We start from the raw sequence: 530,138 nt of genomic DNA on the forward strand, positions 1-530,138 counted from the left end.
TGGTTATCATTGTACCCTCATATAAACATAGCATCGGCATATAGTATTAGCTATTATTATAGTACTTTACTGCACTGCGTTACTAGTGTTTCCTTTTCAACCTCACCCAAGTGTTCTCTTTTTTCTCTCTCTCTGTTCTGTTGTTCTTGACCCGGTTTCCTCTGCTGATTTTCCTACAAAGATTGCCTTATGGTAGTGAGGATGGTGGAAATAACAGTTACATGTTCAGCATTCATTCACCTGGAATTGCTCATGTGCATGTATCTGTGTGTGTTTGTGTTTTGTTGTGAGATTGTGTTCAAACTCTGCGTCTCTCTTCCGCCTCAACACACACACAAACACAGTCTGTAGTCCCCAGTAGCAAAGCACAATACAGTTCATTTTGACTGAAAATTGAGTAAAAACACAAACAGAGGGCTTAGTGGCCCCCAGAGACCATGGATGCCATTTGCCTCAGTACAGCAGTCGGCCCCCACCTCTGATTTTATCTACTTCTGTACTTTCTGCGCCACCAAACTCTAACAACATTCAAACATGGTGATTCACTTTGAACCTGAATCATTCTACAACAGGAGTGTTACACTTTTCTGATTAAAGGAGGATTATAATATTAATATCCCAGTCATTGTTTTTTAGTATTTCTTGTGTTATTTTTCAGAAGCTCCTTATGAAGATGCTTTGTCTTGAACAGTATGCAAAGCATAGCAAATCAGACAAATATAATTCTGCACAAAGCCACTCTTTGGCACTTAACTCTGCTATGGTGGAGGTCCTGTGTAAATGTTGTGTTTGGCCAGCCTCTAAAGGGATTATGATGTGTTGACTCAATAAAAATGTGTTTAGTTTACATATGCAATTTACAGCGAACAGCTGTTATGTTTTCTATCTCTTTGTAAATGCACTTAGCTTTTACTCCTTTATCCCTCAGCCTCACCCCCTCCCTCTCTTCCTGCAGCTCTTTTTAAATCAGATTGCAATAAATCTATGTGAGCGCTTCACTCATGTGCTCATAAGCTGCAAAACTGCTATTTTCTTCCTGTTCTCATTTAATCTCATTCAGCATTTCTGTATCTTCACTTGCTGTTTATCTGAAATCATTTTTAATCATATAGTGGTAATGAAGGTTTGGGATATTTAAAATGAGTTAGAATTTTAGCATGTGTGACTTGATGTCTGACTTCCTGGCCTGACCAGGCATACAAAACTTGGTTAGAAGGCACTGATGCAAAAGCACTGATGCAACAATCAGTGCTTTTGCATGTTTATAAGAGTTATGTGTATATTTGTGTGTGTGTGTGTGTGTGTGTGTGTGTGTGTGTGTGTGTGTGTGTGTGTGTGTGTGTGTGTGTGTAAGAGAGAGAGCGTGTGTGTTGGTGGAGCTGCTTGAAGGAGAGCAGTAGTGATGGAGCCTGAAAGCCCTGCAGCGCAGCTGTTCTCCCAGTGCATCGTCAACTTCACTGCTGAGCCCACAACACACGCTCAGCCTTAACCCCTGCTTGCACACTCTACTCTTCTCTCTGAATCTTCCCTCTCTCTTCTTGGTCTTTCCTTTTTCTCTCCATCCACTCTTTCTGCTTATCTAAATCTCTCAATCTGAATCTTTATATCTCTCATCTTCAAATAGTTCCTTCATCCACTTGCCTTCAATTATTTCACTGATTCCACCTTTATGCCTTAGCCACGCCATGACATCTCTCTCAGTCACTTCTTTTTATCCCATGTGTGCACTCAACCTAACCCAGACTCCTACTTCTAGGATGATCACCCAGTCCAGCTGTGAACAGCTGCATGACTGAATGCTCTATTGATAACTCAATCATAAGTTTCTATGCCCTTGTCTCATGCACAGTCAGGGGGTGGGGCCTTTGGGTGACAGACAGCTCTCAGATAGAAGGGCAAGCACTATGTCATCATGGTGACTGCAGAGCGATTTAAGGAAATGGAGTGATAAGAGCAGAGTGGAAGAGGCTCAAGCCTGAAGGAGCTACTGGCATTAAAGCAATGTACCAAGATTCATGGATGTGTGTGTAAGATGCTATGCATATGAGTGTGAGAATATTCATGAGTTCATTTGTGGGTGTATGTGTGCACACATGCACATGTCAGCATGCCTGAGTGCATGTGTACACATGTGGGCCTGTATATGTGCATGTGTATTGTGTGTCTGCTTTTTTTCCCCTTTAAATTCCCATTCATCATCCAACCCAACAATGCTGAGTAGATTTTTGTTTACTTGAGGTCTGCATTGTGTTGGGAGAGCCAGGCACATGCTCCGTGTTATATTAAGGCATTGTTTCAAAAATGGTTGCTTTGCTCCTCTTTTTCTGCCACGGAGATTAAAAATAGAAACATTCATGCTCTCTGAATGTACTTTCCCTCCAGGAAGTGTGCAGTTGTGGGTGTCTGACATTGGCTGCACATCATCACGTGGCATCTCATTCTCAGGCTACTATTGGCTGGCACCTGTGGGGCTCTGTGAAGAGAAGCTTTTCTGACAGGACCCAGGAGCCCAAAGGAGTTGCTGGAAACTGGGAGAAGGACAATGTCGGTGGAACCAGGAGAGCAGTGGGGGTGCTTGAGAGATGGCATCATCATAGCTGTGAGTGCGGAGGTGCTGGGATGTGACCTCCCAGCTACAGCAAAGGGCAGGAATCCACAGAGATGGTCACATGGCTGAAGAGGTGCAGAGGAAAATGAATGAAGGAGAGGATGGTGATTTTGCAGCAAGGACACTCAGAGAGCATGTGTCATAATCATAAGTTTAGCTAACACTTACATGTGTTGTTGTCTTATCTCACTGTTACCAAAAAAACTTGACCACATTTGGTTTCACTGCATAAGGTGACAATATAAAACACATTTGACCTAAAAAATGTATTAAGTATAGATTGATTTCATAATTAATTAATTAATTAAAAATCTCCTCTCTGCTAAATATCTTATGGTTCTAATGATTTTACTTCAGCTATTGGCTAATAAAGTGGATGGAACTATCCTATAAACCACTGTTTATATAGGTTGTCATCCTATATTTATGGGGAGACAGTGTCCTCTGGTGTTTAATGTTAGGAATACAACTGGCCTTGAATGAAAGGACGTCCAAAATGGAGTAATAAGACACAGCAAATGTTCCTGCAACACATGCAGGATAATGTCTTTGATATTTCCATATAGCGCCTCTCTGATCTACTGTGACCTTTTATGTCAAGCAACAGACAGTATTGTCTGACTGATCTATTGTAGCTGTAATAAAACAGATAGGCCTAAAATCCTAAAAGACTTTGACACTACCCCTCTCCTCGGTTCAGTGGAAGATCCTGGACTGTACCACATCAGCAGTTTTGGAATGAAACAACTCTTCTAAATCATCCTGTCAATCATGGACAGTTTGCACTTCATGTCTTCAAAAAATATCAAATTCACCAAAAGATCCAGTACATAACAATATACCAAATTTTTATTTGGTATATTGTCATTTTATTGATTGTCTTCAGATCAAACATTCAATACAGCAGTGAGCAGTAGAAACAGGTCAAATGTACCATCAAAGATTATCCTCTAGATGGCAGGCCGAATCTCTTCGTCATCATAACATAGTCAGATGTTTTATGTGCACATACATGTTTGTGCAAAGGCTTAAAATCAAATACCAACATGTCAGTTGTTGAAAATCTGTTATTTATCAAAATAATTTTAATGATACATTGATATTTTCCATTTAAAGTTTACAAACATGAGTGAAAAAAAAGATTTTGGAGTCAGCATTCATATTTAATTTCACACAATACAATTCAAATACAATGAAAATACATTGTGGTAAATGGTAGAAAAGGGTAAGTCTGTACTGTGTACTTGGTGTAGCATAATACCACTGTGCTTTATTTATCCGTGCAATTACAAACTCTGCTTCCAAATTGTGTTAAATAGGTCATCTTAAATTTAAGAGAGAGGAAAAAGCAACTCTAGTAGATAATAGAGGTTTTTTTTCCTCAGTGGTGAGGTCCAAATATGTCTGTATATCTGGCCCAGGTCTGCTGCAGAAGGTTTTTGGGCTAAAGAACAAAGTGTCCTCAGTCAAACTCACTGAGCATCAAGATGCTAGACAGAAGAAAACAGTGACAGTGAGGAGGAAATAATTAGGAGATAATTATTGATCCCACACTGGGGAAATTTACTCCCTACAGCCTCTCCAGATACAACACAACAGACAGGAAAATACACATTATTTAAAAGTTTAAAAAAAGGAAAAGATAAGAAAAACATAATGAAAATAGATATAATAAGAGTTATATGTACATTAAACACAGATCATGACTGAGGAGAGATGTTGGTGTGTGCCATTCTGACCATTTTAGAAGTAAATCTTCAACTTAAAGGACACTGCCACTCTTCCCTTTATGATCTTATTCTGTCTTTGTCTCATTCTCCCTTTCTCATATTCAAATTTGCTTTAATGCATGATTAAGAACAGTATTGCCAAAAGCAGCTTGCACAAAGTTAACAATGTAGGTACACTGATTCAGAATGTGAGGAAAAAGATAACAAAAAATTGCTTGCCCATCACTACATTATAAACACTATGTATACCGCACACTATACAAAGTATATTATAACATAATACACGTCAACAACAACAACAACAACACCACCAATATACTACATTGTATAGTACAACAATAGTAGGACTTAACGAAAATAAAGAACAAAGGAATATATATGAAGATGAGATCTAGTGTTCGTCATTCTCTGTCTGTCTCTCTTGCATTCTTTGTATTTTGTATTTTTTGTATTTTGTATTCTGCATTAAGCATTTTTCATCAGGATGGTGAAAGTAAAAGTTCATTACAGTTATTATAGTATGATGAATGATGCGAAAAAAGTTCATCAGTATCTGGTCTTGTAAAACTTGATAAGAAAACAGAGTGCTGAAAAGTCTTTTTCCTCTTTATTGCTAATTCTGCATTTGTCACTTCGCTCATTTTTATTTTCTGTTTAATGTCAAACAAACACAAGTTAGAGCCTGTTTAAACATGTGCTTGGGCGATACAAATGGGTGTTTGGTGTAAGTAAATAACAAAGAACAATCAACCATCAAATTCTAAATGATTAGTTTAGACAGTAAAGCCAAAGTGAATCAGGGTGAGATGCTTCAAATGTCTGCCCCTCCTCCCCCCCAATTATCCAGCCCCTCCTTTCAGGCACATAGACACAGACACAGACACAGACACACACACACGCACACACACACGCACACGCACACGCACACGCACACGCACACGCACACATACTAAGGCACATCTAACTATGACACTCCTCCACCATCCTAGTCACACAGTAGCCAATGAAATAAGGGCCATTGGATTTAGGCAGCAACTCCCAGCTCACGTCACTGGATTCCCCCTCCTCTCCCCCTCTGTGTATGTGTGTGTGTGTGTGTTGTGTGTGTGTGTGTGTGTGTGGGGGGGGTGCAGTGTGTCCTTGGGCATCTATGTGTCTGCATGCCTGATAGGATAAATCCAACTTCTCCTCCATTCTCTCTCTCTTTCTCTCTGCCTCCGCCACTCACACACACACATACAGGTGCTGCTCTTTGGCAACCCTCACTCTCTCACACACACACACAATCAAAACACACAAACTCAACAAAGGATCTTAGTTGGTCCACTTTTCTGGTGCTGAGGAACCTGACATTTTGCCTTCATGGAGGATTACCACAAACCTGACCAGCAGACAGTGCAGGCGCTGAGGAACATTGCCAACCGCCTCCGAATCAACTCCATCAAGGCGACAACTGCAGCGGGCAGCGGGTGAGTCGCCTCCACTGACTCTCAGACATGAGCTTTAAGTCTGTAAATGCAATGCACAATGCAAATATACAAAAATTGTGCAAAACATAATTTATTATTTGCAGCATGCATAGATGAACACCAATAGTTACTTAGCTACATACATGCATGTACAGATGCACATAAATGCAAGTGAAGGGCCAAAGGAACAGCATGTCCTGCCTTTGTTCTCCTCCTCTGGTCAAACATCACCGACTGATAATTTGAACATCCACAATTGTTATTTGATAGGTGATGATGGATTTCTTATTAATTAAATGAATGAAATTAAAATATGTAGATTTCACAATGTTTTTTTATACTCTTCTTTATAGAACTTTGTGAAATATAAAATATATACCATGCTGCAGATATTTCAGTGCACACATTTACCCTCCTGAGTGTACTGCGGTTAACATTCACAGACTGTAGGACACTGAAATCACAGCTGAGATTTAACGTGAATCATTTTGTCAGATGATAAGATTTTCATATTATAGAGAATGACTTAAAATGTTATATGCATTAGTTATTTCAAAATCTTCTATTCACTTTTGTAACATTTGAAGGATAAATATTGTATATGATTTCTGACTGTGGAAAGGTGATATGCTCCGATGCAATTTTGGACACAGTAGATCTCCCTGTGTTATTGATCTGAAATCCTGTATGTCATGTCCCTTTATAGCTATATTAAAGATTGTTGTTGCATTGTTCAGTATCACAACAGAAAGAAAAGAAAATGCCTCTTTAGAGATTAAAAAAAATGACAGTGCCCTCTCCCCCAGGAATTCACATGGTTTGAACAACTAACCGCCAAATTGTCTCTATTTGAAGAATCAAGAGGGTTATCATATACCCCTATGCACAGTGCTGTTGTGTTTAAGAGACACTTGATGGGAACAAAGAGAAACCGAAGAAAGTTTAACAAAATGTTTCTTAGCTTAAAATATTAATTATAATGTAAGTCTAATTAGTGTAAATGAGTAATGAGTAAGTAGCCTAATAACTTTTCCATGTGTCATTTTGATTGCATTTAAAACCAGTTATCTATCTAATCTGTTGTGGGCTTTTGCATGTTGTATGCTCTATTAGCATTACAAAATGGTTTTCTCTTTAGGATTAAACTGTGACATCTAAAAATCTATAAAAGCCACCCACATGTTCAGCTTTTTATACAGCTCAAAAGGGTGTATGTGCACTATTTTCAGTCATTGTAATTTTGCTTCTGGGCTGCATCTATAGTCACAACTCTGCAATTATAGTGTAGCATTTTCAGAGTGTAGCATCATTTTCCACCTGTAACAATATGCAACGTTGTATTCATAGTAACCTGATTTCTAACTATAGGCCTATGCTTTTGATAATAATGAATGTGTTCAAATTAAAGCAGTGGGTTTTTTTTGGTTGCAGTACATTCCTGTGTGCATGTGTATGTACTTAAGTCTGACATATGGATAACAGCAACGTCTCCTCTTCCTCTCGTGTAGACACCCAACATCATGCTGCAGTGTGGCAGAGATCATGCCTGTGCTTTTCTTCCACACCATGAAGTACCGCTACGATGACCCGCGTAACTTCAACAATGACCGCTTCATCCTGTCCAAGGTGAGACTCAGTCAGTCCTACTGGCCTGGACAGGAGGCTCTGTTTTCATAGTTTTGTTTTGTCTATATGCCATCCAGAATATGACCTTTTCCTTTGATTACTTAACATAACATTGATTTGTGGTTATTTTTTCCCTCAGGGTCATGCTGCTCCAGCCCTGTACTCCATGTGGGTTGAAGCCGGCTTCCTGAAGGAGAGCGAGCTGCTCAGTTTGTGCCACGTTGACTCTACCCTGGAGGGCCACCCAACCCCTGTAAGCTTTCACATATTGTTCCACACATAAGGAATCATCTCATGGAGCACAAACAGTGTACCAACAGTTTTTAAGAAAACTTTACTGTGTGTGTATGTGTGTGTTGTGTGCATTTCAGAAGCAGCAATTTGTGGACATAGCCACTGGCTCCTTGGGGCAGGGTCTTGGTGTGGCCTGTGGAATGGCTTACACTGGGAAATACTTTGACAAGTCCAGGTAATCCCTTATACATGTGGGCACACACGAAAGTGAAAAAAATGACTTTACTAGCTTTATAAGCATTTTTTGTTATGTTTATATGCATTTTAGATTTCTTACATGCATTAAAAAAAACGTGAGACTTTATTTGATTTCACTTCATTTGATATACAATATGAATGCTCACTACATTATGGTGTGTTCATGCACTAAACATCATACTTCTTTTGAGGGTTCAGTGATAAGGATTTTCCAGATTCTGTGGGTGTGTGCTGCAGCTACATGCTCTGCTCTCACGATTCTTCTGCTCTAATAATCACAGGCCCGGCAGTCATATCTCAGTTATTTTTACCATCCAAGCAGATTTAATCTCAGAATCAAATTCAGACGTTGTGCTTTCAACCATGTATTCATATTTTAGTCCATTGTTCTAATTTATCATTGCAAAAATAATTCCATTTCCTTTGTAATGGCATCCAAAAAAACACAAAAAAACCCCCATTGAATGAAACACCTACTGTATATAGATATCATGTACCATAAGATGTACTTATGATGCACTTTATTTATATAAATTTTTTTTTATAAAATAAGACAACAATTTGCCCCATTTTCAGTGATAGGATTTTCATGGGAGACTTGTTTCAGAGGCAGGTGTGAAACTCAGCAGCCACGCCTTTAGGGGCCTCAGGAAGCTTTTATCATGTCACAGCTGGTTACCGGCCCAACTGTCAGATAATGGAAAAAGAAATCAATCTGACTGGAAAAGTGTCAGAGAACATTTAAGTGAGATTTGCCTGCATCTTGAAAGCACTACACCCCACCCTCATCTCACCCTGTTCTTTATCTCAGTTATCGTGTGTACTGCCTGCTGGGGGATGGGGAGATGTCAGAGGGTGCTGTCTGGGAGGCCATGTCGTTCGCCTCCTACTATCAGCTTGACAACCTGGTGGCCATCATGGATATCAACCGTCTGGGCCAAAGTGACCCCGCACCCCTGCAACATCACGTGGAGAAATATCAGAAACGCTGCGAAGCTTTTGGGTAATAGTGCATAAAACTGAAAATTAATGTTGCAGTTGAGGCTGTCAATGGACTGTATCTGTTGGAAGATTATGTAAAAGGTTGTGGTAGCACAAGTAGCATTTTAGCAACACATATTATCTGGTGTCTATTCTCAACTGTTACACTGTGTGAATACTCACCTGGTGTGTGTCCATGCCATTTATCTATATGAAGTGTTTTAATGTTTGTCTTTGATTCATGCTTTGTGTGTGTGTGTAGCTGGCATGCCATCATTGTAGATGGACACAGTGTGGAGGAGCTTTGCAAAGCTCTGAGCCAGCCACGTCATCAACCCACTGCCATCATTGCTAAAACCATCAAGGGCAAAGGCATTCCAGGTAAAAGTCTGTCACAGTCCACTCCTCATCTGCAAATGTGTCCCTCTCACTCTTGCACATATTATATGCCGAAGCATACAGCGGCCGCTTTCCAGCTTAAGTGTGTGACCCATCCATGAAACAGTGTTTAAATCCATCAATGTGATGCCATGTTTGTGTGGTTTCAGCTGCAGAGGATAAGCTGGGGTGGCATGCCAAACCTCTGCCCAAAGACATGGCCGAGATGGTTATGAAGGACCTGCAGAGCCGTATCACGAACAGCAGCAAGCACCTGTACCCTCCAGCACCCACAGAGGACTCCCCGCCGGTCAGCCTGAGGAACATCAGGATGCCGAGCGCACCCAACTACAAGGCTGGAGAAAAGGTTTGTCTCTTACAAGCACAGACTTCATTCACCTCCTCATCCTCATGTCTCAAGTATATGTTCTCACAATGTATACTGAAGCCAGACAGGCAAATTGTTGAATGCTGTGTAAATATGAACCAACAAACTCTGTTAATGGTCTCTCTCCTTTACAGATTGCCACACGGAAGGCATATGGGATGGCATTGGCCAAGTTGGGACGCTACAATGAACGCGTTGTGGCCCTCGATGGAGACACCAACAACCTCACCTATTCAGAGATCTTCAAGAATGAGCATCCTAACCGCTTTGTGGAGTGCTACATCGCTCAGCAGAACATGGTATGATCCCTCATGAATCTAGAGCACCAAGCCTGTTTCACAAAGCTTGAGAAAATATATTAAGTAAGACATATATTTATTAACAAAGCCGTCCATATTCTGTGCACAGCATTCTTGGTCTAATGCCCTCTTATTAAAAACCCAGTCCCTCTCATTCTTTAATGTGGTGAATTTGCTGAGTAAATTGCTTTTTCTCAGCTCTGATTGGATACGACTACAACTTTACATCTCACAGCTGTGAGTCGGAGCCCGAGTCACTTAATTATGCATGACTTTTCTATCCATAATGTAAAGACGGGTAGACACATCCCATTTGCCTCCTTATGGTCAATGTGGTTGCTGCTGACACCAGTGTTTAGGCACCGTCCTTCTTCTGCCTCCGTCATTATTTTCTCCAAACTTAGATGGAAAAGATTTGGAATGAGGCAATCAGTCGTTAATTCCTCGTGCTGTTACGGCTCCAGTGGCAGCGAACTTCAATGTAGGTCAGGCATGTGTATGACGATAAGCTGTCATGACAAGTGTATTCAGAAGTAAAATATTAATCAGCACAGAGGGTGGGACCATCTGGCTGAATGTATGAGAAAAGTCAAAAGTTGAATGACAACATTTTAGCAGCTTATAAAAACTAGACGAAAACCCATTGCCTTTTAAATAAAACAACACTTTATTCGCTATAAACACAAAGAAATGTACTTTAATTATATACATTCATTATTAATAGCAACCATTTTTGGCTTGGATGAAACAACTGCTAGTTAAAGTTCAGCCTTTGAAGAAGTAGTGTGTTTCTTTGATTTTATCTATAAGAATTTATCTAACATCATATTTGCACTTTCATGGATGCTTAGTTGTTGCTTTGGACAAAGCATGAAAAGAAGTTGTGGAATTGGGGAGAGTTTTTGAGACAGGACAAAGGAAATTATTTCTAAGCGGAGGTATGCTGCTGATTCCACCCATATGGGAAAATAAGCTCCAGAGCTTTGGAGAAAACGCTTCTCCCTGACTCTCTACTTAACGTGGTCTTTGGTTCAAAGAGGCTTTCAAATGTGGCTTGGGCCACAGGTATTTGACCCTCTGGGTGATCTTTTTGGGATCAAGTGCGTGTGACCTGTGTCTATAGGTTATATCTAATGTGCCCGTGTATAGGTACTAAGAAACCATAAATTCCTTTCCCAGGTGAGTGTTGCCATGGGATGTGCTGCCCGTGAAAGGAATGTTGTCTTTGCCAGCACTCTGGCTTCCTTTTTCACCCGCGCCTACGACCAGCTCCGCATGGCATCCATCTCAGAAAGCAACATCAACCTGTGTGGCTCCCATTGCGGCCTGTCCACCGGTTAGTAAACTGCTGCTAATGAGCCTCTCACACACTGTGCCCGTCCACACCTTCACAAAATTCACCTTTATTCCCCTCACACCGAAGCCAGACATTAAACAAGACCCATTTTTCAGACCATATTCACAATACCCCAACGGTGGTAAATTTATAATTGGATGATCTGTGTGTGTGTTTGTGAGTGAGCAGTTGTTGCAATCCTTTATCTCTTTCCCTCTAATCCTGTGTTTTCCTTGCCATTTACCTCCTTTGGCCTTACAGCTAGTACTCAATCCTACCCCTTTTCTCCCTTCCTGTCTGCCCTGGAAGCTGTCAACAGGGAACCAGGTGTCCCTCTGTTAGTGCAGGTATATTGCATGCAAAGTCTGGCTCAATGTCTGTGGATCTGCATGCATCAGCTCACCTGACCTGTCAATAACTTTAGAGGATTTTCTGAATGTTCTGTTTTCTGAATCAACAATAAATGTACATATTGCAGGAGAGGAGGGCCCCTCTCTGATGGGTCTAGAGGACGTGGCTATGTTCAGGGCCCTTCCCACAGCAACCATTTTCTATCCCAGTGACGGTGTGTCTACAGAGAAGGCTGTAGAAATGGCTGCAACCACAAAGGTACATAAAAGCTAAATGCAGTGTTCCCTACAGTATCTGCGTAACATTTATTTAGTAGCAAAAACAGCCAATTTGCTGTCTGATGATTGTCATGTTTCCCTTATAAAGGGCGTTTGCTACATCCGAACCAGCCGCCAAGACAGTGCCATCATCTATAACAGCAACGAGGACTTCCATGTTGGACAGGCTAAGGTAAAACAGTGTTTGTGCTTGTATAACTGTTAAGACAGTGTGAGGAAAATAAGAAAACAGAAAACTATCTCTACAACATGAACACAACAACATTGAAACCAGAAACAGAAGACAACACCTTTCCATTTACCAGGTGGTGTACCAGAGCAAAGATGACCAGGTGACTGTAGTGGCAGCTGGTGTGACTTTGCACGAGGCCCTGGCTGCAGCTGAACATTTAAAGAAAGGTAGGATACATTAAATACTGTTTTTGGTCGCAAGAAGGACGGAATATTATATTTGTTTAGATAAATTACATCTTAAATTTGCTGAGGTAAAACCTATTGTAAAGGCTGGATTCTTCTTCTGATGCCAGCATAGCTCTGAATGTCTCTATGTTTAGAAAAAGCAACGTCCCTCCTTAGATGTGACTCTTATTCATCTTTGTAGACTTTAGTATTTAGAGAATTACCCACACCTACAGTTGATACAGTTGTGATTTTTACATTGTCACTGTAATATTTCCTATATGCATTGTGCTGACATTAATAACTAGTTACTGAATAAAATCAGGATTTACGAAGCCATCCTGGCTTTAGAACCATTATATGAATTGCTTCTCAGTTGTAGCGATGTCATTAATGGTATTATGTTATGTGTGTGTGTCATATTCATCAACTGAATGAACTGCATTTCCAGAGAGAATCTCTATCAGGGTCATTGACCCCTTCACAATCAAACCACTGGATGTCAAAACCATCATCGACCACACACGCGCCACCAGGGGAAGAATCCTCACTGTGGAAGACCACTACTATGAAGGTAGGTTTCCATAAAAATGGCTCACACTGTTAAGCTTCTGCATATTGTATGACCGCTACCAACATAGCAGTAACAAGCTTTTGAGCATAATGAAGCTGGGGCTCTGTCATTGGTCCATATCCTTGGGTCTGTTGTGGTGGCATGTTTCCATTGGTTCAGCAACAGAGACGTGGTGTGGTGGCATTTGCTTATTGGCTAAAGGGATGCTTGCTGCTGCATGCCCCCATTGCAGGCAAGGTAGTGGTATTGTGGTGCATTTTGTAAGTGTTAGAGCCAGAGAGGCAGAGTGCTGTCAGATTTCCTTAACTGAGCATGTGCCCATGGGGCTCTCTGTGACCTAGATAACACAGACAGCCATGCCCTGTGCCTGTTAAGAGAGGGGATGGGTGATGGCACAGACTTGACTAGACAAAGGATATTTGGCAACTATAATCCGTCTGATGTTGCGTATCTCTTTTACATCTGGACCAGGAGGGATAGTGGTATAGTGGTCAAGGGGACATTTAGCTATGTTTTCTTGTCTGTTTATTTATTTTGATGTGTATACTGCATGTGATGACATTGTGCTTATACACAACCTCATTTTTGCTCAGAGCGAATGTTGTACTTATGGCATTTGTCAGACAGCTAAAGTTCATTTTCAGGTTTCAAATTTTCTTACCCTTCCTTTCCAGTAAAAACAATGTATCTCCAAATTTGGTGATTTTGACTTGATTTCTTTTTTTTTTTTGATAAACTGAACTGAATTGTTTGTTTAGGGGTTGAGAAAATATAAAATATAAAAATATAACATAAAACAAAGACTGGATAAGCAGGAATATGTATTGTCCCAAAGCTGAAAACAGGGCTGTATTACTGGCTAATGAAAAGTTGACTTCTTAGATACGTGGTCCTCACAGGACAGAGACTCTGCAAACATATGACAATCTAATAGAATATAATATATTGCTCTATAATAAACTAGTATAACAGTAGTTGCTCCAGTAGTTAAAATTCAAACATCAGCAGCAGTGAAATGCAACAAACACATGAATGCACCAGTAATATTATTAAAAAAACATATAACAACATATATAATGGACAGTGACAGTTTCACAGTATAGTACTGATACTTTGATACTTATAGTAAAGGATCGGAAATACAACTTCCACCGCTGCTGTCCTCCATCCTTCAAAGAGGATTGGTCTTCCATCCACATTTCTCTCATGTGTTGAATTGTTGTTCCACAGGTGGCCTTGGAGAGGCAGTGTGTTCAGCAATGGTCAATGAGTCTGGCTTCAATCTGCATCGCCTGGCTGTGTCCCATGTCCCTCGCAGTGGCAAACCTCATGAGCTGCTCAAGATCTATGGCATCGACCGTGACGCCATCGCCCAGGCCGTCCGCAAAATGCTTAGCAGCTCCACCAATGCCAAGTAACTTTCTCCCTGCCCCACCCACCCATTCTGATCACACCCCTGCAGATTAAGATAAACAAGTATTTTTTTTTTTTATTCACATGACACCCAGCTCTTTAAATTCCTTCACTGTGAATGCCCCTAAGTGTGTACTAAAGTAATGTGATTTTGTGCTGTATACTTTGAAGTAGAGTTCCACGTTTACCTTTCTTTCATGCATCCATCACATCACACACAAGGACAGCAACACAAATTCAAACACACATATCCTCATATCTAAACTCATAGTTCTGTGATCAAGATAACCGACTCTGTCATTGGTGGATGCTCATCAAACAAAACAATACATTATGACATGTGCAACCAGAGTAGTGTGATGCTCTCGTGTGTTTTTTAAAATGCTCTTTGAATAACTTCATTCAACTGGAAATGTTTTTATATTGTTCTGACGTAGCTCTTGATAGACTGGGTGGGGCAAAGTTTTAAAGTAAGTGTTTATCATGACAACAAAAGAAGAAGCTGAGCTGTTGTTTGTAGAAAGTAGTGGAGAAAAAAAATCAAACAAATGTAGGTAGGTCATAAAGAGCAGTCACTCAAAACCGCAAATCACATCTTCATACAATTTAAACTGTAGTGGTTTCAAAAGTTGTATAATTTCTCTTCAGCACTGTATTTTTTTTGTTACTGATTTTAAAATTACCATCAACCTACACACCTCAATGTTCATTTGTGCTAGCTGTACAACTGGACCATACCAGCAGTGTGATGACAATAAGTATGTGGTCAGTGGCATCATCTTTTTTTACATAGGGTGGAGGGCTGAGGGCCCTTCGAGTGCTGGAGAATGGAGAATATGGCTGATTGTGACTATGAAGGTAGCGTTGCATTTGACTTGTGAACCCAAGAAAAAACACTTTCTTTGTTACTTGAAATTTTCTATGTACCTTACTTTCATGTAATAAAGCCCTCTGCATTTGACTTTGAGCGTTTACAATAGTTTGGTCTTTTTCCCTAGAAGTATTTTTGTGTTGATGTGTGTAGTTCAAGCAGTACACACACACACACACACACACACACACACACACACACACACACACACAGGAATCTGTACTTGAACTTTTAATGCAAAAGTAAGCAAACAGGGTTGTTGTCAGTTACTGAACACAAATTACATGGATTGTTTGTCATTATTGATGTAGTCCATTGGATTACAAAAAGGTTTAATTTAATCTAAATACTTTTGTTTTATTACTTCAAAAATTTGAACACGTAAATAAAACGCATTTTCATATTCAGTACTGTTCTTTTTTTCTCCTGAAAGATCTGCCACAAAGTGGAGTAAACCCTGTATGTCAGACTTAAAAAGTTTCAAAATTTTCTAATTTACATATTTTGAAGACGTAATCAAAATTATAAATAAGTAATCATTGACAATGTAATTATAATCAAATTGCACTTTTTTTTAATGTAATCTGGGCTAATGAGTCAAATAAATTGTGTAAACTAATTACGTAATCCTGATTACATGTAATCTGGTACCCAACCCTGTAAGTAAGTGATACAAAACCATGATTAATGCCAACACACTGTACAGTAGTATAACACAATTTTTACAGCACATTACTTGTTTTATAAATTAATTATTTCTTTACATCCCTGTTATAGCTGTATGTGATCATAAATTGTCTGTCAGATGACCTGTTCAATTCATCAAACACAACTCTGCTATGTGACCCACAGTGAATTTCACAGCCTCTTAATTGACCCTCTGCAGGGTGAAAACTCCCTCTACCACCAGCGGCGTCGTCTCTCTCTCAACTCCCTGTCCAAAAGAGACAAATAACATTCTCAGAGCGCACAAATACCACCACTTCCACTTTCAAAGACATTTGAAGATGCTGACTTCAAACTGTGATAAAGCTACACAGGCTGTCAATCTATCAGATCAATGTTCGAAGTTTAGCTTTTATAATCCTACCTTAGAGAGCTGTATTTCCGTTTTGCTCCTCTAAGAGCGAACACCATGATTCCACATCCATAAGACAGAGTGTAGACTGGAATAAAGCACAACATGTAATCACAGAAATAGTACTTTCCCAAGACATTTGCATATCCCACATGTGGCTTTACCGTGATACGAGCTGAGGTTCAGGATGGCCACGAAAAGTGCAAAACAAAAGCCCCAGTAAACATCTAAAGAGAGTTAGAGGATAATGTTAGTAGGGTTTTTTTTAATGAGGGGACTAATTTATAATTAGAAAACAGGATCATTGTTTTATCATATAGTGTCTATTGATGGTAAATGTAGTTTACCAGCAATATTATTACTCACTACCATTATGATCAGCTATAATGCATAAGCTAATGGATATTAATGAAACATTAAAAATCAATTCAACATATTTGTCAGTGATGAATAAATATTTAGTTGTTATTAATCTGATGTAAGTTAACAATGCATTGTACCTCTTCTGTCATAGGGAGGGCCTTTACATCTTGCAGTATGAGCTGGCAGGTCTGAGAGGACAGATTCAAAATGAACACTGATATTGTCGTTGTTGTCCAACAAAGCATAAAGATTAGGTGGGCCTTTAAAATAAAATTAGCATTCCAAAACTAGCAAAATATATGTTTGTTTTTTTTACAACATTTTTTTTTTTTACAACATTGGTGTTAATAATAATGTTCAGCTCACCAGAAACTACACCCACAATCTCAAACACTACGGTGAAGAACACAGCAAGTACTGCTGGAACCATGAGAGCTGGAAATGCAACACATTACGGAGTCCATGTTATAAACTTGAATTATTACCAACCAAAATAAGAAGGCAGGTAGGTTTGTTGATGAATGTGATCATTGGAAATGTATATTGTTCCAATAAAGTGTAAATTATTTTGAAAAACCATTCAAGAACGTAAATGATACTGTGCTGTATGGTAACTTACAACAAAAGGGCCTATAGAGGGCTGTTCCACTTCCAAGACCAAAGCATATCGAATAAAAATGGTAATATTTGTCTGAAAATGTCCAGAAGAATAGATTCAAATTAAGAAATATCCTCTAAATAAAGATGGATGTCTTTCAGGATTTGCCACAACCCTGCACTCTTAATGCAGACTAACAATGTACATACAGTTTTGGTAAACAGCAAAGATGAGGTCCCTGTTCCCATGTTCCTGAAAAACAAACATGACTGTGATCTCTTGGAAGAGACAGATCAACACAAATGGCTTGAATGGATAAACACAAAGTAGGCTGTTGCTAGAAACACAGAGAGAGAGAATTATAGTGAAAGAAAGAGAGAGAAAGCAAGAGAATGAGCAGCAGACAGTGAGATTGAAACAGTGAGTAAATGGATTAACATTATCACAGGCTGACCGACCCTGAAACCTGGAAACGCAGGTGTACCCACCATTTATGTGCAGCTTCAGGCAAATTATCCTGGCAGGTGTAGCACCAACAGAAACATCAAGAAGACAACTTCCGTAACAGATAAACCAGCCACTTTTGTGCCCAGCCCGTGACAGAAGGGAAATCCCAGATAAGAATGTTTTGCTTTCACATTCATGTGGTTTTACAGCTTGAGTCTTGAGGCTTTTAAAAGTACAGGGTGTTGAGGCTCAAGAACAATGGAAACCATAGAGAGCTTTCAGCATTATTTACGGGTTCAACAATTTATATGCAAATAATGTTTTATATTGTTGGTCTATGTATTTTTAATATTTTTTTTTAAATGCCATCCTTATTCAGGAAGTAAAGATGGGTTCTGATTGAATTGGTGGAGCTATATTTACATTTAAATCACAAATAGAGCTGATATAATTAGGTAATTAATTAATGTGCCTAATGACAGTACATTAACTATTCTCATAATTGATTCATTTTGACAGTTGCAGTCTGCTTTCTTTAAATTGACATTTTAAATTGAACATTTTTGGGTTCAGGGCTGACAAAAACACACATCTAGTCTCTGCAGCTCTGGTAGCTTGTGACGGACATTTTTTCTTTACATTTCATTGACTAAACAATTAATCAGAAAATATAAAAAAAAAAAAATCTCTTGTGGGTATTAGTTGTAGTTTCATTAAATAGTCAATAGATGGCAGTGTTGTGTTGATATCTTCAGCAAGTTAACGAATCTCGTCCAAAACCACGCAATGGATTCTGGTACTTGAAGTCAACATGGCAGCTGACGCACGTCCACGTTGAGAAGCTGGCGTCACCCTTAAAACTACATTTCCCTTCCCACTTACACAGTTTTGAATGCCGTTCTGGAGAAGCTTTTTCCAATCGATGATCTCAACTCAAGTTTCCTCTGTCAGCTTCATGAGGAGGCTGAAGAAACTCCTCGAGAATGTCAAAAGTCTCGTCTAGGTTGTCCACCGTCGAAGTCTGTGGCGGGAAAAGACAAAGGGAACTAAACGCAATTTAAGTCCCGACAATGCGGTTGAAACAAAGAAGGCAGTGATTTGTAGTCTTGGTGGTTTTCAGCGCTGCTCCTGCTAGCCAGGGCTGGGTCCCGTTACAGTTGTGAGTCGGCGGCTCACCAAGATGTCTATGGAGGAGCAGGAGTATGCCGAAGCGGTCCTGGTGACGGAGGCCGGGCCGCAGTGGCTTCGAGCAGAGGTGGAGCGCCTTACCCGGGAGCTCCGCGAAACGACCCACGAGAAGATCCAGGCGGCTGAGTACGGGCTGGCGGTGCTGGAGGAGAAACAGCAGCTCAAGCAGCGATTCGATGAGATAGAGACAGAATACGAGACGGTCCGACAGGAGCTGGATCAGCTGAAGGAGGTAACCCGAGGTCATAGCCACGCAGCAAGACACTTAAAAAAAAAAGTGTCTGTAGTTGTAACGTTAGGTGTATCGGTATGTGTGTTACACTCGGCTTGTAACGGTAACCTAGCAGCGCGTTAGAATAGTGGTGCAGCAACGGTCAACACTCTGTTTACCAACGGTTTTTGAACGTGTCACTCGGAGCCGCACAGTCTGTAATCAGAACCGTCATAAGTTATGAGCTATCAGTCATTGGCCTGGTTCCTCTGAAGCGCAGCCATGACTTTAAAGTGCCAGAAAGAGTGAGTGAATTACCTAAAAGGTTCAAGAATTGTTATTTGAAGTCTGTCTGTAAGGCTTTGAAAGAGTATTATTAGACTATCAATGGTAGCCAAATGCTTTTCACTGCTTTCTGAGCAGAATGCATCCGTGTAGCTCAGTGCTTTGTTCACATTGAAGGATAAAAGATGATATTACTGTTTTGGTCACTTGCCCATACTTGCTCTTGGTATGCCAGTTTGAGGCCTTCAATTCAGACGTGTGCAGCTGTAGTGGTGTGTTACATTCACATGCCTATGTGGCCAACCGGTAGTTCGTTTATTGAGGATCAGGCTGTAGTAGAAAATAAATATGTTTCAGATTACTTCTTCCCTGCATGGTATTTTTATAACTCATGTCCTGATGTCCTGATTGGCTGTTTGGAAATCCTCTGGTTTCCCTGAGATTTCTGTTTACTAGGTACCACTTTTTGGGGGGATTTGTAAGTATGATTAGGTCAGAATAGACCCTGGTTCACACAGCAAGGAGGTTTTCATCTGTCATCATCAGCTGTCTGAGACTGGTTTTACCCAACTCATTTCAGCCTTTAAATGTTATGACTGTAAGCCAAACTGTTTCAAACAAATCTCTCTTCACATCCATTATGACCCAACACCTGTGGAGTAATTTAATTCTCACTTAAGCAAATGTAATGGTTTTTTCTTTTTTCCATGGTAGTCTGTTACATTACACATGGATTTCTGATGGGATGATCTTAAGTTTGTGTTTACCATTTGCAGTTGGAAAATGAGGAAGAGTCTGGGCAAACCTGAGGTGGGATGGCGAAAACAGCAACCACCACAGCTGAGTGTGTCAGTCATGCAAACACTAAAATGTTGCCATAATATATTCTTATGAAATCTTTTTTTTAAGACGTAAGAAGAAGCGACACTAGCCACTGAGATCATAACTGGTGGGAAATTCTGACTGTATTTTAAGAGAGAAGTTGGATTTTTCCCTTCCGTCCAGTATAGTCAGAGTATCAACCTTTAGCCTAGAGGAACTGAGTCCTAAAGCACTTCCACATCGGCGTCAACATTCAGCACTTGTGGTCGCTGCTTGTTATTGACTATACCGACTATACCTCCACTGCTAGCTTTAATAATTTAATGTATTGGGATATTTCATTGTGTGTTGTTTTAGTGGTAGCCACAAAGCCACAAGTGTACAATATTGTGTACAGATCAGTAGTGAACAAGAGAGGTTCAGATAGAGATTAGTCTCTTTCTTAGCTGCAAAAAAAGGCTGTGTTTAATTACAAGGTGTCATTACACATTAGTACATTTATATTTAATCCAAATTTCAATTAGAGCTGCATTTAACAATTATTTTCATTAATGGTCATCATTAATCTACCTGTTTCATTGACCAACAGTTCAAACCTTCAGCATGAGCAAGGTACTATCATATATATATATATATATATATATATATATATATATATATATATATATATATATATATATATATATATATATACTATACATACATTGGATGAGTGGATCTTTCAATGACAGTTGTATGTTGATGGTGATTTATGTCCACATTACGTTATTACGTTATTCATACAGCCCAGTCACTAAGTGAGTCATTGTTGTAGTCATTCTCTTGGTATCTCATGATCCTGACTGCTGTTTCTCTATTTAGTAGAGTATGAGTATGTCACTGAGGCTGGGGTAGAACAGGAAACATCCACGAGCACCCACTGTGCTTTAGGGTACAGGTCAGTTCACATCATGACTGATCACTGCTTGTTACTCATACCAATTTAGTTGATTGAAAAGGCAGGGTTAGGAGAGCTACAGTTCTGTGGTGGGTTTCAGGACTTTATTGAATGGAAGTTGTTGTTGGCTGCATGTCTACAAGCCTTTAAGTCAGTTGATTGTAGGAATCAGCCTGTTCATCCCATGGTAATGTGTTGTCCTCCTACTGTTAACTCAAGCATATACACATTGCCAAAATGTCAGTATCTGACCTGATTTTCTTTTTTCCCTTGTAGTCATTTTTAGAAACTGTAATTTAGTGTAATAAAAGATCAGTTGTTTAAATAACTCACCAATTATCACACATGTGATTAAATTTAATAAGAATAAAAAGTGACTTACCTTGGGCATTCCTGTTGAATGTCCATCAGGGTTTTTCCCTGAATAGACATGTTCTCTCAATGCTCACTCCCAGGCTGTATAAATAATACATTTAGCTAAACCTTTAGTATAACACATGAAAGCGTCTGTGGCACAACCTTTTTATTTTTTTTCATTTGTGTATTTTCCACTTCGAACTGTATATTTGGTTGAATTTACAGTTAAGATTTCTGAAGACAGCGGCCTCTGTTTGTCTCCAGATTGTCATATGAGCTTGACAGATTGTAATTTATGCAGTTCAGATGTGATCAGTGCTTGCAATAATGTCTTCAGTGCTCTGTTAGCATGTAACATGAACATCATGAACTAACACCAACATAGCAGCAGTATGACACAACACTTGTGTGACAGACTAATGATATTTTTGAATGAACACTGTTTATATACTTACTTATCTTTAGTGGTTATTCTGGTCATACTTGTGGTTCTGTGTGTGTGCATCTTAAAACAGGTTGGTTATTATTTCTTGTTCATAGTAATTTGCCTTGATGTTTATTCTTCCCCAGGCCTTTGGACAAGCTTACTCAACCCACAAGAAGGTGGCTGCAGATGGGGAAAGCAGGGAAGAGTCACTGATCCTGGAGTCTGCCAGTAAGGAGGCTCTCTACCAGCAGAAGGTCCTAGAATTGCAGAATGAACTCCGACTGGCCAAAGCCTCCTTCACTAGTGTTCAAGCTGAAAATGAACGCCTGTCGTCCATCGCCTTGGAGATGAGAGAGGTAATGGTTGAATTATACAAATATAAAAAATTATATGTGCTCATATTAATAAAATCTTATTTTAGTCTAAATCTCATAATCTCTCTAGATAAAGTCACTCAATGAGAAGTGGATCTGCTGAAATTGCCCACTCATTGTTGATGGCGCACAGATCCACCACTTACATCTGTGTGTGTTATGTGTGTTTATCCTTTTATGTGGGAAAAACCGTGGAAACTTTTAATGTTTTTTCCTAAATCAGATGTACATTTTTTATTAGTGCCAAAATCTGGATTAGTTTATCTCACAGTTGTAAATCAGAGCCAGTTACTTCGGATCAAAGTACTTTGGTGTCCTTGGAAAGGCTCTTGATATTCCTCAGTTACAATTTAAAATAGGATGACGGCAAAGGTTAGTAAAGCTAATGGAAGTTGAAATGGAGACGTGGAGACCAGACCACCACTAGTTGTCAGGGTGAGTTTTAAGAGAGCTGAAGTGTGTGCTTGTAGTGGGGGAGGGTCAGTTACCAGAACCACAGTGAAACCAGCAGCAAAGATGATGTAATGGTCCACTGTGAGTGACACAAAGGATCTCCTCTGCCAGGGCTCTCTGTAGCATGGATTGGTAAGTGGACCATGTCCTCCTTCCGTCATTACACTTGCCTGCCGAAGTCTTGCCCCTGTGGTATTTAAAACATGCTGACATGTTGATCCTCATTTCACTCACAGTGACCAGACATTTGCAAGGATGTAGTCTGCACTGCCTGGGTTCCTCAGTCAATGGGGTGAACATTTATTTTAATCAGAGTAATTAGATGTTATTCTCATACAGCCTGCCATAACATCCTGTCTCCTCGCGTGTGCAGAACTCAGAGCTGGCAGAGCTGCAACGCAGTCAGCTGCGTGATGACATCAGAGAGTACAAGGTGCGGGAGGCTCGTCTGTTGCAGGACTACAGCGAGCTGGAGGAGGAGAACATCTCTCTTCAGAAACAAGTGTCTGTGCTGAGACAGAACCAGGTGAGATGAAGGAGAGGGAACTTGATACTCACTTTGTTACACATCTCCATCTGGGTGAAAAACATGGAAAAATAGTAACCTTTTCATGTTTAAACACCTTTTTATGTCACATGGTTTTTGCTTTGAATGTAACCATAGTCATTGCGACATGTAAGAAAGTGACAAGGCAAGATGTCATCAACACTTGTTGTCATTTAGAATAAAAAATAAAAAAATGTCTTCCTCTTTTAATATACACACTGAATTTAAAATGTACGGTTAGACAATATTTGTATAGTCATTTTGGACAATAGAGCCTAATAAAACTACAGTAGACACAAATTAGTCAAATTAATGACATTCTTATTTATATTTTTGAACATCTGCTAAGGTGGAATTTGAAGGTCTAAAGCATGAGATCCGCCGTCTGGAGGAGGACTCCCAGTGCCTACACAGCCAGCTGGACGAAGCCATGCGTCTGAGAGAAATCGCTGAGCGACAGCTTACGGAGGCCTTGGAAACGATTAAAACAGAGCGTGAGCAAAAGGCCACCCTGCGCAAGGAGCTCTCCCACTATATGACCATTGGCGGCTCTGTGTACAACAGCTCTTTCAACATCTCCTTCGACAACCTAAAGCTCACAGAGGATCCCTCTACTGTCAATGAGCCTGACAATGATGATCTAATCCGAGGTTTCGAAAACGGCTTGGTCAAGGCGGGCGGAGGTGAGGAAGACAACAGAGCTGCTGGGAACAAGAGAGGAGAAGCTTACAAGCCGGCTCCTAGCCTGGTGGACGACCTGCTGAGCGAGCTCAACATCTCTGAGATCCAGAAACTTAAACAACAGCTAGTGCAGGTATGAAGTCCAATAGATGTTCTTTGACCATCCAGCATCATTATTTGCTGTTTTACTGCAGTTTTCAGTTAAAATGTTCACTATATCCTACATACATATCTGTAATAGAACAACACCTCCATTTATGACTCATTATAAGACGTTAGTACAAAATACTTTTCTATGCAGTGCCTCAGATATTCTTTCTCCATTTTTCCATTAGTGGCGATCACTCTTTTTAATTCTCTGTTCCCAATGATTCAGTAGTCTATTTCTGGCACTAAAATTCACAAAGCTAATTAAAAGCACAATTCACACTGTTGAATGAATCTAAAGGTTGGCAAAGTAGCACTTACTGACTGACCCCGCACTTTATTTGAAAAATGGCCACAATGATTGTTTGATTTAGGGTGATTTCTAGTTATTTAATTGATTTGGCCAAGGTCAAAACAGCAAAAACATATGATTTCTTGGTTCAAAATGCTTAACAAGATATATATACAGTAGTAGGGGCGCCTGGTAGCTCACGTGGGCGACCTGGGTTTGATTCCAGCCCAAGTCCTTTGTTGCATGTCATCCCCTCTATCTCTCCCCTGCCTTTTCTGTCTCTCCAGCTGTCACTATCTAATAAATCATGGAATGCTGAAAAAAATATTTTAAAAAGATACATACAGTAGAAACACAATGTAAATACATGGTTATTCATCATCAATGGCCATATTTGCTTATCTATTTTTATATTACATTTTGAAGTTGAACTGACAATTCCTTTGCTTGTATGTTAGGTGGAGCGGGAGAAAGCTGCCCTGATCAACTCTCTCCAGGAGAGCCAGAAGCACCTGGAACAGGCCTATGGCACTGTCTCTGAGCAAAAGGAAACTGTCAACAGGCTGACTGAAAACCTCAGTGCAATGAGGAAACTTCAGGCCAGTAAGGAGCGCCAGTCTGCCCTCGACAGCGAAAAAGACAGGGACAGCCATGACGACGGAGACTATTACGAGCTGGACATCAACGGACCTGAGATCCTGCAGTGTAAATACACCGTGGCCGTGTCTGAAGCTGGGGAGTTGAGGCAGGAGCTGAAGAGTCTGAGGGCAAAGTACGATGAGTGTCGGACCCAGTACGAAGATGAGCGAGCGCGGCTGGACAGCGACGTCCAGGACTTGAGGTCAAGGTTGGCGTCCCTGGAGAAGATTAGCCAAGCAGATAAAGCGGAGGTGACTCGTCTGGAGAAGGAGCTCCGTCTGGTCAGTGAGGCAGCAGGAGAATCGCTTGGCAGCCTTAATGTGGCCCAGGATGAGCTCATAACTTTCAGTGAAGAGCTGGCCAATCTCTACAACCACGTGTGTATGTGCAACAATGAGACCCCTAACCGCGTCATGCTCGACTACTACAAGCAAGGCAAGGCCATCATAAGAAGAGGGCAAGAAGGGAAGGAGCAGCAGTCTAATGTACTTCTCACTAATGGGTTGATCACTGAGACTGAACTCAAAAAGTCAGACTCCAGCAGCAGCACAGTTGCTCCAGAGCACCGGCCAGAACCCATGAACATCTATAACCTCGTAGCCATCATCAGAGACCAGATCCGCCATCTGCAGCAGGCAGTGGACCGCACCACAGACCTGTCACGTCAGAGACTTGCCAATCTGGAGCTGAGCACAGTAGCAGACAAGGACAAGGAAGCTTGCATGAATGAGATCCTCAAACTGAAGTCCCTGCTTAGCACCAAAAGGGAACAGATCGCCACTCTCAGAGCCGTGCTCAAGGCCAACAAACAGGTCAGAATACCCGCTCTGAGCGTGTCTACGTGTGTGTGTGTGTGTGTGTGTGTGTGTGTGTGTGTGTGTGTGTGTGTGTGTGTGTGTGTGTGTGTGTATGTATGCATGCATGCATGCCTGCTGTGTATGTTTTCTCAGAGGAAGGATGTTCATTGTTTCTCAAACTGTACAGTTACAACAGAAAAGTATAATTGACTTCAGCTTAAAATAACCACTGAATTTTAAACTTGAAAGTGTAAGAAACAAATAATTATGTACAACCTTATTCCCTTTTAGACAGCTGAGGTTGCTCTTGCCAATCTGAAGAGTAAGTATGACAGTGAGAAGGGCATGGTGACTGAGACAATGATGAAGCTCCGCAATGAACTCAAGGCCCTGAAAGAGGATGCTGCTACGTTCTCGTCTCTTCGAGCCATGTTTGCTACAAGGTATGATTATACGGAATCACTGGTTTACATTTCACTCCAAACATTAAATGGACTATCATGTGGCATCCTGGTGGTCCAAGGCTCACATGATAATTGTACTGTATCTATTACATTAAACATATATATCTCACTTATAGGTCTATGTATTTATATCCAGCATCTTTACCCAGTAGTGAAAAAAAATTTATTCTGCACTAACTTTTGTGCAAGTGTCCGTATATGTTTGTGAGAAAGACACAAAGCATTGTGGGAACTGTCTGATGTAATACTTCAGCGAGTCAGCTAGCAGAGATCTCATCCTCCCATCTGGAAAATGCTGTCTGGGGAATGGAGAAAACATGTGACAGCAGTGGCGGCTCAAGGCAAATTGCTCCACCTGCTGGAAATAATGTTGATCTCTTGTTTCTTGTTTCTTTCTATTGCTCCTTTCTCTGCCTCCCCTCTTCTCTTCCTCTCAGGTGTGATGAGTATGTGACCCAGCTGGATGACATGCAGAGGCAGCTGGCTGCTGCTGAGGATGAAAAGAAGACCCTGAATTCTCTGTTACGTATGGCCATTCAGCAGAAACTGGCCTTAACACAGCGCCTGGAGGACTTGGAGTTTGACCATGAGCAGGCACGTCGCAAAAGTGCCTCAGCGCTGGAAGGCAAGGGCAAAACAAAGGGCAAGGGAGCCTCTTCCAGCCATCATGTAAGTCACAGGATGTACTGCAAAACCAACCCTGAGCCACAAAGCACCAGCGGAGGCCCTGGGTTCCTCTGCAGGGTGTTATGTGGCCTTTTTAAACTTCTGTTTCGGCAAGATTTGCATTCATTCATATTTTCTAACACTATGCTGATCGGTATTATAGCCATATATACACAGTATGTGACATTACTGCCATTATTACTACTTAGTACTTCTTTAGTGTTAACAGTACACGGTACTCACAATGTTGAATGACTGGTGGAGCAGTCCTTTCGTTTGTGCTGCTAATTTTCTTGTATAAAAACAATTATTATTTGAATAGTTGTTGTTTTCATGGTAAATTAATATACACAATCTATTCAGTTGGCACAAAGAAGGCACGAGTCTCCCAAGCCTCAAGTCTTAGTTTCTCTGTGATATTTATATCATTATTTGGCCTGTGAACAACATGAAACTGTAAACTTATATGCTAATTTTAATTCAACTGACATCTGCTTCCATTACAAACCATAAAACTTTATTTTTCTCTCACTGGTCCGAAACAGCTTGTGAGATGATGATAAACAAATAAACAAATGTGAATTTCTTGTAGGTTAAATACAAAAGAGAAACCAAGAGACAAAAACTGTCTGTTAATATGTTCTGTTTTTACTACAATATTCACGTTTTTCAGTCACAAATAAGATGCTATTTTATTCTATATTTTCTGTATCAAATAAATGGAACTTTTTACCTCACTCTTGTATGCCGACTTAAACCAGTTTAAAATTCATAAACTGTTTGAAGGAAAACTGAGATGACTATAACACTCCCTGTACTCTGCTTCCTGCAAGCATCTAACTTTCCTAACTGCTAACTGCATTAATGAACTCCATCTCACTAATGAAGTGGAAATTGAAATGTCACCAATCAATCAATAATCAATTTAATGTGATTCTCTTCTGTCTTATCTTTCCATTTGCAGTAACTCTATCATGCCAAGTGTCCTTAAGGAGGTCCGTCAGAGTGTCTGTGACAGTCGCCAATCACCTGTGCTTGTGGTTCCTTCGCTATCTAATCACGGTCCAATTCATGTTATTGATAACAACAAGAACATACAACAGTATTCGCCGAGGGCCTTGTTTTAGAGTGCCAAATCCAGTAAGCAAAATCCTGTCGAACATTTTGACTGCAGAATGAATGACTCAATGCATCAGCTGCCCAGTGCAGTCCTTCAGTCTTCCAACAATATACACCACTATTGTTACTGAACCAGAGGAAGAATCAAGATGGCTGTTTTGCTGATTTCTCGTCGCCTGTGTTACCCTGACTGAGCACTTTTTGTTTTACTTATTTGCTCTTAGGTGATTCCTTTTTTCTTTCTAAAATTATACTAATTGTTTCAAGTATTATACGTTGTTTTTACCGAATGTGCATGTTTATCTGCTGATGTCTTGATGACATTTTAAAGTGATTCAACATGTTTTTATCCCTATTTATTTCATAGCAACAAAACCAGAGATTATGTGGGAATTATTTTACAACCAGAACTTTTAACTCACTGGTTGAAATCATACAAGAGACAAATACGCTTTTCTGCCTTAGTTGTTTTTCCATTTGGCCTTAGATTTAGTTGTGCCTTTATGACAGCCCAGAGGAACAAGCTGTCAAAGTTATCAAGATTTTTGATAACAATTTACACTATATGATCCTAGAAATATGGAGCTTCAAATTCAGGATCTTCACTAGATTTTGAATAATTTGGCTCCTCTTCTGTTGACATGGCAAAGCTGTTACAAATTCAAGTATGCTTGTTATGACTAAGAAAGAGTATTGATGAAAAGGTTATTTAAATATTTCTAAGTTAAGGTCAGATGTTAATAGTATTCATAAACTTTATTCATGAAGGAGAGTTTTAAATGTCATTGTTTTAATACAACTTTTTTTAAACCTGTTAAGTTCTAAAGTGTCGTCTGCAAACCAGCTTGCAGTGACATAACTGTTTATACAAGTGCAATTTACCAACATGACAAGAAAAAAAACTAAATGTTTATGCTATGTAATATTTTACACATTGTTGCTCACATACTTGGTCCTAATTGATTTTATATGTTTTACTATAACTGCAATTGTATTTATTTGACACTGGTCAGACTGCAGGATGTCATCATCCTTTTTGTTTCATAAGGGAGCTTGAGTGAAGGTGGCTGGTCAAAATATCGATTAGAATATTGACACGACTGAACTTATGGTAATACACTAGAAAGATTCATTTCTGTGGGCTACTATCTCTGCTGACAGCTGTGGCTGGTGAAGAAATAAATCTAACTTTCACAATACTGAGTTCTTTGTTCTTTTTCAATCGTATTCAATAAATTACAAGTTGCCATTCCAAAGTATTTGTTCTTACAATAAAAATCTTTTTTTTAACTGTTTACAACTTTAAAAGATCGATAACAATTTCATTCATGTGGACTTGTGGTGTTGGTTGTGTGTATTATTTTTTTCCTTCAGCAGCTAAATACAAGCTTCATTGTGCATGCAAACATTCCAAATTATATATTAATTTATATAAATAAGCAATACAATCAATTTAGACCTCATACCTAACAATAATTGTAACAATATACACAATAAGTAGAATAAAATTGTTCAAGGGACTCTCAGAAATCATTATTTTACAGTAATGCACACTGAATGCACATACAGATTGTTGTTTATTCTTAGATCATATTCTGCTAAACAGACATGTTTTTATATGGTGGGATAAAAAAAAGTACCCATATCATTTCTGAGAATTACGATACAACATTTATAGTTGCATTATAATGTATTTAGCCCTACTTATAAATATATATGAATTAGGGTCAGTATCTGTTATTCCCTAGCTTAGCATTTGCCACATTCGTTTCCATTTCCGGTGTAAAGGAAAGTTTTTGTTTTTGCCTTTTTGGAAGCAGACGTTGACGTAAGCCACTCCCTACCGGCGCGTTGACGTAAGAGGGCGTGTCCAAACGAAGGACAGAAGGGGACTCCACAATGGGAGGTTCGTGTGTTTCTTTAACTACAAATAACGCTGAATTTAACATGTTAGTTCGCCTTCTGCCTCGCTTATTTAATGCCTCCACATTAAAGCCAACTCACGAACATTCCCACAGCACTAACACTTCCGACGTGAACAGTAGCCTCGCTTTGTCAATGACAATGTAACGTCTCAAGTCCTGTTGAGCTGTCTCAAAAGTTTGTTCACCCGTCTGACACTAGAAAGAGACAATACTTTTCAATTCGCCGTAAACATACAAGTTATATACCATGTGGGTTTTTTCGAAACACACCCCCATGCTCCCCCTCCTCAGTTAGGAGGAAAGACTGGACATAATGTCACATTTCCACTCGGTAGCCTGCATTGATGTTGTTACTGTACACTGACGTCTCCAATGGAAAGGCGAGCCTGTTATCAGACAGTGTGTGCAAGACTATCGTTTATACTTAAAACCTCTCTGTTTATATGGACAGACAGCTTTCGTGATCAGCTGATAGAGGACAGCGCCTTCCTCAAAGCTGACCGGAGACTGGACACGGAGCTGTTGGACAAACTCATCCTGCAGCTCAACAGGATCTACCCGCAGATCCTCACCGACAAGGAGGCCACCAAAGTAAGTCCTTTATACAGAGTACTCCACTGTCTGGGTCTCATGCATGCAGTGGTGCAAGAAATCCTGTCAAATTAATGTAAAAAATATATCAAGACATATTTGACCTATTTGTTGCAGTATGTCATGTTATCATATAACACTTGAATATTATTACTGGGGTGTTCACTTGATGCTGTTGGTGTTTATGTGTTGTAGATTAATGTATAATGCATCACATTTTATAAACTCATCACAGGTCTTAAAACGTCTTAATCTGAGGGCCAATTAACCACTAAAGCTGTGAGATAAATGTAATTGAGTAAGAAATACATTATTTCTGCCTCAATTGGAATAAGAGATTGAAGTAGCATAAAAGCAAAATACTCAATGAAAGTACAAGTAGTTATACTTTCAGTACATTGCTTGAGTAAATCTACTTTTAGTTATATCAAAGCATGTAAAAAGATTTCTTCTCAGGCACCTGATAGGCTTCGTACATTTAGCTCCATGGGTCTTCTGGCCCTGAACGGAGGCTGTGGTTAAGACACTGTAATATGAATAAATTAAAATAATTTCTAAAATAATTCCGGTGGAGATCCATTTTGGCCCGGACAAGCTGTGTCAGCAAGCGCCTCAGGAAAGAAGATTTCCATTTGCGGATCAAAAATACCTAATTTTAACTTCTTTAATTGTTATTCAGTTCCGAAACTTGGACGTGCCCACAAGTGTCCGAGTGGGAGAGCTCCTGACACACCTGCAGGCGAAAGGAGAGGAAGCGTGCAGGGAGTTTTACAGAGCTCTTCATTTGCATGTAGAGGAGGTATATTACAGCTTGCCCACACGGCTCCGCCTCAGAGGTTAGTCCCCAAATACTGCTTCTGTATATGATCTGTAATCCCAGTTAGAGATATTTATTCATTAATTGGGTATTACAGTTTGGATTATACATATTTGTGTATTCTAGTATATTCTACATTTTCTTGCACACGCTAAAATTCATCTGTCCTGTATCCAGATTACTTAGGTCCACTCGCACGTATCTACCATCAGAGATATGTTCTGAATGACAGAGGTAAGATATTAATGTGAAATCTATGTCAGTACATGTAAAAACTGCTACTCTTAAATGTTAGGCAGCAAAATCATAAAGTAATTGGTAGATGATTCAGTGAGGACCTTTATAAATTACTAAATAAGGAGTTTTTGGGCCAATGTGTGTATGTAAAAAATGGAGTGAAACAAAGAATTTCCCCATTGGGCATTAATAAAGTCAATCTTCTTCTTATAGTCAGTGTGAATTAAACATTTTCCAGGTTAGACTTGTTTCAGGAAGTTATTTAACACTGACAATCACACGAGATAATTCATTACATTCGTGTTGTTATCTCTTTACCTCTTTCCAGGTCCCCTTTTCTTTCTGGGCTGTTTCAGCGTCGCAGTGGGAATGGCTTTATTCTATTACTACAGTGGTAAGTAGCTTTCCAGTTTTTCACCTGACATTGTGATAATTACATATTGTCAGTATTATTGGCTAGCTAACGTGTATATATGTATATACTTGAGTGCATGCATGCTTGTCTTGTGTTCTTCAGAGTCTAAAGGGACAGGAGGTAGCCGGGCCCTTGGGATGGCTGCTCTGGGTTTGAAAAGAAAGGCTCAGGAGGTTCTCATATGGTACACTGAAGAAAGCCTCATGAAGTAAAGGGTCACTCCTTCACACCAGGTGCTCTAGCCTTACTGTACTAATGAATGCTATTTGTACCAAAGCACAACACGATATATCTTTTCAAGAGTTGAATACTAATTTTGTACACAGTTGTATATAATATTTTGCTTGTGATCTAAATGAGAAAGATAGGGGGAAATTCAGAGCTGCATTTGGCACTTTGCTCTCATATGTTGATACCTATTTAAGTGGGTTAAAGGGATTGATTCACTTGAGGGATGATCACAGTAAAATCAAAAACAAGATGATTAAACAATTTGTTTTGCTACTGTCTTCAAATGACGCAGCATAAAGCACCTTTTACAGACAAGAAAGGAAAATATTGACTGCAGTGGTGAAAAATAAGGCATTTTAAATGAATTAAATTAATGATTTAAATTACACTTGGAGGTACATCCTTAACTATATAGGATAAGCCTACATTTTTCATCATTTAAAAGAGCCTCCAGTTCATCAGTGCATTTTATCCATGATAAAAAACATAATCCATTGATGCACAGAGCAACCTGCATTTTTATTTGTTTACTTACAACATTCAAGCCAGATTTGTTATATTTACTCTTCTCATTGCAGTGTGCTGAGCTGTGTACATTTATTTGGATAATGAATCATTAAGATTCCTTCCCTGATGTGAAGCATGTTAAGACACCGGCATACTTTAATGTGCTCTTCAGAGTCATTGCTGTACGTGTAGTCAAGCTGTAAGTAGAGCACAAGCGCCCTCTTGTGGTCAACAGCGAACTACATCACCAAACACAGTTTGGCTTGTGTTGGTTTAATAAGAACCTCCCGAAGTTCGGCTGCTCACATTTAGACAAATATAATTAATTTAGCCAGAAATAATGTGGCTCTTCTGTGTTCTTATGTTATTTTAAACGAGTTAATAGCGACTTTTGCAATCACGTGATTGTTCCTACCAATGATATCTCGCTCTTCCAGCGCAGTGCATCATGGGTACAGTTAAAACCGAGCCAAATTATACAAACACGTAATAAAGAAACGTAATAATGAAGCGTAAACACCGATAATGCCGATTATTTAAAAGATACAAGAGTTATGTTTCATTAATTTAATACTTATAAACCCGGAAATGGCACCGTAAGTGAAACGGAGAGGCCCACTGTCTGTGTTTATAAGCTGATAGCGTCCAGTTTCTGGTTGTGTTGTATGAAAGGAGAGAAGGTTAGCACTCCCCTTGACAAGGATGGAATTGGCCCCAGTGGCCTTCAACACATATACGGTTAAGGCATTGCCACTTACTTCGTGGCATCTCTAACCAAATTTTTTTCTTGTGTTTTATACTATAAACGACGCCTTATATATATATACATATACACACACCTTAACTTTATTTACTTGTCTCCCTTTTTCACCGTGTACTTCAAGACCGGAAGTATTCCCAAATACTTTCCCATGTAATCGTTTCCGCTGGGTCGGGCAGGACGGAAAACTTTATTTTTCCTATTAGTCTGTTAGCATGTGATTTGGTGTGCAGTCTGTCTTATATTAGACATATTAGAGTTAAAGTAAAATATGAATTCTACCCCCTTGTGTGGATATTTTTTTGTTCTTTCTGTGCCTTTTTGCCGATTTCTGATAAACCTATTTTAAATACAAAGTCTGGCAGTAAGTGAATTTAGCACAAAATGACAAATACAATTTTATAATATTTCTCAGGCTGTTTTGTAAACAACTTCATTAAAAATGATTAACAGAGAACATTAACTATCATTATGGTGCTTTGTTAAACTGTATTTTCACGTGTTATGGTGGTTAAACTCAAGGATTTTAGACGCCAACACCAAACACACCTGAAAACAGTTATTCAACTTGCATGTATTTGTTGTTATTCCTTGTTCTCAACTATTGTGTAACAAATTTCTAAAAGGAAACATTGATATTTCTGATGATTTCATGTCCTCGAGGTCCAGTGCCTGACACATTCTGTGTGTACTGTGTTGTGTAAAAACTGCCTTAAATGTGGAAGTGCCAGAATTTGTAAGATTGAGACTTTTGATGAGAATAAACAGGACAATAAACACATCTTATCACCTTTTTTTTTAGTTTCATTTATCATTTTATTTAAAACAGTGTGTGTAATTCGAGATCACATAGTAAAAGCTGTGAAAATAGTTGGGCCTTTAAAAAAAAAGCATAAAAAATAACCACAAACACTTATAGACATTAACTAATATATACATCTGTTCACACATCACACTAGACTTTGTATAGCACTTAAAGAAACAAAGCATGTAAGGTCCACTTCATTAGTTGGTTGAGGTTTATAACACTGTACAACCTTTGCTCCCATAATAAAGCTGTTATATCATGTAAAGCCACAGGAGCAACAGGAGGCCAAGATGGCTCCTGATTCTTACTGTTAAGAATTGCATTTGGATTACGCTGTGGTGATAAGGTTATTAGGTTTACTTTTGTTCTACAGATATTAGTATACATTGAGCTTAGACTGACAGATACTTAGAATAACAGTAGAATGTCTTTTTCTTCAGGAAACATTCACAATGTTTGTGACTGCCATTACAGTACGTTGCTCCTGATATGTTTGTTTTGTAAGAAAAGGCAACCATTTATTTGCATAAGTAACCTGAATATTGTAAGAGGTAATAAACTGGGGAATGTACACATCAAAGAAGGATTGACCAAACATTTGTCCATAGCCATGGTTAGAGAAATAGTGAACCCCTCTAACACACATACATACACTCTCTCTCTCTCACAAACACACAAACACACACACACACACACAAACACTGTAATCTGATCCTCAGGGTATCAAGTGGCATGCGTGGGAGGTTGTATTACAGAATGGCAAACACACGTGCCATTTAGTTTGGTGAATAAATAAAAGTCCTGTCCATCTTTCCTTAGTTGATCATCACTCAGGGAGAGTCATCATGTAAAAGCTTGATCAAGAACTTTGGTTTGGTCGCTGCACACCAAAGGCTGTGATGAAGACGTTGACCACGACAATGATAAAGACAAAGGCCGTGGCGATGTTCTCCAAGATGTTCAGCTTGTAGTGCATGCTTTCATCATTCAGGTTCCACTTCACTGTCAAAAGAGAAATGAAACATGAAGGCATTACTGAGTTTTGCCTCGTCAGTAGGAGTTACCTCCTTTCCCCACAAGGGAGCAGCTCCTGTTAGGTGAACATTGAAAGGAGTAAAAGCAGCTGACAGCACTGCTCATAGGTGAATATTAAGCTTCTCCCTCTATTAGGACATGTCTCGCTGGTCTGAGAGGGTCTAAGGCAGACAGGATGTCCATATTTTGTAGTTTGGCAAATCTCCTATGGCTCTTTAAAACTGGAAACAGCAGCAGAGGCGTTTCTTCCTGTTGTGGCTCTGTAAACGCAGCTCTCTATGACAATAGTTTTCTCTGTTAGGATAAGATAAAGATAGCCTGGGAGCACCCTAACGTATGGAAAGACAAGCTTAATGCTGCAAGGCTCAGTCCTTCCAACTTACAATCCAATACATTAGTCATCAGCATTTTATATAATGAATAAAAAGGTGTGCTCCCAGATTTGTTGTGTCCAAATGAGCGTGAATAGAGCAATGATAATGTGCATGAATGATTTCATGGCCTGTGGTTGTAAACCTGTGAAAAAAACTGCATGAGAAATTCAAGTTTGTAGACTTGTAGAAAAGACTTGACTTGAAAATAAGTATAAACAATGTCTAAATTAAAGGTGTGCATGAATTATATCAAAAAACACTGAGAACAAAACAGAAAGCAGTTATCAGTTGTGTTCCCATATTGTGTAACTCAACTTACACATGGCAACACATTGTTACAAGTACAAAGAAAAGTCATACTTTTAACTTTAATGTGGCTGCATGCTTCAGTTTCACACGTTGTCTTTGTGTAACTTGTCACATCTAGCTAGTCTGAACAAAGTAAGTAGAGGACAAAGTAAATTAAATAAACATAATATCACATACACTTATATTATTATACATGACGTAATATATATTATACTTATGTCTACACACTTTTGCAGTAGAGGTAGAGTACATTATTATTATTATGACTTTAAATCTTCTCATTTGAATGCAAGCCAATAGCAGAGTTTGCCTAACATAAACTAAGAGACTAACTCCAAACATACCTATGAAGATGAGCAGAATTCCCACCACGATCTGCAGGATGAGGGAGATGCTAATGAGAGTAATAAGGGGCACATAGAAGGTGAAGTCTGGTCCTTGCTCCAGCACGGCCTTCAGCTGCGAGGCATTGGCCAACAGCAGAGCCACATCCAGCATGCTCTCTGCCGCGCTCTTCTTATTGGCGTAATGGTTCATGTTCAAAGGTCCCTGTTGCCTCCTGAAGCGGGGTCGCAGCGGGACCTGAACACAAACACAAACCCTGACTACGACATGTAAGCGGCTGCTAGCAATGTGATACTTGTGATCTCTAATACACCTTTATTAATTGCTCTGTTACGGTAGATGCCATTAATATTAAATACATCAGATGTCAGTTAGTCATATTGTGATGTAATCTCTCAGATGTCTTTAAATGCACTTTAAAAATGAGCCCTCTCCGTCAGTGTGCTGCTGTGATTGAATTTTTCACTTTAACCGCTGTCACACACTGCAGAAAGACTTGTCCTAAAACATGTGTAAATAGTGATCACTCTAACATGGACAAAATGAAAGCACTGTACGGCTGCCAGCAGATTGGATTTCAAGTAAATATGTAACTGGCTGACGGGAAAGTACATTTTAACTCTCTCAGAAAATACATGCTGTTGCTGCATTTTTGGGGGATTTGTCTTTGCAAACAATAAAATCTCTCTCTTTGCTGTGGAAGATATAAATGGAAGTGAAAGTGGTCAGTGGCTGAATTTAAACAGGAACACCCATGACTTAGCAGGTTCTCTGAATTGGTTTCAGTCCAAAGGTCAAAAAAAATTTGTCAAGCCACATTCTGGTCACATCCTGGTAATGACCTGGTCAGCCATTGTTGGATGGCCAACACCCAGAAGCAGTGGAAAAACTGAGTGAAGACCTGAGCAGTACAAGTCACAAATACATCATACATAGTACATGTGAAAGCATGCACTTTTAACATTAATCAGGCTCAGTGTTGTGAAATGACATGTGCCATTAACACTCAAATTGACCGACTAATCTGTCCAGGAACAGGACGTGTCGAGGAATCGATGTGCTTCCTCTTTGCGGATCAGCAAATAAAGTGTTTGTCTTAGTTATGTGGTCAATGATTAATTTAAAACTACGTTATAAACATCACAGGAAGCCAGGTTCACTGTCGAGACCCCTGTTTTTCTTCGTATGATTTTAGTTTAGTGCTCAGGGTGGAATCTAGGTGGAGCGGAGGGTCTAACAATGCCGCCCTTGTGCCCAGGTTGGCAACGTCATACGCTGAGGTTCAGCTCAGCATTTCTCTCTCTTCACCTCCGAAAACCTGCCAGGCCACAGAGACCTGGCTGTGGTAGACCAGCAGGGGAGTGTGAGAGTCTCTCACTGTCACCTGCTACATCTTTCACTTTCCCTTCTTATACTGTTCTTTCTTTTTCAGTTTTTTGTAAGCGCCTTCAACCCACCCACAGCTTCCTTCACACCTCGACATTTCCAAGTAGTGGGGATATCTCTTTGTATTTCTTTTTCTACTGTCTTCTTCATTTCTTCCGTGTGTGCTGTGGTTCCTGAGAGGAGGTTTTGTCTTGTCTTCTTTGTCTTCTTAGCTTGGAAGTGTTGCTGGTTGTGGGCCTGGAAAGCCCCCTGAGGCAGTGTTATGTGATTTTGAGTCCTACAAGTAAATTCACCTTGATGTCTTCACTATTATTGTCTCTAGTTTTTCAGACACATAAAGTTTTGACATACCTCCAGTATGATGTATTTTTGAGTTGACATACGCACTGTAATATTTATCTGTTTTGTCATTTATTGTGGAAGGTTGCTACCAAGAACAAGCAATTAGTGATAATATGTATGAAATAAATAGTTTGATTAGTGACAGTACCTAAAGCTATTCCACATTTGATCTGGAATTTACAATTATATTTTAATTTCACCAATTCATCTGTTTCAGTAATTATTTTTTGGTTAATTGTTTAGTATATTAAAAGAAATAAATTGTTTCTTTTGTCCAACTACAGATTAAATTGTTGAAAGTTAATCCATCTAAAATTATATTTAATATAGAGAATTTAAAATGTAATAAAATCACTTCAATAATAAATCAACCATTAATTAATAGTTGTAGATTAATTGTGTAACTTGACTAATCAGTTAATCGAGTAATAACAACTATAGTGCACAGAAACTACAAAAAGACCCTTAAAAATAAAACTGACAATGAAATGGTTTGGCCACTGGCTTGGATAGTTACCTTTAATGAATGACCCATACCATTATTTTAAACATACCCTAATTACACTGGAAAACCCTAACCAGATCAAATTACACACACACACGTTTACTGTAGCTATATAAACTGGTTGAGGTGGTAAATACTGATACTAGTGTGTCACAAACTAACACCTGTTCTGCCTACAGCAGCGGGATTGTAGCTCATTAGCTTTAAATTGAACTGCAGTTAATGCGCAATTACAATAGGGCGAGCCCACTTCCCCCTTTTTATTTTCATAAAAACGACACAAACTGTAAAGCTTCATACAGTACCAGGTCTTAAGGACCAGCTTTCCTTTGCATATATTTGCATTCTTGAAAGTGACCACAATACTTCCGTGTTTGAATGTGTGTTATTAAATTATAACCCGGTTCTGGTCTCTGGTCTCTGGTCTGAAGAGGACTCAATCTGGATTCCTCTACACAGAACATGATTGTACACTTCAGCTACACACACGGTCATTATGTGTAAACTGAGCCTTTGTACTGTAAATACCAGATGGGGGCAGAAACAACACTACACCGGGGGTTACTTCGTGAACTAGTGAAACATTTTTTTGTTTTAAATTACCCCCCCCTGAAACGAGGAGCTAATCCGAAGCTAACCGGTCACATTAGCTTAATGAAGTCAAAATGCTCCACAGTGTTCAGTCGCGACGGCTAACACCAAACAAGAGGCTGAGGATGAGAGAGAGAGAGAGAGAGAGAGAGAGAGAGAGAGAGGGATGAAAACCCTGGCAACCGTCAGTTTAATGTGGTTTAACCGGCGAGTATCTCATGACCTTACTTTAAGTACATTTCTGAGGGGGATTTACCACCCCGTGGCCGAGCCGGACCAGGATATAAGTGGTGGTTTAACATTACTGACAGAGAAGCTATAAACGCTTCCCTTTGTACCGGGGCACCGGGTGCTGCCTTCACGTACCTCAGCCTCGCCGCCAGCATCACCGTTCATTTCCAAGTTTTCTGTTGCCATCTTGTTAATAACCGCGTTATATCCCAAAGTTCGTCGGTCATATGTAGTGTGAGCTTCAACACACACTCACAAATTTGTTGGTCCAGCCGGCGGAGGCAGGCACAGACTGTTTATAAAAGACTGCTGTGACGACAAGAGGGGGCAAAACCTCCAGACTACCGCCCCTCCATCATGAGGGTGGCTGTCCTCACAGAGCGTGGGACCAGCAGAAGTGAAAGCATCTGAGGCTGCTCTCCAGAGACACAATAATGTGCTTCTTTACCACATTTAAACTGAATGTATGATGTAATGTATATGTGTTCATTTGGACTGCAGCCATAGCTACTCACTGACAGACGTGACTCTACTGCCACCGTGCGGATTAATGCTGGTATAACCCGAAATGGTATCCGCCTTATGTTCCAAGGTTGTGAAAAATATAATAATGACTTTTTCCCATCCTTAATGCAACCAGAAATGAGAATCAATAAAAAAAAATGTTTTATCAAAACTCTTTAATTGTTATTTTTCTTGTCCATTTCAATGGACATCGGGTCCAAACATCATATGACAACATCATACCTATTTTTTGTCTTATAATTGTCTTATTGACATCACATGGAACAAGAACTTGAACAGTTCAAATTATGTTTTTTTTGTAAGGTCCAAACAGTTTTAAAATATAATTTTTTTAATTTTCTTTTCTTTCCCTTTTTTTTCTTTTTGTTTGTTTGTTCTGCATTTGGAATATTCTCAACTGATTATCAACTCATTCTCTTGTTCTGATGTACTGTTATGATAGTAATAAGGTTTCATTCATCAATACTGGCCAATTGAGTTCAATAACATGGTCTCTGACCCACTGTCCATTCCAATGGACAGTGATATTTGAAAAGATCCTATGTAAGAACTTGCACTGAAACATGTGATATTACACTTCTATTCATACATTCCATCTTTCAATATTATATCAAAACTATGAAATCTTGGCACAAATATCTATAAATGTGAGTAAAACTGTTGAAAATGATCCTTACTTCGACATGTGGGGTGAAGCCCTGCCATGCCTCTCTTCCGTGTGGGGGATTTTTTTCATACATCAACAAGCAAAGCTATACTGCCGTTTGATTGGTTGTTAAACGTTCAATTCAATGGAGTTGAGGGTTCAAGTGGTGTTAAATGTTGCAAAAAGTAAAAAAGAAGCCCCTGTCATGTGACGTCCATTGTAATGGACACAGGGTCTGAAGGAGTTGAGATGCCCCGTGTAAGCATAATGAAAGCTACTATAATTTGTTACAGAGTTCTCTATAAGACCCCATTAAGGCCCCACACCATTTCAGTGTTTTGTGCTTTGGTAGTGCCTATTACAAAAGATATTAATTAGCACATGACAGTTTGAGTCCTTCAGGACCCATGGGGGGTCTACGGCACTTAAACAGATCCCCACTTACTTGAGTAACACCAAAAGTAAGTCGACTGAGCAGAATGAAGTAAATTAATAGCTAAATTGATCATAACAGGAGAAATATATACAGTTCTAGTAAATTATAGGATGACTTCATCTCCCACTATACTACACTAAAGTAGGCCTACTTCTTACTTAAAACACAAGATATTCAGAGATTAATAATTAAACAACCATAATTCATATTCTTTTTCTTTTCAATCATACGATATACTACATATAAAAAGATTGTATGAGTGGTAATGACTGGTAATAGTATTACAAGTATGTTACTAAAACTATGTGTCATATCCTTTAAGCAAAAAAGCTGCTGTATGGACACTGAAAAGGTCTCCAGTGAAACACACAAGGTTTAGTGTCACTAGAAAAGAAGACCCAGTGAAAAGGATGACCAGACACACCAATAGTCCCATTCATGGTTCCACATTGTAAACCGCACCCACCAACTGGTTCCTATTATTTCCACTGTTTCCCTGGAGATCTGGGCAGACTTTGTTTGTAAAAAGCTTGACCTCATATAATTTAACTCCATCCTTGTGAAGAAAAAGAGAAAAACTGAGACCTTAGGAGAGAATTTTGTCCTCTTGGTTTTTGTCCTTAGCATTTCTTTTCCCTCACTTAAAATTGTATTATTCTGTGATATAAAACAAATCAATAAATAACAATAAGTAATAATAGTCAAAATAAATAAATGTGTCAAGTCTAAAACAGGGCAGAGAATGAAAATATGGCCCCTAACCTCCATCTCTGACCTTTGTGTTAGCCGTAATTCTAAAAACAGCTATTTATTTTATGTAGTATTTACTTTGTGTATTGTAACTACAATATATATATATATATTCAATTCAATTCATATATATATATATATATATATAGACAAAAGTATTTGGCCACACCTGTTAATTCTTGAATTCAGGTGTTTCAATCAGACTCCTTGCCTCATGTGTATAAAGTCAAGCGCCTCGCCATGCAGCCTCATTTGCAAACATTTGTGATGCAAAATGGGTCGTTCTGAAGAGCTCAGTGACTCATAATGCTATACAGAATGAATGTGGAAAGCCTTCCAAGACGAGTGGAAGCTGTTATGGCTGCAAAAGGGGGACCAACTCCATATTATAGTATATGTATTTGAATCAATGTCATTTCAGTCCCTGTCGGTATTATGGTCAGGTGGCCGAATACTTTTGTCCATATAGTGTATATAGTGCAGTTGCACAACAGGGAAAAATACGTATCAATACCTGCATCACTACATTGTCACTAACTAAACCCACCCTGATGGCAACTGAGGAAGGTTTTTGGACTACTTTATTGATTTAATTATCACTTTTCTTCATTATGCAGAGAGGAAAGGTTGTTATCAGAATTACAAAATATAATTCATATGATAAACTATATTTAATCAATGGAAACTCCTTCAGTATTTGAACTTTTGACTATATTAAAGGGAGTGATGCAGGGTACGCAATGCACTTTTATTCAAGTCTTGATGGGTTTTCTGCATCTTTAGTGATGACATAATCATAATTATATAATGAATACATAATCAAACTGGCTTATGTTACATTAAAATTACCACATTAGAAATGTGACAGTCTAACAGGTCTGATGTCCCCTTTCTAAATATACCTTTTTTTTGTTTTCCTTGTTACAATAAGATCTGAAAGTAGCCTTTAAAATGTTTACTTCAATAATTTCACAAAGTAACTCACATTGAATTATGTAAAATAGGATATAGGTGCAGACAACACGCAGCACGTGTGCTGGGATTTAAGAAACTATAACCACTACCTTTAAAAATGACACAATAAGCCCTTTTCTGTAATAATAATAATATCATACAGAAAACACTGCATGCAGTGAAATGCAGAATAATATCAGGTAAAGCATTTCATGTAACTTAGACAGACTCCTTGCCCAGTCTCCTCGCACCGGCCCATGTGGATGTACATTAAGATGGGGTCCTGTGCGTTTTATCCGTAGCTCATAATTCCCAGCAGCGTCCCTTTTGGTTGGCAGGTTTTAGCAGACATCTTCCCATTGGAAGCTTAGCGCGTCACGATGAGGGCGGACAGTGGTGTGGTCCACACAGCCTGTGTCAGGAGAGGCTGAGGGTGCCGCCTCAAAGCGTGCCGACTTATTGGGTACGTGTTGTTGCTAGGGGCGTGGGTTGTGCCGTGAAATATTCTAGTTTTCTCAAAACCTGAAAGAGATTAAGACAAGAGCCGTATCAGCTGGATAAGAGATGCGCCGGGAGCCGCCTGCTCCAACCTGAAGGGAAACTGTGCCGCAGTGGGCATAATCTGATAAGCGCTTCTGTCCATCCTGCGCTCCGCTCCAGGACAACGGCACGGAGGGGAGACATAAGTACGTGCGGATAGTTAAAGGAGCAATGCAGAGAAGCTGAGGTCACACTTTTGGGAACTTATTCAGATTTTTCACCCGGAACACCTGCGATTTATTTGCATCAACCAGAGTCCGGGTAGCCGAGTCTTTACAGGGGGGATGACAGCTGCGCACTTGGTCGTCCCGTGATGTGTCTTTGGGGGGGATTAATGCGCGGAACAGCCTAAACATCCTGGCCTGTCCGCAGGAGGCCACTGATTTATCTGCGGAACAAATAACAATTTCCACACTCTATCATGCGCTGGAGCGGGGACATTATGCAATATGTGGAGGAAACTGTCACCGTGAGCTCATAGGTTGAACTGGCAATGACATCAGGCTTAACGTGAATATAGCTGTGTGCTGTATTGCAGCAAGGTGGACCGGGGCGTGAGGTGGCGGCAGGGAGCAATGCACGCATCCTCCGAGCTGGACATTTTGTGGGGGATGCTGTGTGTCCTAAACAAATTCAAGGCATTATAAGGCCATACACCCCGAGCTGGCGAACTGCGTCACTGCATGCGAGTGTTGCAGGTAGGCAGCCAACTCTCTCCCACCACCACCACCACCACCGGGAGAGCAGCATGCTCATCATCACCCCCACACAATGTCGCTGCTAAGTGTTTAACAAGTTACTGAGGATGGATTCGGCGGACGATTCAAGAAAAGATCCGCCACTGGGATCCACGTTTTCCTCAGCACCCAATTTAGACTCGGACATTAATGCAAATGCCCGTAGGCCTGTTTATGAGAACGGGACAGACCACAATGTCAACATCCAAAACGCAGCCCTGCGAGGAGCGAGTGACCCCAGCGCGTACCCGTCCACAGACTACCAGGGGCTGATCCGCCAGAGGTTCATCCGGCGCAACTTGTGGGTGTCAGACTCCGAGGAGCAGCCAGTGGACACGGCGGAGTGTGTCATCAGCAGCCCGGTGCTCACCATAGACCTGAGGACCATCGTCGATCGGAGTCTGACCCGGGCTCTGCACGGAACCCGGCTGGGCCTCCGGGAGACTTCGAGCACGGAGAGCCAGGTGGGGCTGAAGGACAGCGCCACTGTGAGCGTGAGCGCCGATGGGGAGAAGGGGGAGAGAAGCGAAACCGAGCCAAAGGCAGAGGTCGTGCCCTCGGATGTCACAGGTAAAGCAGGAAGTGACGAGAACGAAGAGGAGCCCGGGATGAAGGCTGTGTCCACCTCACCTGGGGGGCGCTTCCTCAAGTTTGACATAGAGCTGGGAAGAGGGTCCTTCAAGACCGTCTATAAAGGTCTTGACACCGACACCTGGGTCGAAGTGGCATGGTGTGAACTCCAGGTGGGTTCATAGATCATCAGTCCAACATCAATCCGCCATAATAGGCCTGTTATCTGGGATATAGCACTGCCCAGAAACTGATCCTTGGTCAGGGTACCAACATCTGGATCTTTGTGGGTTTATTATGTTTCCGCAGAAAAGCTCTAGTAACTTCATTCATTTGAAGTTGTAACGGTGATATTTGACATTTGTCTTCTGATCATCTATCCAGACACTTAACAAAGGCCAGGGTCTCTCAGGTAAAACATTGTTAATGAAAGGTCCATGGCTCTTTACACCTGCGTATAGCAGCCTTAACATGCAGGAATGAATATGGATTATTGTCAGATTATTATTTGTATTATCATTTGTTGTCTTATGTTTTTCCTCTCTTACTAGGTTCAGCCATTTGTCATCCAGGGACTGAATAAAATAGATTAAATAGTCAGCAGTTATACAGACATTTGTGTTACATACTTTATTGATGATAGTATTTTTATCAAAAGAATATTCTGTTCTAGTGTTTTTATGATCTCATATTGCTGAGGTGTAACGCTGTACAGCACGAAGATGAGATACTTTGTTACCCCATTCTGTTTTCCATAACGTTTGTGTTAATAAGCCATCACTGAAACCTGTTCCCACCGTGGAACGAAGGAAAATAATAAATAATAATTGTTAAAGGGAGTGTCAGCCATTCAGTCGGCCGTTTTGTCAGCACTTATACCAACTTTCCCTCTCATAACTCTTAGCCTAAATATCATGATCATTTTGGTTGTATTCTCCTTTTAGTCTTGATTTGAATTATAATTTAATTATATTTCAATCATTCTGCTCTTGCACCTGAACAGTTTTCAGCCCTTATGCACAGTTTGAGCAGATGAACTGTAGACACTGTAATTAGTCCCAATTGTAGCAGGGGGTTAAAGTAAACACAAAGCTTCATACCAGGGAGAGCTTACTGTATCTCTAATCTGTGTATGTGGTAATCTAATGATCAGTTTAGATGCTATCCATGTGATATACAGATTAGCCTGCAGACAGACTTGTAGACAGTGGTTGCCCTTTCAAGGCTCAAAATGTGCTAAGCTTTTGCAGTCCGTCCAGAGCAAATAAATACCTTTATACAGTATTCTCCAATAAAAACAGACGCACAGTCACCTGGTTCTTAAACAGAACACACTGTGTGGACACATGCACACAGTTAGGTTTCATTAGTGTGTCTCCTTTTTAAAGTTTCTGATATGTGAGGAACATTTCTCAATTTCCTTGGGAATTAGAGGCACTGATTTAACAGATAATTAACATCTTACTATATGAGTTCCTGGAAAGGAATGTTTATTGTACTGCTTTAAGTATTTAAACAACCAACTAAGTTAAAAACATTTCACCAAATAATTTGACCAAACTCTGATTAACTGCTCTCCTGTTGTATGCAATGTACTGCCAGATATTTGTATATTGGGGTTAACTTTTTCTATGGGCAAAAAAATCTGTCCGTTTCAGGCTGAATCAGCACCTCAACATCATTTTATGAACATGATGAGAATAACGTTTGTGACTTCGAGGCACAGCCCTGCAGAATGAGTTTATAGGTTTAGTGTGGCTTCAGAGCAAATAGAACTGATGGTTATTTTGTCTTCCTGCTCTTTGAGAATCCAGGTTCACCCTGTCAGGCCAACTTAATTAGGTTCAGACATAGACTTAAATCACTATTAGGTTGTACGTATCTCACAGCTTTTGTTGGAAAAGATTCTAGTAAGGCAAGGAAACTGAAGTTTTATTAATGTTAGCTCCAGATGTACTGAGGCCCATTGGGATGTGAAACTTCAATTAATCTTTGTGGGAATTGACAAAATGAGACCCCAATTGATTGCACACAGGGTAATACATCATCTCTTGGTTACATCCCACGTTTCAGCATTGGATCTCTGTTTTTGTAACTTCAGTTTAATAACGCAGTATTAGATAATGTTCAATATTGCTTATATACAATAGGAGTAAAACGTTAACTTTAGTCTTCATTAGGGATTAATATTTCTTGTCATCTGTAAATAGAGAACCCAACTACTGGTATTAACACTTCTACATCAGTAACTGAAGAGGACAGATGATCATTTTGACCCTCTATCAGAAAAAGCATATATCATGCATGATGATCTTGACATAGGCTAATGTGTGCAGTGTGTGCGTGAATTTGTGTCTGAGCAGGTGGTTCTTAGGGGAGATCTAGTGATGATTCAACCATTCTGTCCCTGGAGGAGAGGCCTTGCCCTTCAGAGCTTCTGTGTCTGTGGGCTCAGAAAAAGCTACTGCAACTCAAATTGTGTGCCTTCACTGTCTGTATGCTGTGTGTGTGTGTGTGTGTGTGTGTGTGTGTGTGTGTGTGTGTGTGTGTGTGTGTGTGTGTGTGTGTGTGTGTGTGTTTGGGCGTTAGACTAAGAGTGAGACAGCAGAAAACATATTCACTCAAAGAAAAGATTTGTAAATCAGATTGGAAAGAAGAGCTGGTGCTTGGATATCGAGCAAACCAGACTGTTACTGTATTTATCCACTGAATGATGATCAAACAGAGTTGTTAGCAAATGATGCAACATTTAGTAAAATGCCAAAACACTAGCACTTTGAGATCTGCGTCTCACTGTTATTATTATTATTATTATTACGTTATTGTGTGTCTTTTTTGATTGCTTAGTAATGAATGCTAAACATGGATTTATATCCCTGTGGTATTACTGTACCACACAGATGCGTCTGGAGAGTGAATCCTGCTGATGCAGCCCTCTGCACCAAGACAGAGAGCGAGGAGAGAGGGAAAGGGTGGGTTCAGCTAAGGACAGCGTGTAAGACATGTAGTATTTGATACACAGCAAAACAAGAGTTCTATATTTAAATGAATTGCAGCATTGTGTCCTCACCACTGCACAGCCCATTAGATACAAATATCGGTGCTGCTAATGGGTTTTCTTACTCATTTTTCATTCACATTCTGTGTTGTAAGTGCCACACCCTGCTTATATCCTCTCTATGAAAAAGAAATGTGAAAGATCTGTTTGTAAACTGCCTAAGAAAACTGGACAATATGGACAGAGAGATGAAGCAAACTGGAATATTTGTCCTCATTAAGAATCAGAATTATGAAAGGTAGGTAAAGCATAAGGTGTATCCTTCACAGGGCTGTACGTAATCTAAGACGCATTAGGCTGCACACTGCATAGGTCACGATGGGCTGTGAATGAAATCTGATTCCCCAGCACCAGTCAATAATCAATGTTGAGATGTACAGTGGGTTATTGAGTTCATTTAAAACACTAAATGCACGCTCATTGCTATCATTAAAATGTGTATATTAAGACAACAGGAGAGAAAATCTGGAGGTCATGTAGTATTTGTGGTGGCTGAAGCCATTGGGTTGTATTTGTCATGCTGACTGGAAAGAAACAGAAATGTAGAGGATGTTCGTTGTCAGCTGTTTTACTATTTATACAACAGTTCAGGGAAGGCAGGGGCCAAAATATTGATCCAGTATACACGGATTCACTCAGGCTTGTACACCCAAAGATGTAAGATTTTAACTCTGAAGTTGTGAGCTGTGTGTTTTATACACAGTAGTGACGTAAAGGGTAAATGGTTCAGACCCCCATGTTTACCCACTCAAAATGCCATAGTTGTGTTCACCCTAAACATAAGCAACAGGAAGTTCTAACACTCCTGAAGCTATACCAGACTATTGGTGTATCTCTTCCATCACCACTTTATATAAGAAAAACACTGAAAATGATTATGATTCAGCCCCTCCTTCCTCCTCCACCACCCCTCAAACTTGTTAAATTTAGATAAAGTGACCACTGCTGGAGCTTTTCCTCTGACAATGCTCCAGAATACTGAAAAAAAATTGAGTGGGCGATTACATCTCATTTTTGAAAATTTATTGTCTTCCTCCATTTTCCCTAGGAACGGAAACTGTCCAAAGCTGAGAGACAGAGGTTCAAGGAGGAGGCAGAGATGTTAAAGGCTCTCCAGCACCCCAACATTGTGCGATTTTATGACTTCTGGGAATCACCGGTTAAAGGGAAGAAGTGTATTGTTCTGGTGACAGAGTTAATGACCTCAGGGACACTAAAAACGTGAGTCAATTTTTTTTTTCTTCTCCTTATTGGTGTGTGTGAGATATCTCGGTATGATTTCCATCTTAGCTCATATGCGTACTTTATACTTGACTGTAAATCAATGATCATAAGATGCAAATATCAATCTCTTATTACTGCTTCTATTAGTCAGTTTAAAACAACCTTACAGTAATGACCATTAGACTGTCTACATCATGTGTATCAAGTTTCATACCCATTCAATGAGACCATTACAGTAAATCTAATGCTAGACCGTTAGAGAGACTGAAACTCCAAGATATTGTTCATTTAAAAAAAAAAAAAAAAAAAAGTCATTTTGTTTTTCCTGCTCAAAACCTAATTGATTAAACGAACAGTTATGGGAAAACAAAGTTTTTTGGCAGAGGAGATTAGTTTGATCAGAGATTCATATTGACTGTGTGTGCGTTTACAGCTGATTCTTGATGAATGGAATAACAATAAGCAACACCGACACAGAGACTAGTAGGAAAAAACGTTGATACAACAATTTGTCTTTTACCATTCAGTGTGTTTGTTAAAAAGCGAATGCCTTTACCTAGGGACAACTGGAACATCTCAATCATGGTATATTTATCCTCCTGTAGGTACCTGAAGCGTTTTAAGGTGATGAAGCCTAAAGTTCTCAGAAGCTGGTGCAGGCAGATTCTCAAAGGCCTCCACTTCCTCCACACAAGGACTCCTCCAATCATCCACAGAGACCTCAAGTGTGACAACATCTTCATCACTGGTCCTACAGGCTCTGTCAAAATAGGAGACCTGGGCTTGGCAACACTGAAGAGGGCCTCCTTTGCAAAAAGTGTTATTGGTTAGTTATCAGCTAGTTGGCAAGACTCTGTTTTATTGAATTGTGACTAACAGAATATTTATTTCAAACCTGCAATAGCAGATTTTTTGGGCCCTCAGTGAACACAACGCTGACATATTACCTTTTACAGGCAAACTTGGTTCATGCACCAAGCAGACACAGAGCAACATTATCATTCATTTGGGATTGTGATTCTGGTAACCTGAAGAATTGAAGTCCAATGTCATGGGAGCAGTTGTTAATAGAGAAATATTGACCATAGCTGCTTTAAACTCTAAATTGTGATAAACTGATGGGTTTAAAATGTGTTTTTCCATAGGCCATTTGAAATGGTACTAGCTCGTTATGTCAGCAGTGACTAGATCCTCCCAGGTACACAATCTTGGCAACTGATAGCCAATATATACATAGTCACAGTCTGTATTTTTACATAAATCAATAAATGATTGGTCAGAGTTAGCTCAAATAGTTTAAGGCTAAAGAATCATGACTCAACAGATACTTTTTGTGAAAGAGTGATATCATATTATTGTGTTAAAGTTGCAAAGAACATCCAACATTTGTGGGTTTTATTTTTAATAAATGTAAGAAATTTGTGTCATTTGAGTGATTAGACAATTCTTTAGCATCTTAAGCAGCCGTGTTGGATTCCAATACTTGACGCTGGCACTGATCCCACAGAAACAGGATGACGCATGCTGGATGTGAGTTTATGATTAATTTCCCTCTCTTGCATTAATTCTGCAGGCACTCCAGAGTTCATGGCCCCAGAGATGTATGAGGAGCACTATGATGAGGCTGTGGATGTCTATGCCTTTGGAATGTGTATGCTGGAGATGGCCACCTCAGAATACCCCTATTCTGAGTGTCAAAATGCTGCTCAGATCTACCGCAAAGTCACCAGTGTGAGTCCACGTTGAAAGTTTTGCTAGACAGTTTCAAGTCATTTTTGAAGACCACACATTTCTTTTTAATTTCTTATTTCTTGTGACAATAAGATAATGTATATATATATTTCTTTAAATCAGTTTTTTTTTTTTTTTTTACTTTTGCAGCCACAAAGTGACAGTGAAGGAATAATGCTAAATGCTAAACTCTGGTTAAAGCTAATATGCCAAATGCTAGCTAAAATGCTAAACGTTACACAAGAGTCATAAAGTCAGAGAACTAACTCAGGGATATGTATGCATAGTTTGCTAACATTAGCCACCAAAGCTAATGGTCACACCAGAGCAAGTAAGGCTGTAGCAGCATTAAATTATTATTTTATAATTCAGGGGTTGCATAATTTTGATGTACCCAGCAAATGTTTGCCATTTTTCCTACAATTAATCAGTCATTATAATTTTAATTTGTTCTTTGTGGATTGACTAATCACTCAACAAACTCTTCCAAAAGTCCTCTTATACAACAGTAGCTTCTTAATCCCCAGACTTAACATGTCTGGGAGAAATGTGTTTTGGAGAGTCTATAATTAATGTTTTTTGACACTGCAGACAGTACTTACTTCCCCTGTTATGCAGTCACACGTTAAGTACTACTTTTTTCAGTGTGTCAGTTGGTGCATTGAGACATGTTAATGCTGGTTTGTTTTGCAGGGCGTGAAACCTGCCAGCTACAGTAAAGTCAGTGACCCAGAAATTAAGGAAATAATCGGGGAATGTATCTGTCACAGATGGGAAGAAAGGTAAGTGAACCTTTGACAGTGTCTCAGGGCTTTTAACACATTTTGTAGGTAGAGGGTGATCCTTACCCTGTTGTTTTGTTTCTGTTCCTGCAGTGTGACGTTGATGCCAGTATTTGGCTCTGGCACAGTTGGTGTTTCTGTGTGTTGTGCATCATTAGGTTTTACTGTCATACTGACCTTTAGTGCTGGTCAGTAGCTGTTGTTTGTGTATTTTCTGCAGGTACTCCATCAAGGACCTCCTGAATCATGCATTCTTTGCGGAGGATACAGGCGTGAGGGTGGAGCTCAATGAAGAGGATGATGGAAAGAAATCGTCCATTGCTCTGAAGCTGTGGGTTGAGGATCCTAAAAAGCTGAAGGGGAAGTACAAGGACACTGGTGCCATTGAGTTTACCTTTGACTTAGTGAGCGAGGTCCCAGAAGTCGTTGCCCAAGAAATGGTAATTGACTTAGTGAAAGAATCATTGTATTTAGTTTTATTATTATTATGTTTTACTAAGTGGGTAGCAATGAGAGGCTAATCGGGTCTTTGAAGGAAATAACTGATCCCCTTTTCTTTAGACTGGTTTGGATGTACCTGCTCTCTTTTGACCCTGGCTTTTGTTGGTACTGGTCAGATTGTTCTTTGTGTTCCACAAGCAGGCTTCATTTGTTGACTCAGCCGTAGCCTTGGAAAACACTCCTTTCTGATTGGCTGGCAGGTGTCTATTAAAATCTATTGACACTAAAAATAGTTCTAACTCAGTGCGTAGGGAAAATTAAGGTGCAGGTAACCAAAGCAACAATACTGCTGTTACATCACCAGTTAACTCTCATTGGTAAAACAGGCCTAACAATGGATTAAACAGGCCACAAAAAATCTTTGAAAAAACAAAAGAAAAAACAATACACAGTGACGTAGCGGAGGTAATGTGATGAGATGGCTTTGATATATCAGGACAACTTGTTGTGGAACATTTCCTATGTAGTATCATTGCACTATGCTGTGGTTCCTGTATGTCCTGTATGTGTGTCTTGTAATAACACAGGCGTCTTTACTTTGGAACACAACCTCGGGCCCTTTTAATTAGGTGTAATGTAACTGGGAGTTGGTTAGTGGTCATGTCTGTAAGGATAAGCTTGAGTCATGTAATGTACTGTATTGATTGAAACTAGAGCAACTGATCAGTTGATCTTTGCTCTTCCATGCAAACGTATGAGAAGGCATGAAAAGGCAGTTGTTCGTGGTTCAAGGCAAACATTTAATGGAGATTTTTTTTATGTATTATACAAGGTGGAATCAGGTTTTTTCTTGGACTGCGATGTGAAGATAGTTGGGAAGTCCATCCGGGACCGCGTGGCTCTCATCAAATGGAGGAGGGAGCGGACTGTCTCGCCAGGAAATGGTGAGGCAGCTGTGAAGAAGACGCAGCAGAACCTACTGCAGGTGCCCGGTACCAGTGTACCGCAGGCAGCCACATTAGCTACAACAGATTATGAGGATCAAGAGGTGGAGCAGCAGACCCTGATCTGCACCGTGCCAGTCACCACGTCTACCACATGTGAGAACCTGCAACTAGAAACACACATGAATGTATTGTATATGAAACAACCTCTACCAATCACTCAACCATTAACAGGAAATGACTATGTCTATGACTTAAAATGGTTAAATTGGTATTTGTGAATGTAAGAGAGAAACAGAGAAAAGGCGACTGCAGTGTGTGAGTAACACCTATTAGTCATCAAGGAGATATCATCACCCAGCTTTTGAATTTTAATGAGATGCTACTCCACTTCTCCCCCTGCCCTTCCACGGTGTCTGTCCTTCCTGCAGGGCATCATGGTGAATTATAATTTTTTATTAACTCTGTTTTTACAGCTGACAGTGGAGTGAGCTCTACCATGCAATTAGATGATCTAAACAATCAGCAAAATGGCCCCTACCAGTCACTTCCAGAGCCCATTTCCACAGCTCAGATGATCTACAGTCCTCCTGCACAGGCTGACCCTCAACTGCACCAGGGGCCCTACCAGCAACCCACAGCACAGGCCTCACATGAAAACTACACTCAAGCATCCACTCAATTACACCAGGGACCCTACCAGCAAACCACAGGTCAGCTGCATCCTGGGGCCTATCAGCAGCCTGCTGCACAACTGCACCAGGGGCCTTATCAGTCTCAAACAGTGAGTGAAAGATTTCTTATTTCTGTGGCAACTTTCTTAAATCCTTCATTTCGTTTTTTGGGGGTTTTTTTTGTTGCTGTTGTTGTTGTTTCCTGAAATAACAACATTTTTATTTTCTTTTTTGGAACGATACCTGATCAGCGTCACTACAGTGATCCCTTTGTATGCCATGACAACCTGCTCAGCACTGAGAGCACAGTGTGTTTTAGGCGTGGAAGCACCTCCTTGGTGGAGATGTTACGGTGTAGGACACACTGTCTCACTAAGACAATGAATCCAAGCTCCTGTCTGTGTCCATCACAGGATCTGGCTTCAACAAATAGCACAGAGAACTCAGTGCATGGCACAGACTACCAGTCCTCTACCTCTGCCCAGAATCCATCATTATTATCTCCTCTCTTGTCCCCAAATCAACACTCTCATCATGACTCAGCAAATCATTTCAATTCACCTCTCCTTCCCCTGAACTTACAACCTCCCTCAGAGGTCCGTCTGAGTGTCCCACGCAGCCCACAGCACCACCGCCACTGCAAGGCTTGCATGTCTCTCCTCCTGGGGGATAGGACAAAGGGAGGCCGATCTCTGGAACACATACATATGCCCTCTTTCTCCGTGTCCGCCCAGTTCAATCCAGTCTCTAAGCCAGGCTCACCCCCGTCTCCTCATCTGGCAAGGGGCACTCTATCTCCTCTTTTAGCTTCACCCACTTCCCCATCATCAAACATTCAGCCAACCCTGGTGACTTCACCTACACATCTTTCCCCACCCTCACAAGTTATGCTCCCACGGAGTGTGTATGAAGGTGGAAATCTCACTCTTCTCAACCACTGTCTACATCACATCGTCAGTCGCAGGACCAGTTCCCCCACTCTCTCTTCTAATCATCCAATGCACAGCCACGGGGAGGTTGGGGGTACTACCTCCACAGTAGTTGAGCATATAGACAAGAGGAGGAGCCTTGATGTCCCATATCTGGACAGGAATCTGTATATACCACCATATGACAGTGAAGACAGACCAGATTCACTGGTACGTTAGAGACGTAGGTTTTGTATAGAGTAAGTTTTGCCATAGCAGCAGCCTGCTGTATCTTTCAGGATTCTGCCAGCTGCTTCGCTCCTCTGACCTTTCCATGGTGGTAGCAAAGCCAGCCCCTTCTCTGCTCCTGCCAAATCCAAAATAATAGGTTGGGTTGTAATGTAGCAGAAGAGCATGGCAGCTTACAAAATAATATGCTAGCAGAGTGTATGGCAGTATGGCTGACAAAAGATTAACGCTACAACTTCCCTTTCACATTTTAGTGTGCCTTATTGATCCCTGCCAACCTCACCACTTTATTGCTTATAACTTCCCCCCGCTTTGACACACTGAACATTTTAACCTTGTGTGTCTGATTTTGTTTGAAGCAAATATACAAACATGATCATGTCATATAATACCTAAAAGCAGGATCCATTAAATGTGATCTCTCTCGTGTGTTCCTGACAGACAGTTTCTGCTCCGGCTACACCAGCCCCTATTGTGCACCAGAGTAGACAGACAGCACAGAGCTTCCCAGCTGCAGCCCCTACTCCACAGTCACAGCTTACTGCCCAACCCAACCAGGAGCAGGTACTGCATGCATCTAACTGCGACAGGCCCCGGCAAAAGCTGTAGTGAGACACAAAAAGCAAAATTAGAAAGTTTGAAAGTCACCCCTTGCAGCCAAGTCAGAGCTGCCTGATAAGACCATGTTAATTTTAGTGTGTTTGGGCTGCTGGTTGCTGGTTTCCAATGACGTGTTTGGAATGACATTGAGAACAACCAAGTCTACCGTGTGCATTCGGTCTCAACTCTTAAGTATGTTATAGTTAAAAGGCAAACAGGAAATGAATGTGAAATTTAGTGGCACCAGCCATCTGAAAACACACTATTTGTTAGGCATCTGTCTGTGAGGTGGGTAAAAAGTGCACTTCATGTCCCCTTTTAAATGCTTCACGGTGAACTGTATATCTACATGTACAGTATATATGTATGTATGTGTGTGTGTGTGTGTGTGTGTGTGTATGTGAATGGCTTTTCATGTGGTTTGTGTTTCCTTTCCATTTGTCTTTCCTCTCTTTAGTGCCATCTCCAAACAGCTGGTGTCCTGCCCCAGGTAGAGCCATCATCTCTCATAACTTACTGCGGGCTACAGTACATACACTGCAAACCACACAGAAAAGTTGAAACACATTGAGTGTAACTGCCCTGCGGCTCACTTTTATTCAAGTGGAGCTTTTGGACCAGAATATTTTGTCAGTTTAATTAGAATTAGTTTGTATTTCCATCACAAAATTAATACTCTCCAGTCAAAGTGAAAAACAAATGTTTGATTTCCTTTCTTAGCTGTTATCTGCTGACCAGCCTACATCTCACCTGAGTCCTCCTGACATACCTACCAGTTTCCCACAGTCAGTCTCCAGTGCTCCTCCCCCACTCCTGCCCCTGCAGATCAGCACACAGGTGCGTTAGAAACAAAAGATCAAACTAAGGTAGAGACTAAATTTCGTATAAACATCCTATAAAAGTTAATATCGGTTATAGAGTTGAGTCATACATAAAAGGGACTGTGTGAATGCTATTTCTATCGACTGGTTGTCTTTGTTCATTTTATATCATTTTCCCTTTTTCTTTCCCAGTTTCCCTCACCATATCCCATTTCTCAAACAGGGGGCATAAAGCCCCCTCCCTTCCCTCTAGGTCCTCTGCCATGTGCCTACAGCAGCAGTGGCCCTTCTTTGTCTAGCTCCCACTACTCACATTCACCCCACCACCCCTCCCTTCCTTTGACCCCTCATGCTGCCTTTCCCTCTATATCTACTCTTGGCACCCCTCAGACCCCTCTGTCCACACCTCAACACGTGCCCAGTTTGGCACTACCTATTCCACTTCTTGCCATGGCCATGTCCCCTGCAGTGCCCCAGCAGCAGGGCGACCCTTTTACATCTCAGACAAACCTTGGTAGCTTCCATACCACCCGTCCCTTACCTCTCTCCCAGGTACAAATCACCCCATACCCCGCCCCCCACCCTGAGCAGGAACTGGCTGAGCAGCCTGTCCAGGTGAATATGTGACTCAGTTCTCACTGTAATGGTTAGGTCATGAGAAATCTGTAGTGCTAAGGTGGCAATGTGTCTTTATTGTTTGTGTAATGCATGCAGGGCATGTGTATAGGGTTTAAGAGATAAACAATATTTGTATTAACTGATGAAGAATTCTCTAAATGTGCTATTTTTTCCAGGTGCAGACAATTGCTCCACAGGGGAATTTGGGAGATCTTCACCTTTTGGCTGCAGTCCACCCTGTCTTGCCTGCTGTTCAGACTACTCTCTGGGGAAGTGGAGCCGATGCGGAAACTACTGCAGCTGGCCTAGACTTAACTGTAGCCCCTACAGTTGCAGCTCCAGTCCCAGCCCCAGCCTCAATCCCAGTCTCAGCTACAATCTCAGTCTCAGCTACAGCCCAAGTCGAAAGTCAAGCCCCAGCACAAACTCCAACTCTGGTTCCAGCACAAAAGCAGCCACCTGTCCCAGTATCAGCTCAAGCTGCAGCCATGCCTCAAACGCCAGCCTCAACCCTTGTAAAAGCCCCGACTTCAGTCCCATTACAAGTTCCAATGGCAGTGCAACCTTTAGCCTCAGCCCCAGTTCAAGCACCAGTCTCTGCGTCAGGTCCCACTTTTGAACCACCAAGAAGCTCATCTACGAGCTCAGACAATCTTGCAAGTGGTAAACCCAAACTCTCAGTTCCAGGTTTAGCCTCGACCCTAGTCCCTGCCACGCTGCCATCCTCTGTTCAATCTGCAGCCCCTGCTCATACTCCAGCTCCTGTCGCAGTTTCAGTCCCAGCTCCAGTTCTGCAGCCTGCTGGCATCCAGACAGCAGTCTCACTGTCTGAGTGTGCCAACCTGGCCACAACTCAGCAAAACCTCGAGTCAACATCTGCATCTAGCACCCTTCAACAAGAGCCCTCTGTAGAGGTAGGAATGAAGCCAAGGTTTGCACATTTTGACATCTAATTGTTACTCAGAAAGCATGTTCAGACCACAAGCTGCTTTTCAAATTACATTCACATCAGTTTTATACCTCCAGCCTCTGAAACCAGAGACTAAAATAACCTTTTATGGTCAAAATAAATTAGCACACATTAACACTAATACTAGTCTTGCAATGATCCATTTTGTGTCAAATAAAACCTTTACTAGGTCTCCTAACTGTTTTGCACCTGCCACTTTTTCTGTCTTCAGGATGTGCTTCAGGACAAACCCACATCTTTACCCAGTTATGCCTATGACAGGTGTGTGTCACGTTGTTCACTGACTCTCAGCTCTTTACAGATTCTCTTTATAACTTTGTGTGATGAAAATGTGTCACCAGCCTAGACTGTTTTAAACTTTTTCTTTTATAGTCTCAACTCTGATGTGGCGTCTGGTAAGGAAACAAGTGATGGCTACGAGAGCCTGGCCAGCGGAGGGAAGGGGGACGGAAAACCCAGAAAACACCACCGCAAGTCTGCCCGCACACGTTCCCGGCAAGAAAAGACCAGCAAACCCAAACTGAGCATGCTCAATGTGAGTCATGGTGTTATTTGTGACAACTGAAGTTACATTTAATAATAGCTTAATGTGTCTGATTGTAAAGTGTAACCCCTGCCCACACAGGTTTGCAATACTGGTGATAAAATGGTGGAATGCCAGCTGGAGACTCACAACCACAAAATGGTGACATTTAAATTTGATCTGGATGGAGATGCTCCAGAGGAAATTGCTACTTACATGGTTGGTTTAGGCTTTTTAACAGTTTGCCTTTTTTGTTATTAATTGCTTACATTTAACATCATCAAAACTGTATGCCTACAGGTAGAAAATGGCTTTATCCTGCTGTTAGAGAAAGAGATCTTCATTGACCAGCTAAAGGACATTGTGGATAAAGCTGAAGACATGCTGAATGAAGACATGGAGGGTGAAAGGGCCTCCACCTTGAGTTGCAGTCCTCAACAAGGCCATATTTCTGAAGGGCTGCTAGGAGAGGTAAAAGGGGATAGATATAGATATGAGTATAGTCTGAATGACACACTACACATGCTCATACATAGATTTAGACATGGACAGAGACATACACATGGAAATGGCCATAGACTAAAAAATACATAGTGTCAAGTGGCAAACTGACTTAGCTCTTATCTGTCTATCACTCCACAGAGTCAGCAGCCTGGAGCACCACAGCCCGTCTATCAGCAGAATGGTAAAGCAATTATTTCTTTAAAAATGTATTCATCTGCACGCCTAGTAAATCCTTTTTGCCGATATCACATTTACTTGTAAAAAAGAAGTGGTTAATTTGATTTGAACTCTTGCAGTTCTTCATACAGGAAAGAGATGGTTCATAATCTGCCCCGTAGAGGAGACGCCCACATCTAGCCAGGAGACCCCATCTGATGGCACAACTACGCAGTCTCCTGGGAGCTCAGTCACTACCCAGCCTGCTGACAGTGGCACTGCAAGGCCATCCAGAGGTGACTTTGTTTCTACAGAGCAATTTCAGCACAAAATTTGAGTGCTTCACGGAACAACAGCACCACCATGTGGTGCTGAATGAAAGACATCCTCCAGCCGTTTGTGTGCAATTATTACTAAAGAAAAGGTTAAACATAAAACTTTATTTTAAACTTTGTGACTCATCTTTTTCCTCCTGCAGAAGAGGGATCATCCTCCACAATGTCTGGTGGAAGTGGAGGCTTCACATACGATGTGTATGGATTCTGTAGCCCTCCGATAATGTCCAACACAGACCCTCTCCTCTTGGCTACTCTGTCTCCCCCTGTGTCTGCTCCCCCGACCCTTCAGTCAGTGTCATCAGCGGAGCCTGTCGGTGGCTCGGTGCAGCCCAGCGTTCACCAGGCTCAGCCAGCCAGAGCTCAAACTTTGCCCCCATCATCCCCACATACGTCTTTCCCAGTTGATGAGTCACAGGGATCCCCTTTGGGCTCCATCTCCCCGATCCACGCAGCTCAGCAGATGCCTGACATGACATGTCCCATTTCTATGGCTGACGAGGTGCCCTGTTGCCCTCTGGTCATGCCCCTGTCTTTGGATGTGAGCGGTTTACAGGGTGGATCTCCTCTCACTCCTCTTCCACTCCAGGAGCCAGGTTCAGCCAAAGAGCCGTTGTCTATCTCTTATGCCTCTGCAGCACGGAGCGAGCGCCCACAGCAGCCTGTGGTACTCCACCAGCCTTTTTCTAGTGTGGGAGGGACCAAAGTGCCCTCACTACCCCAGAGCCCAGCACCATCCCAGCATGGTGCAGGGCCTGGGGAGTCAGATGGTGAAGGACGGCTGGGCCGTGGGGGCTTTGTGGACAGCACCATAAAAACACTGGATGAGAAACTAAGGAACTTGCTCTACCAAGAATATGCTCCCATGTATCCATCAGGCAGTGCTGCAGAGACACCAGGCTCTTGCACCGAGTACATCCAGTCTCCTCCTGGTCCAGACAGTGCCACAGGAGGGTCAGGAAACAGCACACCAGGGCCAATGGGGGAGGGACGGTACAGGGCAGGAGAACAACTTGTAAGTACAATCATCAGTAACCTTTCAAACTTTATGAATTTTTAATATAAATTACAGGTGCAGTATATTTACCTACATTTGAAATTGAAAGTTTATTCTTGACCTTGGAAACAGCCCCTGACAACACAATCTTACCACAAGGTCCATTAGTAGCTGTTCTGGAGGGTTTGAATTGTATCACGCTATCTCTCTCAGCAGGTGGAGTTTGTCACTGAATATCATCCATGTTAGCTTAAAAAATAAAATTTAGGTTTCAGTCTTGACCATTGAAACAGCAGAATCCTTTCACCACAAGGTCCGTTTATTATTTACTGTAAATCTGCTAGGGAAGATTGTGTGGAATGATCGAGAGCTCCAAAACAGCAACTAAATGGAGTTTGTGGTTAGATTGCTTTTTGTGTATTAAGTTTAATTAAGTGAATTATGTGCATTTCAAATCTTTTTATTGAAAAAGTAGGCATTCTGTGTTGACTAATGACAACAACTAAACTAATGACATGTCCACCCATTTGGGAGTGATGGCAGAGTGAACACATTTTGGCATACACTGAAACTATAATGCGGTATATAAACTATTTACATGTAGGGAAGGACTCATACTAGACATACTATATTTAACTATATCTTACCAGTAAATTGATTTTTTTTCACACATTTTGTCATTCATATGGTGAGTACAAAGAACATATGGCAATGCTATGTGTAGTGCATGTCATGATTAACTATATGCCCTTTAGACATACACTTTAGTTACATAAGGGATTTGAAGAAAAAACTTACCTCCTTTTACACAAGCTACAGTAAGATTTCATGAGAAATATTTAGACATCATTGTCAACATCCCTCCACCATTGAGGCAATATTAACTGTTATTTAATATATATGTATATAATAGGACAATGATTAATGGTTTGTATTGTAGTTTTCCCATGTGTCTGTGTTTTGTTCATCTCTCATCCTGTCACCTCTATTAGCCTCAAATTCCAGAGAGAATGGATAGTTTGAGCACACTGAGTGACTCAGCCGTGTGTGGTATGTACAGCAGACACTAATCAATAAGACTGGCATCATTAACTTCTAAGTTATGTTTCACCGTTAGTTGATTACTGCAGTGCCACGGATTTCATTGTTGTGGAACTTTTTGCAGCCTCCTTGTCAAGAAGACACGTCCCTCACTCTGCATCCTGCTCTGGAACAAAAGGCCGATTTAAGGTACGAAAGGGAGACTTTCCTCACATTTAAGGGGAAAGAATAATTGTCTTTCCGATTAGTTCAGCTGCATTTGCCATGATGGAAGCATTATTCAGTTCCCTGTGCGTACCCAGTTTGTTCTTTGCTTTTGGCAGATAATCTCTGTTCCTCCTGAGGTGGCTAACAGACGAGATGTGAAGCAAAGGAGCTGGAGCAGCGCTGCCTCACCGGCACACCCTGTAGGATACAGTTCAGAACATGTTCAGGTTGAGGCCATGACTGCCTCCACCACAATTGGCCGTTTCTCCGTTGTTAGCACTGAAGATGACATTACACAGAGGACGCGTTGCAGTCGCTACTCTGCCCCGCCTGATTTCTACCTGGACACACCTCCCTCCATGGCCAAGCGGGGCTCCGTGCCTCATGCCCTGACCTCGCCCTCTGTCCCTGTTGATGTTACGATCCATGCTCGTTTCCTGTCCTCAGACTCCGGGGCTGAGAGCAGCCCTGCAAAACTGGCTCCCGCCACCCCATCCCAACATCCTCGCTCTGAGCGCAGAGGAAGTGACCTCATGAAGAGGGCAGTGGCCTTCCTCCGCCGCTCAGGACGTAGCAGCAGTGTGCAGAGCTCTGACTCCCCAAGTAGGCATGGAGGTGTGCACGGCTCAGCCTATGCCAGCAGCGATAATGACTCAGAGATGGAGGACTCAGACATGAAGAGGGAACTACAGAGACTCAGGGAGAAGTAAGTATAGCCAGTGGTTCACTGTTTGTCTTATTTTGTATCATAACATGAAAACATTTTGTCATTTAGCTTGTAAGTGACCAGTATGTTCCTGCTTCCATCCCCTTAGACATCTGAGGGAGATCTCTGAGCTGCAGGCCAATCAGCGGGGGGAAGTGGAGCTGCTGTATCGGCGACTCGGTAAACCCCCTCCTACTGGCCTGGGTCTCTCACATGTTACACCGCATGCCGGCCGAAGAAAGAGGTCCAGCAAGCACAGACTGAAGCCTGGCAAACTTCTCAGCCCTCTGGTTCAACAGTTCAGAAATGTCACAACCAAAAGTAGTGACTCCAGCCGATCCAGTGAGTAACCTTTTCAGAATCTCCTGTATTATAAGTTGAATATTTACAGCAAGAGCTAGGAGTTTACCATTCTGATGCTTGTGTGTGTTCAGGTGCTGCTACAGGTACAGGTGAGCCCACAGTGAGTTTAAATGGCTCTCCAGCCAAAGGGTCTTTCCCCACTCACGGTAGGGCACGGTCATGCACCAGCCACCTCCCTAGCTCGACCTCAGAGCCTGTGCAGACTCAGCAGCCCTGTTCCCTCAAGGGCTCTTTGTCTTCTGATAATATTTACGCTGGACTACATGGAGATGGCACCGGCACACAAGCTCCACCCGGACAAGGTGACCACCAGCAACACACCACACAAAATCTTAGCTGAATAGTCTTTCCACTAATAATAAAGTGTAAACATTCACCAGAATAACAAACACTTGTTTGTGGTGTTTTGTTTAATAAAGCTGGATATTTCAATGTGTGTTCTTCTTACTCTGGTGTGTTCTTCCCTCTTTGATTATACTCCTCTACAGGCTGGTCTAATTACCCTCAAACATCTGAGAGAGTGACCTATAAATCGAGTAGCAAGCCACGAGCTAGATTTCTCAGTGGGCCTGTGTCTTTGTCTATCTGTTTGTATCTCCTCTCTTCCAGCATAGCTTCACTTTTTTGTTTTCCATATTTGTCCACTTTTAGCTCACTGATATCTTTCTTTCTGTCTATTCTCCAACACTCTTTTGCTTCACCTCGTCCTTAGACGACTTACCTTTGTCTTATATTTTTGCTTGCACGGAAATATATTGCTTATTCAAACCCCTGAAGAGTAACATTTCTTTTGAAGAAGTACAGATTTTGATTGATTCGATGTTTGTTTGTTTTTTGAACACAATTTTCTCAAAAAAAAGAAAAAGACAATTACAATTTTTTATAACTTTTACTCATTATTCCTGTTTACTGGAACACTTGCCTTGTTTCAGAAGTTTGAGGTTTGGATAATCAAGGTTCATTTGATTAGTAAAGGGCATTATCTTACATTTCAAGTGTCTCCTACTGAAGCTTGTGCTATTTTTTCACCTTATAACACATAACACCTTTCTAACACAACATATTTGTGACTTATCCACCCTGCATTACTAGGCAATGGACCTGCATGCCCCACCCCAATCTGCTATAAAAATGTCTGATCTCTCTCCTCTTCTTCTCCCTAACACTCTAACACTGCACTTTGACATGGGCCGCTTGCATGATTTTGCTGATAAATGAACTGTCTTGTTTGAGGAGACTGATTGTTTTGTTAAGTTGTTTATTAGTTTGGTTTTAGATTGGTCCTTTTTTGTGGCAGTATTCAGCAGCTTTGTTTTGCACTGCATCTTGTTATGGAACATTATTACAAGCTTATGGTAATCATTTTTTGTGATATACGTTTTTTTTTGTCTTACAGGGTCAACACTGAAGCGACTGTGTCTTGGCAAAGAGCGTGGCAGCAGTATGTAGAATTACAGCATCTCACTAAATTCAATTAACGTCATGTTAGTTTATATCAATCTAATCAACTCAATAAACACGGTGTCACAGTACGTGTGTATGTGTGTCCTCTCAGGGTCTGGTGCCGGGCCAGGGGCTTTCAATCAATCACAGCAGCAGCCTACCGGTGCCACACCACCTTCTCATCAGCCAGTGATAGGACTAGCCCAAGCTCAGGCCAATAACAGCAACAACAAGACAGGCACATACACTGGCACATCCATGAGTTTTAATGAACACAACCTGCCTGAAGACTTGCAACGGCTGATGGACGACTGGGCCCAAGAGGTTCTTATTGTCACCCACAGGCCGCGCACTAACTCTCTGAGCATCAGTGGGCAGCAGCTTTGGAATCAGGTTGTGCCTCGAACACATGGACAACTGACGAGTGCTTCAGATGTGAGTTTCATGCTAGTTATATACCAGTTTGTGTTCAATCAGCGCTGTGGTCATGAGAAAGGAAATTATTAAAATCTCAAACAATCCTCATATAATGAAGTACATAAAGATACTGTGGAAGTTTGCATATACCCACAGTGTTTAGATAAGTTAAGTTGGAATAAAAAGTTGGCTTGCAGAGCTTCACAACACAAGAATAGGCACTGACAAAATATTTCAATTTCTAAGAATTTGGCGAATATGACATGCAATATTGCACACGAATGTAGCTAACAGTGTTTTACCATCTCACTGGCAAAAATACTTGTTTCATTACAAGTAGTGCGCTTTACAATTAAATGCTTATAAGGTTAGTTAGTTAATTAGTTTATTGACATAGATATCCAAATGCAAACAGCAACGAGCAACAAGTTGTCCCCAATTAACTTGTCATTAGTCTGAAATGTGTCCCCGAATGTAGCCTCACACACATACACAGTAACTAATCATAAAAAGGAGAAGAATGTACAGCTTACAGTTTTTAGTGTGCTACAGGTTACAAGTTAATCATTGTTTTGTAATATCTTCCTATTATGTAATCCTTTTAGGTATCATCGTGGACAACGCCAGGCCAAGAGGCCTGCAGCCTTCCCCTGTCGTGGCCTGACAGCCCTGGGTCAACAATGATGACCAGCCTCACCACAGGGCCCCATCCCAGTTATCAGCTACACTCTTCTGCTCAAGTCAGGGCCATGTCCTCACCTGTCTCTGTTAACCAGGGGCCTGGGTTTCTCTTCCCCATTACTTCAGGAGTCTTTGCCTTTCCTGCTGTGCGCTCAGCCCAGGACACCCCTAGCACCGCTCCATCATATCAGCCGCCCAACCCCAAAGCCAGGACTCTCTAATTTGAGTAGCATTGTGTCTTCCAATTCTGTTACCAAAAAGAAATCTCATGATAGCTCGAGTCAGTCTTATGTGCATACACTGTATATATTTAACCAGCATGGATTTAACCATTTGTACATACTTGTCTCCATTTCTGAGTTTTATGTTATTTGTTTCATTTGCATCAACATACCTCATGTGCATATTGCAGTACATAATCCTCGAGTGCAGTGTAATGGTAGTAGTACATTAAAATATGTATAATTAGCCCAATCAGGCTTAACATTTTTGTCATTGCTTATGTATGTACCTTACCACCCACTGAATGTACATAATGTACTGTTCATCCATGCTGTCTTTATATAAATAGTTCTTGTTTGTGTTGCTCATAGCACCCCGATATATAAGCTGCCGTGTGTATATATGAATTCTTGTTAGTCTGTACATAGCTCCAGTGTTTGTACAGTTAACATTAGATAATCCATAGGTTGGTGCTGCAGATATGTGTCTTAATGCAACACCTTATTAGCCACCATCATGCCGTCACTGTGAAGACTTGACATCCTGGTCACTAGGGCCGGTTGCTTTATTCTGCTCTCTCAGTCCAAGGATAGGTTTCATTCTTCATCGGTGAAATGCTTCCAGCACAAGCGCTTGAAATATCCTTAAGAGATTTGAATGAACTTGAATTTTATCTTCAGGTGAAGAACACCTGTGAGAGTGCCTTGAATTGCAGTTTCAATTTTATGAAGAAAAGCATTTAGATTCAAAGCAGACACTAGATATTCTATATACGCTTTCACCTTCAAAGGTAAATTATGTGATTTGAGTAATGGATGTGGATTGAAACATATTTAATTTAACAACAAAACACAATTAAACACTATAATCTGGTCATGTTGCGATTCACAAAATATCACAGATTGTAAAAGAAATCTTGTTCACTGAAGTTTTATTGTGGGATTGCTTTGCCACCTGCACCACCACCTGCATGAATACATTGATATTCTGAATGTGCACAGGTTGATGTGGTGATTTACAGGAGGATATTGTTAAGTAAAACTGGTACTGAAAACCATACGACAAGGAGGGCTGAAGGACTCAACATACGAGTCAAAATCATAATCATACCGTACCTCTACTAATGCAATCTGTAGCTTTACATATTGTTGCCTTTGTGGTTTTTAAGAGATTACTGTGTGGTTGGTTGTTGTTTGATAAATGATGATGATATGATGATGTTAGAGGCACTTGAAGAATGTGAATTATGTGAGAAGCCACCACTGTTTGACATGTTATTTGTACAATGCTTAGGTTTTCTAAATTGTGTTTATTATATGCTGGCCTCACAAGATCATCTGGCTCATACAGCTAATTGTATGTATTATGGCTAACTCAACTCTCCAGCAAATATTACACTATCACGGTTTCAGTTATTTCAATAGTACGGCCTCAAAAACATCACTCACTTTCAATACTTCTCTTTTATAACTTCTACAATTCTCTCTGAGAAATAGTTTGTGGAAAGCATCAATGATTGTATGTATTCTGAAAAAACAAAGCTGTGGAAAAATCTATGTAGTCAAGAAGTAGGATGAGTATAATGAGTCAGTTCTTCAAAACTGAGAGCGCTATTATCGACAAATTGCTCACTGCAGTTTGCCCTGACTGAAGAATGAACTTAACAGAACAGTTATTTTGATCTTTCCATGGCCCCCCAGTTTCCCAAATCATAGGCCTGTCAATTCTAACATGCTTTTTACAGTATTGCACTTTCATACAGTTGGGTGACTTACAAGAGGCTGATAATAAAGGGAACAGTCAAACGTATCTTGATTTTCTGCTCCAGAAAAGCTGGAACCTACATTTCCCAAAATTCCAGAGCGACAGAATTATAGGACATTAAACATTATAGGCTACAACAGTTTTCACAGGCTAAGTAGTGCAACTCGTGATAAGTAAACTGAATTTTATGTGTAAAATCGGTGAAGTGCCCCTTTCTAAAATCCTTCCATGTTTGCACAATATTTTGATTTGAAATGAATATCTGTCTTAAAGGCAGAATTTCTTCCATGATGATATATAGATTTTTTTTTCTTGAGATCATCTCCTATGCAGATTTTTTCTTTGTGCTTTACACAGTAACTCCTGTCTTTGATCTCTTTAATGCTTGCAATGAAAGCTAGGTGTATGATTGCTTTTGCTTGCTGTATCACCTGTTTCCCCCGCCATTTCCTGACCTCGTCCGATGGGTACTCTTTCACAAAAGCTGTACATACTTGAAGACAGAAATAATAAATTCATTTTTGCTTGACACCATACAATATTAGTCATGTACATGTTTCATTCACAGTGCACTCTGAACATATCAAGCCAGATTGTCTCTGTGTTTCTATTTTGTCAGAAGCTGTCAAACCAATATTGTCTGCATTTGCATGAAAAGCTTTCAGTGTGGTGACAAAGTCCTGGCAACGTGGGCTGACTAGACCCGCAATGTCAACAGTAAAGCTCACATAATCAGTTGAACTACTGATAAAGTTGTTTTTTTATCCTGTGTTTTTTCTATTTTGTGTAGGAAATTGAGTGTGTACTTGTGGATCGGTGGCAGTTTGTTTTTTGTGTGTGGGTGTGTGTGTGTTTTTGTCACATGTACAGGGGTTGTTGAAAGAGGAGAGAGAAAAAAAATTTGTACACATTAATGCTGTCCTTGTTTGAGTTTAAAAGATAGTTTCAGCTGCCTGAGTTGCACTCTGGTGGGAGCCAACATGGAGAGAGCTGTGGTGCAAATCACCCTCTTTGGGCTGCTGCTTGCTTTGGGTACCACCCTACCAAACAAGGTAAGGTCACAAAACCTAAAGGACACAGCACCACATTGCTAGCCGAGTTACTCGGATTTCGTATTTTTCCTTAGTTTTATTTCTTTTTGTTTTGTTTTGTTTCATTTAATTTACAGAAATGATTTGCCTTCAGTTCAGCTGTTGTTGTTAAATGTCAGTATTAGTTAATTTTTTTTATTATAATATGTGGGTGTTTGTCAGGGGCAAGATTTAAGAAGTACAGAATAGGCATTACAATACAAACAGATTGACTCACAGTCATGTAGACATCCCAGTCTCAATAAACAAATGCACCAATGCTTCCTTATGCACAGATCTAGAGAAATATTCATGAAAAGAAAAATATTTTAACTAAAGAAAAAATACATTATTGCAGCTCATTAGTAAAGCATTGAATAGAAAGGTCTCAAGGTGGTACTAGAGATGGACATGTTTCCTAATTCACTCAACACTAAATGTGATTCTTTATTAATTAACTTAACAGCATTTGGAGGGGGGGTTATAAGCTAACAATATTGTTTCAGTTTTTTTCAGTTAGTCTTGTTATTTGTTTGTATTTAAGTAGAATGTTTTTTTCCTACATAGATTTACTTTTTATTCTAGTTTGACTACATATGTATATATCTTACCACAATCCACAGCTATCTGAGGATTGTGCTTGTTGTGTTTTTTGTATCTCAGCATCTTTCTGTCAGCTGCAACACACTGAACTTTGCCTCTGATAAACATCAAAAAGCGCAGGTTGAAGGACCTGCTGGCTCTCTACCTTCAGCCTTGTCTCATATGTTCTGTATGTGTGTCTGTGAGTGTACTTGGGTTGTTCTTGTTGTGGGGACAAAGTCACATTAAGCTGATCCATTAAATTCTAGGGTTAAGACTTGGACTCCAGGGACTTACTGTAAGTCAACAATGCATTGACCTCTTGAGTCACAAAAACTTAATTGTGTTTGTGAATGTGTATTGCTCATGTTGTGAGGCAATAAAACTGCAGACACAATCATGCTGGGGGCAAGGGGACTCAACAAGTTGGTCCCCATGATGTTAATCATTAAATTCTAGGTTAGACTTGGTAAATGTTGAGGTTGAGGAATAGTGACTGCCATGTGAATTCACTGGATGAAAATTACCAGAATCGGGGTGTTTCTGCAGTTAGACCAATGAGATTTCACTGATGCCACCCACCAACACCACCATATGATCTTTGGTCAGCTGATTGTCAGCCAGTGAGATCAACTAAACAATTTTTTATTGTGAAATGTGCCTCCTGTATTTGATCAGGACGACTGGGACATCTACAGCTTTCACATCAACTCCACAGTGAACAGTCGTTATGCCACCACTGTCATCACAAGCCGTGTGGCCAATCGTATGGATGTATCAAAGGAAATAGAATTCCACGTCCGGATTCCCAAGAACGCCTTCATCAGCAAATTTAAAATGTGTGTGAAGCAAAAATGATCTGCAAATATTAACAGGAATGTGCACATAAACAATTATACATACAGTATCATGAAAAAAAATCATGGGGTGCTCAGTAGTATGTATATTAATAGACTTTTCCATGGTCCTCTTCAGGTTGATAGATGGCCAGGAGTACGATGGTGTTGTGAAAGCTAAGGAGCAAGCTAAACAGCAGTACGCTCAGGCTGTGTCACGTGGCCAAAGCGCTGGGCTTGTCAGGTACATCGATCAATGGATCAATTTCTTGCCAAGTCTTATACAAGTGTTGCATTTTGAAGAAGGGCCCTGTGTGTCAATCGGGACAAGAGAGTAGAAAATAGTAGTTGCACAAACTTGTGTTTATTTTTTCTGTGAATCTATTAAAGAAAAATCACTCTTTAGTTGAACTACTCACAACTTATATCCACACTTTGAATTTATAGGGTTACCAGTCAGAGGAGGTTGGGAACCACTGCCTTTATGATTTATAATGATTATCGTCTCTGTTGCAGTTCTGTAGGGAGGACCCTTGAGGAATTTAAGACCTCTGTGACTGTGGCTGCTCACAAAAAAGTCACCTTTGAGCTCACATATGAGGAACTGCTGAAACGTAGGCTTGGCAAGTACGAGCTCCAGATCCATGCTCAACCCATGCAGCCTGTCAAAGACTTCAAGGTGTGTCTTTCCTATTGGCATCTATTCAGTTATTCCAGGAGGACGATGCTGTGGTAATACATCGTCGGTGGTCAGAGGTTCTAAATTTTTGATTTCATTCTCCAGGTTGATGTGTACATTAATGAGAATGCCGGCATCAATTTCATCGAGGTTAAAGGAGGACTAAGCACCAACGCCATGGCTAATGCAATCACAAAAACACATGTCGACAAACAGGTACATCATGCAGTGGTGCAGAATTATCTTTAATCAATACTGCAATTGCTATCTTATGCTGACCCACATTTAAGTGTTTAAAGGTCCAGTGTGTAACATTCAGCAGCATCTATTGGCAGAGGGAATTCCAGTGATTATACACTAATGTAAATCTTGGGGGTAGTAGCTGTGTGTAGGGACTTGGCTTGGGAACCGGAAGGTCACCGGTTCATGTCCCACAGACCACAAAATATGGAGTGTGGACTGGTAGCTGGAGGGTCTTCCTCTCTCCTTTCACCTCCTGTGCACTGCTGAGGTGCCCTTGAGCAAGGCAACCTAACCCCAGAACCTGATCATGGGGAGCTGTTAACATTCCAGCCCCATCACTCCACCATCTCTCTCCTCTTTGCATGTCCACAAGTGTGTGTGTGTGTGTGTGTGTGTGTGTGTGTGTGTGTGTGTGTGTGTGTGTGTGTATAAAAAAAAAAGAGTGAAAAGAACAATTTTCCCTAGGGGATCAATAAAAGTATATCTTCTTCTTCTTTCTTAAACTGACAAAACAAACACTGGCTGTAGACAGGGGCTCTTGCATTTTTTGCGAGTTTCGCAGACACCATAGTTTCTCGTACACACTTCACAGCCCATCATCAGATACAGGCATGAGTTAGTTCAATTCGATTAGTTGCAATGTGGAACTTCCCCACTAGATGCCACTAAATCCTACACACTGGTCCTTTTACTGTACTATATATAACACGCCATAATGGCAATGGTTACTGGACTGTTTACACTGCTTATCAAAGTTATGTCTGTTGACACTGGACATACAACATTCTGCCTTATTGGTTATCTTGTGCACATCTCTTGGTTTTATAAATATAAATGTACTTTTGCAACAGATTACACTTCATGGTTAAATGCCAAACTGCATTTTGTTGTACCTGTAGTGCTCAACACTGTGCAGTGATAGTAAGGTTTAATCTAATTAAATTTAACAAAAGGCAACCAACAAAACCCATTTGTTAATTTTAGTGTCTAACAAGAGTCTATAAAACCTGATTCATCCTGTTACCAGGCGTGGGTGTATTTCTACCCAACAGAGGACCAACAGAAAACATGTGACAGCTGTGGAGATCAGGGTATGAATGGAGACCTGGTTATTGTTTATGATGTCAACAGGGACACCTCACTGGGAGACATCAAGGTACAGCAAGAGTACATCTTCTGGAAGACTGTTCTTTGAATAGCTGATTAGTATTGTACATAAGCAATCTGAGCTAAAATAAAAATAAAAAACGAAATGTATATTTTATCTACTGCTGTCTTTTCAAAAATCTTTTCTAACAAATCGAACTTTCTTTTTATCCCCCCCAAGAGATCAGCTGGATACTTTGTTCATCACTTTGCTCCATCTAATCTTCCCCGCATACCAAAAAATGTTGTCTTCATCATTGATCAAAGTGGTTCAATGCATGGCAGGAAAATAACACAGGTACTATTTGTGTTAGTAGAGGAGACATTTGAATTTTTGTCAGTAAATTAGTCTATTATGTCTATGTTTTATTTTACATATAACTTAACTAAGAACACACAAATAAAAAAATATTATGTTTTACTACTTGAATAAAAGTTCTAATGTGTGAATCATGTTTTTGTTCAGACCCGCATAGCATTAATCCATATCTTAAATGACCTGGCAGAAGATGACCACTTCGGTCTCATCACTTTTGATAGTGACATTTTTCACTGGAAACGAGAACTTGTTCAGGCCAACAAAGAAAACCTGAACAGTGCCAAGACATTTGCACGGGGCATTACTGATAGAGGAGGTGAGGCTTTAATAAATATTTTATCAAGTGATGTGAACATTTGACAGCAGAACAGTAGTAATGATTTTATTTTTCTTCCGTTTCATTTCAGCCACTGACATTAACAGAGCAGTGTTGGAAGGAGCACGTATGCTGAATGCACATCCCAGAGAAGGTTCAGCATCTATCCTCATTCTTCTCACTGATGGAGACCCAACCACAGGTTACAATAAAACACACATGCACACAAACTCAAAAAACTCTGCAGTGAGCTAAAGCCCTCCCTTGTTGGACTTTGAAGATGGAAAAAAACGCTGACAATTTTTATAGTTCTGTTAAATAAAATTGGTTTATGTGTACACATTGTAACTTCTACTAAGTCTAACTTGCCTTTTTAAAATACGTGTCTTCTTTTCAGGGGAGACAAATCTTGAAAGAATACATTCAAATGTAAGAAGGGTTATCGCAGACAAATTCCCACTCTACTGTCTCGGTTTTGGTTTTGATGTCAATTTTGAGTTCCTTGAGAAGATGTCACTGCAGAACAATGGTGTGGCACGACGGATTTATGAAGACTCTGATGCTGATTTACAGCTGACGGTATTTTAAATCACTTGTACTTCTGTCACATTATGAATACTTGTGATTTGCTACATTCCCATGGATAAAATTGATCATGTTTTGCTGTGGAGACATTGTCCATATTGTATGTCAACAGGGTTTCTATGAAGAGGTGGCCACTCCTCTGTTGACAGATGTGACAATGATCTATATTGGAGCCAACAATCTAACCCAGACTAACTTCAGCCTGTATTATAATGGCTCTGAGATTGTGGTGGCTGGTCAGATCACTGACAACGAAATTGAAACCTTTACTCCACAAGTTATTGCTGTTTCGGTAAGGATCGCTGCACATCAGCTGTAATCTCCTAAAAGGATTGTGAAAGTCCCTGTGTATACTCACATAACAATTTATTTGGACTGTGACAGACCAGTAAAAGAGTGGTGTTTTCTGAAACAAACACCACTGTGGACTCCACTGGAACAATGTCTGACAGCCACATCCAGAGGGTTTGGGCCTACCTCACAGTCAAACAGCTTCTGGAGAAAGAGTGAGCATGATGTTGACCATCTTTTCTATTTGTTCTTTTTTGTAATCAGTTAATTATTGAAGAGCTGCAACCTTCATATTTTTATTCAGTCCCATCACAGTTTTCCAGAGCCTAAGGTGATCTTTAAAATGCTTGTTTTGTCTGACCAACAGTCCAAAATCCAAAAGATTTTAATATATCAATCCAGTTAAACAAAGCAAATCTTCTCATTCGTGAAGCTTGAACCAGACAATGTTAATCAATTTCTCTATGACTTAGACCACTGGTTCTTGAACGATGGCAAATGTACCAGTGGGCGTATGCAAACTGCCTCTAGTAGTATGCAAAGGAATCTCCAAAATATATTTTAAAAATTGAAATAAATACATTTAAAAAAACACAAAATTATCAAAATACTACTTAACTATTTACGTGGAAGTGTTTATGTGCCAGTTCTAGTACTATCACTTCGTAATCTTCTTATAAGGAATAAACCTGAATCCTGCTGCAGTTTTCAACATTCACTTCACATCAAATGTTAATTAATTTTCAGCTATTCTCTGGATCCTGAACTTTTCTACTTTCCTCTCTCTTGTCCAGCTAGGCTACAGTTTTTACTTTTGCTGCTTTAATATTAAAATAACATTTGTTGCAGTGACTTTATTGCATGTATGCTAATGTTAAAAATTGTCTGGAAATCCAAACAGCTACAGAGGACACAACAAAAGTATTATCAAAAGATAGCATTAGCATTCACAGTGATACTTCACTGTAATGTCGATTTGTGACAAAGGCTGCAGTTATCTGGACCTGAGAAGGAGAACGTGAAGAATGAGGCCTTGAGGCTATCACTGAAATATAGCTTTGTGACCCCACTCACATCCATGGTGGTCACCAAGCCCCAAGGGGAGAACACAGATGTGCTCCATAAACCAAAAGAAGGTGAAAGACAAACGTCAGGGCTACCTTTTGGTCAACCCATTGGCAGGCTAACCCCTTGGACAAGTTTAAGTGGTGAGTAACACGAATGTGAATGAAACAAACACAATGTAAAATCAATAGTGTTCAGCATCTCTTTTTCTACATTTCTCTCTTGTCAGGGAAAGGTTTCTCTCCAGGTAAGAAATATTTGCATGATTTGGTATCAGGTGGTGTAATTACAATGTATGAATGCAGTGTGAAGAAAGTCGCAGGAACTGACTCTTTTATAACCTTTACATTTTCTGGTTCGGTACGTTGATTAATATAAACATTAATTGCATAAATTACCAATAATTTGTTATCATCAAGATTTTTTAAGTAAATAAATAACTTTTTTTTGTCATCATCTTTTTTCTTTTTAGCATCGGGTAGCATACCAGGTATGACACATGTACACATCTGCACCAATCTTACATGACAGATTCACTATGTTTTAATAATATAATGTATTTTATTATAAAGTAAAGCCTACAGTGTATAGCAAACATACAGCATACATTCTCTCTCTCGAGTCGTGTTATTGGCTGGGCAAGATGGTGGCCTCACCAAACTGTTGACCTCTCAAGCTACTGGTTTACATTTTGGCCAGTCCTGTATTGATTAAAGTTGACCAATGACGATGTGTACGAAAAGCCAAAGCTTTCCGCAGAATATCAATACTCATGCAACAATATTACAGCATTGATTGAAATTAATGATGGTCCTGGACACGATAACACTGACACAACATGCAATTTTGCACCACTAATTTATTATTATCAAGATCATTTAAGTAAATAACTATTATTTTTTGTCATCATCTTTTCTTTTTAGGACCGCCTGTCACGAGAGGTATGACACATGTACACATCTGCACCAATCTTACATGACAGATTCACTATGTTTTAATAATATAATGTATTTTATTATAAAGTAAAGCCTACAGTGTATAGCAAACATACAGCATACATTCTCTCTCTTGAGTCGTGTTATCGGCTGGGCAAGATGGTGGCCTCACCAAACTGTTGACCTCTCAAGCTACTGGTTTACATTTTGGCCAGACCTGTATTGATTAGAGTTGACCAATGACGATGTGTACGAAAAGCCAAAGCTTTCGGCAGGATATCAATACAGTGAAAACTGCTAAGTGTCATGCAACAATATTAGAGCATTGATTGAAATGAAAGATGGTCCTGGACACGATAACACTGACACAACTTGCAATTTGCGCCAATAATGTATTATTATCAAGATCATTTAAGTCAATAACTATTATTTTTTGTCAGCATCTCTTTTTCTACATTTCTCTCTTATCAGGGCAAGGTTTCTATACAGGTAAGACACATTTGCATGATTTGGTATCAGGTGGTGTAATTACAATGTATGAATGCAGTGCAAAGAAAGTCTCAGGAACTGACTCTTTTATAACCTGTAAATTTTCTGGTTCGGTATGTTGATTAATATAAACATTAATAGCATAAATTACCAATAATTTGTTATCATCAACATTTTTTAAGTAAATAAATAACTTTTTTTTGTCATCATCTTTTTTCTTTTTAGCATCGGGTCTCCTACCAGGTATGACATGTGTACACATCTGCACCAATCTTACCAGACAGATTCACTATTATTTAATAATATAATGTATTTCAATATAAAGTACAGCCTACAGTGTATAGCAAACATACAGCATGCATTCTCTCTCTTGAGTCATGTTATCGGCTGGGCAAGATGGTGACCTCACCAAACTGTTGACCTCTCAAGCTACTGGTTTACATTTTGGCTAGTCCTGTATTGATTAAAGTTGACCAATGACGATGTGTACGAAAAGCCAAAGCTTTCGGCAGGATATCAATACAGTGAAAACTGCTAAGTGTCATGCAACAATATTAGAGCATTGATTGAAATGAATGATGGTCCTGGACACGATAATACTGACACAACATGCAATTTTGCACCAATAATTTGTTATTAGCAAGATCATTTAAGTAAATAACTATTATTTTTTGTCATCTTTTCTTTTTAGGACCGCCTGTCGCAGGAGGTATGACACATGTACACATCTGCACCAATCTTACATGACAGATTCACTATGATTTAATAATATCATATATTTTAATATAAAGTATAGCATACAGTCAATAGCAAACATGCAGCATACATTCTCTCTCTCTTGAGTAAATCTGATTCAAAGAAATGTTTAATTCAATGTTTTTATTTATAATAAAAACGGATTCAAAAATGTATAACACGAAGAGTTGTATTATCGGCTGGGCAAGATTTGTGGTCTAGGTTATTGGCTCCTAGCTCAGCCTTGCCAAACTATTGACTTCTCAAGCTACTGGTTTACATGTTGGCTAATTTCATATTGATTAAAGTTGACCAATGACGATGTCCACGAAATGGAACTACTTTGAACCAACTTTGGTCAGATTCAAAAAGGTGGGGAAAGACCCCAATGAGAAGCTCAGTGCTGTTCAGACTGAACCAGCCATGCAGAGGGTAAGTCGGTACCATCAGATCCGACATTAATACAGTGAAAACTACTGTTGAGAATAACTCCAGTCTGATTGGTAGTCAGTCACTAATAGGTGGTTATTAAGACAGAGGCCAACAAGCGAATGTTTATATCAGGAAATCTAGGAGTCCACACAGATATTGTGTTTAATAATAACAACATGCAATTTTTCAATTTTTTTTTTTAGGAGGGCTTAGCACGCAAGGTATAACAAATACATACACTTGCACCGATCTGACATGACAGATACACTATGAATTAATTAATAATATGTATTTAGATATACAGTATAGCCTACAGCATATACCACACATACAGCATACATTCAGATTTAATTTCTTTACTCAAGTAAAAGTTAAAAAGTACAGGCTCTGAAAGTAAAACATAAGAAAATAACAAAAGTAAAAAGTACTCTTTTGGTGTCTCTGAATGACATCTTTACTAAAGCTAACTGAAACTTCCCTGTGAATTTCAGATGGTTTTGACTGAAAAATTCAGCAATTTCACATTATTCTATACTTATACTATATATTTATAAAAAAAAACCTACACAGGTTGTAGTTTTTCACATAATACTCAGACATTAGCAAGAAAAATGTATTAACTAAATATTGTTTCTAGAGCAGCAACTGTAACAACAGCAAAGGGTAACTATAAATTAAATGTAATCATATAGTCACTATACCATACTAAAATAATTGCAGTAAAATAAATAATATTCCTGACATCAAACACACAGACATCAGTCAGTATCTCTCTGATTTGTAAAAATAAATACTAGACTACAAATAAAAAGTTTAATCTTTTGTAATCACTGTAAACTGTAATCACTCTATACAAGCCAGCTATGGTTGTAACATCAACTATGGACAAAGCAGGTGGAAATATCACTTCTTTAACTTTGTACTCATGTAAACTGCACCACGGCCGTCTGCTGACTGACTGTCTGTCTGCTCTCTCTCTTTCTCTCTCTCTGTCTATGAGCGTGTGGAGCCCTGCAGAGGATGGAACCATAAATGACCATAAATTACAGCAAAATGTGTTAATACTAGGCACTGTGCCATGTAGATAAGATTATGATCATCGTGATTAATGATCTTGGGCTGGTGCCCTTGGCAGCGCATAATGGCCATATACATAGCGATAATCAATAATTCCCCTCAAATGCATTCAAAGTTAAGTTTTTAAAATGTAAGGGAAAAAAGTAAAGATATTTGTGTAAAAATGTAAGGAGTTCAAGTAAAAAGTTGACAGAAAAATAAATACTCAAGTAAAGCACATAAAAAAAAAACTACTACGGTACAGTACTGATATATTTGTAATTAATAACTTCCAACTTGAACTCAAGCACATTGGTTAGCCACGACGTTGCTCCTCAGGCAATGGCGCTCAAGCAGATATGGAGTATAGAAACAAAAGGTGTAACGTTTGGATGCCCCTGATGTTGAAGAAAGTTGCATCTTTGCAGGATATTAGTAAAACTAATTGATGCTTAACAAACTAAGTTTCCTACCAACCTCTTTGTAACAGCTGTGGTCAATGGGTTGCAGAAAGAAGCTGATAGTATTGAGTATTGAGCCTTATAGAGAAATGACAACTCAACTCACAGTAGGTCAGGGCTGCTGGGTCCACAAAAACGTCACAACCATAATGCCAAACTCAAGGCTTCAAAATGCTTCTCTACACACCAATGGGTGACGTCACAAAAGTTTAACACATGACTATTATACTTCAAAGATTTCATTCTTCCCATAATTCTTTAGTTTGGCACCTATATATAATATATCATTTTTCATAATTACAATAAAACTCTGTTAAAACTATATGTGATAGGGAATTGCTGGTTGGTCCATGACAGGCCCTTGCTTATCTGAATGAACTTAATGGATATTTGAATGGATAGCTTTACCCACGTAAAGTTTTTGTAATTTTGAAATAGTTTTCTATTCATAATTACAAAATTACAACTAGTTGATGCCTAGTCAAAATATCAATTTATTTAACGTAATTCAAATCCTTCTTGCTGATCCTTTATGGATCCTTTATAGGTCAGCAGAAGAGAGTGGCCTTTGGGTCCCTCCCTTAGACACACTTGGGAGGGTGCATGTTCATTTACAAATCATGAGAATTTCAAAGTAAATTAACGACTGTGTCTTTTCATGTTATCTTTTTCTTTTCAATAGGAAGAGGTCAGTTTCATACTTTTGGACGTGTTGCCTTTCAAGGTATCACATAAACCTCAAACCTCCAAGTCCTCCTAGTCTCTGGAATGTGTAATATAGTTTTTAGATCCAAATTCTTCTGGGCATTTCTATTTATTACTAGCTATAGTTGTGTCAGATTTATTTTTTACAGAAAATGTACAGGCAAGATAATAGATATGGTGTTTTGTTCTTAAATATAACAATTTTCCACATCTATATAAAGATTCCGGTGGCATCGTTCCACACTTACAACGTCATCAAAAGCGTCCTAAAGGTAAACTTGTTTTCTGTACCTTGTCTGATCCATCCTTCTAATTTGGTTATTATGGTACCAACTGACCAACTGTTTAACTAAAAAGCACATACCTCAACCAAGACTGGACAATCCTAAATTCATCCTTCCAATGATAGAAAAATCAACAGAAATTTCCAGCATCTGCATTATAACACACATAGTGAAAGACAATTAATTGTAGGTGGATACATCAAATAGTCAAATGGGGCAGGTCTACAAAAGTGTTGACATGAAATATCAAAAAAACGTTTCTGGGCTTTTTCTTCAAAATATATTTTGTTAAATACGAATAGTTTTTTTTGCAAATGTCTTAGCTAAGAGAAAAACAAACAGAAAACAGAAACTCCTTCATAGAGTTATAATGCTTTTGTGCTTGACCTGATCTTATTTGTTTCTGCCAGCTTATCTAAATTTCTTTTCTACAACATGCCACATGTCGAAGCATCCTTGAGCAAGATACTGAACCCCGAATTGCTCCCGATGCTGTGCATTGGTGTGTGAATGTGTATTATTAAGTTAGTTTCTGTTCGATGGGCTTTGCCATCACTGAGTGAATGTGTGTGAAATGGCAAATGTGCCATGTAGTCTAAAAAGCGATTTGAGTGGTCGGAAGACTAGAAAGGCGCTATACAAGTACAGGTCCATTTACCATTACCATTACCAGAGACTGTTAACCAGCAGAAGTCTTTAGTGCGTGTGCGCAGTACGCATTCATTTGGGTAATTTCTTAATGGCTTTTTTGACTTCTTGTGCCACTGAGCAGCTTTCATAGGAATGCACAGAGCATTGCCTCCAACACTGTATCCAGTTCTCTTTATAGTACTATATTGCTTTTTACAAATCATCAAAAATATCTGCAGATTCATTTCAATGAAAAATTTAAACTCAAAACCAATTTCATCCATGATTTTCATACAGATGAATATTAGCTCATTTAGATCATTTAGATGTGTAAACTGAAATGTTGATTAGTGTAGATTGTCCCTGTGAAATAAATAGTTTTACGTACATTACTACCATCTCACCATTGCACCATATGCATAACTGCAATGCATCGTGAGTTATATATACACCTCTGTAGTGACCATCACTGTTTACTCGCTCTCTCAGCCCTCCGAGGGTCAATCTCACCAAGTTTACTTCAGTTAGACAAATTGAACGACACTTATGGCGGCAGTGGGGAAGTCAATGAGGGCATGCTGAACAACTACTGAAACACAACTTGGCTCTAGATAGGGACGTGCATGTTTTCCATGCATTTCACGGCCACCGTAGCTTCTTCTTCACGCTTGGAAGGAAAGGGTGAAGCGAGGTAGTTGTGATCTGCAACTACACCACTAGATGCCTCTAAATCCACACTGGACCTTTAAAATGAAAATCACAAAAATATTTTCCTTGATGGAACATTTTTAAATACAGGTTTCAAAACAATCATCATCTTGTATGCACAGATGTTCCGTTTGAAAGTGTAGGTTAGGGTTTGTAGTTGAAATCTGAAAAGAAATTCATTCATTAATTTTGATTTACAATCATTGTACTGTTTGTGGCCTGTGGTTCACTTTAATAATAAATAATAATAAATAATATGTTTAGTAGTTTGTTCTAAAGCTGAGGCCAGGGGTCAGAATATGGATGTCAATAAATGCAATTGTCACAGGTTTCATTTAATTTAAGACATCTATATAAATTTTTTTTAAAAGATAATTAAAAAGGCCGGGTTTAACAGAGCCCTGGACTCACAGAGGTTCTTTTAAAATCAGAGATGAGCAGAATTAAAACCACAAGTAAAAGTGTGTTTTAAAAAGGTTTATAACCATATAAACAACAAATTAAAATGCACAGTAAAAGTCCTAAAATGCCTCTTGAGTAAATAAAAAAATGTAACCTCCATTACTGTCTCTTTACAACGGTGGGTAAAATCACCAGTTCAGCATGTATGCCAGCGGGCGACCCGTTCTCAGGCAGTCTGCTTTGGCTCCTCTTGTCATGCAGACTCTCTCTGTGGAGATACATAACAGCTGCTAGTATCCTTCACACACACCCACGTAGGATTGCCAGATTTGACCCGACCCCGCAGCCGTCCCCCTAGTATTGTAAAATGAAGATGAACTGTACTCACGCTGTATACAGGCTGCTGAGCTTCAGGTTGTTGTGGCGACTCGTTGTCGGTTATCGGCTGAGTTCAGAAGGCTGACTGGCTCTCTGTCCTTGCTCTCTCTCTATCTTCTCTGGCTTGCCTGCGGTCTTCAATGTTTACCTGTGCGCTCCAGGTTGTCTGTGTCTGTGTCTTTCAGAGTCAGTTGGAAAAAACACTCCTTGCAATAGGCAAACAATGACAAAAGCACACAACTCTAATACAATAACTACTTAAAAAATAATGTTAACAAACACAGCAAAGGTAAAACACACTCAATAGGTCATCTTAAAAAAACATGCAGAACACTAATAATAAAACAGGAAACATCCAATAAATAATCTAAACACAGCAAATTGATAATTAGGCATACATTAAACCACATGATTCTGACCCTGTCACAGAATATCCTCTAAAGCTTAGTAATATTACTGTATAAAACTGACTTTGTGTAAATGTATTTTACAGTTGATTATGCTGACTATGACTTGATGATGCCAGATTATGGTATAGTATATCTAATTCATCGTATATTTTTTATAATTTCTACTAAAACCTATTAAATTCTTCTATGCCCTTTGGCCTTAACTTAACACTATACAGTAAGGGACACAAACTTATGAGAAGTTACAAGGGAACGAATGAGGAACTAACTGCTACTGAACAATTAGTTAATGAGTAACTCCTAATAAGATGTTATAGTGATTACTTCAATAAAAACAGGTGAGGGACAAACCAGGAACTGATGAGTCGTTAATAAGTAATTCCTAATGGAGGAATATATAGAAGATAATGATGAACTTCTGGAGAACAGGCAATAGTTGGGCTACTAAATAATCCATCATTACTTCATCATTATCCTATGATTATTTACTCTTTTTGTGGCCCCTAAAGTAAACTGATGCATCATGATCATCATCATTATTGAGTACTCAATCATTACTTAATCATTACTCACCCATATAAACATTGTGGATAAATGCCCTTAAAAGGACAAACCTTTCCCCATTTGATAAAACAGTCAGTAGCAGTCTTTACCAAATTTATTCAGTATGTGTCTTGATGTTGTATGTATGTGGATGTGTAAGTAATCATAAGATAATGGTGAATTAATGAGGAAGCTAGCGTTAAAGATTTATTAAAGAAGTATTTATTAAGGACTCATCAATTTTCAAGTTGTTCCTGATTGATTCCTCACTCGTTTCATAATTAAGTAATCATTGACTAATCATTAGCTACTCTAACATATTTGATTAAAATAAATGTTAGATTACGCCTGTGGTTCACTTTAAAGTTCCAGTGTGTTTAAGAGGATCTATTGTCAGAAATGAAACGTAATATTTGTAGGTATGTTTTCATTAATACTCACCTGAATATAGGCCTAGGTATTGTTGCATTTGTTGTTGACGTATCCGTGGAGTTCACCATGTTGAACCGTCATGTTTCTACAGTAGCCCAGAACGGACAAACCAAACACTGGCTATATTTTCACAAGTTTCGCGGCTAGCGTAGTTTCTCCTACACTGCTAGATGCCACTAAATCCTACACACTGGTCCTTTAACTGTTGAGGGTTAGAATAACAGGTGTATTTAGTGGTTTGTTTTAAAATGTGTCAGAATATGGATGTCAATTAATGCTATATATATAACAAGCTTTGTGTAAATCTATTTACAGGGGGTATGGGTACAGGGTATGCAATCGTGCCCACCTATAAGCCAACCATTGCAGCAACCGATGGTAAAGTATCTCCTAAATGTGATTCATTGTATAGTTTATATAAATCTTTCTATTTCTATTTCATAAGAAAATGTTGCCAAAAAAAGTGCTGATGGAGCTGAATTTCCACCAATACCCTGTGCCCCCTGGCCTAAACTTTGCACAAAAATGTATTTGAGTATTTTGACTAGTTTCTGAGATACTGTGGTAGCTAAGAGACAAACAAACATGACAGAAAACATAACCGTGGAGTTCACCATGTTGAAGCGTCATGTTTCTACAGTAGCCCTGAACGGACAATCCAAACACTGGCTATATTTTCACAAGTTTCGTGGCTAGTGTAGTTTCTCTTTCACTGCTAGATGCCACTAAATCCCTCACACTGGTCCTTTAACTGTTGAGGGTTAGAATAACAGGTGTATTTAGTGGTTTGTTTTAAAATGTGTCAGAATATGGATGTCAATTAATGCTATATATATAACAAGCTTTGTGTAAATCTATTTACAGGGGGTATGGGTACACAGGATTTAATCGTGGCCACCTATGAGCCAACCATTGCAGCAACCGATGGTAGATTATCTCCTACATGTGATTCATTGTATAGTTTATATCAAATCTTTCTATTTCTATTTCATAAGAAAATGTTGCCAAAAAAGTGCTGATGGAGCTGAATTTTGTGCAAAGTTTAGGCCAGGGGGCACAGGGTCCCCTGGCCTAAACTTTGCACAAATATGTATTTGAGTATTTTGACTAGTTTCTGAGATACTGTGGTAGCTAAGAGACAAACAAACATGACAGAAAACATAACCCCCATGGTAGAGTTATAATGCTATTGTGCTTTTCCCTGACCTGACTTTATTTGTTATCTTATCTAAATGTATTGTCTGCAGTGATGCCTGTGTTAAAAATACAAAATAAGTTTTTTACTGATCACTACAACGTGAATTATCAAACAACATGTCGAGAGAAAAAGCAGTTTCTTTTCAGATGTTTCCTCCTGCTGTGTGACTCTAAGTGTTTTTGTGTATCTCTGCAGCTCCTCTTTACCACAGGTTTTTGCTTAAAACTGTGAATCAATCTCTTCCACTATGCTTTGACGTCAGTGGAGATGTCGGCCTTAAACTTCTTCACCATCCCAACAGGGGTCAGTAATGTTCCTCTTTGTGCAGTCACTATTTCCCCTCAGCAGTCTAGTCAGTTAATAAACCTCTATTATTTTGCATCTTGTTCTCCATGTGTATTAGAAAATTGTTGTTTTTTTCTCGTCAGGATATTTGTGATTATAGTGTGCATCAAACCATTAATTATCCCCATAGTTTGCAGTGGTGGATACATATATTTATGTTATATTAATGCCAGTTTTATAGCTTATGGTTTGTTTGTTTGTTTATGTAGGTCATGAGGGGATTAGTATTAAACTACCACTGTTTAACTCCTTGTAGAACATTTGAGTGAAGTACTTGTATAGATGTGCTCTATAAGTGTGGTTGCGTTGGTTTTCTTTTGTACTAGAGATGTCTGTGAATGGTGAGCTTGATTCAGTAGCGCATGGAGGTTTCAAAAGGATTGTCATCCACGTAAAGCCTGACCAGCATATTGAGGTTGACACTGCAGGAATCACTGTACGAGACGGACAGAGAGTGACATCTCACACTGGACAGGATCTCTTGACCATTGGAAGGTGACTTTGCATTCAATTCAATTCAATTCAATTCAATTCAATTTTATTTGTATAGCGCCAATTCATAACAGAAGTTATCTCAGGACACTTTTCAAATAGAGCAGGTCTAGACCGAACTCTTTAAAACATTAATTACAGAGACCCAACAGTATCACCATGAGCAAGCACTTGGCGACAAGGGCAAGGAAAAACTGCCTGTTAAAAGGCAGAAACCTAGGACAGATCCTCCGGCTCTAGGTGGGTGGTCGTCTGTCTCGACCAGTTGGGGTGAGAGAGAGAGAGAGAGAGAGAGAGAGAGAGAGAGAGAGAGAATGAGAGAGGCAGAGAGAGAGAGAGCGAGAGACAGACAGACAGGTGCACAGCAACAACAGTATTGGCAATGGCAATCTAGCAGGACCATGGCAGGAGGCTCCACCAGGATCGACAAGAAGCATTGTGATGGAAGGAATTCCATCACAATGCCCCACAGACTGTGGGGATGGGAAGGATGAAAATGTGCATGTGTTTTTTTTACATCACATTAGAGAAACTCTAAGGAATAGCTTTAAATTTCGGGCAATACAGTTATTCAGATTTAGATGAGACTTATAGACCTACGGCCATCAGCCTTACATTTTATCTTACACTGCTGTTGTGAAATCCAGATTTGTTTTTTTGTTTTTATACCTACAATGTAGATTTCTTTTGTACTGTTTAAACAAATACAGACACAACATATTAATGAACTTTAGAGGTACTGCAAGGGGTGCTTTGTTACCCTTGCACAGAGCCCGGCTAGCTGTTTCCCCTTGTTTCTAGTTTGTGTGCTAAGCTAAGGTATCTGCTGTTGGCTGAAGCAAAACAAAATGTATGAGAGAGGTATCAGTCTTCCTCTTCTGTTAAATTTTTCCCCTATAATTACATGTCTGTACAAAAAGAGCCTTTCAGATCTGAGAGCCCATTAGAAGTAATAAGTTACCTATGTGGGTATGCATATTTTTCTAGTGTGACAGTAATCAGAAGGAACAAGGAAATAGATGTTGCAGCTGAAGACTCACGAATGGTCATCTTAGTCCAAGAGAAAGATGGCGAAGAATTCCTCTGGCCGGTTTTAAGACAGCGGCCATCGGACACCAGCGTGACAGGAATTTTAGGTGGGTTAAAACGCTGGATTTGCTTGTATGATTTAATATCAGGTCAACAACATATTGAATCAATGTTTGCACCCAGCTGTGTTGGTTAATGGAGAAGTAATTCATTCTTATAAGACAAATATTTTGTACTGTGCCTCTTTTAAGTTGCATGTTTTCAGTTTCATTGATTTGTTGTTTGTCCTCTGTTGCGTCCAGCTCTAAAGCCAGCAGTTTATGAGGAGGTGCAACAAACTCCCATAACAAAACTTAAGATCAACAACCAGGACATTTCTGTAACCAGGTGCATTTTGTTCGGTATTATCAGGTGTTATGAAAACCAGAGCAGTTTGAGAATTATTTTGACTCTGATACACAAAGATAACTGACCTTTATGTCTTTCTATTGTAGATCCACTGCTGTTGACCACAGTATTGTCTCTTCCCCGACTCTGGACTGCTGGCTCCTGTCTGCTGAGTCTGCCCTGCACAGACCCCTGAACGATTTTATCGTGTCTCAGATTTAACAGGGAAACATGTCGAACCACTTGCATTTCATTTAAAAGACAAATAAGGCAAAAACTAATTCATCTTGGAAAATAATTTCCACCTCTTACTAACATAAACAAATAAACAGCATCCCAGATTTTTTGTTGTCTTGTATGAACTTAATGTTTACCTAAAGGATTTGTCAGAAAAAATGAGAAACGGTAAATCAAGACTTTATAGTGGTGTTCTTCTACAGCACACTGCACTGCATGACATCAACTTACCTTTCAAAATGGGCAAAATGCTTAATGCTGTTAATAATATGCATCAAATCTACACTTTTTATTATTCATGTAAAATAAAAAATCATGTAATTAAGGCTAACCTGGTAGAGTTGGTAGCAATGGGTTCACATCCAACTTGTGGCCCTTTGCTGCGTGCCATACACTCTCTCTCCCCCCCTCTCCTGTAACTCTTCATCTGTCTTATCCAATAAAGGCAAGAAAGCCTTCAGAAATATATTTATTATCAAAAAATAATGTGGTTAAAAACAAACTTTAATATCAAATGATATTATTATACGTGATTATTCCGACACACCGTCTGTGATGTATCTACTCAAAGAGAATTATAGTGTATAATGCTTGTTTATCAATCAGAATCAGAATCACTTTCATTGGGCAGGTATGTGCATACATACAAGGAATTTGACTCCAGTTTTATGTTGCTCTCACTGTACACACACAGCATAATAAACAGGACAACAAGCTCGACAAAAGAGACATAAAATACCATGTACAAACTAAAACAATAACATTTGTCGGCAGTAAACAATAGTGCAAAGGATGCTGAAATAAATATATTACGTGCAGAATTCTTTATTTACATGAGGATGTGGATATGACAGTATATACAGTATACGCAGTAAGCACACCATGGGTAGATGTATATTAAAAGATAGTATTTATGTTAAGAAGAACTGAATTATATTCCCGGGGTTACTGTGCAAGGATTCTTCCTAACACTGTGTATCTGGAACTAACTGTTCGTCAGAGTGATGGCCTGTGGGTAAAAACTGCCAACTACCAAATAGGTAAAGAATGCATCAAAATTAACCTGCAACACTGCGTACGTCTGTTTAGCCACAATGAAAAAACGAAAGTGAAAGCTCTTTGCTGTTTACGTAATGTGATATTTGTACAGAAGTACCAGTGTTTGCGTATATGTACAAGGGTGGTCAAATATTGCCATTTGCCTGTGAAGCGAATCCGTAATGGAGAGCAAATAGAGAAAACTCTAACTTAATAACTCACACAGTTGTTGGAAAAATAGACTATTCAAAATATTACTGGCATTACAACAATATAACAAACATAACAAATAAAATGTCCTGCATACAGAACTTTACTTAAAAAAACATTTGAGGTAAATTTGATGCATTGTATGTACAGTAGGCAACAGAGCTTTCTCAAATAGGTGGTGCTTACTGTTCATTACTGATAGTTTAAACAAAGATAAGGTATCTTAATCTGGAATCTATTAACTACAGCAATCAGTAAACTATTGTGGAGTCTGAAATATTGCAGAGTTAATGTATAAATCCTTATAAAATAGAACAAGTTCAGTATCAGTTCCCTCACAGTCAGAGCTGCAGTAACTATTGTAATAGCAATTTTTAAGAACCTATACTACCCTTTGACCTGGTCATTGCAAAACCATATACAACCTGTTAAAGAGGCTATTATATATATGTAACCTTTAACCCTGTTTCCAACTGCACTCTATGTCCAAGTAAACAACCGGGATGTTGGGACTTCACTAAGAAACCAAGAACTTGATCATTGCACCACACTATCTGTCTGTTTACTCGCCCAGAACTCAGGAATGTGTAACTGTGTTAGAGTGACGCTCCAACAGGGATAAAATGATACTGCTTCTTCAAATTTTAACTCTTTCGGACTTTCACATACAGGAGTGTGTGACGGTTGCGTGGAGCCCATTCATGGATGACTTGAATAAAACGTTACAGCAAGACAAGATCATACTTTGTATGCTTTATTTAACAAATTGCCACCACACTATACTGCCCACTTTTGTTGTAACAAACACATTACACATATTGATACACATAATAGTAAGTGCATAATAAGTGGTTGTTGTTTTAACTCAGGGTTGAACATATTTCCAGAGACTGTTGGACAGATAGGTGTTTTGTATGTAACTCAGCATTATGTGGTCAAACCAGTCGAGCTGCTGTGAGCCATTGTGTTGCATGGGATTGTCCTCTCTCAATGAACTGCATCATTAGTACAGGTCAAAGAATGTGGATTCTTATGAACAAGGGTGATAAACTCGTTTGACAAGGCACAGCTCACCTAAAACTGCCAAGGGAGGGCTCTTTGCCATGTCCACATAACAAAATCGAAAAACGAACAAACCAGCTATGAAGTGTGAACTGTGTTTGAAGTGTAGATCTGTGTATAAAGCTACTTTAATCCAGTGTTGGAGCTGGAGTTTTGATTTAAAAACCAGTAACTGTGGACTTTGACTCGTCTAGGTCATTTTGGTTACACTGCAATGAGGAATTCAAAGCAGGAAGTTTCAGGATTATGTGCACTTTGACACACGAGGGACTGCGGTGAGACTAAATCAGTGAGAGAGAGAGAGAGAGGGAGAGAGAGAGAGAGTGGGAGGGACGACTCCTGAGTCAGGACAGTGACGAAGGTTCAATTTTCACATGACTCAGATACTTCTTGGTAAATGACTAAACATAGAGCTGAAAAGTCTGTGGAGAGAAAACACACTTCAGAGTGGATTACCTACAATGGATAACTAAACATGGTAAGTGACCTAAATTATATTCCTATGGGACTGTTCATGTAATTTGATATAATTTCTAAAGTCACAGTTACAGTATACTTTTATCTTATACTGTAATACTGTTTGCTTGTTTTATGCTTGAAGGACTATCCAGTTGCCAGTTATTACGCCACAAGCAACACTAGAAAACTGTTTGAGATTATATGAAAAAGAATACTGTGGTTTAAGTCAGTTGAAACCTATGAAGAAACAGCTGCCAGAAAACTCCTATACCTGCATTAATTTATGTCTCTTCTTTCCCAGACCATACCCAAAGCTGAAACCTCTCAACTACAGCTATGCTCTAACAGTTTTGTCTCAATTCACAGCCCTCCATGCCAGTGTACAGTTTGAGCCAGGATAACAAGTTAATCTCCAGCCTAAGGTTGTGATGGGGAGGAAGTCACAACTTGTCTGACAAGGTTTTCACGCTGTTCCCAAAGAAAGATATTTGGAGAAAAATGCTGTAGCACTCATATCTTTCAATCAGACCGACCTCGGGCAAAATGTTTCTTCCTGGATGGTCTGTTTGCTGTATTTTACTGACTCTTCGTGTGTCAGCCTGTGTTTCTGAGATTTCTGAAAATGATGACCCTGAAGTCAATTGCTCACAGGTACTGGAGGGTGCACTTCTTGGATACACTAAAGCAAACATTTTGTGTGCTGCAGTACAGTGCACACAGTTTTTTGTTGACAGATTGGTACTGGTGCAGCCGGCTCTGACATTTTAATTTCCCTTTTCACTGATTAACTGTTTAATTCTCAAACATTTAATTAAAAGCAGACAAAGGGTTATAGCCGTCTGTCAGCTTGCCACAATATAGGGCTATTGTATGTCTACATTAATCACAATGTAGACCCCTGACCAGCAAATATTTAGCATACAGATGCCACACATTAAAAATATGTCTTACTCGTTTTTTGGCTTCTTTTAGGGTCTCTTTGATTGCATCAGGAAGAATGTGAGTCCCCTTAGTGAAGCAGAGAATGATGCTGTGGATGTCCAAAACCTGACAGCACATTTCAAGCTCTGCTGCAAGGACAGAGCGCAGTGTATACTATGTCTGGTGATAGACACAGGAATCAACATCAATCTGAATAAAACGATGGAGAATGAAGACCACTCTGGCGATGATGATGAGGATTATAGTGAGGAAACGAGGAATCCAAAAGGTATCAATTAGGGCAACATGCAGCCCACTTATGTTATTAATTCCTTTTAGAGGGCCATACTGGTTGTTTTGTATGTTTAAATCTATTAACCAATCTGTTTATTAGTCTTTACGTAACTACAGACGATCCAAAAGTATACCATCATTTCTAAAATATTTTCTACCATCCAGGAGGCAGCTATTGGTTTCATTTAATTTCAGTGATGAAATGAAAATCAACTTGACCTTGCTTGTATAAGCAGCCCACCAACTAATTACTTTTCTTACATTTTCCGTCCAAGTTACATTGTCACATGGCGCAATTGGTGAAGAAACTAAGTGGAAAACTATTTTGAACAACATCCAAGATTCGACAGTCAGCTTCTGAGGAGTGTGTTGTGGGATGTTGTTGGGAAATTGTTGGGAAATTGTTACTGAAGAATCAATGAAGCAAACAGTTGTGAAAAGGATAATGTGAAACAGTAGTTTGTTGTATTTGTATAAATGGTTGCTGCACATATCCCATGTCATTTTTCCTTGAAAGCACAACAACAAGACCACAGTGGAAATAAAATATGTAGTTTTACTGATAATTCAATTTGGACAAATAACAAACTTGCTAAAACTTTTACTGATTTGAATCTAGTGGAGTAAATGAAAACTAGTGGCAGTAAGAACATATGGTATGCTATGGTAAAAATATTGATAATACAAAACAATACGTTACACACAGTAAAATCAGTTCATAGTTAATGGGTTAAAACATTTAAAAACACTGGCATGGTCATTAAAGCGTGGGAAGTCAGTTTTAAGTGCTATTCTTACAGCTACATTTTCCATTTCTGTTGCAATGAATTCTAAGCCCCACCCTTGTTGTGCTTTCTGTGTTGCAACAGCGTCTGTGACAGTGTGTTACAAAGCAGCACCTACCATGCCCACATGCAAGAAGGTGGAGTTTACGGTTAATCACACCGCTCCTTATCGGGATATACAGGCAAAGGTACTGTAGACTCCATGTACTGCAATACAAAGGCTGTACTGCTAGCTTGGATATAGTTTATGGTTGTTTCCAGTCATATTATAATCTTATAAACCAATCTATTTTGTAGATTTCCATGGTGATTACTAAACCAGCTGGGATTACCTTCAGCAGTCATGTGAGGGTTTATTCTAAACCATCATATAGAACCCAAGATGTTGTTGTTCCTTCTCTAAATGAAGGTAAAGTTTTATCCAAAAAGCACCTGTTGAACTCATAAGCGCTTCTACACAGAACAGTTCTTGACACATGATGTATTATCTGTCTTCAGTGTGCTCCCAGGAGCTGCAGGAGCGTGTCGAAGAGTGCCATGGTAAATAATCCCCACGCGATAGATTCATTGGTTTTCCTCATACCGTTTTGCATCTGTATGGGGAAATAAATCAGGTTTTCTCTCTGGGTTTTCAGTTCCTAAACTGCGCAGTGTAATTAACCAAAAGATGAATCGGGTCGAGCTGCAGTCTGTTGACAGCAATAAGAGCTTCCCCTCTGTGTGTGTCCAGTATGAGAACAATGGAAGATGTCAGGTCAGTGTTGTATGTCAGTGCCTTATTTTGGTGGCAGTCGCTGTTTTTTGCTTTTGTTGTTGTTGTTTTGGCTTGTTTGTTGCCCCCTTTACATGTTCATATGTTATATTATACATATTGCATTATTATTACTTGTGCATTAATATATAATTAAGCTGTATTTTATGTTGTAGTTAATGGAGGTTTATATATTTTAGTATAGTGAGTAGTAGTGATATAGTTGTGCATCTTATAAGTTGATCTTATATTTGCAGAGTAAGTTGTAGGTCTCTAATTAATGATTACAGCTATTTTTGATTAATGTCTCAATATTATTCAATAAATAATTGTGTTGATAAAATGTGAAAAAAAACTATTGTAGAAACATCACAACTTCCAAAAGTGCAAGTTCACATACTCTGTTTTTTCAATCCACAGCCAAAAACCCAGTACCAAAAGTAAAATGATCCATTATGCAGAATCATGATACAGTCAAGACAAATAATTCTGAAATGGATCATGATCTTGAGCACTTTATTGTAATATATCATGATATTGTTTCATAACCAGTTAAAAACTCCCCTTTAGTACTTAAGTAAATGTACTTAGTTACTTTCCACCACTGCTTTCTTGCTCTCATTGATGTGTTAAATGTTACTTTATAGAAGTTGGACAGGACGACCATCCCACTGTATTCTGTGACCCGCTGCATGTGTTTTGAGGTACGATCACTTCAAACATCATGATCGCTTATTATCAACAGTGCTGTGTTTATATGGTCCACACAGACCTTTATGAGTGACCTGTGTGTGTGTGTGTGTGTGTGTGTGTTTTTTTTTAGGTATGGGATGAGAAAGATGAGAGGTTGAGGCGCTCTCAAAGCTGTCCCTTCATTAACACAACAAAGTCTGAAGGTCTCTATCAGTTCTTTCTGGTCTCAGTTTACAAGGTGCACATTACCACTGTATGCTGATATTTCCTATTCGTCTATTCCAGACATCCAAAGGAACCTGTGGCAGAATGTGTCAGTGTCTGTAGGCCAAGGTCAAACAAACGACTACCTCTCAATGCTGTGGTGGAACCTGTCTGCCCCCTGCAGGCTGGAGGGTGAAGTGTGGCCTTGTCACAAAGAGAGCAGCTGCAGGGAGATAAAGGGCTTTAAACAACAGCTGACAAATGAGACATGGATACAAAACAAAAAGGGAAAGTGGGTAAGAAAACTTCAATACTGAGCCTACTGCTCATTTGAAGCATTTTTGTTTTTTTGTTTTAAAACTCCTTAACATTAAATTTACCCTTTTATTTCTATTCTATTTTGGAAAAATCTTCTTTTTCTTTTCCTTACAGTATCATTATATATTCTGTATATATTCTGTATCAGCTTGTTTGAATCCTAAAAGCTATATAATGATTTTTATGGTTGCACCATAAAGTTAAATGGAAATACTTTTGATACATTGTGCAAAATGCAAAATGCACAATGCACAAAATATTTCCCTAAATTTCAAACTGACACTTTCAAAATGTGCTGTGGGTTTGAAAAATGCCCCACAGTTTGTAATGACTAACCCAAGATCTATAATTGTGTCCTCTTCAGGAGAAACATGGGGTGTTTGAAGAAATCGACCTTCAGCTCTCACCATGCGTGATGGTAAAGTGTTTGCAACTGTCCTCCTCTACAACACATATATACAGTATACTTTATGAAGTTGAATACTCATCTGTGTTTATCCATTTGTGCAGGTTAAAGTAAAAGGGATGGCACATGACCTGGGTCCATTCTGTTTTAAAAACAGTGAGTTATTAGCGCAGATTGAGGCATGATATATTTTGCTAAAATACAAACCTGTCTCTTTTATGAATGGGGTTTTGTTTTGTTCTACTTGCAGCTGACAGGTGGCGCTGGAGCCTGCTGGTTGTTGGTGTTATGCTGCTGATTTGCTTGACTGTGCTTATATTTTATCTCTTTCATGACTTTGTTAAGAGTAAGTGCTATTTATCTTCTTTTTTTTGTAAAAGTATGTTAAAGATGTAAGCATACCAGGAGAAACCTATCTTACAAGAAGAAGAGTTTCAAATTTCTTTCTGGATTGTGGAATACTGTACTGTAACCAGCCCATGATACAATTGTTGTCCAGCTTGAATGAAGTTTGAATTTCCTCAGGCACTTCCCACAAAGGCCCCTTTCATTTGCTTCAAAGACTAAATCTTGTTTACTAGATCTGAGAATTATTCATAAAGTTGGCACTCTGCATGAATATATTTTACAGACATACAGTTAAAGGAGTCAATTATTTGTGGAACTAAACGGATGAATATCCTATTGTCTCTGGTATTTACTCTTCATTTTCTGACTTTAATAGAATGGGTGTGGAGCTGGCATCATGGCAGATTTGTAGAGAGTAAGTGTTTTCTACTTGTAATGAAAAATGTATGAAGTCATGATGGAACAAACGACTGTCTGACGTTCATCCATTTGTTTTTCCTCTCTTAAGTTGGAAGAGAGCAACTTCATGTGGTGTTGCTGAGCCCCCCAGATGTGGACGATGGTGTTTCAGAGGCAGTATGTCGGCTCGGCTCCCTGCTCTGTAACCAGGGCTTCAGTGTGTCAGTGGACCAGTGGTGCAGGAAGGAGCAATGCACTCTGGGGCCTCTGCCATGGCTGCACTCCCAGCTGCCAGAGCTGAACAGCCAGGGAGGACGAGTTGTGCTCGTCTTGACCCGCAAAGCCTTGGAAAAAGTTGAGGAATGGTCTCAACAGCACAAAGAGGGTATAAAGACCAAGGGGGAAGACAAGGGTCTCTTTCAGATTGCGTCCCCTTACTCTGACGTGTTCACGGCCTCCCTGTGCATCATACAAGCAGACAAGCAGCTGGGCAGAGCTGGAGAACATTTTCTACTGGTGAAATTTGACTCCCATCCACGCATTGACAGGAGAGAGCTACCAGAGCTTCTTCAGGGGCTGATGTTGTTCCAGCTTCCCTCTGAGACCCAGGCTCTCTTGACTGAGCTCACTGTGGGAGGGACAAGGAGGGGGTCCGGTGGAAGGACATGGACAGGGTGGAAATGGAGTGCCTCAGATGGATGGAGAGCAAAGACTAAAGAGGAACCGCACTGTAAATATGTTGGAGTTCAGAAAAACTTTGAGACAAAGCCTTTGAAACGTCCATAAATCTTTTTTTTTACTGATCAGTATTGTTGCTCTGTGCATATGAAGGACATAAAAATTGTGGATGAGTTAAATAAAGGACACCATTTAGTGCTGGATAACAATAATCTATATTGTGGTTTTTGTCAAGAAATGCCACAAAATCACCAAAACCAACATTATGTTAGTCTGTCTCTCAATACTTTCCACCTTCACTTCCCTGTCTGCCTCTGCAAACCTGTTTATTTTTACTGGAGATGTTATACGTTAGATGTTTACTGAATGTTAAGATGAATCATTTCCTAAAACCTACAGGGTTTTTGATGTGCCAGTAAACATCTTAGGCAGCAGAACAGGCCTATGTTCATTGGTATGAAGGACAAGTACAACAGTGTCACTGTGTTTTTAATGTTGACAACAACAATAACCGTGGTCTATGGCACAGAAGAATAAGATATATCAAGCTTTGGCTACACAGGCAAATCTTGTTTATTAATACATTGTTTTCTTTGGTCTGTCCGTGGGATGATTTGTTGACCATGAGAAAGATTCTGAATGTGCCCAGACCAGACTTATCCAACACGTTTAACTCACAATGCGATAGACTAATTATATCCATGTGCATGTCCATGCACTTGTCTATAAATAAATGCGCTTATTTTTGTACATGGCGGATCTCGGATTGTGATTGGCCAGCTCTCAGTGAAGGGCGGTGGATCCTATTGGTGCAATCTAGCGTCAGTTTAAGGACCTATAGGAGTGCTTTATACAGCTATGAGTACATTCCGGTGCGGCGGTGCTATGAGGGTGCTCCCTGCTCCGCCCGCTCGGGATATATTTCTATTTATAATCAAACACAAAGGAGTCAAGCGCGTCTCGGTCGTACTCGCTGCACTTAAACTTTACCAAAGACAGTAGAGGAGGTAAGGGAAACTCTTAAATCATGTGTATATTTTGTTTTAAGGTCAATTTAAATGTTTGGTGTGTTTTACGCTCTACGTTTACGCACATATCTCCTGCCTCTGTTAGAAGTTTAATTTGTATCAAACTGTTACTAATGAAACAATGTGCCACACAGTAAAGCAGAAGTATAAAGTTGCGAAATGAAAATACTAACCCAGTGTGTCTGAAAGTGTGATTTAAGTACAGTAGTGAGTAGTACTTAATACTTTCCCTAGTGCCGCAAACAGTCAGACCCCTCCCAAACTCTCCTCTGATTACCAAAATAATCAGCGACTGTTTATACATGATGGGATATAATCTAAGCTATATTTTAAGATTTACTCAAAGGTGAAATTTTAGCCTTCATATATCTTATTTTGGAAGCAATCTCTTCCTAGTTCTTATTAATCCCATCTTGCAAGGAACATTTAACAAACCTGGATGGGATATTTTAGAGGAGATAAACAACTTTATCTTGTGGGCCTGATGGGACAGATGGGAGTGAGGATGCTTCACAGGAACCTGTTGCAGGCTGCTTGGTTGTGTTTGTTGGCTGTTCGGGTGAACAGCTGTCCAGATGTCTGCGATAAATGTTCAGGGCCCAAAAATGACCAGTGTGAGGAATGCAAAGCAGGATGGACTCTCCATAACAACACCTGTGTAGGTACTGTATACAGAGCTTTGTGTGTGAGTCCTGTAATCATTATATACATGTGTGAGACAAACAGATGAATGACTACATTTATATTTGGATGTTTGTTTTAGACATTGATGAGTGTGGCACCGAGCTGGGTATCTGCCCTGTAAACAGCTACTGCTTCAATACAAGGGGTTCCTTTGAGTGCAGAGGTGAGTGGTTTTATACTAAAAGAAGTAAAAGAGACAATATTTAGGCTGCTTCTATAGAAATAGAAACTGAATAAAAGTGAGTGATAAAAATGAGTAAATAAATCTAAAAGCGTCAGAAAATAGTAGAAAATGGAGGCATGACTTCAAATCTAAAGATATTTTTTATTTTATTTTTTATTTTACACTGGTATTAAAGATAGAGAAGCAATACATCTCTTACATTTGGGAAGCTTAAAGCAGCAAATGATTAGTACATAAATTGCAGTTAACAGTTAATGAGGTGTCAAAACGTATTTATACCATCTTCAACTTACATTATAATTTCCCTCAAATTCCAGTGTCATTTTGTCAATATGAATCAGTACATAGCCTCCTGATTACTCTCTCTCCCCGTAGTCTGGTTACTGCATATAAGTAACAGTAAGAACCTGTAAGCATTTAAGAAAGCAATCAGTACTGATTCAGGAAAATGGCGCTTTGGGGCACTCTGGTGGCAATGTGTGGTGTGGTTAATAGTGGTTAAGAGTTCTGAGAGCTCTATACAGTGAAACAGGTATATGTTTTTTTCCAGAATCACTGTTGGACCTGCCCAGTAGCTACAGTTTTGTACTGAGCCCGTCTGATCTAATCTGACTGTGTCTTATGGAATTTTATATACAGAACTTACAGCAACTGAAACCACAGTCAACTCTGTAAAGGAAGAAATTAAATGGTCACTCTTTTCTCAGACTGTGACCCAGCCTGTGTGGGCTGTATGGGTAGCGGACCGGCTCGCTGCAGGAAATGTGCCTCTGGGTACACACTGACAGGCTCCAAGTGTTTGGGTAACTGCACAAAAGAGAATTATTGTTATTTCATTGGCATGCATTCATTCTGTGCCTCTGAGGAGCAGCTCTAATGTATAAGACTGAGATGAGATTATATCATGTGCCTCTCTTTCTTTTGCTCAGACGTCGATGAATGTAGTGACAGGGTGCTTGCCTGTCACGGTCTGGATGAGATTTGTGTCAACACGGACGGCTCCTTCCGCTGTGACTGTGCAGAAGGCTTCATCCGCACGGACAGCGTTTGTGTGAAGAAGAAGCAGCCTAGTGAGTCTCATCACTCACACAGAAGGATGTTTGCACCCACATTCAAGTGGACACCTAACCTCAATACAGCCTCTCACATGTCTGTCTCCCTGTGCAGGTGTTCAGGAGAAAGGTCTGTTTGAGGATATCCAGGATGACGAGGTGGAGGTGCTGCAGCAGATGTTCTTTGGGGTGGTGCTTTGTGCTCTGGCCACACTGGCTGCCAAAGGAGATTTGGTGTACACATCTGTATTCATGGGAGCAGTGGCAGCCATGGCAGGGTACTGGCTTTCTGACAAGGGAGACCGTTTGTTAGACAGCTTCCTGAAGGGACGTTAAAGCTCAAAACCACTTGTCATGTGGCAGATGCACAAATGCATGTGCCACTGCTCACCAAGGCCTTAAAGAATTACTGTTCAGACAAAGCAGGTCACATGTATTATGGACATTGTAAGTCATTGATATGAAAATTGTTTTATGCTCTGAAATTTGTTGTTATAATATTATTGCCACACTTTTTATATCTACAAAATAAATGATCATGGCAACCTTTTAACAACCACTGAAGCACCATGAAAATAATGTTTTATAATAAAACAAAGTTTTATTAGTATGTTTTAAGACAGACTTCATAAAACAGTTGTGTCAGTGTACAGAGAGTAAATCGACCTACAATAAAAAAGAAAGCCCCTTCTTTCATATTTGAAGTCTTCTTAAAACTCAGAAGAAGTGACAAATTGACAGTTTTAAAAGCATGTTTCTTAGGTTTTTATTATGGTTGACAAAGGACAATATTTCTTTTATTTTCAGAATTCTTTCACTAGTTTTTAAACATCACACTGTAATATCAGAGGTGGGCAAAAGCCTATAGTCCATGTTGAGTGTGCAAGTTTATTCCTCACCTTGTAAATAATAGTCTAAGCTTAATTCAAGGTCCTCTTCCTCCAAAGGCCCTTAGGAGCTTTCCAACATATTTCACTATATCCATCAGTGGGTGGAGTTTGCTTTGTTGTCGTGACAGAGCAAACTCTAGTCATTGATGAAGACTTTGAGATGCAGTTGAAAGGGGTTTGTGATACTGATGTCTTGACAAATGCCTGAAAGATGAAAGAAAAAGACTTCCAACGTATTCCAGCTGGAACATTTTCCTGTACTGAGCTGAAAGTGAGTCTTGAACATCTTGTGCTTTTTTATTATTTTTAAGCAGCTACCTTGCTCTGGTGTTTGGAGCCACAAACATATAGTGTAACCAATTGTAGATGTAGGAAAGAAGAATTTACAGCCTCATTGAATTTAAACATCTATGTGTACATAAACAATGTATTGGATTTGCCTCTTATAGCCTATTTGCACTCTCTAAATATAAAGCTGCAACATGTAACATTTTGAATGCCCCTTTTCTCCATGTGCACATCTATATGTATTAAAACAATTAAATATTTCCAATGTTAACATTTTTCATAATTTTGAAGGGTGATGCTGTTGATATCTGTTAAATACTATAACATTACTGAATGTTAAAAAAACGGGACCATTAATGATTTCTTGAATGTATATATGAATATATAATATGTATATGAATGAATGAATTGTACACACACAAAGTGGAACTTAGGTGATATAGAGTCATTAGATAAATTACCCAGTTAGCCACACTATTGCTAGTTTGTTATTCCTACCAACAGTATATAATCTATATATATAATCTTTTGCTGTACTGAGTACAGAAAAAGATTATATATATAGATTATATAGTAAATTATTACTTATTTGCAGTATACAACAGTATCATACCATGCATCTACATCATATTAGTACTAGAAAATACTGGAATGAACTATTAACTGATTTTAACTTTGAGTAGAAAATTACAAACAGAGACAGAAAGAAAGTCACCTTTATTTGATGGATATAAACAAGCTGGCCAACACTCAATAGTAATATTCTGATACAGCACATACAATAGCAAACTGGGGCACTGAGGACAGCCTCCTAGGTTTAAAAAACAAAAAACAGTACAGAGTATCCATGCTTCATTCAAAACTTTGCCTCAATCTCGCTTTTTTTTTCCTCTTGGGTCTTCCTCTGATGAAGTGTTTTTTTAAATAGATTTTTCTCTTGTGCATTCATAACACACACATACAGACACGCAAACACACCCATACCCATAAAAGCAGCTATGCACACACGCACACGCACACACACACACAGGCACGTCTCTCTTTTGTGAATTACGTTTACACAAGCAACCCCAAAAACATGCTGCACTCTCACAAAACTGCACAGGCTGTCTACTAATGGGACACAGTAAGTGAGACACACGTCACTCTCAAACACAACATCACACCGTCACAATGCATGATGCAGATGCAATTAATGAGTGAGGAATGATGCTTCATGGGAGATTAGCTCACGTTCACACAAGTAATCATTCAGCATGCTGGACACTCACATTGAACTTGTTCCTAGGTTTTTACTGTACAGCTCAAAACATTTACTTATACAAATAGTACAGTCTCAAACTGGCATATTCAATAAGATGAAACAATAGAAAAAATAAAGCTAACTTAAATTAAAAAATGAATAATAAAAAAGTAAACACAATATTTGTTCTGTCAAACAAAAATGTTTCTGGCATTGGTCACAGTGATTTGTTTAATCCAAAGTTTTCAGCAAAATACAATAAAAGAAAAACAACCTGTATACAACAATAAAGTGAAAATGTATGTTAGGCTTTTCATACTTTTTCTTGAAGGCCTTTGAAAATTACTGGTGAATCTACAGGCCTTTCAACTCAAGTCTTTCTATACGGCTGCTTCTAGGCACAGATGCAGACTTGACTTTTTGACTCCACCTCACGGTGTGTGCGATGTCAGCCATTCACAACCAGGATTAGTCTGAAATCTAAGCCCAGGAAACCAGCCCCAGCCTCTAAGCCTCTGTGTCTTCTAAACCTTTTTGACACAACGGTTGAGAAATCGCTCTGCATAGACAACAGGAGATTATCCTTACATTATCACTTTCAGTTGGCACATTATGTAAAAATCAGCATGCATGGGCACAATTGAAATGTTTCATGTTTTCTACCATGTAAATCATATATGGTATTTCATGGTAGGAGAACCCCCCTACTTCAAGTATTCAGTAGATAAGGACCTGAAAATGGAGGATTCATACTCCGCCCCCCTGATGGTGAAGTGAGAGGATTTTTAGCTCCTCTGTCTGTTTGCATTGTCTTCCCTTTAAAAAAAAAAAAAAAAATCCAAATCAGGACCTTTCTTGTAACATTTGTAAACACAAACACCAACGTTTCGCTCAATCTGTTGATTCTTGGTCAGCGGCAGGAGCTGTAAAGGTTCATGTGTGAAGCAGACACGTAAAAGATGATGCGTGAATCACCTCGGTTTGTGGAGGATGGGGGGATGGAAAGACATTTATATACAACAATCAACACTTGGCCATATAAGGGAGACACACAGGCACCATGAGGGGAGGGAGAGGAAGTGGGGATAGTAACAGTCTAATTCAACTTTCCACTATACTGTAACGATGTGTGTTGGTTTTTCTACTTAATCAGCTGTCACGGTCACATATGTCACCACTTCTGTTCACAAGACAACGACGACAACAAACACGTGAAAGAAATGCATCCCGACAGAGTCACTCAACCCTCCACTTGGATGTTAATAGTGATAGTCCTCACTCACAAGTGCAAGTTACTGACTGCTTAGTGCAGCAGACATAATCTCGTTGCTACTTATGTGAGCTGCAAAATTCAAGACAAGTCTTTGTTTTTTTGTTCCAAGTTGTCACCACAAGCCAAGTGGTCTTCAACTGAATGTTTTCACATTAAGTAAGGAATGTAATAATGTCATCTTTTCTAGACTTCTAGATAGATTTGGATACACGTCTCTATTTCCCATAAACTAAAGCTCTTTTTTTCTGGGCTGTCCTGTGTTTTCAGACAGGGAATGTTACTTGCTGCTGAGGGGTTTTCTCGCAATGTACAAATCAGAGGAAAATCACACCACTCAACACTCTAAATAAGACATCTCTCTGACCTCCAGCCAGTTAGAAAAATAACCATGAAGAAAAAACATATATTATCTTGTCAGTTTGAAACGATTTTCTGACCACGTATAGACACACTCTATAGATTTCTCTCTATATGTATAATATATGCATATCTATCATATATGTGTACAGTTTTTACGAGGCACAGGCCATCTTGTTGAGAAGGAGAAAACAAGTCACTATGTTTGGGGAGGTCACACAGGCTACTGCTGGAAGAGGAGAATTACAAGGGAGAGGGGAGCAGGAGCATACTGTAGGTCGGAGACTGGGGTGTCAGTGGTACAAATAGACCTGCAGGGAAAACATCTACTGAACATCGCCTCCACTTCATAGTCTATTATGGTATTTATAGTAGCAATATTCATTCGGGTAAATCACCTCTGTGTGGGTCGTAAAGTGATTGTGGCTAACAAAGCCCCCAAGGTCAAATCGTATGTACAAAGCAGTCTTTTACAGCTGTTTATGAAGCCCATAGTGGGATCAAGTCCCTCTATTGTAAAAGGACTAAAAGATGCTCTTGACCAGGTCTTCTGACACCATTTAGTTTGAGCACCAGCAGAAGCACCATTAGTAAAAATTCCTGCAACACAGAGGTGCATAGGTGCATAGTCTCAGAACCTCAAAATAATCTGACTGATGAATATTTTCTGACCACTCTCTTGGCCGCTTTGATTGGATGGTTAATTACACTTTGATAAATTTCAGTAAGGATGGGGAAATAAAAATTCATTCACTCTACGTTGACACCTGCATAGATTGATTATTTTTTTGATTACTTAAAATGAGGTAACATGAAGAGAAACATCGATGGCAGCCACAGCCTTAAGGCTAAAACACGCCCAAGAACTGGAGGGCCCTGCTCATGCAGCTAAGGAAACCCCCGATGCTGCAGGCAAGGCTAAAGGCGTACTATCGGTAAACTCTAAGCTCTTCCTTTTGCAAATAAATAAATAAATAAATACATTTACTGAAATCTGGTGTGTGGAACATGCAAGTGAAGGGCCACTACATCACTTTTAGAAATGCTGAACACAAGCTTCTCTAAAAATGAGTGGTGGGTGGGGTATGTATAAAGGTAAAAAAAGAGATCACTGTGTGCCACAAAGGGTAAAATAGCTCATTGACACAATCAGATGATTAAAACAACAGAAGAGACTCGCACTGAGTCACATTGAGGATAATGAGAGCCAGGTAGAGGGGTCAGATGTCACCAGGTGGGTCAGCAGGGCAGTGAGGATCAGGAAACCATGACAGAGTCCGGTAGGGGAGCCAACCAGAGCCAGAGGAGTCAGTCAGGCAGGTGAAACAGACAGCAAGACAACCATGATCTTGAATCAATCAAAGGAAGAAGCATGAAGAACAAATACTGGGCTGGCAGACAGTCATGAGATCTCTGCTGGGAGAATCAAGAGGGCGTTGTTGGCCTGAAGAGGTGCAGCGTCCCGACAGGTGACAGACAGGTGAGGTGACCTCTGGTGAAGGGCTGCCATGTTGATCACATGACCTGTCCAAGCAAAAACTCTGACAACGAGCACATCTGTCTCTCCATGGGAAACAACATCTGTCTCTTTCCTTCCAGTTCAGTCCTGTATCTGTGATCCTTTATGGAGGAAGTTGATGACATCTGCTCCTGTTCACACAAAGAAGAGGTCCCAGGTCACCTTGAGCAGAAACCGAAGGAGAACATAGTGTAATTTGGAGTTTGACATTTTATTTTTAATGACTGAATACAGTTTGTGTGCTATCATACATTATGTATGTGTGAACTGTGTGAAATCACCTGCTCAGCTGTCAGTCTCCCCGCATGACCTGCACACCTGAGTGCCCCCTCCTCTTGCCCGGAAAATAAACAAAGGTCCCATTGCTGAGTGTTGATTGAGTGGAGGTAAGAAATGTTTGGTCGGGTAGTGTTTCAACATCATGGCATGGCTGTGCTCCTCCAGTAGTGACTGAATCATCTGAATGTGAGAGATAACGAAATACAAAAACCCAGACGTCATGTAGCTGTTTTGTAATAAAATACTGCAGACAATGCAGTCAGAGAGGAAATTGAGAAACATAAAGTTGGAAGTTTTAAATATATCTCACCCCTCAAAACAACATTAGAGCTTTGGTTGTCACAGCAAGGATTATGCCCAAATGCCCTCGTCGTCATCCTGTTTTTGGTAGCGATACACATGAAGGGAAGAAAATAAGACAGAAACTGGAGAAACTGCTGACCAAAAAACACTACTGAAATAGAAGGCAGTGTCATAAGGAAAAAAAAGCATGTTTAAAAGTAAGAGTAAGCATCAGAGAATTTGTTAATCTGCTAAGTAGTTACAATATTGCGTTTGGCAAAGGTTTTACAGGGCTATACTTTGAATTGAGTGGATTTGCATCTTCACGAGAAAGGTTTTTCCCTAAGTGAGTACGGTGGCAACTTGGCACCTTTTACTTTTTATGATTTGTTTCTCAACATAAAAACTGAAGAAATAAGCAAAAAATATTTAAATTACAATATTAGAAACCCTGTTAAATGAGAAGTCACAGATGCTCTTTGTCCTAGTAACACAACACACAACCACAGTTTTACACAGCATTCAGAGCTGAAGCTAGCTTTTGCAGTTACACTATTTTTATCTTCTGTACACTGCACAACACATTACTGTGCTATAATTGTACAGTGGCTGGTTTGACTGTATTTTAGTTGCAAGCTGTAGATGTTAATGGTGTTCAAGTGATCGGTGACACCAATGACATGGGAGACATCTAACCTGGTCCGGGGCGGGGCGGTGCCCAGCATGTGGGGGTCCTCGGGCCGGTCCTCCACGATGATGGGGGGACGGGTGACGTGGATGCTGGGTGTGGTGCGGGTGCTGTGGGTGCTGTGGATGCTGTGGGTGTTGAGGATGCTGGGGATGTGGATGTTGAGGGTGGGGCCCTTGTTGGGGAGGGCCGTGTGGGTGCTGAGGGTGAGGGTGCTGCGGAGGGGGATGTCCGTGGGGGTGCTGTGGAGGATGCTGTGGGTGCTGTTGGTGAGGGTGTTGGGGCTGTGGGGGGCGTGGGTGCTGTTGGTGCTGGGGAGGTGGCTGGGGGTGCTGTTGGGGGTGCTGCTGGGGGTGCTGCTGCGGGTGCTGCTGCGGGTGCTGCTGCGGGTGCTGCTGCGGGTGCTGTGGGTGAGGAGGGTGAGGGTACTGGGGTTGTGGCTGCTGTGGGTGTGGGTGCTGTGGGGGCGCCTGTGGGTGCTGCGGGTGCTGTGGATGCTGCGGATGCAGGGCGTGGGGATATGGAGTCTGCTGGGTGTGAGGAGCGTGAGGGTACTGGGTCTGGGACTGAGGCTGAGCATGCGGGGGCTGAGGCTGGGGGTGGTGAGGACCGTGTGGATGATATTGCTCGTCTTCATAGTTGTCGGCTATCAGCTTCATTCTGCTTTGTGTCTGCAGAGAAAGGAAACTGGTTAGTGCATGATGAACTGCAGCTGTTAACAAGAGTATTATTCCCTTATGATGAGCATCATCACTGGACAAAGCACATATTTTCAGCATATGTGGGTGGACATAAAAACAGGAACACCTTACAGTGTAATACAATCCAGCACAATAACCATGCAACCAACACTTATACATGTCCTTTATTTCAGACTTCACACTGTGTCAGCTGATTCATCTCCGGAGTCATTTTTAAGGTAATTGTGATTTTGTTAAGAAAATCTGCCATAAAATCAAAAGTTAAAAATGTTGGGAACTATGCTCATTTGCTCTCTTGCCAAGTTAGATAAGAGGATTGATCTGTACTTTAAATTTGAATTCATGATTAGTTTTGCTTAGCATAAAGACTGGAAACAGGGGGAAACAGCTAGCCTGCCTCTCTACAAACGTCACAAAATCCATGTTCCAGCACCTTTTAAAGTTCACTAACATTTATATTCGTACAAAAACTGTAGAATTAACAGTTTGTGGTTAAGGGGAGTTAGGTGCTATTTCTGGGCTGGGTTCAGTGACTTCCTGGAGATTCCACTATTTGCACGGGGACTCCAGTTATTCCAGCCATGCTAAGCAAAGATAACTATATCCTGGCTTTACCTTAATATCTTTTTTTTTACTTCATATTTATGCCATATTGTCGCTGCCTAAATTCCTGGTAACTCATACCAGAGCTACAGACCTGGAGACTTTGTTTAGAGAGAGACTCAAGTAAAAAAAAAATGACTTGAGACTTCACTTGGACTCGACTGCTGTAAGACTTTACTTACTTGAGACTTGACTCCTTGAAGACCTGACATGACTTGAGGCTTGAAAGCAAAAACATTTAAGACTCAAGTTTTGACCTGGTAAACACACCTTGAATATTACATTATCAGGCCTATGCATTGAATGGATTGACCTCAGCTATGCAAATGAACACAGCTTTGATAGAAAACATCAAAGCTGTAATGAAATGTCATGTTAGTGGCCAGGAAAGAGTTGCAATTGAATTGTAATTTGCTAATGAAAACTTGTAACCTGACTTGGACCTGAGTGGAATGACTCGCCCAAAAAGACATAAAAATAACTCAAATACGCGAAATGAGACTCCACATTTTGAATAAACTAGCAAAGAGGATCAGTGGCCATGTGTGTGGACCACTCCCTGTAGATGAAATGGAAGAAATGGCTAGTTGCCTTGTGCAGTTATATTATTCATTTTGATTAATGTTGCCTTGGCAACCAGCTACAGTGCAGACATAATTTTCCTTTACATTGTGCTGCAGTACTAACATGTTGTTTGAGCTGGTGCATCAGTTTGTCCCGCTCCCTCTTGAGGGCCAGCACCTCATCCTGGGTCTTCTTTTTATTGGAGGCAGACAATTCCAGCAATGCAATATTAGCATCTTTTTCACTGATGGCTGCCAGCAGAGCTTGTTGCCTGAAGAAGAAAAACAACATTATAGCATCAGCACTTATATTCTATAAAAAAAGAAAGAACATTAAATGAATGGTGTATAGAAGAGCCATTCCATGAAGTGCTTTTAACTAGAACAATGTCAATCAAACTGCATCAGTTCAGTTTAATTACATCAATGTCAAATACTGTTTAAGTGCAAATAAATTTACTTATGGCCGTCATCCAGCTTCAGGAGCCAGATGATGATCAATGACACAAGTCAAGTCACTCAAAATCTGATCGCTTTGTTCTCCTCTAAAGGATGGCATAAAATTAGTTATAAAATTATTTGTCATGCTCACTTCTTACTCTGAGATGTAATAGAATAGCTCCATATTTTAGATTTATTCCAATCTCATATCTGTCTGTTAAATACGAAGCTACAGCCAGAAAACACTTTAAAAAAGTGACACTGAGGGCTGTCTTTGTGAGGCTGACATCAAATGTCACAGTGGCACTAACTTCATCTCCAGGATCTCCTCCAGCTGCTTCCTGCGCTCTTGTCTCATGTTGGTGAGGTGTGTGTCCCTCTCCTGCAGTGACTGCTGTGTCGAGGAGAGACGCTGCTTGGTTGAATCCAGCTCCTGTCTTGTCCGTTCCAGCGTGTTCATCAGCTCCTCCAGCTGATTGTATTCATTGTATGGAAACACACACCAAATGTATAAATAAGACACATAGACACATGTTTAATTAGTTAAGTATCATATCTATTATATCCTCACTTATAAATACACTCTAAAATGAATGCAGTCTAATATAACAGTCCTACAATAAATCCTACATGAAGGTTATAATGTTCACATTTTAATGAAACTCAACTGTATGATTTGGAGGATGTTGTTTCTGTATTAGAATACACAGAGATCTGTTTCTGTTATTTAGCCTACCCTCACTGATATAAATTGGGTGGACAAAATAACAGAGACACTTGTTAATGCAACACAATAGATGCACCTAATGAACTGGCACCTAATGAACTGAGTGTATTTATCAAGAGTAAATCCGCACCTTTAAGTGGTGGCCACTGTCCATGGAACCGTCCTTACGAGAGTCTTGTCCTAAGCCTTTCTTGTCCCCTTGTGGTCCCAGTTTGATGTTTGGACCCTTCTTAGTCTGGTCTTTGCCTCCTTGTCTATAAAGTCACATAAATGTAAGACCTTTTCCACACCAATCATTTTTCTGAATCCTATTCTGTAGTTACTGTACCATTTATTTATTAGGAAATGCAAAATACATTGTTAGTAATAGTGTTATATGAAAAGTAGGTAGATGTGTGAGTAGGGTACCATATATACCCATATATCACAACAAAAAACATGAAACACAAACAAGTAGAACAAGTCAGGGGCATTTTGAATGAATATTGATTCAAAATGGTACCAATCATGAGACTGCAACAAGGCATGAGCAACACAGATGAACTGATAGTTTCATGTTAACATGACACTGCTGAGATGACTCACAGGTTAAAGCACCAGAGTTAGGATGGATATAGGTAGAGATGGGTGCGCAATGGAGGGGGGGGGGCATTACCTACCTGGGAGCTAGACTGCAGATGGGGAAAGGAAAAGATAGAAGAGAAAGGAATGGCACGACAAGTAGAGGAGACATTGGAAGCAGGAGACGAGAGCACACAAAGGAAAAGTAAAAAAAAAAAGAGACATTAGAACCAGAACATAAAGAAACAACCACAAAAAAAATATAGAGGACCCAGAGGAGCTCACAGTGTGTTCATTGTCAAACAACATGGGAGATTACAAAGGCGCCTGTGACAGCCGCTCCACTGCAGCCTGACACAGCTAATGCAGGATGCACCTTCTCTGATAACATGGAACCATGTGCATCTGCTGCCAAGCCTGGGAGTGGCAGACATGCAGTCAGACAGGCAAAAAAATCAGCCGGGCAAAAGAAGAGGGAAGGAGGATAGGTCTGAGTGCGGAGCAAAAGGAGGGAAAGCCAACAGTGGTTTGACCAGAGAAGGAGTGACATAGTAAGAGAATCAGTTATGGATGCAGGGTTGTTCAGACAGAAGAGACCCGACTGAATTGACACACTTCGAGACAGAGGGTTCAGTCCAGACCCTACCTACTACAGCACCTCACTTACTGAGCGCGTGTAGAACTGTAGCACAGCAGCTCTATTCATGCAGGCCACTAGGCTGATCATTTCCCTTAGTATCTGGTAGATCAAGCTAGGCAGGGCGGGGTGGGGCAGGTTAGGAGGGAGAGCAGGAAGGTGGACACTGGGAAAGATCACTAGAAGAGAGAGGGGCTGTCGGGTGATGTTACTGGGACGATTTGAAGATGCAAGGGTGACTGAGAGTTATGGAGGGGGAGGGTGATGTAAGGTGAAGTGGGCAGATGGGTGGATGGAATGAGCAGGGGAAGCGTGCTCATGGCAGGAGGAGGCCTCAGCTCTAAGAACAGAAACTTCCCACATAAGCTACAACAAACAGCCAACACCACAAAAAGACACAAAAAAAGTCTATGTGTGTGTGTCTGCAAGTATGTGTGCATATATAGATATTTTAAAAAAGGGACACAGAGGGACAAAAAGTAGAGTATAGTCAACTAAAATGGATGAAAGAAGCAAGAGCAGTTGGGAAAATCACACCAAGTTCTAAACACTCTAATAAGACTGCTAATAATACAATATATAGTAGTTAGAGTATTTACAGTATTACTTAGCTGTTACATTTTACACTGTAAATTGTGAAATTTACTAGTTTGATGAATCCTTGGTGCGATTGATTTTACCATGCATCATTACAGAAACAGGCCACAACAGGAATGCCAGTAGCTCACAATATATGACCATAGGGCATATATTGCAATGTTAAGACCTGAGATTATGTACTCATAAATTGACTGAGATACAAACCTTTAGGGTTTATACTTCATATTGACTTTTACTATATGATGTGGTAATTTAATTTGCTGATTTGTAATTGTAGTGATTTGTCAGGAAGCAAAGTCTTAGTTGACTTATTTCTCCACTCTGATAGATAGATAGCTGTTAATGCTGGTTGCCAAATGCAGTTTGAAATAACGAACATGCAGCAAAAACTTTCACACACACTCGCACACACAGACTGATCAAAAACAGCACATACACGTACACTTAACCACAAAGCAAGCACATGCTAAAGAAATAGAATTAAACATTGATCCAGAGATCTTTGTATCATGTGCACGGCAACAGCAATAACACCACAGACTAAAAACAGAGCCCGTCACTGTGATACAAAGATCTGTGAATCCTCCTGACAGCAGGCAGACCCAGGCACACAGGTGAAACCAGATGCAGTTGCAGCAGTCGCAGTCAGAGACTTTAACCACGCAGCCGAGCTGAAGTGCCAGGGCAGAGCACTCACTTTCCCAGGAAATCCCACACCATGCCCCCTATCTGCTGGGGAGCAGCGGACACAGAAGGGAGCGGGTCAGGGGGAGCTCTGCCACCGGGACGAGGGGTGGGGCGTGGGGCAGAGGAAGGGGGGCTGGTGTCGGGGTGGGGCACAACAGAGAAAGAGTCGTGTGGGAGATGGAAAAGAGATTATAAAGACAGAACCGGATTTGAGGAAAATAAAAGGAGGTTCAAGGTTGAATTAGAAGTGATCAATGGCAGAAGGTGAAGAGAGGGACAGGTGGGCGTGAAACGGAAGATAGAAAGAGGAACGGGACAGAAAAAAAGTGGGTAAAGATGGTAAAAAAAGGACAAGAACACTCAATTAATCAAACACCACTAACAAATTATGAAATGGCCCCTATTACTAACTTGGAAGGAAGAATACAACTGATTTTAACACTTAAGTGGTGGAACTTGGACTCTATAAGTGGCAGGGGAGAACAAACTGTGTGGTTCTCATGCAGTCCAACCAGTCTTTGTCTTAGTCTCATCAGTTTAAATTCTTGTCCAGATGAATGTCGATAGTCTCCTCCATCAACCAAACCAAAGCCAAAAACAGCTTCCAGTGCAGAGACTCTGGACCACGTGCCACACTGAGAGGTGAGCCAAGAGCCAGCTTTATTTATGTGGTTCATTAACTAAAATCAGTTTGACCTCCATTAACGGGGTGACTGAGTGGCACTTTGTGTCTTTACACACAACCTTCTGATGTATCTCAACATGCAGCTGCAACTACTGTCCACTGAAAACTGTATTTCTGAGTGTATTATACAAGACCTAGACTGGATCCAGTGCAGTACACTGTGCTGACACACTCATTAATTCACACTTGTACAAAACAACAGGAAAATGACAGCACATGTATACAAAGGCACACGCTCATTTAAGACATGGAGAACATAGTACAGGGCATGTTTAAGTTGACAGAGCACAAGTGCTATTTGAACACTGGCTGTATTGTTGGGGACAATAACATTAAAGGGTGGGTTCACCCAAATTACAAAATAACATATTTTGGGGGGGAATGGGATTTTGTTTTTCACAGAAAAGCAGAAATTCAGAGACCAAATTTCAAAACATAAACACATTTTTAGTCCTTAAAGAACATTACTTTTTGATGGCTTAATATATTAATTATATATGGATATGTAACAATAGAAGAAGAGAATAAGAAGAATTGTAGAAACAAATACAAAACCATTTGTTTTTGTGTGTGGGCCTCTTTCTTTGCTGTATTTTGTTATATATTGTATGTTGATATGTATATTGTATATATTTGTATTATATACATATGTATATATATATATTATATACAAATCTTGTTTGAATGTACGTCAAATAATGTAATGTAATAATGTAACAATTTTGCTGAAATTGCATATAAATATACTTGTAACTATAATAATAGTGGACAATATATCAGAAGAGCGAACAAGTCATTGCTTTGCACTCAAGTCCCAAGTCCTAAAAATTGAGTTTTGAGTCCTAGACAAGTCAAAACACACTCGACAACGGCATTTTAACAACAGAGTTTTAACTGAAATTTGTATTTATTTGTTAAAAACAAGTTGGTTAAAACAAGGTGACTGAACTTAATCATAAAAAAACTAGAGCTGACATTGCACTTTCATAAAGCACAACTCACCAGTACCACAACAGAATACATTTTCTATGATCATATCCAATGAACTGATTTGTGTTAATCTTTGCTATTTTTGATTTTGTCGAGTCGAGTCTAAAGTCATTGAAAAACACACCTCTGCAATATAGACTGCAAGACAAAAGGGACTAATTACATCAGAGAGAAGGTAGATATATTTGAATACTAGGGTATTTAATCTAACTAACTTTAAACTAACTCGTCCAGACTTTTAGAGATAATTACCTTTCCAACTCAGCGATCTTCTTGTCCTTGTCATTCTTTTCCGTCTCCACCTCTCGCAGGATGTCCAGGAGTCTCTCCACCTCTGTCTGAGCCTTGTTGGCTTCGTCCTTGAAGTAGCTCACCTCCTTCTCCAGCAGCTTTACTCGGTCCACGTACTCCGGGTTCCCTCTGGAGCCGGACTGCTGCTCAACTTCATGGGCCTTCTGCAGCCACACGCCAGGGAAAGACACAAACAAACAAACATGCACACATGCACACGCCCAGAGACACACTCAGTTAACATTATAATGTCAAAACAACCATGCAGCTACAGCACAGAATGTTTTACTGCCAATGGAAGAGAGATACACACAGAACATTGCAGTCCATCAGTGTCTTATTTTAACTAGTCCCCCTTTTCTCTCTCTCTCTTTCTTTCTTTCTGAATGAATAAAGCAGAGTAAAATGTTGTGGACAAGGGCATCATTACTGGTGCTGGCTCATTAGCTTTAACAGAGCTATTATTTAGCTCCATTTAACGGCCCTCTGAGACTCCCAGTCACTTCACACACTTGGTGAGTATGCAGAATACAGGACTGTGTATGTGTGTGTCTGTGTGTCTTGTGTTTGTACAGCACTTTAACAAGCAAAAAGAATAGTAACAAATCAGTGACAGTAACATGCTAAGTCATGATTATGTCTCCTTGGTTATCTGTCACAAACTAATCCGAGCTCAATATGGACTAACCTCGCCACTATTGCAACAGTTTGTAACTCTCCGTGAAGTACATTACAGTGGTACACATCACCCTCGAGACAATATGCAGCCACACATGTCAACACAGGTCGCAGAAATGCAAGAGTTATACAGAGCCAGAGAGCATCCACCAAAACACTGCAGTGATCTCCAACCACGGCTGATACCTCAGCTAACTGCACCACACTGAGACGAAAGAGAAGCGTGGCAACACTGACAGCGACAACATGCAACAAGGTCGACCATATCATGCAAACCCAACGAAGCTGCACAGTCTTTGTGATTGTCAGTCAAAAGAATGGAGAAAAAGAAGCAACAGGGACCGAGTAAATCTGTCGGCTAACAGTAAGTTTCATATTTTAAGCATGAGGAGCAATGTTAGGATTTAACGTTTAGTAGATTTTTTCATGATGATTCAAATTGTAAAATATACACAAAGTCATTTTAGTCAATGTGTAATCAGTGTGGAGGTATATTGGAAATACTGTCAAAAAGAGCTTTATTAGATATACAAATTAGGCTCAATACAGCCTGAGCATTTAAATGTGTGTTTTGACAATGAGCATTGTGCTAAAGATGGGGCTGGTTGATGCATTTGAGGGTGGTAGAAACTCCACTTTATGATGGCTTTTGTATTTCTATTATTTAACCATCCTGATTGCTTTCTGTATTGATTTATCCTCTGTTCTTGTGATACAGTATATTGTATCTGTTCATGAAAGTGTCATAAGAAATGAACGACCTTAGGATAATTAAAGCTTAAACTGTTTTGCATTTCAGTGAGTTTGAGTGAGAAAATATCAAATGTTGGTTTCAGCTTTAAAAAATCAATACCAGTACATCTTTCAAAACAATTTAAGGTTTGACTTGGATATTCACTGGGACCCTAAAATACGATAAAAAATAGATAAAAAATGTATAAAAGAAAAAAAATATCCTACATAATTTATCTGGAAAAGATGGAACACGTTCACTTTCACAGTTTATTTGAGGTCTGTAGGTGTCAAAAGATATGAGGAGGTAACCATAGGCTATAAGAAATCGAACTGAGAGCTGCATTTCCCATGTGTACTTGCATGACAAAACACAGGTGTAAGCTCTGCGATATCCTCTCAAAAACGTAGCCATGTCTTTAAATCCTTGCAGTGGACGTAAGTGTGCAGATCCTTATATGCAAGAATAAGAAAGTCTCACTGTAGTTAAGCAAACAAATCACAGATAAACTAACTCAAGAGCCATAGTTTAAAAAGTTACAAATAAATAGATATACTTTGTAGCATATAATTCCAACTGACCAAATAAAGTGAAATTAAAATACTGTATATGTAGCACCAGTTTCACCACGTGTCACAAACACAAACAGTTGCAGAATGAGTACGTTGCACAGGACTCGAGTGCAGCATAAAGCTCATTATATTCAGTTCAGTGCGATGACCAACATGCATCTGGGTGGGTCGGTGGGTGAAAGCAGAACCTGTGCTGGGGGCTGGCATGATCACCATCTAGCATGTTTCAAAGAAGTTATCAGTGTCCTCATGCTTTCAATATGTGTCTCAGAAAGCTCAGGAGAGGGACTTACAGGATTGTTCATGTGACTGAATAGCTGCTCAGCTTGCTACATTGCAAACGGAGGGGTTGAGGAAGGGAGTGGGGCGGAGGGGGGGGAGGGGAAACCCGGGAGAGTAAGTGTTAGGATTTAGTTTGAGCCAGAGGAGAGAACAGCAGGATCAGACATGTTACAATACATGTTTGACAGAGCAGTAACATAGTCTCAGTAAAGGGCATGTTGTTAAGGTTAAGGGCAACACATCATGGACAAATGCAGAGGAAGAGACACAGGGATAGTCTGTGGATTATGGAGTAGGAGGTGGTGGAGGGGGCTGTATTTAATAGACTGTCTGCTCCCTGCAGCGGCCTAACAAAGCAGTGCAGAAAGCATGATGGTAGCCATTATCCTTATTAACTGTGTTTTATATGAGGCAGGTTCACGTTCCCGGATTACAGTGATACTTACAGAAGTTTGCTTTTTTCCAAACAAGGAATTAGTTTGATGAAGGATTACGGGTTTTCACATTCTTCATATATGAGCAGGGAAAACATACTAAACCAGTATTCAACCAAACTCTTTTAATTCTAAGAATAAAAGGAATAATTCACTATTTGTTAAGTCTATAACTATTTAATAGTCTCCATTCTAGTGGTCCCTGGACGCACAGTGAGCTAATTCTTTTCTTCACAGTGGACACACAGCTCTGGCTTTTTATCTACAGTTCAGCTCAATTAAGGAGGGACATCTCTACAGTCTTCATTCAGGGCAGAGACACAGTTCAGTCAAAGTCGAAGCATTTATCATAAGAAATTCAAGTGTTGCACTACTGAAATAGATTTTTTTTTTCCTGGACCTCCTGAAATCGTCTGTGGAAATGCAAAACAATAAAATAGATTTTTAGTTTGAAACACATGATAATAATTTCATAATGCTTTCAATTAATTTTGTTTCTTATCTGTTTAATTTATTTATTCTTTCTTTTGTGCACCCAAGTAGTTATAGGGTATAAGGGTAGGTGGGTACAGGTTTTTTTATTATCTCAACAGAGATGTTGATACCAGTGCATTCATCAATCTTCAGTGCCAATGTTCTGTCTAACTGAGTGATCTCTGATGATGTTACAGAGCCACAAAGTCTGTGGGGGGCGGGGATGAACACAGTGTACAAACAAGAGTAGAAAAAGGTATGCATTAACTCAGGTGTGCAAAGGCTCCAATGTTTAACAACTATTTAATTTGGAACCGGCTATCGGCTGGAACCAGTTCTCAATTTCCATCCCTAATATTTGTATAGTATTTGTTTTCATTTAACTCTGCTCTGCTTGCGTGCATGACACTAATGTTATTATAACATCAAATATTTACCCTCGTAACGGACGCACTGCTTGGCTGGGAAGCAGTGGCACTCCTGCGTACAACATCATACATGGAATTTAAGCCAATGTTGCTTAGAAAGCAATGTCAGCATATTGCTTGTGTAAAATTAACTTTGGACCATTTCTTCCTCTCCACCATTACTCCTTCTTGTTGCAAGTTTCCAGCAGTGTATACGTGTTAGTTTGACATCAATGTTTTGCAATGTCTGTCAGAAAAACATGCCGGCATTGATAAAAAGAACTGATCATCTCGGAGGCAAATGATTCCGATGCACTGGACAATTCAAGTTGTCAACTGGAACCAGTTCTCGATTACCATCCATAAACATGTATTTGCTATGAAAGACTTCTGTGGTATCATGTTAGCTTTACTGAACTGTCAAGGGTTATTTTGTCCTGAATTAGGACTGTAGATTTTTCCCTCTTTAACTGCAACAAAACTATTGATAGAATGATAACGCTTTACCTCTAGTATGACAAAAAGGAAATAAAAAAGAAACACATGAGTAGAGTACGACATAACGGTTGTGTAAAAACAAGGGACAGACCTAAAAAAAATCAACATAACTGATGTATTTGAGTGCTGTAGGTACTTGAGCTGGTTGTTATGTAATCTGTGAATTATTTCTTCCAAAACAGCTTGCTGTCACTAAAAAAAACAGTACATCTAAATACAAAATATAGATCTAAGTTCAAATTGAGTAATAACATGTTTCATCAAAATCAAATGTACACATTATCCTGTGCTGATATGAGAGATTCTGCACTGTGAGACACACACTCACCTTCTGCAACTGCGTCTCCAACTTACTACACTCCTCTTTTTTCTGCTCGATGGCAATCTCCAGTGACTTGAGCTTTGAATCCTTCTTGAGGCCAGAAGATGCCAGTGATGAGGCATGTTCCTTCAAATCGATGAGACTGGACTGCAGGTGGACAGACAGCACAGACTGTTAGCACAGGTCAAACCATGAGGTCTAACTAGGCCACAGTGCCAGAGGCGGCAGCTTTAAATTTCATACAAAGGCCGACCGAAAAAGAAAGAGGTAGATTGAATGCTGTACAGTACAGCAGAGTAGAGAAACATAAAGGCACAGAATGTGTAATAATTTGCAGTCATGTGGACACACCCCTACACCCTTACTTTCTCTTCCAAGCATACTCACTGACCTCTTTCTCTGTTAATTCTATCTGCAGGCTGTTGACTTTCTCCTTCAGATCTTTGTTCTCCTTCTTATAGGAATCCACTTCTTCCAGACGTTCTCTGTCTTCCCTCTCCCTTTGGTCCTTTAAACGCTCTATAATCCTCTCCTAACACACACACACAAATAAAATTAAATAAATTTAAGAATTACAGGTAAGAATGGTCCAAAGAGCCAACTCAGGAGTCTTTTTGAGGGGGAGCAATAAGAAACTTTATCAAACAAACTTTTACGTACAATGTAAGGGCTTAACTTTGCGATGAGTTAAAGTGAAGGGATTATTTACTTTTATCTTCCATCTTTGACTCAAAAGACGAGAAGATTGATACCAGTGACGTCTGTAAACTGTACATTAGTACGAACCTACCCCCAGCTTCCGGCTAACTTAGCTTAGCATACAGCTAATCTGCCAGCTCCTCTGAAGCTCACTAACATGTTTATTTTTATGGGGTAAAACTTCCTGGAGTCTGGTTGCCTGGCTGCCGGCTGTAGCTTCATATTTAGTCTTTACACATGGCAGTGGTATCAGTCTTTTAATCATCTCATCTAACTCTTTGCAAAATAGTGCATAGCCCCAATCACTGAACTTTTCCTTTCTTTCCAAAAGGTTTTTTATTATTATCTAAATTATAGCAGTTTGATAAATACATGCCTTGAAATCAAACCTAATGCATGTCAGTGGGACAGACACCCACTGTATGCTCTCATTAAAATTACCTCCCAGAGGAAAAAATGATTTAGCTGTGCAGCAGCTGTTCACGTCCCAACCGTGAACACTCATTGCATCCACCCTAATACTTTAGTGCTGTACCACACCTTCTCTGACAACGCCTCCTCCAGGGTGGCCAGGGCAGTGTCTGTGTTACTGGAGTCGGTCTGCAGAGACTTGACCCTGTCCTTCAGGTTCCCCAGCTGCTTGTCTTTGTCCCGCAGCTGCTCCTGCAGGTTCTCAATCTGACACAGGGAGGAGGAGGAGACCAGGAGGATGGTGTTGGCACACGGGAGGGGAAAAAAAGTAGAGAAACGGAGGTAAATAGCATGATCTCAAAGCAGAGCAATATTTAAAGTTGATGTAGTAGCTGGACTTGGAGATTACAAGTCTTTGAAGATTAACACCCTCTACAGACAACGTCAACAGTTTGAAATGTGCTGGGGCTTTACAACGAAGCATTTTCCATTTCAGAAAGAAATACATCAAAAACTGCCAACTTCTAAAAAGAGTTTGAGAAGCAGAATAAGGAGTAGAATATATGGAATCTAAATCAAGTGGTTAGCAAACAGGAAATGTGTATTAAAACTCAGAGACAGTATATAATGTGCACTGATATAATATACTATATGATTGACACAACAGCAAAAAACAGAGCTTTATAAATCACAAGAGATGACAAAGAGAGAGATAAAAGTGAACAGATGAGGAAGAGGAGGTGTGATAGAATAAGAGAGGAGGAAAAAAAGTAAAGGGAATGGGTGAGCAGGGTGGGGCGAGAGAGGGAGTAACACTCTGTGAGTATTTATAGCACACACACATACTAGAGCCAGTGAGGCAGAAATATCTTCTTGCTTGTCTTTCTATGGACACTTTCCCCCCGAGAGCAACAGAGACTCTCTCTCTCTTAATGGAGAGAGTAACCACTCTGCTTTGTATTTTCACAGAGTGACTAGTTTAGTCCAGGACACAAGAATCTGACAAAACAACTCGCGCCACTCATTGTTCATTTCAAATTGTAAATTATATCTGCAGTTAACCTACATAGACCTCTCTGCCTACACACCATAGTTTGGTAACTGATAAATAGCATCATGGACAACATTTTCCCTGAATGTTTCACTGTATGTTTTTGTTACTTGTCGAGGGACTATGGATGTAAATTAGCATTTTTGTTTACATCTTTTATTTATATATTGATATGCATTAATAAAGTGCTCTGTCCATATCAAATAAACAAATAAAATACATACATTTTTCTCAGTTCATATTTCCACCTTCCAACCTTTCATATGGTGAGGTTTTCTTCAACTCTGATTCTTACCTTCTTCTGCAAGACATTGATCTTCCTTTCTTTGACCTCTAGCATGTCTTTCATGTCCCTGATTTCTCCAGCGAGAGTGCCCTTCTCCTCAGTCAGGTCCTGCAGCTGTTTGGTTTTCTTGTTCAGGAAGGACTCTTTCTCCTCCAGACGCAGACGCAGAGCATCCACCTGTACGACACAGCCAAAAACACCTTGGAGGAAGTCCACATGTTGTAGTGAGGCTACTTAAAATAAAATAGCTTTTTAGGATGTGGACTTGAGTATGGGCTTTATAGAAGTTAGAAACACACAATTTGGTTATGGGCTTCTATTTGTCTTAACTTAATCTCCATGCAACTGTTTAAAAACATGGGCGTTGAGCGAGTATTTATTAGTGTGGGGGTGATCTTCAGATTACAGTAACCGCAATGCTTCCACAGTTATTTATTTATTAGTGCAGCTTTTTTATGTTTTTGATCTTTATTAGATGTGCTGTGACAGTACACTGCGCACTGTTTCTTTGGTGGCTCCCTGAGTCACAGCTCAGTTAGTTTCAAATCCCAAAGTAAATAAAGTGCTGATATGATTTGCAGTAATAAGCCCCAGACCCAGGGCAAGCCTATTATTTGCTCAGTTTGGCCCGGAGTACGAAAATTTTTGTGAGGCAGTGTATTGTTAGGGTGATTTACTGTACGTGTACAAGCAAATTAAGGATTTTTCATTACCTCTGTTTGCAGGATGGCAGCACGTTGCTCCTTGGCAGTGAGAGACTCTTTGAGCACCTCGATATGCTGTTTGCAGTCTGAGTTCTGGTTGTTGAGGGTCTCTAGTTTTGTCTGCAGAGCCAGCAGCTCTGACTCCTTTTTTGACAACTCCTGCTTCAGCTGGTCAATCTATAGATGTGTGAAACAAAGTGAAAGCAATTACATAAGCAATGTAATGTTTTACCATGATAGCATATGTGTGTGTGTGTGTGTGTGTGTGTGTCTGTGTGTGTGTTACAGACACAAAGAGTGAGAAACCTCTTTTTACCAGTGAGCTAGTCAGTACAGTTTTGCACTATTTTCATCAACGTGCTTTTCTCTCATTAAAAATGGATTTGGGATGACTCCCCTGCATTCATCATATATTATACATCATCTCTATTCATGATTGATGAAAAGAGGTCTAAAAATAGAATAACAAAACTGTGGCCGGTCTGCGCCTGGTCCACTAATATCAGGAGCAGCATGTAAACACAGAGTCAAACCTCCGGAGATACATTTGAGCCCAAGAGAGCAGCAGACACATACACCTTGACACGATTACAGCTTTCAGGCAGGTATGCTGGTGTCTTGACAGCGCAGCTCTAACTACTGACACAAATCAGCCAAAAATACGATACACTATGATAAGTAATCATATCGTCATGGAGCGTGGGCTGACATTGACTGGTCTGAAAACTAAAGCAGAATAAAAATAATAATTTATCACTCTGACTTTGTGTGCAGGCAATTGTCTGTTGCCAGCAGAATAACAAAGTAAATCGCTTTTATACATAATTAATACAAAATCAGCAAGCGTGCACTTGCTGATTTTGCCTTTTTTGGTATTCCTGACACTGAGCTCTTCTCAAAAAACAGCAGAGAAGCATCTCTCAGATAGTTGCCAACAGGACACTTTGCTGATGACACTAAACGCTAAAGCAGCTAATTTAAGTGACACATCGCCTTCATTTAGTATTCTCCTCTCTGCTCAGGTCTGTCTCTAGAGTGAACAACACCATCGTGTTTGTTTATCAGCCATATTTTCACAGGATCTGTTTTTCTACAAGCGCATGAATTAGTTAGCAGACAGTATCTACCTTGGTCTTCATAAACTTAGAGTGGTTCTTGTAGACCTCCATCTGTTTGATCTCCTCCTCTCTGTCCTCTGTGTTCAGTAAGCCGTTTGCCTTCAGCATTTGGATCTCATCCTCCAGATCTCGAATGTTGCGCTCCAGAGAGGCAATTTTGGTGTCCTGCACACAAACATGCAGAGGAGACACACCTCAAAATCCTGACTGGCATGTCCATAAGTTGCTGCAAATAAAACTGAACTAAAGACAAGAGTCCAGGACAGACAGAAAGACTGACAACAACAAACAAAAAAAAGATACAGAGCGGCTAAAAGACGGAGGTATAGTGAGATAAAGAAAGAATGGAAGAAGCTCTTTGGTGTGGCTGAGAGCAACTGCAGTATCTGTCGGTGAAATCAAAAGCTTTCTACCCAGCTCCTTGCAGCTGCTCAGAGGATTAATCACCATTTGGTAATATTGAGCACACATCCAACACGGAGAGATCAGCCGGGACCGAAGAGAAGCGTGCACAGGGAAAGGAAGAAAAGTAACAAGCCGTAGCTTTTGCCGTAGTCGCTTGCGGATCAATGCAGAACCCAGTCTCTGGACTGCGACTGTGAGTGCAGCTTTAGCTTCACGGCTTTTTAAATAAATAATACAACGTCTTTAAGATTAGCCATGGTCCATCTCCCTCTCCAGCAGAGCATAGAGCAACCTTGTTCCTTCCTGTCTTTCTCTTTTTTTGTGTCTCTCCTTCTTTCCTCCAAGCGGCTCTGAACTTGTGAACTTGTGGCCGTTAGCAGGGTCAATCGTAGCCCACTGCAGAGGAACATGGGTAATGTATCGTAATGAGGAATGATAGACTGTCCAAGAAGGATCTGAGGGGTTAACATCAATGCATGAGCACTGCACATGTACATGCACTTCGCCCTGCCGTTGCATCTCACCTCAGTCTCCGTGTTACGAGACGAACATCAATGAACTAACATCATTGCAATAGATACAAGACACCGTACCTTCAAAGGAGGGAGATTTTATTCCATCCACATGTAATCACTGGTACACCGACCTGGTCAGTAAATCCTGCTCTTTATCTGTCTTTCCCTGCCTATGTGTGTCTCTCTTTCTATCTATCTTCCTGCATACTGGCCTCTCACTGTCATAAACAACCACACCTGTTTCCATGGTAGCAGCAGGCAGGCTATATACTGTGTACTGTCTCTGGTGAGTGAGGAGGAGAGGGCGGGAGAGATGTAAGGGAGAGAGGGAGGGAGGATTATTCGTGCTTCCATCAGCATCAGCACCAACACAGCACAGGGAGAGAGAAGAGGGGAGAGATGCAGGGTCTTCCGCCACAGCACAGGAGGAGGAGGAGGAGGAGGAGGAGGCGGGTCTTCCCTCGCTCTGTATGCAAATCAACAGGATCCCACAGCACAGATGTCACATGACCACGCCGGAGGGAGGCTGGGGCCTGCACAGCGCCGATCCAGCCGAGTGAGAGGGGCTGTGTCAGCTCAGCGATGATGTCATGATTTATTTTGAGGAAGTGATGTCAGGCCTCTGCAGTGAGGCTGGTGGTGTCTACAGTGGTAGATCAACACTTACAACAAGTGTTGATCTGAACAGACACGTTTACCCTCGGAACAGAATATAAGCATGTTTGAACGTTATAGCTGCATCAGTTTTAAAGAATGGAATATGGATGTATGTAAAATGTATTAGCTTGAGCTGGAAGCTAAAAGCAGTCACACTCGGTGGTGGTGGGTGGGGTCTTTAAAACTAAAATCCAAGTCTCTTCTTGAATATTTTCTAATTTAATATGTTTGTCCCAATATTTAAATGTTCCTTAAATTTTCCCTGAAGCTTAAAAGTTGCATAAAACATCACATACATATTCTTTCTCTCCTCAGTCCAATGCTTCACTCAAGGTATTTCACTATTATTTTTTAAGCAAATTATTCAAATCTAAGATGCCATTTTAAGACCTGCATGATGAGCTTACATAAAATAGAAAATTCTAAATATCTTGTGCATCATTTGATAAACATTTTGCCAACTTTGAATGAACAAATCTCTTTAAACAATGCTAATCTGCACAAAATTGAGCTGAAATGATGGACCTGCAGTCTGTGATGTTTGTAGACAGTCTGTAATGTTAAAGAGTTGATTATTGAAATTAAACATGACAATTTTTTTCATGAAACAAGTGCTGCTGCACCTCCCCAGCGAGCCACGATAGCTGAGATGTTGAACGGTAATATTGATTCTTGTTTATGTTTACACAACTGCTTTGTGAGCAGATACACAGTTTGTCTGTATGTCCGTGTTGTAAGAGAGTGATGGAGAGATGTGTCAGTGTGTTTACTATTGACTCAGCTGCTGATGATCACAATGACAACAATAGATTCAGTAGAAAACAAACCACCGTAGGCCTGTGCAGAGGTTAACATAACACAAGGCCTACAAATGTTAGCGACTCAAACACATATAAATACAATTTATGTCTTTTAACATTTGGTTTTAGACAGACAGTCCTTGAATAGCTTGTTTGTTTCTATACAGTCATAGTTAGAGGAAGCTTCATAGTAGCTGTAGCTTAGCATAGTAGCATAGCAGCTGGATAAAAAAACGTAGTACATATTAATTGCTCCATGAGTTGTTATTTTGAACAATGATTATTTGAAGAATTCTTTCATCTGCTGCATGTGGTTAAGGTCAGGCTGTATGTTGTGAGTTTCTTACTTTCATCTCAATGATGGTCTGCAGGGCTTTGGTTTTGCTTGGATCCTGATGCAGCTGATTTCTTCTGTGCAGTTCCTTTCAGAAAAGATACAGTATTATGTGGCACCAGTACAGCAGAATTTATTGACTACTGAAAACAGGATTATTTTGAGCCCACCCAAAATGCATATAAAGTTTTCAGTCAATATGCTACAATATAAGCAGCAGAATAGAGCATATTGATTATAAGACTCAGCACTGCCCTCTAGTGGTAGTAATAAACAGTCAATTTTAAGTCTTGTACAGTGGATCCCACATTTTAATATGAACATAACCCTGTCAGAGAGTACCTCTCGCAGATGGATGTTCTCCTTCTCCTTTTGATCCAGAATGACCTCCAGGTGTCCGAGCTGGGCCTCTGCCTCAGCAATGCGCCTGGCTCTCTCCTGCTCCTCCTCCTCAGACGCCCTGCCCGGCCCCGGGGGCAGCCCTTTGCTCTGCAGCATCTCCAGCAGCTTCTTAATGGACTCATCTCTGGCACCCAGTGTCTGTTTCTGGGTCTCGATTCTCAACTCCATCTCCTCCAGAGTCTTTCTCAGCAAGAAGAGCTCCTTGGCTTGTCTGTCATGTTCGGCCTGCAGTCGACGGAAGTTCTCCTCCGTCAGCTCGATGGTGGTGAAGTGATCAGAGGCAGAGCGGTTGCCGCTCTCCTGCTGCAGCAGGTGGTTCAGATCTCGTTGTGTGCGCAGCTCGTCCTGCAGAGCTTGGATGGTCATCTGGAGATGCTGACGCAGTTCAAACACATGCACACAAACACACAAGGATTGAAATTAATTTTAGGAATTAATGCAATGCCAAGTGTTTCATGATAACACTACACGAGGGTAACGACATTTAAACACACTTCTGAGTTGCACACGGTTCTGTGGAAAAACGCAGGTCAGACATAAGGGACATCACTTACCAATCTTTAGAAGCAAATAGACTGTAGACTGATATTGTCAATATGAGTCATTTGAAATCACAGTTAGTCTTTAATATATTAAGGCTTAAATAAAACACAGCTTTCACACTTATTAGTTTATTAGTGTGCTGCGAAAGTTGCTCTGTTTTTATTTGTTGTGAGCAGAATTAATGAGGTTTGTTAACTTGCAAATTAGAGTAGAAGACCACCCAAATGGTTCCCTGCAGTGCTACAGAGGTCTCTGCTCTCTGATACCGGACGCAAAAACTGTGTTTCAGACCTCTGAGGAGGCTTTTGGTTATAATGCTGAATAAAGGCTTGCTTGTCTGTGAATTGTCTGTAAAATGTCCAGAATAAAATACAATTAAAAAAAACACACTATTAAGAAGCCTAATACATCTTATTTTAAGTAGGAGTGTTGGTTCTGGGTTTAAGGGAACAATGTTAGGGCCAAGTTTCTGTCACAGATTGACTAAGGGTTGGTCTTGCCTGTTGAAATTTTCTTCCAGCAGATATCTCTAGAGCGAAATCAATCTATGTCCAGAAAATAGCCCAATGAGGATTTAGAGGAGAGGAAACATAGTCTTACACTAAAACAGGCGGTCTGGGGTTGTAGGGTTTGTGATACTACAAGGGGGATGGAGCACCAGACACATTTGGATTGACACAATTGAATAAATAAATCACTCTTTCTAGTTTTACAGTGTTTATAGGGGAACATATGAGGGTTCACAGGAAAAGGAGGCAGGCTGAACTAACTGCTGGAAATAATTCACTTTCTTTTGGAGGTTCATAGGAGAGGAGGTTGTAATGGTGCAAAGGGATTGCCAGGTGTCTGAAAATACACAGCACACTGCAGGTGACTCTATGTTGTGCACACAACATGTGTTGCAAACATAGGGACAAACCTTGGTTCTCCTGGCATCCAGCAGCTGCAGAGCATGGGCAGAATGAACAGAAAAAACAAATGTATGGTAAAACAGAGCGTCAGAGCATGATGCAACAGAGACGGATGATCGACAAAAACCAGCCAGAGATTTAAATGACAGCCACTCATCAGTCTGTCCAGCTGTATGTTTATCAGCCTTCGGTCAGAACATCATACTCACGGTATACCTACAGACAAAATGTGACTTTCTCAGATTACCTTTCTGGAAAGAAGATAAGGTTTAAAACTGCTTTCATTTGTTATTATTAGAAGCAGCATTGATATTAATGGTCATAAACAACATCCACAAAACACAGTAACAAATATTCACAGTGCTAGTACAATAGTGGTAGTGTAGAGGTGGGGCCAAGTTATTGTTTTGCAAGTCCCAAGTCCTACTTTGAGTTTCATGCCCTGAAGTCAAAATGCACTCATCACCACATGTAATGCCATTTTAACAAAAGAACAGACAAAATTAAATTTTGTTCTTGGTTCTCTCCTGCAACTTGACTGGATGTTACAAAGTGCATCTGGGGCAATAATGGTTGATTTGCAGGGAATGGATGGCGTTAACGTTAGTTGATTCAGGAAAAGAATTCCTGAATGTATTCATGGCACACTTTTTAACATACTTTTTAATCTTTGAGCTTTGGGGAAGGTATCAAGTATTATTTAGTCAAAAGACTCCAAGTCCAAGTGAAGTCACAAGTTTCACATTTTCTTGTCTAAAGTCAAGTCTAAAGTCATCAAATTTGTGACTCGAGTCACATGACTGGGAGTCCACACCATCACCATTTATAACATCAGTAACGTGAGTAGTAGTGTAGTAATCAGACAGTTATGAGATGAGGTATTAGTGTTACTGCATTTCAAATCATTTATAACATAAATTAATCAGCAACTATTTTGAACTGATTCATAATTTAATTATTTTTAAAGCAAAAATACTAAACAAATGCTAAACAAATGCATTATCTGGTTCCTTGTTGGCTCACTTTCTCAGTACAGAACAGACAGGATGCTGTGAGCAAGTGAAGCATGTGCTCTTTCAACCACCGGGGGGCAGTGTTTGTGTTAGCAGAAGGAGCTGATGAATTTTGTGCTGACTGCAGGACTGCTGCCATCTTCAACAGTTTTGGTCACACTCCCTTATGTGAGTCAGTGCCATTTGGTCTGGCAACAAAAACCACATAATACATCTCAAATTCTCAATTTCACAGTCAGTGTAGTCCAATCATTTACATGCACATGCTGCCACATGCTGACAATCCTATTGTCACTACATTCACAGTAAAGACATCTACAAACCTGTCCAAACCTTAAAACCAGATATTTTTTACTGACAAGCAAATAATAATTAATAAATAATAATTTGCTCTCACATATAGACAATATTTAAAATACCTCTTCTTAACCATAAATAAATACAGGTTATCAGACTTAATCAAAATGAGAAATTAATGGTTGCCTTTACGAGTCCCTGCAAATATCGGCCTGCTGCTACCCTGCTTGTACTAAATCCATTTAATATGACACAAAGCAATATTCAAACAATTAAACCGAAACCTTTTTCTTTCTCCTTATATCTTCTCTCTCTAATCTCACCTGACAATGTTCTCTCTCCCTTCCTGATCAGTACTCCCTCTTTGCCCTGATCAATAACCTGATGTCTTGGAACTAAACTGCAGGAGGCAGTCCAATGAGCCATTTGCATAATTTCACTCTGGGTTAAAATTACTATATGGCCTTTTTTTCTGACTCAGCGGATATTGCCGTAGTGGTCACCCTGCCTCAAGAGAAGGCTTCTCTATCGCTGCATATCCTAAAAATGAGCTTCCGGAGTTAAGGAGAGATGTTGAGCTACAGTGCTCCCGCCTCTAACTGACACCTGGGGCAGCCAGGGGTAACTGCCTGTCATAAATCCTTTTGTGCAGAAACACAAAATCCTTCGGAGAGCTATAATAGACAAAGAGTCAGATTCTGTCATTTCCCTCCCCAAAATCTCAAAATGCCAAAAGCTATTTATGCTTACATGCAGGTTAATTACACATACAGGAGTGTACAGTAGATCTTTTCACGATGTTTGTATAGTCACATTGGTAAAACTGCAAACTAACAAGACTAACAGTCTACACGCATGCCAGTGGCTCCGTGAGGCTGTACGTTGGCACAGCAGTGCTTTCAGTATGCTAATGTCTACCAGGTATGTTTTTAATGTTCACAATGTTAGACTAAACTAAACACAAAGTACAGATGAGGAAAATGTCATTAGTGTTGCAGGTATTTGGTCATTTGGTCAACCAAAGAACTGGACAAAAAATTTGACCCTATGACGGCGCTTAGACGGGCGATGACCTAAAAATAAAATAAATTTTTTTTAGGATGTTTTCATTGCAATCCATCCCATAGTTGTTGAGATATTCCACTAAAAGCCAAAAATGGTGGTGGCTAGGGGGAAAGTCAGGATCCCCAGAGTCCAGAGACCATTAATAACCAGAGATATTCCAGTCTGGTCCAAAGTGGTGGACAAACCAACCAACCAACATTCCTTAAACCAATTTTAGTATCATTGCTAAATAGGTGTTGTCCAGTCAGACACATAAACTGTTTATTAATTTGAAGCAACTCTGTGCATAGATTGATAGTCAAAGCTGGCGACATTCATTTCTTTTACCAGGTGGCACAGGCACCTATAGAGCAGCTATATGTGTGGTATGCTGTATGTGTGTTAAGAGAGAGTGGGTGTTTGTATCTGACAGATGGACAGCTCTAAAGCACTGAGTCAGAGCAGGCTAGTGCTTACTACACTCTTAATCTCTGTGTTGTATGTTGTAATGTCTGACAATATACAATTACACCCACAGCGATGGCAGCAAATGTGGCATTTATTCATCTCCGCTCAGCTAAAAGAAAGGTAGAGAGAGGAATGAATCCAGAAACCTGAGTGTTGGGACAGCACACAGGAGTTAAGTAACACTGAATTCTGAATATTTTCTTTAGAGTAGTTATGAGTGTTCATCCAGTGTGCAGAAGGTCATTTAATATATTTTATCTATATTGCTGTTTATTGTCTGGCGGGTATAATATGTGCCTGTGCAGATTAGGAGTTCTCCTCATATAACAGAGCAGCAGACTGTAATTCTTGATCATTATTCCGTTTCATAAAGCCAAAGACCGGTCCCTCCTAACTGAGTGTTAATATTAGGTGCACATACACACACACACACACACAACGTTGTTCTAATCTCAGCATTTACAGCATCAATTCTCTAAAGGATGGAAATATAGCACTCTCTAAGTCCTACCAATAACACTGGTGACAATAATCTGACTATAGTAATAATATAATATTAGAATAGATTTAGAATAGAAATAAAATAAGAGAAGAAAATAATATTACTACTTTTTTTTTACGTGGAACTGAACTGATTTTATACACCAAGGTCTGTTGACAGGTCTTGTGTCTGAAATAAGGGAGCTGCTTTCCATCTGATAGATTACCTCAAGTGAAGTCACTTGAGTCAAGGGATGAGAGAATAGACAATACTTTTGCAATAACAAACAGTTTTAGGTATGAAATAGGCAACGCAGTAACAGCCAATTACTGTCAATCATAAGGTAGCCACGCCCAAAAGCATACGTGTCTATTTTCAAATAAAATTGGATTATTTACTTAATAAACATAATGTATGGAAGAACACTTGAAATTAGCGATGGAGACCATAAACTCGTTAGGAAAATGTTTACGGAATCAACAAATAAAGTGAGAAGTCATTTCTCCATTAGAGTATATGGTATTGTTTTTTATTGCGGTCAATGGAGCTCCCCTTGCCAGCCTTTATACAATGAAGGATTTAGGACATTTCACGTTGGCTTCACTTTACTTCACACTTTACAGACCCAGAAGCTCTTTCCATTATGTATACTGTCAGTGGGTGTGGAGTCAGAGGGAAGTGAGCTTACCAGACGTCTGTAGCCCACTCCTCATCTCTGCTTGAGGCTAAAGGCTTCAGGCTACATTAACTGCAAGCATTACACACCTGAATCTCCAAACCAAACTGATAGCAGTCAAGTTCCATTGTTGGTAATGAAACACCAGGTTTTTCACAAAGAAGAAGAATAGACTGAAAATATCTATGGTTCTGCCGCATTAGTCTTGATATATGTTGTATAATGTTATAGGAGTAACATCAACATTTTTTTCTTCACTATTTTGACTTGCTCCATTGTTGATGGGATATCAATGTGTATATATATCATAGCTGTAAGAGGATAATACAAGCAGCACATGCACCAGTACTAATGAATCACATCTATGTGATTTAACGCTATGTAATAAATCTTTCACTTCCCAGTGATGCAAATACTCAATGATACACAGCTTCTGTGTAATGATGAGCTGAAGCTGTAATTTTAGTCATTTTGCATGGGAAAAAACAGACAGCTAGTCTACCAGTGCATCAATAAACCATTCCAATAAATATGAAGTTAGTCGTTTCATCTACAGCAATGTCACCAAATGAATGCCTTTCAAATTACATAATCATTCTCACCCAAGTGTTAATTCAAAATAATGTTAAGAATCATCTCCATTTGGTAAGAGCATTATTTTTTTCTATTGGTTCATTAAAGCATGTCACAGTTCATCCCAAAGCTGTGACAGTGGACAGTCACTGCCCAGACTACACAGAGCAAAGAAACAATAAGGTAATTTGATCCTACATACATTTATGGGGAGTTTAATATCAGCCAAGATACACAGGTACATGATACACAGACACACTGCTGAACCATCAGTGACGATTGCATCTTCTTCTCAAATCTCTTTTCCTTTTCTTTCACCATCTGTATCTTCATCATCTTCCTACATATTTTGTCTACTTGTTACAAATACTTACTATTGTCTAGAAAATGTCAGAGAGTAGTGGAAACTGGCTTCGACAACGACAATCGGACATGAGGAGCCGGGGATCAAATTCCCAACCCTGCAATTAGTAGATGACCCTTAGTGGACTACTTCCTGAGCCACAGCCACCCCTAAAACGATGTAAAGTTTCAGTGGGAAAGAGTGGAATTCATTTAGTTGTCCAATTCTTTTGGAGAAAAATACATCTTTATTATTGGATTGTCACTTTACTTTTAAAGATGGACATTTTTACACTGGCTCTGATCTAATACAAAACTGTTCTGGAGAAAAGAAACACCAGCAGACTGTAACCCGCCTTATCCCCTTTGCTTTGTTCTTCCATCCTCCACTCCCGCCTTAATCTCACCAGCCTTGCACTCAGTAAATGTTCCCTGCTTCTCTGCATTTCATCTCATCTTGTTGAGATGAAAAGTGATGAGAGACTCTTCATTTCATCACCTTCCTGTCTTCTGGATGAAGCAGCAGCCATCTTATGTGCTCAGACGAAGGGGTGGTTGCCACAGGAAGTATCCACGGGCTCTTGCAACTGTTCACGATACATCATGCATCCACATCAGCTGATCATCAACAGAGCTAGATGTTAACTCAACATACTGTGTTATGTACACTGTGTAGTGTGCACACCTGCTGAATCATATGTGCAAACAAATAATTGTGGTAATACCGCTCTCTTACAAAATACAGACTGGTGGTTATGACTAAACCTCTGCACACATTAGCAGCTGGCACAAGTACAAAGGGAAGAGTCATCTAATCAAATATGCAACCTTTCCACACACATACAGTACACACCACAGAGTGTATGGCACACACATACACAAATAATGTATGTGTTCATGCATCCACATAATTCACAATATGCTGCACATACACCCACAACACTTTGCTGAGAGACAGGAGTCCCATCCTGTTCACATGTTCACATGTTTACTGCTCAGTGACATGTAACAATCATAACACATAAAACATACAAAACATGACATGTCTGTGGCACGGTGTCCATGCACAGACAGAGCAGTGTGATATGGGAAGCTCAGCCTCCATTTTGGGGATTGCATTGATGAGGGCTGACTGGGTGGCTGAGCAGCAGTGGTCATGACTCAGTCAGAATTGGTACGCTCTAGCTCACACACTTCCCTCCAGCAGCTCTCGTCCAGCTTCAGCACGACAAAAAATTCTGCTCAAGTCAAATCGTTCAGGGTTGTAACAATCTGAGCCAGTAGCATAGTACATTAAAAATGCGCCTCACAAAACAGTCCTTGGCTAATCATTACCTCTAGTCATGACCATTGACTGCCTTGATTAAAGCTCTGCAGGCTATGGTTGGTATTTCACTCACAGTGGAGAGTCTGTGCTTTACAAAACAGACGAAGGACACATTCTAATTCCTGAATGTTTTTCCACTTTTCCTAAAATGTGTTAAAAAGAAGCTCATATTCCCAGATCTTATTTTTCACAAAATAAATATTGCATGCCATTTGCTCAAGCTAATAGAGGCCTGAGGCACCTGATGCAATTGTAAAGGGTGCTACAAGACAGATGTAATGATTGGCCTGAAATTACTTCATTATTAATGAGGCAATTTGCTCCTCAGTCAGCCTCTAAAGCCATCCCACCGTAAGTATACACTTACGTAAGGACGCCTCCCAGCCCAGAAATCAAGATAGAAAAGGCCAATTATAGTAACAAGGCACATCTGCCTTTTATTAGCCGACATACTTCATTAATGAACCCTACCAGGAGGGATATAAATATCATTCGGTACAGAGTCAGAGCGAACACTGAGCGACAAGGCTGAGGATAAAAAAAAAAAAAGAGTCCACTCTTTGTATCAAGCACAAAGGCATGAAAGCCCACACTGTACAGCTTTCATATTCTGCCGGACACATTCAGCTCATACAGTGAACGAAACCAAGCTAAAAATATACACAAGGATTCACGCTGAGTATTTAATCGCACTGAACATAAGGAATAAGTAAAATGATGAATGGCTTGGGCTCTGTCGGTGTCAATGCAGGTTTAGCTTGAACAGACACATTCTCCTCCCAAACACAGTCCCTACACATTTTCATGAATTATAAAGATATAAAAGAATCAAGGTACCTCTGGATCCCCTCGAGGGATCACCAGTGGGTAAAAAACATCCAATTGTGAGGCAGAGCTCAAGATCCTTCACTTTAGCAGCAGGGCACTGCTTCAGGGATGAGCAGGCAAACTCTTTAAGTCAAATCAGATAAGCCAAGAAACTATTTTAAAAATCTCCATCATATACACAAATGCAAGCAGACATGCAGAAAGACAGACAGACGGGTCTCATTTAAGGGTCACGCTAATGGTATTCTGTTATGACCTTGAAGGGTAGAGTGACAGTGTCTGCCGCTTTGAGTAATGAGTGGCCTACTGGCTGTCCAATGTCCGACAGCATCACTCAACCAGACAGACAGAAATGCTGACAGACTGGCACAAAGACCCCAACCAGCTGGTAAAATTCAACCTTTACGCTGCTTGAGGCGTCCTGCAATTAGCTGCATCATGCCATAGCCTGCCTCAAAAAGAAAAAAAGAAGCTGTAGAGCTCAAGCCAGTCAAGCAATACGCTGACCTATTCCACAATCTACCTCTGTGTGTTGTGCACTTTTCATTGCAGCTGAAATATCAAACTAAACCAAGTGCTGTATATCCAAACCTTCTGGCTGTACTATAAGTCAGTGAGCTATTTTCTGTTATATATACTGTATATCCCAAAGACGATGACATTTTCATTTGTAGAGGATAATGTAATCCTGCAACTGAGATTTAACATGGAAATTGTTAAAATAACGGTGACACAAAGAGCATTTTTCCATATTGACTGTGCAGTAACTGACGTTTGGCTGTTTTTATATCTACAGTATTTCCATTGTAAGAACCTTATTTCACATGACTGTTAGAAAGAGGTACATTGGGCAATTTGTTGAATTAAAAAAGAGTTTAACTGCAAATTTATATTTTTGTACATTTTGTGAGAAAATACAGACTGTATATTTTTATTTGAAGATAGAGGATGTCGTGGGAAGAGACAGTGCGAGATGATCAAAGTCAGAGTAAGTAAAGAAAAGACATGAAAGAGGAAGAGAGAGAAAGAGTAAGACAGAGAGGGTTTAAGCATCCTTGACATTCGTCTCTGGGCCCTGTGCCTACTCTTGTCAGTTACTGATTTAACTGGGCCATGACTACACCCTCACATTGAGGCAAGCAAAAAACCTTTTGACATCTCACACTCTAGGGCCAATCTGATAATAACCTTTGAAAATAAATTTAAATTAACTCGTGTTGTAGCCAGATTGCATACAGAAGTTACAATTCACCTGTTGGCAGTATCACTTAAACAATTAAATCATTTAAACAATCGAGAGCAGGTTTTCATTGTTAAAATTGTAGATTGTAAATTGGTTTAATACACGGCACAAGGCTCAGTATATTGGCTCAGATTTCAAAAACTAGATTACAGACAACTAGATTAAAGGGTTTTATATTTCCTGTGGCTCAAGTGGTCTCTCTGACATTGATTCTGTACTGGAGTACTATGCGAGGAGAATGTGTGTTAAATATTTATGCACACAAAAAACCCTTTCCAGAAAGGTTTCCACATGTATTGAAAAACATGACTGACTGCAATAATTCTCTGAATTCTTGGACTGAGGACAGCGGTCTATTGCAGAGAAGAGAATGGCGAAAGCAGAGACACACAGATCAAAAAAGACAACAGAAAGACAAGAGAGTAGCAACTGAAATTCACTGCAGTAATGAGTGGATAAGGGCAGCTGAGAGGGCTGGTCTCACCTGGTTCTCCTCATGAGTGACTCTCATCTGCTCTTTAAGGATTGATGTGCGAGCTGCCTCCTCTTTCCTCATTATTCTCTCCTTCTTCAGCTCAGGACTCCAGAAGCTCTTGATGCTGTTGGTGGAAGATCCTAACTTACTGTCCTTCAGGTCAAGCTCTCTGCGCAGCAGCTCATTCTCCCTCTGCATATCCCTGAGCTGGGCCTGCATCTCCAGCAGCTCCCCCCCACTGCTCCGCACTGCCTGCCTCAGCAGGGCAGAGGGCACCCCCTGGTGGTGGTGGTGGTGGTGCAGCATGGAGAGGGAACCCAGGTCACTATAAGACAGAAGGTCAGCGTGATGAGGCAGCCCCACTGAAGCAATGTTGGGACTGCTGCCCATGGCTGTGACGCGGCCCCCGTACATGGCCCGGCTGGTGGCACGGCCCAGAGTCATAGTGCCTTTTGGGTAGGTGGCAGTGGAGCCCACGCCCTCATGGTCGCTCAGGTACATGGGCCCCGAAGTAGCATAGGCAGCGTTGAGGGACTGGATGTTCTCCATGGAGAGCGTCTTGCCCCCCGCACCACCCCCGCCCCCGCTGTTGGCCCTCCGATGGCCCAGTCTGGGGGACCTTGGCAGGCGCGGGGACCGTGCGGGGCTGCTCTCTATATGGCCTACAGCTCTGGCACTGCCGTACATGTCCTGTGAATCGGCGGTGTAGCCACCAGAGGGTCCTTAACAGGAGCACGCTGAAATGAGACTGCTCTGACTCTCTGAACCACACATGGGTGACTTATTTCATGCCTTGATAGGTGGAGCACATCAAAGTCAGATCTGAGGAAACAGGAGAAAGCACCTGTTAGATGAATAACTGTTTGTATGTGTCAGATTAAAGGCACAGAAAGTAGTGCACTCCTTTTAAAAATACACAGTACATTCCCCTCAGAGCAGGTTAAAACAAACAGATTTGGCCTGCAAGATTCTACAGACGAAGAAACAAATAGTTCTTTTAGCTTTAAGACTGTATTAGTCAACATCAGCAGCAAACTCAAATTTCATCTGACTCCTATTTCAAACAGGCCACAAGAATTTCCCAGCATCATCCTGGACTTGGCCAACATTTATCTAAATACCATTAATGCTGCTAATACAGTCAAAACAGACAAGACAGCTTTACAACCACACAGTATGTCAGCAAAATAGTAGACTAATTACATCGCCAGTGTGTATGACTTGGTTGCATCTAGAGGTGAAGTTTCATATCGCAACTAACTGAACACTGCTGGCGTCTGTATTTGATGACCTGGGAATGAGAATGAGGTGTGAATATTGTATGAAAGTGCCCACAAAACTCAAAAAACACAAAAGTCCCTATCTACAATCAGTCCATTGTGGGATACTGCAAAAACATGGTGGTTCAACATGGTGGACTACAATGGAAGGCAAGCCTTCTAAGGTAACAAAAACATAACAATTCCTATATTCAGGTTATTATACACCAATGAAAACACACCTATGAATATTATATTCTAGCTCTGCCAAGAGATCCTCCTAAATGTTACACACTGGACCTTTAAAACACAGGATACAATATCAAGTTTCAAACATCATTTTATTGTCATTCTATAACTCAAGGTTTTACACAAAAAAGTTCCTACTCTTATGCTACACAATATAATATAATTTGTATGTTCTGATCAATAATTGTCAGTTGTTTGGTATCAGTAATAAATGATACCCATGATGTAATAACAAAATGCATGACATATTAACCAAATTGTTCCCCTATTTCATCAATTCTGATGTTTTCTGTGGAGAACACACTGATGTTTGGAAACAAGGTTACATTATTGTTACAAGTCTTAGAAACTGAAACAAAGTCAAAGATTATAACATTTATAGTGCAGTTACACTTAAGAGCACCAGAGTGCATACTGTACACGACTGTGTTGCACCAAGCAATACAATCAAAACAATGTCCTCAACTAAATACAACAGAAATCAATTATAAAAGACAACTCACAACATAAAGTAATTCTCTGCTGCATTGTATTGTTTCACAAACACATAAAACGTACAAATTAAAACAGACAAGGGATGCAGTGATTTTATGACCACTGATGTTATGTCATTTACAATATGCTCTACAGCTTTTCTAGCCACATTTAATTAAAATTGCATAAATGAAAAGACTTTAAAATACTGCAGATCCCTTCCGGCTAACGAGGAGAAAAGGATTTGGAAGCCTTAATATTTAATGTTTGAATAATGGTTCTGCCATTTCATGCCATATCTTTATATATATATGTGTATGTGTGTGTGTGTGTGTGTGTGTGTGTGTGTGTGTGTGTGTGTGTGTGTGTGTGTGTATATATATCACAGTCTATAATATATTTAAGCTTGAGATGACACAGTTGCACTGACATTATTACATGATGCTGGATAATTTTTAGGTTGAATAAAGAAAGCTGTTAAACAACAAATGTTGAAGACAGACACAGACATTGTTAATGTCACAGGCTGTCTTGTGATGAATAATATTGGATCGAAGATTTGACTCTTCCATCTAAGTGAACAACGGTACTTTCTCTCCTCTGGTGACACTTGCTGCTCAGACTCAGTTGCCATGGTGACTATGCCGGGGCTAACAGAGATAAAGCACCTCATAACGGTATAAGTTTCCCACACTGTGGTCAAATGTAGAAGGTGAGTGTTGCAGCAGTGCCAAGGTGACATGGCAGCCTGTAGGCTTTATGTGTGTGTATGGGTCTAACGATCCCAACCTTTCAACTTACATGCATATTCTTTTCTTTTTATTTTAGGGTCAGATAAAATGACAATTCATGGCACAGAAAACCATGTGTCAACAGGTCTCCCCTAAGATTTTGGACGACAGGAACCCTCAGCTGCAGTCACTAAAGCATCATCTGTGTGGAAACACTCAGCAAGGGGCAATCACTGAATCCTAGCAGAGGAGGCCAGACAGTACACTATCATCTCTGTTAGTTGTATAAAGTAAAAGACGTGTAGGAATAGGATGGGACGCACACATATAAAACCATGTTTAAAGGCTAAACAGAACATGTGTTGAGATTTTGCATTCATAGCCTATAAACAGTGTAAACTAATAGCTCCCTTCTTTCTTTAGTCCCTCAGACAGACACTGGCAAATTAAATTCAAATTCTAAATATGCAGGAATATGCAACAACAAACACTGCAGCTCTTATCTACAGTGGTCAGCTTGCTACAGAAGGTCTGTGAAGTCTGGCTGGTAAATGTTTTAGGAGCAAAAACAGCATTCAGCAATGGGCAGTACAGGCAACGAATACACAAAAACATCTGATGATAAATTAGAATTGACCTGCTGTATATACAGTCCGGTGAATCTTATAATGTTGATGTGAGGATGACTCAACACAGTGGTCAGTTTCTGAGGCTGTATTGTGGTTTATGTCCTATGAAGCATCATTCAGTCAGTGTCTGTTAGGATCTTTTTGTAATGACTGTTCCTTTTTAATTAGTTTTTTCCGTGTTTGGAATATGTGATTATCATTTGTTCTTTGGCTTTCTCCATGTCTGTGAATTTCCCCTTTGGGATCAATAAAGTATCTATCTATCTATCTATCTATCTATCTATCTATCTATCTATCTATCTATCTATCTATCTATCTATTTATCTATCTATGTCACCGCTGTTGAATCAGTGATTCGGGCAGTGACTGTGGCTTGTTTGTACCTCTTTAAGTGACCTTATTGTGCCTTGACTCAAATTTGTGTAAAATTGTATGTTTTCATTATAATGAGCTGAATATAGATTACAATGGCACATTTTCATCTACAGGCGGGTCGTCCTTTCTCCTTCGCGATTGGAAGGGGAGGATGAGACAAGGGAGTTGTGAGTTAATTGTGAGTTACAACTGTGTAACTTAATGTGGTGAAGTTAAAAAAAATAAGGCCAACTGTATCATGCTGGTGGGTCAGTGATCTGGGATGTGCGCCTTGTGACCGCAACTTCCACACTTTGAATGGCATGCATGTCCTCCCTTCGCTCCTCATGTTTCCTGCCAGTCTTCACTGTCAGCTATTTCATAAAGGCTCATATGCCAGAAATATTTACTTTCAAAAACGATGATGAGATATGCCAAACAGAGGAAGCTGTATCGTGGTGAGGACCAATGTTCACGCAAACACTGCTTGAAAGAAACACTTAACGCTAGATTTCCACATAAAACATGAACCTGCGCCTCTGACAGTCTCAAATCAAACATCTTCACTTAAATGCTTATTTCATGTTTTGTATTGTAGAGTACAGTGTTGTTGTTTTTTTAGTCCACTCAGTGATGTACTATAATCACATGGGTATGCCACAGTCAAAGATTTTATTGATTGATTGCCTAGAGCTGAAGCCTTGGTGTGGGACTATTGAAATGGGTGTGATCACTGAAGTTAAAGTATATAAAATATACAGTATAGGGCTGCAAATAGTGAACATCTTCATTATCTGCTGATTATCTTTGATCAAATAATCATTTAGTCAATAAAAAAGGCAATAACTGGTAAAAAATTGTGGTTGGACTGCTCTCTCTAGCTGTCTGACACACAAAGAGCAGCATTAATAGTTCAGGACCCTGCACTCCCTTAGTCTCTCTGTCGCCGAGACGGCTTTATATTTCATATTAGTGGCAGCTTCTCTTTTTATGATGTTCATTTAAGATATATATTTATTGTTATTGTTTTACCACTTTCATCTTTACCGGTTATCATTATTGGCCTATTTATCTATTATTTTTATCTCATCTATTCTAACCCATGGCAGAGGAAGTCTGTTAAGTGTATGTCTGTGTGTATGAACAGTCTTCATCATGTCCCTTCGTTTTATTTCCACTTTTATTACACCTTGTGCCTCACTATGAAGCCAGAGATTAATTTACATATGAGTGGGCAATAAATATTTCTATTTTAAAGATATTCAATATACATAGACATAGAACAGAAGGGAAAAATTCTAATCCTCTCATTTTAGAAGCTGAAATTAGGGAGTATTTGGAGTTTTTATTGTTTGATTAATGACTTAAAGGTCCAGTGTGTAGAGTTAGTTGCGTTTAGCAGTGTAGTTGCAAATCACACACACCCTCCCCTTCCATGTTCAAAAGAGAAACTATGGTGGCGAAAAACACCCCTATCTAGTGCTAGTGTTTGGTTTGCCCCTTCTGGGCCACTCTATAAACATGGCGGACCCCATGGAAGGCGACCCAGAGCATCTCTACATATAAAAGGCTCATTCTAAGTTAACAAAAACACAACGATTCCTAATTTCAGATGATTATACCCAAATGACAACATAGTTATGAATATTTTATTCCATTTCAACCAATCGATCCTCCAAAATGTTACATACTGGACCTTTAAAACACCCTGACCTTTGTCAATGGATTTTCTGCTCGACTAATCAGTTTACTGACTAATTGTATCAGCACTAGGACAGTGGACATCCAAGTAAAATATTAAATAAGTTGTCTACAAAGCCCTGACAGACACAATTATGTTCTGCACCAGTTTATCTCCAATTAAAAATATTCCTCCAATCCTTTTACATTGTTCTTGGTCCTGTTCTAAAGCAAAATGTCGTATCCACATTAACGCATTTCTCTAAGTATGAAGAGGAGAGGGAAATGACCAGCGTGCAAAAAGAGAGTATCGTATTTTTGCAGGAACAGTGGTAATATTGGAGTACCAGAGGGATGCCAGCTGAGAAGGCCAATTGTAATCCTCCACCCCACCCCCACTCTACACCTAACTTTACAAAGGATTCTTAAAAAAAACAGAGATAAGATGAATACAATACTGTGTTAGCACACTCTTAGAGGCTGTTGCAGCGGTTTTGCACCTCATGGCCATGCTGTCACTCCCATTCATTTCTCACCAGACGTCATACTCAGACTGCTCAGGTATTAGTGAGAGGTATTACTATTACCAGGAGCTGAAAAAAAACTGTCAGCAAATGCCAGTAAAGGCCTCTGAAGAAATGATCACTGGCAATTCAGAGAGCAGTGGTGCGTTAACAGCGGAGAGGATACAGATGTTCTGACACAAAGATTTCACCACGGGCGATGCTGAGTGTATCTGTGAGGCAGGGCAGACTATTTTCTATAAGGCTACCATGAAAAAGCCAGCATGCAGGCAAACCGTATTAACTAAGAAAAACCAGAGATATCTGACTTTGAGATTTGAGGTCAGAGCGCATGTCTAGGGCGGACATAAGGCATTTTTTGCTATAAATAGCCTTTATAATGGGTTGATGGTGGAGAGATTCCATGTGAAAAGAAGTACCAACCAGTTCAGTGCGGCGCAGTGCTACTTGAGCAAGTGCAACACATGCAGCCTCCTCATCACGTATTCTACTACAGAGACTAAACGCCCCCATGCTTCCCACTGACTCGGTTGACTGGATGAGAAAATGTAAATGTGCTTTTCCAGATGGCCTGTTCAACCGTACATCCAATCCCAACCTTTAACAGAGCCTAGGAATGGCTTGTCAATGTAAAGAGAGAAAAAAACATGTAACATCTCAACAGATACACTTCACACCTTTGTGTTCAATTCAGATATTTATCTTAATGTCTGCTGGCCGGTATGTAGGCTGAATCACATTTGATGCAGCATAGGAAGCACGACCGAGCCATTGACAGCTCATTGGGCCTCCATCTCCGATGGCTCCAGCGTGCTGTGCGTCGAGCACCTGACCACACCAATGAAATATTAGTCTAACCCTCCGTATGGAAGCCGACTGAAACCTTTATTTTGAAATACGGCGCTGCTCTATGGTTTCAACACGGCTTTTTAAAATGCAAATTCTCCGGTATCAAGCGAGCACTGACTGGCTGTGTCTATGCAATCAACGATCACGGAACGAGGCTTTTTTTTTTTTTTTTTTTTTAAACGCACATAGCCTGTGCTTTTACCGCCTGGTCTCACGCAAAACATGCACACACACACACAGAAAAAAGGGGACACTCCACGGATTTTGAGTGCCATTACTTCTATAATAAAACCCGATTTTGTCTGGGAGTGAAATGAGAAGAAGCAAATGTACCTTCATCGATGTTAATTCCTCTCCTTCGCCGCTCTAGACGGCATCTTGTCGCCTCCATTCACCCTCAGCAGCCTCTCTCAGCATCCTGCGCTGTCATTGGGCAGCGGACACGCTCTCTCTCCTCCTCTACACACCAGGGAGCAGCATCACCACTACTGCAAGTGGCAGCTGGCAGGAGGGGATGGGCGGATGAGATGCGGTGAGCGGCCTGCGCTGAATTTCACATCATATGTTGGTTGCTGAACCGGGGGGGATCACGGACCGGGTCCACTCGCGTTATAAGTTGAAGGTTTTTGAGTTGGGTTTTTTTTATCTCCTCATTCACAGGTGCCCGGAAGCACTGTGATGTAGTTACATTTCAGGGTAGGTGGGTCTAACTCTAAATTATGTGTGTGACTTGGATCAGCAGTCAAACCTGTGGGTAGAGCCAGCAGCACAATTTTTCTGCACGGTGCTCGTTTTTGCCCTGAAATTAGACTGTCAGGAAGCACTTTCTCCCACACTCTCTATACCCTTATCAAACTATTCTGATTTGATGCTATAGGTTAAATATTTTTGGGGTAATACCAAGGGATGTATTCGGCTAATCCTAGCGAAACATGAGGGATTTATACGCCTGACAGGCTCAACTTTGGGCAACACTTTTTGTCTTCATGTAATTTCTTGCTCTTCACTACTCTTGCACATCTGATCCAGTTAATTCTTATTGGCTGAGCAGAAGAACCAGAATTACCCCAACACTGCTGGAGTGGATGGAGTGTGCAGGAGTAGGTGAATAAAACGCTTGTAGCACACGGCAGTTAGATGGGGAAGATTGATACCATCTGTTAAATATGAAGAAATGGCCAGACACTTAGCATAGCTTAGCATAAACACTAGATACAGGGGGAAACATCTGTCCTGACTGTCCAGAGGGTAACACAAACCACCTACCAGCACCGCTAAATCATTAACACGCTGTCTCATTTGTTTAATCCACTAAAAAAGAAATCAGTGTAAAAATGACACATTGTGGTTTTACAGGTGTTGGACTATTTCTTGCGCAGTAACTTCCAGGAGTCTGGACTGGTTGCCTGGCAACCTCAGTGTGACGACATGACATGGCAATAGCTTCATATTTACTATACAAAGTGGTGTTAATCTTCTCATCTAACGCCCTGCGAGGCAGTGTGTCTCCCAAAATGTCAAACTATTCCATCAAGTTTGAACTGTAAGCGATAGAACTGGGACCGATAGTGGTTTTAAATAAAAAATAATTGGAAGAATGATACAACCAGTAAAGCAGTGACACATTGTTACTCCTCTCCAGTATTCAGTCAGATTCGCCTGAGGGCAACCACAGATCCAGCGAGCAGCTCTGACAAAGGAACTTCTGTCGCAGCATGAATCAATCTAAACTCATGACATCATAAGCTGAGACTTCACCATGAGGTGAGTATGTCCTTCAGAAGTGTTCAAACAGACAGCCCTGCAGGCTTTTCCAAAACAGACAATGACCTCCTGGCTCTTGTCTTCATCCTGCTCTCGCCTGCCTTCAGGCCTCCTGGAATTACGGGGACTTTCTCCCATTTTGCATTGTAAACAGTGACGCTAAGTGTGCTTGACAGGGCCCAAAGGAGAAGCATCAGCATTTCTGTGTTCTAAACACAAACACGAAAACACACACACACAGTCTCTCTGTCTCCCTTTCCTTCTCTCTCATGCGCAGATACAACGTTATGTGAACAGGAAAGGGGAGAAATGGGTACAGTAAGAAGCCCTGTTGATTGTATCCCTCTTTCCTCTATGTTCCACTTATGTTTCCTGTATGAGATGCCAGTAACAGGCAGAATGTGAGCGGTGGTTGGCTGGATTTGCGTGTCCCTTACAGGGCAATAGAGGCCATGTAGAGGCTTGGCTCCTTTTTCTTCTCACAATTTGACCTGCAATATGTTCCTGTGTTCCCCCGCAGCCATGAGGTCAATGCTGAAGTGCTGCCAGAAATGTCCCTTTTCTGTCTCTTATGAATTGTGTACATTTTTTCAGTCATCAGCGTCTGAATAAATACAAATTACACTTCAGGTTGCTGTAAACTGGGAATGCCTATGCTCCTAAAGAAAGAATAAATTGTTCTTTAGGTTACTTAGCCTCTTGCCCTCTCAGAAATCATCAGAAATTAAATTTCACAAGTATATTTTCATGTGTTGTGCCCTGCCTGCATAGGTTTATAAGACAATAACAAACAGATTTTATTGCATAACAAAAATTTATGTCCACAAAGAGAAAAACATCCAAAAAGATTTACATAACACAAATGTCCTATTGTGAAGATACTCACAATACGGTTTTTATCGAGCCCCAAAGTGTTCCCAAAGATTTGAGAGCGCACAGATCCAGTCCTACTCAATCTGCTAGTCAGCATTTGAGAGCGCACAGGCACAGATTTGTAAGAGCCAGCAGGGATTCTCACGCTTGAAATCATCAAAGCTTCTCACACTCAGTTTTGGCTGTCTGAATCCCCTGAGTGCAAACTGAGAGCATTGCGTCACCTGTTCAGTTTGACCTTGAAGTAAAGGGTCATCCTGTTAGACCGTTCCTGCTGCTAACACAATAAAATCTGGGGAGCTTGGCATAACCATCAGATGGAGACAAAGAGCAGTGTTTGGTCTCTGTTTATTAAAAATCTAATGACTAAAATGACATGCATTTTGTTGACAAATTATATATATTTTCTAGGCATTGTTTGAGTTATTTGGAGTTTCAAATTAATTTAAACGTCATTAGTAGCAATATGTCATTGTGGCCATGCTAGCTTTGTGTTAACTTCTATTTCTAGTGTGATAGTCAAACCATCAAACTAGATCACAAATAAAAGAATCAAAATCTTTTGAAGGACAACCTTTATGAATAAGGTTTGCTAATAAGGCATACAGACAAATATTTAAATCACACATTGCCCTTAATAATTACTTGGTTGATGATCACTCCTTAGAGAGAGGCAGTATACAAAAGCTCTTTTCCTTATTCGGACTTTACCTTTAAAAAATACATGATCCTGACATCCAGATTTGTGAGTGTCCGTGCTCCAGTTTGCTGGTCTAAAGTGCAAACTCTTGCACTGCCGAAACAGCTGGAGAAAACTGAGAGAGCAGACTCATGAACGAGTGGGTGCACGATTGGGGATGCATACTCTACTCTGATTTAGATTTTATGAATCCATGCCTGGGTGTAAGAGCCATGAATTAATAACTACGGATGAATTTTAGAATACCAGGTGGGTTTATATTTCTTGGTATTTGTTATTAGTTGGTGTTTCTAGAATATATTTTTCAATATTTTGTTTATTTTTGTGTGATTGTGGTGAAATTTGTGTTATGTATATTGATACAGAGCACCTGTTCACCTTTGGGGGTAATGTGTGGGAGAGAGGGTGAGTGTGTTGACCGCTATTTTCTGTTTAATGGCTGTGATTACTTCAATTATGAGTTTGTGCATATTATTTTAGGTTATGTGTTCCTTTAATAAAAGTCATTAAATGCAAGGCTTTTACTTTATTTTTTCCTGAAGTCACTACACTGTGGGCTCTCAAATGTTAGGCGCTCAGAACCAGTGTTGACAACTCTTTTCTAATGAAAGTAGCACTACTAGTACCAATGCCAGTGAGTATTAGTTATGTTAACAGTGTGTTACCTTTGGTAGTAAATAACATTTACTCTGTAGAAGACTCCTTTAATGGCAGATAGGATGAACAGCATGTAGGAATATGTTAACCTTATGTAGCTGAAGTCACTGATATGATTTAACATTAAATTAAAATTTAGGAGGATATATAATATTCATAGTAATGTTTTCATTAGTGTAAAATCACTGGAATACAGCAATTGTGTTTTTATTACCTTAGAATGAGCCATTTTTATCTGCAAACGCCATGGGTCACCTTCCATGGAGTCCGCCATGTTAAACCTCCATGTTTCTACAGTAGCCCAGAACAGACAAACCAAATACTGACTCTAGATAAGGCCTTTCATGTTTTTCGCGAGTTTCGTGGCCACCGTAGTTTCTCCTACACACTTCACTGCCCATTCTCATTCTCAAGTCGTTAAATACATACGCGAACAATGTTACTTGTAATCTGCAATTTCACCGCTAGATGTCACTAAATCCGACACACCGGTCCTTTAAAAATAACAATGCAAACGTTGTATGTTTACAGTTTCCAACTAATAGTCTGCAATAACAGTGCAGTTTACTGACTATAGGCTTTAAACCTACAAGGTTTTTGGGCCACTTGGTGGTATCTGTTACATTGACATATTATCTCCTTAAAATTCATGTCAAATGGACATGAATGAAAACGGTTACTTTCATCCCTGCAGATACCGAGCAACAAAAGCATTAATTTGTCATATTTCTGGCCACCTGTGTGTCCGAGACTTTCATTTCACTTGAGTTTGTTCTGTACTAACTTTTGAGGGAAGTTTCTGTCTCTTAAGCTGCTAAATCCATCCTGACATTCACCAGCTAGTTCTTAACTTTTTCTGTATGCTGTTTGGTACTGGGTAGGCACATGTACAGTGGGCTCTGAGGACTTTGCTGCTGTAGACAAAAATGATGTGAATGAGAGTGAACCAGTTGAGTGATAATTATCTGTTGGTTCATCACAATAAGAGACCACATGACATAGTTCATCTAAAATAATAATAATAATAAAGCTGTGTGTCCACCAGCAATTTTTTGCCTGTCTTAGTAAGCTACGTAGGCATCATACAGCTTTCATAAACTACATAAAAATATATAATATATATTATATACTATATATAGTATATAAATAGTAGCATCCTCCAGTTGGTTTAAATTTCTTTGACACTGTTGCTTGAGCTAACAGGAGCTAACAGGAGCTAACTGGCTAGATCTGGGTAGTTGAGCACTTGCTAAAGAGATGCAGCAGATCAGCTGAATGGTGAGATGGCAGTGAAAATGCCATCGTCATTAAGCAGACAATATGAAATTAAAAAAGTGACATAATAAGTGACAAATACCATCATGAAATAAAACAAAAATGGGGTAAAAATAAAATAATAAAATAAAATAGTCCATAATAAAAAAAAGGGATTAAAATTTCACTCTACTGTGTTTGTTTAACGATAAGCAATAATTAAAATTAACAGCTGTCATAAATTGTATTCTAATATAAAACCCAGAAGAAAATAGTGGATAAAAGTAGCACAAAAGCGCCAGATTCTCCACTGACGCCCAGTGAATCAGTTTATTTTTCTTTTTTTGAGACATGACAGTAATTTAAGGTTATTGATCTCTTTTTCAGGTGAGACAGCAAGCAATGGTCCACAAACCCTTTAGAAAGCATAAAGGCCTGGAAAAGGATTGTTTCATTATTAAAGGGTTCTGTATTGATTATGCAGTCTGTAGGATTCGCAGGCAAGCAGATTAAGACTGTGAGTGACAGGTTAGGGAGGAAAACCTGAGCAGCCAGTTCTCTCTCCCCATTCATTTGTCACTTTGCTTGGCAGCCTGATGGATCTCGACATATTTAGGGCTGACAGACTTGTGGGTCTGCTCTCTGCTGGCCTCTTGTGGCGTGGTTACAACACATCAAAGACGTGTTAAATGGCTCCTCAATCAGTTGACTTGCTTTTAGATTACTCTTGTCTGTTATGTCCTTGGAATAAGTAGGATAATATGGATTTTCACAATGAAGTTAAGTATCTCTTAGAAATGTCACAGTTGCATCATAAAATAATCTCGTCATGTGCTCACAACATAATGAATCAGCTTAATTCTAAGAAATTGGCTCAAATATATGTGAACTTTTGTTGTAATGACAAATATTTAATTTGTTGGATGAGTGGTCCTTGCTTCTCGTCACTCTCCGTTTTCTCACTTCCTCTCCCTCTATATGTCACACTTCCCACCACTTGAGGATGAGTCATAAAATGTTCCTCTGATGTCATCGACAATGGGAGTAACTGGTTAATTTTCAGAGGCTGAGGCTCCCGTCATATCTTTCAGGAAATGGATGAATACAAGCGTCCCAATTATAGTCTAATGACTTACATTTATGCCCATAACAAGACGACATGTAGGTGAGTGACCTATAACGGAGGACAGTAATGACAAACCATTAATCAGCCTGCAGTATACAAGAATTCACCTGCTCTGCAGTGGGAGATGGGACAGGGCTGGCTCAGAGTAGCCTCTGACCCCTACTGTGAAAGAAGAAATGTAAATAGAGGAATGTCTATTAAAGGACCATTCTGTACGATCTGGTGGTGAAATTTCAGATTTGCAACCATGTGAATACAGCTCAGCCTTCCAAGCGTGTAGGAGAAACTATGGTGGCTGCAAAAGGCGCTAGAGCAAGTGTTTGGTTTGTCCATTTGTAACAATTCTTATTTGTGATTATACACTAATGAAAACATACCTATGAAGGTTATTTTCCATTTATGCCAATAGATCCTCCTAAATGTTACACTCTGCACCTTTAAGTCAAATAGAGTAAATTACCTCAGTGTATGAGGAGGGGTCAGGGTCAGCAGTTTTACATATCATTATGATGTTAAATATGCTCCATTAGAGGGACCATAAGGAATATAAGTTGGACACCAGCGCTGTAGAGTTGGCTGCTGCAGGGCCCACCAATAAATCCTTGTTAGAGCAGAGATTGAGCACTTACGGCTTTATAACCCTCTCACTGATGAGTCATATCAGTTCATAGAGACATTTTACTTGTGTTTTAACCTTTGTTAACCTATGTCATCTTTATCAAAAAATGTATCTTGTATGAGGTCCTCTACTTGCCGTCTTGGAAAATTGCTGGTAGAAATCTTTGGCACAACTGGCTATGGTATGGTACAGCCAGGGCAATTGCTCTCTTAAAACCAACATTTTCCATTTTCTCACAGTTAAGCCTGCTCATATCTTAGGCCTTAGATAAAGATGTTTCACACTTTTATGAATCAAACAAATAACTTATAGTCTGGTTTGCTACTCAGTTATAGTTCAGAGACTGACCTCATTAAAGAAACCAACGACCTTCTTTGAGCAGCAATATTGGGTGAAAGTTCAGTTTAATCCTTTCACATCTTAGTGTAGTCTTTCAATATGTACACCATGCAATTATAATTGACCACTTTAAATTCTGGATTAGCATCAAGGACGTAGCACTTAAGTTCAGTGTCAGGCCTCAGTCTGTTTTGCATTTTCATTCTTCCACTTGGTTACATTATTTAGAGTTATTGTCTTGCTTTGCTATTCTGACAATGTGGTGATACATATATTGTTGACTCTAAATGGCCTGAATGCATTCATATTATTTGCCAGAGCCTTTCCACCCACCCGGTCCAATACTTCATTTTGTTTCATAATGAATGCAAGGGTCGGACAGCTAGGAAGAGGTCACTTTCTTTAAATGGGAACCATTTTGTTCTTCAACAATCTGAGAAAAAAAAGACATTTGTATCCCTTTGTGGCTCCTTTGGACAACTTTAACTACATGTACAAGGCTGCACTAACAGTATTACATGTAAAAGTGAACATTCAATATTACATGTGACTGTGAACATTCAAAAGTTTTCTTTTTTGTATTGTAAGTAAATGTTTATTTTTTTGAAAGTATGTATTTCTTGCTTAAAGGTAAATTTAAAATGTAGATATTTTGGACCATGCTTCCAGTCCTGTGCCTAACCAGATGAGGGCAGTGAAGATCTGCAGATGTGACTCTTGATGCCTGACTCTGTGGGAAAGGGGAGAAGCAGAATGGGTTGTGGTTTCATGGTAACCTGATGGCCAATTCAACTTTGTTACAGTAGAGTAGCCCTGCTCTGTGCCAAACATTTAAGCACAACACAGGAACATGACAACCTGTGGACTCAGTCTGCTGGTAAGTTAATACTGGAACTGCAGTGTGCATGAGTGGTAGGTCAATGGGTCATGAAGGTGCTGGCCATAAGTGAAGAAGCATTCAAACCCTTCATACTTTTACAACTCCATACACCTATGCTCCATACATTTAGTGTGACTGTTTCAAAAAGTAACATAAATTGTGAGTTGCAGCCTCTGCTCTGAACTGATTGTCGGAAAGAGGGTTTCAAATAATGTCAGAAGAGCCAATAAGCACTTTGTCCAGTTGCCACTGACTTACCACTTAATAATATCTTACAGTATGACTTGAATGACCAACTTACACTGTTCTCCTCAGCAATTTTCTTGCAAAAAAGTCACTTTTCAAGCAAAAACATTCTAGCTTCTGAAATGTGAGAATTTGCAACCTTTTCTTTTTCTTAAATGATACTAAACTGAACATATTGATAAAACAATTAAGAAATTTGAAGACATCAGCTTGGACTCTGGGGCGTAAACTAGAACTAAAACTAGAAACAACTAGATATAACATTAATATCCTCATCACACTGTACTGTACCTATCAGGACCAAACAAAGATATAACTTAGCAACAATACAAACTATTCAAATTCTCTCTCCTTTTCCTGATACACACATGCAGTCACACACACTCTCTCCCTATGCATTGGCGAACACTTCTCCTCTCGCTGCTTCTTCCTCCCTACCACCCACACTGGGATAAGTCATCACTGCTTCAGTGCATAAAGCCTGGTCTTATCTGAACAGTCACGTTGCCTTCGAGGTCTTATTCTTGATCTCTCCTCTGTCTGCAGCAGAGCTACTACACAACTTACCAAGTGTCTCCATCAGTGCTGCAAGAAAAACGATTACACATACACAGACTGAAGACAATAACCACAACATATTCCTTTTCTTTTTATTCTTCTCTCTGTTTGGAAATTGCAGGGTCAATATTTTCATTAATCACATTACTTGACATGATGCACCAAAATTTACTCTATCTGTTTACAGGAATACACTGAATAGAACACAAGGTTTCACAATGGATACACGACTGACGTTTTGCCCATTGCACTTACAACAGTGAATGACATTTTCCAGATTTTTTGTTTCATTTTTTCCCGCTGCTTCCCTTTACCCTCATCACCTTGCAGATCATATCCATCAAGCAAATGAAAGACCTCCTACTAGTCTGACAAAGGCATTCTACGCTGCAATTGCTGTGGAGGTTTTTTCTTCTTGTTTTACAAGCACAATATGTATAGAAACTATACACAGACTGGATATGTTTCTGAATACGAGTTTTTGTTCCACTGTTGTAAACAGTCAATACAAGTCAGCCACATACACTATGCTTATGCAATAATTAGAATAATCATCATCATTAGTTTCATCATCGTCCTCATTATTGTGGTAATAAATATTATTTTTATACACAAAAGTTGGCAGCAAATACGGCATGGGGATGCACATGACAGCCGTACTCAAAACTCAAAAGCTGTACAGAAGAATGAATTTGTATTTACAGTAAGAATGTGTGTCTGTCTGCCTTTCTGTCAATCGGACGGCTGCACTGAAGGCTGTTTTGTCTCATGCACCTCATATCAACCAAATAGCATCTTCATCTCTTGTTCTGATACAGATCTTACACTGTTCAGTTGGAGGCACTGCGCAACCTCCATATTTCTGCGCTTCATTGAGCAGCAAGTGCTACCAGTCAGGCTTGTGCTTTCAAAATGACATGCCCTGATTTGTGAATGACTGGCTGAACATTTTACTCATCAATATTCTCCGCATTGGCCTGTGAAAGTCAAGGTTCGTTAGGCAAACCTTGGTGAAATCATGCCTTACCTTTTTGAATTCAGGTATAACTTCCAAGAATATAAGATCTAATCATGCACCTTTCCAATGGCTTGGTTGCTGAGTGGTTTAATCAACAATGAAATATCCGATAGAAGCATTCCATTCACCCCACAGGTTATACTGACACCCAATATGTACACTGACAAGTATTAATGAGAAGTGCTGACCATCTGTATCACAGGTTTATAGCAGCACAGACAGTCACTGCAAGCCAAACACTGAGGAGCCCAGGTCAGCCAAAACGCACAAAAACTGAATGAGGGCTTACAAACAGCCAGACAAAGCCAAGCAAACCCATGCTTCAAAGCAACATGATGGTGGACATTCAAAACCGACAGTCTACACAGTTTACCCTTTGGCAACAATTCCCCCGTGTGGGGAGTGAGGGGTCAAAACATGCCACGAAAATAAAAACAATTCTAGTTCAATATTCAATATTCAAATTCATACAGACAAGTTGCTAAGTAAAAACATTTTCATGACCTTTTTTTTTTTTTTTTACTATTTTAGTTCATAATTTTGTTGTTTTCTTGTGAATACAGTGATGATAATAAACTGTTTTAGGCTGAATCACTTCCAGGTTCAAAATGAGTCATTGCATAGAACATTTGAATTGATAATTGCTTTCATCCTCTCCTATATCTGTATGTGTGTGATATGTGTGTGTGTGTGTGTGTGTGTGTGTGTGTGTGTGTGTGTGTGTGTGTGATGTGTGTGTGTGTGTGTGTGTCTTTGCACAAATAGAGGCAGTGGGCCCAGCTTGTTAGTGAGATCATCTTGTAGGTGAATTGGTAACCTCATTAATCAGCAGGAGGTTAACAGGTCTACTCGGTGAAGAACACAATTAACCTTGGCTCTGACATGGAACTAGGATGCAAAGTGTGTAATGTGTGTGTGTGTGTGTGTGTGCATATGTGTTTGCAATAGATAGACAGAGAGAGAGAGAGAGAGAGAGAGAGAGAGTGAGGGTGTGTGTGTGTCTGTGTGAGTGTGTTTGTACCTGTCTGCATGCTCTTATGCATCTGCACGTAACATGCACATCTGGACACGGTACTGTGGTTGTAAACCCTCTGACAAATTGTATTACGGCTATTTATCGACAGAACTGTTTGATATTTCCCATCACTAATTTAAACAACATTTATACGATTGTGCTATATACCATTTTCTGCATGCTATTGCTTTTAAAAATCAACAAGCAAATTATTTGATGCAAGAAAACAGATTCAAACAAATAAAAAGTGAAAAATATAAAGTTTTACCAAAGAAAAACACAGAACAAAAAAAAAGTCACTGGAGAGTGATTCCATAAATACACAAATGACAAATTTACATAATTAGATCTCTGATTTGTTTTATGTACATACAATAGTATACAGTTGTGTAAAAAGAAATGCATGATTACATGGACGTTTTAAAACATGTGAGGTATACAAGTAAAAACATGTACTGAATAAGGCTCTTCCATTCAGTGAATATCAGGCAAAAATGAAAAGAAATGAAAAGATGAGACAAATCAATAAAAAGGATAAAATCCCATAAGGGACTTTATCCTATTTATAGTTGGTCCCAGAGCATTATAGTCGGCTCTGGGGCCGACTATAACGATGGCTTTGCGATGGCTAATAAAGAGCCGTGGCCACTCTTTCATTTGGTCCTCTCATCTGTGTGAATTGAATCTCACACTTGTGGGCACACTGGTAGTAATTCCCTTCCCTAACACCCTACAGCTAATGACTAGTGGCATCTCATAGGTGGTGAAAAAGTACTGATATGGGATTCTTTTTTTACGTTTTTTTAAATATTTCTGCGTGCATTCTCATGTCCATGTTTACACAATGCATTCTGTAGACATCGAAACAAAAAGAGGAGAAATAAAAACACATTCAAAGAAAGGGTCAAATTCCCTATACTGGAATGTACTGTAGAGATCAGAGAAACCAAGCATTCAAGGATTGTGGTGGAGTCATCAGGTTGGTTGTCATTGCCGTGATACACGTCGTCTACTCCAGGTGTGTGGTGTCATTGTGGGCTAAGATCGGTATCTTTGGTACCAGGAAAACCTATGAAAATGTGTCATCTTCTTGCTTATTTTGTGTTTTATTTGCATGAAAAGGCTCTGAAGACATCAGTGTAGAATCAAATATCCTTGCCAGATGTCCACTCCTCAGACATGAGCAGTGTTTCATTAAATTCCCCGTAGAGGGCGCTGTGAGGCTTCCTTTATTGAGCTGTTTGAAAAAAGAGACATGCTGAGTTTCTCCCATGATATCCAGGTGCCTCAGTTAGCGGGCCTTTTACTGTCACAGAGATCCCAGGAGGCTTACTCTAGGAGAGGAGGGGGAAACAGGAATCAAGTCCCCCTTCCCCCTCTCTCCTACGCTTCACCGCATCCTCATTATTGACCGTTGTTGTCCTCCTGAAATAAAGACAGTAAATATGTGAATGTTAGCTAAAATGAATTGATTGTTAATGCATAAAATCAAATTCTCTAGACAAGATGCATGGACAAAATTAATGCTGCAACATAGACCACACCAATATAAATAAATTAAATAAAATTGGGGACTCTTTTTCTATTTTAGTTCCTAATTGTATTCTGTTTTCTTGTGAATACAGTGATTATAATAAACAGTTTTAGGCTGAATCACTTCCAGGTTCAAATTCAAATTGCTTTCATCCTCTCCTATATCTGTGTGTGTGTGTGTGTGTGTCTGTATCTGTGTCTTTGCACAAATAGTGGCAGCGGGCCCAGCTTGTTAGTGAGATCATCTTGTAGGTGTAACATTTTAAACATTTTCAAATCTGGGCCTCTAAAAGGTCTGCATGTTTTGCAGTGGCCATTACAGAGCACACTTGAATAGACTGAAACATTCTGCAATGTTTATATTACAGCTCTGCCAGCCTACTTTCCTTTGCTTCCTATGACACTTCAGCCAATCACAGTCCTGCTGCCGATACCAGCAATAATCCACTGGGCTGAACAGGCCTGCTGCTCAAAGAAGCACTGAGTCGGGTTTATCTCCACATTCCCCCACTGAACCCAGAGACTGGCCGCAGACACAGATGACAGACTACTGATATTAATCCAAGTGTCAGTGTAGACAGCTGAATGATAGAGCTCAAATTCATTCAAATGAGCCACAACTTCATCCCGTGCAAGTCACACCATGTGTTTTGACAGCCGCTAAATAAAGTGCATTGAAATCTACTTTATTTTGCGCTTCTGTAGTTCTGCTCCATTGAGCAGAATTAGTTCATTAGCTCATTCTACCATGTAATGAGTGATGCTTACCATGAGTCATGATTCTGTATGACCGCATGTGCTCTTGTCCCTGTGTGTCTCTGCATGTGTGACATTAAAGCAAAGCCACAGTTAGCCTTCTCAGGCTAATTATAGCTCAGTGTGCTTGGCCCAGATTATTGGAAGTGTGCAGAGTCAGAAGGTAAACCATACTAAGTGTGACCTCCCTTGTTCTTGGCTTTGGCCTCTTACCTCTGCAGTATAACCTTTACTACCTGACCCGACAGAACGGTGAACTCATTAAATAAATCACTGAAGCAAACAAAAGTAAAAGCAACAGCAAAACTTAATTCAACCCATAGTCCAGCAACTCAAACATATATGCATGAGCACACACATACATACATAGATGTATGTGAATGGCTTTCAGATACCTACCATTGGTCCAATGAGGCATCAGACGTCTCCACAATCATCATTCTGGGACTGTAGTTCTGTCAAGGCATCCACTTACTTTCAGGCCTCCTCAGTCCTCTGCTCATGTCTTGTAACACCATGCTGACGAAGCGTTCACCCTTATTTAATTCACTTTAATCGTATGCCCATGTCTGGGGAATTCAGTGCTGACAAGGCATCCTTTGATTCCTGCTCTGTTCAGTAATTTGGGGTACGGGAAAGGTACAGTGGATCAGTCCGAATGTACAATCACAGCATTTAATCAGTCATCACTTTACTTGAGTCTTCTCATTATGCAGACATGCACTATGCTAATCTATGTAAATATCCAGCTGATACAACACTTAATCCATTAATCAAAGTGTAACAGGATTCTGTGTTTTTACAGCTTTAAGTCTCGGTGTACTTAATAAAACTAAAACTAACGAGGTAAAACGGAAAGTGATCAATGGTTTAACAAGTTACTGCATTACTGCTTTTGTTTTACATGATGCAAGTGCAAGATGCAAAAAAGACATTCTGACATTTTTAAATAGTTTTCTACAATGACATACTTTTCACTTGCTTAGTCGAGCTGGTGACAAAGTATTTATCATAAAGACAATGCCCTGCCACAAAAATTAAACATGTCCACAATCATCAGTTTCTCAAGAGATAAGGAAGAGGTAATGAAATACTCACTGATGCACTCAGGATATATCGTCTTCTATTTCCTCTGTTATTTGAAATGTATTTAATACAGTTTCATAGGTTTTTCAAGTTCAAAGCTACCATCTCATTTCAACTCGGCATATCCTGAAAAAAAGAGCACAGTTCATTCAAATTAACAAGTGAAGCCATAAGGACATACATTATCATTTCCAAAACAGCCATAATTTTTTAACGAGGAAGCAATTCATATTGTCTGTTGATAAGTAGGCTGCCATCTATTGCCTTCCATCCTAAAATCAATCCGTACATATAAATTCAAAGTTTGACTGAAACATTTTTGACTTGCTAATGCCTGTTAGTTTGATTAAAAAAAAAACATCACTTACCCTCCTCTCATTAGTTCACCAAAATGAAGTGAACTTCTTCCCAAGGCCAGATAAAGCTGCAAGAATGATGAGAGAGGGAGGAAAACATGAGAAAACAACCCAACCCAAGCAGACAAATAGCCATTTCAGTATCTTAATTTATGTTGTATTAATAGACAAATTATTAATAAAACAAAAGCTAAAAGACATTGATTTAACATTTGCTAGACTCAAAGATAAACTGTATTCCAGTTTCTTAAACATTTATTTATTCATGACTGTACCATCTCCCAGTTTTCCCGCCTGCTCTGCTGCCCCTCCTTGCAAGATTTTGGTAAGAACATTGTCCCCTTCAGCAGGTGCCTGTCCTGCTGCAGCGCTGCCTATACCTCCGGGTTTGCTACCGATCCCAACAGGGGGGGCCTTGGAGCCTTCAAACAACAAACAACATAACCATCACATATGCCATCTTTTGCCTGTGGTCATTGTGTATTTTATGGTGAGACTTACCAATGCCTGTTAGAGGGGGTGTAGCTATTTTGGTAGGCTGAGGTGGTGTTGGGACTCCTGTTGTAGGTTTCATTCCTGTAGCTGCTGCTGGAGGTGTCGCATCCATTTTTGTCTGCTATTAATCCAACACACAAATATGGAGTTAGAGCAACGTTTAATTTTGCTACTACATATTATTTTACTACTATTATACTATATTTGAATGTAGAATTGTGATTCTATTTATATAATTAACAATATAATGTTTACTATCCAATAGAAGTGTCAAACAAATGTTGCTTATTTTTGTGACATTTAAAAGTGTTTTATAGATTTAACAGGACGCAACAATGCTATTATGACTAGAATTATTATCTGTCATCATAACTAGCTTTTAGGCACAATTTTCAGAAAATACCATACAATTCAGGAATTTATAGTAGTTAATGTTGGTAAATTTAAACCAGGCTTATAGCTCTACTCACGGCTGTGGTGGCCGGCTGCCCTGCTGCAGACCCTACTCCTGGCTGGCGTCCCTGTGGTGGGGTTTGGCCGGATTTGGGCTGCTGCTGTGCTGGTCCAGCTCCTGCAGTGGCTGTTGTAGGCTGGCTGCTCTGTGGGGTCTGGCTGTGCTGCTGTGGTTGCTGCTGCGGTTGCTGTTGCTGCTGTTGTTGTTGCTGCTGCTGCTGCTGTTGTTGCTGCTGCTGCTGATGATGATGTGCACTCTGGTGAGGCTGCTGCTGGGCTTGCTGGGTACCCTCAAGTGGTTCAGAGCCTGAATGTCTCCCAGACTGGCCCTGACCACCTGACCGCTGCTGCCCAGCATGGCCCTGAGGAGGAGGTTGTTGCTGCTGCTGCTGCTGCTGCTGCGGTGGTTTAGGCCCTGCTGCATTGGGCTCCTGCCTTCTGGAGGCTGTGCGATCTCCTTGGGGTCTCTGGCTCCGTCCTCCAGTGCCGTGATGATGACCAGAGGCTGAGTCTCGAGAGAAATCACCCGAGTTCCGGGGGCTTGCCTGGGCGGAACGGGAGTCTGGACCACTCCTTCTTTGTGTAGATGAAGAGCCCCTGCCATCAGAGCGGGCAGGTGGTTCTTTGGGATGTGTCCTAGAAGAACGAGAGGACCTGGGATCCTCTGAGGAGTGGCGAGAAGAGCTGTGTCTCCCAGAGCTGTTGCCATGGTGACGGTGGTCCCGTGATGATGTGGAGGTGGCGTGGCGTTGTTGGTTGTATTCATCCTGGGGACAGTATTCCTCGGGTGGTTCGTCATAATCATGGTAGGTGTGTTTACTACGCCTACCTGTAGATGAGTGAGTTCCACTTCCATGATGTCTTGAGCGATCAGAACGTGCCTCCCGAGGCTTCTCAAACCAATCAGTCTCCTCTTGGCCCAAATGATAGGCTTTTTGAAACCAAAACAAACATTATAAGTCAGATGTTTCATGTGGTGAGAGGAGTAGCATGCAGATTGAAGCCATGCAAAATAACTAGGAGAACATGCTCCACATCCCAGAGCCATGCATTTTTGAGGAACCCAATAAAAAAAATACAACTTAAAAAACAGACCTCACACTTAAAAATGATGCATGCAAAACAGAAATATAAAACAGGCATTTTTGGCTTAATTCATCACACGGAACATTCCATAAAAAAAAGACAAGACAAGCAAAGTAATGACGCTCTTCTCAAAATTCCACACTTGGCATGCAGTTCCTTTGCAGCACACTTTAAAGGTGGGAGGAACGAACGTAAAGCAGCACAAATAATTCAGCACCAGTTACCTTCACTGTCAGAAACAGCACAGTGCATGTCATCTACGAGGTAAGGGTCATCTGGTTTATAGACATGACTCCTAGGCAGGTCCTTCTTGTGATGGTCCTGCACATCTGGCAATGAATGGCTGGAGCCATACTGGTTCCTCACATCGTGGGCTTCTGGTATGCCCGAGCCTCTTCCCATGCCTACAGGTTTCCCAACAGGACTTAGTGGGCTCTCCTCTTCTGAGTTCTGGGTGCGCATGGGAGGCCTTCCACTGCGGCTACCTCTCTGAGACCGCTCCATAGCATCCCTCTCGTAGGATTTACTTCTGTGACCTGTGGCATCTCTGGAGGAAATCTTGTCCATACCATATCCAGTAGACCTGGACCTACCAGAGCTGTACATGCGGTCCTCCTCCTCAAGACCCTCACGACTGGTGCCATAATATTTTTGCTGGTCATATGCATTCTTCTTCATTCCATAGGTGACATCCTCCTGAAGCTTCTTGGATCTGGACACAACTGTACAGCTGCCACCTGTTGATGTTGTCATTGTGTAAGAAGCAAGGTCAGACTCCACATCTCGTGCTTCCTCAATAGGGGAGAATTTAGAAATCTTCTGCTCCATTCCCTGCTTCCTGTGCTTACTACGTTTAGAAGAGACTACTGCTGGGGCGAGATTCTTGGGTGTGAGTTTGTGGCTACTGGAGCTGCTCCGTGATGTGTGTTTATAATCATCATAGTAATAGGAAGAGCCTCCACTCACTGTGGTGCTGGTGCGACTGTCCACTGTACTCTGGTAACCCGCTGTGCCAGTAGGTCTGCCAAAAGCATCCACAGATTCATCTTCAGGCCTACCATAGGCACTCCCACGTGCAGGGCCATTCTCACTGCGATACCGTCCTCCCACAGGATGCCCTAGAGCATCAGTGGGTTGGCTGGTGTTGTCTTTTGTCAACTCACTGATGTCGTCAATCATGACGTAGTTCCGAGGAATATTCTGCTCCAGGTTAGAGGTGTACAGTCCATCTGAAGCGTAAGCAGAGGTGGGGCTCTCCACAGAGTGAGTCAGGCCAGGCTCAGGGGGGCGGTATTGTCCATAAGCATTGCTGTAGACAGAGCCAAAATTGGCATCTGGAGCTGATGTGGCCACTGACACTGCTGGATTGCTGATGACCTCATAGTTCGTGGGGAGTTTTTGCTCAAGGTCTGCCAAAGATGTTTGCCGGGGTCTTTGATGGACTGTAAGGATCTCTGCCTGTGGCTGGTAGGAGAGACCAGGTTGGTAGGAACTATGGCTGGGGTAAGGAAGGCTCTGGCCTGGCATAGGCTGACCAGGCGGATGGAAGCCCTGGTGACCATGCTGTTGCATGCCAAGGTCTGTCTGGTAGGAGGACTGGGCATACATGCGGGAGGAATAGGTTCCCTGGTTCTGGTAGCCAGGGCCTGGTGGGGGATGGGGTTGGAATGTTCCTGGCTGGGGTGCAGATGATGAAGGGTACTGAGGAGGTTGGAAACCTATCTGTTGATAAGCAGAGCCCGGCTGCTGTGTTGATGGTTGACTTTGAGGGTATGGGTAAGACATATAGGATGAGGTTGAGGGATACTGGGAGGTTGCATTGAGGTCATTAGTAAATTGACTCAATGGTGCAGTGCTGGGCCTTGTCAGCAGGCCATTAGCATCAAAGGTTCCTGTTGCAGCTGCCAGCCTAAGGTTATTGAGCTCACTGTCTGACATGTAGTCTCGAGCGTCACCCATACATCTCAGGTAAGCCAGCTCTCTTCTTTCCCTCTCCTTCACCATGGTCTCCTTACGTTGGGTGATGCCTAGCTCCAAGTAACGTAGCTTGGCATCAATCTCTTTCTCTTCTTCCTCCAGTTCAGCCTGCTGTTTGCGGAGCTTCGATGACTCTTGTTCCACAGCTTTCAATTCACTCAGCAGGCCAGCCTTGGTGACTCCCTGGGAAGGTCTGGGTAGGACCCTCTGGGGCATGCCAGGAGAGCTGTACATTTGTGCTGGAGTAACAATGGGGAGCGGAGTCTCCTCTGGAGGGGGGCTGGGGAGAGTCCTCTTTACTTTTCTCATCAGAGAGTTCTGCTGCTGCTGCAGGGAGGCCATCTGCTAGGAGAGGCAGAGACACATCAGCAAACACTGAGCTATAAACAGAATGTGTTTATGTAAATTAGACTCATTACTGTACACTGGGTACTCACAGAGGGTCTGCACATTTCTTCATCCCTAGACCTAAGTGAAGAGCTGCAGCCTGATATGTTGTCAGACTACATGATGTTAATTAACCTATGTACTACAGGAGCGTTGGCTTCATCAGTAGTTCAATTAACATAGTTTTATTTCATTATTTTGATTAAAATGTTGTTTCGCCGAAGCCAAAGACACTAAGTGACATTTCTCATTTTATGCCCGATTAACAATGTTAAGTAAAATGTTTAGTGGTGGCAGTCAGTGTAGTCAACACAAAGCAGCTCCATTACATAATAATAAAGTGCTTCTACTTACGGGTAAAATTTAACCATGTTACAACATTCATAACATTATAACTACAATTCATTAAATATAAATATGTCTCTACCAGTACCAATACGTGTTTGACCAAGTAGCATTTGTGCTTTTCCAGTTCATATCTAATTAGTTAAATGTAATAATAATTAATTCATATTTTAATTAATAATATTTTTAATTTAAATAGAATATTAAATCTTTTAGAAATCACCAGGAGATGTTTAGAGTGTAATGAAGTAGTTGTGTCTTGAGTCTTTTGATTTCATCCAAATGTATTACATAATTATCTTAATTTTCCCTTTGATTTCCCACCTTTGATCAAATATCCATTGTATCTGACAAAATATGCATATATGGCATGCAGGTAAGAACAGTCAAACATTACAAATAAAAACACAACTTAAAAAGACATCTATTCTAGTCTAATACTTACAAAATAGGTGTGTTGGGTAGATCCATGGTGATTTTTTTAAGTATCCACAAGAAAACCATGTATAAAATACTAACACTAAAGATTTGAGGTACAAATGTGTAAAAAGCCAGAAATCAGATTTCTACGTTTGCTTCTCAGACTAATTTTGGTCTAAGTGCAGAGCAATGATAATTTACTTTGACCAGCTGCTAACAATCAGGAAGACAGCAAGGCACCACTAGGATTCCTCCACATTGTATGTCCCCCTGGCAACTCTTAAGGGTTTGCCAGATATAGACTACATGACAGAAAGAGTGTGTGTGTGTGTGTGTGTGTGTGTGTGTGTGTGTGTGTGTGAGAGAGAGAGAGAGAGAGAGAGAGAGAGAGAGAGAGAGAGAGAGAGGAAAACAAAATAAAAGAGTAGAAAGAGGGAAGATGAGGGAGGAGATACAGAGATACAGCAGAAAAGGATGATGGGAAAAGCTTTTCTGGCATGACCAGCTGCTCTCATGAGAACATTCTGTCACCCTCTCTATGCCAGATCCTGTGTGATCAACCATGTCCACACAAAGCATATTCTGCATACACATATATTTATTTTAATTCATATTTCTTACTCTCAGTCAATGAAGTCACAACACTACTTTTGTCAGTACAATTGAAAGGCCTATATTTATGTTTATCTACATGCTAATTGGCTCTTGTAAATGTGGATAATGAACTTATTTTAATGGGGTTTGGCACTGGTATCACCGGTAATAAAACATTAGTTTGAGTGCTAAAGATGTGACAAATTTGCTGACATCCTGCATATACTCCAGATGTAATACAAACAGATAATGCATGTAATGTTTCTACAAAAAAACATACAGCACATTATCCCATGCAAATAAGTGTGATAATAAGCTTGACATGAGTACATACTGTACATCAGCAGTGGAAGCATATGTTGCATTTGATCAAAAGACTCACATCTCCATGGGGCACCTGTGGCATAATCACTGATTTGAGGATTTTTATAGATCCCAGTTTTAGCTTTTATTTATGCTCTGTAGCTTTATTTGAAGAAAATACTCTAGATGTTGATGGGTGCTGCGTTTCTAAAAATAGATATTTCTTATAACTATGTTCCCCTAAAATATATGAAATAAAAGTGATGATTTCGTACCTGACTGTTGGACACAGCTTGCTGATGATATGGGGAGAACCTGTTCTTGGCAGGATCCTCTGATGTGGGGCTGAGAGGTTTTGGATCCGACATGGAGCGCTGCACACTTTTTATGGGTCTTGGTAGGGTCTGGTGGCGTTGGGGTGATTCAGCAGTAAAGGCTTTTTGCTGGGGTGTAACATGGGCCTTGTTAAGCTTCTCCTGGGAGGCAAATGTTGTCTCCAGCATGCGATGAGGAGACAATGGAGATACTGGTGAGTATAGCACCTGGGGAGATTTTGGGGGCTGGCGGGATAGAGACTCATTTGGTTGCTGCGGAAAGCCAATTTCCAGGGGGTCTGGTTTCCTCCTCTCAAACTTAGCAACTCCTTGGAGTCTTGGAGAAGTTGGATCAGATGTGTTTGCACCTACTATATGCAGACTTGTGGAATACGGACTGATAGTTGTAGGAACACTCAGCTGAGGGGCCACCACACCCTGAGATTGAGACTCTGGTTCTGTCTGGCAGGCCAGACTCTCTCCTTTGTGAGTCCTTTCTGGGGCTGCTATGTAATGCAATAGGTCAACCTTTGAGGTCTCTGCCATGGTAATGTGGATTGCAGGTGAAATCCTGCCTAGTTGGTCGGGCTCTGTTTGGCAAGACGAATCATTTGTAGTTTGAATAGCTATACTTGCAGAAGCCACTTTAGATGACCCTTCGGATTTAGCCTCACCACTGGATTCAGAGTGCTTAGATACACGTGATCGCCTGCGCCTTACTGGCTGCTGGTCCCATTCTCCCTGGTCCTCCTCATCAGTCTGCACACTGCAATCTGCAATACGCCTTGTTCTCCTGCGCCTGTTCATGAATCTGTCCTCTCCATCTTCATCATCTGTTTGCACACAGCTGTCTGTAATTCTCTTCACAGAGTCGTCCTCTGAGCCATCCCTCAGCCGTGGCATGGAATTCTGCTTTTTCATCATCTTCGAATCAGCCTGTTTGTCACTGCTTCTCAAAGACATTTCAGAGGCAGAACTATGAATAGGTCGAGCAGCCACTACAGCTTGGACCACCTGCCCATCCTGCCAAAACTGAACACTCTGTCCATCTTGTTGGATAACTCTACCACTCTGGTCACAGATAATGAACCCTTGAGGAGGACCTCCTCCAACAACTACCCCTTGTATAGTACCCTGGGCAGATGTCGCTGCTGCTGCCGCTGCTGCTGATGCAGCGGCTGCTTCTGCTGCTGCAACAGCAGCGGCTGCCTCCACTGCTGCTGTCTTTTGCCTTTTCTGTTCCTCCAACTGCTGCTGGAGCTGCTGCTGCAGAGACTGAATTTGTTCAAGCTGCATTCTCTGCTGGGCCAGTTGTTCTCTTTGCATAATGAGCTGTGTCTCCCGCTCGGCTTGCTGTTGCTGTATGACTTGCTGTTTGATTGTATGCAGTTCTTGAATCTCACGCTGAACGAGTAGTTGTTCTTTTTCTCGGTGACGTTGAAGCTCCATACGATCTCTTTCAAGCTCCTCTTGTAGGCGCAGCTGGCGTAATTTCTCCAGTTCAACACGCTCTCGCTCCAGCTGCAGCACATGCTCTTGCTGCTGGCTCAGTCTCTCATCTTCCTTACCTTTCTGGGCATCCATGGGAGGAGAAAGTTTGGAACTCGGTGGTAGGGTAGTACCGTGGGGTGTCGCTTGTGGCTGGCCCTGTGGCAGAGCTAAAGGTTGAGTTTGACTAATCGGTTGAACTTGAGGTTGGGTTTGAGTTAAAGATAACGGTTCAGTTTGAGTAGGTAACTGCTGTGGCTGCATTTGAGCCTGCACTGGCTGGACATGTTGAGGTTGGCCTTGAGCTTGAGAGAGGGATGTAACACTCTGTGGGGTAAGTTGAGGGTGGTCTGTCTGTTGATCTGCTGCAGTCTGCATACCAGTTGCTGGTACATTTTGCGCTCCTAAGTGTGCTGCAGGTTGGGTTGGTGGAATGGTTGCAGCTGTTTGTGCTGCAACTGTTGTTAAAGGCTTGCCAAGGTACACAGGGGTTTCCTGGTGTAAGCTGCTTGCATCAGGCACACTTCCTGGTGGTGCGGCTGATGTAGGATACTGGTTTGGAGTAGGGTAGGAATATGGTCCCTGTGTAGAGAGAGGCATTCTAGGAGTCACTTGAGGCAACCTGGTAAGGCTAGCCAGTGGTACAGCAGTTACACCTGTAGGGTATGGTCTGTAAATTCCTCTAGGCATGGGACGCAGGACAGAGGCAGGCTGGGTGGTAATTGGCAAGGTAGAGGCTATGGGAGTGTTTATGGTAGAATATATCATGCCATCACCTCCTCTCATGGCGGCAGGGTACAAGGCGCGTATGCTTGCTTGTCTAGCATTTATTAGGTTTGTTAGGGTTTGGCCATTTGCTGTTGGTCTTCCATCTGGGCCATAGATAAGGTTTGCTCTTATAGATGCTAAGCTTTGCTGGAGATTAAGCCTAGCTAAAGGTCCACCTCTTCCAGCCCCATATGGTACCAGTTCAGGGTTATTTCCATACCTGCTCCCAAACTGGTCCGCTGAGTTAAGAGCTGCACACATGCGACTGATCTCCCTGGCAGTGGTTGCACTGTACTGAGCCAGATTGGAGTCCTGTGATCCTGTTAGGTCACGCGAGCTGTAGGCATAGTCGGAATTGATATTTGACATGGAGCCATATCGGCGAAGGGGTAACGAAGGGCCTGTAAAATCTCCTTGGTGACGCAGGTCTGTGTAAGATCCATACTGTGCTCCCATACCAAGGTATCCACCGTCATAAGCCTGATTCATGCTGCTAAGATCTACTGCTAGACCCCCTTGGACATTACTCTGATAATGACCAGCATCAGTCATGGAAGGCAGATTAGTATCAGACATTGAGGGCTGTATTCTTCCTGAGGGGACTATGGGTGGTTGATATGGTTTATGTTCCTCTGTCACTCCTTGTGTAGCCTGAGGCTGGTGTTGTTGTTGTTGTTGTTGTTGTTGTTGTTGGCTGACATTATAGTGTGGATGGGGAGGGTGGGCTGCTTGAGAGGTTTCAGTGGTGGGATTACTATCTGAGGATATTGTTGTAGGCTTCTGAGTGAATGACCCTGAACAGGAACCAGCAAAGGGCAATTTGTAAACAACATCACAACAAGCCACCTGGTTTTCTGGTTTGATCTGTCCAGTGAGATCCAAGACCTGAGGAGTGGGAGGAGGTTCTTCTCGCTTTACCAGTTGAGTCACTGTGCCTCCCTGTGATGTGTTACTCTCATTAAGTTGCACCATCATAACATGGGGCTTACCTGTGGACAAGTTCATTACTGTTGGCTTGTTTTTTAGCTCTAAGGCAACTCCACCATAGATTTCATGAGGAGCATTAGAAGTAGGAGCCCCAGACACTGATGGTGGAGCCAGGGGGGATACTCTAGGAATGGCACTAGCAGTCACTACAGGCTGGGCACTGCTTGTCTGGCTCACTACAAGGTCTTTTTTCATCAGCAGAGGCTGGACCTGATTAGCTAAATTGTAACGAGCAAAAGAGGATTGCTGTTGGTGCTGCTGGAGCTGCTGCTCAAGAAGCTGTTGCTGCTGCAGGAGCTTCTGCTGCTGTAACTGCAGTTGTTGCTGTTGTATGCCAAGGTTCTCCAGGCAGGCATCAATTTTGGGAATAGATGGGTCAGTAACTGTTGGCTTACTCTGGGTTAAACACACAGCTGATCCAACACCCTGCCCCAAATCCACACGGTTTTGCAAAGGATCTCCATATACAACTGGTTGCTTGGGTTGGGACATAAACATAGAACCTGCAACTGTGATGCTAACTGTGGTCGGTGTTGATAAAGATATGTGTGGTTGCTCTTGTGCATTAAGGTTCATAATAAGAGGTTGCACTGCTGTGTGTCGACCAGATGGCTGCTCCGCCCCTAAAGAGTATCTTCTTGTGTCAGTGGCAAGGGATGTTAGGTCCATCCCCTGGTCTGTCATTATAATTGGAGCCGGCCTCATTGGTGCTCTCAGATCCACCACATTAGTGCTTGGATGTGTTTGGCCCTGACCCACAACCATTGAAGAGCCTGGGATATTAGAGATTTTACACAGAGATATATTTTCCACAGATCCACGGCTATGTGCAGTGGTGGTCACGGTGCTAATACCAACATTTACTTTTTCAACATTTTGAGCCATCTGTGAAGAATGTTTAGGAGACTGTTGTGACGGATGCATTTGTGGTGATGTTGGGGAACTTGTCGAAGGGGGCTGGGAGCTATACAAGGTTTTACAACTGACCTGTGTTGGCGATGACAAAGGGGAAGTGGAGGAATTTACAGTAAGTGGTTTGGCAGGACTTGTTGTATCAGAACCTAGTGTTATCACCATCACTGGTGAATCTTGAGAGGACTGTTGTCGTGCAAGACGTGGCGAAATTGCCCTTTGAGGTGCCTGAGCTCCATGGGATGCTGCAGCTGATGTAGGACCACCAGGCAAAGTTGGCAGCTGCCTGCCACTACCACCAGTTGGTCTGACGGACGGCGTATGTGTTGGGCTTTGTGCTGGAGAAGTAGAGGGGGAGACCGTGGGGCTAGGACCTTTGAAAAGGGAGAAGACTTTGGAGGTTAGGGAGGATGCTCCAGGGTCAGGTGTTGCCTGTGTTGGCCTCTGGGAGCCTGTTCTGTTAACAGCAGGCGCTGTGCTGCCTGCCTGTCGAGTTGTGGCAGTCTGACTGACTTGGGCTTTGGTTGTGGCAACTCCAACAACACCTTCGATTTTGGCACTCTGTGTCATCATCCTATTTTGCGTTTCTTTTGATAGATGCTGTGCTGCATGAATTCCTGGAATTCTTGGATCACTACCTGTTGTGGAGAAGGACATAGGTGCAGTAACTTGTGTTGGGCTTGAGCCAGGGGTTAGGGCAGTTCCTGCTTCAAGATGATGTTTACTGTCAGGCTGAGGGGCACCTTTCTGCTGATTAACTGTTTGTCCTTGCCTCTGCATGAGCTGTGCTTTCTTCATCATCTCCTCATAGACCTCCTCTGCACTTTTTAATGTTTTATCAGATGGTGATACTGCTGATGTCTTTTCTGTGGGGGAGTAGAGTGATGTGAAGGTTGGAAGGTTATATTCATTTCCTGATTTGTAAAGCTTTCCACCAATCATCTCAAAGCCTTCTGCCTCTGAGTCCATAGATGGGGAATATTCAGAACATGATGATCTATGAAGTTCCTCCATCTCTGCAGCCTGTCTCAGCTCTTCTGTTGGTGATGCGTCCTCAATGGGAGAAAGATTACTGGGGGGAGTTTTGGATCTTTCCCTGCGTCTCTGTGCCCGTAGCTCCTCTTTATCCCTCTTTGTTTTTCGAGCAGTACTTCGGATCCTCTGTTGCTCTAGATCTCTCATCTGCTCCTGTTCTCTAAGTAGTTCTTCCTCCTCTCTGAGCTCATCCTCCTCAGATGAGTCTTCGATAGTGGGAAGCAGTGGCCCATGGGATCGATGTCGAGCTTTCCTCTGCTGCTTTGCCTCCTCTAGTCTTGCCCTACGACTAGGGCTGCTGTCACTGTCATCCTCCATGGAAGACACAGATGTGGGGGATGTTCCAGAGGTATAGCTGGGAGTGGTAGCAGGTAGGGTGGATGAATATTCTCCCTTGGACCGCTCTTCTGGAGAACCAGTCAGACTCTCCATCTCTAGTTCGGGTTCTCGTAGGTCATGCTCAGTGCTGAGCTCCATTTCTCGGTTGTAACTGTTAGTGTTATTCAGCTCAATGGTCTTAAAACGCCGAAGGCCTCCAGCCATTACAACATCTTCCTCTTCATTTGCCTTATAAGCACCCTCTGATGCCTTGGTGTCATCCTCAAAACTATTAGAATGGTGAGAGAGTCGCCGTCTCTCTTTGCTCAAATCTCCACTGGTTTTATGTCCCCTTTTAGTTTTCTGGTTTCCATGTTCTTCCAACTCCTCTTCATCAGCACTCATCTCCATAATTTGTCTCCTCATAAATTCCTCATCTGTTAAATCTTTATGTGACTTCTTCTGTCTTACTGGCAATGGAGAGAGACCACTTTCACTGCTGTCTTCCACGTAATCATGGCGAAGCTTACAACTGAGGTCATCCTCTGATTCATCCCTTGCTGCATCGTCATCAGGACTATAGTCCCGGTCCTGTCCTACAGACAGTGAATGTGGCCTGTGCTTCTGGTCTGCAGCAGTCTTTGACTCTAGAAGAGGTTTCATGGAGCTCTCTAGTTTGGTGATTTCTGAGGGGATAGAAGCACCTCTTTCACTGAGCTTGATTCCTTCTTCGTGGATCTGGCCTGTAATCTCTCCATGAGAGCTGGAGATCCCATCTGAGGAGTATCCAGTGTCACTTAAACTCTGTGTACTTGATTTGTTGTAATCCTGAAAAAAAAGTGAAAAAGAAGGAGAGAGGTCAGATGCAAAAAAAGAGCATATTTTTTTCCCTAAATTAAATCATGGCATGGTCTATTACAAGCTTCAGTGCACACCTTGTATCCCACTATTACATCAAACTCATCAACAGTGACATTTTCATGAGCATTTTCAGATAATAGGGAGTAAAATTAATGCACTGGACCTTCTGCAGTTGAAAGAGGCTAATACTAAGATATTAGAGAATAGTTACATTGGAAAGAACAAACTTTTAAACAAACAACCAGATATAGTAACACTTTTGGCTAAAATCAACCCAAATATTTACTGTCTATTACATTTTCGTTTTAGAAATCAAGCAACACTGACTTGGCACACAGTTACCACCATTTATTTGTTTTCCTGAAAAAAACTTTGGGCCCTATCTTGCCAATCTGAAAGTATCAAGTAGCTTTGTGGGCGGATCTCGGACGCTGTTGCTATTATGCCGGCGGGATAAATGACTCTTGCACCTGGCGCAAATCTAAAATGGGTTGGTCTGAAGTAGCTACATTAGTCATAGGTGTGGTTTGGGCGTAACGAGCAATAAACCAATCAGAGCGTCATCTCACATTCCCTTTGAAAGCAGGCGCGCTTGTTCCATGGCGGATTGCTATTATAACGGCGGATTTGCCAGGCGCACACCAGGAGCGGTTCACAGCCGAGGAGACCGACGTTCTCGTCAGGGCCGTGAAATACCGAAAAGTGTCATTATTGACATGAAATAAATGTAACACAGCCATACAAGAAATCAAACAATGTAACGCAGCTTTGCAGGAAGAAGACCCTGGCCTCGGGAGCAGTGCGCATGGGCGGAGCAGTGCGCAAGGGCCAGCTGAGGAGGGAGCAGCGCAAACACCAAGGTGCAGAGGATCCAGACCCGCTACACGCCGGAGGACCCCCCTGTTCCTGCAGCAAACCGGGTTTGACATGCTGGAGCGGGAGCTGTCCGGGATGCGGCAAAGTATTAATGCCCGTCTTGACTGGGTGGCGATGTTGCTGCTGCCTCGCAGGCGCATCCCCTCAAGTCTGCGCCCTTAAAATAGCATCTGAATAAGCGCCACTGACTTTAGACTAGGTTTTTCCTGGTCTGTGGCGGAATTGTAAATTCACTAATTTAAGGACGTGCGTCGGTGGAGGGAAAATTCCAGTGTACAAAGTCAATTGCGCTGAGTGCAAGATAGAGCCCTTAATTCCAATATGTTTTGTTCTTTAAATATATATAAAGCACAACAGCCTGTCTGAATCCTTTTAGTTTTAATTTTGACTGGTTTGTTAAGATAATCTTACTTTGTAGATTATTAAAGCTCTTGATCATATTTTAATGATTTGGGTTGAGTTTGCCTTTCAAAGTTATGTGTACACAGATGGATAAATACACTGACACACAGAGTGAATATAACAGACAGTTGAACATACAAACAACTACAGACAAATGTCATTTGGTTACATGCTTGATTGCCATCTTTGACGCATTCTCCATTGCATTCTTCGAACCGTTGAAGAATAACGAACATGCTTAGAATGCATAAATATAACAAGTGTCACATTAAACAAAAAGCTTGCGTTTGATACAAATAAAAGAAAGGTGTACAAAGTCAGATGGAGAAATGGGGAAACAGGGTGAAGATGAGAAATGGCCAATAAGACAATGATGATGATAAGGATGAAGAATGATGATCATAATGATTATGATGATGATAAGGATGACAATGGGGATGGTGATGGTGATGGTCATGATGTTGATGATAAAGACAACAATGGTGAAGATGGTGGTGATATAGATATTATGATGATGAACAAGGTTACATTGACACACGGTGTTGATGACAAGTAGTAACAAACTTTAGTAGTATGATAAAAAATGACGACGCTGGATGATTGGAGGAAAAATAGAAGCGAAAGAACAGTAGTTTGGAAAAGAGAAACAAAAAAAAGATTTTAACAACAAAAATATAATTACGAGAAGAATAAAAAAACTAGTTAGAGATAATGATATGATGATGATGATGATACGACAACACTGATGTTGAATGAATGATTATTTAAGATGATGATGATGATGATGATGACTCTGAGAAATGGTAACAATTATTTGAATGGAGAAAAAAAATAAAAATCATAATGGTGAATCAAGAGTAACAGGTGAAGGCGAAGAAGTTGCAGGTAGCTCACTTCATGGTGTCTTGACTTCTGTGCATCTTCAGCTATCTTCATGTCTTTTGGTGAAGTGATAGTCTCTGACAATGCCTTCTTCGGTGAGGCCTTGACATCTTCTTTTTGAGATTTAGATGTGACTTTAGTCTTCTCCTGGCTCTGCGGCTGTTTGCGGGCCTGGTTGTTACCTGTGGATTTAGACTGAGTAGGTGCTGTTTTTGATTGGGTGGGAAAGGCCTTGGCATGGTTGGGTGCGGCTTTACCAGGGGCGGATGACGCCTTGGCACCAGAAGGATGAGAAGGGCCTTTAGTCTGAGCAGAGGGCTGAGCAGATCCCTTTGTCTGTGTAGGCCCTTTGGCCTGGCTTGGGCCCTTTATTTGGTTAGCAGACTGAACAGGGCCCTTACTTTGAGCATGTGATTGATTAGGACCTTTAATATGAGGTCCCTTACTCTGAACTGAGGGTTGCGTTGGACCCTTTGTTTGGGAAGGTGACTGAGTTGAACCCTTAGGTTGAGGAACGGGTTGGGCAGAACCCTTGGTTTGAGGGGAAGCTTGGCTGGGCCCCTTGGTATGAGAGGCAGGCCCAGCCTGTTTCACAGGAGAAATAGGGCCACTTACTTGGGGACCCGTTGGTTTCTGCTGTTGATGAGGACCTGTGGGTCTAGGCCCTGAGAGTTGATTGGGCCCTTTCTGCTGAGGTGGTTGTTGATTGGCTGTAGCAGGTGGCCGGGGGGATCCCACTGGCTGTGCAACAGGAGCTGGAATATCTCCCAAGCTTCCTGACAAAGCCCTCTGCGTCTGGCAGTTCAAGCACAGCCATTCTTTCTTCTGAAAAACAAACACAAAGAGAACAGCAATCAGCAAAGTTGAAATAAAAAAATCAAAAGCACACGCTTTCTTGTAACTCTATTATTCACCTTTTTTACACAACACAAAACACTAAAATTGTTAAAACATTGTTTCAACACATTATTTAATTACTATTTATGATGATTGATGAATACAGATGTAGAAATGTGCCTGTTAGTTAAATAAATTAAAGAAAGTTGCTGCTTTATAAACGGTCATGGAGTGCCAAGGACTCAATAAGGGGGGTCTGAACAACTGAATATTTGAAAGCCTGTCCAAACAAGGCCTTTCATCTCTTCGTGAAGACTTAATCATTTGACAACATTAAGCACTCTCAAACTGGGTTCACAGCGGAAGAGTGCAATGTGAATACAAATGAACACATCTGTTATTAGATTGGATGGGTGCAACTGTCATTAGACCTTTTACAGAGCATACAGCAAACCTTCTATCTGCAAGAGGAGGTACGTCCCTTCACAGTCATCCTCACTGAACCCTATGTTTGGCGGTAGTTAGATATTCTGACAAGGCTAAAAATCTAGAACAAAACCCATCAATGACAGGATATTAACATTAACAGATTCAATTTAAGGTCAATGCAGCAGATCGATGAAACTGCTCAATGGAAAGAAATAGTTATATTACAGGTTATGAAAGCCGAAAAGAGAGGTGGCTGCACCACGTTTGTAACACAGCCTTCCATTTCTATGATAATCATCTGTGCCTGGGGCCTGAAGAGGAAGCGTTCTTGTGCCACAGACTCATACAACAAAACAAATAACTTCATAAACACCTCTATTGCCGATTACCATCTGCCCAATAAATAATTTCTTTTATTGGCGTCATACTTCAAAAGCATAAATACAGAAGATGGAATTCAACAACATACCCAGAAACAGCTAATAAATAAAAACAATGCAGGTGTTCAATGACTGCATCAGAGGACATCTTTACTGCAGTCCAAACAGTCAAGACGCCAAAGATGGTTGCAAATAAATGATTTATGTTCTTCAAATGCCCTTACGTTTACCTCATATTGCAACTATAAAATACAATCAGTACTTGTGGAAGTTATTGGGATTCTGTCATTTCTGTCTCATGTCTGACATGGTGGGTAGCCTAAAGAAGAGTTATCTGCCTGAATGATATAAATAACTGAGAAATGCCTACATCACAAGGAACAAAGAGAGACGGACAGAATGACAATCATTTAGTCAGCAAGGAACATTCTAACGGCACGATAGGTATCTTAATCTAGAGACCCCTGAGACCAGCGTTTGATAGACAAGGCTCCAGTGATAAGGTCTGGCTGTAGGACAGTGTCTGTCTTCGTTTCCACTTCATACTAAACCTGTGTAGAGAAATTGATCAGGCTCTGTGTGAGTGAAAGATTGATCATTTGTTTTTCTCAGGGCTCCTTGTGTGTCCTCTGGATTCTTGTAGAAAGAAACAGTTCAGCTCACTGGACACGATGAAGGTTGGAAACAGACCATAACAGGCCACTTGTACTATTCAGTAAAACTGATTTGTGAAGGCGAAAGAATCTACAAACAATGGTAACCACTTGCTGGTGTGGGTGGTAGGAGACAAACCAAAAACTTAACAGAAGAGGATTTAAAGGAGGAGGAGGAAGATGAGGAGGAGGAGGAGGATGGAGAAACAGGAAAAAGAAGGTGGTGGTGAAAATGATGTAATATTTACGATTTGTGATGCTATAACAGAATAAGTCAATAGATGCCTATCAATCAAAAGTAAATTGCAATTATAAGAGGTTGCTGCAGAGAGCATTCTGCCATGTTGACAAACAAAACAGACATTCATAAATAAATATTTAGGAAATTTCTAAAAATCCCCTTATTTCTTATCTTATTTCAAGATAAGATATGATAAGATGCAATCATGGAAACGCTTACATTCAGCAACTGACTACAAGCTACACAGAACTAACAAAGTTTGTGGCTAGATACTGTATGTGGTGGATGACATGTTTGACTCTAAGTCTTTCAGACAGATCCTTGGGTAAAAAGAAAATAATTTGCAGGACCACATCTCTAAATAACAGATGTTGTTTAAAACATTGTGTCTCTTCATCAGGTTGAGCCAGGTGTGCTTTTAAGCTTATTAATAGGCTGCAAAGAAAACTGCTAGTTTAAGCCTTAGCTGTGCTTCCTGGGTGATTACTCTGACATTCACACATGTAAAGTATGAATTTTGATGAGAAAGGACATAGTAGTGTAACTAATTACTGTTGGCAGGGAGTAGTAAGTAAAGTAATAATATTACTTTTGAAAGGAGTAAGGAGTAATAAGTAACAAATTATATTTATTGAGTAATAAACCCTGGTGGTGCTGGACAGGCAGATTGCACACACTGGATATTACCCATTGTGGTGAGAACGTGGTGAGACTGAACCTTTAGGCGTTAATATAAAGTTTGATTAATTCAGCTTTGGTACCTTTAGACTTCAGTTCTTTTGTTAATAATAACTCAATTATATACCTTATGCAACATGAGTGTTAAATTATTCAACTCCCTCGTTTAGATTTTTTTAATTATGCCATTTGAATCATGTCTGTGAAAATATGCATTTCAGTGAGGATAATGCTGGAATAGTGTGGGCAGCTACAACATTTTTTTTTAGCATAAAAGGAGATAAAATAAGAGACAGGCAAATGCTTGGCAAGTTTAAAAACCTTTCAAGGACAAAAAAACAACTGTGACGAAGAGTACTACTTAACTTCACCCACAAAGTGACATTCCTGAATACAATAACTGCCACATGTAAATGTAAAAGAACACAGATATGGCAGCTACATTTGAAAACTGTGTAACATACTATTTTTACTGATGCTATTTTTCTGTTCAAGATTAAACTTTTCCTAGCATGCCCAAATCCTACAGGAATCTGTTGTCTCAACTGAGACCACGAAGCGTAGATGGAGCCATTGGCATGCCAAACAGACAGACTTGCTTTGTTTTCATCTCTCTCAAGTGCTCTACTGAGAAGCTATATATAAACAGGTGCAGTACTCTCAGAACTAGCCATCTGTGCCGGTTCTTTCACATGTAAAAAAACAAAAAAAAATGTTGTGGAGAAATGTCAGCGTCTGTTTGTTTGTGGACAGCTAGTGCACAATGGGACCGACAGAGGACTACTGAAGCTATGCTACAATCTTATACATGTGTGCACTGTATGAACACATGCATCCACATGATCACATAATCATCGGATCTAAAGTAGCTCCCAATCTCTGAAGTCTCTACCCACTTCCAACTTCCTCAAAACCACATCAAAGCTGCTTTTACTATTTTTTGGGTATGTTCATAAGAGCAGAATTTAATTAGCTACCTAAATTAGACACTAATGAACATTTGTCTTCTATGAAGAAGCTTTCTTCCTGCCATTTTGGCAATGCCAAACTCTCCTCTTTGCTCCTGAATCAGCATAACATCACTGCGTGGGTGAAAGGGAGAGAGGAGCAAGGCCAAACCGGAGCTGGGAGTAGCAAATTATTCATGTAGAGTGCCTTAGCTTGTACAGCAGTGAGCGATGTGGGCTGTGCTTCCCACCTCTACCCACACTGTGTGGAGAAAATCAGGTCCGTATAAAAGACAGAGCCTCTGTGCTTCTGAGACAGGCCTTTAATGCACGCTGAAAACAGAGCAACCAATTCACTGTGGCAATCCCCTCCTACTTTTTAACTGACCTCTGCAGAACAGCACTTTGACAGCTCAATACATAGAAATTACACTACAGCTAAAACTACAAAAGAGAGACAGATAATGAAATGTTTTCTCCAAGGAGGAAAAAAAAAAGCTCAGCTCTGTTCTGCTGTTTTTTTATCAATCACTGGATATCTCACTTTTTGTGTTTTGGGGGGATTCTTTGTGTGTGTGTGTGTGTGTGTGTGTGTGTGTGTGTGTGTGTGTGTGTGCGTGTGTGTGCAGCACAGTTGTGTGGCGGCGGCAGGCCACGTTTGTTAGTGAGATCATGTTGTTAGTGAACTGGTAACCTCATTAAATGGCAGGAGGTTTACTTGTCTGCTCAGTGGAGAGTGTACTTATCCTTGGCTCTGAACTGTAACTCAGTGGCTGACAAGACTACACACTGACTGTAATCTATCAATTACATTTCAAGCTTTTGGTGTATCCACTGAAACATGTAATATATCAACAACAGAGGGGGTTTTCAGCATCCAGTTTTAGGACTTTTTGACAGACCAAAGGATTTTTGAACACTGCACACTTCTAATGGTCTCTGCTGTCACCCGTGCAGCTATAGCATCAATAAGTTTATTTCATTTCTTATCAAAACGTCATGTCGAATTTAACATTTTACATTTGACTTGAACCTTTCGGGATCTGGCACAAGCGAGTCACAAAGAGAGAGCTTAATAGACAAGCTAACCTCTACTGAACTCACTGATGTCTACACTAAAGCCAGAACTATATTGCCACAGTTACAGTCCTGTCTAATGTTTTTGTCCTTCTAACTAATTCTACGGTGTCCCTGAGAGCTCAATGCACTGCCACTAGTCAAAACACATGTAAATAGATAAAACACAGGCAACTTAAGAAACCATCTTCACGAATTTGACAACATATATAGTATGCAGCATAAAAATTTTTACGTAAGTTGACTATACATGGTGTTGAAAAATGAGCTGATTGCAACTCCCTCTCTTCATCTTCCTGTCCAAGGAAAAACGTGAAAGGCCCTTCCCAGAGTCAGTGTTTGGTTTTGTCTTCCAGGTCTGAAAAGGGAAGCCAAAGCTTAAGTGCCTTAAAACCTGCATTCTAAGTAAAGGCCAGCAGGGGGAGCTCCATTGGCTGCAATAACACACTCATACCATTCACTCTAATGGAGAATGAGCCAACTTCATTTATGAGCAGTTTCCTAACGAGTTTATGGTCTCAATCGCTAGTTTTACGTCTTCTTCCATACATTATGATGTTCATTTAGTAAATGATGGTCTCATTTACAGTAAAATAGACAATAAAGCTGCGTATGCTTTTGGGTGTGGCTACCTTATGATTGACAGGTCCTTCTCAGTGAGTCAGTCCAGCGCAGCGCATGAAGCTCAAATCAAACTCTTAAACTAGGTAGTGCTGATCAAATATGAAGCAAGATTCTGCTACTGCGTTGACTATTTCTCTAAAATAAACCTAAAATCATTTCAGAAACATATTTTAGTGTACTGTTTAGCTGTAATACGAGATTGTGTGTGACAAGGTGAGTCGCCATTTTTTTCTTGCTACGGACAAGTCAAATCTGCGCAGCCAATGAGCATAGATCCGCTGGCTCCATCTAACTGTCATGCCGGTGGCCAAAACGCCAAACTCAAGGCTTCAAAACAGTACTCCACAAACCAATGGGTGACGTCACGATAGGTTCACACTTGGGTTTAACATGGTGGACTCAGAAGGCGACATGTGTCTGTAGATAAAAAGCTCATTCTAAGGTAACAAAAAGACAACGATTCTTATTTTCAGGTGATTATACACTGAAGAAAACATATGCTTGTTGTATTCATTCCTGCCAATAGAGCCTCCTAAATGTTACACACTGGAACTTTAATTGTGTATCAGTTCAAACATTTTGGTTGTGTGACTGAGATATTATTGCAGGAATTTGTGTTCATTGCTTTTTAGTGTCCCCTGGCAACTTCTATATTTCAGTTTTAGCGTCAGTGTTTCTGTGTTTTATGTTTTCTCTATTTGGTTGTGCTTTCTATATATTGTTGTATTTGCAGCTTGTTTCTGTATTTGGTTGTTTTCTATATCTGTTGTGCTAGATAATGCGTTGTCAAATTATTGAAGATGTTTATGGGTTTTTTTTTTTTTGTAGCAATAAAACATTTAAATCTAGAAATATATACGTTTTTCTTATGAAGTATTGTGGAGCTTCTCCAACAACTGTATTTTTTCTCAGTGGTACATCTTTGCAGTAAATATTACACCATATACCCAGAAAGTGATCTTAAGTGTATGGTGTCCACAAAGTTTGAATCATAAAGTAGTGCAGCTGAAGTATACAGCAAGTGTTTGGTGTGTCTGACGCAATAGAAAATGTGAATTCTATTATGTGGGTTTCGCCATTCAGTTGGCAATGTACCAAGAGTGGAGTTGAGAGAGCAGTTAGTGAGTGAAGCTGAATCTGTTATGAGAGACAAAGGTGGATAGTGTGAACACCAGCAGTAAAGTGATGCTCCATCCAGTCAGCTCAGAGCCGGAAAAGCTGCCCTTTCACTGTCAAAATAATGAGAGATTGAACACCGCAGGTTACCACAAGGAAAAGGTCAGAGAGATTGATCCCATTCTCATAGATTGATCCCTCTCAGAGGAGCTTGCTGAGACATTACAGCCCTGATCACTCATACAATGTGTGTGTGTGTGTGTGCATGCGAACACATGTCTGTGCAAGTATGCATGTGTGTCTGTCTGTATAAATTCACCAAATTATGTAAGGCAGCAGGAAAGTATATAAATTATCCAGACTGCAAACCACTAATGACGACCAAGGCTAAAAGCAGGTATGTGAATGGCAAATTGAAATCGCTCAGATGGGGCTAATTTGATTAAGGAATGTACCATCCTGAATTAAAATCCGACCATGTTTACTGTCTCTCTCAATTTAAAATGATCCAATAAAGGCAAAAATTGCTAAAATGTAATGGAGCAAGAAGACCAAGCCCTCAAAAGTAGCAGATCAACTGCAAGCTATAAAAAGTGTTTTTAAGGTTGTAAAAAACTACAGTGAAGTACAAAAAGGAGTCAACTTACTTCAGACAAACTTGCACAGAAAAGGAAAAATGAAAGAAGTCTCCCAGAGAGTTCCTCAAAAGAGGGTTTTAAGCAGCCAGGATTGTTTGTGTTCTGCTAATCAACCTATTACACACTTCCACAAGTACACAAGACTCCTCACAATTATAAAAAATATATGGAAATAGTCTAAAATTAATTACATTATTTGAACTTGAAACTTAAACCTAAAATAACCAATTTTTTTTGGCCACTTGGGGAAAGCAAGAACAGAAGTCGGTTTAGCAAAAATTCCATTCATTTGGAGTTGTGCTTCTGGCCACTCTCCTTTTAGCTCTGTAAAGTAGTTATATTTAATTGTTCATGTTAAAACTGCTTCTTGATAAATCCAGTGTGAAAAACAAGACAAGCCAGTACATTGTACATGTATTAATTCAAGTAATTGAATGTTTGTTCCTACCTCATTTGGATTCATTTCTTCCTTTTAAATAATAGTGATGCAGTGATTGCTCTATTTTTGCACACATTTTAAACTCCCAGTGGGTGACTCCAGCTTCTAGCTTAAAGGAAATATTGTTCATTGTTGATTCTCACTCCCAGCTTGTCAAATACTGACGTGTGTGTTGTGTGGCTCGCTCCGACCCACTGTGTTTGCTTTTCATTTACCATTACAAAGTGTCTGTATTTAATGACCTGGGTATGACACTCAACAATCAACTGTCTTCTTCCAGAATGACTCACCCCACCTTTAAATGCACCCATGCAGTCTCTCTTTAGATAGTATCTGAGATGAGGTGGTTACTGGTTTTCTTTAGGAAGACATCACTACTACAATAAGAATGCCCCCAGTGGAGTGTGTGATCTGCCTTAAAAATACTACACTGCATGTCACACCAGCTCAGCTGAAAATACTTATCATACAGACACAGACACAGATACAGACTTTTTCTGTTTTTAGTTGCAACCATGAAATAAAGGCCAAAATGCACAAAAGAAATGTTAACTGTAACTGCTGGTGAGGCAAGAACATGATGGAAAGCTTTAACACTTTCTACCCATGGAGGGAGCCAGAGAGTGCATAATTTTCATAAAGCGATATAGAGCCCTGTGGGAGCACACACACCCACACAACATGATGAACGCACAGACCAGAAAAACAAACATTCACAGAGTCAGATTGAAGCATCCTGCTAAATATTGCACTTGGAGTAGGCTGCATATTTATCACCAACCTTTTTAACATCAACTTAGCTCTTATTCCCTGACAGTCACACCCACCTGCCCCACTTTACTTCTGACATAAGCACACGTACACTCCGGTATTTTTTAATACGTTGATCAGCAAAGTCTACGAACACATGTGCAAGCAGACATACTATGCATAACCTACACAGCCTCAGTATTCTCCTCTCACTGTCAGTCAACTCACAGCAAGAGTCTGTACCCCGCACGGTTTCTCTGCCAGGAACCAGACTACAAGCTGTGAGCAAGAAATGTCAGCTGTCATTAAACGCCGTCACTGAGATATAATATTTTAGGTGCTTATTAACAGGAAGGAAAGAACGATCACTTCCGAGTGTTTCCGTGCCAAAACAGGAATCACAAATGTAAAAGAAAACTGAGGCAATGTTAAGAAAGACAGCTACAAACTTTCTGCGAAGGAAAGTGAGCGAATGGAAACGTGACAGCAGAGAATGGAAATATTAAACATTTGCAGCAACACTGTCACGCATCATGTGTAATCCTCTCCCACAAAGTTTTACTTCTAAATGTCAAACTTTGCATACCCTCCTTCTTACATGAGTTATCCCAAAATAATTCAACAATAGCTTTCACATCTTCCCCATCAAAACAGCCTTGGTCATTACCTGAATGTAAATTACTTTTGACAATGCACAACAAAAGCAACGGCCACGTCAACCCTCCAAGTAAGAACAAAGAGCTGAAATAAAGACGATAACTATGTAACAAAAAAGGCAGAAATCTTCATAATAATCCTTCAAGTTCTGTGTCTCAGAGAGATTAATGAGGTGTACGACAGAGGAGGTCATAATTAATTCGTAACAACTGAAGGTCAGGGGAGCAGAGGGTCAGTGTGAATTATTAACTACCACGTGCACAGGGGCGCACTGCCAAGCAGGTGTGAATGGGGTGAATTTAAGGTGAGTGGGGAAATATGTCATGCAAGGTTTAGTGCCGACACGTAGAGTCGACACACACGTTTATTACCAGTAAGGAAGCATAAGAAGACCTAAAAACACTGCATGTAAAATACAGATATAAACAAAAATGTAACAATATTTGTTAAAGTTTTCATTCAACTAAAATTAAATTCACTACAAAAATAACCAAAAATAGTCAACCCTGTTTCAGCGCAGTAATATTCACAATTAGAATCAACAATCAGCAGAGCCCTATTTGAGCCATGTAAACCACAGTATCCATTTCTATTATGCACAGTCTGAATGAACAGTGCTTTAAGACTACCAAGTGCGCAGTGCAAAGCGTGAGCGAGCACATGTCACAGCAGTGTGCCAGGCTGTACCACGCCACGCCACACCACACCACGCCTGTGACAGGTCAGTAAGAGTCAGCAGGTATATAGGTCAATCCCCTGGGACTCCTTCAATGGGGACATGTGGTCAGGCCTGTGGATTAGAGAGGAAATGAAGGATCATCCACTGAGCAAGCAGGACTCAACTCACTCACAGTCGTAGAGTTCCACCCAGTGCATTCAATATGAATATATGAAAATGTTAGTAGGTAGTCATCACAATACGTTCTGTAGGGCCAGATATAGAGTCTCAATACTACATTGTTCTGAATAGCAAATAGTCCTTCCTCTACCTCAGGGTCACAGTGGCATGTCCAAAAGGCCCACCTGCAGTTTAAAGTCAGTCAGTTTAAAATCAAATCGGTCTGAACACACATTCAAAGAATCTTGTCCCAGCTACTCAGATTTGAAAATAATGAAGAGGAAGTAGTAGTCTTTAAAGTAGAAAACAAGACATAAAACCTGATATAATTGTGAGAGGGGTTGCAAGCACCTCCACATCTTTAAATACATGCATTTGCACAAAACTCAGCAAACAACCCTCTGCACATCCCGACTGCCACTGCATGTGCCCAGCTATCATAAGTAAATCTGAAAAAGACAAAATTCCTTATAGTGCAACCTTGCTTACACATTGGAATAACAGTCAAAAACAACCAATATATATATATATATATATATATATATATATATATATATATATATATATATATATATTGTATCTTATCAGGACTAAGAGTCTACAGCCACACTAGGAGTTATGTAACACCCTACTTAGGCAAAGTGGTGCTTTGAACTAAGTGCTAACGTCAGCATGCTAACATGCTCACTTTTACAATGCTAACACGCTTATTTCTAGGAGGTAATGTTGACCATGTTCACCATCTTTCACCCTTCCAATTGTGTAGCATTTTAGCATGCTAACCTTTGCTAATTAGCACAAACACAAAGTACAGCTGAAGGGAATAGCTTTAGTGTTGCAGGTATTTGGTCATAAACCACAATTTGACCCATTGATGGCACTACATGAAAAGTTAAGGGATTACCAAAGTGATTACAATTCATCCTCTGGGAAACATAAATGTCTGATTTTGTTTATTTTTTTGCAGAGAAAATCTGTCTTTCTTAAAAGGTAAACCTATCCTTTACTTTTTCCATAACAGTAGCAGTCTACATGTGAAATAACTTTTCTCCAGCAGAGTGTGTTGCTGCAGGACAACAGTGTGTCATCTGCCATTAAGTGTGTGTGTCCCTGCTGTCCCTCCAGGGGCTGGGTAGCACAGGGTCAAGTCATGTTTTCTGCTCTTTATTCACTTATTCTGTCTGTTTTCATTTGTTTCGATAGGGACAACAGGTGCCCACTTTTTGCCCTGCACACAGGGGCTGATAATATCGGTGACTGTCCAGCCTCAGTAAGGGGCTCTCGATGCATAAATAAGACACCGTGTAAAGCACCAAGACATCCAAGTGATCCCACAAGATCATTTTGTCTGAAAGCCTGACCACACATCTTCATCTCAACTGAGTCTGGCTCAGAAGCAGACTGGTGAATGATATTCAACCCTTCTGCTAAATCTGGGCAAGTTTAACTTAAAAGAAGCCATAAAATGCCCTTAAAGCACATTGTTTGTTACAGTTCTGAATCTGTAAAGGTATCAGCAGCCATTACCACAGAAAACCAAGAGTTATCATCAAAATGTGTATTCTGACTTTCTTAGGCAAGAATAACAATAGATTAGAGACCAACAAGAACGATGACGCAAAATGAGGTATTAAACTCCTAAACAAGGCATATAATAGAGACATATAATAACCCTAAGCCATCGCCTCCTCCATGTCTAAATATAACTGAATCTTTAAGGGACATTATTTGGATCCACCTCCTTCATCCCTCAAAGAAGTGAAATCTGTCCTAGAGGACAATCTAATATCCCACTTGACACACTTCAGAACTTGTATGACAACATTCAAAGGACAACCAAAGCTGTTCTGTAGGCACAAGATGGTGGTATTTAACTGTTTCCTTAGTTTTTTTTTTTGGAAAGCTTTTTAGCCCAGCTCTGCTAATTTGCCTTAAGAATATTCTAGATGAATTGCAGTGTTTATTCCTCTGCAATCTTACTTAAAAGGCACCCAGAGCGGAAGCTCAGCTTAGTTTAGTGAATGCACCTCTCTCTGTGGTCAAACTGTCAAATGCAGTCAGTATAATAAGAAGTCTTTGATGTGTCTTATTTTCACCTTCCTACATTACCTCAATTGTGCATTCGCTGTTTTCCATCTTTTCAGGCTTTAATCAGTATACATGCTTAATGTCAGCGAGATAATAAGACATAGAATTTCAGTTTGGCTGAATGAGATTGAGTCAGTTTGCACTAGTCAATAACAGTATAGCTTGCCTGCAGCGTCATACAGAGGATGGGTGATGCCATGGGTAATTTGTTCACTCCCATGGACTCACAGGAAGATTAAACAGTCCCAAGCAAATCTCTACTGAGGCAAAAACAGAATAAAAGCAGTGGCAAAAACAAAAGTCAAACCTCTAAACATACATCTGTTTTCTAAAGCATTAATCAAGCTACAGCCAAACAAACCTATTTTACACAGGGGCTGGCAGCCGAGCCAAAACAAGTCATGTGTCTTGTCACATATGTCTGTCCCCAGGACAAGTTAATCAGGCTGTCTCCTCAGCCCTGTTTTATTTTAGATGAGTTTCTAATACTCCTGCCAGGCAAATATACAGCTAATAGCCAAGCAAATACAATTCATGTATCTCACATTTATCATTTAGACAAGTTACTCACGCTCTAACCCATCACCGGCGTCTAGTCAGATGGCTAATATACTGGAACAAGTTCAGAAAAAATATATATTTCAGACACGTTCATTTCAGATAAACTGCTTCCTTTAAGTAAGTGTGAGACTCAAGAAGGGAGAGGTAAACAGTGACATAATGTCAATTCAACATGTCCGCAGTGACAGGACTGTGGCCACACACAAGAAAAATGTATATACCAATTTGTCTGATATTAAAACATTAAGCAAAGAAATGGCAAAGGCAAGTCTTTATTTTAACACTTCAGATGAACTACAACATGTACTGAAGATTAATATTCTTTAAAGCCCTATCGAAAACAAATATTTGTCTATAATGTTAAATATTAATTAGTAAATGCTCAACAAAGTTAATTTGCCTCATTGTGACTTTGTATGTGTGGTTTGATCAGATTTGACTGGCAGTGGCCTGGCAACATAAGCAACAACCCACAGCTGTCATCATATGTAATTGAAATGTTCCTAAACCCTGATTGGGTCACAGAAAAGTGTGACATCATGGTTTTTCCACTGAGAAGAGCAGAAATAAAAACACAAATACATAAATCAAAAACAACCAAACTATTGTAGCTTTGGCATAAATAAACTGTGATCATGTAGAACCTCATTGCTCACAATAAGAAGCAGTTTCTCAAGACAGTAGGAACGTGACACAAGTGGCAACATTTGCTGAAGTTCATTTAAGGATAAGCTGGCTGCTACTTCGGGCTTGTCTCATACTTTGACTGTAAATCATTCACTGATGTCTCAAGCTAGCAACTTGTGATGGATGACTTGCTACTGCTAATACAGGAATACATTAACTCATACATGTATGGAAGCCATTTAGGAGGCTGACATGCCTGTAGGAAATGTATGTAATTTCACTTCTTTGTACTGTGGTCATTTTACCTATTAGAGTTGTTAATGGAAGGATGGTCAAGCTGGCAGACCATGTGGTGATGTTGTTGTGAGTGATTGTCAGGAGGGATAGCAAAGTTCAAAATGCATTAGGCACCGTAGATTGATCGTCCGTGAAGCATCTTTTTGAACTAACTGGTATAAAAGGAACATTTTTTTTTTCTTTTTAAAGGAACCAGTTATACTTTTGAGACCAAAACACTCCCCTTATGTGTTGGCTTGTGAAGTAAGATGTTTATAAGAATGCAGGTAAATGACAGTGGCCAAGTGACCCATTAGGAACTATTAGCCTGCCTTCAGTTGTTGTGTCACGCCCCCAGCAGTAAACTGCACTGGTAGTGGAGCCTCAGTGTCTTCACTAATGGAGGCAGTGGGAGGACCATCTCTCAGGCTGAGTGTAATGGTCCTCATGCTGCTTTCACTATTGTTGTTATTGTTGTCAGAGCAGCGGCCCAGACCCTCACTGATCTGGTCATCTCCACTGCTGCCCGACAGCTGCAGCACTGAGAAGATTAGCAAGGGGTTAAATGTAATATCTGAGCGATCAGTGAGCTTTATCTCTTTCATTTTGTCTCTCAATCTCCTGTTCTCTTTCATTATAGCTCTCCCTTGGTCTGGCTGTGTTTTTTTTTTTTTTCCCTGACGTACAACTGCACGTCTCTGTTCCATAATCTCACATTTGTGTTGCCAGCCTTTTAGTTTTTGTAGCCTCTAAGCATAGCGCACACTCAACTAACCCCCTCCTTCTTTCCTAATGCCAGCATTAGGGAGTAGTCGCATGCCTGAGGTGCTGTGGGGAAAAGAGAGCAGGAGCACCGATGAGGCGGGTGAAGTGATGTGTTGAGACAGGAGGACCCAGTAGCAGGGGTGGGAGAACTGCTCCGCCCCACCTCTGTGGGTCTGACAGCGAGGATAGACACAGCACTGCCAGCGGCCCCTGGAGCATTGCTAAAACTCGTTAGCATAGCCACCAGGCCTTGAAGATGATGAGTTCTGAAGAGGTGATTAAGCCAATGCTGAGGTCCCTTGTAGGCTTCAAAGCACATTCCCTCACAAGGTAGGAGAGAAAGGACATTTTAAGATAGAACTGCATAAAAAGGACTCGAGGAGTAATTCAAGTTCAATATGGTCACTGTGCTCCTAGATAGTCATTCATCAAAACGGCTGATATTGCTGCTGGTACAGACAGGGCTTGGAACAGGTCGAGGTTGACCTCAAAGATATCTCATGAAAAATGAATGCATGTGGTGCACAGAAGTTTAGTAGAATAAGGCACATACAATGCAATCCCAGTGTCGAAAGGTGCTAGGTTTCCCTCTCACCCTTTTCTATTTCCTGTCACTCTCCAGTTTAGAATCAGGAAAAAGAGTTATGGCAGCAAAATTCCCAAAATCTTAAAAAGCACAACAGTTTTGCCCTGGATCTCTCAGCCGGTCAGTAACATACAGGAGTTTAGACAAAGTGTATGCAACTCCAGCTCAGTCTGAGGCCAGAGCCTGCTGCCAAACACAAAGGTCCCAGAGATGAGAGTGAGTGGCATTTAAGCCTCCAAACCAGCGAGCCATCTGTGCTGGGTGCCACATAATCTCAACAGGAAGCAGTCAGTGCTGTACATCACACATCATCTTCCTGTCTTCCTGTCCACTGCAGCACGGCCACACGCTGAATTTTATCAGCGAGTGTACAGGGGCACAAGGATTTGGGGTAAACATGCCTCATGTAATTTAAGCTGAACATGTAACGCCTCATTAGTAATACACGGTTTAGGTGGGAAACTATTGTTTCGCCATTACGCTCTATTCAGTGCTAATTTATGTATCAGACAAAGTCAAAATGGCATTGTCTCAGTTTAATCATCCAACAAGGCTTAGTATTCTCAGATGGTACTTATTTGTGTGGGTGGATCTTTACAATGGAGAGTTGGGGTTAAGCACCATACTCAAGGGGATCACTACGCTCCCTCAACGCGGATTAGAAACACTCTCAACTATTAGCCCCTTCCATGAGGACACCACCCCCCCCAAACACACACACACACACACACACACACACCCCTCTCTGTCTCACTCTCTTTTTCTTTGTGTCTGTATCACCTCCTATAAATACTTATTATGTGCAGGGGTTTTTAGATGCTTGCCCTGCTGCTGCTAAATCAACAGAGCGCACACTGAATCAAGAGGGCTGAGTACCCGTGTTGCAATGTCAACTGCTTGCGTTTCAACCAGAAGTAATTGCCAATTCAATCAATGTGTCAACAGCAAGCAGTCTCCAACGAAGGCATGTAGACAGGAGGAAGAGGAATGCAAACGAAGGGAGAGGAGCACTGAAACGTGCAAAGAGAAGGAGGGTGCATGTGTAGATCCATCCTGAAACAAGAGAAACAAGAGAACAAAACAACCACAATGTCACATTAAAGAATGTCAAGAACATTTTATGTATCTGGCACATAACCTAAATCTGGATAATGTAAGAGAACTGCAAACCAGTTGAGAGAGTTAAAATACAATAAGGTACAAGCCAACAATTATATATTTCATAAGAATATATTCCTGCTTTTGGCTCACTGGCAGTTTTACAGCGAGATGAGCACACCCATTTAATGTATTTGAAATAGGAGAACAGGAGGGTGAAGTACAATAATGTTTGCAGGCGTCCATATTGTATGTGAGTGTGTTTGTGGGTGTTTGCAGAGCTCAAAAATGTCTTTAAAAGTACCCAATGTTACCATTAGCATTTTAAAATGGTAGTCAGCAGTTTGTATCTAACTACAGTGATATAATGGTGTTATTGTTGTCTGAATGAACTACAAGTACACAAAATAACCTGAAATAATCAGTGACCTGACAAATATTGCATATTTTGCTAAAATATTACTCATGTCCCAGTATTGTGTTTCAGTGGGCGTGAATACAGGCATCCTGGCATGTGCAGCATGTGTAAGATGCACGTGGGCGTGTGAATCTGAATTCTTGCATCAGTACTATATGTGCAGCGCAGTACATAGTACGCGCAGCGCAAAGGAATATGGAAATATTAAAAGGTGGCAAGCAGCTGATTGAGGCCGGGTGGGTGTTTGAATCTGTGATGGTGTACCATCATCACTTTGGGAGCAGGCAGGCTGAGCACGGCAGGCTTGGATGCATGATGCCGGCAGCCATCTGGCTTTGGATGGGACTCCTGAGGGAGACACAGGCTGGTGCCAACCTTCAGAAAACACTTCCAGTATGTTTGAGAATGAGAATGACATGTTCATCTATACTGTGGCTCTGTGTGAGAGCACAAACTGTGTTCCTGAGGAGCTCTGACACACAAATACTACATGTTCTACATATGTTGACTCTATGTCGGGTGTGTCCTCAAGGGCACTGTAGTCTGTCGGGCAATTTGTAGTCCTGAATGGAAACATTTTAATTCATAGAATTACCATCAAGAATTTCTATAATTCAAGGTATAGATTTCATCTGTGTATAGCTCTCAGTTGCTGTTGGATATGAGCGATTTCTCATTATGAACATTTCATCATGTGCACAGTTTACTGCACTTTGTGTTCTAGGCACATAAAAGTGAGTCAATATGTAACTGCTGCAGACAGTGTTACAGACTGTTAAAAGGTCTCTCTCTGCACAGTCTCTGACTGTAATTGCTTTGTCACAGCTGAGCATATTACAGAATGAGACTGTGAGAGTGCCCTTGTGTGTGTGCATATATGTGTGTCCTAAAGGTTTCTGTCTATGGTTTCATCATGTACAGTGCAACGACTACATGCTGGTAAAGGTGACATAATGAGCACGTAAACAGCGGACAGAATGTAAAATAATGAGTAACTTGTAGGTAAATATTTTGATGTAAACAAGTTATTTAAACGCTGGCCTTAGTTCTGTCTTGCTTCTGGCAGACTAAATCTTTGTGACCAAGGACCAGAGCCAAGATAGACCACAGCTGAACCTTACTTTGCTGACACATATGCTAATATTAAACTGAAGTTTGTCTGATCCACCATAATACTGTAGATGAGAGAGAGTCTTACTTACAAGTTAAAAGGCATATTTAGGCTGAAGTGGCAAGTGTAAATGTAGGAATAAAACTGCTCTGAGTTGCCAGAAAAGTTAAAGAATATGTTTGATATGAGGGATCAAATATATGTTCTGAAAAAGTAAGCAGACTTTTTTGTAAGTTTAACAGTATTTTATTCCCTAATAAATCTGATTCTAAGCTCTCAAACACACCCTATTGCTGATATTCACAAACTCACTTACAAACAGGCCCCTGCAGTAAAACTAATATGCATGTATATGTTTCTCCTCTCACACACATGCACATGTATACACACAGGCATCAAGACACACACTGACCTTATGTGACATGAGGAATCAAACACAGCTCTCTCACTGCTCCACACTGCATGAACTATTTATAATAGCACCTCATTGAATTATTGATGAGCTATGTTTTCTGTTTCTCTACACTTTTTCTACAGCTCTGAGAGAAATTCTGTCCTTTTACTAATGATCCACTCAGGGCCTTCGCCTTGTTACAAACAGGGCACACTTCTACATCATAATAATAGACACACAGAATCAGATCAGTACTCCTGCCCAACCGTGGGAACGAAAAGTTAGGCATATGGGAAAACTGGTGATGGAAGAACAATATTATAGTGAGACTGCCGGGAACTGAAACATAATGCATTGTGTCAAACACACCTCAATCTGTATTTACAGTCAAACAAAAAAAGCAAAGGCATGGCTGTATCTACTTCACTAGGCTGGAGTTTGCCCATGCGAGCGGAAGGAGAGCGAGGAAGACAGAGCAAAGCAGGAATGAGAACTGACATGCAGTGTACTGTAAATCAGATTGAGCAGCTAAACACTCCAGTGAAAACATTTTATGTTCTATTTACATCCAAACTCTGGGGAGGTGACAATGACACATGGTTGGTTTTAATCTCCTTGAGAAGCGTAATGGGGGAGGAAACGGTCCCAAAACAAGGACATCTTATTTACTCAGAGCCACAAATGACTTTCAGCACTAATTGATGTGAAATATTGAGCAACGTAACAAACAGTTGGCTTCATCTCACTCATTATCTCTGAGTCTCACTCTCTCCCTCCTCCTCCTCCTCCTCCTCAATCTATCACCTCTTTCATTTCGCTCCTCCTCCGTTCTTCCACTCGTTCTTGCACAGACGCTAGCACTCAACGTCTCATCACAGATAAAAAGGGGGCTGACTATTTTTTTATATGATACAGCTCAGCCTAATTTGTTCTCAATGAATTATGCATTGTGTCACTCATGGGGTGACAGAAAATGTATTTTCATGAATATTTCCTGCATTTTCAGGATTTCAACAAGATACAGATCATTTTAAAAAAATCCTCCCGACGTAGTGTCACAGAAAGTTTCATTGCAGGAGGTCTATTAATGGTACTTAAATTATGACATAGTAAAAGCGATGTTGTTGTCATTTATGTTTTAGTTCTTACCTTTTTCACAGTGCAGTATTTTCTTTACGGTCACTGTCAATGTGGTAAAAAAAAGAAAACCTGAAAAAGTCCAAGGTGAATACTTTTTATAGCCACTGTAGTTTAACCATTTATTGTTGTTTTTTAATTGCTTTAATTACTTTGGCACATAATCAGCAGCTCATTACCATTTTCTCCCCATTTGCGTTGTCACTTTCTATTAGTGGAAGCATTTCCTCAGCTGTCAACATCGCGGGAGGACTTTATTTACTGTAAATTGTTTCTGCTTGCAGTCGGAGTCGTCAAAGGCAACTTTTTTTGCTCCTTTTTTGGATGAAAAACAACAACAACAACAATAAAAAAACAATTTGAGCTTTTAAGGAGTCCTGAAGTCCAGTGATGTTCTAGATATTTTTTAATACCAAGAAAGTAACAAAACAAATTCTACTATCCTACTAAAGTAGCCAAAGCCTGATACAGCTTAGAGCTCCATTGTTTTTTCAAAAATGATTAAAAACACATAAATGAGCCATGCCGTTGCACTGGGTGTCATATTTCTTTATTAACATGGAATTAGGCTTCGTAGTTTATTTTTAACGCAATGCCACATAGACCATCCTGCTGCTGTAAATACTCAATGGCGCATACACTCTGCAACTGAAAATAGTCCCTAACAAAAAATATTAGGATTTTATTTTATTTTACATTCAGGAGATTATTGTTTCTTAGAGAGGGCAGGTGAATTCAGAAAGTACTGATAGATGATTTAATGTATTGTTTGTTTTGTTCTTTATATATATATTTTTTTTTTTGGGGGGGGCATTGATAATGCCTTTAATTAATAGTGACAGCTAAAGAATGGCAGGAAAGGGAGAAGAAAGAGGGAATGACACGCAGCAAAGGGCTGCTGCAGCAAGGACTCAGCCTTGGTACATGGGGCGCCAGATCTACCAGGTGAGCCATCCAGGTACCTCATTTGGTTTGGTCTTCGCTGTTAACAAAAATATAGAATATCTAGCTATGTTTTGGCGGGATGCCCCTTGTTAACCTGCCATCCCTCCTCTCCGTCCACTAGTAGAAGAGAGAGTGCAGAGGCAGTGGGGTTGTTTAGTTGAATATGTTAGTCTAGTCTGCCTCACTCAGTGATCCTTTATCTGACTGATGTTTGAGCAAGTTAGAATCTATGGCCCATGGTGCTGTCTGTGGGGCTGAAGTAGCAGACAGATTTGTGATTGCATCTTTGTTTTTGCAGTTCCGCCCCCCAGTTGTTTCATCTTGGATCTATACAATTCTCTAAACTAAGTAGTATAAATACTCAATGCTATACTAGACTGTACAGAGTAGTGTGACCTTCATGATAAAAGTGACAAGTAGAAACATTTAGTCGGGGATGAGCGAGAGGATAGTGGATAGAGATGGAGACACATGGCTGCCAGTAGTATTCCTATAATATTTCTGTGTATCATCCAGTAGCATCTGTTCTGACGAAACATACCCTAAGACCAACCCACCTCTCTAACAAAACATTTTAACATGACTACAGAGATAGTTTTTTCGATAAGGTGAGATGAAAGTTTCTTTCTGTTTTTGTGAATTGTGAGATGCAGGCAAGAATTGTTTTTCTATTCGTAATTGCATATTTGGTTATGGCCATCCCCACTGTCAAAATTGTCAAAGCTAGTTAGTCTATAATTGTATTTTATACTCAATCAGACCAGCCCAGTGACATGAGGAAATAATGCAGCTACAGGCTTTGTAACCACACCCTCATAAAAGCAGGGAGTGGTGATCTTCAACATGCAGGAAAAGACCGACAACATAGAAATTGAGAAACAAAAAAGTTTGAAGAGATTAGGAGAGGATGAGGAGGAAGAATGTGCCAAACAGACTGTGGAAATCAAGCTAGAAGTCTAGATTCAAAGTACAAAGCCTCACACCATGTCCAAATGTTTCTCACCCACTCTGGAGCTACCAACCTGCCAGCTCACATGGAATGACAACAAAAACTGTTCACAGGTTTGGAAAGAATGCACCTTATGCTGGACTGAGTTGTGCACCGCAGCCGCAGCAGAGCAGAAACACAACACACCTAATAACAGTCTCTCATGAAAACGGAGCAACAGCGGTCTGAAAGTTTTTGTAGACTCTCAGCATCTTAGCAGCCAAGCATGAAAGAGACGCCTGACAAACAAATTATCTCTCTGTTTCCATAGCGATCTATGAATGGCTTGTGCTAGTGCCTGTGACAACCAGATGCCTAGGAAGACAAGGCTCTCCCATAAAAAGCCAGCGCTCTGCAGAAAGCCTGTTATTACTGCTATCATTCAATTGGACTTGATTTGCATAATTAAACTCTGTTATTGCCTGGCTCTGGAAGCCACTGCAAGTCCTCTTACCAACTGGATGACGAAGGACAAGGGGGCACTTAAGGGAGGAATATACCCTCAGCTGACCCCGAGATGTGACTAATCAATACTACGATTATCCATTAAATTGAACTTGATAAGGCTTCGTTTCCTGTAGATTGCTCATATACTTCTGTGCAGCTCCAGGGCAGAGAGCTCACTGATGAGGTGAGTCACAGCCTGGACTTCACTCTGCCACCCTGACAGAGTAGAACAGAGCAGGTCTGGACTGAGAAACACAGACAGAGAGAAAGGCAGGAGAACAGAGAAGAAGCTCACAGGCTTACATTAAGCATTTGTGTACAAGCTGCATACAGCGCCTGCAACCATAAATATAAATATCACCCATTCCTGTGCAGAAATGTCCTTTTTTTCCTTTCGAGTCCTTTGCATTAAATATTCTTTAGTAATTTGTTGATCCCTCTGTGTTAAAAAATTAGTGAACAATAATGAACCATTCTTAAAAAACACAACAGAACAAGCACAGACATACAAAAAGAGGGTTGAAAAATACCAGACAGAGCAAACAGACGCAGTTGTTAGCCATTTGACAGCACCTGAAGCCAAATACTTCACTCATGCACACAGGAACCCTCTGTAAAATGAAGCTTTTCACTCAAAGACCAGACAGCCACATATGGGTTACAACACAACCCATTCGACTGCACTATGACACAGCATATTTCACAGAAACGTGTCAATAAACCATTTAATTTCATTCATCCATGGTCTGAAAGCCATTGCAGACCAGTTGACACTTTGTTACAGCCAAACAGATAAAATCAAATCAGAGTCTTACCTCGACTAGATGGGGAGTGGGGTTGAATCCACACATGTTGCACACTTGTTGGTGGCACTGTGTGCAGGTGTTGTAGTTGGGTTGTTCTGCTGTGTTGCCAATGTTGAGGTTTGTCTTGCAGAGAGGACAACAAGCTTTAGGTTTAGAGGAGTCCGGGGGAGCGTGCTGTTGTTGTTGTTGTTGTTGTTGTTGTTGTTGTTGCTGCTGAGCAGGGGCTCGAGGCCCTTGTTGTGCAGGCTGAGGTCCTGAGGGTTTACCTGCCCCAGGCCCCGGACCAGGAGGTCCTCCTGGTTTGGGGGCCGGTTTTGGGGGTGGCTGTTGGGGTTGAGTAGTCTCAGATATGAGAGTACTGGCTTGGTTAAGAAGAGAAGCACCAAAGCCAAACAACTTTCCAAAAGTCTGCTCCGGTGGCGGGGGCTGTCGTGAAGGGGAGCTCCCCGCACTGCGAGTCTGGTCCTGGCGTGGGTGGTTAGGTTGGTGAGCGGGAGAGCTGCGGGACAGATCCGGCTGGGATGGGGCCTTAGCCATGCCCGGGAGAGGGACTGCCCCTGGAGGGAGCTTTGCATGCTGCTGACCTGGGCCAGCTGGACCAGTCTGTTTGGTAGGGCCAGGTGCTGGATGGGCCTGTGGTGGAGGCTGCGTCTGAGGAGGGGTCTGTGTCTGGGGTGCAGGCTGAGTCGGAGCATCGGGTTTAAGTTCTGGTTTGGCTGTATGAGAAGGAGAGTGTATCTGTTGCTGACTCTTGGAGCGTGGTGTGGTCATGTCCATCCCCAACGCTCTCTGCATCTGACAGTTCAGACATAGCCACTCTTGAACCTGTGAAAGAACAAAAAAGAAAAAACAAAACAATGACATCTTTTAGTATATAAAGGACAGAAATAGTTAGACGTATTGGGAAATATTCTTATTCACTTTCAAGTGTTAGATGAAAAAACACTCCCATATGACTGCACCCAGCCAAGAAACAGTCCACTGCATAACTCCCCCATAAAACCTCAACTTGTTGTTTTTACACTTTTTTTTTTTACACAGACATGAGAATAATATCAATCTTCTAATCAAACTAAAGACAAGGAAGCAAATAAGCTCAAAATTCCCTTTGATAAAAAAAAAGCTTTAACTGACAGGGTTATTGTAGATGATTAAAAAGATATAGTAACTTGGTTGTGGTGTGTGCATCCTCTCCCTGCATCCCCCTGTGTTTCTGTTGGATGCTCCACTTTTTCACTGCCCAGATAGATGCAAGTAACATGAACTAAAAACTCTAGATTGCCTATGGTGTGAATGTGAACACAAGTGTGTTGGTCTGTTTATGTGATGGACTGGCTGCCTTCCCTTCCCCTCATCCAATGCATGCTGGGATAGCCTCCAGCCAGTTCTGAATAAGGGAAACGGTCTATGGAAAATGATTGAACGAAAGAATAATTGTGAATGATGTAAAATATCTCATTGAGGAAGGATTTAAGCGTCCCTGTGTCTCTGCATGGGCATTTATTGGAAAACATAATTTACCCATAAACAAATGTGTGGGAAATAAATGTGACAGACGGTATGGACTCTGGACTTCTTCAATAAATCATGGTTGGCCCTGATTTTGTATCTTCCCTCATGTCTTTTCTGTGTGCCTCTTCCCTTTTTGCTTTCTCTTACATTCCCTCTCATTACACAACATGTTCCCTTACTCATTAAGATCCTCCCACCATTCTCCTCTTATTTCTCCTGCAGTTGTCATTTCCTTTATGTCTTAGCTTATCCTATCTTCTTTCTTGTTCTCTTTCTGCTCCATATAGGCACATAACAAGGTGAAAGTCAGAAAGAAGCCCTACTGATGGCACATGGCCATACGTGGTAATTGGCATCCTGGTGCTTTGACAGCTGCCACACTATTGTAGCTGTCTTGGATTCGTGGTCATTACATAATGCCTTAATGCATTATAAATGCAGTCAGAGAAAGGTTGTGTAAAGGGTTGTGGCAGGGTTGGAGGTCTGGGGCACAAAGAGTGAAGTGGAAGGCCCAGCTGCAAGCTTTTTTCTTTAAACCTTTGGGTAAAAATTCCCTTTAAGCATGTAAAGGTGGATTCATGAGGACTGTTGTTTGGCTTGAGCTGATAGTTTTTAGTACTCTGAGAGCTGAAAATACAGAAAGATCTTTTCACTTCTGCTGTGGAATCAAATGTCTTTGTAAGTCTGTGGCCATGGGAGATTGATTCACACACAAGCTCACAAACTATGGTCTATGAGATACTGTGAAGAAAGTTTATGTACGTTATGTGATCAAAAGATTCCTGATTATTCTTTTAAGGTTTATATTGAGCTTCTTCTTTTTTTTTTTAGAACTGCTCAAATCATTGCCAGTGTAGTACAACTGAATACTGCAACACTATTTCAACAACAGTTTCACTATACAATCCAAATACTGTATACTAATACTACTCAACAACTCATACTATCAAATAGCATTGACGATGAATTTCAAGTGGACAGTATTTACTTAAAAGGTATTTTAAATATTTTAATCTGTAGTCATTGTGACTGTGTGCTAATTGTATGCTAAATTGTGCTCATGTAATAACTTCACTAATTGTCGTAATACTTCTTAGTTAACCACATTTTAAGCTATAAGTTATTGGGCTAGTCACTTTACACTTTAGCTACAGAAGTATGAGTCACTGAACCTAAAGTGTAGAATTGCTCCACATAAAGCAAAGCGCTGACTCACTGCTGTGCTTTCACTTTTAGTTTAAAAAGAAACTCTGCTAAAACAGTAACTTAACCCTGATAACATCTAATTTTGCCGTAGCCTGATAAATAGACTGACCTGACACTTCATTATTCATTAATAATTATTCAGCATTTGATTTATTAAGATGTGGGCAATGATTCAGGTCTGAAAACCAGAATCATTTTACTAGCCTCCAGTGTTAAAAGTCCTTTATGAAGCGATATAGAAATGTACTTGGTGTGTTGGTGTGGCTACATCAGAGCACACGTCAGACCACATCGGTATAGTCAGAAGTACTGTAACCTGGTTCCAAACCTTTTAATCACTGCCTACGTCGCTGATCTGACGACTGCTTCCTCCAGAATCCTCTCCCAAACAGGGAGCTTGTGTGTGTTAGAGACTTCCTCTGCCCAGGCCGGCTCAACTCCTGCAGGCTCCCCACATTAATGACATAAAATTGTTTTCTGATGCAGCTTCTCTACAATTTCCAAATTTTGCTGTTACTGAATGGATTCATTTTTGATTATAAAAAGTAGTTTTGGAATGTTTGTGAAAAATATCTTCAGAATTTTACAGCTGTTCTTTTTGTAGTGATTGTGTAAAGGGAAAAGGTATGTGTGGACCATGTGATCCTGCAACAACAAGTGTACCATCTACACTAAAATCAACTCACACCACAGCACTGTTTACAAGGGCCTTTTCCTCAACAGCTAACTAACTATCTAGCCACATGAATAAAATATCAACAGAAAATGTGCTATCATCAAAAATATTAACTGCTTACACGTCTACTGAAAATGATGTTGGGAGGAGAGGTTTGTCTGTAGTGAATTAGGGCCAAAATAACAAAAAAAAAGACCCTCCAGTGGTTTAACTTATCATCTTGCTGCACTGATGTACATGCGTACTTATGGACGCTGTGACATCACTACAGGCCCAATATAGCACACTTCTGACCACACCCCGCAATCAGAGGTGGGACAGGCTTGAAATATTCAGCCAGATGGAGCAGTGAAACACTGTTTTTCCACCTGCTGTTAAAGGTGCAGTCAGCGATTCTAATCCAATACACTTTTTGTCAAATTCAGCGAATGAATATCTCTTCATGGTCTGCGTGTGCACTGAAAACAAAATCCAGTGTCCTCACACAGCCCTGGCTCTGTAAATGGGAGACAAAGTGGCTCGCAACACTATACCGGCCAATCAGCAACAGGGGGCGTTCATGCTTGTGCACAGGACTGCTGAACTCTTCAACAGTTCAAATGTCAACAATCTTTCTCCAGAATCGCAGACTCATTGCCAAGCTATCGTAACATTTTCATTTAAAACTGCACTGCTCTTTGCTTTTAAGTGTTCTACTCTGCCTGCCTTTCAGTATTTCTCATTCTGTCTCTAAAGCCATGTTTCCTCCGCAGGAATTTCCCCCAGGACTCCCCATGGACCAGGAACCTTTGGAGGAAGTCAGTCCACCACAGGGAACAGGGTTTAAATTAAGTCCCCGGGACGTAGTATTTCACAAAAGTACAGTAACACTGGGGGAAGGAAGCATACGACAGATGGACTATTGTCGTTGTTGTTGTATAGCTGCCCTCAAAAATGACGTGTAAAAACAGCCGTTGCTTTTACATGTCATCTGACTAATTTGCCTAATCTTTACGGGTCTTTAGACCGTGGGGGAAAACAGACAACAACAGGCTGAAGGAAGTTCTTTTAAAAGTAGTTCCTGTGACTAAAAGTTGCGGGTATTTTGGGTGGAAACACGGCTTAAGTCAGTCATTCAGTCTGACAGTCATTCAGCGAGTTAGTATAGACAGAGTAGGTCACAGGCTCAGCGGCACCCTGGGCTTGGCCCCCTGCCAGTCTCCAGTATAAGGAGTGATGAGGCTATGGTTTTCACCGTCAATCAGGAAAGCAGAGAAGCCGGTAGAGGAGGTGAACCCTGGGGACAGTCAGAGTAATGTGGACAGTGCCAACACCAGTGTAACATAACACTATCCAACACGGGACTTTTCATCCAATCAGAGACTCACGAGCGGGAACTCCTCTTTCCATCATTATTATTGTCCTTGGGTTCCCCCCCCAAATTATAGTTAGGATAATCATATTAAGCCTGTTGGAAAAAAAGACAAACCGGAAAAACTAAGAAAGCAGCTGCGGGGAGGGCGAGCATCTATTTATCAATTTCATCGTGTCTCTACTTGCCTCCGCCTCATCTCTCCTTCTCATTCCTCTCTGCGTCCCCCTTGTTATGAGGCAATCATGTGGATCTTTATGAAATCTGATCTGTATCAGCAAAAAACAAGCGCACTGCACACTCTGTCTCCTGCCCTCCTTCTCTCTCAGTTCTCTGTTGTAACCCTCCATCTTGTTCTCATTCACCCATCTTTATTTCTCCTTCCTATCTGCATCTCTCACATCCCTCCCTCTAACTCTCTTCCTCCATCTCTATCTCGAGTATACATTTTTGATGGCTCTCATCCAGCCTTTCTGTCATACATGGATCCAATTCCTGCCTTAGCTTCCTAGGTGTGTGTGCGTATGTGTGTGTGTTCAATGGTATGATGCACGTCAAAGGTCAAAGCCGGGACCAGAGCCCACAGTTCTGTCAGAACTCAGCGTCTGCCAACAGAATGCTCGAGCACCGTGGTTTCACGAAGAACGGTTTTCTGCCAGAAATAGAACCTTTTAACAGCAAGACCCACTGAGACTTGGATATAGATCAAATAATGAGAGCAAAGCATCCTTGTCAACACACACACACACACACACACACACACACACACACACACACACACACACACACACACACACATTTACATATTTATGAATTTTTTGCTAATTTGGGGTAAGATCTGATATTATTAATCACATCAACTAAGGCTCCAACAAACAATTATTTTTAATTACAGATTACTGTATAGATTATTTTCCTAACTGATTAATTGTTTGACATTTAAAGTGTCAGGATGAACTTTATCACAACCACAATTACCTAAAGCCCAACCTGACGTCTTCTTTTGTTGAACCAATAATTCAAAACCTAAACATATTCAGTCAGTTATCCCATAAGTCTAAGAAAGCAGCAATTCCTTAGAATCTGGGACTAGATCATGTTTGATATTAATGATATTTTTAACATAAGGTTTAGGGTCTGATGTGATAGTATTACTTTGTTTTGTATCTCCATCCCACTGCCTTTCAAAGTGAAATGTTTTTTATCTGATGGCCGTAGCCTTTAGTCAGTTTGCAGAATGAGGTTTTTATGTACATGCAAAGGCTATCCTGAGTTGTTGAGAAAATAATTCCACCACAATGTCCATTTAGTAGAGGGTGCTTTCAAACATGTCACATATCTTCATCAGTAGATGGAATTTGTTTCCATTTTTTCTAAGCAGAACGGACAAACCAAACACTGGCTCTATATTGGAAGGGAAGGGTAAACCGACACACTGCACACTGGTCCTTTAAGCAACTACTTGAGTATTGCAGCACTGGTAAATGGTAAATGGACCTGTACTTGTATAGCGCCTTTCTAGTCTTCCGACCACTCAAAGCGCTTTTACACTACATGCCACATTCGCCCTTTCACTGGCCTAAAGAACACTGCTGTGACCACAGAATAACACTATAAGTTAAGTGTAAAGTAAGTGTGAAGAGTAGAAGAAAACAATGACAGCTAAGGAGAGAGGTAGAAGGGATTTTTAGTTTCAGACACACACATACCCCTACACACACACACACACACACACACACACACACACACACACACATGTTAGAAGATGTAACGCTGCAGACATCACAGGTGCACAAAGTTTCCCAGTTTTTCTTCTCCAGTTTGCATTTGTTGACAGGTGTGAGACAGCATGCACTCCATCATTCCCCAGGAAAGCTGGGTAAGGAACACGCTCAGAGACTCAAACTTCAACCGAACAAGAATGCAGATAAAGGAAGAAGCTCTGTCTCGGAGATCACAATGCGGTATCACCATGCAGTACGTACAGCAGCTGAGCACTGCAGTTTGGGGATCAGGATGCTTGGAATGCAGCGGTTTATCAATTCCTTGCAAATTGGGCCAAAAGAAATTGAAATTCCTCCCAATGCCTCTCTCTTTCTCTCCCCAACTTTCTCTCTCCCTCTATCCGTCAATTTGTCTCTTTCATCCTTTGCTCATCTCACACCCAGTCAGTCCTACAAACACGACACAAGTACATCTCAATTAAACTCAACTGTTTTCCTCATAAATGGTACCAAGCAGGGAACAAAGTTCATAAGAAAGTAAGACTAGTAGAAAAATCACTGTTAATTTTCTATTCATGCTGTTTATCGAATGCCTCTCACCAGGTGCATTGGTGCAGTGTCAGGCACAGCAAGGAGCCGGGATTCAGGAGTGCAGAGTGGTAGTGCATTATACATTATATCTGAATATATAATACAGGAGATGGACACAATGTAAGGAACACCTGTGCAGTGCAATGCGAAGAAATACTATACTGTATCCCTGCAAAAGATATACTGCTACCTTTGTGAAGCTTTTAATATAACATTTTTGTTGAGACGGGGTCACAGATATTTAAGGCTGCATTTTGTGCTGTTGTTGAACTTAAGTGTAATACTGTAAAGTGTAGCTATTATTGGATTATACACAATAAAATAATAATATACCCAAATTATAAATATCACCATAACCATGCCTGTCTGACACAGTCCCAATAACAAAAACTGAATTCATAAGCTTTAAGAGATTAGTATTACAGATAAAGGTACTTTTCAAACGTTTTAGATTGGATTAGGTTGTGGAGGTGTTTGTGGCCTGATCAGCCATGTGTATATAAAATATGCACTCACTTGAAAGTACTAATATAATAATAAAGATAATAGGAAGCATAAAAATTGAGTCTGAGAAATAATCACGTCTGACTTCAAACAATAAAGAAAGCACTTGCAGAATAAAAAGACACAAGGTGTTCTATGGTGTTGCTATGCTGATACACAAATAATGTGCGCCACATACAGTTTGGGTTATGAGTTCAGTTATGAGTTGCATGTAAAACACACCATACTGTCATCGTGTTGCACCTATCTTGTCTTATTGTATTACAGAAGCTAGGTTAGGAAAACGGACCGAAGATACTCAGGTGTACCATCTAAATTTAACCGGACTGACAAGATGTGATGATTGCTATTATTCCTTGCTGGAGAGTACAGCCTAGCTATAGTGAGTTGGTGTAATAATTAAACCAGTGTCCCAGATTTAGTCTCTGGCAGTTCTCAGTGCAAAATATTTTGGTATATGCAAAATTCAGCATGTAGTGTCTCAGCTGGATTCCTGACCCAGTTCATACTGTTTGTCCACTTAAAGCACCAGTCTGGGAGCACAGCCTGGTGCACTGTGTGAAACACTGACACTTGCTATATGGTGATTTAGTACATTGAACATACATGTTCAGTGAGAAGTTTCCTGTCTCACATTTATATTAAAGGATTTACAGGATTAGAGATTTCTAAAAACTAATATTTTTAAAACACATGTAATGATGTAATGTTTTTAATGCCTACTTGTTAAGATAGCTTATTAATTTAATTTCCAAATCACTTGGTATCATCGTGTTCTTTCAGAGTTTAGATGATCAAACCTTTTAATCTAGACTCTAACATATTTGTGTTATATCATTATAATAATTACTTGAATATATACTGTACATACTGTATCATATGTGTCATAGGGAAGACAGATATAATTCATTCTGAATTGGTACATCCTCAGTTGTGAACTCAGCAGATGACACACGCAAGCAGACTATCTACTACTTTCTTGTTGGTGAGAAACCAAGAGCTAAACTGTAGCTCTCTTTGTCCTCACAAATAATTAAACTAAACTAAATCATTTTCCTACAGAACCTTCGATGACTAGCAGTTGGTCTCATAAACAAATTTATTAAACTTCCTTTGAGAATATGTTGAGTCACTCATTCATTTTTTTCACCATCTTCCAGCACACATTATGCAGAAGACAGACAGACAGCTCTCTCTATATTCATGTTAAATTTATCACCCACAGCCATCTTTCCCTAACATTTCATTTCAATCCATGTGAAGCTCAAGCCAATATTAGTGATTAGAGATCCACATAACAACCTCATTGTCTTCCACTTCCACCAGATCTGAATGCCACTGAATCTCTTGTGCCACGTAATGCAAAGTTAGAGGAGGATTAGAGATGTCTGAAGCTAAATATTTAAATTAATTTGAGGGGATTAGGAACCAGGCTCTGGCTCCCTCGAGGTGTAATGGACTTATCCTTCAATGATAGGACCGCATCATTTTAGTTAATATTTATCTTTATTTATTTTTCACTTTATAATTATTTGTGGACTGATTCTAAGACCCTGGATGATGTTGAAAATCTAAACAATATGCATGATACGCTCAGTTTGAGGCGAAAGTTTAAAAGTAATAACAAGTTCAAACTCAGATCAGTACTGTACCTGAGACACTCACAACCTACAAAGTCACCTTTAAGTATACTTTGAAAGTGTGTTTACTTATGACACTATGGAGAGCTTGTTCTCCAAGATTGGTGTTACTGCAGCAGCTTCAGAAATCAATTTTGGGCCCTGGGATTAGAGCCTGGGCAACATTAAAATCCAAGTCAGCTAAAGTGTCTCTAACTGTCTCTAACTGAGAAACGTAGAGGTATCTTACAATAAGTCTGTACATGTGCAGGCATTTGCAGGAGGGACTGACATTTGCCCGACTGACCAACGGAGTGACTCATACTATGTGCTAGTCACAGCTAAAAACCCTCGTTTACAAAAAGAGTGCTGGTGGAAAACTATTTATGGACTACACTCAAAGTTCTAAATTTACCCGTAAAGGGCTACCATAAAGCAGAGATAACTTGGTTTATTTAAGAACTGCTGAACAAGTAAACACATTGACATTATATCGGCTCATAAGGTAAACATGTCAGCAAACTGTTGTCTATTGACCAGCAGACAGACAATAACATTAGTATTCATTTGAAGATGTGTTTCTGGCCACCTGAGTCCAATATCGACTCTGATTTTAGCTTGGTTTTGGTCTCCATCGACTCCTGAGGGAATTATCTGGGTCTTTAGCTGCTAAATGCTTAACTCTGTTCATCAGATAACATTCTCTAACATTGGCTGTCTGCCGTTTTGTGCTGGTAGAGTACAGCAGGTTTATTGCTAAAAAAAAAAAACAGTTGCCTGGTGCAACTGGAAATTGGCAGACTGAACCAAAATACTAAAGGTGTGGGCCATGAAACCAAAACAACAAGCTTATAGATGCCAAAATGCAGAGTAAGGTGAAAACCACACCCTACAACTAGTCATGTCATCCATTGTTAATATAAAATGATTTATTAGTGCAGCAATATATGAATAAATTTTTTGATACAATAGTCCATACTGATAAAATATGTGTTTCGGATTTAAAATAGATGCCATGTTTTCTGGACTGGTTGCTGTATCTATATAGTGCAACTGTCAACTGTGGCCACCTACCTGATTTTTTTTTATCGAGGAGGAGGAGATATATAGAGTGTCTCTGCAGAGTCGTGTGTGTGGGAGCATTTGTTAAAACTGTTCCTCAGCTCGTGAGATTGTTGGTTAAAAAAGAAAGAAGCAGTTCCAAGGCACTCTTCAAATAAAAACATTAAAAAGTAATCGCTTCATAACTTGTTCAAAGAGTGTTTCAAATCCATCTCCAGAGTGTTGTGGCAATGCTCATGACTTCAGCGTGGAGAAGCCACCAAATTACAAAAAGCGATGGTTTTGTTTTCAAAAGTGCCCCAGAATTATCTTTTGATTCATTTCTATATTTTGTATATCTGTATTGCAGCGCTTGAAGCTGTAGAGTTGCATAGTGTTAGTCTGAACACTCATGGTGAATTTATGATGATGCTTTTCTCTCCTGTTCTGTCTCCTGCTGTTGCCACACAGCTCTCTCACACAACTCTTTCTCCCTCTTTCTTTTAGCTGTGGCTTCTCAGGACCGGGCCATCGTTGCAGACAGAAGGAGGGTAGGATCTATAAATAGAAATTGGACCAATTATAAAGCAGATGTTCCCCTGTATGATGGTGGGAGCACACTGTGGAGGGGAAGGAGTGTCTGTGGTACTTTCACTATGTCTCTGAGCTCTTGTTCTTTGTTGTTTTACTCTCTGTCTCGGAGTTTGTCTTTGACTGTCTCAGAGTTTGTCTTTGACTGTCTCGTTTCTCCGTCTCTGTCTGGCTTTTTCCTTCCCTCTTTCATCACAGTGTTTTTAATCAAACACCCTCCTTTCTTGAACACATTTTTTTTCATCTTGCTGTTATCTACGTCATGACATGATCACATGCGCACATGCACATACAAGCTCACGTGTATGATTGCTTGCACGTTCACAGCCAACATTTCTAAATAAACCTCTCCGTCTCAGCTTGACTGACAGCCCTGTAACAGACTGTGGCATATAACATCCATTTGTTGCTCACTGTTTACATCTCTCTAGATTGCATCCCCGTCACCAGGTTGTTTGACACAGCTGTGACTTGTATTTCAACAATTGTTATCACTCCTCAAACAATCCTACATGAACAGGGATTGTCTCCATAAGAAATTCAACTGATAAGGCTTCTTCTTGCTAAATGTTAAATTAAATTTTTTTTTTAAAAACTCTGCTCTAATTTATACTTCTGATCCCAGGCTGGGGATACCATTTGGGACTTTGTGGTGAATAAGCATAATCTAAAAGTCCAAATATGGAATCGCCCTTGGTTATCAACACTTTAATCAGCACTGCCATCTTTCTGTAATTTGAGGGGAAATCCTCTTCAATAACAGATTTTGCCCATATTATCCCTATAATCTGGGACAGTTCAATCAGTGTCTCTGAACTATTTGTAAACAGAAACACAAAGCAGGACGTGAACCCGGACTGAGCTTGTGTGTTATCATCAAGAGAAAATCCTGGAACTGCAATAAATGAGATACTGTTTTTTAATAGAAAATGCCACAGTTGATTTTTCTATCAAAACAACAGATGTACAAACAAAAACAAGCATTATAATCCTAGAAAATCCTGAGTACCAATATCTGCTCCTGTTAAAGAGGAACTTTTCACTTCAGCCATTTTTGCATTGCTATCCTTTCCTCCAGGTCTGTCCTCGCCATCACTGTAATCGTAATTCCAGTCATCGCCATCTTCAACGCTATTGTCGCCTTGATCGGCAACAATGTGGCCATCATCAGTTTCACTGATGAGCGATAAGGCTGTGTTAGATCTGCTGCAGCAAGGCAAAAGCCCGATCCATGCTAAGTAGGTTAGGGGGGTAAATCTTCAGGTCTCCAGAGGCTGAGCGCTTTCCCTCTGTGTCTCTCTCCCTGTCAGCATCTGACAAGCTCACCAAGGCTGAGCTGAAAAATACCCATAACATCCACCTCCGCAGTTCTCTTTACTGCCATGCTCTCCTTCACTCCCTGCCACGATCTATTCTTTACTGTCTGTCTCCACTTTGCTCCACGCATTTCTTTCTAGTCCTTCCATCTCCCACGACTTCCTCTTTCCAACTTCTCCAGAATCTCTCTTCTCTCTCTCTCTCTCTCACACACACACACACACACACACACACACACACAAATATGCACTCATGCAGGCAATGCATTTACATGCACACATCTACAGTTCAAAACTAAACATTTTACTCCCTAAATCCTAGTATTTATTCAGACTAGAGTCGCTCTGATAGCCTGTAGGCCAGCTTAACTGACAGTGCATCTTGGCTACAATTTGCAACATGACTCACTGGAGTTGATGTGAAACTTTGTGACAGATGACACAGCCACACTTGACTCACAGTAACAGTGAAGCATAACCTAATTCAAATTAGGCAAGTGATTTATTTTAGGGTGAAGGCAATAGGCTTTCTCAGCTACCTGACCGTTTAGATGTAGATGCATATGAATGATTGTGAATGATGTGTTGTGCTGCCTTCAGTGGTGTTTTAAAAAGCTTAGTTTGGAGAGGCTCTGGGCATGATTTGGATGCTCACTAGTGCCTGTCAGAAAGATGGATATAACTTTGTTCAAGTGGTATGTACATTTACTACGTAACACCAGCTATAAAACTTGCTCCAGATAAGGGGCTAGAATTCATTACAGCTAATAGGAAGTGACCAATATGTTACTGGGCACTTCGGCAAAGAATTGTGTGATAACCCAGGTCTTTGGGGATGAAAAATTATGAGCCCCCCAGATCATTAAACACTACATCAATCAAGGCAAACAATGGCTAGAATTAGGTAGGTTCACAGCTCTCAATCAGCATGCAACTAATTCACATCCTCACTCAGTTTCAGTTGGTGCAATCCAGTCTGTGTGAGCCACTCACAGCCAACTTGATAACAATAGTCATCGTCGACATTACTCACAAATGTCAAGGAGAAATAATTACCACACGAATTAAACCAGAATGTAGCATCTGAATCATCCACCTTGATCAGATCACTTTGATTGATAAAAGTATAATTGCTCTAAGAGTGTTTATAGTCCTGTTAATATACTTTGTCAAGACACTGCATATATAAGGTATGCACTTTTTCACATGATGCCACCTCCCTTTCTCAAACCCTGGCATGGATGCTATATATGTAGAGCTGTTATACAGTTGGGGCCAATATGACTCATGTATGTTTATATGTGTGACTCCATATTGGGGAAATTATGTTACACTAAACAAAAGCCTGAAGGCATAAAGACACCTGGTCCTATTTTAAAGCAGGATTTGTCAGCCTTATCACAACTGTCTGTGGCCACGTTTGTAAAATATTTAGATTTTATTACATTTCATTCAAAAAAGACCTTGTGCTTGGTAAGTCAACATCACACAGCCACCCTTGTCCTTCTCTTCTCTTTAGCCGTCAGGCAGTCTATAATACCCTATGCCTGAATTCATCTTGAATCTGTTTGTGCAGTCGATTGCACACAAGGTTTTTTTGTTCTTTACCATTTTAGCGGTGTTGTTTTTTGTTTTCCATGTGAATGCACCATGGCAGATGCTAACTGTGTTTGTAACGCAGTGCCGAGTGACAGTGGTGACTTTGCATGCATACTATGTTTATGTATTAGGTTGGTCGTGGTGTAAACTACTATAGAATTGGGGGGGTAGAAATATTTTCCTATAATTAAAAAAGTACAACACTGGTATGATCCTTTCAGACGAGCAGCCTACCTCTGTGAGGTGAGGGTTGGGGTTGAAGCCACACTGGTTGCACACCATGCAGCAGCACTGTGTGCAGGTGTTGAAGTTGGGCTTGTCATCCCCAGTGCCCATCAGGTCGGTGGTTTTGCAGACGGGGCATAGTTTGCTGCTGGGCATGGGTGCAATTTGTGGCACAGAGTAAGGTGAGGTGGGGACGCTGCCTCGGTCCGGGGACACAGAGGGGGACCTCCCAGTCCTGCTGCTACCCACATCCACCTGCAGACTCTTCCTGGCCACATGACCCTGGACTTGCTCTCCTTGAGGGGCGGCATGCTGACGGGATTCGTGGGAGGCCAACCTGTCCCCTGTTCCATGACCACTCTGGACTCCTGCTTTATGTCCCTGGTCTGAAGGAGGCGGTCTGGTAGAGATGATAAAGAGAACACAAATGTGGATATAAGACCTGGATTCTGATTTAGGAGTTAATGTAATGAAAAGACCATTTCTAAAGTAAATACCAGCATATATTGTAAAATACCAAATATGAAAAAAGTTAGCTAGTAAATGGTTGAGTTTTGGTTTTCTTTCTAAAATTTCCAAGGTCAAGAATGAACTCTAATGCTCAATACAAAATAATATATATTGAATAAAAGTAGAATCTCCTCAAACTGCTGCAGCTGTAGATGTTTTATCTCCTTCGCATTCAAGCATGTGTATGTCTACAATGTGACACATTTAACTTTTTTAAATTACATTTATATGATGTTATGTTATTATTTTTATATTTTTATCCTACTTTTTTTCAACACTGGTCTTTTTAACCTTAGTCAGTATGCAACACTGTATTTCACCACACTTCTTTTTACTGTTTGTGTATGTGAGTGATAAAACCCTGAACCCAACTCACTCTTTCTTATTCTTATACAAGCATACATTAACAAGCACACGTAGTGGAAATTCACTGTAGGCCATGGCAGTCCCTAAATCACAGACACGCACACACACTTCACTGACGTCACATCACAAACTTTCCATTCTTTAACACAATGATTCATTCAATAAGTCAGACTTTTTTTTTTATCAAAAACTCAACATGCTCAAGGGGGGATAATATTATACTGCATTAATTAATCTAACTAAAGTGGATTCGCTTTTCCATGCAGATTTACGCAATATTTTCAAGAGGTTTTTTTCAGTTTAATTTTTCATTTGTCAGTCAGTGTAAAACGTAACCACAGCAACCTTTTGGAGCGATTGAGAGAAAGAATGGGGGAGCTGATTAAAGAAGAATGGTGAGCAGGAGAGTAAGAATGAGTAAGGAAAAGAGGGAGTCAGTGATTGAGTGAAATGATGAATAAATGCCCAGACACATCAGTGAATTTAGGAGCTTTTCTTTGTTTTGTTATTAAAGCAGCACAGTTTGTAGACCTCGTAACATTTTAGCACCGCACTGCAAATGTATGTAGCTTATACATATTTTGAATGAGGTGCATTTAATGTCTTTTCAAGCAGGTTTTTATACCAGTAATCTGCCTCAGCTGTGAGATGCACTAGGTACACATGCCATTAAAAGATTTTGTTTTTGCTCATAGTGTGATATCCGACTACTCAAAACGTTGGCCAACAGAGAGGCATATGTTGAATATTTTATATTGCCTCTATCAGTTTCTGTGAAGTGCTCCTTGTGGCTTGTTTTCACTCTTTGAAGCTGTTCTGTTCTGGCCTCCGCGAAGTGTTTAGGGTGGAACAAAGGTAGTGTATCAGACAACAGTATTGTAAACTTTTGGTTTTCTTGCTCATTCAGGCCCTCGGGCGTTAGCGCCAATAGTTGAATAGGAATGGAGGATTTCCACTGTCATAACAACTTAGACCTTGTTTTGTCATGCACGTCATCTTCAAAGACAGTCTCAGCGGCAGCTCTGTATCCACAATGGGAGAATGGTGGAAATAAAGGGAGGAATAAAGGAATTAAAATAGAGCATGTTAGCAATTATGAGTCACAGCTGATGACTTGAGCCACGCCACAACCCTAACCTTGTTCCACTCTCCACAGGAGTCCCGTGTTCACCATAGTGAGCCCATCAGGAAAAACCTGCACTTTTCCAACCGTCCACCAATCCCACTCTTGTTTAAGGCTAAATTGGACTTTTAAGGATATTGCTAAAGCTACTGACCTAAAGTCTGAATCCGCCCGGTGTCCTCGCATGTAGTTTCACATAATAATTAGCCCTTGAATGGCAAAGACACCAAGTGGAGTCTCTTATGATTTATGCAAAGCCTCAGGCATGGCTTAATGATACTCAAAAAAAAAAAAAAAAGTTAAATTGGAAGACACCCTTTCAAAAGATTTCTTTAGATATTCTCATCCATCAGCAAATGGGAGTCCACTGAGAAAAACGTGCGGCTTTGCGTCTAAAGCACTACAAACTGCACAAATTACAAGGGTTTGTAAGCTGACAATCTTTTGTAACAGGAGCTCCCTGTGAAACTTTCTATCGTAAAGATGCAGAAAGAGTTAGATTCTCTACACAGCCTCAATAATACATGTGACAATGTCACAGTGTAGTTTAAAGGAATAGTTCAACATTTTGGGAGATTCGTTCCCCCTTTTTTTTTCCAGAGTTAGATGAGAGGATCGATGCTACGCTCAAGGTGCAGCCAGCAGCTGGTTAACTTAGTTTAGTACAAAGACTGGGAAGAGGGTGGGGACAGTTAACTGTTGCCTGATGCAAATTGATGTTACACTTGAGTTTCTGTAAAAAAAATGAACAAATAAGATATAATGTGTTAATAGGTGGTCTTTACAGATGCTGGTAGGTGGATTTTGTTACCTTTGCACAGAGACAGGCAGACTGTTTCCCCCTGTTTCTACTCTTTATGCTATGCTAAGCTAACTAACTGCTGGTACAGATATGAAAGCAATATCAATCTTCTCATTAACAGTAAAAATATTAATTATTCCTTTAAAAGAGTGAATATACTCTAGCTGTGTGCTAACAAGCACACAGTGGACATCATGTTTTCAACCAACTTTACTGGCACTGTCAGACAGGACAGGTCGGAGTTTTAGTTTTTTAAGTTTTAAGATACTCCGTCACACAGATTGATATACGATTTAGTCATTTTTTAAATATATAAATACCAGCTTTAATAAACAATAACAGAAACTAATTATACCCAATATTTTAAAGGTCCGTCTGTGTACAGGCATCTGAGTCTCTCTGGCTCTTGGCCTTGATCAAAATGTAAAGTTCAAATCAATTTTCTGTTTGAGTACAGAATAAGAAAACGTCTGATCAAGTGTGCCCATTTTTTCTAGTATCCTCCAGCAGTGCTGCACCAATAACACATTGCAAATGATAATACCAATTCTGAGAGCATAGTAACACAAGTAGTGTTGTGGCTGCTACAAAATGCAGATTTATGACACTACTTTGAAAGGGTTTACTGTACAATTAAGATAGGTCACTTGACAAAGAAAATATGTACAAATCTAAACTACAAGTTGCCTCACGTTGACATATGACTTGTCAAATATGTCCCTTGAAACAGGGGAAATTGTCTGATAGATGGGTATTTAATTTTAGCCTGACTATATCTGCCTGAGTATATCTATATCAGTATCCCTATAATGGAGATTCTATATGTTTCCCATTGATTTATTCCTCTGTCCACTGGAAATGAAAATGAGTAGCTCAGGCTTCAGAGTGAAACCTATCTCGTGCCGTCCATTAAGTAATATTTAAAGGTCATACCAGGAAGGTAGCAAATGCATCTCACTTGAATGCATGCTCCAATGTATCATTTGTTTTTAATGGCTAAATTCATGTTAAAGGCATCAAAAGGAGCAGCAGTCTGCCATGATACATCCGCTCATCAACAATAGGACCACCACTGCTGTTTTCACAAGGTTTCAGTTTTTCAATCAGCTAAAACTGTGACAGTGGCTGCGACAAATAGACCCAAGCCAAAGCTATTACAGTATTTACTAAATCAATTATTTGTGGATAGTAGTGTTACAGGGCATGGCACTTCTTATTTCTATTATTACGTTTCATCATTTAGTGTCAGACGAGCTTGGCAAACCCTCAAAAAATAATTAATGAGCAGCCAAGACATGGATAACAGAGGAATTACTGTAGAGGCAATATACTTCCCATCATGTGGGTCAAATGCGAATACAGCAGCTGCAGTGCTGAAACTTTAAATCTTCCACCTGCGGCGCGTCACATGAAGGAGACTACATCAAAATCACAACAAGTGGCCCTTAAACAATGATCCCAAGGACAGCACACACAGTGCTCGTACAGCCATGGTTTGTTTCATAGTGATTGTTCAAGTGTCACTTAGATGAGTGGCAGGTTGCACCGTAGCCTCCGTTAAAAGCCAAGCATTTGATTTCTGTTCTGAAGGTATTTTTTTGAGAATCTTTAAAGAGTCTTAAAACCATCTGGATAAAAAAAATAATAAAAAAGGATGTTGAATTTAATGTTTCAAAGATGGCAGCCAGACATGACACGCTTCCTTGCTGAAATGTACAACATGTTCAATATTATCAATTATATTGTTATATTGATGTTTCTTAATAGACATAGACATATGTAATTTCTGGCTACCTATAGGAACAGAGTTGCAACTTGGCAAACTTGACAAACAAGCTGTGAGTCTTGTTAAATAACCATTTAGGTTGTCATGTATATAATTTTTGAAAAATCTGATGTTTAGCTCTGTGACTGTAATGTGACAGTAACACGTGAGAGGCACAAACTGGGGTTAGGTGTACCAATATGTTTGCTTCTGACTATACTGACCACTGTGTCCATTCTGCCAAAATACTCAAAGTGACACGAGGAAGTTGAGCAAAATTCAGTCCCAGTTTTTTTTTTTTTTAGATGGGCCGCCTACAGTCGGAGATAATGCAACGAGGAAGTAAGTCGTCTTTTCCACCTACGTGTTATCATCATCACCATCATCACGTGTTATGTACAGTTATTCAATGTTTCCCTTTTTCTGTGCTGTAAGTGCTCTAAATAATAAATAATAAATCATATTTTTCTAATTTAAGTATTGGACATCTGAAAAATGCTACACTGCCAGTAGCCTTTCATTTTCTGCATCCTACTGTTGTCATAGTGTCATAAATAAATAAATAACTGCTTTTGCATTATTTGTTTGAGTTGTGATAACAATTTGCTATGTTTAGGCTACATCGTGAACCGTGCTTCCATTGCTGAAGGTAAATTAGTTATGAAGGTTTGTGTCTTAGAACATGCCTGCATGTATCCATTATTTTCATCAGTATGTTTTACGATCTGTAGATTTGTTTGTGTGATTTATATTGATTGAAACAGACCAATGTCAGCAGCATAGTATGTTAAACAAACTGAATCAAATTACTCTCCACGCTATACAACCTATTACACGATGGCGCAGTACTCCTCACTTATTCTGTTGTTAAACAATGAGACGACAATATAGCAACAGCGTATTGAACTCGTTGTAAACACAGGAAATATCTGGAGATTGCATTCAACACAAATCAGTATTTCTTATTATTCTGAATGTTTGTCAGTTATAGTCATCAGGTCGGGATGACTGTGCACTTAGTCAAAGCTGTTATGATCAGAGAAGAAAACAACCACTGTGGTGCTTTCCGAGGCAGAAAGGTAGGGTGACTCCCATAGCTTCATGGATTCATATAATGCCTCAGATTTAGCTCTTTGACTGTGATGAATAAAATATAATATGGTCTGAGATAAAGAAAAAATGCCTATAGGAACCTCACTTCAGAATATGGGTATATATAGCACATTATGTCCCCATTCATATTAATAGGCAAACTCATAAAATGCTTCAACTCGTTTTAATTAAGATGAAAGTCTCCTATCTACAGTCTCAACCCCTCAACCCAGCCACCGTCTCATTGTTTCTTACACGCTCACAAGTTCTTTGTGGAAGAGTATTTAAAGGCAAAGATTCAGACTGAATGTAGGGCCATGATCTTAAGAAAAAACATTTTAATCAGCCATATGATATACTCTCTGTCTCTCTCTCTCTCTCTCTCTCTCTCTCTCACCATTCCTCTCTCAGCACACTCAGTGTCTCAGCACTCGCTATCGCCTTATGAGACACCTCAGGGTGGATACCAGAGAGAAATCAAGATATAAAAGAATCATGAGGTTACATGGGCGCTATGAGCCTTTAAACCTGCCCCACAGTGAATGTACAAGATGAACAAAGAGTGCTTTTTCCAAATAGAAACACAGACAGGACTAAACGTTAAAGGTATATGATTCTCTAGCTACAGCTCACTGTCATACCTTACTATCACTTTGTGTAATGAGACAAATCAAGCAGAGAAGCCGATGACAAAAGATGACTTTAGTCTCGAACGAGGGACTGTAGCGTGAACAAAATCTATACAACATTTTCTATGGCTGGCTAAAGTACAGAGAGAGACTGTAAGCTGGTGAGGCAAATCCAAGATGCAGCTGTGCCTCCGCTTGTGCGTATTCAGGTCTACAACTGTTGGACTGTGTAATTAAGGCAATATCAGATCCTGTTGGAAGGGTAATCCCTCCCACACACCCACACAGTAAATACAGACCTACAGGCTACTACATGTGATTAAACACTAATGATTTTGGAAAAAGGGTAATATTTTATCAGCCTATATTGCCTTGTTATGAGGACAACCATGGGGTTTCCATATGCACCTGCCAAAATATTGGAAATATTGTCATGTAAGGGCTTGCCACAGTAGTATTTAATGTGTCTGGGCTCAGTGTCTGGATTTCTTATAGAGAGATGCAACACTACTATTCCAGAAGAAATCACCCTCTTTTCTTTCTTTTTTTTTCCTGTGGTGGTGAAAAACATAATTTTCCACTGTCTGCATATTGATTTGGATTGAGATCTGATAAGTGAGACAGCTATAATGGCATGTACGCGTTATGGTCCTGTGCTCACAATGACGCTGGCGATATGTCATGGCAGCCTTGTCATCGTACACAACGCTGTCATCACGATACAGACGGTCTCCTCGTGAGGAGGAAGGTGATTTCTCAGAAAATGACTTTGTATTTTCACCGGTACTCATGTCCGAAGCATGTTGAGGAAATCAACCTGTAATGGACCCGACTGAGTCCTTTTCAACGTGAGATCCTGTGCACTTTGCATCATTTACAGCTCTAATTTATTTATCACCTGAAGCTACACTCATATGAGGACATTAATATTTGCAACATGCATTCCTAAGTATTCATATTTACTTGGCACTGCCTCACTATGAGGAGAAAAATGTCGCTCATTCATTCACGATACTTAGCCACTGGTGCCTTCGGGACAGACACCGTGAAAACGGGCGTAGAAATGCCTATTGAAGCGTTTGAAAGCTATATTTACGTCTTATTGATTCTACATCGAAAGCGTTGAATATTAAATTTGACTTCGACCCACATTGACGTTGAGTAACAGGGTGGTGCTGCCAGAAAGCAGAAATGGGTCTAAAAAAAAGGGGGGTGGTGAATTGTGTTGACAAGGATATTGAAATAAATAATTAAGCACCCATTCAAGTCTATCTCCACGCACTCGGTTGATCCTATATCTACGCTCCACGTCGTACAGATGTACCGTAAACGCCACCCCGCCGTGGAGCCTCCCCTGATTTCTCTCCGGGAGAAGCGTCCTAGCTATAGCGGCTACCTGTTAATCCCCGGCCCGGGTCCAGCCCCACTTCCTCCGGCTGGCGCTCCATTGCTGGGCTTGATGAGCTGTCCAGAGTCCGGTGGTGCTGAAATGGAAGCCGGAGCCCCCGCTGCAGGGACGGCGGGGCCGGGCTGTCCCGCCTGTCCCTCCCCTTCCATACTGGCCTCGTTCCCCATCGCCTCGGGATAGGTCTCGACGGAGAGAAACGATGTTGTAGATGGTTCTACAGCTGTGGTAAAAACTCAGATGAAACTCAGCGCTGCTCCCCTTCCGCCATCATCACCTACAATTCAGCATCCCGCACGGAGCACGCGCGCTGACGGAGAGGGCTAAGGGGAGCGCGCAGACGCAATGGGTGGGAACTTGAGTGGCTCGTACGTGCGCGTTCACGGTGGTCTGTTATCTCAAGTCACCACGCAAACGCCTCTGAGCCCCCTGTGGCACATGACTGGAGACCACTGGGACCTCCCTGATTCAATTCACGGCGCTCAGTCATTGGCTGCTTGTTGGAAATGTGACAATTGATCATGTCTGTCTACATTTTGCTGTTTCCTTCCTATGAGAACACTACATTATTATAAATTATATTCTGGGTAGCCTACACTGATCATTTCCTGACACAATTCTCTACAGCTGAAAGTATTAGTCGATTCATAGATTAAAAGATTACTATACTGCTTTTAATGTGTGATTGATTGTTGTGTGCTGTAGATATAGACATTATATCTTATTTTATTTATTTTACTGTGTTGTTCCTTTAACCTATGTATTTTACCTTTGTGAAGTGTTGAGTTCCTTGAAAAGTGCTCTAATGCATTATAATAGCTGAAAGTATTAGTTGATTCATTGACAATCAACAAATATTTTGATAATTGATTAATATTATAAAAAAGGCCAAATATTACCTGTTTGTGCTGAAATGTAAATATTTGCTGTTTTTCTTAATATATTGTGGTATTAAAATAAATATTTTTGGGGTTTGGACTTTTTGTTACTATTTTCTGACATAGTATAGATCAAATGATTAATCAACTAATCAAAAAAAATTGAAGATTGATTAATTCATAATGAAAATAACTAAGGTGTAGACCTAATACTAACACAAAAATGTTTGATAGAATAGGCATATGCAATAATCTAAGAGAAAGAACAATATGTACTTTAATAATCCCCAACGGGGGATTTTTTTTACTCAATGTTTATACACACACACACACACACACAGGGGTTAGGTGCCTTGCTCAAGGGCACCTTGGCAGTGCACAGGAGGTGGAACTGGCACCTCTCCAGCTACCAGTCCACACTCCATACTGTGGTCTGTGCTGGACTTGAATCGGCAACCCTCCGGTTCCCCAGCCGAGTGCCTGCAGACTGATCTACTAAATATAAAACAAACAACAAAAATAAAACATATTCAGACAAGTGACAATGTCATGATTATTTTACAAATATACTACTGGGCTGCATGATGAAGACAGCCGGAGATATTCGTCTGTGTCTCTAAACCAAATTACAGGCAAACAGTGGTGACATAACACTACAGCATGGTTTTATTCAACTCAAACATCTGCTCCACTGAAGATATGTGGCGGAGGAGTATTTATTTTTTTTTTAGTTCCCACTCCCACATAGGCCACTGAGTGTACTTTGCTACTCTGCCAGAGAGCCAGTGTCATTATTATAAGATAATCATGCCAGTGCTCAAATATGTCCAAAGGTAAAGACAGACACTGCTGAAAGAGAAAGGAAATAAAATATACAAACTGGCCAAAAATCACAACCATAGTATGTCTAGTGGTAAAACAGCTGTTGACCAACTTAATTAATTTAACAATAATTATCAAATTAATGTGAGATATTTAAAATAATAAAACTGTAGCTGTTCAGTATTTTACTGTAAATGTAACATAACAAAAGACTGTTGTGGATGAAAAGTGAGATTGTTCTGGCAAATACAAAAATACCAGTATACAAACACATATAATCCCACATCACAGGCACAGCGAACAACTCAACCCTTTTTCAGAAAGTCCATTTCGTTGTGAATGGCTCGTTAAAGTAGTAAAAGAGATGACTCTGAGACGGTCCCACTCGTCTCTGAATGACTGCTCTCCCTAGTGTACACCAACTGTCACTACAATAAAACACGTGGTCGAATATGCTTCAGAAAATAAACCTAATTTAATAACCCTACTAAGATTTGTAACACAGTTTGTGAAGACATTGTTGTACAATGAGATGGAATCCATTCATGGCCATTATAAAACACTGTAATCCTGGATCAACCACTGCAGTCTCATCACTTTAAACTCACCCGACAAAAGAAATCTGGATTATAGCAAGATATTTTCTTATGACTTTATTGTAGTATGAATTGGCAAGCACAAAGAACAACTGAACTCAGTGTACAGGTGAGCCAATTAACGGATACATATGTACAAAACACACAAGTGCACACATCCGACTTAATATTCACTCACTTTGAGATCCATCTCAGGTACAAAAATAACACAAGAGCTTGTTTTCATTTGCAGGACCTCAAGGGACATACATACACAGCTAGAAACCCTTAGTGGAAAAGACATTCCAATGAAAAGGAAAAAAAAAAAAAAACATTGATGCATCATGACTTCTTCTTCTTCTTGAGTTTAAAATTGTCCATGAAGAATGTGATTAAAAGATGCTTTTTTCTATGCTATATAGAGAATTACCAACAGTGAATAGATTATAACTGAAATTCTATGGATGAATAAAATACATGGCCTTCTATAGTCAAAACATTCAATACTTCATTGGCACCATAAAAACATGAGTAAGGGATACAGTTGAGGAAATATTGCCTGTAACCAAATTGTATATATTTAGTGACACACTAAACTGTAATGACCACAAGACCTTTCGATAAGAATGAATACTTGGAGATGAAAAAGCATTCAGCTGCATCGTTGAGGACATGCCTTTTTCATATTCACAATCTGTCAATAGTAGTGGCACAAGAAAGAAGAAAATTTACAGAGGGAGGCTAAAATGGTCGCACATATATACATAAAGGATAAAAGAACTAACCAAATGCGTGGTCGATTTCATTTCAAGAGGAGGCTCTGACTAAAATACAACACTAAACTGCCTTTATGAGACAGTTCAAGGAGTGCATCAGTTTCTTTTTGTTTTCTCTGGGGTGATTGCTCGGTGCTCACAGGAGTAAGTTGCTTACAGAGGTTAGGATTGTTTTTAATTACTGGCGCTTGGCTTTGTAAGGTCGGGAGCGTTTCCTGCGGTCAGGCTTCCTCTGTTTGTGCAAGCGGCCGATGCTCACTCCCTGCCGACGACGCACAGAGATGTTCTGCTCCACAAGGCTGGCCAACATGCCTGCAGGAAACACCCAGTCAGAAGGAAGGAACAAAGAGATTATTAAAAAAATACCAACAAAACAACAGATTTTTAGCATTTAGTTTTTGCATCCCTTCCATCTGGTGGTTAGAAATGGAAAAATATGTTTCTGTGTCTATTTCAGACTGGATGGATCTATTTGAACTTAACACTCAGAACCTCAATTTAAAAAAAAAAAAAAAAAATGTTATTTGTCTTGACACACAAAAAATAACAAAATGTGTCTGACATTTACCCACAAGTACTAGTAAAACTTACTTATATTTCTTTCTCTCCCCCCCACCCTCACAACCGCGACTCTTAACTGACTTTGTAGTTTTGATCAGGCATTCAGTACAAAATAAAATATCCATAAAAACAGTGTGATGTGAGTGGATGTGAAACATTTAGATGCTAATGATCCCCCCCCACTGAGAAGCCAGGAATTTAAGTGAAGCTTCAGAAAAAGGTTTGCAAATGTTTTTCATGGAAGGGTAAAGGGAAGCAACAGAAAAGTAACGATTTACCTTCTTGGGCCAGCATTGATATAAAGGTGCAGATGAACTCATCGTAATTATGGGTCCTCCTTTGATCATCAATCTGATCCAAATGAAAAGAAAAAGATTTTGATTAAAAGACAATAAAAACATCATCTCACCAGAGATACAGTATTGGTTCCACGTAAACAAAACCTACTTTGTATTTCTTTCTCTTTTCTACTTCCTCCTTTAGGTACACCTCGTAATTGGCAATGTCAGCCTCTACGCACTTGAGCAGTGCGAGCAGCTCCTGCAAGAAACAGAATAAGATTAACCGCTCTGTGTGTTTGTTTATTATATATTTTTTACTGTACAGCTTTAGAAACAGTTCCCTAATTGGCAGCACAAGCAAAAATATGAGAGTACTGTATTATTAAAAAAAATGCTGGCAGGCGGATAAGCATAGCAAGATACATACTACAGTGCATTATAACACGAGGAAATTCTCAGACTTACTTTAGGAGAGTACTTATCCCCAGGGGGCTTGCTGTCTGCAGCGGTTTCCATAGTGCTGGGTTTCTCCTTGCTAGGTTTCACCTCTGCCCCATCTTTGCTCTCCTCCTGTTTCACCTCCGCAGACGGACCCGCGTCTCCCTCGTTCACTCCTTCCTTCTCTCCTGGTTGCTCTTTGTCTTTTGTCTTTTCAGGAGTGCACGGCTGCTTTGTGCCATCAGCAGCCAAATCTACTGATAAAGTAACAATTTATCAAAAAGTAGCCAGACGACACAGACGATCCATTATTAAATGTTGTGTATGCTATTCTCATTAAGGTCAACCCGAACTGTTTACTTCTACTGTCTAAGATGATGAATATACTCTGACTGCACTCTGAATATCAAGCGACAGACTGAAATGCTTGCTTCAGCAGAGGCTTTTAAACCACCCCTGTAAATAACATGGACGACAATAACGATCTCTTGTACTCACCAGATGGAGGGAGAGCAAAGATGACTCCATCCTCCTGCAGGTGTAACAAGGCTACGCTGACAGAGGGACCCAGTTCTCTTACAGCACGATTATGTCTGGAGTCTAGCCTCAGCATCTCATCTTCTCCGAACAGCACACGAGACAGATGGGATGCGACTGGACTGGACGGGCGTGTGGCAGCCTGGGAGCGCGCAGGTGAGCGCAGCGGGGAATTGAAGGCACTGCCGATCTCAGAGGCTGTGTCAGTGCTTTCATTGCTCGGTGTGGGGGAAGGTTGTGAAGCAGATGTGATGCAAATGCCCCCGGTGCGCCCCTCTGTGCGTACAGAAAGGGGTGTGTTCAGGGCATCTTTCCTTTGGGCCTCCTTCTTCAGTTTCTCGGCCAATACAGTGAGGGCGATCTGGCTCTCCATTCCAGTTGCTACCCGTCCAGTTCGTGATCGCAGACTTGCTTTCCGTCTACACCTGAAAGACAGCGGATTAAAACCGTAAGTAGCTAAAAACTAAATCATTCACTCATTTAAATAGCTTTAGCCTCCTTCAGTCAGGTCATAGCCAGAAACATAAAAATAAATAACTATTACAACACATTTCAATGCTAACCTGTTAGATGTGCCTGCAGAACCAGTTACTTCCTCCTCATCATCCTCATAGTCATCTTCATCGTCAGAGTATTGGTGGTGGGAAGGGCCTGGTATTCGAGACCGACCAACTCCAGCAGCAAGATCCTCTTCTTCCTGTTAATCAAAAAAATCTTCAATAAACATCCATAGATTTAGTTTCTGCAGCCACTAACAGGATTTTATGGGCCACCAAAGATGAATTTGGGCTATTAAACAACAGGAGCTGATCAAATAAAATCTAACTATCAGTACAGTGGTGTATTTTCTGATTATTGCCATCAGAATCAGAATCAGACATACTTTAATAATCCCGTGGGGAAATTACTTCTTAGTAAAGAAGCCTTTGCAACTGTGCAAGAGAGAGTGATGGAGCCAAAACCAGGGAGGAAGAAGGATTTTCAATGACATAAAGGGAGAGAATAACACCCAGAGTGAACTGTCTCAAAGTGAAGTCTGAGATGGACAGAGAGCAGTGTATGATCTGTCCTAGCTGCACGAAGAGTACAATAGTAATTTTTCCATACTACTGTCAGTGTAATGCTAATAGGGGAGGGTGGTTAAAGGAAGTCATAAAGGGCTATACAAATAAAATTGACTTGTCTTAGCAGTATTAGACAGATCAAATGTATTTCCATTGCAACAAAATTAGTGTTGTCTAAAATGAAAACTGGGAAGTGCCCCAAATATAAACAAAAACATTTGAATTTTTAATACAATATAGGCTAACAAAGGCTCCTGTATTTTGTAAAGGTCCCGGGTTGATGGTTGTGTGTGGGGTTTGTTTGTCGATTTCTGTTGTGAAAATGAAATAAAATTATTTGAATAATTTATTTTGTAAATTCTGTACAGGGTAATATCAAATAAATTATAAATTATAATAAATTAAATTAACAAACAGGTCCTGAACACAACACTAAAACTGAATAAACTAATCAACAGAAAACTAAATTGCAACCATTTTGATAACCAATTAATTGTTCAAATTATTTTAAAGGCTTCCTGTGTTGTATATGATAGCAAATTATCACTATGGGACTGTTGGTCGGACAAAACAAGCAATTTGAAGATGTCAACTTTGGCTCTGGAATCTTCTGATAGGCATTTTTCCCAATTTTCTGACATCTTATGGAGCACATGATTGATTAATTAACAATTGGCAGAGTAACTGATGGAAATAATCATTTCACAACCCTCATTATACAATACAATTAAATCCTCTAAAGCCACGTTTCCACCAAGCAGTCCAGTTCAGTGATAACCCACACATTGGGTTATTTTTGCACTTCCATTGTCAGAAGTAGTGGATGGGACTAACACATCCACTCCATTCTGCTCATCAACTCTATGTTCTGATGTAAGATTTCCCACACTCTCACAATTTTTAGCAGTCTTTTGTCTTGCTGCCTGCAGCCTTTTCTCAAACAAAGCTCGTCTCCTTGTTGTAGGTTAATAAACAACCACATACCATGTGTGGGTAGCGAGTGTGTGGTTGAGCAAGAGAGAGCGAGGAGCGAGTCAGAGACAGCAGGAGCAAGGAGGAGAGGCATAAATGTGATGGTGGAATGAGCAGAGCAGAGGAAAGGGTTAGCAGTAAGTTGTCAATCTGGCAGTAAATGTAAAGTGTAGGTTATAACGTGTCAGTTAATAAAGTGAAGGGGGTTAATCTCAAATCTCCCACAACAACCCCAGCTACATTTAAGAGTATTGTCTGTGATGGAAACACAAAACAGATCTAGGTTTTAGGGGAAAGTGTTTGGTGGAAATGCAGCTTAACAAATATAAAGAGTACAACCAAATTACCTCTCTGAGCCAGCCCATACACGCTTCACTTCTTCTCTTACCTGCATTGGAGACTTGGCATAGTTGTGGTTGTCCAGGAAGGCAGGCAGGCGTTGAACGATGGGGTTGGGACTGGTGACTTGCTGGGGACCTCCTCCTGTGGGGACTGGTGGTTTGCCCATGACCTTTGCTTTTCCTGAGGGACTAGAGGCATCCTTAGACTGAACTGCTGACTCATCCACTGAATCTAAAATGAGAGTCAAGTGTATTTCAGTTGAAAGTTTATGACAGTCAAGTTAAGTCAAATTTTATTGTTGTTTAATGTTATATAGTCAAAAATCACAATTTGTTTCAGGGGGCTTTACAATCTGTACAACATTCAAATGGAGATAAAAATAAAGCCCCTAGGCAATTTACAAGATATACTTTAACAAAGACTCCGGAAACGAAGGCAGCTAAAGTACCTGAAGAAGCCTGATCAGTCCCCTGGGATGTAACTGGCTCCGCATCTGCCTCTTTCTTGATCGCAGCGGTGCTGTCGTCAGGGGAGGAAGAGTCCTGCTGCTTCTTGTCATGAACAAGCTCGGGCTGAGTGAGCCGGATCATCTGAAGACATGTCAAAATACAGAGGATATTCCACCATATATATATATTTCAAGTATGCCAGAAGACGGGACTAAGAGGATCCTGCTACAAAAAAGTTTAACATGCTCTAATTAGGAGTGCCAACTATGACATGCTGCAGCAACGCTTACAGCAATTAATCTATTTTTTTCATTTGAAGCCAAAAAAATATTACTTTTACTGTTATCTCAATGCCTTATCGCTATTGCTCACATAAGTTTGTCATCTAACCACACTATGCTCCCATGTGTCAAATGAAGAAGGTCGATTTTTCACTAAAGGAGCTGTGGGATTGAAATCAGCTTGTAGTGAAACTTCTGGCAGCTCCTGACCTTCTGTAGACCCTCAAGAACAGTCTGTCGGTTCCTCTTTAGAATTTCCAGTTTGGACTCGTACTTCATCCTGCGGTCAGGCACCACTGCCATCAGGTTGAAGCGAATGTCATGGTACGGCTCGCTGAAAAAGAGCAGAGCGGTAGCGTGAGAATGAAGCCTTGAGGGTGTGTGTGTGTGCGTGTGTAGAAGGTGAACCACTACTGCTTGAGCTGACAGGCTCGGGACTCACCCAGCAGTAGCCAGTCCAATCCTCTCCATGATAACCCGCCGAGCTTTATCAGTCCATTCCTCCTCCTCTCCCCAGGGCCCTAAAATACAGTGAAATATTATACTTTAATTTCCAAATACATGTTTACCAACTGCAGCAATTGAAATCATTAAATTGTTATTTGAAAATTTTCTTGCTCGTTTTAGGAAAAGCACTCCTCTGTGTAGGGGGCCGTGAGAGCCAAATGCTTTGTCCCTTTTGTTTTTATACAATGAGGAATGAAGAATGAGGATATACCTGATTTTAAGGTTATACACTGGATTAAAAGTGGCTTAAAATGATAATGATGAAACGTAACAAATTAAAGTGGTTCCGTGGCAGCAGAAATGCTAAAAAGTCAGTGTGACAAGAACAGGACAGTGTATTTCTATGTCAGCGTGTAGTCATACCATGGTCAATGGGGTAAGCCTTGAGCCCGTCAAGCTCAAAGAGGCGGTCTTTGATGGGCACATAGCTAACAAAGTGGAAGGCTTCCATGGTCCGCACTGCACTGATCCCATTCTGCTTCTCCGGCAGGTGCCTGGGCTCCGGTCTCCATAGAAACACAGAAAGAGAGCTTGAGAAACTGATGAATTCACAAAGCCTCTCCCACAGTATTGTAGACGAATCACAGAGAATTTTTTTTTTCACAGAATCAGAGACACCTGAAAATTGAAAAAACCAGTGACTATAACCTACCTGGCATGGCTGTTATGTGCTGTGGCAAGCTCTGGGGCATTTCCTATTGCGTAACCTTTACTCTGAAAAATACATTTAAAAAAATTAAATGTGAGGAGGGAGAGAGAGATTGCAAAGTGTCTGACTGTGAGCAAGAAGGTGACTGTAGACATACATGAGTGTGAGAAACATCATACCTCTGGACTAAAGCCTTTAGTGAAAGCCTTCATGCGACTGAGGGTGGTGCCGAGCTCAACGCCACTGCAGTTCAACAGCACACTCAACAAAGCGTGGGTGGCACATGAATTTGGTATCAGCTAGATACAAAAATGACAGCATAAACCCAAGTCCAAGTTAGAATATGCATTAACTATTTGTTCTTTGTGCATTATTACAAGATATGAATACACAGGTATGGATTTGGAAGGAGGCTGGAAGGAGCTAAATGTGTGTCAAATACTTCCCTTGCTCTGTGGCACCAGTGGTTGGATTTAAAGTTTTACATATGTTAGGAAGACTTTACATCCTTTCATTATTACTGTGTATTTTGATCTGTGTAGCTTTGAATTGCAAGGATAGTCTTTATTTATTTATTTATTCTATTATGACATTTTTTGTATTATGGTAGTCCTAAAATATATATAACATAAAATACATTCAGATTTTCAGAATTGTTTTATTAACTTTATTTTAGGTATTATTGTTAACATGTCGGCTCCAGGGCCCCCACAACTCTCTAAACACTGAGCTGGTACAGCTAATGGATGGATATATACATGTACAAATATTATACATAATACACAGTTTTATACAATTCATAAAATGTATACATGTGGCTAAAATAAAACAGCAATTTTAACAAATGACTTTGAGGCCTAATAAGTTATGAATTACATTTGACATTATTTTTGCTCCTTGAATGAATAAATAATGACTCAAAAGCTGAAACAATTGTTATCTAATGGGCTGTTCGATTGCTATTTAGTCCAGATTTACATTTGGACTTTGAATGAGATTTCGCAGGAGCATCGTATTTACATTATGGACATCACTATTATCTATACCAAGACAGCTCTTAGGAGATCTGACATACATTTTATGAGTTAAAATATAGATCAGTTGCTCACTAATGAAAAGACTTACAAAAAGACTTACCTGATGAGCAAAGAACATATCATTTACAATTTCCTCATCAATGACCGAGGTCTCATCCACCAAAGTGTTAACTTTCCTCCTGGATCGACGTTCCTCAATCCACTTGAACAGGAAGATGAAGCCATAGACAGGACTAAAACATAAAATTATGTTAAATACCTTTTACATGTTGTTGCTAGAGCCCAACAAGGTGCAGGAAAAAGAACATTGTTTATATTCACACTTGATCTTGGACATCACTCCCTGACATACCTGCCAGATAGTTATAGTCTGGATCTACCAAACACAAGTTACAAACCTTTGACACTTGCTTTGAAGATCATAGATTTCCTCTACTTGGACGCCTTTGACACCTACAGAAACAAACATTTTATTTGGTTTTCTTAGCCCCAGTTCGTTATTCACATTAGATAGTGTAAATGAGCTACTCACCAAAGTCTTCCACCAGCAGAGTGAACAGCCCTGAAATTATAAAACATTGTATTGAGAGTTCAAAACCTCACTAATACCTAACTAGACTACACCAGAAAACCAATATAAGAGCCGTATATTATTTTGATGATAACGTTATTCCTCCTCATTTTCCGCCCGCAGTTACTCGCGCCATCGACCGGCACAAAAACACATTAACATTTAACCGTATCGTAATGTCGTACAGCCCTACAGATGCTCTCTTAAGTCTAATAAGTCAAGCTGCTTATGGAAGCTAAACTGTGCCTCTGACTTCATGTGGAAGCTAACATTAGTTAGCAATGTTATCTACCGACATTTCTCACCTGGATCACTCTCGAGCTCCAGCCAGCCTTTGTTCATTTTTGCATTTGCGCACAGTTGACTGATATTTAAGATGTTTTCCAGTCCATGTTCAAAAGAAAGGGTAACAATATTCAACGATAAGCCTCTCTCCACTCACGAAACAACTGTGGCAGGGGACACATAAACACAATAGACAGAATTGGCCGTCTACAATCTACGTCATCAAGAATCGACGGGTAGTCGCAAAAAAAACAGTCCTACCTACAACTTCCTGTAGTCAGAACAAAAGTGCAAAACAACAAATGAATGAATGAATGGAAAAATCAGTCAGTCGATCAATACTCACGTAAATGTTTTTGTTTATTAAGTGTACATTTTTATTAAATTGTCGTGACATCTACTTAAAACAAAACCCATTTTTAACAGGGAGGGCGCTATTATTTTATACAAATTATGTTATTATTGCTTTATTAATATTAGTAGACAGTAACGGTGCTAGACACGAAATGTTTATTAATTTAATAATCGAAATACTTGTAGGAATATACGGTATATTATTATATTATATTAATATTGGTTAGGAAGAAGTTAACAGTAGTTTGTTTTAGTCTTTTTAGAATTTAGCTAGTTTACTAAAAGAAGAAAAAAAAGGGGGGGCAAAATAAGCAATTCAGTGCTGCAAACATTAAGAGTTAAACAGTTTATCTTATTATATATTGTTTTTTATTTGTTCATTGCCGGGCTCTTTCACTCCCAGAACCTTTGTTGGAGTAACCTCTACGGGGACTGTATTTATGGTCACACTGGGGGAAAAAAAAAAAAAAAAAAAAAAGGAAATTAGCATCGTTTATTTGTTCCCACTGTAGGTATTAATTGATTGATTGATTGATTGATCGTATGCACCGCGGGGTCTCCTGAAGAGCACAGCGGAGCCGCTATAAGGTGAGCTCTCTCTCCTCCAACCGACTGTTAGCGTTGTGGTAATTCAGGCTAGCATTAGCTACCTCTACGTTACACCTACACGATATAAGATTGTTATCTGGCTGCGACGGGAAACTAAAACAGCACAGCCGGCGAGGAAAAGCTGCGTTTTTCTGTCAGCCCCGAGCTACAGCCGGTCGTCCTGTGTCCCTGCCCGCTAATACAACACCAACGTTATCATCCATTACGTTGTTTCAGCGGTTGGATTGGTCGTTTATTGTTGTGTAATTAGCTAGCATATTGGTGTGCTGACTCAGCCGGAGAAACAGCAGTGTGTGTATATGCGTTCAGTTAGATAGCCCCATAAACCTGTCAACTAACGACAGATGTTTGTTGTTGTTGTTGTTGTTGTTAACCAACACCAACAACACCATGATAACTGATGAGCTACAGAAGTAGCTTCATGCTACTTGTTAGCTTCGCCTCCGTTCTCGGCTCGAAAACCCCTGGCTGAAATCCCTCCCGTGGGTCACCTCATGTTTAAACGTAAACTTTGAAGTTTTAACATTAGATTCTGCACTGAACAATACCACATTCTCGGTCTACTGTGTGAGTAATGTAGGAACAATTGGCTAATTTATATAAAGCACAAAATAATCACAGACATGAGGTCCGCAGTCTTAACCTCACCAAGTTCTTTCAATGTATAGATGGATCCATCTTGTTATGATGGTTGCACTGTTGCCTGTATTCTGCTTTTCTGTACATGCTGGTCAAATTAGTAAAGACTAAAATGCAGCATGTGTTGCCATATTTTGAGTTAAATTTAAAGAAAACATATTGACTTTTATTACTGTTCACATATTAGCAGCATCACCAATTATCCTTCCATCATCTCAGGAATATTTTAAACATTTCTCTTTACCTTTGTCAGCCTAGAGTCTGTTATGAATAGTGTTTCCAATAGTGCTGCCCTCCCTGTGTGGGGTCATGGCTTTATTAAAGTTAGGTTATACTTAGCAATTGCAGAGATGACTCTATGTGTGTTGTTTGTCTATTTTCTTTTACTAAATTGAACAAGCAACTGTCATAATCGCGTAACAATGCAAGTATTTAATCAAGCAAACATTAGCTGGTTGTTAAATATAATTGTCAGATAATGAGGTATTTAATTTTATTGTAAAGTTGTGATGTGTTTTTATCTTGTAGGGCTCCTGATGAAGGTGTGTAGGTAATACTTTTAAAGCCTTGTAAGACGCCATGTCTGAAGAGGCACTTTCAGAAAGTGACCTGGAGCCCAGCCTTAACAGTGAAGAGGAGTATTTGGAAAATGAGGAGGAGGAGGAGGAGGACATGGAGGACATGGACGAAGATGAGGATGAGGATGAAAATGATGGAGACGATGAAGACGATAGTGTCGGTGAGTGACAAAATGAACTTGTGCCTCTTATTCATACAAAATAATTCATGTTGTTGAGTTAATGATGTATCTCTCTCTCTCTCTCTCTAGAACGACCTGCAAGTGCCCAGAGCAGGACAGAAACAGCCCAGGATGGCAGGGAATCCACTTCAGCTACCTCCGGAGAGCCATCCTCAGAGCCTCCGTCTCGGCCTGCGTCCCGCCCATCCTCCAGGTCTCCCTCCAGACCTGCCTCTCACTCTCCAACCAGCCTGGAAAACTCAAGCCAGAGCAAGCCACACTCCGGCAAAACAAAGAAACAAAAAGCCTCTAAATTAACCAAATCCTCCAAGTCTTCAAAAGGCTCCAAACCTTCCAAGCCATCTAAGCCTGCACACATGAGGAAGAATATCAGGTACGCGTGTCTGTTTGATATGTTCCCTCCGTTATATTAAACAATATACTTTCATGTTTGTTTTTAACTGAACTTTTCCCTCATGCTTACAGAAAGCTGCTGAAAGAGGATCAGCTGGAGGCTGGGACCAAGGCTGCTCAACAGGAGGAGATGGAGAGGCGGAAACGTCTGGAGCAGCAGAGGAAGGACTTCCCTACACCAGCCCCAATTGTCCCAGACTCTCAGCTAGGTGACTGTCCCTCTTTCAGTAAAGTGACACCTTTCCAGTTATAATTAAGTTTGACTTTTTTGTGTATCCTAAATCTCCCACTACCTTCCCATCTCTCCAATAGTGGACACTGCTTCACTTTTCGGAGAAGTATCTCACTTGGTCCCTGCCCTCCTGAGCAAGCAGGATGTGATCTGTCTTGACAGCAGTGGCGATGAAGACGAAAAAGTGGACCCCACGCTGCCTGCGCTTGCCATTAGAGATGGTAAGATATATGCAACTTCATTTTTTTCCCAGACAATATGAGAATCAAGCAAGCTCTCACACAGTGTTTATTTCTATGATGACGCAGATGTAATTGAACTCAGTTCTGGGGACGAGGATGCCCTGCAGATAAGCAGCGAGTCGGCTGATGAGGATGCAGATGGCACCACCAGTTCAGAGGAGAGCAGCGGGGCACACATCAACGACGCTCTAAATCTGCCCGATGCCCAGGGTCGAGTGCTGGTTAATATCAATCACCCCGCAGAGGAGAAAGACCTTTACCTCGCCCCGCAGCTGGCCAGGGCCGTCAAACCTCACCAGGTATATGCCCACTCTCTCTCGAAAGCCTGAAAACATTCACGCTCATTAACAGAAACCCACAGTCCAGCTTGTTTTCTTTGTTTCCTGATTTCTAAGATCGGAGGAATCCGGTTTCTGTATGATAACCTCATCGAGTCTCTGGAGCGGTATAAGACCAGCAGTGGCTTTGGCTGCATCCTCGCTCACAGCATGGGTTTGGGCAAGACTCTGCAGGTCATTTCCTTCATTGACATCCTTCTGAGCAATACTGAGGCTCACACTGTGCTGGCCATTGTTCCTGTGAGTAATCAAAGTATTTACTGTGTTAAAACACCACCTTTCACGTTTTTATTTTGTATATATTAACCTCCGAAATCTTTGTCTCCTTCATAAAAGGTGAACACACTTCAGAACTGGCTGACAGAGTTTAACCTCTGGCTCCCACCCCAAGAGGCCCTTTCCCCTGACACTGACCCTACAGTCGCCGTAGGCCGCGCATTCAAAGTTCACATCCTCAACGATGAGCACAAGTATGTCACATGTTGTTTGCAAGGTTCTTGTCAAAGATTTGAGCAGTTAATCACGCTGCCTCTGTGTGACCTGCAGAACGACGCTGGCCAGGGCCAAGGTTGTGGAGGAATGGTCCAGAGACGGAGGGGTTTTGCTGATGGGTTATGAAATGTACCGCCTGCTGTCCATGAAGAAGAGCTTTGTGATGGGCAAGAAGAGGAAATCAAAGAAGCCCGCAGGGCCAATCATCATTGACCTGGATGAAGAAGACAGACAGCAGGAACTCATGAAAGGTCAGCAAAAGTCATTCGTTTAAGGGAAGCAGGGAGTTTGTGTGCCATTAAAAATGATAAATAATGGGGAAGATGTACCTAGAGTCCTAACTACAGCAGCCTGGGTTTAAATCCAACCTGTGGCCCTTTGCCCCCTCCTCTCCCCCTCTCCTGTCAGTGTTCTGTTTTGTCGAAAGACATAAAGAAGAAGAAGATATACTTTATTGATCCCCTAGGGGAAATTGGTCTTTTCACTCTTTTTTTATACACACACACACACACACAAAAAGACACAAAAAAATAAAGGCAAAAAACCACTTCCCCACACCCAAAAAAAAAAAAATATATATATATATATATATACATAAAACAAATATAATAAATTAGCATAAGAGACACAAAATACACAGTCTAATTTACATTTACAGACTCACTGACTGACTCAGTCTTCCCTTGTTACTTTGTCTTTTCAGGTATTGAAAGGGCCATAGTGCGCCCTGGCCCAGATGTGGTGATATGTGATGAGGGTCATCGCATTAAGAACTACCATGCCAGCACATCACAGGCTCTGAAGAACATCCGCTCCCGGCGCAGAGTCGTCCTGACGGGTTACCCGTTGCAGAACAACCTCATTGAATACTGGTGCATGGTGGACTTTGTCAGGCCAGACTTTTTAGGCACGCGTCAGGAGTTCAGCAACATGTTTGAGCGACCCATTCTGAACGGGCAGTGCGTGGACAGCACACCTCAAGATGTCCGCCTGATGCGCTACCGCAGCCACGTGCTGCACAGCCTGCTGGAGGGTTTTGTCCAGAGGTAAACTTTCTGTCAGTGCTGGATTTAGAAATTTGGACATTGTGAAAAAAAAGCAGGCCAGCTGGGATGATGATTACATGTAAGTGTTTACTGTGGTTATTGTGGTTACAGACGTGGTCACGATGTGCTGAGAGACCAGCTTCCCACCAAGGAGGAGCATGTGATCTTGGTGCGGCTCTCTCCTGTTCAGAGGGCGCTGTACACAGAGTTCATGAAACGCTTTCGAGAAGCAGGGAACAGTGGCTGGCTCGGTCTAAACCCACTCAAAGCCTTCTGCGTATGCTGCAAGGTGAGCCTGTTTTCCTTGCTGTTTGGTAGAAACCACTGGTCATTTTTGTTGACTATTAAGTTATGGCATTTTATTTTTTAAATCAAGAAAGCCTCCTTTTTTGCCCCCTAACCCCTCCAGATCTGGAATCACCCAGACGTCCTCTATGAAGCCCTGCAAAAGGAGAATCAGGCCAATGAGCAGGACCTGGACCTGGATGACATCACTTCAGCCAGTAACCCCCGCTGCTCTGCACCGGGTGCCGGCCTCAAAGCCAAAGTCGCCGACTCGAGCAACAGCAAAGTCAACAACACCCTGCCACCCCTCAATCCCTCGCAGGATAGAGCCAATCAAGTCATCACATATGAATGGGTATGTCATGACAACAGTCCGTGTAAAGCTGATTTCTCTTTGTTTTGCAGCTAAAAGAGTCCTCTTGTTTTGACATCTTTGTTTCAAACCTAATGAACCTAACAAGTAAAGTTTATAATATTGAAATATACTACTGTGATCCCTGGCCCTGAAGTCTCTTTGAGTCACACTGACTTTTAACTCAACTGTCTTCTCTTCCATTTCTTATGTTTCAGGCAAAGGACATAATGTCAAACTACCAGACAGGAGTTCTGGAAAACTCTGCCAAAATGCTTCTGCTCTTCCATTTGATTGATGAGAGTGTGAGAAGAAGAGACAAGATTTTGGTCTTTAGGTAAATCCTCTGCAGAGAATATACTGCATTAAACACAAATCTACCGTTAAGCAGCTTAGAGAAGAGGTAGACTGAGTTTGCATTTCAGCTAATTAATCAGCTTTCTGAGTTTTTTACAAACGCTTGGACATATTTTAATCCTCCTACATTAGCAAGCAGGTTTTCTGCTTCTTTTCCAGGTTACTTTTGTAAGCAGGAATTTCACAATTAACCAAAATTCGGACCTAGAGTGAAACAAACGTGATGGTTGTTTGTAATCACATGTACATAACTGATTCATTATAACTGTTGACTTTGAGTATACCAGTCTCCAGAACACTGCAATCACTTTTAGTCTATTTTATAACAACTTTTTGATTTACTTCATACCAGAATGCACTTCCCTGACCCCTCATAATGTGTTTCTACTGTGTACCCACCAGTCAAAGTTTGTCCACCCTGTCCGTCATTGAGGACTTCTTATCAAAGAGACCCATGCCGACAGGCATCGCCTCTTCTGAAACCCAGAGCCAAAACTGGGTTCGCAACCTCAATTACTACAGTGAGTCATCCAATCTGTGCCCTCCTTCCAAACCAGCAACTCTGCAGAAAGTGTGGTCACCACTGAAACCTCATAGTTGTGATAGTCTTCATTGATTTATTGTCACTGGCTGCAATTTTCTCAAGTTCTCCCATTTGATCATTTGTCTCTTACACTGTGCTGTGGAAACAAGTTTAGGAGCAATCTATTTGCAATTTGACAAAGATGTTTGAAATTGTTATTTTTATATATGTTGCACATATATCCCCCAGGGATAGTTATAGATTCCTCCAGGCATATTACCGCTCTGCCAAGATGAAAAAGTACTTCTCCTATAAGAGTTCAATAGCAATGTCCATGATTAAATATGTCCCAGCTTTATTTTATCTAACATATTGAATGAAAATATTACCATGATACATTCTACTTCATTTTGCTGCAAGTTAAAGTGTATTTGGGGGCTTCAGTGCTTCAGTGTTAAGAGATGATGTATGTCTGTCTACAGGATTGGATGGGAGTACATCTGCCTCAGAAAGAGAGCGACTTATAAATCAGTTTAATGACCCAGAGAACACTGCAACGTGGGTTTTCCTGCTTTCAACAAGGTATGTGTCTATGCTCTCTCTTTTCTTTATTGTTTTCACACTTGCTCTATACACCTCCAGACATTTTATCATTTATTTGCTGTGTACCTTTTTGAAGAGCGGGCTGCTTGGGGGTAAATCTGATCGGGGCCAACCGCGTCGTCGTGTTTGATGCCTCCTGGAACCCATGTCATGATGCCCAAGCGGTGTGTAGGGTGTACCGCTATGGTCAGAGGAAACCCTGCTACATCTACCGCCTTGTCTGTGATTTCACCTTGGAGAAAAAGATCTACGACAGACAAGTCTCCAAACAGGGCATGTCTGGTAAGAGATTTCTACATCTGTTTGTTAGACATTGCATTTATATTGTATTTTGCATTTGCACAATCCCTTTTGGTCAACATTTTTCATTTTAATTTAATATTATTGGGTCATGGAACTGTTATTAAGCCCTTATCCAGGCACATACCCAGATATAATGTGGGCAGTTATTAACATTTACTTGAATCATATCCAGTTTTAAAGCCTTGTGTCCTTTTGTGTTTAAAGACCGAGTGGTTGATGACCTGAACCCAGTGCTGAACTTCACTCGTAAGGAAGTGGAGTCGCTGTTGCATTTTGTGGAAGAGGAACCTGACAAAATTTCTCTCACATCCCGGGAGGACTTTGAAATAGTGATACACCAAGCTTGTCAGCTTTACCCAAACCTCATCACCAAGGTACAGTTGCAGTATATGTTACTCATAAGCCTAACCCTAACCCTAACCCAAGTAATGCAGTTTTGGTGGTTGGATGTTTTAAATAAAGGTATTTGTTCACATACTCCAAGTAGGACAATGGTCTTTCAATGTGCTATTGTGAAATAAGGTTATTTTTTACTGGGAATTTCACAATTGGTAAATAACTGTATAATATTTACCTGTGTGAGAGCCTGAAAAGAATATTGACAATGACAATTCGGATGTGATGACAACCACACAATTACATTCCCACAGCTTATCTAGTAACACTGTCCTCCCGTCAGGGCTCAAGTCTGTCTGTGGTGAATTAAGGAAAACATTAGACCAAAAGGAAGGGAGTAATAACTATTTTTCTATTATGAATCCCATATAAGTGGTGAGTTTGTTATGGGATGTCAGATTAACCTGCCTCTTATGTGGAAAATCTGCTCTGATGGTTCTGATCTGGATGTAATTCAATTTTCCTCTTTCCATTTGTCTCATTAGCAACCTTTCCATCATGAATCTCTGCTGGTGGATCGCAAGGAGTCGAAACTGACCAAAGCAGAGAAGAGAGCAGCCAAGAAGAGCTATGAGGATGAGAAAAGAGCGTCTGTGCCCTACTCTCGTCCATCGTATGCCCCCTATTACCCAACCAGTGATCAGGCACTTGCAAACATACCAGCATTTAACCAACGTGGCTGGTGGGTTTCAGATTGCATCTTTTAGCTTGCATTCCGTTTTGGGTATCTCATTTATCTCGGCAGTGTTTTCCTGTTTGTTTGAGCTTGCAGCTCTACAGTTTATCTTCTTCTTGTGATAAAATCTCATCACATTAGACTTGACTGTTAGAGGATGTGTGTGAGCATCTCATCAGTTCAGCCATCCTATTTTCAGGCGTCCCATGGCACGGCCAGATGACAAGCCTGTGGCAAGTGTCAGGCCTATCCAGTCAACCCCAATCCCCATGATGCCTCGCCAGGTTGGTATGGGCATGGCTGGCTCTAGCTCAGCTGGCAGCCTGCCTGTCAACTTCCTGCAGAAAGCTGGAGTTTATGTGCAGAGGATTGTCACCACGACTGGTAATATATAATATTTTTAAATGATTTAATCATTGAAAATGCCACTGTACACACTGCCATTGGAATGACCAGACATTAACATCAGAAACTTTGTCCGGATCTACAGATATTGTAATTCCAGGAGCCAATAGCACAACAGATGTTCAAGCTCGAATTAGTGCAGGAGAGAGCATTCATGTTATCAGAGGATCTAAAGGTAGTTGCAACAACGCATAATTGCTCTCTGCATGCAAAGCATGCAGAGAGACTGCCTTCATCACATGATTTTTTATCTACCACAGGCACCTACATCCGGACAAATGATGGAAGAATCTTTGCTATTCGATCTGGAAAGATCAGTAGACCAGCAGTCGGGGGCTCTGCTGCGTCGAGAGGTACAAGTTCATATTTATTATCTCTGGTTTCTGTTCTGACTTTCTTTATTCTCTGTGCATATGAAGCCAGTCAGATGCCAGACGAGACTTCCAACACGCACATTTAGATTATCTTCTTATGGTGAGATGAATTTGCTTGTAGGTCACGTTGTTCTGATGAGGCGAATGAATGTTTGGATGTGTTATGTAAATGTAATATGCGGCATTGCGTCAAGTTTAAATCAAAGTATCTAAATAACAATAAATAAAATATAAATAATAAAAAAGATAATCAACAAACTGAAGTATTGCATGGCGTCTGACTGGCTTCATATGCAAAGGGAGCAAAGAAAGCCTGAACAAAAATCTTTTATCTGCATTGTCTCTTTCCTTTGTCACACGCGGCTGTGGCTCAGAGGCAGAGCAGGTCGTTCCTCAATCGGAAGGTTGTGGGTTCGATCCCCGGCTCCTGGTGCCACATGTCGAAGTATCCTTGAGCAAGATACTGAACCCCGAATTGCTCCCGATGCCGTGCATCGGTGTGTGAGTGTGTATGAATGTTAGTTTCTGTTCGATGGACTTTGCCATCACTGAGTGAATGTGTGTGAAAGGGTGAATGTGGCACGTAGTGTAAAAAGCGCTTTGAGTGGTCGGAAGACTAGAAAGGCGCTATACAAGTACAGGTCCATTTACCATTTACCATTTACCACCTGGTTCAGGTAACCTCTTGCAACAGGTATGCTACGTCATTGGCTGGCATCAGTCTCAACCAATCAAATGGAGCCAAACATATACTCATTAAATAAAATGTGTTATTGGAAATGTACGTTTCAGGGCTGCACATTTTTTTATTATTTAAATAAGAAAAACAAGCCTCCAACTTTATGGACATGCAATACAATATCTGGAGTATGCCTTATGCCACTAAATATCTTAAAGATGAGAAAACACAAAAATAAATCAATGCTTATCATTTGTAAACTGATTTATTTGTTCCTCTCTAATAATATTTGTACATTAATGTACATATTTGCGTACACCATTTTATTTCCAGGATTGACCTTTTAAGAATAAATTATTCAGAGGCAGAGGCAAGGTACTTGTCTCCTGACATTTCATGGCTATATTTCTCTCTCCACCACAGACACCCATGGTTCCCTCATCCATCCAGTCAGCAACGGCTGTTCGTCCCCTGTGGATCAACAGCAGCAGTCCCCCAACGGGGAGCAGCGGCCCTCCTCTCCCTTAAGCTCTGAAATCCTCAGAGAGATCAGCCGCTACACCTCATCCACAGGCGATGCCACCGCTGGCATGGGGCACGAATTGCCATCACCGTCGGATGTGTCGGCTGTACCGGCAGGGGATGAAGGCAGCTCGCAAAACAATGAGACTGGTGATCTCAGTAGGCAACTCAGTGACGACCTCCTGAGCTCGTCTTTGGAAATGCGCGCCAGCAAACGCAAGAGTACTGAAACCCAGGGCAACGCACAAATAGGAGGCAAACGCACCTCCGCCGCAACACGTTATCCTGCACTGTCCATGAGCTCCAGTGGGCTCAGCTTTCCTCCCGTGGGTTTGAACTCCTCCTCCCTACTGGGGAACCTAGGTCACATGAGTCATCCGCTTCTGATGGGTGGTAGTGGTGGATCGTCATTCCTTCAGACACCAGGACAAACACTAGCTGACCTACAGAACATGTTCCCTTCTGCCACAGGGAACGGACACCTTCCCACGCCCTCCTCATCCTCTCTGCCCACTGTTTTCTCCTCTGCTTCCACCACCATGCCTATGTCGTCCGCTCCATCGGCAGCACCTTCTTCATCCCTGGCATCAGGTTCTCTGCCTCCTTACTTGATGAATCCCAACATGGCAGGCCTGCTTTCGCCAGGCTTCCCTCTCAACTACAGTCAGTCGCTGCTCTCTGAGCCGAGGATGTTCTCCACCCCTCTCCTCTCTGGGTCAGGGGGATTCTCTGCACCTAACTCCAGCTCTACTACATCCAGTTTTCTCTCCCATTACAACAATCCAACTTCCAGCCTGTTGGGGGCGGCTCTGACCCAGCCGGACAGACATCAGAGTGCCGAGAACGGCGGCAGTAGTTCTGATGACGACGTTATAGAGGTGACAGGACAGTAGAGACTCAAAAAGTCTTGGGGAGGCAGTTTCACACACAATTTTATCAATCATGGCTAACATGTAGTACATTAGGGATGGGAATGATTATACATTAAATAAACAAAATTAATTCTGTGACAGTATTTGCCCTAATGGTCAGATACATTGTTATATTCTGAATGTGTGATCAGAAATCACATGAGGTCAAGAGAGGAAAAAATGGGCATTCTACAATGATGACGTGACCGGGCATCTAAATAAAAATAAAAACCAATAAATAAAACAAAAGATTGAGATAAGTTAAATGTGGTATGGCCTTGCTGTTAATCTAGCCATTTAAATCATTCACCTAATCCTCAGATAAACTGCATTCCCATTCCTAATGGGCTTATTAAACTCCACTCACACACACACACACACACATATACACATACACATACACATACACATACACATACACAGACTCTTACCTGCAAATGAGAGAATCAACTTGTACCTTAATGACTTTACAAAGTCAAAGTAAGAAATCCGTATGCTGAATATCCCAGACTTGTTCAGCTGGAGCATCAGAGCAGTGGGAACAGACCTTTGTCGTACGGGGGACCAGCTGAATATTTTGGGGGCTTTCTAAGCACAGCCTCTCCTGCTACACTTTTAAGCAAGGCCTCGTCGTGCTTTTTAATTTTACCTTTCGAAATCAGGTGGAACAATGTGATGAAAACTTGTTTGGATTGCCTCGCAACACATTGCTGTGTCGAGCGCGAACCAAAATTTGACTCGCTGTTACACATGTCAGCCGTACTCAACTGCTGAACACTAAATAACTGATTTTTCTTCAGCACTGTTTCCTTTTTCTAGTATACAAAACTGGAAAAATACACACCACAGTAAATCATAACAGCGGCTACAGAATGAAAACCCATTTGACAGTGTATTTAGAGTAAAAAAAATCCTTCAAGGCTGACCTTTAACAAAAAATTTTAGGCTTTCAGAGCATATTTTAGTCTTTAGCAATTTGATAGACATTGTAGCATCCCCTGTTGAAAGGATATTATGTGTGATACTATAACTGAACATGTTGATACTTTGTAAATAGTCATTATCATTGTTTATATTGCAAGTCAATACTGTGCAGTGTGTAGATCTTGGTTGTAGGGAGATGGCTCATTATTACAGTGACTAGCGTGACGAGAAATACGCCCTCGCATTGACGCTGGGGAAACGAATTTATGTTCAACTTTATAATTTTGCTTTCCTTTTTTTGTTCTTTAAAACTTAAATGAATGTACTTTCATGTTAGCCTTTGATAACACAGGGGCTGGGGGCAAGGATTCGGACTGTGTTCTTTCGTTTTTAGCCTTAAATAAATAACACAAAGGGGTCTTGAGTCTTAGCATTTATCTAGAACATCCTTTTTACAGATCTGTTGGAAGAACTACTGAGTATCCAGACAGTCGGTGTCAAACTCAAAACACAAGCGTATGGTCGGTTCAGCATTGTGACTAAAAAGCACCAAGTGTGAAAGCCAAAAGGAGCGCAAACCAAACCACCTAGCTCATTTGAGAAAACCTGTGTTTTGTTCCTGTTTTTTACATCAGCGTCCCCCCCCACCATCTGTTGATATATCATCGTTCAGTCAATGTTACACCCTACATATACTTCCTCACGGATTATTTTCAGAAACCTGCTGAGAACAAATATTACCTAAACTGTGGAAAAACATCGCATTCTTGCAGCCTGAGTGTATAAAACCTTAAAGTCAATGTAGCCACCGACCATCAAACCAGATGTTTTCATTACAACCACCTGTGACTGTGACAGAACCAGGTCAGGCAGGTGTGGTGGCCTTACCAACCTGACAGTGCCATTGTGTGGTAGCTTTTCACAGAGGTGCATCTTTAAAAGCAGTGCAGTGTAAAGTAGCTTCTGTCAGTAGTGTCGATATCTGCTGTGCTTTAGGGAGTTTAGGTCTTTGCTGTTCTCTGTAGCCTTGTGTTTCTGTGTTGTGATGACACCTCAAGGTATGTAGATTTTAGGAAAGTCCCTTTCCTCCGTTGGTAAAATAGGCTAGACGCAGTGGTTATTAGCCTTTAGAAAACACTGGATAACCTGAGACAACAGGTCATTCCCTATGAAGTAAAACATTTTTGTAGAGATGCTTTCTTGTGGGGATCTTTTGCTCCCACAGTCCTGAGTACTGTTCACTTTTTTTGTTTTATTTGCTACTGGCTCCTTCCGTTTCTGTTGTGGATGCTTCTTTTCTGTCATCAAGGACCTCTCCACTTTTCTTTAGCATTTTTTGGGAACTTGTGATGGTCTGTTCCAGATTTGAAGGTGGAGCTGGTACTTTGAAAAAGAATCATATCTGCTTGTGAACTGTACATCACACTGACGCCATGTCTTTATTCTCAAGTCTATTTCAGTCCGTTGGAAACACGTTGCATTTGAATCTTGGGAATCGGTTTATAAAACAAAACCTGTCTGCCATTTCATGTCAATTATGTGCATTTTTTATGTTTCATGGGAATTTTTTCATTTTTTAAAATGTTTTTTATAACTTCTTATTGGTGTTTACTCACCTGGCAGTTGTTTCCCTTATTTCAATGTAAGTGTCTGAAATTTATTTATTTATGATGGAAAATATATTGTTTTTGTAATTACATTTTTTAACCCTTTGTTCACTCTGACCCATTGACGGCTGATCCAGTAAGAATTTCGTACATGCAGCCTAGATTGAAGCAGAATATGACCGCGTTATCAATGTTATTTTAACAATAAAACACTCTTCTATTGCAGTGTGAATCATTTACAAATGCTTTTAATGTACAACATATATTCTTATTCATTCAAACATGTGGAAAAATAAGCTATCAATGGCAACATAAATAGTCAAAAGGCAGAATAATTTGAAACCTGAGATGTAACAATTCAAGATATATTCAGGGCCAACTTTTTAAATACTGAGGTCATGAATCCAATTTCACAACTTCAGTCATTTCTAACTAACAAAAAAGGTTCAAGTTAATACATTTTATCTCCCCTATCATGGTCTCAATAGTATGTCAAAACCTCTTCACACTGCATGGTTTCCAATCTCAGCAGAAAATATTAAATAATATTAAAACCATTATTTTTACTGCTATTTAATTGTTTTGTGGGTGGTAGCAGGTCTGTGAGGCTATACTCAGACATAGCATGCTAACATTGGCGTTAAACACAAAGTAGAGCTGAGGCTGAAGGGAACGAGTCGGTCTATCTGCAGATGCACAGTACTCCAGGAGCAGGACACTCCTACATGACACCATCAAAACTGTCACAGTTTGGTTAGATTGAGGTGCCAAAACTGCCTGGGTTGGGTTTAAGAAAAGATCACACTTGGATTAAAATAACTACGTTAATTCAAGAAGTTACTTCAGGGTGTGTGTCATGTAGTGAAGAGGTTGTGTGGTGTAGTCTGACAGACTGCAGATATACCTTTCACAATGGGGATGTCATTCATTTTGCAGGTGTTTAGTCATAAACTAAAGCTGGCATGGCTAAAAATATCCAAAACTACTCATAAAAATCCCAAAAAGTGAAATATGTGTGTAACTATGAAATTAAAAGTCTTGTTGCTAGAAAAACAAGACCTCAGTGTCCTCAATGGTAACTATGGTCCTGAATATATGATTTAAAAACAAAGTATTTCAATATCCACATTTGGCACAAGTGAGTCATGACATGAGAAGACCTTCAAAGAGCCACAGATACACAAACTGAGGACGTGACTAAAAAGAAATGAAATCTCAAAGGCAAACCTTGCCTACGTACACAGTGAGCGTTTCGTTAAAGTGTCAATATTGTGTCTTCTGTCATGACTGCAGGCGTTTCTTGGCCATGTACGCCCCGGTGACTTGGTTCATCACGACCAGGGCAGTGAGAGCAGGGCAGAGCGCTGACAGGTACCAGGTGTATTCCCTGACAGACGCAGTGAACCAGCCAGAACTGAGGCCGAGGAGCAGGCTGGCACTGCCGAGCAGGTAGGTGACGAGTCCAGACGCCGCATGGTAGCGTTTGAGTTTGGCCAGGGACCAGCCTTTGGCCAGAGAGTGGTAGATGAGGGGCACGGCTGCCACAGACTGCAACCCCACCACACACACTGTGAGCAGGCCCAGCAGACCGTGCCACGAGGTGAAGTGGGGTTTACCATTCAGGTGTTTGTTGTAGGAGATGGCTGCCAGACCCAGGACCGCACAGGACACACAGAGGCACTGCAGGACCCAGTGAACACGACCTTTGGTCTTGTGTGGAAATCTTTTGATGGGGGAGCCGTGGGGGGAGAAAAGGAGGATGGCTTCAGTCATGAAGAAAGAGAACTGGTGGGAAAGGGGGGAAAAAATATAAAGAGGCATTTATTCTAGAAAACTGCTTTAAATAAAAAAGTTACTAAAAGTTAGTTCAGTTATTTTATTGTTGATAAACTTATTGATTTTGTATCGAGGTTAAAAATGAATAAAGTGAGAGGGTTTGATGTTATTTCATTTACAGCTGAAAAGATTTATTTTGAAAGCGTCAACGTACCGCTAGTGTCATAAAGAAAGGATGCCATGAAAACAAACCTAAAGTGAAACAAACAGATCAAATGAACAAACAATATGCCAACAGTGGTCAGTGATATGGAGGTGTGTGATAACTCAGAGCACTCACTTGAACCCGGTCCAGACACAACTGCGATGAACACAGTGAAGACAACGCAGATAAAGTGGCTCAGCGCCGCAGAGGCTGTTCTGGTGTAACCGTAGACCCGAGGCTCAGATTCAGCCTCTTTGTTGTGAACCATGTTGGAGACCACTTACTTATGTGGACCCAGGCTGCTCACCTGCGACCGACCCACACAACAGTTGGTTGGCACCTTAGCTGAACTCGGGAGTTTCAGCCGAACAGAACCGGAAGTGATGGTGGGAGGAAAGTAACCGTCAGCTCCTCGTGCTAAAAGTCTTGTTGACTTAAAGATGTTGGGACTTTAACAGAAGTTTATATGAACTAATGTTATATTAACAGATAACTGTCACATAACGCTGACTTTACGAACCTAATAGTCCAACCCTACGTTGTTACGTAGGCAGACAAAAAAAAGTACTTCCGGTCATGTTTTTCAAAATACAGACTTGTCTTATCGATTCACCATCGCTCAATAAACAAGAACTAATCAGAAGTATAATTCACCAGAACACATTAAACGCATTTAAACGGATCTTTCATTTCCACTTAACAATAACTCAATTATAACCAAACTTCTAGGGACCAGGGGTTTTGGAAGCAGCATCCACTCAGTTTGGACCTCTTCTCTTATTTGAATGGGAGAAATATTATATTAAAAATATATTAATGATAATGAGGTGGCACTTTTTCAATTTTTATTAAATTTGTGTCTTAAATGGAGAAGAGTTGGAACTGTGAGTCATATCACTCTTCAAATACAAATAAAAAGTTTAAACCCGTTTCCAAATGCTTGATGCTTTTATTCTGAAAGCGGAGTACCGGGACATGTTCCGTGCTGATTTTGGTGAATTTAACGCACCTATTCTCCTCCTGGCTGACGTGGATGCCTCTCAGACACATTTCACATTTAGGGAAAACACATTCTTTTCTTGTTGAATCAAGACCGCTATAGGCGCAACGTTAGATTTAATTTAATTGTGTTTAAATGTATGGATAAGTAGAATGTCATGTATATGGATAACTGTAACTGTATATCTTGCATTTTTATCTCATATTATATTATCTTATCTTAAAGAGTCTAAAATCAGTTCGGGTGCATGTTGTTGGTTGAGCAGGCTGGTTAAGGATGTGATGTCTCAGACTGCCATCCATTCCACATCCAACAACCCAGTGGACACTCGCTGGTCAGCTGTTCACTGCTTATTGTGCTCCAATTAATCTCTAATGAGCTTGTGACTGCAGGGCCTCTGTACACTGCAGGCACAGCAAGAGAACACATGGTCATTCAGGACATCTCGCTCTCTCTCTCGTTCTCTCCGTCTACCCCCTTCTGTCTACTGCCACTGTTTACTGAGATTCTTTGTTTCTTTGTTTATTTTTTCTGAGAAGAGTTACACTTGGCGGAGTTTCTATTGCAACCCATACTCTAAAAAAAAGTAGTCACTTGTGTTGTCCAGATGGTGGCACTAAAATATAACATCCATATCAGACATGTTATAACATCTGCATGCTGGTTACATTGCAGATTAAGATTTTTCATACAAAATATATGATTGTCTTAAAATATACCCAGTAGTATATAAAGTACTACACAGTAATAATAATACAATTAATTGGCTTATATACATGTCCAATAATGCATTATGACTATGTTTATGTTGCTGATAATACTTCCTACCTTTATTTACTTGGGTAAAATTTTAAAGTAGTAGAAAAAAATGTCCCACTGCTTACAGCTACAGGTACAAGTTACTACAGTCCCTCCTTTCTTCTGTCTATAAAGTCTGAGAGACTGAATGAACTCAGTGTAAGTGAGTGGCACTCATACTCCAGATATTCCAACATGCATGTCTGACATGAGAGAGATGATACAGAGAAAGAACAGGCCTTCATCTGCTCGCCATATTTGAGCCTGGAGGCTTTTTCCTCATCGGGTGATTTCCAAATGGCTCTTAATTAAACATTAAACAGTCTGTTTATTCCAAACTGGAATATCCACATTTGAGAAAATTGACTGTTTCACATTGACCAGTATCATTTTAGATACTTTACTGACTAATTTAAATCAATTTTTGACAACAAAAAAAGCATCCATGGTAAAAAAAAATAAAAATAAAAAATAACAAAAACACTTTCTTCTTTATAAAGCATTTATAAGTTGTAATTAATGTCTTTATTAATGGTTAATATACAATTTACTAATATTTGATAAACTATTAATTAGAGCAATGGTTGCTAGTTTGGGAAAAATCTCATGCCCTGGTGTTTATTCTTTCTATTTGTTAATAATACAGTTGTGAATATTCGTAATGTATTAATTATTATGTTCTGATAAACCCCAAAGTCTGCCGTTCTAAATGTTAATGTTAACCAAGAATAAATTAGTTATTACCATTTTAAATCTATCATGAAGCTTTAAAAGAGCTATTAGTTACACTTTTTATTATTAGAAAGCTGCTAGGTCATACTACTGCATCCCTGTACACCTACAGTAGTGTATCTGCGTGAGAACAGAGGGGCTTCCTCCTCTGCTGCCTCACTCAGGATGGTTTAATACATAGAGGGGATTAAACGGTAATCCCACACTCACAATGTGCATGCGCAAACTGAGGTGCGTGCGTCGGGCGACGGACGGTTCGGTGTTAATGCAAACGACCAACTGCGTTCACTCTCCAGATCTCCTCTACCAGAAGTGGCGCTGGTGAATTAAAGAGGTAAGGTGCTTCTTTTAACGGTATGTCTGTCAGAAACTGCGAAGATTTGCTCTGGGTGTCAACTGAGTTTGTCGTCCCGTTTCCGACAGGATTAAACCGGGATGTCCCGGTACAAACTGAGCTGCACAAATAACATTAAAGTATAATCTAAACTTTTTTCCTATAGATCGAGCCATTTATGCTCACTTTCACACGATTATAATCATGACACAACCAGCAGAATATGCATGGATTGGGTGATCCCGGTTACAATGTGCTCTTGTTGCCCTGTGTGGATAATTGCGCCGTGTGGTGACCCAGTTGGCAGATAGAGCCCCGGGTTGTTCATATTCAAGTCACAATGCAGCTGCACAGGAAAACTAATGCAACTAAGTTTCTGATGCACCTGTAAACATTTTACACTTATTCTTCCGGATGACACTGATCAGTTGTACAGTTCAGAAAGTGAGTGTTGTTGTCATGCAGTGTTTGTCAATCCCTGTTTATCTGTTACTAGTGATGGAAGACGTATTGCTGTTCTTTACTTAAGTGAAAGTAGCAATACCACAATATAAAAATACTCCACTACAAGTGAAAGTCCAGAATTAAAAATCATACTTAACTAAAAAATGGCTACATAAGTAGGAGTCAAACCTAAATGCACTCATTATGCCTCAGAATGATCCCTGACCGTTTTATATTAGCTCATTTTACCTACATTATAAACTGATGCATTGTTTCATATTTTATAAGGTCATCATATACGTTTTCTATAATAAATCTTAATCTTCAAAATTACTATAGCTGTATAATAAACACTGGAGAAAATTTACAATATTTCTCATTGAAATGTAGTGGAGAGTAAGTATAAAGTAGCATTACAACTTAAACTTGTACAGTAGGCTACATGAGACATACATGTCAATATATATACGTTTAAGAACTTAAAACCAATTGGCTGTAGGCTTTTTACTGCCATTGTGTTGCCACTTATTTCTGAAATCATAGCTCAGTCATTGAGTTCTTTAATATATGTGTATGTATGTGCATGTAAAGTATGACAAGGTTTTTTTTTTTGGTGATTTAATCCAAAATATGCAGTTTTGTTTCAGTAGCACACACAGAAAAACAGTATGAGTTGTCCCTGGATTGCACAGGATTATACTAGTGATTTTGACCCACATTTTATTATAATCGTATATCCTGGCATCAGATAACAAATGTTAATCTCTTATTTTTCCATTTGTGAAGGCCAAACCACAATACAGTACAGGCATTGATTTATTGCCTGAACTGAAACAGATTTAAATATGTCAGATTATTTTATATTAAATTGACCCATATATTTATTCATTGTATTGTACACAAACTTGTGTATAATTTCAAACTGTCTTGCAGCTCTTGGCTTGGCTGCCACCTGTTCCTCTTCATAACACACCGATCTGGAAGAGGACCGAATCAAATATTCTCATTTTCCTTGAGGCATACACCTTAATGCTGTCTCCTCTCAGGCCTGGATCTACACCCATACTAGCTCATGGACAGCAAGTGCTCACCTGACACGTCAGTGTCTGTATTGAGGACAGGATGTCTAAATGTGAGCTGATAGAGCTGAAGGACCTCAGTGTAAATGATCCAATTGAACTGGCTGCTCCTGCGGCCCGCACAGCCCTGCCACCTGTAAACCCAGGTCAGCAAGGCCACTTCCATGTCGTCCGTCTGGTTGGAGACAGCGTCAGCATTGAGGCACCCCTGTGTCAGACAGGAGAGGCTGCAGTGGGTCATGACTTCCAGCCCTACAGTTACACCCATCTCACCTGGTGTGACCTGTGTGGAGAATTCATCTGGGGTGTTTATAAGCAAAGTTTGCGCTGCGCCAGTGAGTACCTTCTGTGTGTGAATTTCTATGAAGTTTGGTAACATACCACATATATATAATGTGTTTTTTTGTGTGTCAATAAATCCTATAAAAAGGCCAAAACCAACAATGAAATGAGAAGTATTGCCTGTGTAGCCAAAGCCTTAGTGCTCTGTGCCACAGACCTTTGTTGTTGTCCAAAAACTATTAAAAACAAATAAATAAGTATGAGAGGCAACATGGTCCTTTTTGAGTAACATTTGCATAAGTATGTATTAGAGACGCCTTCTTAAAGATTTAAATGTTCAGTAAGAACAAATGGGCTTGGTGCTGAGAGCCACAGACAGGTTGGGGAAGCCAGAAGGTATTGAGAAATGGACTAACTCATTATTGATTTTGGCATTAAGAAAAATATAGAAAACACTTTAAGTTTGGTGTGTACATGATGAGGTTTCTCTGCAACCATTGACTTAACAAGCAAAGACTTTCTTTAGTCATCATGTTCCTACATATTGGCTTAATAATAGACATTATGACCATTGTGGCTGCTTTCTCAAGGTTACTAAAGATTACTGGTATGAAGATAAAAACCATTAATGTTTCATGAAATGGCTGAGATAATTATAAATGCCATCAAATTAAAGCCCAAATCAGCTCTGTAACCCCATGATAACTTAATGTCCATCCAAAGCTCACAGAGCTGTGATATAGTCTTCACTTTCTAGTATCTATAGGATGCAGGAGGCCCATGTTATTTTTCCATTCATGAGAAACTTTATCACAGAGTTTGTCCTAATCTGTAGGAAGCTCTGGAAAACTTCACGTTGGTACTGACAGTTCCTGGGAATAAATTGTCTTTATTATTTGACTTCGGGGAAATGAACCGCTGTAGCACTTAGAAACAAACCGGTGACATGCCAATAAATATCAACTATGAGCTATTTTTATTTTGCACACACAAACAATTTGGCATGTTGCTTACATGATACGGATAATCTAGGTTAGTGTGTTTTGGGTGATGTTTTTCAGCATAGTCACAGATTACTCAACAAAATCCACAGCAGAGGGCTCAACACAACAAGCGCTAACCGCTAGCCAAAGCATAACTAAGGGATGCAAAATTTGCATCCTCTAATGGTGATCCCTCTGTCTCTCAGACTGCAGTTTTACTTGCCACTACCGCTGCCGACCATTCATCCAGCTGGACTGCAGCACGCATGGAAGTTTGTTAGCGGACCAGGACGATTTCTCTGTCGACTCTATCGAGACAGACACAAATGTGGTGAGCAACACAGCTTAAATCACATATTTGATCAATAATACATTTGTACTATTCAGTGGATTCAGTGATTTAACTGCACAACCAAGTAATAAACATTATTTCAGGAGAAGTAAAGTGTGCTCAATACTGCCTCTGATCATATTGTGTAGGTCAAAGCAGATGGAGTATCAATGTGCCATATGTCCTCAAACATACTGCTTTTATTACCTCCTCATTGACAAGGCGTCTGTACAGAAAGTAATTTAGGAGAGAGCTGAGGGGAGGGGATAACTTAACAACGTCACAATAAAACAGCTGTCTTTATTTCAGAACCCCCCCCCCCCAAAAAAAAAATCCAGGACCAGCACAAGATATCAGATAATTAAAGGATTGGTTCTCTGTTTTTCAGCTCAGACTATATTAATTAAAGTTTACCATCATATCCAATGGATCATAACTTTAGGCCTGCAGGAAAAACCTCATTTTAGGTCATACAACAAAAGGCTGTACAACGAAATGAAAGTTTGCCGTCCCTTCGTGCTACAGAAAAAGATAATTAAATTTATAGTAGAATAACATATACAATAAAATAAAATAAATACAATACATACAGTTATTTATACACATACATACCGTATATGTATACACCCAGGAAGTCATTTTGCAGTGCATTTTCTGTTGCATCTGTGGGATTGTAAACAGCAGCAACAAGATAGTGATCTAAATATATATAAACTACTACATACTATAAATATACTATAAACCCTATATATATATTAAATTATATATGATAGGAAACTCACACAAACACATTGCACACACATCAACAATAACATTGGGTGAAATATTAGGATAATTTGAGTAGATCTCCCCGGGAGTGGGCTGGTCCTTAAGACACCTTTGTGATGTTTTATTGTCAGGGAGGAGCAAATGGAAATGCTGAGGTCAAAAGAGCTGCTAGTAGAATCAGATCTCTCCAGACAGAAGAGAGAAACAGAGGAAAGCTAAGACATTTAAACTCCAGAAATAATTTTATATTCTATTCAATACGGATTTGGCGACAAAAAAAAAATCTGAAAAAGTTTGCCAAAATTCCTGCTGACCTGAACCTTGGAGATGACCTGGGGAAGCAGAGCAAGCGGTATATTTTGCAGTCAGGACAACAGCAGTAGCTCAGAGCTGGAGCTGTATTATACTGCGTATACGTCTTTCTTTCACAAGGTCAGAAGATCAGTGGTGAGGCTCAAGCATAATTCACCAGTCCTAAAGACACAAAGCTGCTTTCTGCTTGGAAATCTAATTTACTTTTATTTCCATTTGTCTGTTCTCTGTCACTCTCTTTTCATCTTCAAAGCTCACTTGTGGACGAGCTTTCTGCTGACATTATGTGGCCTATTTGCTGTTCTGTAACTGCTCTTTTCCTTTTTTTAGGATGAACTGATCGATTGGGGTAAACAGGAGTTTACTGTTAGTGAGATTCAACACAAGGTTAAGGAGTATAATGCACAGATCAACAGCAATCTCTACATGGTAGCTGTGAGTGGCTAATAAACCCATTTTCTCTCAACATTTATTCATGCAAAAATGTCTACTTAAACTGTATATCAGTTGTATTAGTGTGGCTACTTTGTTAAAGTTGTATGAGATCATTTCACTTCCATTCTTACAATATAAATCTGTTCACCTTGCAGAATAAAGACGGGTCCTACACTGGTTTCATTAAGGTCCACTTTCAGTTAGTCCGTCCTATCTCCCTCCCTCCCCGTCAGAGCCTGTGCTCCATGCAGGAGGAAGATCAGGTGGGCGGACGGATGAAGCGGCGGACATCTTTCTACCTCCCCAAAGATACTGCCAAGCACCTGCATATAAGTTCCCAAACACGTGTGCGAGAAGTCATCGAGGCCCTGCTCAACAAGTTCACTGTGGTGGACAACCCGGCCAAGTTTGCCCTGTTTGAACGCACTGAGAGACAAAGTCAAGGTAGAATCCTCAACAATGCAAAGTTACTGTAAAACAATGCAGAATCGAGTATGACATTTTAAAGTACTGATTTATATTTCCTTTAGTGTACATGCGTAAACTGTCTGATGACCAGTGTCCCCTCTATCTGCGCTTGTGTGCTGGCCCCAGTGAAAAAGTCTTGAGTCTGGTTTTGAAAGAGAATGAGACAGGGGATGTAAATGTAAGTTTCCATCTGAGTCTGAGAATTAATTCATATGATGAACATGTCAATATTTGCAAAACAAAATGCAATATATGTATTGTATACACCGCTGATTTCAATGTGAAATGTCTCTCCTCCACAGTGGGATGCATTTAGTTTTCCTGAGTTGTGCAACTTTCTGCGAATCCTGAAGCGCGAGGAAGAAGAGCACGTCCGACAGATTGTGAAACGCTACGCTCTTGCTAGAGACACGATGAAGCAGGCCATGGCAAGGATTTCTACTCCTGGTTGACTTTGAGGGATCCAGCTGATTTAAACATTAAGAAGAACATTCTGCCACTTTGAATAGTATTGTTGATTGTTGATAAAAGGGAAGGAAAAAGCTCAGACAATGAAAGATGCTGTTACATTTAATGTGAACTACCTGAAGGTTTAGGCCCTGCTAATGGAAGCGACACCACTGTTGTCAACTGATTGGGGGAACAAAACTTAATTGGATGCAGTACTTTCTTGGAAAGCCATGCTGTTTGGCAAGATTATTTATAGACCTATTATTAAAAACACAATTTTAGTTTTCTTTCTGGTCATTTATCATGTGATATTTAGTGTCATTTATATTATATGAAGCCGTTTTAAAATGTTGGCACTTTAATGAGCCTGTGAAATGGATCTGGGCAAATTAAAATGTGAAACAATGTGTTTACATTCTAATTATCTAATAAACTGGTGATGATAAAACAAGGCTCCTTTGATATGAATTGTGACCAGTGTTAGACCAGTAGTGCACATTGTAGTATGGTAAGCCAGAGCCGGAGTAAACACTAACACTAAACTTGACACTATATGGATAGTAGTATGTGGACACCATACATTATATTTATATTACTGTTGATATTATCTCTATCTATCTATCTATCTATCTATCTATCTATCTATCTATCTATCTATCTATCTATCTATCTATCTATCTATCTATCTATCTATCATCTCATGCAAAACCATGGACATTAATGTGGTTGTATAACAGGCTGTGCTCTTCTGGGAAGGCTGTCCCATAAGATTGTGGCTGCAGGGATTTGCTCTCAAACAGCTATAAAATCAGTGCTGTCCAGTCAAGCTCGTCCACACCAAACTCATAAAATGATGTCTTTGTGCTTTGTGCAAACTGTTGCTATACAGTTAAAATGCTATTATTGACAGTATTATGTTGATGCAGCATTAAGATTTCCCCTATTTTGGAACTAAGGGGCCTAGCCCAAACCATGAAAAACAGTCTTCAGTAGGCTACACAAACGTATGAGGTGTTTGGCTGTAAAATGTACCACACAGTTTTCCGTCAATGTCAGGTTAATGGGACAGGCAGTAAGTTATACAGTCTATTTTTTTTCCTGCTCAGTACACCCTAGGTCTAGGTGTTGTCTTTCCTTGTGCAGTTTTCTGATTTCACATTCCCGTCCATGCGGTGGCGTTAGATCATCATCATGTCTTTACCAGCTGCCGGAGAAAAAGACGACGAAGAAGAAGGTGTACGTTAGTTAGCATAACCCTAAAAAGCTAGCGTAGCTGTGTGTTGTATGAGCTATTCGCTTGTTACATATTTAGCAACCCACCAAGAAAAAAACATCCGACAACATTTCATACCTGCGAACACACCAGACCCCACTTTAGGTATGTTTGTCAACCAGCGTTTACTCAGACGAAGCGACAAACGCTAGTTATGAAACAAGCTAACGTTAGCCTTCGGCAGCGTCAGTGAACGTCATTTTGTAAACCCGATAGAAACATGTTGACCTGGGAAAGGCTGCTGAGTGAGTTCGGACTGTGTGGAGCTAATGTTAATGTTAGCAGGCAGGATATAAAGGGACAGAACGGCCACCGTAACTAACGCAATCAGTGACACTTTATTGTGGGTCTTGTCACAGCTAGCCAGCTAGCTTGCTAAATTAGCTTTCCTGCCCAGATAACCTAATCTTGCGGAGCCCCCGACTCTTAACACAGCTGTCAGGTGTTATTCAGCATTTTTTTATATTTACAAATACCAATTTAACCTGATTAGAGAGTAGCACATGGCGCCAGTAGAAGGGTGGTTAGGTCTGTGACTTTAGCTTGCTATGTGTCAATGTACTGTTGCGTTGTCTGGTTGCACTGTCATGCAACTGGCCTGCTCTACGCTGACACTGTAATTACGACCTTACTGGACTCGACGTCAGTCTGGGCTTTGTCTTTTGATTTTCTTCTATTCTGTGTCTGTGTTTGCTGTAAACAAGATGTGATAAGAAAAAACTCGTTTCAGAATAATAGCGTCTATAATATCTTTTTGCACTGGCTATAAATGCTAACGCACACATGTGTTAGTATTGTATAGCCCGTTTGTTTTCTTTATCATATTTAAGGTTAGGTAAATCTGTTGTATACTTGTCCACAGAAAACTGGGGTTTTAGGATTAGCAATAAATGTGTAACTTGTCCTTTTGGTCTGTCTTGTCTTGATTTAAAATAGCATGTTGTAAAATGTTTTTGTTTATGTTATAATATGTGGCCAGAAACGACTCCACTCACTTTCATGTGTCACTTTTCACAGGTTTTATATTCTGAAGGTCACACTTTGTCTGGTACAGTAACGCTGTAGCACTACTGGCAGTCCTGTGACACAAGAAAATAATGTGCTGCAGCTGAAGATGGGTGGGAGCGGCTCCAAATCCAAAGGATTTTGGCCTTTTTCTGGCTCAGGTAGTACGGACGATCCAACCAAAGATGGAAATGAGCAGTCAATGGCGAGAGTTCGAAGTTTCCCTAATGCAACACCTTTCGTGTTGACTAGACGAAGGTAAATATTGCCTCAGCAGCATGTAGACATTTTTCAGGTTTTGTAGCAGACTGATAGAATCACATACTGAGCAGTATGTATGTGATTATGTACTCCAGTTGATATTCTTCTTCTCCACTTAGTTCCAAGTAAAAGCAGGCTTTTTGTTTATCGTATACAGTTATTTGGAGGTAGTAGTTTTTAGATATGGTCGAAGTCAAGGATTTGAATATGACAGGCCATCGAGAGACGTAACGGTACAGAAGACATTCCCTCACATTCACACTTAACCTGTGTTGTTGATACTGGGCATATTGGAGCTATACATTCTGGTGGATTGTACCATAAACCAGGATTTGTCAGATCAGGTGATTCATTTCGACAGTGTGTTCACTCTGTCTTCATTCCCCTCGTTTTTATCTGACAGGAGTGACCACATCACGTTTTTTATCGCTGCAGTAGCTGATTTGTTGTGGTCTTCCCTCTTATGCACCACTACTTTCTTGTTCTGTACTCCCGAATTTTCAAAACCAGGCATTCATCTTACAGGAAGACAGCTGAAAGCTTCTTTTCTTTTTGCTTTTTTGACTTTCTAATTGACCAACTGTCTTTATTTAACACCAAATACAATATGTGTGAAAATCATTATTTTAATTATATTATTTTATTATCTACTGAAGGTTTAATACACACAGGCATAGTACTATGTACGGATAATTAATTCTGTCTCTCTGCCTCAGCTCTATGTTCTTTGATGAAGATGGTGACTTGGCCCATGAGTTCTATGAAGAGACAATTGTGACAAAAAATGGACGTAAAAAAGCCAAGCTGAAGAGGATTCATAAAAACCTAACACCTCAGGTGAGGAAATTATAATCCCTACACCAGGGCTTTACTCGCCAGCAGTAGTTCTCTGTATACACTGTCCAAATAATTTGAATCTCTTTTGTGTCCTTCCAGGGAATTATAAAGCTGGACATCCCTTGCATCCATGTAGATTTCCCAGTTGTCCTCTGTGAAGCCTGATGATGTCTGAGGAGCGTCTCAGACGGTCCACTTTGTCAACTCCGTCCTGTGGTTTCCCCGACAGCTGGAAGCCCGAACCACCTTTTAAAATAACATGATCTCTTGATATATTTGATGCCCTTATGTGGACAGGCTGATGCAATGTGTGCTGAGCCTCTGCATGTGATCTGTTTTTGGCTTGTGTGCAGTTAGACACAGAATAGGTCACCAATGGAGATCTAGAAGGGTGCCAAGTTGGCCAAACCTGCTCAGTTTACAGATCATGGTTTGTGTGCATGTAAGTGTGAATGTGTGTGCAGACACAGGATGAAATGTGTCAGAGTCCTGAATTTATTGCTGCAGATTGTTTTCTGGTATGATTGGTTGAACCTCTGGGAGTTTAGTAGAAGTGACCAGTTCTTCCCTCTGTCACAGTCATATCTAGAGTGGGAAAGTTTAAGTGCACACTTAAGTTTTTTGACACCATCTTGAATTGCTTTATTATGCATGGAACAGGATCTGCTTATCAGTAATAACGTAGGGAGTTGACAATCAGTGGCCCACAATAGCTAAAGTGGATTAATGTCATATTATAATGTTGGATGGACTGGCTTCAATGACCTTAGAGCCACACATGTACACAGCAGCAGTGAGTCTAGTAAGAGATCCTGTTGTTTCCTTTGCTGCTTTGGCATACTATGTTTCACTTTTAATTTATTATAACTGTTTTTTAATTACAATTTGAAATGCTAAACTGTGTCATGGTACTTTTTTTCACATCAGTGCATTATAGTTGAACAGCACATATTTTGCATTTACTTTATAAAGAGGGAAGAAAATCCATGTACACATTTTACAATGTCAAAATATCTGGATTTTATGTTGCAGGTGAAGACTAGCTACATGAGGCCACTGAGGTCCCGTGGGTGAAGTAAAGTAAAACTCAAAGTCCACTTACTATAGGGAGTTTTACATTCTCCCCCATCATATACTGCCTATTATGACATGACCAAATACATACCACATATGGTGGGAGATATTTACAGTAATTTTAATGGAAAAGCTAAGAAGTTAAAGGAGGAAATCTCTTTTCATTAGTGTCAAATGTGGCTTTATTTAACAATTATTCTGCAAGCTCATAAGAGCCGTTTGTCAAATCATCTTTTATCATGACAGAGATTTTCGCTTTTTTGGCAAAGGTTGTAAACACTAAAATGAACTAACAGGACCTGTTCACCCATGTAGTGGAAATAATGCTGCTGACCTCCACCTGCGATGAAATTAGCCACCTGCATAGGAAATTGCCAATTGAACTGTGTGTGTGTATGTGTTTGTCTGCTAATGAGGGATGGTTGAAGTTAAGAGAGAAGTGAAGGCCATCAATGCAGTCTCCATGGGAATGGGTTTTCTACAAAGCTGTCTGTTATATTGTTCTCCATAGAGGATAAAGAGGGCTGTGCCAAAGTCCACTCCACTTTATTGCTTCCATGAAATGATTTTACTCCACACAGGACTTTGTGCTTTTTTTTACCTCTGGGCAAGTACCTTTTCCAGCTGAGTCTGGGGGAGACGTGGCAGTACAATTACTTTTTCTTGTTTACTTTCACAAAGCTGTAATAATATAAAAGACCATGAGGTGAATTGCAGTATCAGGGGTTAAAATAAAAGATTTGACTCAGCAAACCACCCATCCCACTGGCTTTGCTGACAAATTTTTTTATTCTAAGACATGAAGTCGCAAAGTAAGGTATTACTCACAGTGACATTTACCATCTTTTACCTTCTAATTAAAAAGTGTGTGAATTATTCTAAATTTTTACAAAGCATGACATGTCTGAAAGTTGTTTTTATTTTGGAAACATCACAAACACTTCCCTACATATTCTGCAGGAACTGTCTTCAGAAGATCTATTAGTCATAAGGTCTAAGTGTATTTGAATGATGTTTGATGGTAATAATAGGGCAACAAAGTAAATTGTGTGTGACTACATGCTTTCTCAATAGAAGCACCTTAATGTGTTTTCTTTGCTATAAGTGAAAACTTATCTTTTTTAAGTAATTTACAAACTTTCACAATTTACAATGATTTTATTTGGTTGAACAAAAGGTTGTCAGTCAGCTATGAGTCATGTTTACCTTATTGCACCATTAATTTGAAATCCCCCTTTTTTTTTACCTGATTTCAGCAGCTAAACCTGAGTTTACAACCAGTAAGAACCTGCCATCATATACTTTATATATACACCATATACTACTTTATAAAATTAGATTATAGCAGGTAAACTGTCACTGGTACTCACTATGATGCTCACAAGAATGTAGCTACAATGATAAACATAATTTCACTTGTTTTAACACACTCTTTGGTGTGCAAAAATCTTCCCAATGAAAGCCTTCATGGCATATCCAAAATGTGTGCGTGTGGTTGCAAGCAAACTTTACACTTGTCACAGCCATCATCTGAGGATCATGAGTAAGCTGCCAGAAATCCTGTTTCAGCTGTGAATTGAATTTCAAATGCTTTCAGATGATTTGAGTCATGGTAAAATCTATAAGACTCCCCGCCTAATACTGACTAATTTCCTTTTCACAGTGTGGATTTGAATCTGACTGAATTGGACACTTGGAAACTCCCTATATTCAAAAGGAAAAATAAAGAAATATGTTGAGGTGTTTTAGAGGTCAAACAGAGGTGGAGTCTGCTGGATATATAAATACCAGTCAGTGGTGGATTTCAACACAGACTTTGATAATGGAGAGGAATAACAACCTGTATGAATCCAGATCCTAACCAACTGGAACACCTTAATTGAACTACTTTTATCTGGACAATAGAGAAGAAACGGTTGCTGGTAAGACACATTATTTGGACACACTGTTAAATGACACATTTAAAAATGTTTTATTATGTTTTTAAGAATTATAATGTTTGTTGTATCAACACACAATCTTCAGAGTGGGACTACATTTGTTACTATTGACATCTGTTAAAGACTGACTCTGTCAGAACAGATGCAAGATACAAATCTGAATCTATATCAAAGCATTTCCAGTACCAACTTTTTAATTCTAAAATAATGCTTATTGTAAGAATGATTTATGCTAATTGTGCTGTAAGCTTATTTTAAGTTAAGCAAAATTGTATACAGTTTACCTCAGTCTATGGAATACTTATGGTCACAGAAAATACAAATGAAACATCCAGGGAGGACACTGTCTCTGAAATTGTGTGACACCTGCTATTGCTGAATACCATTAAGTTATATAAATAAGACTAACCATGTCCCCTAAGCCTAAATGTCCCACTCATTCTGAATGACTGAAACTTTTTACACTGTAACAATTTAAACAGTGCTAAAATAGACTCCATAGTAATAAAACTACAGTCGTCACGCTTTTCAAAATGTGAATTGGTTTGGTCTTATTAATCAATGAAACCAGCTTCCTCAGTCAATTCAGAGCAGGGCTTGAGGAATGGACTACTTTGGTTTTTATTCAAGGGGGGTAAACAACACTGGGGTGTAGTTTTACCCTTAATTATATGCCAGACGGGGTTATAATCGTGGGTGAGTGTTACACAGTCGTCATTTTAAAGAACCCCCCCCCCCGTGCTGTATTAATACTAACGGGAAAACAAGGGAAATTATTTTCTGTAATAAATCCGTAACCCCCCTACTCAGGAGCTCAGTACACTGAACTGTTGTTGCTCAACGGACCCCTCACCTCCGCTCCTGCCATGTAACTTCTGTTAGCCCTCTTATGTGGCAAACATATCGACCATCAACATGGATTGAAAGGACTGGGTTATGACTTTTCACATGGCAGGGCGTTGGAAAGGCAATTTATCTGACGGTTACATGAGTGGAATAAGCCCCGGTCCTCAGCTTCACTTGAACAGGTCAGCCTGGAACCAACAACGCGTTAGCTAACTTAACTTAGCAACCATTGTCAGTTTCAATGAAGTTACCGTCAGTCTTAAAGAACAACTAAAAGTAGAAGATTTAGTTGGTTTGGGGTTTTTTCTTGGCTTTACATTTCGCTCTAGCTAACATTAAACTTACTCACTTAACGTTACTTTCGATTTCCGAAGCAAAATGATTAATGTAACGTCAATCAAAGAGGAAGTTGTCTGCTATTAATCATAATTGGTAATTGGCAGTTAATACTAATATACCTTAGACAAGTCATATGTAATCTTAACGCTGCTTTAAAGATACTACATTATCTGTGAGCTCATGCTGCTCTTACTAAAACTCAAACTCTATAAAATATCCCCTCAAAGTCGACCTAAAGAGTTCCTATTTCTCTCTTATTTAGTATTTGGGACATCATTAGAAAGAAATTTGAATGTAACAAAACTGCTTTGTTTTTCTTTTGTAGAGAAAGAGGAGAGAAGGTGAGCAGTGACCATGGAGACTGTGTTTCAATCTCTCTTCACCACAGAAGGCCAGCTGCCTTGGCTGCTTCTGACCCTGTTTACATCGTGGACAGTCTTGTGTTCAGCAGATATGAAGCAGACAAGATGGCCATTATACTCCCAGAAGCCAGTTCTCCTTGCCTGGAATGCTCCAACACAAGACTGTGCCCCGCGACATGGTGTAACTTTATCCTTGGCCCAGTTTGACATTGTGGCAACCCCCAATGAAGGCTTTGTCCGGCAGAACCTCACAATTTTCTATAAGGAGCGCCTTGGGTTGTATCCCTATTATGAGCGCAGTGGCACTGCAATGAATGGAGGCCTTCCACAGCTTGCCAGCCTCGCTCAGCACTTTGAAAAGATGCCTGAGGGTTTGCAGAAATATATACGTGAGCCAGAGGCAAAAGGGCTGGCTGTTATTGACTGGGAGGAGTGGCGCCCACTGTGGATCCGAAACTGGGATACTAAAGATATCTATCGAAGTAAATCCAAGGAAATGGTGGCCAAAAAGAACCCTAAGTGGACCCCAGAACAAGTGGGAAAAGTTGCACTACAGGAATTTGAGCTATCGGCTCGCAAATTCATGCTGGAGACTCTAAAACTTGCCAAGAATCTGAGGCCCAATCAACTTTGGGGCTTCTACCTGTTTCCAGATTGTTACAACCATGACTACAGGAGTGGCCTGAAGGAGTACACAGGCCGCTGTCCTAGTGTGGAGATGGATCGCAATGATCAACTTAACTGGTTGTGGATGGAATGTACAGCATTGTTCCCGTCTGTATACATGGATTCTGCACTAAGCTCTACAAATTATGGGCGCCTCTTTGTCCGTAACAGGGTAAAGGAGGCGATGCGCCTGGCTTCTGTCGGGGATGGATTGGCACGTCCTGTTTTTGTTTATACCCGCCCAACTTACATGAGTCAGATGACCCTCCTAACTGAGGTTAGTTGACTAGAGCAACAATTTAAGTACAGGAGGCTTGTACATTCATTATATTAGGATTTCAGTTATTATATTTGGACAATTGGAGGATGCAGTTGCCAGGAGACCACTTATTTCTGGGTGGCAGTCAATGAAATCTCTGAAATTATGTCCTGGTTCAGCTTTGAATATTTTTGACACTATAATAACATCACTTCAGCCATGAGAAGATTAGATAAAATACAGGTTAACACTATACTTGGTTTAAAGTGCATTAGCTTAGTGTGTAAGCTTTATATAGCCTTTGTTGGAACTCTGATGTACTAAAAATAATTTTATGTGTGATAATATTTCCCTCGTATGTATGTACTGAACTGTTTGTGTTAATGTTTTGTAGACAGATCTCGTCTCCACCATCGGTGAGAGTGTAGCACTTGGAGCTGCAGGTGTAATCTTCTGGGGGGACACCTCCTATGCAAGCAGCAGCGTAAGTGTCATACCCTCTCTGCTCACTTGATGCTGAGTAGCATACGGTTCAGTGGTTTGTTGGTAGTTATGTGGTTAACATCCCCTTTTTTTCCCTTCAGGCCAGCTGCTCCATCCTAAATGAGTATTGCAAGGGATCGCTGGGCCGGTACCTGCTCAATGTGTCTACAGCAGCTGAACAGTGCAGTCAGGTGGTGTGTAAATCCCACGGCCGCTGTCTGCGAAAAATACCAGACAGCGACGTGTATCTGCATCTCAGCCCCTTAACACACAGCATCACCAGTCAGGGTGGCCAGCTGAAAGTTACAGGCGTGCCTGATCAAGCTGAGCTGGCTCTTTTGCGCACGCACTTCCAGTGCCAGTGCTACAGTGGATACAGGGGTGAAGCCTGTGCTGAGAAAGAAAAAGGGAACAATAAAGCCTCTAGTGTCTTAGGAACCTGGTCGCTTTGCTTTTTACTCCCACTAGGACTCCTCACTCTGCTACACTGAGGAAACTGAGAAACCCAAACTATTCACTGCTTCTGCCAGACCTGAAAAGGACAGCTTGACATAAAGGTGGTAAGTCCCTGTGCATTAGTTATACTGTACTGATCACAGCAGAGAGACAGTCCTGTCACCAGAAATCTCACAGTATGACAGGATCCAAGCACACAGACACATCTGACAGGAATATTTGTGTGTGACGAGCTGCACTGGCGGAGCTCCAACCTCAGGACCACCTCCCCGAACTAATGTCCCTCCATCAATAATGCAAGCGGTCATTAGCTTATATCAAATTATGTCAAAAATCATAACTATCTCTTAAAGGCCTGTAACCTCCAGATGAGGAGGTATTGTAAATGTGGGCCCGTTTGCACACTATAAAATGCCTTATAACAATGATTGTTTCACCTAAAGGTTTTTTAATAATGAACAGAACAATGGGAAAACATGGACAAAAAGTGGAAAATGGGTACAATTGATGCACAGCCACATACAGTATTGACACATTGTTGGTACATGACTTTAGGTGTTCTACAATCGCATATTGCTGCCCATTTCAACATCATAATTTGTGTCTGTTGATGGGTCGAGCTGATAAATGTGCTGACATACAGCCTTGTGAATTAAATATAAAAAGTGCATTATCCCAGAAGGTGAACAATAAGGACAAACTGAGTCTTACATTTCTTTGGTTATCTTTGGCTTATAGAAACAACACGGCTGGACCTGTTTCAGTTCAAAAGTGTGCCTTGGGCTACAAAGTGCTCTATTTTAATGGTTGCCTTCGTTTACAAGTTGTGATTGTTGAGGTTTTCATCTCAGCCCTCTGTTGGGCACAGTGCTTTATACTGATATTAATTATATGCCTACCAGTTGTTGTTTTTTTAATGATCAGGACTGTGTATATAAAAAAGGAATGGGTGGAAAGACCTGTAAAGATAAATGTTCCTATTTGTTTGCAAATGTTTTTTTTAAATTCACATGGACATGTGAAAACAGTAAAAAATAAAAAAAATAAAACATTTCAGCAGGTAATATAGCTTTCGTTAATTTTTTTGTAAACAAAACAGACAGGCTTATCACACTGTAGCAGTACAAATACACAATTAGAGTCTAACTGATCATGGCCGATTTAAGCTTGTCTCAGATATATTGGTATTGGCGTATCCGGCGGCTGAAATGTAACAAGAAAGAAGAACAAGATTCTTGGCCACAATTATGTAATAACCAAATGTAAGGGATCCTTTTGAAGATGTTCGTGTTTATTCTAAAAAAAATATTTGGCTGATGTACTGCTATCAGAGTTTTATAAAACTTTCAAATATCTATATCAGCCTCACAAATCCAGTATTAGTCGGGCTCTGTACATAATTATCTGTTTTGATTTTCAGTTTTTTAGCGTGTAGTTTGACTTGTTTGCACAGCAGTTGGTGTCAGGATTCCTCCATTAACACTGTGTAGATATCAACTACTAAAGCTACATCATATTAGGTAATTGCCAAGTAATTATATTTGCTAGACTGAAGCTAGCTGAGCAGTTTCGTATTCATAAAGTAGCTTCTGTTTTTATGCTGTATGGCGTTGCTCAAAAAAGTATTCAGCTACCTAAAATGAGTTATGATATAAGTAGGCAAGTGGTAGGTTGTGCTGTTTTGCTCAGACTGAAAAAACTGAGAATCTCCCAAAGAGTATTGCTTTACACCATTTTGCGTACGCTGCAAACTTCAGAAAATACTGCACTTTAACTACCTTATTGTTGAGGTGGATCTGGTTTTATTTTGTGTCAGTAAGGAGTGAAATGATGTTCTGTTGCCTGATACCGTCAGTGCATTACAGTATAATATGGCCAAGTGTTTTTTTCTTTCCATTCAAAGTGTCATGTTAGAGATATGTTCCACTGTGAATCTTCTAAAAGGAAATGGGTGCTTCTATGATACCTCCCTTGGGTTTCAACTCAGTTGCATTGTAAGAATAATCTAAGTTTTTTTTTTTTGTGACGTTGATGTGAGTCCTGAACATATTAATCAGATTTATAAAAACCAGCTCTGACACCGTAACACTTGAATTATGTGGCATAAAATGGGAAGATGTCACCTATAATTGAATGCCCTATTGTACTATTAGTTAATGCCAGGGATCATTATTTAAGTTTCAGCAGAAAGCTATAAACCAGCTGTTTTTACAGTTTTAGCCTTTTTACATCAAGCACCATATATACTGCCAACCATTTCTGAAGGCACACTACAGTGTTTCAAATGTGTGAAGTCATTGCTTTTAATTTATTGCACAACAGTATGAATATCAATGTTAGTGACTTTGAACTTGTTTGAGATGAGTAATTATCAATTATTATCAGTCATTGTCGTATTTGACTGTCTACTCTTATAGCTAAATTACATTACGCATTTTTTATCATAACTTAAATTCACATTATTATATGATATGTGCTGTGATGGATTACTGTACTCAAGCACGTTTTCAGTCTCTGAGAAATGATCTTTTATACCATTCATTGAAATCAGTGAAAATCAGTGGCTGCCTGGAGGGTAAAATTATGAAAAATCTAAAACTTTTATTGTCTTATAACTTAACCTCTCCATTTTAGAGACATCTTTAGAGAAATTACCTTAATTTACAAGCCTTATTCTTCCTAAATATAATGACGTTATTGTTTGAAACCAAAGGGTTTTGTTTTTGAAAACAATTCACATTCACTTTTTTCATCAGAGAATTTAATTATTTAAAACATAATGTATTTTTCTGTTTTTGTTATTTTCTGGGGACTGTTAGTCTACTGGGATTCTGTCCATTTAACGTTACAGTTTTACGCTTTGTGCAAAAAATATTAAAATAATTTAAAAAGATGACAATGGAAGTGCTGTATTTGTATCATATACTGTATATACTAACTTATACTGTTTGTTTTCAACAAAACTACAGCGAAAACAGGATAAAATCTATTAAAAGCTCATGTCAAATCAAGAAAAAAAATGTCATGATGCTTGAAATGTTGAACTTTTGTCTGAAGTTTCAACGTATCTAGTCAAAGTTGCATTAAATACAAAGAAGTTTGGGTTATGGTGATAATTATTTGGTATGAAGGTGGTACTCCATAAATCTAAAGCATGTCGGCAATGTAGAACTTATTTGAGGAAAGTATTATAATCCACATTGACAGGATAACATACGCGTTATTTTAAAACAAAAACAGATGTATTATTATTATTATTATTATTATGTGTTTGTGTGACAGCTACAGCAGGAAATGACGTACTGGTGCTGAACTATATAATCAGAGCTGCGCGTTGTTGTGTGCAGCTCGTAAAATGCTCCGACGAGGAACAGGCGATTAAAGTGAGACCGGGGCACATTTGATCTTTTAACGGTCACCTGTTCATCCGATTGATTGGACATTTTCTATCCAATGAACGTTGAATGTGTACGTCGCCTTTTTCTGTGAGTGAAAAATGTCTAGCTACCGTCAGGCTAACTGCTCCATTTCTCCTCTCAGCTTGAAAAGCTAGCTGCCCACCACCAGCATCCACCACCCGAAGCCTCTCGGCAACATTTCCCATCACCGGCAACCAGCAATGCAGAAGACATGGCGATAAAGCAGACAGCCTCGTCCTTCTGTCAGTGAATTAACAAGTATCCCCTCTGTGTCGGTATGTTTTCCTCTGGTTTGCCATCCTTATTGCTTCTTGACTCACTGTAACATACATTGTCGCTGGTTAAAGAGCGACACATGAAGCTAATGTTAGCTTTCCAGCTGATTTTGGTTGAAATTTCTTTCGCCAACTGACCTTTTTTTTCGTCATTCAGATTACATTTCTTGGGTTTTTTCGGAATAGTTTCCCTGCACAGCCACCTCTAGTCCTAACATACTAACATGGTTAACATTAGCAGCGTTGTGTAGTACAGTTTAAAGCATTGTGAGCATGAGACATTGCAAGTCTATGCTTGGATTTACATGCTATGTGGCAATTTGAAGGATTTACCATATTTACCAGAGACAAGACTCTTAAGTGAAGTCTTAACCTTTAAGGCAAATATTTTATTATATTATTTTGGTAGTTTAAGTTATCATTCCTGTGTGTTATGACAGAATTTATCTCATCAAGACACCTGCTGACATCTAGAGATGTGGCATCATTTGTGTACACCAAGCTTGTGTTCCTGTAAAGCAGTGTGTGAGATAGGAATGATGGTTTAAACTATGAAAACAAATGTAGAAACCAAAGATTGTAAAGATAAAGCCATAGGTTGATCCACAATGGTCTTTATGGATGCAGGGTGTACACACTTACATTACTATATGATGGTCTCTCAGACAATGCACTGTCTACCACTTTTCCTAGATCGTTCATCTTGATGAAATGAATTTCTTGCGTAATCGTCTTGTTGTTCTGGGCCTGGTGTTGTTGGCCACGTTACTGCTGTACCTGCTGCTGCCATCCATTCGCCAGGGCAGCATGGAGCCGTCTCTTGAAGCTCAAAGAATGGGTCTGATGGCCACCCCTCCTCCACCACTGCCAACCATCAATGTCTCCATTCGCACCGGACAGCTACCCGGGGACCCTCCGCTGTTCTTCAGAGAGGCTTTACCTGTTGATGGAGCTGGACGACAGATATTGCCAAGGTGAGTTGACACAAATGTAGAACATTTTGGGAGATAATGTGCTTTTTCCTTTTATATCTATCTATTTATTCCAAACCAGTAGGCTGAGGATGGACAGTTGATGGTGCTGGTGTGCTGCTAACCTACAGCTCCATCATGCTATATTTGCCAGAAACTAATTGTTGAGGAGCCACAGGAAAACTAATTTCTTTTTTTTTTTTTACAGGCTGCAAGTGGTCCTTCTGCATGGCCAGGCCTTCACATCCAAAACCTGGGAAGAACTCGGTACAATGGCACTGCTGGCAACTAATGGATATCAGGCCTTGGCGATGGACCTGCCAGGTAGGCACACAATAAATGCAAATGTTAGTGACGATGATGATGATGATGATGATGCTGAAATCAATCATTTCATCATGGTGTGTGTGGTGTGGTACACAAATTAATTAGAGGAACTAGATTCAATTCCGCGCAGAGGTCACAACCAGCCCTCTATCTCTCATCTGCAAAGAATTTTTAAAAAATATATTTTTAGAGTTAAAGAAAAACAATTCTGTTTTTAAAAACATATTTAGTTTGTAGCAAGATATTGTCAAAGGTGTCCACAAATGTGTGCAAACAGTTGATAAAAAGAGCGCCTGTTTGGGGGTTTTATTTATTGTTTTGCTGCAAACAAAGATGATATAATGATGACAACTATTTGCATTTTTTTGTAAAGTAATGGAAATATTTTTAGAATATTGGGTTTATGTGTAGTTCCTGTAGTCCCGAGCCAATTTAAGTTTGAGACCCCTGATTTAGAGAACAGCATTACTTAAATTTTATAGATATATTTTTTTCCTGCCTAATCTGTAGTTTTTTTCTCACATAGATAAGGTCAGGACAGGACATGTGAGATGCTAATTTCCCGATTTACGATTTACAAACTTGTTTTTTGTATTACTAAATTTAGTATTACATTAAAACTGATGTGTTATCATTGTGCCGGGTAAAGACACTGGGTTTGCAGCAGAACTTTTCACTTTTCGCTGGGTTGCCATGTGTGCCATGCTGTTTGGTACACATGACATTTTATTTACTTGCAACAAAAGGATTAAATCTGGGTTTACACAAGCAGCGCAGTGACCTCAGGCAATTCCCAGCACCGCTCCACCCCACATCAGTATAATAAGAGGTCTAATCATCCTGTGTATCTGTTCTTACACAAATTCTTCTTTTTCTTGAAGGGTATGGAAAATCGCCGGACTCAGAGGCTCTGAAGACCGACCAGAATCGAGTGGACCTTCTTTCAAGGTTCATGGAGTCTTTAGGTGTCAGAGCAGCTGTGCTTTTGAGCCCCTCCATGAGTGGACATTACTCCATCCCATTCCTCATGAAGAACAACGCTCAGCTACATGGCTTCATCCCCATAGCACCAGTGGGTACCCGAAGTTACACTCCACAGCAGTACCAAAATGTCCAGGTGAGGGAGATAAAGGTTGTGATGTGTCTGTGGTGATTTAATATATTCAAATGGAAGCAACAGCTATGATGGAGTAAAGCCATTAGTTGTGTGTTATGTGAGTAAACAAACTGATGACATTAGGGAACTGTGCCTTTTTTTTTTTTTTTTTTTTTTTTTTTTTTAAAAGGGGAATACACACCACTGAGGCAGGACCAGATTAACCCACTAGAGGGCCCTCTGACATAAATGAACTGTAGCCCCTCATTGAACTGCAGGTCTTCATATGCAACATGTCTCTTCAAATACCCTGTACACGTTCTATTTTATGTACAGTACAGCACTATGCACTAGTCTGGCTTTTTATCAATGCCTGTTTTATGGCTTTATAATCTGACATTTACTTTTTTTATTAATCTTTCATATAGATCATATATTTTTGTTGTGTCATCATAACGGCATTTTGCTTCACATGTATTTTAGGAGACTTCCTGTATCTTTACACAGCTGTTTTCTGATAATGGTGTTGCATTTTACACTGTATAGTCTTTACAGTATTGACTCCTGTGTACTTTCTACAGACTCCCACTCTGATTGTGTTTGGAGCCCTGGACACAAATCTGGGTGCCCAGTCCCACAAGAACCTCATACAACTTCCACATCACTTTGTGCTAAAGTTAGAAGGAGCTCGCCATGCCTGCTACATGGACAAACCCAGAGAATTTCACCAAGGATTGATTGAATTCCTCAGCAAACTGAAGTGAGATGTGTGGAGGAGGAAGAGGAGGGAGAAAGATGGAAACAAAAGAAAGAAGAGGAAAAAAATAGACAGAGTAACACTAGTCCTCTGATAAGAGGTTTAGTATGGCGACAATTTTGCCAGAAGGTACTAAGATCCGCATTATTCTCATATCATTATCACCTGAAGCAAAGAACACTGGCATGGGAGTAGGTTTTAATACCTGGAGAATGGCATGTAAAATATTGTAGTGAGAGTTAACAATGCAGTATTTCAGATGTTTCCATTACAGAAGTACTATTTTTTCAATTTCCCATAGTGTCACCCAAAAATGAGAGCTCGTTTTAAAAATAGCTTCAGACTTGTATAGTGGTGTTTCATGTGGTTCATGTCTCTCTTTGCATGTAAAAACATGGAATGTGTTTGCTTCACTGTTACCATTTGTAGGTGACATGTAGGTTACTGTAAATATGCAAATGTAGCAGCTGCCTGTGTTTAAATAGCTCCTGTCGCTTCACATTTGACCAACAGATTTGTATATTAAGATCTAATAACCATTCCAGCTTCCAAGAAAACACATGCTGTTCTAAAAAGAGTTGATGCATACTGTAATAAAAAAAATGTATAAAAGAATATGGACCATTTAAAATGATTTTTAAAAAAAGAGCTCACATTTATTTATATAATGATGAGAAAATGATATGTAATATATTTGCAATAAGTTTGGACAATCATTCAAAAACAAACTTAAAGATATATGCATAGCTTAAAATAAAAACAAAAATTGTGTGTTTTGTATGTTTCAGTTGATAAAATGCCATGTTTTGGGAACTGAAGGTAATTCTGATGTATTTATCCTGTATATGAAGGGTTATTGCTGGCTTTTAATAACTTCTTGCAAGTTTCTGACACCACTCTACATCCATCATTTGCATTTTTTGCAAATTAGCTGTAATTTGCTTGTTCTGAAAGCAAATGTGTTTACCTAAGTGCTGTACCTTTATAAGGTATGTATTTATTTTTTTAATTACAAGGTATTTGTTACTTTATCAAGTATTTACATTTAAAGCTACTTTATGCCTTAGTGCCACTACATTTGACGCAAATATTGCAGCAATAGCAATAATATACTGTGGTACACGTATTTGCTATAATTGCTAGTTACGTTGCATGTAAGTTTTTACATGCAAACATATGAATATTTAATATATTGCCATGTTGTAGGTAACACTAGTATAAAGTTAAAATGATATCACCCTTTACATTAAAATGTTGCTTAAATAACTATTAAGTACTATAGTAACACTCTGAAAGACACCAAACTGCAGCAGTACTTTTACTTGAATGCAGAACTCTAATGGGACACTTTTACATTGTGCTTTTGCTACTTTTATTTAAGTAAAGAATATAAATACCCTCTTCCAACCTTAGGGCTGCACAGTGGTTGACTGTTAAATAATTGGAAGAGTAAGTAGGAAATGAGTTGCAAATGCACACCCCTTATAGTAGTGATCATGGTACTGATGTTGTAAAGATTAAGTAGAATCTTCTTTGTTACAGCAGTTTTAACATTTGTGTTCGGTGAGCTGAACAAGTGGCAAAATATAGATGTGACACAAACACAGGAGTTAAGAGGGATGAAGAATGTTCTCGTCCTGTCCATTTCAGGAGTACAGAATGCTTTTGAATTAATCCAACAATTACATTATAAAGAAAGCTAATATTACAAGTAAATACTGATGCATGATTGGCTATTAAAACTAACTGGTTAACAATAAAGATGCATTCTTTTTGATAGCCAACATGATGAAATCAAAACATTTTATTTTCAGTGTTGACCCCTTTTTTTGTAGTCTTGGTACATACTCCAGTTCAAAGCTCATGTATGTTTTTGCTGAAATAATATATATTTTATGTTAATGCCTCAAAACCGTTAAGACACATTTATTTATACACAGTTGACTTTCACTCGGTCGGCAGGTCTTTTATTTTGAAGGACAGTAACGGAACCAATCAGCAGCTCTATGGTCAGGTGACACAGCGCGAGGCTGCTTACCTGACGAGCCCGTTGACAGCACAGAGCGAGTACTGTGAGTAATAACTTAAATTAAAACATAAGTATAGGTTGTTGACTGTCCTATAATCTCTTTTCTTTTTTTTACTAGCACCAGTCTTTTAGCTAGCTAGTTAAGTAACGGTTCTGACGCAGCAATAGCTTATGCTACAGCTAAATACAGAATAATAAGTTACCTAACGTACAAGGCTTGCTAGCTATTTTAGCATCAGATTGGTCCTCTAGTGGCGCTTAAAGCAGGTGACTACAGCTAACTGGACTGGCTGCAGGCCTTGCACCTAACAACAGCCATAACTGCAGCCAGCGTTATTGACACTGCGTGGTTTACTCTTTGTGTTTATGTAGAATAATAATCGTTGTGGGTTTTGTTTTTTTTTTTAATGGCATTATCTGTGTGTCTTCAGAGGAGTAAAATATATCACACCATGCTGCCTGATAAAGATGGTCCAGCTGTTGGAGGGGGACAAAGCTCTCCTGAGGTAGAGGACCCCTCTGTGAGTCTGTTCAGAGAGTACCTCCGCCTCAGAACCGTCCACCCAGACCCGGACTATGGTGAGATATCTTCAGTATATCTGTATATTATGATATTATAATACATTGAAATCTATACATCCCCTTTGGAAATGTCAAAGTTGGATTTTTTGTTGTTGTTTATCTTTTGGGGTCCAACCCAGTTCGTTAGAGTCAAACTAGCAGTGGGAATATGCACCATGATGAGGGGAAATTCCTCAAATGTGTGGTGTGTGTCCCCCTCCAGTTTACACAATTGCTGTTATTTACAGATACACATACAGTTAAAATATATTGCTAATATGTTTATAAGTAAATCTTCTAGCTGCAAATAAGTGTTACATGTATTTTTCTGTATCTCTTGTATCAACTTGTGTTCTCTGATTTATCAAAGTCCAATTCTTATCTGTGTCCGTTAGATATTAAATACTTCCAGTTATGTATGAAGCTTGTGGGCTTGAAAAGAAAACTGAGCTGCTGAGCAAGGCTCTCACTTCACCTCACCTAACTTGTGGTATAAAAACAAAAAACTGTGATCCTGTCCAAAAGGATGAGATTGAATGTAGTGGAAGCTGAGATTGTTTTGTCTGCAGGAAAGCTGGTCCCAGTCTTCATAGTAGGGTACTGTACCTCAGAGGATTATAGCCATTCAGGTTTATTTTCAGGATTTTTTTGTGTGGAAGTACAACTAGGAAGCATGCTGGAAGGACTATATCTCTCAGTTAGGGTTAGAGCTTTTGAGATCCTAGTAGTGAGAGCAAAGAAGACTGGCTGTGTAAAGAACCTCTGGGCTACTTTTCTCAAGTAGTTGCCTCCTCACACAGAGGAAGGTAAAAATTGAGAGGTGATAGGAAAAAAATTGACTTTGGTATTCTGTGACCATACCAAAGTCCGGCAGTACTGCCGCAAATAGCACCAGCTGTAATTATGCCTGTCTAGTGTTTTGAGAAGTTTTACACAATTATTAACATTTAAACAGACTGTTCTGCCATCTGTTAATTCATTTACAGATGCTGCTCTTCGTTTTCTGGACAGAATAGCGGAGGAACTTGGGCTACCCATGAAAAAGATTGAGGTGTGTGTCAGTGATGGTTATCTAATTCATGTAGCAAACATGCTATAAATGCAATACAGTACAGAAATTAGTAATACAGTGGACCTCTTCTGTCGTTCCCTCATCCTTTAGGTTTGTCCAGGCAGAGTTGTGTCGATTATGACATGGCAAGGAACGGACCCAACCTTGAAATCCATCTTACTGAATTCCCACACAGATGTTGTACCTGTTTACCAGGTATGGCTTTGGTCTCTGTTTGTGGCGTTACAATCCTGTTATCATCTGTAATAGACATGGAAAAAAATAGATTTGATATCAATCTCTTCTCCAGGAACATTGGAAATACGATGCTTTCAGTGCTTTCAAAGATGCAGAGGGCAACATTTATGCCCGGGGATCACAGGACATGAAATGTGTAACTATACAGTGGGTATAAACTGCCTTGATAACTTGTTTTATTAAACAGGATTTGTGCTCTAGTTGTTGTGATCTTCACTTTTTATTATGTTCTATGTGAAACACCTGTTTAAATACCCACTCACTCCACCTCCATACTGTCAGTTCAGACTCCATTTCTTATTTCTGTCGTAACTCTGCCATGTCTTCTTTTGTTCTTTGCAGGTACATCCAGGCAGTCAGAAGACTGAAGGCAGAGGGACGGAAACTGATGCGCACTGTGCACTTAATGTTTGTTCCTGGTGAGATACTTGATTGCTTCTTCTATTTGTAATTTGTTCTCAGAGCATCTACACACCCGTGGTCCACCCTCAAAGGGGTTTTCACTTATTTTGCCTGATTAGACTTCTTTCCCAGACAGCGAAAGTATGTTTAGACTGTGCTTGATTGACACCATCTTTAATCTCCTCGTAGCTGTTTTTACACCTGTTAACGTGTACTCTTCTGACAAAGCTGGACACTGACCAGCGAGTCTCTCTGGAGATTACATAAAAACAGGAAATGCATGCTTGAATTTGTTCATTGTTCTGGCTTCAATAGAGGTGATCGGGAGATGGAGCGGATAGTTGTAGAACAAGAGTGTAATGTGGTGCCTTGTACCTTCAGGGTTAGACAAATCAGACCTTTATTCGAGGGTGCACTTCATTTGCATATGCTAGTGTGTCCTTTGTTATGTAGTGACATGGGTAGAAAAACTCACACTCAATGTGGTGCAAGGAGGTATGACAGTGAGTGAATCTCTGTCAGCTGATAATCAAACAGAAGCAGGTGGTGGAATTGAAATATGATCAGTGCAAGCTGGATATTGGAGCGCACCTACTGGTATGTGGAGTTTGGCGATGTCATGAAATTCCCTGACTAGCTCTGTCCAACTTGAACAGAGGTTTAATCAGACAGAATGACTGAAAACACCTCAGAGCATTTAATAAGAATGTAATCTGTTGCCCAAAACTACACACAGAGAACTTAAACTGTATGTTTGCCAGCTATGAACATTTTGCCAAATGAAAATATGACATTTACAACTAAAATATATTTTTCTCTTTCTTTTTAGATGAAGAGGTTGGGGGGCACAAGGGAATGGAAACATTTGTGAAGCATCCAGAGTTCCAAAAATTAAACATTGGCTTTGCACTCGATGAAGGTAAATAAATAACTGTCTGCAACATCTTTTAAAAGTTAATGAATAAGAATGTGAACACTGAAGGTCACTCACTTACCGGGATCACTGGTTATTAAGTTTATAGTATGACCACGGAAAATTCAGTTTCCTGTCAAGTTGGTTGTTGTCTGTTTTTAAACTGTACATCTTGACACCTCAAAACAATCCTGCCAGCAGTATAATTATCACTCTAGATCATTGTGAAAGGTAGAGTATATTAAACTGCAGGTTACCATAGCAACAGCACCTTTGCTTCATGCTATATTATCAGTAAACAAAATATCTTGTGAAATGAAAGATTCAGACAAGGAAACATCACTTCAAGCCTTTATGACAGACAGTGGAGAGAGGACAGGAAATGAGGGACAGAGATGCAACAAGGGTCCCCAGCTGGACTTGAACTTGGGAAATTGCAGTTGCATCTTGACCCCATAGTAACATTATTTATAAAAGCCATGCGTATATATCCTTTTGTTGTGAGGGGTCACTTGTATTGTTTATCCTAATTAATTACAGTTTGAGCAATAAAAGACTTGAGCAGGAATTATACTTTCTATGTACATGAGTACCCAAATGTCCGCTAGGGTCAGAGTGACCCTCGTCATCAGAGGGTGCAGGGGTAGGTCATGTACTGATATCCATGTTCCGGCAATTTGTTATGAGCACACGGACTGTACTCGTCGGTTAAATGTCACTGAGACAATTTATTGATGTCTGAAGAGGAGTACAGTTACATCCATTTATTGTCCATCTCTAGGTTAATGTTTACTGTGTCTGAACCTGCCTACATTATGGGGTTTAATACGGAGCCAGTATTTGGTTTGATCTGATGTGCAGAGAGTCAGAGACAGTATGTGGTGGTCATGAGAGGCAAAGTCTGACAATCAAATATTTAAATGTTATCATATTACACACTGCGCCAAATTACCTTATTATTCATTTTAAAGCAAATGTGTACTGAAATTCAGTCCCAGCTTGTGGAGGATCATAAATCCTTTTGTGATATTGCTAATCTGTACTTCAAAAACTTTTGTTCTTTGCCCCACAGTTTGTCCTCTATATAGTTATCACTGTGCACTAGACTAATGTTAAAAGTGTTTTATTTGTATGCGTATGTTCTGTAGGTCTGGCCAACCCCGGTGAGGCCTTCACTGTGTTTTATGGAGAGAGGAACCCCTGGTGTGAGTATAAAATACCTACAGTAAAAGATTTACACCATCTTATCAGATTCCAGGAGTTTTGAAGGTTGATGAAGTCGATTTTGATTCAAACAGAATGATTTCTTCTCTCCAGGGATTACAATCCACTGCCCAGGCAGTCCAGGTCACGGCTCTAGGTTTGTGGAGAACACAGCTGCTGAGAAGCTGGTACGTGTTGATGTCCAAAACCAGTTAATAAAACTAAGTAAAAGTAAGATCATAAAATCCTGTTATTACAGGGATTGAAAAGGACCTTGTCAGTTACCATACTGTCTTTCCTCCTCAGCGCCAAGTCATAAACTCCTTCCTGGACTTCAGAGAGAAGGAGAAACACAGGTGAGGTTGAGAAACAGTTTAAATCCCATACATTTTCTCATTATTAGACACTTTGGAGTAAGTTTGGGGTGATACATTTTAATCACAACATATTGATTTCATGACACTTGATCTGCTTTGTGTAGATCTTCAAGACCAGAAATGAAAGTTCCCCTATTTGCCATTTTCATACAGTAGATACAAATAATATGTAGAAGGCATCTCTTAAAAATTACATTGTGACTATTCCAAGCGTGCAGAAGTTGCTCTGAATGGCTTGTGAGCCCATTTATTGCCATATATTTGGCTGGTTCCTCAAAAAGTAATGCAACTGAGATGTTTTAATGAACCATATGTACAATCAAAATTTCACATTCATGCTCAAAGCTGAAGAATTTAAGCACTCCTGATTTATGGACTACCCTGTGCTAAAGCCAAGTGACACTCGTGAAATATTATGTTACTATGCTGGTTGTGTGTCTGACGTCACAGATGTTCCACAAATACTTGAAAAAATAATCCTGCTTTTTTAAATGAAAAATCTCGTAAGATCTGGGAATTTAATTAGTCTTTAGAATTCACATGTGCTTTTCCAGGAAACTTCCTCGGAAATTCTGAACACATCTAACTAAACTCTAACTAACATACCAGAGAACATTGCTGGTACCAAATGACTTAATTCTCACCAGGGAATGTTAAGGGGAATTATTAGGCTATGGGCGTTTAAAGATATTTGTAAGAAATTTCATAAATTTGCCTCATTTAAAAGAAATGCTAGGTGGCTCACACAATATTATGTTTGTTTACCAGAGACGTATATTAATATGAGCGTAAACAGCGAGTTGCTAATTAGTTCTTTTGTACCAAGAATGACGGATTCTATGTGAATTTCTAAGTGAAAGTTAGTTTTCATCAGTGTCATTGCAATGTCACTACAGTAATTTAATTACTACCATGTGTGTATTTCAGGCTAAATACCAGTGAGTGTTTTACACTCGGTGATGTCACTACAGTGAACATGACCATGGTCAAAGGAGGTGTGGCCTACAACGTCATCCCAGCTGAAATGGACGTCAGCTTTGACCTAAGAATACCACCTACAGTAAATCTACAGGTGTGTGTGTGTTTGTGTGTGTGTGTGTTTGTGTGTGTGTGTGTGTGTGGTGTGTGTGGTGTGTGTGTGTGTGTGTGTGTGTGATGACCTCCAGCTCAATGTTAAAGGTCCAGTGTGTAACATTTAGGAGGGTCTATTGGCAGAAATGAAAAAACACCGGTCCTTTAACTCTACATTAACATTTTAATGTATTCCCGTCTTATCAGGAGTTTGAACGACAGATCAAAGATTGGTGTAAAGAAGCAGGAGAAGATGTCACTTATGAATTTGCTCAGGTCAGTGCACTTACACTCAGTACAGCGTTTTAAAAGTGCATTTCCTTCCTGTTGTGGAAAAGATTTAATTAACTGCCATCCATTGCAGAAACATATGAACCAGAATGTGACTTCGACAGAGGAGAATGATCCTTGGTGGATCGCCTTCAGTTCAGCCTGCAAGGCAATGTGAGTACGCTGTACACACTAATTATCTTTGTTCATAATACAGAAAACTTTCATCCGTTCACAGTAGATGGACAGACACACACACACAATGATAATGTTTGTCTACTGTTTAAGCGGATCATAAAATAAGATTTTTCTCTCTTCTATTTTTGTTTACGCAACCCTTTTTAATGCATTCGCTCCATGAGATTTCACACCTTAGCTGCAAATATTCACACAGCTCCCACAATCCTCTTCTCATGTTTAGAAAGAACTACTTGTCTCAGCATCTGAGGAAAAAAGCTGATTTTCTTTGTCATTTATTATGTATTCTACTGGAACTAGGGGACATTTTACACTGTGTGACATAGGCTGTAGCACTTTCAGGTAATGTTTATCCATAGAACTGTAGCTGACGAAGGCACTGTAGGACTGCACTGAATCTGTTGTTGTATCATTAAAACTAAGTCTCATTATCAATATCTCCACTGTAGGAATTTGACTCTGGAAAAGGAGATATTTCCAGCTGCCACAGACAGCCGTTTCATCCGAGCTGTGAGTATAAGAACTGCATATGATGGCAGATAGAATAAAAAGTCATTCAACTTTACTTTTTATTCATGAATGTATCATGACATCTGACGTTGTTGGGCAAAAGCTATTCCAGTCCTTCAGTTCTGTACCCGGTAATAGGTTTGTTTGTTTGTTAAATCCAGGTGGGTATCCCTGCTATCGGCTTTTCCCCAATGAACCGAACGCCAATCCTGCTGCATGATCACAACGAGTATCTGAATGAGCAAGTCTTCCTGAAAGGCATCAGCGTGTTCGAGAGGCTCATCTCAGCTCTTGCCAGCGTTCCTGCCTCTCCTGATGAGGCTTAGAGAAGTCTTCATTTTTAATCCTCTCTAAAACGTATTTCACTGATGATCTGAATATTTAACTTTGCAGAGATTACCAAAGAATAATAACGTGTATATCATAAGCCAAAACTGAGCACTTATCCTTTGGTACTATTGAATTTTTTAAAAAAAATGATTCTCAGGATATAGGCGCATTAAGCTTTGCATTACTCAGAATTGCAGCAGTTTTTTAAACAACATACTTATGTCATCCTTGTTGATTGAGTGTGCCTGTGTGTATGCAGTCTTAAAGAAATATCACCTATTGTGTAAACAATGTTTTCCATTAGAATGGAAAATCTAATTACTAAAATGTGAGATGACTTTGATTGATGAACTCTTTGATCAAATGTCAGTTAATTGCCACTTTATAGATTTAGCTTAATTTTAAAATTATGATTCCACAAATATAATTTTATTTAATAAACTGGAATTGAATAAATATATTTGTTCATTACTTTCATGGTCATATTTTATTGTACACGTGCTAGATATCTGTGTCTGATGCCACATTGATGTGAGCAGTAGGATTAGAGCTGTATTATGGAGGAAGATTTCTGACCGCCTACAGAAAAATCATTTAACCTCTAAACAACCATCTGCTTCAAGAACGGGCAATAAAATTTACCATAACTACATCAATACACATGTCCAAACATCAGTTCAACCAGTGACTCTATCAGTGCAGCCTTCAAATGATCACAGTACACCATTAAATTACCATTAGGTACCATGTCTGGTTATTAGTAGGTAGTCCAGCCTACACCCCACATACTGAATGCATTTGCACAGAGCTGAAGCTACTATTACACGAAATTCTCTAAAGGAAGCAAAGAGGCTGAATACAACATGAAAAATGTTTTTATCCACGCTAGCAATATGGCTCCATGGATGGTAATGTCTGTTCCCGCACTTTTGTTCTGACTGCAATACCTCAACAACTATTTGAGGGATTGCCATGAAATGACCTCACAATGTTTGTCCAAACTTTGATTTTCCCCAGAGGATGAAACCTACTGATTGGTGATTCTCATCAACAGGTTAACATTGTGATTGTGACCATGTTAGCGTGTTGATATTAGCGTTTAGCTTAAAGTTCCACTGCACCCGAGTAGTTTTACAGAACTGCTACATAGTTGTTGATGCAGTCAAATAGCTGATATTTAGTAGAATGATGCATTTTCTATTGTTCAGACAGTGAAAAAACAATTACATTTTAAAATCTAATGTATATAAATATATATATATTTGGCCTAGTCGGTCAGTGCTGAGCCAGCCTGACTAAAACTGCGTACACTATCCCCTAAACAAGAGGGTATTTACATTTATTCTAGCAAACCTGCTTAAATTATGGATAACATGGAGTGTTGTAAACAATGATGTTAAAATGGAGGTGCAACAAGGGAAATGAGAAATTAAAAATCTCTTTTGATATGTAATGCTGTTTTCGTGAGGTAAAGGTCGGTCTCATCTACAGTTCAGCTCCCTTTGGAGTTGTCGTCCAATTAACAGTGTATGGCTCTCCAAGGGGGACTGTCAGGAAGACTGAGCAGTCAGTAATTAGTCTTCTCTCTCCCTAGGACATGACAGCAGTATTAGCACATGGTGCCATTAGGGAGACGACTAAAAGCTGAACCCACATCCTTCCTCCCAGAGGGGGCAGGGATAGGTGTAGTCATCCTGTCGGGTGAGCTGTCGAGCATCTGAATTCCTGTCTGCGGTAAAACAGGTGCTGTTAAACAGTTCATTCGAAGAAAAGTTCCATGTCTCACTATTTCAGGAAAGCTTTTCAATGAATGTGGTACAACACAAGCATTTCCACTGTAAAACTGCAGTCAGGGCCTTTTGTTTGGAGGCCAAAGTCATTTACATGCATGTTATTTCTAAAGGATCAGGGTCAGGATCAGATTCAATAACAGCGGTTCTGAGGTAAGGTGAGGTAGGGCTTCAAGTCTCGGTCAAGGACACCTGAGCAGAGAGCTTACTCACATGGGGAGATTTAACCTGCTTCCTGCAGTCTCTCCAAGTACACCCCGCCGTGGTCTTATCTGCATCAATTTTATAATATACAAACAAACAGCTCTCAAAGACATATGGCAACTAGGGGACTGACTTGCGCCTGTAATCGCTGTATCTTGTACTAAAGGGATGAAATGAGAAGGTGAGAGAGAAACCAGGGAGAGGAAAAAAAGAGGACTTTACAGTGCTGTGAAATGAGAAGAAAATAGTCAAAATTTCACTGTCCCAGGAGCTTTCTGTCATCAGCTGCTTATTTTACATCTTCAGCGTCACAGTGCTGAGTCTCAGTTCTCTGGGTTTCTTGCTTCTGGGGAGAGCTGTTTATATTCACAGATGCTGCAGTGTATGAAGGAACATGCATAGTGTAAATCTTCCAGCTGAATGGCATTACTCTCTGCTGTGCTCTCCTGCGGTGCAACTGTCCTCTGGAGGTAATTACAGCCAGACCCTGTTGTGATAGCCACAAGGAATTAATGGTAGTCTGTCAGAGATTGCAGTTCTCACAAAGTGTAGTATTTATATGTATATGTGAAACAGTCCACATCGAGAAATCCTGTCTTACATGTTAGACGACATGATTACATAACTGTTTGTAAAGGGCTGACAGATGGGAGAGAAGCTCCATCCTCAAACTCTATTAGGCTGTGTAATGAGTCAATAATAAAATACATTAGTTGAGTGTTTTTAATAATTAAATGGGTTGGAAAATAATCAAGACAGATTTATATTTTTCAGTTATCTCCAAGCAATTGATGGAAAAATTGTTTGAATTTCTTAACTCTGTTTTTCCTACATTATCATTATTCTCCCAATTTCAAATTCAACATTTCTCTTTTTTTTTTGTTGCTTATATAAGAACACGTCTAAAATGCCTGGCCAATACAGCACGTGTTATCATTTTGATGTCTGTCTCTATGCTCACTGGAAGATCATTATGTGCATCTACCAGAGCCTTACTAGTACTAAATATTCTACTGGATTCTGCATGAACTATTGTTTGCCTTTCATCACTCCTGCATTTGCTCTATACACACACACACACACACACACACACACACACACACACACACACACACACACACACACACACACACACACAATATGTGTGTATATATATAGTTTATGAACTAAATATTAGTGAGATGGTGAAAATAAAAAGACCCAGTAAAAGGTAAATGGGAGAGAAAAAAGTGACGTAAAGGAAGAAGTGAACTGTTATTCATCTATTTGATATTTTATTATATAATGCCAATTATAAATCTGTTTTGTTTTTTTATTTAGGCCATCTGTTTATGTAAATATTTTTCTTCAATCACTTTGAGACAAATTTTTCATCTGGGGATATAAATAAAACTGACTTAACTTTACTATTTATTCTGTTAGATCTCCTTAAATGTTTAAATCTCCCTTAATGATTTAACGCAATCTATTATGTATTTATGTGCAATAATGCAAAAAGGGAGTTGTGTGCACATCACATTCTTTATTAAGGCAAGATGCAGGATAACTGAATCATGTTCACGCTACCAGAACCACACTGGACGGAAAAGTGCAATGTATATGCACTTATGTAGTCCCTCATTTTTCTATAATTTTCCATAATTTAGTGCTTTGCATGCTCATCTGGGAGTTGGGGGGGGGATTAATTAAGGGTTAATATTCAAGCTTCTGGGGGAAACTTGCTGTTGGGCCCTTGTTGACACCCCACCTACTGCACTGTGTATGTAGCTCTAAGTTCCCAGTAATGGCCACAGTAGACGACAGTACAAAGCAGCTTCAATAGGCATTTTTCACAGCAGGTGTTTTGACATGTAATTGTAGGATTAATAACAGTAACGATGAATGCATTCAATTGCATGTAGCCCTCAGATAAGTCTTCAATACTGAACACATTCATAAATAATATTTATTGAAGAGAGCTGAAAAATAACGAGCTAATGAAATATAAATATAAGAGTTTTCATTTATTTTACCAAAAGTAAAGTCAAAGTATAAAGCTTTATCCCTCTATGGCATGATTTTTTATTTTAGGAGGAAAAAAATATTTCACCCTTGTTTTTGGGAGCTTGGGGGTCCCTGATAATATATCAATCATAACATGTATAAAAACTGATCATGGTGATAACTATGCATCCCTGCACATCTCCATCCATGAGAATGTTTTTGTTCAAACAAAAGTGGTCTAACTGCGCAATGTTGCCCTGAGGCAACGAAGGAAAAACTACAATTTTACTATATAAATAAAGACAAAAAGTGTCTTTACTCAATCAAATATGCTTCTTCACATATTCATGTACATCACAGATATTATTTATACAAACTTATTCAAATTTAAACATGTTAAAAAGTGAAATTTATCTTACCTTCTGCTAGCAGTGTGTCCAAGCCTGCAATGGTTCCAAAAAGGACTGTTCCCGCCACAGACAAATGGTCAAACCGACGCCCACCTCAAATTTCATTGGTCACAGACTTATCATCAAGCTTTTAATTTGATTAGTTATTTTTTAAAATTTAAAGGGGGGGTGTGTGGGCAAAAATAGTGGTTTGTTGCCTGAGGGCAACACCATGCCATAGAGGGTTAAATAATACGGTAATTGTTTAATTATTAATATTATGTATTGATATGTTCAGTTATATTTTTTGACTTGTCTGGTAAGCTGTTGCTACATTTTGGTCAATTTTGCAGCTCCATAGACTCGTAAAGAACCTGAAACTCAGGGCAGTTGTTTGCTCTGCCTTGTATGTAATTAAGCAGTTGTCCCTTTTTGTTGCATTCAACAACCCCATCATACGTTCAGTTGCATCCATGGACAGCTGCATTGTTTGCAGTAGTGTTGCTTCTCTGTCATTCTGCAGGGCTCTAAAAGTACTGCTGTTGATTCAGTTGAACCTGAATGCTTTTTTTTTTCACACTGGAGATGATGAAAGGCTATCTGGCTCCCGTCCAAAGCTTCTTACTGACACTCCTCTGCATGGATATTAAACAAAATACAGCACACCTGACAAAATATTAAAACTATCAAAGAAAGCCTGAGATGCAGTCTCTTAAACCAGAGCTGCTATCAAACTGATTGAAATTGCTTCACTAATTTTACTGTAATATGAAGGAAATAATAAACAATATTGGACTGGATTTGGTTGGCAGATACTCAAAAGCAAGAAACTGATCAGGATAAAGAGTACAAATATATATTAAGGAACTCATACCGACTTTTCACTAAAACAGAGGCTCTGGCCTCAGGCCCTTCAGAAACCCATCCATGCTCATCTAAATCATCAGGGTGCCCACACTAGCTTTTTTATTTTTTATAAAAGGTCACAAACCAAAAAGGTTTGTAGTTTGAAGTTTAACAATGTGTTGTATTTTATAAATGTATCATATGATTATTTAAAATATGAATCTGTTAAAGTGATTGAATCACTTAAATAAAAATAAGCATCCAGATAAAAACAAGGACAAAGATAGGTAAACCTAAACATTTAACTATAATGTAAATTATTGTAGGTGAAAAGTACCTGTACTGTATTTGTGTATATATATTGTAAAACTTAAATTACTGTAAAAGCAGGGTCCCAATTACAAGCAGGTCTCCTTTAATATCCTGGAATAGCTACACGTCTTGACAAATAAAGGCAGGTCTCAATATAAAACACCTGGTCTGGATTTTATAGAAAATCTTTGGATGTATAAAACCTCTTGAAGCCCATGGGTCGCCCATTCGAGCGAGTTCTAAGCTGCCTAGACCGCCTACACAAATATAAATGTTTAAACTTTTGTCAGTGTGGCTTCACATGGTTAGATCACTTAGATTGTCCACAATTCAATCACTCAGTTCATTTTACAGAAACCATGAGCACTAAAGTATCAAATTATCAAAGGAATGATTGGTAATTCATATGTTATTTGATAACATATAAGTAATATTAATACTGGTTTAACTAAACAATTTGAATATATTTCCAATCTTTGCTGAGAAAGAGTTTTGTGTAAAATGAAATAAAGGCTTGTTTGAAATAAAGGCAGGTTGAGTTCAGTGATTTAAGCAAATAAAAGCCCCGGCAACTAATTGAGGTTTTATGGTAAATATAAGCAACAGTGACCATCAACAATGTCTATATGCAAATCAAGTGTTCTGTAAATTATAAACACTACCAATAGAGCAAAGAAACAAATAGGCCTATTTGATGGGTACAGTACTAGATTACCTACAGTAAATGCCTATATACAGTGTGTAGGATTTATAATTGGCAGTTATGGTATGGATGATATACGCACAGTGTGTATTTTAAACTATATATCATTTATAATTTGCAGGTAAGAGGATGTTTTTAGTGTTTCTTTATGTTTTTGCATTCAGGGACCATTTAGTGCTTTTTAACTGTTGCATCCCTGCACACCCCCTGCCCCACACAGTAAACGCAGGGTTAGGGTCAGTCTTATATATGAAAAAAAAAAAAAAGGAAATCTATGCCGATGACAAATCCCACGTGGCCCTGCAGAGATAAATAAAGCTAAACTAGATTCTTCTTCTGCTCCTCTGTTGCCTGGTGAGCGTGAACGCGCCTGGCTCCACGGGGCTGCTGATGAGAGAGAGAGAAAGAGCCGTCGTGGACGCGCCGGCCTGTGTGTTGGTGTTGGTGGTGTTAGTGTTGGTGGTGGTGTATGTGGGAGCAGGAGGAGAGACTCTGCAGTGTCTTGGCAGCTGCATTAGTGCATCTCCCACCGTCCGCGATGCCTCCACGGCCAATGCCTGCCTCCTCCGCGTCCACTCGACAACACAGACCGACATGAACTGAACCGCCCGGACGTTCACACCAGCTCGCCGTATGCCCCGGAGACAGTCCGGAGAGCTTCATTCACGCACCGAAAACGCCGTGACGAGACTTGTTAATGGAAAATGGCGATAGGCAAAGGGTCTTGCAGCATCGTCTGCTTGGTATCTATCCAGATTATCTTGATTTTCAGCGCATCGTGGCCTGGAGCGGCGGGTCTCACGTTCCCCCAGCAATACACGTAAGTGACGGGCACCCTGATTGAAAACACAGCGGGGCTCTGATGGGAGGCAACTTTGGGGCTTTGTCCACTCAGCTGTGGTGTCAAGAGATACTTCAGTCATCCTGTTTTATTTGCTGCTGTTATGTAATTGGTGTCAGTGTTGGCGTTTGCATCAATGTAAACGCTGGGTGTTCAAAGCTCATTGCTGTGTAAGGTGTAGTCCACAGTATGACTGGGCATACATAGGACAGCTATTCACATCTTTAAAAGGGATATTTATATTTATATATATATATAAATATATATATATATATATGAACAACAACATTTCGCAGATCCCATATGTTTTCTTCCTTATCAAGTTGGCCTTTATGTAATATAAAATGGCCAATAAAGAGCCTGTTCAGTACCAAATGATGAGTTCTAGCCTTTATTTTGTACTTATCTGAACAGTGAAAGCTATATAAAGATCCATCTAATCAGATCTCAGATTATTACTCTGATGGTTCTTCTTTTATATCTGGGAGACCTAAAAAATAATGTCAAGGATGGAGAGTGTTTTTTAATTTTTTTCCACACTTTAAAGTAAAGCCAGTGAAGTTATAGGTGAGGCTGGTCATGGCTTTTATTAGTGAAAGCAGTCAGAGGCAACAGTAAGTCTGTGCAGCTCTTGTAAACTGAAAAGGGCTTTTTCTTTTTTTTTTTCTTGTCAGTGTTCCTCCTGCTGTTCCTGTGCGCCAGTACTAGATTTTTTCATGCAGGCTTTCAAGTAAAGAGCAAAACATTTCTTTATTCGATGAAACACTCGCTTCTCTTGCAACCTCTTGAGAAAATCAACATAGCTTCTGGTACTAGAAGGTGTGCTGGGTTGCATAGATGAAGAAAGGTGTGGTTTATTGTGACTCCCTTCTGAAGGCGGCATTATAATGAACATTTTCTCTGTATTTAAATCAATTCTGTGCTTAGTTCTTAATTCCTAACCCTTTAACCCGTTACTGTTAAGTACAGCTGGCACTTAACTTAAGACTACAGTTATCTGGGCCCACCTCCAGGCTCTGCAATCAGGCTGCTCTGGAGGGAGGAACAGGCCAGATGGTCCACTCATCTTCGGGGCACACAGTGAGAGCGTTCTGGCCAATCACAACTGCAGAGCCGAGGTGTATTTACCAATTAGGAAACAGTCTATAAATCAGGGAGGGTGTGTGTGTGTGTGTGTGTGTGTGTGTGTGTGTGTGTGTGTGTGTGTGTGTGTGTGTGTGTGTTTTATGATGAATTGGGTTATTTCAAGTAGGGTATAGCTGCTGCTTTCTCCTCCTCCTCTTCCTCCTCCTCCTCCTTCTTTCCACTTATTTTTCTGCTGAGTGCTCTGAAACAGCTACACAGCCCCTTGCCCTGGGTCTCCTCATGTAAGCTAAATGAAGCAGAATCGCTACGCTGAAGAACAGCATCTCATTCCAATTAAGAATTAATACTGCAGCAGTGAGGATTTATTCCCCTTCGCCCTTTTCACTCCCGCCCCTTCTGTCTGACTCCAGATTTCTGTCTCTGCAGATAGATAGATAGATAGATAGATAGATAGATAGATAGATAGATAGATAGATAGATAGAGATATCCACACAACATGTTTATATGCTACTAATTTGGATTACAGTCACTGGCAGTGTTTTATTCCTATCCAGGAAGTGTGAAGCTCCTTTACTTCACAGAGGACTCTGACACTGGGGGCTGGAGTTTGCATCATCCTGCTTTCCTCATGTTTTTAGATTTTAGGCTACCAAAATACTTGGTTAAGGGAGAGATCACAGTTCTTGGGCTGCAGCTAAATATCATTTTCATTAGCGATTAATCTATTAATCCATTTTGTTTTTATTATTATTTTTTATTTATTTTATTACTTACTCCAGTGGTTCTCAAACTCGGAGCCCATGAGGGGAAAATGTGGCAGGATTTATTCTAACAAAACGACATGTTCAATGTTCAAGATTACTTTATTTGTATCCATAGGTAGATTTGATTTGCAGTAAAATACATTCCTTTTGACAACAATATAAACACAACAAACAACTCAAACAATTGATATATATTTTTTTATTTTATAAGTTCAGGTTGTATTACATCAAACATCCACAGAGCTATACCCTGCAGTGGCAGTTTCATCATACATGGTCTGTGTGTTGAAAACAGTGTTCAGATTGCCATCATATTCCTTTCCACTGCCCTCCCTTATCCCCATGGCAACCCCCCATCCCCACCCCCTGATCTCTAAGAAACAACAACAGAAAGAAACAAAGAAAATTGGTGAAGTGAAGGAGCTGCAGTCTGCAACTACTCTGCTAGATGCCATTAAATCCTACACACTGGTCCTTTAAAATGTTTCGACCACTGTAGGTCTGTCAGTGCTTTAAACAAAGGACAGTTAACAGATAATAACAGTAATGTCTGTACCAAATTCATAACAATCCATCTAACAGTTTTTGAGACATCTCACTTAAAACCCCAAATGTGAACCTCATGGTAGCGATGGAGGAAAAGTCCGATGATCACCAAAGTCAGTAGGATTCATCCTCTGGGTGGCATGAATGTCTGTACAAAATGTAATGACAATCCATCCAATAGACGTTGAGATATTTCAGCTTGGACTAAAGTGTTTGCGACTGACATTGCCATCCCTACAACCATGTGTGGATGGTTAAAAATTTAATTCTGACAGCATTTGTTTAATACAAAGCACATTTAGTTGTATATGAACATAATCTTTAGGAGTCTATGGTTCTAGATAGACAGACAGACAGACAGACAGACAGACAGACAGACAGACAGATAGATAGATAGATGTAAACGTCTCCTCTATCTCATTCTTATACTCCACCTATCGCTCTGCTGCTCCACCCTCTCAACCTCTCGCTCTCTCTGCTGTAAGTGAATATGGGTCACATCACATATGCTTCTCTCCCTCTCGTCCCAGGGGTCTGTGACTATAGCAGGTAACAGAGAAGAGGCACAAGTGCGCTGCGCTGTTCAGCCGCTTTATCGCAGCATTGAGATACAGAGTTTTCTGACATCCCACAAGGCTTGAGAGGAGACGAAATGGAGCACAGTTAGAAACTTAGATTGTGCTTCAGCTGCACTGACTCACACAGTCGAAGCTGGTCTGCAGTTCTGTGAGTTACAGTTATATACAAACCTGATTTATTCACATTCACATGATTTATACAAAGCTTTATAAGAGCATTTTTAATTAATTTGTGATGCAACAAGCTTGTTGATTGTTGAGTTATTTAAATATGTTGAGTGATTTTCGATTCATATTATCATTTCACTTCAATTAATTGGAAATTATAGTGCATACTAATGTAATTATTGCATGTTCATGTTAAACATCCTGTTTGACCTATTTCAAGGATTAGAGGTGACCTTGGAATTTGATGGCTTAAGATTCTTTATAGAGATTCATTACAGTGGGCTAGTTGGACCGACAACGCTCATATACACTGTGCGATTTTCGGCTATCCCACGCTAAAGTTGACAGTTATGAGTGAAACATGGTCAAATCTTTACTCGTCAATCTAAAACGTTGGTCGTATCAGTTGCTAGATCACAAGTCCGACCGACTAAAGTCCAGTTGTATCAAAATTATGAGTGCTGCTCTAAACCACATCTACAAACCAAAAAATCTGAATATACCATAAAATGAAAATATTATAAAAACCATATAAACACTATTTATGTGTTAAGTTAAAAAAAGAATACTTTTTCTGTATTTTAAAAACATGAGAGTAGTGCAGAGAAATGACGTGACTCTGCTTGCATGCACACATTGCTACAGTTTTAAAAATTCACCAGGCTGTAATTGCATTTGACATGCCTCAAAATTGGTATCATACAGTCTGAAAGAGATTCTCACAAATATTTTATGAGAACCATCTCGTACAGCGTGACATGCAGTGAACCTGCAAGAACGCCGTTATCGGATGGTATAAAGGGGCTTTAAAGAAGCAAGAGCATCATACATCTGTAAAGGATCATAACCATCGATTTGACTTTTCGATTTTTATTCCGGTCGGTGAACTTGTGCACTTTTATGTTTCTGTTTTATGAGCACTAGTTGTATATACAGTATATATACATAAAAATATCTGGGATAGAAGGAAGACCAGCTCAGTTAGAATAATAATATGATATAGTAATTATTATTTGATCAGCCATGGTGGTCTCAGTTTCAGGGCTGCAGTAATCACATTAACACATTGACCTGTGACAAATTGGTAGAAAATTAAGGCTAATGACAACCAGAATGTGTTTTTAAAAGGGTTTATCAAAAATATGCATGTTTTGCTGTTTTTGTTACTACCTTCACAGTTGTCAATAACTGCTGCTCTTTTTTTTCGGAGCATTCCTCACTTTATTCTGCCGCTGCCTCGACTGCCTCGAGCTGGAAATAATTTAACTTTTAAATAGTGCTGTGCTTGTCAAGGACACTTTGTTAGGCATTCAATCATGTTCTAAATGGGCCTTTAAAGTGATAGTCTTGATGCTGCTGGATTTAAAAAAACAAAAAAAAACCAAATAGCTTACATCTTACTTTTCCACACCGTTCCCTTTACTTGGCAGTTTTCTCCAAACCGGAGGAACATTTCTATCAGAAGTGTAAAAAGCCTATAGCACTGTACTGAGGCTCATAATAAAATCAAAATGTGTGAGAAAGAAATTGTATTCAAATAAAGCGTCCTCATTGTGAAAAGTGTCTCTCTGTGGATCTGGACAGTTGAGTAGAGATTTGTGGCTCGTCCAACACTAGAAACAAGCCCAACAAGGCTTTAATCTGTGATGTTGTCTCATAACTCTGCTGAGAGCTGTCTCAGTGATAATGAATCGACTCTCTGGGCACTTACAGGATCCAGGGCGATTTTCTGGGTATTAAGATTTATTTCCTGGTTCAAACTAATTTAGGTAGAAAGCTCAAATAAATGTTTCGCCTGCACAAACTCTTCTCTAATCCATTGGGCCAGGCTGAAGAGTGGGATGACATGATCAGCAAGTGAATGAAGGTTGAACCAATGAAGTGAGCAGGTGAATAAAGGGAGATGTGAATCTTTATTGAGGCTGATTTCATTCAGTGAACCTCTGGGTTTCTTGAGGATAAGATGGCAAAGCCTGTGCATGTAGAGAGTCAATAACATGAATACTATACATTTACTACAGTCTTTAGTCTCTTAAAGCATATTTTTCATATTAAACGATTCTTTTCGCTGTGACTAATATCATGCGATTCAACATGGCATTGATGCACTGAATATGAAAGACACTAGTTCTTTTACTGCAGGATGCTGCTTTTGTTATGAGGCTGTGTAGGATTGTGTGTGCTGCTTTGACATTGCAGTTTGGGATGAGATTATGCTGTTTATCACTGAGAACACATTTTGGAAGAAGACATACAGAGCACATACTGTGTTGTGTTGCTGACACTGTGTACTGTGTTTTTTTTTCTCCCATGCTGCACTAAAAACAAATCCTACTGACGAGTCTTGTGGCCATTAAAGTTTAAGTTTCATTAGAACGAAAGAATCAAATTATCAGTTCAGTGAAGATGATTGATACTGTTCATCTGACCTCCACTGTTTTTGTTTTAATGATATAAATTCATCAAAAATAATACACACAGATGTTGAAAGATATTTTAAAAATGTTTGGTTTAACTAGTGAGGTCTAAACATTGATGTTACACAGTGATTCTCAGCTGAAACCCCACTTTTTGCGATTGGTTGGCTTACATGTTAGTGGTTATATGGTCTGCAAAAAGTAGATTGCCTCTTGTGTTAGACAGCACTGCACTCCGCCCAAAGACTGCAGGTGCAATTGCCTTACAAGATAGCTGCTATACTTTCGCCTTATAGACATTTTCTTTGAAGGGACACTCTGAAAACAGTTGTATAATGTCTTCTCTGGCTCTGGCGGAAGCTTTCCACAGAGATTCAGGCTTCTGTCTTTTAAATTCTAAACAGAAAGCCTGCCTTACACACTTGTGGCTGTCAAGGTTAAAATATGTGAGCGTTTACCAGACAGACAGAGGATATAATGAAAGACATTACAGACTATGGGAAATGAATGATCCAGTGTTTTTTAAGAATATTAGGACCTCTGCTGCTTCAATTTTGATCCGTATACCCCACAGGGGTGCAACACTAAAAGGCCTTTTAAAGATCCAGTGTGTAACATTTAGGAGTATCTATTGAGACTAATGTAACATAATATTCATAGGTATGTTTTCAATAGTGTATTATCACCTGGAATTGTGTTTTTGTTACCTCAGAATGAGACGTTTTTATCTACAGGCGCCACGGGTCGCCTTTCATGGAGTCCGCATTATATCTACAGTAGCTCAGATGGACAAACTAAAGTTTCATGGCCACCATAGTTTCTCCTACACCCTTCACAGCTCGTTCTCATTCCCAGGTTGTCAAATACAGACACGAACAGTATTCAGTTAGTTGCAATCTGCAGCTTCACCGCTAGATGCCATTAAATCCTTCACACTTGACTTTTAAGACGTGAACATGAAAGAAAGGAGTGAAATAATTTGAAAATGCCATATATCTTCTAATATCATCCGATGCCTTACAGGAAACATAAAACAACTATAATCTTTTACCTGCAAATATAACTCAGTGCAGAGAAACACATTTTACATTTACACAATGTAATTTTCCTGTTGCTTCTATGAGATGGACCATATTCTAAAGAGCCTCAATACAACCCTCCTGTCTATTGTTTGTCCCATTGCCATCTCAGCTTGTGTTTAACCAGTGGTCATTTAGAGAGAGAGCCATCACCTGAGGCACTGGTCTCTGGCAAAGTGAAGTAAATCCTGAAAGCTTGTTAATCAGTAGCAGCAAGTCTCTCAACTGTTTTCTGACAGTGAATTAAATTGTCTGGGTAGAATAATATCTGCAGTCTTCCACTGCAAATTTCAGTTTTCCTCACATTTTTTACCCTGACAGATTTAGTTTGTTATATGTCGTCTTTGCGCTTGATGTTTCTCTGTTTTATGTTTTAAAAATAATGAAACTGATCATGGAGGAAGGAGAAGAAGCTTGCGTTTCTGAAGGAAAGTCCATATGCATTAAAAAAAGCAGAGTTTTATTTTCTGGACGTGTTCCTCTGCAGGTCTGAATATAAAAGTATTCCAAAGCAATTATTTTTCTTCATCTTGCCCTTTTATTGTTTGTGCTTCCTCGGTTCCTTGTTAAAGCTACTTGAACACCCATGATGTCTGTGTGGGCGGGGAGGAAATTAGCTGCTGGAACCACATGTGCTTATGCAGAGCTGTTGGTTGGTGGTTCTGGTGTGCAGTCGATGGTGGGTGAGATTTCTGTGTTGGAGTTGACATTTAACATGAGCTATTGGTAGGAGTGCTGATTCTGTTAGATGGATCATTAAATAGGTACCCAAAAAACATTCTATTTTTAACATTACTTTATTAAAAACAACTGTATTGGTGCTGGCAGTCATCCATCATCGGGTGCAGTAGTAGTAGTTGTCGATGTCTCTGATTTTGATGCATCTCCACTTAACTGTTTCACTACCTGAATGTGGAGACTAACAAATTAAACTCTGTTCATTTTGTTGTCTGCTTTAATTTTTACACAGTAATATTGTTGGGACATTTTATTTATTGGAAATTACAGTGATTTCCTGTTAGTATAGGATTAGTATCTTGTATGCAGTCCACTGTAGCTAGGTTTTTTTTTTTTTTTTGCTTGAATGAAAACAGAATTTAATCATGTGTTTTATGTTCATTATCTAGGACAGTCTAAATATTATGCAAGTATTTCTCTGACATGAACAAAAAATACAATGACCTTGAGTTTGTGTCTATTCACACACATCGCTCATTGAAAGCTCAGTACAGCAGCATTTCTGTGATATGTGTGGTTCTAGGTTAAAAAATAATACATGGCTATGTTATTTTTATAATAGCAATGCATTAAATGATGAATGTGAAATGGGTCGCTCGTAGCGATGAACCTACAGAGAATTATCACCTGAATCAGCAGCTTTGGCTTTACTGAGATTTATAGTGAGTTTTAGCTCGCCAGCCCACAACCTTACTGTTCACTCTCACTGCTCTCATGTTGTTTTCGACTGCCCTAAAAACCCACTGTACACTACCTGCCCAGCATCAAACGCCATACAGACAGGGAATCTAGCAGCGAAAGAGTCAGATATTTCCCTCAGGAGTTGGTAGAGACCAAAAACAGAGCTATAAGAGTGAATATTAGATTTACATTCACCAGGTAGATGAACAAAATACGACTACTACTGCTACCACTACACGATGCTAATGTCTCTCTGTAACTGCTCCTAATTATACTTGAAAAACGTAAAAGCAAGTTGTGAGCCGATTTAAACCACATCTTCTGGTTCAGAATTGATAACACACACATTATTGGATAAGATGGACTGAATCGTTCTGTGGTTCAACAAAAACAGAACACAACCTTGACAATGAGAGAGAAGTATTGATTTAACTGTTTTAATACTAAACATTTTCAGCATTAATTTGTAGTGCCCTTGGATTTGTTGAATAACTCACATCTAGAGCCACATGTATACCTCTCCTTCACTGAATTTCCTGTTATTTGTTACTCTTAACACCCACAACAGCGGAGGTTTTGTTTACCCTGGCTCATTAGTTTCTCTATTTTCGGGGCACCACAAGAAATTCCAATTGCATCAGGGCCACCTCGTTGTCACAGCAGGTTTTTAAAGCTATTTACATACTTATAAAATAATCATGTAGCAAATTGTATGTTTTTATTTTCTTTGGAAATATTCTTTCACGGAATTAGGATGATGAGTCAACAAAGCTGATTAGGTGGCGTTACTCATATTTCATGGCTTACTCTCAACCTCAGCAGCGAAGGATGCAACTGTTGTCTTCTTTTCTATTCCATATGTCATTCAGTGAAAGTTGTGTAAAATGAGAACATGCTGAATAAGTGTAATCAGTGGTAATAAGTCAGAGGAAATATTTCTCTTGAAAAGATGTTGATGATAGGGAATCAGAGAGGTGCACACATCTGAGTTGTTTTCCAGTGGTGTGAAATTCTCAGAAAAAAAAAAATATATATATTGTTTACAGTGTGGAAGCACATTTCTTATACATTCAGTACATATTGAAACAATATTTATGTATTTAAATAAGAGCCAAAAGAAGTAATCCTCTAATTTTCAGAGTAATGTCTTTTTGAAAATATTCTTAAATTAATGTTTTCACAATTTGTGTTGTAATCCATGTGCAGGCAATAGATATTGTTATTGTTGCAACATCGCTGCTTGCGTCTTTGAAATACAAACACGCACACTCGCACACACACATATCTTTTTCATTTGTTTGTGTTGTGTGACAGCCTGTGATGTCTATCCACAGGATAATGCACTGGGCCAGGCGTATCGAGCAGGAGATTGACAGAGTCTTTCAGCACATCACTGGAGCTCAGCAGTTGAAAGGGGTGAGTGTGTAGCTCTCTTTTTATAGTATACAGGTTGTACTTATCAAAGTGCTGCATAAAAAACCGAGCAGAGAGGTCAGTGTGCAAAAAAGGTATAAATCCATTAAGCTAAGTAGGTGCATAAAATAATAAACAATTACAATCTGCCTTTCTGAAACCTCTTTGTTTTTTTTTTTTGTGATTTTCTGGGACATCTTACAATGCAATGCAGCCAGTTACACAATGTTTTTGTTTTTCCCTGGACAGATATAAAACTCTCTGTAATAGCTTTTATGTTCATCTGTTTCCCGAATGTATGCCGAACGTAGCCAACTTTTGCTGGCACTTTGTGTATTGTTTGCAATAATTATCAATCTTGCACACATAGTACGATTCCTACCAAGCAAAAGAAATGCTTAAACAGACACCCACAGTGGTTAGATTTAGAATATCTAGTATTATGTTTCATGAAGTCATGAGCTTAATAACACCTACATTCATGAATACTAATTCCAAGCTTTCATAAGCTCATCATGTAATGCCTGTGTTTTTTTTGCCAGTGGAGCAATTCACTTTCAAGAACTGTTTCATTACTTTAGTATTTGTGCAGTTTCATCAAGTTCTCAATGAGATGCATTTTAATGCATTTTACATTACATGCATTAAGGTAATCTGATTCCAGGCTCTCTGCAGTAACTTGATTTCTAAACTGTCATATCCTGTAAATGAGAAACCTGATTTCCTTATAAAGCATAAATTGTATGGATTTAGAATTGTTTTTTGATGTATTTTGTAAAAAGTGGCTCCAGTGAAAACTGTTGCCAATGAGGTCTGTGGATTATCCAGAGCAACAAGGACTTTGTTAGAAGATGTCTGTGTTGACATTTTTAAAGGATACAGTTGGGGATATTCTATATTTTTCTCATTGTCAACAAATCTCCTGAACAAAAGAACAAAAGAACAAAAATGGAGCGATGCCTGCGAGCTAGAATCAGGCAGTCAACTCAAGCTGCGCTGTTATACACACATGACATGCCTCACTCCCTAATCACAAACCAAGCACACCCTTCCAATCTGGCGGTCTATTTAAGCTGCAAAAATTTCCCAGCTCTCCCTCTGCTCTATCAGTGTTGCTGCCTGTCGTTCTGTAAGCGCCACCACGACAGTAATGTGTTTTTAATAGGTTATGGACAACACTAGAACAATGGAGGTCTATGGCAATAAGCAATAAGCTATATCAGAACTGAACTACACAGACAACATTTAAAACGTATCTAATGCACTGACGATCTATCACACTGCATGCAAATGTCCTGATTACTCATAGCGATCTGGTTTCACCATTTACCTGTTGGGTCCAATAAGATATCAAGGCTATTAGACACCCTCGCTGTAACAGGTGTCTAGGAATAAGGGGTTGTCCCTGAAAAGGTCAATGCCAAAAACAGGACCAAAGATCATCTGTAGGGGGCAAGAGAGCCCTGCTCTGTGAAGATGTGCGGGGGCGTTCCCTCAGCAGAGAGCATCGGCACGTGTCCTCACTGTTTGTGTCACAGCAGAGCAGATGGTCAGCCTGCAGCCTTCAGTAATGCCTTGATGTGAGACTCACTCCTTCATTCAATCCTCATTAATCCCTCCATGTTCCTGAAACACTCTGGATCTGTTAAAGAAATTGTTATACTCTGCTTGTAAAGCTCATTGCAGTCTTCTCTTGTCAAGGAAACACATAATTTAAATCATTTTCAATTCTTCAACCAATAAAAATATATAACATTTTGATATAGCCTTGTTATTCATGAGGGTTTTTTTTAGGACTAAAACTGTTTTCCTGTACTTTGGTTGGACTGTTTTTTGATGAAATCCCGAAGAAAAGCTAACATGTAATTATGTAAAGGATGAGAAAAATCTGTAGTCTGTCTTCAAAGCGCCCCTGAATTTGACATGCTAGCATCTCTGTAAGGCTGTACTCGGCCATAGTGCTGTTTTAGGATCAATGCTTACATTAGCATGCTAAAGTGAACACAGTGACAATGCTAACATACTGATGTTAAGCCGGTATAGCCTAATCTTTACCACGTCCATGTTCAGTCTGTTGCTAATAGTTGCTAAGCACTAAGACAAAGTACAGCTGAGGCTGATGGGAATTTAATTTGTTTTTGCAGTATCATGACAAAATAGAAATTGTGACCTGATGGTGGCCCTAGATGAAAAGTAAGAGAATCCTCCAAAGTGATTGGAGTTTAGGAGGACATGCATATCTGTACCGAATTTCTTGACATTTTAGTCAAAACCACAAATATCAACCACATGGTAGAGTTAGAGGAAACGTCAGGGGATCACAGCAGTCAGTAAGTTTAACCTCTGGTAACCATAATGTTTGTACAAAATGTAATTGCAATCTAACATGTTAATCTAAAACTTCACTGCTAGATTCCCATAAGTCTTACACACTGAACCAGCAACAGTGGTACATCTTGATTCTGAATATATTCTACACAGGACCTAGTTCTTCTCCGACAGCACACAGAAACACCCTGTTCATTACTGCATGTTCCCATCTGTACAGTGTGGGCCAATGAAGCATCTGGTCAGTACAAAACTTGAGGGATGTCTTGAAGTTCATTTCATGAAGTCCATTTATAGGGAGAGGGCTGTCATACAGTATGTATGCAGGTTTCCCAAATGTATTCATCCAGGTCACTGGCTGTCTTGTTTTCATCTTCCTGTCTGACATCTTTCCTCGGGAGGTAGAGAGTGCGGTGGCCTAAAACCCACCAAGCAGCAGCTCGTAGCAAGACACTGTCACTGTCTTGTCCCCAGAATATCTGATAATTATGAACCTCTTGAACTCCCAGTCATCATGGTTTCTGTGTGTAATAATGTACTGCAGAAGACACTGTTTGTGTAGTTAGATACTGCAGGCAAAACAAAGAATATAAAAAAATTTATATATTCTTTTTGGAGAGGTCTTGAATGTGGGCCTCTGTCAGCTAATCTTATAAATCACATAGAGCAGAGATTAAACAAACTTAATATACAGTAATATAAATTTAGCACAAAAGGTAAGGACACTTGTGTTTGGTAGATTATTTCTCTGTGGTAACAATGCTTTTTGGCAATAAATATTATACCGCTGGAAAGCCTGTTTAGTTCGCTTTCAAATGGTGCCCCATTTGTAAGGAACATGCATTTGTGGGATGAGCAGCAGCGCACAGGTTATTTTGCTGTTGCTATTGTCACTTGTTTTGAGCTTCTGGTACCCCCAGGTGCTGCCAGTCAGATGCCTGATTGGCACTTTGACTGATCTGGATAGGGCCCCTGCGATAGGGCAATTTCAAGCTGGGGTTCCGCAAAACCGTTGTGGCATTATTTGGAGTGAGCCCTAGTACCATCTCCAAATGGAAGGCCAAGTTCCATATAACGGGGGATGTCAAAGACAGGCCGCGAAGTGGGCATCCCAAGAAGACGACACCCCAAGAAGACCATTTCCCCACCCTGTCAGCACTTAGGTGCTGTAGGCTGTCTTCTACAGATTTGCATTCAAGGTTTGCAGGACGATAGGGCCGACAACTCTCTGCCCAGACAATCCGGAACAGACTACACGCAGCCAATCTCCGGTCTCATAGGGCTGCCAGGAGTCCTGCCATTACTGCCCTTCACCGTCAGGCCCGTTAGCGCTGGTGTTGGCAACACGTGCACTGGAACCTGAACATGTGGAGGAACGTTATGTTCAGTGATGGGTCCAGATTCTGCCTACGGCAGTTGGATCGCAGGGTCAGAGTGTGGAGAAGACGTGGAAAACACTATGCTGATTGCACTATAGAATGACAGAATAACATCTTTTGGTGGAGGCAGTGTGATGGTGTGGGGCGGCATCTCCCTCACTGGAAAATCGAGGCTTGTCATCATTGGAGGCAATCTCAATGCAGAGAGATATAGAGATGAGATTCTGCAACCAGTGGCAATCCCATATCTCTACAGTCTGGGACCGAACTCTATCCTCGAAGATTACAACGCTCGCCCCCACAGGGCGGGGTTTATCAGAGACTACCTCCAGAATGTGGGAGTGGAGAGGATGGAATGGCCTGCCAGCAGTCCTGACCTCAACCCCATTGAACACTTGTGGGATCAGCTTGGGCGTGCTGTTCGTGCCAGAGTGACCAACACAACCACGTTGGCTGACTTGCGACAAATGCTGGTTGAAGAATGGGATGCCATCCCACAGCAGTGTGTGACCAGGCTGGTGACCAGCATGAGGAGGAGATGCCAGGCTGTTGTGGCTGTGTATGGTTCTTCCACACGCTACTGAGGCTCCTGTTAGTGAAATGAATAACTTGTTAAATTGCCAATATGTCTTGTTTCTTCAAACTTCAATCATCCAATCCACCAAACACCAAACCAGTCAATGGCAGAATAAGCTGTTTGGCATTGGCAGAGAAGATTTGGCAAATTTTTCATGGGCGCAACCCACATACTCAGCTCTACTGCTCATCCCACAAGTGCATGTTCCTTACAGGCTTTCCAACGGTATAAGATTTATTGCCAAAAAGCATTGTTACCACAGAGAAATAATCAGCCAAACACAAATTTCCTTACTTTTTGTGCTAAGTTTAATTAAAATGGTGTAATGATGTAGTGAAAGTCTCATTAAATGGTGATGAGAAAAGTAAAAGTGAACCATCTATTAAAAACAGTGTCTGATTCCACATGTCAGTGCATCTACTCAATTAAATCTTTGTCTTCCAGTATTTATTTAATTGTGAGTACAACTGTAAAAACATTTTATGCAGCTTGTTGTTTGTTTTTAAAAGTTAAGTTTTAAAGTAGAAATTAGTTTGAAACTAAATAGTCACTCAGATGCAGTTCAAATGTGTCCTCACTCTAGTATCTTTCCCAGATGTCTCCTAATGACCCACAAAGGTCTCTGGTGTATGAAATCTTAAGGAATACTTTGTAAGGATGTTGAAAGGCCACATTTCAGATTCTCTGAATGTAACTGACGTGTTTCATGTGTGGTCTAATTTAACTTCAGGTCCTCTGGAGACAGGCATCTGGGTGAATCTGGTTTGTTCAGTTTGCAGTGAGCTTTAGACCGGGGTCAGAATATAATGAAAAGGGCAAACAGTTATTTCACCTTTTCACAGAGAGCCTCACACAGTAGTCTGTGACTCAGTTGCTGTACATTAAAATAGATCTAGTCTTCTGGCTTAAATAGGCTATAAATTCCCACTTATTTCTGAAATATTTGTCACCACCGGAAGACATTATTTGTAAGGGCTTACTGATACACACACATGGGTTTAGGGGCGGCTGTGGCTCAGGAGGTAGAGTGGATTGTCCACCAATCTTCGCTCCCCACTGCATGTTGAAGTGTCCTTTGGAAGATACTGAACTCCAATTTTCTCCCAATGCTGTGCATCGGTGTGTGAATGAATTAGTTTCTGTTTGTGGAGGCCTTTTCCGTCAGTGTATGAATGTGGCATGGAGTGTGAAGTACCTCGAGTGGTCAGAAGACTAGAAAGGTGCAGTGATGGAAAAACTGTGAAGAACCACTCGTACTCGATGAAGAGTTCAGGAGGTCTTGATGACTTCCACGGCAGAATTTATTGAGGCTCAGCTGAGGAGAACAAGATCAAGAACAAGATCAAGTTCAAAACAACCTCTAAACAACCTACGCTATCCTAATGAGACTGTCAGTCTGGCCAAATTAAGAGGCTGTGACCTGTGACCTCATTTAGGTTTTTTGTTTTTTTTCTACTTGAAGAATTCAGGATTTAATCAGAACAGTGACATGAGCAAAGTGATGAATTTGTCATAAACTAAGGTGGTGGGTCTGATCCACTTTTGTTGATTTGGGATTTAGCCATGTGTTAGGCGGTCTTCAACGTGGCGTTCAACGTCATAGTATTCCAGCTTAATTCCTTTTTTAAAGGCCTTGTTTGAATGTTATTTCTTGTTTTCCTACTGTCTAAGCGTCCAGTAATGTTCAGTTCCTCAAGAGTTTGTATCAAAAACAAACTCTCTGCAAAGGTCCAGTTCAGCTTTAGTTCAACGTGCCTTCCCACACATTAGCTTCAAGCCGGAGGGCACGTGCAGAAAGTAATCAGCCATAAAATAATCAGGTTCACTGTTTACATGGTTCAGTTTTTGTTTAGTTTAGTTCATGGATACCTTTAAACTGCCCCTCTGCAACCGATTGAGATTTCGTTTCGGGCATGTTCATTCTGAGGGGTTTATATGGAACATTTTTTAAATTCTGTTTTGGCTTTGAAACCAATTATAACCGTAATATTTGGCTCTGCATAAACATTGCTAATGTTTTATCTGAATGTTGCATTATTTGTTTTCAAGAGGAATTTCCTTAAGTGTTCTTCCAAGAACCATCCTCCCATTGTATATAAAAGATTAAGTAGACAGTGTCTTTGTCATTTTGGTATGAAATTCCAGTTATGTTCTTCAGTGGAAACATCTTTCAAAGACAGCAGACACTGTGTGTGAGAAGATGAGAAGATTGCATGAAAGGATCCATATTTAGATTTGGTTTGAACAGACAACACAGCAATTGACTTTTTCCCCCGTGTCCTCAGAATTTACATAGAAAAGGATTTTGCAAATTCATGAGCTTTAAATTATATGGTTCTGTCTGTTTGTGATGTTGCTCTAAGATGTTGAGATTCAAACTTCCCAGCACCTGTTCTTTAAATCTTTAATTCTTTAGTCTAGTCAAAATACAGAGTTAAAAATTATAATTTTTCAAATTACACCACACAGATTCAATCAATTGCACTAATGGTAACACAGACTGATGTTAAGTCAGCTTAGATGATATGTCGAAGGTTGACATTAAGTCAGCAGAAACAGTGTTAATAAAATGACTGTGTAGCTGTTATTGCTCTTACATTTTTTACTTTATCCATTAAAAATTTACAGATATACAATGAAGAGAGACGACGGTTTAGTCTTGTGAAGAATCAGCCTCGGAAGATTGTGGAGAAGGTGGCCTCAGACATAGAGAAACTCCTGGCTAAGAAGCGCAAAGCACTTGATGTAAGTATATGTTTCTGACTAATGTTGATCCCACTGACTGTACTGTTTTATCTACTACTTATTTCTTCTTTTGATTTTAACCATCATTTTTTCCCCTGCAAATGAAATGATCTAGCTCAGAACTATGTTGTGCAGTTTTAGAGTAATAGAGTCAAGAAGCTTCTTGCTAATTAATTAAGTTTAGATTTAATATAATTCCATACAATGATAATGTAGTACTAAATTCATACATTTATTGATTAACAAAAAAGTATTTGATTGATAGAATTCCCGATGTTTCAGTGTTGTTCCACCCGTGATTGGAGAAATCTGACGTGTCGCCGTACTAACTCCTCTAATTTGAGTGTTTCTCTGTTTTCAACATTTAGAGGTTAGCCAGTGAAGCAGAGCGGCTCCAGCGAGAGCATCTATGGCAGGATGGTATCAAGGTAAAGCTCCAGTTTTCTGTTTTGTCGCTTACAAACTGGTTTGTAAATATTTACAGTTGTTGATAATGCTAATGGCAGCATATACACGTAATCAGGGACACCTCAATCTGATCCATCCTATATACTGTGAACAAATAAAATATGATAGTGAACGCATCTTGCTCACATTTCTGAACAAGTTCACACATTAGGTCATTATTTTTGTCTGCAGTCCTGTACCCTCTACGCACCAGCACAGCTCAACATGAACTGATCTGTTACCTGCAGTTATCTCTCAGTCCATTACGGGCTGAACTCGGCCCGTTAATATAAGACCCAACTTGACCCGTGATTAAATATAGGCTCGGGGCTTCTGCCGGGCAAAGCTCAGGGAGCAGAATACTGTTGGGGCACACGACGGCAAGAGGTTATACATAAAGGATACAAATAAATAAAAATGCACTGAGAATGCAGATTGCGGAGGCAGAAACCGCCTCCAGCTTTCAGTGGATTATTTTTCCTTCTGCTCAGAACCAACTCCATGTCAGAATATCACATTCACACTTCTCTGAAATCCTGCTTACTCCTCTACACACAGCTGGCACGGCATGGACACCTTCATTAATTATTTAAATCGTTTGATGAGACACCAGCAATAACTAACCTTATGCACACTAACTAGAATTTTTTTCCCGTTGTATAAATAAGGACAGATATTTTGCAAATAGATTTAAGTTTAAAAAACATGAATGAGGCTCCTCGTGCAGAGGAGGAGCAGAGTTGAAATGTTTTATTAATTAGGCTGTATTCATTGTTTGCACAACTATGGTTCATCCTCTGTCCCTCTGTTCCACCTGTTGCTGTGTTTAAAGGGGATGAGAGGAGTTTATGTGATTGGTCATTACTGAAGCTCGCCATGACTCCACCTGCTGATTCTGTATTCCTCCCACTAATAATAATGTTTTCAGCCTGTCTTCCATGTTGCGCCCAGCTGCACCTGGTTTGTGTATGTCGTCATCAAAATTGCTAAAAATGTACTGGTCACATCCATTTATGTTTGCAACTATAGATTTTGCTTGCGTTTGCATCTGCAACCTATTTCAGGAAAATAGAGCCCATTTTTGCAGGCTCAATTAATCATCAAGAATTTGTATTGGCCACTTCTCTGATTTCTAAATTATATTTTGATCATCAAATGACGGTAAAAGAATAAAGATGAAGTATTTCCTCATACTGGAAATGTTACGCAGTCAAATTTAACTACTAATGTAAATTCGGACCAGATGGATATGTCTCTGAGCGCTGTGACTCTAAATAGGACGACCTGAGAAAGAAAGAACATTTACACCAGTCAGCTGAGCAGATCCCTCAGCGCTCAGCTGGCTCAACAGATGACTGAGTGCACTCAGCCGTGCGGTTCTGTTGAGTCCGACACACATTGGCATTCCACTTTTCCACTTGGTCTGCTTCATTTGCCCAACAAAATGGGATGGGGTTAACCTCATCCTCTCACTTGGCCTCTCACATCGTTCTCTGAGGCACTGAGTCCCTCTGTCATTTTAAAAGAGACCAGAGATTTTTGCATGTTTTAGCCCATTCATAGAAAATGGTCTCGACTTTCCAACAGCGTCAGATGTTTTCTAAAGCATGCCATAAGCATTTAGACTGATTTCCTACCCTTTAACTGTATTGCCACTGTATTCCAGTATCAGTGTGATGGAAATCAGTTGCAGAGATTCAAAAATGACTCTTTGAAGTATCGGTATTCCTATTGCTTCTTCTCTCCCGTTCTCTGCAAAACAAATGGACCTGATAGCTGTCAACCTCAATCTCAATAAACTAATTCTACATTAGTCTACGTATATAAGACTGGAAACAGCTAGCCTGTCTGTGTCCAAAGGCAACAAATTCTTTTTACCTCTAAAGCTCCCAGATTAGCATGTTATATCTCCAGAAAATCCCTGCATTAGGCAATAAATAGTTTTGTAACCCAAAATAAAACCATTGTCGTTTTTACACTTTGGTTTTTGTATTGATTTTGTCGACTAACTGATGGCCCGGGTTGGAATCCGGCCCACAGACCCTCTGCTGCATGTCTTTCCCTCTCTCATCCCACCCTTCCTGTCACTCTCTACTGACACTATCCAAATAAAGTAAAATGCCAAACAAAGGAAATAGAAGTCAAACTATTGCTTTAAAGGTCCAGTGTGTAACATTTAGGAGGAACTATTTGCAGAAATTGAATATAATATTCATAGGTATGTTTTCAGGGGAGGGTGACAGGAATTTTTATCTTATACAATTCTGAATCAGTTCACGAATGGCAAAAAGTTTTGACGATTTAACGTTACTTAATACATTTCTGTTCACTGAACAAAAAAGACATAACTCAACCACGAGGGCACAGCGTAGCACCTGGACGGTATATGGCGCATGCATACTAGAGTAATCCTGTAGTAGTGTTTGGGCACATTTTGGATTTAATGATGCAATAATTATCTTTAATTTACTTTAATTAGCTCATCAAGACCAGTTATCTGAACTGTCAGTTACGTTTCATTTGCAGCTCAGTGGGCAAATGACAGGTGTCAGTGGTATGGCCCACAATGCACTGGAGAAAAGCGTCATATTGCCCCCTTTTATTTTTAATGAATCAAAAATGGTTTTGAATCGAGAATCGTGAAATCCTGACGCCAAGAACACCCCTAAACATTTTAATAAATACATATTTTATTATGTATAAAACAGAGGATTAAAACACTGCTGTTCAGGGTCAGATCTAAAGAAGCAGAGCTCTTAGGAGAAGTTAGCATGGAGGACTGAGCAATGTCACTGGCTGACAATGGCAGGACTCAGAGCTTTACTCCTGTGAGGACGGGAGCTCTGTATTACTAACAGCAAGAAGACAAACAGCAGACAGAGAGAGACTTGTTATATTTAGCTAAATTGTAATATAGGTGAAAGCCCTCTTTGGAGACAAGATTTGGTAATCAAAACAGGCCAAAAATAGTCACATAGCAGCCGCCGAGTAGATGTCACGCTTATTCTGAAGTATGTTAGGTCTCTTCAAAAACTTAGAGTAACAGATGGCGATGCTCTACCCAAGCCTGACAGCCTGTCTACTGATTCATAATGTGACAGTACTGAGCAGAAAACAATAGCAAACATTTGGTGCTTACAGCTTCACAAATGGAAGGATTTGCTTCTTTCACTTCAATGGGCATTTGTCACCATTGTTGCCATTTTAGAGATGAAACAATAGATTAATGAATTACACAAAATGGATAGATTAACAATATCTGTCCCCTCATTTATGTGACATTTACACATGAACCGTGGTGGTCTATCTCACTGTCAGTGAACATATTTAAAACTAATAAGACAATTTGGGAGGTAAATGAATAAAAGTTCAAAAAAGTTTGGTTTTGGAGATCGATACAGTTTATTACAGTTTAATACATTAACTATAATTCATTAAAATACCCTAATTAAGTACTCTCCATGTGTTATATATGCATCTGTTTTCTTCTAGGAGCTGGACATGGCTTATTATGACTCAAAGGCAGAGCTGGATTATGTGAGTAAAGGACCAATAAACTGATTTGTCTGTTTTGTTTTTGTTCACTGAGGCCATTCGACAGTAGGACGATTACTTGGCGATGATTGAAATAAATAGATATATTCTCATGTTCTCATAGTATTCCATGGATGGAGAAGGAGAGGTGGAAAATCCTTCGCACATCAAGCTGGAGTTTGTGTATGATCCAAACTTCAAGAATAATGTCAACTATTCGTACACAGCTGTTCAGATTCCCACAGATATTTATAAAGGAGGCAAGTGACCTTCTTATTTTATTGTTTTTTTTACACAGCACTGTGGAAAGATGTCATGTGCTCTAATGATCAGATTTATTTTACACATTTACAGGAGCATATCTAAGAAGTTTTACTCTTTCCCCCATCAGCTCCAGTCATTCTAAATGAGTTGAACTGGACGCAGGCGCTGGAGAAAGTGTTCATGGAGAACAGTCAGGAGGATCCATCATTGCTGTGGCAAGCGTTTGGGAGTGCGACGGGAGTCACTCGCTACTACCCAGGTAGGATTTTAACAACCGTTCCTGTGCTTCCTAACCTCATGTTGAATATTAAATACATTGAATAGTATGAGTGAAACATCTTTTTTTTCAGCCACACCTTGGAAAGCCCCTGATAAAATCGACTTGTATGACGTCAGGAGGAGGCCGTGGTACAGTATTCTGCTTAAAGCATCTTTTCATGTTGGCCTATCACAGGTGCAGTAGATTTACAGTGTTTTGCATCCACTCCTTTTCTTTGTCACAGGTACATCCAGGGAGCCTCATCCCCCAAAGATATGGTCATTCTTGTTGATGTGTAAGTATTTAATGATGTTTCAAATAGTTTGAGTTGTAATTTTCTTGGGTTTAGTTATTGGCTTACATGTGAATGTAGCGTAAGTATACTGTTAAAACAGAAATGCGTGCTGCTTCTACTTCTCGCTGTGCCCTTGTGAATTGAAAAAAAACACAAAACTTTCATTTCTCTTGCAGTTTTAAATAATTAAGTGGTGTTGAAATCCATCTGAGAAGTTTTCCACAGCCTTTCTTGCACTTCTGTCTCTCTCGCGCGAGTGAACTGAAGAGACTGTCAATGGTGTTATTTCACATAAGTGAGCAGCTTCTTCGGCCGTCTGGTCCCATAGGCCAGCAAAACTAGATGAAAGAAGCTAGACTGAAGTTGTTTTGTAGTAGAAAAACAGCGCACCTGGCACTGACTCTGCACTGAAACAAGCTGAGAGCGCAGCTCTTATTGCTTATCATGTGTAACGGCATAAAGGTTAAGTTAGAAATTATTCAGACACAAGAGCAAAGTCTGAATGCCTCGTACAAGATGTTGTTTTGAGGTTTATAACTGGAGAAACAGCAGAACGTGCATGAAGACATGAAGACCCTTTACTATTTAAAGGAATAATCTGACATTTTGGGATATACACTTATACAATTATTTGCTTCCCAGCAGAGAGACCGTTGAGGAGATTGATACCCCTCTTCTGTCTGTCTGTTAAATATAAGGCAACAGCCAGGAGAGGCAGCTGGTTAGCCTAGCTTAGCACAAAGTCTAGGAACAGGCGGCAGTTGCCTGGAGACAGTGGAGTCTCCAGGAAGTTACTGCTCTCAGCCAAGATAGTTTAGCACATAATCCCCTTAAAACAGCAAATTTGTGTTCTTACAGTTGTTTTTGTATGGATTAAACAAAAGACGTGTCAAATGTTGAGCTTTAGAAGACTTAGTCAGTGGATTTTGTTACCATTGGAGACAGCCAGGCTAGCTGTTTCCCCCTGTTTAAGGTCTTTATGCTGTGTTGTGCATCTAACTCTTCACCAGAAACCATTTATCCCAAAATGTCAAACTGTTGCTTAAGGCTTCAACGTGATCCGACCGAATTTTGTTTCCTGTTTCTATGGCAACAGATAGTATAGTGTGTTTTGCTGAGTGTATTCAGCCTCAGTTATGGTCGAGTACCGCAGCCTGCTGGGACACTGCACTGTCCCCATGGTTGCAATTCACTGAGGTGATAATGGACCGTTCATTGGCACTCTCTGCGAGGTTAATCCTATTATTGAGTTGAATGAGGAAAACAGGAGAGTAGCCCTCATGAATGACCTTTCATCAACATGAAACGTTTGTTTACATACATCGAAGTTGTCAGAGAGGCAGCCGTGTATTCAAGTTCAAACAGGAAAACAACGAGTAATGAAAAAGAAACCCCATGTGTTGTTTTGTATTATAAGTAATATGTAAGAAATACTGCTAAATAAACTATAAGCCAAAACTCAGGAATTCATAGGCTCTTTATTTATTCAGAAAGTATTTAGGGACTAAATAGCGTTTGTCCATCTATTCACTGGGGTTAAATTAAGTTTTTTTTGTCTTGCAGTTTCAGCAGCACTGCTGAAAATTGTGTTTGGGTTAATGTAAAGTGTACATTAGTGCATTCCTCTTCGGGAGGAGGAAATGGAAATGCGAACAAATAGCCGCTAAAAAGGATTTATCACTGCTGATTAACCACTGCGGCAGGGGAAATTACATCTATGATTGAACATTTGGAGGAAGCATGTTTAAAGTTTTCAGCACTACTTAAGACTAAAGTCTGGAAAGTCAGAGGGAGAGAGAGCGTGCATTGTAATGTAAGCAGTTAATTATACTGAAATAGACCTAATGGATTTTTAAAAATCAGTTTAAGCAACCATATCAGAGTAGATTAAAAGTTTACCAACAAAAACTCATAATTCCTCATAAGTTATTTGACCAAAGGAGTCTTAAACAGCACAGACATTAGGTCTTATTTAGCAGTACTTTATTCATATCCACTGCAGATGGAGTCATGTACTGTGCACCTTCAGTTCTAGTAAATGCTTAGCTGAAACGTGCTGCTGAATCCTTTTGCAAACCTCTATATAAAAACCTTTGTGATTGTGTGTGCTTATATCCCTGTGTATGTCTTTGAACTTGTGACTCAGATGATACTTGTGTGTTTCCTCAGGAGCGGCAGTGTCAGTGGACTCACCCTGAAACTGATCAAAGCGTCAGTAATGGAAATGCTGGACACTTTGTCTGATGATGACTACGTCAACGTGGCCAGGGTTAGCATCTAGCACTTACTGACTGGTTCTCCATTATTTCACATCTGTCTATCTTGGCTTTGTTGTACTTGTTTCACTTAATTTCAGTCTCTACACATTTAAGCCCAAACTGTGACTCCTGCTGTGTTTTAGTTTAACGAGAAGGCCGAGGCTGTGGTTCCCTGCTTCAAACATCTCGTCCAGGCTAATGTACGCAACAAAAAGATCTTCAAGGATGCAGTGCAGCAAATGCAGGCTAAAGGCACCACTGACTACAAGTCTGGATTTCATTTTGCCTTCAACCAGCTGTTAAATGTAAATGACGTATTGATTTACATCGTGTCAATACTAGCGTCTACACACAGTGTTTTGCTGTATTGACCAAAACTACTGTTCATTCTCATTCATCTCCCTTTTTAAATGTATTTTCCAGAAGACAAATGTCCCTCGGGCCAACTGCAATAAAATAATCATGCTATTTACCGATGGAGGAGAGGACAGAGCTCAGGATGTCTTCATGCAATACAACTGGCCCAACAAAACGGTTGGTTTGTTCTGATCCTCACACTATAACAGACACCTCTCAGTCACATCCAGCATTTTATAAGGGTGCTGTGTCTTAATCACCCTCTGAAAACTGGTGTTTCATTTGTTCCTCCGAAGGTTCGAGTTTTCACCTTTTCTGTGGGTCAACACAACTATGATGTCACACCTTTACAGTGGATTGCATGCACCAATAAAGGTGAGCTGAATTTTCTATGTGATTCATTCATTTTATTTTATTCCCTATATCACATACTGTGGAGCCGAGACGTACCCCCACAGCCCTGTCAGATGAAGCATCCCTTCACCTGTACCACTATTTATTTAAAACTATTAATTATGTAAAACTGTTATATTATTAATTACCCTTTTTTTTATACATTTGAATATTCGGTCAAGTATTTGTTTTGCTTGGAGTGGTAGAAACTGGGCGTTTCAACCATTTATCTTTTACTTTAAGTTGACAGTTTCACCAGTTTATTCATTACTTTTACATATTATTACTTTTACTATTATTACTATTTCAACTCACTTTCTAACTAGTTTTCATAAACTCTTACTTTTTGTTGTGTTTGAATTCACTAAAGATCAGTATAAAACAAATTTATAATCTTATTTCGCTTTGGAAAATTTTAAATTTTCCTTATTAAAATATGTGGGTGTATATTTTTTCTTAATCAAATTACAACTGCTACTTTTTTACTTTTTTTTGGTTAAGTAGTTGAGTTTTACCCCATATATCCCCATATACAATATTGATACTATAGAAGGTTTTCAGAAGTTATGTAGCTCAGTTACAATTCCAAAAAATAAACTTTATGCCCTGACAAGATCAGTTGTATAAATTGGACTGTAAAGCATCACCAGTAAAGCACATGTATTTTTAGCTTAACAAATAATTCATTGCTATACCAGGCCCACTCAGTCGATCCTTTAAAAGTCTGTATATTTATTAATCAATACCCAGACAAATAACAAATAAATAAATCACTGAGCTCAGCATGTACAGTACAGTGCACTGGCCCTACTAATGAGCCTGCCTCTCAGATCAGTAAGCAGACCAGCGGTAGTTCTCACAGGGCTCTGTGACATTGATCTTTTCGGGAGAACTCATGTTCCCGAGGATGCTTTTTGCTCGTGCGTGCAGGGACAGTGACTAAATGGTACTCGTGTAACTTGTGCACAAGAGTTGTCTTTTGTTCACACGGAGCTGGTTTCTATTTTGTACAGATTCTGTTGTTATTCTGACACGACAGGTTGGATTTAAGCTGAGAGAGAGTTGTATCTGAGAGGGGAATGCCCTTTTATGTCATCTGATTATGTCCATCAAATTATATTTTTACTTAACAAAGAGACATCAGGATGACCCAGATCAATATCACCAGTAAAGTGAACTTTATAGCTGGAGATTGCACATGTGGTCTGTGGATTATAAATATGTTTTTCAAACAATTTGTCTTATTGACCATGAGAGATTACAGCCTACGTTATTTGAGTTATTTTAACATTTCTCTAGTATACATATAAATAGTCATTGGATTGCATTGTAGAGCTGTAACAATTAGCTGATTCATCCATTAGTCTATCAACATATAATCTATTATAATCTAAGGATTTTGATAATTGATGAATTGTTGAATTCATTACTAACAAACAAAAATGCAAAACATTAACAAGTTCCAGCATACATGACTAAATACTGAATATCTTTAGGTTTCGGACTGTCGGTTGGACAGAACAAGACATTTGAAGACAATATTCTCTGACATTGTATTGCATAAATTAAACCTAATAATTTACAGATTAATAAGAGAACACTCAGCAGATGAATTGATAATAATATAATTATTGGTTGCAGTAAAATATAATGATAGCAGCTTGGAAAACTGGTAAACGAGATCTTATATTTAAAAAAGATTGTTTTCTATGAAGCAGATTCTGATAAGAAATTGGGTCTCAGGTTCTGTGGGACCTTTCACGTTGGACAGCTGATTTAATGATCTTGACTGAACTGTGCAAATACAAATACCGATACCTCAGTTTTTAAGCTCAGTCGTGTTCCTCTTTAAGCTTCCTATCTGTGGGAGTTAAGTGGCTGAGTCACTGGTCTAGTAACATCTAGTAAAATGTGGAATATTTATGAGCACCACTCCTGTGTTTTTTTTTCTGATAGCATCTCTCACACATGCTCTCCCTCCCCCTCTCTCTCTCTCTCTCTCTCTCTCTCTCTCTCTCTCTCCCTCTCCCTCTCCCTCTCTCCCTGTTTGTCTTTTTTCTCTGTCGCTTGCCAGGTTACTATTTTGAGATCCGTTCCATCTGTGCTATAAGGATTAACACCCAGGTGGGTTTGTCTAGTGCCTCTGACACAGCTGATCCCCATTCCCCGTTTCTAATTCTCCTTGTGGCGCTCACTCACTCTGTCGAAACATCTACATCCATTTGTTTGCACAACCATTCTTCCTGTGGCCTGATGTTGGTGGTTTTGAAGCTGCGGCCGGTCACTCATCTCTTTTGTTTTGTCAGGAGTACCTGGACGTGCTGGGACGCCCCATGGTCCTGGCAGGCAGCGATGCCAAGCAGGTTCAGTGGACCAATGTGTATCAGGATGCTTTGGTGAGACTGCATGACCCTGCTGGCCGTATGTGATCAAATATAGTAAATACATCAAACATACATGATACACACGGCTCATAATTTACTGTATTGATTGGGAACCTTGTCTTTGGACTCTGTAGGGTCTTGGCATGGTAGTAACTGGGACTTTGCCTGTATTTAATCTCACCATGGATGGAAACTCACAGGTAAAAAAAACTGGTAATTATATGAAAGGTTAAGTGTTATTATGTTTGCATGTTGCAGATTATAGTCACTTTCTCTTTTTGTTTTACAGCCTTTCAAAGGCAGAATTTATCTCTGTTATATAATGTAAAATAATAAATGAGTACCCTCATTATAGGAATAGTTTAACATTTTGAGAAATATGGTTATTTGCTTCTGTGCTGAGACTTTGGTTTTGCAATGACTTCTTGGTGCTAAGCTAACTTGTTGCTGGCACCAGCTACATATTTACCGGACAGACATGAGAGCAGTATCTCATTTGACCTTTAGCAAGAAAGAGAATAATCTTCCAAACAATTCCTTTAACTGGCTTTAAGTATTGTTGCATTTGTCTGAACAGAATCAGCTGATATTGGGTGTCATGGGAGTCGACGTGCATCTGGACGAGATAAAGCGACTAACACCACGGTACAATGTATGTACATCACATTAGCACCATTATTAGTCACATTTTTCACATCTTTGTCCTTGTGATGGACTGAACATACTGACACATCACTGCTATTCTTTGTTTTTCTATTTCCTAAACAGCTTGGAGCCAATGGATACATATTTGCCATTGATCCAAATGGATATCTTCTCCTTCACCCTAATCTTCAGCCAAAGGTGATATATATATATATATATGTGTGTAATCTATTATATTTAACCTACCAAAAGTCTGATTTCACTGCCGGTAACAGGGAGGGTTGGAGGCATATAGATATGAATTCAGGTCCCTAACAAAAGTTTGGGTTTCAGATTCTGATAGTTTATATATAGCTGAGGTCATTATGATGCTAATATAGCTGTTCTGCACTTGATGATAGTGTGAATGTATTTTTCTCACTCGACTCCTCTCAGCTTGTGAACCTCCCTGAGCCTGTGACACTGGACTTCCTGGATGCAGAGGTGGAGGATAGCAATAAAGAAGAGGTGAGCACTTTGTGCCAAGTGGAACTGAAAAGTTTCTGTTTTCAGGCATTTTCTGTTCCTTGCCGTTGTTAAGCTCATGTTAAAAGTTACTTCCGTGCCAGTGAACAACATCAACTGCCTCCGGACAATCTGCCTACCAGTCTGCAGTGTTCTGTGCAGGTAACCAAAGGCCCACATAACACGCTTTTGTAACATGTTTGTGAATAAAACTGCTTTATGTTTTCTAGATCCGGCGGCAAATGATTGATGGAAAACCAGGTGAAATGCAGGTCAAAACTCTTATCAAGTCGATTGATGAGGTAAGTAAATTATCTTTCTGAGTCTCATTGTAGCTATTATTTCGAGTTTACTAACACGTGTTTAATGATCAGATTTAATCTGGGGTACAATGAATATGCTTAAAGAACATTATGTACAACCTAAGTCTCAAAAAAAGTTTACATCTTTTTTTACTTGAAATATTTATGTAGAGCTACTTGCTAAGTCAACTTTGTCCCAATCTACCCATAACTGCAACTCTATGTTTAGCCATTATTTTAAATCCAAGTCCTAGAAAACGATTTTGTCTTATTTATCAGACTATGACAGTGATGTGCAGCATGCTGTAGGTAAAGATGAGAACCAGCATGAAGCTCATGAGGCCATCAGTCTGCAGACTTAAACAGAAAGTACCTACATTCAACTTTCACTGTGCGTTTATTTCCAAATAAGTGGTATAGATAACTAAAGGCTCATTTAGGCTTATTTTTTTTAATCATATCATTTTTCAGGTTTAGGTTCAGAACAGACCAACAACATCACAGTAAATACACATTATACATGTAGATTACACTGCTAATAAATGGACAGACTATAGGTCCATTTAGTTACGGTTCTTTCTACTAAATATAGTTGAAAATATTGTTCTATTTTCTTTCGGTTTTTACATTAAATATCGGTGTAAGAAAACCGTAACATTGTCAGAAAATATGAATACCTTTAGGTTATTAAATTGGAAGTGTTTGCCCCTTTATTAAAAGACTGATAACACATATATAGAATTTTAGATCATCATTATCACAGATAAGTGTTCTGAAGCTTATTTTACTAACAAACAAACAAACTAACTAACATTAACTAACAACATTAAGGCCCAGGTTGTAAAAAATCGCAGTCATGGCATGAAGTAAAAACAATTGTAGCCTGCATACTTTAGCTGACTGAAATGTACTCAAATGTCTCCTTTTCTGTAGCAATACATCGATGAGGTGTACCGGGGCTACACATGGACTCCTATCAACGGTACAGATTACAGGTGAGCAGTTACAATGTCATCAGTTACAAATAATAACCAAACAGCTGTGTCACGATGAAGACTACATGCACAGATCGATTCACTCTGAGACCCTACGTCCTCTATCTCCTTATTCATTAATTTCTTCTTGTTGGGATGCTGTCACCTGTAGTCTTGGTCTGGTATTACCCCCCTACAATGACTACTACATCCAGGCAGACCTGAGTGATGTGATGCTACAGCTCCAGTGTGAGTATAGAGAGGCAGAGCTTTCAAGATTCTGTTTTATTAAGATTAAACACAAAGATGAGATAAATAAAACACCCTCTGTGTCTGTGTTACAGATATGCAGTCGTTGCTGCCCAGCTCCTTTGAATCCTCAGGTCATGTGTTTCTGGCTCCAAGGTGACCACCATATCTCTCTTTGCGCTCTTGATTTCACTCTTTCTTTATCTGCTAGTAATACATCCGTCCTCTGTCTTTCTCAGGGAATACTGCAAACGTCTGCATCTGTCCGACAACAACACCCAGTTTCTGCAGAACTTCCTCTCACTCATGCTGGACATTTCCCCAGAATCTGATGAGTGTGAGTGCGTTAACAGCATTTGATAGTTTACAATATCTGGCACCGCTGCAGACACACAGGTGAGATAATATACTTGTTTTGTGTCTCAGGTGACCAAGGCCTCATCCACAACCTGATTTTGGATTCTAGGATTATCGGGCAGCTGGCCTCTCGTGTTTGGAAGAACAAAGACTTGAATTCGTGAGTCGACCAGTTGTTGCTTTACACAGTATTCTCACGCACCATCCACCACGCTGTGTGAATGAACAACAATCTGCTTTGATGGTATAAAAAAAACGAATTATTACAGGTATGGCTTCCTGGCTGTATTTGCGTCCACTGATGGAGGAATAACACGTGTTTTTCCTAACATGTGAGTATGATCAATGAGCTTACTAACACAGAGAAATATATTAGTAATCTCACATGTGTTCTGTCTGTTTACTGAAAAATTTAAATGATGTTTGTACAGGGCTGCTGACTTATGGGATGAGGATCCTGAACCCTTCAATTCCAATTACTACAGACGGAGCCTCGACAACAAAGGTTACATGTTCAGAGCTCCATCGAGATCCTGTGAGTAACACGGTGGAACATTTAGAAGCTAAAGAGACAAATATTTCCCTCAGGAGTTGGTGGAGACCAAAACTAAAGCCCACAGTGGATATATTGTCAGCCGATATTGGCCTGTCGCAGACATATCCGTATCATAGCACTAAGTAAGAGAGAAGAATATGCTCTCAGCAGTGTCAACTAGAATTGGTTGACAATGTATGTGTTCAATTATTTAACATTTTAAAGAATATTTAACTTAAATATTCTTTAATAAAGTTATTTCTTTAAGAAAGCAGATTTCTGAGTACCCTTACAGAGTCATATTGGTGCAGAATCGGGGCACAGTCCACATAAAAAAGGTCTATTTTCATTCCAGCTCAAAAATGCACTACACTGGCCTCCATATTGGTAATCAGTGAATGTGAATGTGGATGTGTAATGAAGCAAATGCTTGCTAACATAGTTCACATAAATTATCAGCTTTAAAGGTGATGATAGGTCAATGTTGTGTTCACAGCTTGTTCCTGCTGCCCCCAAATGGGCCAAAAAACAAAAAACACGAACAAAAAAACCCCAAACATTATTTCAGGTTTAACTTTACTTCATCAAATTAGACATAACTGTAAATGTTGGCTACCATTTTTAAAGTCAAAGTTAAGTTTGACCTTGGGATGAGTATGTGGGAAAAATAATTGAATTAAGTTAAATATAAATTAAAAATGATGAATTCAGCGTTCATACATGGGAGACATCAGTTCAGTCTTCAGATGAGTTTTTTTTAATCACATTTTGTTTCAGCGTTGGACGACCCTGCAGCAGCAGAAAATGGCACCATTGGAATTCTGGTTAGTTCAGCTGTTGAGGTTAATTTAGGAGGCAAACTGCTCAAACCTTCAGGTAAGAACAATACTTTTATGCTGCAAACGTAATGTGGTATCCTGTTTTGTACTCTCTTCTTACCAAAATGCTGTTTCTCACCCTCCTCTTCCTCTCTTTGCCCTGATCCTGTGGATCTTGTCACTCAGTGGTTGGAGTGAAGCTGGACTTGGAAGCGTGGGTGGACAAGTTTAAGATCCTGGCTAGCAACGTGTCAGACAGTCGGCAGGGCTCACACAAGGTACAGCACAGTGGCACTAATTACTAATAATCACTTAATTAGACTGCATTTACTGTAACAAAAGTGACATTATTGTCTCGGTGCGCATTTTGTCAAACAGTGTGGACCATCCAGAAGTTGTGAGATGGACTGTGAAGTCAACACCGACGTAAGAACATTTTGTGTTTTCATTCTCACATTAACACAAGAAGAAGAAGAAGATATACTTTATTAATCCCCTTGGGGAAATTGTTCTTTTCACTCTTTTTTTATACACACACACACAGGCTGAAATACACACTTTCATGCACTTGTAGACATGCAAACAGGGAGAGAGATGGTGGAGTGATGGGGCTGCAATGTTAACAGTGCCAGGCTGGGCAGGCTTGGGGTTAGGTTGCCTTGCTCAGGGGCACCTTGGCAGTGCACAGGAGCCAAGTCCCTACACACTGAGCTACTGCCACCCACAACCAGTAGACTGTAGCAGACCTGCTACTGTAGCCAGATACTGTCATCAGGTTAAATCTGTTCTTAACGTGTTCACTTGAAACAATTCATAAATGAGGACAGACCTGTTCTTGCTACTTGTCTCTCTTTCAGTCAGCCAACCCCCTGGTAAGAGGAACACTGAACTGACATTTCCAGTGTAATTAACTAAATCCACACTGCTCCCTGTTGTGTATGGTTAAGATTAAGAGTAATTAACCAGTAGTTTGGACAGATATTGAGCCCTTAAGTCTTATTTTCTTGAAAATAACAGAAGAAAAAGGAACAATCAATCCTGTTTCATATGTTTTTTTGGCAGTGAATTATCTTTTTGTATAGAAAATATCCATTGCCATATGCCTGCAGGTTTTTACAGTCTACTGTCTCCTCCTATAAGATCCGCCTGTATCTTGAGACAGTCTTTGCCCTCCTGCCGTTCAGTGATGTAGTAAAGAGTTAAAAGCTGCTGCTGTGTAGCTCACTTGATGTAAACTGTGCCGTGTTGTCTGTAGGACCTCCTCTGCTATCTCATTGACGATGGTGGCTTCCTGGTGATGTCCAATCAGAGAGATCACTGGAAAAAGGTACGTCTTTGTGTGGTAACATGCTTACTCATATACAATATATAACTACTGTCTACTTTTCTACTTTTAGAACAAAGTACAGCACTTATTCACTATGTTTTGTATGTTTTAAACCTAAAGGTATAAAAATATCTGTAAGCAGATGTGAATTAGTTTCTGAGCTTTCCATCAACATAGTTGTTGTTAATGGTGTTATTTTTATTGCATGTTTTACATCAGATTTTGTTTGTTTGCTTGTTTCAAAAATAGTTTTTGGTACAAGATCATTACAGTATTCAACTAAACTAAATTTAGCTTAAGTCATCGCAATTTCCCTCCGTTTATTCTCCAGTTCAGTTGTCACTGCAGGGCTGTGGGGCTGTTTCCCTGATGCACTTTGTTTTCCTCTCTATTGGGTGTCTGTCCTTTCTATCACAGATTGGTCTTTTCTTTGGTGATGTGGACCCTTACCTGATGCACGCACTCTACAACAACTCAATCTTCACTCGCCGTCAGTCTTTCCACTACCAGTCTGCATGTGAACCAATCAGCAGCAGCCACACCGGTGCAGCACCCAGGGGCATCTTTGTAGTAAGAGACCACCTGCAGGATTTTCATTCTGGGAGATCTTTATTACTTGGTTTAATATGATGGAAAGTCTGTAACTTATCTCTGTTTCTGCAGCCGTCCATCGCTGACATCCTCAGCTTGGCCTGGTGGACATCCACAGTGGCATGGTGAGACTTTGTTTACTGCAAATCAGATGACACCAAGAGCATGTGAGGCGCCCTTTAAAACAATCTTAACTGCTTTCAGACTTCTGTTCATTAAACCAGGAGGGCCTTTTTTTCATGCTAGGCAGCTGACGCTTGGTTATTTTCAGCTCAAAGTTACTGTAGCTGTGACATGTGTGTACTCTCATTTATTGATGTTCACAGATTGTATTTCATTCTTTAACAAAGTGCAATGTGAACACCTTTATAGGTCTGTGACCCAGCAGCTACTGTATGGACTGGCGTACAACAGCTGGCTCTACCAAGGTAGATTAATGCATCTTAACACAATCTTTGTGTGTGCACATAAACATCTGCGTAAATTAATGGATTCAGAAAGGCTCATTACCTTGTGTTTTATGTTAAAAATTATACAAATTAGATGAAAAAAGTAAGTCAAATCTAACAATCAGCTCATTTTCATTGTTCTGACCTCATTAAAAGGGGATTTAGTTTGTTATGATTCGTTATGTGTTCTTGCACCGGAGAACCAGGAAACATCATTTGGTTGAATGTCCTCATAAAATCTGGGTTAAAATCAATTTAAACCAAATTAGTCTGAAAATGGGTGTTAAGAATGTTATTAACATTACTTTAAAAAGGCTAAATTTGGACGTGTGTGTTTTAGATGATGTCCTGGTTGAAGGTTTCGAGACGAGGGAAAGCAGCTGTGTGACCATCCAAAGCCAGTTCTACTTTACAAACACCACCAACTCCTATAACGTGCTGCAGGACTGTGGAAACTGCTCACGGTGGGTTTTTCTGGATGTGTTTGCAGCGTGTTTGTGCTCTCATACCTGTACTGAACACTGTACGAAGCTGGCTATTTATCCATCCCTGTCTCCAATAGGCTGTTCCATGCGAAACGGATAGAAAGCACCAACCTCCTCTTTGTGGTCGCTGAGACGCTTCCCTGCAGCTCATGTGAGATAGAGAGATTGACACAGGTCAGGACAGAGTGTATCCTTTTCAAGCTCTGTGGCATTTTCATTTGTGCGGAAGGTGGAAATCTCATCAATAATGTACGGCAGGTACGTTCACTGTTACCTCTCTTAACTCAAAGCAAACAGTTCAGGAGGAGAATCCATGCGAAGTACTGAGCAACGCACGATATCGTAAAGGCCCGACTTCCTGCTTTGACTACAGTGCCTTAGTGAGTAGATGCACTTTAAGTATGACATTATATCTGTGCCTCAACCCTGATGTGACGGGCTATTTTGAGCACAGAAATAAAAATTCTAAGCACAATTATTAATTTTAACAAGTTATTTGTGTTTTTGCTATTATCCACTTCTCTCTGTGTCCCAGCTCTGTGCACAAATCTTTATGAACTTTTATCTCTGTTGGTAGCTGATCTCTGCCAGATAAACAGTATTAAATAAACTTGTTGGCTAATTTGATTTCAACTACACAGCCAATGTAGTTTAATCCTTCATGTAGTTCCTTCAAAACAAAACAATAACATTGCCACTAAATCAAAGCTATGATTTCCTAAACAGTGTGTTACATCTCACTTAGCTACTGCTTATCGGGCGGCTGTGGCTCAGAGGCAGAGCGGGTCGTTCCTAAATCGGAAGGTTGTGGGTTCGATCCCCAGCCCCTGGTTCCACATGTCGAAGTATCCTTGAGCAAGATACTGAATCCCCATCAGGAGCAGCAATGTGAATGTGTTTGAATGTTAGTTTCTGTTCGATGGACTTTGCCATCAAGGGTGAATGTGGCACGTAGTGTAAAAGCGCTTGAGTGGTCGGAAGACTAGAAAAGCGCTATACAAGTACAGGACCATTTATCTGGCAGACGTTAGTTAACAACCTACCAAGACAGCTTGCAAAGCTAATAAAGCACAGACTAATTTACAACTGGAATATTATGAAGGGTCATAAAATGAGGTATTTAACCATAACTGTATAAACTACTTCTATGTTATTTTCCAAGTGCGTCCCTTCTTTCCTTGTAAAGCTGCCATCCATTATGCTTCAACAAAACTGCTTGTTGGATGGTTTAAAACCTTTCTGATGTTGGAATCAGGTTGGAATAGAGAGTGGGGGCTTTGTGTTTCTGTAACTTTCCGAAAAACCAACAATTTGAACTTCTCGCTTTAGTTCTCTTTTTTCATTCTTGACATTCACAGCTATTTATGCCACTTTTTGTGTGAACAATGGAGTGGGTAACACTATTAATGTGTTCCAGGAGAGACTGTCTGAAAATGTGCAACGCTATCCCCATATTTAAACCACAACCCCCCCCCATAGCTTTTCACTTCACCTTCCAGAAGACACATTGTACACACTTGTTCATTTTAGCATAACTCAATCCAATCGGATTGGACACAAAAACAGCCAAACATAAATTTCGTACTCTAATCTTCTTGTTGGCTGGAATTGTGGCAAACATAAGAGTGCACAGAGCGGAGAAGCTGAGAGAACGATTAAAGTGAGAAAGATGATTATTGTGTTTTTCTGTCTGTAATAGTAAAAACGAAAATGTATTTATTGAACATAGAATAGATTGTCTGCTCATTGATTCTACAAAATATAATTTATTTACTTTCAAAAGATTGTTTTTGTGTTCAAAATGTCCCTCAGGAATGTCAGGCATAAATTCCATGTATGAAGTATAAACACAACCACAAGGATTTTCTTAATGTACAAGTGATGAATAATTTGCTCTGGAAAAAGAGGATTTGTTTTTAATTAACTTAATTAATTCTCGTTGCAGGAAAACACGTCAGAGTGTGGACGGGGTCATGCTCTGCAGTCCTCCATAGGAGTCTCTTTATTCAGCTTATTCTGCCTCTTTTTCATCTCTGACACTTGCAAACACTCTAACTGACATCTTTCATCTCTTTGGGTTTAGGCTCGGATCTACTGAAGGTTAGATCAAACAGAAACTGCAAAATTTTTCTTTTTTGATTTACAAACGGCCCACAGTGCATTGGTGCTTGGGGGAAAAATAATGGCTCAGCTCTTAGTGTTTTTTGCCTTATTGCTCATGCATTTGTTGGTGTTTCAGGGCTCGAGTGCAAAATATAGGAAGAGAATGTGTTGAGTGTGCATGCTACTTAAACTAGGACAAGCATGTTTAAAATTTCTGCACACAGGCTCAGCCATGTAAACGATTACCAAAAAGTCAGGGAGGAAACTGAGATGTACTTTTAACAGGCCAATATATAATAGACAGCTACAGTTATAGGTTTGATTAAGGTGGTGAAATTATAAAAGATCTAAAAACTCAGTTGGATTCAATTGCTTTGTGGTACAAAGCGATATTTATTATATAAGTAAAGACGCAATACCGAACAGTACAAATACAAGCAAAAGTGAATGGAAGTATTAGCATCAAAATTAACAGCAGAAAGGACCCTTTCTCACCATATCATGCACTATATTATCAGATTATTATTGCTGATGTACATGTTGGAGCATTTTAGTGTTGTTGCTTATCAAGATAATTTCCACTACTTTGTATACTGTTGAGTAGTTTTATCTACAACAATCATTCTCAGTATTTACTACAGTAGCAGTAGAAGCATTAAAGTGTTTACAATCAGTCTTTCCCACCAAACCAGCTTGTATTCTTGAGGTTTAACAAACAGGTTGAAAGCATTTCCTGACACATTAAAAAGTAGGATTTAAAAACAAATGTATATGCTTTGTGTACATCCATGTTTACTTGCTAACAGTTTTCTTCTGCCCTACATTCTCTGGTCACCTGCCAGCTTGCAAAACGGGGACCTACTTACAAAAACATTGCGCCATAGCACTTTAAGCTACTTTAAGTAGCATAAAATGGAATTACTTGTGTAAAGAACAAAAAACCTCAACACTGTACCCAAGTATAGTACTTGAGTAAATACTTAGTTACTTTCCATCACTGAAAATACACAGCTGAGTGATATAACAACTTTGTACAGACAGTATTCTGAGTTTTTAGATCTTTCATTGTTACTGTGGTTCATTAGATGAGGCCCACCTCAATAGTTAATATGGATTTACAGTTTTCATACAACTGCAGTGTAAAGCTATCCAAGACGTTTACACAACAGACATCTTTACATTAATCTAACTGCATGAACATGTAAACAAACAGACAGAATCTGCTGCTGGTTGAGCTTCACTCTCTTCTGTAGTTTTCTCAGACTCTGCTGCTTCTGGCAACTTCTGCTTTTGTTGGCTTTGTGAAATTCAAAATGAATTGTCTGCGCCAGTTTTCATTTGCATGGCCAGTCCTAGAAAAAGTATTTGCACAATAAAGGAGCTCCTGCACCTACAGCAGTTTTTACATTATATAAGATCCGGGCCTTAACCTCACATTCACTTCAGTGTCTTTCAATCCACCTCTGACCTTTGCCAAGACAGCTTCAGGACTAAAAGGTGTATCATACATGACAACGACCAAGAATGACTTCCCTCTGCCGTCTCAAGTACGCCCTGTCTTTTAAATCTTTAAATCTAACCATATTTCAGACAGAATTTAGATGTATTTTTTCCCCCTAAAAATATTTTCTTAGAGCACTTTGACGTATAGGACAACAGGTGAGAAAAGCCAATAAGATGAGAGATACCAATGTTAGACCTCCAGCAAGATTTTGTGACTTTTCACAACACATATCAGTGGTGAAATGTCTGTGTAGTTTCATTGTTAAAGTCAAGGTTTGTTTTGTTGAAATGTTTCCACAGAGACTCTGTATGATCTTGAAGTGCTTCCAGTTGATAAGAAGTGTAAAACCAGACTAAAACAGACCAAAAAAGGACAATACTGCTGTCATAATTAAATTCTTTATTCTAGTCCTAATTATCATGACCACAATGTATCATGCATTTCCAGTAATTTCCATGCAGTGTTATCTGTGTAGTCGTACAGCACAAAACACGCACAGGCGTCAGTGTGTGTGGCCAACATGTTTTTAAAACATATTACATCAGTTAGTAATTAGTGATTGAGGGGAAGCTCTCTGTCCCTTTTTTGTATCTTGTATTAGCACTATTTGTCAAACCTGAATTTATGCACTTATGTATGCTTCTGTATGGGGAATGTAGCTTCTGAACAGCTTTCGGTGTTATCAATATGTTATCAGTCTGTGATCCTTTTTGACCCTCTGTTGAGATTCCCCTGAAGTCTCTTTAAAAGTGATGATTCACTGTGGAAGAATATTTAAATTTTTATCATGCATACCTCATACCTGATGACATCTAAAATGTCTGCCCAGTACTGCATGTAGTGTTGCACTTAAAATGTTTGTATAGTTTATTTAGTCTATGTCAGGGATGTAGATGTGGATACAGGCGTACAGGTTGAACCTTGACCCCATAGTACAAGAAGTAATACACACAACATATATTAGGGCTGTAAATTATTTTCATTATCGATTGTTCTGGCCATAATTTTCTCAATTAATCGACACTTGTTTTGTGTGTAAAATGGGAACAAAATAATGAAAAATGCTTCTCACAGTTTCCCAGAGATCAGACTGACATCTTTAAAAGATTTGTTTTGTCTGAACAACTGCACGAACCCCAAAAATATTCAAGCATCAAACCATCACACTGCACAAGCTGGACCAAGCAAATGGTTAATTGATAATCGAAATAGTCGATCAACTAATAGTGTAATTGTGTCACATATATTTTATGTATAAAGTTCTGTAGTTGTAAGGTACAGTTCAAAGAGTGAGCAGGGTGTTCAGTAGCTGTTTCTGCTAAAGTCTTACAAACAAGGCTATAGCATATGTAATGTTAAAACATAAAATGTGTTCATTAGTATGCTTTTCTAAAGACCCCCTTCACTTTTAAGTTTTCACATCACACAAATCACATACAGTTGTGATGTCACAAATTCTGTTCTTACAGATGTTTTAAAATCAGATTTAAGGTAAGCATGGTGAAACTTTCATCCTTCAGCAGATTAATATGAAAACTTTTTTTAATGTCACACTCTGCCCATACATCATTCTGCACAGTGAAGGTCAAACAGCCAAGTAGAGTAAACACATTTTGGAATCGAGGGGGACTTAAATTATTCAAACTAATTTGAATGAATAAGAAAGTAAAGAGTTGTGCATGATAAAATCCTGGAAACATTTTCCCACAATGATTCATCAGCCCCTGATGTCTTTTTTGTTTTATCATTTGATCTGATTAAGGAGTTAATGGTGGATATTTTTAAAAAGCTTTTTTGACAAAATATTTGTAAAATGCTGTTTTTCTCCGTCTGCCTGGTGTTCCACCCTTGCAGTGCCTTGTTGCACTCATTCTGGATGGCAGGAACGTTTGGATCTTAGACGTGTGGACGTTCATCCTGCAGACCGTGTGAAAGACACACTTGAATTTCGAGGGTTGCAATGGTTCAACTCTGAATGGACTTCTCGGTCAGGGAACAAAAAAAGATGCTCTTCATGAACTTGTGAAACCTTTTTTAAAGGAGCACCACGCAGTTGTGAAAGAGCACGACAGAAGTGTGTCAAGCAGCCGGCCTCCCTTCCTGCCTTCTCATGGACAGATGTGTGTCAAAGCTGCCCTTCTGCTACGTGTTGTTTATCTCTACACTGTGGTTCAGCCTCGAATCAAAGCACAGACACTGTCCATTTTTCATAGATTTACTCCGTCCCATCTGCACACTGTATATTCTATATTTGAAGCCTGTCGGAAACATGTACTTTTCCATCAGGACTGACTGAAACGAGTGAATGTTTATGTACAGTATTACCTGCTGTTGTGCATCTCTGCTGTACCCGAGCATGGTGGGGACCGGAGAAGCAGATTAAAGCTCAACACTGTTTGGAGACCTCAGCAAAAACACTGATTAAAAAAAAACAAAAAACAGACCAAAACAAAAAGCTTTTATTGGGAGACCTGCAGTATTAACTTTAGGTCGTATTGCATCATTCAAACAACATTGTTGTACATTGACGGAAAGACATTTTGTGAAACTCTTTATAGCCTACAATATATTACTACTGTTGAGGTCAGTGTTGTAGTTTTGTTTAAAATTACCGGTATTTATTTGCATGATATTTTAAACAATTTACAGATTTGTGTATATAGTCTGATGGATATTTTACATTCCTGTCCACATCCAGCTCTCCAGTCCTGTGGGGAGAAACGGAGGCGCCCTCTGTGGATATTTGGGGTGATGTGGAGGCCTCTGAGCTCTTTGCTGTGTGTAAACTCACGAAGCTGAAAGTTTGACTTCAGTGAAGCCTACAATAACTGTCAGTGTTTGCAATTTAGGTCTTTTGCAGCAAGTAAAAGCACAGAGAAGTTTAGAGTTATGAGCAACATACTGCCTGATTAAACTTTTGTCATTTATTTAGGAAAAAAGTGACATTAAAAAACACTGGATATTATTTATGCATTTAAAGGCTGTATAACAAACAAAACAAGGCAGTGGCATGTGTGGGGACACCCCTTTATGAATTAACTTAGTTTATGAAATAGATTTAAGTGTTGCTTATTTAATTTGTTTATGTATTATTTTATTTATTTGTTTATTTATTTGGGTATTGTGAATAATACTTGTATTGAACAGAAAGGAATTGAATGTGTTTGAAGCTTGCGTGGGCACACTAAGCAGTTTACAAGAAAATTGCAGAAACAGAAAAAAAACATAATCTACTGTATGTCTTTGTCCTTTTTTTATTTACTGAGTATCAAAAGATGAGAATGTTAATGTTTTTGCTGTAACTTTGCTTTTCATTTTGCTGACGTTGTTGTTTACTCGGGACAGTTTCCTCTCTTTGTGCCAGTCTCCAATGCCACCTCATTTTTGTACAGACGATGTGAAGCAGTCAGCAGAAGATGAAGGCCAACTTTGTAAAGATTTTGTCAGTCACATTACAAAATGGATATTTAAATGTTTATATCTTTGGTGATTAAATGCTATTGATATTTTTCACTTCAGCTCTGAATCGTTATTGTTGCATTGATGATTTCACACACTCACATCAAGTCTTCAGTCCAATCGATTAAAATACACTTTGTCATTCTCATTTATAGCCAAAAACACTTCACCAAGTGAAAGGTTTTTCCAATTTTGACCTGCGTGGCAGTCCAATGAGAACTGGTTTGATACTGCTGGTAATAAAGTTAGATTAAATAGCTGGTTAACTTCCCCAGGGTTCATTTGGGTTCATTGTACAGTTGTGAATATAATATGAAATACCCATAAAATATGTCACTTAAACAGGGGTCATCAGTTTACTAAATGTTTGACAAGGGTCCAGTCAGGAAAAAGGTTGGGAACCACTGACCTAGCCAACGGTGGTGCCCCGTTTCTCTGTGATATCAAATATAAACGGAAGAAAAGGCTGAATACAAATGAAGCGTGGCAGGTAGCAGGGGCAGTGATTTCTGTGGGAGACAGTAGCTCCCTTTAGCGTGGACTTGTCACTTTTCAAAACCGAAAACCCCCAAAAGCAAATACAGCCTCTTTAAATGATTACTCGATTGTCAAAACTGTGGGAATCATTTTCTAACAAGTGATTTCAGCATTAAATTAAAATATTTTGCTGCTATTTGCTGTGTTCTCTGATCTGTTAATGGCAGATTTTATATATATATTTATTTCCAAATATTTTAAGTGGAAGTTTTTGGTTACGCAGCAATGTAAATATGGTGTTCAAAAGTGACCGTTGCCCTCTGGACTCCACAGCCATAAGACAGACAAGTGTGAAAAGTTGTTTCCATTTTGGCTCAGGTTTCTCTAAATGTCTAAAAATAAATACAGGTCTGTGTCCTGGCACCATATTAAAGGTTTACAATGCAGGCAACTGAACTGGAGCTGCTAAATAACTCCAGTGGACTTCCATTATCTAATGCAGAAAGACTGTGTTTCTGTGCCAGCTGTCGAGGATTAAAACACAAGTTTAGGGCAGCTTGGCGAGGACCAGAAAAGACATCCAAGAGTCAAGCAGCTTGTATGATTCATCGTGTACATTTGCTCATAATGTCAGTCAGTGAACATTTCAAATGTTGAGCCGAGGTCTTCAGAGGAAAGACGATAGGTTGCTGGCCACTTCCACAGACACTAAAATCTCTGGATGGAGGCTGTGGGATGTTTTGGCTCCTCTGATTCACCAACAGTCCCGCAGGCCAGCTGGTCTCAATAGTCTCATTTGGATTTAAGTGATAGCTTCTATCCAGCAGGCATAGTGCCTTGTTATGTGGCTTAAAGAGAAATACACAGTCTGATTTAGCTATGAAATCAGGCTGTCAGTGTTTGGCAAAGCAGTTCAGAATCGTATTGTCATTTTAATCCATCATGTGAGGTAAGGTATAACCAGCACATCTCAGAGGCTTGTCTCTCATAAGCTGAACAACAGAGACACTGAACAGATGAAGCTTTCAGGAGAGACGATGAAGATTGATGTAGGTCTGCTGCAAAATATAACTTCCTTTTGGGTAAAACTGTTTTAAACTGCAATTTATCAAAGTGAAGAACTAGAATCTGTTGTAGCCTCAGCTGTTGTGTCCATAAGTTTTATTTTATCTTTTTTTAATGTATAAGTTGAGTAGCTTATGAATATGATGAAATGTTTCTGCATTATGTGGGAGAAAGCATATATATTTTCAAGATTGTAAAACAATATTCAGTGAGTTTACTTTTATTAACTGCTAAAATACTTGAGGCAATTTATAGCGCTGATCCTTTTAGGGATTATTTATGATAAAATACTTGAGACACAGTGATATAAAATGGGCAAACAGATGCTGAGACTTTAAAGCAGGTTTCTGTTTTGTGCATTCGATACTTCTCTTTATAAGGATTCAGTTACTTGGGAGGGAATTTAATCTCTGAGTTATTCATAGAAAAAGGACTACATTAATATACTTAGCTGTGTGTTATTTATGCATAAGAACTAAAAAGAACAAACATACAAAATTAAACTATAAGTAATTAACTGTACCCAGTGTGTGCCTTAAAGAAAGACCTCTCACAATAACATTGTAGTTTAAAGTTGTAGCCACAGATTCAGGAGCAAACAGGTGCACTTGATTCACTGGTGGCAGCTGTCATTTGTCACAATGTTAATGAAATAGCTCCCCGAAGAGGAAGCATTTGGTAGCTGCTGGTTGCTTTACCCCAAAGGATTTATGGGTTATTTTTTCTTCTCTGCTGTCAGGATGAGCAGTGATGCAACATACAAAATACTCTCTATGTTTACTCCCACTGGACTTGAATTTGAGATTCGAGAGATACGATTATAAAATTGTTGCATCTACTGATTCAATATGTTAGGCTACAGTTATTAGTGACATGAGGATCTGATTATATTGTTAAAGTGTGTGCTGGATGTTCACTATTGTACAGGGTGAACACTTCATCACAGGTAGACATGCCCAGTGGTGAGTGTGAGAGAAACAATGTACAGGTATGTGACAGAATTAAATTCACTAGCCTGCCAGAAAACATTCTGTCATAAAGATGAAAGCAAGAATATTTACTTACTTTCATCTTACTTTAATTTTAATTAACTTAAATTAATTAAATTGGTCTGGGTAAGAGCAACAGTTCAACATTTTAGGAAGAATGGTTATTCTCATTCTTGCTGAGAGTTTGGAGTCTCAGCTGGTTGCCTGGCAACATCATGGTGATGATATGACTCCAGAAAGTAACTGCATCGGGCACAGGCAAATTATGTAATTTTTTTATATAATTTTTTAAATACCTGTTAAACAAATAAGATATAACATGTTAATAAGTAAACTTTAGAGGTGCTGGAAGGTGGATTTTGACCAACAGGGTTCAGTCTCCGTGCTAACCTGAGCTAAGCTAACCAGTTGTAGCTTCTTCTTTTTTTTTTTTACACACCTTTTATACAATGTAAAACTGGTATCAAACTTTTCCTGTAACAAACTCTTAGCATTAGAGCAAATAGGCCTATTTCTCAAAATGTTACATTATCCCCCAAACTCATAATTATGATTAACAATTGAACACATATCCATATTTAAGTGAAATCACTCTGTCTGCAATTTCTGCTCAACAGTTAGTTGGTAAGTCAGAGGCTTGTAGTTGTTGGTTCTGTCTCATGATTGAAATGGAACATTTTGAAAATCTAAAAGAGGCTCAAATGTCAAAACCATCAGACCATAAAGACTGCCATACATACTGTAATGTTTCCTGTGTGAATGCTAATAATAATTATTAGAATAATTAAAATATTGCAAATAACATGAAAAAAGAACATGGCTATTGATGACAAATTGTGTTTAAGTGAGTGAGTTTGATTTGTAGATTCAGATCCCTGGGTGAGCCACAGGACACCTAAATTCAATACCATAATGTTTGTTTGTTTGTTTGCGTGTTTGTTTATTTACTACAAAAGACTGCTCTTACTAATACTACTACAAAGGAGTCTTGTTGTTTTTTCAGTCCTTAAGTGTATCAAGAAACCTAACATGCACTTTGTTTGTCCCCCATGAATAAAGTGGTACTTTTGTTTATGCAAAGAAAAGTTCAAAGGCAGCAGACTGACGACAGAACTGATTTATTAGAGATCTACAATATTAACTGAGAGCAGATCAATGAAAAATCATATTATATGATTCTCATTTGTGTCCCTCAAAGAGCTTGCAGATTATTCTTCAGCCTCCTTTGCCTAAAATGAACAGAAAATGGAAAGAAGAAATAAATAATTTGCAGGACTGATGCAGAAAAAATATGTTGTCATGTATCCATTTAAATCAAAATAGCTGCTGAATTTTATGTAAACTTACTTTTCCAATTTCCCGACTTTTTGCTCTCAGCTTGTTGACCTGAGACTCGGCGATGTCAGCACGCTCCTGAGCTTCTTCCATCTCGTGCTGAACCTTCCTGTACCTGGACAGGTGAGTGTTGGCCTGCTCCTCCTGTGAGGAAATTCAACATCCATCAAGACTTAGGATACAAAGATTTACTGATCCTGGTAATGTTTAAGTTTTTACTATTTTTCTGTTTCTGTGTGTACTGCATGCAACTGTATTTGAGACAACGCAGAAACACTTTTCTGACTCACAGCCTCCTCAGCCTGTCTCTTGTAGGCCTTCACTTTCAGCTGCAGCTTGTCCACCAGATCCTGAAGTCTAATGACATTCTTCTTGTCCTCCTCAGTCTGTGATGCACATGAATTCATGATTGAAATTAATCAATTTGCACCTTTGCATCAGACAACTGTACCAATCAATAGGAAATAAAAATGCTGCCGACCTGATAGGTGAGCTCCTTCACTCTTCTCTCATATTTACGAACACCTTTGACGGCATCTGCTCCTCTCCTCTGCTCTGCTTCAACTTCTCCCTCAAGCTCACGCACCTGAAATATGAACAATATGAACAGTATGCTATTACTGGAAAGATTTTAAAATCAAAATTTTATATGAGATTTAGTAATCAAATTCATCTTTACCCTAGACTCCAGTTTCTGGAGCTGCTTCTTGCCGCCCTTCATGGCCAGATTCTCAGCCTCATCCAGACGGTGCTGCAGGTCCTTCACTGTCACCTCCAGGTTCTTCTTCATCCTCTCCAAATGAGAGCTGGTGTCCTGCTCCTTCTTCAGCTCTTCCGCCATCATGGCAGCCTGAAATGTTGTTGAATTTTATATCACTAGATATAAGCCTATTGTAGTCTAATTTTTCAACTGCTAGAGCACCAGAAATGGAAGAGAAATAGCCTAAAGTACGATGTTTTGCACTGACACGTTATGCACTATGCTTTGTGTTCAGCTACTTAAAAATGCGTCTGGATGACTCACATCAGTGATGGCCTTCTTGGCCTTTTCTTCAGCATTTCTTGCTTCCTGGACAGAATCCTCCACTTCACCTTGGATCTGGACAAGGTCAGCTTCCAACTTCTTCTTGGTGTTGATGAGGCTGGTGTTCTATTATTAGAGAAGCAAAAATAAATGTCTGTGTGTTGAATTATAGAGAAACAAAGTAAGTAAGTACATTCTTGTTTGTAAGCCTTTGAGCAGACCTGAGAGTGCAGCAGTCCCACACGCTCGCTGGCATCAACCAGCTCCTGTTCAGCCACTTTGCGGGCTCTCTCCGTCTGCTCCAGTGCAGCTCTCAGCTCCTCGATCTCAGCCAGCATCAGGTTGTTCCTGCGCTCCACCATGGCAACCTGCTCCTTCATGTCTTCCTGACTTCTAATAGCCTCATCAAGGTGCAGCTGGGCATCCTGAATTGTAAAACATTGAGAGATGTATCAGGAAACACTTTCAGATACTTTCTGAAGCAAGATGTCACAAATGCTTCCGTTGGTATACCTTAAGCTGTCCCTGGACATTTCTCAGCTGTTTCTGGGCTTCAGCTGCCTGGCGGTTGGCATGGCTGAGCTGAATCTCCATCTCATTGAGGTCTCCCTCCATCTTCTTCTTGATTCTCAGGGCATCGTTCCTGCTCCTGACCTCAGCGTCCAAAGTGCTCTGCATGGTCTCAATCACTCTCTGGCTGTTCCTCTTGATCTGCTCAATCTCCTCATCCTTCTCTGCAAGTTTCCTGTCAATTTCACTCTTGACTTGAGTGAGTTCAAGCTGAATGCGGAGAATCTTGGATTCCTCATGCTCCAGGGTAGCCTGTGAACAAGGGTGACCTTTAATAACTGGAGCACAGAACAGTTACTTCATTAAAAATATAGAAACCGAGGCTGAGTCACAGCGAAGAAAAATAGCACAGAGGTGTCATGTCCAGCACCTTTACAAGATGAGTCTGACACAGGTGTGCTCTAAAGCTCTGATAACATTTTAAATCACAGCTGCAGCAGAAACAGGAAAACAACCTTTTTATTTTTACAGTATTTTCGTATTTTGTATCTATACTTCACATTTTTATTTAAATTTGGCCTTCACATCCCCTCCCTTTGTACAATGGCTATGTGTTTTGAACAGGGTAGTTCTATTTAAAAACTATAAGCTATAATGATATGATTGTTTCAATTTTACCTCTGCCTCCTCCAGAGCAGTCTGGATCTCTGTCTTCTCGCCTTCCACTGTCTTCTTTCCCTTCTCAAGCTCATGAATCGTCTTACCGGTCTCACCAAGTTGTTCACTCAAGTCTGAGATCTCCTCTGTAGATAAAGATAAAGTATAAAGTTTCGAACATTAAACAATGTAAAAAAGTAGTAGAAAAATTTCAGATACACTGACTTGGTGTTTAGACTGCAAATTTGTCTTACGTTGCAGGTTCTTGTTCTCCCTCTTCAAGGTCTCCAGTTGGTCCAGAGTTTCTTCATATGAATTTTTCAGCTTGAACATCTCAGTGCTGAGAGAACGAGCCTCTTTTTGAGATCCCTCCAGCTCTGCCTGGCTCTCCTCATACTTCTGCTTCCACTCTGCAAGAACCTGAAAGTACGACAAACAACTGAGTATCTTCTGTTAACTCATGTTACCAGTTAAAATTTTATTTTTATACAAAAATACCTTATCGAAGTTCCTTTGCTTCTTGTCAAGGTTAGCAGCCAAAGCATTAGCTCTCTCCACATCAATCATCAGGTCTTCCACTTCACCCTGCAGTCTCTGTTTTGTCTTTTCCAGAGAGGCACATTTTGCATTCACAGCCTCAATAGATTCCTCTGCATCCTGAAGACGCTGGGCAAGCTTTTTCCTGTTAAAACATACAGTAAACAGGTTTTATGATGATTTACAGAATCAGTGCTTGTGGAAACTGGAAACATTTCAGGACTGTCCATTACTTGGCCTCCTCCAGCTCCTCAGTGCGCTGAATGGCATCAGTCTCGTATTTGGCTCTCCACTGAGCCACCTCACTGTTGGCCTTGGACATTGCACGCTGCAGCTCAGCCTTGGCCTCCTGCTCCTCCTCATACTGCTCTCTGAGCAGGTCGCAGTCATGTCGAGCTGACTGAACAGCATGAGCCAGGGCGTTCTTGGCCTATGATTCAAATCACCTGATTAATATTTGATAGCAATCGTCTGGTGGCCTTTTCCTCTGTGATTATCCTGCTAATTTCAAAGACTGTTACCTTCACTTCTTCCTCAATGTGCCTCTTCAGCTCCTCAATCTGCTGAGTGTAAGCCTGCTTGCCTCTTGTCAGCTGAGAAACAAGAGCTTCTTTCTCCTCTAGCTGACGCGTACATTCACCTAATCAAAGATATTAATAGACTCAGAATACATCTGAACAAAAGTGCAACAGCTAATTTAATAATGTATATTCACATTATTATGCAAGGAATGTTTTGCTCCTGGGCCATCATGTTGAATAGAGATATATTTTGCAGATTTGCAGCTAGAGGTTATGCTGATGTGTGCAATGTGCAGCAAAGGTTTAGGTAGAAGATGGTGAATGGAATAAGGTTGTTAAAAATGGAGGATAAACAATAGGAGGTAGGATAAAGTTTGATTAAGATGTCTTCAGTCTAGTGTAAAACCATGATGCTAGGTGGCGGTATGCCCATTAGGCGTACATGTGGTATTCATTCATCAAGAGCAGCCCAGTTTTTGCAGAATAATGGACACCTCAAAACATGATATTCATACCATTTTCAGTCTGAAGTCTTGCTTTCTGTGCACTCAGGTCGTTGAGCTGACGAACATTTTCATCATTCTTGGATTTGAGCTCACTCAGCTGATCTTCTAATGTCCTGCACAACTTCTCAAGATTTGACTGGAAAAAGAAAACATTTATTAGTATAAAAGTACTACCATTATTATTTTTTACTCCTTGTATGAAAATTTAGCACTCTCAACCTTTGATTTGGCGACGGCCTCCATATTGCTGCTGAGGTCATCAATCTCCATCTTGTACTCGCTTTTCTCTTTCTCCAGCTTCTGTTTGACTCTCTGGAGGTTATCAATCTGTTCTCCCAGCTCTGCCACGCTGTCAGCTTGCTTCTTGCGGAGAGCTGCGGCGGTGGCTTCATGTTGCAGGGTGGACTCTTCCAGGTCACGACGCAGCTTCTGAAACTCGGCCTCGCGCTTCTTGTTCATCTCGATCTGAGCAGCTGTTGCTCCACCAGCTTCTTCCAGTCTTTCGCTGATCTCCTCAAGTTCCCTGGAGAGGTCAGACCTCTGCTTCTCAACCTTGGCCCGAGCAGCCCGCTCAGCTTCAATCTCTTCCTCCAGCTCCTCAATACGAGCCTGAAACACACAAAGTTCAATTAAAAATCGCTCAAAATATTTGAATGTTCCTATTGCCTTCGGCTAATGCTTCTAATTATACCTGAAGTTCCTTTATCTTTTTCTGTAGCTGGATTCCAAGAGTCTGCTCATCCTCAATCTTACCCAGGAGCTGACTTATCTCAAAGTCCTTCCTGGAGGGGACAGAATTAATTCAGCATGTTATAGTTGCATTTAAGTAGTGCCTTTCATGAAATATTCCAGTTCAAGAAGGTAATGTAGATGGAGGGATAGATGGAGTTTGTTTAGTCTTACTTCTTTATTTTCTCATCAGACTGCTGCTTGTCATTCTCCAGATCCATAATGGATTCCTGGGCCAGTTTCAGATCTCCTTCAAGCTTTCTTTTTGCTCGCTCGAGATCCATACGGAGCTTCTTTTCTTGCTCCAGGGAACCTTCAAGCTATCATCAAAGCAGATGTTTCACAAAATAAAAGTTATAATTTTATAGATTTTCAGAAAATCACCACTTTTGATCATGTCTATGGTCAGATTTTTATGGAATAGCCATTTATTGTATTTACATTAAGTAATTACCTCATTATATAAATGTTATTATTGTTAGCAACTTTAACTTCAACTTTTAAATGTAGATTACTCACGTCATCCACTTGTTGCTCCAGCTTGGTCTTGGCTTTCGTCAGAGTGTTGACTTTGTCTTCCTCTGCCTGCAGATCATCAAGGGTTTGCTGATGGGCCTCTTGGAGGGCTTTTTTCTCTTTTGTCAACTTGGCAATGGCCTCATCTTGAGAAGCCATTTCCTCTGTAAGGTTTTTGACCTATGAAAGTTTACATGAATTTTGATTTACAACAAGTTTTTAATCTACACTGAAGTGAAAATAAATTATTCAAATAAATGATGGTTAAAAGGCCTATCTTGTGACCTTGTTCTCAGTGGCGTGTTTCTCCTTTTCCACTTTGGCCAGGGTGAGCTCCAAGTCATCAATATCTTTCTTCAACTCAGAGCACTCGTCCTCCAGCTTCCTCTTCTTTGCTGTCAGCTCAGCATTCATTTCCTCCTCATCCTCCAGTCTCTCAGCTGTCTCTTTGAGTTTGGCCTCAAGCTGGATTTTTGCTTTAATGAGCCCCTCACACCTTTCCTCTGCATCGCTGAGGTTTTCACCTTCCTAAAAGTCCATGCAAATTGCCAAACCGTTAATTAATGTAGGATATTTATTAGACATGCACAGGCGTTGTGCTGATCCAACTTACAGACTGCACTTGCAACAACAGGTCATTCTTCTCCTGGAGCAGAGAAACCATCTTCTCCTCCAGTTCTTTCTTTTTAGCCAGAGCCTTTGTTAGGTCCTCTTTGGTCTTTTCAAAGTCCTCTTTCATTTGGGCCATTTCTTTTTCAGTCTCTGCACTCTTCAGGAGAGGCTTAATCTTGAAGTACAGCTTCATCCATGGCCAGGTTTTGACATTCATGAACGAGCGGATGTTGTACTGGATGGCGTAAATGGCCTCTCTGACAACAAACAAAGAGAAAAGTTAGAAAATCATTATTCTAAAAATCAAGTTCCAGACTGTAAACACATGAACACATACAGACAAATTACCTCCTCTCCATCATCTTGACAAACTCTCTCCTCATTAGGAAACCTCTGCAGACAGCCTGAGTCATTGTGACCAGCTCAGCCAGTTTCTCATCTCTCATTTCCTCCAGAGTACCCAGCAGGCCGGCTTTGAAGAACACCTGAGAGTCAATAATTATAATTATTTTTAGGTCATTAATTATTGATGATAGTTTATACGTCTTTGCAAACAGCCTTGTACAAGGAGGTGTTTTTACTCTACCTTAGTGTGGCCAAACTTGTACTGAGTATGGTCCACATCGATGGATCCCAGCAGTTTTTCTGAGGCTTTCTTGTTGTCAATGAATTGGCCTTCTGGGATGACACTAGCATTCAATACTTTGTATCTAAAAGTAAAGATTTCATTCAGTTATACGTACTAGCTTGAAGAGAATAAACATGTTTAAATTACAGTCAAGATTTTATTTCTGCTACCTCTGCTTGAAGTCACCATACTGGATTCTGCTAGGGAAACCTTTCCTGCAGATTCTGATACCTTCCAGCACACCGTTACACCTCAGCTGGTGGATGACCAGGAAGTTTTCCATGAGACCTATGACATGAAATCGAAATCCAATGTATATTGAAACTATAATTGATATAAAAAAGGAATATTGCAGTAATTGCACGTGAAAAATCTGCATATGTCCTTCAATAAAAAAATATTTTATAAAAATTATACATAAGTAATAATTAGTAATTAATGTAAAATTCTTCAATAAATGGCAAACTTTAATAGCCATCAACACTGAGATAACATACCTGGTGTCTTTGATTCATTGGGAATCAGACAGCGCACAAAATGAGGATGTGTGCTCCTCAAATTTGTCATCAGCTTGCCCAAATTCTCCTGTAGAATTAAAAGTATATTAAATTAACAAAATGCACTAAATTAGTGCAACAAAGCACTTAAGTCATTCCTTCATATCTTACCCTAAACAATGCAGACACAGTCTGGAAGGAACCACCCTTCTTCTTGCCACCTTTCTTGCCGCCACCCTCAGCTTTCAATGGAACAACAATTACATTGAAATGATTAGATTCAACACAGGTTTTAACATGACGTAATGTAGAATCAGGTAACAGCATGTACCTTCTGCTGAGGCGTGGGATGCATACAGGAATGCCAGCAGTTTGACTGAAGACTTCTGGTAGAGCTGAACCACTGAGTCATTCAGGGGGTCCTTGTTTTTGTCGAGCCATCCGTTGATGTTGTAGTCAACAGTGCCAGCATAGTGCACCAGGGAGAAGTGAGCCTCAGCTTTGCCTTTGGCAGGCTTTGGCTTCTCAAAGGACTTGGTTTTACCAAGATGCTGGTCATACAGTTTGTTCTTGAAGGTGATGTCTGTAGCCTTAGGGAACATGCACTCCTCTTCAAGGATGGAGAAGATGCCCATTGGCTGTAAGCGATAACACAAATATCACAAAATTTAAATCCTGTACTGTCTGAGCATGTTGAGGATAATTATTTGTACTATTATTTTATTATTATTACCTTCTCAATAAGCTCAATGCAGGCAGCCAAGTCCATACCAAAGTCAATGAACTCCCACTCAATTCCCTCTTTCTTGTACTCTTCTTGCTCCAGGACAAACATGTGGTGGTTGAAAAACTGTTGCAGTTTTTCATTGGTGAAGTTGATGCACAGCTGCTCCAAGCTGTTGAACTGGTTTCAAAGAGAGGAATGTGGAGTAATTTAATATTAATTTGTAACAAGCCAAAGTTACAAGAAATTGCATCACCAAACTTACATCAAAGATTTCAAATCCAGCAATGTCGAGCACACCGATGAAGAACTGTCTTGGCTGCTTTGTGTCCAACATCTCATTAATTCGGATGACCATCCACAAGAACATTTTCTCATAGACAGACTTGCAAAGAGCCATCACTGAATTGTTGACCTGATTTTACAGATACAGCAATGATAAAACATTAGTTAGGATGTTGTAAGAATGAAGAAATGATACAAAGTTTTCAGGCATTACAGAGGCTATAGAGGTATGGCCCACAGGACCGTGTGTTAACATTTTACCTGAGGCACAGTCTGACCCTTGGTCACAAACTCATTTCCGACTTTCACCCTTGGGTAGCACAGAGCCTTCAGTAGGTCCGCTGAGTTCAAGCCCATGAGGTATGAGATTTTATCAGCAACTGGGAAAAAAAGAGAAGATTGAGAGTTGTAATTTCATAGAATATACAAAAGAGAATAATACATAACTTTTCACAAGGTGCTGCTTTTAATGAACCACAAAAAAGTGAAGTGCAACACACCCTCAGTGCCGTCAGGTTCAGCCTGCTCTTCACGCTGCTTCTGCTTGAACTTCATTGCTCCATGATGCATCACAGCTCCAGTCAGCTTGTACATGCTCATCTTCTCTTCTGCAGTGAAGCCCAGGATGTCAATGGCAGTCTGTGAGTATTCAAAGAAAATAAACTCATAAGTTCTGCCCTCAGGAACTATAAAAATAAAATAATGTTTACAGATTTGATCATTTTCTTACATCCGTAGCAATGAACTCCTCAATGTCATTGATACTCTTGACAGTGATTTCACCCTGACTGATCATGGGATAGTCGTATGGGTTGGTGGTGATGAGGAGAGCCTCTGACAAAAGAAAGCACACGTGATTCATTCTTGTAATCTAATATACTGTAGAGTACACAGCAGGTAATGAATGATCTTTAAAACTCAAAAGAATGTCTCACCTATCAGCTCAGGTTTGTGGCCTGTCATCAGCTGATAGAAGATGTGGTAGCTCCTCTCAGCAGACAGCTGGAATGTCACTCGAGACTTCTCCAGCAGATCTGTCAAGCACACAGTTAGACACCAGTCAGCAGAAGGTACAAAACCAAAACTGAGGTATCTGCATCATCATTTCCAGCCTTACATGTTTCAATATCTGCTGACGCCAGCTTGCCAGTTGTTGCGAAATGGATTCTGATGAATTTACCCTATTCAAAAGAAGACTGTAGATTAGAATGATAACTTCTGGCATTCTCATATTGTTTAAAAAGACTCAGGTTAACAAACACTTACAAAGCGGGATGAGTTGTCATTCCTTACGGTTTTGGCATTACCATAAGCCTCCAGAAGGGGATTGGCTGCAATGATTTGATCTTCAAGTGACCCCTTCATTCAGAAAAGCATCCAGGTGAAAACAAAAATGAATACCTACATACCTGATGGCCCAAAATCACATTCTTTATGTCAATATCAGCTTTGAACCCACAACACATATTCATTTACCTGCATTTTTCCAGGAGCTGCATCTGCTTTCTTTCCTCCAGCCACTGCGATTGTCGCAAAGTACTGGATGACACGTTTGGTGTTGACAGTCTTTCCTGCACCAGATTCTCCTCTTTGAACATAAAAACAGGTCTAGATTTAGCACCAGAAACATCTTGATTTAGGTGAACTGAACAAACAGTGAAAGATGTTCATTCCTATACATTCTTTAGTTTATGTTAAAAAATACAGTGTGCCGAAACATTTCTCCAACATGCAGTTGTATCGATTTCAGAATTACTTAAAATTACTAAAATTATGGCATACTTACGTGATCAGGATAGACTGATTCTCACGGTCTGTAAAAAACACATTTTCATATTATTTACAGGTTTGGTAAGTTTCAGTGTTTCCCATGATCAGTTTTTAAAGTTAACATTTGATATACACTGTGATTGTTGCTCTCTTCTCAACTGATAGTGTTTTTGCATTTAAAAACGTGCAATGTTTTCTTATACACACCTGTAAGCATGAACTGATAGGCGTTATCAGAGATGGAGAAGATGTGGGGTGGAGCCTCAATCCTCTTTTTGCCTCTGTATCCTGATACAACCACTGAGTCGTACACTGGGAGCCACTTGTAGGGGTTCACAGTGACACAGAACAGCCCTGAGTAGGTCTGTGGAGACAGAGAGGATTTTTACCACCACACATCTTCTTGTAGTCATGTTTTTATCTACTGATGTGATGATCAGGTCAAACTCACGTAGATCATCCATGCTGCATAACGCTCTTTGAGGTTATACAGCACAGAAGGCTCGCTGAGGTGGGTCATCATGGCCATGTCCTCAATCTTATCGAACTTAGGAGGATTCATGGGGAAGATTTCTGTATCTTTTACAGTGATCGACTGTTACAGGGACAGAAACAACACAGGACTTCAATTTGTACAGTAGACTGGTGGTGAGAGTGAGATGGTAAGTATATTCACTATTATTTGTTACAGCCAGTGGTTATGATTTAAAAAAGCACAACAAAAGATCAGTTTACATCAGTTTTTACTTTTCCCTTAAGGGGTTTTTTATATTAGGAATTATAGTGCTGAACATATTTTGTATTTCAATCACAAGATTTGTACATTATGTCAGCATATTTTTAACAAAAGCTTTTTCAAATGAATTGTCTTCCTTAGATTAAACAGAGAAAGAAAACAGCACTCAGAGGAGCACACAGCCTGTCCCACTGACCTATCGTTGTATATAAAGTGATGTGAACTAAAAATTGCTTCAGAAGATAAAACTGTGTTGCATTTTTTTCCACTGCCATCACTCTCACCTTTCCACAGAGTGTCTCCACTGTGGCTTTGCCACCCTCTTTCTTAACAAGTTTCCCCTTGAGATACATCTCATTGGGTTCAGTCACAAAATACGCTGTTTTAGCATCAAAGGGAGTGTTTTGAGCTTCAATTCTCTCTCTTTCTGGCTTCCGGAGGTAAATGGCAGCCGGGCCAAAACACTCCATTTCTCCGTCCCCCATGGTGACTCTTTACTGCAAGTAAGTAAAAACAGGACAGCAATTTGCATCTTCGCTCATGATGGTACTTCATTATAGAACAAAAGTTAAGTGCTGTTTAAGCTATGATGATGAATGTTACGCTCTGATGAAGAACAGAACAAAAAGGATAATGTTATATTTTAATTGTTTATGTTTAGCACAAAAACAAAATTTACAGTTTGACATCACTGTTACATTTTACATTAACTGTATATTATCTTTGATATATATTTTGATGCCATGACTTCTTACATGTGCTACTAAATCCTAGAAAGCATCAGACATCAGTATCAGAGTGAGATACACACCATTAGCTGTTAATTGATTTGTTAACCATTGCATTCAAAGTAAAGGTTTAATGAACACGTAGACATCATATAACAAAGTCTGACTTTTTACATATACTCAGCTACTGATTTTAAATGTCTGTAGACAAATTAAAGAGTCATAAAATAAATAAATTACCTTCTTTCCTCCCCGCAGAAGAACAGATACTGATGGTTTAATAAGGGTTCTAAAGATAGAAAGAAGTAGTTTCAATTAATAACTGTACTAAATCTATTTCATAATGCAAAATAAACTTACTGTACACTGATGTCCTGGCATGCAAACAACAGTTCTGTATTCACGTTGTGGTGTCTGGCAATAATTTGTCATGCCCTGCATTGTTCACTAAGCTGCTGGTTTTCCTCCTGCTAATAAAAGACTTCAACTCACTCACCTTGACTGGTCGCCTGTCAGTCCTTGGGGGTGTCCAGCCTCCCTTCTTATATAGAGAGATCAGCGTTCACTCAGCAGACATGATTTGCTTTATTTGGTCATGTACTTTTACGCTCTCTGCTTGAGTATTTTTGCTTCTAATCTGATATCAGGTGTCTTTTGTCACAGATGATTAATCACAAACTCCTGCACGTTCACACTCACTGGATCACAGAGGCAGGTTTTAGAGAATTAGGAGAATTTTAAATGGGAAATAAACAGAAAGACTTGACTTTGACTGGCATAAATGATTATTGTAAATTAGTGTGTGCAAATGGCAAAAGCTCCTTATTGGTGTCATCACCAAATTAACGTTATCAAAAATACAAAAAACATTTTCCCAGTCATTCATAAGATAATTAACCAGTATGATCTGTTTGAAATAGAAGCAGCAATGTGCTTAAGGGGCTACAAGACATTTGTCTCATTAACTATTTTACTGGAAGAGTAATGGTGCCACACAATAGACACAGTTAAACTAGAGACTGAATAAAGAAAGATATATATAAATAGATCAAGACACTTAGAATGTAGCATTTTTTTAACCTTGTGTAAATATTGTTCTGGCAGAGATATTGGTTACTGAAGATCAGACATTGTTCTGGTCTTTACGATAATCTCCTTAATGCACCTTGGCACTGCAGAGGATCCGACTTTAGCCGTGGAGAAGCTCTCATATGACACTGGTATTCTGTTGCAGAAGCCTTGCAAGTCTTTCCTGTGACAAAGGAGCAGGATTGAGCCTAACAGTTGCTAATCTAAGAACCTGTGAAAATGATGATACGTCATGATAGCAGAAACACTCGCTGAGCTCTGCGTTTTATGAAATCCCAAACTTAATTAGATTTGTTCTGTAGGGACGAAGGACAATAGAATGAAGAACAATACTCATATTTATAGCACTTTAATTTCCTCTGTTGTCGTCCTTCTGTTCAGATATTTATGTATCCAGTAAAACATAACTTGTCAAACAAATGGGGATGGCATTTGGAGGTCCTTTCATACAAAAGTCCATCACAAAGCACTGTAGATACTGTTATACCAGTCTCATCAAAAGTTCAGATTTTGGTGCAAGCATCACAAAATGTTACTTCTCATGATCTTATTTTACAATATTTCCATATCAAATATTGTATTTTTATACAAAAACTGCAGCGAGAAACTCTGCCAGCACAGCGTGATGACAGGAACAATCACTTTGAATGATAATAATGGCTGCCAAAGTTTCCAATTATCTCATTATAACAACTAATGGTGGCAGTCATAGAGCAGAGCCTGTGTTTAAGTTAATGTGATAAGATTACAAACACCACACCAACACTGACACACACTCTTGGAGTTAGAAATGTATGACATGGGGCAAAGTAACAATTTTGTATTCCTCAAATCACTGGTTCTCAAACTATAGTACATTTACTACTGGTGGTATGCAAGCAGCCGAAACTTTTTTTTTTTTAATTAAAAAAAATTATTCAAAAACACTACTATCAAAATATTACAAAACTGTGACAATAATACAATAATACAATAATAATAGTAATATCAGCCTTCTACGTAAACACGTCAATGTACTTGCGCATGCATACATCCATTATGAGTTATGAGCTAAAATGTGATGGCAAGATGGAGAGTGGAGGTTAAATGGTTCAAAAACACTTCAATCGTGGCTCCAAATGGAAACTATTGGGAAGAGAAGTGTGGACCAGAAGGACCCCTTTTCCACCAAATGTTGAGGATTCAACAGTCAACAATAAATAATCTTCTCATTAGGAATAAACCTGCCGGTCTTATCAGGAATAAACCTGACGGTCAGCCAATGCTACTGTATTTTAACAATATTCATAATGGTGGTATTTGGAGGCCCTAATAATTTCTGAGGTGGTATTTGGAGTAAAAGGTTTGAGAAAAACTGCCTTAAAGCATTACAAATGTCTGCGACCCTATTGAGCATTCATTAACCTCATTATAACACTTAATAAATGGTTTTGAACACACTATTATATGTACATACATACTATTATATCATGTAGATGTACATGAGTGTTTAACTAATTAAATGACTGTATTTTACAAGAGCAATAACTCCTCCTGTGGGCAGTCATACAGTAGCAGCCTCTCAGAACCAGCTGGATTTATCCATTCAGATAATCAAGAGCCTGCCATGGACCAGCTGTAAGTAAATATAGTTCTAACTACTGTATTCATAGGGGAAGTAATAATTCTTGACATTAAACATTAATTGTGGACATTAATAAACACTTTAAATGTCCTTATAGCTGCTTACAACTACATTAAAGTGTCTTATAAGTATGTTGCTTATAAATGTTATATAGTGAGACTTAAAATAAAGTGTCTGTCATTTCTTTTTAAAGTTTATTATACACATAACGTGTATGTTATTGACACACAGTTGAACTACATAACACATGACATTACAGACTTTTGCATAAGCAAATGGTGCTTAAAAGTTAAAAAAAATAAAAATCTCTTTTCTGCCATATTTTTTAAAAAAAAATCTCTGGGAACAGAACAGATTTGACCAGGTATTATTTGAACTGATCTAATAAAAGCAGTCCTGTTTTTAGACCAATGACATATTATCCCAAAAAATCTTTGCAATTACTGAGGAATAATTTGGGCTCCACAGCCGTATTGGCCTGATCATACAGACAGGTGAAGACTGCATGGGGTCCTGTTCTATTTTTGTACACATTACTTTCAAGCAAGTCTTCAGTCTGGGTCATTTATTTGTGTCTTTGTCAGGATTTTACCAGTGTATTCATGCTCTTTCTGTGTCTTGTGCCATACAAATACACTTGAACTTGAACTACATAATGTCTGAAAGGTGAAGGGAGCCTGTGTGGACTCGCTATTTGTTTTGATTTGGATCATGTGATGGAAGGAGGTATGCAAACATTACCATCTAATTTAGTACTCTCACAAGTTTAAGTGTCAGTACAGTCAGTTTAAATACACTTAAACCTACTTTTCATCTTGTTGTAGATAAAAAAAAATCAGTAAGTTTAGAATTTAATAAGGCAGTAATAAACTTTAAAAAATTATGATTTTTTTTATCTAAATGTAATTTCTCTAAATAATAATACATTAAAGTAGTTAGTGCTGTTGCTATGTTTATACTGTCTGGCCACTGATGTACATTTATTCAGATTAATTCTTTATTGTCCTCCAGAGAGGACATTTTTCACTGTTTATACACTAAGGTTATATTTAAAATAAGGTATAAATAAACAAGAACATCTAATAACACAAAAATGACCCAAGTATTGCCCAGGTTATTGAAACAGTTGAGTTATAGCTGAGAGCACAGATTGGTTGTCTGTATCTGAGACCAGACAAGAGGATACATGACATTTAGGGAGCTGTCTAGAGGTGAAACAGTGTAAGGTTTCCATTAATTCCCTACTGTCAGTGCTCTAACACAGTATGAAAAAAAATTTCACCCATGGTCGCCCTTAAAAGCTCATACAAGTGAGGTCTGGTTTTTGCTGTGGTTTATGGTGGTGTGATAATCCTAGAGCTCAGACCGATGACAGAGGTGTCCACCCTAAAAGGGGTCGTCTGGCTGGGTCTAGTGGATGCCAAAGGGCTTTAGCTTTCTAGGGACCGTCTCTGAAATCTGATATTATGAACATTGTCACACTGTCAGTGCCACAGCAGACAGACACTTGCAAACTTTTTTAATTTTTAAACTTCATGCTAATTTTTTGGACCACAAACACATACACACCGAGGGTTTGACATGTACAACAGCATGGTGTTGTTTCACAATTGACTATGTTTCACACATACACCTGTGTTTGCAAACATGATCCACACAGACCTACTGTACTACAGCATCCCTTCAGCTCTAACATTGTCACATGGGTATTTATAGGTTGTGTGAATTAATTATGTATTTGTGTTGACTCAAATTGCTGCTTGAGGGACAAAGGAAGAATTTTGAATTCAACAGAATTTAACTGATATTTAGTTTATACCTCAATTACACTGATTGTGGGTTCGAGATTTGCACACAAATGCAAAATGAAACTGAAGAAACTGCAAATTGAATTTAAAAGGAGAAAAACTCTGAAGTGTTGTGATTTAAACTGGATTTGAATCAAAAATTGTTGATTCAATTAATGTGTAAATTCTACCATATATCAGCCTGAGGGTTGCTTATTACTGAGAGCAAATTACTTTTTACATTTTATTGGTTAATGCAACAAAAGTTTACTTACATTTGTTATCATTTAGCAAAATTGGCAATGTAGATACAAGATAATGAACAACATGAAAAGCACATTGTCTCCACCCTACCCGACATTGCTCATGGAAAACTAAAACTAAAAACTTCAAATGCCTCCTGAAAAATGATACTAAGCAGTCTGTTTCCTTACATTATCCCTCCTATTATAACTTCCCATACATTTGACCAAATTTTATTACTTTCAGCCTCCAGCATATCAAATTACACCTCTGCATTTCTGACAGTTTAACCATTCAGCGGGGGGCCTCAGACGTTGACCCTCTAATCTCCCCTTTGTGCTGCCGAAAGTCAAATGTTTAAACACAACAGACAGCTTTATCTGCAGGTCGAACCCCTGCGGTCTGATGGTTTTGACCCTGCTACACCGCATATTCAAGGAGCTATATCGTGCATAATAAAGTGTTCTGGTTTATTTTTCGGAGGGACAGTAAACTCCATTGTCCAGTGTAGAATCAGCAGTTAACAGGTGATTAGATTTGTGTCTCTAAGTTTTTTGGGATGGCACTTGTCTTGTCTCGAGGGTGCAGATGTATTTTTAAACCCTTTCTTTAAATGGTCTTGTACTGTGTGTCCTGACAGATGAACTGAAGACAAGGCCAGGCTTGTAGCTTGACCTTCCCCTAAGTCAAGTGTTTGTTCCCCATATGCGGCAAGAAGGGGATCATGTTATATGATGTGTAGTAGGTTGCATTCTTTCCTTGTTGAAAGAGGACACTGATGGGGCAAGGGCATTAGAAGCTAAATACTGAGGGCTTCACACCCTACAAAATAGGCCTATATATTCAATAAAAATGTGATACTTGATCTCTTATGCTCCTGGGTGTGCTTATTTGGAAGAAATACAAATATAGCTGTCTCCTCAGCAATGTTCTCATAGCTCAGCCATTTGTCACTGCCTCAAGTCTGTGGAGCAACCTTTGATATAAAACATTCACTTCCTTGGTGGGCCAAGACTCCTGCTGGACAAAAGGGCACTGTTATTTACAACTCCCAAATGTGAGTGCAGTTTTTAAAGTGAAATTCAAATATAACAGGCCTACTGATCCTAATAACAGGCCTACTGATCCTAATATCAATATCATAGTTTTAAGATTTTTCAAAAATCTTATTTATCTTTATTTACTGTATGTCAAATCTTACTGTATCAGCTTTCTGCAGCAGAAACTGCCAGCACTGAGCCAACATGTTTGATACCACATAAATGAACACAATTTTAAGGGTTAATAATTAATAAAACAGAATAAATTACTACTTTTTCATATTTGACACTCAGAGGATCTTCCAACAAGTCTTAGGTCTTAAATAAAAGTAATAATAAAAAGGAATATTAAAATACAATATGGGAATAATGATGTATGATACATAGTCACTATATAAAGTACTGTAGAAAAAGAGTCGTTAACTGATAGTGATAACATCGTCTATCATAGTACTTTTATACTACAATATAGCTTTAAAGAGTGAATTTTTCTTTACTTTTCTTCTTGTAGAGAACTAATCAAACTAATCTAATTGGTCCTGTTTTCTAATCTGTTTTAAGCTAATTAAAGGTCCAGGGTTTAACATTTAGGTGGATCTACTGGCAGAAATGTAATATAATATTCATAGGTATGTTCTCATTGTGTATAATCACCTGAATATAAGAATCGTTGTGTTTTTGTTACCTTTTAATTAGATGTTTTTATCTACAGACACCGCAGCCTGCCATGTTGAGTTTCTCCTACCACTTCACAGCCCGTTCTCATTCCCAGGCTGTTAAATACTGATGCCTGTAGTATTCAGTTAGTTATAATCTGCGACTTCACCGCTAGATGCCACTAAATCCTACACAGTATTGCCACAGAGCAGCCTTGCTCACTGATTTGCATTGTTGCCCGTAATGCTGCATGCAGTGAGACACCAGCAAGCAGAAAGTCGTGATGCATTTTTGGTGAAACAGTTCCAAACCCTGGATAAGATTAAATATTTTTATTTTGTGACTCAGAAATTTTAAGTATAACTACTACACCTATGTAATAAGTCACCACAGGGAACTATTAACTACTTAATCATTTAGAGGAACATAGAGGCCAACTGATTTTCTAGCCCATATTGCACTGCATCATGTTTTCTCCGCTGTATGGGGCCCCTACAGGACACTTTATCGGATCTTCTTGCACACAATAGGAGCACTTTTTTTTTAATCTCCTCTCATGGTATATATCTTAATGTATAATGTATAATAACACTGAAAGCTTTTTTACTCCTTCCAGATACAAATTGTTCTTTCCTGCCAACAGTTTGGCCTTTTGATGCAGTCTGCTCTAAATAAAACTATCTCTAAAGTGGAACCTTCAACAATAGTATTTTTTAAATAAATGTATGACTAAGACACCTTTTAATATAATGCCGAATGTGTTAAAACTCTGAAACATCTACAGTACAGTGAAGTCATTATTACTTATCTTTCTTTAGCGCTTCAGTAAAATGCTGTATCTAGTTATATTTCCTTGCATCTATATTCTGAGAATTTTTATTTATTTATAACAAAGTTAACTTACAGTACAGTTACCTAAACAGAGACATGGCGGCTTGTGCGTGAGCTTAAGTACTGAGCATGAGCAGATGTATCACTGTGTGTTGTGGTTCACTAATGGGTCTATTTTCATCACATGACCACAACTTGACATGGTGAGACATATGTTTTGAGGCACATAAAAAAACTGTAAGGTCACTAGACTGTCAGTAACATTATCACCACAAGGCAAAGATTTGCAGTTATCGTAACCTAGAGAACTTTTACGTGATAACAGGCGACAGTTGACAACCAGGTTATTTTGAATGATGAAGCTACACATCTCCAGTTTAACTCACCACTCAATTTATTTACAGCACTACTATTAAGTTATATTTATGTTCTCCTGAAAATGTTGATGATTTGATGATGAGTTCATTAACTTAGTTCAATGTACAAAGAATATCAGTAATTGTCTTCTTTAGTGTACTAATTCATGTCATCTATTTTGTGGATATGATAAAGGAATCTCTGCATGTAATCTCTAATAATGTAATAATAATCTGTAATGTAATTTTTTGTGTGATCACACTATACAGTATATTCTAAGTAGTAGGGTTTTCAGATAAACCCCAGAGTTGAGACACTGCCTGATAAATATGGTCAATTGTCTGTGTACTATCCTTATTTAAAACTTCACATTTGAACTTTGCTGTTTGTAATGTTTGTGTACAATTAAGCATTATTTAGCATTTGAGAAATTAAGAATTAAGTGAGACAAACCGGTTGCTTGCAGATTTATTTATTTTTACACACTTGACACATCACACAAAAACATCATATTGTATGATTTCTTGCACTGCGTCTTGTCAAGACTGATGTTCATTATTCAGCGTCCTTTCCCTTTAAGACAAAAGAGAAAGGGGGGAGTTAGAGGTCAAGGAGAAGATGCTTTGTCAAGATACTGAAATTCCTTGTGTAAAGTGTGTAATTACTACTGAGTGAAGGGAAGTTAAAAATGAATATACCCTGACGATGTCACGACTTTTGGCCCGCAGCTTGTTGACCTGAGACTCAGCGATGTCAGCTCTCTCCTCAGCTTCCTCCATCTCATGCTGCACCTTCCTGTACCTGGACAGGTGACTGTTGGCCTGCTCCTCCTGGGAAGTTAAAGAAGCGATGTTTTGCCCCAGTTGTACGGGATGAAAATCACACTTTAAATCATGCTGCAACATGCTGTCAATTCCTCTGGTGTTATAAAAGGTGTTACTGGTGTGACGCATATTTGTGTTGCATGTGTCGAATATTTCACACTCACAGCTTCCTCAGCCTGCCTCTTGTAGGATTTCACTTTCAGCTGCAGCTTGTCCACCAGATCCTGAAGTCGAGCAATATTCTTCTTGTCCTCCTCAGTCTAGAGGCGGTATACAGTATAGACTGTTTGAGACCAACACTAAAGCGAATACCATCAACCCATTGTGCTTTAAGTGTATTTTCAAAACCACTTAAATGAACACAGCGCATTCATACACACAAACACACATCTTCCACAGTGGAGCCACTTCACAAACACTGACAAGAGCCAGGACAACCAAACAGCCTTCAGATACTGAAGATGGGAATTAATGCAAAAATAATTAACGGCAGAGAAATTTACATATTTCCATCTTTATCACTTGGCACAGTGTCTTTAGGGAATCCTCCAACGTTATAAAAAAACACAGCTGTCCCTGTCAGTCAAGCTGCCTGTGAGAGTTCCTCCTCTTTCCAAGTTTTCATAGTGAATATGTGTTAAACATATCTATGAATGCCATACACTTGCAGACGTGCCGCCATAGTAATACAAGCACATAACTGCACGGATTTGCAGCTGCAACCATAGAGTGGTTTATTTTTAGCTGCGGTCTACTCTATATCACTTCAGCATGTCGAGGACTATGGAGCTGGAGACTTATGATGGTGATTTATGCCCTCTAGGGGTCTGAAAGATATTCTACATCCTGTTTGTCTTCAGCCGCACAAAATGATATCAAAATAAGCAGTTGCTTCACTGTTTGACTACATTTTAAAGTGAAATTGTTTTGGTTCTCTGTACCTGGTAAGTCAGTTCCTTCACTCTGCGTTCATATTTGCGGACGCCTTTCACAGCTTCAGCTCCACGTTTCTGCTCAGCATCAACCTCAGACTCAAGCTCTCGGACCTTGAAGATAAAAAGTGTAGATTTTATGGTGACAAGGCTGAATATGTTTGAACAGATATTATTCTGACAGTATTCTGATTTTATCCATTATGAGCTTATTAGGTAAACAGATATGTTACAAGCAGTGTTGGGCAAGTTACTTTTAAAAAGTAATTAGTTACAGTTACTAGTTGCTTCTTCCAAAAGTAACTAAATTAGTTACTCAGTTACAAATTATAAAAGTAACTAGTTACTTCAGAAAGTAACTATTGCGTTACTTTCAAGTACATTTTTAAATGCTCAAATGTGACCCCACCTCCACCCCTCTTTAACGGAACTTAAATACATTCAGTTCAATTATTTATGATAAATATGAATATTATAATGAAATGGACACTTAATACAATATATTATTAACAGAAACAATGTGCACAAATCTAAACTATCTTAATGTTGCTGTGGGACAAAGTGAGACTAGCCTCCAATCAAATGCCATGTATGTAGATAATATGTTTATATAGTGGATCGATACAAATAACACAATAGATGTTGGAACTTTCGATATTTATTGCCCCTCAACAGGCCACAACTGGGCAAAATTAAATTATGCTTATTAAGCACTATACCAAAAATAAATAACAAATATATACACTCTTTGTAGTGCAAATAAAACAAAAAAAACTTCAGACAATGGTAGATATACTGTACTTAAAGTATTTTTTTCCTCGAAAAAGTAGAACAGTGTAACAATATGAGGTGCTTTCAATCTAACATAATAATAATAGCATAATGTGCATTTCACGATTACATTTGTTCCTTTTATTTCTTGGAGGGAAAAGTAATGGCTATACTTCCATTTAGAGAAGGCTACTTTTGGAATTATTTGGGCTCGCCATACCTGTCTCTCGTTGACTGACTTGTGTTGTTCCTTGTGTGTCCGACTATACGTGCTTTCAAACACCTGCCCAACTCTACCTCTGATTGGCTTACCATGAAATTTTACTCAACCTCAGCCAATCGTCAGCATTTATGCGCTTGTCTCGTGCACTGCCCACTAACAAAGGAAGAACAGTAAAAAAAAGTCTTTGCCGCTCGGCTCAGAGATCTAGTTGGTCTGATGAAAAAAACAGCTTCAATTATAGTAATGCGCCGCATTTTTTGGCAGTAACGGTAACGGCGTTATTAAAATGGGAAGAGTAATCAATAAGATTACTTGTTACTGAAAAAAGTAACGCCGTTAGTAACACCGTTATTTATAACGCCGTTATTCCCATCACTGGTTACAAGTAGAAAATAGTCCAGTAAAATAAACATGGTTGTTTGAATGTTTTTTTATGAATATATTTTTCTATATAGTGAACTTACTCTAGCCTCCAGTTTCTGGAGCTGCTTCTTGCCGCCCTTCATGGCCAGACTCTCAGCCTCATCCAGACGGTGCTGCAGGTCCTTCACTGTCACCTCCAGGTTCTTCTTCATCCTCTCCAAATGAGAGCTGGTGTCCTGCTCCTTCTTCAGCTCTTCTGCCATCATGGCAGCCTAAACATGGAAAAGAGTAGGTTACAACAGAATAGCGTTCAGTTGTATATATAAACAAATACAAATATATAAGTTATAATGGTTTTATAGTGGCCATAAAATGATATTTTCTTTTGTCTCACAAATATTTGTTTTTGTGTCAATCATTCCCTGAGATCACTTTTTGAGTAAACTGATTGTTAAAGTTTAAAGTATTTTTTATCTGTCTGTGATTGTCGACTCTAAGATTGTAAACATCTCAGCTTCAGTTTGATTGAACAAAATGTATTTATTTATCACAGAATATTTTCCACTACAAAAGACATCCCAACAGGGCTGTTTAGTTTTTCATTAATAACCAATTAAAATATCTTATTCAACAGCAGGATACTACAAAGTAACCACTGGAATGTCTCAAGCAGATAACTTTGAGCTCCAATCTTGTACCTGCTGTTGTTGGTTTTTCAATGAAGCGGTAAGTACATGCTAAAATATTACTCACATCAGTGATGGCCTTCTTGGCCTTTTCTTCAGCATTTCTTGCTTCCTGGATAGAATCTTCCACTTCACCTTGGATCTGGACAAGGTCAGCTTCCAACTTCTTCTTGGTGTTAACGAGATTTGTGTTCTAAAGGGAAAAATATATGGTGACATTTCCAACTTTGTATACATTTACTAAGTTGTCAGTACTCATAAAATACAGTTATAATACCTGAGAGTGCAGCAGTCCCACACGCTCGCTGGCATCAACCAGCTCCTGTTCAGCCACTTTGCGGCTTCTATCCGTCTGCTCCAGTGCAGCTCTCAGCTCCTCGATCTCAGCCAGCATCAGGTTGTTCCTGCGCTCCACCATGGCGACCTGCTCCTTCATGTCTTCCTGACTTCTAATAGCCTCATCAAGGTGCAGCAGGGCATCCTGAATTGTAAAACATTGAGAGATGTATCAGGAAACATTTTCAGATACTTTCTGAAGCAAGATGCCACAAATGCTTCCGTTGGTATACCTTAAGCTGTCCCTGGACATTTCTCAGATGTTTCTGGGCTTCAGCTGCCTGGCGGTTGGCATGGCCAAGCTGAATCTCCATCTCATTGAGGTCTCCCTCCATCTTCTTCTTGACTCTCATGGCATCGTTTCTGCTCCTGACCTCAGCGTCCAAAGTGCTCTGCATGGACTCAATCACTCTCTGGCTGTTCCTCTTGATCTGCTCAATCTCCTCGTCCTTCTCTGCAAGTTTTCTGTCAATTTCATTTTTCACCTGGGTGAGCTCCAGCTGGATACGGATGATCTTTGATTCTTCATGCTCCAGTGTAGCCTACAAAATTAAATGTAAGTGTAAGTCTAAGAAGTATATCAGAAGGTTGCAATCATTGTTGTTGAGGTTGTTTGGATTTTGCTTTGCATATAAGTCATCTTAAATACCTCTGCCTCCTCTAGGGCAGTCTGGATTTCTGCTTTTTCATTCTCGGCCGTCTTCTTTCCCTTTTCCAGCTCATGAATTGTCTTCCCCGATTCACCAATGTGCTCAGTCAAATCAGTGATTTCCTCTAAAAAACAAACAAACAAAAAAAGGACATTAACAAAATTAACAGTTCTAATTATACCAATGCATCCGTTCAGTTCTGCCACTGAAGGCCAAATTTCAATATTTGGTGTCATGTATACAGAAACCAATTTAACTTACATAAAATGTTCTATATGCTGTAAGTTTTTGCTTTCCCACCTGAATGTGTCATATATTTGGAAAAAAATATAATTATTGTAAACAATCACACAGGATTTGTTGTCTTACGTTGCAGGTTCTTGTTCTCCCTCTTCAGGGTCTCTAGGTGGTCCAGAGCTTCTTCATATGAATTTTTCATTTTAAACATTTCTGTGCTTAAAGCGCGAGCCTCCTTCTGAGATCCCTCCAGCTCTGCCTGGCTCTCCTCATACTTCTGCTTCCACTCAGCAAGAACCTGAACATGTAAAAAATAAATCAGTGTTTTCTGTCATCTCACTTTAACCTACTGAAACAGTTTATAATTTAGTATCTAACCTTGTCAAAGTTCCTTTGCTTCTTGTCGAGGTTAGCAGCCAAAGCATTAGCTCTCTCCACATCAATCATCAGGTCTTCCACTTCACCCTGCAGTCTCTGTTTTGTCTTTTCCAGAGAGGCACATTTTGCATTCACAGCCTCAATAGATTCCTCTGCATCCTGAAGACGCTGGGCAAGCTTTTTCCTGTTAAAACATGTTGTTGATGAGGTATCGATGCATGTGCTACAGTATAATATCAGACCCAAGCTCCTATGTAAGTGTATCTCTCCCAAACAACCAACTGAAAGTGTGTTCAATGCTGCAGTTGAAGAGCTTTAATGTGTCATTGATATTCTTTATATAAAGCTAAAATTGTAATGACTTACTTGGCCTCCTCCAGCTCCTCAGTGCGCTGAATGGCATCAGTCTCGTATTTGGCTCTCCACTGAGCCACCTCACTGTTGGCCTTGGACAATGCACGCTGCAGCTCAGACTTAGCCTCCTGCTCCTCCTCATACTGCTCTCTGAGCAGGTCGCAGTCATGACGAGATGACTGAACACCATGAGCCAGGGCGTTCTTGGCCTAATAATGACATAATACATAATGTGGCAAATCAAATTTCTTCCTATAAAGAAATATATTAAATAATTTGTTGCAACATTAAACAAGACAATACTGCAATACCTTCACTTCTTCCTCAAGATGCCTTTTGAGCTCCTCAATCTGGTGAATATAAGCCTGTTTGCCCCTCGTAAGCTGCGAAACAAGAGACTCCTTTTCCTCCAACTGATGACCAAATTCCCCTGATTGTAAATAACAAATAAATTTAGTTAGTGATTTGTGCTAACTTAGACATTACATAACAACATAAACATTGCAGGTTCAGAGTGTTTTATTATTCTCATCCCAGATGTTACACTCACCATTTTCCGTCATCAGTCTTGATCTTTGAACATTCATTTCATTTAACTGACGCACATGCTCGTCATTCTTGGCCTTTAATTCACTCAGTTGATCCTCAAGAGAACGGCACATTTTCTCCAGGTTACCCTACGGACACAAGTCAGTACAATGTTCACTGCAGTCATAATGCTTCTGTATATGGTTTGGATGGAACTGTGGTAATTATTAGTGTTTAAATAAAAGAAACAGTTACCTTTGATTTGGCGACATACTCCATATTGCTGCTGAGGTCATCGATTTCCATCTTGTACTCACTTTTCTCTTTCTCCAGCTTCTGTTTGACTCTCTGGAGGTTATCAATCTGTTCTCCCAGCTCTGCCACGCTGTCAGCCTGCTTCTTGCGGAGAGCTGCAGCCATGGCTTCATGCTGCAGGGTGGACTCTTCCAGGTCACGACGCAGCTTCTGAAACTCGCCGTCACGCTTCTTGCTCATCTCGATCTGAACAGATGTTGCTCCACCAGCTTCTTCCAGCCTCTCGCTGATCTCCTCAAGTTCCCTGGAGAGGTCAGACCTCTGCTTCTCAACCTTGGCCCGTGCAGCCCGCTCAGCCTCAATCTCTTCCTCCAGCTCCTCAATACGAGCCTTTAGAGTAATAAGTTTAGAGTAACAGTAGGTTTAATTTGTCTTTTTTGGGTCCACAACTACTACAACTGTAAATTGTATTATCAAAAAATAAGCCAATGTAACTCATGATTATACAGAGAAAATCTACTTTGCTCTTCTTGTGTCTTATATTTATTATTTTGTCGAAGGAAAAAGGCCTGTGAAATAGCAGTTACATGACAGGACACTTAAAAGTCTCAACTGAAGGCTATATCAATTAGGTTATTATGATGTTTAAAAGAAGATTTTCTTTTCACTAACCCGAAGTGTATCATAGAGCTTTTCAAATGCCTTAATGCTACATATATATATATATATATATATATATATATATATATATATATATTATTATTATTTTTTTACATAATCACATACACATATTTACACATTACCTGCAGTTCCTTGATTTTCTTTTGAAGTTGAACACTAAGTGCCTGTTCATCTTCTATCCTGCTGAGAAGCTGGCTCATCTCAAAGTCCCTCCTTTGTTAGCAAAAATAATGAAACATGTTACAGATGTACGCTGCTTTTTTGGGTCATGAATGAAGTTCTTATGATTACATACTTCTTTATTTTCTCATCAGACTGCTGCTTGTCATTCTCCAGATCCATTATGGATTCATGGGCCAGTTTCAGATCTCCTTCCAGTTTCCTTTTTGAACGTTCAAGATCCATACGGAGTTTCTTCTCCTGCTCCAAGGAACCTTCAATCTAGTGCATTCACATATAGTGTAATGAGTACCAGTGGAAATATCTAATAACTTTGTGATTCTATATTTGACCTTTCAAACAAATACATAGACTTACGTCGTCCACTTGCTGCTCCAGCTTTACTTTTGCCTTCGTCAGAGTGTTGACTTTGTCTTCCTCTGCCTGCAGATCATCAAGGGTTTGCTGATGGGCCTCTTGGAAGGCTTTCTTTTCTTTGGTCAACTTGGCAATGGTCTCATCTTGAGAAGACATTTCCTCAACCAGGTTTTTAACCTATATTTGCATTATTGTGAAAATAATTTGAAGGGTATTAGTATTTTGCAAAGAGCAGAATTTAAGGCCTTATGAAAGATATACCAACCTTGTTCTCAGTGGCGTGTTTCTCCTTTTCCACTTTGGCCAGGGTGAGCTCCAAGTCATCAATATCTTTCTTCAACTCAGAGCACTCATCCTCCAGCTTCCTCTTCTTCGCTGTCAGCTCAGCATTCATTTCCTCCTCATCCTCCAGTCTCTCAGCTGTCTCTTTGAGTTTGGCCTCAAACTGGATTTTTGCTTTAATGAGCCCCTCACACCTTTCCTCTGCATCGCTGAGGTTTTCATTTTCCTAGATGTGATAGGACATACAATTTAAATAATATTTATTTACCTTTAAAAACCATGATCTCTGAAAAAAGCAAATCCCTCTTTCTTTTTAACATACAGACTGAATTTGTAGCTGCAAGTCATTCTTCTCCTGTAGGATGGTAACCATCTTCTCCTCCAGTTCTTTCTTCTTAGCCAGAGCCTTTGCTAGGTCCTCTTTCATCTTTTCAAAGTCCTCTTTCATTTGGGCCATCTCTTTTTCAGTCTCTGCACTCTTCAGCAGAGGCTTAATCTTGAAGTACAGCTTCATCCATGGCCAGGTTTTGACATTCATGAACGAGCGGATGTTGTACTGGATGGAGTAAATGGCCTCTCTGTTGATTAAAGACAGAAAGATCTAATATCTTTATCTTGCCCAGTTTAATAGAAAACACACAGTAATTTAAGAAAAAAAGATTCAAAAGTGCAGTTCAAACTACTTATAATTGCTGCATCCCTGACATCCCTTTTTGTACCTATAGATCTGACCAACCCAGTGTAACCACCTCTTCTCTGCTCTTTCTTCCAGAGTAGGAAAGAGATCATGTGGTCTATCTGATCAAGAACTGCGGCTAGGTAGAGATTAACAGGTAGGTCTCTGAAACCTGACCCTGACACTCCATGGAAAACACAGTCAGAGCCTACAGCACATTAACAAGAGAGCAAAATCTGTTTAGTAAAGTTACACAGATGTCTCTTTCCTTGTCCCTACAATACAAAGTTTAAACTAAGTAATCGAAATAAAGAAAGAGGACACATGTAGAAGGCCCCTCTAATAGTCCACTGCATGATGTAGTGCATCCAAAAAGTATATATATCATCTAGTCTTGACTTATTTTGGAGTTTAAAAAATAAATAAAAAAAACTCACATTGATTCAATCTTGTCAGGAAATAAGACCACAATTTAAATCATTTATTCCTGTAGTCTGCAAAGCTAGAGGAGCAGACTTCTGTGTCTCTTTGGATCTCATTAGGATGTCAGACATATACTTTCCCCACCACTGCTACAGCACCTACTGTACTAAACTGTATTATTTATGAGCCAGGAGCAACCTCTTTGAAGCAACCCTACGCATCCCCATACACTAGCTCAGAGTCAGACTCTACAACAGCAAATCAGTCCTCCAGTAACTGCATTCAATTATAGTTCTTGGAGGCTGCTTAATGCTGCTTAAACAACTGACATAACCTGCACAACATAATGTAGATAATACAGTATCTTGCAATAAGAAGTATTTCACTTCATAGCCTCAATAATTTTACTCATTCAGTCATCTTTTAAATCTGCAGCTCTGTGTAGCATTAATAATTTCCTTTGACAGTAACTGATGCAATGTCCAGGGTATAAGCAAAAAAACAAAACATTCCTGTGATGCAATCACACTTTATGTTTGCACTGGACTGGATCGTAAAAAAAACAGTCCCAGATGAGAAGCCCACTGAGATACACTGTAAAGAATCAGTGTGAGCTGTACATTAAACTAAACCTGCACTGAAACATGCTGTCAGACCAATCTGTCATTAAAATAAATTATAGTTATATGTATTTTTGTTATTGCCAACACTATATCAACCCATACCAAATTTTCTATCTACAATCTATTTCAGTCTATTTTTAGCTGTAAGTGCCACAGTATATTTGTAGCTTCCAAAAAACTATGCCCACCTTCTCTGCATCATTTTGACAAATTCTCGTCTCATCAGGGAACCTCTGCAGACAGCCTGAGTCATTGTGACCAGTTCAACCAGTTTCTCATCTCTCATCTCCTCAAGCGTACCCAGTAGACCAGCCTTGAAGAATACCTACAAGAATGTAATAACACTGACTTAACCAAAACTGTTCATGTTGAAGCTGCACAGTGATTTCATTATATCATGAAGTGTGTTCATTTACCTTTGTATGGCCAAATCTGTACTGTGATTTGTCCACGCTTATGGATTGAAGTAGTTTTTCTGAGGCTTTCTTGTTGTCAATGAACTGTCCCTCAGGGATGACGCTAGCATTCAGTACTTTGTATCTGAAAGGATTTACTTAAATTAGATCATCAGCAGAACAGAATCCACATATGTTGACAATGAGGTTCAGAAATAGTTACTGTACCTCTGCTTGAAGTCACCATACAGGATTCTGCTGGGAAAACCTTTCCTGCAGATCCTGATACCTTCCAGCACACCGTTACACCTCAACTGGTGGATGACCAGGAAGTTCTCCATGAGACCTTAAACAGTAACAAGGACACCCAACGTGATAGACATTAGGTCCTTGCACACGTCAGTGGTATTGTGGAGGTGTGTCATTTGCAGACATTGCCTTGCTTTGAAAGAGCAACTCTGGGATAGCCAGGCTAACCAGCAGATGAATGTGAGTGAGACATAAAGACCTCTCTAATCTGAATGGTTGTGAGGAATGGGACCTACCTGGTGTTTTTGATTCATTGGGAATCAAACAGCGCACAAAGTGTGGGTGAGTGCTCCTTAAGTTGGTCATCAGCTTGCCCAAGTTTTCCTGTTGATGGACAAAAACAATTTCTGTTTTCCCCAAAATGTTCAGTCTGACAAGACTATTCTACTTTACATCATAACGTTTGGATAACATAACCACACAAAATATAAAAAATTGTGCGCTAAAGTTTTAGTTTATACCTTTTTTGTCACTAATAAATGTTTTACAGATAATCTGGGCAAGAAATTTGTCATTTGGCATTTGAACCCAGACCACCCTTGTTGAAGGTCTCACTAATCAATACACTACCTCGATCTGCAGTTATGTGCATTTAGGTAAAAAATCTAGCCTAGCTACAAGAAGAAATCTATCACTGATAAACTGTTTCTTATGTAAATATTAGTGTTTGAGGCTCAGGACACAGAGTTAATCATGTAAGTATCTAACAGTGACCATAAAATGTAAAAAATAAAAATTACCCTGAAGAGTGCCGATACTGTCTGGAAGGAGCCACCCTTCTTCTTGCCAGCCTTCTTTCCACTTTTGCCATCTGTAAAAAGCATTTCCAGTTTTATTTTTATTTTGCAATGTGGTATATAAATTATAAGTTTGATACTTTGATACTCTTTATAGTTCATCTTAAATTGTTTGAGGGTGACTTTGTATAAACCCCCACAGCTTCCCTGACTTGTTTTCTGTAAAGAACTAACTAAGAAATTAACTGGTGATGTCTTGCTGAAATTACCTCGATAAAGTACATTCTTTTCCATCTTACATGTTGTGTAGTATGTTAAAAAAACACCCTACCATCGGAGGCATGTGAAGCATAGAGGTGAGCCAACAGCTTGACTGCAGACTTCTGGTAGAGCTGAACCACTGAGTCGTTCAGGGGGTCCTTGTTCTTATCCAGCCAGCCACTGACATTATAATCAACAGTGCCAGCATAGTGCACCAGGGAGAAATGGGCCTCAGCTTTGCCTTTGGCAGGCTTAGGCTTCTCAAAGGACTTGGTTTTACCAAGATGCTGGTCATACAGTTTGTTCTTGAAGGTGATGTCTGTAGCCTTAGGGAACATGCACTCCTCTTCAAGGATGGAGAAGATGCCCATTGGCTGTAAGCGATAACACAAATATTACAAAATTTAAATCCTGTACTGTCTGAGCATGGTGAGGATGATTATTTTACTTTTATTATTATTACCTTCTCAATAAGCTCAATGCAGGCAGCCAAGTCCATACCAAAGTCAATGAACTCCCACTCAATTCCCTCTTTCTTGTACTCTTCTTGCTCCAGGACAAACATGTGGTGGTTGAAAAACTGTTGCAGTTTTTCATTGGTGAAGTTGATGCACAGCTGCTCCAAGCTGTTGAACTTGAGGTAATAAAAAAGATCCAGTGTCAAATCTTCATTGGGCTGGTTGCCACTTAATAAGTACAACGTGTTATTCACTTACATCAAAGATTTCAAACCCTGCAATGTCTAAGACGCCGATGAAAAAGTTTCGGGGCTGCTTGGTGTCCAACATCTCATTGATTCTGACGACCATCCATAAGAACATCTTCTCATAGACAGACTTGGAGAGAGCCATCACTGAATTATGCACCTACAGAGTGAAAGAGTTGCGGTTATATGAAACAAGTGGTTTTATATTAATTATTACATTTACATTCATGAACTAATATCTTTATGTAAATTACCTGTGGCACAGTTTGACCTTTAACCACCATTTCATTGCCAACCTTGACTCTTGGGTAACATAAAGCCTTCAGCATATCAGCAGAATTCAGGCCCATGAGGTAGGCGATTTTATCAGCCTCTGATAAAAACAGAAACCACACAAGATTACCCACATCACTAAATGATACTAATAAGTTACAAACATGATTGGTGATGATTTTTACAAAATTCATCCATTCATCCTGTGCTGCGTATTTGGATCCAGGTCACTGTAACAGTAGGCTAAGCAGAGTAGCAGAAACATTGTTCTCCATAGCCAAACCCTCCAGCTCCTCCTCGGGAATCCTGAGGCATTCCCGGGCAAGGTGGGATCTGGCATTTTCTGGGCCTTCCCCAGGGTCTCCTTGATGTGTCTAGAATACATTCCTTGCGAAGCATCTAGGAGGCATCCATATCAGATGCCAACACTACTTCAACTCTTTACCCTGGCTGTAAAGGGACAGTTCACCCCAAAATCAAAAATCCATATTTTAAAGTAAAATACATACTATAAGAAAATAGAAAATAGTTCCTGCATAAAACTGTTCACAACAAGGTCTGTGGGTTATCTCAAGTAACCAGGTCATTACCTCTGGAAAGAGACATTGCTGTTGAGTTTTTCAAATGTATTTTTTTGGCACTTCAAGAGAAGGTAGACGTGACTATGGCCAATATCTCCAAAACTCCGCAACTGACAACAAAACAATCTAGATGGATAAATAGTACAACAGGTAAGTATGTATTTTTGATTTTGGGGGGAACTGTCCCTTTAAGGGTAAACCAAGACCTGCTGCAAGACCCTAGGCACCCTAACTTTTACAATGCAATCATTCTCACTATGAAAGGATGACTGAATAAACAAATACTATATTCTATAATTGGAAATTTGATTCATTGTGTAATGTGTACAGTACAGTATGTTCGTAATAATAAAATGGTCGCACAGTCATTAAGAAACTTTGCCCAGCATTTACCCTCAGTGCCGTCAGGTTCAGCCTGCTCTTCACGCTGTTTCTGCTTGAATTTCATGTTTCCATGATGCATCACAGCTCCAGTCAGCTTGTAAATACCCATCTTCTCTTCTGCACTGAAGCCCAGGATGTCAATGGCAGTCTGCATGATGAATCAGATTTATCACTTAGGTTATTTACAATGTTTTGGCCTTTCAGTAAAGGATTCTCATTACAAACAAAGGTTTAATGGTTCACTGTTGATCCAACAAAACATCACAATGACACTTTAATCACTTTAAGGTTAAAATGTAACTTTTAATGTTTTAGATTTTGTAGAATATGTACTCACATCAGTGGCAACAAACTCCTCAATGTCATCAATACTCTTGACAGTGATTTCACCATGACTGATCATGGGAAAGTCATATGGGTTGTTGGAGATGAGGAGAGCATCTGAAATATATTTATTGTGTTTCATTACACAGAACCAGTTGAAGCATATACTGATCAGCCATAACAGTGAATAACAGTGATTATCTGGTTATCCTGACACCTGTCAGTGGGTGGGATATATTGGGCCGCAAGGGAACATTTTGTCCTCAAAGTTGATGTGTTAGAAGCAGAAAAATGGGTAGCGTGAGGATTTGAGCGACTTTGACAAGGGCCAGATTGTGATGGCTAGACGACTGGGTCAGAGCATCTCCAAAACTGCAGCTCTGGTGAGGTGTTTCCAGTCTGCAGTAGTCAGTACCTCTTTAAAGTGGTCCAAGGAAGGAAAAGCGGTGAACCAGAGACAGGGTCATGGACGGCCAAGATTTACTAATGCACGTTTGCTGAAAAGGTTAATGCTGGTTCTGATAGAAAGGTGTCAGAACACACAGTGCATCACAGTTTGTTGCATATTGGGCTGCATAACATCATGACCACCAGCGTGCCATGCCATCATAATGTTATGCCTGATCGGTTTATATTTATTCTATAAAATGATATATAGCTAAACTGCTCACCTATCAGCTCAGGTTTGTGGCCTGTCATCAGCTGATAGAAGATGTGGTAGCTCCTTTCAGCAGACAGCTGGAACGTCACTCGAGACTTCTCCAGCAAATCTGTAAAGAAAGCAGGAAGCTAGTTTACAGGTTGTCCTTTCATCAAAACTTCAGGATAATGGAGATAATGAAAGGCTGGAACCCTTACATGTTTCAATATCAGCTGAAGCCAACTTTCCAGTTGATCCAAAATGGATTCTGATAAATTTACCCTACAAAAGAATGCAGTTATCAGTGTGGGCATATTTGTGAGTCACTCTCCTAGTACAGGTGCCTTACACTTGGTATTAATGTTGTTATTTGAATCCTATTGCAGAACTTTCCACTTGCAAAAACATATAGGGCTATATTAACACCAGCATATATAAAGACAAATGGAAATACGTAGGATAGAAGACTAGCAAACCATCTTAAACACAATTTTAAAGCATTACGATTTTGTGAAACCAAAACTTACAAAGCGGGATGAGTTGTCATTCCTCACAGTTTTGGCATTACCATAAGCCTCCAGTAGGGGGTTGGCTGCAATGATTTGATCCTCCAGTGACCCCTTAAAACAATGTTACATGACATGTGTTTGTATTTACATTTTCATAGATAATAATACACATGTACAGTTTATCACATTATTAACCTGCATCTTTCCTTGCTCTGCTTTCTTTGCTCCAGACACTGCGATTGTCGCAAAGTACTGGATGACACGTTTTGTGTTGACAGTCTTTCCAGCGCCGGATTCTCCGCTAAAATGCAGACAGTTATATGACACGCGTTGGTGTAAGTCAGACATAATACAGTACAGAAATAATCAGTCTGAGTTATATCAGTCTAGAATAACTCTCTTAAGCCAAAGACTTACGTAATCAGGATTGACTGATTCTCATTATCTGTTGAGAGAATGACATTTGAACACACATACTGTATTATTGCATTCATTTTTCTTTTATAGTATGATTGAATTATACATTTTAATATTACAGAAGTCAAAGTGTCACCTTAAACTGTGTGTTTATAAGTGACAACAAACTGTTATCTGCTATAGATATCAAAACAGTGCATCACTTTAAAAGGCTGGCTCCTCTTATAGATTGGCTTCTCAGGAAAGATTGTAGATAAAAAACTGATTGATACCTTGGAGCATGAACTGATAGGCATTGTCTGAGATGGAGAAGATGTGGGGTGGAGCCTCAATCCTCTTTTTGCCTCTGTATGCTGATACAACCACTGAGTCGTACACTGGGAGCCACTTGTAGGGGTTCACAGTGACACAGAACAGCCCTGAGTAGGTCTGTGGAGACAGAGAGGATTTTTACCACTACACATCTTTTTGTAGTCATGTTTTTATCTACTGATGTGATGATCAGGTCAAACTCACGTAGATCATCCATGCTGCATAACGCTCTTTGAGGTTATACAGCACAGAAGGCTCGCTGAGGTGGGTCATCATGGCCATGTCCTCAATCTTATCGAACTTTGGAGGATTCATGGGGAAGATGTCATCGTCCTTTACAGTAAGGGTCTGCAACAAAATAGTGAAGAATTACTTCTAAGAATGTGCACCATTATAAAATAAAGTTTGAGAATTTCCTTTACTTGTGTTAACTGTTTTATATGACAATAGATGTCTACATACCTTGCCGCCATCAATTTCAACTGTGGCTTTGCCACCCTCCTTCTTCACTAGTTTCCCCTTCAGATACATCTGAGATGGCTCCACCACGTAAAAAGCTATTTTGGCATCAAAGGGAGTGTTTTGAGCCTCTATTCTCTCCCTTTCAGATTTCCGGAGGTAAATGGCCGCCGGGCCAAAACACTCCATTTCTGCGTCCGAACTCATGGCAGCTGTCTTAAAATAATAAAAGTACAAATTAAAGAATACAATTTTCAATTGATGGCTAATTAATATAATATATATATATAAATAATATCTTTAATTTGAGTTGATACCCTTTATTAAGTCAAGTCACTATATGCATGAATGTCTTTACCTATTATGTTCCCAAGTGATGCAGCTGTTTCGTGGATACTAAAAAAAAAAGAAAAGAAAAACATGCAAGCCTTACTAAAGCAACATTTTGCAATTGTGACAAAGAACTACTTTTGAAAAAATACTAAAAGCACTGATCACTGCAGTGTGATAAAAGACTCACCTCTGTTGGCAGCTTGTCAGTCCACAACCTTTGACGAGTCCGGGAGTGCTTCTTTTATACTGAAATCTCCGGACACCATGGAGGAGCAGCCCTCCTGTTTAGGTCACTGAGCTTCTCTTAGAAGAACGATATCAGATGGCCCCATCACCCCAACGGGTGACACCCTATCCTGTACAATACAAAAACAAATATTAAATTAAACCCCAGATCAGAATTGCAGGTTCCTGTCAAAAACCCAACAAATACTCTGCAGTTTAACACCTCAATATGTCCTACTTTGTACAAGTGGTTCAACTTGAAGGAATAAGTGGTATACAGTATTTACTGTATTTCTGAGCTACTATAGGACTTTTTTGTACAAATGAAAATCAGGAATTAAGCTACTACTCAATATCTTACTCAATGTGGGCCAGAAACTATTTTTATGGGATCATGTTTTCGATCTACATGCACAAATTTAAGTCTGTTATGCCATCAAACAAACCTTTGGCAGTGACATTGTTTCAAGCATCTCTTGAGAATAGGACCAAGTGTTTAGTCGAGGCTAATTTAGGATCCCATTATGGTCCATTATACTGTTGTGCTTTCTCTCCAAAGAAAGATGACACCTAGACTGCTGTGAAAGTATTCTCTTGTGGTGTGATTGAGTTGCAATAAAAGGCGATATTCAATATGTCTGGCCTCTCTTTACAGTCTTATTAGGACTTAAAGCAAATATAGCCTCCAGCTCACAAATGCCCAAGCTCTTACTTTTGCAATTGTTGACAAATGCATTGAACGCTTCTGTTAATTACATGTCGGATGTATTTCAGCATACTGTTACTAAGCACCTCCAAAGAAATTCCAGCCTGTAAAGCTGCTTATTCCTGTATCAGTATTGTGACTAAGTCATAAACTCACTAAGTTGAATTTAGTTAGGTTCTGTATCGTGGTAAGAAGAGATCTGTAGAAGTATGATTCTCTTCCTCTGTAGTTTGATGAGTTTGATGGGTGCATGGTGTTAGCATTGCTTATTGTTTGGTTCCCGTTGGGGCCTCTGATGCTACACCCAAAATGAGGTATGTGTTACTGTGTGGTTCATGGTTCATGTATACTTTACAGAAAGAAAAATGCTATTTATCTTTCCTAACTGTTGTAACTGAGTAAGTGCAGTGCACTGGTTGACACTCGGAGACGGTGGTGATAATAATGGTCAGATGAACTATTCATCATACCATTTCAGTCAGAAAAATATAATATTGGAGAACAGAAATTATGCAATGAGAATTTCTTTTGGTTTCTCAGTTACCATTAATATCCATCATCATTTTGTGCAGAGTTTCCTGTACAGCTTCAGTAAATATCCATTTGCAATAACGTTTTGAGTATGTTACCATTATAGTTATATGAAATTATGTTTATTGTGTTGTGTAAGTCAGTACTGTAATGACCAGTGTGTTGTTAATGTGAGTAAGAAGAAAACAGGAAGAGAAAAGGTAGGGAATCTGGTAAACACGAGTAAAACTCTTTGCACTCTACAACAGGACGGGGACAGGTCTCTAAGTGAAGCAAATGAAATACCTTGGAAGCTCACTTTCACATATAAGATTAAAAGAGATAGATAGGGTGCAGCTGCGCTAATTTCATATTACCCACACATAAAAACGTAGCCAATATAATTCTCTACGCTAAAAAAAACTCAAGTGGTTGGCTATTACAGCATGCTCTATTTTCTGAATTGGTTTGATTATAAGCCCTCAACTAATGAAAACAGATTAACAGCTTGTCTGCTTAATAGACCACCTGTTGGGTTAGGTAAACAGTGTCAGGTTTTCATGGAGGCCAAGATATTTTTGAATTCCAAAACATCTAATATTCTCTTGTGTGTAATAAATAAGACATCTATGTGCAGGTGTTAAGCAGCACATTGTGAATTGTGTGTGTGCGTAGGTGTGTGTGTGTGTGTGTGTGTGTGTGTGTGTGTGTGTGTTACTATGCACTGTTGTGTGACAGACAAATTCCTATTAGTAAGGGCAGAAAGGGAGTGAGGAAAGAGAGGAGAAAGGGAGCAATGTTTTTCTCTGCTGTTTTCTTGAGTCGATTCACGGTTTTGAATTGTGTTGTAACACTCAAAGTTCAAGTAAGTTAAATACTTTTAAAATTTATGAGTGGGCCTTCACATTTTTTGTCAACACCTGTGTAATAACATACTTATCATGGTATTGTCTGTATTTAGATTTAGTGTATTACTTATAATATTGAAGTGGTTACCTGTAAAGGTTAAAACTCTAAGCATGACCTTTTTGTTGATTGATGGATGATGCAGAGATGTTTGAGTTGACTGCACCATGTTTGATTTGCTTTTCAGAATCAAGAATCAAGAATCATATTAAGATCATCTTAATATAGATTTCATTTGAGACATTGTAAAATCTTAAGCACACTAAAACAAACACATAAACATATACACAATATAGATGTCACTTCCAGACACGTGAAATTCCTCTACTTTTCTATTTATCATATGCTGAAAAAATATGCAAAACTCAATACTCACATTCTCACATGAATATAACACAGTACTGAAACTCACTTAATAACAATGTCAGGTTAAAGGTGGTTGCTGAGTAATGATGTGCGCGTGTGGGTATGTATTTGTTATTAATGCATGGATTACATTAAGGGCATTTAATGTTTTGTTTACTACAACTCTGGTTGAGGTTAAACTATCAAAGTACAGTATTTCATTAAGATTAGGGTGGGGCCTAGGTCATATTTCGCTAGAGTTTTAAACTACAGTCATCCAAAAATGGAATGAGTTGTGAGTGGCGTATACTGCCACCAGAGCCACAACACATTTTTATATCAAACCAAAAATATTTTCTCAGTTGTTGAATGATGCACATTTGTGGATTTCATAAAAAGTCAAGTGAGCACATTCAGGCAAGTGCGGATATAAGGTGAAGGTAAGAACCTGATGTCAAGACATTTCATGAAATCAGCATCATGTCTTGAAGGTCCAGTGTGTAGGATTTAGGGGCATCCAGCGGTTTGGTTGCAGACTGCAAGCGTGTAGGATCCACAGTGGCCACAAAATGTGCAAAAAACGTGAACAGCCCTATAAAGTTTGTCCATTCTGAGCTACTGCGGAAACATGGTGGGTGGAAGGCGACCCGCGGCATCTGTAGATACAAAAGGCTCATTCTAATTTAACAATGAATGTACACCAATTTTAACATAGTTACGCATATTATAATCCATTTGTGCCAACATATCCTCTTAAATGTTACACACTGAACATTTAAAATGTAAATACATACATACATACATTGTCTATATTTGCTATTCAGCAATTGAAGTTTGTTTAGTTTGTTGACCCGAGAATCAGGTAACTCCTACGAATTTAAGCTCATTCTAGATCTCCCTGAAGAGAGTACGCGAGTACACGAGGCTGTCAGTGTTTGACTCTTTATGAATTAATTTGAGTGAGTTAAGTGAGTTAAGTGAGTGACAAGCTAAGTCACAGTGAGGTTTCAAATAAGGAGTTTTCTACATAAGAGATGTTTTGACTATTGAATATACTCTTGTGTTTTTGTGTGTCCATCCATAATTGACTACCAGTTTAAGTATATAACGTTTTTTTTCAGAAATGCATTTTTATAGAATCCCTTAAACTTAATTTATTAATTATAATCTAATTCAAATTACTTCTAAATCTTCTTTATACCCACAATAAATAATGGGCATATCAAACCAATATAGTCAGTTGCCTCTGGTTAGTCAGTATAAAACATCATGTTCAACTTCAATATATTTATTCTTTAATTTTATAGTTTACAGTAGTTGTGGATTTCTTGCTTCATCTTGTATTTAGTAGTAGATTAATTCATATATTAATGTGTTTATAATTCTGGAATAATTCTATACCCTACAGGTAAGTGGTTCTCCACACTGGAATACAGATGAGTGATCCAGTTCTTCACTTTGCCCATTTATAAATCAGCCTTCAGTCAACCTGCTGCCACCCTCTGGCTTTCTCCCTGTGTGTGTGTGTGTGTGTGTGTGTGTGTGTGTGTGTGTGTGTGTGTGTGTGTGTGTGTGTGTGTGTGTGTGTGTGTGTGTGTGTGTGTGTGTTTGTGTGTGTGTGTCAGTGGACAGCAGACAGATGTGCTGGAGTCTCTAATCAGCTTTTCCACTTCCACTCTGCCATGTTGTTCCACTGCCTCCCCTGCAGTCCCGTCTGCTCTAGTTCTGGTCTGTCTGCAGCCCCTCATCTCATCAGCCCTGCTTCCCCACTCTCTTCCCAGCCTTAACAATAAATACTTTGTTTCTACCACATCCATGTCTTCTCGCCTTGAGTGTCTGGACTTGGACTTGAATTTTATAGACAGCCAATTAACTTGTTCATCCCTTGAGTCATGGATAACAATGCAAATAAAGGTTATTTAGATGATCTGTTGATAATTGTTGGTATTATTTCGCTTCATAATTGTATATTTTTTACTTAGTCCTAACAGAGTGTTATACCTTCAGCTATCTCTCAAACTTTTATTTGTTTCCATCAGTTGTCATGGATTAGAGGATGTTCCATCTCACTCAGGTCTAGTTTCCTCTTCTTCTTCCACTTCCTGTGTACTGTAGGTAAGGAATAATATCAGTTGTTTGTTAGGTAGTTTTATTGGTTGGAAAAGTGCATATCTAGTAAAAATGTACATGGCATTTAACAAGCTAATAACATAGGAACAACAATGTTCACTGTGCATTTAAAACAATTTATTTTCTACTTAGTAACTATGAAATTGTCTAAAAGGACACTCAATCTATTTTACACAAGACGTTTGATTTAAGAGGAGTAAAACACAGCCTGTGGAAACAGGTGTACACTGTCTTCTGGGGCTTGGAGCTTGATCCATACAAGGGACTAAAAGTCAGGATATATTTTTAGTTGCTGCTCTGGTTTGGACCCTTCCTCTTTAAAAACAATTATCACATGCTCTTATGAACATTAAAACAGTGAACAATGTCAGGGGAAACACAAAGAGGGAATAGAGTTTGTCTTCAATCACTTACATTGGAAGCCCATTAGAAAGGAATCTCTTAATGTCGGTTTGAACAGGAGGAATGATTACAGCAAGCAATAACTGTTTCAATGTACAAATGGGCATGTGAGCACTTGAATTGAATAACTGGGAATATATCCCTATTGTGAGTTCTCAATATTAAGCAAGTGAAAAACTAAATCGCTTGAGTAACCCTTTAAGAACCCTTTAACATAACTTCCATGCTCATTACTGCCTCCTTGGGGCAGACAGGCTACTGATGCCTGAGTTTTCATACAGGGTATATCACATTAGTTGCATACAGTAGGTCACACATAACCATGTTGTGACAGAACTCTCCTACTGGCTATACAGGTTTCTTTTTAGTTAAATATTTCAAATAAACAAAAAGGTGATAAAAAGCTTCCCAATATGCATTTAAATGAGCTGAAATTTAATTTCACTGTGAATACTTCACCATATATGAAATTACATAATACAACAGTGAAGTAATGAGTAAGCAAATACAACCAAAGAGTTTCTTAAGGAAAGCAATTAATATAATTTTATTTTCTGCACATCCATATTTGTAAGATCAATGTGTGTAAGCAATATCAGTGGGTTCAGAACTCTTACTAAATAAAAAAATAACATATATACGAAAGAATTTCAAAGCACCTGCAGTGAAAAGCACAAGCAAAGAGACAAACAGCAAAGTGCATGTAGGCACTACAATTTCTAAACATGCATCATAAGAATATAAATCTAGACCTCTAAGTATTGTCATACCATATTTTAAAAGGGTTATGATGGACTGTCCAGAGTGTTTCCCTGCCTTCTTTCCAATGTTTGCTGGGATAGATTCGAACATGCCTTTGGGACCCTGAATAGGAACAAAGTAAAACATATGTGAATTAATATTATAAATGGGTATGTACAATTTTGTATCAATGACACATCATTTTAAAATACTTAACTTACTATGTAATGTCCTCAATATGAGCTGGTGACAAGATGTAATGTTAAGGGACCAGAGTATGATGATGATGATGATCATGATAGAGAAGATGGTAATATAAGCTACATGTTTACACCTTAGAAACTTGAGGCTCCCTCTTGTGTTTATAAGATGCCAGTGACCCCCACCAACAACATTAGTACACACACATCCTTGTGATAGTCATTAGCACTGCCAGCAACTGACAGCAACCACCCTGAGTGTGTTCATAAGGAAAGATTTGTTTCAAGTTACTGCACAAAGGTTTCTATTCAGGTATCCATTTGGCATCACCCATATATTACACATAGGCCAATTACAGTGTGTCTTGAACAATTTCAAACATAATTTGCTCAGTGACTAAATGGTGCCAAATTTCACTTTCAAAAATATCATGTATGACTAATAAGACTGCTGGAGACAGATCCATCCACAGATCCAACACACATCTCACCATTTCACACCCTAGTCCCAGGAGCTTCTGCAAGATGGACAAGTAGCAAGTGTCAAAATCCAATACTGAGAACTACTAACTTTAGCCAACAAACATTAAACCTTGTCAAAAACAAAAAGTTCTGACATTCATTAAAACACAAAAATTACAGCAATTCCAGTCACTGGTTGTTGGAGCAGTATTTGAGTACAGCATAGAAAGATTCGAAGACAACATTGCAATGTGCATCCTGAAGTATGAATGACACCAAAGCAACTTAATAAAGCAGTTCATTAAAAGACAAAATACATTGAGGCTGCTCAGAGAGTGACCTTGACATACAGCATGCGTCCATGTTTTAAAACCTAAAAAACGTGGGAGGTTACACGTTTTATTTTACCATTCAAAAACCAACCAAGTACGATTCCAAATAGTCTAAATGACTGCCAAATCACAACATCAAAATCGGTGTTTAAAAGTCAGTCCATAGACAATTAGTGACAATAACTACTAGTGATGTTAGGTACACTAATGCCTCTCTATAGATAATAATGTTAGAAATTATAATAACGCAGGATCACAATTGCAATTCACAAATATATTTAAAATGTTTGAAATATACTAAAAACACATGTACTTACAATGGTAAACATAGATGCTACTGTTACTGTACATGTATATCCATGCTCTTTGTCAGCAGCTTGTAGACTGGAATGTTACTCAACACTCACCTTGGTTTGTTATCCCGAGTCCAGTTGTTTCTGCTTGACAAATGGAGAAACTGACAGACGGAGAGATCAAAGGCCATAAAAACACAATAAGCCTCTTGAGCATGTGGCATTTGGTATGAGCATCAATACAAGCCTGATGCTATATTTGAGTTTTGCCCTAATAAGACAGAAGATTTCAGAGCAGGTATCGTGTAACATTGAAGACAGAGGCTCATAATATCTTGTTGGTAACCACTTTAGAATTTCTTCTACTCTTTCCAGTCTTAACAGAACCTAATGGCTGTCTTGTCTACCCACACTGTTAAATTGTCCGGCTGTGTGCCACGCTCTTGGCAGAATAGTTTGGCTAGTTACACTTACCATCTATGAAAACATCTTCTGTCCCATCACATACTGTACACTTTTAATAAACAAAATGGCTTAGAACTGCGTGACATACCAAGCTCTGATGTACACAAAAACTCCTCACGTTGAGGTGATTCGCAAGATACAGGAAGTAGAGCAGGAATCCATCACTCATTTGTTCTACATTTAGGGACTGTCTCAGTCTCCCCTGTGTATCCTTTAAGACCAAGAATAAGAGCAGCTGTTGGCACTGTTGTGAGAAATAACCCTTTGGCAATCCTTCCTTTTCTTCCAAGCTCATTGGCACTCATTTAATTGTTCTAGTAACTTCTGACTTGTATGAACTCTGAAACAGTATACTACTGACTTTTTGAAGGTTCTCGAAAGCATCTCAAGGGGCTACTGTTGTGCCAGAGACCATAAAAAATATGCATTAGTCACACCTTTGGACTGCCTGTAACTACTGACTCAACCATGAACAAGGATGGAGCCAACTTCACATCTGTGCTTTATTTGCATACACCGAAGTATCCACAAGCAGAACCAACTTCACATTTGCATGCTACATTAGCATGTAATAAACTCTTACTATGTTTAAAACACACAGTATACAGTATACAGTATATATATATATATATATATATGTGTGTGTGTGTGTGTGTGTGTGTGTATCTCAAAATATTGCTCCCATTTTCACAATTTATGACAACAATTATTACAAAAAGCAATACTAAAGGCAACACAACAGCCTAAAAGATTTCTAATAATCACAGTAATATTATTATTTAAAAAAAAAAAACTAAATTCCCAACAAATATAAACCTGATATTAATATGGGATGGAAGACATCCCATAAACTTTGTAATGTGACAGCTAGAGGTAAGCTCTACCACTGCAAGTATTGCCAGACGACATGACCAAATACAGCAATACACAGACGATAGGCTCCCATCACTGTATATAAAAGGCACAGCAAACGTCCACCAGGGACAGGCACCAAGCAAAGGTAAGTTTCTTAGTGGCTCAGATGTGAGTAATTAAAACTTTTCAAATTCAAGATATTATACTTATAATACAAACATTTGTTTAAGTCAATATTGTTATTATAAAATATAGAAGATAAACATAAGACTACAAACAGATTTAAAGTCTTACCAGTATACTTATATTTTATTTTCCTCACCTTATCTTAAAATTAATTATGATAGAGAGAGACTCTCAGAGGTAGCCTTTGCGAACATTACATCTTTGTTTGCTTTTTTCAGAAGTCTGCATTGAAGTCTACAAGAAAACCCCCTGCTCACCTGGTGTTATCCAAGGTAAATTGGGCTTTGTCCTGGACAATACCTACTAATTACTCTACATGTAAAGGTTGCCCCCTGTGAACATCACAGTCATGTTAGTACTTTGTACAATATTCATTATTATTCATTTCAGTATAGTAGTAAAAGACATTCTAGAAGTCATTACTTGGACACCCATTCATCTGCTTTCCTGGCATTTTAATTGAATGACTATTGTCTTGTTTCCTTTTGTGCAGTAAAAGGTCATCATGCCGGACCCTGAAATGGAGTGTTTTGGCACGGCGGCCATGTACCTCCGCAAGCCAGAAAAAGAGCGACTTGAAGCTCAAAACACTCCCTTTGATGCTAAAACAGCGTACTTTGTGACTGAACCCAAGGAGATGTACCTCAAGGGGAAACTTGTTAAGAAAGAGGGTGGCAAAGCCACAGTGGAGACACTCTGTGGACAGGTGAGAATGAAGGCACTAGAATTAAATGTTTTACAGTGCTTAACATTTTTAATGTAGAATCCGGACTGCTGTGACATATGTTAACTATTTGACATGGTGATTTAAATCATTACTTAAATGGAGTGAAGCCTGCAAGCTAGTTCAGGCAGTCAACTCGAGCTGCACCGCTATACACACGACATGCCTCACACTCCATAATCACTAACCTGCCTGCTGTTCTGTAAGCTATTCAATAGCTATATCAATTTAACACTGAAGCCTGTATATGATCTACACATGAGACCATCGGTGAAAAGATTGGCTATTTTTACATAGTTATTCTTAATGCTTGCAGCCGGGTTGGGTTTGGTCAGATTCCCCTTAAAATCAATGAAACAAGGTGGTGGAAAGCACATGACTGCTGGACAGAAACTAAGCTTATTCCTATCCATCTTTTGTCTCTGTAACAGTCGATCACTGTAAAAGATACAGAAATCTTCCCCATGAACCCTCCAAAGTTCGATAAGATTGAGGACATGGCCATGATGACCCACCTCAGCGAGCCTTCTGTGCTGTATAACCTCAAAGAGCGTTATGCAGCATGGATGATCTACGTGAGTTTGACCTGATCATCACATCAGTAGATAAAAACATGACTACAAAAAGATGTGTGGTGGTAAAAATCCTCTCTGTCTCCACAGACCTACTCAGGGCTGTTCTGTGTCACTGTGAACCCCTACAAGTGGCTCCCAGTGTACGACTCAATGGTTGTATCAGGATACAGAGGCAAAAAGAGGATTGAGGCTCCACCCCACATCTTCTCCATCTCAGACAATGCCTATCAGTTCATGCTCCAAGGTATCATCAGTTTGTAACGTACTGTGTGTCCAGAAATACAGCAGCTGTACTTTAATTCCTAACTGTTGTACCCCATTTTGATGTCTTGCAGATAGAGAAAACCAGTCAATCCTGATTACGTAAGTGACAATTTTATGTTATCTATACTTGGCAGCAGTGGTAATATTAGTTATTTAAAATAATATTTATGAACACACCCTCAACCTAGCGGAGAATCCGGTGCAGGAAAGACCGTCAACACGAAGCGTGTCATCCAGTACTTTGCGACAATCGCAGTGGCTGGAGGAAAGAAAGAACAGGTTTCTAGCAAGATGCAGGTAAGAGAAGTTGAACAATATTAATATGAAAACTAAAATGAAGCAAAGCCGAGTATTGTCACATTGACAAAATGAATGCTATTTCTAGGGGTCACTGGAAGATCAAATTATTGCAGCAAACCCACTGCTGGAAGCTTATGGTAATGCCAAGACTGTAAGGAACGACAATTCTTCACGTTTTGTAAGTTCTTTTTAGGATCTCTCTTCACTTTGAAACTGTTTGCTATTTTGTGACAACAATCATTACCATGACATAAACTTAATACATTTATATCAATCTGTTTTTGCATAGGGAAAATTTATCAGAATTCACTTTGGGACAACAGGAAAGCTGGCTTCAGCTGATATTGAAACATGTAAGATTTTTTGTGGAACACATTGAGCAATATCTGTGTTATTACACTGTCAATTCTTTCGGCTGTTATGGCACAGGAGATATTCTTAAATTTTTTCACAACATAAATCCATACAGATCTGCTGGAGAAGTCTCGAGTGACGTTCCAGCTGTCTGCTGAGAGGAGCTACCACATCTTCTATCAGCTGATGACAGGCCACAAACCTGAGCTATTAGGTGTGAGATTCATAAATAATATTGTCTTCTTCTGGAATTGTTTTACAGCATGTAGTACAATAGCTTATAAATGACATTGTTGTATTTACATGTTTTACCCCATTTCCTCAGAGGCTCTCCTGATCACCAAAAATCCATATGACTATCACATGATCAGTCAGGGGGAAATCACTGTCAAGAGTATCGATGACATTGAAGAATTCATTGCTACTGATGTAAGGACAACCTCATTTTTATGACTGCACTTACAGCTATTACAAATCATATAGCTCTGCAATAAATCGTACCTTTATGAAGCTTATCATTTTGAGGGTTTTTTGTCAATGAGTTGTTGATAACTTTTGAGGCAGTAATTTATGACAGTGTTCTACTGGATTGTATTATATGGAGAGTTTAATGTCCTCCCTCACTTAAATGGGGGGGTAAGCAATGCAGATCATCAGTAATTCTTAAAATGAATTATACTGTATCAGTAACCACTGTAGAGGACATAGAAGAAACTAATGAAATGTTGATCAAAATTTAACTGCTTTTTGTTTTAAACAAAGTTAGCTGTATTACAATTGTGTAATAGACGCTAAGAAATTGGGGACACATGGCAATACTGCTTTACTTCCAAGAATATAACTTGTGTTTCAAACTATTTGTTTCACAGACTGCTATTGACATCCTGGGCTTCACTGCAGATGAGAAGGCAAACATCTACAAGCTGACTGGAGCTGTGATGCATCATGGAAACATGAAGTTTAAGCAGAAGCAGCGTGAAGAGCAGGCTGAACCCGACGGCACTGAGGGTATGAAACCCACACACAACAAACTTTAGTATAGCAATTGAGTTTTTGTCACTTGAAAGAGAACTTGTGATTTAGAAGTACATTTATGAGGTTACAAAATGGGTTTTAAAAATGACTTCTGTGACTTCTTTTAGTGGCAGATAAAATCGCCTACCTCATGGGTCTGAACTCTGCTGATTTGCTAAAAGCACTTTGCTACCCCAGAGTGAAGGTTGGGAATGAGTATGTGACCAAAGGTCAAACTGTCCCTCAGGTATGGGATGTCAACAAGAACACAAACTACTAGATACTAAAATAATAAATACAAAAGGCTGTCTTCCATATATAAAGACACATAAAGATAATATTTTAAGACTCACAATGCAACCATATCTCCAAGAATGTCCTTTCCTTGTTAATATTGTGTCATTCATGTGTAAAATCAGGTCAACAATTCCGTCATGGCTCTCTGCAAGTCTGTCTATGAGAAAATGTTCTTATGGATGGTCGTCAGAATTAATGAGATGTTGGATACCAAGCAGCCCAGAAGCTTTTTCATTGGTGTCCTGGATATTGCAGGATTTGAAATTTTTGATGTAAGTATGCTTGGCTGATACCACATAATCTTATGCAGCTTCAATTGAAGCTGAAAGTTAAAGTAAATCTCTTTTTAGTCAATGTTAAGGCCTTTGCTGACCTTTGGTATCTTAATTTCTTTAGTTCAACAGCTTGGAGCAGCTGTGCATCAACTTCACCAATGAAAAACTGCAACAGTTTTTCAACCACCACATGTTTGTGCTGGAGCAAGAAGAGTACAAGAAAGAGGGAATTGAGTGGGAGTTCATTGACTTTGGTATGGACTTGGCTGCCTGCATTGAGCTTATTGAGAAGGTAATAATAATAAAATAATAGTAAAATAATCATCCTCACCATGCTCAGACAGACTAAATTTTGTAATATTTGTGTTATCGTTTACAGCCAATGGGCATCTTCTCCATCCTTGAAGAGGAGTGCATGTTCCCTAAGGCTACAGACATCACCTTCAAGAACAAACTGTACGACCAGCATATTGGTAAAAGTGCCCCCTTTCAGAAACCCAAACCCGCCAAAGGCAAAGCTGAGGCCCATTTCGCCCTGGTGCACTATGCTGGCACTGTTGATTATAATGTCAATGGCTGGCTGGATAAGAACAAAGACCCCCTGAACGACTCAGTGGTTCAGCTCTACCAGAAGTCTGCAGCTAAACTGTTGGCTCACCTATATGCTTCACATGCCTCCGGAGAAGGTAAGGATTATATTTTAAAGAGCATAATTTGGAGCCATCTTCTGGTGCTTTTAAAACATTTTTAAAACACACTGGTTGATTTATACATTACATACGTACACGTTAGTTAATAATAATAAGTCGATAATTAAAATTTAATTTTCATGCTACAGCTGAGGGTGGCAAAAAAGGTGGCAAGAAAAAGGGTGGCTCTTTTCAGACTGTGTCTGCTCTGTTCAGGGTAAGCACTGAAATTGACTGCTTCACTACAATGCAATATGTACACCACTACATTCGCAAATGCTCCTAAACAATTTTAATTTTTCCATATTTCAGGAGAATTTAGGCAAGCTGATGACCAACTTAAGGAGCACTCATCCTCATTTTGTGCGCTGTTTGATTCCAAATGAATCAAAGACTCCTGGTAAGCCTAATATGAGAATTTATTTATGCATTCAAACACTACTGTAATTATGCAACACAAGACTGAATTTAGCACATCTTTAAGGTCTCATGGAGAACTTCCTGGTCATCCACCAGCTGAGGTGTAACGGTGTGCTGGAAGGTATCAGAATCTGCAGAAAGGGCTTCCCCAGCAGAATCCTCTATGGTGACTTCAAGCAGAGGTATTTAATAAGATTAACCACATTTTTGACAATATTATGATTAATTAATCATCGTCATTTAATTTACCTCCTATCAGATACAAAGTATTGAATGCCAGTGTCATTCCCGAGGGACAATTCATTGACAATAAGAAGGCTTCAGAGAAACTCTTGGGCTCTATTGATGTTGACCAGTCTCAGTACAAATTTGGACACACAAAGGTAATCTGTTTTTCTGTTATAGGTATCTGCTAACCCCGACACTGCAAGTGAGTGTAACAATTCAAGCAGAGTAAAACTTTGTTTTAGGTGTTTTTCAAAGCTGGTCTGCTGGGTACTCTGGAGGAGATGAGAGATGAAAAACTTGCTATCCTGGTCACAATGACTCAGGCTGTCTGCAGAGGTTTCCTTATGAGGAGAGAGTTTGTCAAGATGATGGAGCGCAGGTATTGTACATATCTATTTTCACACATCAAAGAGCAACTGTACATTTTTAGATGAAAAGGTTATTGTAATTTTCAAAACACATATTTACACTGAAACCCAATCCATACTTCTTATCAATACACCTTGAAGAATTCAAATTAATTGGCTTACTTGCTTTCATACATGTTTTCCCCAGGGAGGCCATTTACGCCATCCAGTACAACATCCGCTCGTTCATGAATGTCAAAACCTGGCCATGGATGAAGCTGTACTTCAAGATTAAGCCTCTGCTGAAGAGTGCAGAGACTGAAAAAGAGATGGCCCAAATGAAAGAGGACTTTGAAAAGATGAAAGAGGACCTAGCAAAGGCTCTGGCTAAAAAGAAAGAACTGGAGGAGAAGATGGTTTCTCTGCTCCAGGAGAAGAATGACCTGGTGTTGCAAGTGCAGTCTGTAAGTTGGATCAGCACAACGCCTGTGCATGTCTAATAAATATCCTACATTAAATGACTGATTTGGCAATTTGCATGGACTTTTAGGAAGGTGAAAACCTCAGCGATGCAGAGGAAAGGTGTGAGGGGCTCATTAAAGCAAAAATCCAGCTTGAGGCCAAACTCAAAGAGACAGCTGAGAGACTGGAGGATGAGGAGGAAATGAATGCTGAGCTGACAGCGAAGAAGAGGAAGCTGGAGGACGAGTGCTCTGAGTTGAAGAAAGATATTGATGACTTGGAGCTCACCCTGGCCAAAGTGGAAAAGGAGAAACATGCCACTGAGAACAAGGTTAGTATATCTTTCATAAGGCCTTAAATTCTGCTCTTTGCAAAATACTAATACCCTTTAAATTATTTTCACAATAATGCAAATATAGGTTAAAAACCTGGTTGAGGAAATGGCTTCTCAAGATGAGACCATTGCCAAGTTGACCAAAGAGAAAAAAGCCCTCCAAGAGGCCCATCAGCAAACCCTTGATGATCTGCAGGCAGAGGAAGACAAAGTCAACACCCTGACGAAGGCCAAGACCAAGCTGGAGCAGCAAGTGGACGATGTATGCAATAATAACAAACAGTGAATTCAGTCCCCTTGAATTTGTAAAACAAAAAATAATGCCTCATCCCTGTTAAAACAGCTTGAAGGTTCCCTGGAGCAAGAAAAGAAGCTCCGTATGGATCTTGAGCGGGCTAAAAGAAAGCTTGAGGGCGATCTTAAATTAGCCCAGGAATCCTTAATGGATCTGGAGAATGACAAGCAGCAGTCTGAGGAGAAACTAAAGAAGTAAGTTCAATTTAATTCAATGTTTAACACAATGAGTTCATATCTGACCTGACTGTATTTTTCCAGAATACAGCAGTCAAAATAAAATCCTCCTCTAGTCAAAGAGCATACTGTAAGTAAAAGGTTGTACACAAATCTAGAGTGAAAACAGACTGTTTAAATGTTCTTCTGCTAAGTTAAAAGTCCCCACACCACTGCTCAAAATTAGAAAACTGGTGACTGTGATTTTATACTAACAACACATTACTTACTAGTTAAGTAATTCAGTATGAATGAAAAAATGACCTTAATGAATGAATTAATGTTTATGAATATTTGTTCCCTCGCAGGAAGGACTTTGAAACAAGCCAGCTTCTAAGCAAGATTGAGGATGAGCAATCCCTTAGTGTTCAGCTTCAGAAAAAGATCAAAGAACTTCAGGTTAGTACAGTGTCTTAAAAGTATCCCACACTGACTGCACTGACTTTGAATGACCCATATGTACTAGACTTGTAAACAGAAGTACATAAGAAGGTGGCTATATATACATATATAATATGTTTTTTTTCCCAACATGTAAAAATTAGGCTCGTATTGAGGAATTGGAGGAAGAGATTGAAGCTGAGCGGGCTGCTCGGGCCAAGGTTGAGAAGCAGAGGTCTGACCTCTCCAGGGAACTTGAGGAGATCAGCGAGAGGCTGGAAGAAGCTGGTGGAGCAACATCTGTTCAGATCGAAATGAACAAGAAGCGCGAGGCCGAGTTTCAGAAGCTGCGTCGTGACCTGGAAGAGTCCACCCTGCAGCATGAAGCCACGGCTGCAGCTCTCCGCAAGAAGCAGGCTGACAGCGTGGCAGAGCTGGGAGAACAGATTGATAACCTCCAGAGAGTCAAACAGAAGCTGGAGAAAGAGAAAAGCGAGTACAAGATGGAGATTGATGACCTCAGCAGCAATATGGAGGCCGTCGCCAAATCAAAGGTAGTAAAAAACATTTGACTTGCAACTAAGTCAACAAAAATACTTTGCTACACTTCTGTTTTTAATCAGCTCTCACAGAATTAGACTCTATTGCATTGCTTTAGACACAACTTTTGTCAATTTCAGACCAATCTGGAGAAAATGTGTCGTACTCTTGAGGATCAACTGAGTGAGATAAAGACAAAAAATGATGAACATGTGCGACAACTGAATGACATTGGAGTACAAAGGGCAAGACTGCAAACAGAGAATGGTGAAAAAAATGTTTAATGTATTTTTACTAATCCTGATCTCACATTTCCAATACAATCCCCATATTTGCATTAAGATAAGTTATTTCTCTCTGTGTCTCCTTAGGTGAAATGAGTCGCCAGCTGGAGGAGAAAGAAGCCTTGATCTCTCAGCTGACAAGGAGCAAGCAGGCTTATACCCAGCAGATTGAGGAACTGAAGAGGCACATTGAAGAGGAAGTTAAAGTATGTGCACATTAACGCTACCACAGAACTGTAGTGTTACATGATTAAAAAAGCTCAGTTCAAAGCTTGAAGTTAGACATATTTCAGTCAATAAAAAATGTCTCTATTTCTTTGTAAGGCCAAGAACGCCCTGGCTCATGGTGTTCAGTCAGCTCGTCATGACTGCGACCTGCTCAGAGAGCAGTATGAGGAGGAGCAGGAGGCCAAATCTGAGCTGCAGCGTGCAATGTCCAAGGCCAACAGCGAGGTGGCTCAGTGGAGAGCCAAATACGAGACTGATGCCATTCAGCGCACTGAGGAGCTGGAGGAGGCTAAGTAAGTCATTACAGTTTGAACTTTGTCAACCCACCACTAATGTGAATACATAATAATATACTGAAAGTTTGTAACTCAAATATTCCTAACAGGAAAAAGCTTGCCCAGCGTCTTCAGGATGCAGAGGAATCTATTGAGGCTGTGAATGCAAAATGTGCCTCTCTGGAAAAGACAAAACAGAGACTGCAGGGTGAAGTGGAAGACCTGATGATCGATGTGGAGAGAGCTAATGCTCTGGCTGCTAGCCTTGACAAGAAGCAAAGGAACTTTGACAAGGTTAGATATTTACTGATGCCTTCTGTGCTTAAATGAAGACAGTTGAATTGTAAAATACATATTGGTCTTTTTTTGTGTTTTCAGGTTCTTGCAGAGTGGAAGCAGAAGTATGAGGAGAGCCAGGCAGAGCTGGAGGGATCTCAAAAAGAAGCTCGTTCGCTCAGCACTGAGATGTTCAAGCTGAAAAATTCATATGAAGAAACTCTGGACCAACTGGAGACCTTGAAGAGGGAGAACAAAAATTTGCAACGTATGCAAAGTTTTAAAAGAGAACTCAGATAATAAACTCACTAATTGACAGTGGACAGATTTTATAACTGATTTTCCTTGGTACATTCAGGGCATCACTCTTTTAGAAAGCTGTGTCATATGCTTTGTATAAAAGGACGTGGAAGAGTGTGCCCCCCAGTGGTTTAATGTGCATAGTCGATGATTTCAAACTTACATCAAATGTAATATAGTATATTACAGTATTTTTATGAATGTACAAGTGTACAGTATATTAAATCTAAATGTCTACCGAAGAGACAAAATAATTAATTCAGCTCACACCTACTTGAATTACCGCTTAAACCTCGTTTTTTTACAGAGGAGATCTCTGATCTAACCGAGCAAATTGGAGAGAGTGGAAAAACCATTCATGAACTGGAGAAAGTGAAAAAGACTGTAGAGTCAGAGAAGTGCGAACTCCAGACCTCACTTGAAGAGGCAGAGGTACTGTCTGACAAAATATCTCTTCATTAAACATCCTCTTAAATTATGCTGGAGCTAAATAATATATTATTCTTTTTTGTCAAGGCTACCCTGGAGCATGAGGAATCCAAGATTCTCCGCATTCAGCTTGAACTCACTCAAGTCAAGAGTGAAATTGACAGGAAACTTGCAGAGAAGGACGAGGAGATTGAGCAGATCAAGAGGAACAGCCAGAGAGTGATTGAGACCATGCAGAGCACTTTGGACGCTGAGGTCAGGAGCAGGAACGATGCCCTGAGAATCAAGAAGAAGATGGAGGGAGACCTCAATGAGATGGAGATTCAGCTCAGCCATGCCAACCGCCAGGCAGCTGAAGCCCAGAAACAGCTGAGAAATGTCCAGGGACAGCTTAAGGTATACCAACGGAAGCGTTTGTGACATCTTGCTTCAGAAAGTATCTGAAAGTGTTTCCTGATACATCTCTCAATTTTTTACAATTCAGGATGCCCTGCTGCACCTTGATGAGGCTATTAGAAGTCAGGAAGACATGAAGGAGCAGGTCGCCATGGTGGAGCGCAGGAACAACTTGATGCTGGCTGAGATCGAGGAGCTGAGAGCTGCACTGGAGCAGACGGATAGAAGCCGCAAAGTGGCTGAACAGGAGCTGGTTGATGCCAGCGAGCGTGTGGGACTGCTGCACTCTCAGGTACATTAAGATTCAATTAATGGCATATTAAACTCCTGACAACTGACAATGACAGTATGTAATAAAAAGTATCTTTTGTTCAGAACACCAGCCTCATCAACACCAAGAAGAAGTTGGAAGCCGACCTTGTCCAGATCCAAGGTGAAGTGGAAGATTCTGTCCAGGAAGCAAGAAATGCTGAAGAAAAGGCCAAGAAGGCCATCACTGATGTGAGTCAGCCTCACACTTGTGTATTATGTGCAACATACAGCGTGCAACATGTCAGAATTTAACATTCTATGTTAAATAGGCCATTTCTCCACTGTCTGTAGTGCTCTAGCATTTAAAACATTAGACTACAATAGGCTTATATCTAGTAATATAAAATTCAACAACATTTCAGGCTGCCATGATGGCAGAAGAGTTGAAGAAGGAGCAGGACACCAGCGCTCATTTGGAGAGGATGAAGAAGAACTTGGACGTGACAGTGAAGGACCTGCAGCACCGTCTGGATGAGGCTGAGAGTCTGGCCATGAAGGGCGGCAAGAAGCAGCTCCAGAAACTGGAGGCGAGGGTAAGTGTCATGAGGATCAACCTATTTATTTATTTACAGTAAATAAATAAATGGACAGGACAGCATTTTGCCTTTTATAAATCACTGCATTCTTCTTCACTCAAGGTTCGAGAATTGGAGGCTGAATTTGATGCTGAACAGAAGCGTGGTGCTGATGCTATCAAGGGAGTGCGAAAATATGAGAGAAGAGTAAAGGAGCTCACCTATCAGGTAAAATCCTATTTACAACTCTAATACTTAAACAAAAAAAAAATAATAATAATGTACGGTAATTAAAACACTAACTTTGTTTTAAAATGTTACATCAGACTGAGGAGGACAAGAAGAATATTGCCAGACTTCAGGATCTGGTGGACAAGCTGCAGCTTAAAGTGAAATCCTACAAGCGACAGGCTGAGGAGGCTGTGAGTACACCTAATTCTCATAGTAACACTGAAACTATTCTAAAAATAGGTCCACAGGTTTTGACTTCACTGTGGCTTATCATACAGGAGGAGCAGGCCAACACTCACCTGTCCCGGTACAGGAAGGTGCAGCATGAGATGGAAGAAGCTCAGGAGCGTGCTGACATCGCTGAGTCCCAGGTCAACAAGCTGAGGGCAAAGAGTCGTGAAATTGTGAAGGTACAAACAGTCTGAGATAAATCAAGTATGTGGAAATGTTTGTTTTATATCAGGATCCAACAAACAGCCATTTGTTTTAAATTTAGATTAACTGGCCACATGTTTTACTTGCCATTGTTCTTTCATTTCAGACCAAGGAAGCAGAGGAGTGAGGAAGAAATCAAGGCTATACAGTAACAAGAAGTCATACAATATGAGTATCTTGTCACTGGTTCACTCCAATATGTTAAACATGCTGTGATTCCCAATAGTCAATAAAAGGTAGATGGTTTGTTGCATCTTTCTTGTGTCTGTCCATTTATTTTTGAATGATTGATTTAATGATTGAATATTTAACACAGTTGCATACTGAATGTTTTCAAAGTTTCAGGGGATAACACTATGCTTCATTATGTAATTTAGACCAGGTGGATAAACAAGTTTTAATATCACCAAATATAGTCAATTATACAACAAGGCACAATGTTACAGACAATACCATACCTAACCAATTCAGCGGCACTGAATCTTTTATTGGTACAGAGTGCTGGACCGGACTGGGAAACTGAGAATTTATTCCTGAATTAAAATGTATTCCATTAAACTGTAAACCTAAATATACACATAAACTCAATACACAGATTTATATTTGTATACAGTTTAATGCATACTTTGATTTTTGAAAAACTACCGGCAAAATAATCACTCACCAGAGGACTCTGACTCAAGATTATTATTATTAATTGCTGTTTATCTGTATACTGACACCAAGTTTCATTTTCCAGCCAACATTAGTGATATGGTACTGTACTTAACAAAAACAATGCTGGGTTACAGTTTACTCTGCAAAAAGTGAGAACTGTTCCAGGCGACAGACACAATGTTATAGCCTACAATGTCCTCCAGTCAGCTAAAGATGGCGTTCAGTCAGAGCTGATATGAAACATAATATCTTGAAGAGCTAACGTTGTTTCATGAATGAAGCTGCTTTCTGGAGGTAATGTAGTTTCAATATGCGCAGATTAAAGTAGCTAAGCTTAATGACAAAATGTGAGGTAACATTCACGGTTACTTACCAACTATATCTTAACAAGCTAGCTAGTTTGACATACTGAAACTAAACGTCATGTTTAGTTGGTAAAGTGTCTTTAAAGACCAGCCCCTGTTTATTCCTCTCCAACATTTAAGCTACCGCATAATGGCCCCAACTGAACTGCTAATGCTGGTTTAACATTAACATTAGGTAACCTATTGATGTTTTAAAGACATTTCAAGGTGATTCAAACACAGTTCTTTCTTCATCTGGAACAAATATAATCACAATGTTTACCTGTGTCCCCAGTTGTGATTCTTTCACCCAAACAAAGATGGTGGTCGGAAGGGAAGTGACAACTGGGATCAGAAATAAAAGTTTTGCTATTGTAGGCCTAAAAACTAAGAAACGTTTGCTGTGGTGTTTCCTGATTATTGTTAATAACTGAATCAATGCAACAAATGGGCTGTATGTAGGTCTAGTTTTGGCCCAACAATTTATTGATAATGTAGTCTACACCAGTGGTTTTAAACTGGGGTTCAGCCGAAGGAGGAATCAAATATTTTAACTTTTATCACATTTTTGGGGAATTTGCCACAACAAGGGAAGAAACATGGACTTAGCTTATCTTCAAACCTAAAAATAGAAAAAAATACTGGATTTCTTAAGACAAAATGCTCTCAAATTGGGGGTCTGTGGTCTAATGTGCTCTTATTGTGGAGGTCCTTAACATGCACACGTTTGGGAAACCCTCGGCTTAACATTAGACATCACCAGATGTAGTATTGAGGTCAAGTGACTGACTTGGCCAGACTTGCACTTTTTGGCCATAAAAAACATTTTGGTTGTTTTGTCTGTGTGTTTCTGTAAGGACATTTAAAAGGTCTACCACTATAGTAAACCAAATGTGAATGGGAAAAACCCTCAAACACTAAAGTCAGCACTACAACCACAGCCATTCATTAATGAAAAAGATGTTTTACACAATGAAAGAAGACACTGAGTAACAGTATCCCTCGTTTACAAGTGCACCAATCAAAACAAGCCACAATAAGCAGAAATATTCGGTAGTGATGCATTAAAATAGTAATAAAAGATAAATACATTTCCCGTTGGAAAATGTAGCTGAGGTCAGTCTGCAGACTCATAAGATCTGAGAACTGAGGATACATAAAATAGTAATTATTTTAGAAGACTTTTATAAATAAACAAGAGCTGAAGTCTCATAGAGAGCAGGTCATTTCACATCCAACATGCTGGAGCAGGGCTGACCAAATATATACTGGACTTAAGTTGTTTATTTTTGTATTCTACTTAGTATTAAGCATTATTTTCGTATTAATTTAATTATGTATCAAGTTTCTTTTGTCTGGCTGTATTGAACAGACCGACCAGGAGCACAGAGAGAGAGAGAGAGAGAGAGAGAGAGAGAGAGAGAGAGAGAGAGGCATTAACACAGGAGTGTGTTATTGCTTTAGGTCACCAGAGGTCAGCATTGCGCAGTAGAGACACTGTGGCTGTCAACAGGGAGCGCTCGGACGATGGCGTGTAAATCGTAGGGTATTCTGCAGACCGTGATGTTTCGTTATGTTCATAAATCTTGTTTCTCTCGGATGGAGATTATTGCACTCGATCGACGTTGGGTCAGGTTTACGGACCAGGTCTGTGGGATGAGGTCCGCGGTGTTTGGGGATGCGCAGTGCGCCTCGCTGCCGCTGCTGACTGGGACTGCTGCAGTGTAAACAAGATTGTCCGAGGCTGCATCGCTGCTGTCTGTGGGGCGAAAGACACACCGACACAGTGCCAAATGCTAGCTGACTTCTTGGCTTAACGAGCGACACTTTCATCATGAACCGTCCGCGGTTTTTCACTGCGCAACGATTTCAGTTCTGCAGAGGACAAGCTGGCCCGGTTTTCTTCTTTTAATTAAACTGGACATCTGTCACTTCTGAGCAAATGCACCTCTTTCTCGTTTGATTAATCAGATGGACTTTGCCGCTGAGGAAGTATCGACTCCCTCTTGAATCTCAGGAAAAATGACAGACAACCAGGAAACCCCAGATGCTGAGGACGCGATTCCGTCCGGGAGCACGACCTTGCCGCCCCCGCCGCCGCCGCCGCTCCGGCCGCCGTGCGAGCGCCTCCCCTGCCACAAGAGCAGCGTGTGCTCCCGCTCCTACTTCGTGGTAGTAATGGTGTTTTTTCACGTATACATCATTAATGTTATTGCACTGTTGTTTTACGTGCACTACAACAGCGGGCAGGATGATGCCAACCGGAGTCGTGATGCACCCAGCGGTAACCACCACCAGCGCCCCGAGTCGGGACGTCCGCCATCAAAGCCTGAGTTTCTGCGTGATGTTTCTCTAACAAGAATCGAGGGAATAAGGGTGAGTAATGTGATGATGCACCAGTCCCACTCATTCATTTACTCATACTCTTTCTCTCTCTCACACACACACACACACAAACACAAACACACACTATAGGCACCACCAAATCACTTTTGGTTTATGTTTTTTTAGGTGGGACATGTCCAGAAGGTGTCACTGGTGCCAGGCAAAGTGCATGAAATGCGCACTCTGAGTCTGAAACCTCTGCTGTTTGGTAAGAGCCATAGACACCCATGTGGCAAAACAAATTTTACAGCTCACCCACATGAGCCTCTAGTGGCCAAACAGGTTTCTTATTCCTATTAATGCAAATATATTTTACATTCACAACACACTGTCCATCTTCATCCCAACCAACCCCCCCTAAACACACAGCACAGTGTGTACATGTGTGCTAAGATCAATGAAATGGGCCAATAAGTCCTGAGGCAACTACTCAACAATACACATCGGACCCAATTAAGGGCTTACAGCTGACTGAATAGCACAGCTAGCTGTGCATCAACATGCAGTGTTTTGTTGTTAGATGGTACAAGTGTGAAAATGTTTGTTGCTCTGTTTTCTAAATTTTTACATGTTTTGTTTTGGCTACAAGCGTAAATTAACTATAAATGAATGGTTCAGTGCTGATATTAATGATACCTCTTGGCATCAGTTGGTCTGCAAAACTGCCAGCTGATTAAATGATTGTCTACTTTAGGGCTACAACAACTATTATATTGACTGTTGATTTAATGGCTGATTATTTTCTCTATTTTCTTTTCTGTTTTTCTTACAACTTCCCAGAGGCAATGAAATGATTTGTTAGATATAAAAAAAACTGTTAACAGAGTTGTCTGTTAAAACTAGAGACACTTGTTAAAGGAACATTGGTACATTACAGTCTGGTCTCACGAGGAAGCAAATCAGAAAATGTGAAGCATGCAGCTAAGAAAATGTCGTAATCATGCAGTCCTTTTGACCCAAGAGACTTTCCTCTTAACTCTATAACTGTTTGTTTTTCTGCAGAGATCCCTGAGTTTTTATCGAAGGATGAGTGCCGTGTTGTGATGCAGCTCGCACAGCTAAAGGGTCTGATGGAGAGCCAGCTGATGGTGCAAGATGGCCAGGAAGAGCTGGCCAAGGAGCTCAACCTCAGCCCGGAGGAGATCTTCAACCTTCTTGATATCAACCAGGATGGACAGTTGCAGCTCCATGAGGTGTATGTCAGTTTGTGGATTGTGAGCACATACTGTGAAGAATGATGTGCACTAGTTGTTTGGTTCAGAGTTGGTAAATTCATCCTGTCTTTACTATCGTGCCTCCCACAGATTCTGACTCATTCTCGAGTGAGGGACGGCATCTGGCTCACACCGGAGAATCTGCGTGAGATCTATGCTGGGCTCAAAGCTGACAAGGATGGTAATGGTGAGAAATAAACTTCATTCGTCATTTTGGGTCTTGGTACTAGAGATGTAACAGTAATAAATGATGATTAAAAAAGAGTCCTTTGTTTCTCAGACAAAAGTATATTTAATTAATTAACAATGAATATATTCTTAAACGTTGTGAAAGTGAAACTGAAGTCTTTGCACCTTGATACCATCATTGATATCAAGGTTAATTTTTCATCTCACCATTTGAATCTTCACGTATTTGTTTTGCAGTTTAAGTGTCTTGTGATATATCTTTACATTAGTAATGAATACTTTTCCCCAATCTTCTCTAGTGGCACAGAAATGTATCTTTTTGCATTGTGTTTTATTTTGAAATCCATTGTTTGTGTTACAGATCAGTAGTGTGTGTGTTTATTTGTACATAAAATAGTATTTTTGAATGCGTGAGATAATCTCAAACATTTTTATACACTTCATTAAAATGCTACCTAGAAACTAGTTGTACAAGGCCAGGAGAGATAATAGTGGTGGGTGGTGGGTTTTGGGCTAAATGTTGGGCAAATTAATCTACAGATTCTTTATTTATTTCAGTGTGACCCCTCTTTAAAGGTTATGGTCTAGTATGACAGCAATTGTTCCTTTTCAGATTGTTTCACTTGAAAAGTTTTTGGAGGCCTGAAGAAAAAATTGAGATGATTTAATGTATTTTTCTAATTAACTTTTTTGAATACTGGGCTACTGTCTGAACTATCTTCAGTATACTGTGTATGTTGATATGTGTACTATAATGAGATAAAGAGTGTGACATGTGTCTGAACACACAGCATAAAAATAATATGTACATTGTCATATTTTGGACAGGTTTGCTGAGTCTAGAGGAGTTCAGGCTCCTGAGCAATGATGCCTTCCAGCGCTTTCTGATGCAGCAAGGAGTGAAAAGGAGTCAGCTGGTGAGGAACAGCAGACACACCTGGCTGTACCAGGGCAAAGGGGCACACCAGGTCCTCCAAGACATCAAGGAGAGGTAAGCAAGTTCGAACAATGTCCTCTTAATGCTGAGGTGCTATAATAAATCATATACTGACATAATAATGAAGAATACTTCCAGACTTCCAACTTCCAGATGTGTTTTTTTTTATACCTTTAACAAAGGGTGACTCGCCTCACTCGGCTCCCGCCCTCATTAGTGGACCTCAGCGAGCCGCTCCAGGTGGTTCGCTATGACGAAGGAGGACACTACCACGCCCACCACGACAGCGGCCCTGTGTATCCTGAAACGGCCTGCACACACACGCGCCTCGCAGCCAACATGTCAACTCCGTTTGAGACGTCTTGCAGGTGAGACGACACGAGGTGCCACTTCCTCGTATCTATTCAGATCTGAATTCATCCGTCCGGTGTGATTACTAAACGCTGTATTCATTGTGGCAGCTGGCATGCTAGTTTTTGTGACTCAGCATTGTTCATTTTGGAAAATTGTGTGCTTGCCACTTGTTTGCAAAGTGTTTGTAAGTGTGTGTTTGTTTGCATCATACATGTGTGTGTCAATTTAAATCTGTGTTGCACACCTAGGTACATCACAGTTCTCTTCTACCTGAACTCTGTTGAGGGGGGTGGGGAGACCGCATTCCCTGTGGCAGACAACAGGACCTATGATGAAGTGGTGCGTAATTGTGTGTGGGTCTGGAAATGTGTGCGGAGAGCGCTGCAAAAGTATTGTGTACATACTGTGCATGTCTTTCATATCTGTGTTAACTCACGTGTTTGTCAGTTAGTACTTGGGCCTGACGTTAAACAAACTGTGTCGCTGAGTTTGATTGTGTGTTTTAGTCTCTCATACAGAATGACGTTGACCTTTTGGACACCAGAAGGAATTGTAACAAGAGTAACCTGAGGGTGAAGCCTAGCAAAGGGACTGCTGTTTTCTGGTACAATTACCTTTCTGATGGAAGAGGTAAGATTCCCATCAAAAATTACAGCACAATGTATTAACCTGGTTAATGTAATGTCCAACTTTACAGTTGTTATCACAGTATGAATGAATAGACTATGCTCCTTGAGGCTGTACTTAGGCACAGTGGTGTTTAATCTAAATGCAATTGCCAGCTTGCAAACATGCTCATAAAGACAATGCCAACATGCTAATAATGTTTATCAGGTATGTTTATCACAGTATGTACACCATCTTAGAATAGCATGTTAGCATTTGCTACTTAGCATTAAACATATACAAGTAGTACAGCTGAGGCTGATGGGAATGGCTATTTGCTCATAAACCAAAGTATTTGTCAAATTAGCCTCATGGTAGCGCTAGATTAAAAGCCAGATGATCACCAAAGTCATTTGGATAGATTGTACAGGGGACATGAATGTTTGCATGTTCTGTTAGATGTTGAGACATTTCACTGGTGAAATCGTTGACCTAATGATGGTAGTAGATCCAAAGTCAGAGATCAGCAAATACATCCTCTGGGGACGATGATTGTCTTCAGTTGCAGAGATACAGTCTTTGAGTCTGGATTGGTGGGTTGACATTGCCATATTGCCCCTAGAGCCACCAGCTAAAAAATGGTTACTTTAATAGTACCCGTAGGTAACTTTGGTTTGCAGCATAAGACAAGGAATTCCTCTTGACAGAATATTTTAACAACTAGGACAGTGGACAATCATGGGATGGTCCAGGCTCTAAAAATCAGGACTTATAATGAGAAACTACACCTGAAATAACATTTTATTAATTTATTTCAATTCTGTTCATCTTGGCATGTTACATCATTTAACATTTATTTTTCATGGCACAATTCAGGCACAGAGCAAAAGTCAATATATAAAATACAGTCAAAAGGTTGAGATTAATGCCCATAGTGGTTGTGTTGTATCTATAAAAACACCAAATATACTGTTTAAGAAAGTGAATTTAAGGTTGATAGTTTTCCAAATAAACTCAGGTGTTAGTTTGGAGAATAAAACCACTCAAGTAATTCATCTTGACCAACCAGTTGAAGCAGTGTGTCTGTCACAACATCAGTGTGAGCCCTGTGTGTTACAATATGGATGCTGACACTAAATTGGCTTTTTTCCCCATAATAGGTTGGGTGGGAGAGCAGGATGAATACGCTCTGCATGGAGGCTGTGTGGTCACCCATGGCACTAAGTGGGTCGCCAATAAATGGATCAACATTGATCCAGATTACCAGCGGCAGGCTCGCTACCAGCAGCTGGTTTCACAGCAGCCAGAGGACGAGGAGGATGAAGAAGGTCTGACTCTGAACCCGGACATACAGAGTTCTGATATCCATGAAGACTTGTAGCTTGTAAACCAAATTTATATTTAAAAAAAATCTACCTAGCCTTCCAGTCCTGTGCACAACTTCTTTGGCAATGTCCTCTGTGGCCAGTATGTGGAGACAAGATTTATTCAGGGAACGAGGTCGCAGTGGATTTATGCAACTGTAAAGAGATGCTTTTGTTAAATATTGCTTGGATATTGTTATCCTGTTATTTTTTAATCTGCTGTGATTTCCCATTTTAGGAATGTTGCACTAGAAACTCATTAAAGGAGTTGAGACAAAAAAAAGTCCTTGCATGCATTAGCGTCACAGGTTTTGCTGTTACTATGAGCAAAAAATTGCACTTGAAAATTGAAATGGCTACCGTCAACATTTCAATGTCCTACCTTGTTATTGCAGCCATGACCAAAAAGGCTCACACACCCTCAGTGTGATGCATGTTGCCTTGTCTTTGTTCTTTCAATGAATCATTATTTTCTGTCATATTCTTTTCAAAAGGGTATTGTTTGGATGTTTCATTTCATGTATTTATGTATTTTCTTGTCATTAAAACTGCACTGTATCACTCTCACACTCAATAAAGTTAAATTAAGCCTGTGTCTTTAGCGTTAGTCTTCCTACTTTAAAGACGAGATGTATAAATATCAATAGAACTCAAAGATAAAATGAAAGTGAAACACTACAATATTTAATACTACAATCAGTGATTCACATGTATTGTTTGTTTTATGCTCAGCTCTCAGCTTCTGATAGTCCGCCCAGTAAGTGTTGAGTTTTTCCATCTTCAGCACTGGATTTCCTATTTCGTTGAAGTCCTTAAAGTTTTGTGCTGCTGTATGCATCCTGAAATCAACCAGTTTTAAGAAAGTAATTAAGCTTAAATGATTAAATGTCAATGTTCAGTGTTGATAATCAACTGTTAACTTAATGCTACATGTCAGTATAACGTGTTATATATGCAGCTAACTATGTTTACTAAGTCACTGGAAAGTTCACTATCAACACTGGACCATTCAAATGAAGTGTGAACTGAACCTGAAAGCTGAACATCAGCTGCATATACTCACCACTGAAGGCTCGGATCTGGGGATTGATGTTGCTCCACGATGGTTCTGACAGTAGAGCACAGCATCATGAACGGAGGCAAAAAGACGTCTCTTTGTTATTGACTCTGTGAAGAAGCCACCGAGCTCTAATTGTTCCACCACAGAGGCTGAAGAGACAACCATTTACAGCCAGATTACCACCATGATAAAGTTTATTCATGTAGTACAGCCTGAAGGAAGTGAAAAGGTATTCACTTACCTTGACAAGCAGCCATGTAGATATCTACATCGATCTCACAAAAGTCCTGGAAAATCTGTCAATATAATAAATACAAAATATTTCTCCTCATTAAACGTCACTACTGCACCAACCTTTAAACATCTGTTTCTTCCACATCAGGAGCTACTAATGATAATCAGTCCAATAATCTATCTCACATAATAATAATAATCATCAGGGTTGATTTAACTGTAAGAGAAACAAATAGAAAACTATTAATTTTGTCTGTTTTAATGTAAATTAAAGTTTAACTATTTTAGTGCTCAGCAGCGTTGAGCTGCTAGTTATTAAAAAAGTGTAATATATTCTCTATACTCATCACTCTCTTAAAAAGTAATGTAATTACTTATTACTCCCTGCCAACAGTAATTAGTTACACTACTAACTATATTACTTTTCTGCAATTCCCCAGAAAATTGTGTCCCTTCTCCCCAAAATTCAGACTTAAGACGATTAAAATCCAGTTTTGTTTGTTAAAATCAAAGTAATGTAAATGTTTCCATCTTCCAAACTAGTTTCCTCTATGATTACAAAAATGAATCCAAGGATGTGATTGGATTGTTGGATTTTAAATCAGTAGAGGGTGACAACTAAAGTAATACTGTAACTAATTATTTGGAGGAGTAACTGTAATATTATTACTGAAATGTATTAGTAATTAATTACAGTAGTAGTTACTGGGAAAAGTAATATTATTTCAGTCAGCCAACTCACATTTGAAATGTTTATTACAACAGTATAGCATATTTAGATTTTGGCATCTAGGCTCCGACCTCATCATTCCCCGCAGATATGTTTACATAGAGATATTGGGGAGTGATGAGCAAATACCTTGACCCCCTAGCCAGAGCCTACAGATGGATGCTGGGGTGGTTGTCGGGCTTACAAAGCAGCAGCAGCAGCAATACAGATGCAAGGCAACAGCGGCATTGACAGAGCAGTGGGAGAGCTGGGAAATTGTGCAGTTTAAATAGACCGCCAAATTGTAAGGGTGCGCTTGGTTAGTGATTATGGAGTGAGGCATGTCATGTGTGTATAACAGTGCAGCTCTAGTTGACTGTCTGAAATAGCTCGCAGGCTTCGCTCCATTACTGTACTGCCTAACACTGTTGCTCAGAGAGGCCAATATCAGTGCTCATTATAAGTGTTATATCTGTTTTCTCTGTTTTTTTGTATTGTTTTGCATGTTAATATATCAACATTGAATAACTTGCTGTTTATAAAAACACAACTCCTAAGCTCTCACTGTAAAACTGCCACAGCAACCTGTGTATGTTGCTCATGCTTCTCAAATCAGACTTTGACACCTGAAAGTATAAGGGGTCCCCCTCTAAGCTTCCAAAACAAGGGACAATTAAGATATTTTCATTGATTTGTTTAAAGGGTATTTGTCCTTTTTTTACTTACATTTTTCATAGTCTTGATGGCCACTGTGTCGATGAAGTTAGCAGTGGAGAGGTCTATAATGATGGAGTGAATGTCCCAGGTCCACTTGCCCAGTGACCCGAGAGAGACCCGCTCCAGGTCGTGACTCAGAGTGTCCTCACTGCTGGAGCCCAGAGTGGTGGTGTCCCCATCCTGCAGCTCAGATATCCACCCTATGCTGGTGCAGTCTGGATCTCCTCCTTTCAGGTACTCCCATCTACAGTGGCCGTCTGGTGTTCGAGGAGTGGTTGGGATGACAAACACTGTCCCGTTTTCCCTCTCAGTCCATCGCTGCTCCTCCTTGTCTGTAACATCCCCGTCCAAGCACGTGTCCCTCCAGCTGCCGGCCTCTTCCTCCACAGAGAACACCGGTGCTCCAGAATGCTGCTCAGCTGCCCTCCTCTGTGTCCGTTTCTGCAGAGTCGGAAGAAAAATAATTCAAACTTCTGTGAGGTATGTTGGCTTGACCTGTACAATGTGACAGCAGGGTCTCTTCAGTCATCTAGTTACTGTAACTCACAGGATTTTGGTGCTAATTCTCTTAACACATAAATTATAAGGTGACTAATGGGCCAAACACCAAATAATCATTGTAGTCTTCGAAATGTTTTGTAAAATGTCTACAAACAATCCATTTTTCTGCAATTATGTTATATATTTCCAGCACATTACCTCTCTCTTGGCTTGCCTTTTGGCTCGTCTCTCAGCCCTTCTTTCTCTACGTTTCTGTTTGGCCTCCTGCCTCCTCTTATAGATAATCATTTTACTGATGTCAAGCCCACTCTGGAAAAAAGATAAAGAAGAAAAGAAACACAGAATAATCTTGCATCTTATGAAAATATAATAAAAGGAAGAAAAACAAGAAATGAAGGCATCGGTAAAGAAGAGAGGACAAAATTCTTTAAACTGAGAGATTTGTTTTGTCATATCTGATAATACATTGAATATCTTTGGCTCTTCGACTGACGGTGTGATAAAACAAGGAATATGAGGGTGCCACTTTGGAAATTATAATGAGCATTTTTTACTATGTTCTGGCATTTTAGAGAAAAAGAAACATCAGATTACCCAATAATGAAAATAATAATTAGTTATTAAGAGAACCAACCTTTTCTTTCAGAGCTTCAAGGTAGAGCTCAGCATTGGCAAAATACACCGTAGCAGAGGAGCGAAATATAGTAACACCTGGAATCTCTCTCGCCTGCCAAACAGGAATGAATCATTAGTTTTTTTGTAGCATGAGAAGAAAAGCTTGTATTTATGGCTTCTCATCTTTCTATTTTACCTCTCTGTGTGTCTCTATATCCACATACAATTCTGTACCTGGAACATTTCCCAGAACTGAGTACGTTGGTCTGAATGGAATAAAAAACACAAAATTATAATGTATTTTGTCTAATCTGGCAGAACCTAAACACACACACACACACACACACACACACACACACACACACACACACACACAAACACACACAGTATGACTCAGATACTAAAGTATACTATGATGAGGAGTCTTACAGCTGAGTTCTGAAGATAACGGTAAGCAGAGCAAAGGTGATCGATGCCGCCAGACCCAGATCCAGATTGAACAGCAGTGTTGACATCCAAGTAACCAACCATACCATCTGTGGGGGATACAACATGACATTACTCGTTCTGTAGAGTGACAATGAAAGATTAATGACACTGAATGCTACAGCACTAATTTAACCTCTCACCAGATCAATCTTGCTGCTTTTCCACAGTGTGACAATGTCAGAGTACTGCTTGAACATGCCCTTCAGATTCACAAAGACAATCGCTGCAAGGACAGCCTAAACAAGCACACACACACATTTTAACATTATTTATCAGCCAAAAATCCATTACATTACACAAAATACATTGTGCATCATAAATATTAATTGCAAATCGCTTTACAGTAAATAGAAGTGGTAGAGCAGCAGGACCTTTGGCAGCTCCTGGAACAGGGGTCCAAGTTTCAGTATAGTTATCAACACAATTAGAGCTGAGGCCACTCCAGCCATCTGCAAGAACAACACAGTTTCTGGTTTTATTGAAATATTTGTGATCAACAGGCTTGTTAACATATTAGTTTGTACAGCAGTCCATTGTTTGAGAATAGCTTGATTACATGTCAGCACATATTTCTAATATTTAGTGGTCCCCCTACAACTATTAAGTGTCTTAACTAGGTCATATTCATTACATACTTACAGTACAAGTATTGCATGTTGCATGTACATAGTACAAAGTGGCTTGTGAGGCAATGCTGACTTCTTAACTGTCTCTATTTATAATGTTGTCACTTCTGCTGCTCACTCACTTGTGTTTTTCCTCCAGTGGTCTCTTGGATGAGACTTCGAGACATGGATGGGCAGACAGAGTAGCACTGGAAGAAGCCTCCCACTGTATTACTGAGGCCCAGCGCCACCAGCTCCTGCAGCCGAGTGAAGGCAGAGACAAGAATACAACAGAGAAACAGAGAAATACTGAGAGAAAGGAATACAGAATGTGAAAATTATTTTGTACCAATGGTATATGCAGGATTAAAAATTAAGGCATTTGATAGGAGTTTTGGTTTACCTGGTTACTGTCCACTTTGTATCCATGTTTCAGTGCAAATGTTTTCCCCAGTGAAATAGATATAGCATATCCAACAATGGCTAATGCAAAAGCATCACCTATAACTTCTCCAAAAAGACTCACATCTGGAACACTGGGAGAACTCAGACTGGTGCAAAGGTAAAGGACAAGAAGTGATGAGAAACAATGTGTTTGTTCTAAACAAGCTAGGAATATAACTCAACAAATAATAAAATCTAAATGCTTACCCACTAGGAATTTCTCCAACAACTGCAATAGTGAAGTTGCTGTTCAAATGGCCAAAGGATGATATCAATGTTCCTGCCACAATCTGAAGCATCACAGAAAACATACAGATCGTAAACACACACACACACACAAAGAAGACACATTTTGCAATACAAACAAACTTTCAATCATTACAAATCTGATAAATCATATGCTAGATGGGAGCCTAACTATTGGCCACAAATATCTCCTTTTTGCTGTGAACTGCACAAATGCAGAGGCACTGCCACTACTGCTGACTCAGCAGCTTGGTTCCACTGTGTCTGTGCTTTTTTTTTTTTTTGTGCTGCAACATCAGCAGCAGCACAGAGCGCAGAGGTAATGACATGAAAAGAGGCCAGAGAGTGTGTCCTCGTGTCAACTGACTGTGATGAGCTCCACTGGGATAGGCACTGGCAGCTTTGGACTGAGAAAAGAGTTGAGCTCCTTGGCTGCAATTAGAAACACCATGGACACTGCGCTGGCCACCAGTGTGGGAAGATGAGTGTGTGGCAACAAGGAGCAAACATCCTTCAGAGTCTGAAAATGTAAAGCAGGAGGTGGTTAAGGCTTACTGCATAAAAAACATGCAAGGTAAGATGCACCCTAGCCCTTAGCTTTTATGTCATAATTAAATAAGAAAGGGACATCTCCCCCTTGTCCACACATTCTGCAAGCTATATTGTTGACACATCTTACAATAAATACCCCAAATGATAATAAAAAAAATAAATAATTTTGTTTTCCATCAAAGGTATATTGCTGTTAGTTCTTGAAACACTATTGTAACCTCGTGTCCCACTTCAACAACATCCTGTTTCCAGCCTGAAATATATAACATTAGGAGAATCTCCACACTGCTAATTTTACAGTGGAACAACTCTGAACTCTTGTCGCATTATGGTGTAAGTACATGTTATGTACATGTCAACTCGATGGACTTACGGAGAAGGGTTCAAATGTACCTTTTTATCTTTAAATCCATTCTTGGTAAACTTCCTGTTTACCTTTGTAAAATGTATTTTCCTGTTTCTAACAACTATCAAACCAGATCAGCTTGATGGATAATATTCACTGTCCCTAGAGTCTGCTCAGAACTTCAAAGCCTTGACATTTTTTTTGTACTATGCATCCTTGGCTTAGAGTAATTTACAAGATAAACCTAAATGCAAATGTTGCCTTCATATCAGACATTCAAGCATAACATTAAACATTTAAATACATGTTATCTTTATCATTTTTCTAATGTTGCTTTGTTTTCTTGTGCTATACAGTGAATGATTATTTTAAATATTTATGTGTGTTCTTACGTAACTATGATATCTTATGCTGTAAAGAGATAACGTATGTCAAGAGACTTTTAAATAAAGTTAAATAAAGGTTAAATAAAAATGATGAGGAATGCACATTAAACTTTTTTGTGGGTGTTTAAGTTTTATATGTGTGCTGTCTGTACAATAATGCAATCAAATCAGTACTGTTGTATTAACAAAAACACATGAATCACAACCAAATAAATGACAGTACTTACATACACCAGCGACAAGGAACCGCTAAACCGTGTTGGTGAAACTCCAAAGATGTACTTCAGTTGTGCCACCACAGCATGGGCTGCAGCAGCTGTTGTGTAAGCCCGCACCAGAGGTTCAGACAAGTACGTTCCCACAAATCCAAACTTTACCAAGCCCAGTACCACCTATACAAACATTTATGTATAGCCTATATGAGTTTTGGTTGTTACAACAAAAGAAGATATTGTTATTTCTGTGGGATGTTGTGTTCAGACCTGAATAAGTCCTCCTAGGACAGTAGTAGCAGCCGCCACCTGCACCCTGTATGAGTCCCGGGCTGTTATGTCCAACTCTGCAGTGATGTTGGTCCCGTTTCTTTTCAGGAAATCCATGTCTGGAGCAAGTCTCTCTGTCACACTACCCACCATGATGCTGAGCACGGTAAATGTACCTGAACACAATAAAAGTACACATGATATTAGAGGTCATAATGGCCATAGTACTATAATAACAGTCTCTCTACCTACCGATGGAGATATGACGTGATGTTCCAAAAAAGATGTAGATCAACGCTGGGTAGAGGGATGTGTAAAGCCCAAATACTGGAGGTAACGAAGCCAACAATGCATATGCCATACCTGTGAAAAAACAGATGTCTTATCACACCTGTCTCAGTTTACAAACAATAAATATTTGTATGAAGCTGTTCTAGTTTTTACAGTAGTATTACTGGCAAATATTCTGTAAAAGGATAGCATATATTTGTGGATTCTTTGTGTTTGATTATGGAATAAATTATACATTTATTATATGTTTTTGTCATACATCCTCATGATTGAAAATTTCACTTTGAGACATAAAACCATGTGAGTTTTTTCAGCCGTTGCTGTCATACCTTGTGGCAGGTGCATTATGCCCACACTGATGCCAGAGATGAGGTCTGGCATGCCATAGTCCCAGACTGAGTACTTGGGCAGCCAGTATAACACAGGCAAGCTGCTCATCACACTTCGTTTCAGTTTGGGTAATGTACATCTGGAGGGGATTTGAAGGAAGACAAAACTGAATCATCTTTTTTATTGGATGGTGTCTTAAAGCATAAATTCCTGAAAGTAGGTGTTGGTCATGTTTGAAAAGAAGTCCAGAACATACATCTACATCAACAGTACAGTAAGCGTCAAAGTTACAAGATCAAGTCATAAAACTTGCCTCACCTTAAGGAGTCTTTGAGCCGTTCAGTTAGAGAAGGGTGAGTGTCAGCATAAGTTTTTCTCTGCGTTACCTCTTCCAGTCTCTGCTCATCCAGCACTTCCCGCTCCACTCTGTATTTCCCAAACTTTCGTGTAGAGTCCATTGGGCTCAATCTCTCAAAATCTGTGCAACTTAATTTTCTTTACTCTTTAAAGTGCCAACCAACCAAACTTTCTACGAAATGCCAATGTACTACTGTCACTACGACGAGTGTATATGTACATCATATTGCATAATGGTTAACTAGAGTCAGGATGTTGTGGGCTGAGCCTCTTCATGACGAAGAGGAAGACCGGAAAAAGATGTAATTAATTATTATGTGATAGATTAATGTTTTAGGAGGGGTAGTTAATAGATAGAGAGTGCTTAAGGGGGTTTGTGTTATATGGTAAGGGGATAACTGATAAGCATTTGGTCACAGTCACAATGTCAGATCCAAGGACCATTTTTGTGAAAGACCTAAACCTTCCATGAATAATTTAGATAAGCAATGTAAGTAGGACATATAAGGGAGAGCATTCTGGAAGTTGGGAGGGAACGCCCATGCTATGGTCTTCCCTCCATGCGGCAAGAGTAAAGAAATTTGATTCATCACACTGGGTTCGTAATTCTTCGGAGAATTAGCAACTCTCAATATTATGGAAGAATTTCCCCTACAGTCTAAAAAAGTTAACTCTGTTAAATTTCAATGGATGTTTGACCCGTGTGTTTCCATTCTACAAGTTTTTCCATTCACTTGCAAAAGTAGAGCTAATGAGCCATGAAAGGCCACATTAAACTCAAATTACATTGGTTAAATGAGTCTTTACAAGGGCTACTTCTTAACAAAATACTCAAAATATTTAAGTTGTATAAGTGGTTTCTCTTAAAAATTGCCAAGTGGTCAGTTAACATCCAACACAATGCTTGCAGGTCAGAAAGTAAATACGTTTATTCTATGACCTACATTATGATTGGTGCAACAGTCTTGAGAATTCTGAGGTCCAATTTTTGACACACGTGGATCTAAAGTTCACTGGGCCTTTAAGAGAGTGCCGTCATGAAATCTGAAGCTGAGAGCAATATTTCATTTCAGTCATTCCAGAGCTGCATACACGTGACTGAGGCAAAGAAACTGGAACAGAGAATTTCCCCAAACAAAGTACAACATAATGCCAATGAGTCAAATTAGGAATGTCAGAATAATTCACAATATTTGTCGCTGCCATGGCTTAAAAACTTGCTCTCTCTTGGTCACACAAACCCCTCTGACCCACTTGCTGTGTGCCACAACACTGTCTATTTTTGGGTTAGGAGCTCAGAGGGCCACAGCAGTGGAGGGGGTACATATCTTTGTGTCTTGCAATTGCTCAGACCCTCTCTAACCCCCCTGACTGACACATTCGGCAGCATCAACAGCACATGTATGATGAAAAACATGGACATTTACTGGACTTTTTAGACCAAAGATAGCAGCAGACAATAGGAGCTGATGACTTTGGTAAGGATTGTACATGGGAACTGAATCCAGCATGTTTTGGACAGCTGTAGTGCTAACTTAAGAGAGCGCAGACGATGGTAGTATTATGCTAGTATTTGTTGTATCTAAAGCTAATTAGAAACAAAAACGTGTATTAAATTTAGATTAGAAAGGTCAATGTTTAAGTATGATGTTATGAAATATCCTTACAGGGTTTTCATTCCTTATAACATCATAAGGATGTGGTTTTGCAAATACTGTTTAATGTCCAATGCTTATCTACAATTTCATCATGAGGACAGCTGAAATGAACATTTTTAGATTTGTTTCTGTTTTTTTCTTTGTTTTTCAGAGACAACCTCCTGAGTAGTTTTTCAGAGCGGATAAAACTTCCTGTGTAACTTTGTAAATATTATTGTCGCTAAAGAGTTGACGCAAAATGGATCTTACAGCCAAACACGGGCTGGTGTTGCTCGACCAGCTGAGGAAGATGAGGGAGACGGAGCATCTGACAGATGTGGTGCTGGTTGCTGAAGGCATCAGCTTTCCCTGTCATCGAGTTGTTCTAGCCGCCTTTAGCCCGTACTTTCGCGTTATGTTCACCTGTGGCCTGCGCGAGTGCAACAACAGAGAAATAATCCTGCGTGATACCTCTGCAGACAGCCTGGCCCTCCTCTTGAACTACATGTACTGCTCAGATCTCCCTCTCACTAACGCCAATGTCCAGGGCATCTCTATTGCAGCTTTTCTCCTGCAGATGGATGACGTATTCAATCGCTGTCAGCTGCACATGACCGAGAACATGGATGCCTCCAATTGCCTTGGTGTGTATTACTTTGCCCGTGACCTCGGTGCAGAAGACCTAGCTGACCACGCTCAGCGGTTCCTGAGGCAGCACTTTGTCCAAGTCTGCCAAAACGAGGAGGTCCTGGAGCTGGAGGCCCATCAGCTGGGGAAGCTCCTGACTTCTGATGACCTTAATATTTCACGAGAGGAGACCATCCTGGATGTAGTCCTTCGCTGGGTCAAACACAGTGCTCTGATAGATAGAGAGGTCCGTTTCCTGCACCTTCCAGAGCTCCTGAGGAAGGTCCGTCTGCCACTGATAAACCCTGACTATTTAAGAGAGGCGATAAAGAGGAACACGGCCCTGCTTTCTGATGCTGAATGTCTAGAGATGCTCAATGAGGCCTTGGATGCCACAGCAATGCATCCCTCAGCTGCACCACGCAAACTAAAGCTGCGGTACGGCATGGAGACCACAGATCTGCTGCTTTGTATTGGCAACGACGGTGGTGGGATTAGGTCAAGATATGGAAACTATGCTGAGCGCAGTTTTTGCTATGCCCCATCCACAAGCCGAACCTACTATATCACCTCACCTCGCTATGTAGAGGCTCTGGGGTACGTGTGTACCGGGGTTGTAACTGATGGGAATGACATTATAGTGGCAGGAGAGGCAAGTGCACGCAGAATGGCCCGACAGAAGGACATGAATGTTGAGATTTTCAGGTAAGAAAGACAGTAGGTGACAGATTTGATAATTCTGAAATGGCTCACCCCATACAGATGGTACCGATTGTTATGTTGGGTTACCAGGTACAAAGTAGAGGCCCAAGGAAGCTGGGAGCGCCTGACGTCAGCAGAGTACCGTGATTCATATGCTCTGGGATCACTGGGGGACACTCTGTACCTGCTGGGTGGGCAGATGAAGCTGAAGAACCAGTTTCTCATCACTAACTGTGTGGAGCGATGGTCTCTGCAAGGCGGACCCTGGCGCAGTGCAGCACCCCTGCCTCTGCCATTGGCCTATCACAGCGTGGTCAGAATGAAAGATCGCCTCTATGTGATGGGTGGTCGAACCCCACAGGTGATCAATTAGTCAGAACCTGCATTAAATTTGGTTCACTCTTCATTGACACATTGAGTATGAGCTCTGTATCTGTATCTGACTGCACCTGCTCTGTCTTTACTTCCCTCCAGTCATACCGGATGGATGATGAGCCTGACCGTCTTAGTAACCGCCTCCTGGAGTATAATCCAGACACAAATAAGTGGACAGAGTTAGGTCCCATGAAGTACTCAAAGTACCGCTGCAGTGCTGTTGAACTCAATGGAGAAATCTTCGTGATGGGTAAGCTTATTTGTATAAGTTGTTATGCATGAATTGAATTGTATTGATTTCTGTGAGAATTCATTTTACAAAACAACACAATTTGGTGATGTAACCTATTTTGCAGGCGGTATTGGATGTGAGGGTATGGATCGTGGGCAGTCACGTCACTGCCTCAATGCGGTGGAGATCTACAACCCAGATGGAGATTACTGGAGGGATGGACCTCCTCTCCCATGTGCACAACTCTCACTGCGCACCACTGCCCCTAATGCAGGAGTTGTAGGGGGAAAGATATATGTGTGCGGATACTACAAAGGAGCAGGTAATGAAAAAATATCCATATCCTGTGAATAAAAAGTGTTTGAGAGATGTTTTCAAGTGACTGTATCACCCTTTTCTATTTATTCTCTACCCTTAGATCGTCATGATGACATAACAAAGGACATTTTGGAGCTAGACCCCTGGGACAACCGGTGGACAGTGGTGGCTCGGCAAGCTCTGATGCATGACAACTATGATGTTTGCTTAGTGGCAAAACTCAACCCAAGGGGACTCATGTCCCCACCTGCAGACTTAGTTAAAATGTGACACCCCTGTCAGATCAGATCAAAGTCTCTTTTGAAGAAATAGGGATGGTAATCAATTATTAATTATTAATGCACTTAGTGCTGGGCCAAAGGCATTCATTTTTTCAAGCGGAAAAGGTCTTAGTGCCACGCTGCATGAAAGAGTATCTGCGGTTTATGATTTGCACGTTAGAATGAGAACAGACAGATAAATTGTAAATACAGTATTTTTGTTGTTTTTCTTAAATTGTATCTGCAGAGAATGATCATCTGAAACCTGCAGCTCTGTGGCACATAGCATTATCAGCAAACCAGGAAATGATGTCCTTTGAGATTACACTGACAAAAATTATAGTTATAATTAGGGCTGTAACCTTTAGTAAAGTTTAGTCTACAAAATTATTTAAAAAGTTGCATTCTCAAATTCTCGGAGGCCACAGTGAAGTCTTAATTGTTTGTTTTGTCCAACTAACAGTCCGAAACCTTAAGATATTCAATTTATGGTCAAATAGGAGAAGAAAAGTACACTGGAGAAGCGCAAACTAGGAAATGTTTTGCATTTTTGCTTGAAAAAGGACTGAAATGATTAACTGACCATCAAAATAGTTTTATTTTCTGTAAGTGGATTTAATCGTTGCAGCTCTAGTTATAATTATGGACTTTGATAAAAAACTGGCTTTGATACTAATTATACCAAAATTATGGTAAAGTATTTGGTCCGTTTTTACAGGGTACATTATTTAGTACATATACAGTATAAAAAGTGAATATTTTATATTGTATTAATTTGTTTTCTTTGCTATGCTTCCTAAAGCAGAATGAAACTGTTTTTTGCTAATAAAAATGCACCTTGGCAATATCAAAGAGCACGGTTGTTGTCACTCAATTCTTTTCAAAGTAGATAATGTAAATCCTACCTTAATGGTTATAATGCCCAGTTTTGTTTAAACTGTTTTTGAAAGGAGTTAAATTAGGTTCATAGTCACTCTCGAAATATAACTGGGGAGGACTAAATATAAAATAAAATTTAAAAAAACCATTGGTGACATATACGGGAGGTGACATGAAGAGGAAACTGCAATGGCTGCCTGTCAAGTTACTATTACTTAGTATCATTACATTACAATGTACTATTACTACATTACGTACTATTACTACATTACTATGTACTGTATCATTAATTTACTTAAATTTTATTGTATAGCGGCAATTTCTAACAGAAGTTATCTCAGGACACTGACCTGATCAAAACAGATCAGGTCTAGACCGAACTCCTTATAACATTATTTACAGAGAACCAACAGTTCCCACCATGAGCAAGCACTTGGCGACGGGGGCAAGGAAAAACTGCCTTTTTTTTTTAACAAGATCGGAATTCAAACATGGGTCACAGAAATTATACAGCAGATACATTTGGTTCCCAATGATTATTCAGGAGAATTGTGATTTGTTTGCAAAGCCTTTCAGTTTATTTTCAGTGTAAAGTCAGTAGTATAAATACAGAATAAGTTCATTTTAAAAAGTCAGCAGAGAAACTTACAACAATATTTTTATGTCAGCAGAAAACAAGATTACAAGCTTGAAACGTGTAATGCTTCGTGGGTCACTTTATCCTTAACTTAGGTCAACTAGTACCTTTGTACACCCCTCCACAGCACTTCCAACATAACTTTAAGACAAAAACATGTCAGTGTGTTCATTCTACCGAAAACTGAACAACTCTACAACTAATAATAAATATAATAAACATGTTTGGCTTTTATTTATTCTTTTATATTCCCCTGTACTCTAAAAATAAGAACATAAATGCTTCAGTGTCCTTTCCTCATCCTCTAAAGGCCTAAGTCAGAATCCATTTCAAACAACTGCCAGAAGCCTTCCTGTTTCACTTGGGTCCCTGTCTTGGACTCAGAGAGCTTCTCTAAGATGGGTTCGATTCCTGAGAGGCACACAGAGCTGTTGCTGTCCTGAGACCAGCAGCTGAAAGGGGTGATGAAACATCCTGCAGCTATGGATCTGGTCTCTCTTTTTGGCAATATCAGACAGTCTGGATTGCGACTGTCCTGACTGGCTACGGCGTTCGGATCACGCCACTCACCGAGAGGTGATGAAACATTTTGTTGTTTGTTACAGTGCATGAGAGGTTGACTGTTCTCATCAGTGTCAGTGCGCATTCTCCTCTGTGAGAGCACCAGTGGCCTCCTTTTGCGCCTCCTATTGCCTTTCAGAGTGGATTTCCTCTTCCCTGTGATGCAGCTGGGATTCTGAGGGGGAACTTGAGCCTGGTTGTGTTCAGTGTTGTATGACATACATGTAAGCTGTGTGCCTTCAAGCTTGTTGTCCTGCACGATGTCGGAGAATGGCTGTTCCAGTCTTGGTGACGTCTGGATGGCACTGTCCATCACTCTCTCAGGGCTGGTTTTGGTTGAGACTAAGGTGCTGAGCAGCTTCAGAGCCTCTTCTAGCATGTTTCGTTCTCTCTCCTGCTCCTCTCTCAGACACTCCAGACTATTCTTTAAGCTTTGCAGATTTGAACCAAGTTCTGGAGAGGCAGTTCCACTCTAAATTATAAAAAATAACAATTATACTTATTATTAAAACATACATCAGCCACCAAAATCTACTTTCACCTCACTGAAACTACACATTATTCACCTTTTGCATCCTCTCCTCTAGTTCAGTCATCATCCCTGTCTGGGAGTTCACTTTATTCAGCAAAGTCTCAAACTGCTGGGAAATGTCACTCTGAAGACTTTTAAGATTATTTTGCACTGAATGAATGAATAAATTGAATAGAAATAGAAAAGAGCACGTTAAAAACAATCAAGTCAATAAAATCAAAATTGTATGGATCCATATAGTATATATATAATTTTCCAGTTAGAGACTGAGTCACCTATGTTGAATCATTGGGCAAAGAGCACCATCTATTGGTGATAAGAAATGTGTCCTCACTGCCTTTGTATGCATAGAGCAACTCTAAGTTCAATCATTTTAACAATAAAAATGCATACATGCATCAAACAATCAGGAAACTTACATGTTGATGCAAAGTTGTCAAATTTTTCAAGAACTGTTTGGCACACAGTTGTATTTTTCTCTGTGCCAGCGACCAGTTGTTGGATCTGAAAGAAGCATTGCAGCATTTTTTAAAACATTTTACATCCACATAAGAGGAGCTGTATAACCGAAGAAGCAACAGTCACTTACATTGTTGAGAGTTTCTCGAAAATTATGACATTCTTTGGCTAAAATGTCACTGTTAAAGCAAAGGGACACATAGGACAGAGGTAAAAATAAATGATGAAGTCAAGGCAAGTTGCATGTTTCAAGCGGTATAGAGAAGTACCTGTCAGTTTTTTCTTTTGCCCTTTTCTTGTCCTCTTCAAATTTATCCAGAATTCCAAAAGCTTTGTTTTTGTCCTTTAATTCTCCAAACAGGAGAGGTTTAGTGTGATAACTGTTTGAAAACTTTGGGTCACTTCCCTAAATAATAAGAAAATACTGAGGTTATGGGTTATGGACACAAGAGATAACTTTTCACGTAATCTAAATGATGATTAAAATAAAACTGTGTGCACTCGAGGTCCTACAAGTTGGGTTTTCAATATGTTATCAACCAAAAGGAAAACATTTCACGCAGAGAAACAGGTGGCCTCGTGATTCCAATATAGCAAAATATACATTTATATCCATTGTATACATTTACATTACTGCCAAAACCTACAAACATTGTATGTTTTGTGGTTGAACTGGTAGTTTTTTATTTCGTCTATCTAGATCTTCATAAATGTAAGGGGACACTCTTTATGTGTAATGTTTAAACTATATTGATGTATAAAGTTACTAAAGAAACCAAAGCACAAAGGTGGTAGCTCTGTAAATAGCATCACTTTGGTCTTTTTGTACTTTTCCCACAGTACAACACTCCATGTCAGCTGTATATACCGTAGTATTGTAATCTACATGTAAGTTATAATGCCATTAAACCTGTGGGGTTACTTATTTATTTGTCTATTTATGGTATTACTATTATTATTGTTTATTTGTTTTATCCCCTTTTTCTATTAATACATTTTAATCATTTTCCTTTTTGTATTTTATTTTGGGTATTTATACATCTTAATCTGTTTTAATGTGTGAAGCACTTATGTGTTACATTTTGCTTGTATCAAAAGTGCTATACAAATAAAGTCTGATTGATTGATTGATTGATTGATAAGATAAAGTTGATAAATCTTACCTCCTGTGAACTCTGTTGGGATAGGGAGGTCCTGGATGACACACTCATATCTTGAGACGCTCCCTGAGAGTTTTCAGGCCAAAATTGAGACCCAAAGAAAAGCTGAGAGTCTGTGTAACTGGAGTAGCCGCTGGTAGACACATTCCTGTGGATTTGTTTTTTTGTCCCCGCAAGGTTTGATGAGTAAAGAAAACATAAACACACATTTGTTCTGTGCAGTAAAACAGATTAAATTAATGTAGAAATCAGATTTTTAAAACAGTGCTCCACAAATGTACGTTAAGTCTTGGTGATGAGTGATTGATTTAAAAAACACACTGACCACAGCCTCATATGGCATTATTCACAGTTAGAGAGAAGTAAAAGGAGCTAAAAGGAGTCATTGTTAAGTAACAAACTTTATCTAACCTTCCAGTCGGGATGCTCAGCATTTCTTTTATGCTCCTTATGTGATTCATTGCGTCCAGTTACCTGTTTGTAAAGACAACAAGTCAGTCGCATTGTAGCTGGCTATTTCTTCTTCAGAGCTTCAACTCAACTGCTGACAGATGTGTTAGCTTAGCTAGCGTTAGTTAGCATTAATGCTAATCTACAAAGGGCTTCGTTAGCAAATGTAAATGAACACTGAGTCAATTTAAAACTTAAAACGCCATTAACTGTTTAGCTTTAACATCTTATTATACCTTTCCCAAGGGTTAGCGGTGGTGTGATGGTTGTCGTAGATTAAAATAGTTTTAAACTGACTCACAGTTGATGTTAGCGTGTGGAAGCTCGCGACTGTTTCAATCTCCCGCCATGTGACCTTCCAGTGCTGCGTTCAGGGTCCGTGTATGTTTTGGTCATTGGATTTTCCTTTCAGAAACGGGTATTAAAAAACAGAAAACGAGTGGTTATTTGATTTTCGTTTTAAAATACAAAAATTAAAATTGAAATACAAGACGTTTTTAAACGTGTATCATTCGTTTTTTCTATTCAATTGAGATTAAAAAAAATGAAACGGTTTGTTATTTTTAATTGTTTATGAATCTGAACAAATACAAATGACGGTTTTTCTTTCTTTATTGTCAGATCAAACAGGAAATTAAATAACGGCGGATCGATTTCGAAATTTAAAAAATGATTCGATTTTCATTTTGTATTTCATATAACAAAAAATAAAATCACTAGAAAAACAGAAACGGAAAAAAGACCCTTTTGTTCATATTCTGAGACCGGATGTTGTCATTTACAGGACGGTGCTGTGTAGAAGAAACAGTAGGCTAGTAGACTGCGTTCAATCCAGCCGTGAGTCCGATCTCCGTGGTCAAATCAGCCGCACTTAAATTTAGAGTGTACAAGTATTCTCAGCATTATGGTAAATGCGGAGAAACAGCGTATTTACTTCCGGTTTTCAAAATAAAGGTATTTAGAGCCGTAATTAATTAAAATATGTTACATTAAAGTGTTTCATGTGCCCCTGATGAAAAAAAAACACTTTATATCAAGTATCTTTACTGCACCAGTGTGGAGAAATGCCAAAATAAAAGTCTCATATTTATGCCTCCAGAGATTGCATATTTTCACCTTATTTGAGGTACTGTAAAAACATATTGCTCAGTGTTTCCTGGCTACTGATGGTATATTTGACTTTTACACATATGAGACTACAAACATACTTAATATCAAGCATTTTTACTGTACCAATTTGGAGAAATTCAACAATAAAAGTCCATATTTGTACCTCCAAGTGGTATTTTCATATATTTGAGCTACTGTAAAAACACTTTGCTCAATAATTCCTGGCTATGGATGATATATTTGACTTCTACACATCTAAGACTACAAGTATACTTAATATCAAGCATTTTTACAGTACCAATTTGGAGAAATTGAAGAATAAAAGTCCCAAAGTTGAAGTTAAAACTAATTATTTTTCCCTTTTACCTACAAATGGACACAGCAGAGCAGCAAAATAAGAAGAATGTGGACTGCATTGCATTTTGTGAGAAAAGTAAACAAATTAGAATTGTGTAGGATTTTGTGTTTAGTGTTTATATTATCAAGATGTTATTAAACATTTGTGTGAAATTTTGTCATGATTACTGCAGCATTATTGAAGTATAATGAAAATGTTTCACCCATAGCCTGGAAATATTGAGCAATATGTTTTTACAGTAGCTCAAAAATATAAGAAAATATGGAATCTGGAAGTATAAATATGGGACCAAATTTGTACAGTAAAAATGCTTGATATTAAGTATGTTTGTAGTCTCATATGTGTAAAAGTCAAATATACCATCAGTAGCCAGGAAACACTGAGCAATATGTTTTTACAGTACCTCAAATATGGTCAAATATGCAATCTCTGGAGGCATAAATATGAGGCTTTTATTTTGGCATTTCTCCACACTGGTGCAGTAAAGATACTTGATATAAAGTGTTTTTTTTCATCAGGGGCACATGAAACACTTTAATGTAACATATTTTAATTATAGCTTACGGCTCTAAATACCTTTATTTTGAAAACCGGAAGTAAATACGCTGTTTCTCCGCATTTACCATAATGCTGAGAATACTTGTACACTCTAAATTTAAGTGCGGCTGATTTGACCACGGAGATCGGACTCACGGCTGGATTGAACGCAGTCTACTAGCCTACTGTTTCTTCTACACAGCACGGTCCTGTTAATGACAACATCCGGTCTCAGAATATGAAAAAACAGGCCTTTTTTCTGTTTCTGTTTTCTAGTGATTTTAATTTTTGTTATATGAAATAGAAAATGAAAATCGAATAATTTTTTTAATTTCGCTCATCCCTTTCTGACCATGAAAAAGAAAAACGCCTTGTATTTCAATTTTAATTTTTGTATTTTAAAACGAAAATCAAATAACCACTCGTTTTCTGTTTTTTAATACCCGTTTCTGAAAGGAAAATCCAATGACCAAAACATACACGGACCGTTCAGGTGCCCGAAAATAGTCCAACAAACACTGTAAGGCTTTTATTGTTTTAGTCATTTAATTGTGTATTTATCAGCTCTGTCGAAACGTATTTATCCTGTTCATATTCACTTCATTTATGAGTTCTTAAACATGTTTTAAATAATGAATCAGTTTGTCATCACTGGATGTATTGTTGACTTTCTGTGGGAATTTTATTTTCCACATTGGGGAAATTTGCTTTTATCACATAGATAAAAACACATAACATTTCATAAATGTACGCTTATTATGTCCCCAAAACCCCAGATTCACTTTGTGAACTGTGTGCGTGTTTGTTTTGGTAATTAATTGTAAATATGTTTGTTTGTTTGTGCAACTTAAATACAATTTCAACTAAGGAAAGCCTTGTATTATTAACTGATTTTTGTGGCTGTGTCTTGTAAATGCTAAATTATTGTTAGAAGAGCATCATTGTTTTACTCACATGATGCACATTCCTAATATAGTTGTGTTTAATTAAACAAAATTGTGTATTCTAACGTAGTAGTACCGGTTGTAAATGGAGACAACAGGACACATACACATTGCACACATGCATAGATGTGACGTCAGTAGGGGCCCAACATCAGATTTTTGCCCTCGGGCCCCCTAACAGGTTAATCCAGCCATGCTAATTGTGGGCCCAGGTATTGTGATTTCTAAAACACAGGTGTAACTAATATTGTTAATTAATGGATGCATTACATTCAGGTTCAGTGACACTACTGCACATTGTGCATGCTGGGAAATGTAATGGAGCCATGCTTTTGGTTATCAATTACACTTAAATGTTTATTGTGAGAAATTATGAATAATTTGTATTATTTATTATCTAATTGGCTACCTATACAGTAGGCCTACTGTATGTTTTACTGTCATGATTGGAAAATGGATCTGAATATATGTATTAGTCAGCACTTCATCAGTTAGCCAAGCCAGATTAAAAAAAATGACAATTTCAGGAACAATTAGCTTTCATTTTGGTATCCGATTAAATTAAATTAAGTATTGTAATTGTTAATAATTGTTTCCTTAATGGGAGAAACGTTTATGCCATTATAATTCACCCTTAGGTTTTATTGTCATGTTTTTATTTCTTTAATAATTTATAATTGATTATTTATAATTTATAATGTATTATTATTATTACTACTACAATTATTATTGAGTGGTGGTGGTAGTAGTAGCAGAACATATATGTCTGGCCTTAATTTTGTATGTATGTAACGTTTTCTACGCAGACAAACCAGGTGTGTGAATAAAGCACAAAAAAATAAAAAATAAAATAGAAAATAAAAATCAGGGTTTTATTTTGAAAAATATGAACGAAGCACAAAAACAGTTCAGGTTTTAATTTGAAAATCGCACCCGGAAGCGTCCACGCTAAATGAAAGCAGGTAGCTGTGAGCTGCGCACTGTGGGATTATCTGTGGTTGAACTGCAGCCAGGGGTGTGTTGATGACAAAGCTGCCACAAATATAAGTGACTGTCAGGTGAACAGCTCTGCGGCCGACGGGACCTGACACCACACCTCAGGAGTCGGGTCAGGCCAAAGCCTAGTGATCGGCTGGTGAGTTAACTTTGTTTGTTTCCAGCAATGTGCAGCTGTTCCGCCTGTGATTGTAAACATACCCGGTGATATAAAACGGATTAAGAGCGGATGACATCGTTGTGTTGAACTCGGACTGCTAGCACGATCGCGACACAACTTCATCCCAGTGACAGGTGCTAGCTAGCTCAAACACCTCGGTTGTGTCCCTGTGGAAGTCATCTGACGTTAGCACACTTAATGCCTGTGAGACAGTAGCTGAACGCTTTACATACTTATTGCACATTAAAGCATTTAGGTGTAAAAGTTAAGTTTTAACCTAAAGACAGAGAGACAAGTGTATTTGACCCCCCCCTCCACCTCATGAATATTTAAACTCTTGTGGTTGTGGGTGACTCATTTGTTTGGTCTTTTAACCTATCCGCAACCAAAACCTGATTTTAACATATGTATTAGTCAAATCAAAGGAGTTACTTTATAAGAGACACATTTAGACATTCACCTCCTTATGTTGTAGACTTTGTTCATAAATAGAGTAAATTAGGTAAAAGATTCACAAGTGAGGGCCTTGCAAGACAAAACTTATTAAATGGGTTAGCTATGGTTTTAATGTGTTTCTTATACCAGTGCACAATCTGCAAGATGGACGCCCATGTTGAGAAGTTAAATGTGTCTTTTTACTGAAATCATGATGATGTAATATTTTTTTGGGTCTGTACCAAACAAACATGTTTCCTTAAACCTGGAGAACAGGATGTGTGGTTATTTTGTAGGCTATCTCTTCAGAGCTACAATATTTCTTTATAATGCTGTTTGTCACACATTTTACCTTTTTTATTAAACAATTGCAGCTTCTGAGATTTGGATATTGCATTTGACCATATTGTGATTATGTGCAGCCCTACTCACAAAGATTGTGATTTGAATCACTGAAGTGTGTGATTAAAGAATAAGTTAACAAGAGTACAAATGTATCACATTTCAGCTTCACACCCAGCCCTTCTTATTAAAGCCTGATCAATAAACAGCAGTTTCCACAAGATAGAAAATGACCTGAGCCTTATTTGACACATTTATCTAACTAGTCATAGTATTTATTTTGATCGTTCTTCTTTGCTGTAGGACTAAATGTGTAAAGGTATTTGTCCTATAGCGTGCCTCGTCAGAGTAACTGATGTGTATCTAATTCTTGTCTGTTTGCTCTTTTGAGGGTTCGAATATGGCTCTGTCATTTCTTTTGGTCTTGGCTGCAACTGTGATTCTTATCAGACCCGAGACGCCTGTAACTAAGGTAGAAAACGGATGGATGTGAAAGTTGATGCCAAAGGGCCGACGTGTGCTTGGTTCGGATTACACCGATGTATTAATCTGTGAATACTGTTCTGTCTGTAGGCCCTACATCAGAACTCACTGGAGTGCTGTGGAGAAAAACAGAGAGTGAACAATTCATGTTCAAACGACACTCACTGTGAACCAGGTAATGTGGATATACAGGATGTTACAAAGAGTTTTGACCTTTTAACGTCAAATTATGCTCTGGCAGTAATCTGTGTATTTCATATAGTTACAATATAGTCAAAATACATGTCCAGATTTTTATTTATTTAATTTCATTCTTATGCACACAAGATAATCATTTCACTTTTGATGATATCTAGTGTGAGAACAGTCTAATATTTTATTTCCAAAGGATAAAGAGCTCTATAAAGCCTCCGGACTATTCAACAGTTAATAAGAGTTTCATTGCTGTACTTAAATAAAACTATGACTGTGTTGTTGGAATTTTAGAGCGATCAAGGACACAGTGAAAGGATGTCTTACGGTTATCCTTGACAATGTCCAAAACAGGAAAACATGCGGTGGCCCTGAGAGCTCACTGCACTGTAACACATGCAAATAGACAAAACACAAGCAAATCAAGAACGCCGCATTTAGAAAAAACTCTGCAAACATAAAAATACACAAACAGTTACAGACACGCTGCAAGTAAAAAATGGTAAAATAAATGGTTGGGACACGCTCGCTATCCTACTGAAAAAACATATAATGAGTTAACTTCAATAAGTTCATGAGTCACAAACTGTAATTTAAAAAAATATATATATTTTCAGATGGAAAATTTAAAAAACTTGATTAGTTTGGCAAAATGTTTCTATGTCTTCATTATTATATAAAGCAATATAATTATTTCCTGTTCACTGCTCTCTTGTGACAATTAAATCGGAGGGTGGAATTAATAATTACTACAAGAACATTAAAGTGCAATGTGAAATATATTCTTTTGAATTCTTCAGGATGCTTCTTGCGTTTCCTTGAGAACAGCAACACTGTTTGCATATTCTGTGACTCAGCAGCTGTGGATTTGGAGAACATAACAGTCTGCACCTACAGTAAGGACCTTCTACTGACTGATACATACAAATGTTACATTGCATAATGTTTGTGTTTTTTTAATTTGCTCTTTGTGTGTGCTCACTAGACTATACAATGGAGAGGAAAAATCACACAACTGTAACTACTGTCATTCCTAAAATTGGTAAGACATCCCATCCACAGTCACTATGGAAAAATTTACTAATTGTTTTCTTCTTGTTTAGAAGGAGTTTAGAATATTAGTGTGGGAAAACCTGTCAATTCAGTTTCAAGGAAAAGTCTTTTTCAAGTGAATCAGTCAACCAGCTTTACGGCGTACTTAAGCAGCCGGTTTCCCATCACATTCCCTTTTGTGTTTTTGAGCAGGAGGGCCAGGTGTGGCAGCCTCTCTGCTTCTGGGAACACTGTTGATCAGCTTGTTCCTGATCCTCTCCGTTGCCTCCTTTTTCTACCTCAAACGCTCCAACCGACTCCCGAGGATCTTCTACCGTCGCAACAAAGGTACACACTGCACAGCTCTGACTGTAATTATACAAGCAGGGTTTTGTTAAACCTGAATTATGAAGCTCCGCGGCTCCAGTCGACCCACCACACTCATTAAATCCTCCTTAATAAAGCCTGGAAGTGCTTGAAGAACACAGAAAACACAATATTTTTGCTACGCTTAAGTGATACTATTTGATTTTTTGGTCGGTTAAACTCAAATGTAACAATATTGTGTGTGTTTTTACAGCCTTCATATTCCAACCAAGTGAGACAGTAAGTAAATTGTATTGTTTGTTTAAGAGTTAATCTACAGAACACTGGGAGAGACTGTGTTTATTGTAGCCTCAGCAATGTTCTCCTGTAGAATAAAGGGATATTATAATCTCTGTTTCCTTTTCCCTTCTAGGCTGTCATGATCCCATCCTCGTCAGGTAACGACTACACTGTCCTACTCTGTAAATTATCTGACCTTGCTCAACAGGTTGTAGCATATGTGAAGCTACTGAGTAATGCAAAAGTATTTGGAAATGCTGTTGAGGAGTGTTCTCATATTTGAGCAATGCCAGGCTCGTAGTCACACAAAAAACAGGTGATCTTGTGCTGTTCTTAAAAGCACAAAACTAAATGCTTAGCTTCAATTAGCTTCAATATGCTATGAACAATCCCAGTGCATGTCTCCTCTTGTTTTTCCCACAAGTGGTTATATGTTCGGTTTTGTTTTCTGTTTCTTTTGAAGTGAGGAAGCCAAGATATGTCAGAAGGGAGCGGCCCTCCGCAACTTCAACAGGGAATAGTGCCACCGTACCCACCACAACCACCACTCCAGTCTATAATGTGTAGGAGGAGGGATGGGAGTGCTGGTGCAGGTAGGAGAGAACGCTCAGGAAAGATTTTCTTATCGTGTGAAGGTTCAGCAGTGTGAAGAAAGATCAACTCGTACGAAAGTAAAGGAACATGTAACTGTTGCTGCTTTTGCTGCATTCTTGTCACTAGGGCTGTAACTTTTCAAGAGTGTGATGTTGAAAAAAAGTTATCAGTATCCAGTATCTAACCTGTCAATCCTCTCGACACAGTCTCTGACTTTCTTTGTAAATTTCAGGTCAGTCTGTTGGTTCCTCCCACTCGTGTACTCATGCACTTCAGTATCACTCCTTTTGTTTTTAAGTCTAAACACTGTTATTTGTTTTCCTCTGCTCTTTGAGAGTGTTTGTTCTGGTAACCTGCAAAACTAAAGTATATAATATACCTGTCCATAAAGGAATGGAGTTTGACATTTAGGGAAATATGCTCAATCGCTCATGTTACATCTTGTATCTGTTTTAATCTGTATAAACACACACACTATTTTGGCGAATTATCTTGGTTTGGTTTTTGTACGGATTAAACAAACAAGATACAACGCCATGATGAGTGAGCTTTAGAGGTGCTGGTGGATGACCTTTGTTACCTTTGGACAGAGCCCTGTTTCCAGCCTTCATGCTAAGCTAAGCTAACCGGCTGCTGGCTGTAGCAATATTTTTAACAGATTTGAGTATCGATTGTCTCATCTAAAACACTGCAAGAAAGCTCATTGGTGTATTTCCCAAATTGTCAAACTGTTCCTTTTTTAAAGCAGAGATGAATGGAGCCAGTGTTTTGGGACAAAGTGACAGTCCAGTGACATTTTATGGAACATGTCCAAACCTCCATGTTTTTAAGTTTTCTAATCAGGAAGTTATTTTTACATGTGTGATCTTTATTTGTATTTTGTAAATGTGCACTGAGTTTAACTGATTACAGTCAGACCAACAGAATAAATGATGTGTCTAATAGCCAGTAGGCAGTTTTAGGGGGGATGCCACCCAATTTGTCAGCAAAATGACTAAAATACATCCCCCTTGTTAACCAGCCATACCCCGTACTAACAGGTGGACTGCGGTCTGGGTCCGGACCCAGGTGCTGTCCTATTCTGACCAGGACCTATAATCGATTTAAACGCCACAGTTTTTATAGCCTTTAACAGCAAGTTTAGCTGACCAACTGCATTCGTTATAAATCACTTTACGTTAATCTACTCAGCCAATCAAATCTGTGCTTTCACATGCCGTGCAGAGAAAAGTTTGAGAAAGTTTCCTCAAACAAACATCAGGAACATCATAATGCATGAACTCATTGATGGTTTATCTGACTGAGGTCCCAACAATGGCTCTGAAATATCAGTAGCCTAACAAATGACAAATCCATGGTGCTGTCCATGGTGTTGTAGCTTACGGATTTGTAATAGCACCTTTTTCTCCCAGTCCCGCCCTTCTGTTAGTTTCTTATAGCTCATACAGCAGGTTACCTAAAAGAACCGGGCCACCTTCCCTGTTAAAAATGAACAAATCACCTACTCCCAATCGTAGTTCCTAGAGCTCGTCTGATGGATTGGGACATTTCAGGGAGAGTTACTAGAGGTGCTGAAATGGATGATTGTTGGACTGCGTTTTGTGTTTTTATTGCATTCGTATTTATTTTTATGAGCTTAACCAAGGTGAATGTATGACACATGTACAACACATCAAGCATCGCAGCTGCATGCATCATGAATTGCATTCCACACACATATATATTCCATAATATGTCAGGATTTTGTGCGGCTTCTACCGTGGCCAGGTCTCTCTTGTAAAAGAGATTTTTGATCTCAATTGGACTTCCTGGTAAAATGAAGGTTAAATAAATAAATAAATAAATAACAGACCCACTCAGTCATGAAAAACTGAAACTCATTTTCAACAACAAATTCATGCTTTTTTACAAAGAGTTCTGTGATTCTATAAAACCTGCTAAAATACCAATTTTGTTCTATGAAATAAATTTAGATTTCAACATTTTATTTTCTTAAAACATGAAATCACTGAATCCATGTGCACTTTATTAGTCTGAGGTCATCCGCTAATTTTTAAAAGAAACACTTGGAACTTGTTGCTATCAAGTGTGATTGAGATCTTTTTTTTGTTGAATAGATGGCAACACTATTGTTGCATTGTGGACTTTACTTGATTCTGTCAACATTTGCCAGATGTTGTCTGAAGAAAATGGCTTATACTGTGTGCCATTACTGTGATTACTGTGCCATTATGAGCTTTAAATGCAGCCAGGAAACGTTAAGTCATGGCGTGATGAATAATTGGGTATTTGAATTATATCCAGTGGCCTTTACTGTACTCTATTAGAAAACAAGGCTAGATATCCAAGTTTTATTTGCTACGTGGTATTTTCTTTCTTATCGTTTTATATGTTGACAACATTAAGGCTGTAAAAAGTAATTTCTGTCTTCAGTATATGTGAAGCCATATGAAGTGAACCAGATAGAAAGGCAGCAATCATTCCATGAATATTCCCCTTTTTGCTTCATGTGTTTGCTGTTGTACAGACAACCATAAGCTGAATACATGTACATATTGTTTTATACAAATGATGTATTGTTTTTGTAATAATGTATATATTCTAGTTTCAATGCCATGAAGAATGTTCTGAAGATGTCTGTAATGTTTGGAGAAATAAAGCACCTTTCCATAACCATTGTTTCCCTCCGTGCAGTTATAAAGACATTTAACTTCATATTGTTCAAAGACCAACTGGACTAATTTTGATACTGTATGTTCCTTCTGTGATTCCTGCTGCTGATAATAAACAATGCCTCACTGTGTGCCGACAAGGATTTCTTCTTACATGACAGACAAGTTATTCACTTATATCACTTTATAATTTCCATGGTTATTTGATTAATTGATTGGGTCCTACCAGTCTTCATACTTTCATTTTAAGCTCAGGTAGACTCATTTGTGTACATTTTGATGGTGTTATCCAGAATCATTTAGAATATTACAAACCTATGTATATTTAAAACCAAACTTTAAAAATTGTTGACAGGATGTAAGTTTTCAAATTTTCAATATTTAAAATAAGGTGCATTTTGAAACTATAAATATTTACCCTACATCATGTTTTTAATTCAAAAGACTTGAGATGGAAAATCAGCTATTTTATATATAAAATGAGTTTTAATAGTTGTAAATGTCATCTGTTACAATAAAAAATATAAGTATGCATAACTAAACAGAAACGATTTGACATTAAATAGATGCACTACTTTATGTATATGATAGCCAAATGTGTCCCTGTCCTTAAATTTCGACCATGTTAATAACGGAATTGGTTATTGATCTCACCTCCAATAAATGTCAGTGGCCTTGTATTTTAAGGTACTGAAATGTCACACCTCTAATAGCAGAGGGACGGACATTTTCACTTGCAGCTACATGTGACTGGACATATTACTCTATTTATAACAGCTGACTGCCAGGCCCCAGGCTGACATATGCAAGGACAGACGGACATCAGAGCTGAAATGTCCCTGCAGGGAGAAAGTACACTGACACCTTCAAACTGGACGCTTCGTCCTTCTGCCTCAGGTAAGTTCTTATATCTACTACAGAAACACATCAACAAGACTGTGCTGTAGCTATGTGCTTCATGTCGGTTGTGTTAACAGTGTTAATGGACAAGACCTTTAATGACTTTGACGTTAAGAGAGAGTTGAAGGACTTTAATAACACCTGCATCCATTAAGATGAAAGAGTGATCCTAATAACTGAATAATAATAATAATTTTACCCTGTGGCTAAAACAACGCTACAAAAAATGTTCTGATGAAATACCAAATATAACATACACTTTAATGAATTATTTGGCAGTTGGCTCGATTTTAAGCAATATGATATTTTAGTGTTAATATCATGTTACATTAATGTATTTTTTTTGCAACTTAACTCCCGCACTGAGTTTGTTTGTTAAGCTGATACAGTATGTTGTTCCCTGACATTGGACAGCTCAGGTCATATGACTAAGAGCAGGGCCACAGAGTATTTTGGGGTCTGTTATGGAGCGTGTGACCACGGTGCTCTGGTGTTGCTTTGCTGCTCTCTGACGTCTTCACCTCTCCAGCTTTGAGCTAACACAGGAGCTTGTTGCTTTCCGCACAACAGTTTGCTAATGACAGCTGATTACAAGCAATGTTAAGCTTCACACAAATGCTTGTTCTATATTTAACTCAAATGTGTTGCTATAACTTTAACCATAACCCCGTGAGGATTCCAGTGATGTACTGCTACACACATTTTTCTTCATGCAAAATACCTAAATCTGCAACCATGTAACACTACTCTTTATGTTTTCTCTTCTTTTTCAGACTAAAGAGCATGTGAGGTATCAAAATGGATGATTTAGATCACAGCATGCACATTGCAGACTATGACTGGACGAGCTTCTATGAGGACAGTGAGGAGTGTGGTCTGCTGCAGCCGTCACTCGCCTGCCCTGATAACACGAGTCTCAGTGATTCAGAGGATTCAGGAAACTCAAGTTCAGTCTTCAGCACAGGCCAACGGGAGCAGCAGCAGAGTCCTGCTGCAAACAGCGATGCAGCAGGATGCTGTATGGAAGAAGTGCTGATTAATCAGAGTGAACAAGACGATCTTACAACAAAAGCTGAAGAAGACGGTAAAACACAGGAGAACGCTGACATATGCCTCGATTATCCTGAAGGAAATACTATCAGCACAGAAGAGTTGAACCTGAGGACAGCAGAACACATTGGAGAGGAGACGAATGACGACATCACAACCGCACTGCAAACTGAGCCACTAAAGGTCCAGTCTTCAGATGGAGAACCAACAGAGCTGAAAAGAGAAGATGGAGACGTGCAAACAGAGAGTGACACTTCATCTATACATGAACCTGACCCACTTTCTTGCCAAAGAAGAACAGAACTTAATGTGAATGACAGAGCTGTGAGCGAGGATGCGAGCAGTCCAGGAGTAGAAAAAGAGCGCTGGTTCGTGACAGTGAACGACAGTCCTGCACGAGGGCAGCGGGTGCGTGCTACCTCAGTGAAAAAAAAACGAAGACAAAAAAAAACTCGTAAGAACAATCACATGTGCAGGCAGGAGAAATCGCTTGAAAACAGCTTAGAGTTAGAGATAGCCAGAAATAATAATGAATCTGAGGGAGGGAGGGACACAAAGTATGTCACACAATCAGGAGGGCATCCAAGTGCTAAAGAAAACCCTGAGAGCACTTCAGATTCATCACAGATGCCTTCAAGGTCTGGGGAAGAAGACAATTTGTCAGAAAAACTAGTAACATCTCATATCATTGAGCCAATGTTAGACAGAAACAAACATGACCCAAGCAGCTCAGCGTCCACACCGCATGACACATTAACACCCAAAGACCCGTCACGGCTGGACAGCGTGGAGTCTGACGAGCTTGGAGACGGTGTTGAGTTCCTCTCCGCTCACAGTTATGATTCTGAAAGCTATCTGTCAGCTACTGAATCACTGGAGGAAACTCAGTGTCCTCTCATGGAAAACCAACAACAGCAGAGCTCCTTTTCTCTGACAGAAAGCAGCTATCTATTCAGTCTGACTGAGAATACAGATGCCAGCAACACACAGGACAGGGAAATGCACTCTGGGGATTGCACCCTCTCTCGCAATGTAGCAGCTACTAACTCTGAAGGTTATGAATGCACCGATGTTGAGCCTTCCCTGTCATGTCCATCTGTTACCCAAAGCGCTCACAAAACGCCAGATGACAACTCCACATGTGATAACGACACAAGCAGCACGCCACTCCACACGCCCTCGGATACACCTGGACTCCAAATACATGAAATCAATCTTTCAGCATCTGGTTGCTCTTCAGGAGATCAGCTTAGTCTTCCCCCTGTTCCAGATGTAACCCTAACACCTTCCTCTGCGGCCGACAGCCCTGAAACATATGCCGAAGCCGCGGGCCACACTCGACCTGTGTATGCCATTTCTGCTTTTTGGGATGAAATGGAGAAATTGACCATAAATGACATTTTGCAGCTCAGGATGGGCAGAAGCACACCTCCCACGAACACAAAAGAAACAGTGGCAGCAAATGTAGATGATTTTTCAGCAAATCCCAGCTCTTTGGTTGACACTGTGGACTATAATTTGTCTGACGGTGGTCTAATGGATACGTCCGACACTGCTGACTCAGACTATTTCACGCAGCCCGATGAATCCAAGCCAGATCGCTCAAGCTGCGAGTTTTCCACCTCCGATTTTGAAGAAGAGTACTGGCAGTTTCTTGGCGCCAGTAGGAACCCCAGTCCTGATCCTCAAAGCAAAAACCAACAAAAGGCAAATGACTCTTCTTTCTTTGCACATGAGGAAGAGGAGTCCACAAGCTCTGAAGGAAAGGAGACACCAGTGCCCTCAGAAGACTTCCCAGGGGAATCATCTGAGGATCAGGACTCAGATGCTTTCCTTTCAAGTGAACTTGCATGGCCGAGGCGAATAAAAAAAACCAAAAGTGTGCGCAATGTACAAGCTCTCAACACAGAGGATTTATCTTTGCAGTTGTTGCTTGGTGATGATGAAAGCAGTCTATTTCTAAGCAGCTGTCCATCTCTGGAGAAAGACTTGGTTTTAAAAGCGAGCGACAGCCTGGAAACTGCATCTCTCCTATCCAACACACACTTACTGGGTGAACACGCCCAAATATCCTTCCCTGAAGTGTTTGAATACTTTTTCACAGAGGACAAAGCCAAGACCGACTCCCGGTGTGTTACTCTCTACGATCCAGAGGACATCTCAGTGGCTCCTGTGTTCGACTACACTCTCTGTACATTCAGCGATAAAACATTGTTCCCTTCCCTCTGTGATTCCCAGTGCAGCGACGAGAAACCCATCCCCATTTTCTCTTGTTCTCACCCTACCGTCAGAGAACTCACATTCCCAAATCCGGACTATGTTTTCCTAAGTGCAGACTGTGAGGAGCAGGGTGACATCTCTCCAATCAGAGTTGTGTCTCACTCCTTCATTCAGGGCAGCGATTGCGGGATGTCTCAAGGATTTCGCAGCTGGAGAAGTTTGCTCTCATTTAGGAAAATCCGCTTTCACAACAAAGGTAGCATCTGGTGCAGGAGTTCTGGTGCCTGGGTGTTTCCAGTTGACACCGAGGAGATCACCATCAAGACAGAAGATCCACCAATAACTGTGGTCACTGAGAGGAGAGTATCTTCAGCTCCTTCTCAGCTGTTTGAAACCATACAGACAACAAGTAAGTCCGAGCTTTCTTACCCACTGGACTGAATGTGTAAAATACATCGAAATAAAAATAAGAATTGAACAAAATCTATGTTTCTGTGCACGTTTATGTCTCCTACAGGACGAGAGGGCATTTTCTCCACACTGAAGCAGTCAGACATGTGTTTGGTCTGCATTGCTTTTGCCTCCTGGGTATTAAGATCCTCTGATCCAGAGGCTGCTGATGCCTGGAAAGCAGGTATGAAACCCATTGCACTGATAGTCTGCTGTTACAGTCATTAATTACTAAATTACTTTTAGTATACAATTTGATTTGAAAAGTTTTCAGGATGTTTAACTTCTAAACATGAAGAGTACACTGTATAACTTGACAGCCAGTTCTACAAACTAACCTTTATTGAAATCCTGTTCAGCTCTGCTAGCAAACGTGAGCGCGCTATCGGCTATCCAGTACCTGCGGCAGTATGTGAAGAAGAAAAATCCCTCTCAAGATGATCCCTGATGTGTACACACAAGAGACGTCATTTCCAAACACTTCCACTTGGGTCCATCCATGAATATAGATCTACTGTATATATGTACATCTATTACAGATATCTACTGTTTCAGCTTATGCATTCGTTTCCAAGTTACAATAGAGCCTGTAAAAAGTAGAAGTAAACCTATGACTGAAATTATTTTCTGCCTTGAGCTAGTTGGTTGATTTATTCTTCTGTATGTTTCTCATTTCATGTAAAGAGACACAAACCAACAATGAATTGATCCTAATAATCAATTTAATAATCGATCCATAAACACATCAGTGAGCCACTCTGTTATAATCAATGAGGCCACTGCAGAGTCAGTCCAGCTCACTGGCTCACCAAATTAAGGGCTGAAATAGCTCCCAACGAATCCACTATTTCAACAACATGTTGTTTGTTTTGGACTTTTTATGGAGTTTGTTGACAGTGAGATAAATATTGTATATTGTCAGCATTATTATTTCAGTTGCATTTTAAACTTTTCATAACTTTGGTTTTTGAGTTCTGGGTAAACCGATGTTGATATAAGGACCATTCTGTGAGTACAGACATACTTTTTAACATGTGCTGTTTGTGAATGTCCTGTTGTGCCTAAAATATGGCTTTCTATGTCGTACAGCTGCAGTTAAGTTACGTTGTAGAGGATAGAGGCAGCCTAGTGGAGTTTTTGAATAGATGCATTGTACGTGGAGTTTCTTTGTAGAGGATTAAGAAAATGGGGTGAAAACCTGAAAGCTGTGTTGTAGATAACGGTCTGGTTAGTATGTATGTTGTAAGAAAAGATTCAGTAGGTGACCGCTTGAGCTTTATGATAGGGATGCATTATCTACATCAGTGGTTCCCAAACATTTCTGGCCCTGTGCCCCTTTGAAACAATGAATCATGTCTACTTGTGACCTCTCATCATAGGCTGCATGAGTTGTGAGCAGTTTTGAGGGATTTTATATTTTTAGACCATTTAATTTGAATAATTTCTACAGGCCTGAAGAAGACCTAAACAATATTAAGGTACACACTAAGCACAAAAGAGAGACAAGTCTGAAAAACAATGTAACTTGTGAGAGATTGTAAGAGTTTTTTTTTTCTCTTACTCCGGTACTAAACTCACAACCTCAAACGTCAAACGCCAGACCATCTATCCAGCGTGATTCAAAGACAGACTTTTGATTTCAGAATAGATAATTAATAGCTTTATCATTATACATAATAATATTTACATATCTGTTAGGTGTTGCTGTCTCTGATGCTTTTATGTATTACGCCACAATGATGTGTGTCAGTGTTTAAAAGATCTACAAGCTAATGATTGTTGTCAGAACACTTCATATCTCTTGTCAAACAAGGCTGGGTACATATGAGTTTACATATATGACAGATTATGTGCAAGAAGTGATTTAATGCAATAAAACCGTGATTATCCCACACTCCTTTCTGTAAACTAATTTAAAACTGTTTAAGAAACGTGCTGATTTAACTCTATGGTCAGTGTGGAGGCTGTAGCTTTTGGTTCTGTTGATCCGACAGGTGTTCTGTTATTTTGTACACCCTACTTATATCAACATGGGCAGTCTGAGGAAGTACAAGTACAAAGAGAATAAGGTGTCATTGCAGAAATATTTATTGAAATAAATATGCAATGGATACACTTTGATTTTATGTCACATAAATATTGAATTTAGAGGCAGTTCTTTTAAAAATTCCATTAAAATGCTCAAGATTTAGTTTCTTTCCAATCAAGTTATTCTCACCAAAAAAATGTAAATACATTATTCTAACAAGACTTACTGTCTGTAGTGACAGATCATGGTCCAATTAGTAATTATCTCACCTTATAATACCATATACTGTTTTAGCTTATGATTTACTGCTATCGTGCTGAATCAAGGGTCAAGTGTTCACATCTACTGCTATATCAATAGTACTCATTCATATAGAATATTGTGAACATGTAATATTTACAATCTCAAAAATGAGCGAATAAAAGCTTCGGTTATACTGTGAAAAGATATCTTGATATATAAAACTTTAGGATTTAGACAAATATTTAGCAGATTTAAGAGTAAAACAAACCTCTACTATGCTTTCAAAGTCTAAACACCACAATGCAACTTGCTACTCTAGTTTGGTGAGAAATGAAGACTGAGTCATGCTAGGTCGTTACAATCATTCAAACACTGATTTAAATGTCATTCTGTACAAGGAAGTCATTTAAAAACAATAGGGATATTTAAACTTAACACCAAAGTCAGTCTGTTTTCATATCCTTTATAAGAGCTGTATTTTAGCAAATTCATATCATGAAACAGTTTTACAGTTTGTTAGAGAAAATCTGTCACTTTAAATCTCACATGAATGTGTGAGATTCTTCATTATTTTTATAATAAAACTAGTATAAAGTCTTAAGTGATATGAAAATCTCAGACGGACTTTGACAGTCCCATTAAGTGCTGAACAAGGAATGCACATAAAGATCCACAAAGATTTTTCTAAAATATATTAAAACAAAAAACTGACACACAAATATTCTCTTACAGTTTCAAAAGTACACAGTATTCTATTGGGTATGAATGTAGGGTTTCATGCACCACCTGGGACTCAAGATGGCTTGTCACCTTCTTTCTTCAGACGGCTTTAGAAAACACAAACAAAGGTAGGTAAACTCTTTGTGCACTTGGCAGTGAAAAAACACTTTTTACGTGAGTTTAACTTATTGTCTGTATTGTCCGAGTACTGGTCTGCTGGTGAAAAAAGCTTTGAAGCAAGGAACTTGAATTGAGGATTTTTTGTTATTATCCAAATTAGTTGAATTTCTCAAGTAAGGTTTCAGCCCTTCACTAGATAAGAAGTTCAAAAACCTCACCTGTAATAATCTTCCTGACTGGGTAAAGGGCCTCCATGCAGGTGGTGCCCATGCAGCCACTGCTGCTCCATAGCCATCCTCTGCAGCTCTGCAGACTGAGCATGCATGGCCTGGAGCTGGTGAGCAGCAGACATCTGAGGAATCGGACCCTGCAGCTCTCGTGGATATGCCGCTCCTACGGGGAGCAGAAATATGAAAAGAGAATTGAGGAGCTGGACTAAGAAAAAACTGTGAGTATGTTAAATGTTGAGATTACGAACCAAAAAGTGGGTGGCGCAGCATCTCGTGATCATGAGGAATATCGCTGAGTAAAGGGTTGGGGATCGGGCCACCAGGGAAGGGGAACCGGGCCAAACGAGGTCCTGTTGCCAGGGGGTCCACTAATGGATGAGGGCTTGAACCTGGAAGATGAAATAAATCAGTGCAGTAAGTGACTGTTAACTCTATACCACTGGATTTATTACTGCTGACTAATTAATTCTAAAAAATAGTCAATAATTCCAACCTCACCTTGACCAAGCGGATCCTGTTGGTGCAGGTGGAGGTGCGAGTGAATGTGAGAGTGCTGGTGATGATGCGGCGTCACATTGAGCATCTGCAGCCTGACCGCAGGATCAGTCGCCACAGATGCCATCCTCTCTGCGTGAAGACGCTCTGCGGTGAGTCGCTCCGCGTAACTCAGCTCTGGGCGCATCTGAGGTCCAGCCAGCGCCATCCTCTCCCGCTCCAGGTGGTTCAGCCCGGGGTGGAAGGGCGCAAAGTGGTGGGGAGGCCCGGGTATGTGGGGAAGAGCGATCGCCCCGTGTCTGGCAAAGTGCTCCATGGGGTTGGCCGAAGGGTGTAAAGTTTCCATGTCCGGGGGCTTGACCTCAAAGCCAGGCTTCATCCTCTCGCGGAGCTCCCTCTCTCGGAGGTTCCTCAGCTCGCGCTCTCTGAGGCTGGGTTCGGCGCTGTACAGGCCAGGCATGTGGTAGGCCAGCAAGGGGTCGCCAGGGCCCAATGACACATAGAAAGGATGGTTGCGGTTGGTGGGCGACATGACATGGGGCCGGGCATATTCACTCAGGGTGCGCAGGGCAGGTGTATCCGGGCCGATGTATGGTGGCACAGCGGCTACAGTGGTGGGCGGCTGCTCAAAGGAGGGGCGTCCGTGGCCCTGAACCACCATCTGAGCCTCACTCATACGACTGTCGTGGGAGGAGCTGGAGGCTCTCTGTAAGTAAAGACAGTGTGTGAGATAGGTTGTGTATGTTTTGTGACAGAAAAGATGTTTTAAAGAAGAGTAAAGGAAATGTTGCACTCACAGCATTTCTGTCTGCCTCCCTTTCTCTCTCTCTCTCTCTGTCTTTCTCCCTTTCGCGTTCTTGCCGAGCACTGAACTCAGCCTCTCTCCGGGACTTTTCCACAGCCTCCTCCCTTTTCTTGGCCAGCTTTGAGGACGAAAGCGGAGTGAAGAACAGGTCTGTTCTAGCACAGGAGTTGTAACCACGATCAAAGTGTTTGATAAACCTGAAAGAAATAACAGATGTCCATTTATGAGCATGACTACTAAACTTAATTTACACAAAATAGCCTCATGATTCATTTTAAGGTTGAGGAGCTTTTGGCACTATATGCATGAAACATAATGAGATGTACATGATGTACTGAATACTGCCCAAGAGGATGTAATTAAGAGTTTACTAGACCCTGACTTTTATTTACATTTTTATAAACGTGAAGCCACTTAAACCTGATTATTATATTTGTAGTTTTGGGCACAATTCCTGTTAGTTATAATGAGATTTCTGTCACCAACGTTATTGCTAAGATCTGGGAACAACTTGACCACTTAGCAGCCACACCAGCTATCAGACAGGTTTTAAACCTGTCTACAGTTTACCTCTATTATCCACTTATTTGGAAATGAAAACAAAAGTAGGCATTCAAGTTATAATGCCAACCTCAGTGTTTCCTCTTGAATTTTTTTTAGCAGTGGGGGCAGTCCTGTCCGAACATGGATCAGTTAGATTTTTGGCTTCACCTTCAAATAAGTGGTTTAGATAACTAGGTTAAAGCTGCTACATCATTTTTTTTTTTTTTAAATAAGCTGCTATTGTTTGTTTGTGTTGCATTCATAAATTAATAACAAAATAACAAATAGTTCGACAGCACGGGAAATCAAACAGTGTGGTTAAAGCTGCTTTCAACAACCCAACAACACCAATTCTTACAAGATGATAGCAATAGAAACATTTTTCCAAGAAATAATATCTTGAGACGTACCGAGCAGACTGGCTGGCATGGCTTGCCATGTTGACAATGGTGGGCTCTGGCGAGGGGCTCCGAGGCGGAGACGGTGGGCTTTCAGCCTCTTCCATCTCATCGAGTGGCTCCTCTTTAATCTGAATTTGTGATCCTCCTGCTGTAGTGCCCGCCGAGGGTCTCAGCGGAAGAGGTGGGAATGATGGCTGGAGGCTCGGGACGGGGCCAATAGCAGAAGATGTTACGGAGGTGAGAGGGTGTGAGGCTGCAGCAGGCGGGTGAGAAGAAGTCATGCTTTTTCCAGGGTGGGTCTGCACCTGAGAGATCACAGGAAGTTGGGTAGGAAGTGACTGCATTGGCAAAGGCTGTGGCATGAGCTGAAGAGGGGGAGGAGGGGCACCTGGAGGATGCTGGTTGGGTAGAGAATTGAGAGGCTTTAGAGCAGGGGGAGGGGGTAGATTGGAGGGCATTTGAGGGAAAGGTGTAGCAGGCTGGTGTGGCATTTGTTTGTGTGAAGGTGGAATGGGAGTGGTGGGAGGGGGCTTGATTTGGGTGCCAGACAGAGAAGGCTGGGAGAGCTGAGACTCCCTAAAGAAGGGCGGGGGTCGCTGGGGAGCCTGAGGTGACGGGCCATGAGGCTGCAGAGACTGTGCAGAGTTGAGAGCAGGTGGGACCTGAAATGCTGGAGAAAGAGTAGGGTCCTGACCCAACACTGATGAGAGAGGACCAGGAAGAGAGTGAGAGGCGAGCAGCGGACGGCTGCTCAGGCCTGCTGCGGCAGCTGGCTGAGGGGGGTCTGGAGAAGGAGGAGGGGGGCTCTGAGCAGGATCAGCAGAGGGGGTGCTGTGTGTTGGCTGAGGAGTGATGGGAGTGCTCTGAGAGGGAAGGGCTTGTGGGACTGGTGTGTCAGCCAACACAGCAGCGGGAGCAACAGGCTCTGATGGGACGCCGTTGGGCTGGGCAGATGAGTCAGAGTCGCTCTCGTTGCCCTGTTGTGGGCTGGGAATGCTGGGAGAAGAGCTGCGGTTGTCCTGATCAATATCTTTGGTGTCACTGCTGCCATCGTCCTGAGCACTGCGGCTTTCTGAAGAGCTCTCCTCCTCTACCTCGGCCTCTCCCTCTGACCGGGATCCCTGTGCATCCTGGAGGAACGAACAAACAAACAATTTGTGATGTACCTAACTTCTCCCTTCCAACATATTATTATATAACTTTCTGTGCTCAGGTAACGTTGTAGGATGAGCTTCCAATAATGAATTATCTTATCTCTCTGCTGCATAAAATGTCATAAATGCTACCTTTGGATAAGTTTTTATGCAAATGGTATCTGAATAAAGGGTTCCCTCTCACCTGTGTCTTCTGCCTTTTAGGTGCAACTTTTTCAGGCTCATCAGGCTCCTGAACAGGACTCTCACGTGCACGTTTTGTTGTCTTTGGTGTTGTTACCTCCTCTTTTATCTTCTGTGGACACAGCGTGACATTTACACAGAAGGTGTTAATTACTGACAGAAGACTGTCACAATGATGACTGACACAAAAAACCTCAATATTCAGCAAGAATCCATGGCTGCATGTATCCTCAAGGGACACATACTGTACATGTATAAGTTCAGTTACATGTAGGTTAGGACTAACTGAACTTTCATCCATACATATCACAAAACTAGATACCCAGTAATTATAGTATTTGACACTTTCATTCCTAATATGCAACTAACTGCAACTAAATAGCCCCTCCTAGTGCGGTACACAGACTGAATAACATGCAAACAACACAGCTGTTCTGATAACATAATGTCACACAGCTATAACATGTACATAAAATGTGTGTTATGTTCACCTTGTTTGTCTTCCTGCTGGATTCACTCCTACCATCTGTGGAAGACGATCGCAAAGAGGTTGCTCCAATCGGGAAGGGCTGGCTACTGGACTGCTGATCCTCACTGGTGGGGGAGCCGGTGAGCCTCCTGTGGCCACTTCTTAAAGATGACAACTGCTTTAAAAAAAAAATCAGTAGATTATATTAAAACACAAGCAAGAAAGATGTTTCCCCTAATGTACAAGGTATTTTCACAGCTAAAAAGTGAGATTCCTGGTGTATATCATAGTGATATTTTGACCACATTTGACTGGTATTTGTGCAGACATTTCCTTGTAAATTCTTATTATTAGTAATTAAGATTATAGTGTGACTGATCTGCCAGCCTCAGGCTTACAGGTGCTCTGCTTCGCCGTGTCCTCATGCCATGCTTGCTGTTCACCTCTTCTTCCTCTTTAACAGGTTTAAACACGAATGGCGCGCCTGCAGATTTTGGAGCTGGTGGCAGACATCCATGTTTGTTTTCATATGTGCGACAAGTCGTGCACAGCAAAGGGTTGTCTCTTCCACCCTGGTGCCAATCCTTTGAACCTGTTTAAGAAAATGTTTTCATGTTGAAAGGATGTCACGTTAAGTGTTAAGTAACGTTAATATTACATAAAATACTGAACTCACACCAATGTGATAAATCACAAATAAATGACATGTACTCACTTGTTGCACCACAGTGGCTGCAGCTCTTGATTTCCTGTTCACTGTCTTCACTATCAAGATCATCCTCACTGGCAGAACTCGCATCCACTGCGAAGGAAAAGATCAGTTTCAGTGAAGTGCAACTCATATGAATTCCACACTTTGTGACCACGCAAATATGAAGAAAATGCATTGGCAAACAAAAATAGCATCCCTCACCTGAGTAATTTCGTGAAGGGGTGTTGACAGGAGCTGCCGCAGAGCGAGTCTTTGCTTTGCGAGAGGACGGCTGTCTGCGCTGCTGTCGATAAGCTCTTGTTCCTGCAGCCTCAGGAGTTTTCTTCCAGTGGTAATAGAAAGTGATCAGCTCCCCCTGAGGACGAGAACGCAGGGCTTTTAGTAACAAGTTATGTTTCTAATCAAAAATATAGCAACCATGATTCACTGCATGTATTAGAAAATGTTCTGTATACAAAAACATCAAATTCAATTACAGTCTTTTTGCTAGGCAGAAAATCTTTCCGGATGCGGAAGAAATTCTTCCCGTACTGCCTCAAGCCTTTGATGAAGCGTTTCTATGGGGAAAAAAAGAGGAAGGTCAGCAGTGGATAAAATTAAACGATACACAGAAAGAAAAAGAAAAACCTCCAGCCGATAAAAAATAAGTTTGCTGTTACAAAACACTATTTTACTGCAGGCTTGTATCATATTAAATTATGTTTTTATCTGCATGAAGTTGATTAAACTGCCAATTTCTGATCAGAGAACCTTGAATTTACGCCCATTGCACTGATCATATCAAGTATAGTTAAAATACATAAACACTTTGCATCCTTTTCATCACCGAGGATTTTATCTACCTGTGCAAACACTGTTATGGACTAACAAACTATCAGCACTGACCTTCGGTGCTGTGCTACTAGCTAAAGGCGTCTCACCACATCATCCTCCGACCAGCATTTCTCAATGAGCTTCGGCAGAGGCTTCTTGACCAAACGCTGGAGAGCTTTTGCTGCATCATAATGACTTGCATGTAGCTGGAATTGACAAAAACATAGATGTTTGTGAATCCGCAAGGCAACAGTTTTGCTTTTTGAATTTACTGGATACTGATGAATATGATTCAAGTTGTGCTTCTCACCATGTTGAGTGCGTTGAGCGTGGTATCATCACGGGAGGCTGCTAAACATCCATCCTCTGTGGATCCACCATCACACATCCCTGCAAACGCTGCCATGCTCCTTGAAAAATAAACAAAACATGTTTATGTTATTAGGTGAAATCAATATTAAGGGTACATTTTAGTGCTTACCTAGTTTAACTTTAAGTCTGACTCAAAGGAGTGATTCTGAAATCCCTGATAATATAGAAAACTAGCAGTCTTAACCGTGTTTCTCTTGATCTTGCATTTAAATTGTGTTTTTATTTTAATTGTATATGAAGGGGAAGTCTAAATTGATATGATACAAGATGTAAAAAAATAATAATCTTGCAGGCCTGATTATACTATATTTTTGACATCACGTTACAGGCCGGAGGGAGGGAGATGGGGGCTGGAAATGGCCCCAGGGCCAGCATGTTTAAGATCCCTGAGGTAAATAGAGAAAGCAGACGATAACCAGGCTGCTTAAGAGCAAGTAAACATGACTCTGAAGCAGCTTATTCTTTGTTCTTTTCTAAAAAAAAAAAAAAAAAAAAAACACAATGGAACAATGTCTTTGAAGCCTTGAATGAATACTTCAAACCACCACTCGCCCACTTGGGCTAAGCAACCTGAGCTACATTATAATAGTAAAGACTGTAGTAGAGTACTGTGCGTTAAAAAAGCACACATCTGAGACACACACTATCTTTAAACTAATTTAAATATATGGCAACCTGCTAAAAAAGGAGCTTAACTACACTGGCATTCACATTACCAGATGAAGACTGACTTCTGTGTTGGCAATACTGGTTATTTGTATGTTTTTATGTTGTTATTACAATAAAGCCCCACTTGATCCAAGTACTGGTTTGGGATATTATGAAGTAGTATTTGTTACAGTTACTGCACTGCGATGAACAAACACAGTTAGGTTACTGCCAAACTTTCAGAGACTTTGGGCAATACAGTGCAGACACTGACCTGGCAGCTCTGAGGTACATGAGAAGGTCACAGTCATTGACCCCAGGTGTCCACATCAGCTCCTCGCTCTCTGTCTGAGTCTGTAAACCAGAAGAAGGTCGCGGCTGCAACTCTGGAAGTTTCGCCTGCGGTGAAATCAAAGAAAACACCTGTGAGGCCGGCTCGCACAACAGCGACTAAACGCTTACTGTAAAAACTTTTGTATCACAATATTCATTAAATTTGACTTTAACAGGAATTGGAAATTTAGATTTAGATTTTAGGAGTGATTAAAAAATGTATTATGTATAATTACAGTGTGTAATTAACATAATTAATGGATAAAGGATTTAGTTAAAATCAAATATATTTTGGTAATAGTACCTGCTAATATCTTTTTTTTTTTCTTTTCAAAATAAGATAGACAGATCTTCAACTCCAATACATTTTGTTTATGAGTTGTTCAGTATTTCTATTGCATGACAAACAACAAAGTACACTGAACAGACGGGTCTGATCAGTTTCGTAATGAGCTTAATAAAACACTCTAAAAGCAAACAAGTCAAAAGCACACATACTTATTTATCCAAGTTTTCTTAACTAAAAAAAATAAATGACTGAATTCAACTTTTGGGTATAGAAACATATTTATTTAGATATTTAACTGTATTCAAATGTGACCTAAACAATGTAGTTATAGCAGGATGTACCTGGTGACTTGGTCCCACTCTTATCTCGCCCTGTGTGCTGTTCAGGCTCCTGCAATAGGAAAATAAAACGTTCATCATGTGCATTACATTTGTGTGGCCCCTAATAATTTGCTACCTACAGTCTCTGACACTGGCAAGGTGTAAAGTAAACCCAACTGTGTTCACATAGTGAAGACAGTCTGCTACATATGAGCTGTTAACTAGCAGGTAATTGACGCTGTACAGTAAATACACAGACGAGTGATCAATAAGTGTATAAGTTGGCTGCCTCCCTCCCACTGCACAGTGATTTCAGCAGTACAATAACATCCCGCCCCTCCATCAACCGAGAGCCAATCTCAGCTGTGACCTGCGACGTTTCCTTATATTACATGAATGAAATCCGACGCTAGCTACCGCAAAACACTGTCAATCAATCATACATGAGCTGCTAATTTTTTTTACGGTCACCATTACGAGAACAGTGTGTGCTACTTCTCGAGATCCTAACAGGTTGACTCCGTCTCACGGCTAACTGTTAGCTAAAGTATGCAATCAATAATAAACATCAATGTTAGCATGCACAACATGTCGCTGACATACATACATTACACACATATAGCGACCTGTGTCACCCCCCCCCCACCCCCGTCTAAAGGGATTAGCAATATATTTATTAAACGTGTTTGCAAGCGATGCATGAGGTTAATCTGCTTTACTGACATTATTTAACACAACGTCTGCAGGAATAGCTGTTAGCTACAATAAAAAATAAAAAAAAACGAGCATTTTTTTTTTTTGTCCTCCTCCGCGAACAGGAGCTGCTAGCTGCTAACGAGACAGTAACATTAACGTCGTTATTGGGCTAGCTTGTTAGCCAGACACGAACTTCGTGACCACTGACACTCCGACTATTTCATACAAACGGCTCTCAAAGTATCGCCACGAAACCCTAAACGACACATTTAATACCCAGCAAGTACAACACAAAAGGCAGCACGGTAAGTTAATCAAGTTACCTCCGCGGACTGAACAGGTCGTCCATGTCGAAGGATGTTTGGATGTGGCTTGTTGACACTACGCAGCGCAGTGGGCGATACACACATATACACACACATACACACACACATATATATACACACACACACATACACACACACACAAACTATGCGAATCCCCTATTACATGGCTATTCAAAATGGAGGCGGTGTAGTGGAGGGAGTCAGTGTATTTTTTTTTTTTTTTTTTTTTTTTCTTCTTCCCAGTGCAATGACCTCAGCAGCCACAGCTAAGCCTTCAAAGTTGTCTGGGGTGCACATAACTGAGCATGTGCCGCGGATCAGCAGCCAGTGGGGCTCCTCATCAGCTGCACACACACACACACACACACACACACACACACACACACACACACACACACACACACACACACACACACAGTCCATGAATCAAACAACATCTCACAGTGTGTGGGTCTGCTGCTGCTACTGCGGTTATTAAACAGTATTATGTAAGCCATTACATTAACCTACCGCCGACACAAACAACACTGTAATGTAGGACAGTGTGTGTAGGAAAACCACCGAGGGGTAATATATTTACACTTTTGTTCTATTTACAGCCACGACTGGTTTTGAGGTTTTTTATTTTTAATTTCATGGTAATGATAGTAAATATTAATGATTGTGAGTTTATTTTTTTAGCATTTGGGTGATTGTGACAGTTGTTGGTTTTTACACACAAAAACAAAATCTATTAATTTGAGAAAATTAATGAGCAAATGAATTAAATAATCATTTAATACAAAAAAAGTTAACATTAGGCCACACTGCCATTAATCAATAATGATTTGAAATTAATGCATATGTAATAGGCCCCGTTTTCTACACTTTAATTTTTAATACTTTAAGTACATTTACATTTACATACTTTGCCTAAATTAAACAAGACTTTTACTTGTAATGGACTATTTTTATGGTGTGGTATTAATACATTTACTTAAAGAATGTGAATATTCAGCTACTAATTATTCTTATATTTACAATGAATATAAATAACTCACATGGTGAACAGATGCATAATGCAAAAGATTTTCTTGCTCTTGAACATCAAAAAAGTTGAATTTATTAATATACATTTAATTAATTATACAATTAAAAGGTCATGAAATCACAGTGAAGGAATTAAAACTTTTTCATAAGGACATGATAAACAAACTAATTTTCTGTGAGAAGTTAATGAGACTGATAATCTGTTATTATGTTTGGTTGTCAAATGCCAGTAAAAATGAGACTCACTGGAAACAGGATGTACTGCGATACACATATTTTCCACCTGAAAGCATCCATTTGTATCAACCTGCAGACGCCATTGTGATGTTTCACTCACATTGTGGCTGTGAGTTTAAACACAAGTAAACATGGCTCATGAAGACACACACTGATTAAGGTTAAGACCTTTTTTTTAAAATATACTATAATATATACAAAAAACCTGATTTTATGAATCTCCCTGCAAAGGTGTAAATGAGACAGGTAGGAGAAAAGAGTTATGCTTGACTGTTTTTAAAACCAAAGAATTATGACCACATTGCAGACTATTGCAGAATAACCCTTTTTTATAAAAGTGTTAATAATTACCTCCTTTAACAGATTACATATTTCCATATTATTAAATCACTGCGATAATCAAAGTGAGAACTAATTTAACTCATCAAAAACCACCACATTAAAATAAAGTGAAACACGGGATAAATAATCACAATACATTCTGTCACTAAGAAAACTTTTTTTATTAACTGTGTTAACAAGTGCAACTTTTGTGATTACAGTTTATCAGTGTTATAAATAAACATTATTAAAGTTATAATCAGATCTATTATTTTACTCACATTACCAGATAGCACAGGATACAGTAGAAGACTTGATGTATCACAATTCCAGTTACTACAATATGTCATTTCTATGAATTCATTACCACTGTTAGTATACGAGTAGTTCTACATTAACCATTACTGTTTATATGTATTGTTTGTGTGTATGAATCTATTTGTAAGTGAAGCTCAATCCATTCACTCAGTCAATGGATTTCTAAAGTTTTTTCCAGCGAAACGAGCCTCGTCTCCCAGCTCCTCTTCGATTCTACAGTAAAGAAAAGTTTAAAGTTATTTTCCTCACTTTAATGTATGTATTTATTAGATTGACACAATACTGTTTAAATGATACAAACAGAAATGATACAAACTGAGATTAATTCATTATTTAATCAATGCAGCACAAGTAATAACAAAAAGTTATTGGCAGTATTTTATTTCACAAATTAGATAACAAACAATAACACGTGCACTTTAAAAAAAATGACAATTGTGAAACGTCCCCACTTTGTGTAACAATGAGACTCACCTGAGAATCTGGTTGTATTTGGCCAAGCGCTCAGAGCGACAGGGGGCCCCAGTCTTGATCTGAAAATGTGCAACAAAATGTGATTAGTCATGTTATTATGATTCCAGTCTCACAGATTTGATATTGGACTTTAACTATTTTAGTTGTTTATTAAGTGGAAACAATTACAATGTGGAAATGGACAGCAGAGATAAATCCATAGTTTTTGGCATAAATGTCCAATTTATTATATTCTCAAAGGACACACCAAGACAATAACACTCTTATTATCTGAATTTACCTGTCCAGTGCATAAGCCGACCACCAAATCTGCGATGAAGGTGTCCTCAGTCTCACCAGAGCGATGGCTAACCATCACTCCCCAGCCGTTCTCCTGAGCCATCTGACACCTGTGAGAAGGAAAAGGAAGCAAGATGTTGCTGAGAGACCATCAACTAGTCTAGACGTTACAGGTAATTGTATGTTATGTAGTCTAATATTCAATTAGACACACCAGACTACAATCAAAATGTTGACTTACGCTCGCATAGACTCAGTAACTGTTCCAATCTGATTGACTTTAAGCAGCAGACAGTTGCAGGCCTTCTTCTCCACGGCCGTGTTGATGCGATTAGGGTTGGTCACCGTGAGATCGTCTCCAACAACCTGGATGTCTGTGCTTCCAGTGAAGTTGGACCAGGCCTCCCAGTCGTCCTGGTCAAAGGGATCCTCAATGGAAACCACTGTGAGTGAAAATATGCAGACATTCCTCCATTAGATAGTGAAACAGATGTTCAGCTGTTGTTCCATCAAAAAGATCATTCAAAACCCAAACAGGAAGCTGATAAATGAACAAATCACAGCAAAGTATGAAATCATATTTCAGTTTTTTTTCCATTGTGAGATTTTTTTTTTATTAGTTTTGGCCACAATGATTTCTATTAATTTACTTACTCACCATAGTAACTGAGATCGGGTACACAACAACATCACTACACTGAAGTCCAATTGGACATGAAACATTCACTCAAAAGCCAGCACAGGAATTATGCAGTATCATTATTCACCAATATAAAAAGATATCTGTGTGTAACTGTCCCATGAGGTTCAATAATAATCAGGTCAAATAATAATCATTGTGGTATTATAGCATGTGACAACCAGACATTTAACTAACGGTGTTGACATGTTCTTAAAATCAGGGGCTGACACCTCTCTCTTTGTGCAGGGTTATTTTTTAGTACAAAGAAGATTGTTGTGATTAATAGTCATTTGACTTGGAGCTCCTGTTAGAATTCACAATTTGTTTTTAAAAGTGCTGTCATTGTGAGTCAAAGGACATATTTGTGTAATCTACATTTTGGCAAGTGCTTTGATTAAGTTTTACTTGCTTCAAAAATGAGAAGACTTTTAACTTATTTTATCTTTTCGGTTTCATATCTGTTTATAACCCGAGCTGCAGTTCAAGATGCCACAAATTATCTATTTGTAGATTCAAAAAATTAAGTTCAGAAATAGAATTGCACAATGAATGTTCTTGACAGCTTTCTGAGGATGAAAAAGGTGTTTGATGTTGTAAAACAGTGTTCACAATAGCCCACACTCAATTTGTATACCCCATGTATCCCACCCTTCACGAGACGAGACTACGTTGGTGCTGACATTAGGACTATATATCGTGTGATCTGCTCTCCGTCTGCTAAATAATGTGTAAAAAGAGAAAATATCAGCAGGTTACCTGGATAATCCTTCACAAAGCTCTTGTAGAGATCAGCCAGCTCGTCAGGAGTGATGTAACGGCTCGGATCGTCAGGAGACTTGAAGTCCAGGTCGTATTTTCCCTCCCTGTAGAATTCGGACGCTGCTACGTCCATCCCGATCACAACCTCATCTGTGTATCCTGCTTTGGAAATGGCTTCCTTTATGAGCTCCAGAGCTGCAGAGTTAAACAGTCCATATGAAAACAGAGTTGCAGAGTTTTGCTATAGAAAGATGCATATAGCATTACAGAATTATAATGATAATGTCCACACTGTGTGAGAAGACAATAGTCCTGAAATAAATATTACGTATTAAACATACTTTTTCAACTGTTGTCAGAGATGTTTAACAGTGTTGTAATTTTTGAGTCTGTAATTTTCTGTGTGTGAGTCCAGTCCAACACAACACCACTACCAACTGTATTAAAATGTACCATAGAAACGAGTCAAAAAACAGAAAGCTGAAGTCTCAATAAAACATTTTGGTATGGTTGTGTTTATAGGCCTGTGTACTGCATTATATTGTGCAGTTTAAATTTTTATGGTCACTCAGTGTATGACGGCTGGGACCAGTGAAAATGTTCTTTTCAAAATGAGGTTTCTTTTACAGTTGCATAACGTGCATATTTTTGTGGGTTTCACAGGCTGCACATCTGGTTTAAAGCACAATTATTGTCTCTATTGTGATAATAGCAGTTTGACTTCACACTGGCCATGGTTTTTTTCCAGAAAGGAGCCTTAAAGCTGTGCTAATCTTTTGTGAATCTAACCCTCTTACATACCTTCCTTGTTCTCCAGAATATTTGGAGCAAAGCCACCTTCATCACCCACATTGGTGGCATCCTGACCATATTTCTTCTTAATGACGCTTTTGAGATTGTGGTAGACCTCGGCTCCAATGCGCATGGCCTCTTTGAAGGTGCTTGCACCAACAGGCAGGATCATGAACTCCTGCATGGCAAGCTTGTTGCCTGCATGAGAGCCGCCGTTGATCACATTGAAGGCCTGGTGGAGGTGGAAGGGAGAGAGACGAGCGTTGTGACTTTACAATGAACTGGAAGTGAGCTAAATAATGAAAGAATACCAGGAAACTGATGTGTGTAATTTGACACACAAATCCTCACCGGCACGGGCAAGATGACCTGGGGGTTTCCTGCAAGGTCAGCAATATGACGATAGAGGGGGACACCTTTCTCTGCTGCACCAGCTTTGCAAATCGCCAGGGATACACCCAGGATGGCATTTGCTCCAAATTTGGCTGTTTGAAGAAATTAAAATATCAACAACAAAAAAATCAATTTAAAGCCCCATTCATTAATACTGATTGCAGTAGGAGGTGAGAAACTTCTTGAAACATCTCAGATCCAAACACAAGCATTGAGTTTCACTGTAGACATCTCATAATGCAGCAGGACTTAAACATAAAGGCAAAGTAAGTAAAATGTTTTAGAGCCAAACAGTAAAAAGGTCCTTGACTGGTCAAGTTCAAAATGGCTGCTTCACCAGAAATGTGCTGTACTCCAGATAGTTATTAAGATTGCACTGTAATTTATATAGTTCTTATAGAAGTCACAACAGTACGATTATTGTCTCTTACATTTGTTCTCTGTGCCATCCAGGTCAATCATCATCTGGTCGATTCTCTCCTGCTCAACCACAGATACATCCTGAAAAGACAAACAAGTTGGGAATGATTCACATTAGCACTACAGCAATACAAATACATTTCTAAAACTTCACAGAGAGTGAAAATCATTTTCTTACTTGGCCAACAAGTGCAGGTGCAATAGTCGAGTTTATGTGTTCTACAGCCTGTGAGACTCCTGGGACAGACAGATTAGTGTGATTATTCTTTCATTACATTGAAATCAAAGGCAAATCTTGTAAAGCCAATAACAAAAAGACTGATTAAGAAACACATGCAAGTTTTATTTCTTACAATACATATACAGAGAGGCATGCAACAGTATAAATGATATTTTTAGAGCCCGCCAATATTGGCATCATATCAAGATTGCCTTATATGTTATCCAACATTTTGGTATATAGTGCAAAAAAAATGATTGAGCTTTTTACAGCACTGATGTTTAGCTATATATTTTATTGTTGTTTAATATTTAATCTCTCAAGTGTTTATTTCTAGAACTGGTTGACAATGTAGCCTATATGTTAAATTGGTAAAAAAAAAAATTAAAGAATATTTAATAATCCTAAAAAAAGGTCTATTTTAATTTAAACTAAAAACCATATTGGTAACCAGGGAATTTTCCCCTTCTATAATCGGCATTACTCTCAAAAATCCCAAATTTGTCGGGCTCTAATTTTTTTTTACATTACTGGTTTTAGATTAAGAAACATAATTAAAAACCCTTATTCAACATGTCAGCATAGTTTTATTTCTGGGTTGATCAATCCAGGCTAAACATCAATAATTGAGTGAGAGCATGCTTCACTGACAATTCACCATGCACGTCATATCCGGTTGCCAAAAGCATTCAATGATTTGTTATATTACTGTGTAATTAAAGGAAAGTGTCATTAATTATTCTACTGTCAAATGCACAAATCTCAGCTTTTAAATAAGACGGTCAGGCAACGGAAACTCACTAACCCTTTCATGTCTGGCAAAAAGGAAGAGAGAGAGTGGAGAGAAGGATGACACAGAGAAAGACGAAGAAAATGAGAAAAGTATCAAATATAGGATTTTTCCATGAAACTAAATTCAGCATTAAGCCAATAAAACTATAAATATAAATATCAAAACAACACTTGACATTGGACCAATTCTTTCCTGTTAAAAGAAAACACAAAAATGGTGCACAAACCTTTCCCCAGGTAGCGAGACTTGTCATTGTCCCTGAGCTCCAAGGCTTCATAGATTCCAGTAGATGCACCGCTTGGTACAGCTGCCCTGAACAAGCCTGTGAAATGTTCATGGGAGCAGACAGGGAACATAAGAGTGGCACGGAGAGAATCATTGAAGTTGATGGAATCCATTTTGTTATTGAGACACATTGGCACTATGTTTGTACATGGTCCAATCAGTCATACATTGTTGCCTACCTTTGTCAGTGTAAAGGTCAACCTCTACAGTGGGGTTTCCACGAGAATCAAAGATCTCTCGGGCGTGGATCTTGACAATGGACATGGTGTAGGAGCTTGAGATGAGACAGAGAAGTTGAAATTGTTATTATGTTGACAAACATGCAGCAGTGCCTGTAACAACTCTGGGGTGAGACAGAAGAATAATGCAAACAAAAACTCAACGCTATCTAAAAGTCTGTTTTCTCTTACTATTGGCGCACCTCTTTTACTCTCTTTCCTCCTTCTGGCTTACCCACGAAAATATCCTGACCAAGCTGCAAGCTTAGACGTGCTAACAGACATGCTACCATCCTAATTGGATTAGACCTTCTCATCAGATTAATCACATGACAGAAGGGATGCAGAAAGTGCTGCATCTGTCAAAGCAAGGTTAAACTTAAAAGCTACAATAGCCTGTGTTCCTGCAGTAAAATGTATATGAAGTTTTAGCCCAGTCATGATGCTACCTTAATTACAACAGAATTTATGCCATAGCATAAAGTCCCTCTGCCTTCACCACATGACATGATAACACCAATAATCCCCCCCCTCTGCTTGCCAGATAAACATGCAGCAGGCTTACTACTAACCAACAATTACTCTTCCTAAAGACCGAGTTGCACCGCAGACACAACAACATTCAGGAAACTGCCATTCGTGTTCCAACTTCCAAAATTCAATGTCTGTCTTTATACTGCAGCATTACACTGTAGAGCTTCATCATCAGCTAAAACTGTCGTCAGATCCCCAAGAGACATATGTGGATAAAGACAACTGTTGCCAGTTAGGTGACTCAAGAAAGCAACCTTCAGTAACTCTGTGGGGGCCATTTGGAGAAGAATAAGACGATAGGAACAAAATGTAGGTTAAACCCACATTAAAGTTAAAAAAACATGAAATAATTTATTTGTTCCCTCTTGGGATCTTCACACATCCTTGGTTAACTCTCTAAGATATTCCTAATAAAAAATGTCCGGCCGTGTGAAACAACTAATTTGAATCATTCCTGCTGTAGAAATGATTGTGGTGACAGTTTGGATATTTTGAAGTAAAGCTTGATGTTGAGGTTTGATGTAAACAAATCAACTATAACAAAAACTAAATGAATGTGTGCTTGGGCTTTAGACTCCTTTAGAGTTAATACAGGAGCCCAACAAAGTAGACTAAGAACTAAACATATTATATAATCCAATCGATTTCATCTAAATATAGATATGTTTGGCTAAACTTTAGACTTTTCATAGAGGAGAGTAATTAAAAAGCTAAATAAATATACACTTTTTTCAATATAAATTTCGATATTATATCTGCAACTTTACATAACAGCTATAGCTAGTTGCTTATATAGATTACTGTCATAGTCATTATTGAAAATATCACTTTATCTTTAGTAATATCTGACCTTGGAATTAGTAGAGACAGACAAACAAATAAGTATTAACACAAGTTACTAGTGAATCTAATGAGCAGACATTGAGTTAAGAGCTGTTGTTTGTTTGTTTTCAGTGTATCTCATTAAGATGTTTAACATTAACATGTTTACATTCTGTCAAAGTCACTTACTGGTAATTTGAGATTTGACTGATTATCATTTTAACACACTGTAACCTGTCGGACCAATGTCTAAGGAGAAAAAAATAGTAACTAAATCATTCAAACTTGAAGCAGAAAGTGAACTTCTCCAACTTTTATCCAGACCGCAAACACAACGTTTCCTGACTGACATTAGCTATAACATCAGCTAACTGAACTCAGAACAGATTAAAACATCAGTAACGTAACACGAGAACAAGAGCCTGTTGACAGACGACGGCTACAATAAGAACAAACAAATGAAACATCCCTGTTAACAATGATGAAACAGTGTAAATAAGTGTCTCTACCTTGCTTTTCGTTCAGAAGTTGAAACGAAGAAACCAAAGGAGTGCAAGTGAGGAGTTTCTTCTTCTCCTTATTTATTTCCGGTACGCTTGACGCGTTGTATGCGTGTTGCTGCCCCCCACAGGTATCAATGTGAACTACATGGCACTGCAGGACTGGTCACTACACTGTGAAAGGTAAAATGGATTTGTTTTTAATATGCTTGTCCTCTTTGTTCTCCGTAGTTTATAAACACATATCTAAAAAAGGCTACTGTCTTGTTGTCCTGTATAGTAGAGCTGAAAAGATAACATGATTAGTTAATTAATTATTTTTATTTTAACAAGAATGCCAAGAATTCCAGCACTGAGAGATAACAATCAACGGTTAATGAAGAGCATTTATAGTGTGAAAAAGTAATAAATGTGTATACTGCAGGTTATGATTTATACAGCTATTATCGGTAGATGACAGATGCCGGGTTAACCGATAGTAAAACTAAAAGCCTGCAGGTAAAAGCATCAGGGCTTTATTGTAGCAGTATATACACGAACAGACTTGTGAGGCATCATAGTGGCCTGAAGGGAAATGTGACAATGAGAGTAAGTGAGTAAAGAAATATGTATTTGTCGTTTCAGAGCATTTAGAACGAAACACAATGTTCCCAGCAATCTAACTAATCTAATTGACTGTCTGGACTCAAAGAGAGGCATGAGATTAAATTAAGATAAAATAAGAGCAGTCCTTATTATAAGCCCTGGAAGTGTTCAAAAAGCCTTGCAGCAGAGCAGGCTGGTACCTTTGATCTCTCATATTAATTGGACTTGACTTGGGAGTGTTGATTTGGGACATTACAGCCAATAGCAAGAATGATATTTGTGACTATATTTTGGTGATGATTTATAGAGCAACAGAAGTGTGAACACATCAAGGCAAAAATATTCAGGTGCAAGACAAAAATATAACGCACTGCAGGGCAGGAAGGAGAAACGGATGCTCTGTTAGGCTCCAAATAAATAGTTGACTTCTCTTTTCAAGGTAACATTTCAATCTACAAGGCCTGAGGAAGATCTTGTGGGTAAAAAAGTTGCCTTGAAATGAGAATTTTACTATATATATATAGACCTTTCTGTCCTGCACTGATTTATAGAGGAAGGACAGAGTGGCCAAGAGCCATGCTTCCTTTTTCTCCTGATCACAGCTGTATAAATCACATGCTGCAGTATGTCTCCATTAACCCCAGGAGCTGACATTAATAACTTTCTCACCTTCTAGATATTTATTACATGAACTCTTGACTTTTATTTCTCATCAGACTAAAGTCATAAATTTCTTCATTCTTGCCCTTACATGCACAAGTACCAGGTACAACAAACATTGCATCATCCTGTGACATTATTAGTTAGTGTTTTGCACCTTGAGGGGATGAGGCGGTTGTCCTGCAGTCGAGCCCTTTTGTGATGTTGTGGTGAACTTTAAAACCCAATGAAGTCATTAAGGTTGGAACCCCAAGCTTTGCCCTAGGATTCATACCATGGCAGCTCCTGCCAGGTGAGGGGGCTGCAAGAGATCATGTTAAGACACGTGACTTTATACCACTGCATACCACAATACTCTACATACTACATCATTGACAGTACACACTCTGTTTGACTCCAATGTATGATTTACTTTATTTATTTATATTTTAAAAGTACTATATTTTTGTGTGATTTTTTTTATATTTTATGCACCAATGCACCAAGACAAATTCCTCATGTGTAAAAACTTACTTGGCAATAAATCTAATTCTGATTCTGATTTTAAAGATAATTTTGTGAGGCAACACATATTTGTAGGGCAGAGTAAAAACACATAGACATCATGTATTATCCAGTAAATAAAAGTAAAAAAAAAAAAAAGATAAACCTGTTTGAGTTGAAAGGGCAAACTGTGTCTCTGTCCCCACCACAGTATAATGTATAAGATTAATGTATAATGCCGCGTTGTCCAGCAGGGGGCAGTCTACTGTTGCTCACTTCCTCTCACATGCAGAGGAAATGAGCGGCAACCACAGAAGAAGAAACGCCTGAGTCTCAAGGAACGTGCTAAGCTGATATATCCATTTATTTGTTCAAACAGATCCGTTTTAAGACTACTAAAGGGTGTTGTTCGGAGTGGTAATGTCAGGGATACCTCCAGACACATGGCAGCCGCCGACAGTTGCCCTGGAGACGACGTAAGTATTCATTAAAGCCATTGAACGCTAACCCAGCGAGCTAACTTTAGCGCTCAGCAACGGGTAAGTTAGGTCATCGCAAACTCTTGTGCTTTGATTTCTTTGTCAGCATACTGTTTTTGTGTGGCTCTTCATTCAGCCACATGAAGTCACGAATCACCTGTAATATGTTAAAACAGAGCCTATGCACTGGAAACTGAGATGAACACTGACCATGCATTGCAGGATGGGGACGGTTGTAGTTGAGCTGTACTGGAGACATGCACCAAAGACCTGCAAGAACTTTGCAGAGCTGGCCAGAAGAGGATACTACAGCAACACCAAGTTTCACCGAATAATCAAAGACTTCATGGTGCAGGGAGGAGACCCTACAGGAACAGGTGGGTTCATCACGCTTTTGACTGTATATCCAGATAGGGGCTGGGGCTGGGGGGGTCTGCACAGGTTGTGTTCTTCAGATCTGTTTTTCAAAAATGTTTATTGGAAAGAAACAAATGCACAAATTATAGATTAAAAAATATATATAAATCAGCTTATTTAACAATTAATTCAATTGAATTGGTAGTATTTAACCTATAGAGTCAGCTGAATATGTTCAAATGTGAAATGTGTCTACAAGGAAGCATACAATTCATTATGTATGTAATATAAAAATTAATATTTACTTGGGTTTAAATGCAGTAGTTCTTTCAAGGAAGTTTCAATGGAAATAAGCAAATGTGTATAAACTCAAAATTTCAGAACTCAATGTTTCCCTATAATATTCTCCAAAACTACACGGTTATTTCATAGAAACTTAAAAGAAATCAATAGGAAATTATAAGAGAATAACTGGCACATAAAATGCAGTGTTGCTGGGAAATCTTATACTGCAACATGCAATTGTACAAAATTGTCTGCTTCTAACTTTATATATAAATCAGTTTGTGTGTGATTAAAATACTTAAATCAGGAGTGTAGAGGGGTGGTGCTTCATGTTTGTAATTCTGGGATTAATCAATAGATTCACCAAACCGAAAGTTACAGGAAATTGGAAATCAAATTGAAATTGTGAATTACAGATTTTAATCTGAGTTTGGAGGTGGTGATCGCTAATTTTTGATTGGCTTTCAATTTCCCTGAAATATAAACAGGTCATTATTGAAGCTCACATGGTGAAGTATTTTCTGTTGTAAAACACCAGCCTCTTCAAATAAAGCATGTCATGTTCATACTTCTGTATGGTCTTGTTCAGTTACTTCACTTAATCGTAAATCTGTAGTTTACCTGTCTTTGTTCTCCTTACAGGACGTGGCGGTGCCTCCATATTTGGCAAACAGTTTGAAGATGAGCTGAACTTAGAGCTGAAATTCACAGGTAATAACAGTGGAAAAAGTCCAGCTGAATACAAGGTGGCAGATGTGGAGGAGACGACTGTAGGTTGGTAAATAAAGAAAAGGCTCCTGGCAGGATTTATTCAGACATTGGTTTTAGCTAGATGCACCAAATAATATGGCAACTCAGTGGATATTCAATTACATTTATTAAAGTTGATGTGAGCAGGTTGCTGTTTCAGATTCCTAACATTTAACATTTATGTTTTACTTGAGACTTATAACAACGTAAAGTCACAAAATTGTAATTGTCTGATTTAATCTGTGTGTCTTTTAGGTGCCGGTATTCTGGCGATGGCCAATGCAGGACCGGACACAAACGGAAGCCAGTTCTTCCTCACTCTCGGACCCACTCAGTGGTTAGACGGAAAGCACACTATTTTTGGAAGAGTATACCAGGGGATGGGAGTGCTGAACCGGATTGGGATGGTAGAGACAAACGGTCAAGATCGGCCAGTTGATGATATCAAAATAGTGAGAACTAATGTAGCTAATTAAGCAATTTTATTTTTTTTTTTTTTACACTGTTTTTAAAAAAATAAATGTTTGTTAAATAGTCCAGTGTGTAGGATTCATGTTTCTTCATTGTGTAACGTGGCTAGCCTTGAGAGTATTGCACTCGTATCAACAGAAACAAAACTTCAAACCCAGATATGTATAAACCTTAAAGTACAACTACAATGAGTTGTGCATTAATTGATTAGTCGATTGGAAAATATATCTATTGTGATTAATTATAATTGAATTAATAAATTATAATAATCACAATAGATTAATTATGTTATATAATAGATTTTTCAAGAAAAAATACTGAAAGTATTGAAAAAAAGATTGATGGGTCCAGGTTCATACATTTGAAAATGTCCTTCTTGCTCTCCATAAATCCTTTGAATATGTCACATTTTTCACAGTTTTCTAATAATCAAGAAAACAAACAGCGTATTAGGCGATAATGAAAATGGTTGTAAGTTGCAGCCAGTGGAATGAGGAGATTAATATATACCACTATAGCAACAGTTTGAGTCGACAGCAGTAACGTGAAGAAGAAAAGGTCCTCCGGGCACCCAGGCTGAGTAGGTGTAACTTTGTTTGCCAGGAATGACTTAAGTAAGATTGACAGTTTGATTGGATGACTGCCCTGGCTTACATTTTCCTTTGTATGTGACAAATAGTTTGACAAGCATTTTAAGGAAGAAAACAATAGTTGCATAGCTTAAATACAGCGTCGTGCAAGTCCAAGGCACCTTTGATTGGAAAACAGCCACTACTGGACTTCACAGACTAGAAATTCTGTACTGAATCTATTACTGTAGATTGAACAGAAAGTATCAAACTACTGTGGGTTGAACGACTTTTTATGCCTACGAGGAATGTGACCTGGTGCAGTTGGTGCATAAAAATATATACATATACAAATATACAATTATTCAAATCACACAGAAAAATAAAGTACTTTCAAAAAATAAATAGATAAAGATAAGAAGAGAAAGAGAAAGCTGTGCAGAAGAACGTGGGTGCATTAATGTAATGCATACTTTATATACAGGGTGGGTATAAGAGTCAATGACAGTGGGTAATCCGGGCGAGACGTTTTAGTCCTGATGGACCGCAGCCTCCTGCCAGAGGGAAGTATCTCAAAGAGATTGTGACCGGGGTGGGAGGGGTCAGCCACAATCTTACCTGCACGCTTCCTTGCCCTAGAGGCGTACAGGTCCTGGAGGGATGGCAGATTGCAGCCGATCACCTTCTCAGCTGAACGAATGATACGCTGCAGTCTGCCCTTGTCCTTGGCAGTGGCAGCAGCGTACCAGATGGTGATGGATGAGGTGAGGATGGACTCGATGATGGCAGTGTAGAAGTGCACCATCATCGTCTTTGGCAGGTTGAACTTCTTCAGCTGCCGCAGGAAGTACATCCTCTGCTGGGCTTTCTTAGAGAGAGAGAGAGACTTGAGGTCCTGGGTGATAATGGTACCCAGAAAGCGGAAGGACTCCACAGAGTCAACTGGGGAGTCACACAGGATGACAGGGGCGGGTGGGGCTGGGTTCTTCTTAAAGTCTACAACCATCTCCACTGTCTTTAGAGCGTTGAGCTCCAGGTTGTTCTGGCTGCACCAGGTCACCAGATGGTCAATCTCCCATCTGTAGGCGGACTCATCTCCACCAGAGATGAGCCCAATGAGGGAGGTGTCATCCGCGAACCTCCCTCATTGGGCTCAATCAATACTCAAATGAACCAAATGGTAGTTCTTTAACATCACAGTTAATACAGCAGTAAAATATGGGCCTAAACTGGATTATGTGGCATCGGCAGTTCGCAGTGGCATTTCCAGTGGCAGGTTGAGATGCCAACGATTTTTCCTGTAATGCTACGGCATCTTTCGCCGTTTATGGGGTCGTTTATGGGCTCTACCCACTGAGCTAACCAGACGCTCATTTTACATTGCATTTTAAATAAAATTTAAAAAAAAACAGGCTACCACCAATTTCTTTCCTCGGCACTGCAACATAACAGACTGTAATATAAATCAAATATTGTAATAATCAAAGAAACTATGAAAAAAATGCACAAATAGGGTCATGGAAATGCTACCAAGTCTAATATTGCCAAGTGTTAACATTTATAAACTATAAATGTCGGTATCTCACTAGCAGATGCTACAAACACCTGCAGTCACAGTCGGATATGCTCTTTCCTCTACAGTATGACAGGCTACTGGTTTGGTTGTAAATGGTTTGCTAGTAGGCCTGTATGAGTAGTGGGTGATTTCGGACACAGCCCTTGTTTGCCAACGTTATCTCTCAATAAAAGCAACAAATCTCTGTTTGTCTGTCTGTGTCTGTCTGTGTGTGTGTGTGTGTGTGTGTGTGTGTGTGTGCCTGTGTCTCAAATATCTCTGCAGATCAGGATCAGACTGACCTGAGAGTTTCAACATGGCTGCTGTGTGGTTTAAGGGTGTGCATCGTCGGCTTTGTTTGGACTATAAAGATACAGTTAATAAATTATTTCATAAATTATTTACGAATTCCGCAAGCATTACCATAGCCACCATAGCCACGTGCGCACCAGAGCCAATCACTGCAGAGCCCTAATGTGTAGTGATTGAGATCCTGACCCACCAAACATCCTGGAAAGGGACGAAGTTACGTTTTTCACTCTAAATTACACAATTATTACATAATCACCAGCAGTAAACTGGACGCTGTCTGACTCGCAGGACGGAGATTGTTTTCCGGTGGAAAGTAAACTGATGTCTCGGTCCGGAGGGCTGACGGTGGCGGTGATTTTTGATCACAAACACTCCGTGAGTAGAGTGAATGGGGCTACTCTCCCTGTCCCCACTCTCTGCCTCTTCACACTTCCACTACTGAGTTTGTATCCTCATCATTTTGGTAGTTTCAAAACATTTTTTTCATGTGGAAACCCTTCCTACCATTGCTCTCTCTCTCTCTCTGTCTCTCTCTCTGTCTCTCTCTCTCTCTCTCTCTCTGATGTATGCTCGCCTTTATTACAGGGCTAAATAATATGTCCTGCCCAGTTCATTTACTAGGCTCTGCTACAAGTTACTCTGTTTATGCTGCCAGGTTGTAGTTCACTTTCTTCTTTCAGAATTTATATGCGCTGACCATGAGGTGTGGCACTGTCACATTAGTGGAATGGGGTTCATCTCCCTACAGTGTCCTTGCTAAAAGCCAAATTATATGAAAACACAATAGTTATCAATCTACACATTTCACAATAAACCTAAATGTCCCTGACGTCCCACCTTCAAATACAGCCTCATTTGGCCATCCATGAAAAAGCTACTTAACCTCCCACTTTTCTATAGCAATACATTCTTCCTACGGGCAGTGCACTAGTACCCCATGAACGGCGAAAGATGCCGTGGCATTTCAGATTGTATCTTGTGTGCACACATTTTAAGAGCTTGTTGCAGTGAAACGTGGCCTCACTAGCCTACTTTTGTTTTTCTCTCAATGGCCTCTGGGGCTTTTTTTTATAATAATAATAATAATACTACATTTTATTTAAAAAAAAGCGCTTTTCTGAATACTCAAAGACACTGTACAATATAATATAAGAAGAATACAAGAACATCAATCAGTAAAACAATATAAAACAGTACATTACCTACGTTAAAAACACATGAGACTGAGCTAGATTTTAAAAGCCATTTATAGTACAAATTTAAAGTAGAATTAAATGAAAAATACTCAATTACAGTACAAGTACCTCCAAATGTATTTAGGAACAGTACTTAAATACTTACATTGAATTTATTTGTGGTACTGCCCCTTATAACATTTCAAAGATTTTGCTTTTCGTTGTGTTATGTCACTCACATGCATACATAATGACAATAAACAAGCCTTATCTCCCCCAAAAACATTTTATTACCATATACAAATTACTTTCACAAATAAATCATGTATAAAGACAAAAGTTCTCATCAATATAATAATCCAGGAAAATTCTGAAAACCGTAAAAGCATTGTTTAAGGCATTATGGGTCTTGTGAAATGAATTCAAGCAGCAAGTAGCCCTTATTTTGAGGAGATATATTCATTTGACTTAATATATTCCTCTATATGTTGTAATATCGGTTAAATATTCTCTGGATATATAAAACATTAGACAAGTAAAAGCATTATCACCCCAAGATTTATCTTAAGTCAATACCAGGCCCAAAGAAAATGTAGGTAATAAAAACAGCATTTTGAGTTAAAAAGAAGTAACGGTAAGAAAATCCACTTTAGATGTTAACACCACTGATAATGTTGATGCCAGGATGAGGAGTCACATGAAGGATTTAGTCAATGTGATAATAACAGAATTCCTGCTGCTCAGGCATATTGAGTTAGAAACCCAGGAGGCTGAGGAGAACAAAAGGGAGGAACGGGGGAGAACAGCTCCAGAGGCCGAAGAGGTGAACACTGTGTGGAGTCACACTCGAGCGCTGCAAGACTTGAAGACTTGGGGTCAAAGACATCACTGTTCTTATTGATAATCTTTTTCTAAAAGTAAACAGTTTCATTGTATTGTGTAAAACCAACACATCTGTAAAGCTAAGCCAAGTCCAATGATGAAAACTCTGAAATATTCTCGACTCAAAAGCCCACTTACTAGCTTTTGTTTTACCTCGACAAAGATGCACAGCTCAGCCTACCAAGTGTGAAGGAGAAACTACGGTGGCCCTTTTTTTGGTTTGTCCATTTTGGGCTAGTGTAGAAGGCCTCCGTGGAAAAGGACACGCTGCCACTGTAGATAAAAACGTCTACACACCTTTCTCTGCTGGTTGCCTGGCAACCTCAATGTGCCCGACCAATAGATAGTCCAAGACATAACGCCACGTAAAACTACAACTTCCTGTTTTTACACATCAGTTTAAACAAACAAGATTTAATGTATTAATTACTGAGTTGACAGAGCTAGGCTAGCTTTTGACCCCTGTTTTCAGTCTTTATACTAAGCTAGGCTAATCAGCTACTGGCTGCAGTTTTACATAAACCGAAACCAGAAATGTTTTAAAATAAAATAAGCCCTTTTTTATACAACAGTTTTGGTTTTGTCACATGAGCGATTTCTATATTTGTACTTTTGTCTTGTGTGGGCGGGGCTCAGTTGGACCAATCATAATTTAACATTATTAGAACCGGAAACCAAATTTCACCACAGTCCTTGTTTGCTCATGTTGCCATGGTAATGACGCTGCCAATTCAATCTGATCAAACTACTCCCTCACATTCCCGATGAAGCAGATTTAGTTTTTACGTGTTGATCTCTTAACAAAAATAGCTAAGGAACATTTTAAATGTGAAACCTGATGCTTTAACAACAGCTCTTTAAATAACCAATACATTCAACAGCTGTTACATATATCAAAGGAATGAACTAGAATAACTGCACATAGCTATCCGTGTAGACGTAGCTATAAACTGGGAGCAGGTATAGGAAGAGAGAAAGGCTCAGTAATGTAATGTAGAACTACTGGAATAATCTTTACAGCACCAGGCTTATTATTCCAGAGTGAGTAATGCCCTGCCTATAGACAGCAATAATGTAAACGTTTGTGACGGGCTAAAACATGTAGAAACAGCATTGTTGTCCTTTAGGTTTTGAGGTATTTGAGATGTGGATTCTTTAAATCCACATCTGCAACTCAATGTAGTATTTTGTACATTCAGTATCTGTAACACTTCCAAATATAATTTAATGATTAATAAAAAAAATTAAAAACCCTATATTAGACATTTAATATACTGTATTTAGATAGGTCACTTCGCTTAAAACAAATATCTGTCAATGAAAACTATCACCATATATATAGTAAACAACCAGCTCCACATATTTTATAGAATGAAAAAAGTTATTTTTAAAGGATTGGCATTTCATTACATATTTCCATTCTTTCCACCATCAGGGACAGACAGTAAGGCACTGATGCTCGTCATTTCCTTTGCTATCACTGGAAGTTCTTCGGCAGGTTGGGAGCTTGACTTGAGACGCTAGCAGAAGATATTAATATTGTCAAAGTGCAGCAGAAACAATATGCACAGGCAAAAATAAATAGTTTATAATCTTTAAATGTTTCTTAAAACTGCGAAATAACAAGTCACCCACGGACAACCCCCACTGACCTGCCAGAGAGTCCCCTTTTCTTTAGCCAGTTTGCAGACCATGGTCACTGGAATCATGGTAAGAGATGACATGGCTAAAAACCAGCCGACACAGTACGCCCACCACGGATACACGTAGGAGTTGTTGAACGTCAGGGGGGTGTATCTCAGGAGCAGAAATATAAGGGTGCCCTTTAAAGGTAATCACAAATATAGAAACATGACTGGGTTCAAAAGGAAAGGTAGTTCCTGTAAATAGAATTTATTATTGACTGCTTTAAATGCTTACACTGCAGATAAGAGGGGTGCCATACATCCAGCTGTATTTGATCAGTGACAGAGGTTTATACCCAATCATGTCCTCGATGTTGTCACTGAAGCGTTCAGCACCTAGAACAGAAACAAACATATTAGATAAGCTCTGTCCCAGCTCCATATGTCACATACTATATACTGTAGTATGTGGTATTCAAAGTGCCCGTCCGGGGGCCATTTCCGCCCCCCTCACTCCAGCCTGTGACATGATGTCAAAAAAAGAATAGAATCCATCCTGCAATATTATTTCTAATTATTTTTCTAGTTATTTCATATCAATTTAAACTAAATAATGGCACAAAATAATGTTAAAGGTGCCTGAAATGCATGCAGACGGCTGATGAGAAGAAAGCAGGTCTTGGGCCTTCATTTGTTGTTTGGCTGCAACCAACAAAGATGATACAAAATGTAGAGAAAATGCTGTTTGCATTGTTTTGGGGAGTGTTAGAGTTAGTAATGAAAATATTTTCACAAAATTGCACTCTCTTGTAGGTCTTGAATGTTGAAGTATGATGTAGTGAATAATAAATGTCACTGTTTTGGCAGTAGGTACACAAGATATTATTGAACTTTTACCAACAGGAAATGACATCCTGCCACATGCAGTCAATCATCCTGTTGCTAGTAGCAACCACTACTGAGAAAGTTCTACAGCATTTACACTTTTCCACCATTTTGTCAGATCTGTGACCAATACTGACAGATATCTGTTATCTTCTCTACATTAGAGTCTCACAAAAACTGATGATAAAAACTGAGATGTTAAATGAGTTTTTCTGATCAGTTTTGTGTGAACCAAGCTAACCACTAAACCATTTCTCTGTGGCAACATTTTGGATCATTATTAATTTACTGTTCTCTTAGTAAAGTCTTACGTGGCTCTTCTGAACTATCTTGTCTTCTGCTCTAAATACTGAAAAAATATCATAGCCAGCGACCCAAAACAAGCATATCTCGAAACTGACCCACCCCAAGGTTTTAAAATATATACTGGAGATATGGATAGACCGTTCTGACACGATTAAATTGCACTGAGACGCCTAGTCCTTAGTTTTTATATCCTGAAAGCCAGAAGGTTGACAAACACAGACAATCTGTACTTCCAACTTGTGCGTAACCATTGAACCCATTTTCATTTAGATATCTTGAGGTCAGAGGTCAAAGGATCTCTTCGAAAATGTCCACGGCAGTTTTTCCTGTTGCCAAATTTTAGCCTAACTTCTTTAGTTCCCTTCCCAACATGCTAGCACAGCATGGTTGGTAACAATTGATGTGTAAGCTCATCTAGTTTCATATGTATCATCCACTCTAGCTTTAAAACAAAGCTCGCTACAGCCTCTGAAAGACAAGGATAATGAGGGTGGCCCCCCAGGCCCCCCTCTGGACACATCCCTGTGTATAATTAGTATGATGTCAATGTTACACACAAAAGCTAAAGACAGTCATGCCACTGAAAACTCTACCTTACCATAAATCCATCCAACAATCACTGACTGGAAGATTGCCATCAGAAGAAGAGTGGGACCACTGCATACATAGTGATCAAAGATCTGCAGAATGTATGCGCCAGCCTAAAATTAAAACAGGTTATCAATCACCTTTTATTTTGTGCTAAGTAAACAGCTCCTACTGATGTCAGTCTTCAATAAGAAGGGGGGAAAAAAGTGGGGTTAAAAGGCGTTAACTGATCAGACTGCACACGATAAATCGCTTAAATGACCACCAATTAATGTACTTCTTACAGCTTACCTGTGACACCAATAACTGGCCAAACACATAGCAAACTGCACAGATCAGCAGCAGGAGGAGCTCTCTGCGATATCCTTTTCGGATCTGGGAAGGGTAGACATCCGTTAGAGAGGTCATGATGCTTTCAAGCCCAGCAAACTGGAGAATGATAGAAAGACAAGTTAGTGTAGGGACAGTTAAAGAAGAAACATTACAGGAAATGTTTGGGAGAAACGAGGAAGGCTGCAACCGACCTGACCGTCTATTCCTAACAAGATGATCATGGCGAAGAAGCACACGGACCAGACCTGAGGCCACGGCAGGAGGGTCACAGCTTGTGGGTAGACTATGAACACAAGACCAGGGCCTGCAGAGTGAAACCAGTGAGTAAACAGAGAATGTGTCAGTATGTGATATCATATGTATTGTTCTTGTTCCTTACACACAGATTTTATTTAGAATAATGATAACAGATGAAACTAAAAATAAAAAAAGAGTACCCATTTGAAAACTTGAAATATTTCCTAATATTGAGCGTAATCAGTTGTTAACATTCTTTTCATTTTCATTGTATATCCAAGATTTAAGAGATGTATTTATCACATATATTCATACAAGTACGTATAGTGAAATGTTTGTATCAAACCTTCCAGCTAGTGCACAATGGAAATGCAAAAAAATATGTAAAGTTACACAATGCCAGATATATACATCTACATACAAAAAATGTAATGTAATATAATAATAAACAAAAAAATATACAAAATAGTAAACATATAAAAGGTAAACAGAGTTAAAATGTGAAAAGTGAATGGTGCAATAGTATTTAAAATGGCAATAGTGCAGTTAAAGTAGTTCTCAGATATCTTGTCCTTCAAGAGTTCAGTTTCAGTAGGGCACTACTGAGGAAAAATGAAACATCCTAATTTAGTCTGACAGTTTAAAGTCTGAGTAGGTTGGCATACGCACCTGACTCAGCAACTGAACGAATGTCGACACCTTGTTTCTGTGACATGTAGCCCAGAACTGAGAAAATGGCAAAGCCGGATATGAAGCTGGTCCCGCTGTTCAACAAGCAAAGATAGAAGGAGTCTCTGAAAATTAGAAGCAATGTGTCGTTATTTATGTCTTGGTAACACGGGATTGTTCAACTTACAGGACATGCTCACAGACACCTTGAAATTTAAACAAACAACTTGTAGTAAAATGAATGATGACAAAAAGTAGTAACAGAAAACACAAGACATAAAAATAACTTTACTTAGCTTAAGCTTTTTGTGCATCCATCTGATTTGGGATGGTGATTTAAAAATAGTACGTCTGGTATGAATATTGGATGCTGAAATAGAAACTTTATTCTCAGTCGCATCATGAAGTACTCACCTGTAACAGTTGTTGTTGTACTTGTTGTAGCTTCCAAGTGTAGTCAGGCACCCCAAACATATGGCATAAGAATAAAATATTTGGGTTCCAGCATCCATCCAGACCTATAAACAATAACTAATTATTTGACCAAAAACACTCCCACATTTCCTATAGACAGAGGTACACACATTGTTTACTCAAGTAGAAGTACAGATACTTGTGTAAAAGTATCTACTTGGGAAAAGTACAAGTACTGATTCAACTTCTTTACTCAAGTAAAAGTGAAAAAAAAAGGCTCTGAAATGTACTCAAAGTATGTTGTCATGTTACATCTTTCCTACATGATATGCACCGGTCTTGATGTTAGGAAGGCGCGCAATGATAATAATAATAATAATAATAATAATAATAATAATAATGTTAATAACAATAATTCCCCTCAAATGCATTAAAACTAAAGTAACAAACCTGTTTTGAAAAAAAGAAAGTACAGATATTTGTGTAAAAATGTAGGATGTAAAAGTAAAACATCCTACATTAAAAAGATACCTGCACAGTAACAAAAATATTTGTACTTTGTTACTTTCCACCTCTGCCTATAGATTCATTTAATGCAGATTAGGACACATGCTGAAGGTTACCTGCGGGTCAGCGAGCCGTGCAGGATTGGGTTTCAGGTAGTACTTGATACCATGGAGGGCTCCAGGAAGGGTCATTCCTCTGAGAAACAGCACCATCAACATGATGAAGGGGAACGTGGCTGTGAAGTAGGTAGCCTATAGATTTAAGGAGAAGATGATGATTGTGTCATAAATCAAAGACACTAAGATTGTACACGTGGGAAAAGTTTGCTTGAAACCTTAGGAGCAATTCTGTGATGTAAGTGCATCTTTTGGTAGTTTTGTAACACACCAAGAAACTCTTTCATAACCCAACAGTGTTGCCAGTACATTGGGTTTTTATTACCATCCTGGGTTTTCGACACAGCCGACAAACAGCTGCAAAAAAACATATAAATGATCACTTCGGGTGTGATTTAGGACTTCATATCTAACTGACTCACTGCACACTCCTTATAAAGACAAAACAATGTAACCATATAAAGCGACAGAAATTCAGGGCACAAAAGAAAAGGTAAACCTGTGTTCACAAAATCTGTTTACAAGATGATAGACTCCAAACTCTATTATCCTTAAAGGTGAGGGAAGAGAGGATGCCAATGAAGTTCTTATCATACTATAGGATCAGCTCATATCATCTGAACTTGGGGCACTGGGGGAAAAATACAGAAGTGGGGAGTGACTCACGTCAGGTAACTCTGAGGCACAGACACACAAGGATCATATTTCAAACATCTCTCAGAACAGACATCCAGCATTTCCAGTTCACTTTCTCACAAATCACAGACCTCACGCCCGCCCTGCTTAACAACTGAACCGCTGACAAACGACATGGCTTGTAGCCACTTTTCTCACCTTAGTGAAAAACATCCTTAACACTGTCTTATAACGCTCTGAGCTTTACAGAGAGTGGCAGGTGAACATCGACATGTTGCATGTGGCAGCAGGTCTGAGGAAGCCACAGGTGCAATACATCGGTCTTATTATGGAGATCTTGTTGATGTGGCTTTTTATTTATCCTTGGGGATTGCCAAAATGTATACTTCCACGTTACATATTACTTGATATGCCATACAGTAGAAGTAAAAATATTATAGTGTTCATTTATTTGTTGATCTTGCCTCTCAGTCTATTTTAACCCCTGAAACTCCTGATATCTGATTGGCCACCATATTATCATTAAGTCTTTCAGAGGCTGAATATATTGTCAGAAGCCCAGGATGTGCCCAAATAACCAACGTATGCCTGGGCCTGCCCCTGCTTACGGAGTACAGGTGGCTCCAGATTGGCAATTTCAGACCGGGGTGTGAAACAGTTTAAGATTCCTCACAGCCATGCTTGTATGAATGTGTGTACAACTACTCATTACGAAAAGGCCAGGAGAGACAATACTCTGTCATACTGTCATAGATTTACAGCATCAAATGAATGTATTGTTATCTCAGTAGGTGATGTAACATTGTAACAGCCAATAACTGGTTTGAAAATAAAACTCCATGAGACGATATTACATGTTTGGGCACCTGCCCTTAAAGACATTACATATAATTGTTGGAGAAGACACATTTGTCTCATACAAATGCACAGAACAGGGGTTTTCCTCAGAGTGTGAGTGAGTGGCAACCTCTTGAAAAAAGTCACCAAATTATAATAAATAAATGAGTGAGGATCTGTCATTTCAGTCTTACCTTTCCCGAGGATCTCACTCCCTTCCAGACGCAGAAGTAGCAGATGATCCAGGCCAGAAGAAGACACAAAGAAAGTTCCCACTGTATGCTTCCCAAGACCTCAATGCCAGTGGATATATTCAGCACCCGTCGTCTGTAAGGACCAAGGTATTGTCAACCAATTATTTGAGGAAATATATGTACCATATCCATTAGTCTCATAAAATTCTGTTCAGTCTTCCTTATGCTGTAAATTTTACTAATATGTGAAGAAGGCTGACAAAAATACCTTGTGTAACTAATATTAATGGCTTCATTACATTTAGATAATACGCCAGCATTCAAAATACCAAAGTCCTGGCACTGGCAACCTTAAATGGAATGCACCCAGTATTAGTGTTGTTAGTTACATATGTGATTGACAAGTCAAAAAGTTCATCATGAAAGGTCTAATGATGTTGAAGCAAACTCTTTATATTAATACATGCTTCAATGTGTAATCAGAGGCCCTTCACACCTTCAGCACACAGGTGTTTTTAATTATTCTGGCTCATTAGACCCCCTTTCAAGCTGAATTTAGGGGGAGCTATGCTGGGACTTTGTGTCAGGTATAAACTGTCCCACCCTAACAGATGCAACAAAAAAATATCAAAAGAGTGATGGAGATGTCAGTCTGTACATGTCCACATAGTCCTGACATAAGGTCTAATCAGCCAAAATGAGTGTGTAAGGGCTTTAATTGACAACTGAGCTGGATACTAAAGCTGATGCCACATTAACATCACACGGGATAGATGCTAGAGATGGAAGACTACTCCCATGTTTATGACTTCATATCTTACACAACCCATTCCCCGCCAAGAAATGTGTTGTGTAAGGGGGGAAAGTCTGGCAAATTCAACACCAGGGTGCTCAATAAATGTTTTTCCTGATGTGGTTAACCTCCTTTACTCAACAGATATAATGGTTAAAACATTTTTAAAATAATTTTTTAAAAGAAACACTGGTGTTTTCAGTTCAAATTGGCACTGTACCTCTGCTACGGTTCAGATTTGGTGGAGTTATGTCAGTAATTACTTGAGACCATAAAATCATATTATAAAATCAGTAATGGTAGAAGCTGTTCTGCCCTAACATGTTCAACTGAATTATTAGTTGTCAGTGAATTATGCACACACCCAGAAATGCTAGACAATTCTTCTGTGCATGTGTTTGAACAAGTGTATGATATAATTTTGGCTCTGTTTCCCATCACCACACCAAAATAAAAAGTTGGTGCTTTCAGATCTAGATTGTGTTAAGTAATTATGGATGTTTTAACTTTTACCTATGCAAATATTATATTTTGTATTATAGTTTATTTATCTTAAATTCAGTCTCATTTGCATCAAAACTTACTGCCAAAACTCTATTACGGACGATGAGGCGTTTATAGGCGAGGTCCAGTTAGCAGTGGCATTGTAGTTGTTCAGTACTACACAAGAATCTGAAACATATCGACACAGTTAAAAATGCACGCTCAATTAACACATTATTAGATCAGTACTACATGATAAATCAATGATTGCATCATGATACTGTGACCATACTTAATTATAAATCCGTCCCTCCAGGATTTTGCATGCTTTTTTTTAGGATTCTTGTGACCTCAAATGCCTGATTTTATGGCAGCTTTTTTACATTTTGCAATGAAATTGCAGGAGAATGTGAAGATTGGAAAAATCTTTGCCATTTTATGTATATTTTTTGTATAATTCATTAAAAATCAATTGGCAAATCGTTACAGTGAGAATAAAATGACACTGTTTGGACAGGGTAAATGTGAGACGTTCTGAATCTTCCCAACTAGAAACAAGGAAGTGAATTTGGTGACTCAGCGTTTTGCACAGGAAACTACAATGGTCAAATTTGTGGAAAGTTACAAGGTCGCACAGAATTCACCATGACTGGATGTATTTGTTTAATTGTTGCAATTGCAACTTCCTGAAGGGACTGATAAATACAATAAAATAATGCAACCCTTTTATGTTTTTTAAAATCAACTTCTGTAAACAATGAGGCTTTAATTGAGATTTCAACTGCTTAACTACTTAAAACAAATGCAATAATAATTAGTGGTGTATGTGTGGAAGAGAAAGACAAATAATTAATTTACCTGTATTCCATGTGTTATTACAGGTGGCCCATGGTAGCTCACCAGAGAAGGAAGAGAACAGGTAGAGGAAAGCCCAGGCTAAAATCACAATGTAGCTGATACTTCCATAGAAAATAATAATTTGACTGGCGTATCCCATGCCTGGAAACAACATAAAATGTTAACATCGTATTGCCATAGTATTTCCTTCTTAACTCTGCTCAGTACATCACAATCTTGGCAGGTGTACCTCACCTTCAAACAAGGGGCAGACCTTCCTCCAGCACATGATTCCTCCCTGACTGGTGTACTGGCCCAGTGCTGTCTCCAGTACAAACAGAGGAATGCCACAGGTCACCAGGAACAGGATGTAAGGAATGAAGAATGCACCTGCAAATGGATAAATGTAATTGGTTAATGGGAGGACTTCTATGTGATACATTTGAGACCTGCTGATAGACCACAGGTCTTTTTCACAGAAGACATTTTGACATGTTGCAGCAGGAAAAGCACAGATGTGAATAATAAGTGGTCTGCACTTATATAGTACTTTTCTACCTTAAAGGACACTGCGCCTTACAATTTGCCTCTCATTCACCTATTAACACACACACTCACACACTGATGGCGACGGAGCTCCCATGCAAGGTGCTGGCCTATTAAAGTCAAGATTGTCCATAAACAGGACACCTTGGCTGTGGAAATTACTCTATATTTACTATATAGTGCACTACATTTACTGTGTGATTTATCCACTACATAGTGCCTTCACAAATTCCACAATGGACTTTGGAATTTGTGACATATCAATATATACATAAAATAAAAATAAAAATAGAAAATAGTAAAATGTAATAAAAGTCCTAATCCTACAATGCAATATAGAATCCAAGCCATGTTTATTATAAAATGTCCTTTTACTGCTCGCTATTAAGAAAACCTTTGATTGTCTCTTATGCAGCATCTATCTATCAATGAATTATTGTCTGTAAAAAGGTTAAAGTGAGCAACTGACATGACTATTCAGACATGTAAATGATTGTAAATATTTCCTTATACAAGCCATAGACAAGGAGAATTGCATGGTGATGGCGGAGTTTGAAATTAAAAGTGACTCCACCGCTGGAAAGGTGATGCATCCATACAAATATGTCTACTCATTACTTCACCACCAAACACCTACGTCTTTGCTGGCTTTCCCCCTCTGCTCTAGTTCTGCCAGATATTACATTGTGTGTGTCAGCACAAAGTCACGACAGAATGAGAGAAACACAACTTTATTTATATATTGCAGTACAACAGATTAGGTACAGTAAAGGTTAAATGTAAGACCAAGTATATATACAGTGTTCCATAATGAACATGGCCTCTGGACTGTTATTGTACTGACTTACGTGGTTGGATGTAAGCAATAGTGATTTGTATGTATGATAGCCTATATGCACATGTTTTCATCTGAATAAATTAATTAGACTTTCAGTTAAAATATCTCATTCTTAAATTAAGTAATTTAACAAGAAAATACTTTAGTGTTTTCAGTAGTTTCCATGTAATTTGACCCAGTGACTCCAAATCAGTACCATACTTTATAACTACACCGGACAAATGAGACACCTCTTTTTAATGCCAGTATCTCCATACCAGCAGTTTCTTAAATTCGTTTGTGACCTTTTGGTCGGTACACTGATCGGTCAATGAGCTTGTTGCAGACAAGAGAAGTCCCGCCGTTCCCTAGGGCTACAAAACACCCCTCCTCAATCTTTTTGCACTTCACCTCACTTAGCCTGACAACAGCAGAATGATTAAACTGTGTACAGAAGGCTACCTAGCTCTCTCTACCTTTTTTCTGCATTGCACTTGTTACACAACTAGTCACACTCCCTGCCGTTTAGTTTAGCACCTCTTTAGCACTGTCACGCAAACGATTTGCCTGTTTAGCATGCCAACTTGTAAAGTAAAATGGCTCCAGAAAAGCGTGTCTAGCAAAGCCAGTATAGCTAGAATGTCCTAGTATTGCCCATGTTTGGGCAGCCGGAGCCCCTGAGGAGTTTTTCCTCTCTTGGAATGGATACACGCAATGCTTGCCCAGTTTGTCTTGGCATGTTGCATGTGAAAGCTACAGTCGTTAGCCCAGAGACCTTTGCGAGCTGTTGCCAACTCAAGAAGAAAATCCCAACAATCCTCTCCAACACCAAACACAAGCTCCCTGGCCCCAACGTTGTATTGGAGCTCTCATGGTCCTGGGCCCCAAGGCTTCGCTCTATCTCTGCCATTTACTCAATTCTTGAATGTGGAGGTACGAAGTCTATTGGACAGACCAACATCCCTCCGATAGACAAGACACTAGTGGTGGTGGCGCTGAAGCCCAAACCCACTTTCCAGATGCAGACCGCTTGTGCGCTGAATACAGCCTCTATGCTGCAAGCTTACCAGACTGAGAAGGACCTGCTCAAGACTCTGGTAAAGAAGGAAAATGCAGCCAGGTGTTTGATTACATACACAGATTTGCTGATTTCATTTTCTGGCTCTCCAGCACAGCAGCTGTAGCCCTGGGGAAAGGCATGGCCGAAGTGATGGCTAGCCAGCATTAGGGTTTGGTTACGGAAACAGGACGCCAATATGGCACTGGTTTCTGTACAACCAGACCAAAGCACAAAGCAGATGTCAGTGCTTGGTTTTGGTACCAGAGCTGTCTATTGAAATAGTTGTGCACTGGTGCAAATGTTACAGACAACAGAGATATCACCACTTGTGTGCCATCACCAATTATCATTATGGCGACTCTCTCTACATGGCTCAGGCAGCAGGTACTGTTAGATAGTAGCTGCCTTAAACACAGTAAAATGCTGAGCTAAATGGTCTAAAGTGTGATTGTATTTTACTCGAAAGGATTCCAACACCAGGCGGGATGTGCAACAGATGTTTCAGAAATAATTACAAGTAAAGGGGGGGAGCATGGGATAAAGTGGATCCACTAGAGGAATCCAGTGTTCGACTACCTGTGTGACCCCATGCCAAGCACATCAGCTGGTGTTGTGGGCATCTATGACCCTTATTTTGCACTGGACAACTCTAATATGATGTTGCGCCCTAAAAACATCCCTAAGGTGCCTGTCTTGCCATATAAAACATTAGCTTGCGTTAAAACTGATCCCCTTCACCTCCCCAGTTTGTGCCGAGGGGGTGCACACTGACTCCACCAGGACCTTGGCTGCATCTTAGGCTCTTTCTAAAGGAGTTTGAGTGGAGGATGCCTGTTCCGCTGCAAGCTGGGCTTCTCCACATACTTTAATGAAATGTTATTGCCAAACAACATAGGATGTCACTCAGTCTGTGCTCTCAGCAGGGGAGTGATGAAGCTGACATAACTGTTGCACCTATCATGATGGGAAGGCGTGCAGTGATACAAAAAGATCAAGTAACATGCCTGCTTGTAATGTAAGGAATATGAGGTACTAGGGGTGTGCATCTCTCCAATAAAAGACGATTCGATGCGTATCTCGATACATGGGGTACGATACGATTCAGGAACGATAGATTTAAAATGGAACGATTCGATTCAGTTTGATTCAGAAGGATTTCGATTCGGCACGGCACGGCTCAATTAGAGAGGGTATGATGCGATGGATTTCTTGTTGAAAGTAGACAATCATTTCATAAAATGAATTAACTTGTGTCAAATGTGGCATTTCCCTTCAAAAAGATTTATCAAAGACTAGAGAAGAAGTGTATTTGTAGTTTTTGTCATGTTTATTAACATGTAACAACACGTAAGAGCTCTCCAACTCAATTAAATTCAAAGAAACAACAGAGAGAGATATGTGTAGCCTCAGATCAAGGCACAATGAGCTAGTGAGGTAGAACATAAAATTTCAAGACATCCCTTGTTCATTTTTGTCTGAAAGAGAACAAAGTGGCTAACTGTAAGTAAGCAGATTATCAGTCATTTAAAGTGCTGTTTTGACAAGCATCTGCTCAATAAAATCCTCCACTAGTAACTACTAGTGTATTTCTTTTTTTTCTTTTAAAGTGTCATCTTGCCACGTGTAAACTAAATAACTATCAAAAACAATTACATCTCATTCATTTTCTATTAGTTTTCTCACTCTTCTGAGACAGTGCCCAATACTGTATGCTTGATGCACTCACACGTACACACACACTTTATTATATGTTCATCCCATACACGCAGTTAAGAAGTTCATGTATGCTTAATGCTTTTAATTTGTCGTACAACCGGAGTACTTTATCGCAGTTTTACAGTCTTTGCATATAGCGACGCTTTTATCCAGTACTCCATTCTTCAAATAAAATCCGAATTTATTTCACACTTTAGACTTTAAACTTGCCGGAGCGTTGTGAATCCTGCCCGAGTCAGCCATTTTTTAAACTTTACCTCACAAACTCACAGCGCTAGCTGACGTAACTGCAACAAGTCTCGCGAGAGTTTTAAGGGAGGGAGCGAGAGACGGTCAGAGAGAGATGCAGTTTTCAGCAGCAGCTGCTGCATCAGCAGCGACACCGATTTTTAACTTTTTAATCGGGCCATCGGCCGGTTCAAGCTACATTAAGACCGATTTACAAAACAGTAGGGAGTAAAAGTTTTTAAAAAAACTACTTAAGTACAGTAGCGAAGTATTTGTACTTGGTTACTTCCCACCTCTGCATATTTCAAATCTCCTTTCAGCTGGAACACATTTCTTCTTAATTTCTTGCCCTTTTATACTTTTAATGACAGATATTTTACTTGTTTCTCACCTTGTCTCTGCTCATCGCCAGCCAAGATTACACAATTTTTGTAACAGGTGTTTACAGAATGAGGGTTTGAGCCACAGAGCTGCATAGTGATTATAACTGTATACACACTTAAGTTTGGTTAACAATATCTCAAATAAAGGACATGACCTTTTCAAAGGACAGACTGTATATTAAGAAATCACCATTTAGCAAACGCTACTTGACAACTTTGGGAGTGCTTGAAAAGATAAGTTTACAAAACCAATGATGAGAGTGATAGCAGAAATTGCTTAACAACTGCTGATCAAAGTTACTGAGCCCTCAAAAATAAATGCTAATCTTACAGGTCCCAAATTGGGAAGTCTCCACAATAAAATTATATATGTGTAAAATAGCCAGTGCTGCTCAAATGTACGTGGAACAGCCTGATCTGATAAAGAATAGAACTGGTAGAAATTGTGCAGTTATATATTTCTTTTACTAGTGTATTTGTCTTCCCCAACTAAAGAAATGCCCGGTTATTGGATGCTCACCACTTGACTTTCCTACTGCATGCCAGAGCCACAAAATTAAGAAAAACCTCCTTATCTATTGATCAGATTATAACTATAGTCAATCAGGTTTTTGTCAGCTTCAGTGTAACCATTATCACCATATTACGCTCACTACAGCATCCCGTTCACAGTACTTGTGTAAAAGTTTTAATTTCTGAGTCTGTTCAATTTAAGGAATGTGGAAATCAGCCTGTGGACAATGGTGTTTTGTATATAATTAAAACCTGCAGGAATTCAGTAAAGAATGTGACTGTGCTCTTTGCACCAGCACTGACATTACATTATTTTCATAGCCTTTCATAAACTGTCACATCCTTAATCGTCTGATGTGAAGCAGAGGGAGACACAGACAGAAAGTTTTACAGCGCATAGCCTTCAGAATTTGTAACTCTGAAATTGTGTACAACTTAGCATGTATGGACTTAATAGTAACACTTAATAATAATACATTGATCACTTTATTACATGTGAAACGCAGGTGTAGTTTCCTTCAGTCCACTTAAGTGAACTTTATTTCTAGATTGTCAGTATTTTACAGCAACAATTTCAAGAGAAAAACCTTACAAGTAAAGAAAAACAAATAAAATAATCTAATAATGGTGCCTTGTTAAATAATAATAAAGCAATACTTTTACAATTTGCCATTCATTTCTACAGTTTATAGAAAACTATTAAAGAAAGAGTGTAAACAAGTTTGAGTGCAGGATCCGACACTATATACATGCATTCATATATACTGCACTTTTATTAGGTGGAGTTAGGGGTGAGAATACTAACCTGGGAGAATAATAAACAGAAATACTCACCACCACCATTCTTGTAGCAGAGATATGGAAATCTCCACACATTTCCAAGTCCAATAATAGCACCAGCCACAGACAGTATGAACTCCTTTTTGCTACCCCACTTGCCACGCTCCTCAACTGTTTGTGAAGTAGTCTTTGGAGGGAGATGGCACAGCCTGCACAGAGAGTCTGCCATACTGCTGAGGGAGAAATGGTCTACTGGGAAGACTGGCAGAGGTCCGTGAGTTTCTCGATTGTCTGGCTAGGGACTGCCTGATGCAGTTTTGTAAGAGGCTGTCTAATTGACAGACTGCAAAGTATTTTAGCCACAAGGGGGACCTCTAGATGTATGCCAAAAAGTAGTTTGCCAGCGTATAAATGACAAACAGGAGAATGATGGATTTTGTGTGACTAATTTCTTTAAGGCTTTGAAAGCGGAGGCTCTTCCCCTTACACAAGGTATAAATGAGTATAACAGACGTGTTGCTTCAGGCAAAAACTCCTTTCAACACAGTCACGAATACAGATCAGCCTGTCAGCCTAAATGTTTATACGCTATATGGTTATGTATCATAAAAAATGTCAGATATTGTAGATAATTAATAATAATAATTAACTTTTTTTTTTCATTTAAGTATTTTTTGGGGGTTTTATTGCCTTTATGATAGTGACAGCTGAAGACAGACAGATAGGGAGGGCAGAGAGAGGGGATGACACGCAGCAGGTCAGGTCAGTTTTGAACCCTGGGCTGCTGCAGCAAGGGCTCAGCCTCAGTGCATGGGTCGCCCGCTCTACCCACTGAGCTAATCGGGCACCCATATAATTAAATTTTAAGGGCCCCAAGTGAGAACTTATCATGGAGCCAAGAATTAATAAATGGTAATTATTTTTCTATGTGCTTTGCCTCTATATATTAGTTTCCATGTGCTTCTCCCCTCAAAGCTTGACCTTAAAAGGTCAAGTACCAAATTGCCTTTTACACTGAAGACATGTTCATATGCTGTTTATTCCCAGTGGGAAAGGTCTATGCATTATCATCTGATTTTAAACTTTTGACCAGACAGTGTACATCAAGATTGCTTTTGTATGTGAATGTTCGTACGTGATAGAAACCTTTCCAACAATGCAAGATAATCCATTTCTGATCCTAACTGACAGATACATAAATCTTTATTTATAATAGAAGTGTTTCCCAGAATACGCCAACCAAAGTAACAGTTCTCGGAGTGACAGCAGGGGTACTTCAGGGTGAATGGCGGGTTGCCAGTAGGCGATATTGCTGTGCTCAAGGCAAAACTCATTTAACACAGTCAAAAATGTAAGCCCTTCGTTAGGTATTCGTGTGATTTAGAGTAATTACACTATGACATTTGTGGTAGATTGACAGCTGTTATATATGCTGTTTACAGCAAATCTATGGTAAATAGCTGTATTTAAATGTTTTTTGTGTCAACTGCTCTTTACATTTATGTTTTCATGTACTTGTCCTCTCTGAACTTGTCCAAGCCTAAAGTTACCCATAAGTATACACGCTTATGGTATATTAGCTCTTTATCTAATGCAGTTTCCCTAGTGCAAAAGCACTGTTGCGCCTATACACCTTTTCGTCGTGGATTATTTATGTGCAGCTCAGTATTTTAAGGACACAGCAGGGGGCTCTTCAGGACCTTTGGAGAGCAGAGTGACTCTTCAAGCAGCAGCTTGTTGGTTGCTAGCGTCTTTTCAGCTTTTGTAGGATAACATTTGCTCTTTCCAGCCAGATCTCTTAGATATCAATCACCAGTGGTAGAAATAAAAGTAGCAATGTCACAGTATAAGTAATGTCGAGTCCGGGACAAAACACAATACAAACAATGTGAATTTAATATTGTGTGTATAAATACAATGTGAAATGAATTCAAAATCTGCACAATATGAAACAAAATTTATTGATTTGTCATAGTATGTTATAATTTTACAAAATAAGTTTTACATTCCTTATAGCAAGTCCACATTGAGCAACCTGAAAAAGTGCACTTTTGTGGTTTACTTTGGGTGGGAACAGCATTCAATGTTATATGCTAAAAGTAACTGAGTAACTACGACTGTCAAAGATAGACAGTAAGACTAGAAGGACTATCAGAAACAGCTCTAATATTAACTCAGTGACATAATGTGAACTTGAATTTATTTGAGTAGCTGGATATGGCCAGGAGACATGTCAAACTCTCCAGCAGTTATGGTAGTTATGAAATTGATTTGGACTTCAGGTGCAATGTGGTCACAACATTTTAGACTTTATTTCTTACACAGACACAACACACATTATGTCGGAGAATATTGTTACTTCAGCAGCTTTTGTGAATCACCTTCACTCTACTATTAATACATCTATTCAAAGTCCGTTTTCCAGCATTTAGCTCACATTAATCTTCTAACAGGTTTATTTCAATAAAACAACTGCAGCGGGGGCCAAAAGTCACGATCGACCACCTTAAATTGTGCATGATGACGTTGATGTATATCTGAATATCTCGTTTGCACAACATTAAGACTAATTACACATTTCTGGAGGTTCCAGAAATATTTCCCTCTTTTAAATTCATAATTGATTTGTTTGTTAGGATAACGTCAATTTTCCTCAACATATAAATCTATAAATTCTTCAGTTTAATTTCTGTCCGTTTGGTTTGGCCGATCACTCTAAGTACAGCGACCATGAGCCTCAGCAGCTGTTGCTATGGAGAAAAAGCCAGACAGAGGCTTGAATCAGAACAGTTTCAGATTGCTTTGTTGTTGCATTCAGCATTGAAACACTGAACTGTTACATTTGTTCAAAATGTTTCAAAAAGTGTCGAATGCCGTATCAGATAGTAGGTGGCAAAGAACAGTATAACTACAGTCAAGTCTGTTTTGTTATTTGAAGCGGAATATCCGAACATCTGCACAATTAATCCACTTAAACATTTCTCCTTACGTAAAACTGTGAGTGTGAAGACCCGTAAATTAATCACATCCTTCATTGAGATAATGAGCATGGTGGGCTGGAAATCTGTAAAAATATGTATGTCAGAAGTTGTTTGTTTGTTGGTAGCAGACTCAGGCTTACGCTCCTCCACAGTATTATAACAAATAATAAGAGAAATATAATAAAAGGTATGTAGGTAAATAAATGTAACACCATAAAAATATAAAACATACAGTAGATAGCTAATAGAGCAAAATTTTAAATCTGTCCTGCATCTGGACATGTATAAGGCAAACCATTTCAAATATGTGTACATACATACATATATACATACATATACACATATATATATATATATATATATACACATACATATACATATATATATATATATATATATATAGCTATATTAGGTTCCTAAAAATCTGTGGTGACAGTGCACCTTAGTGGGCAGTGATAATCAAGATTAGCATCTCCTGATCCTCTATTGAGGTGGCATGTAGAAGTTTGCTTTAACTGAAAATAGCTTTTCAAAACTTTATAATCTTGGTCTTCTCAATACTGGCTGTGTACAACAAAGGCCTGCAGCAGAGAACATTTGACAGTGACCCAACACACTGCTTATTGTGCAGGTTGCAGACCTGATATGGAAACCCACTATAGCTGGAAGTATTCAGAATGTATTGCTCACTTCATTTCTTAAAAATGCTTAGCTTGTAAAAACCTGTTTAAAAGTTTAAAATAAAAACATCATATTTAAAACAGTATCAAAAATTTGCAGTTTCTCACATTTGCATCTCCATCTCGGCTCCACTGCTTGCCTTGTATTCATTGGCAGCAGGAGTAAGAGAGTTGTCTGGGTTCAAAGGGCATTGCTCAGGTTGCTTTGGTGTGCTGTTTGTTGTGATTTCAGGACGACAGAGCTGCCTTAAGTTCTGTAGAAACAAGATGGTGATACAACAATTCAGTTCAATTCAACTTAATTATCATTTAACACTATATGGAGGTGCACATGTAAGCAAAAAGGAGGGCTGAGGCTTCACATAGTGCAAAGAAAAATAAAAAATGGGGGCGGTATATAGCGACATACATGACATAAAAGACATGTACAACTCGAATAAATGAGTTAGTGTATGTCTGAGTTACGTAACAGAGCTGTGCAAATAGAACTGTAAACATAGCAATAGTGCAAAACAAAGCTATATTGATCTGTGCAATGGTCTGTAAAAATAGCAGTAGTGCAAAAGAGAGCTTTATACATCTATACTTAAATGTGGCGGAAGTGCAAAAGAGAGTCTTTAACATTACAGTTAATCTGTAACCGACTGTACTATAATGTTACAAGTAAATGTAGCAGGTTAACTAATACTAAGGGAGGAATATTAAAATCTTGTACTTTTCCTACTTGCTTTTCCTCTAGCGCCACCATGAAGTTCCCATTTGTGGTTTTTAGTGAAATGTCTCCGTCTACAATTATTAGACAGATTGAAATTTGGTACATTCATGCCCCCTCAGGATGACTTGTAATAACTCTGGTGATCCTCTGACTTTTCATTATCATTGCATGATTGCAGAGAGATGCTGTCTGAACTATACAGGTTCTGGTTGCCCTGGCCTGTTTGGGGCACACCAGCATATTGAGGATTAGAGTAATCCACCTGGAATTTGAACTTGCACATACTTGAGTGGCCAGTACAGTGTGTTGCTGGATGATATTGCATTGACTTTTTGCCAAATGAAGTTGAGTCAAGTTCAACCTTTTCTGCCGGAGCCGCTGTGTCGCTACCTCCCGCGGTCATACTGAAATGAGGAGGCTGAGGTTTGTGGTAAGCCTTCATGAGGCGAGCGTAACCAGGTGAAACTACCAGACATAGACTGAGGTTTTTGAGACTAACTCACAAAAAACTGTGTATAGTGTATATTTTGTCTAATATTTGTTCTAAATATTTTTAATAGAGTTGAAACGATTAGTTGACTTATCAATTTGTGCTATTGTGATGATTGAATAGTAAATGTTATCATTTTTCGTCACACTTTTCTTTGTCGTACATGATGGTAAATTAAATATCTTTGGGTTTTTGGACTGTTACTTGAACAAAATAAGAAATCTGAATACTTTTTTTACTTAATAACCTTTTAAAACAATATAAAGTTATTAATTGATAATGATTGATAATGAGACAGCCCCAGTTTTTAATGATATTGGCATCCGTTGTGTCGTGTCTTTGGTACAAAACAGGCTCGCAGACTTGACTGTCAAATAAAATGGTGGGAAAAATACGAGTCTGCATGTAGAAACTCATAGACACATACAGGCAAAAACATCAGACACTACATAAAAAAACCTGACCTTTCACACATTTTTTGAGCGTCATTAGTGTCAAGTTGAGTATTTTTGTGGAGCATGGTGGCATGTGCAGCTGCATGTCCTTGATCAGCATGTCTGGCTTGAGGGCCTCATTGATATACTGCTGTTCCTCTTGAAGGCTTTGAAAACTTAAAGTATGTTATTGTACACTTATTGGATACTTGTTGTTGTTAACTAGTTCTCATTGTTGAAAAGTCCTGACAGGGCAGTTAAAACTCAACCTAGGTAGCAAGAATAGTATGATAAATTATTTTGTTGTTTTTACAGCCACAAAAGTCTCTGCTCTTCAGGTCAAAGTTCACAGACTACTCTACAGTCTGAAGTCTGAATAATTATGATAAGCAAGAATTAAGCTATAAAACCATTAATCTATGAATTACACTTGTAAATTATTAATAAAATGTTTACAAGGCGTCCGGTTAGCTCAGCCGGTAGAGCTGGCGACCAATGTAAGGAGTTGCTGCAGCGGCCCAGGGTTTGAATCCGACATGTGGCCCTTTGCTACATGTCATCCCCTCTCTCTCTGCCCACCTTTCCTGTCTATCTTCAGCTGTCACTATCGAATAAAGGCAATAAAAGTCAAAAAAATAATTTATTTTATTAATCGTTTGGTCAATGAAATGTGAAAATAGTGAGAAATGCCCCATGGTAAATTTTAATTTATAAGCGTTTCGTCCAACCAACAGTCCAAAACCTTTAGACATTCAGTTTATTATCACAGGAGACTAAAAAAACTAGAAAATATTCACATTTGAGCTGGAAATTGTCAATTTTTTGGCTTAAAAATACAACTTCAATGAAAATTAGTTTATCAAAATAGTTAATAAAATCTGATACTATTAGAGCTTTTTTACAGCAGCCATTTTGACATGAAATTGTAGAGCAAACACAACTGTTACCAATGATACTAATTAAGTCCCATTTAGGTCAAACAGAGTCAACGTGCTGCTATTGTGCATGTTGGCTTACTGGAAAGGCTCTGCTACACTAAATGGAACGGAGCCTTAATTAGTATCATCCATATCACCTTTGTTTACCCTATAATTTATTAATAATATTTATTTTTCTTTACTGAGTACATACCTGCCATACTGTCCCTTTCATCTGAGACGTTTTAAAGAGCATCCACAGAGGAACCAAGAGAACACAGAACAGTCCTAGGAACCAGCCCAGAGCATAAGCCCAGGTTGGGTACACGTAGGTCTTGTTGAACTTGAGAGGCTTGTACTTCACCAGTGAAAAGATGAAGGTACCCTGAGAGGGACGAAAAAACAAGTATTTTAATACAGTTTCTGTGAAATCAGGTGTTTGACAACACTTTTAACCAAAACCTCTCAAAAACTGACACACTGACTTTTACCACCAGTTCAGTCCACTCAGTGTAGTTCAGTTTGTTAAGTTTATATGGCCAAAACTATTTGGACAGCCCTGTCACATACACACTTTTTGTACTTTTGGTCTGAGCGGGTTTTCACCGTTTGGGCTATACTGTTTAGCTTTAATTAAATGAAGCACACACAAATATTTCAGTGTGACATTTTGGCAAAGGTTTTGGGAAGGCTATTTCCTGTTTCAACATGACAATTCATTTGACCAAAAACAAAGAAACTATCGTCCTGATTTATGTAAGGGCTTGAATGGCCTCCACAGCATCTTCACAGACTTTGACACAGACAGACACTTTTAACAGTCAGACTTCAGATAAATGTCATCCTTATCAAAAAACTGTACAGTTCTTCACTATCTTAAAGGACCAGTGTGTAGAATTGAGTGTCTAGCAGTGTAATTGCAAACAGGTGGTTACATTAATTAATTAATTAATTAGGAGGATATAATAAATTATTCTGAAATGGACCTTTCTCATAATTACTACTTTCACTTTTAGTACTGTTAAATATATTCTAATTCTAATACTAGTAAAATGTTGAATGCAGGACTTGTAACAGAGTATTTCTACACTGTGGTATAAACAAGGAAATTTCATTTTTTGTAGATTCTGGTGCCCCCTGTGGACAAAGGTGGTAGTGTTTCCACTGGCTTGTTTCATTTATTTCAAGGAGAATCCAACTGAATCTATGAGGACTGAAAGTGCCACAATTAAATAAATAAATACACCATTAAATAATTACTTAAATGTGTCATTAATTAATTAAAATTGGAATTAAATACATAAATGTGATATTAAATGTGTCATTAATTAATTCAAATACTGATTCATTTTATGTATGACACATATATAATTATTTCACTATTTACATTTACATTTCATGGTCCTGCGTTGCAGTGCTTCATGGATTACTTAAAACTGTCAAAGCCAGCCATCAAACTCAGTGGGTGGGGCCAACGCGAATCTAGCCTGATCCATTGCTTTGGTCTGAAGTAGAGTGCCTGGAAGATATTCATGAACTTTTTAGGGCAGAGGTCGCTAACAGGCGAGTCTGGACCCATACACCGTCCTATGCGGACCCAGACCTATAATCAATTAATTGTTGAGGATTCTAAATTTTGATGGGGAGCTTCTATTTTAACCAGCACAGCTTTTTTAGTCTTTACGGTATTTGTTTAGCAGATCAGGAAGCTCACAGACCAATCGCATGCTAGTTAAGCCATCCCAAGTGATGCTGCTCAGCCAATCAAATCTGTTTAAACAGCGAGACTGAATACAGAGATGAGAGCGATGAGAGAGGAGAGACAGACGGAAAGAGACGTTAGAGATACATGGAGAGGAAACGGAGAGATGAGTGAGCGCGAGACAACAGAAGATTTATGGCGCTCTCTAAGAAGAGAAAAGTGGATAGAAAATCGAGCTTTTAATGGACAGATTCATTCATATTCATTCTTCCCACTGGGAGCACATAACCAGTGTGTCTCATATGTTCAGAGACCGTGGCGCTGATTAAAAGTGCCAGTGTGAAACGCACCTATGAGACAAAACACAAAGTTTTCATCAAACATACCCACTCAAGTCTGAACAAGGTCACAGAAAATAAACAGGCTCAGATCCCAATATGATCACTCAACCAGTATCCTGACCAGTGTTGGGAGTAACGGCGTTTAAGTATAACGGCGTTATTTTTTCAGTAATGGGGTAATCTAATTAATTACTTTTCCCATCGTTGCAACGCTGTTACCGTTACTGAGAATGTAAAGTGGCGTGTTACTTGCGTTCCTACAATGTGGTGAATGAAGCGCAGCGGTGTCAGCTGCTGGGAGAGGGCAGGGTGGTGACGATGACACCGTTGCAAATGCGATGATGATTGGCTGGGTGGGTGGATGCCAAGACAGAGACAATGGCGATGAGCTAGTGAAATTCAAAGGTAGCGATATCAAACTGGAAGTACTCGCTTACTGAAGTTAAAGGCAAGAATGTTTATGTAACATGTGTGAATTTTATTTTCAATATTTATTTTGTATATATTTTTATTTCTATGCATATGGCCGGCTGCAATCTATTGAGTTCAAATAAATACCAAATGTTCTAAAATACTGTATATAGTGTTTTATTCTTCAGTGATTATAAACATCTTTAACGTTATAGAAGATGTTATAGAATGTAATTATAGACCATAGAAAATAATGTCACAGTTACTTTGTTGAGTAACTAATTACTTTTACAATGTGGTAACTGAGTTACTAACTCAGTTACTTTTTGAGATAAGTAATTTGTAACTATAACTAATTACTTTTTTAAAGTAAGATGACCAACACTGATCCTGACCCATTCATTCACTGCCCAACGAGGGAGAGAGGTTAGAGCTCAATTCTCTCACTGAACAACAGAAAGTGTATAGAAAGATATAAAAGGGAAACAAAGAGAAACTCTTCAATTGTAAAGATGTGTTGATATTCATTTATAAAATTTGTTGAGACTGTTAATCAAGATATGAAACAGTTAACAAAGAAAAAGGGAAACTCAAGCTGCTGCTACACTTTATTTTTCAAAGTTAAACACTTTATTTTATTTTTTAGACTTAGCAGAGGATGTGGAAGCAGGAGCTGCTGACCCAGAGCATGTAGCGGGTAAAGCAGAGGAACTTTTTGAAGTTCTTGAAATTATTTCCGCACTTTCTGACCAAGATATTGACCACAGAGTGACTGCAGATTTAGAAGAAGTAGCGCCACCCAGTGTATTGGAATGTGTCAAGCTCTGCATCGATCCATGAAATGTAAATGTAAATAGTGAAATAATTATATATGTATTTTACATAAAATTAATCAGTATTTGAATTAATTAATGACATATTTAATAACATATTTATGTATTTAATTCCAATTTTAATTAATGAATGACACATTTAAGTAATTATTTAATGGTGTATTCATTTATTCAATTGTGGCACTTTCAGTCCTCCATAGAATCCAACCCTGGTGGCAGGCTTAAAACTGACTGAGTCGAGGCCAAATACTGTATGTTTGGATTGTTGTACATCCAATGTTAACACCAACTTGAAATACTGCTCCATTTTGAAATGGTTCGGTGGCTGACTTAGAGCACTGATTGTATCATCATAGTTCATTTCCTTTCTTCTCAATTTGTATATTATTATTATTATGACCTGTTGACATAGCATTCCCTCCTTCTTGTTTTTAGTACAGAGGCAGTTTGAGGTGAAAGTGGTGGCAGACAAAAATGTTTTAGTCTTCCTGAATTAAATACCATAGAAATATAGTTGGCTATATGACTTTCTCCTCCCTCTGCATGACTTCACAGTTAGCAATATTTTCCTTCAGACTAAGATCTTTCAGATGTAGCCTTCTGTCCAATGAAATTCTCAGGAAACACTTTTAATCTCACATTCTTTAAATCCTCACTTTATCTCTTCCTCATTTCTCACAAGGCAGTGATCAAATTTGAGGAAAATTAAAAAATCCAAAGCAAAAATGTCCCAAAAAAAGCCAAAACTGCTTAAATTGTCATTTGTTCATCACCTTTCTCCGCAACTTTGCCATCTAGATTATGCACAAATACTTCAAACTACTAGTTGTTGTTTTTTTGTTTTTTTACAGTTGTTGGGAATTAAATAAACTCAACTTAACTCACCAGACAAACAGTGGGAGTAATGTAAAGCCAGCAAATCTTCATTAATGGCCATGGGCGATAACCTATCATGTCTTCGATGTTGTCATAGAGACGATCTGCACCTGGAAATCAAGAAGAAAGTTTTAAATAAAAATTTGTAGAAACTAACGTGAATCTTGCACAGTCCCCAAAACAGTAATTAGATTAGAACACTTCAGCTAGTTTTTATTTAGTATATATGCTTATATACAAATTTTAGCATCATGATCAACAAGTTGAAAATGAAATGTCATCAATTAGTCAGATATACAGTATATAGTGTTTCTCTCTGCATTCAAGAAGAAATAAAAATGTATTGCTTAAAGCTGCTTAGAGCTGTAAGGATACATAGATTCAGTAAGATTGAAATTCTAACTTCTAACTATGTAAAGAATCTTTATCTGTTAAGATATTTTACAAATAACCACAATGACGTTTATTGGCACTCAGAATCTAAGTGTCGACCCCTGACTGAATATTCCTCTTAATAATCACAGTACTATCAAGGATACTGTACCTGTTTCACTTACGTTATATTATTCAGTGTTAACATCTGTTATTAACCCTTTATAGGGCACTCATTGAAATACTTGGAAATTTTAAATTTCAATCCTGGAGTGTTATTGGTGGATATAAGAAGACATTTTTTCTGTTTTGATTTTTCTGAAAAATTCAGTTTTAGGCTGAAAATCAAAGTCAATGATGTCTACATGGGCTGGCACAACAACAATCTGTGGCACTGCAGGCCTCCTCTTCCCATAGAAGGACTGAGCAGACAGCTGCTGCAAAAGAAGTATGTTAAAGTTAGTCATGGAGTTCCACAAGGTTCTGTACTTGGACCAATACTATTTACTTTATATATGCTCCCTTTAGGCAACATTATTAGGAATCACTCCATTAACTTTCACTGTTATGCAGATGATACGCAGTTATATCTATCAATCAAACCCAATGAAATTAATCAATTATCTAAATTACAAACATGTCTTAAGGACATAAAATCCTGGATGACCTGCAATTTTCTGATGTTAAACTCAGAAAAAACGAAATTATTGTTCTTGGCCCCAAAAACCTTAGAGACTCATTGTCTAAAGATATAGTCACTCTAGATGGCATTAACTTGGCCTCTAGCACCACTGTCAGGAATCTTGGAGTTATCTTTGATCAGGATTTGTCATTTAACTCCCACATAAAGCAGACCTCTAGGACCGCCTTCTTTCATTTACGTAATATCAGAAAAATTAGACACATACTATCACAGACAGATGCAGAAAAACTAATCCATGCATTTGTTACTTCAAGGCTGGATTACTGCAACTCTTTATTATCAGGTTGCCCTAATAAGTCCATTAAAACGCTCCAATTAATTCAGAACGCTGCAGCACGAGTACTGACAGGAACTAGAAAAAGAGATCACATCTCTCCTGTACTAGCTACTCTGCATTGGCTCCCTGTAAAATGTAGAATTGAATTTAAAATCCTCCTCCTCACCTATAAAGCTCTTCATGGTCAGGCCCCTTCATATCTTAAAGAGCTCATAGTACCCTATTACCCCACTAGAACATTACGTTCTCTAAATGCAGGGCTACTTGTGGTTCCTATAGTCTCTAAAAGTAGAACAGGAGCCAGAGCCTTCAGTTACCAAGCTCCTCTCCTGTGGAACCAGCTTCCAGTTGTGGTTCGGGAGGCAGACACCCTCACCACATTCAAGAGTAGGCTTAAGACATTCCTCTTTGATAAAGCTTATAGTTAGGGCTGGATCAGGTGAGTCCTGAACCATCCCTTAGTTATGCTGCTATAGGCCTAGACTATCGGGGGATTTCCCATGGTGCACTGAGCTACTCTCTTCCTCTCTCTTTCTGCACTCATTCATGTCCCATTAATGCATGTTACTAACTCCACTTCTTCCCCGGAGTTCTTGTGCTTTCTCGTCTCGCAGGTTCTCATGGATCCTGGTGGAGCCTCCTGCCATGGTCCTGCTTGACTGCCATTGCCAATACTGTTGTTGCTGTGCACCTGTCTGTCTGTCTGTCTGTCTGTCTGTCTGTCTGTCTGTCTGTCTGTCTCTCGCTCTCTCTCTCTCTCCCTCTCTGCCTCTCTCTCTCTCTCTCTCACCCCAACTGGTCGAGACAGACGACCACCCACCTAGAGCCGGAGGATCTGTCCTAGGTTTCTGCCTTTTAACAGGCAGTTTTTCCTTGCCCTTGTCGCCAAGTGCTTGCTCATGGTGGTACTGTTGGGTCTCTGTAATTAATGTTAAAGAGTTCGGTCTAGACCTGGTCTATTTGAAAAGTGTCCTGAGATAACTTCTGTTATGAATTGGCGCTATACAAATAAAATTGAATTGAAGTATGCCACATCAATATACTATGAAAATATGTAATAAATAAGCCATAAGCAAATCAAGATCAAGCCCACTTTGAATTATTTGTGAAAGAAAGCCGTAACATTGAAGTGTATATTAGTATATCACCAATAAAAAAAACCCACCAAAATATGCCATAGAAGTGTAATTAAAACTGTCATAAAGGAAGTTACCATATATGGTTCCTCGCCCGATAATGGGTTAATAAATGGTTGTGTTAGAATTTAACACATTTACGCACTGCGAGATATTCAAGAAAATTAATTTAAGTCAAGGACAAAAACATGTGTATGTATAATATGCCTTATGATTCAATGAGACTACGCTTACAGTCAGTTCATTTTATAAAGCACATCTAAAGAGATGTATAAAAACCTGTAAAATCTTTGTAAACAGAGACTTGTATCATAGAAAATTACATATTATACTCGCAGTGGGATATAACAACTAAAGATTCAGACCAGAAAGTGAGTAAGGAAGACATTTTCAGGTGGTATTCAAGATCAGCTATTGTGGTACTACAATTCACTAATTGCACACTTCACCATGTCAAACATTCTTTATGCCCTAACCACAAACCCTGCTGAGGCACTATTTAAATCCCTCTTGACAAGTTGGCAGTGTGAATGAAGTGTGTATAGAGCTCCCTTAAATATTTTGAATTCATTCAGATTCACAGAATGAGTGCCAAAGAGACTAAACGCCCTTCCTCAACAGGATCAAATGTCCATCAGGGTTAAATAAGCTTGAACAGAGAGAGATGCAGAGAACAAAGCTGAATGCAACGGAGAACATAAGAGTTAGTGAGGGCAAAATATGTAAGATATCAACGGACCACAGTTGTGAGATATCACTCTTAAGTGTGACAGCCTCACTGGTTAGGTCATTTAGTTTGACTCCAAAAAACACAGCTAACCACTGAATAAAGGCTTTTTAATAATATGTCACAAGGAATACATGCCATGGTATGAAGTGGACTTTTTATTTTTACAATAACCAAAACCTTATGAAACCTTTTAAAACTAATAAGAGAGAGAGCTGGATCCAATATATTGTGGATTAATGCAGGATAATCATAATGACTCACCATATATCCATCCAATTGCTATTGACTGACACACTGAAAGAAGGAGAAGATTGTTGCCACTGCAAACATAATGGTCAAAAAGTTGAAGGAAGTACAAGCCGCCCTGTAGGAAGATATGGGTCAACTGTTACTGTACGTCGAACACAAATACAACACGTACTCTTGAACAAGTTAGATTTCTTAGCATCTTATCAGGTCCAGGACAGATTGTAAGTTAATTAATTAAAAAAAAAAAAATCAATACTGACCACAAACCAAGTAGGGTTCTCACCTCAGTGACGAGAAGGAGGCCGAGAAAGAAGCAAATAGAGCAGAGACAAAGCAGCAGCAGCTCTCGACGATAAGCTCTTCGAAACACAGTGGGGAACATGTCTGTCACTGAGGTCATCAGGCACTCCAGACTCACAAACTGCAAGAGACACAGACCCATGAGTAAAGTAAAATACTGCAATTAACAACAATAAAACTAAATGAGGATTTACAACTGCTTAATGCAGATATATTCTGTTCTCACCTGTGTATCAGCACCCAACAAGATGACCATGACGAAGAAACATATAGCCCATAACTGAGGTAAAGGCATCATGGCTACTGCACGTGGATAGGCAATAAATGCCAAGCCAGGTCCTGTATTTGAGAACAGTCAGTTTTTTTAAAATTTTGATTACTTTTAAAGGACCAGTGTGTGGGCTTTATTGGCATCTAGTGGTGTAGTTGCAGATCACAATTCACTCGCTACACCCTCCCCTTCCAAGCGAGAAGGAGAAACTACAGTGTGTTTACATGTTCTAAGGCAACAAAAGCACAACAATTCCTATAGTCAGGTGATTATACACTATTAAAAACACGGTTAAGCATATTTTATTCCATTTCTGCCAATAGCTCCTCCTAAATGTTCCACACTGGACCTTTAAGGGACAAGATTCACCCTATTGTGTAATCATAAATCATAAACCTAAATTTTGCCCTAAGGCACAAATTCACCCAGTTGCTGCATACATGGACCATATTGACTTGACTGCATTATTTATTTCCAGTGGTTCATTAATTGCGGCAAACTTTTGGCTTTTCCCAGTCAACGTGACGCACTGAAAGGTTGGAAATCTCACAAATGTAAACTAAGGTGATCATGATGTTTCTAAAACCAGCAGCAGTTTTATTGAATAGATTAAGGTCAGGAAGGGTGTTTATTGTCTTAAAAGTAGGATTAAAGGAGGTCATGAAACTCATTTTGGCCATTACTGTATCAGCAGTGTTTTTTAGTTAAGAAAAGGATATTTCAGGAGGTTTGACTCTAAAATTCTCAATTCTGCCATACCTTATCATGCAGGAAGTTACCAATTCAAAATGGCGAGTCAAACCAGATTAAAACAACTTTTTCAGCCAATCACAGTCTTGGTATTAAAGCACAAACAACACCTAAACTCGCAATCTGTTCTACAAGCATTATTTGGTGGTCTTACCAGAAGCAGCCACTTCAGATATTGGCAGTCCTTGTTCGTACGACATAAAACCCAAAACTGAAAAGATTGCAAAGCCTGCCACGAAGCTTGACCCGCCATTCACCAAACACAGAACAAATGTGTCCCTGTGGAAACAAACAAGAAGTATTTAGCAAATCACTCTTTGGTAATTTTGTTGTAAAACTCAGGCTCACAGAACATGTTGGCCTGCTACGGCTGTATAATGTCAAGGTGTGGTGGTGGTGTGGTCTTTGTATGGAACCCGGTGTAATTATCTGCCTTTTATTAATTCTGCTTTAAAGAAGACCACGCAGGCTGAAACTGGTGTGCATTTTTTAAAATCATGCCCGACTTAATAAAGGCTTTAACTATACTTTACCTGATCCCCACTGAAAATGTGTAACCATGGTGTAGCCGTTTTAAATCAACACACCTACAAACAACATTTATGCCAGCAGAAGAATTTAAAGGTGCTATACTACACTTACTTATACTTAACATTTTCAAGCAAACTGTAGTGGCTTTAAAAGTGAAGCATTTTATTTGAAATAATTTTCTCTTTTCTCTTCTATTTTTCTTTCGTATTCAAGAGCACCTTCAGGTTTCTGGATCTTACTGATTGAGCACTTGACTAGTATTGTATCACAATTTGTTGGAAACAATGTATGTTGTCTGTTTTCAGTTGGCTCGTCTACTGGCTCCAAGTCAAGCCTTAAGTTACATTTTTATTGTCTGCTACATAGCTGTTACATCTTGTTTTTACTACAGCTGGACTGGATACAGTGATCAAGAGTGTGACTGAACTGAAGCAAAATGCACTGAAAAGGATGGATGTTTGCTGCAATGGCGAACATTATTCATGTTTTAAAGGTCCATTAAATTCGAACAACATAACACAATAAAGTATGGCATAGAAAACATTATTGATATTGATATTGTCTGTATTTTTTTTATCAAAATGGCTTAAAGGGCCCATTTAAATCAGAAATTAGACCTTCTCCTATTTGTTTATATTGTCAGACCAGGACATATATTTCTGTGTATTTCAGTAATTTTCTAAGCAAATAAGCCAAATGTTCTCTGGTCTTTGTGTTTTTGACTGTTAGTTGGACAAATCAAGCAATTTTGAAAATATAACAGACATATTTCTTGACATATTTTTGGGAGAAACCCTACTTATCAAGAAAATAATCAGCATATGAACTGATAATGTCAATAATCATTAGTTGCTTATCAAGTCATAATAGTATGTTCGAGAAAAACAAGAATAAAACTAATTGCTAGAATCAATTCATACATACATTTCAGTGACACATTTGAATAAAACAAAAAGACCAATGGCAGATAGCACTTACTTGTAACAATCATTGTTATACTGATTGTAACTGCCCAGAGCCGTCAAACTCCCCTGACAAATCCCAAAAGAGAAAAGAACTTGGGCACCTGCATCCATCCAAACCTAAGCAGGTGCCAAAAAAACATAAATATTAGTGAACTTTCACCAAGAGTGGATACTGCTGCACAAGTATTTATTGTGAAATTGAAGTGTTTTACAGTATTTGAGCCTCTGTTTGGAGGCTATTGAGCTTGCAGCTTGGCTTGGTTTTTATGTTTAATGTTTGACTTGATTACTTACTTGAGGGTCCACCAACCTTGTTGGGTCAGGATACAGGTAGAAAGCTATGCCGTCCATAGCTCCTGGTAAAGTGAGTCCACGAGCCAACAGAACCACCAGCATCACATAGGGAAAAGTGGCTGTAAAGTAAACTACCTGTCAACACGAGACAAAGGCAGGTTTCTGCTTTTAATGTTGTTTTAAAACACTGTTGGTTATTGGAATCTGACAAGAAGCTGCAACAGAGCAGCTACATAACAAGAAAGAGTTACATAAAAGAAAAACAAATAAATACCAAATTATTTTGTATAATCTTTGTATTTTTCAAAATTACGTACACACTAATTATTCATAATTTAATATGAGCAAAATGTATGTGTGGTCTAGACCAAACCTTGTTGTGACAGCTGTGAACTTTCCACCCTGTCTGTGAGTATTACAAACTGTTGTGCAGTGTTTCGCAATCCTTTAAAAAGCATTTTTTCTTTCCCTGGCCGTCATATGACTTGAACACCTCTCTTTTAAGTCATGGACCATTTTGTTTTAGAAAGATGTTTTTTTTTAGCATCTACCTTAATATCAAACCATTCACTTATTTCCAGAACGGCCCTTTCCGGAATCAGCTGTGCTGATATTTTGTAATTGTTTTGTGTCCCCCTAATACAACTTCTGACTCAAATCACTAAGGGCCCTATCTTGCCGATCTAAAACGCAAGTATCAAACGCAAAACGCAAGTAGCTTTGTGGGCGGATCTCGGGCGCTGTTGCTATTATGCCGGCGGGATAAATGACTCTTGCACCTGGCGCAAATCTAAAATGGGTTGGTCTGAAGTAGCTACATTAGTCATAGGTGTGGTTTGGGCGTAACGAGCAATAAACCAATCAGAGCGTCATCTCACATTCCCTTTAAAAGCAGGCGCGCTTGTTCCATGGCGGATTGCTATTATAACGGCGGATTTGCCAGGCGCACACCAGGAGCGGTTCACAGCCGAGGAGACCGACGTTCTCGTCAGGGCCGTGAAATACCGAGAAGTGTCATTATTGACATGAAATAAATGTAACACAGCCATACAATAAATCAAACAATGTAACGCAGCTTTGCAGGAAGAAGACCCTGGCCTCGGGAGCAGTGCGCATGGGCGGAGCAGTGCGCAAGGGCCAGCTGAGGAGGGAGCAGCGCAAACACCAAGGTGCAGAGGATCCAGACCCGCTACACGCCGGAGGACCCCCCTGTTCCTGCAGCAAACCGGGTTTGACATGCTGGAGCGGGAGCTGTCCGGGATGCGGCAAAGTATTAATGCCCGTCTTAACTGGGTGGCGATGTTGCTGCTGCCTCGCAGGCGCATCCCCTCAAGTCTGCGCCCTTAAAATAGCATCTGAATAAGCGCCACTGACTTTAGACTAGGTTTTTCCTGGTCTGTGGCGGAAAATAGGAATTATACAAGCGCCAGTGTACAAAGTCAATTGCGCTGAGTGCAAGATAGAGCCCTAAAAGCGCTGTGGTATTCTTTTTATCCTTGTAGCCTATATGTTTTGTATTTTTGTGAATGAAACTTGCCCACATGAACAGGTGGCATTCATTAGGTTGAAATGAGTTATTTATGTTCCTGCTGTTAAGAGAGTTTACTAAATCATTCTTCTTGCATGTACTCTTGGAAAAAAGTAAAGAAAGTACGAAATATAATATATATTAAATATATTAAAACATGCAAAATGTTCTTGCATGAGGCTCATTGTTTATGCCACAAGAGTTTAACACCTCATCAGAAATGCTACCTTTCAACATCATACCAAGTGGTGACAAATTTGAGGGAAAATTGGAATAAATGGGAAATATAATGAATGCTGATGTCTCCATTCAGGTGTACTGCATGACAGAATTAAGCAATTACGATCCTATCATGCTGGGCACTTGTGGCTCAGGAGGTAGAGCAGGTCATCCACTAATCAGAAGGATGGCGGATTGATCTCTGGCTCCTCCAGCTGCATGTCCAAGTGTCCTTGAGCGAGATACTGGACCCCAAATGAATTCTATTTCAGATAAGCTGTTGGTACCTTGTGTAGCAGCCTCTGCCATCACTGTGTGAATGTGTGTGAATTGGTGAATAGGACATGGAGTGTAAAGCGCTTTAAGTGGTCGGAAGACTAGAACAAGTACAGTCTTTGTGATATGTATAAAGCGGTCCAGTCCACCAAGAGGACAAAGACCTAAGTGACTTTGAAAAAGGGTTCATAATTAGTCTCTTCCTGGATGACAATGGACCATTTTGTATTATTCTCCACCACCACACAAAAAACTAACTGAGAGAATACGTTCATTTTCAGTTCACAGGGATCTCATGAGTGGGATCTCAAAATGTTTTAAATTTCCTCCTCAGATGCTATGATAAAAGGAACACACATACACACAAAATCCAGTGCTATCTTCTAAACAAAGACCTATACCTTTCCAGTGGATCTCACTCCTTTCCAAACACAGAAGTAGCACAGGATCCATGCCAGTAGGAGACACAAGGCCAACTCCCACCTCAGGCTACCAATCTCCTCAATCCCTCGAGATATACCCAGCACTCGTCTCCTGAAAAGAAACACGTCATATTGCCAAAAAAGGGTAAGTAAAACAGTTTGGAGACAAAAACACTGGGAACTTTGTTCAAAGCTACTAATAATGATCAGAAAATAATAAAGAAGGTTATTATGATGAAGAATTACTGATCAATGTGACTGATCACACGGCGTTATTACTACATTGCCTCACCTTCATGTTGAAAATAATCGAATGTTTTTGATAAATTTCAGGTGGAAATGAGAAACATTTGAATACATCAATAAAGTTTCAAAACTAAGCAGCGATTATACTATTTAACATTAGTGATACCCTGCATATGTATCAGTCCTGCACAAGCAAATAAATCATCTGGCATGTTCATTTTTACATTCATTACAATCCTCTTCAACTCATCATACGACATAGAAGGAAGAAAGACTCATTGTTTTGTGGCCAGCCAGCAAGTGTGGAGTATTAATCAGAGTGCTTTTCTCAAACAGTATCACTTAACTAAAGTCATCTTTGGAGGAATGGCCAAATGGTTTGGGGGAAAGAAAAACCTAGTTGTTCCAGTGGTGTATTTTTAAACACAGAAAAATTTGCTTTTAGTTAAAATGGTGGCTGTTTTTATTGCCTGAACCACATTCACAGTGTACTGAATGTTCTGCATGTTATCTTTTGAAAAATGTTGACCATGACTCAGCACTGTCAGAAAACCTTCACACCCTGTTTTATGTCTTTGCTGCCAAATACTTTGTAAAAGTAGTATTTCTGAAGAAATTGCGGTGTGATTGCTGGATATTGAAAGTCTGATGCTAAACTGCTGGCTGGCTTTAAAAGTTGACCAATACTTTGCAACAGATGTGAAATATTTGTGGAAAGGGTCTAATTACTATGAATGAGAAGTTCAATAAAACTCATAATGTATGAACTATTTGGAACATTATAAGGTTTGAGTTGAGTTTTTGGCTTAAAGTATGAATGCGTAGATAAAAGTCGAAAAGAATATGAATAGTTGTAAAAGTGGGAAAGACATGAAGGATAAAAATTATAGTCTATGCTGGGAGTCAAAATGCATATCTGGCTTTACTTTCTATGAAGAAGCAGATGAAAAATTATGAACAATGGCTCGGAGATAAACTAATATCAATAATGTATGAAAGATGTGTTGAAAGCTGACGCTAAACTGAATTTCTGGCTTTAATTTATATTGAGAAGCAACTTTAGAAGTATGAAGAGTTAGAAAAGTAGAAAAGAGTCAAATCTAGGACTGAATACATTTCATAATGTATTAAAGATGTGGTTGATTCTATGGTTAGCAAGGATAAACTAATTAGGAAATCTATATCAGCGGGGTTTCTCTGGTAATCAAAGGTTTCTGCGTCTCCCTGTGGTGAATAGATAAATATGAGTGTGTGTGCACTCAGTCACTATGGGAGTCAGTGCAGCAATTGGTTGGGGCTCCTGTTGCTTGGAGGCTAATGGAGCCAAAAGTCCATTTGCTTCCGTAGTTATAAGTCTGCAACTGGCAAAAATGTTTTCTGTATTCTGATGAACACATTATGTATGTGGGGTAAACATTATGGGAGTGAAAGCAAGTTAAATTATTTTTTGGACAATATTTTCTCTTATCATTCCCTATTATATTCCCTCTTCTTTCTCTTATGTCCCCCACTCTGTCCACCCCACACACACTCATATGAAAATCTTAAAGGCTGAAAGTGGCATGAAACTGACATATGAATCATATGAAAAAAAAAAAAAAAAAACATTGAACGTTTTAAGGTTTGAATCAAGTGTCTATGTGAATTGTGAAATAATTGTAAATGTGGCAAATGTCATACATAAGTTATACAATTTGGTAAATGTATACATATCTGTATCAGCCTTTATTTTGGCTTTTCTCTTTCTTTGCGAGAAGGAGTCTACAACCATGATTTTTGGGCCCACCTTGACTCAAAGAACATCGACTCAGTGAAAGAAAAAGTTTGTTCTTGACAAATGAAACGAGACAGCCATTCTAGCAGCTCTGTCATGTTGCACTTTGGCACAGCGTTACCTGAAAGCAAAAATCAGTATGCTAACATGCTCAAAATAACAACGTTAACATGGTGATGTTAAGCAGGTATAGTATTTACCATGTATACGATCTAATTTTGTGTGTTAGCTTATTAACAATTACTAATTAGTACACAAAGTACAGCCAAGGCTGAATAATATACAGTGGCAAGAAAAAGTATGTGAACCTTTTGGAATTTCATTGTTTTCTGAATAAATTTGTCATAAAATGTGATCTGATCTTCATCTAAGTCAAGGGTATTGACAAACATAATGTGTCTAAAAATAATAACACAAAAAATTCTGATCTTTCATGTCTTTATTGAACACACTCATTCAATATTCAAAATGGCAGTGGAAAAAGTAAGTGAACCCTTAGAATCAATATCTGGTTGACCGCCCCTTGGCAGCAATAACCTCAACCAGGCGCTTCCTTCCTGTAGCTGTGGATCAGACCTGCACATCGTTGAGGAGGAATTTTAGCCCATTGAATTTCTAAAGTCTTTGAAATAACTTTGTAACCCTGGCCAGCTTTATGTAAATCAACAATTCTTGATCGTAGATCCTCTGAAAGCTCTTTTTGGCGAGGCATGGCTCACATAAGCGTGTTCTTCTTGTGCAGAGCAAACTCCAAAAGTTTGAGGGGTTTTTATCAGTCAAAGTAGCTGTAGTCCACACCTGCAAACTTATTATCTTGACGAGACTCCAGGTGTGCTAAAACCTGACTCCAATTAGCTTTTTTGAGGCCATTAACTCAAGGGTTTGCATACTTTTTCCACAAGCACTATGAGGTTTTTTTGGTTGTTCTCAATAAAGACATGAAAGATCAAAAAAATGTTGTGTTATTATTTTAGACACATTTTATTTGTCAATACCCTTGACTTAGATGAAGATCAGATCACATTTTATGACAAATTTATTCAGAAAACCATGCAATTCCAAAAGGTTCACATACTTTTCTTGCCACTGTAATTAGTTTTGCAAGTATTTAGTTATAAGGCAAAGTGTTAACCAAAAAAGTGTTGGTGGTGCTAGAAAGGAAGGAAAAGTTTACCAGACATCATGTAGATGTTGTGATATTTTAGTTTGGACCGACTATCTCTGGAATCATGCTGCTCGCAAGCTGCTGATAGAGTTACAGTTTCAGTAAATGTGGACTGATGGTGACTGATGGTGACTCATTCCTGGAATTGCTTTACATGGGCAAACAGGTAGCCTACACTGGAGACTAATTATGGGCTAAGCAACATGGAAATGCAGCTCACCAGTAAACCGAATATATGTCCTTGAATTTCTCCTCTCTGTATACCAGTGTTTGTAATATGTGATCAATTGGGCCTATGGGCTGCGATAGAAGGAGGAAAGACAAAGAAAGACAATCACACAAAATCAACGGAGTGCCCAATGTGCTAAAAAATGTGATATCAGTTACAAAGTAAATTACACTTACTCCCAGAACTCTGTTGCAGGTGTTGTTGCATTCGCAGCTGCTGTCCAATTGGATGATGCATTTTTTTTATCAAATTCAACACAAGTCTCTGAGAAAAAACAAGAGGAGATATTTAATGGATCAAAGTGTAGATACACATTTGAAATAAAAAAAGACATTTTATACCAAGTGAAGAACCATCCTTGTCTCTGCTCCCCGAATGATTTACGAAAATTACGAAATTTACCAGGAAGCTGACTGAAGTCTTGAACTGAAGCTACATTCAAAACACTGGTGAGCAACATAACCCTTCAGGGACCACACCAAACCACTAGAATAAGGTTTTCAAATACTAACATTCTAGTAAAAGTTAGCTAACGAGCTGCAAACCTGTTCCTGTGAAACCATTCACTTGAGCTACCAGTCAAACAAGATGTTTTTAAAGAGTTCTGTTTTTTCTCTTCCTTTTCTGCCATTCGCAATTAGTGCTGTTATGAAGATATAAGGTGAAGGAATCAGATGAACACATAAACACACACGTTGGTCGTGCGCTTAGTTAATTTCTGCATTGTCTACATGTGTACCTGTGTTCCAGCTGTTCCTGCAGCTGGCCCATGGGACCTCAGCGCTGAAGGACGAGAACAGGTAGAAGAAGGCCCACGCCTGGATGACAATGTATGACACGGCAGCATATGCAATCACAACCTGGGTAGCATAACCAATCCCTGAGGAGACAGATAAGATGTGGTCAATGTAGATTATTGATATTGATGAAATAATACTGCAGCACATACTTCATCTGTTTTCTCAAAGAAAGTATTGTTATTGCATTTCTCAATTCACAATGGGACCGTGTATGTAAGAGCAGGTTGGCTCAGACTGTCAGGGATTGGTGAGCTTTCTAACACTCTGCCAGCTGGCACACCTGTCATGACCATGTGATTGGTGGTGAAATGTTTAATTACGTGATTTTGTTTAAACATGGCAAAAAAAAAAAAAACATTCTTGTTGTCAACAAATTGAACTGACCAAAACCAACAATGAATTGATCCTACTAACAAATATTGCTCAATATATTTTACTCTGTACCAAAACCTACATTGTTTTTCCAAAAACTATTAAAAACTCATCCATATCTCACATACACTGTTTTTCTGGTATAAATACTAAGTAGAGCACCAAATATGTATTAATCCACAGCTGAAAATAGTCCCCAATAAAGGCACCATTTACCCCGGTTTGAGTAATGTTTGCTAACAGTGCTGAGAAGTTTTAGGAAATTATTGAACATTTAAAAAAAAGTGAAATTGTCATGGCTCTGCTCCCCTCCTGCTCCCTTTGCTCCTCCCCCTTCCCTGTGTGTCTGAGGGTGCGGCCTCCATTCTCCTCACCTGCTGTCTGCTGTCTCACCTGCTCTCAATCATTCATCATGCCTCAGTCTTCAAGAACCCCGGTCTTCCTCCCATTCATCGCCAGATTGTTTCAGCCTATGTGGTGGTAACTCTCGTGGCTCTTTTCAGTGTTAAGTTAGGCAACTTCAAGCCCTCTTGTGTTTTCCCTGTGCCTGTCCCCCGGTTAACCATTTCTCTCCCGTGCCCCAGGGTCCCTTTGTGCAGTTTGGCTTCCTGTGTCTGCTCACCTGTGCCTCTGTGTCTCCGGTCTCTTCCGCCATCTCACCCACCCGTTCCTGCTGTGGCCGCCCCTCATCCCCCGTGTGTGTGCGTGGAATAAAACCCCCTTTAAACCTTCCATACTGTCTGGGTATCTGCTCCTGGGTCCGGTCCTAACACCAGCCCTGACAGAAATGATATGTGTGACTTGTTTTGACAGGATAAGGCAACCAGAAAGTGTTGAGAGACAGACTAAGGCATGTTGGTTTTGGACTTTTCATGGGGATTGTTGATCTTAAAGAAATGGATTAATGGCAGGCCTACTCCATCCGGCAGCAGCAACTTGTGTGAAGGGCATGCTGCCAGCATCAGCAGCCCTTTGCACTGTACAACACCCTGGTAATGCCTACGTTCATAGATTACACGCACTGTCCCACTAGATTGACTACATTTGGTTCTAAGAAATAAATCAGTCAATCAAATCAGGTAAAGTCAGCTTTACAATAGGCTATGTCAGTTTCAACACAGCAACAAACATCCTTGTTAACAAGTCATTCAGTTCTGTACTGATTCAATTTCACCCCTTAAATGAAGTGGAAACATCTCAGAGTGGGAAATTGTGCAGTTTGATGAATTATGAAAAGTTGTGTCATAAAACAAAACGCAAATAATTCCCCCTAAAAGCACATAGAAAAATACATGTAAGAATTAATTACACACTGTATTCTTAGATTACTAGTATGACATACATTACTGGGCTTATACATATGAGCATGATCTTTTAATTAAACCTAACTAAGCATTAATTTGTTATGTTCCAGGATTTAAGAGAAAGAGCTGTATTTTTTTCTGTTGAATCAGCTTGATTGATGCTTAAGTCTCCCCAGAATAAACTAAATTACGTATAACAAAAGAATGGGGTCTTAAATCCAAGTAGGTTATTTTTAATGATCAAAGTAGTTTATTTATATATATAATATATATAGAGAGATAGATCTATCTATAGATCGATCGATAGATAGATATCAATCTATCTAGATATAGATATAGATAGATCTCTCTTTCTCTCTCTCTCTCTCTATATATATATATCTATATATATCTATAGATATAGATATATAGAGATATAGATATAGATAGATAGATATAGATATATATATGTATATATATATATATATAGAGATAGATATATAGATAGATATATATAGATAGATATATAGATAGATATATATATATAGAGAGAGAGAGATATAGATATATTAGATATATAGTTATATATATAGTTTAAAATTAAACCTGTTAATGTGTATGTCTTTAATTATTTATTAGATATATATTAATATGTAAATCAGATGTTACATGCCCATACAGCATTTGCATTTTGGAGAAAAGGAGGAAAGGAAAAGTTTATCTTTGAAAGGCTGACACATTTCCTTTACATGTATGTATAATACACTACTACTAATACCAGTTAAATAATTCAGTTCTGTTTAACTCACTGACCTTCAAACAAGGGGCAGAAATGCCTCCAGCAGGTGATGCAACCTTGAGATGTGAACTGTCCCATAGCCGTCTCCAGGAGGAACATTGGGATACCACAAGCAAGCAGAAACAAGACATATGGAACCAGAAATGCACCTGAGAGAAAACACGAGACGAGCGTGATTAGCATGCCAAAGTAGTGTTCTCTAAGATGAGATGTAATGATAAAGAAAGGTACATCACACATGAGGAGTTCATGTTTGATCACATTTTCTTATCAAGGAACAGTTTAAGAGATTGTACAAGTTTTGTTTTTACAGTAAGATCATTGACTGCGGCTCTTATGGTTTTGTCTTTTGTACTGCAACATCTGGATGCAGTATAACAGTAGTAGCCTCACATGGGGTCTTCAGGGGCGGGATGGAGAAATTTTGGGGATAGAAATATATGCTTATTTAATGGCAAACAATGACATTTATCAATATTTACTTGCCAAATCCCCCAAGTGTTAATATTTTAACTAAAAACATCACATCATAGTGGCATATTAGCAAAGCGTTACATAGAATTGTCTTAAGTTTCCAGTCTTCCATTCATTAATTATGTGTTAGTTACCGTTTTTTAACATGTTATTTTTTTAAATTATTCTAAATGAATGTGTCCCCACATCCACCCCTGGTCTTGTAGTATTTGCAGCCCCCAAAATTCTGGTTTAACAGAATCTAGTTTACCAGATTGTGGCTTTAAAATGCTCAAACACCGATGGAATATTACCCAGTTAACGTTAATGTTAATGGCTAACTTCGAAATCAGGAAAAGAAAAAAACTAAACAAAACAATGGTCTCCTTTGTCCACTGAGTTTCATTTCATCACACAAAGAAAATAACACCTGGGCTTGCTTATCATCTTAATCTATTTATGAGTCAAGGTTATTGTTCCACATTTGTTGACATTACATTAAGATCCGGTGCAGTTGCTTAACTTTTAGCAAGAGAATAAATATATAAATGGGCCGTGATCTTCTGAGGCTGTTGGTATTTGTTGGGGTTTGGTACCCAATCTCTGATTGTGGGGGTGATGGTGGCATCCCCCCGCTGACCTGTCGTCCTGGCGCCCCCTTGCCGTAGCATCGTTGTTGTATGTCATCGATCTCTAGTTGTGATAGGAGTTATTGATTGCGGATGTTGGAACACTGGCCTAACAGCTTTTGCGTTGTTAGCCTTGATTGTGGGTTTCGAAGTAACCATTGGTCCCACATTCGCTGCATGTATCCCTTATCTCTGGGGCTGCTCATATAGAGGCATTCCAACAGTGCCGTGTTTTCCGCCCTTGTCCATCTATGTCTTGTTACAGTAGCCCATTTCTCATCAGGTTACCCTGGTTCCCTAGCACCTGACGCGGACCTTGTTATATATATATATATATATATATATATATATATATGTGTGTGTGTGTGTGTGTGTGTGTGTGTGTGTATATATATATATATATATATATATATATATATATATATGCATAAAGTGCTTTTTAAAAAAAAAATAAAAAAATGGGAATCCTGTCTTACCTCCCCCATTTTTGTAGCACAAGTAGGGGAACCTCCAGAGGTTTCCCAGCCCAACCAGGGTTCCTGCCACAGCCAGCAAGAACTCCAACTTGTTCGCCCACTGGCCTCGGTCCAGGAGTTGGGTCTTCTTCGCCAGACTGTTATCTTGACCCGGCGCCTCGAGGCTGTTCCCTTTGAGGAATTCCCTTGACATTTTTCAGGAGCAGGAACAGATTAATTGCGGAAACAATGAAATGTGACCTAAAAAATATCCGTCTACCTCCTCCACATTTATAGGACGAGGGCTGTCAGGGGGTTATGCACAGAAACAAAACTACTCAGCTGATTATCTGGCACTGTTCACAAGCTTCATTTATTTATTTGTTGAACTTAAGCTGGCAGGATTAGCAGGAATGGAAAGTTTTCACTGGCAAGTGTTTATCAGCGAGCTTGCACTTATAACAGTTTTTTTTTTAATTAAAAGCGATGCATTTAGCAACCCAGTGTAAAACCAAAAAAAAAACAACCCCAAAAACAACGTAGTGAGGTACTTACCCCTCCATCAGAAATCCCCCTCCCCCGAAGAGTTTTTGCTTACAGCAATCTGATCAGTATTCCTCTCAGCTGGGTGTACGGCAAGATCTCTACACAAACAACATGTCATGAGTAGAGCCAGAGTGAGAAACAAAGTAGCAATGGTTCCCTTTTAGTTTCCTCTATGACCTAATTATGGTTGGATTGGTCTGCCGTCTGAGTTGAAAAACTGGCTCTGAAAGGTCCAAGGTATAGCACTTCCTTGCAGTATTTTTCCACTGAGACAGGAGTTGCTTGTGTCATTGAGATTAGCTCAGTTGCTAACAACTAAACCAAATCAGCTGAGCCGTCTCTGTTATGTCAGTGGCTGTACACAGGCTACACTTATGTGCCAATTGGGAATTTGCAGCTTTTGTGTCATGAATCAAGCAACAAAAAAACAACACAAGAGTGGGCGTAATAATGTGGACATAACTCACTGGTGTTTAAGGCATGTACACTGTATGGCATTGTATTACTGTCATACCGTGCTGCTTTGTGATGCGCATCTGCGGCTCTTTTCATTCATTATTTTTTGATCATTTGTGCTTTCGTTTTTCAGGGTTTGGAGGTAGGTGGGTGGGTAGGTGGGAGCTCCCACGGGTCTGAGCTCATACATCTGTGCGGGTCGCATTACCAGCAACCATTATTTTAAACACAAATAATGTGTAAGGTCATAGTATTTAGGTTGATTACTTCTCTGACAGTTGGGTGCTGCACGCCTGCGGCCAGCTGTGCGTAATAACACCCAGTGTCATCCGAAAAAAAGAAAGAGAAAAGGCGGAATTGGGTGTCTCCCGGGAGCGACGGTCATATTTCACACTATTTCAAATTGTTTTTGCAGAGCTGCAAAGACCTCGGGCAGTTTCGGGTTCTTACAATCTACTTACACCTGATGCAAGTGGAGCTGCTGCTGCTGCTGTGTGTGTGTGTGTGTGTGTGTGTGTGTGTGCATGTGTGCGTGCGTGTGTGTGTTTTAAAGTATTGGACCCAAGTCTCTCTCTCTCTCTCTCTCTCTCTCTCTCTCTCTCTCTCTCTCTCTCTCACACACACACACACACACACACACACACACAGGGTTAGCACACTTGTTAGGCCCCCACAAATCTCAGATTATAACTCCCCCCTGTTGTTTTTTATTTATCTTCATGATCTCTGATTTATTTACTACATGTGTACTGTATACCTTACTCCTACTGTTTGTTAATAACCTATTTTTAGTTCTTCACTGACTTCTCTTGACTTTTTAATAATCATCAACTGTAACTCTCCTGTGACACTTAAATGTACCACTGCGGCATAAATAAAGTTAACCTTATCTCAGTTATAGCCCCCGATGTGGAGGGAAGGGCTTCTGAAACACTGTCATTATCCTCAGCTGTACTTTGTTTTTAAGATAAGATAGACTTTATTGATCCCACACTGCAAAACTAAGGGCTAATTAGCATGCTAACACACTAAACTAAGGTGGTGATGCCACATGTCAATGTCATGCAAGCTGACATGAGCATTTAACTTAAAGCACAGATGACCATACGTGCAACTAAGCTGGAAGCATGGTTGTAGACTCTTGCTAGGGTTGTTCCATGGGTTGTCTTTTATAATGACAGAAACAGAAAGGACAGGGAAAGAAACATAAATGAAGCATGGTAGCAGATTCAGGTTCTCTAGTTCACCAGGCACTTTTAAAAGTTGACCCCTTCATCCCTCAGCCGGCAATCCCTACCTTTCATCCCTCCACCAGTTTATTATATTGGTTCACCTTTATCCACTATATGCAATAAACTATTCTATTTCCATATCCTCACTAGTGAAACCTGCAGTACCGTTTTTGCCACTTGGGGCAGCCGAAACATCATCAAAGCATCATCACCTTTTAAAGGACCAGTGTGTAGGATTTAGTGGCATCTAGTGACGGTATTGCAGATTGTAACCGACTGAAATCTCGTGAAAAACACAAATGGCTTGAGGGTTTTATTCATTCTTGGATACTGTAGAAACATGGCGGTTCAACGTGGTGAACTTCATAGAAGCGGACCCACTTCCCTCTGTAGATAAAAACAGCTTATTCTAAGGAACTAAAAATACAACCATTCTTATTTTCAGTTGATTGTAGACTAATGTAAGCATACCTATGAATATTATTTATTTATATTTCTGCCAATAGATCATCGTAAATGTTACACACTGGACCTGCAAGTTGATATGAAAAAAACGTATTAGCAAACAGTCCTTTTACACATCCAGCAGGCAGCAAAGATGCATCATGTCCAGCAGTTACGAGCAACATAATTTATTTGGAGTTATGTTTCAGGTCACCTTGTGAATACAAATCTAATGTTCACTCACTTTTAGCCCTGTTTTTGGTCTCTTCCAACTCCTGAGGGACATATAAGATATGTGTGTATCTGCTCCACAGTGTTAATCGATGAGCTGCTGAGTCTGGTGATAATTCTCTGGAAGTTTATCGTAGCATCGGTTTATATGGTCATTTTATACATTGTTCATATTAAAATATCAATTATACACTGCTTAAGTACAAAAAACACCATTAGGTGTTGACTTAAGATAAAGATAAAAACATACATAGCACAGCTGGTTCACAACAATACATTGTTGACAGCTGTTAGGTTCAATAATCATGTCCTCTTGTGCATGGCAGGGATTCTAACCCACAAATCACAAGGTGCATAAAAGCCTATATTGCTGGAGGGGAGAAAGTTATATTTGACTAATTACTGCAATTTTCATTTCAGCCGGTTTATCTACAATTCAAATTCTCCAAAACTCTTTAAAAAAAAGAAAGTGCAGCCTTGCCACAACTTCCTGACACACATTTGAATCCATCTCGGCTTATGTTTGTTACACAGTGAATTGTTTGTAGTGAAAACTCCACTGGGAAACTGGAAATTTCAGATGATCACATTTCAGGTACATTTAGTGAGGCAGAAATCCAACCCTCAAATGACAAACTGTAGAATGAGTGTCATGACGGCATTGTCTGTGTTCTGTTACAACAAAAATATACTGAGCACTTTAGTTGAGTTAAAACCCTCCAGACTTAACATTAGTGACACCAAGTAGAGTAGAAACAATAAAAGCTCTGCTTTATTTGTGAGGCTCCTCTTTACAATTATTCAATAACCATAAAACAAGACATACGAACACAAGACAAGACAGCTACTATTTAAGGCATATATTTACAGTTTGCTGTAAATCTCTAGAGCTAACAAGGACCATGCTCCCTGTACATCAAATTATTAAAATTGTTTACACACTGGCAGACACTCAGTACATGCTCAAAAGAAAGTTAATATTCAGCTGCAAAAAACAATTGTTGAATAAAATAACGATTTAATTTCTGGTTTACGCAAAAAACATTGTTGTGTCCACTTGGATAATGAGCAATATATCCTGGGCAGGTTGTTGAGCTACAAACAGCTATACATGCCCTCAACAAAAAGGGCAATCTACTTTGAATGATGTTCACACAGTTAACATCATTTTTCTCCTTTGGGTACAGACATCCATCATACAGTGCAGCCTATCTCAGCTGCTGGGCTGGAGGATGAATGCTTTAAGTTGTATTACACACATTTAAACAGGTCCGCTTCGAGTCTGTCTGCAATGCTTCCTTAAGAAAATAATAAAAAAGACCAGAGCAAACAAAGCATTTCACCTCAAAGAGTGATCAGGTTTGATCATCAACAGCCCAAAAAAGGGGTTGATGTTCACGTAAGCTGTGCTGACCTGACTCCTTTCGTTCTCTCTTTAAAACAAATACTTTGACACTTGTACTGATTGTTGAGATTTTCTTGTATATTTTATAAAAAATATTCTAGAAATACCTTTAAAAATATCTTGTGATGTTGTAAAGCAGAGCCTGAAATGAACTTGAACTAAACTGTCCTGATTTCTACTTTAAACTGAATTAATGTCTAAATGTCCCAAACTGAAGTTCTATTTTATTATTCTTCATAATAAATATAGTTTAATAACTTTGTTTCAGTAACTTGCATCACTTCATTGATTCATTCTGTCCCGCCATAGAAGTTCTGAAAAGTTGTGCCCTGCACTTACATCACCCTATGTTTGACCACAATCAGTTCTTATTATTACTTTAGCCATTGGTTGACTTACTGTTTCTTATTTTTGTTTTTAGATCCATAAATGCATCACTGCAGACTGCACTGCAAATGCAAACCTGTTTCTGATTGGTAGATAGCCACATAATTACAAACTTACTTCAGGGACATCACATTTTTGAAGTAAAAAAGTAAAAAAAATAAAATAGAAAAAAAAGATCAAACAAACTATTTAAATATTTACAAAATCAAACAAATGATTTACATATTTACATGGATAGAAACATTGTCCGGAGAGGACGAGTGAGAGAAAACTCAAACGTGCCCCATCCATGACACCTACTGCCCGCCTGAGCAAGGTACAAGAGGAGAGGAAGAAACCCTGGCGCTGTTGGCAGAAGACTGGATTACTCTCATCAGCTTGCAGGGGAATTAATTACAATATATGTGAATATATTTCTCGCCTTCTTTTCCCTGATGCGCTGAAAAGTTGCAAAATCTAGCAAAAAAGTTGGCAAAAGTGATCCCTGTATGATTTATTTAAGGTGTGTAAGCCAGCATGTGACGCAGGGTAGAGCTCGTGCCGGTGCAAACACACACACCTCCTAATTAAAATATATAATCCATGATGCATAAACGTATTGATTTGATTTATATTGACACATTTCTTTAGTGTCCCAGAAGAAACTGTATGTTTGTGTCCCTGGTACACCAGGACATCCTCGATTTCAAGCACTGCTGTAATGTTAAAAATGTTCCATGTTATGAACGGAAGAGGCACATGATCCTGGAGGAAAAATGCTTTGTTTGCTCAAATACATTTATTGATTCTTTGAGACATTAAAGTTTTGAGTTAAAGAAAAAAAAAAAAGACACTGTTTAGTGCGCAATAAGATATTTTCATAGCTTCATTTTAATATTAGAATTACATTTACTTTTACATTTTGGACAAATCCACACTCTATAATTGATAAAATTCAGGGTAAAATTCACCAAATGTCAGGCTCACTTTGTTTTGGGACATGGTGGGATGAAGAGGAGGTCAGATAACATACAATGCATCTCTGTGTGGAATGATTTAAGAATGAAAATGACCCAAATGTTTCTTTGTGACAGTCCAACAAATGAATCAAATCAGCTTTTTATATTCACCTCTAATGGCAGCATGATAAGACCATCACTGCATACTCATTTATAAGCCATGGATGGACACAGAAACATACAACAAATATCTGAAGAAACTTTTCAAAACTGAGACAAAAACATAATGACGTTTTTTTCCCTCTTTCAGCAAAAATATTTAGCATGGTTAAACCTTCAGCTGTGCATTCGTATCACAAGTAGAGAGTCTAGAATAGCAGTGAGTCACTTGAGTCTCGCTCAGTGAGTCAGAGAGTACCTGCAGTTCCTCATAGGTCCCGGATTTTGTCATGCTCAAGCATATTTGGCACTCATTCGATTCATAAATTGATATAATAGTCACAAAGTTAGGCCAATGCAACCTGTATGTAAATACACAAATCTGTCACAAAAATGTACAGCTCAGACCCGTACACCACCCTCTGGTGGTGATTACATCCTCATACCGGACAAAAACAAACCAGATTTTTAAGAAAACACAAAAAACCAACACAATAATAAAGAGATATTACAGTTTTCTGATACTTTCAGTACTTTGACAGAGATCTATCTCATAGCATGGACAGGAAGTTTAGGTTTTACAATATGTCATTTAGATCATGATGTTTCTGTGGGAGATTTTCTTTTTTTTTTTGAAAATGAAGATGTACAAAATCACTAAAGAGATGATGATGATGATGATGATGATGAAAACCACTGATGATGAAAGTGATATGTAGCACTATGGTGCACCGTGTTGCTGGCCTTTCTTTCTGTTCTTACTATATTCTTGTCATCTGACACATTGGAAAAGTATACAAAAAACAGAAATCTCTGAAAGGAATTTTATTTTCACATTCTTCAGCACTATGAGAAGAAATGGCATCTGATGAGAAATCAGATGGAGTGCACCATAGCCGCATGACATTATAATGACAAACACACTGTAATCTTTACTCAGAATTAACATTATATGCTACAGAACATACTAATCATGATTCAACACCTTTTCAGTCACATTGAGTTTGGCTATTTCACTGCATCTCCTCAACAAATGATGTTTCATTCACTTTTAATTTTGCACAACCTGAAAGAAATAGTCCAACATTTTGGGGAAATACACTTGTATCATGCCAAGAGTTAGAGGAGAGGGTTAACCTCATTTGGTATAAATTTAAATGAGAATGAATGAGAATAAATTATGGGCTGAACTGTTTTATGGCCAGAAGCAGTGGCTTTCTGCTGGTTGCCCTGGCAACTGCTGTCACCAAAACCCCCATCGAAATCAGATACGTCGTTTTTACACTAAAAAGATGAGATATAATGTGTTAATTTATGAGCTTTAGAGGTGCTGCTAGGTGGATTTTGAGTCAGGCTAACAGTTTCCCCCTGATACCAGTGTTTATGCTAAGTTAAGCTAAGAATCTGTTAGTTGTAGCCTCATATTAAGAGTACAGACGTGAGCGTGGCAACAATCTTCTAATCGAACTTGGCAAAAAGCAAATAAGCATATTTCCCAAAAGCGTCAAAATACTCCTTTAAAACAGACATTATTTTCAAATACAGTATGGTGTAAAACAATCAGGAGTTAGCACTTTTTTTTTTCAAATACAACTTCAATTTCGACTTAAAGCCCCTTTCAAATTTCACCACCATCAGCCATAAAACTTCAAACAGGTGCTGATTTATTTTTTACAACAGGCCGCCCTCACAGACAGCAATGAAGATGTTTCTCCAGGTTGAATATGGAAGGCACAGTGAGAAAATCATTAAAATGGACTTCAAGATACGCGTTCATGTTAGTACAGTAAACACAGAGCACAGCCCTTTAGTTAAACAACCCATACAATAAATTCAGTTTGGGGAACTTAATGACAGAACTTCTTATCTCGACTTGTAGCTCATTGCCCTGCAGATTGCATCAGCAGAACAAATCACACCAATGAGCAGCACTTAATGATTTCACAGACACCTGTGTGAATTGTGCCTGGAGCATAAACACTGAGAGTTATGAAAATGAAATGCTTGAGATAGCATCAGTCAATCACAACGAGTGATGAGAATGGGAACTGTACTTCTTTTGAATTCAAGTGCGTTGAGATCACGCAAGTGTTTTTTTTTTGTGCAGAGCGATTTTGAAAAACAATTATTTAACATATATATTTATTTTTTATTATTAATCCATAAACACAGGAGTATGTGGTAATAATGGTAATGCTGTAATCACTGTTAACTGGTTTGGGTGGTGGTGAGGTTACTGCGTTATAACAAAGATAGTTAACACATTTCAACATGGATATTTTTTTTTGTTTTAAATGACCATAAAACCACATGTAACAATATTCTGAGAAATTAGATGAAACACTTTCTGATTCCTGTGTGAAACATCGCCACTGGTTTGAAAAGTTTAATACAATAAAATGTAATTTAAGTACTCGCAATGGTCACCTACTGTATGGCACTGTTAATGTGAGTTTAAGCAAACACATTGTCTGACAATCAAGAAAACAGGCATCTTTTTTTTTTCTTATTATTTTCTTTTTTTAAACTTTCATAGCTAAAATCGAACTATGAAGATTGAAAAATAAACATCGTACCTGAAATAAAAAATAAGACTGCTGATTCACAGAAGAACAGGCGAGTAAATACATTAAGCCCACAGCTCTACAGACTACTATTTAAATTTCACACTTCACACATTGGTCTGATTTAAGATTGACAAAATAATAATTCAACTATTATTGCAAAAATTTAAACATCCTTCCAATGTATCATGACAATATCTCTGCAAATACAGTCAAAATGTCAGCTGAACGTTGGCCTTGTTGTTATAGAAGAGACTTTTTCTTTTTAAAATGTCATATGAAAGTATGATGTAAACAAAGAATACAAACTATCAACGTTAGATTTGGGTTATTTAGGGTTTCTGTGTTGGGAATGTGCATCAGAAGCCAAAGTGTTCATCCCACTTTCAAATTATTGTTACTATCAAACCAGCAGCACTGAAATAATTCAATCAATGAACAGATTACTCATTTATTAAGAGAAACCGCCAAACATTTGCTCATTTGTGAGGATTTTTTTTTTTGCTTTATCTGCTTTACATGATAGTAAATTGAATATTTTGTCTACATTTTGAACTAATTTTTGACATTTGTACACAATTAACAGATTAATCAACCTAAAGATCGCCAGATTTACTGATAATAAAAATAATTGTTTGTCGCTGTCCTACAAACCTCTGAATACAGATCATGAAATAAAAAGGTATTCATGTGTGAATACCTTTTTTTAAATCACATATCTATAGCTACAACAAATTAGTACTGTATTATTTTATCATTTGAGTTTTATTATTTAAAGCAGACGTGCCAAACATCTGATGATTGCTGCTTGTTATTTGTGAGTTTTTTTTGTCAGTTTTATATCATTGGAAATTTTATATTTGAAGCACCATTTTACTGTTTTCTAATTTTTTTAACTGAACTGGTTAATCAAAAGATATAGAAGTCATAAATGGCAAATAACTTAAGCAGATTTGTAATAGACTATCTGATTTGGAATGTTTGGGAACCATCTAGTGCTGAAATGATGATAGATTCAATTTCTTTTTAAAGCAAAAATGCCCAAAACATTAACTGTATCAGGCTTTTCTCCAACTGCTTTTTACTTTTTTGTATCATTCAAAATGAAATATCGAAATAAATTAAATGTAAAATATATAATTTACTGTATATAGCATTTTGTATTATTTTCTGACATTTTATTGACTTAACAATTAATTAATGAATCAAAATGTTAAAAAAATAGTCAATAATGAAAATAATCTAAATACTGGGAGTTATTATGTTAAGGCCCTTAAAACATATATTCTGAGATTTCTGTCTGTGTTGTTTTGTCTTGATTTGAAAATGGTGATGTGAGCACCAAGAATAAATTAATTTGAAGAAATCATCTTCGAGTTGCACCTCATCTTATACAGAAGCTAAAACAACTCCTCCTCATCAGAAGTTGAGAATTTGTATTTTCGCCTCTTATTTTATCTCTTTAATGCACCGTTAAAAAAAAAGAAGAAAGAAATCAACTTCAGCTAAATGCCACAATACATCTGCATCTGAAGACTACACACTGTAAATCTAGAACATTTGGCCTTCCTCCATCAGCTGAAAATATCAACTTAATATGAGCGCTTAACAAAAAGATGACAGCATCAGTGGGCCTGTGGTTCCTAGTACCTCTCCTACCCAGACAGCCAGTTTGTCAAGAAAACAATCGCGATTAATTGAAATATTGGTCAAATGAAACATTCTCTGAAATGGTACATATTATTTCTACTTCTGCTCAGAAATGATCTCAGAGGAGCACAACAATGCTACTTCTATTAGCAATTAACAATATGGTAAAAGATCTGACATCTCATAGGTTCAAAGACACATGTTTTCATTTCGACAAGTACCTGTAGCTTACGTGGGCTACTGTTAGTATGTACATGTAGCAGCATAAAACCACCCTAACTGTGATTATCAGACTACAAGATTACCATTCTTATATCTCGCTCCGCAATGGCTGTCGATGTGGATGAGGTGGAATGTGCAGTTTTTGTCGTTTTAATTCTTATTTCTCCTTAAAAAGTTGGATTCTGTTTTTTTCTTTTATTTTTTTTTTTTCAAAGTTTGTCTCCCGACTGTTATCGCTTTATGCCTCTGTCTTATAGTCTTTCTACGAATTCTATTGGCACGTTTGAGTCCATTCATCATACAGTTTGCAATTAAGTTTTGGCACTTAAAATATAAATACAGTCTTTCTTTTTCGGAAATATAATTAAGCACAGTTATAACAGTAACACACCAGTGTCCAGTGATAATTTGAGGTGAAACTTTGGTCTCAGTATTACCAACTGGATTACAAAACGCTGGTCATCACATGGAAAACAGAAATTATTACAATAACAAAGAAAACAAAAAGAATGAATAAATAATTTATAAAATAAATAAATAAATATCTGACTAAGAAGGTCGATAAATAGCCTCACATAAGTCTTCACTGCATGACTTGGCGACATACTTGATTTACCCTTTAACACAGACCATTCACACCTGATTACTAACAAATTATAGATTCAGCACATTTCATGTGAGGTTATAGCTTAATGCCACTATTTGAGGTTGTTGATGTCTCTTTCAAAATATGTAAATAAATCCTATCTACAATGCTGACAAAGATTGAAATATTTGGCCCCTGCTTTTGGTAAAAGGACGTGGTCGAACCTGTGGCTCCAGTGGAGTGGGAGTAGAGACAAAGAGCGCTTCAGTGGCCCAGGGTTAAAAGTGCAATGTGACAAGCGTAAACCACGTGGACTTCCTGCAGGTCTGGGATGATGTGCAGGAGGTATGATCAATGATGATATGCTACTTTTTCCATTGGCTGCATGTGGACAGGTGGGAGCCAAAAGCTCGTTTTAATCCATGTGTGCTACTTTTACGGTCATTCAGTTTAGTATAATTCTCCAAATATCACCATCTCTTATGTTCATTTAATTCTTGTTGGATTGGACGACACCATTCCTAGCATATGATAAAATACAATTCCATAGGATTGTGTGCAAAATGCTCTATAGGCATAATAAAATAACAAATAATGGTCTCTTCAACTAGCCACAATATTAGACTTAGATGCTTGTGATGAGGTATGAATATTGGCCAGTATCTTGGAGGAACCATTAACCTTCATGCCAACAACTGCTCTACTTCTTCTGTAATGAGAGTCAAATTTTTTTGACTCTTGTAGTATTTCCATAAAAACCCACATGGATGTAAAATAAGTAAATGATAGGAACAATAATATTTGAGAGTGGAGATGGGTTTATGAATTAAAATTTGCTAATACAGTATGGCAATGACTGCTTCCAATGAGGTCTCTGCTCTAAGTCATAGCTAAGCATAAAATCATACATATAAATATGATTCTATGCTTATATATAAATATCCATATATCCAGCAAAGTATTTGCAGTAAAAACTGCCAATTTCTCGAGAGGGCTTCACACCACATATCTAATAAATAACACAGAATAAAATGGCAAATTCTCCTCAGAGATTTCTCATTTCCTTTTATATGCACAGATAGGTTTCAGTAAGTTTCTAATTAGGTACCTGTACTGTATTAGTCAGCCCGACAGTTGAATGGATGGATGACAGTGAAGGGTCCAGTGTGCTAAGATGAGGATAAGCCTTCATCTGTCTTCATCGCTCCTCTTCAGTTTGAACACCGTTTACAGAGGCAGGTCTGTGCTGTTGTGGCGAGTCTTTCTGGAAGTTCCATCATCCCTGGGCAGAGCTTTCTGCAGGTTGGACATGGCAGCGGTCTTCTTTAGGTCAATGACTGCGTAGCATTCACTGCGCCGGGGTGCCTGGGGGCCACATTTTTTGGGTGGTAGGCGCTGGTGCTGTGGCTGGGTCTGGGCACCCCCGCTGCTGAGGGCTTGGCAGGGAGGTTCACCCTCTAGGTCCACCTGGATGTAATTCAGCTGCCGCGATGGAGGCATGTGGCCGTGCTCACAGCCTTCAACCCCTGACCTCGATCGTCTGCGGAAATCAAAACTAAATATTCGCCCCCCTCTGTCTGGCTGACATGGCCGTGAATGCGGCGGGCAGGCGTGTCGGAGCCGGGGCGGCTGGACCTGCTCTGTGTTGACATAGTTCTGCAGGGCATCTCTGTGTATGCCCCGGCCATCCTGGTGGTACCCGTTGGGCGTCCCAGGGCCTTCTGAGAACTCATACTCATCAAAGTCTTCCTCCTCTTCTTCGTATTCATCCTCATCCTGTTCATCGTCTTCTTCATCCTGTTCATCATCCCGCTGCAGAGCGCCGTACTCCCACACAGGTGGCAGAGAGGGCAGATTCTCGTAGTTGAGCAGTGCTGTCCGACGATGACCTCCGCCCATGCCCCTCTCGCAGCCGTAGCCCTGCGGGGGGTAGAGACGACGGGCCGTGGGCGTGCGGGTGCAGGAGGGAGTGGGAGTGACTGTCCCCGGTGCTGCTGCTGCTGCTCGAACCCACAGACTGTGACACACTGCTGGGACTCAGCCGCTGCTTCCGGCCGCTCCTCAGACCGTTGATGTTCTCGTACGTGAGTTCGCCGCTCTGGCAGCTGTCCGGGTGCTCGAGCCCCGGGTGCCGGTGCGTGTGATGATGGAAATGGTGATAGGAGTGAGAGTTGCACAGGTGCATGGAGGGCTCGTCTCCCTCCGTCTCTGAGCCTGTTGCACCCTCTACAGGCTGAAGGTTGTGAGGATTGTGCCCGTGCCTCTCCCTCTCTCTCTCCCTCTCTCTCTCCAGCAGATGGCGTTGTGCTGGAGTGGGGCCCAGCATGAATTTGACCTCCTGCGAGGACGGCTGTAAAAACACCTGAGGATCATTATGCTCCTCCAGGGGACAGCAGCGCAGGTTGGACTGCGGATTTCCTTGGCCCCCGATGGGCATGGCTCCCCGTGTAGTTTCAGGGAAAGTGCTGGGCCGCACCTCGGGCAGGGAGTGCACACAGTGACGCATAGAGAGATCCCCCTCCATACTAACAGTATTTACATAGGTGTGGGTCTGTCAGATAAAATAAAAGCAGGGTCAAATTGTGAATAAGAACAGCTACAGTGAACTATAAAAAGGAGCAAGGATAGGTCTTACCTGGTCTTCCAAACCCATGAGGCTATGTCCACGATCATCAGCAAGAGAGGGTTGAGAGGAATCACCTCTGATTGGATAACCAGGGTACCCATTGGGGAAAGCCGGGACAGGGAACGCTGGAGCTGCAAACACATTGATGTGACAATATAAAGACACAGGTGGAGCCCCGATTCAGTCAGCTGATGATGTGTTATAAATAGTATCAAGCTTTAAAAACAGAAAAGGGAATCTTCCAATCAATGCATTTTGTTCTCTACACTCCAGTTCTTTTAATTTCAAGTTTGAATTACTCGATTTGTAGTACAATTCAAATGTTTTTGGTTTATAACTATAGCTTAAGCTTAACTTGGCTCCAAAGATTGTGTTCATTGCGGTTAAGACCAAGTAAAAAAAGTCCATTAAAATTTTTTAACGTGAAGTAAGTTCTCAGCCATCGTGCCTCTAGTCATATATGCCAAGGATGCAAGAATGTAATAACAATAACGATCATGTTCTTGGAGAAAATAAAAGCCACATTTTGATGCTCATTTTAGAACATCATCACATCACAACAATCAGTCAAATAATTCACCCACTTTACTTTATTAGGGATGAACTGTCATACATGAGAGAGGCATGGAAGAGCCTCTGTCCTCTTTACACTGCTTAAAAGTCTTTCTTCCAGACAGAAATTTGGGACAAATCACAAGTATATCTCAGTGAAACCTAAAAGGGGTTTTCTTGTCAGTGTCAGACTGACTGCAGTAGAGAACTTTGTATACAGAGAAAAAAAAAACTTCTCAACAAATAGGTTTAGCGCACGTTTCTGCACAGAGAGCTGTCAGCATAAACAATTCTCATATTCCTGAAAAGGAACTACAAGGGGGGGACTATGTAATGTATAATTGCTAGACTCTCTCAGTAGCTCAAATTCAAACAGCTGCACACTTTATATAATAGCAGCTAGCTAACAAAAGCTAACTGCTAGCTAGCTAACATAAACAAGATTGAACTGCGAAGTAATGGAACAAACAAAATGCAGTCTGGTTACAGTTGTAAATGTGTTTGATTTTATTCAGATGTGGAAGTAAAGAAAAATGTCTGACACATCCTTAAGTATGTGTGTGTGTCTGTGTGTGTGTGTATGTATGTGTGTATGTGTGTACATTATAAACAGAGAAACGGATCGGCCAAATATTTTAATTAACTATCCAGTGGTATCATTAAGTCAACTGGTTAAATCAAACTCAGTGTATAGGCCTATAAAGAGGCATTTCAGACAAAAGTCACTAAGGCAAAAAGCATATGTAATATTGCAAACAGTGTTACACATAAATTAACATTATCTGATTTGAAAAACTATGATGGTTTGATTTCATTCAACCTTTTGTGTGCGTGTGTCTTATTTTTGTGTTCTTTAAAAAAGTACTTTTAGTGTTAACATGAACTTGTGCTGTGAACTATATTATATTTTTTCTATTTGAGAGTTTAAATATCATTATATTATTTAAATTATTAGCTATGTTAACAATGAAGGGGGATATTATATATATTGAAGGGGACAATTCCCAAGAATATCCGCCCATGGCAGCATGGACACGAGCTCTAACACACTGACTTTCTATTATCTGTAACAATCTTCTTGAAAGATAGAAAACCTGGTTTAGCCAGATGACGAAAGGATGTAATATCAAGGTACAATATTGCAAGTTTAATCACTAAACTATTCAACTGGTCTCCTTTATGGAGATATAAAATTGCTTTAGAGTGCAATATGTCACTTGACTCCTTTAAATAGTTTGTAGACTGTCAGAGCTGGAGGGGGCATCGCTCATTTATTCATATTTAGGAAATAAAACACTTCTAATGTGCCAGTGTTAGTGTTATTTGTTTATCATAACCATTTTAACTTTATGTCCAATATTATTATAGTCATTACCACAGCATTATCTCAATAGAAATATGTTACAAGAGCAACTGAAGTATTCAGAATTACATGATAAAGTCATGCTTTCGTTCAAATAGTCAGTTAAAAAACTATATCTCAACAATTGAGGATCACACACACTATGTCAGATTGTAAATTGTAAATGGCATTTAAATAGCTCTTTTTTTTAATCCAAAGCGCTTTGCAATTTGCCTTCATTCAAACACAAGACACTATGCGAGGTTCCTTTCCCTAACCCAAATTGTAAAGTAACGTTGATTTGCTGCCTGGTAACCATGGTTACAATTTAAATGCCACTTATAGATGAATTTTGTATTAAACAAATACCCATTTTCTGAACATGCAAGATTTATCGTGGTTGTGTTTTGAAGGAGGAAGCTAATTCAACAAACACATTGCTGGACTCGGTCGAGACCAACTAGAATATTTGGCGAAACCAATAGCCAAGTACGAGACAAGTCTGAGTGCAAATATTAATGAGTCAAAGACAAGTCAGAGACAACAGAAAGACTTCTACAGCACTGCCGCCAACCCAGTGATTAGTGGACGACCTGCTCTATCTCCTGAGCCACAATAAAACTAATCAACAACGATACAACATTCTGAGGACATTAGAGACATAATATATAATGGTCACATAAAAGTCTACGTCTGCAGGCTGTGTTTCCACTTCACTTGGTGTTATTTGGATACCTTTGTATCTGTGACTCACTAGGTTCAATTTAACCTGTGGCTATTAATAGCTTATAAATTCTGCTAAATTTACTGCTGTATTACTGCATGCAAGTTTTACAATTATAAGTGTATAATTAGGACTCTTACTTTTTGTGTGTGTGTGTGTGTGTGTGTGTGTGTGTGTGTGTGTGGTGGTGTGACTCACTGTTGGGAGTCTGTGGTGTGCGAGACATCTCCATCTCTGGTGTGTGACCACTGCGACTCATCATCATCGACTCTTCCACCACGTTGATGCTGTTACATTGCATCAGCTCCTGAAGCAGATTGAAGATCTCTTCTGCTCGGGAGCACTTAAATGCAAAGATTCCTAATCAAACAAGCAAAGTAACAACATTGTTAGGCTACAATTAGTCACCAATAACAAAATGAAAAGAAAACTAACTCCATGGTTGAGGGACAGATGAATGACTGACAATTTGACTTGAGGTTTATAAAGTTATTTGCTCTGACTAAACATTTAACATCTTTTCCAGTAACACTACACTGGTGAGTAATATAATATATATGTTAAGTGATGTGCAAGTTTTTTGTCTTTTTCCCTCCCAGTCGGTAAAAAAAAAAAAGGGTGTGTATGCACAGCGTACATACTGTATGTGTGCAGAGGATGATGTCACACCCACAGGTGTCATTAATTTGGTATTATGCTCCTGACCTGAGCATGATAGTCATACGGTTATAAATTCATTGAAACGAAACATCATTCCTTTCTTTCTCTTTCACTTCTCCGTGTTTCAAGGGGCCAGCATCTATCAGGACTGCTTGTCGAATGGTCGAATAGCTTCGCCGACAACCGACACTCACACCCACTTCACGCAGCGATTAGCCAGCTAGGTCATTGCCCAACGCTAGGTCCCAACCCTTTATGACAGCAGGCTGACAGCTGTTCAGCTCCAGTTGGTAAGACGTGTGCTCCGACCATGTTGAAATTAAAAGGGTGATCCCAGATGCTGGGTGCTTATCTTTCACAATAAAACAAAACTAATGACATTAACAAGCGCTGTACATTCACAGTACCAGGATCCTGAAACTGGAGCAGCTAAATGAAATTCATTAATTTTATTATATACACCTGTGCTTTTCCTGCTGTGACATGTCAAAATGTCTGAAAAAAGCCTAGTAAGCAACGCCATACGAATGGTTAAAACAGTATAACATATAAAGTGGTAGATGATAATATGTATTGAAAACAACATCATCATGACTCTACAGCGGTGTTACTGAGGAGGGACACAGAAAATGCTGCTTACCCTGCCCAGTCTGACAGCGACGACCGCTCTCAAAGGAAAACAGGTTTGAGTCGTAGCCGTAGCGTCGCAGGCAGAGATACGGCCACCGGATGGCATCCCTCTTACGTGTGTGAAGAATGAGCTCGGTCTGGGTGAGCTCCATGATCCCAGATCCCAGCTCGTTGCCCTCATCATCCACATTGGTGACCTGGGACCAGGAGAAAACATATAATATGAAGATTATTGCCAATAAAATGTAAAATGTATTTATTTTGTTACAGCATAATGTAACATGGAAGCAAATAATACAAGCTGTGCTGTTATAAAGGAGATTACCAGACATAGAAATGTGATAAATTTAAAGTTATTTTGTTTTTATTGACCTTAAATTTGGTGAGATGGTTGTCTCGGATGGGGTCTCTGTACAGACAGCTCCAACAGCTCCCCATAGCTTCAGCAGGCCAGCTGAAACCTGTCGTAGAAACAAACATCACCCTTTTGCATTAACAACATGATGCTGAACGTCCACTTCAGGCAACAGGTGCAGACACTTACTCAGTCCAGGCCATCAGTGTAAAGGGATTCACGTCTCAATCCCAGGATCTTCGACTGGGCATCGTCGTCACAAGCCTATTGGTTTGCTGGACTGACATCTTCAAGAAAAGCATGATGTTCTCACCCCTGAAACAGTGAACAACAGCCAGGATTATAAAAACGTGTTAGTCAAAGTTAGTCAAGCAAATATAAAATATCCTCTCTGCTTTGTGTTTAGCAGAGATGTAGTTTGACTCGGGGCATCTTGGTGGTCAAAGGATGAAAGACACTGAACCTGTTGCATGTCATCCCTCCTCCTCCTCCCCCTCCCTTCATTTCCTCTCTACTATCCACTGTCAAAGGCTTTAAAATCATTATCAAACATTTCTCATTACTATTTAACTATTTAGCAACAAAGTTACAGTAACAGTTGAGCTTCTCCCTGTCCGTCAACACTGTGAAATATCTCCTATGTGTAACTAAATAATGAAGCAAATATCTTCATTCCCTGATGCACTGATTCCACTCGCTGACACTGACTTTACTTAGCAGGCTGTGTGTATCAACCACGACATAACCCACATTAAATACAGTTTATTATTCAAAAATGTACTTCTTTCTTTCTTTCTTTCTTTCTTTCTTTCAAAGTGGGCTGCTGACTTAGTTTTAGTCCCAAAACAATCTACATGCTTGCTATAAATAAAAACGGTCCAAATAGTATCAGTAGCAAACAACCTGAGTTCAGTATCAGGAGAGAAAAAGAAGGACCGGTCTCTCTCTAGTTCAAAAGATAGTAAAAACTGAGATTATTTTGTTGCACATCTCTTATGTGCAGTCACAAATAATCCCGACAAAAAAAGAGAAATTCCGCAAATGATTATAAGAATAATCTATCATTTAAAAAAAAAAAGCACTACAGTGAGTTTTCTGTAAAGTTATTACAGGAAATCACAAACCAAACTAAACATCCATTTACGCCAGCTGTGCATCTAAAACACTGAACAAATACACAAAACAATCTTACACCTCTGTGATTTTGAGCTCTAGACTGCATGTAGCACTGGACAATACACAGACATCACCGCTATCCAGTGGGCTTCTTGTGCTCACATCTGCACCAGTGATCATCCTGTGATTCCTGCTCCTGATTCCTCACCTCTCACACAGCCTCCACACACATCTCACATCAACACCGCATTATGTGTGCTCTAACCTGGGCCTCCACATCTGACTGGAGATGCCAGGCTGGACTCACACACACACACTCTCACTCTCTCTCTCTCTCTCTCACACACACACACACATATATAAATAAATACACACACACACACACACACACACACACACACACACACAGCAACCCTGAGTCAATGCGAGCAGGGCTAAAGAGCTCGGCTACGTTACACACTAACCACAGCCTGTGACTGAATGGGCTTTCCCCTCCACATCTGGGCTATTTACAGCAAGAAAACCACAGCTTTTTTTTTTTTTTTCTTTTTAGGGCTCAATTAGCCAAGCCGACGCAGAGCCCAGAGCCCCCCCAAAAAAACAAGCCGACAAGCGAGGCTTCATCTGCCCCCCATCAATGTGCAGAGAGCTCGGCACAGCCATGCTACAATGAAACCAGCACACTGACACTAAATGCACAACGACACAGTTCAATGCCCATTTGTTTCTCATTGGTGTGAGGATACAATAGCGTGAGCACATAGCAGTCAACGGGTAAGCGATGGTTTTGCTACTCACATGTCTGGCACGGATTTTTTTTTTTTTTTATTAGCCCCCTTTAATGCGAAATAAGCATTGAAACTGCGATTAGTTATCGGCGGCTGCTGCTGCTGCTGGTAGCGGGATGTGCCACTTGCACGGCAGAGACGCGAGTAAAAGATGCAGTGAGAGCAGTAAAAAAAAAAAAAAATGTTGTTATTTTTTTCCTCCTATTACGCCCCCCTACTGCAGCACGGGCCTCTGCCTGTATGACATTTCCAAAGCAGCTGGGGTGAGAGTTCACCGCCAGACAACGAGGCTGAGAGGAGCGACAAGAAGGTAAGAAACGCTGGAGGACCACAGAGGAAAGGTGTGCCTGGCTGACGGAGTGGGGAGGAGGGGCAAACAAAAGAAATGAATAAAAACCCCCACTGAACTGAGAGGAAAGAGCATCTCTAGCTCTAATGTTTACTTTATGAGTGTATCATTAAAGTACCCCTCTAGTAAAAACATTTTTTTTTGCTTTTTTTTTTTTTTTTTTTTTTTTTACTTCTTTTGGATGTTTGACCTTCACTCCACTGTATATGTGCACAGTTTGACACTAAAAAGCTGTTTTTATATTCATATGTTAAATGTGGGAAAGTCTGTCTGTGCTCATCTGTCTACAGGTAATAAAACCCACCTTCCAGCAGTTCAATAATAATAATAATAATAATTTTAAATCACTTCTTAAAAACCCATTTTTATAGACTTGCCTCTGTGTGATGTCGTCTTTTTTTACTTTATTCTATTTTATTCCATTGTTTATTTTATTTCTTATCTTTGTATTATATTTGTATGGCTTCTGTTCTGCTCTTATTATTATTGTATTTTGGTATTCTTTATTTTTATATTTGATGGCTCATGTCTGACCACCACAGGTTCTCCTTTTTTAACAGTTATTAGATATTTTTGGAATATCAGCTCAGAGATCTTTCCTCCTATCACAAGAATTAAAATATATATATTAAAACACAAATTCAAAATCAACACCACCTTTACAGCGCAGTGGAAATCTAATTAAAGAGTAGCCTTTAACCCCACCTGGAAAGTTAATACTGACCTACATTGACGCCTGTGTTTGGTGTGGTTAAAGGTGCACACACTTCAGACACACCTAGAGGTTCTGGTGTTTCATACTGAATATATATGTATTTGTGTTGTAATGTTTGACAAGGTATATATGTGTCTATTTGAGATGTCAAATTAATCCAATGAGTGTAGCTTGTATATATTATGTGTTAATTATGTGATACCAGTGGCAACATGCTGGCACTGTTGGTAGCTGTTTGTTTGTTTTCTCATAGAAAAAAATGGCCATTGGTCTCTTTGAAAAGCTGAAACAGATCCTGATAAAGCTATTTATTTGATTGTTTCATGTTTGTTTTTATAGGGGCAAGTAAATAGCATGGTCCAGTACCACACAACAGCATCTAGAAGGTAGTTTGAAATGCCTTCAGAGAAATACACAAAACTCAATTAAATACATACAAAGCAGCATAAAAATACCATAAACTTCAATGATGAGCACCACATCATTCATGACTACATTGTGGATGTCTCTTTAAAAGTTTAAATATTATTTTAGTTGTGTGGTTAACAAGTTCACATGATCCCCATGAACAGAAAATGGCATCTACCCAAATGGGAATTTATAAAAGGGGTTCCTACAGTTCCCAGTACATAGAGAAGTAGGTGGACCCTAGGGGCCTCTAGTTATTTATTGATGGTATTTATGGATACGTTTTAATAAAAGCAAATTTAATGAAATTATCAAAACTTTTTTCAAAAAAGCTTTTATCAGCTTTCAATAAAAAATAAATAAATAACAGCATGACTATATCCTCTTAAGAAGGTTGATTGTTGTAGAAGATGCCTGTGTCAGGATGTTTTGCACCAACTTGAATGCGAAAAGATACTTGAATGCGTAAAACTATGTGCACTGCCTCTAATGACTCAAAGTCTGCTTTAGCAACCGGGAAACATTTTTTACGTGTTTTTCGTGTTTTTCAAGTTTTACCAGCCGAGCATGCTTAGCTTAGCTTTTCGTGCTGAAAGTTAACAGCCAACCCCAAACTATGAGGAAGGCAGGGGCGGGAACCATCTTGACGCTTTTGTAGTCTTTGCTGTCGCCTATCCGGTCACGTATCCAGCTGTGTGTGTGTGTGTGTGTGTGTGTGTGTGTGTGTGTGTGTGTGTGTGTGTTTTGTAAGCAGCAGCGAGGAAATATGTAATAACTGACGGAGCAGGAAGTAAGTCAGCGTGTGTATTTAGTGACCTTTGGACTTTATATACAACATTTCTATCTAGCTAACCTAAATACTCCACCAACCGTCAGTCACCGCTCTTCACTTTGTCCTGGCGACCAATCGTTGCTAAGCACGCTGCGACGTCACAGTGTTTGGCTGTGAGTGTGTGAGTGTGTGCGGACGGCGCAGGGAGTGACCGCACTGATAAGACAAACCCAGCCCGTTTAACAAACTTATATCACAGTACAGCAGCATGTCTGGACACTTCGCTCTGGGTGTGTAAGCATTTTTAGTCCGCTCAGACAACACACACATACTGTATACACATCTCTTAACGTTACCTTGCGGAGGAGCCGACAACTGAGTGAGAGAGGTGAGTAACGTGTGACGGCTTTGACCTAACGTCAGCTGCGGTATAGTGGCAGTAGAATTAGCTTTATCGGTTAACATTGAGCTGTCGTAACTTTGAGAGCTAGCGTTAAAGTGCTAAATTAGTCCTACAGTAAGTGGGGCCAGAAGGTGTAAAAAAACATAAAGCACAGACGAGACAATTTAGCTTAAAATTAGCACGATGCTGTGCTGCTAAATTGTTTTATTATAATGTTTATTGTGCAAACCGCCGGGGGCGCGTGACTGTGTGACGTTTTGCAATACTAACGGTTTTGTAACGTTTATAAACAACGGTTTTCATGCCTTAGTTAACACAGTTAAAGCTGACGTTACACTTTTAACACAGTTATTGGTTGTTATCAGGAAGACGGCATGGAAATCATGAACTTCCTAAAATGTCTCTCTGAAATACAGCCCGACCAACAATGAGGCAGATACCAATATTAATGTTAGAGTCTGAAGTGGATCCACTAAATGTGCCAGTACCCTAATTCAGTACAACCCTCATTCTTATTTTTATCCATCATAACAAAGATATTTTCAGTGCTGTTTTCTTAGTGTGTGTGTGTGTGTGTGTGAGACATTTACACACACACACACACACACACACACACACACACACACACACATACACACACACAGTATTTAAAAAACACTGGGTTTTTTAAATACTGACCAGTCCAGACCTTAGTGGCTTCAGTGGTGAGTACGGCCATCCTTCCCAGAGTTGGCAGTACTCAATAAGAAGTAAGGGTACTCATGTGGACAAAAATCAGAAGAGCTGGTACTCTGGTACTGGTAGGTACTGGCCCATTTCAGGCACTGGTTTGAGTGTTTGAAGAGGCTATAATCAATAGTGGGGGTCTAGTAGTGATGACTCCACAGAAAACTATAACATGACTCAGCAGTTCTCCTCTGCTTTGTGTAGCTTTAAACTGTCTTTTATAGGGATGCACAATTATTATTGGGGCGACACTATTGGGGGCTTCATGCTCTATGAAAGCCTAAGTATGTTTGTGAAGTTTTTCGATGAACTTTAGATCTGTTGTCTGTTTTTGTTGCGTTAACAAAAGTGACGTTAGTTAGATTTGGTTGGAACAGAGCTATGGGATATCCAATTATCCATCTTTGCTCTCTACATCTTAGCCTGTGTGTAAAAAGGTTATGAACTTTCTTTTACAAAATACAAATATGTCAAACTGTTGGTAATCTTATGGGGATCAGAAATGAGAAGCAGGTAATTGTCAGTAATTGTATTGGCTGAAAGAAATCCATATTGTGCATTTGTAGTCTTTTAGCTCATTGTTTTTGAGGGCAGATATTTTAAGTGAAAAGGCTCTAAAAACCAGCACTAAAATAAGTTTGTAGTACTCGAACGTTTTCAGTACTCAGTGTTACGTACCCATTCTGATCATATCCAAAAAAAAGTACTGAGGTGTGATACCCAGTTGACTTTAACAGCTTTGATGTGCCCTCCTCTTATCTCAGATCATGTGGCTGCCCATGCTTGGAATGACCGCCCTGCCACACCTGGGTGGGCTCTATGGCGGTTACGTCACCCGCAGAGAGGTGAAGACCTGGTACCCAACCCTGAAGAAACCATCTTGGCGCCCACCAAATGCAGCATTCCCTGTGGTGTGGACCTGTCTGTATACAGGCATGGGGTGAGCATCATCCTGACTGCAGCATTTGTAGCATCTTGTCTGTGACACAGCCTCCTTCTAAATGATAATAATTGTGTTATGTAGGTACGGCTCCTACCTGGTGTGGAAAGAGCTGGGAGGTTTCAAAGAGGATGCACTGGTTCCACTGGGACTTTATGGGCTGCAGCTTGCTCTCAACTGGACCTGGACTCCTATCTTCTTTGGTGCACACAAGCTGAAATTGGTAAGTTTAACACACAAACTTTTTATATATCATAAAATATCCTACATCTGTGTCTTTATATAACTTGTAACACTCTCGCTTTGCCCAATTTAGGCACTCATGGAGATTATCCTGCTCACTGGGACTGTCGGAGCCACAATGGTGTCTTGGTATCCCATCAGCCGCACTGCCACTCTGCTTATGGCACCCTACCTGTCCTGGCTGTGCCTCGCCACCTGTCTCAACTACAGCATATGGAGAGACAACCCTGAGAAGAAAGAAGAGTAGGAGACAGTTCTGTGTGCTTTGAAACAAACTACTTAGATTTCGAATCGTTTGAACTGAACTGATATCTGAGGTTTAATACTAATATACATAACAATCAATATCTGCAAATGTGTTGACCAACAATTACAATAAACAAATCAGAAGTTGAATCTTTGACTTTGTACAACCTGCCTCTGATCTACCGTTTTAATAGTTTATTAACCAAATGGATCTGATGTGCATTCATTCAAAGCTCTTAAAAACTTGCCAGTCTGTCATCCGTTGTTGTTTGCTGTGTGAAGCCACTTTTATTTGCTTTTTTTTAATATAAAGAATGGCACGTGTGCATTTATTATGAAGAGTGCTGTTGTAGTTTCTGCTATAACTAAAATTAAAATAAAGATTTTTATACCATGTATCACCATAGTGAGTCTATTTATTTAGTCACAGCAACCCACTAACTCAGTTTTTAAAGCCGTAACATAACTTGAATAAAAATGTATCTAATAAGTTATGTGCTGTGAGGCATACAGATTATATTTGTGGGTAAAGGAGAACACTGGTACTGGATTGGTATCAGAATTGGTATTGGGAAAGAGAAAGTTGGATTGGTGAAAACGTTTAAAGTAGATCTGGTTCTAAATTTAAAATGGATGAATTTTATTAAATTATAAGATACGTGTGCCAGTTTTCTTCATTTGAGTTAATTCAGTTGTTCATGAGAAAATAATGTAAATTTACAAGAACATCCTATGTTTAGAAATTCTTTTAAAAAAAAGACCAAAAACTACTACCTATCACCTTGTCCTATGCCGTGGCTTAAAATTAAAAACACTTTCTCAAGACAAACTAACAAACAGACAGTGGAGGTAAATATTATCTTGTAATTAATAAGTATATTTTAAATATATTAAGTGTAATTTATGTTTGCGACAGGAATAACCCTCCTTAAACACCCTTCTTTATATTTTGTTGTCAAAGCTACCGGATACACAATAAACATATGCAGAGTTAAAACCGTCTATTACAGTTGATCATAAAAATAACACAACGGTCCATAAAGATACCAACAATAAGCTTTATTTCTATACATGCAACAAGAAAGAAAAGAAAGGAAAGAAAGAGACCAAAAAGTTATTTTTCAGGGGCTTTCTCTGGAACGTCTTCTGGTGATTTGGAGAATCTCTCCATTAACGTCTTCCACAAACCCTTTTTTTCATCGTCCATCTGTTGCACACTCCCTGTACAAAAACAACAACAGATGACTGTAACAAAAGTGTGTTTTCATAAATAGTCATGAGCATAAATGTGATTGATTGCGGGTCCAAACCTGACAAAAGGAGTTTACACTCTTCCACTGTAACTCCAGTAAAGCTTGTGTCTCTCACACGAGGAAACTGTGACCAAACACAGAGACAAGACGTGTTTGCATTAAAGATGTTAAAGTTCAAGACTGGAATACACTCATGAAATAGCAGAGTGAATACATTGTTTGGAGAAATACATTTATACTCATTTTTTGCATGTTTAAAGCTCAAGGGAAAAGTGTCAAAGCATGTGAGTTATGTGGATATATAGTGTACTTACTCGTTGTCGGTATATGTTTCCATTAATACGGGCCAAACTTTCATACATCTGGTCACACTTCTCTGGATCGGAGATCTAGTGGTAAAAACATATGAATTGGACAAATGTCAAATGCTAAGAGCACAAATTCTGATGAACAATGTGAACGCTTGCATAAGATAACAGATTACAATTGAAAAATACAACTAACGATTTTTTTACTACTCACATTTTATAAGAGAATACAACTCTAGTACATTATAAAAGTGGAAATAGATGAAAAGTACCATAAAAAAAAAAGCAGAAAACTAAATTATAATTCTAATCGCTCAAGGTAGAATAATCTTTTTCTCTTTGAAAGATGAATCTGACTGCCAAAAACTCACTTTATCATCATATTTTAAACAAAAAAATATATTTTTAGATACAAATATTAACCTAAAAAGTACCTACAAACTATAAGCTGACCAACACATTGGCAGGATGATAATATCGGCCAATTGTAACTTATTACAGCAATATTTATACAGAACTTAAAGTATATTTTTATTTATATGTTTGAAAAGAACAACAGTCAGTATCAGATACTTTAAAAACTCAATCATGGACATTAGTATTGACTTAATAAATCAACATTTTTCTCTGATATGTAACGTTAGTGAAGTATTCAGTAAAGTAAACAGCAGCTGTACTAACTGGACCAACAGGATGACAACTCTGCCTCTGGCTGCCTTTCCAAGCTGGTTTGTCAAAGGTAACGTTATGTGATATAAAGATACAAACTCATAAACATTAGCTCCTCTAACGCTAAATGTCTGACAGTCAATGTTCTCAGTGGATCCTCCGCAGGTATCGACAACCAGGGCAGACAAGGTCGACGGCTGCTGTTAGCTTAGCTCGGCGGTTACCCTACCTGTGTGTTTTCACCCTCGCGGAAGGCTGAAGCGACTCTCTGCCCCAGAAACGTTCCCAAGTCTCGGCCCTTCTTGTACTCGTCCCGCGGCCATTCCTCGCACAGCTTCAGGAACCGACGGTACCTGGTAGCAGACATCTTTCGGACATGTAACACTAAACCGAGGACGTCTGAAGTTTGAGCTTTATCGCCCACCGTGCTTGTGTTACATCTAAACTCTTCCTCCTCCTCCTCCTCCTCCTCCTGCGGTCTGTTCCTCCTCGTTGCTGCTGCTGTCGTTAACGCCGCACACACTTTAGCAAGATGAGCGGATCAGACGCCAAAAAGGGCTCTTCCACCGGGGTGGTGGAGTGGATCAGTTCGGCCTGTCGGTTTGCGACAGACAGAAACGACTTCAGAAGGTGAGCTGGACGAAATAATGAAGTTAAAAGTGTTTGAACTGTTAGCTGTTAGCCACGTAGCTAACGTTAGCTCACACTGCGAGATTTGCCCTTGCCTCGTTCGAGTCTCTCTTGGCTTTCTGGGAGAGTCAGACCATGTTGTCACTGTCAAAAGCTGCATTACCAACCGGGCAAAGTGGGCAGCTGCCCAGGGGGACCCCTGAAGTCTCCACGGCCTGCTGTATGTGAGCTGGTAGTTTAGTTTATAACTCACTCGGGGAAATTGCAGCTTTACAGTGATGCGTTCACTGACACGACGTTTTGGGGTCCAGCTTTATTTACCTGGCTCCGGGACCTGGTCTTGAAGAGGGTCCTCTGGCCAAATGTAGTTTCAGAACATGAATTGTTTCGGTTTTGTGATAATATTGTGAATATAAATGGCTCATTGCAGGTAGTTTTTGGTGCACATATCATGCAATAAGTCACAAGAAATTGTAATACAGAGTTGAGGTCATTTGCAAATATAATTTTTAAACAGCCAAATGGTTTGTCAAATTTCTTTGTCACATAAAAAAACCAATGGATCCTCATTGACAATGTTGGGAGATTCTTGTGGCCCAGTGGTTGTGTGACTCTATTTCTCCACCCAGTTTCTGTCTGTGTCTACTGTGTCACTGTAGTAAATGTAAATATCATCTGATATCATTATAGGATATATAGTCAGGCTATTATATTTTGAAATGAATGTATTTAATCAAATGACCATGCAGCACACCTGCACCAGCATAGAGAACTGTGCACAATGCACAGACAGTGGAAGAGGTTGATCTATGGTCACTGTGTAGTGCTGTCATATTTTTATTATCAGCTTTTGGTGCTGTCTTGTTATAATAAATCATCACATGTCAAATCTTTCTTTTTTCCCAGGAATCTTCTGGTCAACCTGGGCTTGTTTGCAGCTGGTGTTTGGGTTGCAAGAAATCTCTCAGATTTTGACCTGATGTCTCCTCAGCCTGTGACATAACCTGGTCAAAATACGGCCACCGCCAAAGCCAGGATGATGGTGAGACCCTCCTCTTCACTAGAGCCAGAGGATGCTGCTTTTACAAGCTTTTACATTCAGTTTTTATGACTATTTATTGGTTAAACTATGTGTGTTATGCTAACGTTATTTATCATACTTTACAAACATACATAGACTGATGCAGAGGTTACAAATTATTTTAAGAGGTGTATATATTTGTGATTGACTTGATCTGTTTGTTCCTTCTAGGTGTCTTGGACCAACAAAGAAAAAACAAGGGACATGAATTTTGGGTCATAACACATTTATGACTTGTTACACTTTGAAAATGAATCATCTTGTTGACCTGAATTATCTTCACTTTTCTGTAGAATAACTTGTTTCATGTCAGTAGGTGGCCTGAAGAGAAATAATTACATTCATTCAGCTGTTCTGTTCTTGTTGTTGACCCATATAATAGCTTTATTTAATTTTAAATCCTCATTACATGTCTAGTCACTGAAGGGTATTGTTTTGGTACAATTTTCTATTTGAATCGCGTGTCGTGTGATTCCTGCAGCCATGTCCACTCAGGAGCTCTTTGTTGCTGCAGCTCGTAAATGTCTGTCGGCTGGTAGAAAATCTCTGTCTGTCCCTCAGAGTCTGGACCTGGCTGCTCAGGTCTCGGCTGTTGATCTGGGACTGAAACCGGCTTTATTGTACGACAGCAACGGCGCCAGCGCAGATCAGGTGCAGCGGTATTTGAGCTCTTTGCAGTCCTCCCAGCTTGTGTCTGAATCACTTCTCACGCTGGATTTAAATGGAAACGCTCTCATAGTCAATCCAGTTACGGTCAGATCAAACGTAGAGCAGCTGTGTCGCGGTAGCAACGTGGCTGTAATTAATGTCTGCCACTTGCTGGACAAACCCACCATCACTGACCCGCTCGGAGGAGAACTGAAGAGCATGATACACGATTTACTGCATCTCCTGAGAGGGTTGGACCAACTGAAGGAGGCTGAGAAACCTCATTATGTTGGAGAGAAATCTGAGGAATGGAACCTGTGCACAGTGTTTGGTCTTTTATTGGGTTACCCCGTCACTTACTGGTTCGATCAGACCAAGAGCTTCGAAAACTGCCTGTCTATGACTCCCCTGATGGTCACCACAGCTTCTGCAACATGGCAGGCGGAGACCACAGGTCACAGATGTTGTCTGTACTCCTTCAGTGTTCCAGCTGTTCTGCTTCAAGAGATGCAGTCCAACCTGGAAAACTGGAGGTTTTGTTTACAACAGAAATTTCAGCAGCAAAATGTCCTAAAAGATCTTAAAGTTTGTCAGTCCGCGGTCACTCTGCCCTCCGTCTGTTTGTAGAATATGTGTGTTTACTTTGTAACTACATTAAAATGTGTCAAAACAGCTGTTTATTTCTGTGAATGTGCAGTGGTATTCAAACTCAGTGGCAGACTACTTTCAAAAGAGTTACTTTCTACAAAGTGAGTAGTGTTTAAATTTTAGTGTATAAAATCTTGTACTCCAAGTAATAAACTGTATGAGGACAAATGTGATCTTACACTTGAATCTGAGGTAATTTATTTAATCACAGAACAAAACTGATTTGAAATTGGAATCCAGTCTAAATTAATACGATTAAAACTCAATAGTAGTACAATGAGCTCCACAAAATTAATTTAAGTACTGTTACATTTTACCAACAAAACAATTTAATAACAATTTTTGTGCATTTTGAGATGGCATAACGGGAAAACCACAGGTGTACTTAATATTAATGCCTCTGTTGTTTTTGGTTGTACCAGTTCCAGGACAAAACTATATCTGTTCTGTTTAACAATACAACGCACAGAGGAAATGAAGGAACTGTTGATTGGCAGTGACACTCCCAACTCATTGACACGCAGTAGTGACTTTCATCACATAATGTCCTGTTACTGTAACAGTGCACTGGTTTAGCTAGGTTGGAGCCATCAATAATGTTATTAGTTCCACTTTCCTGCTATGAGTAGTCCCATTTCTTGCTGTAAAAAGGTCTATTGTACAGTAGTAAGCAGAATTAATTAAGTCTGAATCCTCTATCGCCACCCGTGGAGCACCAAGTCGGAGGTTAATTGATAATGTTTGGTGTGAGGGAACCAATTACTCATATTATTACAAGTCATTGAGTTAATTCATTACTGACAGAGAGGACGGCAGAATGTAAATATTGTTTGGTTTAATGTACATTTATCGACACATCTACAAGTTAATGTATAAAGTTATTTAATGCTTTGAAATCCTTTATTTTAAATAATGTACATCATAAAATAATGTGGGTTTTTTTGTCATTTCAAACATTTGCATCAGTTTTACATAAAACAAGATCAACTGCTTGACCGTTTGCTGGAAAGACTTCTGGAGTTTGTAGTCTCATGTTACTTGTATAGTTAAACATTGTTTAACAAATCAAGAAAAGGTCCATCCTACTGACTATGTTAGCATTTAAAATGTATACTTATCAACAATCTCAGCACCATTATATGAAAACATGAGATTAATCCATTCCAGGACAGCACAAATCCTTTAAAACCAGCTGATTGCTTTATATTCTGTATAATCTCTTGAATTAGTTTCCAAAATGTTTTTAAACCCTCTTGTGTCTTCCCAACTACGTGATTTTTAACAGCTTGCACTTCCACAAACATACTGTAGTTTAGTTTCACAAACCAATTTTTCAATATAATACAGTGTCTCTACGCAATAACGCAACAGTGAAAAGAGACAAACCATCTGGCTCGCTCCTCATTTCAGCTTCGCGGTTGTCATTTCACAGCCTGCAGCTTTCAGACAGTGAAACATGCATCCTGTATCACCCACTGCACATATTCTATGATATCAAAACCCACAGCAGCAATGACAAATACAGTACAGCTTGAGTCTGTATGCTTCTCCTGGCAGAGTAGATGTCTCTCAGTTTTTGTTGGACCAAGATATTGATCCTCTGACATCAACCTGTTGTGTGCAGAGAAGCTGAACTTCCAGGACAGGCACACTTTTTTTTTTTCCCTATTTAGGACAATTATAATTTTAACAATTAATGGTTCTGCATAAAATAGGACAAAGTAAGAAATGTCAGTTGTTACCCTGCTTTGATAAAAGTGCCAAATACTTTGTTAACCTGTTTAAATCTGAGGTAGTTTTGACAACCGTTTGACCAGCTTAATGCAAAATGTCCATGAGAGTCAGAGAGACTAAATGACTGACAGCACTTCACCACAGCGGCCGCTCACTTTCAGCCCAGCCAGGTGGTCGGCCCTCGTGGGCCCAATGTTCAGGATGGCGACTGGCATTTTCCTATCACTCGCTGCCAGTAGAAACCTGTATCCTGAGTATACCTTGGGAATAACAGAGAGGGACCCGATTACATACAAGAATACAGAAGAATTGATTTGCAAACTCTAAGGTGTTTCAGATATTTAAAAAAAAAACCTACCTGCAACGATGAGCCCACGACTAACACTGCGTCCGACTCCGCCAGTCTGTGGTGCACAAACTGTACAGTCGTTTTGTTCACAGAGTCTCCAAAAAACGTAACCTCGGGCTTCAGTATCCCCCCACAGTCTTCACAGGAGGGAACTCTGAAATGGAGCACCTGCTCGTCCTCTATGAAGACATCACCGTCCGGAGCCACAGCGCCTGCCTGCGCTCTCCATCCTGGGTTCAGAGCTACAAATCGCTTCTGGAGCTCCTCTCTCGCTGAGATGGCCCCACAGCCTAAACACACCACCCTGAGGAAACATACATGAACTCTAGTGTTTCATCTTCAAACACATTTTAGTAGAAGTGGCCAGTGGATGGTGACTCAAAGGGATAGGATACCCAAATTGCAACATATTTTCTCTCTAGTGATGCCGTACGTTGCACATAGTTTGGGTTTTATTTGCCCAGGTTTTGAAATATTTGTCTACGATACAATGAAGGTGAATATAATATGAATACATTCACAGCATTAAAACTTACTTAGTCCCCCGCCAGTTCAAAAAACTGTTCTCTGTGTTTACATCTTGTGTCCAACAGGAAAACTTTAGAAATGAACATTTAAATATTCATAGATCAAGTCATTTTAAATAAGTTAGACAGACTAGATGCGTTTTTAAGGGTTTTAATGAGGAAATTATATAGTCAACTTTTTTTTTAAAAGACAGTATCAGACACAATATTGTTCCAAACAGACTGGAGGGGATCTTTAAGAAAACCTCACTGTGAACAGATTTCTTTGCAGCTACTTTATATGGAAGAAACAGATCATATTAAAAATGTTGAGGTATGTTGACTATACAGAGTCACCAGGACACCTTTTATTTAAAAGACATTTGCTACTGAACTATTAAATCAAATTTTAAAATGTTGTTGGCACTACAAATTACATCCTATTAATCTCTTTTGTATTTTAGGTGGCAGCGTGAATTTCAAAAGCAAATATTTCAAAACCTGCTCAAATAAAACCTAATATAATCTTATATATATTCTACAAATAATTCTTATGGTTCATTCTTATCGTGCACCAGTTTGAAATTTTCTTTTTCCATAAATCCTTTAACAAAAAAAACAAAAACAAATCTGAAGAGCACAATCTTGACCATGTAGAAGCAGGTTGAGGATGAATGTGTCAGACTTTCTCACCTGTGGGCACAGCCGTGGAGCTCAGTCAGTCCTTTCTGCCCTGCCTTTGAATGGAGAGCATCCACATTCTGTGTCACCAGCCAGTGCAGCCTGCCCCTCTCCTCCCACCGCTGCAGGGCCCGGTGTGCAGCGTTGGGCTGATGGGAGGAGAACTGCGGCCAACCTACAAAGTTTCTGGCCCAGTAGCGCTGACGGGACTTTGCGCTGCGGACAAACTCTGCATGCTGCATGGGTCGCCTGTCGGTGCGAGCGTAAAGCCCGACACCCTCCGAGCGGTAATCGGGGATCCCTGACTCTGTGGAGAGTCCTGCTCCAGTGATGACAAACAGGCGTCTGGCTCGGGACACAAAGTCCTGCAGCAGCTCCAGGGAGTGGACATCAGTGGTGCTGCAGGCGGGGACGAAGCTCGTCACACCTGCATGGACCGAGGATGTCCTCCTCACGGGCGCTGTGTGCAGGGTGAGCATCCGCCGGGGCAACCTCATCTACAGCCCGACAAACAAACAAACAAACAAACAAACAAACAAACAGCGCGGATGGTTGCAGACAAAGTCACACATGTACACAGTGGACAAGGTTAGCTTAGAAGCTAAAAGGCTACACGCTTTGACACTTGCTTAACACACACTTTGATAACATTATGATGTTTTTATGAGCGTTAAAACTTCAATATATTAAAACAGAGTAAGAAATACTGTAAACGGTCACTGGGCTGCTTCTTAAAGAGCACGTTTCAACCGGTGACTAACGGCTAACTAACGTTAACGTTACAGTGTCAGCTAACGTTAGATAACGTTAACTTTGTTTACGTTAGTTTGTTACTTTACCGTATTAGTGAGTTACAGCTTAATGTTACTGTAGCAACAACGAGTCAGCAGCTACAAAGTGTTGGTTGAATAACATGACAAACCACAACAGGCTGATATAACATGGGAACTGTCGTCGGACGGTTACAGTGACAGCAACAGGAAATACC

General features: G+C 39.6%; 39 protein-coding genes, 3 long non-coding RNA genes and 1 other non-coding gene across 103 annotated transcripts; 26 read left to right on the forward strand and 17 right to left on the reverse strand.

Annotated features, from left to right (window-relative positions):
* Nucleotides 1–5,489: 5,489 nt before the first annotated feature.
* Nucleotides 5,490–14,451, forward strand: LOC127371775 (transketolase-like). The gene is made up of 14 exons (XM_051414820.1): nt 5,490–5,807; nt 7,316–7,433; nt 7,573–7,686; nt 7,805–7,902; nt 8,737–8,928; nt 9,169–9,287; nt 9,455–9,651; nt 9,807–9,971; nt 11,151–11,307; nt 11,786–11,916; nt 12,025–12,108; nt 12,242–12,335; nt 12,787–12,909; nt 14,140–14,451. The coding sequence occupies exons 1-14, from the start codon at nt 5,701–5,703 to the stop codon at nt 14,325–14,327; spliced, it is 1,887 nt and encodes a 628-aa protein (XP_051270780.1). The 5' UTR covers nt 5,490–5,700; the 3' UTR covers nt 14,328–14,451.
* Nucleotides 14,452–18,859: 4,408 nt separating this feature from the next.
* Nucleotides 18,860–29,284, forward strand: LOC127371773 (protein bicaudal D homolog 2). The gene is made up of 8 exons (XM_051414819.1): nt 18,860–19,099; nt 22,050–22,262; nt 23,107–23,259; nt 23,630–24,094; nt 24,859–25,851; nt 26,128–26,279; nt 26,738–26,969; nt 27,931–29,284. The coding sequence occupies exons 1-8, from the start codon at nt 18,860–18,862 to the stop codon at nt 27,931–27,933; spliced, it is 2,451 nt and encodes an 816-aa protein (XP_051270779.1). The 3' UTR covers nt 27,934–29,284.
* A 629-nt stretch (nt 29,285–29,913) lies between these two features.
* card19 (caspase recruitment domain family, member 19) lies at nt 29,914–34,362 on the forward strand. The gene is made up of 6 exons (XM_051415432.1): nt 29,914–29,991; nt 30,462–30,601; nt 31,281–31,437; nt 31,596–31,652; nt 31,984–32,049; nt 32,173–34,362. The coding sequence occupies exons 1-6, from the start codon at nt 29,985–29,987 to the stop codon at nt 32,280–32,282; spliced, it is 537 nt and encodes a 178-aa protein (XP_051271392.1). The 5' UTR covers nt 29,914–29,984; the 3' UTR covers nt 32,283–34,362.
* On the forward strand, nt 33,467–33,594 carry LOC127372651 (U6atac minor spliceosomal RNA). Its single transcript, XR_007886726.1, has one exon. It is a non-coding gene; the product is annotated as a U6atac minor spliceosomal RNA (small nuclear RNA).
* On the reverse strand, nt 34,360–39,919 carry ninj1 (ninjurin 1). 2 transcript variants are annotated; one of them, XM_051415434.1, is made up of 3 exons: nt 39,630–39,919; nt 36,439–36,699; nt 34,360–35,378 (listed from the first exon to the last, which is right to left on the reverse strand). In XM_051415434.1, the coding sequence occupies exons 2-3, from the start codon at nt 36,629–36,631 to the stop codon at nt 35,236–35,238; spliced, it is 336 nt and encodes a 111-aa protein (XP_051271394.1). In that variant the 5' UTR covers nt 36,632–36,699; nt 39,630–39,919; the 3' UTR covers nt 34,360–35,235. The 2 variants fall into 2 exon arrangements, with proteins under 2 accessions (XP_051271394.1, XP_051271393.1); XM_051415433.1 differs by having other exon boundaries at nt 36,439–36,676; nt 39,630–39,900.
* A 3,264-nt stretch (nt 39,920–43,183) lies between these two features.
* Nucleotides 43,184–67,570, forward strand: wnk2 (WNK lysine deficient protein kinase 2). Of its 15 annotated transcripts, none has more exons than XM_051415931.1 (30): nt 43,184–44,825; nt 48,759–48,931; nt 49,540–49,760; nt 50,508–50,665; nt 51,359–51,447; nt 51,668–51,887; nt 52,721–52,988; nt 53,309–53,616; nt 53,758–54,645; nt 55,105–55,227; nt 55,721–55,753; nt 55,984–56,100; nt 56,277–56,699; nt 56,879–57,616; nt 57,884–57,933; nt 58,045–58,207; nt 58,298–58,414; nt 58,496–58,666; nt 58,838–58,880; nt 58,996–59,151; nt 59,334–60,205; nt 61,180–61,237; nt 61,353–61,417; nt 61,552–62,141; nt 62,251–62,483; nt 62,576–62,806; nt 62,993–63,091; nt 63,901–63,945; nt 64,060–64,382; nt 64,970–67,570. In XM_051415931.1, exons 1-30 carry the CDS (start codon nt 44,151–44,153, stop codon nt 65,264–65,266), a joined length of 7,947 nt encoding a protein of 2,648 aa, XP_051271891.1. In that variant the 5' UTR covers nt 43,184–44,150; the 3' UTR covers nt 65,267–67,570. The 15 variants fall into 15 exon arrangements, with proteins under 15 accessions (XP_051271891.1, XP_051271893.1, XP_051271892.1 ...); XM_051415933.1 differs by having other exon boundaries at nt 62,993–63,067; XM_051415932.1 differs by having other exon boundaries at nt 59,008–59,151.
* Nucleotides 67,571–67,915: 345 nt separating this feature from the next.
* Nucleotides 67,916–86,555, forward strand: LOC127372346 (inter-alpha-trypsin inhibitor heavy chain H3-like). Of its 20 annotated transcripts, XM_051415954.1 has the most exons (30): nt 67,916–68,083; nt 69,362–69,522; nt 69,659–69,763; nt 70,036–70,198; nt 70,304–70,414; nt 71,469–71,597; nt 71,769–71,885; nt 72,054–72,222; nt 72,314–72,424; nt 72,620–72,801; nt 72,920–73,099; nt 73,192–73,313; nt 74,086–74,306; nt 74,393–74,410; nt 74,636–74,653; nt 75,087–75,104; nt 75,570–75,587; nt 75,813–75,830; nt 76,279–76,296; nt 76,958–76,975; nt 78,954–78,995; nt 79,198–79,248; nt 81,872–81,910; nt 83,079–83,141; nt 83,628–83,690; nt 84,157–84,264; nt 84,633–84,801; nt 85,786–85,934; nt 86,130–86,214; nt 86,322–86,555. In XM_051415954.1, the coding sequence occupies exons 1-30, from the start codon at nt 68,012–68,014 to the stop codon at nt 86,434–86,436; spliced, it is 2,853 nt and encodes a 950-aa protein (XP_051271914.1). In that variant the 5' UTR covers nt 67,916–68,011; the 3' UTR covers nt 86,437–86,555. The 20 variants fall into 20 exon arrangements, with proteins under 20 accessions (XP_051271914.1, XP_051271919.1, XP_051271920.1 ...); XM_051415959.1 differs by lacking the exon at nt 83,628–83,690; XM_051415960.1 differs by lacking the exon at nt 83,079–83,141.
* A 2,258-nt stretch (nt 86,556–88,813) lies between these two features.
* il17rc (interleukin 17 receptor C) lies at nt 88,814–95,229 on the forward strand. 2 transcript variants are annotated; one of them, XM_051415975.1, is made up of 15 exons: nt 88,816–89,239; nt 89,587–89,871; nt 90,193–90,430; nt 91,305–91,408; nt 91,518–91,629; nt 91,719–91,760; nt 91,856–91,974; nt 92,619–92,675; nt 92,795–92,867; nt 92,950–93,164; nt 93,551–93,604; nt 93,697–93,748; nt 93,843–93,938; nt 94,317–94,355; nt 94,449–95,229. In XM_051415975.1, the coding sequence occupies exons 2-15, from the start codon at nt 89,764–89,766 to the stop codon at nt 95,123–95,125; spliced, it is 1,986 nt and encodes a 661-aa protein (XP_051271935.1). In that variant the 5' UTR covers nt 88,816–89,239; nt 89,587–89,763; the 3' UTR covers nt 95,126–95,229. The 2 variants fall into 2 exon arrangements, with proteins under 2 accessions (XP_051271936.1, XP_051271935.1); XM_051415976.1 differs by lacking the exon at nt 89,587–89,871 and having other exon boundaries at nt 88,814–89,239.
* A 672-nt stretch (nt 95,230–95,901) lies between these two features.
* On the forward strand, nt 95,902–99,414 carry LOC127372351 (protein disulfide isomerase Creld1). 2 transcript variants are annotated; one of them, XM_051415979.1, is made up of 6 exons: nt 95,902–96,024; nt 96,539–96,707; nt 96,809–96,892; nt 97,621–97,716; nt 97,843–97,983; nt 98,081–99,414. In XM_051415979.1, exons 2-6 carry the CDS (start codon nt 96,539–96,541, stop codon nt 98,299–98,301), a joined length of 711 nt encoding a protein of 236 aa, XP_051271939.1. In that variant the 5' UTR covers nt 95,902–96,024; the 3' UTR covers nt 98,302–99,414. The 2 variants fall into 2 exon arrangements, with proteins under 2 accessions (XP_051271939.1, XP_051271938.1); XM_051415978.1 differs by lacking the exon at nt 95,902–96,024 and having other exon boundaries at nt 96,364–96,707.
* A 4,455-nt stretch (nt 99,415–103,869) lies between these two features.
* Nucleotides 103,870–141,534, reverse strand: erc2 (ELKS/RAB6-interacting/CAST family member 2). 7 transcript variants are annotated; one of them, XM_051415947.1, is made up of 21 exons: nt 141,356–141,534; nt 134,283–135,095; nt 125,513–125,538; nt 123,993–124,443; nt 123,664–123,738; nt 120,949–121,104; nt 119,831–119,998; nt 119,127–119,294; nt 117,910–118,047; nt 117,062–117,202; nt 116,677–116,817; nt 114,547–114,582; nt 112,232–112,434; nt 110,315–110,437; nt 107,950–108,073; nt 107,404–107,564; nt 106,776–106,923; nt 106,271–106,309; nt 104,793–105,455; nt 104,125–104,192; nt 103,870–103,994 (listed from the first exon to the last, which is right to left on the reverse strand). In XM_051415947.1, the coding sequence occupies exons 2-20, from the start codon at nt 134,958–134,960 to the stop codon at nt 104,166–104,168; spliced, it is 3,666 nt and encodes a 1,221-aa protein (XP_051271907.1). In that variant the 5' UTR covers nt 134,961–135,095; nt 141,356–141,534; the 3' UTR covers nt 103,870–103,994; nt 104,125–104,165. The 7 variants fall into 7 exon arrangements, with proteins under 7 accessions (XP_051271907.1, XP_051271908.1, XP_051271911.1 ...); XM_051415948.1 differs by having other exon boundaries at nt 123,993–124,427; nt 125,515–125,538; nt 141,356–141,533; XM_051415951.1 differs by lacking the exon at nt 125,513–125,538 and having other exon boundaries at nt 123,993–124,427; nt 141,356–141,533.
* An 8,582-nt stretch (nt 141,535–150,116) lies between these two features.
* On the reverse strand, nt 150,117–215,235 carry bsnb (bassoon (presynaptic cytomatrix protein) b). Of its 3 annotated transcripts, none has more exons than XM_051415930.1 (13): nt 214,895–215,235; nt 207,221–207,611; nt 193,266–194,081; nt 171,321–171,530; nt 162,138–168,512; nt 158,061–160,158; nt 156,768–157,681; nt 156,304–156,418; nt 156,078–156,224; nt 155,815–155,870; nt 155,459–155,572; nt 154,760–154,971; nt 150,117–153,496 (listed from the first exon to the last, which is right to left on the reverse strand). In XM_051415930.1, the coding sequence occupies exons 1-10, from the start codon at nt 215,071–215,073 to the stop codon at nt 155,830–155,832; spliced, it is 11,286 nt and encodes a 3,761-aa protein (XP_051271890.1). In that variant the 5' UTR covers nt 215,074–215,235; the 3' UTR covers nt 150,117–153,496; nt 154,760–154,971; nt 155,459–155,572; nt 155,815–155,829. The 3 variants fall into 3 exon arrangements, with proteins under 3 accessions (XP_051271890.1, XP_051271889.1, XP_051271888.1); XM_051415929.1 differs by having other exon boundaries at nt 158,061–160,155; nt 170,718–171,530; XM_051415928.1 differs by having other exon boundaries at nt 170,718–171,530.
* Nucleotides 215,236–217,241: 2,006 nt separating this feature from the next.
* On the reverse strand, nt 217,242–226,138 carry bap1 (BRCA1 associated protein-1 (ubiquitin carboxy-terminal hydrolase)). Of its 2 annotated transcripts, none has more exons than XM_051413937.1 (17): nt 225,949–226,138; nt 225,605–225,634; nt 225,471–225,525; nt 225,173–225,305; nt 224,215–224,334; nt 224,039–224,100; nt 223,750–223,892; nt 223,322–223,400; nt 223,090–223,213; nt 222,598–222,739; nt 222,196–222,380; nt 220,335–220,468; nt 219,733–220,196; nt 219,262–219,488; nt 218,963–219,055; nt 218,794–218,866; nt 217,242–218,266 (listed from the first exon to the last, which is right to left on the reverse strand). In XM_051413937.1, the coding sequence occupies exons 1-17, from the start codon at nt 225,983–225,985 to the stop codon at nt 218,133–218,135; spliced, it is 2,235 nt and encodes a 744-aa protein (XP_051269897.1). In that variant the 5' UTR covers nt 225,986–226,138; the 3' UTR covers nt 217,242–218,132. The 2 variants fall into 2 exon arrangements, with proteins under 2 accessions (XP_051269897.1, XP_051269896.1); XM_051413936.1 differs by having other exon boundaries at nt 219,262–219,491.
* Nucleotides 226,139–226,719: 581 nt separating this feature from the next.
* On the forward strand, nt 226,720–240,175 carry rad54l2 (RAD54 like 2). Of its 2 annotated transcripts, XM_051413934.1 has the most exons (22): nt 226,720–226,870; nt 228,059–228,269; nt 228,360–228,663; nt 228,756–228,892; nt 228,996–229,136; nt 229,224–229,456; nt 229,553–229,735; nt 229,832–229,965; nt 230,042–230,238; nt 230,691–231,033; nt 231,145–231,322; nt 231,443–231,673; nt 231,889–232,007; nt 232,430–232,548; nt 233,033–233,132; nt 233,230–233,435; nt 233,661–233,830; nt 234,338–234,534; nt 234,728–234,912; nt 235,019–235,108; nt 235,194–235,286; nt 236,410–240,175. In XM_051413934.1, the coding sequence occupies exons 2-22, from the start codon at nt 228,110–228,112 to the stop codon at nt 237,399–237,401; spliced, it is 4,512 nt and encodes a 1,503-aa protein (XP_051269894.1). In that variant the 5' UTR covers nt 226,720–226,870; nt 228,059–228,109; the 3' UTR covers nt 237,402–240,175. The 2 variants fall into 2 exon arrangements, with proteins under 2 accessions (XP_051269894.1, XP_051269895.1); XM_051413935.1 differs by lacking the exon at nt 235,019–235,108.
* A 7-nt stretch (nt 240,176–240,182) lies between these two features.
* On the reverse strand, nt 240,183–242,473 carry LOC127371235 (transmembrane reductase CYB561D2). The gene is made up of 3 exons (XM_051413938.1): nt 242,067–242,473; nt 241,941–241,978; nt 240,183–241,735 (listed from the first exon to the last, which is right to left on the reverse strand). Exons 1-3 carry the CDS (start codon nt 242,197–242,199, stop codon nt 241,232–241,234), a joined length of 675 nt encoding a protein of 224 aa, XP_051269898.1. The 5' UTR covers nt 242,200–242,473; the 3' UTR covers nt 240,183–241,231.
* Nucleotides 242,474–244,666: 2,193 nt separating this feature from the next.
* Nucleotides 244,667–250,792, forward strand: rassf1 (Ras association domain family member 1). 3 transcript variants are annotated; one of them, XM_051416073.1, is made up of 7 exons: nt 244,667–244,795; nt 246,173–246,653; nt 247,790–247,914; nt 249,325–249,429; nt 249,585–249,873; nt 249,960–250,075; nt 250,200–250,792. In XM_051416073.1, exons 2-7 carry the CDS (start codon nt 246,362–246,364, stop codon nt 250,347–250,349), a joined length of 1,077 nt encoding a protein of 358 aa, XP_051272033.1. In that variant the 5' UTR covers nt 244,667–244,795; nt 246,173–246,361; the 3' UTR covers nt 250,350–250,792. The 3 variants fall into 3 exon arrangements, with proteins under 3 accessions (XP_051272033.1, XP_051272034.1, XP_051272035.1); XM_051416074.1 differs by lacking the exons at nt 244,667–244,795; nt 246,173–246,653; nt 247,790–247,914 and adding an exon at nt 247,932–249,129; XM_051416075.1 differs by lacking the exons at nt 244,667–244,795; nt 246,173–246,653; nt 247,790–247,914 and adding an exon at nt 247,932–249,114.
* A 761-nt stretch (nt 250,793–251,553) lies between these two features.
* tusc2b (tumor suppressor 2, mitochondrial calcium regulator b) lies at nt 251,554–254,621 on the forward strand. Of its 2 annotated transcripts, none has more exons than XM_051414886.1 (4): nt 251,554–251,725; nt 252,638–252,883; nt 253,603–253,723; nt 253,823–254,621. In XM_051414886.1, the coding sequence occupies exons 2-4, from the start codon at nt 252,735–252,737 to the stop codon at nt 253,886–253,888; spliced, it is 336 nt and encodes a 111-aa protein (XP_051270846.1). In that variant the 5' UTR covers nt 251,554–251,725; nt 252,638–252,734; the 3' UTR covers nt 253,889–254,621. The 2 variants fall into 2 exon arrangements, with proteins under 2 accessions (XP_051270846.1, XP_051270847.1); XM_051414887.1 differs by lacking the exon at nt 251,554–251,725 and adding an exon at nt 251,847–251,865.
* Nucleotides 254,622–255,821: 1,200 nt separating this feature from the next.
* On the forward strand, nt 255,822–263,041 carry hyal2b (hyaluronidase 2b). 2 transcript variants are annotated; one of them, XM_051414885.1, is made up of 4 exons: nt 255,822–256,719; nt 258,248–259,227; nt 259,604–259,693; nt 259,794–263,041. In XM_051414885.1, the coding sequence occupies exons 2-4, from the start codon at nt 258,277–258,279 to the stop codon at nt 260,181–260,183; spliced, it is 1,431 nt and encodes a 476-aa protein (XP_051270845.1). In that variant the 5' UTR covers nt 255,822–256,719; nt 258,248–258,276; the 3' UTR covers nt 260,184–263,041. The 2 variants fall into 2 exon arrangements, with proteins under 2 accessions (XP_051270845.1, XP_051270844.1); XM_051414884.1 differs by lacking the exon at nt 255,822–256,719 and adding an exon at nt 257,554–257,765.
* Nucleotides 263,042–263,470: 429 nt separating this feature from the next.
* Nucleotides 263,471–267,764, forward strand: abhd14a (abhydrolase domain containing 14A). 2 transcript variants are annotated; one of them, XM_051415909.1, is made up of 6 exons: nt 263,471–263,531; nt 263,689–263,842; nt 264,536–264,816; nt 265,022–265,137; nt 266,022–266,257; nt 266,818–267,764. In XM_051415909.1, exons 3-6 carry the CDS (start codon nt 264,554–264,556, stop codon nt 266,998–267,000), a joined length of 798 nt encoding a protein of 265 aa, XP_051271869.1. In that variant the 5' UTR covers nt 263,471–263,531; nt 263,689–263,842; nt 264,536–264,553; the 3' UTR covers nt 267,001–267,764. The 2 variants fall into 2 exon arrangements, with proteins under 2 accessions (XP_051271869.1, XP_051271868.1); XM_051415908.1 differs by having other exon boundaries at nt 263,486–263,842.
* Nucleotides 267,765–268,966: 1,202 nt separating this feature from the next.
* LOC127372257 (aminoacylase-1) lies at nt 268,967–276,637 on the forward strand. The gene is made up of 15 exons (XM_051415786.1): nt 268,967–269,065; nt 269,454–269,601; nt 270,570–270,634; nt 270,746–270,850; nt 270,945–271,039; nt 271,235–271,311; nt 272,124–272,213; nt 273,356–273,412; nt 273,525–273,598; nt 273,717–273,766; nt 274,715–274,859; nt 275,066–275,134; nt 275,223–275,302; nt 275,776–275,836; nt 275,998–276,637. The coding sequence occupies exons 2-15, from the start codon at nt 269,475–269,477 to the stop codon at nt 276,160–276,162; spliced, it is 1,260 nt and encodes a 419-aa protein (XP_051271746.1). The 5' UTR covers nt 268,967–269,065; nt 269,454–269,474; the 3' UTR covers nt 276,163–276,637.
* A 6,137-nt stretch (nt 276,638–282,774) lies between these two features.
* Nucleotides 282,775–324,286, forward strand: LOC127372083 (voltage-dependent calcium channel subunit alpha-2/delta-2-like). Of its 2 annotated transcripts, XR_007886534.1 has the most exons (39): nt 282,775–283,213; nt 292,627–292,708; nt 299,618–299,734; nt 300,103–300,162; nt 303,674–303,718; nt 303,840–303,975; nt 304,107–304,238; nt 304,330–304,387; nt 304,483–304,533; nt 306,703–306,802; nt 306,935–307,096; nt 307,215–307,325; nt 307,445–307,523; nt 309,616–309,665; nt 309,848–309,937; nt 310,060–310,125; nt 310,503–310,577; nt 310,694–310,768; nt 311,006–311,077; nt 311,305–311,376; nt 312,310–312,371; nt 312,523–312,599; nt 312,695–312,755; nt 312,839–312,936; nt 313,026–313,116; nt 313,226–313,288; nt 313,388–313,491; nt 314,269–314,367; nt 314,496–314,587; nt 314,688–314,735; nt 315,565–315,636; nt 316,054–316,206; nt 316,300–316,352; nt 316,600–316,655; nt 317,017–317,140; nt 317,239–317,348; nt 317,459–317,541; nt 319,107–320,811; nt 322,623–324,286. XR_007886534.1 is itself a non-coding variant. In XM_051415438.1 (38 exons), exons 1-38 carry the CDS (start codon nt 283,098–283,100, stop codon nt 319,218–319,220), a joined length of 3,309 nt encoding a protein of 1,102 aa, XP_051271398.1. In that variant the 5' UTR covers nt 282,775–283,097; the 3' UTR covers nt 319,221–324,286. The 2 variants fall into 2 exon arrangements, 1 of the variants encoding a protein (XP_051271398.1); XM_051415438.1 differs by having other exon boundaries at nt 319,107–324,286.
* A 3,574-nt stretch (nt 324,287–327,860) lies between these two features.
* Nucleotides 327,861–339,368, reverse strand: LOC127371443 (myosin heavy chain, fast skeletal muscle-like). Its single transcript, XM_051414250.1, has 40 exons — nt 339,314–339,368; nt 338,630–338,842; nt 338,061–338,204; nt 337,817–337,973; nt 337,626–337,653; nt 337,316–337,427; nt 337,106–337,198; nt 336,957–337,020; nt 336,775–336,873; nt 336,570–336,673; nt 336,340–336,478; nt 336,101–336,219; nt 335,820–335,969; nt 335,564–335,734; nt 335,162–335,468; nt 335,002–335,072; nt 334,831–334,918; nt 334,504–334,621; nt 334,292–334,415; nt 334,054–334,190; nt 333,707–333,962; nt 333,379–333,621; nt 333,097–333,273; nt 332,752–332,897; nt 332,540–332,630; nt 332,068–332,457; nt 331,858–331,984; nt 331,343–331,461; nt 331,055–331,251; nt 330,783–330,966; nt 330,539–330,704; nt 330,306–330,430; nt 329,631–329,939; nt 329,339–329,542; nt 329,118–329,243; nt 328,773–328,943; nt 328,575–328,679; nt 328,384–328,479; nt 328,106–328,237; nt 327,861–327,987 (listed from the first exon to the last, which is right to left on the reverse strand). The coding sequence occupies exons 2-40, from the start codon at nt 338,828–338,830 to the stop codon at nt 327,967–327,969; spliced, it is 5,811 nt and encodes a 1,936-aa protein (XP_051270210.1). The 5' UTR covers nt 338,831–338,842; nt 339,314–339,368; the 3' UTR covers nt 327,861–327,966.
* Nucleotides 339,369–347,157: 7,789 nt separating this feature from the next.
* Nucleotides 347,158–363,355, reverse strand: LOC127371445 (myosin heavy chain, fast skeletal muscle-like). Its single transcript, XM_051414252.1, has 41 exons — nt 363,288–363,355; nt 363,126–363,163; nt 362,771–362,983; nt 362,513–362,656; nt 362,269–362,425; nt 361,997–362,024; nt 361,775–361,880; nt 361,598–361,690; nt 361,289–361,352; nt 361,102–361,200; nt 360,444–360,547; nt 360,116–360,254; nt 359,123–359,241; nt 358,879–359,028; nt 358,626–358,796; nt 358,233–358,536; nt 357,905–357,975; nt 357,401–357,488; nt 357,084–357,201; nt 356,877–357,000; nt 356,649–356,785; nt 355,061–355,316; nt 354,722–354,964; nt 354,457–354,633; nt 354,215–354,360; nt 354,042–354,132; nt 353,239–353,628; nt 353,006–353,132; nt 352,767–352,885; nt 352,468–352,664; nt 352,102–352,285; nt 351,856–352,021; nt 351,486–351,610; nt 351,070–351,378; nt 350,778–350,981; nt 350,568–350,693; nt 349,916–350,086; nt 348,467–348,571; nt 347,690–347,785; nt 347,400–347,531; nt 347,158–347,274 (listed from the first exon to the last, which is right to left on the reverse strand). The coding sequence occupies exons 3-41, from the start codon at nt 362,972–362,974 to the stop codon at nt 347,257–347,259; spliced, it is 5,802 nt and encodes a 1,933-aa protein (XP_051270212.1). The 5' UTR covers nt 362,975–362,983; nt 363,126–363,163; nt 363,288–363,355; the 3' UTR covers nt 347,158–347,256.
* A 2,410-nt stretch (nt 363,356–365,765) lies between these two features.
* Nucleotides 365,766–369,572, reverse strand: LOC127371471 (uncharacterized). Its single transcript, XR_007886411.1, has 3 exons — nt 369,095–369,572; nt 367,794–367,901; nt 365,766–366,448 (listed from the first exon to the last, which is right to left on the reverse strand). It is a non-coding gene; the product is annotated as an uncharacterized LOC127371471 (long non-coding RNA).
* A 2,487-nt stretch (nt 369,573–372,059) lies between these two features.
* On the forward strand, nt 372,060–383,506 carry LOC127371444 (myosin heavy chain, fast skeletal muscle-like). Its single transcript, XM_051414251.1, has 40 exons — nt 372,060–372,130; nt 372,352–372,564; nt 373,014–373,157; nt 373,245–373,401; nt 373,493–373,520; nt 373,610–373,718; nt 373,807–373,899; nt 374,011–374,074; nt 374,191–374,289; nt 374,401–374,504; nt 374,945–375,083; nt 375,218–375,336; nt 375,509–375,658; nt 375,783–375,953; nt 376,041–376,347; nt 376,500–376,567; nt 376,663–376,750; nt 376,835–376,952; nt 377,030–377,153; nt 377,241–377,377; nt 377,554–377,809; nt 377,896–378,138; nt 378,227–378,403; nt 378,485–378,630; nt 378,960–379,050; nt 379,197–379,586; nt 379,713–379,839; nt 379,944–380,062; nt 380,181–380,377; nt 380,470–380,653; nt 380,738–380,903; nt 381,243–381,367; nt 381,452–381,760; nt 381,849–382,052; nt 382,136–382,261; nt 382,435–382,605; nt 382,711–382,815; nt 382,914–383,009; nt 383,097–383,228; nt 383,360–383,506. Exons 2-40 carry the CDS (start codon nt 372,364–372,366, stop codon nt 383,378–383,380), a joined length of 5,805 nt encoding a protein of 1,934 aa, XP_051270211.1. The 5' UTR covers nt 372,060–372,130; nt 372,352–372,363; the 3' UTR covers nt 383,381–383,506.
* A 2,232-nt stretch (nt 383,507–385,738) lies between these two features.
* On the forward strand, nt 385,739–391,896 carry p4htmb (prolyl 4-hydroxylase, transmembrane b). Its single transcript, XM_051414268.1, has 9 exons — nt 385,739–386,630; nt 386,766–386,847; nt 387,642–387,832; nt 387,944–388,040; nt 388,871–389,033; nt 389,162–389,347; nt 389,582–389,672; nt 389,840–389,963; nt 391,100–391,896. Exons 1-9 carry the CDS (start codon nt 386,277–386,279, stop codon nt 391,318–391,320), a joined length of 1,509 nt encoding a protein of 502 aa, XP_051270228.1. The 5' UTR covers nt 385,739–386,276; the 3' UTR covers nt 391,321–391,896.
* On the reverse strand, nt 390,723–400,438 carry slc26a6l (solute carrier family 26 member 6, like). Its single transcript, XM_051414259.1, has 19 exons — nt 399,629–400,438; nt 399,310–399,449; nt 398,942–399,052; nt 398,690–398,865; nt 398,435–398,599; nt 397,291–397,443; nt 396,885–396,967; nt 396,637–396,784; nt 396,377–396,490; nt 396,000–396,077; nt 395,769–395,864; nt 395,569–395,675; nt 395,336–395,405; nt 395,159–395,251; nt 394,723–394,833; nt 394,033–394,464; nt 392,605–392,659; nt 392,367–392,512; nt 390,723–392,142 (listed from the first exon to the last, which is right to left on the reverse strand). The coding sequence occupies exons 1-19, from the start codon at nt 399,766–399,768 to the stop codon at nt 392,116–392,118; spliced, it is 2,445 nt and encodes an 814-aa protein (XP_051270219.1). The 5' UTR covers nt 399,769–400,438; the 3' UTR covers nt 390,723–392,115.
* Nucleotides 400,439–400,614: 176 nt separating this feature from the next.
* Nucleotides 400,615–404,673, forward strand: kbtbd12 (kelch repeat and BTB (POZ) domain containing 12). Its single transcript, XM_051414265.1, has 6 exons — nt 400,615–401,145; nt 401,477–402,636; nt 402,724–402,994; nt 403,108–403,258; nt 403,365–403,562; nt 403,659–404,673. The coding sequence occupies exons 2-6, from the start codon at nt 401,564–401,566 to the stop codon at nt 403,826–403,828; spliced, it is 1,863 nt and encodes a 620-aa protein (XP_051270225.1). The 5' UTR covers nt 400,615–401,145; nt 401,477–401,563; the 3' UTR covers nt 403,829–404,673.
* Nucleotides 404,674–405,252: 579 nt separating this feature from the next.
* Nucleotides 405,253–409,358, reverse strand: LOC127371462 (interactor of HORMAD1 protein 1). 2 transcript variants are annotated; one of them, XM_051414272.1, is made up of 9 exons: nt 409,240–409,358; nt 408,798–408,901; nt 408,458–408,520; nt 408,050–408,194; nt 407,156–407,292; nt 407,017–407,065; nt 406,847–406,931; nt 406,462–406,577; nt 405,253–406,367 (listed from the first exon to the last, which is right to left on the reverse strand). In XM_051414272.1, the coding sequence occupies exons 3-9, from the start codon at nt 408,505–408,507 to the stop codon at nt 405,639–405,641; spliced, it is 1,311 nt and encodes a 436-aa protein (XP_051270232.1). In that variant the 5' UTR covers nt 408,508–408,520; nt 408,798–408,901; nt 409,240–409,358; the 3' UTR covers nt 405,253–405,638. The 2 variants fall into 2 exon arrangements, with proteins under 2 accessions (XP_051270232.1, XP_051270233.1); XM_051414273.1 differs by having other exon boundaries at nt 408,733–408,901.
* Nucleotides 409,359–412,397: 3,039 nt separating this feature from the next.
* On the forward strand, nt 412,398–419,088 carry cunh1orf159 (chromosome unknown C1orf159 homolog). The gene is made up of 9 exons (XM_051415163.1): nt 412,398–412,407; nt 412,504–412,580; nt 413,952–414,036; nt 414,854–414,949; nt 415,039–415,095; nt 415,299–415,433; nt 415,666–415,691; nt 415,825–415,849; nt 416,155–419,088. Exons 1-9 carry the CDS (start codon nt 412,398–412,400, stop codon nt 416,256–416,258), a joined length of 615 nt encoding a protein of 204 aa, XP_051271123.1. The 3' UTR covers nt 416,259–419,088.
* A 325-nt stretch (nt 419,089–419,413) lies between these two features.
* Nucleotides 419,414–425,469, forward strand: LOC127371448 (PPARGC1 and ESRR induced regulator, muscle 1). Its single transcript, XM_051414256.1, has 4 exons — nt 419,414–419,854; nt 420,631–423,536; nt 423,645–423,761; nt 423,937–425,469. Exons 2-4 carry the CDS (start codon nt 420,656–420,658, stop codon nt 424,023–424,025), a joined length of 3,087 nt encoding a protein of 1,028 aa, XP_051270216.1. The 5' UTR covers nt 419,414–419,854; nt 420,631–420,655; the 3' UTR covers nt 424,026–425,469.
* Nucleotides 425,470–425,642: 173 nt separating this feature from the next.
* Nucleotides 425,643–435,711, reverse strand: rereb (arginine-glutamic acid dipeptide (RE) repeats b). 2 transcript variants are annotated; one of them, XM_051414254.1, is made up of 17 exons: nt 435,476–435,711; nt 434,478–434,526; nt 433,789–433,913; nt 432,805–432,904; nt 432,602–432,700; nt 432,158–432,238; nt 431,883–432,036; nt 431,685–431,771; nt 431,368–431,561; nt 430,992–431,144; nt 430,502–430,612; nt 429,173–430,293; nt 428,212–428,416; nt 427,418–428,120; nt 427,168–427,308; nt 426,908–427,082; nt 425,643–426,676 (listed from the first exon to the last, which is right to left on the reverse strand). In XM_051414254.1, the coding sequence occupies exons 1-17, from the start codon at nt 435,604–435,606 to the stop codon at nt 426,643–426,645; spliced, it is 3,663 nt and encodes a 1,220-aa protein (XP_051270214.1). In that variant the 5' UTR covers nt 435,607–435,711; the 3' UTR covers nt 425,643–426,642. The 2 variants fall into 2 exon arrangements, with proteins under 2 accessions (XP_051270214.1, XP_051270213.1); XM_051414253.1 differs by having other exon boundaries at nt 430,992–431,147; nt 435,476–435,710.
* Nucleotides 435,712–437,223: 1,512 nt separating this feature from the next.
* eno1b (enolase 1b, (alpha)) lies at nt 437,224–444,691 on the reverse strand. 3 transcript variants are annotated; one of them, XM_051414270.1, is made up of 12 exons: nt 444,564–444,691; nt 442,660–442,754; nt 442,422–442,517; nt 441,361–441,419; nt 441,194–441,263; nt 440,721–440,854; nt 440,379–440,601; nt 439,575–439,772; nt 438,378–438,579; nt 438,138–438,246; nt 437,858–437,916; nt 437,224–437,596 (listed from the first exon to the last, which is right to left on the reverse strand). In XM_051414270.1, the coding sequence occupies exons 2-12, from the start codon at nt 442,742–442,744 to the stop codon at nt 437,527–437,529; spliced, it is 1,305 nt and encodes a 434-aa protein (XP_051270230.1). In that variant the 5' UTR covers nt 442,745–442,754; nt 444,564–444,691; the 3' UTR covers nt 437,224–437,526. The 3 variants fall into 3 exon arrangements, with proteins under 3 accessions (XP_051270230.1, XP_051270229.1, XP_051270231.1); XM_051414269.1 differs by lacking the exon at nt 444,564–444,691 and adding an exon at nt 442,891–443,006; XM_051414271.1 differs by lacking the exon at nt 444,564–444,691 and adding an exon at nt 442,902–442,924.
* Nucleotides 444,692–446,565: 1,874 nt separating this feature from the next.
* Nucleotides 446,566–448,687, forward strand: ppil1 (peptidylprolyl isomerase (cyclophilin)-like 1). The gene is made up of 4 exons (XM_051414276.1): nt 446,566–446,758; nt 446,984–447,138; nt 448,046–448,114; nt 448,409–448,687. The coding sequence occupies exons 1-4, from the start codon at nt 446,703–446,705 to the stop codon at nt 448,627–448,629; spliced, it is 501 nt and encodes a 166-aa protein (XP_051270236.1). The 5' UTR covers nt 446,566–446,702; the 3' UTR covers nt 448,630–448,687.
* Nucleotides 448,688–451,151: 2,464 nt separating this feature from the next.
* Nucleotides 451,152–466,575, forward strand: LOC127371470 (uncharacterized). 4 transcript variants are annotated; one of them, XR_007886410.1, is made up of 6 exons: nt 451,158–451,435; nt 451,646–457,174; nt 458,759–458,923; nt 460,459–460,611; nt 462,622–462,659; nt 462,822–466,575. It is a non-coding gene; the product is annotated as an uncharacterized LOC127371470 (long non-coding RNA). The 4 variants fall into 4 exon arrangements; XR_007886408.1 differs by having other exon boundaries at nt 451,152–451,435; nt 458,759–460,080; nt 462,622–466,575; XR_007886407.1 differs by having other exon boundaries at nt 462,622–466,575.
* On the reverse strand, nt 455,052–469,182 carry LOC127371458 (sodium- and chloride-dependent GABA transporter 2). The gene is made up of 11 exons (XM_051414267.1): nt 468,675–469,182; nt 462,833–462,967; nt 462,599–462,739; nt 461,842–461,929; nt 460,465–460,597; nt 458,798–458,932; nt 458,175–458,278; nt 457,761–457,885; nt 457,046–457,158; nt 456,813–456,950; nt 455,052–455,138 (listed from the first exon to the last, which is right to left on the reverse strand). The coding sequence occupies exons 1-11, from the start codon at nt 468,847–468,849 to the stop codon at nt 455,103–455,105; spliced, it is 1,323 nt and encodes a 440-aa protein (XP_051270227.1). The 5' UTR covers nt 468,850–469,182; the 3' UTR covers nt 455,052–455,102.
* A 1,376-nt stretch (nt 469,183–470,558) lies between these two features.
* On the reverse strand, nt 470,559–497,128 carry LOC127371454 (sodium- and chloride-dependent GABA transporter 2). Its single transcript, XM_051414264.1, has 16 exons — nt 496,784–497,128; nt 496,250–496,434; nt 494,706–494,840; nt 492,177–492,317; nt 491,614–491,701; nt 488,003–488,135; nt 485,579–485,713; nt 485,298–485,401; nt 483,943–484,067; nt 482,994–483,106; nt 482,751–482,888; nt 482,480–482,582; nt 479,010–479,110; nt 475,052–475,222; nt 472,390–472,535; nt 470,559–471,684 (listed from the first exon to the last, which is right to left on the reverse strand). The coding sequence occupies exons 1-16, from the start codon at nt 496,789–496,791 to the stop codon at nt 471,639–471,641; spliced, it is 1,872 nt and encodes a 623-aa protein (XP_051270224.1). The 5' UTR covers nt 496,792–497,128; the 3' UTR covers nt 470,559–471,638.
* On the forward strand, nt 492,965–493,341 carry LOC127371472 (uncharacterized). The gene is made up of 2 exons (XR_007886412.1): nt 492,965–493,089; nt 493,194–493,341. It is a non-coding gene; the product is annotated as an uncharacterized LOC127371472 (long non-coding RNA).
* Nucleotides 497,129–501,781: 4,653 nt separating the features above from the next.
* On the reverse strand, nt 501,782–516,152 carry frs3 (fibroblast growth factor receptor substrate 3). Its single transcript, XM_051414266.1, is given in 8 exon segments — nt 501,782–508,977; nt 508,979–509,599; nt 509,684–509,805; nt 512,491–512,652; nt 513,593–513,779; nt 513,955–514,043; nt 514,127–514,252; nt 515,852–516,152. Coding segments are annotated over 6 exon segments (1,860 nt in total). The 5' UTR covers nt 514,021–514,043; nt 514,127–514,252; nt 515,852–516,152; the 3' UTR covers nt 501,782–508,275.
* A 1,823-nt stretch (nt 516,153–517,975) lies between these two features.
* tspo (translocator protein) lies at nt 517,976–521,041 on the forward strand. 2 transcript variants are annotated; one of them, XM_051414277.1, is made up of 4 exons: nt 517,976–518,103; nt 519,979–520,154; nt 520,239–520,377; nt 520,471–521,041. In XM_051414277.1, the coding sequence occupies exons 2-4, from the start codon at nt 519,982–519,984 to the stop codon at nt 520,642–520,644; spliced, it is 486 nt and encodes a 161-aa protein (XP_051270237.1). In that variant the 5' UTR covers nt 517,976–518,103; nt 519,979–519,981; the 3' UTR covers nt 520,645–521,041. The 2 variants fall into 2 exon arrangements, with proteins under 2 accessions (XP_051270237.1, XP_051270238.1); XM_051414278.1 differs by lacking the exon at nt 517,976–518,103 and adding an exon at nt 518,132–518,473.
* A 640-nt stretch (nt 521,042–521,681) lies between these two features.
* On the reverse strand, nt 521,682–523,321 carry LOC127371469 (ubiquinol-cytochrome-c reductase complex assembly factor 2). The gene is made up of 4 exons (XM_051414281.1): nt 523,103–523,321; nt 522,211–522,285; nt 521,954–522,020; nt 521,682–521,864 (listed from the first exon to the last, which is right to left on the reverse strand). Exons 1-4 carry the CDS (start codon nt 523,238–523,240, stop codon nt 521,758–521,760), a joined length of 387 nt encoding a protein of 128 aa, XP_051270241.1. The 5' UTR covers nt 523,241–523,321; the 3' UTR covers nt 521,682–521,757.
* Nucleotides 523,322–523,324: 3 nt separating this feature from the next.
* On the forward strand, nt 523,325–524,932 carry tomm6 (translocase of outer mitochondrial membrane 6 homolog (yeast)). Its single transcript, XM_051414280.1, has 3 exons — nt 523,325–523,503; nt 524,410–524,545; nt 524,756–524,932. Exons 1-2 carry the CDS (start codon nt 523,406–523,408, stop codon nt 524,504–524,506), a joined length of 195 nt encoding a protein of 64 aa, XP_051270240.1. The 5' UTR covers nt 523,325–523,405; the 3' UTR covers nt 524,507–524,545; nt 524,756–524,932.
* Nucleotides 524,933–525,063: 131 nt separating this feature from the next.
* Nucleotides 525,064–525,904, forward strand: cunh1orf74 (chromosome unknown C1orf74 homolog). The gene has a single exon (XM_051414275.1). The coding sequence runs from the start codon at nt 525,068–525,070 to the stop codon at nt 525,857–525,859; it is 792 nt and encodes a 263-aa protein (XP_051270235.1). The 5' UTR covers nt 525,064–525,067; the 3' UTR covers nt 525,860–525,904.
* Nucleotides 525,905–526,700: 796 nt separating this feature from the next.
* Nucleotides 526,701–530,135, reverse strand: sirt4 (sirtuin 4). The gene is made up of 4 exons (XM_051414274.1): nt 529,990–530,135; nt 529,163–529,647; nt 527,973–528,267; nt 526,701–527,874 (listed from the first exon to the last, which is right to left on the reverse strand). The coding sequence occupies exons 2-4, from the start codon at nt 529,645–529,647 to the stop codon at nt 527,731–527,733; spliced, it is 924 nt and encodes a 307-aa protein (XP_051270234.1). The 5' UTR covers nt 529,990–530,135; the 3' UTR covers nt 526,701–527,730.
* Nucleotides 530,136–530,138: the final 3 nt, after the last annotated feature.

This window comes from Dicentrarchus labrax, unplaced genomic scaffold, assembly GCF_905237075.1.
Source record: "Dicentrarchus labrax unplaced genomic scaffold, dlabrax2021, whole genome shotgun sequence".
Lineage (NCBI taxonomy): Eukaryota > Metazoa > Chordata > Actinopteri > Moronidae > Dicentrarchus > Dicentrarchus labrax.

Coding starts and splice junctions, on each gene's coding strand:
- LOC127371775 (XM_051414820.1), top strand. CDS start 5,701: ATGGAGGATTACCACAAACCTGACCAGCAGACAGTGCAGGCGCTGAGG. Junction 5,808..7,315: donor ACAACTGCAGCGGGCAGCGG/GTGAGTCGCCTC, acceptor CCTCTCGTGTAG/ACACCCAACATCATGCTGCA. Junction 7,434..7,572: donor ACCGCTTCATCCTGTCCAAG/GTGAGACTCAGT, acceptor TTTTTCCCTCAG/GGTCATGCTGCTCCAGCCCT.
- LOC127371773 (XM_051414819.1), top strand. CDS start 18,860: ATGTCTATGGAGGAGCAGGAGTATGCCGAAGCGGTCCTGGTGACGGAG. Junction 22,263..23,106: donor TCGCCTTGGAGATGAGAGAG/GTAATGGTTGAA, acceptor TCGCGTGTGCAG/AACTCAGAGCTGGCAGAGCT. Junction 24,095..24,858: donor TTAAACAACAGCTAGTGCAG/GTATGAAGTCCA, acceptor CTTGTATGTTAG/GTGGAGCGGGAGAAAGCTGC.
- card19 (XM_051415432.1), top strand. Junction 31,438..31,595: donor CACACGGCTCCGCCTCAGAG/GTTAGTCCCCAA, acceptor TCCTGTATCCAG/ATTACTTAGGTCCACTCGCA. Junction 32,050..32,172: donor TTTATTCTATTACTACAGTG/GTAAGTAGCTTT, acceptor TGTGTTCTTCAG/AGTCTAAAGGGACAGGAGGT.
- ninj1 (XM_051415433.1), bottom strand. CDS start 39,680: ATGGCAACAGAAAACTTGGAAATGAACGGTGATGCTGGCGGCGAGGCT. Junction 36,677..39,629: donor ATGCTGGCGGCGAGGCTGAG/GTACGTGAAGGC, acceptor GTTTGTGTTCAG/GTCCCGCTGCGACCCCGCTT. Junction 35,379..36,438: donor AATTCTGCTCATCTTCATAG/GTATGTTTGGAG, acceptor CTCTTTTGACAG/TGAAGTGGAACCTGAATGAT.
- wnk2 (XM_051415931.1), top strand. CDS start 44,151: ATGGATTCGGCGGACGATTCAAGAAAAGATCCGCCACTGGGATCCACG. Junction 50,666..51,358: donor TCTACCGCAAAGTCACCAGT/GTGAGTCCACGT, acceptor TTTGTTTTGCAG/GGCGTGAAACCTGCCAGCTA. Junction 55,754..55,983: donor CAGCTGGTGTCCTGCCCCAG/GTAGAGCCATCA, acceptor TTCCTTTCTTAG/CTGTTATCTGCTGACCAGCC.
- LOC127372346 (XM_051415954.1), top strand. CDS start 68,012: ATGGAGAGAGCTGTGGTGCAAATCACCCTCTTTGGGCTGCTGCTTGCT. Junction 73,100..73,191: donor CACAAGTTATTGCTGTTTCG/GTAAGGATCGCT, acceptor GGACTGTGACAG/ACCAGTAAAAGAGTGGTGTT. Junction 83,142..83,627: donor AACCATTGCAGCAACCGATG/GTAAAGTATCTC, acceptor ATCTATTTACAG/GGGGTATGGGTACACAGGAT.
- il17rc (XM_051415975.1), top strand. CDS start 89,764: ATGTTTCTTCCTGGATGGTCTGTTTGCTGTATTTTACTGACTCTTCGT. Junction 91,761..91,855: donor GCGTGTCGAAGAGTGCCATG/GTAAATAATCCC, acceptor CTGGGTTTTCAG/TTCCTAAACTGCGCAGTGTA. Junction 94,356..94,448: donor TCATGGCAGATTTGTAGAGA/GTAAGTGTTTTC, acceptor TCCTCTCTTAAG/TTGGAAGAGAGCAACTTCAT.
- LOC127372351 (XM_051415978.1), top strand. CDS start 96,485: ATGGGATATTTTAGAGGAGATAAACAACTTTATCTTGTGGGCCTGATG. Junction 96,708..96,808: donor CCATAACAACACCTGTGTAG/GTACTGTATACA, acceptor TGTTTGTTTTAG/ACATTGATGAGTGTGGCACC. Junction 96,893..97,620: donor GGGTTCCTTTGAGTGCAGAG/GTGAGTGGTTTT, acceptor CTCTTTTCTCAG/ACTGTGACCCAGCCTGTGTG.
- erc2 (XM_051415947.1), bottom strand. CDS start 134,960: ATGTACGGCAGTGCCAGAGCTGTAGGCCATATAGAGAGCAGCCCCGCA. Junction 123,739..123,992: donor AGAACATCCATCTGCGAGAG/GTACTCTCTGAC, acceptor CTTTTCTGAAAG/GAACTGCACAGAAGAAATCA. Junction 107,565..107,949: donor ACAGTGGCCACCACTTAAAG/GTGCGGATTTAC, acceptor GAATACAATCAG/CTGGAGGAGCTGATGAACAC.
- bsnb (XM_051415928.1), bottom strand. CDS start 215,073: ATGGGGAACGAGGCCAGTATGGAAGGGGAGGGACAGGCGGGACAGCCC. Junction 194,082..207,220: donor CCAACCCTCACCTCACAGAG/GTAGGCTGCTCG, acceptor GTTCTTTCACAG/GTTCAAGAGTGGCTATGTCT. Junction 171,531..193,265: donor CCACTCCCCATCTAGTCGAG/GTAAGACTCTGA, acceptor TTTGTTTTTCAG/AAGAAAGAATGGCTGTGCTT.
- bap1 (XM_051413936.1), bottom strand. CDS start 225,985: ATGAACAAAGGCTGGCTGGAGCTCGAGAGTGATCCAG. Junction 224,335..225,172: donor ATATGTTCTTTGCTCATCAG/GTAAGTCTTTTT, acceptor TTTTGTATCTAG/CTGATACCAAATTCATGTGC. Junction 223,893..224,038: donor GCACATAACAGCCATGCCAG/GTAGGTTATAGT, acceptor GTTTCTATGGAG/ACCGGAGCCCAGGCACCTGC.
- rad54l2 (XM_051413934.1), top strand. CDS start 228,110: ATGTCTGAAGAGGCACTTTCAGAAAGTGACCTGGAGCCCAGCCTTAAC. Junction 231,323..231,442: donor CCTTCTGCGTATGCTGCAAG/GTGAGCCTGTTT, acceptor TAACCCCTCCAG/ATCTGGAATCACCCAGACGT. Junction 233,831..234,337: donor ACCCAAACCTCATCACCAAG/GTACAGTTGCAG, acceptor TTGTCTCATTAG/CAACCTTTCCATCATGAATC.
- LOC127371235 (XM_051413938.1), bottom strand. CDS start 242,199: ATGGTTCACAACAAAGAGGCTGAATCTGAGCCTCGGGTCTACGGTTAC. Junction 241,979..242,066: donor TGTGTCTGGACCGGGTTCAA/GTGAGTGCTCTG, acceptor GTTTCACTTTAG/GTTTGTTTTCATGGCATCCT. Junction 241,736..241,940: donor CTTTCTTTATGACACTAGCG/GTACGTTGACGC, acceptor CTTTCCCACCAG/TTCTCTTTCTTCATGACTGA.
- rassf1 (XM_051416073.1), top strand. CDS start 246,362: ATGTCTAAATGTGAGCTGATAGAGCTGAAGGACCTCAGTGTAAATGAT. Junction 246,654..247,789: donor GCAAAGTTTGCGCTGCGCCA/GTGAGTACCTTC, acceptor TCTGTCTCTCAG/ACTGCAGTTTTACTTGCCAC. Junction 250,076..250,199: donor ATGAGACAGGGGATGTAAAT/GTAAGTTTCCAT, acceptor TCTCCTCCACAG/TGGGATGCATTTAGTTTTCC.
- tusc2b (XM_051414886.1), top strand. CDS start 252,735: ATGGGTGGGAGCGGCTCCAAATCCAAAGGATTTTGGCCTTTTTCTGGC. Junction 252,884..253,602: donor TTCGTGTTGACTAGACGAAG/GTAAATATTGCC, acceptor TCTCTGCCTCAG/CTCTATGTTCTTTGATGAAG. Junction 253,724..253,822: donor ATAAAAACCTAACACCTCAG/GTGAGGAAATTA, acceptor GTGTCCTTCCAG/GGAATTATAAAGCTGGACAT.
- hyal2b (XM_051414885.1), top strand. CDS start 258,277: ATGGAGACTGTGTTTCAATCTCTCTTCACCACAGAAGGCCAGCTGCCT. Junction 259,228..259,603: donor AGATGACCCTCCTAACTGAG/GTTAGTTGACTA, acceptor AATGTTTTGTAG/ACAGATCTCGTCTCCACCAT. Junction 259,694..259,793: donor CCTCCTATGCAAGCAGCAGC/GTAAGTGTCATA, acceptor TTTTCCCTTCAG/GCCAGCTGCTCCATCCTAAA.
- abhd14a (XM_051415909.1), top strand. CDS start 264,554: ATGAATTTCTTGCGTAATCGTCTTGTTGTTCTGGGCCTGGTGTTGTTG. Junction 264,817..265,021: donor GGACGACAGATATTGCCAAG/GTGAGTTGACAC, acceptor TTTTTTTTACAG/GCTGCAAGTGGTCCTTCTGC. Junction 266,258..266,817: donor AGCAGTACCAAAATGTCCAG/GTGAGGGAGATA, acceptor TACTTTCTACAG/ACTCCCACTCTGATTGTGTT.
- LOC127372257 (XM_051415786.1), top strand. CDS start 269,475: ATGCTGCCTGATAAAGATGGTCCAGCTGTTGGAGGGGGACAAAGCTCT. Junction 270,851..270,944: donor ATGTTGTACCTGTTTACCAG/GTATGGCTTTGG, acceptor TCTCTTCTCCAG/GAACATTGGAAATACGATGC. Junction 274,860..275,065: donor CACCTACAGTAAATCTACAG/GTGTGTGTGTGT, acceptor CCGTCTTATCAG/GAGTTTGAACGACAGATCAA.
- LOC127372083 (XM_051415438.1), top strand. CDS start 283,098: ATGGCGATAGGCAAAGGGTCTTGCAGCATCGTCTGCTTGGTATCTATC. Junction 303,976..304,106: donor CACAGATATTTATAAAGGAG/GCAAGTGACCTT, acceptor TTCCCCCATCAG/CTCCAGTCATTCTAAATGAG. Junction 311,377..312,309: donor TTATCAAGTCGATTGATGAG/GTAAGTAAATTA, acceptor CCTTTTCTGTAG/CAATACATCGATGAGGTGTA.
- LOC127371443 (XM_051414250.1), bottom strand. CDS start 338,830: ATGGGGGACGGAGAAATGGAGTGTTTTGGCCCGGCTGCCATTTACCTC. Junction 337,974..338,060: donor ATGCAGCATGGATGATCTAC/GTGAGTTTGACC, acceptor CTGTCTCCACAG/ACCTACTCAGGGCTGTTCTG. Junction 328,480..328,574: donor TGAAGGAGCTCACCTATCAG/GTCGGCAGCATT, acceptor TGTGCATCACAG/ACTGAGGAGGACAAGAAGAA.
- LOC127371445 (XM_051414252.1), bottom strand. CDS start 362,974: ATGAGTTCGGACGCAGAAATGGAGTGTTTTGGCCCGGCGGCCATTTAC. Junction 354,133..354,214: donor TCTGATGAGAAAATAAAGAA/GTATGTAATCAT, acceptor TTGCTAACAAAG/GAGGGACTTTGAGATGAGCC. Junction 350,087..350,567: donor CCAAGAAGGCCATCACTGAT/GTGAGTAATATT, acceptor TTCCATGTTTAG/GCTGCCATGATGGCAGAAGA.
- LOC127371444 (XM_051414251.1), top strand. CDS start 372,364: ATGCCGGACCCTGAAATGGAGTGTTTTGGCACGGCGGCCATGTACCTC. Junction 376,348..376,499: donor TTCACATGCCTCCGGAGAAG/GTAAGGATTATA, acceptor TTCATGCTACAG/CTGAGGGTGGCAAAAAAGGT. Junction 377,378..377,553: donor GTCAAGATGATGGAGCGCAG/GTATTGTACATA, acceptor TGTTTTCCCCAG/GGAGGCCATTTACGCCATCC.
- p4htmb (XM_051414268.1), top strand. CDS start 386,277: ATGACAGACAACCAGGAAACCCCAGATGCTGAGGACGCGATTCCGTCC. Junction 389,034..389,161: donor CTCCAAGACATCAAGGAGAG/GTAAGCAAGTTC, acceptor CCTTTAACAAAG/GGTGACTCGCCTCACTCGGC. Junction 389,348..389,581: donor CCGTTTGAGACGTCTTGCAG/GTGAGACGACAC, acceptor TTGCACACCTAG/GTACATCACAGTTCTCTTCT.
- slc26a6l (XM_051414259.1), bottom strand. CDS start 399,768: ATGGACTCTACACGAAAGTTTGGGAAATACAGAGTGGAGCGGGAAGTG. Junction 394,465..394,722: donor AAAGGCAAGCCAAGAGAGAG/GTAATGTGCTGG, acceptor CCGACTCTGCAG/AAACGGACACAGAGGAGGGC. Junction 392,143..392,366: donor CCAGATCCGAGCCTTCAGTG/GTGAGTATATGC, acceptor GGTTGATTTCAG/GATGCATACAGCAGCACAAA.
- kbtbd12 (XM_051414265.1), top strand. CDS start 401,564: ATGGATCTTACAGCCAAACACGGGCTGGTGTTGCTCGACCAGCTGAGG. Junction 402,637..402,723: donor ATGAATGTTGAGATTTTCAG/GTAAGAAAGACA, acceptor TTGGGTTACCAG/GTACAAAGTAGAGGCCCAAG. Junction 403,563..403,658: donor CGGATACTACAAAGGAGCAG/GTAATGAAAAAA, acceptor CTCTACCCTTAG/ATCGTCATGATGACATAACA.
- LOC127371462 (XM_051414272.1), bottom strand. CDS start 408,507: ATGAATCACATAAGGAGCATAAAAGAAATGCTGAGCATCCCGACTGGA. Junction 407,293..408,049: donor CCCAACAGAGTTCACAGGAG/GTAAGATTTATC, acceptor CTTATTATTTAG/GGAAGTGACCCAAAGTTTTC. Junction 407,066..407,155: donor GCAAAAGAAAAAACTGACAG/GTACTTCTCTAT, acceptor TTGCTTTAACAG/TGACATTTTAGCCAAAGAAT.
- cunh1orf159 (XM_051415163.1), top strand. Junction 414,037..414,853: donor CGACACTCACTGTGAACCAG/GTAATGTGGATA, acceptor TGAATTCTTCAG/GATGCTTCTTGCGTTTCCTT. Junction 415,434..415,665: donor CTTCTACCGTCGCAACAAAG/GTACACACTGCA, acceptor GTGTTTTTACAG/CCTTCATATTCCAACCAAGT.
- LOC127371448 (XM_051414256.1), top strand. CDS start 420,656: ATGGATGATTTAGATCACAGCATGCACATTGCAGACTATGACTGGACG. Junction 423,537..423,644: donor TGAAACCATACAGACAACAA/GTAAGTCCGAGC, acceptor TGTCTCCTACAG/GACGAGAGGGCATTTTCTCC. Junction 423,762..423,936: donor TGCTGATGCCTGGAAAGCAG/GTATGAAACCCA, acceptor AATCCTGTTCAG/CTCTGCTAGCAAACGTGAGC.
- rereb (XM_051414253.1), bottom strand. CDS start 435,606: ATGTGTGTGTGTGTATATATATGTGTGTGTGTATGTGTGTGTATATGT. Junction 432,905..433,788: donor ATGTACCTCAGAGCTGCCAG/GTCAGTGTCTGC, acceptor TTATTTTTCAAG/GAGCATGGCAGCGTTTGCAG. Junction 431,772..431,882: donor CCCTTCACGAAATTACTCAG/GTGAGGGATGCT, acceptor TTTCCTTCGCAG/TGGATGCGAGTTCTGCCAGT.
- eno1b (XM_051414269.1), bottom strand. CDS start 442,991: ATGGTAGCATGTCTGTTAGCACGTCTAAGCTTGCAGCTTGGTCAGGAT. Junction 442,755..442,890: donor GTAAAAGAGGTGCGCCAATA/GTAAGAGAAAAC, acceptor TCTCATCTCAAG/CTCCTACACCATGTCCATTG. Junction 440,602..440,720: donor AGGTCATCTTGCCCGTGCCG/GTGAGGATTTGT, acceptor CACCTCCACCAG/GCCTTCAATGTGATCAACGG.
- ppil1 (XM_051414276.1), top strand. CDS start 446,703: ATGTCAGGGATACCTCCAGACACATGGCAGCCGCCGACAGTTGCCCTG. Junction 446,759..446,983: donor ACAGTTGCCCTGGAGACGAC/GTAAGTATTCAT, acceptor CATGCATTGCAG/GATGGGGACGGTTGTAGTTG. Junction 448,115..448,408: donor CTTAGAGCTGAAATTCACAG/GTAATAACAGTG, acceptor TGTGTCTTTTAG/GTGCCGGTATTCTGGCGATG.
- LOC127371458 (XM_051414267.1), bottom strand. CDS start 468,849: ATGGCAGACTCTCTGTGCAGGCTGTGCCATCTCCCTCCAAAGACTACT. Junction 457,159..457,760: donor TCGTTCAGTTGCTGAGTCAG/GTGCGTATGCCA, acceptor TTCACTCTGCAG/GCCCTGGTCTTGTGTTCATA. Junction 456,951..457,045: donor TGTTAGGAATAGACGGTCAG/GTCGGTTGCAGC, acceptor ATCATTCTCCAG/TTTGCTGGGCTTGAAAGCAT.
- LOC127371454 (XM_051414264.1), bottom strand. Junction 484,068..485,297: donor TATAACAATGATTGTTACAA/GTAAGTGCTATC, acceptor TTGTTTCCACAG/GGACACATTTGTTCTGTGTT. Junction 479,111..482,479: donor AGCAATTGGATGGATATATG/GTGAGTCATTAT, acceptor CTTGATTTCCAG/GTGCAGATCGTCTCTATGAC.
- tspo (XM_051414277.1), top strand. CDS start 519,982: ATGTGGCTGCCCATGCTTGGAATGACCGCCCTGCCACACCTGGGTGGG. Junction 520,155..520,238: donor TGTCTGTATACAGGCATGGG/GTGAGCATCATC, acceptor TGTGTTATGTAG/GTACGGCTCCTACCTGGTGT. Junction 520,378..520,470: donor GTGCACACAAGCTGAAATTG/GTAAGTTTAACA, acceptor TGCCCAATTTAG/GCACTCATGGAGATTATCCT.
- LOC127371469 (XM_051414281.1), bottom strand. CDS start 523,240: ATGTCTGCTACCAGGTACCGTCGGTTCCTGAAGCTGTGCGAGGAATGG. Junction 522,286..523,102: donor GCGAGGGTGAAAACACACAG/GTAGGGTAACCG, acceptor TTTTACCACTAG/ATCTCCGATCCAGAGAAGTG. Junction 521,865..521,953: donor GTGTAAACTCCTTTTGTCAG/GTTTGGACCCGC, acceptor GTTTTTGTACAG/GGAGTGTGCAACAGATGGAC.
- tomm6 (XM_051414280.1), top strand. CDS start 523,406: ATGAGCGGATCAGACGCCAAAAAGGGCTCTTCCACCGGGGTGGTGGAG. Junction 523,504..524,409: donor GACAGAAACGACTTCAGAAG/GTGAGCTGGACG, acceptor CTTTTTTCCCAG/GAATCTTCTGGTCAACCTGG.
- cunh1orf74 (XM_051414275.1), top strand. CDS start 525,068: ATGTCCACTCAGGAGCTCTTTGTTGCTGCAGCTCGTAAATGTCTGTCG.
- sirt4 (XM_051414274.1), bottom strand. CDS start 529,647: ATGAGGTTGCCCCGGCGGATGCTCACCCTGCACACAGCGCCCGTGAGG. Junction 528,268..529,162: donor CTCCACGGCTGTGCCCACAG/GTGAGAAAGTCT, acceptor ATGTTTCCTCAG/GGTGGTGTGTTTAGGCTGTG. Junction 527,875..527,972: donor TCGTGGGCTCATCGTTGCAG/GTAGGTTTTTTT, acceptor GTTATTCCCAAG/GTATACTCAGGATACAGGTT.